The following is a 529,575-nucleotide window of genomic DNA, read 5'->3' as shown; positions in this document are numbered from 1 at the left end:
TTTCCACTACACCCCAACATGCTTACAGCTGTTTGGCTGTACCTCCAATTTGGAAATTAGATGCCTTTCAGTTGGAAGTGGGGAAACTAGAGCAAGTCCAGTGGCTATTGACAAAATGGTCAACAGATCAGCATTTAATAGCCTCTGGGTCAAGACAGGCTACATACTTAGCGGCGCCAAATGCAAAATGAAAATGTAGGGCTTCTTGTTAAAAAGTATGACTAATTTCAAGATAGTAACAGCAGAGCATTAAACCAGGTGTGAAGCGCTTCTGAGTACAGGACCCTGGGCAACTACAGGGGTTGCACACCTGTGAATATAGCCGTGCTCTGGGTATACTCTTTATCACATTCTCTTTTACTTAAGTATGTCTTCCAGTATAAATTCTCATTAAAAATAATTTGGAAAATACAGAAATGAAAAAGATGAAACAAATACCATAGTCTGCCACTCTCAGATACCACCAATGCAATAGTGATATATTTCTAGCTCTGTGTTTTGCTTTTTATTTTATATCAAGCATTTCTTTTAATTGTATTATTATATTGTATAAATTTTTGTGACACCAAAACAATAAGATAATATCAAAGGAAAATTTGATAATTCAAATATTTTGATTCCCTTTAGGGATGATCCTGTTGTTTTTTTCCTGCTGATTCGCACTTACAGAGTCCTAGTTTCTTGTGTGTCTAGTAATTTTTTATTGTATGTCAAACATTGTTTTTAAAAGTTCTTTGCAGAAATTTGAGGTCTAAGATGATGTTATCTTTCTTCAAGGAGGATTATCTACTTCTTCTGCCAGGTGTCTGGGGAAAGAAGCACTCTAGAATTACCTTAATCCAAATTCAGGGTTTGAGATTTTTCTGGGCTAACCAGATGACTATGTTCTGGTTCACCCTTATTTATGTGGAACAATTTTTTTGGATCCCAGGCCAAAGCAGGTAAGTAATCAAGTCCCAAGCCATAGTGGGCCTTGAACTCTGACTTTTGCTCCCAGTTCTACAAAGCACTGAAAACACAGCTCAACTTCTCAGCTACGTCCTCCAGGCTAGCAAATGCCCCTAGGGCAAAATTAGCCCCAAGTGCTAGGCTGACTTCTCTGGATTCCCAACCACTCTCAGAACTTGGTCCCAAAAATCCCTTACTCTCTTGTTAAGTCTTTGATGCTTATAAGATGTTTTTGTATATCATTCTGTTTTTAAAATTGTGTTCAGTGGGAGGATTGATCTGAATTATCTAGCCCAGCATTACCAGAATTAGGAGTCTCTACATCAATAGAATATTTTAAACAAACAAAAAAATGACTCTATATACTACCTCTTTGACTTTCAAGTCTCCGTCCATATCATACATAACCTCTATTGTTCTTGCCCTTTCCCCAGCCCTGCTTAATCTTGTTTTATCAGTTTTCAGCCTCCTTAGGAACCACACAGTCATGTCTCTGAGGACTTGCCTCTTCTATGAGTCACTGACATGAAGCAGTGTATGGGTCACCTCTCCACCACAACTCCGATCTCAGCCTCTTTCCAGTCTGCAGGAAATTGCTTCCTGCTTCCCTCTTGCTGTTGGCAAAGCCTCTCTCTCTCTCTCTCCTCTCCCAGAATCTCTCCAAAATCAGAAAGGACCTTTGACTTCCCAGATCTTCTACTTTCCACCTCACAATTTGTTCAGCCAATATTCATTAGTATAATAACGGCAGTGATTGTGATAATACTGAAGGATTTCTGTTCTGATTGGTAAATAGTATAATGAGAAGTGTAGCAAACAGTAAAATTAATAAATAATTAAAAATTCTAAATTAAGCTCATTCATTCAGGGTAATTGTCATAGGCTGTCACAAGGACCATTGATAAACAGGCCCTCATACGCTCATGTATCACAAAGTACACCATGCTATTTACATCCTGGTTTATCACTCTACCGAAATCATGAGGGTGCCACTAATTCTAAATAGTTGTTACTTTGATTGTATTTGTACACTGTAATTCTTGTATGAGTGGTAAGTGTAGGGTTTCAATATTTATGAACTTAAGAATTCATAAATAAAATATTAAAAATGAACTCACAGAACAAAGAGAAAACCAAGGGTGGATATGCGTATTAATATTCCCTTTAAATATCACACTCCCCAATATTCTGAGTCTGCAGAGAATAATTAATAATGAAGTGCTGCTCAGAGAACCTTCTGATACTCTGCCAAACCCAAACAACCTGAACACCTTTTACACTGTGCAAGAATCAGCCCAAAAATCACACAATGTTTGTTATTTCTCCAGTACAAAATAATTTGATTATCTTAACAAAAAATATGAGTATTTCCTTGGTGCTAGGGATGCAAATGGTGCTCAGAGTCAATTGTGAAAAGACTTCGATAGTCATCATACTGGCAATCACATTCTGCCAAAGTTCATGGTTTAATAAAAATTATAATTATCAATGAGAAAAACAATCAAAAGATTGGTTTCACGCAACAATGCATTTGAAAAAACAAAATCTTCTGAATTAAGAAATTTATATTTACTTTAACATAACTCATAAAATAGGAGGAAACATTTTGAAAATAAAAAAAGAATTTAGAGAATTAGCCTTAAGAAACAATATTCTGACAGCGATATCTGTACTTTCTGTGGCTTTACAAGAAATAAGTGTTTCTTTGAAATCAATTTAATTCAACAATCAAAAAAAGTAATTACACATATAAGGATAAGTAAAAGAAACTATGTAGAAACAAAGAAATATGATACACCACTTGAAATAAACAAATTATACATTCTAAGAAAGCTATTAGAATATCTAGTAAATTATGTAAAATGACTGATGGCAAAAGTAAAAAGCATAATGAATTTTTAAGTTGTTTCTATTTATTAATTGCTGCAACTTTGCCAAATGATGTTTGCAAAGCTCCATGGATTATAAGTGATTAAAATTGAATAAAAACTAACCCAACTCATTAAAGATAATGTTCCACAAAAACACGAGGCCCAGCCAACCCCCAGCTCTCCCATTCACGCAGCTGGGATGCCATACACATGGGGAGGCCGTCTTGGCTCTTCCAGCCCCAAACCCATAGGCAACTGCAGTCGGCATCATGTGGAGCTGAGACTGCGCCCAGCTGAGCCCAGCTGAGAGCCGGGTCATAAGCAAATAAAGCTGGCTGTTGTTTTAAGCCACTAAGTTTGGGGGTTCTTTGTTAGGCAGTGATAGATAACTGCAAACGTTCTTTATTCACCAAGTAATCTTTTTTAATTTGGTACCCACTGTGGACAGAACTCATGGCTTCTGGAAAGGGGAAGTGTATAAGGAAGCAAACTTCCCCATAGCTTAGATCAGATATGTCTCCAGATCCTATACCTTCTTTGACTCTAATTCCTACAGTCACCCATCACCCCCTCCGGACAAGCAGAGGCACAAAGGCTCTGGGGTCTGGGTCAGGGTGCAGTGTCCAGGCCACTTGGGCCAGGCTTGGGCGCCAGGGGTCACTTGTCCTACAGCTGCAGAGTATTTATTACCCTGTTAGTTTGGGGTTTCTTTTTGTGATAAAATATACATGACATAAAGTTTACCATTGTAACCATTTTTAAGTGTTCAGTTCTGTGACATCAAGTACATTCACACTGTCGTGCAACCAGCACCACTATCCATCTCCAGAAATGTTTCATCTTTCTAAACTGAAACCCTGTACCCATTAAACAATAACTCTCCATCTCCCCTTCCCCAACCCCTGGCAAGCACCATTCTACTTTCTTTCTCTCTATGAATTGGACTACTCTGGACATCTTATATAAGTAGAATACCACCCTGCCTTATCATTCAACTCTACACGTTTATCTCCCTCTATAAACTGGGAAGTCCTTGACATTAGAGACTCTTTTTCATTCGTCTTTGAATTATAATTACCCAGTGCCTGGCATATAATAAGTGTCCAATAAAGGTTCAGTGGGTAGATGGGTGGGTGGATGGACGGATAGATGGATGGATGATGGATGATGGATGCAGTTGTCACAGTCCGGTATCAGAGTTGACTTACACAAGTTTGCCCTAGGTAATAAGCAAATGCAGACAAGGACCATCTCTACCTTTCACTTACTTCCCTTAGAGCACTTACTACCCTCCAGACACAATAAGCAGGGAACAGCCCATACATGGAAGGAGTATGCAACTCGGAACCTAACAGAGTTGCACAGAGCCAACGATGACTTCAAGAAGAACAACAAGAAAGGAGCACAGCACAAGGCTTCCGACGTCATGTATGTTCAACAGACATATTTTACACTGAATTGAATCAGATGACAAGCCAGTCGGAAGCTTTGGGCTTAAATTCCCCCTTTCAAGCTGTGTTGACTTTTTATACAAGTAACTTCCTCTCCATATCCTTCAGACGTGTATCACTTCTGACATGAAAACCAGATATAACCCAGCTTGACCTGTGCAAGCAGGACACAGCAAATGCAGAAGCCACATTTTCACTCAAGTGGCAGGTACGGGGGTGGGGTGGTGGGGCAAGGAAGGGTCTCTAACCAGAGAACTGCCAGTTTCAGGGAGTCCTTGGGTTAGGGAGGCAGAGTAATGGGGTGTAGCTTCCTGCTTGTGTTCCTAGCTCCTCTTCATGTCATCTTCCCTTGAATGCTGCCTTCTGCAGAAATGAAGTGATTTCCCAATGATTAGCCCTGGTAAACACTCACTGCAGACAGATTGCAAACAACAAGCCTTTGTGAGAAACCCCCATTCACTTCTGGGCCCTGGCTCTTTCCACACCTGGAGATGCATCATCTATTTTAACAATATTGCTTAAGAGGCAGCTGTCGTGTCAGGGGAAAGCGTCTTACTCAGAAACTGCTGAGCTTTGGGGGGCAGCTTAATGGTGCGTGCTGGAAATCTGAAATGCCCACAGCCTCCCAACTGGAGGACTAAAACCCAGCTCCCCGGTGTGACCCTTTATCCTCCTAAAACCTTGGTAGTGGATGCCTCAATAGACAGGGCTGGCGTTATTAATAACATGATAAGTCTGTGATGCCATTATTTTTTCTCTATTTGCCAATCAGACAGGAAACTCGAGAGCCTGAGCTTTACCATCAGGTGTGAAATGTTTTCCTGGCTTCCACGTGCTGTGAATATGTGTGCCATTCTTAATAACAATGGCAGGCATCCTGCAGAAAATCTGAGGCACTAAGTTTAGCCCCACTGCGAATGAGTCTGTAACTCACAAGATTAATGTTGGGTCTAATTTTATGGGGTCTGAATATTACTGCTATGATTTCCTTTCCTTTCTGAGGCCCTCTCAGGCCCGAATCCAATGTGCCCTGAGAGTCCCTCGTCATCTTGTTTTCCACCCCTCTGTGCTCGACCAGAATTTCAGTTTTTAAAAGCTTCATCACTTACTTGTTCCATTGTTCTCAGTTCGTTCCAAGGATGTTAGAAACCATTATAAAGGTCAGTGTCTGCACACATTCACACCCGCACACACTTGGAATGAAAGAAGCTCCTTTGCATTTGAACAAAAAGAAGTTCTTGACGCTGCATGTGAATGACCACCAGGTGTCATATGATAACTCTCCTAGATCATGACAACAACTGTGTCTGCGTTCTGTGAAAGTAGTTTATCAGTAGTGGTTATTAATAATCAATGTTGATTGCGTGCTGGGAGCCAGATCTCGGCAAGTGCTTGCCAGGCACTGTCTCCTTTCATGCTCATCTCTGCCAGGTGGGCATTATCATCTCCATTTTACCAATGAGAAAACTGAGACTCAGAGAGGTCAGGTACTTGCCTAATATCACACAGTAAAGAGCAGGATTCATACCCAGATTGATCTGACACTAAAGCCTGAGCTCTAAACCCCCTTCACTGTACCCCAGAGCTGGAGGCCTAGACATGCTGGCTTCCTGGATAGAAATGGAAGGAACCCGGCAGCTAAGCCTCTGAGAATAAAAACGGGCTGTTTTACAGTTCGGTATGTGCGAGCTATAAAAACTGAAGCTCTCCAGTTGGGACTGCGCCAAGCTTTATGTCCTGGTGTGCAGGGCAAGGAGTGGACGCCTAGATAGTTGGCCCCGGTTAGTCTGTGGTCTCTTCTGATCCTTTGAAATGGGCCTCCAAGAAACCCATCTGCCCACTGAGACCAAGCTCCTCACCTCTACCATTGGCAAGGCCCAGAGGGACAGAGAAGCTAGAGAAGTTTGCCAAGGACACAAAACTAGTAAATGGAAGGGTGAGGATTCAAAGCCAGACAACCTGACCACAGAGCTGGCTCCCAAACCCCACACTTCACAAAGGGCCTGGACTAACTGCCCAGAACAGTGCTGATCATAAATGACTTCACAGTTCAGAGAGGATAGTGGCTGGGAGAGAGGGGAAACGTAATGGAAGAGTTGACTCTCAACCACACCCGTAAGAGCAGGTAGGATTTAGGGGAGTGAAGGGGTGCAGAGCGTCAACATGCATGTTATTTCATTGATCACTGAACAGATGTTTGTCTCTGAGTTAACTCAGGAGGAAGATGGGAAGTATAATAGAAAGGTAGGGCTAGGGGCATTGAACGCCTACCTGGATGAAATAAAAACAAGTCCAAAAGAAGTTAGGGTCTACCTTTTCCAATTTGCCTCCCACATCATGTGTCCGTACACGTAACTTTAGGGAAGGAGCCATTTCTGCAGCAAGACCCCTATAAATCTTACAGGAATATGTAATGCACAAATGAAGCCCCAGAAGTCACCAGGCCAGACACAGCATCACAAATTCAGCCAGCACCCATCACCTGGGAGGGGAGGGAAAGGGGAAGGTCCAAAGGCATGAACAGGGTACCTCTGGGGCACACATACACCCCCTGCTCATGGATAAGATGGAGAGCAGTCACAGCGAGAGGGTAGGGCATTATAGGTGTAAAACACCACAAATAAACCAATCGTCCAAAAATCTTTTATAAGGTCATATGGTGGAACTGGGGCTTCAATTATTTATCCAGTTATTCAATAAACATTTATTCATGGTCTAGCATATGCCAAGTACTGTGTTGGCATTTATAAGAAAATATTCTGATATACTGGTAATTCTCAAACATCTGAGCCAAACAGTAAGCCCAGCGGCAAGCCCCTACTTGGGAGGATTTGGAACGCCCTTCCCCTGGGAAGCTGTGTGTGTGTGTTCTGAGTTTAAAATCTTTCCTCCTCCCCAAAACTCGAGTTGGGGACGGAAATATCCCTTTAACCTCCAGATCAGCCATCAGAGATAAAACTGTCCGAATGTCAACAAACATCCATGCAGAAAGCAGCCGGGACCGAACCCTCCAAGAGTTAGCATCGGAAAGAGGCAGCAGACTGCAGCTCACCCAGGACACAATCACTTCCGCCTGCACATAGAAAGGTATGTAACTTACATTTCACTTAACCCCAGATATTCCATCTCGTCTGAGGAAACTAAGCCATCGTGTTCATTCAGAATGTATACGGATACTACGGATGCCCTGTTATACCCACAAGAGCCCTTGCATGGGAAATGGAGATGCTGGAAATTCAATGTCCTTTTGTGCCGGAGCCTGTGACTAACAAAGGACCAAGCATTGCCCCGAGAACTATTCATTGGCCTTAATGTCCAGGCAAAGGTGAAGCTAAAGCAGATCCAAACTTGGAAAAGGAAGTTCTGACTGGGGCATTTGGGGATTTTCTGATCAGCAATAATTGTGCTCACTTAGCCACTTTCATCTCCAGAGCTCAAGCCTTTAATCAATTTCTCAGAGTGATCTAGAAGGTTGATCCCCTGTAAAATGGCTCAAAAATAAAAAAAGTGGGTCAGAGAGAAGCGAGTGGCTTGGCTCAAGGCTTGATGCTAAATCAGACTCGGAATTGAGAACAGAAGTTTCTAAGGCCAGACTGTACTCTCACAATAGGTCCCATAGCCTGAGAAGCCTGCCACCAAAATCCAAAATCTTTTTTTAACTCCTAGAATCAGCACCATCAAGTCAGAGCTAAGAAATAAGTTAAGTGTTGCCTAGTGCTGCCAGCAAAATGAAATAAGTGCAAAAATCTAGTTAATTACTCAGGACATGTTGGCAGACACCTCTGCTTGTCAAATTCCTGGTTGTCTGAATGGTTATTTACATCTGAATTAATTTGCACTGTGGGAGTTTTAAATATGATGTTTTTTTTTTAAGTAGCAGCAAAGATCCTACCAGAAACTATGCTGTTTCCAAAGACTTTCTCTCCTTCCTCTCTGATTTATTCCCAGATATAGGGGACCCTGCCATTTCTTTTGCGCTCAGAGAGATCCTAAGTGGGAATTCTCACTCAGACATCATAAGTGGCGCCACTGTCATGCCCCTGGCTCCTTCTGGACCCGGGCCCTGCTCCCTGGACCTCACACTCTTACAGTGTGTGCAGGTTCAAGGTAAAGGCCCTGGGAAAATCTGAACAGTCTTTAAAACTTGAAAAGAAATGTGTGAAGGTGGTCAACAGTTCTGGTCCCGGAAGTACACAGTTAGTTCCAGCTGTAAGATAAGCAAGTTCTGAGGATGTAATGATTCCAGTTACAAAGCGATATTGTGCACTTGAAAGGTGCTAGGAGAGTAAATCTTGAAAGTCCTCAGCACAAGGAAAAAAAATTTGTAACTTCGTGAGGTGACTGATGTTATGGTGGTAATCATTTTGCAATCTATCAAATCCTTTTGTTGTACACCTTGGATGAATACAATATTATACGCAATTATATCTCAATAAAACTTGAAAAATAATTTTTAAAATATATATTGAGGAAAAATAAAAGGAAATATTACTTACACATTTTGAAATTTTTTTCATTCATTCAACAAATACTTAATAAGAACATACTATGTGTCATTGTCACATGAGGTCTTGGGGACAGAGATATTTGAAGATCTACTACATCATCTCTACCCACAAGGAGTTCATGGTCAGTGGAGGAAACAAACACAGAAAATGGTACATATTTAGGGGTGGAGTGGAACTGAGGTTGTGTTTTATATACTAAAACTCGAACATGCAAAAATTATAAACATATTTTCTGTAATTATTCTTATCTTGTGCTCAATCTCCAATGACGACACACACAAATCTTAAATTTTCCAACAAAAAATAACTTGAGCTCTTCTAAGTTAGAAACATTTCTTTCAGGTAAATATTTACTCACTTTCCAAGTTCAAATCCCCTATCAGGTCTGCTTCCCCTTTCCAAAGGAGCAGAATTGGGATTTTAAGTGGGAAGGAAGTGGAGAGGTGGTACAGGCTGAAAATATTGTGCTTCTGGTGCTGTTCATACAAATGAATGCTTATTGGTCTGTACCAGGGGAAGCCAGCGTACCTGGGGCCTTTCCTGACCTTTGGAGACAGACGTGGCTTCCCATTCCTAAGCATGTTCCTTGGTCCTCTCCTCACAGACTTCATGCCAGGCCAACCCACGTTGACTTTTCTGAGATTCCCACGTTCTTATCTTACACTAAGGCCGAGGAAAACACCACAGTCCATTGGGCCCCAAATTTCAAAGAAACAAATTGCACTACCAAGAAATGCTTCCTTTTGTTCAAAATGGTCACTGCAAATCAAAATGCTGAATCATGTAGCCAAAAAGAAAAATCACATGATTTGATGTGTCTGTTCATCAAATTCAAGTTTTGCAATCCTGATGGCTGCAATGTGAATATTTTTACCAGCCTTTGTTCCATGACAAAAAGGATCAGCTTCCCAAAAAGGAAGGGTCTACATCAGCACTTTCGCTGCCTTTTAATGAAACATTGTCTGTTCTGGCATAAAGGGCTTGTGATTGAACCAGTTATTTATTTTTTCTGTTCCCCAAAGAAGACTTAATTCCAGCTTGTTCAAGATCAGGAAATACCTTGCTATCTTCACCATCACCAGACTTAACACTGTCTCTGAGTCGCCCATTATTCTAAGGACGTTCGAGGGCAAATTAGACGTGCAGTGTTTATGCGGACTGTACACCTCTAAGCAATAGAAACTTGAGGGTTTTTTTCTAGTGCCTTTGCTCTGTATATTATAACTCTTTTAAAAGAGAGATCTGGACACAAATGAAGCTGGAAATTATAATAAAAGAGCTTTTAAAACTTTAATAATGATGGTAATGTCAGCGATGACAGTGTATAAAACTATCCTTTTATAAAATTGTCCACAAAGATCTTAAAGAACTATGTTGTCTGTGAATTATCTCCCAGGAAAGGGCTCTGAGTGAGGTTACGGCAGTCACGAGTGAGATGAGCCCAGCACGTGCCCATCCAGAAGATGCAGAGAGAGCAGGATACGGTTCAGAACATTACACACATTGGAGCAGGCGGTGCTCTAATACCAACTCGTGTCCTCGTTTTTGTTTTTTTTACAAAGGCTTTCAAATTGAACCCTTCTTTTCAATTTCTATTGCCACCATCATAAAGCCAAGTTCCGTTACATCAAAAGTAGGCTATTGCGATCACTTTCAGGGTTTTTTAACCAGAGAACACCACAAAGTTTCTTCAAGAGCTTTTTCCAAATACGGATTTCTTGGGCTCCACACCAGACGTCCTGAGTCACATGGTGCGGGTCCCAGCCCAGGAATTTTAAAATGTCCACAGGTGATTCTGAAGTGCATCTCTGATTAGGAATCACTAACCCAAACAACCTGGTCTCTAAACCCACCTCCACCATTGCATCCCCTCCCCCAGTGAACCGCCCTAAAGCATCTCTTTGATGACATGCAAAGTCATCAGAAATTCCCAACAATGAACGGGATAGTTGATAGTTGGCTCTCGCCCACTGATCCCCACATGCAGTTCAGACCTGATCCCTCACTCTTCTGCAGCTTGGCCACACTGGTCCCCTGCCTGGCTGGCATTTGCATCCTTGAGCTGGGACTCACGCCATCCCCTCCCCTGGCATGTCCCCACCACCTCAACACACATCATCCATCACTCCCTGACAGACATTCTTAGTTCTTCGAGACTCAACCTCAAGTCCAGCCTCCAGGAAACCACCTGTCATCACTCCTGACTCCGTCCACTGCCAGGAAGCGTCTCTCTGTCCTCGGAATTCTTACAGCGCTTTGTGTGCACCTGGGGAAGGGAAGTGCATAATACGATGGAGCGGGAATGTCTAGGAGCACAGATTCAAGGGACCCAGAGCAATCGCTTTAAAATACAATGTCTTTTAAATGTGTATATGTGAGTTTTGAATTCTCCACGATCTATTTATGGAACCCACCAATCCCCCAAGAAGACATGCTATATTTATGGTTACCCCCAACACATGCTGTGTACACCAGTGATACATCAGTTGAAGTCACGTGGCAACATGGAGAGAAGACTCAATAAAGATGTCTGAAATAATGACTAGATAAATGAAAAAATAAAGTCAAAGTTTTCTCTACTCCACTGTTAAGTAGGCACATGTCAGCTCCTGACCTTGAAGCTTGCAGACCTGACCACTTCAGAATTCAGAAAAACGAGGTTTCTGGAACACCTTTAGATTCCTATGCATGTCACTTAGGGTCCCTTCGCCTCAGCTCAACAGGCTTTGCAAAATATGTCTTCCCAACACACACTCTCCCTCTCCAAGAGGAATTGGGTGAATCAAGTTTTCTTACATTTCATGACTTACATATATAAGAAGGAAATTCTGCAGTGGTTCATCCAAGTATGTCGCACCCCAGATATTTCACTATCCATCACCACTATTTTAGATTAAAAACTAGTTGGTAGCTACATCGGGGTGGAAAAAGTATATGTTTTGCTCTTTTCTATTTTTAGGTAGCATGCTTGTCACAACCAAACCCTATGAAAGAAAAGCCTGACCACATCTATCTCTACCTGTATATCTGTTTCTAAAACTTTATATTAATACACTAACACACTTTAAGGCCTGGCCACCTATGGCTATCTATCAACTATAAAGAGCAGTTAAAAGAAATAAACCCACAAACAGCTAGAGGAGGTACAAAGAGATAAGATAAAAGAAACCCCAGGCTCTCAGCGTATCAAAGCCAAAAAGGCACACAGTATGCTAATTCTATCGATGAAAATTCATAGATCACCAAGAGAAGAACGAGCTTCCCCAGTCCTGCCACACCCCCTGTGTTCGTTCCCATTATGTGCACACCTGCCCCTGTCATCTTTATCTGTCATCTGTACAGATAAAGGTTTAGTGTTACAAGCTGGCATATCCAGTCTCATGCCAATGATGTCAAAAGGTATCCAGGGCGTGCAGCGCCAGCTACCTCCGCTCCAGGCTCCAAGTCCTCTGTACAATACCTCCTATACTGTAATTTGGATATGAACAGCCTGTCTCTTATGAGTGACAAATGGCTTATGAGTGACTCAAATGTTATCCCTAAAGATCCTTAGCAAAGCACATGAGCTGAATATGACCTGAACAAATCACCTTCCAAGAAACGAAAAATGATGCCTGTCAATTTTAAAAAGCCAACCAGTCGATAACAAAATCATGGGCTCCTAAGAATGATAATTCATTTTTACCCCCATGATGCAAACTGTAGCACTGTTTTCAAGAGTATCGTGTTTCCCTGAAAATAAGACCTAACCGGAAAATAAGCCCTAGCATGATTTTTCAGGATGCTCGTAATACAAAATAAGCCCTACAGTATTTCCCCCAAAATAGGACCCGGGTCTTATACTAATTTTTGCTCCAAAAGATGCATTAGGGCTTATTTTATATTACGAGCATCCTGAAAAAATATGCTAGGGCTTATTTTTTGGTTAGGTCTTATTTTCGAGGAAACACAGTAGCACAATTTCCTTCTCTTGTATCTACATTAGGAGGTAACCAACATGCTTTGGGCTTCTCAGAGTCTCAAGAGCAATGAGTATTTTGTTATGTGTCTGATTATTATTTGCACCAGTCTACTAGCCAAAATATAAGGTTAGATTAACTAACAGATAGTAGTCTGTGAAAGACAGACACAAAAGCAAAAGGTTTTTAAACACGGAGTAGGGGGAGTAAAAGAACTAAAGCAATGATTTCTAATCTTTTCCCTATGATGGCGCCTCTTTTATTTCAAGAAATCTTATGGCTCTGGTTAAAGATGGCAGACTAAACACACTCGTTAGCCTCTGCTCTCACAAAAAAAAAAAAAAAAAACCCACAAAAATGGAAAAGAGACTTGTGGTATCAGAGAGAACAGGATAAAGGCAACCACACAATAATGGAAACTGGAAAGCAGATGGGTGAACAGTGGCTCAGTTACAAGACCTACGGAAGCTGAATCCTAAAGCAAGCGTAGGCACCTTTGGGAATGGAGGTGAAGTGGGGGCTGAAAACGGGGACCTGACTGACAGTCTGTGTGAGGTCCAGTTAGACCCCACACCCTCGTTCCCTCAGCATTGCCTCTGCTGAAGACCAGAGGCTTACTCTCCAGAAGGGGCAAAAAGACAGGACACCAGGAACAGCTGAGCATAGGGACAGCACATTAAAAATAAGAGAGGGATGAGTTGAAGGCTTACAGGCTACATTTTGAGCTCCCCCCGCCCCACCTCAGGCCTACTTCCAACTCAGTTCCTAGACACGGTTGTTCTTTTACTCCTTAGGAGACTTTTACTCCTTAGGGGACTGGAGGAGCCTGCCCCATCTATAGCCCAGGTAGAATCTAAAACTTACGAAGAATTCCTACAAACCTCTAAGCAAAAGACATAGATCCCTATAGAAACAGGTTTGCTCCCCACAGAAGAAATATAAACAGCCACAGCCAAATGGGAATATGCTCAACCTCATTTGTAATGAGGGAAAAGCAAAATTAAACCCACAATGAGACACCACTTTTCACACCTAGCAGGTTGGTAAAAGTTAGGAGGGTTTACAAAATGAAGTGTTGGCTCTGATGTAGAACAACCAGAGCACATACACACTACCAGTGTGGGTGGGAACTGGTCCAAGCACTTGGAAACCACTTATTACCAGTAAGAGTGAAGGTGCACATACCCCACGGCCGAGTGGTTCCACAACACAGTTACACCCCAGAGCTCCTGTGTACGTACACCAGGGACACATGTAAGAGTCATTATGGAAATGGAGGCAATTCAAGGGTCCATCCGCATTAAAGCAAATAAATACACTGTGGTGTACTCCTACATTACGACAGAGAAAAAGAACCAGTTACAGTGACTCACGACATGGATACGTTTCACAAACAAACATTTGCAAAATGCAAGCGGCAGGAGTGAGTCAATTTCTATAAAGGCCAAAACCATGCAGAACTACACAATAGGTCACTTTGGGATATAATGAAAAGTGAAAAGGATATTTTAAAAAGAAAACAAATGATAAACACAACATTGAGGAGAAAAGCTTCATCTGAGGAAAGGAGGAGGATGGCCTCCGGGGGAAGGACATTTCAGAGGAAAAGCTGAACACAGGTGTCAACTTGATTCTAATTCTGCACACGTCACATGTATTTTAGGAATATCCTTTTGAGGCTGTTCAGTATTTAGTCCAAACGATTAAATGACTAAGTAAAACACACAGCGTGGTGGCTGACATATGCTCAGTGCCCATTCTTCTTCTAATTCTTGTTTCACTATAAATATTCCAGAACAAATTTGAGGGAAACTAAATAGCGGCTCTCTCACAACTCCAATACTTTTCGGTAGATTGAAGAATGCCACAGGATTAGATTCTAGGTCTGCTCAAAGTCAAGGACTAACCCGTCTCCCCCACCCCTGGCTCCAACCTTACACTACCACCCTGGTTCTTTGTGCCAACGTTACTAAAAACAAACATCTAACAGGGTTTCATCCTTTCCCCACGTTCATTTCTTTTTTTAACTAGAAAATATTCCCTTTGTGAAACCATTATGAGAGAAGCCACAGCCCGACAGTGGAAGAAAATAAAAATGGAGGCACAGTGGACGCCTGCCAGCCAGCAAACACTGTCCCACCTTCGTGCTCCAGATCATTACATGGTTTATCACCGGCAGAAAAGGAGTCAAGATAATGGTTTGCGCAATGCCTGCCTTGGATTATCCTCTGGCCCAAATGTTATAAATCCCTAAATCAATTTGGAAACATCTGTCACACAAAAGAGCCCCAAAGCAAAGAGTCGCAGGTAATGTTGACATTTCAGCAATAAAGGCTCTGATACTGGTCTTCTCCCTACAGCCTTGCTTTTCTTCTTCCATAACCATAAAGCGGTTTGGGGGTAGGGAACAAACACATACAAGGTTTTATTATTTCATCCAAACAGACTTCAGAGAAGTGGCATCCAGTTATGATATAGAGACAAACAATAGAATTTCTGAGTTAATTAAATTGAAGAGGAGAAAAAACAGGCCAGGCAAGGACTTTTTCACTGGTAGTCTAGAAGGAGGAGGAAGTGAATGAGGGAGAGGGGAAAGGAAGGTGAGCTGGAAGTGGGAGGAAATGACAACCGAGAGGTTCATTCATTCGCTCAGTCATTCAGCACCTACTGTGTGCCGGGCTCTATGCTGGAGAAAATAAACACAGTCCCTGCCTCGGGGAGAATACAGTTTAGCAGGGGAAAGAAAGCAGCCAATGAGTGATACGTGGTGTGACAGAAGCACGGGCTGGTATGGGAGCACACAGCAGGGGGCTTGGGGGCTCAGGGGCTCAGGAAAGCCTTCCCAGGGGAGCACCACTAACCTCAGACTCCAAAGAAGAGTAGGAGTTACCTGACATAGGGGAGTGGGGAGGGAGGGAGGCAGCGAGGGGCAGGAAACCCCGGCTGGAGAACTGCAGGTGCAGAGGCTCAGGGGGCAAACACAGAGTACAGGAGGCGGAAACTGGAGCAAAGGGCCTGGAGCAAAAAAGGCAAGAAGGGCAGGGTGGGGTTCAGGCTCCCCAGGACCAGAAAATGTTCAGCCTTATGCTTAAGAGCAGAGCCTTGTGGTACATGCACCAGGTCTATATTTCCCACTGTGCCTTGCACTCTTGCAACAAGAACACACTTGGTTGCAGACATGATGCAGGCTAGCAGATATGGCTGTGGCATGCCAGTGACTTGGGATATGCAGCTGGACAATAAAAGCTGAAACTACAATTACAAGACTTGTTTAAAATTTGCAGGAAAAAGCATTTGCAGTGACCTCCCCCGCCACCGTCTGCCATCCCACACACACACACACTCAGGTCTACTGCTCCCAGAAACTCCCCCGTTGTATATTAAGAGGAGCCTCCAAACACTGCAAAATCATTTTGCGGAAATGGTTACCAGTTTTATACCTGCCTGCCGTTATTGAGAAAACCTCTGATGAATTGGATCAACTGGACTTTTCATGCCCAAGTCTGCTCACACATAGCCACAGGGGCTAGGATGTGGTGGGCTATGTCTGCCGACCACTTGTTTAGTCCTAAACCATCCCACCCCACACCCCCTGTCCAGCGCCACAGCTGCTGCAGACTCTCCTAGCCAGGGACCTGTCAGGAACCAACGGAGCCATATCCATCACATTGGCATGCATTTGCTTCAACTATAATTATTTCCCCTGGTGGACAGAGGCGTTCTCGTGTAAATCAGAGCAGGCAATCCCACTCAGGTGCGTGGGCCAGGCAGCAGGTGGAGTGCGTGAGATGGCTCTGCCACCTGCTGTTTAGAAGGAAGGGCTCACACATCCACCCACCCTGCCCATTCACTCCAGACTTTCCAGACCAAACCAAGCAGTGAAATCTCCATTCAATTCCATTCAGCCCCTCTGGTCACATGGGTCCGTTTTGTGATTTCTTGCCCTCTTCCAATTCCCTCTTGACAATCATTTTGGCCTGATCTGACCAGAATAAAAACGCTGGGTTCAAGGACAGGGGTTGAGCGTGGGAAGCAGAGAAAATTTATGCTGTAATTTGTCTTGAGGTTATGGCCTTCTGTCAAGAGATGGTCCTGATAGAAATAATAATGGATTATGTTTCTAAAAATATTTAATGTCATGGTTAAAGCTAAATTGGTCTCTATTTTTGTCATCTTAGAAAACCGAGACACATTCCAAATTGGTAGGGATTGTTTCTTGTGCCACCAGTGCTTTGCCATAGCAGGCATTTAGACACAGGTTTTGATGCTAGATGACGGATAATCAGTACCAGAGTCTGCACGTTTAGAAAAGGAAGTTTCAATAAACCAAAGGCCTAAAAGTCCAAGCATGGACTACGTCACACAGGGCACCCCAGTTGTCAAATCAAACATAAATATGACTCACGTCCCCTAGACCCATTCAATGTAGGGGACTATTCCCTGTTGGAAAAACATATATGCATCCTATAGATTTTGTTTGCGATTCCGTCCTCTCTGTGGGAAGATAGTTGAAGACATCACTCAGTAGCAGACACTTAGAGACCAGAAGGATGGTGAGCAAGAGGCTATTCTCAACCCAGGGCCAACAAGAAAGCCTGAAGTCAGAGCCCAAATTTAGTTTGAAACCTGGTCCCCAACAGTATAAAGTTAGAAACTCTCTTGAGCCATCTGGTTCTTTTAAATAAATACCTGTCTGTTCATCCCCAGCATGGAAAGAAAGCTCAAAGGCTAGCTCCCTTTCCAGACACGTCTGTGCCATCAGCAGTACCTAGCAGGGGGATACTTCGCGTGCACTAGCTGACTGCGTCTGTATTAATGCTGTCAGTCCTAAGGATCTTAAAGTTCTTTGGAATCTTTCTGATCCCACAACTCTTTCACTCTTCTCTTCCCTCCACCAAGTTCTTTTCTCATTATCCTACCTGAGGTTAGCTAATGTATCCCTATCTAAAATATGTCAATGTATCATTGTCCTTCTGCCAATCCACCCACACGCCCTTTTCTTCTCACTGACCTACACCTCTTCACTGTTTATGGTCTTTCTCTCTCCTTCTTTGACAGTGATATAGTTCATCTGTAACCCCTAAGTACCAACATGTCCCCTATCTCTGTGAAGGCACCATCCCTGAGCATCATGAAAGATACTGTCACCACAAACCAATGCTGCCTCTCAACAAACCCCCCATTTCCAACCATCACATGGCCTTAAGCCACCACACAGGAGCTTTCCATGTGCTAACCCTACCTTGATCTATTACCTTGACTAAAGGTGGCCCAACCTGACCAATTTCTTCCATTGAATCTTCAGCCCTTGGAAACAGAAGTGAAGGAACACAGTCTGGCGTGGGAGGGTTGGCAGTGAAACTACAGGAAAGGAGAGAAAAACAGGACCTCCTTTAATTGTTCCTCTTGTCTCTCCTAGCCAAAAGCCACGTTAAAGAATAAGTGAGATCATGTGCAAATACACTCAGTAAACTGTTAAAGCCCTATACAAATGTAACTCAACGTTGTTCTTAATTCTTTTCACACACAAGGAAACCCCCACCTAACGCACAGAGAACTGATGTCAGCCTTGGTTCCTTTGGATGAGCTCCACCTCCAGAGGAATTCAGTCTCAACCCTAGAACCATCTTCAACTCTACCCTTTCCCATGCCTTTCACATTGTCAGGCACAAGTTTCCCTTCTCTCTTCTTTCAGAAAGTCCTTCAATCTCTTCTCCTTATCTAGTCTCTTTTTCCCTGAACTTAGCCCAGGCCTGTGTCACCTCGACACTGAAGTATGACTCTCTCTCTTACTCTAGGATCTGCCCAAGAAGCAGATACCAAGACAGGATTAGACAAGCAAGATGTTGACTGGGGGAGATGCCTGTGAAAGATAGAGGGAGGTGGCAGGGAGAGCCCCCAGACCACAATGCAGGTCTGACAACTGTGAGAGGAGGAAGGAAGATCGGGTAGGAAGAGCCTCAGACCACAGCGCAGTCCTGAGAAGGTCTCAGTTGACCATGGGTAGTCTCCAGTCAAAGGTCCTCGCTGGATGAGTCCCACATGGAGCAGAAATGGCCCAGTTTTGGTGCCCTCGCCACTCTCGATCACTGTCAGGGGACAGACAAAGGAAGCACAGCCTCGGAAAAAAATTAATATTAGAGTAACAGGGGAAAGATAGTCTTCTCGATAAAGGTACCGGTCAACTGGATACATATAAGGAAAAAACTGAAACTTGGCTTCCTTTACACCGTTCACCAAAATCAGTTCCACATGAATTGTAGAACTAAACATGAAAGACAAAAATATAAAAAAATATGAATGACCCAAAAAAATTACATGTTTAGAAAATAATACAGGCGATGTATTTATGACCAAGAAAGGAAACCTACAAACCTTAAAAGAAAAGAGATTAATTGGAATATGTTAAGAACTTTTATCAAAATGAAGAACTTCTGTTTTGATAAATAGAAAAGAATGAAAAAAACAAACCAGAATGGGAGAATGTAGTTTTAACACATATAACCCGTAAGTAGGTCATAACCACACAATCAGGGCTCATAACCAGACTATACAGAAACCACTAAAAGTCAATTAAAAATAAAACAACAACAGAGAACCCAGTAGAAAAAAGGGGAAGATATTGGAACCCACAAAAGAGGATATCCAAATGGACAATAAACGTATGAAAAGGTGTTCAATGTCATTAAATAATGAGGGACATACACATTAAAACCACAATGAGAGATCACTAGACACTCTCTTGAATGGTTAAAACTAAAAAGTCTGGTAACAGCAGTGCTGGAAAGAATCTGGAGCAACAGAAGTTCCCGTGTGTTACTGAAGGGTGTTCTTAATGGTTCCATCACTTTGGAAAACTGTTTGCAATACTGACTTGGACTCCTTGGTCTGCAAGTACCTAGCAGTGGCATTACATAATATATAATATGTACACCAAAGACATGTAAAAGAATGTTCACAGCAGCATTGTTAGTATGAAGAAAATGTCCACCAAGAGTAACAGGCGTAAACATTGTGGTACATTCGTTCCCTAGCATACCATAGTAAAAATTAATGCATCAAAGCTACACCCAACAATATGGATGAACTTCACAAATACAATGTGGAATGAAACATGCTCTATGATGACATAAAGTTCAAAAACAGGTGAAACTAACCAAAAGCCATTTGGTGTTGAGGGATTCATCCTTAAGTGGTAAAACTACTGTAAAAAAAAAAAAAAAGGAAAGACGTGATAAGTGCAAAAATCAGGACAGTGGCTACCTTTAAGGAGAGGAAAAGGGTGTAGGAAGGGGCTTCTGCGATGGTGGCAACAGTCTGTATGGACCTGCGTATTTACTTTATAATAATTTGAAAAAAACTGTTACTTTCATGAGTTTTTAAAAATTATGTTATATTTCACAACTTTCTGAAAAATTAAAAAAAAAGAGAGAAACCATATTGATAGACCTAGCTCCTGCCCCTAAGAGCTTCCACCTAGTTGTCTGGCGGGGAACGTGGGGAAAACCCTAGCGGAATGTAGGAAAGAGAAGACCAATTACAGATAAGTTACTTGCATAACATGATAAAACATGTTCATCTTTTTTAAACAAAATAAGTAGAAAACAGAAGATATTATCAATAGAAACATCCTGTTCAGCAAAACGGTCTGCCTAGCAGGCCAACTGCATTGAGTCAAGATGACTCCGCCTGTGCTCCTCCCAGGGGAGGGGTCCCTTCTCTTCACCTGGCTGGCAGCTTGGATTACAAGGAAAGATGGCACCGGGACTCAACTGGCAAGAATGATGGATGGCTGATTTTACCAAGGTACTTACAGTGCCACCCTGCAAACGGTGCTTTCAGTATTCTGATCATTAATGGGTAAGCTGGCAGGCACTTTTTCATTCAAAGACATTTATTTCTTAATTAGAACGACCGGCTAATGTTAACATTTATTAATCATTTGACCATCTCACAGCAGTATAATTAACTGACTTGAAAGCTGAAAATCATACTGCCATCTTTCAGAAGTTGCGACAGCGGGTCTAAATGAAAATGTGAAGTAGGAAAAGTTGCTTTTTCAAAGCCTCCTTTCACAGTATCCTCGCCACATTTCATCCCGGGACTGCTTACACAGCGCACCCTAGGAATTCTTTCAGATCCTGTGTACACTGGGGGCTTCGATGGGGGAGGGGTGGCGGGAGTCCTTGGCTGGTGGCGGAGCATTTCATCACATGTTGTGAATTGCCAGCACACGGTGATAACAAAAAGCAGACCAACGTTTAGTTAGTGTTGATGTCCCTCTTACTACCTACACCCAGGAGCTGTGCTCCCACTTCCACCCCCCGGGGTGCCACTGTTCCTGGCTCCTGAATCTGGGCAGGCCTTGTGACTTGCTTGGACCAACAGAACATGGAGAAATGATATTTTGGGATTTCCAAGCCTAAACCTCAAGAGGCTTTGCAGATTTTGCTCAAGCTGTCTTGGAAAGCTGAGACCACCACGTTGGGAAGCCTCACCCAGCCTCCCTGAAGAAACGAGAGAACGTGCAGGGAGCGATACAGCAAACACCAGTTATCAAATGTGTGAGTGAGGGCGTCTATGTCATTATCCCTGGTCCAGCTATCAAATGACTGCAGCCGCAGGAGTGACCCCAGGCAAGACCACCAGACTGTCCAGCTGAGCCCAGCCCAAATGGCAGACCCACAAATCGGTGAGTAATTCAATCAGTGTTTGAACTGGGTTCTCCTCCCAGCTCTGGCTCTTACCAGCATGACCATGGATATCGAGTCACTTAACCTTTCTGTCTTTTCCCTTCTGTATAAAATGGGGGTAATGATAGCACCTTCCACAGGTGGTTATGACAAGGACCGAATGGGATTATGGGATGACGTCTAAGTGCCAGGGTGGAGGCACTAAGATTTGGTAAGGACCAGCTACTAACCACAAATGACCTGATATGTGAGTGTGAACGTATCTTGCTGGAGGAATCCCCAGAGTACACAGTGAAGAACGGGCAGAGGACCCTCGAACTCCTTAATTCTACCTCAAGGGAATAAAGAAAGAGAGCTGATGTTTCTCGAGGGAAAGACAAGTTATATACTGTAAACCGAAAGCAAACACTAAAGTAAAAAACAAAGAGTTATAGCTAACAAGCCAACAACGTAAATAGAATGGAATCATAAAAAAATACCTAGCTGATGCCCCAAAATGCAGAAAAGGAAGAAAGGGGAAAAACACAAAGCAAATGGGACAACTAGAAAACAAGATGATAGATTTAAACCAAACCATATCAATAGTCACATTAACTGCAAATCACTTAAAAAGTATTATACATCTTGGAAAGTGACGGTAAGTGGAGCCACTTCTGCTTCCACCGCTTGGTTTCTAGGCCTATATACTCTACCTGCGGGAGACATGGCATCATATCCTCAGGTTCATTCATTTAGGGCATCTTCGAGCTTCTGGAGGAGGGTACTGCTTCCTCACAGGGTGTCATGTCCAAGTTGATACCTCAGGTGTGCCTTCAAAACATCATCCATTGCTCTCTCCGTCTGGTAGCTTCTGAGTAATGCAGTAGGTGATGAGGCCAGTGGATCCCTTATCACCTTCCCACTGATGTATCTTTTGCTGTCCTGTGGGTTACTCGGTCCATTGCAATGTTACGTGGGATTCCATGTTGGTGGATGAAACACTAAGCCCCGCAGATAGTGGTGCTGGCAGGAAAGACAAACCCATACCTGGAATATGTGTCACTGCAGGCACGATGAGCCACTCTGCCTTCTAGGGAGGAAAGGGTTTAGTGTAATCAACTTGCCACCAAGTGGGTGGTTGGTCTGGATGTCAGGTAATGTCATACCCAGAGCTTAGCGAGGAGCTCTGTTGCTGGAAGATGAGGTGCTCAGCAGGAGCAGCAGTGTCTTGGTGAGATGGAGTCCGTGCTGCTGTATCCATGTAGCCAGCCTCCATCCTGACAGCAAGGCTACTCCCTCCTGTACCCACGGTGCTAGCCCTGAAGTGACCAAGGAAAGAGGCTAGCTGACGTCAACTGGCTGAGCCATTCCACCTAATTGGTCGTTTAGTTCCTCTTCTGTAGTTGATGCTGTGAGCCAGACCTGAGCCAGGACCACATTTATTACCTGGCTTCTGTTCGCTCCCCCAATCTTACAGAGAGCCTTAAGAAAACTTTGGGTTCCAAAGAATCAATTTCAATTCCAACCCTCTATTGAGCTTTCATTGAAACGTGAGAACATTTCCCTTTCCCCAGTAAAGTTACTCAAATAAATGACAACGGGTCACTTTGGGGAAGGATGGAAGAATCATTACCATACACTTTTGCCATGGTGTTGCCGGGTCCTTCTGGGGCACAGACCATGGAAACATGGCCTCTTCTTCAGTCAGTTTTGGGTCTGAAAACTGCCATGTCTGGAAATGCGGCAAATGATTATGACTTTAAATTGTGATGGGGGCCCCAGCCTCCTGGTCATCCATCCTTGATGGTTTTGACGGTATCCTGAGCAGCATCCTGGGCGCCCATCTAGCTTGCCTCTAGGGATACCTTATTCTGTTAACCATCACCATACTCCAAAGTATCAGGCTCCGCGGCTGTCACTCTAAACTTGCCTCTTGTTACAATAATAATTATGCTCCTTCTTGCCTCTGACAAATAAGTGCCAACACCTGGCCTCTATTATCTTGGGAGTCTACCATCTCCATGTCTATAGGGGAACCCAGTCAGGCAACAGCATCTCCTAATGTCAGTCCCGGCCTACAGAGGAGAATTACCACTGAGCTTCTCAATAACGCTGGTGCTCCTCTCTCCCTATCTTATACTTTGGTACACTGTGCTCAGAGCCACCCCCCAAATACAGTCAGTGGTGAGTTTTCCAGCTTTAGATAGTATTTCCATTCGAGCATGTCCACTTCTCTGAGCCTTTTGATTCCTTCTTTCACTCTCTGCCACACAGCATTTCGGACATTTCTACTTCAGTTAACATGAACCATCATCGCTTTTTCCAAGCTTCCAAGAACCATCCGAGCAGCACACTTTTATTAGCACCATCCCCCAGGATCTTTGCCAAGATATTAAATCCTGTACCACGAGAGTGTAGTCCCCTATTGAGAAACTCCCACTGTCCGACTTCATGTCCTCTCTTGATCCAGAGCCCTTAGAACCCTTTCCCATATATACTCTCCCAGCTCCTGGCAGCAAATGCTGTTGAGGTCTTGTAGCTCCTTTAGAATATAGTCCCTTTTCTCCCTAGTAGCCCCCAAACTTCTCCAGCCAATTTATGTTATGACTCAACCCTATTTATTGGCTTAGTGACATCATCTTGAAGTAAGAGGGAGTGCCAGCCTTTAACAGGGAGGAATGGGTCACTTCTGTGGCCCCAGAGATTCAGAGGGATCTACAGATTCAAAACTTTATCCACCCAGACGTCTCCACTGCATAGGAATTCATTCTGCCCCACTCAAGGCCCTGACCTTGGAGTAGCAGACTTGACAAAACTGAGAATTCAACCTCTTCAGGGACACTGCTAGTCTTACAATGAAGATCTGAGCCTGATCCTCAGATTGGTTCCGCCATCTGGCTGCAGCTTTCACACTTAGCCTTTAATTGGTGATTAATACATTTAAGCCTTCATTGTCTTTCTTCAATGCATTGATTGCTTCTGTCTACAGCCCTCTAATTCTGTCTTCCTCTTTTTAAATTACTACTTCCCCCTTAATTGACAAATGCCTGACATATTGCCCTGGCCAATGCATTCATTTCCTTTGGTATGTCATTTGAGAACTGTACCACTGTCATTTGAGAACTGAGGCACACCAAGGGCAATCCACGCTCCCTTCCATCAGTGATGGGCATCTCATTGCCAGTCTGATAGAGGGTGATCAATACAGGAGTTCAGTAAAGGTTTGGTGGATGAATGATTCATAGGGTATGTGGCTGTCTGGCTATGCGGATCGATGGATGGACGGACCAGATGGGCTCATGGACTTCTACTAAAGCCCACTTGGTTACCCCGAGAAATAGCTGAAAACCAGTCATTTCCTAACCAAGGATTTTCCTTTAATAAGAAGATGACACAATCAAGAGGGATAGAAAAAGCAATTCTTTGGGGACTTCTGAATTCTCAGTAACTAATAACAAATCAATAAAATCACAATTGAAATGGACAATCACTAACCAAATATAACATGACCACGAAACACTAATCTAAATTCTAATAAACTTCGGTCAGAATCACTGCTCAGTCAGAGGAACCAGAGGAGACCCTCTTTCCTCAGACCTGAGATCTGGCCCTTCAGGCCCGGAACCCAGTGCACTATAGGCATCGATGGCACTCTTAGGGCATTTGTGGTACAATTGCCAAAGCCCAGGAGCAAGAAGGAATAGGGAGCATTTAACACTGGACACCTCTGACATTGTCTCCACATCAATTCAGGGTTACAGGGCCCTCTCTCTTCTTCCCTAGTCCTTTGTCAAATTGTCAAAGGAACTAGAATATCTGCAATTGTTAGGAGATCTTACAATTCTGGAGATCGATATCTTTTTGTTCATTCAGCCTCCAGCATGGAGACAATCTTGCAGGGATGAGGACAGTTTGGCCCATTAGGGCTCACCCACCTTAGGGCTATCAATTACTACTTCAACAGTCCAATTAAGCGGGTGAATGTCTGATTTCTGGCTTAGGTTTGTCATAGGCTTGCTTGCTAAAAAGATATGCTCCATGCAGAGCTCTGCTGTGTCTGGGTCAAATGTGCCCCATCACCACTGGGAGGAGCCTGGAAAGGAGGAGAAAGGGAGAAACCATCCTTTCCCCTGATTCTGTGGCAGCAGCAGCAACAGCAATAGGGCAGTGACAAGCAGCGACAAAGGCAATAAATAAAAGCGGTGCCAGCGGCAATGGCAGGGCAAGTGCGGGCTCCTGGGTTCCTGCTCTGGCAGCCAGTTCCAGCAGCAGCTTCAGCAGCACAGCAGCTGTGGGCTCTGGGTGACACCATGCTGTCCCCTTTGCATCCAGCCCTAGCTATGGAGTGGCTTCCTAAAATGACCATGCTTTGAGTAATTCGGCCTTCTCCTTTTTGCTGTTCCACTGTTCTAAGACCTTTATTACCATTTTCCTGTGTTAAATTCCCTCTGTTTAAAAACCAGAGTAGTAGAGTAGTTTCTGCTTCCTGACTAAACTAAAGCTCAGCTCCTAAAACAGCCCCACGAAACTGACTCAAGGATAGGAATCTGGGCTGGTTATCTGAGCTGACTAGCCTTGAATGCAGTGACAACCTCCGTGTCAGTGGTAGTCCAGGCTATGCAGTGGCAAATGGCTACTTAAATTATCACTGAGGGCTGCTTTCGAATGAAGTGCTTATGAAAGACATCCATCCGTCCGTCCATCCATCCACCCATCCATCCATCCATCCATCCATCCATCCATCCATCCATCCATCCATCCATACATACATACATACATACATACATCCACACATCCATCCATCCATCCAAATAGTCAGATACTGTATCAACTGCTTATGGAAGATATCCATCCATCCATCCATCCGCCTATCCATCCAAACAGCCAGATACACTATCAACCATCTATTCACCAAACCTACATTGAGGAGATGACGTGGTGCCTGTAATTGACCTTTTTGGTGGGAATGATGAATATAAAGGTTCTGGATGGGCTCGCTGCTTCTGAACACATTGGTGAGTTCATAGACGGAGGGGGGGTGGAGAAAACAAGCTCTGGGCTTTAATATCTCAGCAAATGTCTAGGTTAGAGAATCATAAAGCTTCTATAACAGCAAAAGAGAACCTCTTGTGCCGTACAGCCACAGAGCCAATCCAGCTAAAACGTCAGACCTCACACTGGATTGTGTGGGTTGCAGAATTATAATAAGCATGTCTGTCATGTGACCTATGAGTCTATAATCATTCAGCCCATCAAGTTACTGTTCCAGGTCTTTCACCCCAGAGCAGTCCCTGCAAAGATGTGTGGGAAAGGCATTCCAAACAAGGGAGCAGCAATGCAAGGCATGGGCTTGGCTGGAAGGGTGAGGCCACAGCTGTGCAGGCCGGGCAGAACAGTTCCAGCTTGCACAGAAAATGGGAAGCCACTGACTGTTTCTGGGCTGGAGAAAGGTCTGATGAATCTAAACAGTGGTAGCAAGTTGGATTGGAGGTGACGGTGAACAAGAGTAAGAGATAGTACAATCTTTTAAAACAGGAAACAGCACTTTACGCCATATGGAAAATGAAAAAGAAATAAATAGTAACCATGCTTATAAAATTTAAAGTTGCTAATGAGAGAAAACAGTACATCTCAAAGCTCCAAACAACCAACTGATGAATATCCCATGAAAAAGAACAGCCAGTTGAGCACCGAGCTCATCCTTTCTGGGTTTGGTCCTGTGGAAGTGTCTGCCGTTCAGGAGGCAACTGCATGGCCTGTTACCAGGGAAACTCTCAGATCTAATGAATAGCTTTCCTCTTCTTTAAGGGGATCAGATATTTTTACTGACTCAGCTCAATTTTACTGATATGGGAAATTTATTCTTCATGTGCACACACGCCTTTTATTAGAGTCTATTCCCCCTCTTTCCTCACTTGCAACTTTTGCTCAATTACCTCGAGAAAATGTCTCTCCCTTGATCCCCCTTTTCTTCTATTTGTGAGCCAGTGAAAACTGACCCTAATTATGAATGATAACTTTAAAGTAGTGCCAGTGATACATTCCTATGAGGAAGAAGGAAGGCCTACATTTGGAAATGAGATGAGATGTCATAAAGAACCGAAAGGATCAAACTAGAAAGCCTGGGAAAGGGCCCAAATTCCCTTCAGACTCTCCGCAATAGTACCAATCTATATTTTCATCCTCCTTTAATTAAATATGAGTATATTTTCCACAGACATTATCATTTAGTAAAAGTGAATATCTTTCTTCATCAATTTAAGGGAATGAGAGATTAATTACTTACATAAATGTTAGTATTGCAACGGAAATATTTTTTACTAATGCTTCTCGCAAATATACAATATGGCATCAATATTATAAATTTAAATGGCTTCAGTGGGCCAGTCTGGGTACCTCGCTGCATTTATGATGGCATTTTTATGAGAAAATGCATTATATCTTTAAACAAACAGACTTTCAAGCTGATATCTGAAAATCCAGTTTTTGAAAGTTAAAAATTGCTTAACTCAATAAAAGATTTTAATGAGAAATATGAAGTTATATAATTTTTTTAAATATAGTAATGGAGAATTCCAACAGGCATGTTTAATACATGTGACATCCTTTTCTCACCATCTAATTGGTTTTGGTAACCAGCCAGTTCTTCATTTGTTGTTCTTCAGCTGTCATTATGAATTCTGCTAGCTCACCAAGTGGAAAAAAAGATGAGCTGGAGGTATGAGTTATGCTGCATGAGTTTTCTAAATATATTTATTAATGCTCCTTAAATTATCCTCAAAGCTGGGTGTCTCTCTCAATTTAGAGCATCTTCTCACTTGGTTTCACACCACGATCTCACTTTTATTGTTCATATAGCCAGATGCAGCTGCATTTATTTACATTTTTTAAATGAATGAAACTCTTAAGTTGTTGACATATTGGAGAGTCTAAAAATGTGCCATTTAAAGTTATCCTCACGACCACATCCGTAAGGGTGGCAGTTGAATTAGCCCCACTTTGTAGCAGAGTTGATTTTTAAGGGAAATGTTTGAGTGAAAATGAAGGGTTTTAGAAAGCCTTATTATTGAGTGACACAGAAGAAACTATTTTGGTTGCACTTCAAGCTTCCAACTGAAATTTCAAGTCAAGGCCATGAAACAAACACCATGGGAGCAAAATGGAATGAGGGTGCAGCTGCATTTTCATTACAGACTTCCCATCGTCTATTTCTCTAGTAACTAAATTATCTTCTTTTGAACTTTTGACTACAGTAAAGAAAGAAGAAATTCTGAAGCTATGATACATACTTCAAGGCCAGCCATTGAATTACCCCCATTGTATGATTTGAATACTATTCATTCATTCATGAACATTTATTGAAAACCCAGCCCTGTGTGATGGAGCCACAGGGATACAGAAATGAATAAAATTCAGTGGCTGCCCTTGAGAAGCTTACAATCTGGAGGGAAAGCAATCAGCTGTAATATAAAACAAAGTGACAAGAAGTACTATAGTGGAAGAGTAAGCAAAATACTGTGGAAAGGTGAAGCAGGGGGTGATTATTTCCAACTAGCTGGCTCAGGGAAAGCTACGTGGAGAGGTGGATTTGAAAGGAAATGAGGAAAATTCCACAGACAGTATAAGTAAAAACAGAAATGTCTGAATGGCGAGTTCAGGGAAGGGTAAGGAGTGCAGTGTGGCAAGTGTGGATGCAGAGACAGTCACAGTGGCTGAGAAAGCTGGAAAGATAGGTTAGGGCTAAATCCTGGAGGGTCTTAAAGCCCCAACCAGGAAATGAACGAAATAGTTTGGGCAAGAAGGAGTCACCAAAGATTTTGAAGGGGTAAAAGTATCTGATCTGTGTTACAGGAAGGTAACTCATGTGACCATGAAGAAAATAGGCTAGACATCTAATATGTCGAAGCTATTGAAATAATCCAGAAGAGAGTTAAGAAGTACTTAAATCAGAGAAGAATGAAGGTATTGGATTGGGAAGGAAGCTCAAAGGAAGAAAAGGAGGACTTGGCGATTGATTATTTGGATGCCAAGAAAGGTTGGAGTCTAGAGAGGATGGAAAACAGGCAATGGAAGGTGGAAGATGACTGGGGTTTCCGGCGCAAGTCACCACAAGGATAGAAGTCCCAGTAGCCATGACAAGTAAATATGGCAAGAGAAGCAGTATGGGGGAAAGTAGGATGTTGAATTAAATGTGGTCAGTTTTAGTTACTGATGAGAAGTGCATGTGAAGAGATAATTGCAAATTTGCATTTTGCCGCAAGACATTCAGCAGTAGCTATAGGTGAGACCCCTCAAAAGGAACCCGAGCAAAAAGAGAAAAGACGGGAAGATAAAACTTTGAGGAAAGCTACATTTACAGAATAAGTAGAGAAGGGGCCAGAAAGAATGAATCATAGGGAAGTCCCAGAGGAATGTTCTTCCTGGGACTAAGGAACGCAGGGATGGGGAGACATGGGATTTGAAAACTCTCCCAATTGAAAACTCTTTGAGATTGCTCCTTGCGCTATGGCCACACCAAACAAATTAAACAGGGTCTCTCCTTAGGAATGGGGTGATAGCCCCTAGGTCTCCTCCACACACTTGTTCAAGTGTCTCGAAAGCATCTGCTCTCAGCCAGTTATTGCAAACTAGCACATCCATGAGACTCTCATAGGATGAATTATGCAGGGAACAAATCCAGGAGTTTGCCAAACCTGAAGTTTCTAACTTTTCCTTCTCAATTAATGTGTCTGATTTCTATTCTTCAATCTGCCCCACTTCATAACTTCGGGCATCTACCTTTAGTTGAGGAAATGAAGTCCCTTTTGTTTTTTCATGGGTGAAACGACAATGAGGAGCCATACACTATACATCAGGTTAGATGAAATGGTTCAGGCATCTCCGTGGACCCCAACCTAGACGGCTGTTATTGTCATTGTTGTTATACATTTTATACACATACTGGATAGTGTTTTATAGCTAAAGAGCACAGGCTTCTCACCACAACCCTGTAAGGAAGGTAATATATTGCTCTCCCTGATTCTCACACTCAGAAATTCCCTGCATTAATCTCTCTTGATGAAAGAAACAGTGTGTTAGTTTCATAGGGCTGCTATAACAAAGTACTACAACTGGGTGGCTTAAACCAACAGACATTTATTCTCTTTCACAGTTCCGGTAGCTGTAAGTGTGAAATCAAGGTACTAGCTCCATCTACAACCGGGAGGGGAGACTCCTTCCTTGCCATTTCTAGCTCCTGGCATGTTCTGGCTTGAACTATGGCCCTTCATTCTCTGCCTCTGTCATTATGTGGCCTCTGTGTGTCTCTGCCTTCACATGGTATTCTCCTCTTTGTGTCTATGTTGAAATTTCCCTCTTCTTATAAAGACACCAGTCATTTTGGATTATGGCCCACCCTAATGGTTTCCTCTTAACTTGATTACATCTGCAAAGACCCTATTTCAAACAGAGGTGCTGTTCTGAGATCCCGGGGTTGAGGATTGCAATGTATCTTTTGGGGGGACACAATTCAACTCATAACAGATGGGTTCAGAAGCATAGGCTGCTAGGTACCGTGTTTCCCTGAAAATAAGACCTACCCTGAAAATAAGGTCCAGTTAAGACTGTCAGCCAGATGGATGCATTTATTACATTATGACAATGTTCCAGAAGAAGATGACGTGATTGTATTTGAATAAATGTAGATTGTTGTACATGAAAAAATAAGACATCCCCTGAAAATAAGCCCTAATGGAGCAAAAATTAATATAAGACCCGGTCTTATTTTGGGGAAAACACGATATTTATGAACGCCTGTGTTTCTAAAGAGCCTAAATCTACAAAGCATGCTGCCTACAGCCGATACTACCTATCGGCATGCCTGTGCCTGCCACTGACGACTGACATGGGGGACTTAAGAAGAAACCCATCTTCTGACTTGTTCACTGCATTGTCCTGGTCATAAGACCCTCTAGGGAAGCTGTGACCAGGTGAGAAATGTCTGGGCCCTAGTTGGGAAAGACTTAGGAAGTGCAGGTGGAAGACGCTGTCCGTGGTGCTGAAATGTAATCAAGGAGGCTATACTTACACACCTTCCTTGTAGAAAACGTTTATGATGGTCTTACTCACTGGCTTTTTCCATGTTTTCTTTCCTGAGTCCATTGCTGCTACTTTCAAAGAGTTTAACTCAAGAAAAATAATCTCTGTTCTGAGACCACAGAATTGCTATTTGGGTGTTCCCAAGCTGGCAACTGCTATTTTTAACTTTTTCTTTCCCCATAGAATCAAAGGACAAAAATCTGGTGACATCTTTAGAGAGACTGAAGATCTAAAATTCTTAAATCTCAGACTATAAACTATAACTCTCTACTTCCTGGCCCTATCAGCTCAACTCAGCATTCAACTCATAACTGCTTTGACCATTATGTGAATTACCAATTAACGAGCTTAACCACCCTAGGTGAAGCATTATCCAAACTCCTCCACCCACCATGTAAGACCCTCAGTAATCTCACTTAACCATGTATACATCTTATATCCGATACATGTCATTCATTTTATCTATTCATTTCACAAATAATAACTAATCACCTACTATTTGCTTAGCAGGTGTGATGGGTTGAACTCTGTCCCCTTGCCCCCCAAAAATGTTGAAGTTCTAACTGCACCTGTAAGGTACCTGGTACCTGTGAATGTGATCTTATTAGGAAATAGGATCCTGGCAGATGTAATTGAGTTAGGATGAGGTCATACAGGTGGGCCCTAGTCCAACAGGACTGGTGTCATTACCAGAAGAGGGGAAGAGACACCAAGACATACACAACAGGACAACACATGCGGTGACAACGAGGCAGAGATTGGAGTGATGCCATGACACACTGAGGAATGCCAGGGATGGCTGGAAACATTGAAAGCTAAGAGAAAGGCAAGGAGCAGATTCTCCTCTGGAGCCTTCAGAAAGAGCATGGCCCCGTCGACACCTTGACTTTGGACTTCTGGCCTCCAGACAGTGAGAGAATAAATTTCCATTGTTTTAAGCCACTCAGTTTGTAGCAATCTGTTATGGCAACAACAGGAAACTATTACAGTAGGTAAGCCCCTAAGTTTAGCCTGACTGGTCCCCCATTCCCTCTCTAATACTTTAATCTTTATCCCAACTCTGTGACTTTGCAAGAACATTTCTCTCCATTTGGAACATCCTCTTTTCTACTCTGCACTTCTACAAGTCAATGAAGTCTACCCTGTCCCCAAAGCCTAATTCAGGCACTCTGCGACGCCAGCACACAGCAGGCTCTCAGTAGTGCCAAGCTGGCTCCCCTCTGTGGACCTTCAGGAAAACTTGGGCCAAAACAGTCTTGGTTCCCAGGCCTACATCAGCATGTAGAAATTTAGGATTATATCTCTAACCCTTCACTGTGCCCAGAACACCTAGTAGGGCATGAAGTTACAGTCCATTATCAGACGAAGTCTTACTTTTAGCAGGTTGGCATAACTATAGAGTTAAAAGGATTCTTTACTTTCACCACAGAGTCCTACAGAGAACTTGTCAGATAAGCTCTGGGAAAGCATCTCCTTCTCTGCCTCCCAACCTCCTCTACCCCAGAGTTCCCTCTGTTCTGTTCCACCCTCTCTCCCGCAATAGGGTCCAAGCTTCACCTTGGAGGGGCAGCATAAGTTCCTTGAGGTTCTGTGTGAATCTGGAGGAGGCGCTAGGTACCATCATGCAGAAGGGCACCCTCTTTCTTGCTGGTATTGACCGCTTCGATAACACTCTAGCCTCACGTCAAAATCCCTGGCCTGATAAGATGGAAAATATACTTATGCACCCATCCACCGCCCAGACCTGACTTTGTTCTTTCTGCCACACCTTGTTCTACATACTTCTTACACATATGCTAACAAATGAATACAATGGCAGGTTGATACAGATTTATGTTTCAAAGTGGAAACACTCAATTTCTCCATGCCAGTGAATGACTGGATCCCAGTGTAACACAAATAAAGTAAGAACTAAGTTGAACAGTTGCTGTGAACTAAAACAAGTTGGCAACCAATATTCATGAGGCCGTGCGATGAATCAGACTCACCCAGCTCTCCCATTTCAGGGGGGAGCAGTGAGAGCTGCCTGGAGCTGTGTCCCGGGAAGACTCTTCCCGACAGTTTCCAGCTCTCTTCTTCCCAATGACACACACTGTGACATAAGTGATGTCAGCAGTTTGTCCTCCTCAGGCACGAGGGCAAGGGCCCTCGGGATGACAGCAAAGAACCTCAAAATTCTCCACAAGAATTCTCAGTTCCGCGGGTAGCTTCCTGGATAACTATGCACAAGTTGGGCAGTCTCTAAAACATGGGGCATCTGTGGCATGACCCACCTGCATATGGTGGGTCATTATTACCGTGTATAGGTTTCAATTGACTCTTTTTTAAAAGCAATGTTTTGTCTTCATAGTCCAACCATAAAATATAGACTCGGGGCCAGCCCAGTGGCTCAGGCGGTTGGAGCCCCATGCTCCTAACACCGAAGGCTGCCGGTTCGATTCCCACATGGGCCAGTGGGCTCTCAACCACAAGGTTGCCGGTTCAACTCCTCGACTCCCGCAAGGGATGGTGGGCTGTGCCCCCTGCAACTAGCAACGGCAACTGGAACTGGAGCTGAGCTGTGCCCTCCACAACTAAGACTGAAAGGACAACAACTTGACTTGGGAAAAAATCCTGGAAGTACACACTGTTCCCCAATAAAGTCCTGTTCCCTTTTCCCAATAAAAATCTTTGAAAAAATAAAAAATAAAATAAAATATAAAATCATGTAGAAAAATAATTCATGATCATTATGGAACATTTGGAAATATGAAAGAAGAGAATTCAAACCACTTATAACCCCATGACCTAAAGGTAACCACTATTAACACTGGGCATTTTCCTTTAGTAGTGTGTGTGTGTGTGTGTGTGTGTGTGTGTGTGTGTCTGTGTGTGTGTCTGTGTGTAAGTATGTAGATGTAGACATAGATAAATGTATATATGTATGTATTTGTGCTTGTGTATATATATGTATATAATTTTTCATAAACTCTATGTACTATAACCTACTTTTATTGTCTAACATTATATCAAGGTCAATTTTCTATGACTTTAAAAGTCTTTTTAGAAATCACTTTGCATGAAATTCCCTATAACATTCTATCATAGGCTTTTAGTAAATCACGTTGTGCTATAAATACAGAGTGGAGTTACTGGTAACAAAATGTTCATCAAACAGAACCTGCTCCTGGCACCTGTTTTATCAGTCTCAGCCCCTATTTTACACAGCATTATCAGTACCAGTCCTTATTTTAGGGCTGGTTGCCTTAGTGACAAACATCAGGCCAAGTTCAGAATTTTATCCAACAGTCATCTCACTGGTAAAATGACCTTCATTTGTAAAATGAAGGTCAACTCTCCTGCAGTAAGAAACAGTACTTTCTTTCTGTTGGGATTAAAACATTATCTTAGGGGCTCCCTGGATTGATTCCTTGAACACACACATGGTAAATAAGAGTCGTTGCTTATGATGTCAGCCAGCCACAGGGTGGACAGCAGGCTCAAGGCCCCTCGCCAGCACGAGCCCCCAGTGGGCAGATCTGGGCCAGGTCCATTCTCATTTCCCTCCAGGCACCTACACGCCGTGTGCCCACACACAGCAACACTCAAACCCATCAAGCTTCTCTGAGCGCCTACTTTTGGTCTACACTGTGCCAGTTGCTGAGAAGAAGTCTGATTTCAAATCTGGTGGGAAGATAAGGTACAGATATTCATAATGAAAAAAAATCAGGAGAGGTAACTGGCGAGGTGAATCTGCTGGGTCCCCGCCCTGGTCTCTAACCTAGAGCACCTGGGATGTCACACATGGCCTTGTCAGCTGAAGAGGAAGCCGAGAGGGACACATGCAGTGCTCTCTAGGCACCTGGTGATACCTTCATGGAGGACAGAGCCCAAGTAGACCCTTCAGAATAGCCGTGAACAGCACAAACTCCACCCACCCCAGCTCTCCTCCAAGCATGCCTGTCTCCTCTGTCTTGCCAGTTCCGACTTCTCCTCCGGACTTTCTGGTTCCTGTTCTGATACCTCATCTACTCGGCCTTTGGCTCCTTCCACTCTACACCCAGCAGTCATCCTTCCTGATGTCATTGTTTTACCCCTTGTTCCACAGCCTGGACCTGAGGCTCACAGACCGCTGACGCTGAACGCCACTAGACCTGCTGTAGCTCATGCTTTCCTAGGTCTAATGCCGACAAAGCTATTGCCTCACCCCTCGCCCACGGGTGGGTCGTGCTGCTGTCACGTGTGTATGTGTAGGGGACGTAGCACCAGCATCGTGACATGCATGTCGGACGGCCTTCCCTTCGGAGGGGAGACACAGACACAGTGTGTGGGGTGTGCCGCAGAACAAGTCCTCCACGGCCTTAGATGCCCAACTAAGCAAACAAAAGAAAGTATTCAACTAGGTCTTCCCTTTGCTGCGTTAATTCCGGAGAGCTAGGCATTTCGGTAAAAGCCACTGTACTCTCACTTAATGAAGAAAAGCTGCAGGGCACCACACATACCCAAGGCATACGGAAGTTTTTGTTTCCCATAGCTGATCGCGACCATAGATTCTTAGTCACAGGTTTCAGAAACCCAACTGATGTGGTCTCAAGCGAAATACGAGAGTTTGGGGCTCGTGCAACCAAAAGGCACACAGGACGGTCCCTGTCATCGGAGCAAGAATGAATATATCAGGCTTGGTCTCCCTCCCGCTCCTGTTCTCTTTTCATCTTTATTGGCTACAATTAGGTAGGTAGTTCCTATGCAATAGCAAGACAGCCCCCAACGGCTCCAGGCTTATATCCTACCATCTAAACAACACCTGTGGAAAGGGAGCTTCTCTCTTCCAGGAGGTTCTCAAAAGTTGAGAAATTGCATCTCGTGGAATGGATGCTCAGTCCCTTGCCTATCCCTGAATCAACCACTGTGGCCAAGGGAAAGGGATAAACCACACAGTCTGAGGGCTGGGAAGAGGCCAGTTCTCCAAAAGAAAATCAGGGTACTATTATCATAAGAGGAAACTGATACTTGAAGGTAAAAATAACAAACGTGTACTACCTTCCACCCTTTACCCTCTTGTTATCTATATACCCTTCTTTCCACTCGTACAATTTCAATATCTCTACCTAACATAATGTAACTATGCCACATGCATTCCAAAATTAAATCACTCCCTCTCTGGTCATAGACAATCCAAAATTATGTCCTGTTTTTGTATCCAGCTCCAAGACCAGGCTCTCTGGGTCATGTAGATTCCCACCCAATGAGGTCTAGCCAGGGCACCTCATAGTTGGGCACCCATAAGACTAACTGGCAGATGTAAGTACTTCCAACATATATGGCAGTGTTCTTGTATTCAAGAGTGAAGAGAAAACAGGATAATACGATGGAATTTCCTGTTTGGAAATGAACAGGGGAAACGGCATACGATGTCAGCAGTTCTGTATCTACTTCCTGTTCCACTGGACGACAACAGCAAGGGCTCACTCATGGGCTAGCAGCGAGGGGGGTGTTTAAGCAACCTACCTAACAACGCTGCTTCTGAATCCCTTCTGCCCACTGCCCCCACATCTGAGCAGGAACACGGCAGGATGCTTTCGTGACCCACTTCCAGATGGTGCAGGTTTGGGAATCGGGGCTTTGCCTGAGGGCGGAGCAGTCCCAGGCCCTTGTTAGCCATGCTGAGATTTCCCTGGGAAAATAACTCCCTCCGAAACGCGGTACTTATTACTCTTTCAGTCAATTTGCATTTAGTCATTTCATGGGATATTAACCAAAGCAAGAGATATCGTCCTTAATTTAGACTCTGGCCTGGGAGTTCTGTTTCTTAGCAGCAGCCTGAGGGCTCTACCCTCCTTCTCAACTTAATGGCCTCTGTGGTGTCCTCAGCATCCGGGAAATTCAAAACTGTAGCCTGGAATGGGAAGGCTCAGCTAAACTGCCCCTCGCCTTGCAGCCCAGGGGATAATTGATATTTTAAGGAATCAGTGATTCGTACTCTTCCACCATCTCTTTTCCCATAGTATAGGATTAGAAGACTTTTAAAAAATGTTATTGTCACATAGAGAAGCACAGAAATCATACATCTACAGTCCAGTGGCTTATCACAAGGTGAGCACACAGTGGAGCCATCGCCAGGTCAGGAAGTAGACCACCAGCAGGACCCACGGAAGCCCCTCCCCATCACTACCTCCTCCCTTCCCTCAAGGTCTCCAGTCACCTGACTTCTAACACCATATGTGAGCATGGCCTGTTTGTGAAGCTTCAGAAATGGAACCCCACAGCATATATTCTTTTATGTCAAACTTCTTTCACGCAAAATTATATCTGTGAGACGCATTTGTGTTGTTAGATATCGCGATTGTCTGTTCATGCTCATTGGTCTAATAATGCACGTTGTCACTACACAATCGTGTACTCATTCTGCTGTTGATAGGCATTTAGGTTTTTCCAGTGTGGGACTATTACAAAGAATGTTGCTAGGAATATCTTGTAAATGTCTTCTGGTGCACACACGCACACACATCCGTACCGAGGCGTGGGATTGCGTGGTAGTTGGGAGGTGCGTACATTCAGCTTTAATAGAAAATACCACACTGGCTTCCAAGGCACCTATTTACACCCCCACCAGAAGAGTGTGGGAGTTGTAACGGTTCCACATCTTCATTAACACCGGTATGGTCAGTCCTTTTTAATTTTAACTATGTTGGTAGACTGTAGAGTGGGATCTCCTAGTTGTTTTCATTGCATTTTTTCTATGATAAGAGAGACTGAGCATTTTTCCCTGTTTATTTGGATATCTTCTTTTGTGAAATGTCTGTTGATCAATCCTGCCCACTTTTCTATTGGAATGGCTGTCTTTTTCTTATTTATTTATAGGAGTTCCAGATATGAGCACTTTGTCTGTTATATGTGCTGTAATATTCTCCCCCATCCTTGCGTTTTCACTCTGCAGTGATGGCTTTTGCTGATCATGAGGATGAGTGGCAATCAGGCTCTGGGTCCTTCCTGGTTTTTGTCTTACCTTCGGCTCTGTTTCTGGTCTTCCTGATTTTGTTGGAATGAACTTCATCATACTGAGAACTAACCTCTTCCAATCCTGCAAAGCATAGTGATACCTGGGTGTCAGCTACCAAAGGCAGAAAGGACCTTTTTATCAGACATATTTTCTTCTTTTTCTACTTCCAGATGGACCAACTTTGAGAGGAGTTTGTCTCTTTCTCATAAAAACTGAGAACTTCAAGAAGTAGCCAACACATCCCACAGCCTGAAAAGTTCTACCAAGTACTTTAATGGTCTGGCCTTTAATGCCCTGAGTACCAAGAAAGAACGGGCAACAATTTAACTAGTTTCTTTGTGGGAGCAGAACAAAGACTGTTAACTTCTCAGCCAGGGATAGAAAGATCCTCACTGCTTTGCATCCTACTTTGGATGGTACATTTTAGAGTCCATCACTTTTGTAGAGTAACACTCCACTGCTAGGTACTGATACCTAGCGGGAATCTCTTACAATTCAAACTAACTTCTGTAAAAAAAAAAAAAATTTAAGTGGGGAGGGCAGAATTATTAGGTCAGGTCCTGGTATAAACTATCAGAGCTGCATACAGGGGCTCAAGCAATTTCATTTGGACCATTTGGCCAAACTGTGTGTAGTCTGATTCATCCACTCACTCAACAAGCACTTACTTGGTACACAGGTGCCCAGAAATGTACCAAGTGCAGGGGATACAATGACAAAAAAATATATGGTCTGTGACCTTGGGAAGCTTTTACATAAGACAGACTAATAAATAAATTGTAATATAAGGGGATAAGCATTAGGAAAAAGACACAGAGACTGGGCACCTCAGTGAGCGACAGGCTCTCAGCCGAAGGCTTGTGGGGAAAGCGTGTCAGAGAAAGCTTCTCAGGGGAAACCAACCTGAGCTGAGTCTTGTAAGATGGTCTAAAAATGGTGAGGTTTGCAGTGGTTCTTAACTCCCCCTGGGCATCAGAACCACTTGGGAAGGGGCCAAAGCAGAGTCCATTCCAGGCCAATTACCTAAGAATCGTTGAAGGTAAGGCCCAGGCACAGGTATTTTCTAAAAATATCCCAGGCGATTCTAATGTGCAGCCAGGCTTGATATCCACTATTCTTCAAGCTAGCGTGACAAGCAAGTGGTGCCTTCCAAACTATTGACATTCTCAGGTTAGCATAGCACCAACACAGAATTAAAATTAAACAAACAAACAAACAAACAGTTGTAGTTCAGAGGCCGGCCCAGTGGCTCAAGCGGTTGGAGCTCCATGCTCCTAACTCCGAAGGCTGCCGGTTCGATTCCCACATGGGCCAGTGGGCCCTCAACTACAAGGTTGCCAGTTCAATTCCTCAACTCCCGCAAGGGATGGTGGGCTATGCCCCCTACAACTAGCAACAGCAACTGGACCTGGAGCTGAGCTGCGCCCTCCACAACTAAGACTGAAAGGACAACAAATTGAAGCTGAACGGCACCCTCCACAACTAAGATTGAAAGGACAACAACTTGACTTGGAAAAAAACAAAGTCCTGGAAGTACACACTGTTCCCCAATAAAGTCCTGTACCCCTTCCCCAATAAAAAAAAAACCTTTAAAAAAATTGTAGTTCATGTTCATTGCAATGAACTAGCACAGCAGAAACAAAGGCACTTGCATTAGCAAGACCAAGATACAGGACAATTCAGCAATGGATGAATTAAGCGGGGGCAGGAAACTATGGCAGAAATTTAATGGTTCCAGAAAAACTTGAACCCCTTGGTTTGGAGGAGATGAATAACAGATTCAATGTACTTCTAATTGACTTGTCTTAAATCAAGTCAATACAAAACCAATGAAAGAAACAGAAGCCCTGACCTATCCATACGCACCCCAAACCCCCATGCTCTATTCTAATGAGTGAAATTACAGTCAAGTGCAAACACTTTTCCTTTGAAAGAAGGAAAAATGAGGGCAGAATGAAGAGAAGGCCATTAAGCAGAGTATGAAGTTAAAAAAGAAAAGAAGGAAAGAAGGGAAGGAGGAAGGAGGGAAGAAGGAAGGGAGGGAGGCAGGGGGGGAGACAGAGAGGAGAGAGAGAGAGAGAGAGAGAGAGAGAGAGAGAGAGAGAGAGAGAGAGAGAGAATTTGCATGTAGCCTAGAATATTCCTTTCTATTTTATATCATGTACCTTTACAAAAATAGAATTTGCCAGACGGGATCAGAGCATGGATTATGCTGTTTGAAATCACAGTTCCTGCAGTGAGGGCCATAGCTCGAGTGGCCAAAAGAAGAGCCAGGCAATTGTACTGGGGTGAGTTGTGTGACTGCAGGAAGAGCCAGGTCCTGCCGGCCCCCTTGGCGGGGAGCTCCCTCCCAGACAGGGTGTCAGTTACCCACTGGGCCAGCCCAATGGGAAGATGCTAATGGGCCTCCTAACCTTCCTTGTCTCTCTTTAAAGTGCAGCTCTAGTATTTTTCACCTTGATCTTCCTTCTGTACCTGCCTCAAAATGAGTGCTATATACAGTGAAGAATACTTGGCACTGGGGTGTTAATTTGATAACTTTTCTCTTAGTGAGAATCCTTGGTGTAATAGTGCCTGTTTTCCCATCTCAAATCTCCACATGAGGCCTCCTCGATGTGGGGTTGTTATAAACCTTGCTTTCTGGGGGTTGTCGTCTGCCTCACAGTGTCCCTTCTGCAGGACAGGGGTAAAGGGAGGCTCATTTCCTATCAGACATTAAAGATGCCCCTGTAGTGACATAAACTCAAAATCAAAGACCCTGTACAAAAACATCAGCTGAACCTCACCTGGTCCTTCCTATTTGCATAAATACCGCAGCATGTTCTCCCATGCTGAGTGGCACAGGTAAAACCTAGGGAAAGCTGAATAATAACAATGATTAGCAGGAGTGTAGCTGGCGTCACCATGGCCATAATCAGTAACGACAATAATAACACGAATAATAATAACAAAGCTGTGTGCCTTTCCTCCATAAACTACAGTCAACAAAGTGAGTCATTATGTTAGTAAATGGGTACACCCCACAAATTTTGAAGGGTTTTACTGACGTGGGAGTTGAATATGTTTAATGATAAATTACACACATTATAAAGTCTCCTGGACTCATCCCTTGTATCTCCAAATCCAGACTCAGCCAGGTCGTGTAATAATCAGAGTAATAACTGCCATTTTTTAAGTGCTTACTATATTCAAATGCTGAGCTAAGACGTGTTACAAACTTTATCTCCTTTCATCTTCAAAACAAGCCAAGGGGTGGGTATTATTACTAGCTCCTTTTACAAATGGGACATAAAGTAACTAACAAGGGTCCCACATGTCGTAACTGGTGGCATTGAGAGATTCAGCTCAAATCCACGACACCTGCATCTTAAGACACGCTGTTCCTCCACAGAAAGCATAAAAGGAAGGAACTGGACTCTAAAGGCTGCTTCTAGCCTTCTTCCTCCACTTGTTTGGCCCTGCACAGGTGCTTTATGTCTCCGAACCTCAGTTTCCTTGTAGTAGAATGAGGCTAATCCTCCCACCTGGCCTGTGTCACAAAGTTGCCACAGTGACTGAATGAAAATGACTGGCTTGAGGGCAGGGATCAAGTCTGTGTTGCATGCCCAGCGTTTTGTACTCAGAAACTGTCTATTGAAGTAATAATGCCTCCAGAAGTGCTTCGAAAGCAGTGCTCCGTCATCAAAGCACAAACGTCTGAGATGCAGGAAGTGCTTTAGCCTGTGGCACCTCTGGTGAGGGCCGGCTCTGCTGCTCCGCCCTCCCCGATGGCTTGAGTTCGTTTCTAAGCTGCGTACACCTCTGGCCTCCAAACATTACAAATGAAGACCCCTGCAGTCTACAAACTCATAGGGGACCGTCATCACGCTGACTGGAGGAGTCATCCCCAAAGATGGCACCAGAGCGTCAAGGTTTAGGACAGGAGGCTGAGGCTGCGTTCCTGAGGCCCTTTCTAACCCCCCCCCATCCCCACGGCCCAGCAGCTGTAACATCTTCAGTGGCTTGTCAGTGATGACATGCCAGCGTTTCTCTGCAGCAAAGATTGGCTCCAAAACAGAAAAGTGAGAATACATTTTCCCTCAGAGGGAAATGCTCTGGAAGCTGAGGTACCAAAGGCCAGTTCATGGGAATCAGTAAACCCTGGTGGGGCTGAGATAAGCCGCCCCACGCCAGCCTGACGGCACGCTGGGCATAGTCTGAGTCTGCGTATGCTGCTTCCTGGGACAGCCCAGCCGAAGAAGCTCCCAGCCTGTCCTTTCTGCACAGACCATGGCTACTGGCCAGAGAAGAAGACCCCCTCTGAGGTCTGCTCAGTACCATGCCTTCTCTCCACAGCAACTCTGGTCTGTGGGGTCCTCCATCAGAGTCCAAGGAGCTGAGGATTGGGGGAAAACACAAGAGACTGAGAGAAACACAATGGACATACCCCACAGCCAGAACACTCGTATCTACTCATCATGACACCCATCTCAGGGTCCAGGTGAAATTCAGCCCACCCTCATTCTAAACATAGCTCCTCACTTCCCTGTCCCAGAAAAAAGCCGAGCTGGGGCAGAGGGTGGAGCCACCTGGCTTTATACTTATATGTCTTAAAAACCCAGAGGGGGGCCAGGAAGACCTCACAAGCAGAGAGCGTGTCATCACTGAGCTGTCTGGGGACAGATCACCTCTTCAGGACGAGGCACTGATGGCAGAGGGTAGGAAATGTACTGCGTGCAGAGTCTGTGATCTGCCCCATCTGTTCAGGGCTGTTCTGTCCGTGGCAGGTGCCAAACGGCCCATCAGCTCGTGCTGTGCAGGTGCATGTGGGGCCCAGGTGCCAGGAGAAGTCTGTAGAGACACAGAGGAGCAGGCCCCACTGTCTGGGGTACGAGGAAGGTTTGCACTGGCTCGACCAACAGGCAGGACGCCCATGACTCTTCACAGCAGCACTTTTGCTTTGAGATCTAAGAATGTGCCCTCTGTGGTACTGAGCCTCTGAAAATACAAGGATGAAAAGGATGTCACAGCTGCTCGCAAAGTTTACAGTCTCATGGAAAAGCCACAGTTGTGGCCAAATGGTACGGTTTCTAGTGGAATATGAAGTTAGAAAGGTAAACTGAGGCTGGGCTGTGAAGGGCTTTATGTGCCAAGCCAGAGTGCTTGGATTATATCTCAACATTTGTGATCTTTGGATTTGGTGGGCTGCAAAAGAGGGTGATGGAAGAAAATATTAAAACATCTATATTTTTATTTGTATCTAATTAAATACAAATTAAGCTTTATGAATATTCACTATAAGCAGTGACTCTCATGCTTCCACTTGGTCCACTCATCAGTGATCACAAGTCATGGAGGGTCTTGAGAGATCATGGGGGGAGAAGGGACATTGGTGGACAGTGGTGACTTCCTTTCTGAGTTCTCTCTCAGCGCCACGTGACCAACTACGCACAAGCCTAGGAAAGTGGAATTACAGAGTGGACCTAGTTTATAATTAAACTAACCATCCCCAAAATAGGCAAGAGGCTTAAATTTTTTCTTCTAAAAAAAGAAGACATGGATTGAAGTAATAATGCAAGACAAAGGAAACAACAAGAAAAGGGCAGACCTGACAAGTTCTGAGTCAGCTGCATTGCAAGAAAAAACAATGACAATATAATCAGATCTCCCAAGTCAGCCAGAAAGTTTTTAAATTACCAAGAAGACTATTTAAAATGCAGCTTTACGTTTACTGTTGGTAATGAGGAACCTAATCCTAAATGTAAATGGTGCCTGAGATATTAGCTAATGATAGTAATGCAACCATCGCAATTAACAAGACATTTAAAAATACTGTTTACATTCATTATCTTTATCATGTCTTTTCTGAACTGTTATGCATACTTTATAATGAGCAGAATCGGATGGTACTGTAATGCGTGTATAAAATTACAAGTGAATGAGTACATCTGCTGGGTATGCAGACTCAACACTTTTCATTGCTAACAGTGGGCCATCGAAGGTCCTGGAAGTCACTGCTCAAAACGACGCAACTCAGATCAGGCCTACATCCCCATGTGGACCCCCTGTACTTCCCAAGGATCTCTCTGCTCAGCAACACGAGGACAAAGGTTAAAAAGGGAGGCTGGGCACTGCATCCTCACAACTTTCTCAAAGGCCACATAAGGTGTAAGACCTACCGGTTTAACCAGACTATTTCTTCCTGGCAGTGGCCACGTGCCAGAGAGGAAACATACCCAGCTAAACTCAGCTCTGCAACTCACGGAGATTTGGGGCAATTCACGGCAATGCCACCCGTGCAAAATAAAGGAGATGTCGTAGGTGCTTTTATTTTAATGTTAATTACCTGATACGTATTTGAAGAGTACTGATTTTCCATTTATGGTAGTCGTTTGCTTTTAAAATCAATTTATGTGACTTCTATAAGAGTGGGTGTTAAAATATAAGGCAAATAACTTAGCTGGAGTACAGATTTATGTGTCAAAAATTGGACAGATGGGATGTAAATGATTAGGAAGAACTGGATTAGAGGGTCTTTAGCTAGTGCCCAGGTATGATTCTTCTTATCACATACAGATACAAAAAAATATTGTAAAGTCCTTCTAGCAAATAACAGGATTTACACATGCAGGTTTCAGTCCAGGTTTTGCCCCATGTCTTACTTAGTCCGTTCAGGCTGCTGTAACAAAAATACAATAGACTGGGGGCTTAAACAACAAAACTTGTTTCTCACAGTTCTGGAAGCTGGAGGGTCCAAGGTCAGGGTGCCAGCAGATTCAGTGCCTGGTGAGGGTTCCCCGGTTCTTCTTGCTGTGTCCTCACATGGTGGAAGGGGCAAGGGAGTTCTGCGGGGCCTCTTTTATACCGGCACTAATTTCATTGATGAGGGCGCCACCCTCATGACCTTATCACCTACCAAAGGCCCCACCTCCAAATACCATCACACTGGGGGTCACAGCTCAACACATACATTTGGGGGACACAAACACTCAGTCCACAGCACTTAGTCTCTGGCTTCTCATTTAAGAGGAACAAATGCAAATCAAAGGCTGATAAATGAGGTGGCTCTTTGTGGTGACAGCTTCTGCTTCTCAGAGGTGGCCCTTGACCTCTGAGCCGGAGACCCGGAGACCCTCACAGGCCCCTCCTGGGGATTCCTACAATCTCTGGGCAGCTTTTTGTTTCTTTTAGCAGAAGAGGTGGGGGACGAGGGGTGCAGGGAGGGGGCAGTGGTTCACCTGTTGTTTTCACAAAGAACAGTCTCTGTTGTGCTGCTGTGGAATCGAACTGTTGTGGAAAGAAATGACCAGATCCCAGGACAGAGAGTGATGACCAAACAGACTAATAAAAACGTGGGCTTGAGGCCCTGAGGCTCATTCAGCCTCCATCTCCAGGATAACTGTGCGGGTTTGGCGCCCCCTGCTGCCCCTTTCCTGCCTGTGTCTGTGTCCTGAGTTCCCTGTGTCCTAAGCATGTTCTCTTTATCCGGTGTTCCTTGTTCCCTGTGTCCTGTATCCCATGTCCCGTATCCCCTTTGTCCTATGTTCCCGCGTCCCCTGCTTTCCCTGTGTCCTGTGTTTTGTATTCCCTCTGTCTCGCCCTCTGTGTCCCTGTGTCCTGTTTCCAGTGTCCTGTGTTTCAGACACACTGACCATGGTGGCCGGGGAGGACCACAGGAAAATGAGCATTAACCGTGGAGTGAGGGCACAGTCTTTCAAAAATGCACCTGAAACATCAACACTGTAAAACCCACGATTGTTAAGAAAATCAAGCGCAGTGAGGTGGCTTTGCACCTGCCCGTCCCTTACCACTCCACTGAGTTACTCTGAGACTTGAAGACATGACAGCAGAACCTGGTCAGTGTCCTCAGCCAGACTGTCCCCGTGTCACCTGGCTGTACCTTTGTACCAGCCCTTGCGTGTATCTGTACTGAGGCTGGTAGGGGGGTGGTAACACAGGGGACATAGGAACACAAGACAATCATTTCTTCAAGAAACAATAGCTTCTACACTGAGCTAGGAGGCACGGTAATAATACCCAAGGTGTTTAATACAGGCTAAGGGCATGGCCCCCTGCTCTCAAAAGCCTTTCCATCAAAATAAAAGAGAGAGATAAAAGCTTAACGGGTAAATAACATCAGCTACCATGATTTGAGGCAGCCACTATACCACTGTGTCCAGTGTTAACAACCATATAAGTTAATCGTTGCCAGGTTACAGATGGGGAAATCGAGGCTCAAAGAGGCCAAAGGACAGAGGTCGAAGTGGGACAGACAGTTCTCAAACCCTGGCCCACTGGGCTCCAAACCCCATGCTCTGTACGCTCACATCCTTCTCTGGCTTTCTTGTATCCTACACGGGGTGGGGAGCTACAGCCAGTCCTGTGGCCACACGCAGGCACAGACCGATGGGGGTAGGGGGGCACGTATCTACGACAGTGTTGCCTCCAGGGTTAGAGGAAGGCAAATGGGTGGGATGGGGGAATATACAAATGCTTTATTTCTTTTATGTTAAACCCAAACAAGGCGGGGCTGACCCGGTGGCTCAGGTGGTAGGAGCTCCGTGCTCCTAACTCCGAAGGCTGCCGGTTTGATTCCCACATGGGCCAGTGGGCTCTCAACCACAAGGCTGCCGGTTTAACTCCTCAAGTCCCACAACGGATGGTGGGCTCCGCCCCCTGCAACTAAGATTGAACACGGCACCTTGAGCTGAGCTGCCACTGAGCTGCCACTGAGCTCCCGGATGGCTCAGTTGGTTGGAGCATGTCCTCTCAACCACAAGGTTGCGGGTTCGATTCCCACAAGGGATGGTGGGCAGGGTCCCCTGCAGCTAGCAACGGCAACTGGACCTGGAGCTGAGCTGCGCCCTCCACAACTAAGACTGAAAGGACAACAACTTGACTTGGAAAAAAGGCCTGGAAGTACACACTGTTCCCCAATAAAGTCCTGTTCCCCTTCCCCAATAAAATCTTAAACACACACACACACACACACACACACCCAAAAAAAAAACGAAAAAAAAAAAACAAGGTTTAAAACCCACATAGAACTCATGGTGTGTTGTTAGATAAAAATATTCTTAAATGCTCATTAAAATTGTTCATTGCAAAAAATGTCAGTATTTGTTCATTCTGGTTGGTAGATACATACCTATATGGCTGTTTTACCTGTACAGCTCCATATTTAAAAAAACTTTCCTAAAGAATATTTTGAAAGAAGAAGGAAAGAAACCGGCAGGAAATAAATATCCTCCAAGAATCGGAATATAAAATCAAGAAAACCATTCTACCCACTTAGCCACACACACAAGCTTAACTGTGCAACCACACATTCAGTCCGCGTGGAGAAAATTCAGCTATTTCCACCGCGGCTTTCATCGGGGGACCTCTGAGCACTTCACAAACACAAAATTGCACCTCCTGTCACTTTCTAAAAGACAGAGGAGTGTTTTATAGATTGTTAGGTAGAGTCTGGGGAAAATGAGGTGTCTTGTCTGACATCATACCATGAGTTACGGACTGAATTGGGACTAGAGATTTAGAAACTCGACAAGCAGCCCTGCTGCCTATCCACAGCTGTGATGGCATCACTGATAAAGGTGAAACCTAGAGCGTCAGCCGCCCCCACTTTGTTCCCGATATGCTTTCATGTACCATGCCTTTAAGAAGCAGCCCTTACAGAGAGGTCAGCCTCCCTTTCTGCACATTAAGCTTCATCTGAAAATATCTTTCCACACATAAATAGAGATCTTTTTTCAGGGACAACCCAAACCACATCCTCTGGCTTTGATTGTACACATCCAGCCAGGCTTTTTTAAGCACTGGGCCTACGGAAGAATGAAACAGCTCTCCCTTGCCTGTCCCCTTTCCCCTTCTCTCAGCAGACAGGGAAATCTGTCAGCATCAGGGCTCTACTTCCCGGGGAGGCCTAGTCCCTACAGAACCAGTAATGCTCATTAAAACAGAGACAGACCACTGGCTCCAGAATCCCCTGCGGGGCAGCGGTAAACTTCTCTGGTTGCCAATCCTGGACCCTATTTCCTCTTACAGTTCCTCTTACCTTCCCACCTGAGCCCCACAGCAACCAAGGGGAGGGGTTCTGAACCTCATCACCTCACACCTCAGGTCTCAGCCTCTAACTGTCCTCTGTGGCTGCTGGCCTCTGATCGTGATTGTTCCGAAAGACAAATCTGACCATGTCGGGCCCCCACCGAAACTCTCTGCCACCCCACTGGCTGAGGATGAAGTTCACTCTCCTTTGCAAAGGCCATGTGACCACCTCCAGCGTCTCTTCTGCTCCCCCGTCCCAGAAGCAGAGCCCCCCCCCCATGGGGCAATTCCTCATGGAACATCCAGAGAATTGTGAGTCTGTCCAGAGTTCAATCATCAAGTGTAAGTAGGGCTGAGGAGAACGGCAGGCAAGCAGCAAAGCCTGGAAAGTTCCAACTACAGGGAGCCATGAGAAGCAGACTTAGAAAAGCAAGGCCTGCAGCCCAGAAGCTAGCGGCTGACTTTGCTTTCTCTGTGCTCCCTGCGGCCACAGGCGGGAAAGCAACTGCCACCTCCTCAGGTCCCCTTTCCCACACATAGCGGCCGGGCCTTCCCTGGGTTTGCCACCAGAAGACACTGGCACAGTCCACTGAAGCTCTGAGGCCTCCCCGCAGGCTGAGGCACCACAATGACTCCAGCACTCAGGGTGGCACAATAGTGCCCAGAGTCTGAGTTTTGGGTGCGTCTTGTGGCCAATGGGAACTATGGAGGATTTCTCCTGGGAAGTAACACGATCAGACGGGGTTTGTGGGAAGACCACTCTGGCAGCTGTTTGGAGACAGGGAGTCAACTTGGGAGACGATGACAAGAGGCCGGGTGAAGATGACAAGAGCCTGAACTGTGGCTGGGAGCACGGGTCGGGGAGCAGGGGCTGGATACAGTCGTGCGCTGGGTCTCCTGTGAGGGTGGTGATTCATGAGGTGGAGAGAAGCGTGGAGCCAGAAAAGACAGGGGACAAAGAGAGGGATATTCAGCCCAACAGCCAGCAGTGACTGGCTGTTAGTTACATGATGTCTGCCCAGGAGAAGACAGGATGGGCTACTCCTCTCTTTCAGTATCTGACACATTCTATCTCCCGGTTTTGCTCAAATGCCTAGTTCTACTACTAAACTGCAAGTTACTTTACAATGAAAATCTTTCTTTACTTATCTTTGCACTCCCAGGGCCTAACACTGTACTTCACATGTAATAAATGTGTTAATAGATAAGGTCAGTAAGGTCTCACTGGCTAGAAAACAGGATTATATGTAAAATTAGTGGGAGAAGCTGGAAGGTAGAGTGAAGCCATGTTTTAAAGGATGTTGAATTAAGGGTAGACAGTTATTTGTATATTTGATACTGTAAGTAATAGGGAGTCACTGAAGTTGTATGAGAACGAGAGTAATTTGATCAGAGGTACGCTTAGGAGAACTAGACTAGCAACGATGTGAATAATGGGTGAGAGCAGGGAGGAGCAGTCAGAGAGCAATAGCAATATTACATCAGACAGTTCCTGCAGTGTCACTAATGGTCCACGGCCCCATTCTACAGAGTGCAAGTTAAGTCACTCACCATTAAATTGAAAAATCACATCTCAGGAAATCCAATTAAGACAGACACAAATACAGTATAAGATCCAACTGGTTTGTTCAAATATTTCTGTGTTTGCTGGGAGAAACTGCTCCTTCAAATGCCAAAAGCATTTACAACTCTCCCAAGTCTGAGCCTGTGCCATGTTGTAAATTAGAAGAGGCCCACATCTGGGTTTAATGACCATTGTCTAAAAAGAAACCTATCTGGAGAATTGGAAAGGAAGGAAAAGCTTGTGTTTAGAGGGAATATGTTTTATCTCACACCACCTAGCTTCCATTTTATAAAACTCTCCATTGCCAATCGAATGTCAGGCCTGGCTTCTCACAATGCTTACATGTAATAGAAAATAGGGACCTAAACTGGAAGTGCCTCTTATTTGTTACTCTGGTGTGGCAGATGGCCCTCTCCTGCTATGCAGGGAAATGGACTTTGCTTTCAGAGGGAGAAGCCTATAAAATACTGATGCGTTGTCCAGGATCTGCAGAAATGATTAACCCCTTGTGTACACTCACCAAACATGTACAACAGGTCCTTGGAAAACGTTGTTTCGTCCAACGTTGTGTGGCTGTAACATTGATAAGATGCCCGAGGAACTTAACTCTTGTTTATAGCAACAGGCTAACATTGGTTTCAGTATACATCATTTTGCCTGAAGTTGTAGAACTTGTCAACCATTTTAAGAGGGGACTTACTGCATATGGAATAGAAAAAGCATTGCTGAGCAGAGACTGGGCCTCCATCTTCATATAGTAGCCACAGTGCACTGCACGTGGCGAAGATCTCTAAATGTGAATGTATGTACAACCAGTTTAATGAGAAGTCTCAACTCTTAAGGCATAAATATAGATTGGTGTCTTGCACTGGTAAGCCTGTGAGGTTTCTGCAGTTCAGTAAGAATCCAACCGGGAAACCAGATGCCAGGTACCCATTTCTTGCAGACACCCTTGATAATAGAGCAGGGTTGGAGGTGAGTTTGGGCGTTAAAATGTGTTCTATTCAAAGTCTTTTGGTTTAACTAAAGGTCCTCATTGACAAATCAGGCTGCAGTATCTAACATCAAGGGGATACACGTGTGAGACAAAGATCAAATATATATGTATATGGAACACACACTTACATATAATTTATTATGTGCCAGATGCTATTGGCATCACTTTTAAATTATTAATTTATTTTATTTAATGCTAATAACAAACCCACGTACTATTATTATCCTCGCTTACAAATGAGAAACTGAAGCACAGAGAATATATTCAACCTGCCCAGGGTCACCCAATCTGTCTGGGCCCAAATTCTGGTGTCTTAATAGCAACACCTGGCCTCGTACACACCTGTTTTCTGGGTTGCTACAATTCTCTACTTGATTTATTCTGTCTGGAGTGATAAACCATTGATTTGTGTTGTGAATTGGTGCATTCCTTGCTTTAGGGATGAGCACTTCTCACATAGATACTGAACTGTTGAGAATTAAAATGTGACCATTTTCTCCCTAGTCCATTGCTAGGCACAGTCTGATTGCTTAATACGTGTAATATTCCAGTACAGAAAAGGGTCTAATGTAAAAACAACGAATTCCATTTCCCAGGAGTGACTGCTAAAAATGGCAGCTTGTTGGCTCCCCTTCTGATCTCACATTGTTACCCAATAAGGGCTAAATCGAGTTTAACTTCAGGGAAGGCCTTGGAAGTAGGGGACAGGCAATCTCCACTGTCATTCATCCTTCGTCAATGCAAACACCCCACTGAGTAGCACTCACTGCAGCTTGGTCTGCCCTGCGGCAGAGGTCATGACTGCCAGCAGATCCTTTGTGACTATCCCGGAGCAGGGTGTTACAGAGCAGAGCCCTCGTGCCTGGCAGAGCAGAGCCCAAGCCTGAAGGGGACGGAGCAAACACAGTAAAGACCGAACGTGTTAGCTTCAGATCTCTGCCTGAAGTGTCTTCCATTCCACTGTTCTTGCACAAAGAGCAGTGGCTGTGTGTGGAAAGAGTGCATGTGTGTGCAATGAATGGAAACGTGACCCCCTCCTGGTGACGCACACCAGCCGTGCTGAGTGTTTGGTAGTGTTTAACACCCAGCTGCCTTTGTCACAAACGAATTTCATGCCCATTGCCTAGCCCCTAAAAATGCATTCCCAAAAGATCATTAAAAGTTCAAAATTCTATGGACCCATACTCCTTAAAATAAGGAAAATGCTTCCATGTGTTGGCCACCGTGGTGTATTATAGAAATGTATACTTGAACCTTAGGTCATTTTACTAATGTCACCCCCAATAAATAAAAAAGGAGGAGGAGGAAGAAGAGGAGGAGGGAGAAGAGGAGAAGGAGTAGGAGGATAAAAATGCCCATGGCTCTTGGGCACCAAAATCATCCCAACTGGGGGCAGGAGAGAGAGTGTCGTTTCAATAGTGGCAAACAAGATTAAGCTTTTCAGTCAATCATTTCAAAAGAAATAACCAAGGTTTTAGCGCAATAGGTCACAGGGACCAAAGTACTACTTTCAGTGAGAGCTTTGGTCTGTTCAAAGTACCTTGCACCTCTAGATTTTTTGTAATCAAATGACAGTTTACCAATTTTGTTGATCACCAAGAGTTTTACTGGTGTCAGTATAACCAATAAATAAAATTGGTTTTATTTTATGTCAAAAACAATGACTGAAAGGCACAAACAATATAAATAAAATGAAACAAGACCATAGAGTCAAACAGACCTGAGAGTTTGATTCCCAACCCTGGAAAGCTGTGTAATCTTGGTCAAGTTACTACTCAATGCCTTTGAACCCTTGTTTTCTCATTGGTAAAATGGAGATAATTATACTTGTTCTAAGGATTTGATGCTCTTGTGAAAGTTAAGTGGGATAACATGCAAAAGTGCCCAGTATCATGCCACATACATTTTAGATGTTTCTCGTCCCTGAAATAATACAGAAAAACAGTAAGACATTATTGTGAAGTAGCATCATTTTGCAAACTTACAGATGAGTCAACCAAAATGGGGGGGGAAATGGATTCAAGATATTTGTTGGGTACCCAACGCATGTACACCACAATGCATGATATGGTGAGAAAAGAGAAGACATAGCCTGATTTTAAAGAGCTTACACTAAAATAGGGAGGCAAAATGTTCATATTAGACACTGAACAGCATGAAAGTCATAATGAGCCCTTACTGAGAACTTACAACGTGCTAAAGCATCGTGCTGACCACTTCAGGAATAGGCTCTCATCTGATCCTCTTAACAACCCAATGAAGTAATTACTCTTCTTCCCCATTTTTCCAGATGAGGAAACTGAGGCCTAGTGAGGTTCCGTTACTTATCCAAGACCACAGAGCTCATGTATGGGCTTTGAACTCAAGCAATCTGAATCTATAAATACTGGCATTTACAGGACTAGTTACAACTATGTCTTGGGAGAACTCAGAGGAAGATGAAAGTGGAATTAGATTAATGACACAAGACTTCTTGGAGAACTGAGTTGGGCCCTAAAGGAATAACAGGTTTTGGACTGGCAGAGGAGAGAAGAGAGGAAGCAGAGTGAGAAAAAGGAAGGAGCCTCCTCGAAGGTGAGAAAACCATGGAAAGAAAGGGGGAATTTTCAAGGGAGATCCAAGATGACAGAGTAGATAAACACTGGGCCTGCTTCCTTCCATGAACACATTAAAATTACAACTAAATTATAGAACAGTCAACCTGGAGAACCGTCCGAAGTCTGGCTGAACAGAAGTTTTATGACTAAGAATATAAAGAAGAAGCCACATTGAGACTGATAGGAAGGGCGGAGACAGGGAAGTGGCTAAGCTCAAACCTCAGTACGGCGGTTGAGAACAGGGAGGGATATCTTGGCTGTGGAGGTTCCCCACAGAGAGGCAAGGGACCCCAGCACCACACCAGTCTCCCCAGCCCAGAATACTGGTGCCTGGAAGAGGAGTCCCAACAACATCTGACTGTGAAAACAATGGGGATTCGACTGTCTGGGTCGGACAGAAGGCTGCAGGAAACACAGTCGTCTTCTTAAAGGGCCCACGCACAGACTCTCTGGCTCACATGCACTCACCTTGGGCTCCGGTGAGGGACAGTAACTCAGGGGGTGTTGGAGACATACTGGGGTGCAGACTGAGGTGTATGGCTTGGAGCAAAGGCTGGAGGACATTTTCCATATGGGAATCCTCCTTTTGTGCAGCTAGTAGGAAGGTACCATCTTTACTGTGTTGAACCGACCTCCACAGGCCAAATCTGAATCTGATTGGCCTGATGAGCTCTGCTGCTCCACCTGCTGACTCCCTGAGACTCCACCCCACCCAACTCATCGAACACCAGATGCACTTTCTCCCAGAGCAGCCAGCCCCACCTGCATTGCACTCTTTCCTAGAGAACTATCCGAGTCCATCGACCCTGGCAGGCAGCAACTGGCCTTGGTGTGCTCTGAGACTTTTGTTGAGTAGCTCCGGGCTCAGCAATGACACCAACCCAGAGTCTACATTAACTTGGTGAACACAACTCGTCCCACTCTAATGATTTGCCGAGACCCCTCCTCACCCAACGCATGTACCACACAAGGCTTTATCAGTGGCTGAACCTTAAGGGAGCTGGCAGGTGGCAGCAGGTGTGGCAGTTTGTGGAGCTACTCCAGGACCACTATTGGTGGCAGATGTCCTCAGTTCACAGTGTGGGTTAGCACATGCAGCAAAAAACTGCAGATCGCTTTGTAGCTCCTACCAGGTAGTCCCTGGCCAGTCACAGGCAGTGGCTGACCTGGGCCTGCACCAGAGCTCCTTGCAAGAGGTGCCAGAACCAACATACTTGAAGGTTGGCTTCAGACCACAGCAGAACACTGTCCAATTAGCCCACAAGCAGCACACCCCAAAGGTAGTCTTAACAGGCACCAGAGCTCACTGGGGTGAACCCCATTCAGTGCAGTAAGCCCTCTGCACAGCAGCCTGTAACCTGTGGACATGGCCAAACCCCACAGCCAATCAGCCTGAGGATCAATCCCACCCACTGATGTGCCAATAGCAATCCTCAACTATAACAGGAGGGCACACACAACCCACACAAGGGACGCTCCTGGAACACCTGGTGCAGGTGACCAGGGAGACTGTGCCAGGGCCCCACTGGGCACCTACTACATAAAGCCACCCAGCCAATACTGTGAAACATGGCAGATCTACCTAATACATAAAAACAGACACAGAGAGGCAGCCAAAATGAAGAAACAAAGAAAAGAAATACATCCCAAATGAAAGAACAGAAGAAAACTCCAGAAATAATTAAATAAAATAGAGGCAGGCAACCTACCAGATACGGAGTCCAAAACAATGGTTATAAGGATGTTCAAGGAACTTAGTGAGAACTTCAACAAAGAGATAGCAAGCATCAAAAAGGATACAGAAAGCCCCCAAAATACAACAACAAACCAGCCAGAAGTGAAGAATATGATAACTAAAATGAAGAATTCAATAACTGGAAGGAATCATCAGCAGACTAGATGAAGCAGAAGATCAAATCAGTGATTTGGAAGACAAGGTAGCAGAAAACACCCAATCAGAACAAACAAAAAGAAAAAAGAATCCAAAGAAATGAGGTTAGTTTAAGGGGCCTCTGAGACAACATCAAGCTTAATAACATTCACATCATAGAGGTACCAGAAGGAGAAGAGAGAAAGCAAGGGATTGAGAACCTATTTGAAGAAATAATGACTGAAAACTTTCCTAACCTGACCAAGGAAATAGTCACACAAGTCCAGGAAGTGCAGAGAATCCCAAGAAGATGAACCCAAACAGGCCCACACCAAGACACATTATAACTAGAATGGCAAAGGTTAAGACAAAGAGAGAATCCTAAAAGCAGCAAGAGAAAGGCAACTAGTAACTTATAAGGGAGCTCCCATAAGATTGTCAGCTGATTTCTCAACAGAAGCTTTGCAGGCTAGAGGGATTGGCACAAGATATTCAACGTGATTAAAAGCAGGGATCTATAACCAAGATTACTCTACCCAGCGAAGCTATCACTTAGAATCAAAGGACAGATAAAGAGCTACCCAGACAAGAAAAAGCTAAAGGAGTTCACCGTCACTAAAGCAGCATTACAAGGAATCTTACAGGGACTTCTTTAAAATGGAAAAAAAGGGCCAGCCCGGTGGCTCAGGCGGTTAGAGCTCCGTGCTCCTAACTCCAAAGGCTGCCGGTTCGATTCCCACATGGGCCAGTGGGCTCCCAACCACAAGGCTGCCGGTTCAATTCCTCGAGTCCCGCAAGGGATGGTGGTCTCCGCCCCTGCAACTAAGATTGAACATGGCACCTTGAGCTGAGCTGCCCCTGAGCTCCCGGATGGCTCAGTTGGTTGGAGCGCATCCTCTCAACCACAAGGTTGCCAGTTTGACTCCCGCAAGGAATGGTGGGCTGTGCACTCTGCAACAAACAACGGCAACTGGACCTGGAGCTGAGCTGCACCCTCCACAACTAAGATTGAAAGGACAACAACTTGACTTCGAAAAAGACCTGGAAGCACACACTGTTCCCCAATAAGGTCCTGTTCCCCTTCCCCAATAAAAATCTTTTAAAAATAATAAATAAATAAATAAATAAATAAATAAATAAATAAATAAATAAAATGGGGAAAAATATCAAAATTAAAAATGAAATAATAAAATGGCAATAGCTACATATCTATCAGCAATTACTTTCAATGTAAATGGATTAAATGCTCCACTCAAAAGACATGGGAGAGCTGAGTGGATAAAAAAACAAAACCATTACATATGTTGCTTACAAGAAGAGATTCACTTCAGATTGAAAGACACATACAAATGGAAAGTAATGGGATGAAAAAAGATGCTTCATAAAAACGGAAGAAAAAAAAATCTGGGGTAGCAATACTTATACCAGGCAAAATAGACTTTAAAACAAAGACTAAACAAGAGACAAAGAAGGACCGAGTAAGTATTTATCTGAAGAAACCCAAACGCCACTTTGAGGGGACACCTGCATCCATACGTTCATTGCAGCACTGTTTACAATGGCCCAGATGTGGAGGCAGGGTGTCCGTCAGTGGATGAATGGATAAAGATGAGGTGGTACATATACAATGGAATATTGCTCGGCCATGGATGAGAATGGGTTCTTGCCATGTGCAGCCACACGGATGGACCTGGAAGGTATTGTGTTGCGTGGAGTGTAAGACAGAGAAAGACAGATGCAATGTGATTTTGCTTACATGTGGAATCTAAAGAACAAAATAAACAAATGAAACAAAAAAGGGGGGGAACTTTCTTAGGGGGAAAGGAAACTAGAGGGGGAATCCTTTACAAACTGCTGCTTATAACCTAGAATTTCAACTGGGCTGCATAAGAGTAACGTCCCACATTTTTAAAGAACTCACCATAGCTTACAAAATGCTTACACAAAATTTTCCCACCCAATGATGACGAGAGGCCACATTTATTGAGCAACTTGTCATGACCAAGTACTAAACTTGGCTCATTCCAGCCTCAACATGACCCTATGAGGCAGGCTCTAGTATTGCCCCTCCTAGAGGAGAAAACAGAGGCCAAGGTCAGCAAACATGTGTCAACAGTATGGTCTGAACCCACATCTAACTTTGAAAGGTATCACCCAACCATAGAGTCCTCAAAACAACCTACTGAAATTGTAGCAACTGTGTAAGATGTCAGAGGGGTAGTAGATTGGGGGAGGGGGGTTATTCACAATGTAATGTCTAACTATTATATTGTTTTGTGCACCTGAAACAAAACAAAACAAAAAACAAACAAAAAACTATTGAGTAAGCAGGCCAAGTCTTAGTAGCATTTTTCAGATGAAGAAACTGAGTCTCAAAGAGAGCAAGGAACTTGAGTAAATTCACTCCACTGATAACCAAAGCAGGTTTTGTGACATGTACTCCTCCACTTGCTCCCACCCCCACCCCCACCCAACTAGGACAGACTGCCCAGCACCCTTCTTCCTTCCTGTGAGGGGGTGTAAAATGGGACTCCTCTTAAAGAAGGGAACGCCTGTTTGCCTTCCCAGGACTGAGGGGATCTCTCGGGGCTCCCCGAGCCCCACCCTCCTGGCGCTGGTTGCTGTGACTGCAGCGCGGCCGCGTGTTTGTGCCTGCTGGGCTGGGCCTGTTATTTCACAGTAGTTGGCACTCTCGCCCAGGCCTCTGCCAGAGGGCTGGGTTGGTTTTCCTGTCTATCTCCTCTGCAACAGCTGTGTTTTCAATGGGGAGAGTCTCCTGCTTGCCTCTCCTCCTGGGAGGACCCACTCCAACTCCCCTTATTAAATACTGGGCTCCCGTGTGGCTGATCAGGGTTGTGTGAAGGTAAGATTAAAAGGGTGGGCCCAGCCCTGTGCGGTAGATGGGGACTGAGTGCTGAGCTGGGGCTCTCAACTGGACACCCTCCCCACACAGGCCTCCCTGAGATGGCAGCCTGTGCCCCCAGGCTAAGAAGCTCAGCACCAGGAGACCCCATGGGGTTCTGGAGAGGGACAAGCTTCCCACTGCAGAGGGAGGAGGACCAAGGGCTTTGTCAGTGTGAAGCCTGAGACGCTTGGACAAAGCAAATGAAAAGGAGGAGAGAGACAGAGACAAAGGGAAGAAAGGAAGAAACAAGACAGAAAGGAATTAAGGGCCGAAGACCAACACAGGAGAAAGAGCTGCCAGTCCTGGCTTTCAAACAAGTCGTGAGGCCCGTGTCTCAGACCCTGCTTAATATTCATTTCACTTATACAAAATGAAATTTTATACAAAATTGAGTACATCATGACTAAACTGCGTACTGACTTTTAATATAAAAGAAAGACCATCTTCTTTCATATCCTTCTCCCAAGAGGGTGGTGACTTCATCCTCGCAGGAGTTTCCCAGGTTTCCTACACCTGGAATCTCTCGGGGAAGAGCTGTGTGCCTTACAATAGACACCTGCTCCTCCCCCCTTCTAAGGTGGGCACCCAGATCGTCCCACCTTCCTCCCGTCACCCCCACCGTTCCCATCCCTTCACCTCAGCCCCAGCCCATGGTACCCTGTCATTTACACACTTCCCACTCATCTCACCCTTCCCTCCACCTTTTCTGCCTCTCTGGCTCTGTTCCTCACCATTCACATGGTTTTTCAATCCAGCCCTTCCTCTCAGTGGTTAGAGAGGGGATAAACGTTTTCCTTTACTGTTTGCCAGTGTTTCAATGGCTTCTGAAAACACCCAGTGCTAAAGACTCTGAAAAAGGGAGCCAGTCCTTTTCAGCTGATTGTTTATGAAGAACTTAGCAGGGAATATAGGCAGGGGGCTCAGAAATGACCAAGCCAATTCACCTGGCTCACGTCCCCCCTCCTCTAACTCTTCCTAGTGGAATAGCAACCCACCTTTCCACCAGGTTATCTGGACTCAGAAAAAGGCTTCCCTTCCACCCTCCCATGCCAGGAGTCTCCGGCAACAGGAAAGTGGGGTTAAGCTATGGACGAGCGAGCCTCCAGAAAAAGGCTTTCGACTCCCGTGGCACTGCCAGGCCTCTCAAGAGGCCTGGGCTTTCTGGGGCTCTCTGGGGCTTCTGGCCCGAAGGATGAGTCCTCCCTCCCCGACGTCCATACGCAGTTTCTACAGGGAGAGACCCTCTGCTGACCAGCTGCGTCCTCACAGGTCATTTCTGGCCACAAGCTCAGACCACACGTTATCTTAGCAGATGTTTGCTTGGGCCTCTCATTTCCATTTCATCCAGTAAAATGGCTTGATTTCCCCAGCTTTTGAGGACCCCAGGGAGACAAGGGCCTCAGTCTCTGGGTGTCATACTCAGCAGCACTCCTGGGTTCTGCCACAAAAGTGGTTTCCAGAAAGAAACCATCCTGAATAAGGCCCAGAGGCTCTTCCACTCGTCTGCCCTCCCCAACATTCCTCAACACTGTCCCTCCAATGTCTCGGGGGGCCTCCAGCTCGTTTGCCCCTCTTCCAATCAGAGTTACCTCTCACAGGCACTCATCTTCCAGAAAAGTATCTCTTTGCAGACAAATTTCAGCAGAAAACATGTTAATGCTTAAAAACATGAACTTGAGCAGAAAAACATCTACGTTCAAGTCTCTATACCACTGTCTACTGACACGTGACCTTGGGCAACTCGTCTACACCGCTCACTCTCCACCCAGGGTCCTCATCTGTAACCTGTGTCTACCTCAGAGTGCTGTTGCCAAGACCAAGTGAGATGAAATCAAATGATGTGAGAAGAGTTCTTAACAAAGTGCCTTTCCCACAGTAAGCTCTCAATAATATTATTACTCATGACCAGTTATTCAACACCCTTAAGCCCCTACAATGAACAAAGTATGAATCTCCCTATCTTAAGAGACTTTCTATTCAATGGAGGAATTATGTAAATAAACAAAACTGGATATAATGCTGTAAAATATTATATATATGTGTGTGTGTATATATATGCATATGTATATATATATATATATGTATATATATATATATATATATATACACATATCATACACACACAGAGGGTGCCAAAGAAATGTATACACATTTTAAGAAAGGAAAAAACTGTATTAAAATTTTAATACTCAATATACACCGATAACAGAAGATGAATACAAGTCACGTTTGACTTCTGCAATGACAAGAGGCGCTCAAAGTGGTTACCATTGGCATAATTTTAATACTGTTTTTTTCCTTTCTTAAAATATGTATACATTTTTTGGCACCCTCTGTACACATTGACCTTTGCCCCCAGTTCCTACTAATGTTTGGTCTTTGACCCCGGTTTCCTGGTTCCTGACACAGAGCTCTTAAAAACCTTGTGAGTTCCTGAGTGAGAAGAGCATCTGACACAGAACTCCTAAATCCCTTGTAATTTCCTGGGTGATAGGTGTGCCTTTTGTTCTAATGCGTGACTGACTCTTAGTGTGTTCCTGGATGGGGGCTGGTCACCAGAAAGACTGAGCCACAATTAGAAGCTTAGAACTTTCAGCCCCAGCCCCAGTCCCTGGAGAGAGGAGAGGGGCTGGAAATTGAATTAACAACTGATCATGCCTATGCGATGAAACCGCCATAAAAATCCCTAAAGAATGAGGTTTGGAGAGCTTCCAGGTCGGTGAACACATCCAGGTACCGGGAGGGTGGTGCACCCCAACTCCACAGGGACAAAAGCTCCTGGGCTCAGAACCATTCTGGACCTCGTCCTATGTACCTCTTCACCTGGCTGTTCATCTGTATCCTTTATTATGTCCTTTATAATAAACCAGTTAAGTATGTGTTTCTGTAGATTCTGTGAGCCATTCTAGCAAATTATTGAACCCAAGGAGGGGGTCGTGGGAACCCCATTTTATAGTCAGTTGATGAGAAGTACAAGTGACAATCTGGGACTTGCAATTGGTATCTCAGTCTGTGGAACTGAGTCCTTAACTCGTGCAATCTGATGCTAACTCCAGGTAATGTCAGAACCACACTGAACTGTAGGACACCCAGCTGATGTTAGAGAATTGGTCCCTGTGTGTTGGGGCGCGAGGGGGGGCGGGATCTGGCGGCAGAAGTATTGTGAGTGTGAGAGTAAGGGAAAACACACCACTTTTTTCTAGACAGATGCAACGTAGAATTAATAAATGCAGTTACGCATGAGATGGGAGCATGGTGGACTCTGGGGAACAGAAAAGAAGGAGTCATCTTACCAGGAGAATGGAAGAGACATGGCAGTAGAGGTAGCGCTTGGAGCCTGTGATCAGTGGCAGCAGGTGGTACATTCTGGGAAGCAGCAGGAGGAAAGGCATGGAAATGTGAAGGTACAGGGTGTGTGGAATGAACAAGGGCTGGATGCTTCCTTAGGTTCCAGCCCTCCTTCCTCCTTCTTCCTTCCTCCTTCCTCCTTCCTCCTGCCCAACAGCCTCAATGTCCATTTAGGTATCAACCCAGTTCTGGGGAAACTGTTGATGGAAGAGGGAACCTCGCAGCAGGCAATGAGTCAGCACTTCCCACTGACCACAGGGATTGGCGCAGGGGCAGACATATGACAGAAACAAGTCTAATCAGATTGAAGATGGATTAGGAGAGCTGGGGCAAAGACATTCTCTCTTTCTTTAGAGACTTGAACAAAGAAGACATAAGTCTAAGAGTTGCTGGCAACCATCTTGGGACTATGAGAATCAGAGAGAAAGAACCTTGGGGAAATTGTTGAGCTGCTGGATCAAGCCTTGCCTGAAGCTCATACTGACAATAAACCGTTTTTGAGCCAAAGTAAAAAAAAAAGTTATTTCTATAATAAGTAAATAAACCACTGTATTATATAAGCCATTTTGAGATAAGTTTTTCAGTTTCTTGATGTTCAAGAAATGACCTGAAATCATGCATAGCAGGAATTGTGGATACCTGGACGGTTATAACAGACATTGAAACTAGAAAAAATTAGAGAGTTAAATCATGAGAGGCTTTCCTTGCACCATGCTAAGGTGTTGGACTTTATGTAGGCACTGGGGAGACCCACTGAAAATTGTTGAGGAAGGGAGTGGTGTGATCGAATCTGTTTTAGGAAATTAACTCTGATGGCAGGATGAATGACAGAATGGAGGGAAGAGAGATTAGAAGGAAAAAAAATGTGAGTAGTACTGAGCCTGGGAAAAAGGCGTTTTATCAACTACCCCCAAGGTCACAATGCTGGAAGTGGGGAGGGACAGGCAGCAAAGATGCTGGCATGACAGCTCCTCTCTTATCACTGCCAAAGGCCTTGCCTTGGAGCTGAAGAATCTGGCGAATCCAAATCTTAATATTGCAATACCTCAGAGGGCTACCCAGTTGTCCCAAAAGTCTCACAAAAAACAGGAAAATTATTTATTTTAAAATCTAAAAGTTCATTTTAATTTACTTATATTTTTTAAAACCATACTTTTAAAGGCTGCGGAAAGCATGCACCCCCAAAGTGTCTCCACCTCCAAAAGTTTGTAAATCACCCATGTAAATCAGAATGCTCCCGCTCCCTTCCCTGGTGGGAGCAGCGGTCACAGCGCGGGTTGCCAGGTCCCCGGGCAGCTGCCAGTGTGCCTTCTGGAGCCTGTGGACAGTGAGGGGCCTCCAGAGCTGAGCTTGCTCTGTCCCTTTCATCCACGAGAAAATATAAATCTCTCCTGGCGCCATGCAAGCATCTTCATTTTGTCTTACTGCACCGAGAGGAAGTGCTCCGTCCCTTCTGCCCTTACAGCCGCCCCCACCTCCTCTAGCGCTGCCTGAGGCTGATAACGCCAGGGCACAGGGTTCCACCCCCTGCCCCTCCCCCCACCCCACTCCATCCTCTCCGGGCCTCACAGGCGCCTCCCCTGTGCTGTACCAATGGTTGGTAACCTGGCAGTTCCCCTTCTGACTTTTCCCCAGTCTCTCCCACAGGCAGACTGCCACCTGCATTCCAAACCAACTGTTTAATTTACATAATTCCAATGGCTTCCATGGCCAGCTTCCTGTTTTTGTAAACTCCCGTACAATTTTTTCATCTCATGAGAAGCAAGAACCTGGGTTGGCCATCACCCTCTCCCATACCAGCCCCTCCGCCTCAAGGAGACGGAAGCATCTATCTGATGGTTTCCCTTCTTGTTTTAGAAACAAAAGCTTAGAAAACACCCAGTGATTTCCAATCTACAGTTTCATGCAAGCTTTTGACTTCACTGGTCACTGGCTTCCTGTGAGCAGAAAGAAGTTTCAGGCTGAGTCAGAGGAGCGAGCCAGGCCCAGCAGTGATTCATTGGCATTGCTAATGGCACCCCTGCCACCACCACCAACCACTGTCTACACTTCTGCTAGGGCCTCCATGTGAGCCTAACCCTGGGAGAGCAAGAAACTGAGGCCGTTCCCCTGGTTTTGTCTTCCACAGGGTGTAGCAGGAGCAGCAGTGAGCACAGGCCAGGCGAGGCTGGCCTTGAGCTAAGGAGACCAGCCGGCCCTGAATCAGGTGGTTTCAGGGATGCCCAGGAAGGCCTCGCTGCTTCCAAATAACTTCCCACCCTCTCTTTCCACAGGGCCTGCAGACTCCTCCCTTGGAGCTTTCATGGTTTTCCTGAAAGACACAAATAGAGCTTCAACAGGCCACGCATGTGTGGGGACAGAGCCCCAGAGAGCAGTTTCCAGGCTCTCGGCCTCATGTGGATGGCTCGGGTAGTGGATGGCCGTCAGCTGTGACCGGTCGGCCATTAGCCACTGATATAACTGCCTGCGGCTACGGAGGGCAGCCGAGGAGAGTGGGGGAGAGTGGAGGAGAGTCGGTCAGTTGGCAGCAAAGCGGACAGCAGGTCGCACGTCGTGTAAACCCTGCCTCCAGTGAGACCATAGGGGTACGACTCCCCCATCTACGGCTCCGTGGGTGTTCCTTTTTGGCCTAGCCACATCCTGCGTTCTTATGTGGGGAGCGGGAGCAGAGACCCCGCAGGAGACCCCGCACGACAGCATGTCCTAATGTGATTCATGTGATGAACGCTGGAAAACACCAATCACTGCACAGAAGCACGTGGAAGAGATGCAGAAGTGATAACCCAAAGACAACCAGGCCAGAAAAGACAGAGAGCGGAGAGACACCAATGTCAACTACTTCTCAGTTTTCCCCAGGACCAGGCTGGGCTGCAGGGTCAGCAACGGGCAAATCCCTCACCCCTGCACCATGACTCGAGTATGGGCATTTCTCCTGATTCCACGCTTCTCTTGAGGGGCCTCAACAATAGAAGCCCACACAAGAGCTGCCTTATAAATGCATGGGTGAAATAAGGGGGTTCCAAACCGTGCCGTAGCCACAACAACGAGAAAAGTTTATAGTCTTCATGATTCTAGAGATGGAGAGTGAAGACAACTCCACGAGCAAATGTGAGTCCCCTTTTCTGACTCAACGTATCATACTACATCGCGGTATAATTGGTTAATTCCTAGATTCATGAAAAGTCAAGCTATTCACAAAACATCAAATTTACCGGTTTCCAGTATCAATGTGGGTCTCAGTGGGCTCACCGTGCTGTGTGGTCACCACGAGCACCTAATTCCACGTGCCAGTAGCACTGAAATGGGCAGATGGGAAGTCCTCCCCGCAGCGCCCCTGCCCCACAGCTGAATGGGCCAGTCAGATCCCCCTCCCAGGTGGATGGTAGACGTCAGACACCAGAAGACACGCGAGAGGAAGCCGTCAGCAGAAGCCTGAGGAAGCCCAAGTTCTGAGGTTCCGAGAAGGGAAGGCAGTTGCTCCATAGTGGTTGTGTTGGCGCATATCAGTGACCAACAAACGCCCACAGCTGGAAGGACAAGGGGCTGAGTTGCTGGAATCCCACGAGATCTCAAATAATTTTTCACTTCCTGGACCATGTTCCACTCCACACGACGAGAGCATATCCTCCTGCTTAGTTGGTACCTCTCTCCCCATGGATGTCTCATAAATGTCTTATCCTTAACCAAATGCAAACTGAAATTCTCCCCTTTTCTCCTCTAGGTCGGCTCCCTTCTCCCTCCCCCTCTATCCAATCCTCCAAACTACTCACTGGCCTTCTTCCATTTTCTTTAACTCGCTCTGCCCCTCCTGCACCAGAGAATTCGCAAATGCTGGGCCCTCCCCTGGGAATGCTGCTCCCCTTACCACTTCCCTGAGCCCCTCTGCTCCCCTCAAACGCCCTTCGCCTAGGATGCCCACTCCTCCAGGGATCTCAGCTCAATAGCACTGCCTGGGGGAGGACCCCTTGGAGCAGCAATGCCTCTTCTGTGCTCTCCTGGTGGCACCAGGCACAGCTTCCAGGGAACGCCTCCCAGCGCTGTCACCGCACACAGCTGCTGTGATCATTAATGTCTACATCCAGGGGGACTCAAACTCCACAGGGCAGCGACCCCATCTAGTCTGGCTTACCTTTGCATTGCCAGCACCTAGCACAAAGCCTGCCACCCAGCAGGGCAATACGTATTTGATGAACAAATGAATTCAATATTGTTTTGTTTTGTTTAGGGATGGATCAATTGAGGTATAATTGACACATAACACTTTATTAGTTTCAGCTGTACAACATAATGATTCGGTATTTGTATATATTGCAAAGTGATCGCCGTAATAAATCTAGTTAACATTTGTCACCACACATAATTACCAAAAAATATTTCTTTTCTTGCCGTGATTAGGATACAATCCTTAAGAGCTCTCTAGGAGAAAGGGGCTGCAAGCAAAAGAGCCTCTAAAGAACCACTGGAGTTAAATTATAGACACCAGTATTTACTAACACCAAGATGGTTACCACATTGTTTCTGCCTCAGCCACAAGCAAAGGTTTGGCAAGAACGTGAATTCAAAAATAGGGATTGTCAGGCAATGGACTTGATAAACCAGTTGCTACTTTTGGTCTATTCTATCATCCTCCCCCTGCTGCTTTCAAAATGTCGGCTGAAGGAGGATCCAAGTGTGTGACATTGACTATGGTCAGACACAGTCTCTCAGCCTGCAGGTCTGAGAGCATTGGAAGGACACAGGGATAAAGTGGGAGGCTCGGCATGCTAAGGAGATGGAAGTGGAATTAGTTCACTCTCATCACTTGGACCAGACAGCATTTCAAGCGGCCCGGTGATTTTTTAAAATTCTGTATGAAAATGATATGAGATCTAATTTTTCAAGGTCCTTTTAGTCAGTTTTATCAATAAGGGAAGTGAAATACCAACATGGCTAATAAAATATTCAGAAATTCTATTACCACCGCTTTTGATGAAACATCTGTAATGAGACATATTTAGAAATCAATCCTGATGGCTTCTGAAGGACTGAAAGACATTATTACTGATTTTGCCGTTAATTGGAAGAACCACATCTGATTCTACATTATCCTTTCTCATCAGATCAATACATTCAAGATTACTAGCTGTTAAAATGCTGCAGTACTGCAGCTAATTTACCTAGTGTTTTGGTTCTATGCAATAACAAGCACAGAGTAGGGTTCATGAAGGAACTCTGACTTGTGTGGAGTGGAGAGGAGGTTATGGCAGCTCCTCCAGGTGTGCAAGAGAAAGGAATTGAGTCTTCTCCCTCCCCACTCTCCTCACCTTCAACCTCCACACACAGCGTTAGTCCCACCCTCGTTACTGGGCACCCAACAGGGAATGGGATCTACCTGGATTATCTCCAATGCATGACAAAAGCAAATCATCTCCCAATTTACAATATTTCTATTATAATGGAAACAAATCACTTGTGATAACCTTGCAACTCATCTGGGCACCTGGTTGAGAAACTAAATAAGGAGTTGATTGGTTTCCTGGGAAAAAACAGATTCACTGGTTTCCAGCCCATGTTTCCTCATTACCCCTCCCTGCTAACCAAGGGGATATAATCTGACTTCCTTTCATCCTCTTTGTGGTTCTATATCACTTAACACAATAGCTGTGTTCCTGAAAACCTGTGTGCATTCTGTTTTCTGGAAACAGTACCAGATTTGAAAAGCACTAAGGGAGCTTCCTATTTAAAGGAATTCTACACTCAGCAAATATCAAAACTATGGCTACAGTCTTAGTGGCAACAATGAGACATGCTTATGACTCACTGTCAAGAGGAAAAAGTCACATTCTATGTGCACTACAATTAAAATTTTTAAATAACAGATATACATGCGAGAAAATTTTGGAAGAAAATTTATCAAAAATGATCATAGTTACATTAGGGAGTTGGAATATGGGCTAGTTTTCATTCTACTTTCCAAACTTTCTGGAATGATGTTTTTAAGACTAAACATGTAAATTAAAAGAATTCTGAGATAAATCTTATTTTAAAAGTTGAACAATTATTCAGTGGTGCTACCAATCTGGATCTTTCCATGATAAACTTCATTTAAACTGGGCAAATCTGTGTTCGAAAGGTTTTAAAAAACATTAAAATAAAATTTAAATTTAACAGTTAGAACAACCCTAAAGTCAATCAAAATTAAGATGTAAAGAAAAATACTGAGAAGGTAGAAAAGGACTCTACTACTCTGAAGACAATTCCTGAAGCAGTTTTCGTGCACAGGACAGGCTACGACAGGAACCTCTCTCACCTTTGTGCTTTGTTCTGTACTGAGAACCATCCCTCTTCTCTCCGCCCCTGCCTAGATGTTTACTTTTCATTATTTTTGCTAACAACAATCATACCCCTTCCTTGAGCCCTTGGGGCAGACTGAAACTACATTCAGAGAAGCCTCCAGTTCTCTCTACCCAAAATACATACATAAATGCACGCGCGCGGACACACACACACACACACACACACACACACACACACAGGCTAACCTTTCACCTTTGAGAGCCCCAGGTAGGTTTCCCTGACCTTTTGATTTACTGAGGATAACTTTAAAGGCCAAAAAAGGGCTTTTATACTTCCTTATGCTCTGCAAATAGCAAATTCTAGCATATCTGTTACACAAATCTGTCACCTACCCGACAACCTCTTCCATTACCCACCATATCACATTTATATACAAAGACTCACCAAATAACTTTCAACCAATTGATCCCTTTAAAAAAAAAATGAAGAAGAAGAAAGATTTCATTTCCAGGCTTAAAATACCCTTGTCGACTGGTGAAAAATAAAACACACTTTATGGGATGAATTAAAGGCTCTGGCGGTCAAGGCCCTCATTCACCAGGGAAATCACCGACTAAGTCCTTATAAGTTGATTAGCAAGCTCACTCTCCTCCATTCTGGTATTGTTGGACGTTATAATAAAATGGCCAAGGTCGTTCAGTGTTGCCATCAACAAATGGTGTCTGCTTTTCCCGACACTTGCCTAAAGGCTTCTGCTAAAAACTCAAAAATAAAATCAAAACTTTTGGAAGTAACCTCAAAAAGTATGCAATAAACACAGCAGCAGGTATTCTTCGCTACTGGTGTTACAGTGACCACGCTCATGGAAGCAGACTTCCCAGTCGGAATTGACATCATTTCCACCAACACCTGTCCGGTCGGTATCGAAGGACTTGGTTGGGATTTCCAGAACTCCCAGCACAAAAACAGATGACTTCATGAACATACACTGCTTACTTAGCCCACGATCGGCAAAACACAAGTTCATGTCCTGAGAGTCTGTGAACTGATTTATCTGTGGCTAATGTTCTACTTTGCGCAGGTATATGAGGAAATATCCTTTTCTTTCTCCTTTATCTCTAACCATCAGTTTGACAGGACATAGTTATATAAACTGGAATAAAACATTCTTTAAGTGGTATGTTATCCCAACATCCGTCTTAGAATTCAGGGGAAAAAAAGACTTGTGAGAATTCTTAGTATGTATTTTGAACTAGGAAACTGAAAGAAAAATTTAAAAATAGGGATTCTTTAGAATATATTAACAGACTTTATCTACAAAGTACCCAAGACAATGGTAACAATGGTTAAATATTATTCACAATGTTTAACTAAGTTCCTCTAGTTTTCATGATGTAGTTATTAACTTAGGCTCAATAAAAATCGTCCTCTTTCCCATAAGATGAAACTGGATAAAAATTTGCCACAATAGGCAAGACACAAACCATTAGGTATGACAAGCTACTACTAGGATCAAGGAAGGATTATGCTTTATACGTTAAAGGGAAATGCCTGCAAACAATGTGTGGTGAGTGTTAAACAACCAGCTCTCCAAAGGAAAAAGCAGCACTGCCTTGTAGCATTTGCCAATTTCTGTGGTGTAAATACTCCCGGCATAGCCAGTTTCAACACGACATCACTGAACATGGAGTTGGGAAGAGACACGCAAAACGGCACCCCATTGAATAGTATTTCCACCACAAAGATATAATAGATATAAATAACCTCAGGGGCATACCTAAAAATAAAACGTCATACAATAATTAGGAAGTGATGGGTTTTGAGTATTTATTACCACTAATTTAAATATAATTTATTTAATTGTAAGTTATAAAGTTTAATGTCTAGTAATGGCTGTGTTTAACAAGCAGCTTACAAAGTTCCTGCAAATTTAACAATCAGCTCTTATTGACCAGTAGGAGCCAGTTCCAGCATACCATTCCCAGATAAATGTCCTGGAACCATTCTATGGCTTACAGAATATCACCTTTACAGGTAATAAAGAATTTCCTAGCAGGTCAGGAAATTGGCAAACTTGAGAGTCTCCAAGAAAGGTTATACTTACAGGCTACTGCAGGCAGACCTCATAGGAGCAAACTGGATGGTCCTTGTTCTTTACCTCAGCAGCTGAAAAGGCAATAAAATAATTCAGATACATAAAAGTAAATTACAACTGCAGAGGATTTACAAGTTAACTCTTAAACCAAAACGGCTCTGGTTACATTAATAGGTAACAAGGATGTCTTTGTATATTAACATTTCTTATACTCTATGTAAATAAAACCGGTTAAATAAAACAAAATACCAAATGAGTTACACTGAATCAGAAAATCTCCAGGCAATGTATGAGGTCAAATCTGCATGTTAGAGTGGGACTTGACAACCAGGAGACATTGTGAAAACAGGACACCCTGCTAAGCTGTCGTCATGGGCTGTACCTCCCACCTGAACAGTGATGGTGCTAGGGTTGTGATCACTTTGAATACAGATTTAGAAAACAAACAAACACACAAGAAACCCAGGATCATTCTGTTTAATTCTAGTCCCCCAAATATGAAAACCTTGAGCCTTTCCTGTAGGTTACTGACTCCCTAACAAAAACGTCTCTGTCCCTAATATTTGCAGTGTTGATGTCTGAAGATATGACTCTATGTTTATAACTATTAAAATCATGCAAGAAAATTACTGCTTTGCTTCATAAACAAATTGATGGTAAATTCAGAGATTTGGTCATTTTTTTCCTTTAAATACCTATTGCATTTTTTATTCAATAAGCCTATCTTTCTAATGCCTAGACTCCCTTGCAAACCTCTCTATAAATCTTTTCTAAGTGTTTTTTTCTCTGAGTTTTTCTTTGACAGTCATTTGCTTATTTGTCTCTATTTTTTGGTCCGATGTACCTATTTAGTTTCTGTTCCTGTCATGGCCACGTGGACCTTCTCACAGATGACAACAATAAACTCTGGGCAACATCTAAAAATAACTCTGGAGACATGGAAGAGCAACCAAAAAATGGTAGATACTGGTAAAGGGTCAACGTTTGAATGAAAGAAAAAGCACTGGGTGAATTTCCCATTTTTTATGGCATTTATCCTGAGGGAAGGCTTCAAATTGCACTATGCAAGGCAGCTAAAAGTCAGAAAGAAAACCCAAAGTCTTACTGGCTTGAAAAATCAGAGGACAGAGTTTGAGGGAAACACACCTGCTCGGAAGCAAAGGGGGAAATCCTACAAAGTAGACAGCCAGAAAGGAGGAGGTCAAAACGGTGTGTATAAATTCTGCCCAAATCTATGGCTGATGCCAGAACCACGTACTTGTGAAGCAGACTTGAAGCGGTCCAACTAAGACTAAAAGAAATGTGAGGTACCATTCACAGCAGGGAAGACAAGGTTTACAGTTTGAATTCTGCCTACTATTAAAAAATATATACTCTTCAGGGAAACATAACTGAATTAAAAATCTTTACAACACATCATTTGCAATGTCCAGGATAGAGTTCAAAATTATTGAACATTCAAAGAAACAGGAAGACATCATCTACACTCGAGAAAAAAAATCAAATCAATGAAGATCAACCCTGAAATGATTGATATATTGGAATTAGCAGACAAGGTTATCAAACAATTATTTTAACTAAGCTCAAGTCATAAATGAAACTATGCTTGTAATTAATGAAAAAATAGAAACTATCAGCAGGTAACTAGAAATTATGAAAAAGAACTAAATAGAAATTCTAGAACTGAAAAATACATATCTGAAATGTTAAAAATCACAGAATGAAGATGACAGAAGAAACAGTCAGTGAACTTGTAGACTGATTAATAGATGAATTATCTAATCTGAAGAGCAGAGGAAAAAACCATTTAAAAATTTAGGGGGAAGGTTTATTCACAGTGTGAGGGATACAAATGATGAACGTCTAAGTATTACCTTGTACACTTGAAACTAATAAATTAAAAAAGAAAATTTAAAAACCTCAAGAACCTGTGGGACATTATCAAAAGATTTAACATGTGTACAATTGGAGTCCCAAAAGGAGAAGAGAATAAAATGAAGCAGACAAAATATTTATGGCAATAATTTATGGCCAAACATTTCTCAAAATTGCTATGTCCCTCTCTAGACTGCAAGCACAATGAAAGCAAGGAATTCCGAGTCAGTTATAACTTTTCTTTAGTATAGTCTACACAGCAACTAACAATGTTAGGCTGCATAGTAGATCCTCAAATAATACATATTTATACATTCAGCATCCACAATAATTATTTACTGAGTGCCTACTGTGTGTAAAGCGCAATGAAAGGTGCTAGAGACAGAAAGATGTTTTAGTTACAGCCACTGTGATTAAGGAAGAAACGAGAATTTGAAAAAGATAAGAGCTCCACAGTTTCTTTTTGAGGAAGGAATGGGTTTCATGGCCTCTGTTTTTCATCCTTTGCAAGGCAATTCATCGTGATTTGATTTCACTTGCTTATAACCATCCCTGCTAAAAGGAGAATGTAACATTGTGAATGCAGAAGGAGAAGGAATCTCATATCAGTAGGCCATGGTTACAGGTATATCTTTTTTAAAGCCCTTTCAAACAATCCTTTTCTCCCCTAACTGTTCATTTCGAACAAAAGGGGAGCCTTTTCTATACAATTTTCACTCTTTTGGTTTGAAGTTGCCTTTAGCTTTTAGGCAGATTAGATACCTGCTGATGATTAACCATGACATATTTTGATACTTCAGTAAAATATGGGGGGAAACAGCTGAAAAGGACCATTTCTCCACTTTGGGAAGAATACATAGAGGTGTGCATACCTCTCCGAAACCTAGAGAATATAAGGTCAAAAAGATTGTGTGTGTGTGTGTGCGTGTGTGTGTGTGTGTGAGAGAGAGAGAGAGAGAGAGAGAGAGAGAGAGAGAGAGAGAGAGAGAGAGAGGCAGAAAGAGACACAGAGACACAGACACATGTACACACACACAGAGACAGACAGACAGACTCCTAACATTCCTTTCTCTGTGTGAAAACTTGAAGCACTTCCCTCAGTCTGTTTTACAAAGTATTCACTAACAGTTAGTGACTCTGAGAACAAGCCTGTCCACAGATAAACTCAGCAAACCATCCCAACAGAGACGCACTGGTCTGATATACTCGTTTCAAGTGTTACTGTGGATGTGGGGACACGGTTTTAAGGCACAAAGCCCCAACTAGATTCCTATCATCATAAACCATAAACTTAGTAAATCCCCTTGAAATAAGCTGCTGGAAATGTCTTGTTTCTGTTATAAAATAGAATTCCTCCATTAAGATATAGGCAGAAATTAGATTTTAGAATGTTTGTAGGAGCCTCTGAGTCCGGGAAGTGGCATTTATGAGTTTGGTTATGGATGTGTCATTGGCGCTTCAAGTGACTTTAGTCAGTATTTTCGTCTCTCTGGTGCCCATTTAGTCAGTCAGTTGGGGATAATACGCTTTGATATCCATTTCACAGCAGCGCTGCATCTGTCATAACCATAATAGCTGTCATTTATTGAGTTACCACTATGCACCAGGCACTGTAATAAGCACTCTAGCTGCATTATTTCTAATCCTAACAATCATCCTGAAGGTGGGTGTTATTCAATTTACGGATGGTGATACTGAACCTCAGAGAGGTTTAGCAACTTTGAAAAAGTCTCACCAACTAGTAGGATGCCAGGATTCTATCAGATGCCTCTCACTGCATTTATGCCAGCTTGCTTTTATTCATGAAGCATAGCTGATCTATAAAGAACACTCAAGGTGTGTACGTACTCAGGAAAAAAAGAAGAGAGCTTAGGAACTGCACTGAAGGAGTGTCAGTCTAGATGAAAGATGAGATACGGCCTAAATCAACTAGAGACTGTAACCGAAGCACAGAGTAAAAGTTACAGGCTGCACTTAAGGCCTGTGCATAAAACACAAAGCGAGAGTATGTGAGGTACGTGGGGTGTCCCCTGGAAATCACAGGAGACTCAAGTTTTCAGGTTGTATGCACCCTAACCTGGATAATAAACCAAGATTCCAACACACACACACACACACACACACACACACACACACACACACAAGACAAAAAGGGTGTGAATCCCCTAACACACGATTTCTGATGTCACTTCAAAATAAATCCCTAACCTTTGCAAATCAGAAACATTAGAAAAATGCAGTTTCACAAGTCGACGATTGTGGAGGGGTACACGGGAATTCAATATCCCACTCTCTCTCTCTATTTTTCCAGGCTTAACATTTTCCATAATTAAAGTTTTAAAAGAAAGAAAGGGGGAAAGAGAAAGAAAAAGACAAATGGCAGTCTGCCTGGGGTGAGATTCTGATACAATAAATGAATTATGAAGGAGTTTCTGGGATTTCAAGAAGATAAAACTCAGGGAAGAAAGAGAAAGATCCTCTTGTTAAAACCTGAGAGTGTTTTTACAAAAAGTAAGAGATTCTGAATGACCAAGAAAAGCCAGCATCCTAGAAGACACACCAGACTGTCTCTATATGGAGGAGCTAAGTGACTACGGAAGATGCTCATGGGAAAAAGGTAGGTTTGTAACAGAGAGCTGTTTCCAATGAACTTAACTGTATCAAAGTTAAAAAAGAACAAAGTTAAAAAATATTAATAGAATATGCTAAAAAAAAATATATATATATATATCAAAATATATCTATACTGATGCTTCAGGGAGTCAGTCTACTGAAGCACCTATCAGATATCCGCAGTTATTTATTTTGTCCTAGTTGATGTGGCTGTTTGCTGCCCTTGGCACAAAATGGTCAAGTGTAGCTGTTACAGTTGTTCTTTCATTCAATTATGACTTGTAACCAGTGATTCTCAATCCTTTTCAAGTGAAGACACTGTACCATTGCTTATTGGATTGTATGAAACTCTTTCCCTTTTCTCCCATACAGGGAAGCGCTTCTCTGACACCAAGCCAAAAACCTTATAAAAAGAAAAAAGAAAAAAGAAACTACAGACCAATATCCATCATGTGTCTTTATTGTCCCTCATCACCCCTGTCCCCACATTTAAACAAAAGCCAAGAAACACTAATAGGTGCTTATGAATCTCCAGCTCCACCCCACCCTCACCCTGAGATTTAGAAGTCAGCGATTCTAAGAAGATAGCACAAACAGATCTACTTTACTGCGTGCACAGAGTCCTACCAGAAGGAAGGTCCCACCAGAGGTTCAAGCTGTGTTACTTCTGTCCTTACGTGAGAGCTCTCTGCCCCTGTGCCACAGAACACATGAGAACAGGAAAACACCTGGAAACGGCCGAGGGTCGCTGGATGGCTTACAGTTAGGTTTGGCTGTGGGTAATAGAAAACCCAGCCGTTTCCACACATGCGTTGACTTTCTCTGTTTACTGAAGACCGGGGGTAAGTGGTCAGGAACTGCGCTGGCAGCTCTGTGAAGTCATCAGCATCTCAGCCTTCTTCTGTCTCAAGCATGTGGCTTCATCCTCAAGGGCACATGACAGGTCTGCATGGATCTTTGATCTGAGCAGTAGGAGTGAGGAAGAGGGCGAGGCAAAGGGAGGTACCCTTACTGCCATGACAGGTAAAACTGGTGCTACCCAGAGAGACAGTTGGTCAGCAGGTCAGGTGCCCGGCCATTGGGAGTCAGAAAGATGGAGAACACTGGCACCAGTCCTGGGATAGCACTCGTGCTGTCTTGCACCCTCGAGGACCCTCCCTAAGAGAGCTGATCACCGGAGCTGAAACATGTCCTCTGGGTATAAGGACCAATAATTGAGTGTGGTGCTAAGATTTGCTTTTCTTGAAGAGCTGCTGTGAGACAGCTCCCCTCCCATGTCCACATTCCACCCTTCAAGGGCTGCATTAGGAGTGCAGGCAGGGCCTCCCCTCCCCGTGGACCAAATCCGGCACCGGGAGACTCCACTGGGACGCTGCCCTTAAACGCCTTCCATCTTCCTGTGAGGCCGCCCAGCTGCCCAGGGTTTCCGGGCCACCAGTGGTGAGTGGGTGACTGGGCACAGTCAAGCAAGAGGAGTGTTTGCTGTTCCTGAGCACATACTGGAAGAGTGGTTACACTCCACGAATCCATAAAAGTAGGTATGTTATCACTGGGGGTCATGGGAAAGCAGTGGGAGGTCTGTTCAATAGTGGAAAAAAATGTTGCTATCAGACAGTAAGAAGCATAGAGAAGGTAGTCAGCAAGGGGTTGCTTTCACCATACCTGGCTGTCCTACTGGCCCACCGCAGGCCACATCCGCCCCCAGCCCTGCTCTCTGATGTTACACTGAGGGAGCATTTGCCTCGCACCGAGTGGCCTTGCCAGGCCAGGCCGTGTGAAACTTGGCTCTTGGCGGCCTCGCACCAGTGGCTGGCTCTCCAACTGGAGACCCTCCACTGAACATGACTTGGGGAAGTGGGCAGCCCCCCAACAGGCATACTGCTCCTGCCCTCACTACCGGGACCACCAAGGAAGCTGGGAATTTTCCCCGGCTTCAGTCACACTGCTCTCAGGACCCGATTCTACTCAGCTGCTGGCGACTGCGCCACCGTCAGCGAACAAGACTAAAGTGAGTCCAGCGTCCTGCAGTCCCTCCAAACACGGGGAAGCACTAGAGTTCTCTGGACACAAAACCAGGAGGGGCAGGAGCTCTCAAGAGGAAAATCCTAGACTTGTGGGCCTCCTACCTCGGTGGGCGACTTCAGCTGCAGTGATTCAAGTAACACATTCTTCTTGCTTAAAATAGGCTCAGACAGAACGAAAGAGTATAAAGTCAAATACGTCCCCTTCACCCCCACACCTAGCCGCACTCCCTAAGTATCACACCATACAGTTTCTGGTATATCTTTAGAGAAATTTTCTGTCCAAGTGTACTCTTTCGAATGCATTTGCAAGAATTTTACTTATAAATAATTCATTTAATAACGATAACTGATATACAAAGCACATCTTATTTACGTTGAAATTGGAAGTCGAAAAACTAAAGCAACTGAAAATGACAAAGTGGATGTTCAATTCTCCCAGAGTGCAGTTTTGAAAGTGACCACCAGGTGTCAGAGTTATCAATAGTATTCCCCAAATTACCACTGGAAAGTTACAAGAAGGGAAAAGTGCCTGGGTGGAAATGAGATGGCGAGATGCCTCCCTAAACAGGATTATGTGGACCTTTGGCCCAATATTTTGTCCACTTAGAGTTGGGGGGAGGGGGTAAAGGGAGCTGTGAAAAAAACATTAAATTCTCCTATCATAGATTCCTATTCAGTTGGGTACCCTTTGATCTTTAGAGAAGCTCTGCAAGCTCTGGTAAATTTCACATGGAAAATGTAAAAATGGCTGGGCAGTCATTCCTCCCATGGCTGCGAGCTACTTTTGGAAGCCAGGGCCATGTCTCCTCTCCTCAGTCAGACCAGAAGGAGGGATGAACACGAGAGGAGGACATATGCAAGAAGAGGGTTCAGATATGGCCATCCTCGGTTTTGAAAGGACAATCCAGTTCTGTATGAGGAGCCCTTCCTAATTAACCCTTAACTTCCTAGTCTGTCGTTCGCTTCCACTTTGAGTTCCTCCCATGTACTTCCTTTACCAGGCCTGACCTGGCTGTTGATTAGAGCTGCTGACCTAGAAAACATTCCCCCTCCATGAGAGCAGGGGGTGGGGCATCTGACATCACAACTTTCAGGCTGTCCCCCAGGGGTAGTTACACTGCTCTTCCTCCAGGGGCTAAGCACAGGCAGCCTTGCCGGCCCCACACACCCAGCTCTCCTGAAGCCCACACACCGCAGAGGACGCCAGGAGACGCCCCGTGTCTTCTTGGATCATCAACTGTGATCCAAGCCTCAGCCTGTGTCCTCTTGGATCACCAGCATGTGTCCCGGCAGGAAGGGGGATGTGAAGGCAGTTACGACACAGACTTACTTGTGCAAGGAAGGGACAATGACCTTGGCTCCAGAATGAGCAAACCTCTTCCCTGGGAGGGCACAGCTACAGAGAGTCAAAAAGAAAGGAAAATCCTTGCCCCAAGTCCCACTTGGCACTTGTCTGGGCTGTTCCCGGACCACATCCCAGTTCTGGCCGTGGGTCCAGGGAAGGTTTCAGACAGGGTTCAGACCTACTACATACTGGGGCTTTTCCGGGGTGGAACTTTACTATGCAGAACGATGCCAAGCCTGTAAAAGCGGGTAGGAGGTGGTGCGAGGGGAGGGGAGGAGGTAAGAAAAGATTTCAACATTCCATGGACAAAGTTACTGATATTTAAATACTACTCGAGTCTCACAATTTCCATGAATTCTGACAGGCAGATTAAGGCAATCTTTTTATGTGATTCGAATGACCTCATCTGCTAACCTGGTATATCCTACACAGGCCACACGAAGCAACAGTAATTACTTAAGTCACTATACACCTTAAATGCTATATACATAATTTAAAATGATACACCTGTGGAACTATACACATAGGAAAAATGCCAGTTATTAAAACACAGGTAGTATTCATATTCAAATATGACCGTGTATTACGTTTGATGTTTCAAACATAATATACAAGCCAAATGCTTCATTTAAAACTAAAAAGGGATAAAACAATGTTTATATTGGGATCTACACTAATTTACCATGACGGGTATAATAACTGTCGCTTTGATGTGGCCAACACTGGTATGGCAATTGAGATTTTTTTTCCATTATCCTATTACATATGACATAAGAGGTACGAAACATGGAGAATCTCTAATAATGCTAACCATTGTTTCGAAGGGAATGCTCTCCCTGGGGAAGGTCAGATTGAGCCAAGGGTAAGGGCCCTCTTGCTCCGCCCTAATCTGCTCTGGTTTATCCTGGTGTCTCTGTATCTAAATACTAAGTCCTCCCATAGCTGCGAGCTACTTTTGAAGCCCAGGTTAATGATGGCCTCCCTCTGGGCACTGAAGTCACTGTTTGGTGTCTCCTGTAAAATCCTGAGCCCACTAGGTTCCGAATAAGTCAGAGCACCCCCCAAACCCCTGAGAAGTCTTGCTATCCATCACAAGTTCTACTTTATTAGGCTACTCAGATGACAAGGGTTTCCCAAGCCCAAGAGAGACTTCTGGTCAGGGTGTATCTTCAGATCCCTAGGCCTCTAGGTCCTCTGGAAAAGGAGCGACCAATGGGGTTGCAGGCTGGGAAGGAGAAGGACTCAGCACCCCACCTCTCCTGTATCTAATACCTGGTTGCCACCCGCCCCCTCTAGTTTAATCATGTTTTGGGTAGGTGAGTCAGAGAGGAGGTGGGTGGTTATGTTTGGTTTTGCCATGTGTCTGGTATCCTAATGACCATGACTCCTCCCTCTACTGAATCCTACTTCTAGAGACTCCACCTTCAAGCCCTGCACTCAGCCTGATTCAGAATCATGTCTCCTCACCAGTACCCAAGGCTGTTTTCCCTTCTATAAAACAAGAAAAAAAATCATCGATGTGGACACACAAAAACAGATGACTTCCTGAATCAGACATGAGTTTGGTCCCAGAGTAAGGCCACGCTAAAAGTTCAGAGGTCACTGACCATAATTATCCCTCCCATAAAGCAGCCTTCCTTACCTGTAGCCAAGCAGCTTCTGAGGCAGTGACAAATAGCTGTGCCTGTTGAAACTCCAGAGGAAACATTCCTCACCAGGTCTCCCGGCCCAAGCTTCAGTGGACAGGCACCAAGAAAGTAAACAGACTAAAGCAATAGAAATGAGAGAACTGGTTCTCCTGCTCTGTAGATGGTTCATGACACTTCAATTATGTTCAACACAACATAGCCGAATCGTTTTTAACCTTTGCAGAGCCTCCTGGCTTTGCCAAAGAAATATTAGTGGAGCTGAAATATTCGAAATATTAATTGGACAAGTTGAAGCAGAGATGAGCAAAAAGATTCAAAGGTACAAATGAGTCTGTAAATGGTTATTCAAGGAACCGTGAGTGTGGTACATTTTGGGTACTGTTTATTTGCAATGTGTGTCTCAGAATAATATAATGCATTTCCTGTAAGCAATTCCACGGTTAGTTCAGCAACTGGCAGAGGAACCCTCTGTTCTGATTGCCCCAATCGCTCTGCTGCCATGATTACCAGATTGAAGCCTAAAGTCAACACAAAGAGCTCTTAACGCACAGTCTTCTTGACAATCTGACTTAGTGTCTAAACAAATGGGTCTCACTTATAATATCTCTGCTGTGGCGCGAATGGAGAGAAGGGTTTACTTTCTGGTCATTGTTCCACTTATCTTCTCAGCTCCATGCTGTGAAAATCTCCTTTCAAAATTTATCAACGACATAATGCAAGCTCACAGTAAAGAGACATATCCAAAGTTGTTCTGATTATGGTATTAGAGTTTTGCAAAAGAGTTACAATTTTCAATGCCTTGCAGGTGCCAAATAGATTTGTTTCCTAATATCATTTTGAGCTGTATTCTTTTGGCCCTGAAGCACTTTGTTTTTTAAAATAGCCATTCCTCTTGAAATATGGCCCACTTTTAATAGAGACATGGGTATAAGAAAGAGCTCACTTTCCTCGTAATTCTATCAGAAATACAACAGCACAAGTTGGACCATAAATGGCAGGCTGACAGTCAACCTCACATTTGGGAGGCAATAGGGAGTAGTGGAGACTGTGGTGAATTGGAAAACGCATAACCAGAATAAAGGTACAAGCCACTGTTAATGCCAGCAATTAATCTTGCACAAGTGTGAACTCAAATCTTTCTGGAGAAACCAGAAATCCAGATTCTTATAATTTCCCAATTTTTATATATGGACTCTTAAAAAAAAAAAAAAACAACAGTCCTCAGGTTGCCACTTTGCTACCTCCCTACAGCAACTGAAGGCAGTACGACTGGGAACAGAAGATCTACACTGGAAGTCGGGAACTTAAGACTGCCGGACCTAGCTCTGACACCAAGCCACTGTGTCCCCGGGCACGACACTTAACCGTCCTAGACCTCAGTTACCTTGCCTGAAAAGTTTGGACGTCTAAAATTCCTTTCAGTCCTAAATTATGCTACAGCATAGTCAAATAGGTTTTCTCGATGGTCAATTCCCATAAGAATAACCAGAAACATTGAAAAGAACGCAAAAGATAGATCACTGCGCCTCCTGCGGGGTCTATTATGCCGTCTAGACATGGCCTTGGTGTGGCCAAGCCACTTGGTTGATAAAACTACAAGAATGTGGACACTTTTATCAGGCCAGATTTCCTCTGTAATAGCTACACACCCATTGGGGAAAATAAAAATTGTGTATCTCCAGTATATCCTGACTGGGGCAGGGAGCCCCTCTCTACGAAACAGAACTCTCTTGGGTCTTTTGAATCAAACCCAGGGTTTTAAGGGAACAGTCTGAGTCCCAAAACAAAGCTGAGCAACAGGCCACCCTGAGCCACGACTCCTGCTTTGCGAGTTCACGGCCAGTCTCCCTGCAGTGAGATCTGTGGTTGCCACACCGTGGCCTTCTGCGTGAGCCAACTGTACTCAGACCAGCTCATTACATAAACCCGGCCATGGCCCACGTGTGAACAGGAGCACAAGGCTCCCCCTGCAAGGAAGCACCCAGGATTTCAGATACGGCACCTTTTTTTCGTCCTTTTTTCCAGGGGGCACAGGAAGGGACGAAAAAAATACTAAGCTGGAAAATAATGAAGGATGGGTAAATTAAGGGCTTTTTCCCCACTGCAAAGGTTAAAAATAGGCACCCTTTGGAGCAAACAGAAGTGTTCACATTCTTGTGCTTATATTAACTGTGTGGCTTGGGCAAGCTGAAGGCCCGAAGAACTGAAAGCCAAGTGAATTAAAAGCTGGCAGCTTCTTCACACAGGCCATCCTGACAGATAGCTTGGCTTCAAGTGAAGTGGGGAGGGGTATTCAGCACCTACATTCCTAAGCACTTTTGTGCATCACTTGTGAACAACAGGGCCTTTTTATTTGGTCATTAGCAGCTGCCGGAAGTATCCAGTATGTTTTGAAGAATGAATTACCTTTGAATCCAAAACCAGCTGTGATCTATCTCTTTGGTTCTGTATCTCTTAAGAGACATTCTCTTCACTGTGCCCTGGCTTTAGGTAACTAGTGTTTATTCTAAATCAGTTTATTCTTGCCATAAGGTCTTTGTCATCTCTTCCTTTTGCCTGGAATGCTCTTTACCCTGATCATCTAAAGGGCCATTCATTCAGATCTCAGCCTCCAGGGCGCCCCTCAGAGAGGCCCTCTCTGGCCATGCAGTAAAAGTATTTACCCATGACCCTACTTTAATTCTCTGCCTAGCACTTCAACCTGATATATTTCCTGTTTATTTCTTTCTTTATTGCCTGTCGTCCCTCACTGTGGAAATAAGGATTTTGTGTCTTGTTCACTGTGTATTTCTGCCTTGAATATACCAAACGCTCAATAAATATGAGTCGAAAGAATGGATGGATGGTTGGATGAATGGAAGAACCCATCCAGCAAACATCTGTGAGGGGCCTAGGGTGCACTGGGAAAATAATAAGGAATGAGACCCTCCTTCAAGGACTCCGCAGTCTACCAAGGAAGACCCACATTTCTATGGTACAATATGGTAGGAGAAATGCTTACAGAAGTGTACCAAGCCTTCTAGCCAAAAGGAATATGCGGACACTTTCTAAGGACAGTTAAGAGTTGGCCCAAAAAGCAAAGGTGCGAAGAGGGGTAGCCAGGAAAACACCTTGTTGAGAAGCATCACAACAAAGGTACCAAGTCTGAGAGCAGACCCTGGGTCCAGGAGCCTGAGGAGGTTCCTGGGATTGGTGCCACAGGCGAAGGAATAAGGGAGATTGGGACTTGAAAGTGACACACACCAGTTCTTAAAAAGGAACCTCGCAGACCAGGCTCTGGATGTTAGATTTGAATCCTCTAAGCAAAGGGAGCCATTGAGATGATTTTAAGTAAGAAAGTTACATGATGGCTTTAGGCTTGATAAAGATGATGTTCATGGCAGTGAAGGAAACTAATTAGAGAAAAGAACAAAGTTTTCAGGAGGCTGTTGCCCAGTACAGGTGAAAAATGTCAAGGATCCCAACTATTAGTGGTGATGAATAAAGAAAAGACAGATTAGAAAGCTATTAAAAGGATAGTCAATAGAGCTTAGTGACACTCAAAATGTAAGGTTAAAGAAAATTCCAGGTTCTGGTTGGTTATCAAAATTAATCGTTCTCAAGGTTGCCGGTTCGATCCCCACATGGGCCACTGTGAGCTGCACCCTCCACAGCTGGATTGAAACGACTGCTTGACTTGGAGCTGATGGGTCCTGGAAAAACACACTTAAATAAGTAAAAGTTTAAAAAATAAATAATTTAAAAAAGTGAATGGTTCTCATGCTTTAGGCCTGTGACGCCCTAAATTCACTTTGCTTGCGATGTGTCTGGATCTGAGTCTGCTGGCTTACATGAACTCATGGACACTTGCCCAAGTGGTTATCGACGGTCCTGGTGCAAATGTTAATTTATCTGCTCACTAAGTCAATTTGTATCGGCATCCCTCTGATGTACATGCATCAGGTCTGCAATGTGGATGATGCCTCTGTTCATAAGCATACACATGTTCTTATTTCAATGCAAAGCCATTTTTGGAGGCACACACTGATCCATCACCACAGAAGCATGACTATTGGTCTAAATATAGATGTGCCTGTCACCTCAGAGAAAGAACAGACCAGAAGTCATGATTCCACTTACTCCAAGGAAATTTTAAGGTGAGAAAAACTGAAAAACAGATCACTTTCAAGTTTCTTCAGCCTGTAAAACTGAAAGAAAGATCAAATTATGATTACCTTACCTATGTTTCACTTCTCGTGACCTTAACTGCTAATTGTACCCCAGCCCCCTCTAATGCAGCCTCCACCCTGAACCCAAGGTATTTCGCACAATCCTCAGGGGGTATCCCACAGGTGCAGAAAAGCAAGTACACAGTTGGTTATGGGCCAGCCGCCCTGCAGAGATTCCCCAGTTTATATATTCTCCTACTCTAGCCCCCATCTGCTGTTGCCACCTAAGAGACTATATAATGTTAAAAGCATGGGCTCTGGTGCCTACCAGCTTGGGTTTGAATCCTGGCTGTACCATTTGTAGGCTGTGCGACCTGGGGCAAGTTATATAGCCTCTCTGTGCCTTAGTTTCCACTCTTGCAAAATAAGAATATGATCTAACCCACCTCATGGGGTAGTTGTGATGATTAAGTAAGTTAATATTTATAAAGCACTTAAAATAGTACGTAGCACACAGCAAGCACTCAATAAATGTAAGCTATGATTCCTACTACCACTGCCCCTGCTGGCGCTGGGAAAACCTCTGGTGGTCCAAAGGGAGAGTTTAAATCTGATCCTTTAAAAGAATGAAAGATCAGCTGTAATGTTCAATGACTTGTAAGTGAAAAGCAAGTATAAACTGTAAAAACATGCTAAAGACCAAAGAAAAGTTCTGATAAGAACTTTTAATTTATCTTTGATGATGAAGTACCTATCAATTGTCTTAACATTAGGACAGGGAGAAGAAAATAAAATTTTAAACATGACACCATTTACATTAGCATCAAAACCACCCAATACCTAGGAATAAATCTAATAAAAGATATGCAAGATTTACCTAGAAAATCAAGAAACATTACTAAGAAAAATCAAAGACCTATATAGAAAAATATGCCATATTCCTAGACACAAAGATTCAATATTATAAAGCTATTTGTTCTCCCCAAATTGAGCTACAGATTTTATTCAATCTCAGTCAAAATCTCAGCATGTTGTTGTGGAAATTGAAAAGATGATTCTGTTTTCTTCTATGACATGCAAAAGGCCAGGAATAGCCAAGACAATCTTGAAGAAGAAAAACAGAGTTGAAAGATTTACACTAGTAGATGGCAAAATAAAAAATTACAGCAACTAAGTCAGTATGGTATTCATACAAAGTTTTATCAACTGAAAAATAAGATACACAAACAGACCAATAGAACAAGAGAGTTTAGAAAGAGATCCACACATGTACAGACCTCTAATTTATGCAAATGATACCACTGCAAGGCAGAGAAAAAAGGATTGTCTTTTCAAAATGGTGCTGACCACCTGGATACCCATGTGGAAAAACCAATGACCCTTAGCCGCTATCTCATACCAGTCACAAAACTAAGTGCTAGAAGGGGTGTAGACATAAATTGGAAAGACAAAACATTGAAACTTCCAGAGGATAACTAAGGAGAATATCTTCGTGCCCGTGAGGACAGGGAATGACTTCTAAAGTAGGACACGAACAGCACAAACCATAAAGGGAACAATTGATGAATTGGATTTCATTAAGAACTTCTGCTCATCAAGACACCACACCGTGGGAGAAGAAATTTGCCATACATATATCCAATACAGGCCTGGTATCCAGAATATATACAGAATTCCACAAACCAATAAGAAAAAGGAAACACAACTTTCAAAGCAAAAGACTTGAAAAGGCACTTCATAAAAAAAATCCAAATGGCCCCCAAAAATACATTTTAAAAGGGCTCGACATCATTAGTCATCAGAGAAACACAAATTAAAACTACAATAAGGTACTACTGGTAATGTTCGATTTCATAACATAGGTGGTAGTTTCACAGGGAAAAATTCACTGAGTTGTACACTTAAGGATTTCTCCACTCCTCTCTATATACTATACTTCACAAAAGTATGTTCTAAAAAAAAGAAAGAGAGAGACTTTAGAAATACATCAACCAAAGGCAATGTGTGGATCTTGTTTGGATTTGCTTCACAGAAGCCAACTGTTAAAAAGAATTTATGAGGGCTGGCCTGGTGGCTCAGGAGGTTAGAGCTCCATGCTTCTACTTCGAAGGCTGCCGGTTCAATTCCCACATGGGCCAGTGGGCTCTCAACCACAAGGTTGCCAGTTCAACTCTTCAGAGTCCCGCAAGGGATGGTAGGCTCCGCCCCCTGCAACTAAGATTGAACAGGGCACCTTGAGCTGAGCTGCCACTGAGCTCCCATCAGATGGCTCAGTTAGTTGGAGTACGGGCTCTCAACCACAAGGTTCCCTGTTTAACTCCCGCAAGGGATGGTGGGCTGTGCCCCCTGCAACTAGAAATGGCAACTGGACATGGAGGTGAGCTGCACCCTCCACAACTAGCACTGAAAGGACAACTTAACTTGGAAAAAAGGCCTGGAAGTACACATTGTTCCCCAATAAAGTCCTGTTCCCCTTCCCCAATAAAATCTTTAAAAAAAAAAGAATTTATGAAACAGTTGGGGGAATTGGAACATAAACTGTGTATTTGATGATAATTAAGGGATTATTAGTTTAGGTACCATGATGATATTGTAACAATGTTTTCAAAACGAGTTATTATCCCTTAGAGCTACATACTGAGGCATAAAAACATGTATTATAAATAAAATAATACCTTGGATTTGCTTAAAAATAATCAGAAGTGGGAGGGTAGATAAAACAAGAATAGATGAGTTGATGGCTATGGTAGCTGGATGGTGGGCACACGGGAAGCGCTGTACTGTTCTATCTTTGTGTATGTTTAAGATCTTCCATAATAAAACCTTTTTTAAAGCTATAGCAAATCCCAGGTTTATATATTTTGGCTACTTTTGACTCCTGTCTTCTACCCCTCCCCAACCTAATCAAGTGATAATATGTAGTGATGATGGAAACCATAACATTGAACCCTCAGGCTACAGGGACCTCAAGAAGTCATCTTGGCCATTCCTCCATCCATTATCAAGCCGAGTATCTGAAACAGAGAACCTACCCCACATCTGCACACTGACCAGCACAGGAGACAAAGTGTGCCTCCTCTCAGGGTAGTTAAAAAAAATAAAAATAAAAAAATAAAAAACTGGCCTAGGGACCTGGATATGGCAGAGCAATCATTTCCCTGTATTCTTTGGGGTATATGCCAGCGTGAGGTCTCAAGCAATTTGTTTGCCCTCCCTGAAAGAGTAGATTCCCCAGAAGCTCCTGGGGCCTCCCTGCACTGAACCTTCTGGTCTTGTCCCTAGACATGAAGCTTATGCTATCTAGCAGCATCTCAGTTAGCTATCTTTGGCTTCTTTTGCCACTGACCTGGCTGGAACTGCTACTGGTGAAATCAAGTATAAATTCCTCCATAAATCAAGTCTGCCTCTTTCTTATTCCAGAATCTTAGATTAATGTAGACTTACACAATTTAGAAACCCTCGTTAGACAGATACAAGAGGTTGCAAAAATAATCTGGCTCAGGCCTCCTGACTTCATATGTCTCCCAGGAAACCTTCCAAGTCTGAGCTTTCCTAGTTCACAGCGAAACAAAATTCCTTCATTCCTCTGGCCCTCATTCACCATTTCAAGATGTGACCTGTAATCTCCAGGTTACATCTAGCTTAGTGTGCTATCCCTTTTAGGCAAAATGCTGCATTTCAGCGAGGAGAAATGAACTGTATCTTTGATAAAGAGCTTTCAGGCACTCCCTGTGGAAGCTTCTAGAGGAAGAAAAACCTTTTACTGTCCCTCATGGGCTCACTTATCTAACAGTAATTAGGCTGATGAAATGATGAGGGCTTCAAAGGTGAGGGACCAAGGTTTCATAAACACAAAAAAGGCAAAGTTCAAACATAAATTTACGGGACTAGCTCTATTTCGTCTTTTGACCCCTAGGAATTTAAACAATAGGTACTTTTCAGACTAATACCAGGCATCTCCCAAAAGTAGTGTTGTGTAGCTTACATATAATGTCAATTAAGCGTGCACATCACACAGCTCTCCCACCACAGACCAGTTATGTGACTTCAAGTTTTCTGTGCTTTCGTTTTGCACCTGCAAAATGGGGGTCACAATAGCACATACCTCATTAGGTTGATGAGAAGATTAAAGTACTACACTACATGGAAACTACTTAAAACAATACCTGGTAAGTGACAGTTTGTAGTACTATTTTATTATTACAGAACCCCTGCCATGGATATGTGCCATCACTGGAAAAAAAAGAGTAAGAATGGAAACGGTGGAACTTGGAAACAAAATGAAAAGAGGAACGTTGTTGAAACTCTGTTGGCTAAACCTTACCATCTATTTCTAGCCAGTATTTCCGTAATATTTGTCAATAATTTGGGGATAGAGACAAAGATATTCTGAGATAAGGGGTCAGTGGGATAGCAGGAAAGCAGACATCCTTATTTCAGAAATGTATATAGAAAGGCTGCTCCTATGTGTGAAGACACAAACCCCATTATTCAAGAAAACAGCAGGTCTGGAACTCCTTCAGTCCTGATTTAGCCGAGCATGGCTCCGCAAGCCACAAAAAGAAGCTAACAGCCACTGTTCTGCTCTTTTATGGTTAATGACTGGCACTCACAGGCTCGCTCATTCAACCAAGTTTTGGTTTTTTTTTTTCCCAATTAGGCTATTATGTTTTACATTTGCCTGTGCATTTACTATTATTTAGTAAAGAGCCCAATTTTAAAATAAAAATAATGATCTAAAAAAGTCCAGAAATCCTTTCAACAGTTTTTTAAGCTTTATGAATAATTACCTACTATAGTCTTTCCAAGTTTTAAAAGTCTAGCCATTAGACCATTACTTCTACGTATAGGGGCTGTGTATATATATTTTCTCATAATAATTAAAACTGGTTTGTTGTTAACAATCATAGTTGTATTTTACCATTATTATTTTATGATTATCGCAAAGCAGGATGAATAGCATATATGAAACGGAGAAAAAGGAAGACTGCCCAAAGGGCCTGTTGTCTGCTATGCAGGGACTCCAGGGGCTATTAATTATTGATCTACTTTTCAAAGTTAATAAATAGGAGTGTCTTTTGCCCTTTATTCCCCAGATGAATTTAACCAAATGAGAGATGGGGGTGTGTATGTGCAGAGTTCACTGTCTGAGAACACAGGAGGTGCATGTAATGGAAAGCAGCAGAGTTTTAAAAAACAAATATATTTAATGTCAATTAAATATGCACATCACTGCTTTATCTGGCATGTTTTCTATTATGATTAAGTTTTCATGAATATAGTTATAGTTTCTGCATGTATTTTTAAAGACAAGTGTGCTTTAAAAACATAACATTTATTCATACAAAAAAGCAAAATTCAAATAACCCATCGACACTTTAAAAAGTCCTTTATGTAGTTTGTTAGAAAATGCAAACACTGACGGAAAGGCTCAAATGGAAAAAATAAGAAACTCCGTCCTCACCTCCCCAGGCCTTCCACCCAAAGGTAAACCACTGTGTGTGGGTTTCTATCTTACCAGGAAAAAAAAAGGATGAACATATACTAATTTGTTTACCAAAATGAATATTATGCACACTGTTTTGTGACACGCATTTTTTATTTAATAACATATCTTGATCCTATTACCAAATCAGTACATGGTGATTACCACATTGTTTGCTCTTGCACAGTGCTTTAGTGAATATCTTTGCACACGTAGCTTAGGGTTACATGCGTTTTGTTTTTTGTTTTGTTTTGTTTTTTTTAGTGTGACCTACCACCAAATTCAGTGCAACAAGTACAGGCTATCCCAAGCAGTCTATCTCAGCTGTGTGGCGAGAAAAGAAGAATCTAATTTCCTTGGTTTATTTCAGTTCCTTCAGAAAATTTCCTGAGACACTGTGACTGACCCCACACGGGTCCAAGGAACAGCTTGAGATGCTGAGAAAAGGACCATTTCCAGCTGAGAGGAGCTGAATACCACTACCTGTTCAGTTCTGACTGCGAAGGCTCCTGTAGCAAGGCAGGAGTCCCGTTTGCACTTCCATCTACCTGTGGCCTCTCCTACCCCACTTTCAGGAGTGAACTGAATGCTCATGGAATGGAATGTTTGTAGAAGGGGGAAATAAGCAAGCACTGGAGAGACATGCGTGGAACAGCAGGTAAAAGTGCCTGATGACTATGCCCTTCATTCCATTACACAGGTGTTGGAAACTCCCCGTTCACGGGAGACCAATACAAAGCATGACATTCAGAGTTGTCTGCCCAGAGGTGCACAGGAACACACAGTTCAGTGGCAGAGTTGGGGTAAAAAAAAAAAAAAAGACGAGAATCTACAACTCAGAAATATTAATAATAACAAAACCATCTTATATCTTTGCACTTAGTTGCCTCAAATCCTTTGTGAAATGGTGAAGAATTTAAATTCTATTTTGAAACCTTTCAACTTAGTATTCTTCCAAGTACTTGTTATCTCATTTGACCCACACATCAATTCTAATCTACGAGGCAGGTAGGCTGGTGTCATTATCCCACTTGAAAGATGAAATGACTGTGGGGCATCCAAGTTAAATGACTTGCCCAAGGTCAACAGCTAACTGAGTATCCTCACTTCAAGAACCGTGCTCTTTCCTGAATTCTCAAACCCAACAGGTCCAGCTTGCTAATGTTAGAACCCCAAAGGAAAGCTAAGAATGAAGCTAGAGACGTAAATATAAATATATCCCTCTCCAGGAATACCTGGGATCCCGAAAACTACCTCTTCCTAATAGAAATTTAATGCATTGAATAATATTGATGTTGTTAAGTATCAGGTTGAGATACCACACTTAAATCTTGACAGAAGAATAGCAGTCTCTCTTAGTTTTACAAAGACGTCTGTGAAAATGTGGTTATATGTTTTATTATGAACACACATACTCTCTCAACTTTTTTAAATCTAGTGGCTCCTAATTTTCACAATTAAGACACTGCCTTGGATAGTACTGATGATTGATCATCTGTCATTTAGGGTCCTCTCTGATGACTTGAAGAAGGGGTCTTAGCCAGTTAAAGGACATTACAAGCAGCCTTCAAAATTGGAGGCCTACAGCAATGATACTCACAGCGAGGCTAGGAGGCTGGAGTCGTGAAAGGCTCCCCTGAGGAGGTCCGTCCGGAATGAGCTGCGTCTTGAGACACTGACTGGAATCAGAAAGGTAAGAGAAGGTGGGCGGGTGTGATCAGAGTGCACTTGGACTTCACACATTCAGAATTCTAGTAAGAGCAGTCTCGGTCACATCAAAACTAGGAAAGCTGGGCTCTCCATGTTCAGTTTAGACAGCAATAGGGCCCAGTGTCTTTCTCCTTTCATCCTCTTAGTTTTGTTAACGAAGCATGAGCCTTCTCTGTAGCTACCACTAAAGGACTGTTTCCTTGAGGTAAGCCACAGATTTTTATTCAGGAGCTTGTCTCAGTGCTGCTGTAGGCCAAATAGATTATTATGAGCAATGCTGCCAAAATTACATTGTGTATAAACAATAATTTTAACAATGGTAAACAATTTGAAGAACCCTAATTTTTAACAATAAGGTTGTGTCAAGTTCACATACAAACAGGGATACCTGAAGGTGTTGACTCTCTAGTAATCCAGGCTCTGTGGGATACAGTGACAGAGGCCCTAGGGACGTTAGCTGGGACTCAGGTCTGTCTCAGGTGAATAAAAACATCGAATGGGAGTCACCTTCCGATTACACTGCCGTCCAGAAGCCTCTTCAGAGATGAGAACCGCAAAGCTAACTCTCTGGAAGACCCTGCATTGGTCCTCCTCTCCCTTCTTCCGGTTTGAGGGTCCACGGAGCTCAGATGTACACTAAGGTCTCACAAGCATCATTTTTTATTACTATTTTTAAATGTAAATGGGACTGTCTCGGGGCGGCCGGTTAGCTTAGTTGGTTAGAGGGTGGTTCCATCCCCACAGGGGCCATTGCGAGCTGCGCCCTCCACAACTAGATTGGAACAGCTACCTGACTCGGAGCAGGTGAGTCCTGGAAAAACCCACATAAATAAATAAATAAATAAATAAATAAATAAATAAATAAATAAATAAATAAAATAAAAATAAACGTCTCCCAGGGCCTCAAAGTTACTGAGTTATTAATAAATGCTGTACATTTCAGGGATATAAGAAGGATTACTTCAGTCTATGTTTTTTTTTTTCCACAGGGAAACTACTTCAGAGAAAGATTTTTTTAAATGTCTGAGAAAACGTCTGTGCGTCTCCGGTGTCTCGACTACCAACCGCATCCATGGAAGTAACTGTTAGGGGGAATGTTGACCATGCACCAGGGGTCAAGCTTCGGCCCAGTTCGACATGCAGGTAAGTCAAGGTGACTCAGAAGCCTCACGTTTCACCTTAAAAGAAGTGCAGCCGGGATCCCAGGTGGAGTCTGCCTTCTCCTGAGGATGCATGTTTGGGAGGCAACTGCCTGAGGTCGTCCGTGCTGCCCAACCTGGGCCGGGACTCCGGAGGCAGCTGGAAGCGAGAAGGAGGTGCCGGGCCCGCGCTAAACCAGAGTGGAAGCCTCTCAGCGAGGTCCCTCCCCTCCTCTCCGCACCCACTGTCTTCCTGTGACTTCTCGTCCCCTCAGATGTGGCTCTTGTAGGTTATGTCACCTTCCCCGGGTGGAGCACAGATTCTCCTCTCTGCTCGTCATCTCAGACCCGCCGGGGTGGCCCCGGGCCCAACACCGCGGGTGGCACCTGGCTGTGGAAATTCGAGTTTTTCCACACGAAACCGAGGAGGTGGAGTCCTGGTTGCCATGAAGTGAGCCCCAGGGCCTACCGCACCCAGTGCCTCGAACTTCGCGTGGCGCACCCCCGCCCCCTGCCCGACCCCCACCTCGAGCCCGCAGTGGAGACCCCGCAGGAGCTCCGCACGCCTGACATTTCTAGGTCACACAAGTGTACACACGCACACACGCGCGCGCACGCGGCCGCGGCCGTCCTGTGCACGCCCGGACTCTGAGGGCGGTGACAAACTTACTCCTGACGGAGGCAGCCCCGCCAGGGCGCCGGGGAGAGGCCGGGCCCGGGCGCCGGGTCGCGTCGGCTCGGGTCGGGTCGGGGTCCCGGTCGGCCCCCGCCGGCCCGCGGGCCTCTCGCCCCTCACAGCCCGGCCTGCCCCCCGCGCACGTGCCGGGTGACAGGCCCCCTATAGGTTCCATACCTGCCACCGGAAGTGAGTGAGGAGGGCAGTATAGGCATTTCCTGTGACGCGAGCGCCTGGACTCCATTAGGCAGCAGCTGGGGGAAGAATCAACACACCAGGGAGCGGAGCGGAGCGGACCCGAGGACAGAGGCGGCAGCTGCCTCCGCTGCCGCCCGCCGCCGCCGTCGCCACAGCCGGGGCTCAGCCCAGCGGCGGGCCCCGCGCCCCGCAGCCGCCCCGCCGCGACCCCCGGGCCGCGCACCCCGAGCTGCCTCCGGGAGGGGGGGGGGAAAGGGCCCGGATCCTCCTTCTCCCCCTCCTCCTCTCCCTCCTCCGCCCCCGACCCTGACCCCCACCGGCCCCGCACCCCGACCCCCGCCTCCCCTCCCCGCCTCGCCCCCCCGGCTTCCCACCACGGCCTCTCTCGGCGAGGAAACTCTGGCCTCCGCTTCCTCCTCCTCCGACTCGGACACCGGCGGAGCCTCCCCGCCCCCGCGGAAGAAACCCCGAGCCTCGGCGGCGGAGGGAGCAGGAGAGCCCGGGGCTTCGGCAGGCAGAGCAGGCCTCTCCCCTCCGTCCTCGTCGTCCTCGTCCTCGTCGTCGTCGTCCTCCTCCTCCTCCTCCGTGGTGGTAGTGGTGGGACTCCCCCCGGCTGCTGCCCCTTCCGCCGCCGCCCCCCACCGAAGTAGCGGCCACAGCCTGCTCGGCGGCAGCATCATGCAGGCCAACGGGGCAGGAGGAGGAGGAGGCGGCGGCGGCGGCGGCGGAGGAGGAGGGGGCGGCGGGGGCCAGGGACAGACCCAGGAACTCGCCTGCCTGTCGGCCCAGAACGGGGAGTCGTCCCCGTCGTCGTCGTCGTCCGCGGGGGACCTGGCCCACGCCAACGGGCTCCTGCCTGCCGCCCCCTCCGCCGCCAGCAACAATAGCAACAGCCTGAATGTCAATAACGGGGTCCCCGGCGGGGCCGCCGCCTCGGCCCCCGCCGCCGCCGCCGCGGCCCCCGCCGCCGCCGCCTCTTCCTCGGCCACCCCAGAACTGGGCAGCAGCCTCAAGAAGAAGAAGCGGCTCTCCCAGTCGGATGAGGACGTCATTAGGCTCATAGGACAGCACTTGAATGGCTTAGGGCTCAAGTAAGTATCCTTTCCGGGCAGCTGGTGTGGACAGACCGAAGGACGGAGGCCACCGGGGGTGGGGGGCGGGGGGGCCCAGAGCTGGATCGGAGAATCAGTGCTGGGCACGCAGGGCCCGGGACGCAGGAGGACGCAGCTCACACCGGCCGACCCAGCAGGAGGGGCTGGCCCGCGGGGAAATGAGGGGAAAGCAACCGGTCTGCGAATTAGGAGAGGACCCGGGGTGGCAGAAACCAAAAGGTCTCCCCCTCCCCACGCACCTTCGGAGCTTAATTGTCTGTCAATACAGACAGATGCGGGCGCGTGTCTGTGTGTGTGTGTCGGGGGAGGGGTGGATGAGAGCCGGTGGAAATAATGAACCTTGGAGGATTTGTTTTTCAAGTATCTCTCAGAGGCATCTTTGTGGGACACCTCCCCACCCCCAGCCATGACAGACAACCCAGGCAAACTACCAATCAGAAAGGACAGTCACCTACAAGTGTTTATGGGAACTGAGGGGCTGGGATCATCTGGACGGAGGTTGTTGAATAAATCTGATGGGAATAATGAAGTAAGATACCGCGTTGCTGTCATGTAAAGGCCCTTATGTGTGTGTACACGAGGCCTACCACTAACTGGGCTGCAGTCCCAATTTAATGCCAAGAGGATGATTGCCTCTGAAAAAGGGACGTCTGATCTGGTGAATCATTTATTTTCCAATGCAATGTAGGTGGCCTTGTGTACCTAAAATAGGGTGAAGGTAGACAACGACCTTGGCCCAAAACCACCGTTTTGTGTACACACAAAGAAAAACTAAGGAGGTGGAAGGTAGGATTGGTGGCAGTGCCTTGGAGCCTGGTGGAGAAGCAGAATCACACTAAGGGGCAAAACATGGAACAGTGTCCTAGCTTCACAGCATAGAAAAAAATAAGCTTCTAGGCTAGCTGATATGTAGTTTTGGATTTACAGATTTCTTCTGGGGAGGGGGTGGGGAGAACACTTTTTAAAAGTGACATAAGTGTTTTGATTCTCGGGCAGATGATTGCACTGTTTAACCAAAATAAATGGGGCTGAATAAGAAAGCAGTGAAATATAAACAAATATGTAAGACTGATAAAGGAAGATTCTTAGATATCAAAATATCTGATGGAAGAAACTACATTTGATGAGGTTCTATCTAAGCTCTCGAAGAGAAATATATATCATAGGAAGCTTTATTTCACCTTTTTTTTTGCCAAGGATTCGTATGAAAACAGGTTTTGTAAATGCTAACAGAACATATTACTGAGACAAGAAGCAAGCTGACAGCAGCAGGACGAAATAACTCGTGACTGTTTGGAACCTACACCATAGTAAATTTGCTATTTTTAGTAGAGAGAGAAAGAGAATGATTTTTGATGCTGGATTTATTTTAATTTTAAAGACTGACCTAGTAGAATTTCTATGCAAACATAATACCTGGATATAAGGCTCTTCCCTAACAGGTCACATTCTATCACCTTGTATGGAGCTAACAGTTTTTGTCTTTTGAAATGTAGTAACATGGTTAGTATGTAGATCCTGGTTTTTCATTTATTTAACCCGTTGATTACAACACTTTTTCAGAAATTTTATACTTCATTAAACTTCTGAGGCATCAAATGGCAAAAGTGGGAAGAAGTTAGTTTGAGTCTAGTGTCAAAAAGGCTTTTAACTTGATATAAATGAAGGTGGCAGTTTAAAAATCAAGTTTGTTTAGCCAAGCACATTAGAGCTATTTATTTCTTTCTTCATCATGAGGTTAGCTTAAAAACTTTGGCAACTGTTTTCATAGGCGTTAGTTTATTTGGAAGAGTAAACCCTAAAGTTGGTCAGGTCTTTTTTACACTGTATCTCTCCTGCAGCCAGACTGTTGATCTCCTCATGCAAGAGTCAGGATGTCGTTTAGAACATCCTTCTGCTACCAAATTCCGAAATCATGTCATGGAAGGAGACTGGGATAAGGTAAAGTAGGGCATATAGAGCTGTGTGACTGCTGCTAAAATTATATGTTTGATGTGCATTTTGTGACATTTCTGTTTTTTTCTTATACCAATTTTTGCAGGCAGAAAATGACCTGAATGAACTAAAGCCTTTAGTGCATTCTCCTCATGCTATTGTGGTAAGAGGCGCACTTGAAATCTCTCAAACGTTGTTGGGAATAATTGTGGTAAATACACTTTTGTTCTTAGTTTCACATTTATGCTTATTTTAGTAGGTTATTGATAACTCTAGGCTTCTGCCTCTTATAAAAGATAAGACCTAAGAATAATTAAATTTCATGTAATTAGATTTGTAAATTAGGATGAGTGTTTATGATTTAAAGTTTGAGTTTTGCATTTTTAAAAACCATGTTTAGGAAGTATGTCATTTGAACCTAGTTTATAAATTAAGCTTCTATAAAACTATATTGAAAGATCATGCTTTCAGTGCTATTAATAGGGGTTGTATATTTATGGAGTAAAGGATAAATTGTACCTTTATATTATTTAAAATACTCAATATGCTGGTAAACAATGTGTTTGGGTGTGTGGATATCAGTATTGCCTTAAGTAGCTGATACTTTATTATTTTTTCAGTCTTTGGGAATTTTAATTATAGTTAATTCAAACCAATTCCATTGGTGTGCTCACCATTTTCCATTCTTGGATTCTAGTTGTGTGAATTGACAGTGTCAAAATTTGTGTAATATGTATCACTCGTCTGTATGTACATACCCTGGTCTGTATGTAAATTTCACCATTGGGCTCTGCTTACTGGCCTTATTTCCCCAACAAGATCTATTTAGTAGTTTACCTGTTAGTCTCTTTCATAAATCTTGATGAATCTTTTATACTGGTAGGCTTTAGTTCTTCAGTAGATGTTGATGAGGGAGAGGAGGGGATAAGTTTTTTCCTAAGTGCTTGTGATTGGAAATCATGAAGAATCAGCTGCTGGCTGCTGGCTGCTGGCTTTTTAACTTCTAGCTGATTCATTTGTTGTCAAAAGCAGTTTCCTGTCTGGTGGGGGAGGGAAAGAGGGTGAATAGGAAGTGAAGTAGGGAAACCAGCTGTTTGTTAAATATTTGTAAATGAGTGTTACTTTCTGATTTTTTTAATTGGGTCAAACATTCATCTTTCTTTCTTTGTAAACCTAATAGAACTTCCTGGTTTTGCTTTTTGGGTTTGGTTTTGTTTTTTAATCTTAATTACAAAAGTTTTCAAATTCTTAATGTAATCTTATACAATAATATAATCCTAGAGAATGGACTTCAGGTGAATTAAAGGTGCAAACAAGTATGAACAGTATCGGTTCCTTTAAATTGATGATCTAGTGTATTATCTTTTTTCATTTAGCAAATACTTAAAATACTAAAATTTTTAAGTTACTGTTGAATCAGACGATTGATAATAAATTAACTCACGGAATAATCAATTCCATAGTAAATTTTAAAAATGAAAATACAGATGTTAAAATAAACATCTGTTCAAATGGATCACAAATTTTCCAGTGACTAAATTTTTCCCAGTCAGTGTATTTAGAGTTTTAAAAATCCCAAACACCTCAGTATATTTTAATTGGGCAGCTTTTCATAAATTGTTAGCTCTGACAGAATGGAAGGTGACCCTAAAATAAAGACAATTAATGGCCCAAATAAGAATTGGGGTTTTTTTCCCCATCGGACAAGTTAGCACTGCTTGTATGGTAATAATGAAGAACTTGATGGGCTATTTTAAAATAAGGGTGTGATCTCTTGGAGGATTGTTTTCCTTTTTTAAACTTCACCCAAATTATATCTGTACTTTAGTAGTAAAAATATGAATAAGCTCACTTCCTCTTTTTTTCTTAATTTGTTTATAGTAATTTGAGACTTCTGTGTTGGATTTAGATTATATCTCATTAGAAACCTTCATTAGAAGCAACATGTAAACTGAAGAAAGGTAGTTGTAGATAATAAGGAGCAATCCTTTCTTTTTGCAGCCTGTTCAGTCTATAGAACATTCTAGGATCTAATAAAAGATGAAGATTAAATCTCTGGCTGAGCCTCACGCCATCAAACTGTTTAGGTATTTATACAAAGAAAGGGGTTCCAATTTTATCTCACTTTAAGCATTGATGAATCAATTGCTTTTAAAGATTCAGTTCAGCATTTTTCACCTTTTTAATTGTGTTTAGATTTACTCCTCTCCCCCACTCCATCTCCAGAAGATAATCTAATGTAAGCATAAATTTGTAATAATACCTTAGAAGACAACTATTTGGGGTTTTTTTTATAACATAATTATTTTAATTGTATGCCAAACACGTTTTGATGACTTAGTCTAGACTAAAATTGTATTTTACTTTTTAAATCAATGTTTTTAGTGACCCAATCCACTTTCCCTCAGTGACCCCACTCTCACCCCCCACCATTTTTTTAGAATGGTTTCCAGTCAAGTTACTCGAAATAGCAGAATTTGCTCTGGATTTTCTGGAAGCTGAGCTCATGAATCAACATTCTTTAGTTTGGGTTCAGATATGCTTAGCCATGTCTAGGGAATTTGGGTGCGTATTTTGAGATCAATAATGTAGAAAACTTTCACATGTCTAAAAAATGTTTGATTCTTTTTGTTTTTTTCAATAGAAATATGCTTAGTGGAAGTGTTCAAATATTAACTTGGTGTATAAGAAATAACTAGTATATTTTAAAGTCAAATAGGAGTTTTGAGAACCATGGTTTAAATATAATTGATTTCCCCCCTCCTCTGAGTCATTTAATTGATATAACTTGGTTATAACCTTATTCAGAACCACTACTAAGTTAGCTAGGAGGCTGTCCTTGATAACCAGACTTCCTGTGTATCATAACTTCTGAGTTTTTCTTAAACACTGAGCTCAATGTAATGTGGGAGGAAAGGATGAAGCAGTCCAGATATTGGGTAGGATGGGAGACAACAGCTGGATTTACCATGTGCATGTAAGCTTATTCAAGCTTTCCTAGTCACTTACCAATTTCAACTTTCTGTTAGATAGTAAAAGAGAGTAAAAACACTGCTGTGCCCAAAGATGCTGCAAAATTGTGAATCCAGAAATAATCTAAAAAATGAGGAGTTGAGGAAAGACAGAAAGGAGAGTTTCTTTTCAGAAGAAAAAAAAAATCTTCATTTAAGAAGCTCATGGTCTTTTTAAAAACCGTCCCAGTCCTCACCTCAGCAAACTTCAATTTTGCCGGATTTTTAAAACTTTTTTAGTAAGTAATTAACATCATTTGTGAAAAATGTTTATTTTCTTGAAACTGTATTGGCATTTTTGTGCCTTAAATTTTGGGAAGTAAAATACAGTTTTACTCTCTACTCTTATGAGAATCAAATACTTGAACTGTTTTTAAGGAGAATGAAATTTTCTTTCTCAACCAAATCTCTTAGCTGTACTTGGCCAGCAGCCTGATGGCTGCCATATACCCCATCAAGATTTGATATCTGTTTGAGGATATTCTTTGTCTTAATCTGGATAAAATGACTCATAGAGAAATGTTCTTGCACTGCTTTTATAGCATTCCCTGAATACAGAAAAACGTGTTTATATTGGCTTCTCTCAAAGTTTTACTTTGCCTTCCTCTTCTCTCCTGCCCTGCCTCTGCCCATAGAAAGAGAATAACATGTTCTAGCAGGATCTTGGTGGGAAAATAAGGGGGGAATAGCCCTTGGGACACTGTCCCTACACACATTGGAATGGGGAAGGGGGTGTGCATAGGACATAATGATTGATAGCCAATAAACAAACAAACACACACAAATAAATAAATGAATAAAGATTTGCCCTGAATTAAAAAAAAAAATTTCTCCCAAATTCCCAATTGCTAAGGAAATTTAGTGAAGAAATGAAACATGCATTCTGGCCAGGTCCATGTGGCATTTAAATGAAAAAAATCTGCAACTAAGTATGATTCTCAAGTTTGAATCAAAAAATGCTATGTGAAATGAAACTTTTAACAGTATATTAATAAATGGAAAATATGAGTTCTTCATTCATAAAAAATTGAAGTTTTTTTTTCAGAAGATAAAATGGTGAGAATATCCAGAATTAACTTCACATATAAAATCCTTTTGATTTTTAGATTGTTTTGTTTTAGTCTTTTGTCTTTAGTTATTTTCACCTGATGGACTTCAAAGTGTTTTTTATTTGACATAAAAGTAAGCTTAAGGTTCGATGTACAGCAACATACTTCTTAGGGCGTCTTGGTAACTAATCTATTTCTAACTTTATGTGTAAAATTTGGTAAGCGTAATTTTTCTGGAGTTATAGGAGCTTAGCTCATAGTTTGAAATTTTTTTCTATTGTTCTTTAGCTATAGGTTTAAGATTAGGTTATTACCAAACATAAGCAGTGAATCTTATAAAAGATGTATTTAAATGTATGCCTAATTTACATGAGAGGGTTTGTTTTTGTTTTTCTCAAGAAACCATTTTTATAAGCTTGTAGGTTATGCCTTCTAAATACTCCCTAATAGAAAATTTTTTAAAGCAAGATTTATTAATTCCATAAATAGAATTATTTATTAATTCCATAAATAATAATTTCTCCACACCGTTTTTTGAGACTAGTATATTTTCACTGTTTTTAAAGTAAGTAAGCATTAACATTTTTAAAGTAAGTGGTTTTGAGATATTTACCACTATATTTCTTGGAGTCTCTAAATATAACTAACATTTCCTATCTACTAACTTTTCTACCTACATCAGTTGGCTTGTTCAAACACCACAAGTAGCAGAATACCTCCAAGCAGTGGTCCTTAATTAGGTTTAAGGTTTAAAAGAAATTGTAAGCTTGATAGTCATAAATATCTCTTTTCTCTAGCAAAAAGCTGCTAAGGTTATGATCACTTTCAAGTTAAAAGTAAAATAATAGAGTAAAGGAACATTAAAAAATATTAAAACCAAGCACATTTCAGGAAAAAAAAATGTGAAAGTGCTTCACAATAAGCTGGAAATGGTTTATCCTTTGGGGGGGAAAGAGCTGATAATAATTGTCTGTGCTTCATAATTAAATGCATCCATGATCAGATTGTTACCAATCCACAAACACAACTACTGAGTCCTTTTAAAGACTTTGGAACTCAGCTTTCTATTGTAGCGATCTCTTTATTGCCTCCTAGTGAGAGTGAGTCCGTCAAGCTTAGGCTTGTCTACTTTAATCATGGGACACTCAGTACTTTGCACCCCAACCTCTGTGCATTTGCTGGACAGCTCTTCTTATTTTCAGTAAGCCCAAATCTGACACTCTGCAATGTCTACCCATGGCTCTTGTTGTTTTCTGGTCCACTTAGTCTTCCACATTGTGGCTTTTAAATAATTCCTCCATTAACTGGATTTTCTGCAATCTTTCCAAACCCTGTTGTATAAACCTCCCTCCCCCCGCACCCCAGTGCCCTATTATTAAAAAGTCAGACTTAAAAAAACAAATTTAGAATACTTGGAATAGCTCTAAATTTTCAAACAAATAAAATTCTAGGTGAATGTGTGGAGGGCAGAATTTATTTTTTCCTGTTTTGATGTCTTGGTCATTAATGATCTTATCTAATTTGAGATTATTTGTTCAAAGCAGTTTTATTAAGATGTGGAATTCATGAGCAAAGTCACATTTAATCTACTGCGACTCTATTAAACCAAAATATTTTGAGTCATATTAAAGCTTTATAAAAAGTTATTGTCAAAGGGCATAGTAGAATGGTTTCTACTGTTCTGTTTAGGCACAAACATTTTCTGAACCTTCCATCAACTTTTTTCCCCTGACTGCTGCTTTCTGTCATGTCAGAGGATGAAGTTTTTGCTGCTGCAGCAGAAGTACCTGGAATACCTGGAGGATGGCAAGGTCCTGGAGGCACTTCAGGTTCTACGCTGTGAATTGACGCCACTGAAATACAATACAGAGCGCATTCATGTTCTTAGTGGGTAAGGAAGCTTAGTTCTCAGACTCCAGGCTGATGGAAGGGTTCTTATTTTTATCAAGGTTTCCATTCCAAAGTTACATTTCTTTGACATTTTTCTAAGATCTGAATATTGCTTAATTCCTGGGTAATATTTGTCTGGATCGATACACTTATATGTATACAAACTATTTTTTATCATCCTAGGAAGCGTTTTATATTAGAGAGATATTTAAGTGGGTGAAAGGAAGAAGAAATATGTATTGCTACTGAAAGGTCATTTAATAATCTATAAAAATCCTGTGGCAGAATATTCTGTAAAAACAATAAGCAATGAAGTTTCCAGTATTGATGCATAGAGACTTCTTTTTTAATGTGTACTTATCTTGTAACCAGGCCCTTGCTAAGCATTTAATATACACACTGTCATTTTATTTTCATACCAATCCTTAGTGCCCAAAGGCTTGGTTCTGGACCTCCCCTCTGTTCTGCCTACATACCATGTTTCCCTGACAATGACACTTAGTCGGTCAGTCAGCTCTAATGCGTCTTTTGGAGCAAAAATTAATATAAGACCTGGTCTTATTTTACTATGATACAAGACCTGGTATTTATATTATATATTATAATTATATTATATTATACCGGGTCTTATATTAATTTTTGCTCCAAAGGATGCATCATAGCTGACTGTCAGCCTAGGTCTTATTTTCCGGCAAACACGGTACTCTTCCTGGGTAATCTCACTCTACCATGCCTTCCCATACCTGCGGTATGCCAGTGGCTCTTAAATTCACCCTCTCATCTGAACTCCTAATGTATATATCTAATAGCCTACTTGACAGCCTCCATTTGGATGTCTAATTGGTGCCTCATAGTTACATGTTCAAAACAAAATTCTTGATTCCAGTTGTCCCTCCACCCACCCCACCCCTATCTGTTCCTCCTCTAGGTTTCTTCATCTCAGTAAATGGTAAGACCTTTTACCCACTCATTCAGACAAAAAACTTGACTCATCTTTGCATTTAAAAAAATCATTTAATTTTGACATGTATTTGCCTAACTCCAAAACATCCCACATTTGTTCATTTCTCTCCATCACCACAATTTCTACCCTAGTTAAGCCATAAATACTTCTCCCTCCTTTAACAATGCATATTTCACACAGCAACCACAGAAATACATAAGTAAAATTATGTATTATTTCTCTCCCTTTCTTTAAACTTTCCACTGGCTTTCCTAGCTCACTTAAAATCCAAAATCTCTGTTCAAGCCCAAAGGATCAAGTCCCTGATCCTTTCTCTTATTCATTACTGTCTAGTGACTCTAATGTCAAGGCATTTGTACTGCCTGTCCCCTTTGTCTTAAATGTCCTCTCCTGAGACCACCCACCAGGTATTCTGCCACATCACTCTGTTTTTAACTCTTTTTCTTTATAGCATTTGTCACTATATGATAGGGCCCCAGCATCTAGAACAATATCTGACGCATAGTGAGTTTTCAAATACAAAAGAATAGGCCCAAAGAGGTGTAGAGTTCATTTTAGGGTTTTTGCAGATAAGGAAACTGCACTTCAGAGAAGTAAAGTAGGCAGTTGAAGATATATCTAATAAATCAGAGAGCCAAGATTCAAACAAAGCCTGGTTTGACTGATTCCAGAGGCATTGGTCTTTACCCACCACATCTTGCAATAGTAAATTCTGCTGGATATTTTAATATTGTACCCGACTAATTACCTTGTTCTGATGACCTCTTTCATAAGGTATCTGATTTCTGTATTACCTAAATATCATTCACACGATGAATTTTTCTCTGCTCTAGTAACAGCAGCACATACAATTTAATCATCTTTTTTATTTCATACTCAACTTCATCAAGTTTATCCCTTGAATATTTCACATAAAGGAAATGGCCAAGAGATGACAAGATGTGGAATTGGCGTTAGAACCCAGGGTTTCTTCCTCAATCCAGTGTTTTCGGTTATACCATGTGACTTGCCATAAACAAACATTCATTTAAAACTTTAAGGTATAATGTATATTTTCAAAAGGGCACAGAAGCAATTGTAGGTTACTTTTGCAAAATTGAAAAAGTAAACAATTTTCCATAAAATTATTGATAATAAGTTTTACTCCCCAAAACTTATTTTACAAGGCAAATTTTTATAATATCCAGCTTATTATAGGGTGTTTCAAGTCTTCTCATGCTGTTAAAAAAAAAGAGTAAGTTATTCTCATCAGCTAAGACACTTTGTATACTAAATAGCAAGAGGGCAAGTAGTTCTGCTGGTGAATAAGAGGCTATTAAATTATTTAGATGCTCAATACAATGAGCTTTATGCATGCAATTAAGATCGTCTGGTTAACAGAGTTTTCTGATACTTATGTTATCATTTTTTTAAGCTCTACGTGTGTACCAGCTAGTGACCAGGTACTTCATATACTCCATCTTATATGACCCTCACTACCCTGTTCAGTACCCTTTTACAAGTGAGAAGAACAGATTGGTCTCAGAACAGAATACGAGACAAGAGCAGGAGAGTTAACTTGCCAGGTCTAATCTCCATGTTTCAATAATGCCTTCACTTCTTTTACTTTTAAAGCCCGTTCTTCTATGAAGAGCCAGAACCAGGTCAGGGCCACACTTCCAGCAGGGGGCCCTCATGTATTCTCCAGAATCCATGAACTTTAGTGTTTATGCTTCCTTCCGGCATATATAGTGAGTAATAAAACAGTTCCCAAATTTTCTGCTTTGGGATCGCTATACCTATCACAGGATGACACAGGATGGTTATCCAATTACACCATATTCATACTTTGCCTCTTAACCCTAAGCCAGTTACTCAAGCTTTCTGTGCCTTGGTTTCCTCATTTATAAAAGTAGAGTAATAGTGCATACTTCATACAGGATTGTTATGAATATTAAATGAAGTAGTAGATGTTGACTGCTTAGAACAGTGCCTGGCACACAGTGTGGGCTGCATATTGATAATGATACGGACAGTAAATAAAAGAATGTATTCTATTGAGACAACATATATAATGATATATATTTAACTCTTCCTGTTGTATTATATTTTGGTAATTATATCCAGGTGCCAGGTTGTATTAATGAATTGGGTCTACTCTAGAAATTTCTTCTTGATTCATATTTCTTATTAGGTTGGTGCAAAAGTAATTGCTATTTAAAAGGTTGAAAATAATTGCAAAAACCGCAATTACTTTTGCACCAACTTACTAATAACTAAATATGCCAAGTATAATCAGTATTTTTCAGTTGTTTTATCAGAGAAAGGGGTTTGATACTTGGTTCTTTCTCTCATATTTTTAGGTATCTGATGTGTAGCCATGCAGAAGACCTACGTGCAAAAGCAGAATGGGAAGGCAAAGGAACAGCTTCCCGATCCAAACTATTAGACAAACTTCAGAGTGAGTCTTAATTTTTGGGTTTCTGTGTTTTCTCTTGGATTAGATATTATGAATCAATTAGGAAGACTTGTGTCTAGACATAATCTTATCGAGTGGTTATTTGGAGGAAAGGAGCTTGGAAATTCATTAAGAGACAGGTTAAACCAGCAGTTTTCAAACTCTGCCATGGAGTCTAAGATGCTAACCTCAGAAGTCGGGAGAGGCTGCTGGTCCCGAAGCAGTTCTGTTTTCTTTGGTTTTGTATAGTGATACTCTCCTTAAGATTTTGTTTGGTGGGAAAGTGCTTTGGGTACAGAAAAAAATATGTAAACCGTAGCTTTAGACCACGAGTGTTTCAAATATTTTGTTGATTTCAATACTAAGGCGCACATTTCTTAGGTAAATTATTTTACTCTTTCCCCAAATATGTTCTGTAATTTCCAAATTAGAGTAGGGGTTTCATTTCTGCCACATTTTTGTATATAAGATCGTCTTTCCCTCTCTGGTTAAATCATATTACTCTATGTTTCATGTTTTCATGTTGAAGTGGGTATGGATGGAGAGCCTAAGAATCAGAAAAGCCTGTGGTTGGGGAAGTATATGACATTAAAGGATCGGAATAGATCAGTATCAATATCAAAACACCAGTTATTCCCTGAATTTTACAGTATCCTTGGTATCAGAAGCAATTTGGTGGAGCCTGGAATTTGACTTGTCCCAGCACTTTGGCTTGGCTCTTTGTTAAGTGGAGATTTGTCATATTTTTAGTGATGCATAGTCTCCATCTCTTACACAATCGTTTTTAGATTTTCTTCTCATTGTCACCACCTTTTTATTTTTTGCTTTTTTGGTTTTGTTTGTTTTTTTTTTAGGAAATCCACATACAAATTAAAGCCCTCCTCTTCAAGTATATTCTGTTATAGTGGCAACATATCTGTTAGCTGCTGACAAACATCCATAAAGCTCATGTGTTACATTGCCCAGGGCTGCTCTACCTAAGGGACTCAGTATTACTAGGGCAGGGGTAGGTGCAGCAGGACTTTTAAAAAAGTAAAAGTTTATGCTGTTTTATTTTTTTAATTTTTTTTCTCTTTTTAAAAATATCTTTTATTAAAGCCTATTTACCACCATCAGTGATGCTTCCCCCACGGCGTTTACAGACTCTCCTGCGGCAGGCGGTGGAACTGCAAAGGGATCGGTGCCTATATCACAATACCAAACTTGATAATAATCTGGACTCCGTGTCTCTGCTTATAGATCATGTTTGTAGTAGGTAAGAGGAAACTTCTTAAATTCTGAACTAGGCTAACATTTTATAGGCTCAACTCGAATTTTATTACAATGTTTTCTTTTCAGAGTTTTGTCCTGTAGCTATAAAACAATTCATGTCTGATTTAGCATTTGTTCACAACTGAAAGTAGAACTGTTGAAGTTGAAAATTGAGAGAAATTTGTGTGGTGTGTAAATTTATGTGGTAAAACCATACGGAGTACACTGAAGCTGGAAAACCTATGTTTCCTTTTCTGTCTGTGGGTTGATTGGTCATTTTCTGTATCTGGCCATATTTTAAGGACTTGTGATATTGTGTGGGAATGTGAGTGAGCCAAGTGTTTGCTGTCCTTGGATGCCAGAGATCACTTGTGACTCTTTCTGGATGTTATGGCCATTTTAACTATGGCCCAAATTATTTTCTGCCCATAAAGATCATGGAAATACTTTTTTCCTAGTGAAAGTTATGCTTTTTAGTAGGAGATGGCCCCTAAACTAAAAATGGTTAGAATAACAGGTATTAACTTTCTGGTTTGGATTTTGTTTTTATACCTACCCATGTACATAATTTAACCTGTAAGAATTTAGGCTTCACTTTTGATGTTAGGAGTATTTTGAGTAAAAATGTCCTTACTATTTTAATGATCCCCCAAATTATAGCAGAGCTTTAATTTTTAAGATACTGAAAAACAAATTGTGAAATCTTTTCGAACTCAAGGAAGGAAATGATTTGGGTCTGGTGAACCAAATATGAGCAGCTGCAGTACATGTGGTCAGTTTCTTTTGCCAAACATCGTCAAAGAACTACTGAAAGGAGCGTGAATAGGAAAGACAAAAGTATATAAGTGTGAGAGCTTTGGAAAAGCGAGAAACTTCTGCATAACCATAAAAATTATATATATGCACTATATTTAAGGTAATTTTTTAGGTGCATAAACTACTTTCATATGTAGTGGAGTTGTCAACCTCACCCTCTCCAACTGCAATAAAAAATAATAATTATTATTATATTGGCCTTAAATTACAAGTGTTATTTATCTTCAAGTATTGAGTAAGTAGTTGGAGCATGTCTTAAAGGTTCTACAAGAAGTGATTAGAGATCTTTTTCTTGATCCCTTTTTACTCTTTTAACACTGTTCTTTGACTTGCTTATGAGAATTTTTAAGTCTTTTCATTTTAATTGAATAGAGGTAGGAGGAGATAATAGATTAAAAGACTATATGGTTTCATATTTCATAGCCTCCTTAGGAAATTTGAGATCAGTGTGAAAATTAAGGCAGTTGTGAACCCAAATCTTCTTTTGGTTCTTGAATTTATTGCTGGTGGAATACACTGAAAGGTATTTGTGGTGGACTATGGTTCAAGGGGTGTCCTTATGTTAAGAGCTTGCCTTCCCATTGGGAAACTGAAATCTGTGACAGTGTGACCTACATTTTTCCTAAGTGCTTTAACTTCTCTACCAATACCTTGGAAAGTAAATGAGAGAAACTATGTAGTCTGACTTTTTCCAACCCTCAGATCAAGAATCAGCCTCCTATAAACCTATGTAGAAAGCGCTCTGAAGTTTTACATAGAAAGGAAAGCATTCTTGCTCTTCAGATAATCACGGATTGAAAGGGCTTTATAATGTTTTACAAACAAAACAAAACTTTGACTTGATGCTCCTCCTGGTTACCATCCCCTCCCCACCTCTGCTTTAGAGCCGACTTAAGAGTCACCCACTATGCATTCGCAATATCCACGTCTTTCCCTGTCCTTCACACTCCTATAGCATTAGGACTCGTGCAGCCCACACGACACCAGAATTGTGACGGGTGTTGGTGAGGAACATCTTTGTTAAATCCATTCGCTGCTTTCCAGCCTATGTCTTGACCTTTCTATAGCATTTGACTACTTTGCCTTGAAACTTTTCCTTTGAGTTCTAAGAACATTCCAGACTCGGCTTTAGTCCTGACTACTCTTTAGGCTCCTCCTGTAGGTTATATACTTGCATGCTTCTAGTGACTCCCAGGTCTGGGCTACAGCTACAGAATTGATCTCCAAAGCCTTGGACCTCGATACGACAATGTGGGTGTTGCTCAAGTACCTTCAGTGCAGCATGGCAAGTACAGAACTTCCCTCTCCTCTCACCTGTCCCTGAAAGTCTGCTTTTGCTCTTAAACTCCCTATCTCAGTGAAAGGCTACCATCTACTTGGTTTCTCCAAGCCAGAAAACTGGGAGTCAGTCAGCTTTGACTTTTTACTTTCAAGGTAGATTTTAAAGACACTAAGGAGGGAGATGTCAGGCTTAACTAAGTCAGTGTATAGCGTCTTTAGAGTGAGTTGTGCCTTAGAGTGAGTTTATTGCTAAACAGGGAAAAAAGAACCTGAATCTGATTTAATACCTAGTATTCCGTACTCATCTAGAGCTCATCAAAAGAAAAGTTGATATTTTTTATGATTTGCTTTACTCAGTTTTAGAAACTAGATTTTAGCATTGAAACTAGAAAACTCTATCTTCAGAAGTTCCATCTTAGCATTGAAATTAAATACCAGCTTTTCTCTCTTCTCTCTGGAGAATAAAGAATTGATTATGCTTAAGTGAACCTATAATTTTTCTTTAAATCCTGGGTTTTTTAAAATCATTTTGTGGGGGTTTTTTCATCAGCAACCAATGGAAAGATGTTTCTACAGGTAACTTCATAAATGTTTATTTTTTAGTAAAGGATTATTACAAAATATTTTAGAAACTTAAAATGTTAAGATTCAGTTTGATTCAAATGTTTAAAATGCTACATTTTATTTAGTTTTATTTAGGAAGGTGCTGATATTTTTTATACCATCTAAAATTTTAAATGTATTTGAAATCAGAGACAGATAAACTATCACTTGTATACCTCTAAAATTAGGCTTTTAATAAACGGGGGCTGTTAACTAGTCTTTTTAAAAGATTAAGTTTTGATAAAATAATGACAATTTACATAATACCACTTCGGTGACATTCAGATACAACTGATTGTCAATAGACTGGATGATTTGTGTCCTGTAGTTTTGATTATGAATCAGTTTTTTTAATGACATTTTGCTACTCTGATTTTAGATGTATCTTTTCATTTATGCTCAACTTTGGCCATTTGAATTTGTGTATTTTATGCCTAGATAGAAAGTGTTTCTCACTGAATAAATGACATCAGTAGTGATTATTACTGATAGGAGGGGGGGTATTATTTTTGATATGGAAAGTACTTATTTGATTGCAATTTTTATCCAACAGTTGTCTTAAATACAATTTAAAAATGATATTTGGAAAGAAAAGTGGCCTTGGTGTCAGTTATAGGTTTAAATCCTAGTTTAGTTATTTATCAGTTTATATCTTGTTAGTTATTTGCCTTCTCTGAGCCTCATGAAAATGGGGATGTTATTTCCCTTGCAAAGTAGTTTTGAGAATTAGCAATGCTGCATATTAAGCGTGTAACACAGTGCTTGGCATCTAGTAAGTGCTTCACGAATGTCAACTAGTGTTATGTTTCAGTTCAAATACAGAATAATAGTTTAATATTAAAGTGATTAATAGTTAGACAGTCTGAAAGTTTAAAGCTGCTTCCAAATACCCAACTGGCAAGTTAAGGGAGCTTGCCATGTGTGCCAGATAAAGAATGTTAATTTATTTTATTTTTAAATACATACTACCTCTCAGGCTAGTGAATTGACAGCACATATTTTTAAAAACAGTTTCAATATCGCAGAAAGGTCTGTGAGACAGTGCTGGTGTCAAGGGCTAGAATGGTTTTTAAAAGTGAGTGTTTAATGAGAATGGTCATTCTTACCGTAACTTTTTCCTCTTTAACTTGGTAAAGTTAATCATAGAATTCCTTGCCCTCAAAATATAATAACAACTTTCACTTATGAAGTACTAGCTAAGTATCAGACTCAGTCTAAATGCTTTACATTCACCATCTCATGCTTTTATTTCATCCTCGTGTGAGGAATTCTATAAATACTCTGAGGCTCAGAGGAGTTAAATGACTTGCCAAAGATATTAAAGCTTATGACCCAGACTTGTCTGAATGAAGTGCCTATTCTCTTTTTGGTATGCCAAGCTGTTTTTTTATAAATGAAAATATACATTATTCCTTCTAAAACAGCCTGATGCCAGCCAATTTATACAGACACACATGAAGCCCTGGTTATTAATTTTTATTTATATGAATTGACTTAATTAGACCAAAAAAATTTATGATGGATAATTTACCTCTCTTTTAATCTTGAGAAGGGGGGAAAAAGAATAAATTTTAAACTGAAGCAGATTTTAGATTACTGATTTACCCTAAGACTGCCTTGACTAATGTTATAATATTTTCTTTTTTTCACATATCAATATAAACTTAAGATTTACAAATGCATTCATAAAGTTTTTGATCCTCAAAGAAGTTTTATCAGTTGTTTAACCTTTTTCATTATGATGAATTTATTTTGAAAGAATAATTATTTGTGGACTTCTTTGTTTTAGGAGGCAGTTCCCATGTTATACTCAGCAGATACTTACAGAGCACTGTAATGAAGTGTGGTTCTGTAAATTCTCTAACGATGGCACTAAACTAGCAACAGGATCAAAAGATACAACAGTTATCATATGGCAAGTTGATCCGGTATGTATTCCAATATGAGTGTTTACACTGCAAAAAGAGGTAATTTTTAATATAATTGATTGAGTGTATGTTTGTAAAATGTGCATATATAAACAGTTTTTCCAAGAGCATTTTTTGTCATCTGTCATGTCTTGCCTCTTTCTATGTTGTCTAGATAATATATATAGATTAACATTATCAAAATTGTTGACTGTTACGTGTTAGTGATTGTACTAACTCTGTGTGTGCATTGTCTAATTTACTCCTGAATAAATCTTTTTTCAAATGAGGAAGTTGACATAGAAGTTAACTGTCCAGGCTTTCACGACTAGTAAGTAGCAAAGATAAACTCAAAGCCTAGAACATTTTTACCCCAGACCTACCGCTCTTAGTGTCTCTGCAAATTTGTATCTTTGTTAATACATGCTTTACAGATTAATGCAATGTCCATTCTGTCACGTTAGAAAAAAACTCATTACCATTTTGCCTTCTGAAACCCTTCATTGTCTTGTGTAATTTGTTGAACTTCTGTTAAAACACTCCCTTCCTTTTTTCCGTCCAGTGATACATATGAAAAGTTTGTATTCTGGATTTGAAATTTTAAGTTCTCTCTAAAATAAGGTTTGTCTTTGTTTATAACCAGGTGATGTGCAGATTTGTAGAAATAAGTATTTCCATTTCTTTCAGCCAGTTGAACATTTATCAAGCGATCAACAAAATACATGACTCCAAACAGGTTAAGGAGATAATATTTGGTTTACAGAGACTTTCACCTAAAATTATGAAGTGAATAATCTGATTTTAAAATTTATATTAGAATATGATGTTAGCCCAGGATAAAGTTTGGGGCTCTTAGGTTGAAAAAAAAAGACAAGGATCTGTAGAAGGAAATATTTTAAAAATCAGAGAATCAAGTTTGAGAGCGTGTGTCAATTCTTGTGTACCTGCAATATACTATGAAGGACGAAAGGTAAATAGCTGTTCTTTGCCTTAAAGCCGGTATTCTTTACCCTTTTTTGTGTGTCATGCACTTCTCTGGCAGTCTGATGATCCAGTGGATGCCTTCTCAGTAAATATATAAACCAAAACCCATAGGAAGCCCAAGTATGCATTGTATGTTCATTACTAAGGAAACCCGATTATATTGAAATACAGTTTTCAAAATAGTACAAGAAAAGATACAGTATAATAATGTTGCTTTTTTGTTAATGTGTTAAATAACAAATTCTAACAGGAGATCTAATAACTACAAAAATTTTGAAGTAGTGATGAGCATATTTTGAGATATATGCAACAACTGTAATATGTGAAAATATTTGAGATTTTTATTGAAAATCACCTAATACTACCTAATATAATATCTAATATAGTAACACTAATATGCCTAATATATCACCTAATACTACCTTGTTAAGTGCCTGCATTCAAGGTTGAAGGAAACACTGGATTTCAGCCCATGGCTCATGAAAAGAAAGATGTGTGTTTTTTCCTCCCATTTAAGTTCAAAGATCCCTGTTTCTATCCCTCATTGATGCCTTGTGTCAGGTTAAGAACCCCTGTGAAAGGAATGTAGAGTTTAGAAAGGAAAATCCAACACTGAAATAAGTATCATACAATATGTGTATGTAAAGTATTTGGGAAAGAACAAAGAAGCTTTGCAGAGCACCTCACTTGAGACTTGCTGTGCATAAACTCCAGCCAGATCACGGAGGCTCTTGTATACTTTGCTAAGGCGTTTAGACTTTTATGCAAGCATTTCCCAGAGTTTTTGTCAGAGTATTGGTTATACAGAATTTAATAGATGTTACATGTAAAAGGCTTTTATATTAGCTTGGGAAATGCAGAGTTAGTGCTTATATTCCAATCTGAGATAAAGTGGGTTTTAGTTTGGTATGATGGTATTTTGTTATGTCAAATACTATTTGAAAAACTTGTAAGAAAATTAGTGATCTTCTTACATATGTGTTTTGTGTGTTTATTTTTTAATGGGTAGATAGAAAGAAGGAATACATAGAGAAACTTAAGATTTGAGTTGATAGGATTCTACTGCGTAGTTTCCTCTAACAGGTGTTGTTACCTTTGCCCCCAAACCAAGAATTTTGCACGGTCCCCCTGTCAAAATCCAAGCAAAGTTATGTGGATTCCATGAACATGGTATTTCACCTTTGCAAGGTTAGTATAGAGACATGACTTGTGAGCATATAACATTCATATCCTCATTTTTTTTCAACTTTATCTTTTACAAGATTATTTTTTATTGCAGTCCACGAAACAACTAGTTTTTGAGTTAAATGCTTCTAGTTTGTCATCAGTTCAGAAGCAAATGTTTGTGTAGCTCTGAAGCACCACTGTGAATGAAAGTTTGTCCCTGGGATACCTTGAGCCTTGACTCGTTTATTGAATGATGCCAATTTGGCCTCACGATGCTGTGATCTAACACAGATTGATTGCTCGTGCCTCTGACCCCCTCCCAAAAAAGAATCAGAAGTAGTTGCATTAGCTATTTAATTTTGTCAAAACAGTGGCAATTTGGACTAAATAATTGGATGACTGATAAACTTAGGACCCAGTAAAGAGGCAAAATTCAGTAAGCTCATCTATTTCTCAGTGACATTTCTGGAAAAAAATTCCCAACCTAGTTTAATAAGACCCTTTTCTACTTATAAGTCACTGCACTAGAATTTCCGTCCAGGCTCAAAACTGGTGTCAATAACTCTAGACCAAAGTCTAAAATTTAATTCATTGTTCTTCCCCACTTCTGGCTAAATTCCCGCTTTCTCTATTCCCACATTCATCCATATCCCCTAAAACAAATCTGGAGGTTGTCTTTGAACGTATTTTGTCTCATTCTGTCGTATCAATTTTTTGTCCTAAGTATATTTTTATCTGACTTGTTGCAGTCCTATCTGAGTTTAGGACCTCATTTTGTCTTAACTCTGGCTGTTATGTTAGCTTCTGAAGGGTGTCCGTATGCTGTCTTTTCATTCTGATTGTCGTATGAGTTTTCTTCCTAAAGCTGAGTAACATGTATTCCCCAGCTTAAAAATCTTAAGTGGCTTTTCACTTAGCCTTGTCACTTGTCACTTCATGTTTGCACTCTCCAGTTCATCCTGCACAGCTCAGGAGTATCTGCTTTCGAGTCAGGTAGCCCAGGTTCAAATCCCCACCTTTAAACAGAGACAAGTGTCTAACCTTTCTAAGCGTTTATCTTTCCATGTGATACGGCGGAGGAGAATAATACTTAGCACTTTTAGATTTGTGAGAATTAAATGAGATACTGTTTGTGAACAGTGCTAATGTTGATTACCACTGAACAAGTGGTAGCCCTGCTGGTGGGAATGTCCAGTAGTGCAGACACTTGGGAAACAGCTGGGCAGTTCCTCAAAATATAAACAGTTAGCCTGTGGTCCGGGAGTACCACGCCTCAGTATCTGCCCAAGAGAAATAAAAACGTAGGTCTGCACAGAGATTCATACATAGTCGTAGTGGTATTATTCATAATAGCCAAAAAGTGGAAACAACCTAAATGTTCATCAACTGATGAACAGATAAACAAAATGTGGTCTATCCACACAATGGAATATTATTCAGTGATTACAAGGAATAAAATATTGATACATACTCCAACATGGATGAACCCTGGAAACATGCTAAGCAAAAGAAGCCAGTTTCAAAAGACCATATGTTGTAAGATTCCATTGATATAAAATGTTCAGAGTTGGCGAATCCATAGGGAGAGTAGTGTTTGCTGGGGCTGTAGGGAGAGGGGATGGGTAATTACTAGTAATGAGTAGGGGGTTTCCTTTTGGGGTGATAGGAAATGTAAAATTAGATTGTGGTGGAAATTGCACAAGTCTGTGAATATACTAAAAGCCACTGAGTTGTATACTTTAAAAAGGTGAATTTTATAGTACACAAATTACATCTTACAGCTGTTTAAAAAATAAATGAGACGCAGCTCTTACTATACCTACCCGTTTTTAGTTTCCTTGTCATGTTTATATATCTATCTTCTACACAATGCCTTGTATACAGTAGATGTTTAATAGATGTTGCAACATGAACGAGTCTTTATGAAGCAAGCTGTTAGAGCTTCGGTTGGGGGGAAAATTGGTGAAATTGTGAACACTTCCTCAGAATTTCAGAGTATATCTTTGCAGCTATTTGAAGTTCTTGTGGCATAAAAAACAGTGACTTTAAGATGGGCGTTAACTGAGTTGTGTTTTCCCTCCTAGGATACACACCTGCTAAAACTGCTTAAAACATTAGAAGGACATGCTTACGGCGTTTCTTATATTGCATGGAGTCCTGATGACAACTATCTTGTTGCGTGTGGCCCAGATGACTGCTCTGAGCTTTGGCTTTGGAATGTACAAGTGAGCAAGTTCCATCCTTCGTGTAGCCTTTAAGTACAGCATAGTCCGCTGCACGCATTCACTATACCTTTATCCTTGAGCTATAGAACAGAGCCATGTGCCCAAAATTACCGTAATGTATCTCTTATAAAAGGTAATTCTTCAAATGGAACCCAAGTGTCCAGATGTTTTATAAATTTAAGTATTATGCTGCATATAATAGAGCTTTTGGAAGAATGATCAATAAATATTTTTAGGAATGTTGTACTTTGTACTGTGGAGTTTATACTATTTAGTGTGATACTTTCTACCTCAGAAAAGATTGTATATTTCTTAGTTTTCATAACTGTACATGAAAGTTACTTTTCAAGTGTGAAAATATCAGCATTAAACGAAAGTTTCTATTTTGATGGCAATCGTACCATCTCCTTGTCTATATTTAGTATTTTGATCTAGTGTGGTAAATTTAAATGGTAACTTGCTGTTAAGGACTTTATTACTGTTGCTAAATGAAAACTTGAATTTTATCCAGGGTTCCATTTTAGAAAAACGCAGCATTAAGTTCACCATTGTCTACAGACTGTTTTGGAAACCTTATAGTTGTGATTTAAGAAAAAATTTTCAATTTCCTTCTCTAAGTTAACAGGTTAGGTGATGGTTTTTGTTTTTTTATTCCCTTAGGCCAGGGAATGGTCCAGACTATGGTTTGGGTATGAAAGTATAAGTTGATAGGATAGGGTTTTGAGTCTGGGAACCTGTAAATAAGCTGATTTTTACCAGGAGGATGAAGATGAAGTGCAATAGAAATGACAAGCTATAAAAATGGGATAGAGGATAGAATGACTAGTAAGGAGTACCTGAAGATACGCCATAATTCTAGTTCTGCTGTTATATCTGTAAGGTTTTCTTACTGCTCATTTATATTTCAACCCCAGCTTTTTTGGAAAATTTTTAAATATTAAGAAAAATTCAAAGAAGAGTACAGTGATGATCTACCTGTATGCCCACCTAAATTCAACAGTTGTTAATATTTTGTGTGTGTATACAAACATGTATATGTACTTACACATATATCCCTATCCAAAGCATTTGAAAGTAAATTATAGGTAGGATATTTTACCCCTAAATACTTAGTCACATATCTCCAAAAAAATAACATTCTCTTATAGAACCATCATCTTATCTAAGAACATTAACTATAATTCTCTACTATCTAGTATTCATTTCATAATCAAAAATCCCCAGTAATTCCCAAAATGTCTTTATGCCATTTTTAGCAAACCAGTGTTGTATTAGGGATTGGGTTCAGAGGGGTGCAAGGCACAGAGTAAATGGCTTTCACTCAGTGAAACAGGCTTGAGGGAAATCTGACCTAAAAGACAAAAAAATTTTTCTTCATTAAAGCTTTTTTCTCCCCTCTCAAAGGGAGGAGGTATGTAGTCATAGTCCTATAATAGAGACTCTGAATTTATAGTGCCTGGCAGTTTTTATTTGAGTTAGTTTTGAATTGCTGGACAGTTAAACTACATGCCAGCTTACCTGGTTGTTTTACTATGCATTATTTGATAGACTTGTTCTGAAAGGGTGGCCTTTTTTAGTCAGTTTCCAAATTGTTCCTTTATGCTTTTAGGTAGGTTCCTAATTAATATCCTCATGTACTCATTATCCTGAGCATAACAGGAGAAAACACCATTTCTGCCTTCAGAACTTAATGTATTAACAAATTTTTCTGAGTAGAAGATACTGAGGATTTAGCTGTTGCATGTGTATTTGTGCTTCTAAAGTTTTATTTTAACTGTTTGTATTAAGCAACCCAAAAAAGTAAGTAGGTGAGGGCAGTTAACAATATGTGGGAAGGATTTAAGATTGCTGACTTTTTTTTTTTTTTTTCAGTGTAAGGGAGACATCTGGTTTTCTATTTTTGTACCCTCTCTGCTTTTATTACTTGGCCCCGTTTCCTGATCATACACTTTGTTTTCACTCTTTTTTTTTTTTTTTTTTTTTTTTTACTTTTGATTACCCATTTCTCACAGGAAAATTATGCCCATGTACTTTTTATTATACCAAGGGCAGCTATAATCTCTCAGATCCTGTTTCTAATCCATGAACAAAATGGAATCAAGACTAGATTAAATGGTATGTGTCTACCTTCTAAGTTGAATAACTTAGAAAAAAATAACAGGAGGATATCTGAAGGTTGTAACCACTAAATAGTCTTGCTTAGTTGGGAATGCTTTAGAAAATGGCTATGCTAAACAGTACAAAAATTCCTCTTTCTTTGCTGTTACTTTTAATTGAAATAAAGTTATATATCAGAAAAATAATTTTCATTTTTCTTCCTATCTTCCCTACTACATTTTGAGAATCTTGAATATGAAATTTAACATAATTTAGACTGCCCAGACCCTTGGCCTAGACTAAGGGCATAGTTTTTCTACCCATTAATCTTGTTCTTGAGGAATATTCAGAATAAAATTTATAAAGAACTGTGGACTGAGGAGCAGTGGAAACTCAGAAGGAATAGATATGTGGTGTTTATTAGGCATTTTACCATTTTACTTGGGAAAAGTTACATGTTTTAATTCATGAATGTAATTGATTTTAAGATGAGAGTTTTATTGGAGTTTTTTTCATCATGTCTATTCTGTGGGTCACCTATGCCAGGCATTGTTCAATCCCTTGATTTTTATTCAAATCTTTAATTTCTGAAAGTTACAAGCTTTTTTTGAAAGGCCAATTTAAAACAATTTATTTCTCTAATTAGGAAAACTAACCAGATATCCCAGTTAGTATTCTTTTTTTTCTTTACACATTCCCTTTAGAGGGGTATTTTGAAGGTCTTATTCACAGTTTTGTTTCTTCATAGACGGGAGAGCTAAGGACAAAAATGAGCCAGTCTCATGAAGATAGTTTAACAAGTGTGGCTTGGAATCCAGATGGGAAACGCTTTGTAACTGGAGGTCAACGTGGGCAGTTCTATCAGTGTGTGAGTATTTAGTGCCCTCTTTGGACGTCTGCTTCTTTAAAAGCAAATTTAGTTTGTTTAAATAAAGAATTCATTTGACTTTTAGAAAATATACTGTATTAAGACCTTTGCCATCTATCTAGATAAGCACTGTCCAGTAGAACTTTGTGTTTTTTCTCCTTTTTTTAAACCATTTCAAGTTTTTGTACAAAGTATAGATTTTGCATTTATTAAAACGTTTAAACTTTGTATTACTAAGTTCTTATAGACAAGTTTCTAATATAGGAATGAAAAGGTTTAGTATTTAATTTCTTTTGAGATTTTGGCCCTTTCAATTTTTTGTATATGGAAAAGAAAGATGTTGAATTTCATGATTAGACTGTCTTAAATATTTGCGGAATTAAAGTGGTGATGAGTGCTACCGGGTAAATTTTCAGTCTTTATTTCCGGTCTCTGCTGATCAATACCTGCCCTGTTAATCTTGAATTGTTGGGATGATAAAAATAAGTAATAGGTAAAAAGACTGACAAGGTAGACTGTGATACAAATACAGTGTCATTACTGCCTATCTCGATTCCATGTCTCATATCACTGCCTGGCATGGTGCCAGTAGGCACTTTCAGATTTATTTTCAGGACTAAAACAAGATAATAAATTCCATCAAATCATTCACTATAGCTAGAGATCACTTACCATAAGGGCTTTTATGTAAGCCATTGCAAATTACCAATTTCTTTCATTAAGATGGCCAGGAAATCCATGGAATCTAGTGTCATATTATCTCAGCATGGTTATAAGCCATTAGTTCTTAATTCCTTGGTGCAAGATGACCACATATGTTTCTGCTGACAGTGTTTGAACCTTCAGGATATAGGATTTGGTAGTTTCCTAATCTGTAAAATGGGAATAGGATGCCTCTCAGAGCTTTGAATATTTGATAAGCTAATGATCCTAAAAGCTTTGATCTGTAGCACATGTTACAAATTTGGTGAAGCTTTTTAAAATGACATAACAGATTTCTAAGTTCTGTAAAAAGTTAATGTTTTAATAATCTTTTTCCATATCACAACTTCTGAATATTATAAGACAAATCCCAGTATAATGAATTTTAAAGGAATGTTTGAATTATTTTTTAACAGTAGTGAGACCTTTACTTGGAACATAGGGATTTTTTCTTTGTATTTACCTGTGTATGGTGGGTTTTTGAAGGAAAGACAGATTTACAGAGATTCTCACCCCCTCCCCTTTTGGTATTGTGGTGGTGAAATTCGACCTGCATTCAAATTTTCATGTTTGAAAACACTTATGGAACAATTAGATTGAGATCAGTGTCAGGAAAAGACAAACTTATTACAAAAAGATAGTTCTAAGGAATTCTTTTGTTTTTTTGTTCGCTTTCTGAGTGCTGTTCAGTAATGAAGTTAAAAGTAATTTTCTCCTGCTCAGGATTTAGATGGGAATCTCCTTGACTCCTGGGAAGGGGTGCGAGTGCAATGTCTTTGGTGCTTGAGTGATGGGAAGACTGTTCTGGCATCAGATACACACCAGCGAATTCGGGGATATAACTTCGAGGACCTTACAGATAGGAACATGTAACTATTTTTTGTATCTATTACACAGTAATTGTCTGATTTATATTAAAATGGTGTAGTGGGACTCGCTCTTTCAGAAGAGGAGTTTCCATTGGTTTTAGTTTTGGTTTGATTCTTTGGTAATTTGGATTGATGGTCAGGTGACGCTTAGTCACGCAAATCATTAACTCACATTCTTTTTCTTGATTGAAATACAGTGTATTATAATGATTACAAACAAAATTGTGACATTTAAGCTAGAAAATTTTATATTTTGGTAATTTAAATGTCTTGATTCCTGGTGTGTTGGCTTTTTACAAATTATTTTCTGATTACAGAGTACAAGAAGATCATCCCATTATGTCTTTTACTATTTCAAAGACTGGCCGATTAGCTTTGTTAAATGTAGCAACTCAGGTAAGTTTCTTAGTATAATTTCAGAAAAATTTAGCTTAGTTCAAATTTTAATTGTGATTTTTAGTATATACATAAACAGAAATATTTCCACTAATTAAATTTTACTGCATGTGTTTGACCTTATGTGTGTAGAATCAATTATAAATTTGTCAGAAATTTAGTATTTTACATAAATAAAAATGTTCCATCAAGCAAAGGGATGTTCACAGATTACTTTTTTAAATTCTTTGTGTTGAGTAGAATAAATAACCTAATGTTTTCTTTTGCCTATAGGGAGTTCATTTATGGGACTTGCAAGACAGAGTTTTAGTAAGAAAGTATCAAGGTGTCACGCAAGGGTTTTATACAATTCATTCATGTTTTGGAGGCCATAATGAAGACTTCATCTCTAGTGGCAGTGAAGGTAAATTATTTGTGTTAACTATCAGTTCACATATATCGATGGGTATAAACTTCTGTAATTCTCTCAATTTGTGAAGGTGGTCTTGCCTCCAAGCAAATTCAAGATGTTAAAAATTGTATGAGTTATTTATCCAGCACACTGTTAATTTCCCCTTTTTTGGAATGACTTGAGTCCTTGCTGTCACAAATCAGTGGTGCCTGTTCTGGCCAAGTAGAGGCGTGTTCAGTGCACGCGTCAAATGAGGACTCAGTTAAATCATTACTTTTTCATATGGTGACTTGTTTTTTCATGAGACTGGTGGTTTTTAGAGGTTAGTAGTATCTAAAATGTCAAGGTTCATTATGATGTTTTATCTGAACTTACACAGAATTGAGTATAGTTAGATCTTCAGCATTTCTTTAATGGCCAAAGAGAAAAATTTAGTTTGATTATTCATAGGGACTCAGAAAAGCTGAAATTACAGAATTGTCTCGACTACCTTTTTTGAATAAATTTATTCTCCAGTTTAACAACATCAGTATTTCAGCCAGGCACATACCAAAAGTAGTCAGTCTCATTTGAAATATAACTTGTTTAAAATATGCAAGCACAGGTTAAGTGAGGCAGTATTGAAAGTTACTGTACTTTTTAAGGTGATAGAAATATAAATAATGGCAAATTATTGCAATTTTTTTGTTTAACATGTTTTTCTTAAGTACCCAGTATACTGTTCTAAGTACTATAGCATCAAACTATTTAAGTCACCTTTTAAAATACTAAATCTAGTTTTATACTCCAAGGAGATCCCATCTTGCCAAAAAAACTGATCTCAGTAGGTAAGAGAATCATGTGGCACATAAGTTTTTCCTTTGTGTGTAAAGAGTGTGAAAGGATTAGGACAAGTAGAGACATTTAGGGATGATTTTAACATGAAGCATGTGAATTTATCCAGTCTTTCTTTCCTAAAATAATCTATGTCAGTTAAAATTTAGAGGAGAGAAGAGTGGTTTGTTAGGTAACAATTGTGAGTTCACTTCTTTCCAGTCAAAAAATCTTTTTGCCTGTTAGTTTAACCATGTTATGTTTTTCCAGATTCTCCATTGGTTTCTAATTTCATGTGGTCTATGTATATTAAGCCTTCTGTTTGCTCTTTAACTCCTCCTAATCTAAGATCTTTTTCTCCATGCTCTATTTAGTCCTGCTTCTGATGTGTGTTTTTCTCTCTGAATTATGCCTCACAATCCCCTGTAACTTTCTGGAAATAATATGTACCTTAGAAGTGCTTAAACATATGTATGGCTACCATTATCCCTCATGATGCCATTTTTTTTTTTTTTTAAATACTAACTAACTGAGAACTAAGCCTGGTGAATAATGTAATTAAACCACATTATATTCTGTTTAGGGCTAAAAATGAAACCTACTATGAAAAGAGATTAGTATTCTCATGACTCAGGTGGTTTAGAATGGTTCTAAAAATGTTTTGAATAGTTTGTGGACATAGTGCATGTATTATCTCCCACGGTGACCACAGTATTCCATTTGTCGTGTATTTGTAAGGAATACATTCCAAGGGCCTTCCAAATCCCCACTCTAGAGTTGCCTCAGTTTGCAGCACACCCACTGAAAGCTCCCATATTGACCGCCTAGTTGACTGACAGACCTTCAGACTGAACACTTTTCTGATTTACTCTGGTTCCACCTTCTGTTTAAGAAACACCACTTATATTTAGCTAACTTTGTATAGTAATACGTGATGTTTACTATGTGCTAGACTCTGTTCAAAACACTTTTTCACATACAAACTTTATCCTCATCACATGACCCAGTAAGTACAAATCCCCATTTACTGAGGAAGAGTTGCATAGTCACGTGCCCACAGTTACACAGCTGGTCAGGCGCTGAGAGAAGGGAGGGTGTGGACTGGTCGTCTGACTCCAGAGCCCACACACTGAACCACTGCTCTACTATTTGGTTGGTCTTTTCGAAGATTAGTTTTATTCCAAAGTTGTTGGGGGTTTTGGTTTTCTTGGTTGCTTCATGAGATTATAAATAGTTTACTGCAAAGCCATTTTACGATGCAGATACAAGACAGTTGTCTAGACTCACCAGTGAACTCTGGAGCAGAGCCTTGAGATTTCAGTCCCAACCCCACTATTTATTAGGTTGGTGCAAAAGTAGTTACAGTTTTTGCCGTTATTAACCTTTTAAACCATAATTACTACTGCACCAACCTATACAAGCTGCTAAACATGAGTGGGTTGCTTAACCTCTCAGTGCTTCAGTCACCACCCATAAAAAGGGGATAAGCATAGTACCCACCTCATGATGGTGGTGAAGATTGAATAATATACATGAAGTATTTAGTACCTAGTACATTGTAAGCACCCAGGAAAGATTTCGCTGTGATCTTCATTACTGCTGTTTTTGAATTTGGATATATTGCTTTTGTCACCTCACATTTCCATAGAATTTTTATCTCCTACATTTGTTTGCATTCAAAGACCTTGACTGTAGTTATGTATTACTCATGTATTACAGAATATTTCAAATAGATTTTGTGGTGACTTGAGAGCTAATCACCTTAATAGGAGAAAAAATGTATATTTTATTTAAATGGATTTTCATAAGGTAATTTGTTAAACTGTGTTATATTTGTTCTCCTTTTAAGTGCTAATAATCAAGTCATTTCTATGTGTAATGAATATTAGATTTAAAATTAGTTGGTTTGTTAATGTATAACAACTCCATAACTTTTCTCTGAATTACTGTTTATTCAGATCACAAGGTTTACATCTGGCACAAACGTAGTGAACTGCCAATTGCGGAGCTGACAGGGCACACACGTACAGTAAACTGTGTGAGCTGGAACCCACAGATTCCATCCATGATGGCCAGCGCCTCAGATGATGGCACTGTTAGAATATGGGGACCAGCACCTTTTATAGACCACCAGAATATTGAAGGTAACACCATTGTACAACATGCCTGTATTTTCTCCAGAGGAAATATTGCCCTGCTTATTACAAAGTTGCAGCAGTTTTAAGCAGTACTTTGTTTGAAGTGTGGGATCTAATTTATTTATTCCCTCTTTTAGAGATTGTACACTATCTTATTCTACAGTAGGAGTTTAAGTAATCTGAGATAGAGTGGTATTTTTTGTTTCATTGGTGACAGTAGGGAGAATAAGCTAGAAGGTGCCACTTCATTTACATCCAGTTAGCTATTTAGTATTTAATATCACTTTTAAAAACTTGCTTCATCATACAAGAAGTATTTTGTACTTTTACACCCATGAAAACTGCTAGTATACAGAATTTGAACAACTTGAGAATAATCTTGATTATGGATTTTATTCTTAAAAATAAACCTCTGTTAACACCATGTATCATACTAGCATGAGCTATACATGATGGATGGAGAAAGAGAAGGGAACTAAAATGTATCATGTACCTGTGTGCCAAGCAGTATGCTAGGCCCTTTATATATGCTATCATGCATAGACTCTTCATAGCCCTGTAAGAGAAGTGGTTTTATCCTCATGTCTGTGGGTGAGAAAACTGAAGCATGGCGAGACTAATTACCTAATCTGTTGGGTGCTGCCGAGTCTTCAAATAGAAAGGTGTTTTCTATTCCTTTTAGATACTTGGAGATGAAGAAAGTGCAAAGCCAGAAGGCTAACAGTTAAGGACATAGCTTCATTGACCAAGATACCAGTACTAGAGAGAAGAAATAATGAGAAATTTTATGTAAATAACTTATCCTCCTTTTTTCAAACAGAGCAAGTAAAATATTTAGTGTGCTTAGAAGGAAGTAATTTACCTAGAAACAGATTTTTTGTTCACAGTGTGTCCCACCTAAGTGTTTTTGAAAGCAAGGAAGAAAGGTGAGCAACTGCTCTCAGTTAAGTTAGTCGCAGCACAGAAGAGTTGTCAGGGTAGCGTACGTGGTTATGAAAAGCATACTCTGTACTTTTTTGTGTGTCCTTGTGGTACAAACTATGAAATGTAAAAGACTTGACCAGATTTTACTGGCAGGTGAGGATATATGGCTAAAGATGAGAGTAAAAAGCATGAAGAGCATGTGAGTTGAAAAGTTTGAGAACTGCTGCTCAGTTCAGAACTTTGAAGGGCCTTTGTGTATTTGTAGATTACTACATGCCATTCTGACATTCCTCTGGGAAATCAACTGAAACCAAAAATCTTCACCTTCTTTTGTTGTCCTCGTTAGAGTTCAAGGCCCACTTCCTAAGATAGGTGTTCTGTAAATCTGTAACTGATTATATGTGCTTTTCTAATTTTATTAGTCATTTGAAAGTTATTTCTGCAAACAAGCATATGTGGTTTAAAGAAGTAGGAAAATAGTAGGTATATAGTAACAGATTTATTGTAAGTGGATTTATTTCAGACATACTCTTGAGGCTATGTGTATGCCTCCACTGCAGTGGAGTATGAGTTGCACTGCTATTTGGTGAATTTAATTGGTCATGAATACTCACTATAATGGATAAGCCAAATTTTAGCTTAGCTGTAAGATGTGGGTCCAGTTCAGCTTTGGCAACATAAGTATAGCCCTGAAAAAGATTCTTATTTACACCTAAAATAGGAAAACAACTTCTATATAGTTAGATACTTGGTTATACGCCTTTTATGCAGGGATCTTCTGGGTTCTTTGTTCCTTGCTTGAAAATGTTTTTATTACTATTATTATTATTATAACAATAGAGTTCCATACTGTATGTAAAATAGGATAGTCTCAGGTACTAACACATGGTACATCTTGGACGAACCTTGAAAACAATATGCTAAGTGAAAGAAGCCAGACACAAAAGAGCACACATTGTGTGATTCCATTTATATGAAATGGTCCCCAGTAGGCAAATCCATAGAAATAGAAAATAGACCGGTGATTGCTGAGGGTTGGGATTGAGGGTTTGTATATGCTAATGGGTGATTGGGGTGATTGTGATGATTGATGGTTGTACAGTTCTGTGAATATACTAATGACTCTTGAATTGTACATTTTAAATGGGTACATTGTATAGTATGTGAATTATAGAAATAAAGCTGTGACCCAAATGCCTGCCCCTCCCCCCCCACCAACAGAAGAGTAGGGTGATATTGCAGAATTTCAAACTGAGCCGCTGAAAGGAGAATTAAATACACAGTTCTACTTTGGACTTCCAGATCTTCCTTTCCTCTTTTCTGTTGTAAACTATCATGAAGATTTTTCTATTCTGTGCAACTATTTCAAGGTTCATTTTAAAAGCATGAGATTCCAATATGATTAGTCATTTGGGTTTGCCAATATTTAAAATAATCATGAGTTTAGACTGTAATATTAATAGCTTAAGACATGATGTAGACAAATTGTTTTAATGATTATGATGAAAGTATCAAGAACTTCCCTTGATGTGATTTTTTAATGTTATTATATCTTGTAATATTATGATGCTGATATTAAAACTTTCTAATATCTAATGGTAACTTTTTTCTCCCCTTCTCTTCTCTCTCCCCCGACCCCTCCGCCACCTTTCATCTTGTCTCCATTCAGAGGAATGCAGTAGCATGGATAGTTGATGGCGAATTTGGAGCAGACGACTTCTGTTTAACTTAAATTAGTCGTATTTTAATGGCTTGGGATTTGGTGCAAACAAACATGATTGATAGCTGGACAGACATGCTCGTCATGAAAAAAGAACCATTTCTGAAGCCCGATTGGGGCCAAACATTTACACCTTGCTTCATAGTAACCAGTTGAGATGAAGCACGTCGTTAGAACGTTGTTGGACACCATGTTGAATTATCCCCCCATCGGTTGTGAAGAACTGTGCTACATTCAGGCTTACCCATTGAACTCAGTATATATATTTTTTTCCCTCCGGCCTTTTGACTGGTGGGATACCATTCTTGTTGCTCTTCTGTGTAATGAAGTTTAAATGCTTGTTTGGAAAACTTTATTTAACAGTTTAGAAGGCTTGATAGAAAGAGTGCATTAGTCTGAAGAGTATACATTGGATAGGAAAGAATTTCCTTCTTTTGTTTCTCCAAATCTTTCCGCCTTATTTAGCTTGAGATCTTTGCAGCTTGGTTCATGGATTCTAGCCTTGCCCGTGTTGCAGTATATTCTGATGCAGATGAGAACCAGTGAACTATGTCAAAAGCACTCTCAATATTACATTTGACAAAAAGTTTTGTACTTTTCACATAGCTTGTTGCCCCGTAAAAGGGTTAACAGCACAATTTTTTAAAAATAAATTAAGAAGTATTTATAGGATCAAAGTGACTTCATTTGTATACATTTGGAATCTAAACCAGCTTAAAAACAGTTTCCTCTATGACTTAGCTACACAGTGTAACTGATGTCTTCTGGAATACCACATGAGACCTGGTCAGAAGCAGTGCTTGGAAGGACATTACACAGGAAATTCAGAGTAACACTTGGAAGGTTTCCCCTTTTTGTTTTATTCCTGAAGTAACATCAGTACCTGATCTTGAAGAAATTCAAGATTCAAAAAGAGAATTTTAAATATATACCAACATGAGAGATCAGTAGGCAGTTTAGGTTTTCAGCACAGCTCATTCCAAGTTGTTTTCAACTTGGGAAATCATTTTGCTGTGATCTAGCGAGAGAGTAGAAATCAGCAGATATAACCACTTTGGAAATTCATAGTATAATTGAGCTTGTTAGGAAAATTCAGCAAGTTACAAACATACTTAAACTGGGTTTAAAACCTCATAGTCATTTCTCTTAATTGCCCTTAATATTTTGACATATAGGAATACATAAATTTAAAGAATATTCCTTCTCAGTTTTTCAGATATTGCCATACTGAACCTCATTCTAAACTGGTGCTGTGGATAGTCTTTCCCTCTCCCGTCCCTTTTTAGTTTAAGGAAAGGTTTTGTTTTTTTTGTTTTTTTTTAATGGAAAAGCACTTTTAATTTTGAGAATTTCACATTTAAAATAAGCCAAAAGCCTGGTGTTCACATTGTGCTTTTAAACCCCATAACAGCTGAATACAACAACCTTAGTCTCCTTTGAAATTTCCTCCCTTTTTTGGTAGAGGATAAGTTTGGTGACCGCAGCTGTTATGTTGGAAAGAGGAGTGGGAATACCCCCAAAATAAGACTGGTGACGAATAAGTCTTGTACCAAGTTCCCTGTTAGGCCCAGCCAAGTCTATAATGTATTATTACCATGAGCAGACTCTTTCGGGATCCACAAAGGAGGAATTCTTCCATTGGGGGGTGGGAAGTAGGGGATGGCAGCAGGGAGAAATGGGAAAGTCAGGGAAGGGGAGAAGAAAGAAAAACACAATTGGCCTTAAAACAGCACAGATTCTCCCAAAAGCTCTCACAGAGAAAAAGACAGATCATGGTCAGCAGATTATTTTATCAAATTGGTATGTGTAAAAGATTTCTTCAAGCTCAATTTTGCAGAGACCACCACTTAAGAGAATCAATAATTCCTGTTTTGATACTTCTAAGTTAAGATAACTATGTTCTAGTTTATCTGGTACTTCATTTTTCTTAACTAAAATTACTTTTTACTTTAAGCTTGAATAAAAATCTTCATTGGTAACTGTATATAATTAAGTGGCAACTTCTCTTTACCTCAGTACAGTTAAATCGATGCATATTTTAAGTGATTCATGTATTATACCCTGAAGCCATTAATACACCCCAGTAATAACTCTACAGGAACATCCCTGATAAAGTGTGGGCATAGAAACTCCACAGCTGTTTACAAATTTGGTTGCAGTGTGCTTGCGTACATTAGTAACGTTCACTGAGATTTGTGCCCATTCAGGGGCAATTTGGCACTCAGATTCTGTACTTCACCCACCCAAGCCCTAGATCTGAGTTCTCAGAGTGCTTCTGAACTACAGTTAAAAACACTTTAAAAACGTGGAGTTAAAGGGAGGCACATCTTACAAGAATATAACTCCATTAAAACGGAGTAACAACTATGCAAAGGTTTCTGCAGCAGCTAGGTGAGTTGGGGTTCCAGATCTGTCTTAACTGGCAGCTTCCTATATGTACTGGTACTTTGCTGTGCCAATTTGCTGTAAACATCTATTCCATGCATTTGCCACGCAGTGACGGGCTAGAAAGGTGAAATAAAGGGTGAAGAAACCTAGGGTTTTGTGGTACAACCTGATAGCAGGATGGTCTAACACATAGATGTAACTGAAAACTTGGGAGAGTGCTATAGTCTGCATAGGGTTAAGAGTGAGAATATGTAAGTAAACTACCAAGCCAGCCGCAAGATACTAACAAATGTATAAATTGAAAAGTACCAATACTTTTTGCACATAGATCAAAATAGAGTGGAGAATTTTGGCTCCAAAAATCAGGTTAGTAGGCTCATTTCCATGTGCTTAAAAATGTTTTTGTTGTTGCTACTCATTAAGGGCTAGAGCAAGTATGGAATTAAATGTCTTTTTCCTTCAAATAATTGGTTATTAATAGTACAGTGTTGGATTTGGGGATTAAAGATTGGCGTGTGGGTGGTGATAAACAACTACAGTGGGGGATTAGTTGGGAGGGATGACAAAGCTTCAGTTTGGGGTTTTGTACTTTATTAGTGTTCATGCCAGCTACATTTCTGTTAATTTTATTGGCCAGGTAAATGTATATTAAACCAGGTAAGTAGTTTAAACAGGAAATTTCATTTGCAAATGTCCCTACAAATTGGCCCATTTTAGTGGGTGGGAGAACAAAAAAGGGATTACCTAACTTTAAATATAAACTAAGTAATTAAAATAACCTGCTAGTTGAAAAAAATCCAATTTTTGTCAGTATTTTCTTAATCTGAAATCACACTAGTAGTAATATGGTGATTTTTATTACTAGGAGTGTTCTCCCTCTAGAGTGGCATTCCATGATATTAATAGAAAACCCTTCTTTCCCACCCCTCCCCATTTTGAAATTTTCTTTTGTAGGATGTTGGTTCCTGCACACAAGAACTGACCCTATCACCTCTGCTCAGAGTGGTAAATATATCGTACATCTCTTGAAAGGGACATATCCATGTCAGTTTCTTTCACAGCAGAAGAATGGCTGCTTTTGAATGGGGAGGAAAGAAGACATTTTTCTTAATATCCTTTTTGTCCCATCTCAAAAATGTATAAATATCTTGATTTAGTTATATTTTAATTTCTCATTTAGACATTTAGACTTTAGCAGCTCTCTTTTGGGGTTGCTCTCCAAAATACTACTTCCATTTCAAAAACCATGTCTAATTTAATATAAACTGCTAATTTAAAAGAAGAGGTGAATTTGCATTTACACTTAGACACTTTCTAAAAACAGGGTGAACTTAATTGAGATTTGTCAGTGTTAAGCTATTGTTATAGTAGCTGCCCTATAGTTGCAAAAATAAAAATTAAAACATCCCCTATGTACTTAATCCAGATAGCCTGGATTTAATGAAACTCAGTATAAAAATGTGTGTGTGTGTATGTGTGTGTGGTGTGATGTGTGAGTGTGTGTGTGGAAGAGAGTACTTAATTCATTAAAAGGCCTGGAAACAGCCGTTCTAGGTTCTTGTCAGTTTTACTAAAAGTCTCGTGCACATGTGAAGTGCCCTCTCTGAATTTAAGGTTTGGTTAATACTGGTATATTTTTATAAGATTGAAATTGTGTCCCCATCTTTAACTTAAACATTTTCATTACCAGGGTCAATGTGCTAAAACCGAAACGTAACATTTTTAGGCACAAATGGAAAAAATGTTATTGGCTCCTTGAAAATGTATGTGTGTGGCGAGGGGAATAGAGCCACAAAAGCATGTATGTACTTACAAACCAAGCTGTAGAGATCAAGAAAAGAACTTAAGTGGTGATCTCAAGGTTTCTAAATTGTCAAGATTTACATGGCATTGTGGTGGAACTAGTTAACACTTAGAGCTTTTGGTATGTGATAACTATTTGCTATGGACTGATTAAATGTTTCAAAGGATTGTGTTCTTAAATTTTGGGGGGTTTTGTTTTTGTTGTTTTTTTTTTAACTGCCTCTCAGATTATATTTAGTAGTTTAAATTTCTTTGCTTTATTATTTCATTAAAGCATAAAAAACTTCAGGTCTTTGATATTTATTTTCACTTGTTCTACTAATTATTTACAAAACACCCTTTAACTTTTATTTTATGAATGTGTAGTATATTAAACGTCTTTAAAATTTTGTTCAATTGAAGCTACATTAACTTTAATTTGCTTTACTGGGATTTTTTTTTTTTTAAATACACCTTTCCATGTCAGTGCGTAGCACTTAAGCAATCGTTTGTATTCCCTTTCGATCCAATAAACAGAATGAAGAAGTAATTGTTGCTGTGTTAGATCTAATATCCATTCATCTGCATGTTTAAATAGTACCATTTGTACCTTAGGCAATTGATTTGCTGAATTTGACTTTACTTACTTACCTGGAATTTTTAAGTGGGACTTAAGAAAGACTGCTTCATCTGTTGGGATAGCTTTTTAAAGAGCTATTGTGTGAACTCATGGATTTAGAAAAATTTAAGGAACATTTACATTTTAAAGGAATGACAGGCCCCATTTTGTTCAAAAATATTACTGCATCTGAAATTATGCACTTAGGTATTAAAAACGTTGATTATTAGAAAAAATACATTTCCAGTTTTAAATCTAAATTTATATCATAATAATTGCATAGTTCTTTAAAGATCTTGGAGAAAGCATTTGTTGTGTACAAATCTACAGTAATATGTGTTTATGAAAAAAGGAAAAGAAAACCAATTGCCCCATTGGGGTGAATGATTACAGAAGTGGACTTTTAAGATTTTTACTGAGAATGGCGTTCTGTACAGTAAAAGGAAGTTCAAATGTGAAAAATTAGTGGCAGGGAATTAGTGGAGAGTCAGCCTAGGACAGCAGATCTAAGGAGGCGGAGAGGTGGTGCTTCCACACCGCTGCTCACCAATTTGAAAGTCTGGTTGCAACTTCCTCTGATCAACAGGCAAGAGAAGGAAGAAGTTTTTCTACTTCCTTTCTTTAAATACAGCTGTACATTGCAGATTTAGCTAATTTGAGATCGTCAAGTTTCATGCCAGCTCCCAGCACCAAGTATAAAAGTTTCCCAACGTTAACAAACCTTAGAGAGTTATATTTTAAAACCCAATCAATTCCCTTCCACTTAAGCAAAATAAAAGTGGATGGTCTTTAATTACATTGTTTAACGACTTCTACTTGAATTTTTTTTCCAGAAAAACTTAACACTGTTAAGGAAGTTGCAACAACAGCGTGAGCCCGCCATCCTAGCACTACCGCCAGTAACCTTCAGTGTCTGCCGTTGACTTTGGGGCAGTGCGATCTCCCTCGAACTCGGGGTCCTTCAACGTGAGCTTGCTATATATGGAACTGTTCTGGTCATGTAGTTAACAGAATATTAAATCAGCATGTAATTCAACTAATGCAGGAAACAGGGAAGGACAAATACATTTTCAATCAAGTGTTCATTTCCTTTCCGATGTGAAGATTAGTTGCTGCTTTGGTCATTATATTGATGCAACTTGGGTCCCTCATATACAATTTAAGACTTTATGTCTTTTATCACCTCAGGAGAAAGATCTTATTTAAGACATAAGTAATTAACTATGGTGATAATCCGTTATTTGGAATTCAAATTAGTATGCTAAATGTTTTGCATTTAATTTTGATTTCTAAACCACCTTCTAGATCTCCAGCCAAATTTATGAACACCCCAAGTAATTTTATGTTACCAGTTGGCACTAATCCATTTACTGGTGGTTTGTGAGAACCTCAGGACTGCGCTGTATTACTTCAGCAATGAGACCAAGAATTAAGAGCAGGAGCAAGAAGGGTATCGAGAGACTGACTACAGTACTGCACACCTACTTGATCAGTGAGTAACGTGCATGCACACAGGTGTTCATCTGGGCTAATAGACTGGATGCTTCCTGTAGGCCAGTCCCTGGATGAGCCACTTGACATGCATTTTTGTTTCGCGTGGTGGCTTGCTGTGGCAGTGCTCTCTTAATTCCCATTTCACAAATGAGGAAAATAGACTTAAATAACCTAAATGGTATGGAGAAGCTGGTGCCTCTGAGCATGTTTGTAAGCACTACACCATATAAACCTCCCTTGGTCTATAGATGGCCATTTAACCTTGGAATAAAACTGACGTAAAACTTGTCAGGTGAAAAGTTGCCCACTTGACTGATTCTAGTTAACTGCATAATTCATAAAAATAAAACTGACACTTTTGAAGTTATATCAGTATTTTTCTCCACACAATTAAAACAAAACATTTTATAGAGGAAAATCTTCACAATAAATTAGAATCATCTCTAAATTGTTTTATAAATCTGTAGTGGTTAAAATCAAGGGTTTTAGAGTCAGTATACCTGACGAAATCCTATCACTTGGTGTGTCACTTCAGTTTACCTCGCTTGTCAAAGCCTGTCTCCCTCATCTATAAAAGCAGCTAACAGTGTCTTATAAAACAGCATTGTAATGTGTGAGAACGCACATAGTAAAACCATAAGCGATTTTTTAAAGAGTTTGAAATTAATACAGAGGCGGCTCAGCAAAATCCAGAATATTGGAGATTCTACACAAAAAAGATCACTATATCAAAGGACCCAGTTTTTTCAACAAATTGGAAGGAACAAAAGGAAAAACCTAGATTTCAGAGATGAGACATTAACAAAATGAGATGGACAGATCTTGTTTGGATCCCAATGTGAACAAACCAGCTATAAAACTTAAGCCAACGGGGTAAATTTGGGTACCAACTGGATATTTAGTACCAGGGAATTACTAGTTGTCATTGGTACTATGGTTATGTGTATGTGTTTTAATAACCCTCATCTGACAGAAATAGACACAAAAGTATTACATAGTCATGTCTGGTGATTCAAGACAGGGTGGGGGATGTTATGAAGAAAACAAGAATGCCCATGGGTTTGATTACTGTAGCTAGTAAAACAAAATACCAAGTAACAGGGCTCGTCTCGTCCTGCATGTCTCTCTGTGATAGTGTAGTGTCGACCAAACTGGTTGCTTTTAATTGAATCATCACTGTCAGCTCTCAACCCAATTTGCATCCAATCTATGAAATAGGCTTCTGATCTGATCAAGGGATAAGATGAGGCTCTAGAGCAGGGGTGTCCAAACTGCGGCCCGCGATCCATTTTTTATTGGCCCGCAGCAAATTCCAAAAATATATTTAGTTTACTTAAATAAACCAGGTGAGGCAATACGTACTTCACCTCGAGTGAGTGGCCCCGGCTGTTTGTGTATTTTACCGCATATGGCCCTTGGTAGAAAACATTGACAAAAGTTTGGACACCCCTGCTCTAGAGCCTGGTTCTGTGTTATAACCTCTCTCTTTCAGAGGTTACCAATTGAGTGACTTGAGCTGTGAGAATAGGTAAGATTCAAGCTCCTTCCTTGTTCAAGTGCCAGCCTCTTGCCCCAAGAGTGTATGGTACTCAGAACAGCAGATGAGATTTGAGGCCCTGGATCAACAAAGTGGGTGTCCTGCTGAAGCACAGGGAGGGCACTTAGAAGCAAAGCAGGAGCAAGAGAGCTGGCTGCAGAGTGACCACATGTGTGTAACTCAGAAGTTTACTGTGCCCTCAGTATCTGACAGGTGTTCCATCAGAGTACAGGAATTTAGGTATTTGTTAAACCAATTCACCTCCTGACTGGGTTCTAATGCTTAATGGGAACGGATACAGATGAAACCAACATTGCTCCATAACGGAAGGAGCAAACCAGATACACAGCAGAGGAAGCCACAAACCTCTGAGCCCTCGGCTGGCTGATTCTGACCACCCAGACACTCACTCTTCTTCACCCAGCTTCAGAGGGAAGCAACTGAGAACAAAAGCTTTTATCAAGGAATGTCTCGAGAAGAGCAACTTGAACTTGGTACCAAACTAACTCAGTGGACAATTCCTTTAAAACTATGGTTCTGCCAGGTGGTTATTTCTGTGATTACAGTGCTAACCCTAATGCTTTGAAGGACCTTCAGTCATTAGATTGTATTTATTTAACTAAAGCAAAACAATCTGGTTACTAAGTTTTAGAATTTTCAGGAAAAGGATGGCTTAAAGCCAAAAGGCTTCACTGACAAGCCCTCAGAAAGCCAAAACAGCCCTTTTTTTTTTTTAACAGTCTTGTTAATTGAAGTTTCACTACACCAAGAATATGCCAACCTTTGTTAACACTACAGAGCAAGATAGTGTATTTGATTTAAAGTACATAAACTCAGGTGGCCGGAATCTAGACAAGCACAGACTTTCACTCACCTTCTCTATCTTGTCTTTCTATATGTTAGAACAAGTTTGTTAAATTTTGGGGATAATTAATTGCACCTAGTACATAAACTTTTCACCACAACTACTTCTGACAAAATATTACTTGCAAGTTACGCTGACTTCACAAGTCTCCAGTGCACCAAATATAACAGTTTCCTTTGCTAGTCTAGCAAGTCTTAGAACATTTCACAATGTGGCCTTGAAAACAAAAATGGTAGGCTCTGAGGGGCGGCCAGATGGCTCAGTTGGTTAGAGCACGAGCTCTGAACAACAAGGTCGCCAGTTCAATTCCCCCATGGAATGGTGGGCTGCGCCACCTTCAACTAAAGATTGAAAACGGCGACTGGACTTGGAGCTGAGCTGCTCCCTCCACAACTAGACTGAAGGACAACTTGGAGCTGATGGGCCCTGGAGAAACACAGTGTTCCCCAATATTCCCCAATAAAATTTTTTTAAAAAATGGTGGGCTCTGATTATGTTGCTTCATTGCTTCTTCTCTGGTAAAGGACATCAGCTGGACTTCTTGCTGAAAGAGCAATAGAACAACACAATCAGATGTACTTGTTCATTCAGCAGTCATTGATTGTGTGCGAGGCAAGGCACTGTCAGCTCCCAAGAGCAGGAGGAGGAAGATACAAATATGAGTAAGAGTGTACTCTGCCCTCCAGGAGTGTACAGCCTAGTAGGAGAGATTCACTGCATACAAATAACTCAGTACCAAATAGAAAGTGGTACGTGCCCTGGGGGATAAAGTTCCATGGGAAGCTTTCTTGGCTCTCTATCAACTTGGAGGTAAGACCAGGTGAGAGGAAGCACATTTGGACTTACTCCATTGTCATCAGTGTGAGAAAAGGTAGCCGAGGGACCTGCGAGGCTTCGATGAATGAGCTGCATCTTCGACCTTGCTTTCTCAGCTCTCTCAGCGGAGGTGGGAGTGATTAGCCAGGGCACCTGCTACCACTGAGGATGCAAGGACAAGGGACAGGGATACGACAGATAAAAATCCTGTGCACACAGGAGTCGTCTGCACTGGCTCGTTCTGGGTACTGTGCCTTCACAGGGACAGGGAAGAGGAGGGATGGGGGAGAGAATGCTGAAACCACCAGGATTCCAGACGCAACTGCCAGGCCTCAGCTCTCCACCTTTACGATGACGTCAGACCAAATGATCTCTAAGATCCTTACAACTTGCCAATCAATGAAAAGCATAGAAAATTAATCTTTAGCATCATAACCACAGCTTTTAAAGTCAGTGCCTTTTCCCCCTTTAGATTATTTGTAGAGAACCCCTAAAAAGAAACGAGGTAACCCCTTTTCCTGCCTTTGATAGAGACAAGCAATACAGGACAGCTGCTTTTGTTTTCAACCCCAGTTCCTGTTTCAGAAGGAAAGAGCCTCCTGTCCTTTGTTGTCAAAAAGGCTTCTTTCTGACGTGCTCAGCCTCCGCCACTTAGGCCTCATAACATGGAAACTGACAGCCAGAGGCTCTCTCATCTACGTGGGGTCTATTCTGGTTGTTTAGAATAGAAGACATTTGGTCAACAACCCACCACCTTTGAGCTTCCAGAACCTTTGAGCTTTTTGAAGTAGCTTGTCTCTCACTTCTAAGGATTTAAGTTCTCCAGGGGCTTCCATTGCTTCAGGAGAAAGGCAGAGGGAAGGGACTGGTTTTTTTTAGACAAAGGTGCTTTGAAGGAAAAGGTAACTGAGGGGCCGGGCGGGTGGCTCAGGCGGTTAGAGTGCTCCTAACTCCGAAGGCTGCCAGTTCGATTCCCACGTGGGCCAGTGGGCTCTCAACCACAAGGTTGCGCCCCCTGCAACTAAGATTGAACACGGCACCTTGAGCTGAGCTGCCACTGAGCTCCCGGATGGCTCAGTTGGTTGGAGTGCGTCCTCTCAACCACAAGGTTGCCGGTTCGACTCCCACAAGGGATGGTGGGCTGCGCCCCCTGCAACTAACAACGGCAACTGGACCTGGAGCTGAACTGCACCCTCCACAACTAAGACTGAAAGGACAACAACTTGAAGCTGGATGGCACCCTCCACAACTAAGACTGAAAGGACAACAACCTGACTTGGAAAAAAAGTCCTGGAAGTACACACTGTTCCCCAGTAAAGTCCTGTTCCCCTTCCCCAATAAAGAAAAAAAAAACCTTTAAAAAAAAAAAGGTAACAGAGAGATGCAAGTAAAGTAACTTCTGTTACAGCTTCTGGGTTGTCTGCCTGGCACCATTTCTGAGACCCTAATGTGGCCAATTAAGTTTACTCATGTCACTGTCTTTCATGTGTGATCAGGGCCTCTGTCCGGCCTCGAAGCGTGGGCCTATCTGGATAGGGAGTTTAGCTGGCTGACTTCGGCCAAGGCTAGACCTCGTCCAGGGTCAAGAGGACATGCAACACTGGATCTTTTGGTGATCGCACGCCTTGCTTAGCCACCCAACTCTGCCTCAACAGTGAATAATCCCTTTGAACGCTCCCATAAAACGCAATCATGTTTTGTCCAAAATGCCAACATTTAAGGTAGCAACATTAAGGCACACACTGGGACTGAGAATAAACTGCCGCGCTAACTTCATCTGGCGAGCAGACAGAGGTTAACTGCTCTCATCAACTGCAAGCGTTTACACATGCTGCTCGCAGGAACCAGGTGTGGATGGATATTGCTACGTCTCTGAAATGCCTTGTATTGGGTCTCCCGACGCACAAAGTGGTCAGTGCGGCTGCACAGGTTGCGTTCATGTGGCACCACGCAGAGCCCTGACAGCTCAACTTCAGGACACTGAGTGACGGGCTAGTCTCACTTCTAGTCCGACGAGCATCTTCTGCCAAACCACCTCTCCAAACCCACTAAAAATGTATCGGCGATCAAATACAACTGGATCGATCAGAATCCAGAAACAAGACCTGGCAGGGGCCCGTCCTACAGGTTTGAAGGTGACTGTAGAGGCAGCAGCTTTTAAATGAAAGCTCTTAATTAAATTTGGGGCTTTTTAAAAAATTTATTTTCCTTTCTATAAGCAGGAATTACATTGTACCTGGGCAAATGGCTTATGTTTCACAAATTCTGCAAGGAAATATATAATTTTTGAAATGTCATTTTCTGTTAACATTCTCATGAAGACTTGTAGCCGACAGTCCCATAAATCTCTATGTGAAATACATGAAGTTGCCACAATACGGGCAAAAGGTTACTTTTTTTCTCCTTTTGCCCAGGTGCCCAGTGTTGTTTTGGACTCAGCTTGAGAAACGATCTGCTCATCAACTAGTTTTCCCTTATTTATAGAGTGACGTTTGCTGCTTTGGCTTGCAGGGCTAGAGTGGCAGCCCTGCTCCTACACACAAATGACTATCTTCATACAGATGAGGAGAGACACCTTCTGCTGTATGCTTCATGCTGTATGCTTCATACAGCATACAGACGAGGAGAGACACCTTCACATGTTGGGGTTCAGGCTAAAGTGGAGAACCAGAAATCTACAAAAACTCAATTCATGTTTTTTAAATACTTTATATGGTAAAAATACAGCAAAAATACTTTTTTTGTGTTCAAAGAGGAAAAAATATACTGCTATGGTTATGGTTCTAAGGATGATGGAAGTCTCTGGGTCCTCAGCTGCGCGCTGTAGTGTGACTTCAAACCCCGCTTCTCCAGCTTCAGTCATTTATCAAAGCTAAAATCATACTGCGAAGAGAAGAAAGTAGGGTTACTAACATTTCCTTAGGAATGTCCTACAGTCTGGTGTGGCCAGGCTTGTATCCCTAAGGCTCCGCGAGGAACACTCATTTAAGTAAGAGACAATCATTTATACCTAGGAAAGAAAATCTGTATTAGGGCCTCACCGTGCCCCGCGTTTTTCACTGAAAAAAAAACCAAAACAACCAGGAACCAGGATGGGGCTGGGGCGTATAACGTAAAACCAAGGCTGGGCTATAGCTTAGAAAACACAGCCCTGTTGTCCTGGAGCCAGACCTCTACACATGCTGTGCCTGTGCCTGGGACCCGGCCTCCTGTCACACTCCATCAGCCTTGTAAATTCCTGCTCATGCTCACCGTTGGCTTGAAGGCACCCCCTGTGGACAGCAGGCCTCAGCCCAGGGGAGGCGCAGGGGCTCCTTCTGCAGCTCAGCTTCCCCCCACATGTCCTGGCTTACATTTCCACCCCTGAGCTGTGAGCTCTAACGACACAGCGATCCGGGTGCCCTCAGTCACCTTCCAGGGTAACACCCAAATACAGCAATACCAGGCTCCCAGCTTTTACAGAAGGATTGTGTGTTGCTGCGTTGTCATCTGCAGCGCCTTACACAGTGTCTGGCACGTAGCAGTCACTCAGTAAATACTCTATCAAAACCACCACAGTTAACATTTCCTTTTACTAGAATCAGCCTTGCTCTGCGGATCAAAGGATGAAAACACATAGAAATTCTTTTACATTACTAACGGTATAAATTGTTTAAAGATTATCCAAATTTAACCATATGGAGTGTATTCAGTGTACAGCACAGATTAATGGTAGTACTAATATGTTTGAAAGATTTTTTTTTAGAGTTTACTATAGGTCAGCACACACCTAAGTGTTTTACAGGCATTATCTCATTTAGTCCACATCACAATCTGATGAAGTAGGCACTATTATAATCCCATTTTCAGATGAAGAAACTGAGGCACAGAGAGGTTAAGAAACTTGCCCCATGTCACACAGTGAGTAAGTGGTAGAGCCCAGATTCCCTTAGGCTAGGACTTAACCAAAAAACAGAAGGCACAGATCTAATTTTTAAGGAAAATGGGCACTTCTTTCCCTTTCATTCTATTTAACAAACCCTGAGTGTATGCCACGTGCAAAGCACCATGCAAGCTGTGGCAGCAATAGAAAAGCAGCATAAACTCCCTGCATTAGAAATCTGATAATTTGGAAATACAACCACTTTTAAACAACAGCAACCAAAAGAGCAAAGTGTTACAAGGACATCTTCTGAGACCACTCTTTCATCCTGATCCCTTGAGCCATGGGTGATGCCACGGGGTAAGGAAACAGCAATGTGGCTAAAAATGACGAGCTGAGGACGGGAGAGGGGAGGAGAGGAAAGACAGAAAAGAAAGGATGCAGCCAGTGAGGAATGCAGCTACTCAGGTTGCCTGTCTTTCACTGAGTTGTAAAAAACCTTAAACTGCCCCCACCCGCTTCTTGATTCCTCTCATCCCCAGTCTTCAGTCTGTCTGCCATTGCTTTACATTCAGTAACAGAGTAAGACTCTTGTGCATTTTTAAATCCTCAGACTTAGTAGACTTGGGGTCTACTAAGCAAGATACTGCTCCCTAATCCTACACTTAGACTCCCAGAAGTGTGGCTGCAGTGGCTGTACCCAGAGCTGTCTCGAGAAGTTCCTGTTATCGACACCCAGGGAATGTCCATTCTAGTTTGTGCTCCAACTATGTAAAACCTGGGGGTGGAGGGGAGGGCAGAAGGATGAAGAAAGAACAACCTTGAGCTAAGCTGATTCCACTTGCTTTCTGTCTCTTCAGAAACAAATATAAGGGAATGTATATCATGGCAAAATTACCTTTATATTGTTAAAAGAGTAATAAAAAGGAGAATAGGTGTTTTCATCGTGTTAATATTAAATTCTTTGCTCTTTAGTCTTCATCTTTAATACTAGGATTAAAAATTAAGCACATTAGCAGTGACATAGGATATGAGAACCAGAAACTGATACCAGTGTGCTTTTTCTGTCCTACTTTTTAAAATACAAAAAAGCAAATAAATAGTGAAAAGGAAACCATCTAAACTCCAACTTCCATCGAATCTATGCTAGTGGGTGGAATTAGCCCAGCAAAAGGATTTTAGGAAGCCTGCTTATTAAGGCAGAGGCTGAAATGGTTCTGACTTCTAAACTATTTCAGATGAAACAGTTTTTTAACCTGCTATCTCTATACAGTTTCTAATTATCAGGGATTTTCTGATTTTCTGAGGGATCAAGGTTTAGTTCAGTACAAGTTTTTCCTAAAGTCCTTATACCTATGTGAAAAATTAAAATTTACCTGGGAAAAAATAGGAATAATCTAATTAAGCTTGGATACAAAGGGTCAGCTTGACTTCTAGCAGCTTAAAGATTTAATCATATCATACATACATGACAATTCTCTTCTTTGCTCTATCTATGGGTCTATGATAGGTTAAATAAAAGTGGCATGTTTATCTCTAAAACATAAGGTAATAAATTTAAGCTTAAAACAAGACTGCATAAGGCTTCCAGTGTCTGACAGCCAATCCTTCATATTAATTCTTATTTCCAATTTGTTGTAACAGACTGATGCGATTTTATCAGACCACTTAGCATGCTGGAGAATTAGCATCATGCCTCCATTCCTTACTGCCAAAAAAGAAAGCCCAACCTGGATGTCAGCTGTTGAAAGCTGTTGCCAGTAGCCTGGCTTCCCATGAGTGGGACCGTCTCTGGCGTACATATGTTGATACCTATACATATGTTGATACTTATAATAGGCACTGAGACCTCACAACTGGATACTAGAGCAGGAAAAGGGTAGCATGTTGACAGCCTCCACAGCTAAGAACAACTGATACCATCGAGTAACTTGTAGGTTAGGCAGAATGCTGATTCAATGACACACACAAAAATCTATGCAGCCTTAAGAAGTTCACATAATCCCCAAAAGCTCTGCAATGTCAATGCTAAATCCTACAGTAGAGTACTATCTCATCCATCAAAAGCAGGCATGTCATCCAGGAAAATACCCAGAGGACTGTAAACTCACCTATAGAGATACATGAAAAAACAGAGCAAGTGGAAACCAAGCTTGATCATGGCTTCTTTCATGTGTGCCTTCAGCTGCCCTCGATTGTGTATTTCCGTTGGATCAAACACTCCCATGTTACCACTCGGCACCATAACGAACCTGATAAAAGGATGCACACATTAGAAGGAAAACCATCAGCATAAATAGTCAAACATAAGTAACCCGCAGTAATTAACCTTTCAAAGGGAACCAATCGTGGCAGTTTTAAATTCAGACCAAGTATAGACAGGGTATCATGCTGATGTCTCAGGCCACCGCCTAGTTTTCCTCTGAAAGACACGACACTGTTAATTTTGGGTATAATTTCCTGCCCTCTGAAACAGAGAGAGTAACACTCTAGAGAAGGCTATTCGATGCCCTGAGACCCTCTGACCCATCTTCTGTAGGAAACTACTGAACTGGTCAGACCTCCAGCCTTTCCATTAGACAGATTGGGGGCTCCAAAACCAAACCAACTACCAAAATTTTACCAAACCAAATTCTTAGAAGCTTCTTTATCTAAAAAGTTCTACATTGTTTAATGCAATTTCCTTCACCTTCACAACATCTTTATAAGGAAGAGTAGTGTCAGACACAATTATTCCCATTTCACAGACAATAAAAAGATTCTAAGTCCAGAACGAAAACCTCATCTTTGGTCTCCTGCTGATCACTAGATAATATGTCTCAATCTGCATGGTTAATAAGAGCAATTTAAAGAGGACAACAGAAATGAGTTAGAATAAATGCTACTGTGGTATAATAATAAAACTACTCAAGACAATAAATGGACAGTTCAGACTCAAAATGCAATGCATGTCTAACTTTACGTAACTCTTACAGATTAAATGCAAAATACGCAAATAAGAATGTACTTTTTGTAGGGGTGGAGATTTGACCACAATGGGGGGATAGGAACAGGGCTACAGCCAATACAGGAGATAAAGGTACCGTAAGCCAGCACCTCATTCCAAAGCCAGACCAATCCCACTCAGGGTCCACAGCCTCAAAACAGACTCAAACTTCTTTTTAAAAATCTTGATTATACTATGTTTAATATACTATGGAGTCTTCTGGGTTCTTCAGGTGACATATAACACCATATTTATTTAATATCACTGTGCATATAATAGCTACCCACGACAGCCGTCTTCTTCCTCCTCGATTCCTACGACTAAGGAAATCGGGTTCCTTTGAGAAAAACAGTGAGTTGAAGCATGTGGGCTTCAGCATGCAGACTGTGAGTCTGTCCCACCCTCGCACTCACTGTCCATGACCTCTTGCTGCTTTCACGTCCAAGAGTCTACGGTTCTTCCTCATTCTTGCCACACACTCCGTTCTCAACTATGACTTGTGTGAAACGCGAATACCTGAGTTCCACAAATCTGAAATTCTCCCCCAAATCCTAACAGCCCATCTCTAACAGAACAGAGGGTACTAACCTTTGAATGTCCAGATAACAGCTCAACTCAAAGAGTCTCAAAGAGTCGCATCCTTCTCTGACTTCTAGGTTATCAAATGGGAGTGTCACTATTTTCTTGGTGGATCTTGAAAACTCTCTTTTTCGGTTCTGACTTCCTCTCTTCGTCATCTTTCATAGGCAGTAGGTCAAGCTCTCGTCCACTCTCCTTTCCTAGCACCACTTAAACAACTGTACCTTTTTCACTGTCACTATCACAACCTTGTCCCAGTACTATATTTTTTTTTTTTTTTTTTTGTTGAGAGCCCACTGGCCCATGTGGGAATCAAACCGGCAGCCTTCGGAGTTAGGAGCATGGAGCTGTAACCGCCTGAGCCACCGGGCCGGCCCCAAGTCCCAGCACTATATTATCTCACCCCAGTCACTGAACTGGTTTCCACACCTCTGGCTCTTTTCCAACAATTTTCCAACAAATCAATACTATACACTTCCAGAAAAATCTTCCTGAAGCGTATTTATTTCATGTCAACTTAGCTACTCGAAACACATATGACAAAGAATATATATATATATTATACACACACACACACACACACACACACACACACACTATATATATATGGCTAATAAGTACATTAAAAGATACTCAGTATCATCAGTCACTACGGAAAGAAATGTAAACCAAAACCACAATGAGATGCGACTTCACACCTAAAAGCAGGGACACATAAGTGCTGACAAGGATGTAGAGAAACTGGAACCCTCATATGGTTGATTGGAATGTAAAATACTACACCTGCTTCTGAACACTCAGGCAGTAGGAGAAATGAAAACATGTCTGCACAAAAACATGTACGTGGATGTGCAGAGAAGAACTCTTCGTAACAGCCGAAAGGTAGAAACAACTCAAATGCCCGTCAATTGCAAATGGATCAATAAAATGTTGTATATCCATGCAACGGAGTATTATTCAGCAATAAATAGGAATGAAGTGCTGAGACATGCCGCAGCACAGATGGACCTTGAAAATACTATGCTAAGTGAAACAAGCCAGTCATGAAAGACCACATATTGATCTCCACCTTTATATGATACGTCTGTCTAGAACCGTTAATGTTAGAGAGACAGGAAGTAGGCTGGGGGTGGCCTCGGGCTGGAGTGGGGGAGGGAATAGGAACGACGACTAACAGGGCTTCTTTTTGGGGTGATGAAAATGTTCTAAAATCGACTGTGGTGATGGTTTCTCAAGTCTATGAATGTACTAAAAATACATTCAGTAGTATATTTTAAATGGGTGAACTTCATGCTACTAGTACTGTTTATATAGACTCCTAAGACCAACATTCAAGGTTCTCCGTGGCCCATCCCAACTGACATTTCCAGCTTTGTCTGTTACTCCTCTCTCATCTGCATGATTTCAACCTCATTGCTCCTTAAACATGCCATGTGTATTTGCTCAAGCTTTCCTTTCTACCCCTCCCCTTATCCTTCGCACCCCAGGGTATTCTTGACTCGGTCAAACCTTACCCCTCCTATGGGGCTCTGCTCAGACACCATTGCCTCCCTGAAACTGTCCCAGCGCCAAGCAATCCGACTCTCCTCCCAACCTAAGCAAGCTCGTCACTCATCTGCACCACTTTACACTGTCTTAGCCCACCTCTTCTTTCACTGGTTTGTTATTCAGCGTTTGCCTCTGTGTCCTGTGAGTAGAACCCATTTCATATATGTCTATATTCCCGGTCGCATAAACTACAGACATCTGAAAAGGGGAAATGATCCATCTGTTGAATTTTTTTAACATTTTTAAATAGAAGGTAAATTTGGGACCAGCAGATAGTCAATCTGTCACTGCCATTATCAGAGCAATAAACACAAATGATCTTTGTATTTATAATTACAGGGAATGGAATCTATGAACTTTATTGGCCCCCAAATAAAACTTCATAAATGGACTTCCACCACAGTCTGTACTTTTACAAAGAAGCCATGGCAAAGCCTGCTCTTCCTCTAGCACATTTTCATTTCTAGTAGAGATGACTGATAGTCTGTCATTTGTTTTATGACTGGCACATATTTTATTGGAGAAGAGAAAGCTGTTAAATTTAAAATTCTTTCTTTTTCTTTAAACTGTCCTGTGTTTACAAAACAGTAAACACACTATACTCACCGATATATATTCCAAGTAGCAACAGGCAAGTTGAGAAGGAATATAAACCAGTGCAATGATATGAGCATTAACACGGTAACAATGGTGTGGCCAATCAGTTCCGGAATTACCCACTGCAAGAGAAGAACAGTATTACATCTCACTATTGCATTCTTCCTGACTGTACATGTTATTTGAAGCTAAATCAATGAAGGTACAGGGAACTTCCAAGCTAGTGTTTCAAGGTATTTTTAGACTCAGATGTCCCAGATTTGCATACTGATGTAACTGCTTACCCCATGCAAATACGTCAGGGTTCAGATTAAAAATAATGCACTTATATTTCAGTTATGTTTTATCCTAAACAAAGGTTCAGATTCATTTACTAAGTAGGTATGGACAATTAGGGGAAAAATAGAGTATTCTTTACTTTTATTCTAATATTTATGCTAAAGCCTTAACTCTCATTTGGGATGGTATAGCCATATACATGCTGCCTTTCATGTCAGATTATCAGTCTTAAACATTTTTCAATCTCCAGAATCCTAAGGAAAATCATTTCACATTCACTCATTCGAGCGTGAGTGCTCTCTCTCTCTCACACACACACACACATACACACACACACACTCACAGAGAACTTTAACAGCTCAAAGTTGAACACATACCAGGCTCCCAGCCTACTGGCTTCATAGCACCCAGTGCCCTTATCTATACTTTTATTGTTTATTGTGCAATATTCTAGTTCTCATGCATCAATAGCTATTGTCGCAAGTTCTCAATTATCAATGGTCGTCTTCTCCTATGAACAAAAATTTTTCTTTTAATAGAAGTTAACAGCTAATATTTATGAAGCCAGAAACTAGTACTTTCCACTTGCAGAAATGAGGAAAGTAAAATTCAGACAGGTTAAGTAACTTGTCCAAGGTCACACAACTTCTTAATGGCACAACAATACAGTATAATAAGCCCAGGCACACTGGCCCCAGGTTTATTGCATTTAGATTGTAGACACCTTTTTTGCAAATAAAGAAGAAATTTTCTGGGCCTTGAACCTAATTTGCAACTAAATGGAATTTTTTAATACATTATATGTGTGTTTATTAGCTGTGCAATCTAGGAAAAGTTACCTATAAAAATTAACATAAAAAAACTGCTTAATTTCATTTTTTTCTTTGTACATATATCTTTTTTAACTTTTATTTAGTTTAAGTGTGTTTTTCTAGGACCCATCAGCTCCGAGTAGTTGTTTCAATCTAGTTGTGGAGGACCCAGGTGGGGATCGAACCAGCAACCTTGTTGTTAAGAGCACAGGCTCTAACCAACTGAGCTAACTGGCCATCCCCTAAAAAAACTACTTAATTCCAAATTGAAAAAGTAATTTTCTCAGCAGAAGAATCCAGACAATCTTTTCTTTGTATTTAGACTTTTATTTTTATAAAATAAAACCAACAAATACCCATCCAAAATATTGAGAAAACAAGAAATATAAAAAGAAATACAATCTACCCGATTATATACATTCTTTTAAAGATGAGAAAGCCTGAAACTAATATAATGTTATATATAATTATATCTTAATAAAAAAATTTTTTAAAGAACTCCCAAAGCATAGCCGATAAACACAAAATCTTTTATTTAACTTTATTCCTATATTAAACCATGTTCTGGAAAATTCATGAGAGAAAGAGAGAGGAAAGAAAGAAGAAGGGAGGGAGGGAGAGAGAGGGAGAGAGAAAAAAAAGGAAAAGAAAAGGAGGAATATAGTTTATTAGAAATTTTAACTTTCCAAGTGTATCTTTATTTCCCTCATGGGCCAGAGAAACTTAAGTAGACTGAAGATGTGAAAAGACACATGGGAATGCTTTTTAGGTCCAGCCAAAAGCACCTCTGAGTATTGTATTTTTATATGAACTTTTATCCAGAAAGCTATTCTGTCTGCTCATCTCAAAATGGATCAGGACCAACTGGTTTCTCTGCATCCAGACAAGCTCTGCAATTCACAATAGTCTTGCCAAAGTTCTGACTAGATACTAAAGGTAAAACGGCTTTAAAACAATTCAGCTAATTAATTCCATTTCTCAGCAAGCCACAGAAAGAAGGTCGTTTTTCAAGTCAACAAAAAACAACTGGGCTTTTTTTCTGTGAACAGGGAGGAGGGGGTTTGGACACAGAAGACGAAAACAATTACCCTCACAAGGAACCTTTCCCTAGTCTGAGTAGTGATATCCACTGCAGACAGAGACAAGGAAAAAGCAGAGCAAAGAGAAAAAAATTTCAAGTTGGGTTTTCTAGTACAGTTGCGTGATCTAAAACATGGCAAAACACACAGTTCTAACAAGATTCCAGTAAGAGACAACATGCACTCGAAAATCAAATCTACATATGTTGTTTATCTATAATTATCTAACAAAATGGAGAACTCCCTTCCATGCGAGAAAATGAGCAAAGGAATATCTTACCTTGTTTAATTTGGAGCAACATGATCTAGCATTAATGTAATCGCATTCTAAATCAGACAATGTAATTATCTGATGATCAAGATAAGGAATTAGACTTCTTTTATAACAAAGTATTCGTTTTTAAGTTTCAGAAAGCAACCCCAGTTACAAGGCAGAATTAGATTTGACTTGAAAAAATGTAGTTATTTCCTTAAAGCCCACTCACTAGACAACACAATTTTCTCATTTAGGTTCCTTCAACAATTGATTTTCAGTAATCCCCAAGGTGACCTATACCAGAACATTCATTCTGAATTCCTCAAATGTCATGCAGTGGCTTTAAGAAATGGAAAATAAGACGTATAAAAACAATTTAAATGTTAAAGCCTGGATTCCCAATAGTAGAAAAACTAAACAGAGCATGGTCATGTCAGCAGTGGTTATGTCTCGAAAGTTGGGTTACAAATTATTTCTTTTCTAATACTTTTCACTATTTCCTAAACTTTCCCTAGTAAACATATATTATATTGGAATTAAGTTAAAAAGTGCTTTTTAGTACAAAATATAAACTCACAAAAATTTGAAGGACAGACAGACATAAATGGAAAAGTCTTCAATTGAATGATTTACTTTAAAATGCTCCATCACCCTCCCCACAATACTTGGGAGAGAAATGAAAAATAATGGCAAAACAAAGGTGAATGATAGAAACATGGGATTTATTATACTACTATATCCTTTTTTTATTTGAAAATGTCCAACAATACAAGTAAAAAAATCTCAACTCAATTCTTAACATTTCCATACAGATATTCCCGTCATCTCTACATAGCAAAAGTTAAACTCCTAACTTTCTCCATAAATTGTTTCACCTCCAATTTGTTTTACTTCTGTCAATGACACAGCATTGTCGGCCCAGACTCGAAATATGGAAAGTTATTTTTGCTTTCTGTTTTGTATCTCATCATCATTCCTAGGTGCTAGCAATCATGTCTTCCGAATATCACTCACATTAATCCCTCCTTTCATCTGCCCACAATTAGCACCCTATATCAAATCCAGATAAATCTACTTCTTTGTTTCTTACCTCCCCATCTTTCCTGTTTCCAACCCACTCTGGTGATTCACCTTCCTAGTACACCACTCAATCAACATTTTTCAATGGCTCCCTATTGCCTAGAGGTTGAAAGTGAAAGTTCTCCCCTCCTTAACACTGAAACCCTCCAAATTCTTATCTAATTCAGCCTTTCCCACCTGACCTTCTACTACTACCAAAATCGACCATATGTCTAGATGGTCTATTCCTTAATCCCATCACCCAGAAATGCTATGAACATACCTGTCTCTGCACCTTTGCTCTTGCCTGTGTGATTATGAATAGCCACCCCTTTCCTTCTCTGCAGGTTTTCTTCACTGTTCAAAGTCCAGAAAAACTCCTATCCCTACAGAATCTTTACCCTGCACATTTTCCACCTCTTGGCTCTAATATCAAGCTAGTGTGACTGCAAAAATATCGTAATACAATATGCTGAATTTCATCAAAACACACCCTAAATGTACCTTCATGTCTAAGTCAAATATTTCACCTAACAGTTTTGTATGTATATGAATTGGCATAAGCCAAGGCTATTGTTAAATTATCAACCCTAGTTTTCCAAACCGCAAAAAGAGAAACCCAGGTTTCATTTCTGAGTGTCAGCTCCAGTTCCTTATGTCACAAGAGGGATTCAAAACTTAGTCAAGTGATGCTGCCCTTTCCGTCAGTTCCCCAGACCTCATAAAACTCGGGGTTCTCAATATAAATCATCAGTTAAAGTAAAAACTGCTGCTCAACTGGGGAAGAGGGAGAGGCAGAACAATAGTTACTGAATACTGGCACTGGTAGGTGCCTAACTCATGTTCTTATCGTAGCTGGGAACTAAACATTTCCCCCATTTTAGAGATAAGAAAATGAAGGCATGGAGGGGTGCAGTACTGTGCATAGCAAATATCTAGGTAAGCAAGGAGTCCTGATTTCAAATTTTGTCTCCCACTACAACAGGCCGCCTCTTCATACCAGAGTCTGAAACCACACTAAAAACACGCTCTGTCCAAACTATCCTAAAGCCAGGATGCTCTGGTGAACAAAAAAGATTAATTCCATCAGCAAGGGGCACCTGTGATTTTCAAGAAAAGAAGGAAAAAAATCAGTTTCCCGTGCCTTTTTTCCTAGCTTACATTTAATTACTTAAATGGTTTGTGGAACATTGGGCGACAACTGAGACTAGATGCTCACTCAAGCATAGGGAACAGGTGCAACCCACACCGATTCTAGATTGCTAGGTTTCACAACCGCTTATTGGTCCAAAAAATACAAGTGGAATACTGTCACATGAAAAGCTATCCAAACCCCGAAGTTTAAAAAATGGGCAGACCTAGAAGTGTCCACGTTAAGAAACGACTGGGAAGTAAATCACGTGGATAGTTAGTAAATTCACAAATCTGCCACCGCCGGGGGCAACCAAAGTAATCAGTTGCAGGTCGTTTTTTTAAAATAAATCTTTCCCAACGCTCCCCCCCCCAAACGGCACCGTGAAGGAGGCACTTGGCCGGTTTATGAAATAAGTCAACTCCTGCAAGTGAAAGGTCCCTCCAAGTTCCGACACCTGCAAGAACAAAGGGGGGCGGGGGCGTCGCCCAGAAATGTCAAGAGGCTGCAAATCACTCACTACGGCTCGTCCCACCACCGGGCTCCGCACAGGCGACCAGCCCGGGACGAAGACAGTCGCTCTCGGGACGCTGCATCCGACAAAGGGTCGGCCCAGGGCGTCTCCAAGAAACACCGCGACCCTCGTTCTCTCTCGAGCCCAAAGGGAGACACACCGACCCCTCTCCCCTGAGCACAAGGGAGGCCAAGAGCCTGCGCCGGGCATCGCGGGCCGAGCCCGGGCATGGCGGGCGAGCGCGGTGGGCAGGCCGGCAGCGCCGGGCAGGCCCGCTCGGACCCGGGTGAGGGGCGGCCAGCAGCCTGGGCGGGGCTCGCGCGGCACAGCAGGGCGCTGGGGCGCTCCTCCCGCCCGGGCTCGCCGCGGTCCCGGCGCCGGCCGCCGCCAGGGTCCCGGCGCCGGCCGCCGCCCTCGCTCCCACGCACCTGCCCCGGTCCCCACCCGGGCCCAGCCCCCGCCCCCGCCCCAGCCCCGTCCCTCCGGCGACCGGCCCCAGGGCGGCCTCCGCCCGCTTCAGACAAGGATACGAAGTACACAGAGAGGAAGATGAGCGCGCAACAGTCGAGGAGAGAGAAGACGAACACCACCGCCTCCATCCTCCAGCGCCGCCGCTCCTCCGTCAAACCGGCTCGAGTGCCCCAACCCGCCCCGACCCTGATAGGCCCTCACCCCAGCTTACTCGGCCGTGTGGTCCGCTCCGCGGAGGCACGGCATGCTGGGGGTTGTAGTCCACTCTTTAAAAAATTCGGCCGCCGTGATGCTGATGCATGCTGGGAAATGTAGTTCATCAGTACGAATACCTATCCAAGAGGTGCTCAAGGCCTCTACTCTACATCTGATTACTTTCAGAAATTGTGACAAACAAGTATTTACTGAACGCTTGCAATCTGCTGGATACCCAGTTTCTTTGCCATGTGCGAACTTTTCTCTAGATTCAGCACTGGACCCACTGGATCCCGATTTAGGAACCGTAAGAGGTTTTCACCCCAAAGCACAAATCTAACCTCAACACCCCTGTCTTAACAGTTGAGACTCGCCCTTCCAGATCAGTTTCTCCAGAAATTTCATAATCTCTTGCTTGTTCTCTGTTACAGCAACGTTACTCTCCACTGTAGATTTTAAGATCTTTTTAAATTCAACACGCTGTCTTACTCATCCATTCATTTAATATATATTACTGACTCTACCTCTGCTATACGCCAAGAAGTGCTCTAGACTCCAGAGATACAGAAATAAACAAGGCAGACAAGAGGCTGCTCTCACTGGGTGGGTGAGAGGAATAGGCAACAAAATAGCAACTAAATACAGAAAGAAAGATTATTTCAAAGGGTTATAAGCTCAATAAGAAAATTATATCAGAATCATACATTCATTCATTCAACCAATATTTTCTGAGCAGCTAGTATATGGTAGATGCTGGACCTTAGAGACGCACGATGTAGAGAAAAAGGTCCCTGTATTCCTGTAGTTTACATTACAGTGAAGGAGACAAGACACTAAATAATAATAATAATAATAAATCTATTAATGACAGGTAGTTTAAGTACTTTGCAGAAGGAAACATTTGGAGACTGAGGGATCAGAAAAGGCCAGGCTGGAACAGACATTTAAGCTGAAATCTAAATAGCTACATGAAGATTTGCAGGCAGAGTGTTTCGGACAGTGGGAACAGTGATTGCAAAGACCCAACTGCTCATAGAAACTTGGTGTGTTTAAGGAACAGAGAAAAAGAACCATGTGGCTGAAGTACAATGAATAAGAGTGAGAGAGTTTGAGGAGGAGGTCTGAGGTGGGCAGGGCAAGGCCACAAGGGCCTGTGGACCCCTAGTAAGGAGTCTGACTTTTATTGTAATATGATGATAAACCACTGGAAAGTTTAAGTATAAATGTACCTTGATCTGATTTACATTTTTAAAATATCCTTCTGTTTGGTGCACTGAATGTATGAAAGGGAGACAAGTTTGTCTGCAAGGAGACCTCATAGGAGAGAAGAGGATGAATAGGGGAATTAGTAAGAAGGAAAAACCAACTGGATTTGTCTGACACACACAGCATAGGTTCATGGGATCATAAAGGGTTCATAGGTTAAAGCTAGATGGACTGTTAAAAGATTATTTATAAACCAGCTATCGTTACACTCCCACTGCACCTTGTACATACCTCTAGCACTCATCACACTGTCTTCATTACATGCCTAGCCAGCTATGCCTTAGATTATGTTTGACAAAAAAATGACCCATACTGACTATAAGGAGAAATTTTATTAAAATTAGTTCAGATTTTATTAAGAACAAAACTGTAAAACTCCTTAAAAAAAATATAGGAAAGTTTCATGATATTGGATTTGGCAGTGATTTCTTATATATGACACACAAAAAAAGTACTGGCCACAAAAACAAAAATAGACTACATCAAACTTAAAAACTTCTGTGCATCAAGGGAAACAATTAACAGTAAAAAGGTAACCAATGGAATGGGAGAAAATATTTGAAATCATATGTCTGATAAGAGATTAACATCCAGAATATATACAAAATCTCTTACAATTCAACAACCCCCCCAAAAAAAATCCCCAAATAACCTAATTACGAAATGGGCAAATACTCGAATAGACATTTCGCCAAAGAAGATATGCAAAAAGCCAACCAGCACAGGAAAGGGTGCTCAACATCATTAATCGTTAGAGAAAGGCAACTCAAAACCACAATGATTGTGGATATTAATTAGACTTACTGTGGTGATCATTTCACAATATATACAAACATCAAATCATTATGCTGTAATCCTGAAACTAATATAATGCTATATGTCAATTACATTTCAAAAAAATAAAATGAAATACAACTATTAACACATAAAACTATAAATATAAATCTGTTGATAGACACAACATATAAATATGTAAAATGAGATAATAACAATGTAATGAGAGAGACAAACCTATATATAACATATAGTAACAAAGTTTTTGTATAAACTAAGTTGATATTAATTCAAACTAGATTGTTATAAATTGTTAATTATAATTCCCAAGGAAATCTTTAAGACATTAATTGTAAGGAAATGTAAATCAAAATCACAATGAGATTCTATTTCACACCCACTAGGATGGCTGTAATTAAAAAAAACAAAAAGACAAAACATAAGTCTTGGGGAGAACAGAGGAAAACTGGAACCTTCACACATTGCTGGTGGGAATGTAAAACGGCACAGCTGCTGTGGAAAACAGCTTGGTTGTTCTTCAGAAAGTTAAACGTGGTAACATGACCCAGCAATCCCACTCTTAGGTATATACCAAAGAACTGAAATCGTATTCACAGAAAAACTTGCACACAAATATTCACAGTAGCCTTATTCTTAAGAGCCAAAAAGAGGAAATCATCCTAATGTCAATCAACTGATGAACTGATAAGTAAAATGTAATATATCCATACAATGGAATATTATTCAACCATAAACAGGAGTGAAATACCAATAAGTGCTACAACTGGATAAATCTTGGAAACAAACTACGCTAAGGGAAAGAAGCCAAACACAGAAGGCCACATCTTGTATAATTCCATTCATATGAAATGTCTATAATAGGCAAAACCATAGAGACAAAAAGTAGCTCAGTGTTACCCAGGGCCTGGAAAAAGGGGGGAATTGTGAGTGACAGCTTAATGGGCATGGGGTTTCCTTTGCGGCTGATTAATATGTTTTCAAACTGTATAGTGGTGATATTTTCATAACACTTGTAAATGTACTAAAAGCCACTGAATTTTATACTGTAAAATGGATAAAATGGTGAATTTTGTTATGTAAATTTTACCTCAATATAAAAAGTAATCGAATTATACACCTAAAAAGAATACATTTTATTATAGATAAATGATACCTTGATCGAGTTTTTTTAAAAAAAGAATGATGATACTGACTTCTTATTCAAGAATCTTTGTCTCTTCTTGGCCATTTGTTTTTTAACATTAATCTTAGACTTGACTTCTAAAATTCCTTCAAATAACTTATGCTCACTCAAATTAATGTTGGTTGTAAATAATAGAAACCTCAAATAATGGTGATTTCAACAAGAAAGTGTATTTTTCTCTTTCTGTTCCCAGAAAAGTTCAACTTCTTTTCTGCGTACACTTTCTCTCTTCCTAAAACTCTCTTCCAGTACGACCAGTTCCTGTTATCCTTAAAATCCTTACATATCACGTTCTCAGAAAGTCTTTCCCTGACTACTCAGATGGAGATAGGCTCTCTTTGTTATTCTCTATCACAGTCCCCGGATTATTCACTTTATTCATTTACTTAGCTATTATTCACTGAACACCTTCCGTATGAAAGATGCTCTTTTGAGGGCTATGACATCCTCATTCTTTCTCATTATTGCAATTATGTATTTATTGTTTTGCCAGTCCATTGCCTGTCCCTCTCACTAGAAGGTAAGTTCCAAGACCATATCTGTTTAAACACCACTGTATCCTCTGACTTTAGCATAGTAACTGGCATGTAGTATACAATAAACATTTGTAGACTGAATGCATAAAACATCAGATCAATATATTTTTTTCATTCTATTCAAGATTAGGGACATGAATGAGGCAATCACCTCTAAGGAAGACAAACTTGATTAGAAAGCTGAATTATTAGCCTTTACCCGATAAAATAAACCAAAGATTCTTTTTTCTTAACTTCAGAAAACATGGACATAGACTCAGTCGCCAGCTCCTAGGTAGCAGGAAAACTCCCTTTTGAACCTCAGTAAGGAAACTCTGCCATACAGACACTCACCTTTCTCTCCATGTTCCTATTTTACACAGTGTGACTATGTAACTTATTACCCAAACTGGAACCTTTTTAAGAGACAAAGGTGAGAAGCTGAATATGCAAATGAGCAATGCCCAGATTACATACACCAAAGCAGAACTCTTCCCTACAGTCTGCAGCAACCAGCCCAGGAAGCCAGTCTGCTATCTACCAGTCAGACCAATGCTACAGGAAGTCAGACCACTCACCGATCTCCAGCAAACAATCCGGGAAGCCACACAAGAAACACTGTAACAACTGGCCCTACATGGCCAGGACTCCATTAACAACTGACAGAGGTCCCTAACTTTTGTCCTTGTTCTTCCAACTTAGAACCAACCAGAGAAAGCCAAATATGCTCCCCTAACTAGTCTCATGGATACCCTGCTTCCGGTTAGCCCACCTACAGCCCCCTCATGCCAACAGCCTGCAATTCAGGGCATACCCGAAGCCTTCCCTTGTTTAGGTATGAAGCTTTCCCATTTCTCTGCTTGTCTTTGAGTCTGTGCTAAAATGCAAGCGATGGTGGCTGACTCCCTTGCCATTGCGAGCTCCGAATAGTCCCTGCCTATGCTCGTTTAGATCATTTTCATTGATTTCCACAAAGAGGATACTATTAATAACGACGCTGGATCAAGAAGCAAAAATTGGGATTGTCCTGAGTAAATCAGGACAGAGGTCACCCTACCTATGAAGCACAATTGGACAAAAGGGTAGTGAGATACAAAGTTTGGAAGGGCAAAGCGTGAGGAACAGAAGGTGAAATGTGCCACTGCCACTAGGTGGGGTTGCACCATTAAAGAATGGAGGACATTTTTATTGCTGCAGGAAGTTCTTGAGATGTATATGCACTCAGGTTACTATTCAGTAATATTTTTGGTTTAGATGTGTGGTACTGTAAAATGTGAACACTAAAAACTTTACACTAATGTAAAATTGTTGTCAGAGCAATAATTCCTGGAAATAACCAATGGAAAAATGGTCAAGCAGATCAATATTGGTATCTAGTATTAACAATTATGGCCTACGGCACCTGATACAGTCAAGAGGTACAAAACACACCCCTTGCCCTTAAAAATGGTGCCATTCTAAAGTACTTCACGTCTGTATGGGTTACATAATTTGCAGGGCCCAATGCAAAATTAAAATAAGGGGCAACTTGTTCAAAAAGTACTATTAAGAATTTCAAGATGGCAACAGCAGCACATCAACCCATGTGTGGGGCCCTCTGAGCGCAAAGCCCTTTGCAACTGCACAGACTGCACCCCCATGAAGCCAACCCTAAATGTAGAATAGTATTCTATGACAAATTATAGACTAATAAACGATGCTGCTTGGTGTATATTGTGATGCTGCTGGCCCTTCGACCCATTTTCATTCTTTGGAGGACATTTGGCATGCATGGCATTACATTTCATTTAAAAAGTTACTGGGCATCAACTATATTTGTGCTATTTGCTATAGGGAATCTTTGCTAAAGTTAAATATAATTAAGTGCATAAATACGTAATCTAATAAAAAAAGATGTTATAAAAAGTTACAATTATAATTCTTTCGCCTTTCCCCACAAGACCCAAGGGCAGGGCAGGGAATGAAACTGGTAGGCATTCAATAAATACTACTTGTTGAATGAATGAAAGGAGGGTTCGATGGGTGGAGATTTTGACAAAGGGAATTATTAGGAAAGGCTGCAAGGCAGATGATTAGTGAAGATTCTGGCTGGGAAGGGCATTGTACACAAGAGGAAATGTCAGTGGAAGCAAAGCGCCGCCTATAATTTATTTGATTATCATTACCTTTCAGTAGAACTGTAAGCCCCACGGAAGCAGGAATCTTCCCTGTTTCTTCATAGCTGTACCCAGTGCCTGTGAAATAGTAAGCCTTCCGTAAATACTCATTAACTGAGTAAATGCCAGCAATGCCATGTAACTAAAGGCAGGGTGCATATATAGTGAACAAGTAGATGAAGTTGGAGCCAAGCTGACCAATGTTTTGAATATCAGAGTGAGAATTTATACTCTATTCAATGTTCAGATAAGACCCATTGAAAAGAGCAGTGATACAATCTGAACTCTAAATTGAAAATAAGTCAGCAGTATGCTGAGCAAGAAGATAGTCACCTGTTCACATCTCACCACCTTCTCTTAATTCCATCTCTCCTCTCCTCCCCTCTTCACACCTCCATACAGTACTTAGGCTGCACCTAATATTGTCACAAATCAAGTAAGACCTCAAATAAGAATATTGAAAACACAAAACAAGCAAGCAAACAGAAACTAAAGCCGGTAACTTTTTCCTTTTTTCCTTTTTTTTTTTTTTTTTTTTTGATTAATGACAATTGTCTCTTAATGACAAGTGTTTCCTTAACTGCACAATACACTTCTTGGGGTCAAACACATGTTTAATAAAATTATGGGCAGTTTCTAGGCCAAGATGTAGGCTGGACTGAATGTACTCCACAAATCACCTGTCGAAAATGGCACAAGATCAAATGATTTCCAAATGCAACAGACGGTTTAGTTATCTGGATAAACCAGTCTTTCCTTGTCTTTTGACACCCAGCTCCTAGGACGACCTCAAGATCCTGGGTAATTAGAAGGGAAAGCAAGCAGCGGGGTGGCGATGTGTTTTCACCCAGCTTTAACCGTCCCGGGAATCTACAGCTTTGGGTTTTGTTAAGATTCTAGGCCAAGACTGACTTTGCATCCGAATGGGGGTGTGGCTGGAAAGGCTGGAATAAGAAAAACCGACAGCACGTTTACCAACAGACCACCGGTGACAGAGCCCCCGCAGCAACCTCCCCGCAGCTTCGCACGCACGTGTCCGCACAGTCGGGAACAATAAAGTTGGGCTTGTTCAAAGGGGGCCTTGTCATGCAGGGCCTGTTGGCCGAGCCTGCAAAGGAAGACTCCTAGAAACTCCCTGGTGCTTTCAAGTCTGCTCCTCGTGCTCGGTGGTTTTTTTTTTTTTTGGTACCTCACTCGCGGTACCAACGCGCCGCGGGAACGGTGTGGGCCGTCGCGGGTGGGACGCATCTCGGCCGCGTGCGGCCCGGCGATCGCCGCGGGCAGCCTCGGGGAGGCCCCCGGTCCCCGGGCCGTGGCAGCGCAGGCCGGCGGGATGAAGCCCAGACCTTCGGGGTTCGTGGATAAGACGCTGAAGCAGCGAGTCACGCAGGTGTGTCCGGGCCTCGTTCGCCGCCCAAGGGCACTGTCTTAGCGCGGCTCCCACGTCGCACCCCACGTGTGGGTTCGGGCGTGGACCTGTTGACAACGGTGCTCGTCGGCAGGTGGTTCGCGGCCTTCCCTCCCCACTGGGGGGCGGAGTGTCGGGGAGCGCGGGACCGTGGGGGGGGGGGGTGCAGCGTGGGGGCCGCAGCGCTGACCCGTGAGGAGAGTGGACGTACCCACGGCCACGTCCTGTCTCGTGAGGGTAGGACGCAAGGGGCGCAAACGCCCGCGTGGACGGGGCGCCTCGGGGCTCACGAGGGGTACGTTGAGTCCCGGTCCCCAGGGGTCCGCTGGGGACACAGTGAAAACAGGTAGCGGGGCTCCGACTTGTCCCCGAGCACTTGACCTGCGCTTTCTTCCTTTTCATCAAGCAGTGCGGTAAATGGCTCGGGATGGGACCGTCCGCCGGCAGTCTTATGTAGGAGGAGAGTTTTTGTCTTTGCGTTAGACGTTGGCAGCTGCATAGACGTTTCTTTATTTTCCTTTTACGTCACCTGCCGCTGAACAGTCTCCTTTTGGGGACCGTCGCTTCCTGCCGGTAGTTAGCTGTTGGAAGGGCCCTGAGCCCCATCTGCTCTGAGCCGCTCTTTAGCCTCGTACCCTTCTCTCCCTGGTGGATAGTCACACGAAGGGGTCTCGTCCAGGCTAATGCCTCGAAATACTATATAGTCGTGATTTCTAGATTTGTCTCTCCAGTGCTTATTTCGTCTTGAATTCCAGATTGATGTAGCCACCTGCCCACTCAGCGTCTCTGGAGTGCCTGGTCGGTGCTTCCGCTGAACGTCTGCAAACTGAACGCAGCGTAGTCTCCTCCACATCTGTCTTCCTGAGTGCTCTCTGTGTCAATAAATAACCTCGCCGTCCATCCATTTGTTAAAGCCAAAAGCCGTTAAGAGTCATTCTGACTCCTTTCGTCTGCTTCCTGCAACCCATGAATTGCAACCCATCTGGCTTTACTCTCAAAATAGACTCCATACCCAACCACTTTTTACCCTCTACTTCTCCAGCTGTCCTAGTCCCAACTGCCATCTCTTTATTTATTAGACTATTGCCATAGCCTCCGAACTTATGTCTCTGACTCTAATTTTACCTAAAGTCTGTTCCCCAGGGAGATCCTTTTAAAGGGGAAATTGGAGTTTGCCAGGGCCCTGCCCAACACCGGTCAGTGGCTTCTCAAGACATCTGGAGTAAAACCCAACCCTAAAAAGCCCTACCTGTTTTGGCCCCGTCTACTTTTGTGTCTTTCTGGTTTTTTTTTTTTTTTCTTTTTTTCTCTGCCTTGTGTGCACTGTCCCAACCACACAGACCTTTTCAAAACATGCCAAGCTCAGGACTTTTGCTCTTGCAGTTCACTCTCGCTGAATTATTCTTCCTCTGATGTTCCCACAGCTTCTTCCCTTTATTCAGGTCTCTAAGCAGTGACTACGAATGGCTGAATCCAGTGGCTTCTTGTCAGTTCTCGCCACACTTGACTGCTCTCAGCCTTTGACGTTAGTGGATTTCCTCTATTGCTTTTACTCTGGTTCAGTGTAAAAGTAATGGGTTCTTGTGGTTTAACATAAAAGGAACAGAGGGCATAAAATGAAAAGAAAGAATTCCTTTCGTCTCTACTCCACTTCTTCAGAGGTATCTACATATTACATCTTTCTTAAAACTTTGTATGCGTATATGTACTCACATGTGTATTCACTTTTAAAAAAATCACATAGATGGGTACATCTGCATCTATTCTGCTTGCTTTTTTTTTTCACTTCGTGGTATATTTCAGGCATCTTCCACAAGTGGAACGTTTGCCTCCTTTTAACTAGCATATTAGTTATCTCTTGCTGCTTACAAATTACCCCCAAAACTTAGCAGATTAAAGTGGTTTCATGTCCCTTTTTCCTTCTTTTTTTTAAATTAAAGTTTATTGGGGTGACAATTATTAGTAAAGTTACATAGATTTCAGGTGTACAATTCTGTATTACATCATCTATAAATCCCATTGTGTGTTCACCACCCAGAGTCAGTTCTCTTTCCATCACCATATATCGGAGAGGTTTCATTTCTGTCACCACAAAGGAGCTTTTTGACTTGCAGTGGGTATGAGATATATACAAATATATATAAGTCAAAATTAACTGTGGTAAATGATGTCATGCTGTACGACTCCAGAGAAGGGGAAGGTTGAGTGTAACAGTCCGGCTTTGGATACCTAGCCTCCACTGGAGGCATTTATGCAGAGGCATTTATACAGGGATTCTTGAGAAGAAATTGCTCTGTCAAGGGGGCGGGGAACTGGATAACTAACACATACTGAAACATGGAAGTTGATAGTTAGACATGCCAGGTTTGAAACTTGGCCCAATAACTTACTCGTATGTGCTTCTGGGCAAGTAATTAACTTTTTAAAGCCTACCTACATCTACGTCGTAGGATGATGAGTACTAACAGAGACAAAGCTTCACTTCAGCAACTTGGGGACAAATTAAAAGTCCTAAACTGGAAGGAAAAATAATAAAAGAGACAATGTGGAAAGGGCCCTTAGAACAGGTTCACAGGGCTCTTAGTTTGTCAGTAATTTTTCCATAGTGTGCCTAGGCCAAAAAGTAATACTCAAGAGGTCTATTTATTAAGTAGTTAGATTCAACCAACTTAGTAACTATTTAGTTCAAGTAACTGAGTAGTTTTTCAAAAGTAATATATAAAAATCAGAGAAAAATAAATGTACTTGTATTCCATTCTTAAAAAACCACAATTCCTTACTAGTAGGATTTGTGTACCTCTTACACACTACAACTTCTCAGACCTTACAGATTGACAGTGCCATTCACATCCTATTCCACATTGATTTTTACAAAGGATTTTCTTTTTATTACAACAACTGGTGAAAACCCAGTTTTGCAAAAAATGTGACCTCATCAAAAGGTGGTTTAGTATTGAAACCATGAATTATCTCAGGTTGTACTTCCTGCAGTGTTGGGCAGATGTCAAATATTACTGTGTTCCCTCAAATTTAAAATATCTCTTGGTCCCCTTGGGAGTTTAGTGCTTTGTTTTGGGGTGTTTGGGAACCTAGAATATAGTAAGCTCTCACTATCTTATAGCTGCTATTCTAGTTGTTGTTTTTGTATTGTCATAGTGATTAATAATTATTAAATTCTCCGATTCCAGAATTGATAATTATTTGGTGATTTTTATTTATGTTTCTGGTGTGCTCTATGAATGAAGAGTTTACATTAAAGGCAGACCGTCCCTGACTTAAGATTTTCCGATGTCAATGATAGCGTGAAAGTGATACGCATTCAGTAGAAACTATACTTTGAATTTTCAATTGTAATCTTTTCTCGGGCTAGGGATATGCTGTAAGATACTCTCTTGTGATGCTGGGCAGTGGCAGTGAGCCAGAGCTGCCAGTCAGCCACGTGATCACGAGGGTAAACAGCAGATACTCTGCAGTGTATTCATTGTGTTAGGTGATTTTGCCCAACTGTAGGCTAATATGAGTCTTCCGAGCACATTTAAGGTATGCTATGCTCAGCTATGATGTTGAGTAGGCTTGGTGTATTAAATGAATTTTTGACTTAACATTTTCAACTTAACAGTGGGTTTATCAGAACATAACACTGTTGTAAATCTAGGAGCATCTGTATAACATGTTTGAATAACTCAATCTCTTATTTGTCAATTAAAATCACGGAGTTTGAAATATCGGAAATATCGGAAGTATTGAAATATCAAAATATTTATCACGTTTTCTGTTTTAGTATCTCACCAGTAACAGATGTGGCAAATATGTGGACACCGGAGTCTTAGCATCTGATTTACAAAGAATGTACAGGTAAAGAAATGTAGTCTCTAGATTCTTGGGTTTTTTTCGTACCGTTTTTAAAGTTTCCATCCTCCCTAAATTTCCCTTTGGATAAATAGCTGCTGGCATTAGTTCACCAGTCCCTAAATTCAGAATGCAATTCAATTATACAAACATTTATCCAGCACCTGTTATATGCAAAGAGCTGTCCTTGTTATAAGGGGAAAGAATAGCTATGTCTTATCTTTCAGTACCTTATAGTCCGGTCAGGAATATTACTTCTTTTCCTGCTTCTTTAAAAATTAAAACCATCAGGTATGATCTCCCTCAGCTTCATGACTCTCTATCTAAAAATGCGTCACTTCATTTAGTCTTCCCACTAAAAATGAAATTCTTTTCTTGAGCTTCTCATCCCACCTCTTCTGATACCTTGTTTCATTCATTAGCCCTTCATGGTCTATTTCAGTGTCTCTGTTTTCTTCCCCTTAGACTGCATATTAGTTTGCGAGCACTATTATAACAAAGTACCACAGACTGGTGGCTTCAACAACATAAATTTAGTTCCTCATAGTTGTGGAGCCTAGAAGTCCAAGATCAAGGCAGGATTGGTTTCTTTCGAGGTCTCTCCTTGGCTTATAGATGGCTGTCTTCTCCCTGTGTCTTCTTCACATGGTCTTTCCTCTCTGGGTGTCTGTACCCTAACTAGTCATACTGGATTAGAGCCCACCCATATGACCTCATTTTACCTCAGTTACATCCTTATCTAAATACAGTCCTGTCTCTAAATACAGTCACATTCTGAGGTACTAAGGGTTAGGACTTCAACATATGCATTTTGGAGGACGCAATTCAGCTCATAACATTCTGCCTTCTTGTTCCCCCAAACTCATGTTCTTCTCACTTACAAATACACTCACTTTATCCTAGCAGCTCCAGAAGTGTTAACCCATTTCAGTGTCAACGCTAAATCCAAAATTTCATCTAAATCTCATCTAACTCAGATATGGGTGTAACTGGAGGTATGATTCATCCTGAGGCAGAATTCCTCTCCAGCTGCAAACCTGTGAAACCAGACAAGTTACCTGCTTCCAAATTACAATGGTGAGACAGGCATAGGATAGGCATTCTCATTCTAAAAGGGAAAATCGGAAATAAGAGAGGGGTCATGGTCTAAAGCAAGTCTGAAACCTAGCAGGGCAAATTCCACTAGACTTCAAGAATAATCTTTGGCTCAGTGACCTGCCCTGTGGGCTCACTAGGATGGCTGCCCTGCCCTTTGGAACTGAGGAGGAGACAGTGCCACTCCCCAGGCCTGTGCCCCCTGGGCCTGTGGTAGCAGTGGCAGCCCTGCCAACCTCAGCCTCCTTCACAGTCATTCTTCCCTTTTCTTTTCGCAGTAATTCATGTTCATAGCTGAATAGCTCTTTGGGCCTGTCCCGTAGAATCCCAAAAGTCCGGCAGCCTTCTTTCATTTCATCCATCTCTTTCCCCTTCGGTACAAGCAGACATTGTTTCTGATGCTATAATCTCATTTCTAATCAAGAAAAATTGCACTAGTAAAAATACAAATGCCAAAGTTGCTTGAGCATAGGCTTATGGTCAGTATGATTGCAGTGACCTAATTATATATTCATGCATATTTAAGTGATCAATTTAAATTGAGCTGAATGGGAAAATATTGGAGGTGACTACAGTACTAAACTTCTGTTGTTTTTCAGTGTAGACTATGGTCGAAGAAAAAGAAATGCTTTTAGGATTCAGGTAGAAAAAGGTGAGTCTTTTAGTGTTAGAGCTCAATAATGAAAGTTATAGAAAGAATTGTTTTAGCTCATGGCCTTTTTCTTTTTGCTTCAGTACTTAGCATAATTACTAGTGAGAAAGAACTCAAGGATCTAACAGAATATGAAGATGAGCATCTGGCGAAAAGAACAAGACAAGGTGAAGAGGATAACGAGTAAGAATTACAAAATGAAGGGTTTTTCCCTAACACGACACCTACTTGTAAAACTTGCAGTGTCTCTTCATTGCCATTGCGGTCCTGCATAAGGCTTACCAAACTTCTCCAGTCCTTAACTTCAGACATACTGAATGCTCACTTTTATCCACAGAGGTCCGATTGTTTCTTTGTGCCTTTGTATAGGTAGTTTCTGTAGCTGGAGTGTTCACTTCTCATTCATGAACTCCCACTCAGCCTTCAATCATCAGCCTTCAAAAGGCTGTGTTATTGCATTTGTCAGACTGTCTTAACTCCTTTCTTAGTGTTTCCTTAACTCCTCATTATAGCTATATATGATAATGCTTATCATATATGGCGTTGAGATTATTTGTTTACTTGTTTGCATTACCAACAGAACTGTCTCATTATCTTTGTTTTCTTCTGCCAGACACATAAAAAGATGCCAATTAATTTTGTTGTTAAGAAATATTATCTAGTTTTTTATAACTTTATTGCAGGATAATTGACATACAATAAACTGTCCATTTTGAAAATGTGTAATCTGCTGAGTTTTGACACGTATATGCTCATTAATCTGTCACCATAAACAAGATACTGAACATTTCCATCAACCCCACAAGTTTTCTTGTACTCCTTTGCATTTTATTTCTTCCTCCTCCCCTATTCCCAGACAGCCATTGATTTGCTTTCTGTCACTATATGTTCACATTTCAAGAATTTTACATAAATGGAATCATACAGTGTATGCTTTTAAAATCTGGATTCTTTCACTTAGCATAATGATGATTTTGAGATTTATCAGTGTTGTGTGTATCAGTAATTGATTGCTTTTTATGGCTGAGTATGTATGGATATACCATGGTGTTTTTAATTATTTATCTATTGATGGACAGTTGAGTTGTTTGCACTGTTGGGCTATCACAAAGAAAGCTGCTGTGAAAACTTATATCTAAGACTTTAAGTAGAGCATGTTTTCATTTCTTTAGTAAATATCTAGGAGTAGAATAGCTGAGTCATGGTAACTGCATATTTAACTGTAAAAGAAACTACCAAACAGTTGTCCAGATTGTTTGTACCATTTAACCTTTACATCAGCAGTATGTAAGATTTCCACTCATTCCACAGACTACCAACACTTGGTATGGTTAGTCTTTAATTTTAGATAGACTTTCACCATAAGTAGGATGTTAGCTGTGAGTTGTTTTTTATAGATGCCGTTTATCAGATTAAGGAAGTTTCCTAATAATACTAGTTTGCTGAGAGTTTTTATCATGAATAGGCATTACATTTGTCAAATGCTTTTTGTGCACTTATTGAAAACAGATTTTATTATGGCTTTTTCCCTTTATTAATTTGATGAATTAAATTAATTATTGAGTGTTAAGCCAGTCTTTCTATCCTGGGATAAACCCTGCTTGGTCCTGAGATATTATCCTTTCTATATATTGTTGAATTCTATTTGCTAATCTTTTTGTGTGTGTGTTTATGTCTATATTCATATTGGTCAGAATTTTTTCTTTTTTTTGCAATGTCTTTGTCAGGTTTTGGTATTAAGGTTATACTAGCCTCATAATATTATTTGAAAGTATTCGTTAGTCTGCAATTTACAAAAAAGTTTGTGAAACGTTAGTGTTATTTCTTTCTTGAATGTTTGTTAGAATTCACCCAGATTTCATCTAGGCGTGGAGTCTTCTTTTTGGAAAGGATTTTGATAACATTTAATTTTGCTAGATATAGGGATCTTCCTATTTTCTTCTTCTTAAGTCAATTTGGTAAATTGTACTTTTAAAGAAATGTTTTCATTTCATCTAAGGTATAAAATTTGTTGGCATAAAGTTTTGAAAATACTTTCTTATTTTCCTTTTAATGTCTGTAGGATTTGTGATGATAGCTCCTTTACATTCTTTAGAGCTGCTTCTTTTTTATTTAGATTTACTATAATTTTCTTAACTAGCTCCATACTCATGAACATTTGGTTGTTTCCAGTTTTGCACTATTGTATGTGTAACTAATAATCTTTCAGTGCATATATCTTTGTACACATTTCTTTCTTTTTTTATGTTAAAATCCTTTAGTGGTGTTTCTTCTGGGGTCAGAGAGATTTATATTTTTGAGTCCAAAAAACATCACCTCGATTTATACTCCAACAGCTTTGTATAAAGAGTGTACTTCTCTGTACCCTGGCAAACCTAATTATACTATTATTTCATCTTTGCCAGTTTCATAGGCAAAAATTGATCTATTTTGTTTTTACTCGTGATTTTTTAATAACTAGGAAGGTTACATTTTTTTTGATGTTTTATGTTTCCTTTGTGAATTGCTTGCTTATGGGTTTTGTCTTTAATTTGAGAGGTATTTGAATTTTCTCTATTAGTTGTCAAAACTTTTTGTATAAAATAGCATTTTTTTAATATATTGCAAATACATGTCCCATTTTTCCATTGGTCTTTATTTTTGTTTATAATGTCTTTTTTTTTTTTTTTTTTTAAGGAGGGCACAGCTCACAGTGGCCCCTGTGGGGAATCGAACCAGCAACCTTGGTGTTATCAGCACTATGCTCTAACCAACTGAGCTAACTGGCCACGCCCTATAATGTGTTTTGATTAGAGAAGTTCTGCGTCTTTACCTAGTCAGGTCTATCAATCTTTGCCTTTATGGTTTATGTGCTATGCTTTGAAAGACCTCTATCACAAAAGTATATAGAATAATTACCTATACTTTTTTCTTGTTCTATAGTATTACATTTAACTCTTGAATCCATTTACAATTAATTTTGTTTGTAGGGAAAAACAATTTTTTTTCAAATAGTTGAATAATCTACCTTGACATTGAAAAGAAATGCCCCAAGTTATATTAATTGAATTTAATGAACAGAAGAACTCATGGCTTACTAATAAAGGTGGGTGATAGCATTCATGTAAACCTTGTTACATAGGGAAAGCCCTTTTCTTATTTAATTATTTTCTTAAAAAAACTATATTAAATTGGAGCAGAGTCCTATAGTTACTTGAAGCTATTCTGTATCAACTCTTGGTTAGAATGAACTGAGACTATATTCTCAATTTATAGTTATTAGGATTTATACTCGTTTTTTGCTGTATTATATGAAAAACTCTTTGTAACTTTATTCCTCATGAACAGACTTGGAAGAGTCACATTTGGTCACTCGGCTTGGTCATATTGATTTGTGGATTTGCAACTTAAAGTGCTTAATTATGGCTTGCTGGAATATTTCCTCTCCTGGTGTCTGATATTCCTAAATGAGACCCTTAGGTCTGATGGGAATTTGCGTTTTACTTTTATTTATTGCTAGGCTAATGATAACAATTTATATAAGCATTTACTATGTACTAACAACTTTGCAAGCTCCCATTTTGTTCTCTAATAATCCACTGAGATACACATTATTTATTATCTCCATTTTAGATACGGGAGCTGAGGCTCATGGGTTAAATAAAAGCTAGTAAGCTGGATTTTGAATCCAGATTTCTCCGATTCCAAAACCTGAACTCTAAGCAACCATAATATTCTGCCTCAGTATATTTTCTTGTTTTGGGTAGTAATTTTTTTAGGATGTGGGAGAAAAGCCTTTAAAATGTTTCTTTTCCTCTTTTTACTGAGGTATACTGAAAGCTATTCAGATGATGATTCAGAAATGGAAGAATACCCAGATCCACAGGTAAGCTAGTCATTTAAATGAACCCACTCTGATTTTTTTTTAAGTGATTATGAACCCTTAGAAAAACATAATGTGGAATAGAATAAGAGACTTTGAATGTCTTCATCAATAAATAATTGCAAACTTCCTGTGTACAGTGCTGACGAAGTCTTGGGTTAGCCATCCTTCCAGTAACTTTGTTTGTAGCCTATTCAGGGAAAAAGGGGAAAGCATTGCCTGAAATAAAGACAGACATGAATTGAAAGGGGAATTAATAGTAAAAGGAGAAAAGGATATATTTTCTGTCAAAGAGCTGGCATTGCCAATAAACAGGCTTGGGTTAAAGGGAAGTATGGGAATAGTATATCAAATTATTTGTAACTTACTCTTGTTTTCCTCATTGGTAATTCAGTTTTTGAATTGATTAACAAAGTCATGTTGATACTCAGTTATATGTGATCCAGTTTTAAATTGATGGGTAAGTCGTGACTCATTGACTACCTACTCATTTTCATACTTGCTTCTGTTGTATCCTTAAAAAGCGGCCATTCTTAATTGGTTTTATTTAATTGCCAATTATGAATTGGTGCATTAATGTGGTACAACTTTTTGGATAGTAAATGTGAATCATCTTATTGGAACACCTGTATTTTCTGACTGTAAGTGTTATGAGAGAAGTTGTTGAAAATGAAATGTAGAAAACTTATTAATATAGGTAATCAAACTTTCATGAGTACCTATTGAATAATTTATGCTAAAATCATGTTTCTGCCAGGCAGCAAATCAAATGAACACTTCCCTGCTCTCCTTATATCGGAAAGGAAATCCTGATTCTGTTTCAAGTACCCCAGAGATGGAGCAAAGAGAAACCACCATTTCAGTACCACCGATAACTTCCCAAACAGGCTCCATTGCTTTGAAGACCCCTGCCAGAGGTTCTGAAGGAGGATGGTTTATTGACAAAACTCCAGGTGGAAAGAAAGACAATTTTCTCTTGGACCTATCGGATGAGAAAAGTAATCATAAGAAGCCAATATCTGAGATAGAGGTATTTTTGTAGTGAAATTTTAGCACCATGTAATTAGAGTACATTATAGCCTTTTCATTGAGTGTAATATCAAGCAGATTCTTGTGTTATGTAGATGACATAAGAACTTGGAAATACATGTAAAATTTGATCACTTCCCACTGCCACCATCATTTCCATCCTAGTCTCTGCCTCTACTCTTCCTCACTTAACTATTGAAATAACCTTTCAGCTGGAGTGTGCTTCCATCCTTATTCCTCTAGTTTATTCTTCACACATAGATACCTTTGTACAAGTTAAGTCAGACCATTGTCATTCTCATGTTACAATAAAAACCCTGCAGTGGCTTCATTCCACCTAAAACCAAAGATCTTGCAGGTGCCAGTAAAGTCCTGTGTGATCTGGCTGCCCTGCTGCTTCTTTAGTCTCATATACTACCCTCCACCTCACCCTCTGAGCTTTGCTTCAGCCACAGTGGCCTCTTGCTGTTTCCAGAACACACTAAACACCCTCTCGCTTGGGCCATTTACACTAGTGATTCTGTCTGGAGCACTCCCCAGATTCCTGTGGTTCCCTCCATCATTCTTCACATCTCTTTTCACTGTAATCTTGGCAGAGAGGACTTTCCTGACATGTAAAACAACACATCATTGGATGCTGTTTCCTAACACTGCTTTTTCTGTTTTTAAAGCACATAAAACCACCTGACTTACTGTGTAATTGTTCAGTTGGGTTTTTTTTCTTTGTCTCCACTAGAATGTCCATTCCAGGAGAGTGGGGACTTTGTTTTGTTTAATAATGTGTCCCTGGCTAAAATACATCTAGCATGTAGTAGTCAATTTGTTGAATGAGTGCCAAATGAACTTTCTGAGGTGCATTTACTAGTGAGAGTTAAAGAATTACTACTTGGGGGGATGGATGTATTAAGGACGTTGATAGTTGTAGGAAGAAGGGAAGAGAGCTGCTAAAACAGCGATGTTTCTTATCATCTAGGATAATACCTTAAGGGGTCCTACATAAACGGATGCATTATGAGAATGTGTAAAATAAGTAGACACTCTATATTTTTAACCTTTTTAAATTGAAATATACTATACATAGAGAAAAATGAAGCTTGAATCACAAAGTGAACACATTGGGCATCATTCTTAACTGATTCTTTGTAATGCCTGGCAGAATGAGAGGAGATTTAAAGTAATCTGTCCCACAAGAAAGTAGCTGTTTTTGCTCCAGGGCTCACTGTCCAGTGTGGTAAGTGCTAGTGAGCCACATGTGGCTGTTGAGCACTGGAAATGTGGCTAGTGCAAATGAGGACCTGAATTTTAAATTTAGAAACGAATAGTTCAGTTGTTAGAAAATTTCTAAGTATGTTTGGAACAACTTGATTAAGTGAATCTACTTTTTCAGCTGTGCATATTATGAAAGCAAAGTACAAATCACGTATTTCCCATGAAAATTGAGTGTCCGAATTGAAATGTGCTATGAGCATAAAGTATACATCAGTCTTTGAAGACTTACTACAAAAAACAATATAAAACATCTCAATAATTTTTTATATACTGACTAGGGAAATGATAATGCTTTGATTATATTTGGTTAAATAGATTAAATTAATTTCACTTTTTTCGTTTTGTAGATGAGGCTATTAGAATATATAAAGTTACATATGTGGCTCACATTATATTTCTCTTGGACAATGCTGCTTTAAGTGGTTTCCAAGAACTAAGCCTTTTGATTGGCAAAACCTTTCCCCTCTTGAATTATTAATGGTCCTTTTCCATATCTTTTTTTCTTTAATCATCTTCCATCCTTTAAAGAATATTAGTTAAAGAATAAAGAATATTATTATGGTTGGCAAGGTCAAGAAAAGAGCTTGAATCTTAGGTTGAGTTGTGCATTTTTATGGCTGTCAAAGCAGCTCTGTGGTCATATTTAATTTAGTGATTCACCAGACATCAGATGAGCACCAACTATGTGAAAGGCTCAGTGAGAAATAAAAGATGGATGTTAATGTCCTGACTCCAGAAGCTCACGATTCAGAAAGAGTGACATAGACAGATGAATCCCTCAAATCAAGGCAGACTATGGTAAGCTGTAATACAGTTGCAAATTCAGTGTTCTACGGATGTGAGGAAGAGGTTAATTCTAACCAGAAGAATCTGGAAAGGAAGTTTTCAAATGTTGGGACATATAAACTGAGCTCTAAGACTATGGGAAAGAAGGACATCCTTGAGCAAAGAGGTTGGGAATAACTACCAGGTGAAAGTGCTAGGGCAAGAAGGGATTTTCTAATGCCCATCTTTAAGAAAATTGGCATTATAATTTCAAGCATGGCACATTTAAATTTCTAGGATTCAAAGGAGTCTTCTCTTCTGGAGAGTAATAGAAAAAGGAAAGGCAGTTTAAAGAGCAAAAGAAACAAAAGGAAGAAAGAAGATCTGCAGGAAGTGGATGGAGAAATAGAAGCTGTGCTGCAAGAAAAAGGTGAGATGCAGGTTTGAGGGTGGTGGAGGCTGTGTTTACTTCGAGAGAGGGGTTGCTTTTCCAAGCTGTCTGCTTGGGGGACCTTCTGTGTGCAGAGACATTTATTGGGAAATATTTCGGTATCTTCTGGATCTTTGTTTACATTTTACAAGGATTATTAAATATAATTCTGAGTTATACTGAATCACTAATCTTTTCACCTACTTTTTTGTTTACCAGCTAAAGCCAGGGGGCTAGAATTCCAGATCTCCAGTGTGAAGTTTGAAGATGTCGGAGGCAATGATACAACATTAAAGGTTATTCAAATTCAGAATTTCACCTCCAGTGGGTATATTGCTAATCAGTTATGCAAACCAAGCCTATCTCTGTTTCTAATAGGAACTGGGTATAGAAAAGGGGACTGGGATGGTGAGAAAGGCAAACCCGACTTGTACCCTTTCAGGGTACTGAGGGATAAAAGAAGCATAATATCTTTGTCGTTGTCACCACTTTAATTATAGTGTACATAAAACTCATGCTTTATAAGTAATATTATTTAAAAGTGGTAATTCTTAGTGTCTATTCCAGTTACCATGCTAGTTGCTTTTCATTATATCTGCAAGGTAGATATTATTACCACTTAGGAAAGGGAAGCTCAGATCAGTTATTGCTGAAGTCACACAGTAGGATTCAAAGTCAGGTGTAAGTTGAAAGCCTGTATTTTGCTGCTCCAAAGAATAGGACATTTCATTCCACATTGTTCTTTCTCTCTTGGGCCTGGAAAGACATCTTTGCTCTTTATTCCCTGCTAGGAAGTCTGCAAGATGCTTGTACACATGCGTCACCCCGAGGTGTACCAGCACCTGGGCGTCATACCCCCTCGTGGGGTTCTTCTTCATGGACCACCAGGCTGTGGGAAGACATTACTTGCACATGCAATTGCTGGGGTGAGGTTTGCTGACACTTAGTTGTTTTTGTTATTTTTGTTGTTATTTGTTTGTTTTTACTGTGTTTCCCTCAAAATAAGACCTAGCCAGACCATCAGCTCTAATGCGTCTTTGGGAGCAAAAATTAATATAAGACGCAATCTTATTTTAATATAAGACCTGATATAATATATAATATGATATAACGTAATACCAGGTCTTATATTAATTTTTGCTTCAAAAGACGCATTAGAGCTGATGGTCCAGCTATTTGGGGGGAAACACGGTATTTTTTCTCTGGTCAGCTTGAATTAGACTTGGATATTTTCAAGAGAACTGAGCCTTCATTTTTTTACCTTTTACATGCCGCTGTTTGTCAGATGCTATTTTTTTTAATGTATCCAGTTATTTATATGGCATGGGTTGAGTGGGAAGCAAAATCATATAGCTGTAAACAACCATTTTTTTAACATGTAGTTTATATTTTAGTTACTTCTCTTTCCCTTTAAGCCAGTGGTTCTCCAGTGTAGTGAAGTAAGACAATTAAGGATTGTACTGTTTTTCATAGAGCTAAATTTATTAAAAATTTTCATTCATAGTCATGTTTTTATACATTTTAGTGTTAAAATATCCTTTCTAAAATGGTGATAATAGGTACTTAATTGGCAAAATAAAAAAATCAGCAATCTTATTTACTTATTTACTCCCATCAGATTTTTCAGAAACTGTATTGGGTAGTAAAATGCAAAATGTCCAAGTAACTTTAATTTGAGAACAGCATTCTATACTGATCACTAACAGATTAGTGCTCTGTGAAAGAAAATCATTCTTATAGGAGAACTTGATGGATTTGCTTCATTTATTCATTTGTTGAATAAATCTATTATGTGACTGCTATGTGCCAGACATCAAAATACAGTGATAAGTACAACAAACCCAGTTTTTATCTTTAAGGAGTTTTCCATTCTAATATGAGAGACAGACATTAAACAGTCATTTATGCAAATAAATGTCTCCATAGTTACAATTGTAACAAGTGGGAGACAGAAGAAGTGCAAAAATGCTGTGTGGTTGTTGGGATACCCAAGTTAAAAGTTGGGGGTAGGGGGTCAAAAAAAAAATATGGTTGCGGAAATGAAATTTCAAGATGGCCAGAAGAATGAGTAAGATTTAGGCAGGCTTGTTACCATCTAGATGGGTGGGACAGCAGTAGTTTCTCCTCCTTTGCTTAAAGATCCTGCCTCTGATTAGTAACTGGCTACTTAATCTGGGTTCAGAGGTGGAGAAATTCTAATAGAATGTGAGGGAGACAACTGTGTCACAACCCCTGCTATTTCCTCTCCAGCAGATAAATAACAGGTAAAATTGTTTTGGCTCAGCTCTAAGTAGGGGGAAACATATTTCTTGAGATTCAAGATCCTTTATTCAGAAGAGATAATGAGAGTTTTAGTATCTTTTACAGTGACATCTGTAAAGTAAAAACAGAAGGTATCTAGGCAACGTGTTTGAGTAAAACCATAGATTTTTAAATAATGTTTTTCATTGGACCAATACAAAAAGATGACATTCTTCAGGAAATTTAAAGGGATTGAATAAGGGAAAAAGTAGGGAAGTTATAATTTGAATATTTGGTCATTCTTTTATATATTTGTGTATAGGAACTTGACCTTCCAATTCTGAAAGTAGCTGCTACAGAAATTGTATCTGGAGTATCTGGAGAATCTGAACAGAAGCTGAGAGAACTGTTTGAACAAGCCATGGTGAGTCTGCTAATGACTGATGATGTCAGGTTGTCACACTGTGTGGATAGGGTTATAGTGAAGAGCCTGTTTGCTCTAATGCTCGTATTTGTTAACCCATTCACTGGCCATTCTTTTGTAAATGTGGTATAGTTTTCTCCCCGTGACAGCTAAATATTTAAAGTAGATTCACTGATATAGAGTGTTGGGTAAAATCATCTGTTTAATCTGAAACCAAACATAAATATAATCGTTGAGAAGTTCTAGGTTGTCATACCCAGTAGTCATATGTTGAAAATAGATTATCCTTGTGATAATTTCTTTCACTTTTACTTTCCACAACTTAGATTTGACCAAACAACTTGTAAGCAGTGTGAAAATTTTAACATTAGGATTATCACATTGTAAAATCAACCGTACAAATGCCAGGATAAAGTTCTCTATTTGCACAATTAAAGCTGTGAAAAGAAAATTCCGTCACCAGAGAAATCACAGGTTGAATGTTATCCTAATTATAATTCATGTTATTAGAATTTGCATGTTTAAGAACTTCTGAGGAAGATGACATTTGTGTCCAATTAAAGTTTTATCTTCAATATAGTGTAAAGGTTAAATGTCTGTACTTTCAAGTTAGAAGCATAGGTTCAAATCCTTCTGCCACCTCGCACTAATTGTGGAATATGGACAAGAGATTAAACTACTCTAACCCCTAGTTTCCTTACTAGTAAACCAGGTTAATAATACTACTGAAATCTCGGGATTGTTGAAAGTATTAAATGAAAGGGTTCTTCTAAAATTTACAACGTAGTGTCTAGCACACAGCAAAAGCCCGGTAAGTGTTAGCTGTGCACACATTGTACGTACTTGAGCAGTCACTAGGTCATAATGGTTAAAACTGAAAATGGTGGAAAGTTTCATTTCATGTCATTATTTGTACCCAGAATATAGAGGGGCTGGTGAAAATAGCCAGTGCAACTGCTAGAAGCTGATAAGATATTAGAAGAGAAATTATTTTAGCAGTAATTGAGGAAATAATCTTTAAAATAGCAAGAATATAGAAGCCGTCTACTGGGTTTGATGTGTAGACTGACATTGAAAAAGGTGTGGACAATACAAGGAAGATACAGAGAAAGGGTGGGGAGGGTACTGGGCAAAGCGAAGCTACTCTTTCAGGTGTTAACCCCTTTTCCAAAATGAGCTGGTAAGTGAGTAGTAAAGTTTATGTTTATGGTAAGCATAATGATAAAAGAAGATGAAAGAGACAAATAGCATCTTTAGGTTACAGTTCTGTGTTGACATCTCTCTCTCATCCACACTGAGCTGGTGAGATGTCTGACAGTAGATGCTCAATATATGTATGGTCTCATGCCCCTCTTTCCCAGACCCCCTGTTCCCTAATGAAAGTGGGTGCACTAAAGTATGTGCATCAGAGGACAGAAAAGTCCAATCAAAGCAAATGGGTTTTCTGTTGAAAACTGTGTGCTTTCTTTAGTCTAAGTTCTGATGATTATCACTTACTCTTTTCTTTCTCTTTTTCTCATTCAGTTTTCCAGGTCATTGTTAAACACTATTGTGCTTGCTTTTAGAGACCTTTGGTCTCTGTAGATTTTCTCTGTTGTAACTGGGTAATGTATCTGCCAGTCATAGATGCTCCTCTGGGAACATTGTCATGGGGCAGGGCGATTGGGGAGCGAGCCAGTTAGTGATGGGCCACATCGCTTTCCCATTAAATTGCAGGTGGTCCCCGTGGGTTTTGAGTCAACCAGGCTGACAGTCTGGCTTTATCAAATCAATGTTACCGTTAACCAAAGAATAACTAAGAATGAGCTGTGCTTTATATTGTACATCTAGATATTTTTATTTAACATTTTCATTTTACTGATCCTTATCTATTTTTATTATAGTAAAATATGTTTAACTTTAATTGGCCATTTCAAACATTTTAAAGTGTACAGTTATGTGGCATTAAATACACTCATTGTGTAACCATCAACCTCCTCCATCTCCAGATCTCTTTGCATCTTCCCAAACTGAAACTCCCCATTTCCCCCTCCCTCCAGCCCCTGGCAACCATCGTTCCTTCGGCCTCTATGAGTTTGACTACGCTAGGTAGTTGATGCTTATATCTTAACTTATTCTATTTTAACTCAATCCAGTTTATGTTGTAAAAAAGCCGACAGGTGATCATAAGCCACACTGATACATAGGCCCTTTGCCATCCTTCCTTGTTCAGTGTAGTCTTCAAAATAAGCCTCTGTAGTTTCAGCATGGAATGATGAAAAAGTTCTGGAGATGGATAGTGGTGATGGTTGCACGACAGCGTGGACGTATTTAATGCCTCTAAGCTGTACACTTGAAATGGTTAAAATAATAAATTTTATGTGTATTTTACCACAATAAAAGAATAAAAACAAAGTCCCTGGTGCTTCTCAAATTCCTCTTATAGTAGATTCTAGAGAAAGCTTGGATATTTTTATGTTGGTAGGAATGCTCATATAACATTTGTGGTAAGCTTAGGTTTTCTAATTTAGAATTTATAAACTTGTTTATATTTCATAGCATAGTAAATATGCCTAATTTACAAAAGAATTTCAGTAGATTTATCATCACAAAACATGGATTTGATGAGACTATAAGTGTGTTATCCTATATGTAGTCTCTTTAAAGCATCTTGCTTCTCTTAAGTAAAATAATTCTCTAAGATTTTAAAAAATGTATATACTTAACTATGCTGCAATATAGAGAATATATTTATAATTGTCTCTGTGATATTCTTATTTCTAGTCAAATTCACCCTGTATCCTTTTTATTGATGAAATTGATGCTATAACTCCCAAAAGAGAAGTTGCTTCAAAAGATATGGAACGAAGAATTGTAGCCCAGCTCCTAACCTGCATGGATGGTCAGTTTAAAATAATGAATTAGCTTTAAGATAATACATTGTGTCTTTGCATTTAATAGTGTAAGTAATATGTGAAGATATAAAGCATTCAAATAGAATAAACTTCAGAGTAAAAAACAAACCTTTTTCTTTTCATAAAAGATGACACCATTAATTTAAGTTTCTGAAGTATGTCCTGTAGTGATTTTTAATGCGTTTACACACATATATAAATACACTAACATATTGTTTTGCTTTTTACAATATTAGGATTGCACCATACACAGTATGTCTTATATATTTAATAAGCTACCCACAAATGCTTTCTGTATTTAAGCTGTCATCCCAGAAACACGTTAACTAATTTCTTTTACTGTGTAGAAAGAAATAAAACTTCGTTTCTTTGATAATATTCTGAAATTCAAACTTTTAGTTAATGTAACTTCAATTTAATATGATCAAATCATACTCGAGAAGAGGGAGAAATAGATTGGGGTTTATCTTGAAGTTACTGGCCTTAGTGGTTGGCCAATCCTAGCTTACGTCTGATTTTTAATCATTCATATGACTTCATTTAGAACAAAGAAGGGAAAAAAAATAGCATTTGAAATGGCACTTCAGTTGCTGTTGATTTCCTGTGGAAGGTTTTTTTTTATTATTGTTAGAGATTTAACAGATTTTCATGATTGCTTTTGTTGAATTCTGTTACTAAGCCTTGATATGCTCATAGCTTATCTATTGCTAAGACTGGAGTGTCTGAGCAGCATGAACTAACAAAGGAAGCAGATCCTTACCCTTGGTCATTCTTTTAGCTATGGAAGTTAAAACGTACATGAATCAACAATAGAACAGCTTCAGGTGTGCGCCAGCATTAGTGCAAGGAGAATTCAGCATAAGATCTCCATGTGAATGCAAGTTTGTAGCTCATGACGCTACCTAAATTATGAGGTGTCAACTCGGTTCCTGCAAAGCTACTTTTGCTTTGTTCAGTGATCTCCTATCACAATGGGAGTCTCTTCCTTAGCTGATTCCTTTTACTCACTTTTCAAAAAGTATTAAAAAGCTTTCCAATCTCAAACCTACCACCTTATGGCTGTCTTCTTTTCAATCCAAAATTTATCAAAAGAATACCATGTTAACCATTAACTAAGAACATGTTTCTGTTTCCATTTTGTTCTTATTCCCACCCCCGTAATTGTATATCTGCCTCTACCATTTTACTGGAGCTACAGGCGTACCTTGTTTGACTGCACCTCGCTTTATTGCGCTTTGAGATACTGCATTCTCATCAGCATTGAGGCAAGACCCTCTACCAGCAAAACTCCTACGACTTGCTGGAGCCTCAGCTGATGGTTAGCACTTTTTAGCAATACAGTATTTTTGAGTTAAGGTATGTACCTTGGTGTTATTAGATGTAATGCCATTGCCCACTTAATAAACCACGGTATAGTGTAAACATAATTTGTATGCACTGGGAAACCAGAAAGTTCGTGATTTGTTCTATTGCGGTGGTCCGGAAGTGACCAGGTGTGCCTGTAATCATAGAAAAGTCATTGCGGATCACTCGTGTGCTGCATCTTTTGGCTTGCTTTGAGCCCTCACCCCTCTCAACCTCTGTCCTTTAGTTTCCTCCTGTAAAAACTTAACCTCTTCGAGATGTCATGAGGGTTCATGAGGTAATGACTGGCACCTACAGCAGCCCTGGCACACAGTCAGCGCCCACTAAGTGTTCATCAGCAGTGGTGGTGGTTGAGAGCATTTGGTACTTTTGATCCCCGTGCCGTTGTCATTGTTCGCACACTTGGCTTGAGTGACACTGTTCTCTTTCTGTCCTCCTGGTTCTCTGACAGCTCCTTACCAATTTCCTTTCCTACCTGCCTCCTTTACCCATCTCTAAACAAAGGTACTCCGTAGGGTTTCACACTTGATTTTCTTCGTGCCTTTTACCCGTTTCCCAGCCATCCCCAATTCAGTTCTTCATTGAAAAACTCTCAAATTACGTCTCTCACCTTGGTTTCTGATAAGCTTCAAATCCATGTTCCAAACTGCCTGTCATGTGACCATCCCACAGATGCCTCACACTCTGTCCAAAGCTAAGCTCACCTTCCCTTTGAGTCCTTCCTGCCTCTGTTGAACCTGCCTTCCTGTGGTCACCTCCCTCCTCGTCATCCACACTAAGTCATTGTGGTCTCGCCTTCTCCCAGACCCTTCACGTGGAAGCATTTGCTCAGTGCTTTTGATTCCATCTACAGCAGTGTACTTAAGTTGGGCTTTTCCTTTGAATTTACTATGTTCCTGCCTTATTGCATTCATCTCTCTTGACAAATCATGACAAACGCTTTTCCCTTTTATTTCCCTTTACCCTGTTCAAACTTATGATTAGAATTATCTTTCTAAACCACAAATCTTATCAGAAAAAACCTTTCATGGCTTCCTGTTGGTTAAAGAACATTCTCTGAACTCCTCATGCCTCAGCTGTTAAAGTACCTAATTAGCATCGTACTATCTTCTTACTACCTGTGAGGGAGTGTGGCCTCTGACTCCCTGCTGGGCAGCCTGGTTCAGTTAAGAGAAATAATACTTAGGAAATACACACTTTAGGCCCTGCATTCTGTCTCTAGATGAAGCCAGAGCAACTGAAGACTATATTGTATGCCCCCGCCCCGTCTCAAATTAATGCCATGAGTCATTTTGAGACACGTACTCCTCTGTCTTGCCCAGATTCCTGTTGGACTGTTCACCATGTCTAAACATGCCACATGTGTTTGTACCTTTGTGCTTTCATTCATGTTGTTCCTCCCATGTAGAATTTCATTACCCAGTGATTGTAATGTTGTATCCTCTCCTTCAAGGCCGGCATGTTACCTCCTCCACGAACTCTTTCTTATATTGCTGTGGGGCCATGTTTATACCTATTATTAGGCTTCACAAAATTTGTCTTACGTGTGTCTCAATAGATTGCGAGCTCTTTGAGAATAGTTTGTATTATCTTCCTCATGTCTCCTCGCATACTAGACATTTAGTAAATGTCAGTTTTCTCTACATATTGCTGTGACAACGTGTCATACTTCCTCTCTAACCACCTAAATCACTCGTGTAAGAATTACTGTCCCCAGTGCAAACTGTTCTGTTGACCACTCACCCTGTGTCTGGTTCTTACTAGATTTGAATAATGTGGCTGCTACGGCTCGGGTCCTAGTCATTGGAGCTACTAACCGACCAGACTCGTTAGACCCTGCTTTGAGACGTGCAGGAAGGTTCGACCGGGAAATATGCCTCGGTATCCCAGATGAAGCATCCAGGGAAAGGTATGCTCTTACAGAAGAGAGTTGGTGTACCACTGTGTTCTCTGAACTGAAGGCTTTGAAAAGGAGGGCTAAGAACCACCATGTAGCCTTTTCTTCTTCTCTTTCTTTGTTTTGAGGGGAGAATGGGGGGGCTGTATGTTTGCCAGTGAAATTGATTTGGAAAGGAAAAAAGCCCACATTAAATTAATGCTTAAGAAGATAATTTATTCATCAATAGTTTCAGGCTGTGTTTTTCAATGGTGATAATGGACTTCCGTATCTATGCTCATTTTCAGGCCCTGTTAATAATAGCTTGTGTTTTTTAATTGGCTGATCAGCTTAGGGACAGTGTCTAGAATATGGAATAGAGCTCACTGATCCACAGGTACATCAAATCTGAGTACTGTACTTTAACCTGTGGCACTAATCTGCCTAAGACCAAAAGTAATGAAACGATAGCCTGAGAGTTGAAATCTGTATTTGCTATAGGACCAGTCTTTCCTAGTAATTGGGGTGAATGTCAACAAAGGAAAGAAACATCCATTAATATGTCAATAACCAAAAATACTCAGGTGGCACTTTTCAGGCAGTGGAGTAGATTCTAGTAACGAAATGTTCTGATGTACTATATTTATAATGGTTTTTGGCCTGAGTTAATGACACTATAATTGGCATACATAGTCACCACCAGCAGCTTTTAGGAAAAGTAGTATGTAGTGAAAGGAAATAGTCAGGGGACAGTGAAGAAGGGAAGAGATCGAGAACAGGAGACTTCATAAATGTAGGAAATAAAAGTTATCAGAAGGCACTGTGGGTAGGAGAAAGCGTTAGAAGGAACATGTCATCCTTCCTTCGTCCCAGCACTTAATGTGGCTTCAGCTTTTGATTTGTCAATTACTTCTTTAACTGTTGGGATCATAGTCATCTATATGTGTGTTAATTGCAGTTCTTTCCACATATATATTCTTTAAACAGTTATGCAACATTCAAGTTTGTTTAATAATATGTTTATACCTGCAGCAAAATAATATTAACATTGAAGATTAACATTGAAAATGTTTGCATTTGTTTAGCAAACATTTATTAAGCATATAGTATGTGTATATATCACTGACAGCTAATATGATGACTATAAAGAATTATAAGTCCTTGCTTTCAAAATGCTTACAACACAGTAAAACAGAAATAAGGCTTGTGTCCTTTATCTAGACCGGTTTTTGAAGAAGTGCCAAACATAATGGTAGAGAAAGGCATAGGGGAGCCCGTCAGCCCTACTAGATAAAAATCCTTTCTCCATCTATCCAGTATTCCATCACCAACAAAGTCCTTAAAGGGCTTCTGTAGATGATTATATTTTTAAAAAATTCAAGCCTACAAAAAAGTTGACAGAATAGTATAATAATTATCTTTATGCCCTTCAGCTAAATTTACCACTTGTTCACATTTTGCGATGTCTATTTTCACTCACTGTGTAAAAACGTACATATGTTTGTGTGTATACTTTTTTTGCCAAGCCATTTGAAAAATAATTGACGACATGATGACACTGTAGCCCTAAATACTTCTGTGTGACTGTCATACCATTTATTGAAGAAGTAACTGTTCTAAAATAAAATTGGATATTAGTGTATGTCAACCTAACGATTTGTAATGAGTTTATTTGAGTTTGGAGCCTTTTTCTTGAGTTTGGAGGCTTTTATTTCTGGTAGATGTCCATTTAATCTACTCTAAACTCTACTCTAGAACCTACCTTATATCCTCATAAATCATTTATCTTATATACTCTGTAATACTGTAAAATTCTTAAAGGCAGAATATTTTCTTTTAAATCTACTTTTTTATTCCTCACAGCGTTTAATATAGTTCTTAACAAAGCAGATATTTGCCATACTCCTTAATGGAATAAAATGAGATATGTAATAGTGATTCAGCATATATTGAATGAAGGAACTCTTTGATCTTATACTGTCCGCATTTTAATACCAATGGCAAAGAGCAAGTACTTACATATATTTGATGACTTGTTTTTACTAGTAGGTTAGGAATCTGAATTTTTTTCCCTGTCTTTTCAACAGAATACTTCAAACTTTGTGCAGAAAACTGAAACTTCCTGGAAGTTTTCCTTTCCGTCACTTAGCGCACCTAACGCCAGGCTTTGTTGGTGCTGATCTGATGGCGCTCTGCCGAGAGGCAGCCATGTGTGCCGTCCATAGGGTCTTAATGAAGCTCCAGGAGCAGCAGGGAAAGGATGCTGAGGCTGAAGGCTTGCCATCTGGAGGAGGCCAGGAAGAAAGGAGTGGAGCGGAGCCCACTTCTAAAACACAGGGGCTTTCTATGAGGGTACCTTACACTGTCCTTTAAATGTTCTTAGTTTGTTTTACATGCAAGCGTCGAGATAGCTGAGGTTTATGATTTTCGGTTTTATTGGCATTTTATCTTTACAGATACACTCAGAATATCTGTAATCTCAAAAGTAAATGTTTTATTTTTTTCCCCAGTGTATCCTGAATAAATTCGTGGTAAAATAATGATTGTGAAATTCTAGAGCTGAGGTTGGCATACAATGACCCATCCACCTACCACCTGTTTTTGTAAATGAAAGTTATATTGGAGCACCGCTGTGCTCATTTATTTACATACTGTCTTTTTTCTGCTTTCACCTTTCACAGCGAAATTCACACAGGAGTCCTTACAGCAGAGACGTATGGCCCTCAAAGCCTATAGTGTTTGTTCTGTATTCCTTTATGGAAAAAGTTTGCCAACTCCTGTTAGAGCTTGGGGCATTTACTTGTATTTCCTCGTTACCTTTTGGGTTTGTAGACTAGGGGAGTCTGCTAACAACCAGATCATTGTCCCAGCTGCAGATGGCTGTGGAGGGCAGTCCCGGGAGGGAAAGGGAAGTTTATTAATCCAAGATTGGTGTTCAAATTCTGGGTTTTGTGAGTCTTGAAAACTCAAAATGACATTTTTATAGCATTTGAAAACTTGCACAAGGGGCTTCTATGTGTTATATAATTGGATCCATATAACTTTGTCAAGTAAATGTCATGACCGTCCTCATTTTATAATCAAAGAAACTAAGCTGAAGAGATGGTGACTTGCGCGAGGCCACAAGGCCTCTACTTTCCAGATCAGGGACTTGAATCCAGGTCTTCTGTTCTCACATCATTTGTTTCTTCCTTACTCGTTTGGAACCACAATCATAGCTGTTAAAAATAATAATAAACTTGTTCCTTTTATAATACTGCATGGAAGTTCAGATTTTATAAATTCAGTTATTCAGTTACTTTTTACACCTGTCCTTATTCTTCACTAAGCAAGAAATCCGCCTTTGAAGTTCATATTTCAATAGTGCTAGGAAACTTGCCTGCTTTCTGTTTAGTTGATATGCTAGCAGGGAACTTTATGAAGTTATGCTGCCACCAAAGTAACTGTGTTTTAATTTCATCAAAATCCTGCTGCTTCTTGAGTATTTATAATGAAAGAAGGGCATACATGATTGTTGAAATGAACATTTGCCAACTGCTTATGTTTGCAGTGCCGAGCCGTAGTATAGGTTACAAAAAGCATTCTTCAGTGTTTGAGCATGGTCAGTGTACCTTGACCAAATCAAATGATCCATTTAGGATAAAAGAAACCTGTTATTGTCAATAGAGAAAATTATTAAAGTACGCAGAAGTTCCTGAGAAGAAATAAATAGAAGTTCGCTATAGCTTACAGAAATATTGCAGTAATAATTTTTAAAAGTCCAAAATGTAACTTTTCAGCAAACTCTGTGGTATATCGTTTTTCCCTTGCTTTCTTGAAGGATGAATTGCAAAGTCTGCTGAAGTTGCTAAGAAACCAAGATCCTCTCTCAGAGGAGCAGCTGCGAGGGCTGTACATTGAACTGAATGATTTCATTGTTGCTCTATCCTCAGTCCAACCCTCCGCCAAAAGGGAAGGCTTTGTCACCGTCCCTAATGTGACCTGGGCAGATGTTGGTGCCCTGGAGGATATTAGAGAGGAGCTCACTATGGCAATATTGGTAGGTGCTAAATGCCTTTGGCACGTGTGATGGGTAAATGCGTGTGTACTAGGTTGTGTGTCTAAATTGACATGACTGTATGTTTTCTTCCATATGTTCTGTTGTATTATTATTAAGCCCCCAACAATGCTGTTGCATTCTTCTGAGACCTGTTTTAGACTTATTCTTTTGTTTGGTCTTGGATTCTATGGCAGTAAGTTTAAAAAAAAAAAGAAAGTTTATGTTTCAACCAAGACCAAATTGTATGAGAAATACTGTCTGAACTCGATCATGCCTGTAGGGGTCAAAGCAGTTTTAATGTCCATGAAACTTTGAATTAATTCTTATGTACTCCTACTAATGATTGTTTTATGGTTCATTAATGAAGTATGATGTACTTAGAGGCATGTAACTAATGAAAAAGAACTTAACACTGATGTTACAGTGAACAGCTAGCTCTGGCTTTTGACTATGCAGAGTGCTGCTGCTTCTGGTTTCTTCAAGGAAGACATTGACTAAAACTTTTCTTCTTTTCTTTTTTTTTTAAAGATTTTATTGGGGAAGGAGGACAGGACTTTATTGGGGAACAGTGTGTACTTCCAGGACTGTTTTTTTTTTTCCTCAAGTCAAGTTGTTGTCCTTTCCTAGTTGTGGAGGGCGCCATCCAAGTCAAGTTGTTGTCCTTTCAGTCTTAGTTGTGGAGGGCGCAGCTCAGCTCCAGGTCCAGTTGCCCTTGCTAGTTGCAGGGGGCACAGCCCACCATCCCTTGAGGGACTCGAGGAATTGAGCTGGCAACCTTGTGGTTGAGAGGACACGCTCCAACCAACTGAGCCATCCGGGAGGTAGCTTAGCTCAAGGTGCCGTGTTCAATCTTAGTTGCAGGGGGCGCTGCCCACCATCCATTGCAGGACTCCAGGAGTTGAACAGGCAGCCTTGTGGTTGAGAGCCTACTGGCCCATGTGGGAATCGAACCAGCAGCCTTCGGAGTTAGGAGCATGGAGCTCTAACTGCCTGAGCCACGGGGCCAGCCCTGCTAAAACTTTTATAACCTAGAAATTTAGATAATTTTCTTTAAAAAATCGTGTTTTTGAAAGGTTGAAATATTGTATCTTTATGTTCAAAATGTTTTCAGAACTTAGATTTAAGTATGAATTCTTCAGGAGCAGGGACTTTTTTGTTTATCACCACATATCTCATGCCTGGAGCAGAGATAAGCACTTGGCACCAGGCACTGTTCCTATCTTTGGTCCCCATGATCAGTGCTGAAAATACGCATCTGGAGATAATCTGAACATGCAGTGTAAGAGGACATTTGTAACGGGTCACTATTGGAATTGTATTTTCCAGGCACCAGTACGTAATCCAGATCAGTTCCAAGCTCTTGGATTGGTGACTCCAGCTGGAGTCCTCCTGGCTGGTCCTCCTGGCTGTGGGAAAACTCTGCTGGCAAAGGTATGGTGTAAATTCAACTGCATGTATTTTATGTCTATCAGGTAGGATCATATGAATTTGACTTTGAATAGTACACTGAGATAATTTTGTATCATTTCTACTCGAAGTTCATTTTAGCAAGACTGACAATTTTCTTCAGGAAAAATTTCCCACTTTTATTTTATTTATTGATTTTTTTTTTTTTATTCCTCCATGCCCCGCCACCCCCACCCCACCCCTGGTAACCACCATTTTATTCTTTTCTTTTTTACAGGTTTAACTTTTTTAGGTTCCACATATAAGTGATGGCTTATAATACTTGTCTGTCTTTGACTTACCTCACTGAGCATAATGTTTCAAGGGTCATCCCTATTGTCACAAATGGAGGGATATCATCCTGTTGTGGGTCTGAATAGCATTTCATTGTCTATATGTAGCACATCTCTTTTTGTCCGCTCATCCATTGATGGGCGTTTGGGTTGTTTCCATATGTTGGTTATTGGGAATAATTCTGCGATAAACATAGGAGTGCACATATCCTCGAAATGCTCTTTTCTTTCCCTTTGGGTATATACTTAGAAGTGGGATTGCTGGATCATACGGTAAATATATTTCATTTTAATTTTTTGAGGAACCTCTATATTGTTTGCCACAGTGGTTGGACTAATTTACTTTCTCACCAACAATGTAAGGTTCCCTTTTTATCACGTCCTCACTAGCATGTGTTGTCTCTTGTCTTGATGCTAGCCTTTCTAACAGGTATGAGGTGATAACCTCACTGTGGTTTGGATTTTCACTTTGGTGATAATTAGGGATGTTGAGCATCTTTTCATATGTCTGTTGGCCATTTTGATGTCCTCTTTGAAAAGATATCTATTTCGTTCTTCTGTCCCCCACTTTTATATTAATTACAAAAGGAACATCATTGAAAATCTGGAAAAGAAAATAATCTTTAACTCCATTGATTTTTTTTTTTTTAACATTGCAATTATCATAATTTCTATTATATTCTATCTTTTAATGAGTGTTATTTAAGTTATAGCTTGTAGCTGGCCTTGTTTCTTGTTTTGGTGTAGTTATTATTTATAACTTATTTTTCTTTATGTTCCTTACAATTGTTATTTAAATTGTGTTTTCACAATAGAAAATATAAACAGAAGGCAAAGGCATTATTTATAATCCTCTCACTACTACCTACTACTAACCACTGTTTCGTTTTGTTATAATCCTTCCAAATGTTTTTCTGTACATATCAAGATACATGTAACTTTTACACGTATTTTTATAAATATAAGGGTTTTTAAACATGCTTTTCTCACATAGCAATATTTCTTGAGCATCTTCCCATGTCAGTGATATAGAAATACATCAATATTTTTAATGCCTGCATAGTATTCCACCATAAAGATTTTCTGTGATTTGTGGAAATGATCCCCTGTTAAAATAACACTGCATTAATCAATTCTGTACTTACATTTTTGTACCTTGACTGATAATTTTATTAGAAAGCATTCCTAAATTATTTTTCAGTCAAGGGAATGTATGTTTTTTAAGTTTTTGATCTATTACCAAAGTTCTTTTCAAAAACTTTGTACCAGTTTCCACTTTTATCAATAGGATAATGAGTATCCATTTCCCCACACCCTAAATTAAAAATAGCCATCATTGGTTTTAGTATTTGGTAATCTGATAAGTAAAACTGGCATCTTAACAGTTTTTTGGTTTTTGTTTCTTAGCAGGAGAAAACATCCAAATTTAATGTATACATGTGTATGGGAACCTGCATACATGAGAGAATCAGAGACCCCCACATAATAGGAGATTCAGAGATAGAAAAGAAATGTGGGTGTGTAAAACATCCTAGCCTAGGGATGAGGTAACAGTACCTTGGGGGCTTCAGAGTCATTGCAGGATGATAAAAGGAGTGGCGTCTTACAGTTTTTAAGTTGCATTTTAAAAATTAATGGTGGGCTTTTAAAAATATACCTTTATTGGCTATTTATTTTTGAATTATCTGTTTGTACATTTATGTGGGCAAATTTCTGAGTCTGATTTTTTTTTTTTCTCTTTGGAGTCATGTTTATTAGAACTGTCCTCCCTATCAGTAAGTTATATTAGCTGTCATTTTTAATGTCTTATAATATTCCATCTATAATTTATGTAATTTTTATCAGCTTTTAAAATTTGAAATACTTGTAAATAAAATTAATAACATTTTTAATAGTATCACAGCAGCCAATTTTTTGTGACTTCTCAGTAAATATCAAATATCCACATTGACATTTGTTCATGTACATATACGTGTGTGTATATATCTATATAATATGTAAATTAAAAAAAAATTTATTATATTACTACATGCCCTTGCTTAATGCTTCCAGTACTCTTACAAGGCATTGCAGTAAAAACAAAGGAGGAAGAGGAGAGCACCACAGTCATTGGTCTATACTGTTTCATAACAATTTTAGAAAAACGTGGCCAGAAAAGAGGGCCCTGCGTGCTTATATATGAACTCACCAGGTGGATGTCGTCCCCTCTCTGGGTGTCTTACAGTGTTTGTTTAATTAGTTACATCTGCCATTGCTTAGTCTGTTCACAGTAGAAAGGCCATAGTTTGGATAATTTCAAATACATAGATAATGTTAAAACATAGATCACATTTTTCCTCTTCTCTCCCTCTCCCCCCCCAAATTGCCAATAATGTGGCATCTCTCTGTTCAGTCATGTTTCTGGGATGTGACCATTGGAGCAGGGAATCTTACCTAGGACTCCATGATGGACTTCACAGCTTACTGAATCCTTTAGCCTAGGTGATATGTGTATATATATATTTTTCATCACATTCTCCAAAAGGTGCATGACTACATTACCCAAGAATCTAGAAATAATAGAAAATGACCTTGAATGGCAGAAGCAAATTTACTGTCGTAAAGTCATGGAACCACTTACCGGTCAGAATCTGGCAACCTAGAATTGGATATAAAATTAAGATTTTGGCTGATCTTGGTTGTTCTGTTTACTCATAATACTAAAATAATAAAAATTTTCCAAACACCAGCACAAAGTATATAAATAGCATAAAGTAAAGGCATGTGATGACTGGAGCCAACACACTCCAACACACTGAAAATAGTGGCTAATAAGGAATCGGAGAAGAACAGTGAAAACCATTTAGTTGTCTGGAACTACTATATAGTATGGAAGCAGACAGTGCCTGACAGTGAGTACAAGATTCATGATGGTATCCAGGACACATTAAATTATGTTCATTGTATTTCACTTAGAAGCCAAAGATTTCCAACAATTTCGGGCTGTTGGAGGTTTTAATGGGTTCAGTCTTAGTTACCTGGCAAAGGGATGAAAACCTAATGGGGTTGAGTCAGACTTCACTAGATGTATATCCTGACTCTCCTGTACTTAATGGTGATGAGTGAGAGGTAGGAAAGTTGTGAGATTGGCAGCCGGAAAGACAGAGATCGAGAGATGGGGTGATCCACGCATTGAGCCACGTTAGCATGGCAGAGCGTGCATGTATTCACGCTTTCAGCAGGTGTGTATAGAGCTGCTTACTTACTCTTTGCCAGAAATTGTTTCAGGTACTAGGGATAAACGAAGGAACAAGATACCTACGCTAATGGAGTTTGTTTTCTGTTTGGAAGAGGCAGACAGTGAACAAAGAAAAACAAAATTGCAGCTTCAGTTAAGTTATGAAGGAAATAAACATATTGTTTCATTGATTGGGAGGTGGCTATCGCAGACACGGTGTTCAAGAGGTGGTGATATTTAACAGTCCTGAAGGACTAGCTAGCCACACGAAAAGGCAGGAAATGAAGGGAAGAGTTTTCCAGACAGAGGGAATAGCAGTTGCAAAATCTCTGAAGTGGGTAGGAAAGGGCTTGGTGAGTTCGAGAACCAGAGAAAGAGCCAATGGCTGGACCAAAGAGAAACTGTCATGTCCCAAAATACAGACTTGTGAACCATGGTAAATATTCCTAATTGTACTTGAAGATAAATGAGAAACCTAGTAAAATGATACGATCTGATTTATACTTTTAGAAGAGTCCTCCGACTGCTGTGTGAAGGTGGATGGGTAGGAAGCAAGTGTGAAAGGAAACTGGTTAAGGTTTTGGAGGTTTTATTTGTTTTTTGTTTTTGCATGTCTAGGCAAGAGGTGACAGTGGTCTGGATGAGGGGGTGGAATGAGAAATAGAAAGTGTGAGACCCACATACTCGTATATTTTAGCATTAGAGCTAACAGGATTTGCCAGTGGATTGGATGATGTGACAAGACAAGGGATCAAGGGACACACCAAGACTTTGGCTTGGAAACTTACTGTGATGGGGAGGAAAGGAGTTTGGGGTGTGGGTTTGGAGGGGGTTGGGAGAGATTCAGGAGTCCTGCTTTGAAATCGATGGATTTGAAATATACCTGTAAGAGCCAAGTGGAGATGCTGAGACGTCTGTTGACTGTAGATCTGGAGCTCAGATACGAGGTTCTGAGAAAAGGAGAGAACTCTTCCCTGGTCAGTTTGCAGTTCTGGGACATTATGTTCAGGTTTCATCTCTGCATTCCGATGATAAATCTTGGATTCTGCTACACAGATAACTATGCGTTTCTCCTTTGTTATTCTCTTTGGCTTTGAACCGTGCCGTTTAATCTTGATTAAAAATAATCGGTTAATACCTGACCCTTGGTAAAGACTAAAGCTAATATTTTTAAATTATGGTTTATGAATGAGGGAATGGTTGCCTTCATTGGGCATTTCTTGATACAGAGATTATGATGCTTCACTAGAATTCCAAGCTAGGACTACACATGTATACAACATTTACATAAAGATTTCATGTCATTTCCATCAGATTTTTAGTCTTAGTAATTCTTTTTTTAAAATACTAGTTTCAGGTGTACAAAACAATGTAATAGTTAGACATTTATACCCCTCACAAAGTAATAACTCCCCTCCCCCAATCTGCTACCCCTCTGACATCGTATGTAGGTGTTAGAATTCAATTAACTCTGTTGCCTGTGCTGTACTCCATATCCTGTGTGTGTGTGTGAATATATATGTATTCATATGTATGTAGATAGCTTCAGCTTCAGGTGTGCAGCACAGTGGTCAGATACCTACACAGTCTATGAAGTGGTCTCCCTAATAAGTGCCCATCTGACTCCCTATAAAATGTTTACATTATTGATTATATTCCCCAAGCTGTCTTTCATATCCCCATGGCTATGTTGTGACTACTAATTTGTACTTTCTAATCCCTTTACCTTCTCTCCCATCCCCACCCCCTCCCATCTAGCAACCCTCAGTTGTTTTTTTCCCCTGTATCTCTGAGTCTATTTCTATTTTGTTTGTTCGTTTATTCTGTTCTTTAGATTCTCCATATAAGTGAGATCATATGGTATTTGTCTTTCTCCATCTGACTTATTTCACTTAGCATAATACTCTCTAGGTCCATCCATGTCATTACAAATGTAGTCTTAGTAATTCTTAAGAGTGTTTTAGATTAACATTTACTTCCTTTGATTTTCTTCTTATTTCTCTTTTTCCCATTTGTCTCCTCTCCTAATAATAAAGCAGCAGCTATAAAAGTAGGGGAAATAGAGTATAAACTACAAAAAGTCCCTGCATTATCACAAATTATTGTTATTATTTTATTGTATATTTGTCTTATTTGTGTCTTTTTGTTTCCTCTTACTAGGCTGTTGCAAATGAATCTGGCCTAAATTTTATATCTGTCAAGGGCCCCGAATTACTAAATATGGTAAGTTGATGCATTAACAATTAGTTTAGATTAGGAAAGGTAATTAATGCTCATTCAAATTACAGAGTAAAGTTTCCTCACATCTTTGAAACAATTGTAGAATTTTGGTGAGATCACCACTGTAGGCGTGAAAAGATGGAGCTTTACTCTGCTGTACTTAGTGTGTGTAAGTGCTTTTCTAATTAAGTCTGGTAACTTCTGGGCCTCAGTTTTCTCACCTGCGAACTGGAAAATAATTAACATTTTAAAGTATTTATTCTGTGCCATGTGCTTGTCAAGCGCTTTACATATTAAATCTATGTTCATTAAATCCGTGCACTTCTTCCTACGTTTACTATATATGTAGTTATCCTAAACAACATAAAGTATTATGCATGTTTCAAAAGTATGTTTTTGACACAATTGGAAATTTGAACTTAGTGGATATTTGAAATTAAGAAAATGTTTAAGTGTGACAATGATATAGTTATGTTCAAATCATTATCTTTCAGAGATAGTGAAGTATTCACATATATTCACAAAATTTTTGGGATTTCCTTCAAAATAAGAAGGAAAAAGAAAAGTAGATAGGGTATAGATGAAGCTAGGTGGTCATGAATTGAATTGAGTTGATAATAATTGAAGCTGGGTGATGGCTATATTTGGGGTTCAGTATGCTATTATGTCTTCTGTTACATGTTTGGAATTCTTTTTATAAACAGTAAAGCAAAAACAAAGAAACACTTTGTATAAATGGCATGCGTTCTTATTTTTGTTGATATGTTTACCTCTAGGTCATTAATTTTCTGTGTGGTATTCCATTGAACAAATATAATCACACTTGAAAATCAGTTTTTTTCTGATGTACATTTGTATATGCACATATTTGTGAGATATTTTCCCCCTACAGTATATACTCAGATGTAGAATTGCTATATTTTATAGTATGTGCGCTTTCAAAACCATTGAGTATTGCCAACTATTGCTCCAAAGTGGTTGTGCCACTTTCATGAGCAGTGAGTGCGAGTTCTCATTGTTCCACATCCTCACCAGCACTCGTGCTGTCTGGTTGTTAATGTTTGCCAATCTGATGACTATGAAATTTTATCTCATGGTGCTCTGATTTGTTTTTTAGGGGTAGATGTAGGGAGAGGTCCCAGTCCAGAATGACTCAGAGAGATTAGGTGATCTAACGAGGAAGCGATGTTGGGATTAGAAAATGAGTTTGCCCTGGACGTTTTCGATTCAGAGTTATTAGGAGATATCCAGCAGGCAGTAGGAAATGGGGGTCTGAAGCTCTGAAGAGATTCGGGAGTCAGTAATATCTAAACATACCTAAATCCTTGGGAATGGGTGGGGTCTGCCAAGGTGAATATGTTACATAAGAGCTTCGGACAGAACCTTAGAAGACACCAACAATTCCTGGGCAAGGAGGGACAAGCTGGCAAAGGAGTGATTGGTCAGAAGGCAGTGACGCCCAAGACTTTCTAAGCCTGAATGCCCAGGGAAGATCATTTCTCCAACCTGTCAATGTAACCAAACAGTGCAAAAGAAATTGATGGTAGGATTTGGGATTTGGCAATTAGAAGGTCATTAGTGACTTTAGGGAGAATTCTTTCAGTAATTGTGTTTGCAAAGGCCAGGTTATGATTGAAAACTGAATGGCGAATAAGGAATTAAAGATATAAGTATAGGATCCTTATTGAAATATTTCTTAAAGGCCAAGATAGTGGGTTTTTCTTTTCTTTGCCTATTTTTAATTGCTGCTGCCTTTGTTAAGATTAACTGATTTTAATCTGTCCTTTTGCACTAGGTTTCCCTTCCCCTAAACTAAATTTCCTTTGACGTCGTCGTTTTGGTTTGCTATATCCCGAGTCCCTTTGCCAGCTATATTGATTGTTCTCTGCCATCTGTGTTTTGAAACTTTCTCTCCCAACCCACTGGTATCTTTTCTTTCTAAAATGTCTACTGAATATTTTGGTTCAGCCTTCCAAATGTAATTTTTGTTGAGCTAGATTTTTCAGGAAACTAAACTGGTCTACTGTATTTATACACTGCGCAGGATGCGATGAACGAGGAAAATTTGTAACAGTCATGACTCCTGCTTTCCAGAGACTTTATGATATAACATAGTGAAGGTAGAATCGCTCAGAAATCATAATGGTAGAAAGTGCTCTAACAGCAAAGAAGAGAAAATAATGGGAAGGAAGATTAATGGGGATCTTTTAGAATGCAAGGAGAACTGTTGGAAGGTAGCAAGCAGTTCAAGTAAGGGAAACAGAATGAGTAAAAGCACCAAGAAAAGTCCAGGACAGACATGAGGGAAAGACAGTTCTACTCAATCTGAGAAAATAAAAATACTTTAATCACTGTCATCTGTGATATATTCTATGCGTTAATGACTTTATTATGGCCATATGGTCATAAAAATAAAATAACATAAAAGATGCTTTATGATACCATTGGCACTGTAAAGATGTTTTGAGATTCAGTCTTATTTAGCAATTTTATCACTAATAAACTGCTTTTCTTAGATAGTTTGAAATTTTATAAGAACAATTTCTTAAGCCTTGCTAATAGTGAAACCATATTCATACATACAATTTTTTATATTAATTAGTCCGAATGTTATATCTGCTTGTGAATTGCTGTATTTCTTGACTGCTCTTAACGTTTTAATAGTTTGATTTATATTTTAACATACATTATGCCATATGAAAGCTGCTAGACTCAGCTGGCTCAGGTTGTCTCTTCTGATGCTATCGGACAAAATAATTTTCCCTTTAGCAAGATGACTTGTGTAGAAATGACAGTAAAACAATAAATTGTCTTGTTTGCATTTAAAATACCATTGAATTAATGAAAATTATTGCTGGGTATTTTATATGCATAGAGCTTAGGAGATCGCTTCTAAAATAGAACCGAATGGTGGGATTTTTTTGACGTAGAGAAGACCTTACGTTCCATTTAGTCTTCATTTTTTAAATGAGAACATTTATTAGCTGAAATAGTAGCTAATTTTGTTAAGTTGAACCACACACAACGGGCTGTTTTTATAGGTCAAAATGGTTAAATACCAGCAATTGCAAATGGTTTAACCTAATAAATTTTTGACTCTGACATACACATGCCACTTAAAACTAGTTTTTCTATAATTTGGCCCAAACCTCAAAGTTGGAGTGTCTCTACAATTTATTTCCTGTCTGTGTATGTTTAGTACGTTGGCGAGAGTGAGCGTGCTGTGCGACAGGTTTTTCAGCGAGCCAAGAACTCGGCACCCTGTGTGATCTTCTTCGATGAAGTGGATGCTTTATGCCCTCGAAGATCAGACCGAGAGGTAGGTATCAGAGATTCGTGATGGACAAAGTCTGTAAGCACCACAAACCTTTTGCAACTTCTTATAAAGTAAGTTTTCATAGTTTCTATAAAAGTCAGGTAGTTCTGATAAAGTAGTTCCTTGAGAACACTGAGACTCTTTACACGAAGAAACCTGGTAATTTGAAATCAGGGCTGAGGGATGACAGTTGGTGGTTTAATTAGCCTCTATGTCCATTTCTCCCCTCCCCCCCCGTATTATTTTGGTTGCACCTATCTGATTTGTGTGAGTAGCTGGGAATGGAAGTGATACTGGTTTTAAATAACCTGCCTTGTAATCTTATGGTTCTCTTCAGTTAAATGGGTTCCTTGTGATAGGAGCAAATGCAATGTAAGACTTCATGCGCTCACAGTGGTGGAGTCCACGTAATATGCATTGACTTGGCACCATTACACAATGGGGAAGATACAAAAACGGTCTGCCTCGAATACCACTTGTGTTACTGCATCGAGTCATAGTTCTTAGAAATTTCAATGAGTGCCCAGAAACCAGCCAGTACCAGGACTACTGCTGTGTAATGAAGAGTTGGAAGTGTAGGGAAGCATAATACTGTGTTTCCCCGAAAATAAGACCTAGCCAGACAATCAGCTCTAATGCGTCTTTTGGAGCAAAAATTAATATAAGTATGGTGTGGTGTGGGGTGTGGTGTGGGGTGGGGTGGGATGGTGTAGAGTGGGGTAAGATGGGGTGGGGTGGGGTGTGGTACATAAGACCCGGTCCTATATTATAGTAAAATAAGACCAGGTCTTATATTAATTTTTGCTCCAAAAGACGCATTAGAGCTGATTGTCTGGCTAGGTCTTATTTTCAGGGAAACACAGTATAAAGAATATGTGACCTTTTTGAAGCAGATAGCAGAGACTATCGAATAAGTACATTTATTACAAGATAACTAAGGAAATGATTATATTTCCTTTGTGATTTATTTTCAAATTATTCTATGTGTGTGCTCTTAGGTAGTGAAACATTTATTCAATGCCTCATTTCGCTTAAAAATCTCCCAAAATATTCAAACGTTGCAAAAACAAAACTTGACTAACGTAAGTGATTCACAGATTCACATCGTAGCAGTTTTGTTTCCTCACCCAGTTGTCCGCAGATCATCACAGAAGATCCTTAGTACAGTCTTGTCTCTGTTAGTGACGTTGGTGGCCAGGCAGAGAGCCTGCCTGTTCCCCTGCCAGCTGTCACATCCCAAAATCTAGTGTGGAATCCAGAGCAAACCACAGTACTTGCTGTCCAGCTGATTGGGGCATGGTATGCTCCGGATTTACTCTTTTGCTACAAATAAACCCTTCATTTATTGACAGTCCTTTTCATGGACTCTGCATGCAGCTCTGTTATCAACTGTTAATTTAAGTTTGGAGGGGTTCACTGAGGTATATCCAGTCCCCATGAGAAGTCTGTAGTCCTGTGAACTTCATGCCTAACTTCTGGGTTATCTCTCTGGGATACCTACTCCCACACAGTTCTGTATTCTGATATATGTGTTTTGCTTTTTAACATTTTCACCAGAATGGGATTCTGAAAATATTTTAAAGTTGAATGTATTCTATTTTATACAAGTTACACATGAATGCATACTTGCGAAAAATTCAAAGAAATACAAGGAGAGTCTTTTTTCCTATTCTCCTCCCTATTTTTTTGGAGCTGTTACTTCTGCTAACAGTTTAGTGTTTAGTTCTTGTCATTTTATAACTTTTTTTGATAAATTTAACATGTATGTTTTTAGACTTCTTGTTTATATAAATGTGGTTATTCTATCTTGATCATTTTGCCATGTACTTAATAACTTTATTTTTTTAGGTGTTGTGTAAATATTCCAGTCTGGATGTAAAAGAATTTATTTAATAATTCCCCTGTTTTGGACATTTACATTGTTTCCAGTTGTTTCTCTTACAGAACTGCAGTAAACATTCTTATCACATATTTTTGTTCACATGTGGCAGTATGTGAGTTTTAGAAGTAGAATTTCAGGGTAGAAGATGTAGTGATATTTTGAAAGCTAATACTAAATCATCCCTCACTAAATTAGTTACATACCCCCACCAATAGTATGTGAAAATCACTTTCCTACACCTTTGTCAACAGTGGATAATACCCACCTTTTAATTTTTGTCAACTTTGTTGGCAAAATGTGGTATTAAATTTTAATATTTATGTCCCTGATCATCAGTGAAGTTGATCATCTTCAGTGAGTTTGTAGTTTATCTTCTATAATTTGCCAGATTATATATACTTTGACTTTTTTGCTACTGAAATTTTTTTTATTGTTTTATAGGGGCTTTTTATGTGTGATGGAACTTAATCCATTGTTCGATTATGTGTGTTGGTACTAGTTTTCCCTGTCTTGTCACTTATCTTTAAATTTTAAATTACATACAATGTTATAATTTTAATACATAAAATCTGTCAACCTTTTCCTGTATTGATTCTGAGCTTTTTGTCTTGCTTAGTTATGACAATGTTTTCTTTTTCTTTTTACCCAGTAATTCTTTATTGTTTTTTTTTGAGTCTAGTTCATAATTCTGTTCATCTCCTATTAGTGTTACCTCTCTAAGGAGTGAAAATAAGGTGTACCAAATTTTTTTCTGGAGACATTAGTGGGTTAAACTCATTACCACTTCTGTACATAAAATTTATATTGAAGAAAGTCAGTTAATGACAAAAAGAAACACAACACCACTTTTCTCATTTCCTCCATTGTGCATTTTTAAAATGTCTGTTGTCTAAGTGATTTATGCCTCTATTTACCAATTCTATGACCTTTGTCTTGTTGCCCTGAGGTAGCTGTACTTTGTACTGTGTGCTTCAAGGAAAAGGGAAAAATCCTCAGTTCCACAGGAAAGATCTGGAACATATGATATCCTGAGGAATCAGATGTGACATTTAAAAGTTGAGTCTTGATTGGCCCAAAGGGAAATCAGTGTGGCTGTTAGATCTTTGAATAACTCAGAATCATAAGATTTTGGGATCAGCTAGATCTAAGTTTGAGTTTCATCTCTACCCTTGTCTAGCCATGAGACCATGGACAAATAACCTCTCTCAGCCTCAGATTCCTTATCTAAATTGTGGGTAATGACAGGATTGTGGGGAAACATTGGGATGAGAACATGTTTTGCACAGAGCTTGGATATACAGTAGTAACTACTCAGGTATGATCATTGTTATCTCTTAACAAAACCTTTAGTTCAAATTAGCAAAATGTATTATTTTGTATGGCAAAAAAATTGGCGATGTATTTGTCTTTTTACTGGGGGCTGACGGAGCTGTGTTTATTTCTTTTTAGACAGGAGCAAGTGTCCGAGTGGTGAATCAGCTACTTACAGAGATGGATGGTCTAGAAACACGTCAGCAGGTTTTTATTATGGCAGCCACTAACAGGCCAGGTAAGGAAGAAGAATATTAAACAGATTCGTCTGAAAATTTTCAGCAGTCAAAAACCATCTAATTGACCTATCACATCATGGTAAAGGGAAGATTAAGTTTGGGAAATCCCTTTTTGGCTTACAAGTTGAAATAAAACCTTAGAAAGCTTTTATGTAAACTGTAGTGAAAAACATAGTATTATGCCTGGATTCCATGAGATTTTTTTTTTCCTGTGTTGATGTCCTGTTGGTAGAGAACACTCTTAACATACACTTTTGGCTACAAAAGTATTAAATCATAATTTACGTCCTAAGGTTTCTCTCAAGTACATAGGAAATAAGAATGAGGGAGACTCACTGTATCTATAAGTTCAAGTTAGGTTTTTAAGGTTTTATGTTGGAACCATGTCCCCATACCTGTACTTAACTATTATTTAAAAGTGTTTACAAGCTTAAGCACTCCAGGGGATTTAGAAAAAGTTTCAAAACTTCAAGTTTCTGAAGGTGGCTTTTACTTTGGGCCCTAAATTCTCTTTATATTGTTTAATACTTTGCCTCCTAGCCACTCGTTCACTCGTGCCACTCGTGGTATTTGTGTTAACTATGTCTGTTAGCAATGATATGGTAATTTAATTCCTTAAGTGGACTTAACCGTTTTCAAGCTGATGTAATTTTTTTCATTTCTTATAAGTTACTACAGAAACTAAAATCTTTAGAAATTATATACCATTTTATTTTCAAATGAAAAATTGAAAGTTGTTAGGGTTTATCCTTTGACTCTGGTAATAATGAAATACTATCTTTGGAATCAGACAGATTTGGGTTTGAGTCCTGGCTATAGAGCACTTCATATCTTCTGTGTCAACCCCAGCTGGTCTAACACCAGCTGAGTAGATTATAATTCAGTTCTGATACTAACCACCTGGAGTTACTGTCAGATCCTGCAAGTTAGGGGGTCAGTCCTCTTAAAACTGCCCCCACCTCAGATACCAGCCTCAAGTGGTTTCTCCTGCAGTTCTGACCAGCCTGCTACTAATTTGGGGATTCCCATGACCTCCTCAAGTTCAGTAATTCACTCGAACAACTAATAGAATGCAGAAAAACACTGTACTTAGAATTATAATTTATTATGAAGGGAACACATACAGGTATGTCTTGGAAGGAGTGCAGAGTTTCCGTGCCCTTTCCCCATGGAGTCAGGGCATATCACCCTCCGGGCATATCAGTGTGTTTATCAACCAGGAAGTTCCCTTGAGCTTTGATGTCCAGAGTTTTTATTGGGGTTTCATTATGTAGCCGCGATTGATTGAATCACTGGCCAAGTGATTAAATTCAATCTTCAGCCTCCCCTTCCCTTCCCAGTGTTCTGGGTCTAAGTTCCAATCTCCTAATCACAGAGTTCCCTTTTCTGGTAACCAACCCCTTCCTGAAGTTATCTTAGGGCCAACCCTGAGTCACCTCATTAGCATAACAGACTCATTACTCAGGAAATTCCATGAATGTTTTTAAGCTGTATGCCAGGAATCAGGGGCAAAGACCAAATGTATTCTTTATTATACCACATTAATCTTGTGTATCTATTACTTCATCTTGCTCACTGTCATTTGTTCATCTACAAAATGAAGATAATACTTAATTATCAGAATTGTCATAAGGTTAAGTGATGTTGGCTATCGCGGTGTTTGCCAGGCAGCTCTTTAGTAATTATTATGATTGTGACAAGCACTTGGAAAAGCAGTAGGAGCAGTCATTAGGTCATAAAATCAGTCTTCCTAGAAGAAACCTTGAAAGTCGCAAGTTTGGACAGAATCACATTCTGCCTTTCCTAAGTAGATACAGATCTTTTCTGATAGGTTTCAAGAAGACAGTCTTTGATCTGCTGTCTAGAATAACCTATTCTGTCTTTCTCTGCACTCAGCATTGGTCATGTTTGTTTATTATAAACAGTCTTTTAGTTTAATCTCTGTAGATTGGAAAATAGTAGGTCCTTCTTTACGATGCTCCAGATTCTCCTTAGTTGTAAAACCCAGAAATGAGTGTAGTCCTCTGTGTTGAGTTTAACCAGTGACTAGAATGACAGATGAGTCATCACGTGGTGTTGTGTTTTGTCCTTTCCGGTGTCCTTTAGTGCTGTCTTCCTGCCCACTGCGCCTCAACCCATTCCCTTTCCCCCATAGCAAGTCTCACTGCGTTGATAGCCTACCTACATTTAAAAATGGATGTTCTGGATCCTTTTCACTTGTGTTCATGCTTATTTGACCATTCTGTTCTGTTGTACACTATCCTGTGACATTCTGGTTGGATTGTTTATAACTTGTTTTCTGCTCGGCTTTAAGAAATCCCTTCTTGCCTGATGCTCTGGTCACTTGTTGCTGCCTGAAATACTTAGTGGCTAAAAATCACCATTTTTGCTCTGCTTGCGGTTTGATAGGTCAGGGATCCAGGAAGCACTTGTCCAGGTGTTTCATCTCTGATCCACATGCCATCAGCTGGGGTGTCTGGGCCAGAGGACTCCTTTCCTAGGTGGCTTCTTTCCTCACGTGTCTGGTGGCTTGGTGCTCCTTGGCATCTCACTCTCCTGCATGCTGATTGTCATCTTCCAAGGACTCTCCATGTGGCTTCCATTGGCATGGTTCCCTGAGTGCTCACACTTCTTATATGACAGCTGCGCCCCAGGAGACCCAGGTGGAAGCTGCCATTCCACCTAAAAGCAAGGCCCTGAATAGGTAAACTTGGTTGGTCAGGGCAGTGACAGGAAGGCCAGTTTCAGAAGAGGAAGTAGGAATGTAAAAAAATCGTGGGGATCTTCGCTCCTTCATACGTGTAGCTGTCTCTCATCACACATTTTTCTTTCATCACATTGTTTGCTGTATTGTGCGTGCTGTACATGCTCCGTACGGTTTGGTGCTGTACATCAGTCAATCAATATCATTTTCTTTAGTCTCAGATTTACTCTCTATTCATCAGGTATTTATTGAGTTTTTACTGTATGCCTGGTCTGACTGAGCTTTGGGAATGCAAAGGTTAACAGTTCAGAAGTTAACTCAGAAAAATTCTTTGTGTGCACATAATCTGATTTGGGGCTGGGAAATGGGGTAAGTAATAGACAAGCAAATAAATGAAATAAGAAAGGGTAAGAGGATAGAGAATGACTGGTTGAGGAGAGGAATGCTGATTTAGTTAGATATCATGGTCCGGGAAGCCTTCCTCAGAAGTGACGTGATTATGTCTTAAACACAAATGGTGTGAAGGATCAAGTCATGCAGAAGTCTGGGAGAAGAGCATTCCAGGTAGAGAGCAAACGATAAATAGAAAGGCCCAAAGTGAGACGGGTTTGGCATGCTGGAGAGCTCTGAAAAAGGCCAGTATATCCAGAGTAATGTGATTGGGAGGGATCCCGGTGAAGAAGTTCAAGGGGCCTTTTAGCCACAAGAAGGGGTGTGTGGATTTTAGCCTGCCCAGGACTAAATTATGTAGCGGTGATTGAATCACTGGCCCAAGTGATTGAACTGTCTTCGGCCTCCCATTCCCTCCCCGGCGATCTGGGTCTAAATTCCAATCCTGTAATCACAGAGTTCCTCTTTCTGGTAGCCCTCCCCTTCCGGAGTAATCTGGGGGTCAACCCTGAGTCACCTCATTAGCATAACAAAGTCAGTTATTCAGGGAATTCCTCGGATTTTTGAAGCTGTATGCCAGGAACCTGAGGTAAAGACCAAATGTATTCTTTATTAAACTACATTAATCTGTGTATATATTACTTCACCTTGCTAACCATCATTTCTTCATCTACAAAATGAAGCTAATACTTAATTATCAGGATTGTCATAAAGATTAAAGAGGGTTTTGAGCAGGTTTCAACACTTGGTTTTGTGTGACTTGGTTTCTGTGGATTGACAGACTCCCTAGGAGAATATAAGACAAATCTCTGGTTATAGTTCCAATTAGTGAATGGCTTGAAAAAGAGAAGCCCACACTGAGGCATCAGTTAAAAATCAGATGACACTGTAAAGCTTGTAACAAAAACTGTTCTCTGCCTCAGCTGTTCACATCCCCTGCCTACAGGCAGCCACTGGTAAGCGCCTTGAGCTATTTTTTCTGTATTTCCTCCATATTTTCAAATAGTGTGTTCATACTGCTATTTCTTATCAGTTTCACACAATTCACAGTTCCCATTAACTTCTTTTTAAGGTAGATGAAGATTGTTATCTTACATTCACCATTTCTTCTTATACATACACCACCCCCATCATCACCCCCACACCTTCTCTTGACTCTGTCCTCCCAATATTATTGCATAGTTTTATCACAACTTTGGTTACATCACTGGTCAGTGTTTACATTACTTATGACTATGTAAATATTTCTCTTTGCGCACCCAAGAATAACACTATGTTAGGTTTCCTTTTTCATATGATTTTTTTATTCTTTAGATTTATTAATCCTCATTTTTTTCTTTTGCTTTGTTCTCTGTGTTCCTGTTCTTCATCAGATGTAGTATACAGTGGTCAATTTTGTTTAATAAATGATGTATCAGTTTCATTTGATTTTTTGTTTGTTTCTGGAGACCTCCCTTCTAGAGCTTTCCATCCTCCTACACTAGTCTGGACTGGCTGCCTTCTAGGTGTGAATCAACAGCTGTTAATTTCAGGAGTTTTGCCATCTCTTTCATGTCTGTTTCTTGGTTTACTCTCATTTTGTTAGAGCTCTTCTTTCAGTGCCTTTCCTAAGAAAGGAGGAAACTTTTTTTTTGAGTCCTCATGTATTTGAAATTATCTTTATTCTTCTCTCATTATTGATTGGTAGTTTGGCTGGGCATAGAATTTTGAGTTGAAAATTACATTTTTTCATAATTTGTAGGCATTGCTTCTTTTTCTTTAAAGTTCTGTGTCATTCTGATCCTTTTTATGTGATGTTTTGTTTGTTTCATGTGTATGCTCAGCACTTGGTGGGTCCTACACCTCCTGAGCTGATCTTCTAAATTGCTTCTTCTCTCCTATTTTCCATCTCTGTATTTTTGGCTTTAATTTTTGAGGTACTGATTTTTAGAAAAGAAAGTCCTGCCTCTGGATGTCTGAAGAACTGTGACAGACCTCTTTTGATGTGTGGTACACCAACATCCACACCGTGTGCAAGCATGAATCTCCTCGTGTAAATGGCATCCAGACCACAGATGCTGTAGTTTAATCTCTCCTACACACACCTTTGCATTTCCTTCTTCAAATACCAACTCCTATAAAGGATGTTCTCTGTTGAGGAACTACCTGTTCCCACTTCATTCCTTGTCTGGCTGGTTAAAAACACTCCTGTACAGCACACAGTTTACAAAACCCAAATAGCCACACCAGCTTACTACTTTTTCTTTTACTCGGTAAACATCTATTTTCTACTGATAGCGAGTATCCAGAAAGAGCTTCTGCTCTTTCTCTATGGTTCAGTTGAAAATACAAGTAAGTACATTAGGATGTGTAATTAGATAGTTCAGGGTCTCTATTCATTGTAAGTCCTTAATAATTATTTGTCAGATGAAGAAGTGGGTGATTTACAAAGAAGATACTTATTTCATTGTAGTAAGATATTCAGCCGCTTAAGTTCCAAGTAAAATGTAGTGGTCTCTAGCCTATCGAGTCTGAGTGGCCTTGGATCGTGGTTGAATACTCCTTGAGGGCAATTGAACAGTGACTTGTTCCCATGGTCAAGCCTGTATATCTTGCCCTTTGGCACAGTACTGCCCTTTTAAAATTAACTTAAGCCCTGGCATCTCCTCTGCTGATTTACAGGTACCCTGGTACATAATAGAACTCAGTAAGTATTAGTTTAATGAATCATAGAGAACTACTTCTGTTTCATGAAACCTCTCTCTGATCTTGTAATAATTTTCACTGCACATATGGATAATCTTGTTAGTCTCAGGATCCAGTTTTTAAAAACACAGCTTTATTGAGATATGTAGCATACCATAAATTTGACCCATTTTAAGTATACAATTCAGTGGTTTTGAGTATATTTAGAGTTGTGCAGCTATCCCCACAACCTAATTTAGAACATTTCCATCACCCTAAAAAGAAATCTGTGACTGTTAATATTCACTCCCCATCCTTCCTCTACCCCCAGCCCTGGAAAACCGCTAATCTACACTCTGTCTTCATAGATTTCCCTCTTCTGGATATTTTACGTAAATTAAATGACACAATTTGTAGGGTTTTGTGTCTGGCTTCTTTCTCTTACCGTACTGTTTTCAGTGTTTATCCGTGTTATAGAATGTGTCGATACTTTATTCCTTTTTATTGCCAGATAATATTTCATAGTGTGGATATCCCATATTTTATTTATTCTTCAGTTGATGGAAACAAAAAGTGGCTTGTTTCCACTTTTGGGCATTGATAATGCTGCGATGTACGTTCATGTACAAGGTTTTGTTTGGGCATATGTTATATTTTCTCTTGCATAGAGACCCATGTATAGAAATGCTTCATCATACGGTAACTCTTATGTTTAACATTTTGAGAAACTGCCGAAATCTTTTCCAAAATGACGACACCATTTTATATTGCCACTAGTGATTGTGAGAAAGCAGTATATGAAAGCTCCAATTTCTCCACATCCCTACTAACACTTGTTATTGTCTGTCTTTTTTATTACCGTGTTTCCCCGAAAGTAAGACCGGGTCTTAGATTAAATTTTGCTCCAAAAGACGCATTAGGGCTTATGTTCAGGGGATGTCATCCTGAAAAATCATGCTAGGGCTTATTTTCCAGTTAGGTCTTATTTTCGGGGAAACATGGTAAACCCATCCTAATGGATGTGAGGCAGTATTTCATTGTAGTTTGAATTTCATTTGCATGATAATGTTGAGCATCTTTTCTTTGGCTTGTTGGCCATTCATATATCTCTTGGAGAAATGTCTGTTTGAATACTCCACCCATTTTTTCATTAGGTTAATGCTGTCCTGTCATTGAGTAGTAAGAGTTCTTTATTCTAGGAACAAGTTAATCAGATGTGTGATTTGCATATATTTTCAGCCAGTCTGTGAGTTATCTTTTCACTTTCTGGATGGTGTCATTTGAGGAATGACAAAAGATACTTTTGATACAAGAGTATCAAAAGTTTTAAATTTTGATAAAGTCCAATTTATTGATTTTTTTTAAATCACATACATGTTTGACATCATATCTAAGAAATCATTGCCTAAAGCAAGGTCACAAAGATTAGCTCCTGTGTTTTCTTCTAAGAGTTTTATACTTTTAGTGGTCACATGTAGGTCTTTGATCCATTTTGAGTTAATTTTTGAGTACATCATAAGAAAGGTGTCCAAATTCATCCTTTTTTGTATGTGGATACCCACTTGGCTCAGCACCATTTGTTGCAAAGACTAATCTTTTCCCTGTTGAATTGTGTTGGCACCTTTGTTGAAAATCGGAGGGTCCATTTGTAACAAAATAATTTTTTTCCTAAAGTTGAAAGTTGCTATCATTAGCTCTTAAATTTTAGCCTTTTTTTGTACTTGGTAGAAGAGTAGATGCTTTTTGATCAGCAGATACAGAGTGTTCCTCTTCTGGTATCCATCTCTTTTGTGAGTGACTGGATTTTGTCTTTAAAGCTTTGGGATTTGTGGTTGCTTTTTCATTTCAAATATAAGAATTTATATTTTGCATCTTCCACCCGAAATTCTCTCAGATGCAATTAGATAGGGAGCTGTAACAGTAATTCAGGTGCAAGATATTGGTTGTTTGAACCAGGTAATGCCTGGGGATGTAGAAAGAATCTGGATATATTGTGTCAGAGTTGACAGGATTTGCTAATGGATTAGATGTGGATATGGGGGAGTGGAATCAAGCTAGGCTGTAGGTGTTGGGCCTGAAAAACTGGGAGAAAGAGTTGGCATTAACCAAGATGGCAAAGACAAAGGTGGGGCCTTGTTTGGGGAGGAGATGGGATAAGATGAGGATCTCAGTCACAAAAACATCATGTTTAAGATGCCTATTAGGCAAATGGAGGTGTTGGGTATGAGTCAGTCTCTCTCACTTTCTAGACCAGTCATCCCTTGCATACTTCTAATATTTAAGATCTTCTAAAGTGCAAAAAACAAGATTGGGGCATGTGAATTCTACACAGACAGTACTAGATCTTTGAGAAATAATGTAATAATAGAATTTTGTAAGAGCTTCTGGTGGAGCATAGTTTAAATTATCTAATACTAAAATTCATATAAAGTGCTCAGGATACTTTTTACTATAAGTAAAATAAGTAAACAATTTCATAATACTAAATTTGGTGTTTGTCAGTTAAAAATATTAAGTAATTGTAAAAGTTTTAAGAATGCTTTCCAATTATAATTGGGATTGTTTACACTAAGCTTTATTTGGGGGTATGCAGGTTTGGCTTTAAGGCCTACATTTGTGTATTTAAGATGAAAAGATATTTCCGCAGAATGGCTTTGTCATAGACGTAGATATATAGATTATTGGGACATAATAGAATCTAAAAAATACTCCCACAAATGTCTGGACGTTTGATTTTGATTTTGATTTTTATAAAGCACAAATGCAATGCAGTGAAAAACAGATAACCTTTTTCAACAAAAAGAAGAATCGGATATCCATCCATATGCAAGAAATAGGAACTTTAATCCATACCTCTTACCACATGCAAAAATTAACTCAAATGGATCAAAGACCAGTGAAAACTCAAAGCTATAAAATTCCTGGAAGAAAACAGAAAAATGTTTCTATCTTAGATTAAGCAAAGGTTTCTTAGATATGACATCAAAAGTACAATTCTTTAGAGCAAATGGGTAAATTGAACTGCTCTTCTAAAGATGCCACTAAGAGAATACAAAGACAAACCACAGACTGGGAGAAAATATTCACAAAGTATATATCTGATAAAGGATTTATATCCAGACTGTAAAATGAACTCTCAAAACTCAACAACAACAACAAAAAACCATGCAAAATGGACAAAAGGTTGGTGTATAGACTTCACCATAGAAAGTAAACAGGTGGCAAATAAACACCTGAAAGTGTGCTCAACATCATTAGTCATTAAGGAAATGCAAATTAAAGCCACAAAGAGATATCACTGCAAACCTTAGAATGACTAACCAAAATTACAAAGACTATACCAAGTATTGGCAAGGAGAGGGAGGAACTGGAACTCTCATACACTATTGATAAGAATGTGAAATAGTACGAGTTTGGAAAACAATTTGTCGAGTTTTAAGTTAAGCATACACCTACAGTGTGACACAGCCACACTGCTTTGCGTCCACACTTAGGCATTTCCCGAAGAGAAGTGAAGGCCTGTACAAAGATTTATATGTGCATATTCATAGCGGTTTTATTTGTAGTAATCCAATAGTGGAAACAAGCCAAATGTTTTTCAACAGAAGAATGGAAAAACAAATTGTGACATAGCCATTCACTGGAATCCTGCTCGGCAATAAAAAAGGAATTAAATACTAATACACATAGCAGTATCAGAATAATTATGTTGAGTAAAAGAAAGCAGAGTACATACTTCATGATTTCACTTATATATAATTCTAGAAAATACACACTAATGTAGTGACAGAACAGATCAGTAGCTGCCTAGGTTATGATAAAGGGAATCAGGGAAAGATAAGAGAGAAAGATGAAAAGGAGTCCTCAGTCATTTTTAAAGTGTAAATGTTTACTAGACCAGAGTGTTGGAGTCAGATGACCCTCAGACAGGCTTGTCGGACGATGCGCCAGCCTTGTATTGACAGCATTGGGCTTACTTCTGCAGTGGAGAGCAGGAGTTGAGAGAACTGGATGCGTATTTGAGGAAGTAGCCCTGGCAGCATTAGGCGTCTCAGAGAGGGGAAGGTTAGACTGGTTAGGAAGACATTACATTTGGCTTTGACCAATGGTTGAGGTAATGGGAGGTGGACTTGATATAATTGATAGAATGTGTCTCTGGTTAGAGGGAAGGGTGAAACCTGCCTGGTATTTGGAGGGTGGGTGGAGATTTCTTATCTGGGAAAGAATCTGGGAGGAAAGCAAGTTTGTGGCAGGAAGGTAGGGGTGGACTTCTCACTTTTTAATTACCGGTTTTGATGAGCAGAAGCTTTTCATTTTAATAAAGTCTAATTTATCCATTTTTCCTGTTAAAAAATGTACTCTTCCCATCTCTCATGTGACTTTTTTTTTTAAAGATTCTATTTTATTTATTTAAGACTTTTTCCTCCCTTCTTTAGATATCATTGACCCTGCAATCCTGCGCCCAGGCCGCCTAGACAAAACCCTCTTTGTGGGTTTACCACCCCCAGCAGATCGTCTTGCCATCTTAAAAACAATCACAAAAGTGAGTAAAGGGAATAGTGTGTTTTTACGTCTATTTCTGTTCTTTTAAATACAGGCAAGTAGTAATTTAGGATGCCTGATCACTTTCTATTCTGCAGCTTTAAGTATTTGCCTCTGTTTCCCAAAGGAGAAGGTTTTTGTAATTGAACTTTTTTGTTGTTTGTTTAAAATAAAAGGGATATTTAGAGTTAAATGCTACACAGATATATCTGAGATACCACTCTAAGCACAATTTTTATTCTTGTAGACCTTTGTTACTTTAGAGGAATTGTCTGCAGAGCATATTTGAAATGGAATACAAACTTTTATTTGAGGTAAAAAATAAATAGATTTAGGCCCATTAACAAATATCCAGCGAATACTTGAGTTTTGAAACCGTAATGTTGAATTCTGTCCTCCATGTGGGTTATATGCCAACTTTTAAGATGCCTATCCAATATTGACTTTGCTATTTTTATAGAAATAATAAGCAATATATCCAAAATACAAAGAAGAAAGCAAATCACCCTGAATTTTACTGCTATAAAATAATCTGCGTTAACATAAAGTGCAGACATCATTCCAAACATGTTTATGCAGGTGAATGAGGGGGAATAAACTTAACATATTATTTAAATAAAGTTAAATTTACTTGAAATTTAAAAGAAAATAAAGCTAAGGGAATTATTAAACTTGTAATAAATGTTTCTTTTCCAAGAAAGATATTACTTTCTAGAATCACATTTTCTAAAGTATTATTAAAAAATAAAGATATTCTTTTCTAAGGTTAGACTTCCTGCCCACATGCATTTTTTTAGGGAATCAGCCAAAAGTGAGAAAAATTGGCATTTTTAATGTATAATCTTTCTGTTTCAAAGTTTGCTGGCTTTTTACTATAATTCCCCAGATTGTTTTATGTATAGTTGCCTCTTTTTCCAGTTAACACCTGAAATATTATGGGGAGATTTAAAAAAAGTTCTTTAGTCTTGGTCCTAAAAATCTGAAAAGATTTGTGAGTCAGAGCAACTTCTCAGTATCTTTTGGACTCTTAAGTTTCTTAAAAGAAAACTGAACAGTGATACACTACGTTTTTATATGTTCTATTTAGTGTTTCTGGTGATGATGTGGTAACAAGAGGCTTATCACTGAAAATCTCCAGCGCAAGTAGAATTTTTTTCCCTTAACTTCCATTTCTTCCCTACAAATGTCATTTAAAACTACCTTTATCTCAGAAAGCCAGGAAGGTTATTTGATGTTGAACAAGTGCTCTGAGATAATATCCAGTCTTCAAATTCGTTACAAAATCCCATTAAAAGACCCAGAATTCCCAAATCATTTTTTAAAATGTGTCCCACCTAAACATACTTAACATCGCACCTTGCAATATTACCTGTTAATTTTTCATGAGCTAAGAATATCTGAGATAATAATAGGTAATATTTATTAAGCACTTACTGTCTTCTGAGTACCTTACACGTATGAGTATGCGTAATCCTTACAACTGCCTTTTGTAATATCTGAAATTGATGAGCAAACTGTATCTCACAAAAGCAGGATACAGAGATGTGTATTTCTATGTACATGTCCGAGACTGGTCAGAAATTGCAAAATAAGAATTACCTTATTATGGTGGTATGATTATGGCACTTTATTTTTTCCAATGCACTGTGTGAATAAAATCATTGCTGATTCCAGACTGTTATGTGACTAAGAATAGGTTTCTGTGACTAAATATAGATGTAATTGTTGAAATAAAAAGAAAAATAGTAGTGCATCTTGTATTACTGTTTGAACCTGAGTGTTACGTAACATATAATGTTTAATCAGAAATCTAGGAAAACTTCATGGATGGTGTAGATGCCTTACCACTGCACCTGAAGCTGAAGCTGAATAATATTCTATGTCAGCTAAAATTTAATACATATTTATGTAGTCACAGGATAGTCATGGAGTGTAGCATAGGGAATAGAGTCAATGGAATTGTTAATAGATACATACGATGTCAGAGGGGCAATAGATTGGGGGAGGGGAGCTACCACTTTGTGAGGGGTGAAATGTCTAACTATTGCATTGTTTTGTACACCTGAAACTAAGCAAAAAAACTGAATTATAGGAAATAATAGTGTAATGGGTCATAACTTCCTTTTTTTAAATTGTAGTAAAATATGTTTAACTTAAATTTACCATTTTAACCATTTTTAAGTGTATAGGTTTTTGGCATTAGTATATTCACATTTTTTGCAGCCATCACCACTGTTCATCTCCAGAGCTCTGCATTCTGCAACCTGAAAATCTATACCCATTAAACAGTAACTCTCCATTCCCTTTACGCCCAGTGCCTGGCAACCACCATTCTGCTTTCTGTCTATGAATTTGACCACTCTAGATTCCTCATATAACTAGAAACATATTATATTTGTGGGCCATAACTTCTCTTTTTTTAAGTCCATTCTTTCCTCCATTGTTTTTTTATTTTAAATTTTTAAAAATTTTTTTTGGGGGGAATATTGGGGAACAGTGTGTTTCTCCAGGGCCCATCAGCTCCAAGTCGTTGTCTTTCAATCTAGCTGTGGAGGGCGCAGCTCAGCTCCAAGTCCAGTTGCCATTTTCAGTCTTTAGTTGCAGGGGGCACAGCCCACCATCCATGCGGGAATTGAACCGGCACCTTGTTGTTTAGAGCTCGCGCTCCAACCAACTGAGCCATCTGGGTGCCCCTGAGAATTTAAACTTCTAAGAATAAACTATTTTTCTAAAATATTACTTTCAGATAACCATTTATTTTATTGTGTTCCTTTCTATATTAAGCTTTCATAAAAGATTTAACTTCAAGCGTGCCCTAAATATAGAAAGCTGTCAGTTACTCCCCGGATGCAGATGTGAGAAAAAGTTCCCCTCTGGGTCCTCATACAGAGAACACTAAGACGGGGTGGACTGTTTTTAACATCCCCATCATAAACATAGTACAGGTAAGGCGAGAACGTAAGTCAAAGCCAGTTCATTAAAAACAACTTTATGAAAAAAAAGGTCAGAGAAATGCCCTCTGATGACCTGCAGACCGTTATGACAGTCCAGCTTGGCCTAAAGGAGGAATTTAGATAATGAGACGAGTAAAAGAATTATCCTCGGGCAATCCTCCATGGAGTTACTTCTGATGATTGAGTTTTGGATTAAAACAGGACAGTAGAAAGTTTGAGGTAAAATTCGCTAGCAGCACGTGGAATGTAAGTAGGGGACATCCATATGCTGCCTGACAGTCAAAGTAAGGTTGATAATATCTGATGAAAATAAAGAATCTAGTAAGGGCTCATGCCTAATTGAGGTAGCCTCTCTTCTCTAACCCCCACCTGCTTCTAATGATGGATTGAGACTCGAGCATAGCTTGGAAAGCCCAGATATTTCTGTTCCCCATCATAAAAAGTCCCTGTTACAGGTTCACCATCACTATTTAAAGAAGACCCCCCTCCCCCAAATATAACACAAAATGATACCTGCTCATCTGGAGATCAAGTACCGGGTTTTTTTAGTACCAAAACAGAGATTTAGAAACTTATCAAAGGTCCATTCAGTTGCAGACTTGAATTTTAGAACTCAACATTTTCTATTTCCTGGTCCACTATTACTTCCACTTTTTAGACCTTTATATTGCAGTATAATACACATGCAGAAAAGTTGACATATCATTAAATGTCTAAGTCCATGAGTTTTTATAAACAAGACCTCCAGATAAAAAAGAGAACATTACCAGTCCAATTCCTAGAGACACAAAGTATTATAGAATGGTGGTTGCTAGAGGCTGAGGAGAGGAGGAAATGGATAGGTTAGAGGTTCATGCATACAAAATGTCACTATGGGAAGGTTCAAAAAATTCTAGAGATGGATGATTGCACAATAGTGTGAATATACTTAATGCTACTAAACTGTGACACTTAAAAATGGTTTAAGTGATACATTTTGTTAAGCTGATTTTACCACAATGAGAGAGAACGTTACCAGAGCCAAGACGCTGCTCTCCTGCTTCCTTCCAGCCACTACCCACCCCAACCCCACCTGGGTTAACTGACTACATTGAAACCGTTTATGTTAAAAGGAACCTTAGGGATCATTCGGTCTGAGCATCTAGTTTTACACACAACCAGAGGGAAAAAGGAAAAAAAGCACAAAGATTGTTTGCCTAATGTTACACGGAGAGTGTATTTTCCCATGTTTATTTCCCAGGTCAAAGTGGATTGACTGGGAAACATCTGTTTCTTGAATCTGTGTTAGATGAACATTTGCATTTTATCAAATAATAGCAGGTGTACAGTTTATGAAATTCTTAAACATGCCCAGCTGGGAGGGCATGAGAGGCCACCGTCTGAGTGTGGGCCCAGGGGCCGGTAATCACACCAGCGGCCACGTCTGAACCACCTCCTCGTGGAACCCCTGCCATACTAATATTCATACTTACCTTGAAGCTTAATGGCATATGTTTATTCACTTTTTTCAGTGTGTTTCTTCTTAAACTACTTATTTCCTAATGTAATACTTGCCAAAAAGATTGTATACAGTGTATATGTAAGTTATGAATCAGAATAAATCAAATACTCAACGAACGTAACCTGCCATCACTAAAAATGTTATTGAACACGTATTGTATCAGTGTGCCAGGGTCTGTGTTGTACCCTCAAACTGCTCTGACACTTGTCCTTTCTCTCTTCTCTTGGTATGAGCTGAAGGGCGTTGGCACCAGAGTCAGGGCTGAGTTCAGGTAGCGGGTTAAGCAAGAGCACATGTGGCACCGAGGGCCTGGGGCTTGTGTGGTAGGGCTTCCTGCTTCCTCTCTCCTGTCCTGCTTCAGTATTCTTTCTCCCATCCCAACCCACCTAAACCTAGGCACATGTGCTCATCAGAAGGAAGCAGGGCTTCAGTCTTTGCCATATTCAGTCAGGCAAAGGAACTGTGTTTCTTCATCTTTGGGAAGATTGAGGTGGTGATTTGGTTCTTAGTGGTGTTTTGTTTTTGCTGCAACTGCGCACAGGTTTGTCAGTCTTTGTAAGCAAACACTGTTTGCCTTTCGCTTGCCCAAGCGCAGAGTCTGCTACTTAAGCTCATTTCTCACAATGGAAATTTATGAAAATCTTATTACACTGGTCTGGGAGTCAGTTATATTCATTTAGTCAAGCATCCAGTACTGTGTAGTAAGAACCTATCATGTGGAAAAGCACTGGTCTTTAAAGCCTCCATGAAAAATCGTTTTTCTCTCTTATTTAGAATGGCACCAAACCCCCACTGGATGCAGATGTAAATCTGGAAGCAATTGCTGGTGACCTTCGCTGTGACTGCTATTCGTAAGTATCTCGGTCTCAAGTGAGTTAATTCTCATGAGGATGTTGGGAGGGTTACATTAGACCCCCTGTGGAGCACTACCTCATGTGTCTCACTTTTGCTCGCTCCCTCCTTAGAGAAACTACTGCCCATTTTGACTCTGAGGAATTCTGGGAGAGGGGGATCCTCCCCTATCTTGTTGATTCTTGGTACTCAGCTACCTTGACCACCATTGCTGCCCTTCACAAACTATCTGTCCTTCCAGAATATTTGAGCAGACATTACAGGCTGCCAAATTGTCCAGGTGCTTCAGCATTTAGAAGAGAATAATGTATGAGTGCCACGTTTCCCAAGCCTCAGTATTCCTTTTTCACAGCACAGCTATGAAGATCCACAGAGCCTGCAGGAAATCAAACACCTCTGCCTTCAGCTCTCATACGTTTGTGGTGGTTTAGTTTTTGTTTTCTTCATGTTTGTAAGGAAATTTGTTTGTTAACTTTCCCAATTTTGATATAAAGGAAGAAAATGAAACTCCAGTTTTTATCAGTGGGAAACATCTGCTCTGGTTTATTTGAGAAGCCTTGTTGATTGTCCACAATATGCGTGGTGTTCGTGATATTCCTGTAGGACAGGGCCAGATAACGGGCTTTCCGAAGCTGAGTCAAGAACAGGTGGTGTTTCCATCTTTGAAGTCCTCAGGAATCTGTTCAGCAATGTAAATTTCTGTCCACTGGTAGTAATTTGGTGATTTCCAGTTCCGGTTAAAGAATTTCACATAACCATCTCTGTCCAGATGATTTCGCTTGAAGCCATGCTGATCATTTATAGGGGGTGTGGTTAGGATACAAAGTTTTTTCACATGTGGCCATCCAGGGCTGAGTCTCAGTCTTTCTTCTGTACCTCAGCCAACACACTTGAGACATATGTCACAGTCTGGTCAGGAATCTTGGCTCATTTAGAGCAGAGGTGTCCAAACTTTTTTCAATGTTTTTCACCAACGGCCATTATGCTCTAAAATACACAAACAGCTGGGCCACTCACTCGAGGTGAAGTACGTATTGCCTCACCTGGTTTATTTAAGTAAATTAAATATATTTTTGGAATTTGCTGTGGGCCGCAGTTGGCTCGCAGGCTGCAGTTTGGACACCCCTGATCTAGAGCCAAGAAAGCAGTGATTGTCTCTGTGAAAGGGAAGTGATCAGAGGGGCAGTGGTCGTGAGGGGCAGATGTAAAAGGCCCTTCTTTCCTTAAAGGAGAATGTATCTCTCCCCCTAGTTGGGAGTTAAACCCGTACCCGTCTGTAATGAAATGAACTTACTACTAAGGGGTTAAAAAAAAAAAGAGTCTTAAGTGAGTGGTTTACAGCTGAGTGCAAAAATCTGAAGATTTTCAGTAACAGGCCGTTTTGATGGTAAAACTTACCCTGGACCAGATCTTTAGGATTATACCATGTAAGGTGTCAGTGTATAAAGAGTTAGGGTTAAAGCTGACCGGTGTCCACTTTGGGTTTCAATGCCACCGTCCTCACAGTTTGAGAGACACTGTAATGCTACTGCCCTCAGCCATCTGTTTACATTAATTAATAGTGTCTCGGCACCAGGGTTAGATTTAACATTAAGGAAAGAAATGACCACAGCATGTACGTGCGTATTAAAGAATGTTATAACCCTTTATAACAGGAACATTGGATTCAGTAATTTAAGCTCTGTGCGTCTTCAGTTCTCTATATTTTGTGGATCGTCAACATTGTACATTAAGTAAGATTAATATTTAGGAATGAGGTTTTTGTCCCCAAATTCAAACTCTTTCTCAAAGAATCACCAAGAATTCTGTTAGAGCTGTGATACAGTGAAACACCAGTCAGCACCAGGGTCTTTCATTGAACTCAAGAATCATTCTGACTCAGCATATTATTACACTGAATAATTAAAATGAAGGCTTGTTAGTTCTTGTCATATTTTATGTAACTTGTGATGTATCCACTCAGCTCAAGCCTTAACCAACTACATCAAAAATTTGTAGCCTTTGTATTTTCTATCCTTTTGAACATGGAGCCATAAAGGACTTTTTATGTAAGCTTATTTTAGACATTACGTAATATATGAATGGGCCAGTCAGCACTTTAATGAGGTCACACAAAGAAAAAAAAATTATAATAAATAGTAACACGTAAGTTTCTTTTACTGGCTGGATGTTCTGAACTTTTTATATTAACATTAGTATCTCTAGCTGTTAGCATGGAACTGTTTATGATTCATTGCATTGTTTCCTCCATGATTTCCTTTCTTCTGAAAGTTAGAAATATTTTAAATGAAAACTTAAAGCTCTTTCCTACTGACCATAATCAGTTTATCCCACCTTTATTAGTCAGTTTCTTTCCTGATTGTTTAATATGTGACTTAAAAGAAAATTGCTCTCAGACTTCTTTCTGGTCTTTTACAGATTCTAAGCATAAATAAATAAGAACATTTCTTTTATTCCAGGGGAGCAGATCTTTCTGCTTTGGTGCGGGAAGCTTCTCTTTGTGCCCTGAGACAGGAAATGGCAAGACAGAAGAGTGGAAATGAAAAAGGTACAGTTCTCTCCAAGAATCTCTCAGTTCTGATCACTTTTCACTCTGGACACCTAAAACCACTGTTGACCTGGAAAATGAACATTTTCTAGCATGTTATCTGTGATATTAAAACTGACGTTTCCTGATGAGATCTTTAGAAGCTGTTCTGAATATTATTTAACCTCTGTGACTGACAACTATAATAACAACAAAGTTATTTGGTACCTCTCTAACAAAAAGTATCATATCTTTCCCTGTCGTATACAAATGCTTAGATATAGGCAAGTGGGTCCATTTACTGACTCATCATGAGTTTGGTCTATTTTGGAAAACCTCAATCTTTTGCTAAGGTAATAGCTACTTTCCTGTTAAAATGCAGTTTAAATTGGAGAGGTTAGCACACACGCACACATATACACAGACACACATACACACACACACACACACACACAGAAGTGAAAATCGAAAAAACTTTCCATATACTCAAACTTTCCTTTCATATTTGCAAAATCGATGTATGAATATGTTATTATGTGATGATTTGCGGCCATCTCAACAGCTTTGCACCATTCTTCACGTTTAACGGTATCTTCAGTTGTACGATACGGGTGTGTGTGGCCAAATTGATTCATTTGTCACCTGCATTCCAACCATGCCAAGTACAGAGACAGCCTTTACTCTGCTAGGTTCCTGTGGCAATCGTTTCATCAGTTGCTGTTTGTGGCTGTCTTCACAGTTCTGTAGGATACCTTCTTCAAAAGACCATTTGACGTATTCAATGACACATATTATTTTATTTTTAGGTAAATATTCTATCCTAATATCTGTATAGAAAGTTTACTATTTTAAATATAAATTGTCCTAGAAATCTGTACTTTCGTCTGAAGTTCGAATCTGTATTCATCTCTTTTTATTCAGTAGATTTCCGAAAGGTGCCTTTTTTTATTTGTATTGGTTTTCTTTTCCCTTTTTTCTTTGGCTACCAAGAATCTTAGAGCTAAATTTTGTTTACAGTTACAGTAGCATATGCTTAGCTTAGCTTAATTATGAAGTCTGCAAGTTTATTATTGTTTAACTTCAAGATTCGGTTATTTGAACTTCTTTTATTGTGAGCTATTTTAAATTCCTTTTGGAAGTAGGTGGGCTGCAGCTAGCAAAATTAGAATATCTTGTAAGAACATCGTGTGTATAGTATGCTCTCTGAGAGCTGAATCTACTGACTATCTTGAGATTTGTTTTGTCTTTAAAATTAACGTGCTTCTTTGCATGTATTGCTGCTAATAATTCTGTTAGGATGTCATAACATCTAGTACCAGTTCTGATAGCTCTGCTATGCTACAGTTGTCTTTCCAGCTGTCTGTTCTTTGGGACTTGGCATTGGTATCTTACTGAAACTGAAATGCCATTCAGCTTCCATTTAACGTGTTCAATGATACATATTATTTTATTTTTAGGTAAATATTCTATCCTAATATCTGTGTAGAAAGTTTACTATTTTAAGTATAAATTGTCATCATGTAAGTTGCCATCTTAATGTTTTTTTTCTACATTAACATTCTAAAGCAAGCCTTATTTAACATTTAGTTACTTTATTTCTCTTACTTACGTAATAGCCTAACTTTATAAAGAATCGGAAGCCCCTTCTAATCCAGTGTTGTGATGTTATCTATATTTATACTTTGTGATATTATAACTCCATAACATCTAATTATGTGTATGTACTCTTAAATACTATGGAATTCTACTTTCCATTCCCGGTTAAATATATTTGAATTGTCTTAAAAGAGAGCATTCTGGTTCTTCTTCATAAACATCACCATTAAGTTAAGGTAAAGAGTGCACAGAGGACCTACAAAGGGTTATCTGATTATGAGTGATAGGTTTCTTTGGGTGGTACTACTTTAAAACTTGATCAGAGGGCGGGAGAAATGGGGAGACATTGGTCAAGGGTGCAAACTTCCTGCGATAAAGTGAGTAAGTTCTGGGGGTCTAATGTACTGCGTGGTGACTATAATTAACAATATTGTATTATATATTTGAAAGTTGTTAAGAGAATAGATCTTAAATGTTATCACAACACACAAAGAAGGTAATCATGTGAGGGGGCAGAGGTGTTAACTAACCTTATTGTGGTAATCATTTCACAATATATGCATGTATCATACCACATCACGTTGCACACCTTAAACTTCATGTCCTGTGTCGACAATATCTCAGTAAAGCTGGGGGAAAATAAACAAATAAATAGAACATGTGGACTGTTTTTTTTAAAAAAGTGATCAGAATCTCTCTCTAATTAACGACAAACTACCTTTTTTATATAATTTGTCCCAAAATAAACTGTTTTGATTGCTGTGGGGGAGAGGAAGGTTGCACTAAAATGTATGATATTGTAAAAACTTAAGCATTTATGTAAAATTAAATATAGTCAGAAATACATAAATTAAAAGGAAAAGGGTCTAAGACAATCTGATGAGTAGACTATATCTGCTTTAAATATTGTTCTGAAAAAAGAAGAGCCAATGTTATCAATTTCCTCAGCATTCCCTGTGAATGCTTGGAAGTCTCTTAAGAGAAACTAAGTTATAAATCACAGTTCACATACTATACCCAGATGTGTATGTTTTTGCATTTGCTCCACAGGTGAACTCAAGATTAGTCAGAAGCACTTTGAAGACGCTTTTAAGAAAGTAAAATCATCTATATCAAAAAAGGTAAGCAATGCTCTTCACTGTTTAGAGAAAAGAGACTAGAATTGAGACCAGTAGATGTGAACTCCTGAAAACAAAATGTCTGCCTTTGTGAGGAGGTTGCATGTTTCTTACAAACTGAAGCACAGAGAATGACCTCTTGTGTCTGGTTCCACAGTCTCAGGATTTTTAACCAATCTCATTCAAGTAGTATTTGACTTAACTCTCCACCCTTTTAAACAAACAGCTTCTTATCTTCTTGGAGCTAGCCTACCCAAACTAAGTTCTAAGTACTAGGGACTTACCCATATGTTTCAGGAAAGTAAAATTATCTTCACCATAAGGTCGGAGAAAGTTTAAAAAATCACTCTGGCTTTTCCTTACATAAAATGCCAGATTTTGCATGTTTATTTCTTACCGTGTTGAGGTGTTCTGTTGTAACAAGTTAAAATGGTTGCTATTACGTGTAGTCAGGTAGCTATGACACTTACAAAGAGAGTTACTAAGGAAATATGTAGCCCTAAGAATTGTCTGGGTTTGATACTCTTACGCTAAGTTTTGCTCACTTGGCTATCTTTTGTTTCCGGACTCCTAGAAGTGTAATAATGCCCTAGTCATGAGAACCTGTTCTGGACTATTCTAAAACTTTCTTTAAATCTTTAGCCCTTTATTACCCCAGGCCTAGAATTTCCCATTATGATTATTGATTGAAAACTGTTAAGTCAAAGTCCAAACAGTTATATGAAATAGATTGCTGTGTTTCAGTGCTTCCAGTCTTGGTATAAAGTTCTAAGATAGTTGACCATCTTTTAACTAAAATGACCAGTTAAGGGTTTGGGGGCTGGTGGTGGTATCTTAGGCGCACAACTTCTTATTCAGCTAAGAGTAAAGTGAGAGTCTGCTGAACTTGCACTGAGTTTTTCACCACGTTTGGAGAAACAACAGTCCGCCTTGATCTCTTAGGCATTTTTATATACTAGAGGAAATGTTTTTATTTTACTGAACATCTTTGAATAAACACAGTCTTAGTCATTAAAATCACAAACAGTGTGACAGTGAATATTACTGGTACTTTTCATTCTCATAAACAAGAGAGTAGTGACATGTGTTCTCCCAAAGATTGAGTCTTTAAACATTTTTTTTTTATTTGAAATATTTCTTATCAGCAACCCAACTTTTGAGGCTTTTCAAAAATGAGAACAAATTGGCATGGCTCCACATTTGCCGCTCTTATCCTCTAACCTTACTTTTTTTTAATTGACATTTAATTCACACATAGTAATGCACAAGTACGGTTCCGTAAGTTTTGACGAATGTAACCAGCACTGTGGTCAATATGTGAGTAGATCATTTCCATCGCTTCCGAAAGCTCCCTGTGTTTCTGTGTAGGTATCAGTCCCTTTACAAATGCCCCTCTCTCCGGGTCACCACTGAGCTGACTTCTGTCATCATCCTCTCACTTTAGTTTGGAACTTTGTGTCAATGGACTCCTACAGTATGTACTCATTTGTGTCTGGCTGCTTTGCTCAGGATAATGTTTTGACATTTCATCCATGTTGTTGTGTTTTTCAGGAGGTTGGTCCTTTCTCTTGCTGAATAGTTTTCCATTATATGAATTTACCACAGAGTGCTTTTCCTCTCGCCTGTTGGCAGACATCTTGGTTGTTTCCAGTTCCGGGCTTTTCTGAATAAGGGGGGTGAGCCAGGGGGGGTGTGTATGTGTGTTTCTCTTGAGTGTGTGTGTTTTTCTTGAGAGAGAGAGAGAGAGAGACAGAGTGTGTGTGTATGTGTGTGTGTATGTGTTTCTCTTGAGTAAATAAATAACCAGGAGGGGAATTGCTGGGTCTTATGGTAAGTGTATGTTTAACTTTAAAGGAAACTGCCAACCCTTCTCCAAAGTGGCCGTGTCGTGAGTTCCTCTTTGTTCCATTCTCTCACCAACACTCGAGTATTGTCAGTGCTTTACTTTCAGCCATTCTACTGGATGTGAAGTAGTATCCCATTGCCGTTTAAATTTGCATTTCTCTAATGATTACAATTTTGAGCATATTTTCATGTGTTCATTGGTCATTTGATATCTTGTTTTGTGTCCTCATTTTCTTAAAAAATTGAGTTCTCTCATTAAGTTGTACAGATTCTTAGTTTGGCCTGGATTGAAGTCCTTTATATACATTTGGAGGATATTTACTCCCAACCTGTTGTTTACTTTTTTTTTATTTTCTGAAGGCATCTTTTGAAGAACAGGAGTTTTAAATTTAGATGAAGTCCAGTTTATCATTTTTTTCTTTTATAGTTTATGTGCTTCTGTTGTAAGAAATCTTGACCATCTCAAGCTTGCAAAAATTTTCTCCTTTTTTTAAAGAGGTTTTATAGTTTTAGTTTTTATGTAAAGGTCTATGATCCATTTCAAATTAATATTTGAATTTGATGTGAGGTGGGGGTCATGATTACTTTTTTCCACGTGGCTGTCTAGTTACTCTGGCCCTGTTTATTGAAAAGACTTTCCTCTCATTGAATTACCGTGCTCTTTTTGATAACCAATTGACCGTGGATGCATGAATCTGTTTCTGCACTCTTTATTCTGTTCCATTGATCTAAATCTATATCTTTATGTTACTGTCCTTTTTTTGCCATTCTCTTGATTATTATACACAGATGTCTTGAAAACAGGTAGTGTGAGTCCTCCAAATTAGTTCTTTTTTTCCCAAAATTGTTTTGTCCGTTTTAGGCCCTTTGCATTTCCATATAAAAGTTACAATCAGTTTATCAATTTCTGCAAAAGAAGCCTGCTGGCATTTTGAATGGGATTGCATTGAATCTGTAGATCAGTTGGGAGAGCAGACATCTTAAAAATACTGTTTTCTAATCTATGAACTTAGTATATCTGTCCATTTATTTAGATTCATTTAATTTCTCTTTTGTAAAGTCCATTTTTAAAAAATTCATTTATTAGACCCACTTGATTTCTCTCAGTAATGTTTTAAGTTTTCAGTGTACAAATCTTGCACATCTTTTGTCAAATTTATTCTTAATTTCTAATTTTTGATGTTACCTGTAAATTTTTTTAAATGTTGTTTTCTAATTGTGAATAGCATATAGAAGTTCATTTGGTTTTTATATATTGCTTTTGGATAGCTCTCTTACTTACTTTACCTCTAAAAAATTCACTTCAATTTTCCAGAAAAATGTTTGTTTGCATTTGCTTGCTGTAATTTTGAAAAGCTTCCGGGTTTATTGCTTAAGTAATTTTATTACAGATGTGTCATGCAAAGTTTGAAAATTGCTTGACCTGATTGCTAAATTTTGCCATGTTTTCATCCTTGCAGCTATGATAATTAAGGATTAAGTATTTTATCACCTTTGCTTAATTTTTGTAGGTAAATTTGAAACCAATGTATATGATTTTTACTGGGGCTCAGTGCCTTCTTTCTGGTTCTGGGTCTAGTTCGGTTTCTGGTCCTTCATAGTTTAAAGTTGTGCTAAAGCACCACTTCTAATTTAGGAGAATTTCAGTTGAAATTAGAGGAGTTGGTGTGGTCTTTCTACTTTTAATTAACATCAGGGCTCTTTTAGAGCCCTGATACTAAAATGATAGAAACCCAACTCCAGCTAATATAAGGGGAAAAAAGAGGAATTCACTGGTCCACATAAAAAGGATGTTGAGAATTCAGCTGACTTTAGGCAGAAACCTCGTTGCTTCATCTCTTGGGGGAAGATGTCTGCCTACAGGCCCACTAGTTTGTAAACCTCTATAGCAAGAGAATTCCCTGATAGCTCTGGCAGGAGAGTGTCAGGGAAGCCTGTGATTGGTCCAGCTCATGGGTTAGGAGCCCAGGCTGACACTAGTCACTATGGCCAGCTAGGAAATTAGCTACTCGGGCCAGACTGGGTCTAAGGGGCAGCATGACCTCGGCCCTAGAATAAAAAGATGTTACTAAAACACTGGTACCAAGTTAATTGACTTGCTAGTGGCAGGGTTGAGATTTTGAGTCTTCTTTTCACACTAAAGAGAATCACTAGATTTTGTTAAATGTGAAAGGGACACTTATTACATTTTAGCCTTTCAGACATACTTACAGAAATAGCAGTCACTTTGAAGTGAGTTGACGTTAAACAAATGATTAGGAGATGTATAGAAAGGAAAAAGAACGAAGAAAAGTGTGTGAGTTCTGTCCCGCTGTCTGCAGAGCTGGTCTTTATACTTCTGAAATGTTCAGCATGTTCTTACCCGGTGAACCTGTCATACTACCCGGTACCTTCTCTTTTCCTTGGAGCCGTTGCCTGGCTAGTGCCACATGATTCTTAATTTGGGGTTGGACAGTAACAGTGTGTAAAGTGGATTTGGCATCCAGCAATTGGCTGACAGAACAGTATAGTCTAGTTTAGAGACCAAATGCAAAACTTTGTCACCTGACCCAGTAAATCTTCAGTAACTACTTGAGGGTAGGAAGTGGGGACAATGAGCAACATTCTTCTGTGAGTCTCTGACTGTACACCTCATTCACTCCCACGCTATTGGTACCAAGCTGTTTGTCTGTGTCTGAAGATCCCTGCCCCATCCTGATTTCTAGTGAGAGGCTATGTACTATTGTGGTTCCAAGAAGACTTAGTAAGCTAGCAGTTTGTTATGACAGATATCCTAGCAAATAAGATTGGACTCCTTTTACCAACTGCTTCTCAGAATTCAGACATGTTCATCTCAACTCTGTCATCCTTTGTTTTCTCTCTTCAGTGAAACCCAATTCTCTTGTCCAGTATGTGTCACTTCACAGACCAACAGAGCATAATCTATTTTGCTGGTTTGGTTTTTTTCAGTGTTAACTGCTTGCCGGAGACCAGAGGTGAGGTTAACTATGAATAAATGTTGAGACCTTGAAATTATTTTCCCAGATTTTTATCTCAAATTACAGTCTTTTCTCTCTGCCTCCTATGGCATTGTTCTCCTGTCAGGAAAGAAACGTCGCTCAAACATAAATTATAATTTTTTTTCTTCCCTCCTCTACTAAAGCCACACCATAGAAACTTGCCTGTTTTATTAACTTGTTGGCTTTTATTAGCCCACTGGCCAGAGCATTTTGGTATTCTTCTTCACGCTCAGGATTATACGGTTCATCCATTTGCCTGTTTATTTCTGTCACACTGACATTTATGAGAAAATCCTCCCAAGTCAGAGTCCCCTCTCCCCTCGTGTGTTAATAGGTCACCTAAGATCTCATTCTTCCATCCATCCGAACACTTTCATCATGTACCTACTGTACATGTGCCAGACGCGGTGCTAGACCCACAAGATACAAGATCACGGAAGATGTGGTTCTAATCTTTTTGAGCCATTAAGAGTTGTGTGGTAAGCACTTCCATAGAGGTGCATACAGGTACATATTAACCTGCTCACTCGGTTCCATTGATGTTAGACGACGGTTTGTAAGTGACTTTTGGTGATCGGAAGGTATCAACTCCATGACAAAGGTACCGTGATGGATTCTGTTAAAACATATCTGAACCTACAATTCCAGACATTGTAGAATTTATTTTTACCCTTTTAGGAACATCCCTTGGAAGGCTACATGTATGTCTTAGTGATGCCACTGGATTCTAGTATATTCTTTTCACTATCTTTGGTAGTCATAAATCTTTAAACCTTAAATTTGATTTCTGGAAACTGCCCTCGTGAATAAGGAGCTATACTTCTCTTTTGGAAATAGGCATAGTATAAAATTTGAACAAAATTAAATAAAGTAGATGACCCAGCTGATAGTTACTTTGTTTGATCTTTTAAAAAATAAGGCGTAACATCAAGGTAAAGAGACTGTTTTCCTTTTTTGGCATTTTCACTCAGCCCGATAAAGTAATGATGAAACTATAATAATAAGTTGTGGGGAGAGAAACTGGATGGACTGCAGGGCGGAGGAGTGAGAGTTGACCTTTTATCCTGTTTGAATTTTGAACCATGTGAATGTATTACCTATTCAAAAAAATTAAATATTTAAAAAATAATAATTTAAAAGATCTGGAAGACCAAAATCATAAGAATAGTTATCTCTGGAAATTAAGGATTAACTTTTATCTTTTTCTGCTGATCTTTATTTTCCAATATTTCTACAATAAATATTGTTTTATGTTTTAAAAAGTTATTTCACTGTAAAAAAGGAATTACTTTATAAACAAAGCGTGCTTAAAATGTCTATGTAATTAGCAGTAAGGTTGAGCTACAGAAACCCTTTTCCTCTATTTCAGAGTTTCACTAAACATTTCACTAATATCTGTATCATATTCACCTATGAAACTGTTTGAGAGGTTCTTGAAAATCACTGAAGTAAGTATATAGAGTTGTGTTGGTTTTTTTTTAATTCATTTTCCAAACCAAATGTAAATATAAAGTGCAGTCCAGGAAATAGTTTTCCTTCTTGAATGGAGTTATACTATTTGCCCTTGCTCTCTGTTTCAGTGTTCTGATTTGTTAGATAGAGGTAACATCTGTTCTGCCTTTATCTGTCACAGGATTATCATCAGAATAAAATATAATGTTGGTAAATTCACTTTTTGAAAGTCAAAAACATTATACATATGAAAGAATATACAAGCATTCTGTAAATGTTTGTAAACTTCCGCTTCTCCCTGTGTTCCATCATTTCTCTCCTCCATCGTGCTGGAAGTTCGAGAACCCTGTGGTCAGACATTGATTGTTCCTTTTGGCAGCACAAGGCAATCTTGCTTATTGACTTTACCCAGTCTAGTAGGCAAAGAAGAAGCTTTATTGCTGAGGCCACTTGGTATTGTTTAAAATTATTTTGATGGCTCTACTCTTTGGTTTTGTATTTTAATTTTTGCTTATTTTGTTTTAGGGACCAGGGAGGGGTGATCTACAGTTTATTTAGAAAAAATAAGCAAACTGGTACAGCCAGGAAACTGCAAAAAGATCAAACTGGAGGTGGGGCCTAAAAAACTCCGATCTGTTTTTCAAAAGCTGCAATAATTAAAACACCGTGATAGTGGTACATGAACTGACTGACAAATGGAACAGAATAGAAAGTGCAGGAATAGACACTAATATAATACATAATTGATACAAAAAGTAAATATTATGTAATATTTTACATTGTAAATGTAATATTACATTAATATTACATTATATTACATAATATTACATTAATGTTACATAATATTGCATTAATATTACATTAATGTTACATTAAATATGTAATATCACATTAATATTATGTAATATTTTACAGTGACAGAAAGATGGACATTCAGTGATTAATATTGGGACAACTGGGAAGACAGCTCAAAAAATTAAAGTTGGATTCATAGTTCATACTGTATACCAGGATAAATTCCAAATGAATCAAAGATTTAAATGTAAAAACTAAAATCATAAAAGTACTGGGAGAAAATAGGGAGATTTTTCTATAACCTCAAGTAGAAGTACCTCTTTTACTTTAACACAAAAAACCAGTAACCTTAAGTGAAAACTCTAACCCCGATACAGAAGAATTAAAATGTCTGCATTTAAAAAAAAAAATTTGTTAAAGGACAAATGACCAAATACAAATATTTGAAGTTCATATTACAGAGGACAAATCTCCTGCACACTGAAAGAATGACCAGAAATAGATAAGAAAAAGACCAAATCCTAATAGAATAACGGACAAAGAATATAACAGACCCTTTGGGAAGAAGGAAATGAGCTTCTAGGCAGATAGAGAAATTCTTAACTTACTAATAATAAAAGAAAAGCAACTAAGGTACTACTTTTTTACACATTAGTGAGCAGAAATCTCAAAACTTGATCACATCTTGTTGGTGAGGAAATACAGAAAAAGTTGCTTCCATATGGAGCTAGTGAGGTATCATTTCATATAGCCCTTTTGGTGGACCAAATCATTATCACAACAAAAGTTGACCCAGCAGCTCATAAATTCCTTTATAGGAATTTCCTTTATAGGAATTTATCCTCAGAAATACATAATCAGTGTAGTTATTTATTCTTTGGTGCATTGTGTATAAAAATAGCTAAAGATTGAAACTCTGAATTGTCAATAATGAATTCTGATGTAACTACTCTAAAAAGACTGAAGAATATCTCCTAAATATATTGTTAAAAAGGTGGGGGGGGGGGATCATGTGTGTGATTTGCCACCATTTATATTAAGAGGAAAAGATAATATTTGTATTTGCACGTACATGCAGAAGGAAAATCTGAAATGATACATTGATGGGGGGGTAGGGTATGAGAGAGCTTTTTTCACTTTATAACTATTTATGTTATAATCTTAATCTTGTGAACATACTACTATCCAAAATAAAAATTTAACAAAATGGAATTTTAAAAAAAGATTTTAAAGGGCTACAAAAAAAAAAAATACCGCGCGTATTTCTTTGGGACAGATGGATAGGAGTGGAATGACTAAAATGTAAAAGACTGACAGCACCAAAGGGTGGCAGAGATATGAAGCAACTAGAACTGTCATCCGTTGTTGCTGAAAATGTGAAACGGTGCAGCCTCACTGGGAAATAACTCGGGCAGTTAGTACTGCACATGAAGCCTCTTGCTTTTGCCTCTCATTTCCATCTGGATTCAGTATAGTCTAGAATTTTGCTTTCTTCACTAATTAGATGGAGACAGAATCTTTTGACCTGATTTTTGGGGCAGACTTTCACCACCAGTGATGAGAGTCTTGGGCGTTCCCTGGAGAAAGGATGGTGAGATCAGCTCTCTGTGTGTTACTCTGCTCAGGCTGCCATAACTTAGTACCATAGACTGGGTGGCTTAACCAGCAGTTTATCTTCTCACAGTGCTGGAGGCTGGAAGTCCAAGGTCAAGGTGTCATCAGAGTTGGTTTCTTCTGAGGCCTCTCTCTTTTGCAGATGGCCGTCTTCTCCCTGTGTGTTCATGTGGTCCTCCCTCTGTGCCTGTCTGTGTCTTAATCTCTTCTTGTGAAGACACCAGTCCTATCGAATTCATGACTTCATTTTAACTTAATCGCCTCTTTAAAGACCCTCTCTCCAGGTACAGTCAGTCTGAGGGACTGGGGATTAGCACATCAACAAACGACTTTTGGGAGGACATGATTCAACTCATTAACAGTGATCAGCTCTGCAGTGTGTCTTCTTCTCTCTTCTCAGGATCAAGTGATGTATGAAGCTCTGAAGCAGTCCCTCTGCCCGTGACTTCTCCAGCGGCAGGCCTCGGCGGATCCACTGCTTTGAGCTGGCAGAGAAGCCCACCTGCTCTGAGCTGCCTTCGTTCGGCTTGACACAGATGTGGTATCATGTAAGCGTTTTATTGTCAAATTACTGAGGCCACGTAGAAGCTGAAGATTTCTTCCCATCTGGCCAACCTTGTATGGAAACACCCTACCTCCTCTAAGAAAAACAAACAGATTTAAACTGCAAAATAAAATAACTGATACTTTTTAAAAATAAAATGTTTATTTTGAAACAAATCTTGACTGTACTATGGAAAAGTTGCGTTGCAGTAAAAAGAACTTTTTCCCCCAAAACTGTCTGAGAGTAAGTTGCCAACCTGATGCGCATCACCCCCCAAATACCTTCCTGTCTGTTTCTTACACACCAAGACATTCCCCTGCATGACCAACCATCAAAGTCGGGAAATTAACAGGGACCATTGCTACCATCTCATCCTGACGTTCCATTCGTTTTTCCAGTTGTCCTAGGAATGCCCTTAATAGCAAAAGGATCCAGTTTAGAATTAGCTGTTGCAACTAGTTGCTGTTTCTCTTCAGTTTCTGTAAAGTCTGGAACAGCTCCTTTGTCTTGACTTTTGACACTTGTGAAGGGTAAGGCCAGTGACTTCGTAGAATGCTCTCGGGGTGGATTTGTCTGACGCTTCCTCACGACGAGATTCAAGTTCTGCATCTTTGGGAAGAATATGAAGGGTGCTGCATCCTGCCAAGGGGCACTCTAGTCGGTCTGCCCCATCACTGGTATCCTTCACTGTGATCGTTGAGTAAGGTGGGTCTGCCAAGCTTACACGATAAATTTACTCTTTTTCCTTTAATTGGTAGGTATTTTGTGGGAAGGTACTTGGAAATGGTGTAAATGTTCCATTCCTCGTCACATTCAGGTGTTACTGTGTTTTCAGTGTGCTACCCATTACTACCATGCGATGCCCACGTGGCCAAGGTTTGGCCAGCTGGGAACCCCTCCCTGTTGGCCTCCTTTGATGATCTGATACTTTCTGAAGGGTTTAATTTATGTCACACTTAGTCTCATCCTTCGTTTACAGTGCTGCTCACAGTGTATTCTGAGACTGAATGGATGGGTTTGCTCACCTAGTTTTTTTTCCTGCCAAAATTTCTACTCCACTTCACTCTACAAAAATGTTTATGCTACTTTTAAGACTCTATACAATGGAGAAAATATTAATAGATAAAAGCAAATCGGGTAAGTAAGACAGTCCCTTTCTTTCAGGGAGTTCACAGAAGGATACAGACATACAATGTAGACAGTATCGCAGTGCCCAAGGAAGGGGCATGAGGAGGGGGCTGTAGGACCCCCGAGTGGGCAACGCCAGGAAGAAGCAAATATGCATCATGGGCTAGAGACACATGATTCAGAATGACGGGAGCACTCGAACATTCTGGAATGTTTCTTTAGCTAGCATGGTGACGTGCCATCTGCCTGCGCTGACGGGTTAGCCTTGCTCCTGAGAGGAGGAGGGAGAGCCTCCGCAAAGTTTGTTCCAAAGAAGTCTTTTCTCATCCATGTAAAACATCCATGTTATGGCACAGCCAAGCACATTCTGTCTCCCAAGACCACCGTAAGTGGAAAACCAGAATTCCTTAGCTTCCGTTGCTCCTCTCTCCTACCACCAGCTCTTCCTCCCACAGGGCTCGTCACCCAACCCAGAACTCGTGAAGTCCTTGTCAGTTCTACTGATTGGTAGTCAGTCATCTGTTATTTAGAAATGCGTCTGACATCCGTTCCTTCCATAGTTCTCACAGGCACTGTCCTAGCTCAGGCTGTCATCACGGTTCCTGTCATTTTCTTGGCCTCCTAATTAATCTCCTACTCCAATCTCCTACACACAAAAACCAGGCTGCCTTTCCCAAATACTCAGCTTAACATTCTTCCACAGCCTACACTCAGCAGTCTCATTATACATGGACTTTTGTTACCTGACATCAACCCACCTTTGACACCTGTCCCGCCCACTTCCCCTGACTGGATTTATTGCCATCCCAGCAAAAGGCCATGTGCTTTCAGCCTTTGTCCCACTCCCCGGAATTTCTGCTCCCTATGGCCCAAACCCAGGACCCACTTCTGGGCCTGAAACACCGCTTTCTGAGAAGCTGTGCCCACTCCCTCACTCCACTTTCTGTCAGACTGTTTTGCGCTGACCTGGGCTGTGGCTCTTACATTAGTTAGGTCAGCTCTCTGTTTAAGTACTACTAGGTTGAGATTTCCATGGCAGGGTTCCTATTCATTGTGACAATTATAGCGCTTGACACGTAACAAAAACAAAATAAATTTTTAGTTGCGTCTCCTTAAATCACAAAGCACAATTAACATTCGGGAAATTTGATGGAGATCTTATGTTGTTTCCACCCCAGGTGTCTACCAAACTAGGACTTCATGGCTCTCCGAAGAGAAACCAGCAAAGCTTTGCAGGTGGGGCTTCCTCTGCTCTTCAGTTACTGCCAGAGCCCTTTTAACAACGCTTCTCCCTGGCTGAAGAGCCCCTGAGTATGCTTAAGGCATCCAAAGGAAACTTTCTAAGAGCTTGGTCTACACGAGCATTCTCTAGAACAAAAAAGCTTTCAAGAGATCATACGTATTTATTACAACGGAAATTCTAATTACCTTCTTCTTTTACACAGACAGGAAAACCTGCTCTCCCGCTCGGCTGACCAGTACTGAGCCTGGTAAGTGGACAATGGGTCTTCTTTTCAGACTCCAGGAAGTCTTTGCTGGCTTGAACGTTCTCGAAATTTAATATCATGGAAAGCTAAATGAGTTTCCCAACAACCGAGGACTTTAGAAACGGAGATACTGGGTGAGGGAAATTGCTTAGTTCAGGCACCTGTAGAAATGCTGCTTTGTAGCATATAAGGGAATTCATTGTTTAAATAAGAAAAGCCCTACCTGAAAATGAGATCAAAAGCCAACTAATTCAACAAATGCTTTGAGCACCTAGTTCATGTTAGCTTTTTTCATTGTCTTTTTTATTAGGTGGGAGCAAAAGTAATTGCGGTTTTTGCAGTGATTTTTAACCTTTTAAACCGCAATTACTTTTGCAACAACCTAATATTTTCAGCTCCCTAAGAACCTGGATGTTGACGTAGGAATCAAATTCTCCAACCCTTTACTGCCAAACTCAGTTTGTAGACCAGCTTAGATTCATTTATTAAAAATGAAATGATTTGTGCCCACTTTAAGTTTACACCTTACATGACACAGATTTGTCACATCTGTGCTTTTAACACAGAAAATGTCAGGTTTTGTTGTTATTGCCTGGTGGCATGGGATAGTGGAAGAAGAGGAAGGTAAACTTACAAACATTATCTTACTAATACATCAGAACTGAGGCATCTAGTATCTTCATTTTAAGTTTGAGAAAACTGAAGCTCAGAGAGGTTGAGCAACTTGCCCTTGGTCACACAGGCAATAAGTAGCATCTGGGAATTCAGGTTCATGACGGTCAACTCTAAAGCCTTTGTCCTTCTCCCACATCCCACTGGCTTCTTTGGCAGAAAGTGGACTTCGGTGTCATGTCCCCTAGGGAACGACTAAAATGTTCTGCCTTCATTAACTAGTATAACTTGTAATAATAATAATACTCTTTATTAAGTAGTGAGTAACATTTCTTTTCTTTGAATTCAAGCAACTGGTATCCCAAATCTCTGTACAGTAGCCAGTCAGTAAAGTTGGAAGTTGTGAAAAAAACAGAGGCATCTCTGGTCAGCTCCCGGAGGGGGAGAGGGCTGCCAGGTGGAGCAGCAGAGAGGTGGCCCCCCTGCCTCTCATACCCCCAGCCTCCTCGGCACCCACAAACAACTTGCCTACCCCGTGAGGCCAAAATGCTGCTGTGATGGGAGCCCTGTCGTCCAGGCCTTAAAATTCTGGCTGCACCAGCATTAGACACACAACCCCTTATATCTGGGCCTGGCCCAGGGCTTCCGGGTTTTCTGCTTCCTTCTTCCTGAGGGCTTACTAAGGGCTGGCCAGGGCTAACCGAAGTTCTTCCAGACTTAGTTCTTGGCCCTCCTAGTTTTCTGAGATTCTGTCCGTTTTGACAGTTTCTACTGAGTCCAGATCAGAACATCCTAGCTGGTAGGCCATCTTCCAGAAGAGGAGGGGTGGACCTGGGGCAGCTGGAGCCCCTGGGCCAATTGTCTTCAACAGTCTTGTCCATTTCCATCTCTTTCACCTTTTCTGAGGAAACTATCAGAGGATGTGCTCCACCAAAATGAGGGGGTATAAGCTGAGGAGAAAAAGGGAGACATGGGATAGAGGGGACCCTCACGGGGGAGGATAAGAGAGCTTTGACCCAGATGAAGGAGGCAGCCAGTCCAGACTGCAGCAGTGACTCAGAAAACACACATCAAGGGTTAGAGTCACATGGCAACCACCGCCCTCCTATAGTCTTTTGATCATGAAGACAGAATGTCCAAGGTGTACCTGGCCCACTTCTTATCTATACTTGACTGTTTCTGTCCGTTCACTGAAGAAGTGAACACCTCATTTCCCCAGAGTACCTGGGGACTCTGATTTCACCTCAGACATGTCTGCTTCAACCTCCAGCATCCAGGGCCACTCTGGAGGCAGAAAAGCCAGCCAGCATGGCCCACTCTGTTTTGACCGTTTCTGCTGGACAAACAGCACGTCATTCATTCACCCTGCTCCCTGCCACAGCCCTCAGAGGGGCCCCGGAGAACCTTAGGGACGCTGAGGCCAGGCCCCGCTCAGGCTGCCTTGGGGGAGGTCATTGTCACCCCCTCCCTTCAAAGCAAGGTTTGGACTTGCCACTCAGCTTTTCAGAATGAAACAATAGTTCTTTTAGAGATCCACATATAGTTGAAACGATTGACGAGATGCAAGGGAGTAATTAAACCAGAAGTCAGGATAGCAGTTACCTCTGACGAGGAAGGGGACATGATGGGGAAAGCTGCCCTGGGGTCCTCTGTGGTACTTGTTCTGCTTTTTTGTGAAACCACTTTATTGAGGTATGATTGGCATCCAGAAAGCTGTGTATACTTAATGGACACAACTTGATGAGTTTGAGATAAGTTTCCTCCTGCCCTCTTCGCGAATTTTATTTGTGATTAGAACACTTGACTTAAGATCTACCATCTTAGCAAATTTCCAAGTACAGTTGACCCTTGAACAACACAGGTTTGAACTGCGCGGGCCCTCTCCATATGTGGAGTTTTTTCAATAAATACTGTAAATGTATTTGCTCTTCCTTAGAATTTTCTTCATAACATTTTCTCTAGTTTCCTTTATTGGAAGAATACAGTATATAATACATGTAACAGACAAAATATATGTTCATCGACTGTTTATGTTTTTGGTCAACAGGAGGCTATTAGTAGCTATTAGTAGCTAAGGTCTGGGGGAGTCAAAAGTTTTATGTGGATTTTCAACTGCGCAGAGAGTGGGTGCCCGTCACCCCCTTTTGCTCAAGGATCAGCTGTATCCAGCACAGTATTGGTAACTAGGCACCGCCGTATGGGAAAGCTCTGGGACTTACCCACTTCGTATAATGAGACTTTGTCCTCTTGATCAGTACCTCCTGTTTCCCCCTCCCTTGTTCTGTTTTTATTATGATTAAACTATACATATACATGTTATACTCCTTTCCGTATTTATGACATACTTCACAATAAAAACACTTTTAAAGAGTTGAGGATTACTTTTGGGAAAAACAGCTTTCGGCTGAAATAATTGGCTGAGGTAGAAGTGATTAGGCTCTAAATTATGGAGATAGTTTTCTGTGACTGGGTAAAGCCTCAGTCAAGCAGAAAGCAAAAGCAAGAGCTGTGAGCTTTGGCCTTGCGCCAGCCTTAACTCACTGAGAAATGAGCTCACCCTCAAGGACGTGTGCAGCCCAGACATGCTTCGCTGCCTGCCCTGTTCTCAGGACGAAATCTGTGTTGAGGTTGTTTCAGATAAAAAACAAAAAAAGCAGTGCTTTTTGTCTCCACACTTTCCACCCCTCCTCCTTTGTCTTCCCCTGCAGCCAAGTCTAATCAGCTGGCTGTTTGGTGAGTTGATGCATTAAAATTAAAATTTACTCCAGTGGAAGCTCACGGGGTCTTTTATTTTTGACCTTCTCCGGAGCCAGAGAGGCATTTTGAATTCGAGAGGTAGTGTTCATTGGCCTAAGCAAGGACATTTGTGTGATTAGCAGCGCTGGGGACAAGGGACAAATGCCAGGAGTCCTTCTTAACACTGCATAGTGTGTAATAAAGCTGGAAAAAGAAAGGTGGGGAGACTTTTGGAATTGCTTTAGGTCTCAAATCTTGAGGGATTCTATATATTTCTTTTCAGCTGGGGCCTGTAACAGGTTCAGACGGCAGATTAAAATCAAGCCAAGTTCATGTTAGGTGAGTAATGATATTTTAATTGGCATCAGGGCACAATACATACAGTAATTTGCAGTCCATAGTTCACTTGTAACTTGAAATTAGAAACTGAAGGGCAGCAATGTAAGTGGGAGGAGAGACTTCATTAATTTGTTCAGCAAATATTTATTGACTGGCAATGGTAAGCCAGCTTCGGTGCTAGTTACTGGCAATACAGCTCTGGGCAAAACCGAAGTCCCTGCCCCATGGGCTTTTCTTGAGGGCAGGGGACAGGAAACAGAGTCATCATAAGTCCAAGTACATATATGCTCATGTACACACGCACACACACCCACATCAAATATTGCAATTGGTAAGTGCCGTGAAGAAAAGGGAGGGTGGAGAAGGCCAAGTGCTTGGGTCTGTGGGTTGGCAGGTTTTTACATGGACTGGTCAGGAAAGGAAGTGAGAGTGAGCCCTGCAGGGTTTGTGGGGAGAATGTGCCGGGGCAGCGGGAACAGCGGGGCAACTTCTGCACGTTCCACGTGGCCAGGGTGTAGGGTAACATGTGTGGCTGCCATTCCCCAGGCTCCTTACTTACTCTGACCCACGTGGGCCACACATCTTAATTGCCCATCAGTCAAAAGCACTGCTTTTACTCCCTAACGCACTCTCAAGCCTCCAGTCAGGCCAAGTGAGTGGCCTTAAGCTGATGCGTCTGTCCTTCTTACTCTGGGACGCCTCTCCAGAGCAGGGCGTCGCTGCATTGCGTCTGTCACAGGCTCCATCGGTGGCATGGACATCCCATAAGCTCTGCAGGGGTGCGTTGGGTGGGGTGTACAGAGCAGTGTATCTCTAGGCCCACTGGCCTCACAGGTCGTCACCACGAGGCTGAGCTCATCACCACAGGTCATTACCACTGGCTGTTTGTGAGCCACCTGCCTTCACACATTTTACTCATGCAATTGCACAAGAACCCTGGGAGGGAGGCACGATTACTGCCCTCAGTTTACAGCTGCAGGTGATCACAGAGGGTGGAAGGAACTTTCCCGTGGCAAGACCGGAGCAGCGTTAGGCAGGTCTTATCCACTGCAGATTCCCTCTTGAAGGACACAAAGAACAACGATGAGATATTTAAAGGTCTGGGATTTGCTATACTCCAAGTATAGTCACAAGGCACAAAACAGGTGACTCACGAAAGGAGAGAGGACTTAACTACCGGCTGTGAGTGAGCATAATGAAGGGAGACGTGTACAATGACCAAACGAGGGTGGGAAAGCAGTTTGTTAATACACTTGTGGACAGTTTTGTTCAGTTTATCTTTCTGTTGCTAAAGGAGTTCGTTGTAATTCATAGAAAGGTAGCAAAAAGGTATACACGTCATCCACAGTCCCACTTCTCAGAGACCACCACTATCAACATTTTCCGAACGTGTGCCTCTCAGTTTTCTTCTGGTCAGATGGGTCAGGGTGATTTTTGTCCCTGATCAAATGTTCGCATTCCTTCCCGTGACACAGGTCTCACTATGTTCCTGTCCTGTCCTCCCCAGTCAGCCACCTTCATTCCTACAATCGCGGACTCTAAGAGATGAAACGGTCCTAAGGAGACACCTGACCCCCAGGCCCTGGGGCCAGAATCCTTTTGGATTCTGGGAGGCACCACCCTGTACGAAACACCTGCTGGCAGAGACACTCGCAGGGTACGTTCACCTCACAGCTTTGCAGGTAGCCCTGGCCTTTTTCGGGCCATTCTGATTGTCGGAAAGCTTTTCCCTCTTAAAGTTTGACCGAAGACTCCAGACGAGGGCTGATCATCAACAGAGCATGATGTTTCTTCTTTGTCTTTTTTATTTTTTAGAATACTATCTTTGCAGTCAGTAAAAGTATTCATGACTTAGCTTATGTGAACTGCTTGATATTTGTCTCAGTCTGCTCCAGCCGTCATAACAAAATAGCACAGTGTGGGTGAGTTAAATAACAGAAATTTCTTTCTCATAGTTCTGGACACTGGGAAGTCCATGATGAAGGTGCTGGCAGAGTAGGTTTCTTTTGGAGGCCCTTTCTCTTAGCTAATGGCAGCCACCAACTCGCCCTGTGCTCACACGACCTAGTCTGTGTGTGTGGAGAGAGAGGAAGCTCTGGTCTCTTGTTAGAAGGGCACTAATCTCATTATGAGGCCCTCACCCTATGGCCTCATCTAAACTTAATACCTCCCAAAGGCTCCACCTTCTAATGCTGTCACATTGGGGGCTTAGGGCCTCAACATATGACTATTGGGGGGACACAAACATTCAGTCCATGACACCATTCCAGGAACCGCCAATCCTGAATGATTTTGGGAACCAACCCTCTTCATCCAGAAGGGGTGGGTTTTGGACAGTCTGTAAAGTGAAGACTCTGTTTCAGGATTGCCTGCCTCGTGCCATGCTTCAGGTGTCCCCAAGTTGGGAGCCAGTTAAATGTAAGGGAGCATAGGTCTGACCAGGCAGTTTGTTTACTATTGAACTAAAGTTAAGTGGGCCTAACTATGTGCCAAGTCTATCGGAGAGTTGGAGATGCTGCAGCAGACAAAGTTCCTGCTCACGGCCCCACATCATGGGCTCATAAATGAACTGAACAAATATCTGAATAGGATGATTTCACATAGAGATGTGTGCTATGAAGAAGATAAACCAGGGACTAAGCAAGGGCAGATCCAAGTTTGGGGGGCCTGAGGCTTATTTGGGGGGTCCTCTTTTAGAAAAATCACAGATGACCCCAAGAGTACAGAGTATATCAGTTTCCTATGCTGCCATTACAAAGTATCACAAACTGGGTGGCTTACACAACAGTTCTCTCACTTCTGGAGGCTAAACATCCAAGTTCAGGGTTTCCGCAGGATGGTTCCTCCCAAGGACGGGGGTAGAATCTGTTCCGTGCCTCTCTCCTGGTTTCCAGTAGCCCCAGGCATTTCTTGGCTGATAGACACATCACTGCCATCATCTGCCTTCACATGGTGTTCTCTCAACATCTCTTATGTTCACATGTCCCTCTTATAACGGCACTGGTCACCTTGGATGAGGGGCCCACCCTGCTCATGTAAGTGATCATGACCTCGTCTTAACTACTTCCATCCACAATGACCCTACGTCCAGTAAGTTCCCATCCTGAGGTACTGGGGGCTTCAACATGGCTTTTAGGGGGGCACAATTCAATCCACAACACATGGTGGGGCTCATCCCAGGACAGGGCCTGTGCCGGTGAGAGGTTCTGAAGCGTGTCTTTAGCATCACAGCGGCTGCTCCCCTGGAATTAGGATAGACAAAGAATGCTGAGGCAGAGGTGGGTGTACCTCACTGGGGTGGGGGCATGGCAGACCCATCAGTGCCCCTCCTACCCTCTCCACCCACTCTGGAGGTCCCTGTTCCTCTTTGTGCAAAAGTTTTCTGGGTCTCTCTGCGAAGGGCTTTCTCTGCCCCCCAACCCCAGCAGACTAGAGTGTCCCCTGGAGACACCATCAACCAAAGAGGGACAGGAGTTGGTGAGTGTATCTCAGCTTCATCGCCCCTCAGAGGGACTTTTTTTTAAAAAAAACCTTATTGTAAATGCAGATACAGAAAAATACACAGAACAAATGAATTAGTGTAAGGCAAACGCCTCCTCACCACTGGTTCTGAGGAACGTTCCATCCAGTCTGTCAGGACTCAGAGTAGCCCACGGCAGGTACCTCCGACTTCTTTTCCGGACTTGCTTCCTCACGCCCTCATCATGCTCCAGGGATCCCCTTCTATATAAGCTGCTTGTACCCAAAGTCTGGTCTCAGGGTTGCTTTGGGGTGGCACTCAGAACCAGGCCGTTGGTGAGGGAAGGCTTCTTTAAGGAGATGGTGTGTGAGGTGACAGCTGAGTGTTGAGAAGGACTTGTACATGCAGAGGTCTGTTCTAGTGTTCCTGGCAGAGGGGCCGCGGAGGCCATGGGGCAGAGCAGTCCTGGAACAGAGAAGCTCATGGTAGCTGGGCGCAGTGAGTGGCGAGAGGGGGAGCTGTGACAAGTGGCAAGGGAGGGGCAAGCAGCAGTCAGAACACAGAGCCTGAAAATCCTGGTGTGGGTGTGTGTGTGTGTTTGAGAGAGAGAGAGAGAGCGCTGACACGTTTGAGTCGTGTGGGAGGTTAGATTACTGTGGTGAGAAGATGGGCTCCTCCTTCTTCTCTTTTCACCCCTCCTCCCCCAGCGCCCCACCCCTGCCTCACTACCGCCTGACACGTCCACACACACACACATTCACAGGAACTTGAGTTTTGAAAATCCAATTTCATGTGGCCATTCCAGTCCTACAACATATATGTATTCTAATCAGGTAGTTAGAAAACCCAAATCAGAGAGATGTCAATTACCAGCAACAGCTTTAATACCTCTTCATGTTGACTAATGATGGCAGCACACTGGGACTGCCAAACCACAGGCCCGGAAGCACCGGCGATGGAGCAGGCAGATAGTGTGCAGCCCTGGGAGACAAGTGCCAGCCCCAGTCACAGGCTGAGTGGCTGTCGCAGGGCCTCTCTCCAGCTGTGAGTAGGGAGGGAGTTAGGGTGTTGAAAATTGCCCCAACCTCAGGCTGCGGAGGGTGTGGCTCCCCCCTGAGTAAACCTGCTTCAGCTTCTCTAGTGTGAGCAGCCTTCTGTGAAATGTTTGCTGTGTGTGTCGACATGCAAAGTTAAGAGTGTTGCTGATTTAACAAGAGGGACAGTCAAGTCAAGTCGGTCAGAAGCAGAAAGCCCTGGTTGTCAGGGCTGGGAGGCAGATGGAAATGGAGACTTGTTCAGTGGGTGTTTTGCTCAGTTTTTTGCAAGATCGAAACGTGCTGGAGATTGGTCACACAACAGCGTGCATGTACTTAACACTGCTGAACTGTATGCTTAAAAATAGTTAAGACGATAAATTTTATGTGTTTTGTACCACAATTTAAAAAATATTCTTAAAAATAACAGACAGTAGTTTGGGTGGTTTGGAACAATTGTGACATGTCAACTTTGTTTTGTGACATATCCTTTGTCCCAAATGACCAAATCCAACACCTTGCGGTCTCCAGCGCAGTAGTAACCATGGCAACCCAAATCCAGGCAACCACAGTGCCTTTAACAGGTGATCTCCACAAACCACTCCAACAGCCCTAGGAGGGAGACAGACAGGCAGATAAGGAAATCACCTTAGAGAACCTAGTTAATCTGCTCCAGGCACACCAGCAGGAAAGATCCCATGTTGCTGCCCTGAGATGTCTGGCGGTGATGTGGCTTCCTGCAAATGCTGGGCTCACTGCCCAGTGCTCCCCTCACAGGCCAGTGCTCTGTCCTGGGTCCTGGCAAGTGGGTCTATCATCCTGATCAAGAGGAGGAGCCGGCGAGTCTGAGAGCTCGGGAGCTCAGCACAGCCACGTGTCCACCTTCCTTTCCTCTTGGCAAACTGCTTTTCCGAGAATGGCAGTGGGCAGATCTAATCGGGCTTTGGGAAACCATAGGTTTCTGAGCCAACTTTTAAACACATTTGGTTATAAACGTGAGCTCCAGGCCTCGGGCTCCGGTTCTCACTTCCCCTGTAGCGCATTGCAGACCAGTGGAATGTCGACACAGCTTAAGGGGTTTACAGCCTGCACTCTCCCCAACCCTCCCCCACCCCGCTGGGAGCCAGGCTGGGCCCGCTGCTCACGTTTGTGGGGTATTCATTACCTATTCAAAACTTCATGCGTTAGGCGAACTAGGAGGAGGGCTCTGAATTCAAGAAAAATCTTCATGGTAAAATCCTTTTTAAGAAAGTTAAATCTCATAGACTTTGAATGTAGACACTGGATCGGAATTTGGACTGTGATTTTAGACAAGTTACTTATTCTTTCCTATTCGTTTGTTGTCTTGGCTACAGAATGAGAATGATACCGATATGGGGTTACCTGCAGAGGATGGGGCTGGCCCCCGGCTGGTCACGTGGTCGGAGCCCCATCTACACTGTCACTCCCTGGGCCCCCATGAGTCTTCTCTGGGAATAAGCAGGCTCCTCTGTACACATCGTTCTTTTGTCCTAAGGGATCTTTTGGCTTCCTGACATAATTCTGTGGCATCGATGAAAGTTTTTCCTACACCCTTGCTTATTTTATTGACTCAGCAAACTTGTACAGAACCAGGGTAACCCTCAGGGCAGCCAGGCCCCAATGAGTCTGGAACCACAGCACTGTTTGCTCTCGAAGCGCAGCCATGAGGCTGACCAGGTTGCAGAGGCAGCTCTTGGCATCATTAGCTGTTTGTCCCTGGAATGTGGGGAGATGCCTGGGGAGTGGATGGGGCCCAGCCCTCGCCGTAAAAGGATATCCTCCCAATTCCTGCCGTCTGTGGGTCTGCGGTGGAGTGTTCACACACCCCAGGACTCCGAACTAGAAGGTACTGGAGCCCAATAGCCTCACTGCACACATGACCGAACAGGTTCTTCGGGGATGGGGAGCTGGAGGGAGCCGTCATGGTGTGGTGGCGAGGGCTTGGGCCTAGAACGAAGCTCGTTAAAGTCTCAGTTTTGGTTGTGCCACTCTTCGGAGATCAGGCTGGCCAACCTGAGGCAAGTTACCTAACTTGCATTCTCGGTTTCCTCCTTTAAATTACCCACTTTACATTGTGCGATTTCAAAGGAGATGATGATGCTAAATTGAAATAGGGCAGTCACCTTCATGATACATGTTTACATTTGTTTCTGGTCCTTTAAGAAAGGAGTTAACCAAGGGATCAGGAATTCAGGACGCCTGAGCCCACAGGAGGGAGGGGGGGTGTCCACATGGCCATCACGGGGGCTCCCACCTGAGAGCTTGGGGTGGCATCACACACAGGTGGAGAAATCTGACTATAAAGGGAGAGAATTAGGAAGCTAATGACTAACTCACTTCCTAAAGGACTAAGGTTTTTGAAATTTTACTTGAGTCCTTTCCTCTGCTCCAGCCGTTCCCTTTGGTGGAAACAACTAACTTCACTCAAACTGTTTCAGACCCGGGAACGGCTTGTCTGATGGCCCTGGCGTTTGGGGCCTGAGCCCCAAGAGAATCAGGTGCTCTTAGGGAAAGAAACAAACCTTTAGGAATTTGTTGAATTTGTCATTCAGACTTGATTTTGGGTGAATTCTCTTGCTTTTATTTATCTACTTGTTTTTGAGAATGTAGCAGGAGATAAAGAAAATGCTTTTATACAATTGAGGGATGGTGGTCAGGATTTGAACTGAAATCTGCGGTGGTTCTTTTCAACTCTAAAAGTCCTCAAAGTGGGGTGCAGTGGGGTGAGCTACCGGTTATTTATGATGATGTCTCTGAAGAAAGCATGGCGATGGGGAGGGCTTTTCTCAGGCTCCTGACCCGGGAAGCAGCCTGCGGTTCAGCCTGGAGTTGAGTCCCTCTGGAAAGCGAGGCGTCAGGAAGCCTGCACCGGGTGCTGTACTGTGGTCCCCACTCTGGGAAGCAGACGTGGATGCGTGTGCTAAGGAAGAAGCCGACCTGCAGGCGGGCGTTTCCAGTGCAGGTTGTGGCGGAGTTTGAAGCACGGCTCGGTGGAATGGCACCTTTTTTATTGTCAGCACTGAAGCAGACACCTGCTCAAAAAATGCAAAGGTGACAAGCAAGCGCTTTTATTAAAGACACCACCAGGAAAGAACCCACTTCCCAGCATGCTTTGGGCTCAGCCTGGAGGGGAAAGCAGGTGTCTACATGTGTGGTTATGGCTAAGATGGGAGGTTGCTGGTGAGGGTGGGGAGGGAATGAGACACCCACTTGTGCAAACAACAACAACAGAAACCTCAGCTATTAAATAGGAAATTTGAGGCTTAACCCATTAACTGGACCAATGATTGTCCCTTTCCCTTTTTGACAAATGAAAGGTTGCTGTGGGTCTTACTAGACCTTTCTGGAGGGCCTGTTCCAGCAGCCTTTGATAATAGCCTAAGCCAATTGCTAGTCTCCAAGAAGTAGAACCCAACATGGAGGGTAGTTCAGTTCCTTCAGGCCTTTCCCACAAAGCTCCTCTGCTGTTCCTTTCCCGAGGATTACAGAAATGTGTGCCTAGTAACACGCAGTCCACTCCTGATTCTGTAAGAAAGCAACTTGTGTTTCTTTGGGTTCTACCTTTAGGAGAAAGTTCTGGTGTGACCCAGATCCAGGAAGGGGTCCTTTTGGTTCATACTCCCCCATGCAGCCAAGTTGCTGAGAACCCCACAGGACACTGTCCTCTCCCCTTTGCGTCCGTCTTATGTGCCCATTCACACATGCCTGTGACAGCAGCCGCCTTCTGCACAGCTGTGATGTATTTACTTGTCAGCATCTGAAAGATTCCCCTCGGGAGGGTCCAATTATTGGCTTTGTGAGCCACCTGCCAGTTCAGATTCTACTTGGCAGAAAGCAAAGCTGTCCTTGTTCAGATGTTCCCCAGTCTTCATTTTCTTCTACCTCGTCATTAATTTTCCAAGCCAGAAAGGACCTGCAACGAGATCGGACACGCATACGCCTCTACAGCCAAAGCCCGCTCCTTCCCCACTTTGGGAAACTTCCTAGGTGTCACCACACCCGTTAGCCACCTTCCCAGGAGCCACACAGTGTCGTCCTTGTCCTGACTCAGAATCAGATATTCCGAGAGGTTCTTAGGGGTTTAGTGTACTCGGATTTCTGAGGGAATTTTTGTCAGGGCCTTCCCAGCCTTAGGTCATCCTTACATCATTTCAAGTGACTATCCTAACTTCATTCCAAACAATGAAGGCCTCTGGAAGTCTTTCCCAACAAGCAACAATACATTAGCTTGTCGAAAGTCCTTAGTCAGCGGGGCTGGTGGAACAGGACAGGCTGTGACAGGCCTGGGTTTGGGCCCTGGCTCTGGGCTCCCAGTATGCGCCCTCAGGCTGATTTCTGCATATTCTCTCCATTTCTTCATCCCAGTGCTAGAGCATCAGGACCACGTTTTGTCTTTGTGTCCTCACTGCCTAGTGCACTGCCTGGCAAAGTGCCTTACAACGAATGAATAAATGCAATTCGGAGATCGATTTAAACAATGCATGTTTCCTATTAGAATTTCAGAGTGGCCCTTTCCTCTACTTCTGCTCAGGTGCTTGGTCCTTCTGAGGAAGCTGAGGCCACGCTGGGGTGAGGCCCTTTCCTCTGGTGGTCACCACACCGGACAGCTGTCTCTGTCTCCACGCCCGCCTGCACCTACTCAGCCCCCATCCTGCATAACAATAAGGTGACAGTCACGCCATGCTGTAAGACCAGTGCCCTCATTACAGCAGCACAGTGTCACCTGAGCCTCATCTGCAGCAGGGGCTGCTGGCCCTGCCTCAGCAGGAGGTCCCACCCCAGCTGGGGACAAAGTGGAAGCAAAGAAAGAATCTGAGGAATCCGATGACACGGGCTTTGGTCATTTTGACTAAACTTCTTGTCACTTGTTCAATAAAAAGCTGAACTTATTTTTAAAAATGAATTTTAGATTGTCAAAAGTCAAAAAACCCCAGAGATCTAGCCAGAATTGCTGGCACATAGGAAGTGGTCCACAGGGCAACAGAAGGAACACATATTTGGTCATAGGTCATAGGAATGTGTTGCGTTTTACTGTTTTCTTTCCCTTTCCTGTTTCAGCACTAGGCTCATTAGACAAGCCATGTGGAACACTGTTAAGTTTTGGTTCTGGAGTCACAGTCTAAATTTCAGAGCCTGTCTGCCAGTTACTAAGTGTGACCTTGGGCCACTTACTTAATCTAAGCCTCAGTCTTCTCAGCTACACAATGAAGATATTAATAGTAATCCATATCATAGAAGTGTTGAGAATTAAGATAATGTATGTAAAAAACTTGGTACAGGGCTCAGTGAATGGTAGGGATTCACGTCCACTGTGTTCAGGGTACCACAGTTACTTACAGGTTATCCAGATGCCCTCCATCTTTTACTTTGTTTCTATTTTAGACGAAAAGCTTCTCAAGTTTAAGGACTGTCTCTGTCGGTCTCTTTCCATTAAGCACTCACTTCAAGCCAAGCACTGACTTTGCCAGGTTTGGAGAACGGAGAAAGAAAAGATCTTTCTGCCCTTAAGCAGGTAGTCTCAGAGGGAAACAAACTGTGTATACTTCCAAGTAATACGTGGGGCCACGAATGAGGGAATCACTGGCCCGGGAATCCAAAAAAGTGGCACTTGACCTGGGGTGTGGGGATGGACCACAGAAGGCTCAAAGAAGGTCACCAGACCAGGAATGGGAAGGAGATGTAGGCAGAAGGGAGAATGCACATAGAGCCACCAAAAGACTTCTCGGGACCTGTCCTTGGGCTTTAAAGGCTCTGGACCCAGCCTTCCTACTGCCTTGATTCCTAGGTTTCTCTTTGGAAAAGTCACTCCCAGTGGCGGCAAGAATGGACTGAGTTGACAAATAGGAGCTAGACAGGTTAGGAGACCTGCTCGGAGGCTGGAACCTCTGCCCAGGCACGAAGAGGTGAGACATAGCAGGTTTGGGATGGATGATGACATCCTTGTCCTAGGCGTCCAGCAGGCAGTGGCATTCAGAGAGGGCTGAGCTGAGAGAGATTTAGGAGTTAGTTTCAGCATTTGCCTGGCAGTTGTAGCCACCGGCTGGAGTCCTACAGGCAGAGCCGTGGAAGGCTTGGCGAGGGCACACAATCTATTCAATGTTTAGCATCGAATCCACGGGAATGTTTCACAGGTGCTTTTTGACCGACTAACCTGGTGTATCTGAATTATAGAATTGGTTCTGTGGACTCTAAACGTTAAAGCAATGGTGTTTTAAGCAGTACTTCCAAGATACTAGGAGTTTGCCCAGGTAAGAAGATCAGGAGGGGAAAGCGCAGTCCTTTGAGGGGGAAGTCAGGGCTGCAAAGGTCTTCGAGGTCTTCCAAGGATAGGGTTCTGCTCTTCCCCCTCAGCAGGGGAACCCCAGGATAGCTGGGAATTATACAAATAGGGATTTTATAATAGCGGGGATTGAGGACACTTGAGGGCTGGGGCTTGTAGACTCAAATTGTTTTGATTCTTTTGATACCATGTACTATTTTGAAAGTAGTTCACCATATTACACAAAATTTACCGAGGTGACACACTTCGGGTCACCAGGACTGCCAGCCTAACTGATACTAGCTACTTGAGACCAACTATCTACCATCAGACCACAGCCAGTTTCCACTGCAATTAAATGACACGAAACTCTGTCAGCTGAGCTGCTTCTAATACGAGTCAGTGCATCTGAAAAAGGAAGTGGAATGTTGGACACGATTCAAGTCAATAAGTACTTTATTTATGAAGAAGGCTGTGCAGGATTCAGCAGTGTCTAATTTAGGTCCCATGTACAACAGTAAAAATTAAAAATGAGTAATTCAGCTTGCAGTGAAAGATTTCCAGGCATTTTTTTTTTCCTTTCTGTTCTTTTTCTGGTGAAATTTTAAAGTAAGCTCACGCCAACACCCTGGTTAACATATAAAGACAGTAAAGTACAAAAATGTGATAAATACTATTTATTGGGATTAACTGCTCAGGTTATTAGCTGTTTTAATAAAGTAAAACTAGTGAAAATAATATATGAGAAATAGCTTTGTAAAAGCTTTTTCTATGCTATGCTTACAAAATGTCAGACGTCAGTGAAAACGTCCTCAACAATGCGGATACAAGAAACACATTTCCTGTGAGTAAAACTGAACACTGCATGGACAGGCTGACTGAAGCCAGATTAGCTTCTCGAGGCCGTGGGGATATACTTCCCAATTGTATGAGGGTAGTCTTAGTTGAATAATGCAAAACTTCCACCTTATCAGCTACTGTGAGTTTCACAGAGGAATTCCTTTGGCTATGATGACTTTTATTCACTCCAGTTCCACCTTGCCTTTTTGATGCCTCTTCACTCTCGAGTAGGGACTGATTGTATCATCCGTCACAAAATCATACAGTACTTTTATCCAGGAATTGTAGTGGGGGAGGTTGTCATAGTACTCGGCTGCTATTTTCCTCACCTAGAAGAGAAAAAATCCAGCAAGATGAGTAATGAGGGCTGACCAAGTCCTACTGAAGATGACAGACGAATGTCTGACACAAACACTAAGAGAAACCATGAGACCTTTCTCCCTCCTAATTGCTCCAACCAACGAAAAAAACAAATGAAGCAACCTCGGGGAATTCTCAACCAGCAGTTTGTACTTCAACAGTAAAATATACTTGACCCCCTGGGATTACTGACTCTTTCCTATCAAGCTCTCAGGGACAACATATTTGGTTTGTGAAATTTGGCCCTTGGAATCTTTAACGACAAATACATGCAATCCAATCAACTTGCTAGTTTTCAAGCACATACAGCATGGCTGGCATTGTAGGATATAAAGGTAACACCTGACTCCCGCCATTAAGGAACCTGCAGATACATTATTGTAATTAGAAATGCCAATTAGAAATTAAGTACCTATTAAGTGCAATTCTGCCATCGCAAGTGGAAAATGCCTTTTAAAAATGACTATTACCGGTGTGACTGAGAAGCACAACTAATTAGTGCTGAGTAATAATAATGGTTCTATAGCTTCATCAAAATGGACAAAAACGATTCTCATAAATCCCAAAGGAAAACAAAAGACAGAATCCGAGATGGTGAAAAGAGACAGCAACAAAAACAAAGAATGTTGACATTTAAATTCATCCTTCAGTTTGCGAAATGTCATGCTATTTTCTGGTTGTAGAGAAGCAGATGAACATAGCACTCTCAAGGAACAATTAAGCCAGAGATTTCCTCATGCATGTTCTCAGGCAGAAAAACAGAGTGATGTAACACATTTGATCACCATCCTTCAAAACATCCTAAAATTCTTTCATGAGTAAGGATGACCTACAAACCACACACATACAAATCTGCACCCCAACCCACACTGAATTTAAGTCAAAGCCAGTGGCAACCAATTTATGTTAACAACTAGACCAGGAGACACCATCCTTCTGAAAAAGGAAAATGACAGGACCAGTTTAGACCCTGAATAAAAACATTTTGAGTCAAATCTTCATTTCCCGCTCCATTTCATACTGTCTTCTTACTCCTTAGCCAAACCAGCAAACAACCTCAGACCTCTCTAGTCCTTTTTCCTGCTTTTCCTATCAAGGAATACACATCAAGGAGTTGTATCTCAATAAAGCTGTTTAAAAAACCTATTAACTATGTGATAGTCAGATGCAATGTAACTATTGCAATATGACTATTGAGGAAAACAGATTGTGAAAAAGATTCTTTTGTTCATAGGGCAACCAGCTTTCTCTGTAACCTCTTTTAAAAAAAATACATAAAATGTGTATGATTCCTTTATAACTTAAAAAAAATCAAGGAAAACTAACATTTCATACATACATACTTTTTTAGAATTATGGAAACATTTTTGATAATAGAACTGTAAAAATACCCATTTTGAGGAGGGGAAGTCTAATAAGAGAATTTATCAGACAGATAACTAACTGGTTAGGAAAGTGGTCCTTTTGAAGGGGATGAAAGGATGAGGGTCAGAATTTCTTTCATTTACTCCACAAACAATACACTAAAAGTCTACTGTGAGGAAAACAGATGGTCCCTGCCTGCAGAAAGTTGACAGTACGGAAACTGAATTCATTTATTTTGCAGATCAGTTATGTCAGCATCTGACTTCCACAACAAAGCAACACCACAATCTTAGTAAAGCCTATGCAGCTCAACAGTGCAGGAGCTTATGTGAACTTCTGCTTCCTTCACACAGCACTTTCATTTTCCATTTCTGAATTACCTGACAAGTCAGCCGACTTCGCAGACTCCTCAACAGTTCTGAACCCTCAGGGAGATCACTAGGCTTAGGGACCCAGGAGAGTAAACTCTGTAAAATTAGGCTGGTAGACTCAAGACTTACACTCATGTGTTTTTGTGTGTGTGTGTGTGTGTTTTGTTTTTTTTTTTATGAACAGCCTACAAAATATACTAGATTCCTTTTAAAATGAGCAAGTCGAGATTAACTTTGATCATTAGAAGCATCAGAAATTAGAATATGTATCAATCAAATATATGGTGATGGAAGGAGAACTGACTCTGGGTGGTGAACACACAATGGGATTGATTTACAGGTGATGTAATACAGAATTGTACACCTGAAATCTATGTAATTTCACTAACAATTGTCACCCCAATAAATTAAAAAAAAAAAAAGACTCTAAAAAAAAATATATATATATCAAGTCCTTTACTTACCAGAGGAAGGTTTTTTCCGGGAATGTTGGGGAAGTCGTGGTGCTCATTATGGTACCCCACGTTGAAGGTGAGCCAATTCAGAGGTCCATAATACGAGTAAGTTTCATGTCCCTTTAAGAACATGTAATGTTCAGCTATAAAATGTCCAGAAATCGGGTGCAAACCTAGACCAAGTAAGGATGCTGCCAACATGTAGACTAAAGATTTAATTCCCAAAACATAGTAGATTACAACATCAAACATCAACTGGACCACAGTATTGATAATTTCCAGGTAAGTAATTGGTTTGGGGTTAATGAACAGAGGTCGAAAAGCATAAAAGAGAGGCTGAAGAACAACCCATATAAACTTTCTGGAAGTAGTACAGAAGAACCAGCCTTCAAAATCAGTCGGAATATCCACATCGATGCCGTCACCTCCAAGGTAGCGATGATGATCCATATGGTACCTCTTAAAGGAAATTGAATAGGGAACACCAATAGGAAGATTAGCAAACATTCCAAACCAGCGATTCCACATGGCTTTGGAGTGGCCGAAGGCACTATTGTGGGAAACTTCGTGAATAGCCAGAGTCATGGAATGGTTAATACAGCTGCCAAAGGCATACGCCCAAAATATGACCCATTTCCAGTCCAAATCCTTTACTAAGTAAAATGCAAGCAACTGTGTGAGAACCATCATAATGACAATCCATATCAAGTTGGGATCTGGTTTCATCAAGGATTTTATCTCTGGATACTTTGCTGTAAAGAAAAACAAAAAACAAAAAAATCAGGAACCGAGAAAACTACATAGTGGTTCTACAATCATAATTAAATCAACGCCAATTAAATTAACACATTATTTTTTTCGTTTTCCAAACCATTATATGCCCTCTATTAAAGACTTCATCTCCTCAGGAAAGAGTACATTCTAATAAGGTTATTAAAATACGATGTCACAACAAATTGAGAATTTATGGAAGAAAAATTAGTCTCAAAATGTAGACTCTCCAAGGTAAGAGATAGTAAAAGTGCAGTAAATCCATTGTATGTATTTGACAGAATATGTCACACACTTAGGCAAGTGTCCCCTAAGAGCAAAGACAGATTCTTCTGTGGATCCTACCATCCCAGAGATAATGAATGTCTTTGGTTTTACATATGTGTTCTCAAGTATGTTGGTCCAGGAAGGCCAAAATTCTGCAGTAGGACAGGTCATTCAGAATGTTCTTGAAAAGATAAAGAAAGGAAAAGAGCAGCTTCAGTCTCTTCTCTAAATGTGAAACGAAGAATTAAATAAAAGCTTAAACTGTAAAACAGGAAGTGACTTAAATCCAGTTTTATATATAAAGGAAATTAGGGTAGGGTTAGTTCAAGGATTCTTTCCTTTCCCTTTTCCTGTCTCCACTTCCTAACCTCTAATCTTTGTATTAGTTCATTTTGTCCAATATTAATAATTTTATAGGCAATAGACCAAAAAAAGTAATCCTACGCGCCTAAAAGTGAATTAGAGTAAGACTAATTTTCCTGATGTAAATGAAAGGTTGAAATAAGGCATTCATTAAAATATAAGCATTTTAGGAGCAATTTTCCAACGATACAATAACTTCAGTTTATTGGTGGGTAAGTAATAATTCTTTTGATTTAAAACATGTTACTTCTGTTTAGAAAGTGCTCCAGCATTTTTACATTACATAAAACTTGATTAAACTGACATATCTGACAAAGGATAGAAGATATTACACGATTTGCAGGTACTCTAAAATCATGAAACTTATGCATATGCACAGTTCTTTCAGACAGACAAATCAACTTGCTCCAAGTAATTCTGTACCACAATTTTGCAAAGCTGTAATAGATAAAAATCAATACTACAAGAGTGCCAATATAATTAAGTGGGGGGAAAAATAGTCTTTTCAAAAAATAGTGCTGAAACAACTTGTTATCCACATGCAAAAAAAAGAAAATTGGACCTTTCTGACACCGTACACAAAAAATTAACTCAAAATGGATCATAAGCCTAAATATGATACAAGAAAACTATAAAACTCACAACGGAAGTAAATCTTTGTAATATTTATGGGGTTTCTTAGGTACTATACCAAAAGCATAAGGACCAAAAAAATAAATAAAAATTTTTATGTTGTGAATGATACCATGAAGAAAGTGAAAAGACAACCCACAGAATGGGAAGAAGTGTTTGCAAATCATATATCTCAGAAGTGACTTGTTTCTGGAATACATAAAGAACTCAAACTCTTACAATTAATAATCCAGTTGCAAAGAATCTGAATAGACATTTCTCCAAAGCAGCTATACAGATGGCCAATAAGCACATGAAATATTCAACATTATTACCATGTTTCCCGGAAAATAAGACCTAGCCGGACAATCAGCTCTAATGTGTCTTTTGGAGCAAAAATTAATGTAAGACCTGGTATTATACCCGATCTTATAGTAAAATAAGAACACGTCTTATATTAATTTTTGCTCCAAAAGACGCATTAGAGCTGATTGTCTAGCTATAAATTTTCGGGGAAACACGGTAGTCATTAGGAAAATGTAAATTGAAACCACAATGCAATACCACTTCACACCCACTAGTAGAATGGCTGTAATAAAAAAGACAAGTAATAACGAGGACGTGGAGAAACATACACAATGCTGGTGACCATGTGAAATGGTGCAGCTGGTTTAGAAAACAGTTTGGCAGTTCCTCAAAATGTCAAGCATCGAGTTAGTAAGGACCCAGCAGTTCCACTCCTCGGTAGCTAACCCAAGAGAAATGAAAACGTACAGCCATACAATACCTTGTATGTGATTTGTCACAGCAGCATTGTTCATAATAGTCAAAAGCAACCCAAAACAACCCAAAAGCCTACCACATGATGAATGGATAAATGAAATATGGCTTGTCCGTACAGTGGAATATTATTCGGCCACAAAACAGAATGGAGGACTGATAGAAACTACAGTATGGATGAACCTTGAAAACAGGCTAAATGAAAGACGTCAGTCACAAAACACCAAGTATTGTACGATTTCATTTGTAAGAAATATCCAGAATAGGCAAATCTATAGAAGTAGAAAGTAGATTAGTGGTTGCCTGGGACTGGGAGGTGGGAACGGGGAACATGGGACTGCTGAAAGTATAGGGTTTCCTTTTGGGAGTGACAAAATGTTCTAAAAATTAGATTGTAGTGATAGTTACACAACTCTGTGAATACACTAAAAAAACACTGAATGGTACACTTTAAATAGGTGGATTTTGTAGTTTGTGAATTATATCTTAATAAAGCTGTTAAAAATACTATTTCCCTGTGGAAGTATAGCAGTATAAGGAACATTGCTTGTGATTTATTATTTGACTCACAAATAATGGTCTAATCCCAAGCCTTCATTAATTTCAAATGGATGCCTTTTAATATAACGCTAAATTTAATGTACAGGTGTTGGTTGTTAAACAACATATTGATGCTTTCTCATGACTCTCTCCCCTATAAACCTGACAAATTTCAGAAACACCTCTTATCATTTACATATAATTTAAACAAATCTCCAGATTCTTCTCTTTCCTGATACTCTATCTCCACCCCTGCAATGGAACACTGAGCAGTATTTACACCTGGGAAAATAATTATATTTTCATTGAAAAATATGGAGTCCTTGGAACTTTTCAACTGAAATGGTTCCATGATAAGTTTGTGGGGGGAATAAAAGCTCCGTGTTGAAATAAGCACCAATGAGCACCTTTTTCCTCCACGATTCTCTGAATATTAGATAGCTAAGATCCAGCATTCAGGAGTTCGTTTTTATAGGTGGACACCTGATTATTCATATGCAACATGTTATCAGGGATAGGTACAACATGCTATCTCTTCTGTGTGATTTGCAAAATACACCTTTTAATTAAAAATAGAAAGCATCCAAGAACCAAAGTCTCTTAAAGGGCTATGCTTAATAGCAACTGTAAAGGTTCAAGCTCCCAATTCCAATTCACTTTTTAAAAATCCATTTCAACGGGCTCCACTAACCCTTTTTTATAAAAACATGAAATTTCTCACTTTAGATCCCTCCAGCAAAAATCAGGGGCTTGCTTTTTGTTTTCACTGGGCAAGTGGATGCTGAGAAGAAAAGCTAGGAACATACTGTGTATGAGAAAGAATTCCTCTCCAACTTACCACCAATTCGTTTCCTGACTTTTGGAGCAATAGCAGAGGTTCAAAGCATGTGCTTTGGAGGTAATCTAATGCAAACTAGAATCCTCCTCTAACATTTACTTATTAACTCTTAGCTCATTTTTTTAAAACAGCGATAACATCGACCTAGTTGTTGGGAGGATTAAATTGGGTAATGTTTGTAAAGCACACAACGCAATGCCTACCGTATCATTAAGAGTAACCTGGGAGAGAGAAGCCCATTCTCTGTAGGACACAGCAGCTCCAAATAGCTGAGTGCGTTGCACCTCTGGAGAGTTGACCACGGCCTAGTTAGCCTGGTGCAAAGGACCCCACATTAGCAGCCAGGGGACCAGCAGGCTGATCTTGGCAACACTTCCATACTTCAGTCTTTTCATCCACAAAACCGGGGTGGATGAAAACTACGTCTGACTCGCCCGTCCCCGCGTCCCCGGCTTGTGCGGATCAATGAGACAACCCGCGTGTGCACGGCGGGACTAGTCCCACCCGAGAGGTGCCAGGGATCCCAGGGGTGACCCAGGGCCGCGGCGGCGGCCGCGCTGGCCCGAGAGCAGGGCGGCATCTGCCAGCGTGAGCCCCGCTGGCGCGAGCTCCGATGCTGCAGGACCACGCCTCGCCTCGCACGCGCCCGCAGTCCGGCTCGGCCCGGGCCCACGAGGGGAGAGAGGGAGGAGGAGGAGGACACAGCGCCCCCCGGGGGGGCACGGGGATCTCCAAGCGACAGGATCCACCCAACGGTGGCCTAGCGAGGGGATCGGGCTCTCCGCAAACCCTCGCCCCCACCGGACGCCTGCGCCTCCCGGAGGACGGGCCAGAGCCGCGCGGCGGAGCGGGCGCGCGGGGACCCTCCCTTCCCCCCCCCAGACCCACGCCCAGGGTTGCCGAGCTCAGCAGCTCAGGCCCGGGGCCTCGCCGGCCTCTCCGGGGCAGCCGGGAGGCGGGGGGACGCGGAAAGGGCCCGCTCGTAACGGGCCTGGGGCTCCCACGGGCGCGCAGGGCCCGCACGGGGAGAGCGCGCCCCGGCGGCGGGAGGCCGCGCACGCACATAACGGGGCACGGCGCCGGACCTCACCCAGGATCTCCCGGCGCCGATCGGCGTGGGGCTGGTCGGTGTACACCCACTCGAAGTCCTCCCGCGACACGCGGCTCCCCATGGCGGCGGCGGCGGCGGCTGGCAGACCCGCTCCTGGCTCTCGCTCCCGGCCCGCGTCCTCCGAGGCGGCGGCGGCGGCGGCGCGGCTCTGGTCAGCCGGCGGCAGGCGGAGTGGAGGGGCTGACGGCGTGGGGGCGGAGTCTCCAGGCCCCGCCCCGGCCCGGCCCCGCCCCGCCCCGCCCCCAGCCGGCCCGCGAGGTGCGTGACCCTGCGGGCGGCGGCCGGGCGGTGGTGCGCGGCGCTCCCGGGTCCCCGCCCGCCGCTGGGGCGCCGCAGCGGGGCGACGCGGGGGTCTGAGTTCGGCGACGAGGCCACCGGCTGGGCAGCCGCGTCCTGCGCGTCCCGGCTCCCTGTGGCCCGGCCTGCCGGTGCCCGCACCCGAGCCCGGGAAAAGGTGAAAGAGGAAGGAAAGGGCCCACGTTAGACGAGGCTCCGCTTTCGCGCTTCCGGGAAGGCTGGCGCTCGGTCACGAGGATCCCCGGTGATTAGTAAGTGGCCGCCGGCCCACGTGTACTTGTGAAAAGCACAGAGTTCCCTGAGCCATGATGGTGGCTGCCTCCTGGAAATACTGCCGCAGCCGGATATGCGGGGTGTGTGGCCGTGACAACTGTTGGAGAACAAGGGAAACGCTGTCGGGGAGAGGGAAACGCGGCGAGGGGTGCCTCTTGCCTGAACGACTCTGGGGGCTCCACGTGTCTTCCGAGACGCTCACCCCCCTTACGTCTGTCACAGAGGCCTCGGAACCACAGCCTCTTCCTCAAAGACGACATGTTGTTTCCAAATTGGTCACCACTTCCCCGTTAAGGAAGAAACGTCAACTATGTGGTGATGGAAGGAGAACTGACTCTGGGTGGTGAACACCCAATGGGATTTATAGACGATGTAATACAGAATTGTACACCTGAAATCTATGTAAATTTACTAACAATGGTCACCCCAATAAAATTAATTAAAAAAAAAAAAAAGAAAGAAACGTGGACAAAAAGGAAGAAAGCCAGACGTGGTCTGTGTGCCCGATGAAAGCGCACACACACACACATCTCATCCAGCGCCTACATCCCACTGCTACTGGATAGAAAACAGGGCAGCGCAGAATGGTAAACTGATGCAATCGGCAAGATCCTGACGGGGAAACTAAGTTCTTTGAGAGCCAGGGGGAAAAAAGGGGGAACCCTAGAGATGAAAAGGGGCTTCATCGATATGCCACCCCATTGCGATGTGTTGACCTTATTTTGATTCTGAGTCAGATGATCCACGTTTTAAAAAAAAAAATTGATAGATCATTTCAATATCGTTCGGATCTGTGGCAATATTAAATTATTAATCGCTTCAGTGTGATAATAGTATTATGCGGTGCTTGTAGTTTTTTTTTTTTAAGTCCGTATCTTTTAGAGAGTCATGGGGGGAGAGCTCACTAACCTAAACACGAACCAATACTATGGTCCAGTTGTCCCTCAGTATCCGTGGGTGATCGGTGGCAGACCCCCGTGGATGCTGGAGACTCAGGTCCCTTACATACAATGGTACAGCGTGCATGTCACCTGCACACATCCTCCCATATACACGAACTCATCTCTAGATTGCTTATAATATCTAATACAATGCTATGTAAATATTTGTTATGCTGTATTGTTTAGGGAATCATGACAAGAAATGTAAGTCTGTATATGTTTAGTACAGACGTAGGTCTAACGACATAGCCCACGTCATGTACTATGCATGTGCATAAAATTGTGCAACAAGATAATTTTTTTCCAAATATTTTAAATCTTCCGTTGGTTGAAACCACAGAGGCAGACCCCATGGATGTGAAGGGCCCAACTGTATAGGCAATGAACCATACAGTGTTATACTATACCATCAGTCAAAAGAATGAGGAAGTTCTTTTTTTTTTTTAATGTTTTTTTTTTAAATTAAATTTATTGGGGTGACATGTGTTAGTAAAGTTACATAGATTTCAGGTGTACAATTCTGTATTACATCGTCTATAAATCCCATTGTGTGTTCACCACCCAGAGTCAGTTCTCCTTCCATCACCATATATTTGATCCCCCTTACCCTCATCAATCAACCCCCACCCCCCTTACCCTCTGGTAACCACTAAATTATTGTCTGTGTCTATGAGTTTTTGTTTCTCATTTGTTTGTCTTGTTCTTTTTGGTTTATATACCACATATCAGTGAAATCATAGGGTTCTCTGCTTTTTCTGTCTGACTTATTTCACTTAGCATTATACTCTCAAGATCCATCCATGTTGTCACAAATGCTCCTGTATCGTCTTTCCTTAACGCCGAATAGTATTCCATTGTGTATATGTACCACAACTTCTTTATCCATTCATCTATCGAATGAGGAAGTTCTTAATGTGTTAATACGAATTCATCTCCAAGTTGTGCTATTAAATGCAAAACACCAGGTATGGGGGGCGGGGAGAGTGTATGTGTAATACACATATATGTTTCCTTGGATATACATAAAACATATTTAGAAAGACTCCCATGAAATGATTATATTGTAGGAGAGTAAATGGGAGTCTAAGGGAAAAAGTTGGGAGGGAATGTTTTCATTAAACCCCCACCCCCTTTTTTTTTTTTACCTTTTACATTTGAATGGAATGTGGATTTTGACATTCTAAAAAGAGGAAAAGAATTTGGCTCTAGCATTGTTGTGGGGATTGACAAATATTTTAATTACACATAGGCATGTTTCTTTGGTTTGGACTTTTAAAAGTTCTTAATGTGTTATCTGACTTTCATATCGTTTCTTGCTCTTGCCAGGTGATTTGTCTTCAGGCAATCATACCAGTTCTTCTAGAAAGACTCTATCCAGTCTGCTGTGAAAAGCTGTGGTGAGTTCCAGTAGTTCCTGATGACATTAGGAAATTTCAGGCAAGGTAATTTTCACATTACACTTTTGAAATCAAGGTGTCCTTCCATGTAGATTTTTTTCATTTTCCATTTGTTTCAATTTTGAATGGGAAATTCATTTTTAAGGCTATTTTGGTAATGATACAGTTGAGATCTAATAATGGTATTGAAAATGCAGCCCGTGGGTGCGTTTACTAACTTCAATTCGTAGAAGAGTAATTACAGAAGGCATTCTTTATTCACTTCCAATGAACCTTAATCATAATAATAACAACTTTTATGTCATCTAGTCCTTAACACCAAATAAAAAACAGCTCTTCCAGTCAGGAGTTAATTGCCAATAAATATCTTTTCTTCCTTATTTTAGAATGTGTTGTTTAATTAGAAAACCAGCACATATAAATTAACAGAACAGCTTCCGCATTCGTCTATAATTAAGGCCGACAGTGTGGTGAGGGCAGCGCTGTACCTTGCCTGTCCTGTTGTCTGCTCTGCTGGTCTCATTCAATCTATCTGTTGTGGCCCAGTTTGAGGGCATCATGTCCCCTGAACTCCAAGTTTCTTCCAGCCGCAGCCTCCTCCAGGCTTCTGGACTTCACTTCTTTGAAGGGATGGTGGTGTCTCTCAGCTGATTTCCTCATCCCTGAGGGGTTGGTTGTACAGGATTCTGTGGGTTTGTCCTCAGGCCCATCAATTTGGACACTTCCCTTAAATGTCTAATCTAATCTAATCTAATCTTTCTAAGTATCTTGTGGAAACTGGGGCCTTGCTGTGAGATTTTAGTCTCTCTGTTTATACCATGAAAGCTAGGAAATGATGCCCTTTTCCTGGCTGCCACTCAACTTAACTGGAATGCAAGATTGGTAGAAAAGCAGGTTAAAGGAGGAAATTATATGATCATCTCAAATGAAGCAGAAATAAGTTTGATACAATTCAGTATCGAATGGCAATATCTATAGGAAAACCAATCAAATTATTAGAATAAAATAAGAGAATTTAGCAAGGGTGCTAAATGAAAAATCAATGTACAAAAATCTTTTGTGTTTTTTTATTGAAGTATAATTGACATACATATATTAGTTTCAGGTGTACAACCTGATTTGTATACATTGCAAAATAAGTCTAGTTAATATCTGTCACATACATAGTTACAGAATTTTTTTCCTTGTGATAAGAACTTGTATTGTTGGGACAACAGCATGTAGAAATGTAAAATGTTCGACAGTAACAGCATAAAAGACGTGATGGGAGCAAAGCTGCCTTGGAGTAAGGGAATGACACCAGATGGTAACTCAAATCTACAGAAACAAATTAAGAGAACTACAAATGTTAAATAAGACAGTATAACAAACTCTGCATATGCTTTCTTTTCTTTCAGTTTCTTTACCAGGCATAAAATTACATAAAATAGGAGTCATAATAGTGATTTTGGATTTGTAACATATATAGATGTAATATATTTAACAATAATAGCACAAAACAGAGGAAAAGAAAATAAAACTAGAATTAGAATAAACTTGAAATATTCTAAGTTAATATGTATATGGTAAGCCCTAGAGCAACCACTGTGAACGTAACAAAAACATAAAATGAAAAAAAATAAAGGAGTTAAAATGTTACACAAGAAAATATTCACTTAATGAAAAAGAAAGCAATAGGAAAGGATTAGAGGGCATAAAAAGACCAGAGACATACAGAAAACAAAAATAAAATAGCAAATGTAAATGTAACTAGATCAGAAATAACATTAAATGTGAATGAATTAACAATTCAATCAAAAGGCAGATTGACAGACTAGATTTTTAAAAAGTAAGATGCAACTATGTGGTGACTTCAGACACACTTCAGATTCAGAAATACAAATAAGTTGAAAATAAAAGAATGGGAAAAGATATGTCATGTAAACAGTGGCAATAAGAAAGCTGGAGTAGTTTTATTTTATTGATTGATTGATTGATTGATTGATTGGGGAAGGGGAACAGGACTTTACTGGGGAACAGTGTGTACTTCCAGGACTTTTTTCCAAGTCAAGTTGTCCTTTCAATCTTAGTTGTGGAGGGTACCATTCAGCTTTCAACTTGTCCTTTCAATCTTAGTTTGTGGAGGGCGCAGCTCAGCTCCAGGTCTAGTTGCCGTTGCTAGTTGCAGGGGGCACAGCCCACCGTCCCTTGCGGGAGTCGAACCGGCAACCTTGTGGTTGAGAGCCTGCGCTCCAACCAACTGAGCCTTCTGGGAGGCAGCTCAGCTCAAGGTGCCATGTTTAATCTTAGTTGCAGGGGGCGCTGCCCACCATCCCTTGCGGGAGTCGAGCAATTGAACTGGCAACCTTGTGGTTGAGAGCCCACTGGCCCGTGTGGGAATCCAACCGGCAGCCTTCAGAGTTAGGAGCACGGAGTTCCAACAGCCTGAGCCACCGGGCCGGCCCTGGAGTAGTTTTATTAATATCAGACACAATAGACTTTAAAACAAACAAACAGAAAATGTTACTAGGTATGATAAAGGGGTTAATCCATTAGGATATGCACCTAAGAACAGAACCCCAAAACACATGAAGCACAACTGATAGAATTGAAGGGACAAGTAGACAATTCAACAGTAATAGCTGGAGACATCAATACCCCACTTCTACTAATGAATACAACAAGTACAGAGATGATCCACAAGGGAATAGAAGGCTTGAAAACACTATAAACCCATTAGACCTAACAAAATATCAATAGAACACTCTACACAAAAACAGCACAATACACATTTCTTCTCGGGTGCACATGGAACATTGTCTAGAATATACCAGATTTTAGGCCATAAAACAAACTTCAGAAAACTTACAAGGATTGCAGTCATGTGAAATATTTTTTCTATTCTGACCACAATGGAAAGAAATTAAAAGTCAAAAAAAGAAAGAAATTTGGGAAATTCTTATACGTTCTGGATATTAATCCTTTAGAAGATACATGATTTGCAAATATTTACTCCCATTCTGTGGGTGGCCTTTTTAACTCTGTTGATAATGTCTTTTGAGCCACAAAATTTTTTAATTTTTATAAAGTCCAATTTGTATGTTTTTTTCTTTTGGTACTTGTGCATTTGGTGTCGTTTCCAAGAAATCATTTCCAAGTCTAAAGTCATGAAGATTTTGCCTTATGTTTTCTCCTAAGAGTTTTATAGTTTTAGGTCTTATATTTATGTCATGGATCTATTTTGAGTTCATTTTTGTATATAGTCTTAGGTAAGGGTCCAATTTTGTTCTTTTTCATGTGGATATACAATTTCCTAGGACCATTTGTTGAAAAGACTCTGTTTTCCTCATTGAAGGCTCTTTGCACCCTTGTCAAGAATCATTGCCCATTTTGCAAGGGTTTATATCTGGACTTTCTGTTGTATTTCATTAGTCTATGTGTCTGTCTTTATACCAATACCTCACTGTTTTGATTACTGTAGCTTTGTAGTAAGATTTGAAATCAGGAAGTGTGAGTATTCCAGCTTTGTTCTTCTTTTGCAGGATTGATTTTGGCTATTAGGGTTCCCTTGAGAATTCATATGAATGTTAGGAGGACTTAACCAGGGCAATTAGGTAAGCAAATGAAATAAAAGGCATCCAGATCGATGAGGAAAAGGTAAAATTATCTCACTCGCAGATGACACAATCTTGTATATCAAAAATCCTAAAGAATCCACTAAAAAAATAAACTCCTATGAGAACAAATAAATTGAGTTTAGCAAGGCTGCAAGAGTCAGGATCAATGGGGAAAAAAATCGCTTGCGTTTCTATCCTAGCAATGAACAATCTGAAAATTAAGTAACAGTTTCATATACGGTAGCACCAAAAAGAATAAAATGCTTAGAATTAAGTTAATAAAAGAAGTGTGAAAACTTATACTCTGAAAACTATAAAATATTGTTGAAAGAAATTCAAGACCTTAAATAAGTGGGAAGACATTCTACATTCAAGGACTGAAAGATTGAATATTGTAAGATGGAAATACTTTCAAATTGATCTACAGATTCAACGGGATTGCTTGGGGATCCTTTCAGGGGGGAGGGCCTTGAACTCACAACTAAACATGCTTGAACTTACATATGTGTTAAGGCGCAAGGAGTGCTGAAGAGGCCCCTCTCTTCAGACTAGCAGGTGCAGCCCAAGGCCCCCTTCCATCAGACCTCTGAGCCCAAGGTGGAGAAGAGTGAGCAGTTCAAGGCTGTGTCTCCCCTGTGACTCTCAGGGAGGCAGTGTGGCGTAGCGCCAAAAGTCCCGCGACCCTTAGGAGAGAGGTTTAAGTGACTCGGAGTTGTCATTATCAAGGCGTGCGGGCTGTGCAAACCACAAGTATTCCGGTGAGGAAAAAGGTGTTACCTCATCGCCAAGGTCTCCTTTTGTTCTAGGATTCTGAGAGATGCCAAAACTAAGATTGATTGAAAATAAATTTCTCCAGGAAACTAGAAAACCTGTAAGAGTAGACAAATTTGTTTCTGTGCTTAAAAAGAAATTTTATATATATGAAGTACAGAAACATTTAAAGCACGAAAACCAATTTGTGTGTGTGTGTGTGTGTATTTAAAGCAGACACAAGCTTTAAGAAAACACGCAGTCAACGCATCATATACATATAATCTGTATCTGTTTATTGCCTTAGTGCCATATCTATGTCTCCATACATCACTACTATTTATTATTACCTGGGCTTACTATGTGCTGCGTACTGTGTTTACCCCTTGACATTCATTCCTTTATTGTCCTCTTACAAGGATGACACAAACCGCATTTCACAGCTGCTGTGGGAACGGAGGGGAGCTGTGATGGCAGCACCTGGGGTTCTAGAAATTGGCTATGTGAAGAGCTAAAGCACTTTCTTATAAGCTTGCTCCAACCCTCCAAAGGAAGAGTAAGCATTTTCAGCCCTTCCTTCTTTCCTCTCCCCACCAAATATTCTTCTTTTACTTGGCTTTGAGAAGACAGAGGTTTTCCCTTAGTCTTAAGGCAGAAGGGCACACCTTAGGTTTTGCATCGCTGGAGCCAATTTTATTATTTACACTGCTGCTTCAGATTCTGATAGGAAACTGACTTTTGTGTAATCCAAAGAAAAAGGGTAAAAGAGAATTTACAGAAAATGGGAAAATTGAGAAAATTGAAAACTATTTAGTCGATTGGAATTGTATGAAAAGAATTTATTGAATTTTGGGAAGTTTATCTTTGGTTTGTATTTCCTTTCCAGTCATAATTTATACTTTTTTTTTGCCTAAACATCCACCACTCGTTTTATTCTCCTCACAACTTTTATAATTTTGCTTTGAGGAAATGACTCACCAAAACCAAAAAGGAATATATACAAGCAAGTTGAGACATTTTTTCTGGACAGAAGAGTCATCTTTAAGAGTTGTTTCAAGAATTAACACAGGAAAATTCATAAAGGATAAAGACGTCATTTAAAGAAAAGCAGTAACATTGGGAAAGATCCTTGGTTTCCTAACCATGTGAATTTATTAGGTGACAACTAAGCCACCTGAACGATATAGAAATGAAGCTTTCTACCTTCTGAAGACTGGGAGACAACATTAGCAGCCTTTATTTTTCTGTTTCTGTGATTCCTGGATGACTAGAGTGAAGGGATGGTGTTGGGATAACAGGCACCACTGACTGCTGTCACCCTGACCCTTCAGCAGAATGTCACCTGTGACCTCTTCTCTGGACATCTAAATTGTAGACAAAGTGGGTAAAACGTGTACCAAAGAGGTTGCTCTTCGTCTGGGAATTTTTTTCAGCAATTTCCTATCACACAGGTGAAATTGACTTGTATGATTTTATTTCATTAAAATTTGGCATATTTAGTTTAGGAGCAGGAAGGACTTTTGAACAGAGAACAAGTCTTCTTCCCTGGCAAGGCCAAAGAATCAGAGGCCACTCCTTTTGTACTGATTGGCAGTACTATGGACCTGTGTGAAGTGGCCTCAGGCCACATCTACTGCTAGGACTGCCTCCTACTTAAGATGATAGGTTCTAGAAGCCTTCGAAATGTTGTCTACCCGTATGCCCAGGGTAACTTCATTGCCAAAAAACTTTAGGACAAAAGTTGCCTCCTCCAAGCCCAGCTTCTAGAAGCCTTCGAAGTGTTGTCTACCCGTATGCCCAGGGTAACTTCATTGCCAAAAAACTTTAGGACAAAAGTTGCCTCCTCCAAGCCCAGCCTTTTCCTGATTTTAAGTTCTCTGTTACTCGTACCTTTAGGGATTTTGGCATTGACTGCTTCTAGTGGACGTATGGCACGTTCATTTCTGTATTTCTTGCTAAGTTTAGACATCATGTCATCTAGTTTCTTAGCTCTCAGCTGTTGTAGAATGGAGTGTAGTACAACAGGAAGTACAGAAGCTTTGGAGGAAGGAAGGTCTAGGTTCACATTGCACTTAGGCACTTACTTGTGTAGCATCGTGGACATGTTGCTAACCTGAGTATTTCTCTCCAGAGTAAAACTGCTTCATAAGGCAGCTGTTTGCACGCAAATAGCATATGTAATTATAGTTACTGATAGGGCATTTGTTAGACGTAGAGCTCCATAACTTTCATGCATGAAATACAAAAGAAACAAGCAGCACTGGTGACAACACATTTATTTATGTACCCTGTTGTGTGACCGGGAGGTGTTTTTCACTTTCCAATAATTGAATTAGGTTTTAACAATGAAAATTCCAGAAGGTAAACTGGCAATTTATTGTTGCTCATGAGCATAAGTAAACAGACATGGTACATAAAGGAATTTTAAACACGTCTACACTTTTGGTATAGCTTGCAATATGGACCAGTAGACTTTTGCGGTGGACCTAATAGATTACCCATATGCTTCTAAACCCCATGATTCTCTTCAGACATAATAGGAAAATTCTGGATTTACCTTTTGATTGCAGCAATTTAAGAAAGACTCTTAGGAAGCTGTCAAAGGCCAACATGACTTAAACCTGTCATATTTTTCATGAACATAACCATGTATTGCTATTAAAAAATCATAGTAGGCAGCAGCCAACTAATGGCTAGTTTCATTTTGCAGATTGGTATTTTTAAAAAATAATTCAGCTCAGAATGGCAGGCTATATAGAATTTTGTTATTTTTAAGTAGTTTTAACTTATTAACCTTTTGTGGACTAATGAGTATAGATTCTAAGTGAAAGGATTGGATGGCATATCAAATTGGATTTTGTGTTACAGCCATTTCCAAGAGACTGCATCATACAGCGATGTTTCCATTTGGAATGCCTTTTATTTCTAGCTTCAGATCTTACTTACAGCATACATTTGTGGGGGAGGGGGAACGTGATAAATATTAACCAATTAGTACTCATGACTAGAGCAGGATATAAGAATGTGCTGATCACCAAGTATGAGATTTTACATTAAATTAAAATTATATACTGTTGGAAATCGACAAGATAAGGAGTTCCTAGATCCTAGAAAGTATTATGGCTAAGGAAATAGAGAACTCAAAAAAGGAATCCACCTCTAAGAAACTAACTCAGTACAGTAAAATAGGATTAAGTGCCCTGTCTTAGGAAAAAGTTTATTAATAATAAGGAACAACTGGGACATCATACATAATTTCTTTGGAGATTAAAGTGCGGGCTATGAAATGGCATATAAAATAATGCATAAAATAGTGCAATCTTAAGGTGCCATTGTTTTTATTACACATAGCCTATGTTTGTATGTCCATTTTCTCTCAAAAATCCAGCTGTAGTGACACCTTTTAGCTTATTTATTTAGCTATTACTTATACTCTGTTTTACCCACTTTTGGGGCTACATAGACTATTTTAACATTTTAACAAGTAGAGTAATAGCGCATACATCTCGAAACTACTAAATAGAGATTAAGGCAAGCCCCTGTAAAGTTCAGTACTCCAAAAAACACATTTTACAAAAAGAAGTTACTTCCCAAACCAGTGGCTTTTGACCTCATGGCACCCCAGCAGTTTTGAAAATATCATAATTACTCTGAATACATTTGTGATTGCCCCATTATTTCCAGGCTCTGTACATCAACAGGAGCTTGAAAAACAATAGGTTCTATAACCTCATGTTCTGAAATAATTCATATTTCAGAATATGTGAAAACCAAGCCAAGTTCATGTAGGAGATAAGCAGAGGATCCAGTGGGGGTGGGGGTGGGGTGGGCAGTCTTCTTATATATGCCTTTTCACATTGTATCTATCTGTAGTGTTGTATCATAATTCACTTATAAGTGGGAATGACCCATTAAGAGACATCTCTGAAAAACAGCCAAGGAAGATGACAAGAATACTTTATGGAAATGCTGTTCTAGAACAACACAGTATTAACATTATAGCATTTATATTACTGACGTATGATCCAGGGCAGGACAGTTCTCTTAGGAGGCTAATTTATAATTTTCCTGTAACACATGTCAGTTTTAGCTGATCAAAATAATTTGTGATTTATTGAACCTTAAATGCTGTTATGCTATCCCAAAGCAAGTATAATAGTTATCAAATTAGTCAAGGCAATATTTTAGCTAAATAGCCTAAGATTTAAGACTTAAAACAGAACTGTAGTGCTTTACTCTCCTACTGTTATGGAACATTCATGCATTAACAAGTGCAACTCATCAACCTTATGGACAGGTGATTACAAGTGTATACTGGAGAAATTTGGATTTTGAAACAAAATCTACCTTTTAATGGTGTAAATGCTTATTATGAAAGCCAGATACTCATGTTAATATTAATGGAAGACTATAGGTACATTTAGGGTATCTAGATGTAGTTGATAAAGAAATCCAGGCAACTGTATATATTCATTAACAAGTAGTAAAGAAATCATCTGAGGTTATATCCCTTTGATGCATAAGGGTAAACCTGTAAACATGTACTTTGTTACTTTAAAAAGTCTTCCTATTACCAGGAAAGCCGACTAGTAAAGGCCGTGAGTACTGCAATAAGCCTCCTCCAAAGTTAGGACAATATGGCTAAATCCTATGATTACAAAAAATGAGACCTGCTGAGCAAATGAGTTCCAGACAGGGACTTTTATGGATGACCTTGGCTGACAAATATTTTTTTGGAAACTGTTTATTTTAAAATTACCTTCCCAACAAACCATAAAACACTTGGATCTTACTTTAGGGTTTTTCATTGAAAACATACTACATTGTAAATGGAGTTTCAAAGTTAGACATAGAACTGATCAAAATCTAAGGACAATATTATGTAAGGACAATATTAAAAATGGGTAAGGAAAGTTTCATTTGGTGAGGTTGTTCTAAAGGACACAGAAGCATGTTATGTTGGATGGATAAAAAAGGTGGTAACCTTGTGCTTTTATTCAACTAAGATACTTACCAAAACCTTATGTTTTATACAGGTATCAAACTCCCACCTGGAAAGGGACAGTTTTCTATATCACACCTAAATTTATTTTAAATAACTGAAGCCCAAGGCAACAGTTGTTTAAAAGAATTTAACAGTCAAATAATAATAACATAATTTAGTACATTAAAATAAAACTAGAACAGTAATAGCCGAATGTCTCAAAAATATACAACTGGGGAAAATAACCACTGTACATAATTTGGAGGTTGTTAAAGTGACCACTTAGAAGGTTGAACAGTGCAAGACATGCTTTTCCAGTTACAAGCTCAAAACAGGAGTGCAAACAAAATTAAAGCTTTTGTTTAAAATTGTAGGATCTGGAAAGCTTGAAATTAATATTAAAAAGCTTCCCTCAGGTCACCCCCCCAGAAATGAAATGATCGAAATGCTTTTTAATGGTATAATTTTCTTCAGTGAACTTTCTTTCAGTGGAAAAACTGCATCCTACAGCTTGGGTTCCCTTCTCACACCACTGATAAGCACATTTGATCCATGAGCACACACAGTGGTGAGTAAGGAACTGAACTAGTAACCAGAGGTCCGACGTGGATAGAAAGAGCCTTGGGATTTGGGGTTCTGCCTTAGGCTGCGTACCTGAACCCTACAGAGAATAGATAAAGGGCTTTAACATTCTCTTGTTCCTGCAAAACTGGAGGACAAATGGACTCATCAATCCACCCTAGGGGCTAGCTGTTGTGGTGGAAGATGTTAGGTGCTTAAATAAACTATGACGCTGCTCTAAACAGTGGAGAAGTATAGAGGTTCAAGACCAACACCAGTGCAAGAGCTTTTTAAGTGAGTTGCCTAGGCAATGCATGCATCCATCCATGCAAATGTAGGACATGGCCCCAAAGAACTGAAACATGATATAATAACAACTGGAGAAATCCCTTGCCAGTAGTTTATAAAAATATATAGTCAATACTGTAGAGGCCCCTTCTACAGTCAGTACTATGGAAGTCCGTTTTCGTTACCCATTACTTCAATACCAAAAAGCATTTACTACTTCTCAGACGTTCCAGACAAAGGTCACTTAGAACAAAAAGTCAACGTTTTTTTTTGAAACAAGATACTGTCCATTTAAAAAGTAGGTCTTTTCTTTCAAGTGAACAGGACATTTTCTGTATTAAACTTGACTTCTAGTCTGTCGAGACTGGTTTAAGATCCTTATGTAATGTGCATAAATGCAGAACAACAAACTTAACTTTAAACATTATCTGCACAGAAAAAAAGTTAACTCCTCAAAACATGATAGAACAACAGGTCTGGTTAGTACAAATCTATTGCAAAGTAAAAACATTCTGTGCATCAGTTCAACCAGAAGCGGGAAAAGAATGTCCCAACCGTGAGAGTTCAAGTTTCAGTTGTGTTCTGAAAGCCTAGAAGCCTAAGGGACACCGCATTGCTCACAGTATCCTGATATGCGTAACTGCTCAAGCTACTAAGCCAGGTCTTCCCATGGAGCTAGAAGCACTTTCCAGTTTACTTTCTATTCCGGAGACGTTTAGATTTCCTAAGAGAGTCTATGGCTTCTGCTGCCTTTTTTCGTTTCCGAGGAGACTCTTCATTCTGCCCAGACCCTGAGGGGTTTCCTACTGCGCTTTCCATGACTTCTCGTAGTTTGCGTTCCAGCTCTGCTAAGCGTGCATTCTGTTCCCCTATGATCTGGGTCTGCTCTAGCAGTTTCTGGTCCTGGTCTTGAAGCTGTTTCTGCTGTTCTTGCACTTTGGTGCGAAGCTCAGAAATTTCACGCCTGAGAACAGTCACACCAGCACCATTGGTCTTAACTTGCTGCTGGAGTTTGGTAACCTCTTGTCGTGAAGGGTTTTGCTTGGAGAAGAGCTGCATTGTTGTTAGGGCCGCAGAAGGTCCTGGAACTATGGAGATAGATTAAAATGGTCAGTGAACAAATTAAAATGTCTCACTACCAGGAATACTTCATTAATTAAACTTATTTTTAAATGGAATGTCCTTATAACATCACTTCTGATTTCTTCTTTGCAATTTACTTGGTCTAATGGATTAATCAGATACCTGGTTTTAACTATGTTCGTTTAAATTCTGATTCTCATGTTCGTGTGATAATGTGTGGATTGCCAGCAAATGGAAAAGGACATTTAATGGCATAAAGTTGGATTTAAAATATTCTAGAATATTTTTAGGATCTACTAAGAAAATACTAGTAAAAAGAATATAACGATTTTCTAATTTCACACAAGCAAACAAACATTCAAGTTAGAAGTAGAGGTATTGTGTTCTTAAATTCTCTCTGCACTTAGTTATTAATACATTCAGAGGCTTCAACTTTAGCTGAAGGATGCCATCAAAGAGTGAATTACATCATTCATGATGAGCACAAACATTTCTGACACAGTGCAGGAAGGCTTTGGAACTGTTCTGTTTTAGAAACAATAGACTGTAGCATGGGCATAAAAATCACTATTGTAAACTAACAACCTACTTTTTTTTTACACCACATCTCCTGAAGGTTTTTGAAAACGATCAGATGGATCCATTCATACCCTAAACCCATCATGCTAATTTTCTCCTTGTACATCTAAATAACCAGAATATTTCCTTGACTGATGCATTCTTCCTTCTCTCTCTGCTTATCTTTATCCAACTTTCACTACTACAGCAAGGCTCAGCTCAGTTCTTATCTCTTGTATAGTCTTAATCAGACCAGTGAACAATAAGATCTGTTTCTGCTATTCATTTGGCCTTTAAATGGACATTCCTTTAAAGTATTTCTCTTGCCTACGATAACTGAACTTTGAGTCTGAATATGTCTTACCTTTTCAAACAGTAAGATCCTTGTGAGCAGACACCACGTATTACACTTCTTTTTAGTCTCCACAGGACACAGTACAGTGCTGTGCACATAATAGGTACTCAATAAATAATAGATATATTAATGCTGAGATGCCACAGGCTTTATTATTAAGTTATAAAGAGGCACTCAGTTACCCCACTAAGTACTCCAGGGAGCTATCTAATCCGAACCTGTAACGTTTTACTACATTTTTTTCCCCTGATTTAAAATATTTGCAAGAGTTGAGGATATTGAAATGTAGTCTTTCAGTAGATAAAGGCACAAATTTTTAGGATCCAGTATACTTTTGCAAAATAGCTACCACAGAAGAAGTGACAGTGTTCAAAATAGACTTATACACCTTGTCTTTTAAAGTAGCAGCCAGCCACTCTGGGGACTGAATTAATTGGATATTTCCATGAAGAATTTTTTAGGTTTTATCTGGTATATTTAATTCTGTTTTAGGATAATGAATATTAACTAGTGAGAAACATAAAAAAAATACATAGCTCTTTTCATTCAGCAATTCTACTCTAATAAATTTCTTATTAAGTCAATAGTTATGGATACGTATGTACAAAGATTTAACCACAAGATGGTTCTTCAGAGGGTAGCTTAAATACTGAAATCTAGACACACACGTGCTTAACAGTAATGGCTCAGTTACATAAGTTATGGTCTATAATCCAATTTGTCATTAAAAATGATATTGCAGATACATATTTACAGACACAGAAAGTTCAAGATATACAATTAAATGGAAAAAAGTTATAAAACTATGTATGAACATTATTATAAACTGTACATATTATAAACGAGATACCTGGAGGGGAGCCCATGAGTCTTCCAGACACATCTGATCCTGGCAATTTCCTCTTTAGAATTGGAACAATCTTTTCATCAAAGTATTCCATTGCCATGGAGGAAATGTCCCTTAACTCTTGAAGTACTTCATGAGCTCGCTGAGGGGCTCTGGTAGAATTGACATATCTCAACACACGATAAATCTCATCAATGACCTAAAATAATGAGCTCTTATTAGCACCTTCAGTTTTTTTAAAAAATAAAATAGCTAAATAGGGAGAGAAGTGACTGCTTGTTTTGCAATTCACAAAAAGACCTATAGGGTGATTTAATTGATGTACTGGCCATTGATAACATTATTGTCTGTAACATATGGCTTTGGCTTTGTTATAATACTTTGTAGGTTTCATACTTACATTTATTAAGTACCAGGTATTGTGCACAGGCTAAAGAAATCATGATGAATAAAATATACCCCCCTGCCCTAAAGGATATCACAGTGTAATTGGGGAGACATGTGTAAATAAGTGATACAAAGAGGGATATACAAATTGCTAAAGAAACTAAAGGACTAAACTAAGAAATGAAGTCCTGTATGCGAGCAGGGATAGGGAAAATAGAATTACCCAAACCCATATTCTTCTAACTCTCCAAATGACTTCAGTCTAGCCCGAATCTGGCTCCCAAAGCCACAGAAACTCAGCCTGATCTCCTTCTCCCTTATACTGGCACCCTGTGCTCTACCCCTTGAAGTTTTGTTTCTCTAAGACTTGCTATGGATTGGAATGAGGTCTCTTCAAATCCCACTTTCTTGCTATCACCACAGGGTAGCAAGAGATCCTTTTTCATTTCATGATAACTGCAATGAGAAAACACAAGGCATAACATGGAGAAGAAACACAATTCTGACAATCCTGGTTCCTAATTCTCTTGCTGGAATGGTAACTGAACTCCTTAGGCATTTGTGCCCTCAGCATTAATCCCTGGGAGGTTATCCTTAATACTTCCAATGGCTTCAGCATAGACCTGAAGGTAGTAATTCACATCTCTGATGACCTCCAGTCTGGATGACATCTATTCTCATGGGCCTTTACCTCCCCAATTATGGGTTAATCAACGAAACCATTCTGTAACCAAACTATCTTAAACCACCTCACATCCCACCCTTTCCCCTTATTGCATTTATCTAACCATTACCCAATTCTGGAACAATTTTATAATCTACCTTCTCTTCTCCTTTACTGAAGCTGCTGAGTCCTGAGAGAAAACTTACAATCTTGCAGAATAGTATGAGAGGCTATTTCTCCACCTTTCTAATAATATACCTCATGCTGAATCCTACCCAGGCTTGAGATGACAGAATAATAGTTATGAAAAATAAGTATTAAAAACGCATGGTAGAAACCAAATACGATGAACAACTATCACATTTCTAGCTCACGCAGTTCATTCTATGATGCTTATATGTAAATTGGCACAGTAATAAATGATATACTATGAATATCATTTAAGTCTTTGGACTGTTGTAGGTGAAAATTTCTATTTTGTTTAATCTGGCATTTAGCAAACAAACCGCCTACTAGAATATTGAACCTCATATGTTCTCAATGTTTTCTCATTTTCCACCTTTGTCTTTTTGTTCTACCTGAGATTTCCTTAACGTTCCTTTCCAGTCCTTTTATTTATTTTAAAAATATTCTTCCATATTTAAAAAATTTCAGTGCATTTAAAATTCTCTCAATATTTCCTTATATGGCATGTGTTTGACTATATCTTTTCTTATTTCTCTTAGAATATTAGCCACCTTTTCTTTTTAAAGTTTTATATGCTTATATGGTTTTCTCAAAGGTTTTTTCCCCCATTTGTTTTATTCTGTTTCATAGTAGTCTGCTGATTCTCTACTCTCTGCTTGTATTTAAGAATGGAGAACATAAAAAGTTACCAGAACTCCCTAGTTAGCCAACATGGCTGGGGAGCGCAGGGGAGAGAAAAAAAAGAGGAGGAGGGATCTAAAAATTCAATACGAGAATAGAACGACTTGATTTTTAAGAATGTCTTCACATTGAAATCAATTTTAGAGAACACAAAAACACAACATTCTGAAAACATTAAACTCAAAGAATATTCTTCAAAATAACTGACCTATTCTCTTCAAAAATTGAGACCAAGAAACACAAAGTGTCGGGAACTATTCCACATTAAAGGAAATTAAAGGGTCCATGCATGATCTGGATTGGATTCTGGACTGAGAATAAGAATAGCTAGTAAGAGTATTATTGGGATAAGTGATGAAATTTGAATACAGATTGATTGGATAATTAATTGTATCATTGTTAAATTTCCTGATTTTGATGTCTTTACTGTGGTTTAAGTAAGATAATGTCCTAGTTCTTAGGGAATACACTGAAATATTTAAAAATAAAAGGTCACAATATCTCCAACTTAGTTTCAAATTGTTCCAAAAAATAAAATGCACATATATAGAGAGAATAAAAGCAAATGAGACAAAAGGTAAATAATTGCTGGATCTGGATAAAAGATATATGGGTGTTCCTTGTACTATTCTTGTAATTTTTGTATAAATATGAAACTGCGTCAAAACAAAAAGCTACCAAAAAAAGGAATTAAAAAATGCAATACCACTACCAGTTTTTTTCCCCTCAACACATTTAAAACAAACCAACAATACCTAATATGTAGGTTTTAAGTTTGTTCAGGGAAATCTAGCTTCATGACCTTGTTTATACAATCATTTACAGTGTGAAAGCCCTGACTTTTGGGGACCACTGTGTTTCAATAAGCACAAAAGGGTTACCAGGGCGACAAGTAATAAGTGCAGGGACCACCCATGTCTTTTTCCATTATTATATCTTCCAGAATGGTTAGTTGGCTGCTGCTCACCTGTGTGCTTCAGTATGTGTGAAATGCTATACTAACTACGAGCTTACTGTAAAAAGTTTGACTTCTATATGTAAGATAGAAGATTTGAGAAATGTGTATAGAAGTAAGCCAACAATCTGAAACCTCTTAGTTCGGAGAGAAGATGAACAGAATATCAGCATAGTGGTCAGGGTCAGCAACTATGGCCTATCTGATATGTGCCCGTTGGTGTAAATAAGACAGCACTTTTAAGAAACAAAATAATCCAAGCTGAATTAAATGTGATAATAAAAACAAAAATTATTGTTTGTTTGTTTTTTTCCCCCAGTTATTTGTCAAGTTCAGGTTTGCAGGAGAAAAAGAACTTACGATAAGTTCTTGTAAAGAAATGGGTACTATAAAGGAAAAATGGAATAAAACAATAAAGAAGACGGGCAGTTGAGAAATCAGAAGACTTGAGTGTGGCTTTTGTCAAATCACTTAAATTCTCTAGGCCTCAGTTTTCTTATCAATGAAATAGGAACAGCAATACTTATTTTATCTACCTTACATGCTGTGATGGAAAGTAGATGAGATAATGTATATGAAAGTGCTCTAAGAATCAAAGTATTTCATAAATATCAGATGAGGACAATGGCAGGAGAAAGGGATAGGCAGCTATCTATGTTATAACATTAGGTACAAAATTCCTTTCCAGCAGCTCTTCTATTGCGGGGGGGCGAGGTAGAGGCTTCAGTTAAGAACTGTCCAGGGCAAATGCCCAAGGGGACCTACTACATCTTGAAAGCTTAAGACATTCTCCATTGCTGCTACCTTGGTTTCTTCTTTCATTTAAAGTGAGAGGTCAACAAGTGGTTTCCAAAAACAAGGACTCAACTAGATTTGAACTCATTTATTTAGACAGTAAAGAGCATCATCCAGATCATGTGATCCTGATAAACTGGAACAAAGATAGGCAACTTCTGGAAAGGCCAGATACTAAATATCTTAGGCTTTGCAGGTCATATGGACTCTGCCCAAACTACTCAACTCTTGTTATTGTGTCTGAGGTTATGAAAACTGTAAGATGCTTCTAAATATTCATATTCTTAACGAGATATGCAATAAAAACAACAATACATGGAAAACCTCTACTAGTTCAATGAACTTCCCAGGAACACTTAAGAGTTAAGGCCTATAAATCAGATACGGATAAAATCCGGCATTATGAATCAGAATCGAAAGTTTCTAACTGCTAACCCTTCTATACTACCCTACAAAAGCATTTATAGCTAATATGAGGAAAGTGAGATATACCAAATATTATTTCAGATAAAATGAAAAGAAACAGGATTCCCCTCCAAAAATAAATACCACAGAAAACTGAAAATGGAGAAAGTACATACAAAATATTGCCAATGTTAATTATCTATGGAAATAACAAAAAGAGAACATTGAAATTTTACTAGATATTAAAATTAGTTCTAACCACGTCAATAATTTTCCTAGTATCAACTAGCAAAATGACCTTTAATTCCATTCCCACCCCTACTGTATAATAAAAGAATATAGACATATTTCATTAGAACTTCCACTCAATTCAAGAAGCAACATACCACTGATGGTGAGTAGCATGTTGAACGCTGGGGTCTTTGTTAACTTAGTAACAGTAAATATGCCATCTGTACTTCTTTGTGTTAAACAGCACTATTACTTAGCTCTGAGTATATTGCTATACCGTAATTATTCTTTTCAAATCTGGACGTTTATCAAGTTGTCTCATGAAACATTTCTCAAACAAAACCCAGCTAGTCCCTCCTACTCTACCTCCCCCAAATTATAACAATCTTGAAGGCAGGGAAAATTCCTATCTTGTTCACTGTCGCTGCATCTCTGGCATCTTAACAAAGAGTAAAAGCTCAAAAGTATTTTCTCGAGTATTAACTCTTAACAAGCCTTCTCCAAAGAACAGTACAGCTTTTACTGTATATTTCCTAATTAGAATTTTAAATATAAAGATCACATACATGGTGCATATTTCTATCAGTTACTGTACAGAACAAATCCATTCATAGAAACTCATTCCAGAGAGGTAGGAACAATTCTAACATTTTGAAAAATCACCTTGATTTAAAGTGTACACAGTGCGACCTGACTGTTCTAGGTAAGCAACTCTACTTTACCTTTCCTGGGATGAAGCAACAGAGATTGGAATCCACATACTTCATGAAAGTCATATTTAATAGTGAAAGTCTTGTTTCAACAGCAGCAAGGATGTCTGCATGACGAGCTAATGAATGGTTTCTCCTTTCTGACTCTCTCCTACAATTACAAAAGCAACCCTTAAAAACGTGGTGTGGACTAAAATGTTAAGCAACCAAAATGCCTTAATGAAACAGTCTAACATTTACATGTTAATTTAGAAATCTACAACCGGGTCATCATTTAATTGTGATGATAAATGAATTTCTTGTATGTCAAGAAATCTTTGCCAAGGACTAGTACTCATTGACAAAATATTTGAGGAAAAAAGTAATAATAATTATTATTATTTGGCTATATCAAGCCTACTGGCTGTTAGAATCACAGAAATTAGAAAAATGAAAGACTACACATGGACATACAGACAAGAGATTATGGTTTTGCCCATAAAGTTAGCTCATTTAAGCTTTTTAAAATGTCATTGAGAAATAACTCACATGAAATAAAATCCACTTTCAAAGTGTACAATTTAGTGGTTTTGGTACATTCCCAGAACTGTGTACCCTTCACCACGATCTAATTTCAGGACATTTTCAGCACCTCAGAAAGGGAGCCTGTAACCATTATCACTCACTTCCATTCCCCAGCCCCTGGCAACCACTGCCTACTATCTGTTTCCATGGATATGCTCATTCTGGACATTTCAGATAACTGGAATCACGCAGTATGTGGCTGCATTCTCTGACTTAGCATCATTTTCTAGGCTCATGGATGTTGCACTGTGTATCAGTACTTCCCTCCTTTTTATTGCCAAATGATACTCTATTACGTGGACTACCACCATCTTGGTTATCCATTTAGCAGTTGCTGGACTTTTGGGTTGTTTCTACTTTCTAATGAATAATGCTGCTATGAACACTCTCGTACAAGCTTTTGTGTGGACACATTTTAATTTCTCTTGGTTATAGACCTAGGAGTTTAAAATTGCTGGGTCACATGGTAGCACTGTTTCACTTCTTGCGAAACAAACTTTTCTAAAGTAGCTGCACCGTTTTACAATACCACCGGTAATGTATGAAGGTTTCAGTTTGTCCACATCCTTCCCAGCACTCTGTCTTTGTTATTTTAGCCATCCTGCTGGGTGTAAAGTGCCGACTCACAGTGTTGATCTGCCGTGCCCCGAGGACTCAGGACTCGTGAGGTTGGGCATCTTCCGTGCGCTTGTTGGCCTTCAGTATGTCTTCTTTGGAGGAATGGCTATTAAAATCCTTTGTGCCTTTTAAGTTGGCTTGTCTTTTCATTGCTGAGTTCGACGAGTTCCTCATACAGGCTGGGTATAAGTCCCTTATTGGATGTGTGAGTTGCAATGATTTTCTCCCATTCTGTGGGCTGTCTCTTCACTTTCTTGATGATGTCCTTTGAGTCAGAAGCTTTAAGTTTTGATAAAGTCCAGTTTGCCTACTTTTTCCTTTTCTACGTGTGCTTTTGGTGTCTTATCTAAGAAACCAGTGCCTAATCCAAGTTCATGAAGGTTAGTACTGTATTTTCGTCCACGGGTTTTACAGTAAGCATTGACATTTACACTTAGGTCTGTGATCTATTTTGAGCTAACTTTTGTATGTGGAGTGAGGAAGGGGTCCAAATTCATTCTTTTGTGTGTAGATACCCACTTGTCCCAGCATCATTTGTAGAAAACACTATTTCTTCCCCAGTGAATTGTCTTGGCATCCTTGTTGAAAACCAATCGACTAAAAATGTAATTCCAGACTCTCAATTCCATTCCACTGACTACATATCTATTTTTATATCAATACCACACAGTTTTAATTATTGTAGCTTTCTAGTAAGTTTTGAAATTGGGAAGTGGTAGTCCTCCACCAACTCTGTTCTTCTTTGTCAAGACTGTTTTTGATTATTCTGAGTCTTTTGTATTTCCAAAGAAATAGTGGGATCAGCCTGTCAATTTTGGCAAAAAAGACACCTAGGATTTTGATGGGAATTACACTGAATGTACAGATCAATCAGAGAGTATTGCCATCTTAACAACAGGTAGTCTTCCAATTCATGAATATGGAATGTCTTTCCATTTAAGTCTTCTTTAATTTCTTTTAACAATGTTTTGCAGTTTTCAGTGTGCGAGTCTTATACTTCTTTGTTATATTTATTACTAAGTATTTTACTCTTTTCTATGCTATTGTAAATGGTGTTAACTTCATTTTTGGATTGCTTACTGCTAGTGCATACAGTTATACAACTGATTTTTTGTATATCAGTCTTGTATCCCATATCCCTGCTCGATTCGTTTATTAGTGCTAATAATTAGTGTATTCCACATGTAAAAGATGACATGTACACAAGATCATGTCATCTGTGAATAGTTTTACTTCTTCCTTTGCAATCTAGATGCCGTTTCCCCCCTACTTTCTTGCTAACTGCCCTGGCTAGAACCTCTAGTACAACGTTGAAAAGAAATGGTGAGAGAGAGCCAACTATAGGAAAAAAAAAATCACTTACTGTGAGCTGGTATCCTTTGCTATAAAAACTTGGAAAGCATTTAACATGTAAACTACTGAGATTTAAAAGGAAAAAAAACAAGAAATGAACAAAATCCCCAATTATAAATTACTGCCATTGCAGCGATAACATACCTTGGGAGTTGTGCTTTAACTTGTTTCTGACATAGATTATGGTACCTCTCCACTTTTAGAAATCCCTGATTCAACATTCTCTGGCAGACCAAGTCCATTCTTTTACAAACCTATGGGGAGAGAGGAGGAGAAAGAAGAATTTTAAAGAGTAATAACCGAAGTAATGAAAAGACTACTAACTTAGACTCACTCATAACTGATGGCCGCAAGTTCTCTGTGTTAGTATTGTTCCCCAGTTTGCTGACTGAATCTCTGAATCAGTATTGTGTGGGTGAATGCCTCACACTCTATAATCCTTACATTAAGTAATTAATATCATCTGTAGGCAAGGAAAACTTTACTCCATTACTTTAGGTATTTGTTGAATGTTTTGAATGTACCCCCACTATTATGGTCAGACACTGTAGTTCTGAAGATCAGTAAAACAATATATTCAAAAGTTTTTAATGGTTTGAAACAAGCAAGTCTCCTTTAGCCAAAATGTATATTCAAACTCAAGTCCAACCTCTCACAAAATTTATATGATCTATACCCAGAATGAGAATTCTTATTTATTTCTACTAGTGATTTGGGTTAACTATAGGCAGTTACTCTATTTTAAATAATGTCATATCCTCCAAATATCTTAGCATGTGCAGCAGAACCTCAACTATTTTGAATCCTTAAGAAAGATGGTGTTTTTATATAGTAAGAGCACAGGATCAGAAGTCAGAACACCTAAATTTGAGTCCAACCTTTATGCAATTCTTGAGCAAGTCAGCTACCATTTGAAAGCCTGAGTCAGCCACCTATAAAATGTGGATAGTGGGCCGGCCCAGTGGCTCAGGCGGTTGGAGCTCCGTGCTCCTGACTCCGAAGACTGCTGGTTTGATTCCCACGTGGGCCAGTGAGCTCTCAACCACAAGGTTGCCGGTTCGATTTCCCGCAAGGGATGGTGGGCTGCGCCCCCTACAATTAGCAACAGCAACTGGACCTGGAACTGAGCTGCGCCCTCCACAACTAAGATTGAAAGGACAACAACTTGGTAAAAATCCTGGAAAAATACACACTGTTCCCCAATAAAGTCCTGTTCCCCTTCCCCAATAAAATCTTAAAAAAAAAAAAATGTGGATAGTATCTGACTCCGGGATATCATGAGCATTAAGTGAAGCATGTTAAATCACTGGTAAACTCCAAAGTGTTACATAAAAATTATGTTAAATAAATTTTGTTTAATTAGTACTTAATTTGAAAACTTTGTACCATATACTTCTGAGGTATACCAGCATCTTTCTGATCTTAGTAAGACTTGGTAGACAATATGTTTGTTTGTTCTTTGATTCCTGAGAATTTTGCAGTGATTCAGAGTCATCAACCTGAACGTTCTCACTGTATAAGTGATGCAAGTACAAGACTCAGAAAAATCTACATCAAGATCAAGTCAGCAAGGCAGGGGCTGTCTTACGCTTCTGTCTCCCAAACACCCAAGCACAGATGCTTGACAAACATTTGTTGAGATGAAATGTTGATGAAACTCTTGATATCAAAAATGTGCTTTTTCCTGAGAATAGAGGGACAAAAAAATCCAAATGGGGTTGAAGCTAATGAAAGCTTTAATACTTTAATATTAAATAATAGGTACTTCCTAAATCACATGGCAAATGAAAGGTATTAAGGAAAACAGTTCTTTTCAGTATCAAAATAAGTTTTCAGTAGTGATACTAAGAGTAATTCCTAACGAATAATTTAAAATATGGTGGAATCTATTTCTAACTAAATCAATTGTAAACATTTGTTCAGTGTCTACTGAAAAAATAAAACCAATACATATTAACATAAAGAACTATAAGGAAAAATCATGCTTTTCTAAAACAAAATTATTTCATAAGTCACATTTTTTTGCAAATCTCTTTGATGTGTGGTTTACGAACAGAAGTGAACCCTGTTTCTGTATTCAATCCACTGAGGTTGTCTTACCCTAGAAAATATAATACACAAGTATACACTTCATTAGCTGTCAGTATGATGACATTATCACGTCACACAACTATTGGAGAGCTCCACTGTGCACTTGTGAATGAGAGTGAAAAATGCAAATAACCTCTTAGATCTTATAGATGTCCCAAAATCGTCTTGAGAACCCCTCTAGGATCCCTGGACCATACCCAGTGTCCCCATCCTGAACAACCACATTGCCACAACCACCAGTTTTGAACTTTACGTGAGGAAAAAAACTTTTATTGTGTAATTTGAGAAAGAAAAAGGGAGTGTGTCTGTGTGTGTGATAAGGGGAACAACGGAGCAGGCTAAATTCTCATCTTTCAGAGTAGAAAGTCAATAGCTAATATTAAACAAAAACAGCCCAAAGGCTTCAAAGTGGTACTTCTAGGGAGTAAAACTTGGGGGTTGTGAAAACTCTTTTTTGTTGTTGTTAAAACTAATGTGAGGCACCTTCTAACACAGTCTTATAGAAAAACACTTCTTGTCTTTACGGACTCTACATCTTTAATAATTTCTGAGATGAAATAATGGAAGTAATCTTTCCACAGCAATAAATTCACGAAGAAAAAATTTAAGATCAGTTATTACTGTAATAATTTCCAAGGTACTGTCTACATTATTTTATTATACTAGAATTTTGCTGCACTGAATCTAACAACTAGGATTTAGATATCTTTTGATAATCTAGAAACTCAACTGAACATATGAGTACTGACTAGTATGAGTACCTAAGTACTGACTGTGTGATGAGAATATGAATAAATAACCCGATAAAGTTAACCAAGGAAGACTTCACATGATACAAGATGTGAATTAGGCTTTGAAGGGAGGGCAAGGACCGCAACATTAGAGGTGATGACATATGCAGAGGCATGAAGTCTGGAATGAATAAGTCATTAGCAAGCAAACTACTTCTGAATAATAGCAGATGTGTAGGCAAAGCTGAGAGGACTAAAATTCCCCATGTTTTGAGCAGGGAAATCAGCGTAATAAAAAATAACTTTAAAAAGACCACTCATTTTTCGGAAAGATCTCGTATTGGGACACTTGGTAGGTCATTTTCTGTAAGCAACTGTAATATTAAGACTAAAGATATGATTCTGGAAATTTCACTTGGGAATAGCTGAAATCACTGTAGATGAAAACCCAAATGAAAAAGTGTAAGATAAAAAAATAAAGACTTGTAAACAGAGCCTCAAATAGTATTTATGGTTAAACTGGTAAAAAGACCAGAAAATAGGTTACAAAGACAAATTAGAATAGCATCACAAAAGCCAAAGTCAAAAGTATTTTAAGCATTAGTCAATATTTTAAGAAAAGAGCAGTATTTAATGTGGTACCCTGCCTTTCTGGATGTTTAAAAATAAGAATTGAATGACCGATGGCACAAAAACAAAAATACAATAGGTCATGTATCTTCAGTTTAGTATTCATAAAGAAGCAGTGACCTCTGGAAAATGGAAATATTCTCATATCCCCCAAGTAGTTTAATGGTAACTGCTGATAATGTATACAACTTTGCAATGCAAAATTATCTCATTTAAAGTCTAGCTCTATATTTATGGGTATTTTAATAATTTCCCAAGACTAAAGAAAGAAAAATGTTTCCCCTGGTTATTAAAACAAAATTCTAGCATTTTGGCAATTTATCCAAGACAGTAAACTAAAATAAAATTCAGGAGTCTAATATACAAAGATGACAACTATCAGTGTATTTATTTATTTATATACGCCCTAAAAACAAAAGGAACTTAATGGAATAAATCAGTCTACAATGAAGACATTTAGCTTGGGCCCCTGTTAACTTGCTTTTCCAGAACAAGAGAATAGGTGTGGTTTTTCTTTGTTAATTAGTTTAGGATTTAAAATGCCATGTTTATTATCCTTTTCATCATTTTCTAACTTAAGTGGTCAGTAATAAAAAACTTGTTTCACTTGTGTTTAGAAATCTTTTTTAATTTGTGCCATGATGGTCCTTAATAATGCAAGACACCTTTACCACATATTTTTCACATTTGTGAAACCCACAATTTTCTTGTTAAACCTAATCTTTATTATCCAATCTTTGTTGACTCTGAGATGTACATTTTTCCGTCTTTTAATAGTTGATGTTGGAAGAGTCTTACAGTACATCATGTCTGACAATTATAATTGGCAGCATTTCTTACTCAGATGTCTTCGATGCCTTGAAATATAGTATGCTGGACTTCCTTGATTTTGTTTAAGATGCTATAGAGACTTTTAAGATTTGTTATCAATGTAATAAAACCTCTTCTGGAAAAGAAAAGTACTGCCACAATAATGTACATACAAGCTGATCACGATGCATTCTGATTTCAAAAATGTTAAAATATGAAACTATTTATATTTTAGAATCAAGCAGATATCGTAATGGAAGCAAATTTTTATGTCCTCAGTTAGTGCTCTACAGTTCTCAAATGAACTAAACACTTGATGTTTTTCTCCAGCTAATCCAGAAGCTATTATCAAAGATTAGGCTGCTGATTAATGACCCTTAAACTGAAAGGAACTTTTAGACGCCAGAACCTATCCTTTTATGGGGAGAAAACAAGCCTTAGGAAATCATGTGCTTTTTCCAAGGTCATCCAGCTATTCAGTGGCAAAATAAAATTAAGAATCCAGGTCTTCTAATTAGTGCCTTTTTAAATTTAGTGATCTGCAGCTATATGGATTGAAATAATTATCCCCAACTGATTAGAGTCTCAACTAACACACTGCTGCTACAGAAACTGTGGGCACCAGTCTACAAGTAGGACTTCTGAGACAAATGGGATTTTAAGGACATTAATGGGGTTCTCACCAACTGCTAAAGATAGAGCTAGACCAAGGTCTTCCTAAAATTCTTTTCAAACTTCAAAAACCAGAAGTGAATCATGAGGAAACCATCAGACAAATCTGCACTGTAGAACATTTTACAAGCCATCTGGCTTGTATTCTTCAAAAAATCAATTGCATGAAAGAATGAAAAAAGTGGGGGGTATGTTCTAGATTAAAGAGATTAATGCTTTATTAGATTCAAGATCCTTTTCCCCTACCCCTCCTCCATCCTCCCTGCCTAAAGCTTAAAGGACTTTGTGGGGACAATCGAGAAATCTGAATCTAAAATATAATGTTAAATTCTTTGGAAGTGATGATATAGTGATTATATGAGTATTTAGGGGCAAAATGTAATATTTACATCTTACTTTCAAATGGTTTAGTAAAATAAATGTGAGTGGGATACTCACACACAAACATTTATTACAGGGAGAAAGAATGATTATACAAGTGAAAGAGAAAAAGCAAATGTGGTAAAAAGTTAATGATGGGTACTTCGTTATTCCTACCAATGGGATAAAATGTAAAAAATGAACAATGAATGACCCACAACTATTTTGGTTCTTTTCTTGCCCTATTTGTTTTTTTCAGTGAACTCACCTTGATTTCCCTTGTGTATTAAAAATATGAATACGACTTGCCACCTCTTTCATAAGAATACTTAATCTTTTATTAAAAAAATGCTACCTACCTGGTGGATTATCTAAGCTCTAGATAGATATGACAGATAGACAGACAGACAGACAGTTAATTATCCCCAGGTAGAATTCCAACAAATTTTAAATTCTCTATGTATCTCCCACAGGCAGTCACTTGGAAAGAAATCATAAATTTATTTTAATATTAGACTGAGCAAAACAGTTAGGAAGAAATGTCTGTTCCCAGGATTTCTATATGCATCCTAAAAGCCAAATAGAAAAGCATTTCTGATTATTCTCAATTTTTTATTCTCTGCACCATTATTCTCCTCATTAATGGAGGAACTGAGTATTGATTATAATGAAGGAGACTTAAATTTTCTAATATCCTCTGTTAGAGGTAAATATTTAGCAACTGATTTTTCAGCACGATTATAATTTATACAGAAAACACTTTTATGTTTACAATGACGTATATTTTCCATAGTTTACTTAGAGCAGTAAAATGTTTTAAGAACTATTTACTAAACAAATAATGAGTACTTACATTGTATCACAGACTGACTAAGGCCATCAGGATTCATGATGAAAGGATAAGTGGAGCTTAAATTTAGGGGAAACAGGCCCTTCCAAAGATAATCCCCGTTAAGTACAATAATGATGCAATGGCAACTTAGAAATACTACCTGAGTAAAGTTCAGAGAAGAATCAAAGAAAGCTTTATTGAGTACTAACATTCGAAGGTACAGACATTTTCCAGGAGAGGAAAACAAAGGAGAGACTGTAGGCAGAAGAAAAAGCATGTGCTCAGAGAGACTTAAGATGTTTGGGAAACTAAACAGCTTGATGTTTATTTCAATCAATCTTAAGAGCAACATGCTAGAAGTAGATGGTTGGGAGAAACCTCTATGAAAGGCCGGATCTTTTGCCCCTAGTCTCAGAAATCATGAAAACTGGATTAATATGCAGAGGCCAGTACCTTCTGCAATATTTTAAGAACCTATATGTCTCAGTTAACCAGTGTATACAGGTGGTATATCTGGTCCCTTTTACAAAATAATGATGGTAAGAAATGGAATTTTTAAAAATACATCCTTACTTACTCTCTCCACTAAAAGTTATCAACCCTGGAAGTTCTCAAAAAACTTTCTTAAATTTGACTAGTTTGTGAAATAAAAAAGGTAGAAAGTAGGGGTGTGTCTTATGACTAATCTAGGACATCTAAAACTTCACACATCCCAAATCAGTCTTCTCTTAATCTAAGTCACTCTTCTCCAATTACTTCATTACATTATACATCGTTATTGTTTTTGCTAGGTTCCCACCTTTACTGACAGGATAAAAACTCATTATCTTGAGGAAGCGTCTCCTTATTACCCTCAACATTCCTGTATCTTTGCATTTGTCACCCTGATGCTTTGTAAGTGGGCTCAAGGATCATTCTGTCTCGATACTGTGGAAAGGGATACTGAGTGAACCTCTTCACTCTGAGACAAGAATCTGCAGGAAGAATGAATTGCCCCCGAAATACTACGATTTTCTTACCTGTACCTAAGTACCTGTTAATCAAATCAATAACCTGATGAGGAGGAAAAAAACAAAAACAAAAAGCAACAATAGAATGTATTCTTTGTAACAGCAATACTAAGCAGTGGTTCTCAAAGTGTGGTCTAGGAACCCCTGGGGTTCCCAAGATCCTTTTATGGGTTTGCGAAGCCAAACTATTTTTGTAATACTAGGATGTTTGTTTGCCATTTTTAAAAAATTTATTGGGGTGACAACTGTTAGTGAAATTACATAGATTTCAGGTGTACAATTCTGTATTATATCATCTATAAATTGTTTGCCATTTTCATTCTCAATTCTCTCACAACATACAGTGTTTTCCAGAGGCAACATGACATGCGATGACATTGTTCTGACAGCTAATGTACTGTGGATTCTTGGGCCTTCTAGAATTTTCTAAGGCAAGCTCTTGGGGTCCTCAGTCACTTTTATGAGTATAAAGATGTTTTGAGACCAAAAAAATTGAGAACTACTGCAATGGAGCAAGAGATATGAAGAAGACAGATTGCCTAGTTTTTAAAGTACAGTTTTTCATTTTCCTTCATATTTCCTACCAATCGACCCTCTCTATAACTGAAATTTTCTAATGTTTGAGGAAAAGATGTGAAAGAACTAGAAATGGGTAACAGATTTAACGAGCTAGAAAGCTCTGGAGAAATATCTTGGGATGAAAGTATGTATTTGTATATTTTGTTACCAACTGGAGAACTTCATTCCAGATAATAACCAAGACTTCTGAATTTAACCTCTAGTCAAATTTATATCCTGAACCACTAATAGGACTCCATTAAATTTATAGGAGCTCCACCTGAACCACTCAGAAAAACATTTGACAGAATCTCCCTAAAACGTCTTTCAAAAATCCTTCCATACTCATTTTTCAGTGAATGAGAACACTGTGCTCACGAGTCAATGTTATACTTTCAAAGTTAGCTTTAATCAGCTAACTGGGGGTAGGAACTCAGTTTTTAACCTTTTGCCACTTGTTTCAAAAACTCTCATACCTGTCAAGGGGGCTTAGGTGACAGTCTAATGCTGCATCAGCACAAATTTGTCTGATTTACTGGATAAACAACTCAAAGTACAGGTTTTTGTCATTACAAAGGTTGTGTTTAGCCAAATATAAATACATTGGAGGAGTTAAATATTTAAAGAACTATTTCTGTGTAACCAGGATTTCTAGAATCTGGGTACATTTTGTAGCATTAGTCAATGGCAGGGAAAAAGAAGATTTAATAAGGCACTTGAACAGTCCCTTGGAAATAACTGGAAAGTCAAATTTCAATTATTCATGGTAACAGGAAGCAAAGCCTATCATCAAGTGCACAAGTAACTGAAAAAATGTTATTTTAGCAACTGCAATGTAGAGCAAATCTTTTAAAGAAAATGCAGAGCAGTAAATACAGGGAATGCATACCTGTCCTCCAACATAATTATACTAACATAATTATAATTGAGGTCCTAATAAGGCAAGCACACTGGGAAGAAAAAAAACCAAACAACTAAACAATCCATAAACTAGCTCATTAGCCATTAAGTAGTTGACATTTGGCTTATGGAAACTAATTCTATTCTTAATTAACATCCGTCTCTCACAAACATCCAGCCCTAATTCTGCTCAAATACTTAACAATAAAAGGAACTATGTAATTTATACTCCAGATAACAGCAGACATACTGAAGTTCCTTAATTTTTTTGGCAAACAATTCTTTAGGTATAAACGGTCACTTAGAGAGGAAAGGTATATAAAGCACCTGTCAGGTACTGTCTCTAGGCTGCCAAGCTCATAAAAAGATCATAATTAAATTAACGCTGACATCTAGTGGTGAGAAAGAACATCTTTCTTTTCTAACGTTAACCTGAATTACACCTTAATACACCACAGAATCTAAAACCAAAGATACCTCCAACAACCCCACACAAGATTATGCACTTAATCTAAGAAATTATATTAATCTCAAGTATAGAAAGGAATAAAAAATACTCCATTACTAAAGCAGGGTACAAAACCATCTCTGAGACGTTAAACTGGCTGCAGAATCTTTGTGTGTGTGTGGGGGGGGTGATGAGGGTTGGTAAGGGATTCCTTATGAAAATCTTTGGTTGAAAGTATGCATTTGTATCCTTTAAAGGTTACAATAAATAATGGCTTAAAAAATAAGAATGCAATTCAGTATTTCACTTGAAAGACATGTCATTTATTAATAAATTGTGGGATGTGCTTTAACTCTGTCCCCTTAAAAATGTTAATTTTTTAAAAAGTAAAACAACTAACAAACAAAAAACAGTTTTCCTCAACACTTAGAAAACAGAACTGTGATCATTCTAAGCCCTTACAAAGCCATTGTCTGGCTGAAAGGCTCAGTTCAATCAAATGTTATGCCCAATTTCCAGGCACCGTGAACTAGAGCATGAATCTTGATCAAACACCATCCTATAAAAAAATGTGAACGAGTATTTAAGATTCTACTTGAAATTCTAGGATACCATGTTTTGAAAATTCAGGGACAATTTTGAAATATCACTTTTAAACTGAAGAATTTTTCTATCCTGCAGACTGAAATGGTCGAAATGCTGCTGACTAGGAAAAAAAAAATTGATCCGTTTGAATTAATAAACTTTCTTTTAAACAATAAGCATGCTTTCCTTTCCAAAATGCAATTATAATCCATTTCAAACTGGAAATGTAAATCTAAAATATGGCATATTGATTAAGAAAATGCTATCCTCAGCACATTCAGAAATATGTCTTTGTCCTCTTTAAAAACAACCCCGACCACAGATTTAGCATCTACACTGACTCGGTTTTGCAATCACTTCGACACGTCCACCTCCTTTAATTTCCTTGCCACTTAAAGACGAATCCCCTGAAAGGAAGCAAAACATCTGACTGAACGAAGACATTCATCAGGCCTTCGGTCAAGCCTCTGGGGTGACATAAAATCCCAGTGACAGATTCCTTCTCATAAATCCCTGGCTGAACGGACTCCGTCCTGCGCTGGTTGGGTTTCACACCACTCCTCGCGCCGGCGGGTGGGCGCCCATCACTAGTTACAGGAGGAACCGCGAGGGAGAAGGAAAACCCGGTCACGGGGCAAGTGGCTTCACGCGGGGGAGGCGTCCGGGGTGAGGCCGGGCCGGGGCGGCAATTTCTCGGGCCCGACTCTGCGGGCGGATTGCCGGGGCTGGAGTCCCAGTCCCCCCGAACCTCTCCCGGGCTGGGAGGCCCCAGCACCCGACGTTCTCGGTCCAGCAGGGACCCTGGGGCGGTTGCGGGAACAACACGACATCCTCGCAGAGGATCAAACCTGCCTGGGGCCGCGGGATCACTTCGCCTCCTGGGGAGTCTTCTCCCCCAAGCCCGGCCGGGGGCTGGAAGGCGGGACAAAAGGCAGGCGGCGTGGCCCCTCGGGTGGCCACACTCGGGCCGGGGCGGGGGAGCACAACTCCCGCTACGGCCCTGCCCGCCCGCGGCCCCGCTCCCGGGTGGGGGACCCGGAGCCCCCCGAGGCGAACTTCCCCCCGGCAGACGCCCCAGCGCCGAAGCGAGGGCGGAATCGGGACGAGTCCCGCTGACAGGCGCCAAGAGAGACTCTGGGTTCAGAGGGACGCGCTCCGACTCGGTCCCCGGCGGGGCTCGCGGGGGGCTCCCTCCCCGGGGAACGCGCGCCCCTCTCCGCCCCTCCCCAGACCTCGGCCCGGAGGAGAGGGCGGCGGGGCTCCCGCGGGGGCCTCACCAGGCGGAGCTGGCTGATTTCGTCGTAGGACATAAAGCTGAGGATGTTCTCGATGGCTACGATGGGCAGCGCCACCAGCGTGTTGTTTTGAGGCAGCTGGTCCGGAGCCAGCGTTGGGGCTGGGGGCGCCTGGGACCCCGGCTGCGAGGTCTGGGGCGGGGGCGGTGGGGGCAGTCGCTGGGTAGAGCCGATGGCCGAAGAGGAGCCGCTGTCGCCGTGGCCACCGCCTCCTTCCTCAGCCATCCGCTCCTCCGACGCCGCCGCCATCTTGGGGGTTTGATTCCTTCCCCCCACTGCAAGGGGAACAGGGACACTTCCTGTGCGTCACTTCCTCCGCCTGAGCCGCCGGGGCGGGGACACCTGGAGGAGGGGGAGGAGCCTATGGGTGACAGGCAGAGAGGGATGCCGAGAGGCGCACGTTGCGGTTTGTTCAAGTGGCAGGGAGGGAAGATACTGGAAACCCTCGGGAAGGTGATCTTTTATCTAAGATTGAAAAGGACTTGAGGGCGAGGCAACCCCTGTCTATTAAAATTTACTTTCCAGGTGCAGTTGTCCTGACAAAGGATGATAAAAATAATGTTCTCTACTAAGTGTAGACAGAACGATGTAGTTGGAATATCATTTTTCAAAAATCACAGTAATAATTGATGTAGGCAAATAAAAAGCAATGAAGTATTGGTTAAAATACCATATGGATGAAGCTTAAACACATGTGAAATGAAACAAGCCAGACACAAAAGACCACATATTATATGATTCCATTTATATGAAATGTCTGAAATGGCCAAATCCATAGAGACAGAAAGTAGACTAGTGGTTTCCAGAGGCTAAAGGGAGCGGAGGAAAGGGAAATGATTACTAAAGGGTGCAGGCTTTCTTTTTGGCATGATGAAAATGTTTTAGAATTAGATAATGGTGATGGTTGCACAACCTTGTGAATTGTCCACTTTAAAGTAGTGAATTTTATAATACATGAGATATATATATCTCAATAAAATTTTTGATCTAGGCAAGGAGCATCAAAAGAGGCTAAAACTAGAAAGTAGAGATATAATGTGGAACATAATATTTACATAGTCTCAAAATAACTCCCCACAAATTGCATGTTAATAACAAAGATTAAAAAGTTTACAATAGAGAAATTTGGCGGACACCACTATAACCAAATGATCTAAATTAACACCATGAGTTATGGGAAGAATGGACACCATATGCCTCCTGATATGAAGTCCTGAAAAGAACATAACATAATGTACTATTCCTGCAAAATAAAGAATAGCCTGTATTTGCGGTAGACAAATATAGATAACTCTTCCATACTCTTCGAAAGTATGAATGTCATAAAAGATACAGACTAAGGATTTCTGCCAGATTAAGAGAGACTAAAGAGACAAGACAACTAAATCCATGGGTGATCCTGAATTGGATTAAGAAAAATAGCTATAAAAAACATTATTATGACAATTGGCGAATGTTGAATGTGGACTATATGTTAGATAATAACATTGTAATCATATTAAATTTCCTGATTTGGATAATTTTATTGGGGTCTTGTAAGATAATGTTCTTGTTCTTCAGAAACATATTGAAGTTTAAGGGTAAAAGAGGCATAATGTCTCAATTTGCTCTCAAATGGTTCAATAGATAGAGAATGAGATTAATAAAGCAAATATGATCAATGTTCACAATTGGTGAAGAGTATATGAGAGTCCTTTGTACTATCTTACAATTATTTCAAATTAAAGTTTTTAAAGTTTGCTTAATATTTCCATATTGTTTTGTATCTTTATGATATCCTATGCCAAAAATCAAGGTGCACAAATCACTAAGTCTTGAAGCTGTCTGTTCTTTAATTCTGTGTCTTAACCTTAAAATTTCCAACATGTTCTTTCTTTTGCAGCTTCGGTTTGGAATCTAATTGTTAAATGGTAGGTAGGGAAACTGCAGAAAAAGCTAAGCAATGACTACAGTTACAGAAAAGGCGGGGGGAGGGCAATGAAAGCAAGGAGATTAATTGGAAGTGATGGTCGTGGTCAGCTTGTCAGAACTGGTATCGTTTCCCCATTCAGGGGCAAGTAAATGATTGGTCCTTTTACCTATCATTGTTGCAGATTTTAAAATCCTTTGAAATTATTTCTTTAGTTCTTCTACCCCAGGGTTATTTAACATTCAACAAATGCTTTATGCCTAAGTATTTCTGACACGTTTGCCTTTTTATCATACATTATTTTTATCTCCACTAATAGATTGTAATTTCACTCTTCTCCTTAGGATATTATTATCCATAGAATCTGGTACAATTTGGTCTGAAATGAATTCATTTTCTACATTGTTTTATTAAAGTTAGTTACTCTCTTGGTAGGTTGGATTGAAGTAGAATTTCTACATATGGAATCATGCTTTAAGCACATTATGGGGCTCTCATTATAAAGGAAACCCATAAAAAATCCTTTAAAAAGTGAGTTGTCATTCTCTAACTTAATTTGTCTATTCCTTATATCCACTAGTTAGATGCAATTTTGTTTTGCATGAAATGGGCAATGTTTTGTTTTTGTTTTTTCTTTTCCCTTATCTCTCCACTTGGGATCAACTAGTTAACATCTACTGCTGATCTTAACAGCATAATACAACCTTGGAAACAATTTAAACCACATCCTGCCAGTAAGCACATTCACATTGTCCTTTGTTTATGTATATTGGCTCTGTGCCCTTATATTCCCTCCACGTTTTTTTAATAGAGAAAATTTCAAAACAAATTATTGCTTTGTTTTAACTATTAAAATCAATGTTTGTTTTGAAGATGCTTTCCAATGAAAACAAGTACTTGTAACTAAAACAAACATTTTAACATCTAGGAGGCGGTTTGGGTTTGAAATGCGGTTTTATGCCAGCAGAGTACAATAGGACCTCTGCAAGATAGTGGCCTCGAGTCCAGAATGGACATATGCATCTTCAGATCTATGTTTCCATTTTCATATTTGTACAGGGATAATAGTACCTTTCTTCTTTCGCTCACAAAGTTAGTATGAGCCTGAGCTGAGTCAGCAAAAGGGTGGAGTTTTGAATTCCTCAGATTAAAGATGTTCAAGTCAATTTACAACATTGCGGCACTACATTATCCTGACCCCTTTATCCATCCACCATCCTGGTCAAGGTGTGTGTGGCGGGGATAGATTAAGATCAGGTGCAGTGAAGTATGGTAAGGGGTGGTGTGAGCTCTTCAATGGCATCTCACAGGAAGATGAGCTTTATGGATGAAAAAGCAGAAACCAATCTTTCCTATTTGTTAGCAGATTTGTAACATACATAGAAAGAAGAATGAGCGCATAGATGAACGAAGAAGAGGTTTGAGAGTTTCTATAGATTGTAATTTCACTATGTTGTTGTTTTTCTTTTTAATTGTAATAAAAAACACATAACACAAAACTTACCATCTTACCCATTACTAAGTGTAGAGTTTCAGTAGTGTTAAATATATTCACATGGTTGTGCAATCAATCTCCAGAACTCTTTCATCTTGCAACACTGAAACTCTATATCATTAAACAACACCTCCTCAATCCTCCTTCTCTCAGCCCTTGGCAACCACCATTCTACTTTTTGTTTCTGTGAATTTGACTACCCTAGATACTTCATATAAGTGGAATCATACGAATATTTGTCTTTTTGTGACTGGCTTATTTCACTAGCATAATGTCCTCAAGGCTCATTCATGTTGTAGCATGTGTCTGAATTTCCTTCTTTTTAAAGGCTGAGTAATATTCTATAGTGTGTGTGTGTGTGTGTGTGTGTGTGTGAGAGAGAGAGAGAGAGAGAGAGAGAGAGAGAGAGAGTGTGTGTGTGTGTGTGTGTGTGTGTATGTATCTCACATTTTGTTTATCCATTCATTCATCCACGCATATGGGTGGCTTCCATCTCTTGGCTATTGTGAGTAATGCTTCTATAAATATGAATGTACAATTTTTTTTTGAGATTCTGCTTTCAATTCTTTTGGTTATACACCCAGAAGTGGGATTGCTGGATTATATGGTAGTTCCATTTTTACTTTGTTGAGGAATTGCCATACAGTTTTCCATAGTAGCTACACTCTTTTGTATTCCCAACAACATGCACCAGGGTTCCAATTTCTCCGTATCCTTGTTCAACACTTATAATGTTCTGTTTTGTGGATAGTAGTCATCCAAATAAGTATAAGATGATATCACCTTGTGGTTTTGATTTACAGTTCCCTAATTACTAGTGACATTGGGCATCCTTTCATATGCTTGTTGGCCATTTGTATATCATCTCTGGAGAAATGTCTTTTCAAGTCCTTTACCCCATTTTTAATTCGGTTATGTTTGTTGTTGTTGTGTTGTAGGAGTTCTTTATATATGCTGGGTATTAACCACTTATCAGATATATCATTTGCAAATAATTTCTCCCATTCTGTAGGCTGCCTTTCACAATGTTGATTGTGTCCTTAGATGCACAGACGTTTTTAAGTTTGGCATAGTCCCATCTATCTATTTTTTCTTTGTTGCCTGTGCCCTTGGTGTCATATCCAAGAAATCATGGCCAAATCCAATGTCATGAAGCTTCTCCCTGTTTTTTTTTGTAGGAGAGGCATAGTTTTAGATCTTATATTTATGTCTGTGATCTGTTTTATTTTTCACGTATGGTATAAGGTAAGAGTCCAACTTTATTGTTTTGCACGAGGACATTCCATTTTTCACAGCACTTTGTTGAAGAGCGTGTCCTTTCTTCATTGAATGGTCTTGGCACCCCTGTCAAAGATCATTTGACCGTAGGAGACAGTTTATTTCTGGATTCTCTATTCCATCCCTTCGGTCCAAATGGTTGTCTTTATGCTAGTACCCAATGATCTCGTCCTCCATTCCATCTCAGCTACTTATTCTCACAGTCATGTTGTAGACCTTGTTGTGATCAGTAACGGCAACTTTTTATATCTGTTTCAAACATCCCAATCTCTGGCCAGCTCTTTCTATCTTTGCAGCTCACTCTCTCTACTACAACGTTAATAATCCTCTGAACCCACAACATCCAGTGATCCCACTAACTTTTTAGGGTCCCTTCCTGCCTAAGTGCTCAAATTCCATTGATGGTCATTATCATTACTCCCTTCTAAAAGTCCTCTACTCTCTTGCTCTTTCTTGCTTTGTCATGCTTCTGGCTGAAATATAGTTTAAAACATTGTTAAAGTATGATTAGATTCAACTCTCTCCTTACTCCTGCCTGCAATAGAGAAAAGCAACCATGCTGACTGTTCTCACTTTAAATTCATGCTCATGACCCTCCAGTGGAGGGTCTGCTGCTGCTCTGCAATCACTGTATGTTTCCCAAGTGCACTTCCTCTGACATTTTTCTAAATGATTATTTCAAACCTTCTCTCTTCTCAAAACTTCAGTAATCTCCCACCTCCTCACCCACATTCGGGTTCTTATTTCAATGACAAAGTAAAAGAAATCAAAGAACTTTTACAAGTTTCCATCCCACGTCTACCCATTGACCTGTACCCAGCCAAGGCTAACCTTCCGCTTATGTATTAGATCCCATCTTCTCTTCTCTACTCAAGGAATCACCCCATCAATTTTCCTTTCTTTCTATTGAAATTTCTCTCTTTACCGACTACTTCTCTTCAGGATACAAACACACCATTAGTTTTCCCATCTTAAAAAAAAAAAAACTCTCTTGACCTCACATACCCTTCCAGCTACTACCCATCTTTTTCCTTCCATTCACGGCAAACCACTTGAAAGAGTGGGCTGTGCTTTCCGCCTCTAATCTTATTAAGGTCACTGAGACCTACTCATTGCTAAATGCAATGGCTAACTTTTTGTTCTTGTCTTACTTGATTTGTCTGGAGCATTTGGCACAGTTGATTGCCCTACCCTCTTTAAAACACTTTCTGCACTGGGCTTTCAGGTCACATGTCCTCCTCATTTTCCTTCTACCTTACTAGTCTCTCCCTCAGTCTCTTCTTCTTCCCCATAACATTAGATAGAGTGCCTCAGGGCTCAGTCCTTGGACCTCTCTTTATTAGTTACATTCGCTCTAGGTGATCTCATCGAGTGCCTTGAAAACAAACATATCTCTATTCCAGTCCACTCTTGTGAATTTGAGATTCAAATGTCCAACTGCCGAAGGAATATCTCCATTTGGATGTCGAACAGGCATATCACACTTAGTACATCCCCAAATTATGATTTCCCCAACCGAGCTCCATCAGACCTGCTCTTTCCATAGCATTCCTCGTCTCAGTTGATGGTGACGTCACTGTTCCTGTTGCTCAGACCCCAAACCTTAAAGTCATTCTGTTTTCAAAAGCAATGTTATTGAGATACAATCCAAATATCGTACAAGTCACCCACTGAAAGTGTACGATCCAGTGGTTTTTAGTATAATCACCGAGGTGTGCCACCATTACCACAGTTAATTTTAGAACATTTTCATTACTCCAGAAAGAAAACCCTCCACCCCTTAGAAGTCTTGACTCTTGTCTTTCATCGTCCATATCCTACCCATCGGCAAATCCTATAGGCTCTACCTTCAGACGGCGTTCTGAATGTTTCTTCTCACAGCCTCCACCGCTTTGCCCAGCCACCTCCACCTCTTGCCTGGGTGAACGTGACAGTCTCCTAACTAGTGTCCCTTTATCTTCCCTGGTCTCCTTTCAGTCTGTTCTCAACCCAGCAGCCAGGGCCACCCTATTGTAACATAAGTCAGATCTCATCTCTCTGCTTGATGGTTTCCGTCCCACTCAGTAAAAGCCCAAGTCCTTACAAGGTCCCAGAAGACCTGACACACTCCGGCCCCCATGACAGCACTGACTTCATCGTTCACTGCTGTCCTCATCACTCCTGAGTTTCCGTCAGACCGGCTTCTTTTCTTCCTCACAGTCAGCATTCTGCCTCCTCTAGTCATTCTCTGCCTGGAAAGTCGTTTTCCTAGGTGTGTCCCTTCTTTCCGTGAATGGATTTACCATCAGGCAAATGAAGCTCAAGCTTCAGGATCCTTCACTTGCTGTGCTCCCCTTCGCTCACTTTCAGAGAACGCTTTCATGAAGCATGCTGAGCGAGGATGAGTTGGTAGCAGCGAAGATGAGTATCTGAACCTCAATATTCCAATGAAGTCTTCAGGCAGCTGGGTATGATCTGCCCCTGATTCCTGTGGCTGTAGGTCAGTATGTCTCAAAATTGTGATCAGAGACTTGCATCAGAAGCACTTGGAACATTTGTGAATAATGGGCCTTCTTGGGTCCTACCCCAGATTTCCCGAATCAGAACCTCTGAGAGTCTTCACCGTGAATAAGCTCACGCCTGTTTTGTAGGCACAGTATGTATGGGGCTTGATTTTCTGTATTTATGTCCCCACCCCTTGTCCATCCCAGCCTGGGAGAAAAGTGCTCTTTTTAGATTGCATAATTGTGTACTGAAGTTAATAGTACTGTATGAATTCAGATTTTCTCATCAGTTAACTATGTAAGGACTCTTTTCCACCATTTTCCTTTTACTTTCAGGTACCGGCCTCTCCTTGAGTGATTTTCATGAAGCTTTGAGGGGAATAGGTCATTCAATTTTTTAAAAATTTATCTTTAAACTTTTGAAATTCTTGTTTTTATTCAACTTTTTTGATAAGTAAATGTTTTTTCTCCCTCCCTGCTCCCCACCCCCCAATTTGGATTTGTAAATCTTTTCAAGATAAACTTAGCTCATTTATCTTTGGATGCTTCAAGTACCTAGCATGGTGCATTGAGTTCAGTTTGTCTAGGAAAGAAATTACAAATGCAAATTTAGGACTTAGGTCCAGAAAGTTTGGAAAACTCTGTCTTCAGGCATATATTGCTGAATGGTGTCCACAGGGTCTGAGGGCATTTCATCATTTTGTTTAGTATAAAAATGTTCTTATAAACATTTATTGAACCAACATTAAAATTTGAAAACATAAACTACCTCTATTTCTGCCATTTTAATAGAGTAGTTTCACATCTTTGCACTTCCTTATATACTGCACTCACATGTCACATACTGATGAACGTAAAATACAGTTTTATTCTGATTTTTAATTTTTTTTGCAAAACATATCAGAAACATCTTTTCCTTGATGTTATACAAGGTTGATAATTATAATGTTAAATGTCTATAAAATTACCTATCCATTTACTAATTATTGGAGATTTTGGTTGTTTCTAATTTTTTGTTTATATTATAAATGATGTAAGAAACATTTTGTGGGTATAGCTTTTACCTTTTAAAACATTTAAAAATAGACTTCCCAGGAATGATATTAGTGAACTAAAGAGTTTCAATGTTTTAAGGTCAAAGTGATTAATACTGGAATGTAAAATATTTCCTCATTGGTAGAAATCGGTTAACTAGTTAAATGTTTAAAATAATTAAAAACGTGTAATATGTCTCCTCTACTTCTTTGTATTTAAAAGTGCATTTTCCTTTATTTGTTTAGTGGGAATTCTGTTTATCCAAGATGGTCAGGGATAGCCTCAGATGAGGCCTTGGGGATATTTGGCGCGATGTCAGTATCACTGAAGCAAAGGAACACGTCACAGGTCTTGAGGCAGAACTGTGCTTGAGAAGATGTGAATGTGGGGGACAGGGTTCGGGGCAGACCCTGTAGGGTCCTACGGGCCATGTAAACACTTTGGAATGTAGACTGAATAAGAACGGAAAGTATTGGGGAGTTTTGAGCAGAATCCGGTGAGATGGCGTATTGGCTCCCTCCAGCCACAGTGGGGAGAACAGTAAAGGAGCCAGGGGAATGAAAGCAGGGAGACCAGTTAGGAGTTTCTTGCATTAGGCAAGAGATGATGGTATCTTAGACCAGGGAGGAAGAGGGGAAGGTGGTAAGAAGAGATCAAATATTGGATATCCTCCTCATGTAGGTGAAAATAAAGAAAATCTGGATGGAACAAAGAGAGGAGCCAAGATGACTGCAAGATCTGAACAAATGAAAGAATGAAGTAGACACTTCCTGAGATGGGGAAGCCTGGGAGGAACAGGTTTGGCGTGGGGGTGAGAGGGTGGGGGTGGGGGTGAGGGGTGGGAGGTGGGGGGAGTCAGGGTTGTTTTGAACATGTTAAGTTTCCTTTTAAAGTCAGCTTTATAGAGGTATAATTTGCATGCAGTAAAGTGCGCACATTTTAATTGTACAGTTTGAAGAGTTATGTTGAATGTATATTGTCATGCAACCATCTCCACAGTCTAGTTATAGAACAAAAGTTTCTCTTGTGCTCCTTCCCAGTCAATCAGCACTCCCTGCATTCCTTGCTTTAGGTAACCATTGATATGCATTCTATCATCGTTAGGTTTTTCTGCCCCAGAGTTTGTATAAATGGAATCATAAGCACTGGGAGAGAAACAGATCAGACATGGGCCACTGCCTGGTACAATGTTTCTCAACTTTTAAGTCCCTGCCCTTTTTGATAATGATAGAAATCTCAGGTCCTATCCTGAGATATTGGATGTATCCATAGAAAAGCATGGCCCATGTCTTCTGCTTTCTTATGACTTTGAGAATCACTGCTTCTCTGTATTCTCGGTCTCCAAGAAGATCTTGTTGAACATGACTTTCAGGATATGCATTTTCTTTTTCCCCAATGTTAAATAAGATTATAACATTATAATGTGATTTCAGCTTATTTAGTTTACTTCTCTAGGTTCTGAGAAGTCCCGCTCATCGGTGGGGTGGTCCTTGCTCTTGAGAATCACTTGTCTGTTCTAATAATCACATGGAAATTAGAAGGGGAACCGATCGCATTGATTTGCTTAAAGGACGTTCTGAGGAGAGGTTGTACAGTTTTGCCTCATCCTGCCTCACTTCAAGTGCTTGGCCTTTTATGGATACCAAACATTTAACAATCACAGACCAAAGCAATTACTCATGTCTTTGTTTTATATTCCTTGGCTTCCTGTTATTATTTTTAATAGTCCTTCCATAATCATATAATAGCTTCATTTATAAGGTCATTGGGATCCAGGAAATAATGAGTGTTCAAATAATTTAGCCAGAGACTTCAAATAGCTGTAGGAGGCAGGACATTCCCAGCTGGGCTGTTGATGGTAGTGTTGTAGGCTATAGATTTCACTGCAAAGAAATTTAAAAGTATTATATTGCAACTGCAAAAGGAGAAGATATAAACATTGGGATCTACTGTGTCCTAACAGCACAATTAAATTTTAACGAGCAGGATAGCAGCTTCCGGGGTGCTCTTCCATGGCTGAGGGTTCAAAATGAAGGAAGCAGTTGATTTGTTTAGGGAACCGCGTCCTCCTTTTCTCCTCCCTCCTCCTCTGTAGAATAATGCTAATTGTCGTAGTGATTTTTGTACTTGCTCTTCATTTTTAGCCCAAGATTGCACAGCTTTTTCACTGATGCTCAAACCATCAAAGAGAAGGTAGCAGAGAGTAGGAATAAAGAAACATTGAGAAAGAAAAAAAAAGAGAGCGAGAGAGAGAGAGAGAGAGAGAGAGAGAGAGAGAGAGAGAGAGAGAGAGAGAGAGGGAATTGCATTCATTTTTCTAGTTAGTCTAGAATGAGTGCATGTGTTGGGTCATCAGCAGGAAACTGGTGACATTGTTTCAGTCCCCATAGGTGTTTTTTCGGCTGTTGATGGCTCTGTCACACAGTATTTCCTTTGTGAGAGTCTACAGGAAAATTTTTCTCTGGTTTCAACCAGGAATAGTTATTCTTTTCCTGTGCAGCTAATTGCTTTAATCTCTGAAAGTACTGGGCGTCTTGAAATTGATTGTGTGTTTTTCCCTCAGTCATGGAAACTTGAACATTCAGAGTTCAGACTTTGGGGCTCCCATTTCTACCCAGCTAATAAGCCCACCTAGCTTCCTTCTATTTTTCCTACCCTTGTATTCTCTCCATTCTGATTTTCTTACTTGATTTTATTTTAGGTTTATTACAGTGTATTGTAGAATTATTAAGACATTTTACATCCTTTTTGGAAGCAATGACATATGTAAATAAATAGTTAAAAACTTGAGGGAAGAAACTCTTAGATAGTAAGGAATCTTGGACAATTATCCAGTGGTTTTGCACTTTAAATTTTTATCAGAGGCAGTGTAATGTAATGTTTTTGAAATTATTATATTAGATTCAGGTATACAGAACAGCATAATGATTAGACATTAACACACCTCACAAAGTGATAACCCCCCCGACTCTACTACCCCTCTGACATCGTATATAGTTGTTATGATATCATTGACTATATTCCCTGTGCTGTACTTTATATCCTGTGATTATATATAGAGAGGGTGCAAAAAAAAAAAGTATACACATTTTAAGAAAGGAAAAAACTATTAAAATTGTAATACTCAATATATACCGATAACAAAAGATGAATACAAGTCATATGTATACATTTTTGGGTACCCCTGGTGTATATACATAATATATATATATATATATATATATATATATATATATATATATATATACACACACACACACACATATATATATACGTATATATTATAATTGACATTCAACATTATTCTACTTCAGCTTCGGGTGTACAATGCAGTGATCAGGCATCTACACAAGCTATGAAGTGGTCCCCCGATAAGTCCAGTGCCCACCTGACACCCTACATGATCTTTACAACATTACTGATTATATTCCTCATACTGTATCTCACATCCCCGTGACTATTTTGTGAATACCAATTTGCACTTTCTAATCCCTTCAGCTTCTCCCCCATCCCTCAACTGCCCCTCCCATCTAACAACCTTCAGTTTTTTTCTCTGTATCTCTGAGTCTATTTCTGTTTTATTTGCTTGTTTATTCTGTTCTTTAGATTCCACATATAAATGAGATTAGTGATGCAGTGTTTTAAATGCACAGGTTCTGGAGTCTGGCCATTGGGGTTCAAATCTTCACTACTGCTTACTTTCTGTTTGATCTAAGGTATGTCCCTTCATCTCTCTGTGCTGGTAGTTTTCTGCCGAAGCAGCTCCATCCCATGTTTTCATTTACTTAGCATTAATACAGGAAACCTATTGGTTTGATTTAATTTTCTAGGTGCTCTATTTTACATCACTATCGTTCCTTCATAATGTCGTCAGTGTGTTAGTTATGTGTATTTCTGTATAACAAATTATCCCCCATTTAGCAAATTAAAACAACACACATTTCTTATGTCATTGTTACTGTGAGTCAGGAATCTGGGAAGGGCTTAGCTGAGTCCTCTGCTTCAGGATTTCTGACGAGGCTATGGTCAAGGGTGTGATCTGAAGGCTCAACTGGGGAAGAATCAGTTTTCAACCTCATGCACATGGGTATACATGGGATTTAGACCTTCATGGGTTGTTGGGCCAAGGCCTCCCTTGGTGCCTTGCCATTTGCGTCATCAGAGCCAGCAAAAGAAATGTTCAACTAGCAAGATGAAAGTCGCAATCTTTTGTAACCTAATGTTGTAAAGAATTTGTCTGGTCTTTGCTCCTGGCTCCTGGGAGGTAGCCTCTAAGTCCTTAGACTTCCCAGAGTTACAGGAGTGTCTTTGTTATTCATGGTTGGCTACGGGCCCACACCTGAGTTTTTGCTGAGGAGATGACTCAGGATGGGAAGTCAGAAAGACCTACCTTGTGATGACAGAGTTGGAACTAGCTCATCCTCTGGGGACAGGAAGGTCATGATACTTGAGTTCAGTCACGTCACTGGACCAATAATTAAATCAATTATGCATAGGTGATCAAACTCCAGTAAAAATTCTGGACACTGAAGCTCAGGTGAGCTTCCAGGATGGTAAACACATTGATGTACCAGGCAGGTGATGTCTTGTTTCTATAGGGAGAAGACAGGGAAACTCTGCAACTTTGCTCTGTGTGTCTCTTCATTTGGCTGATCCTAATTTGTATCTTTTACAATAAAAGAGTAGTTGTAAGTATAGTACCTTCCTGAGTTCTGGAGTTGTTCTAGTGGATGTTTGAACCTGAGAGGGTAGTGAGAATTCCCTAGATCCTTAGCCAATTGCTCATAAGTGCTTGTGGCTTGGGGACCCCCAAACTTGTGGCTGACATTGAAGCGCAGGCAATCTTGTTGGGGATTGTGCCCTTAAATCTATGGCATCCGTACTCTCTCCACGTGGTTAGTGTCAGATTGTGTTGCAGTGTTGCACCTGAACATGAAGTGACATCCCATTACTTTTATTCTATTCTGTTGGTTAGAAGCAAGTCATGAGGTTCATCCCACACAGTAGGGAATTACATTAGGCCATGAACCAGGAGGCAGGGAATGCTGGGAGCCTTGTCACAAGCGTCCTATCACAGTTAGCATGGCACGCACAGTGTGGTGACGTGTCTTACAACATCTTGATTGGTTATGTGCACATGAGATCATAGATCATGGAACCTGAATGCTATCATGGATTTTAGATATTGTTCAACCTCTTATTTTACATGAGAAAAGTCAGCCTTAATAAGCGCAGGTGTGTTTTCTGAGAGCATGCAATGAGCTGGTGCCAAGAGCAAATCTCTTTGCTCTTTTCCCAATACCATGCTGACTAAAGGGTTCAATTTAGTCACCAAGTAAATCGGAACTGCTATGGATAAATAGTTACATCCCCTAAAGCACATCGACAAAGCTTGTGGACGTTTTGCAGAGACAAGAAAGCACCAAGGATGAGAAGATTTAGGTAGGGTCAACTATTTTGGAAGGCAAAGATTTTAACTGGCAGCAAATTGTAAAAGCTCTTTGTTTCCTGCACATGATGCATTGATTTTTTTTTTTAATTAGAAAATCAAATTAAGAAGGAAGCATAGAATTTCAGAGGTTGGAAAACAAGGTGCAGAAGCAAAAGGGAATCAAGGTTTAGACTAATAGTTTGCAGAGTATTAGTAAATGAATTCAGCTTCTTGATTAGTGTTATGATCATGGGCAGAGGAGTTCTAGAACCAGTACGGAAATGAATATTGAACAGCCCGCCATACTCGGGTAGAAATTGTATGATGAGCTAAAGTGGTTTGACCTCAAAAAAGATGGGCAGGAAAAAAACACTGTTAGGACAAACAAAAACAGCTAATTGTGGCTTCTCTAACTGGCTCACAAAATAGCTTCAATTGTGACCTCTGAGCCGATTGCCAGGAAACAGCGGCCATTTTCATTATGGAGGTTGGAGGGAGCAGGCAGGAAGCAAAGGTGAACTTCAGTTTCAGCAAAAGCAGCAGGCAGCTTGCAAAGTAAAGTTAAACTTCGCACAGTGATTCAGAACTGACAGTGGCTATGGCCTCCAAAAGCATTTTGGGGAGGAGGAACGTCTTATAGCAGAGGCATGACCACAAACATGTCACTAATTCTCTATTACCTTCACCAACAAGACCATGCCCATCAGCTCTACCTGATATTCCAGTAGAGCTATCTCTCTCGTCACACTCAAACTGCATCCTTGTTCTGTTCCAATGAGGTGACTCAGCCGTCTTCAGTCACATCATGACATTCTTAGCCTCAAACTATCTGTGTAAACCAGGGGTGTCCAAAGTTTTTTCAACATTTTTTACCAAGGGCCATATGCGGTAAAACACACAAACAGCCGGGCCACTCACTCGAAGTACGTATTGCCTCACCTGGTTTATTTAAGTAAACTAAATATATTTTTGGAATTTGCTGCAGGCCAATTAACAATGGATCATGGGCCACAGTTGGCCTGCGGGCAGCAGTTTGGACAGCCCGGGTCTAAACCTTACTTGCTTTTATGAACCAGGTAAAGTCTGCTCTCCTGTGGGAAGCCTTCTCGTACTACTCCACTTTATCATTTCACAAAAGCCTAGTTTATACATACTAATTCATTTAATCCTTATGAAAGCTTTAGGAGGTAGGTACTATTGTTAGTGTCAAAGGAAGACTCTGAGATAGAAGCATCTAGAAAGGAAAGAAAAGAAAAGCATCTAGAAAGGAAAGTTTACTTGCAAAGAATACAGGAGAGTCAGCCTTCAGAAGGTCTGGCTCAGCAAATACACAAGGATTTAAAGGAATAAAACCTAGAAAGTTACCAAGGTTACCGAGTATCTGTTTATAGTAGAAAAACAACAACTTTCTCACATGATTATCCTACTCTCAAAAGTTGTGACTATCTTCAGACACCAGCACAGCAAAAATAAGTGATAAGTTGTTGGGGTTTTTTAGGGAGTTTATGGGAAATAGTCAAGGTTTTGTTATTTTGGGGACCACAATCAGTCAGGATAATGGTGATTTGGGTTTATCTCAGATTCAAAGTGGTTTTTTTTCTCTCCAGCTATGGAATGTAAATTGGGTAATCGTATTGGAAACAAGGCAAAGTGTCAGTTTTTGCTTTTACATCATCTCCCACCCCCACCCTGGCTCTTTACAGATCAGGAAGTTGAGGCAAAGAGAGGTAAAGCAGCTTGTTCCAGGTCACGGGCCTGGCAAGTGGCGGAGCCAGGCTTTGAACACAGGCAGCTGGGCTCCATGGTAGAAAGATGCCTCTTCATGGACTAGTGAACCTGCCTTCTCAGAAAGTTAGGAGCTACGCAATGCCTGCTGCATTCATTTATCATTTCATGTCGCATGGCCTTATACTATTATTTCATGTTGCATATCTGATTATCTCATTTGCCCCCTGGACTGAAGGATCCTGAATAGCTGAGACTTAGTCTAGCACGACGCATACAGTTGTTGCTCTATAAACATTTGTGAGTGGATGAATGACCTTCATGAATGGATGAATGACCCGCAGGTCCATTTCCACCTGTACACGTTGGTGGGGGACTGCTCGTTATTCATCAAACCTTGCTTATACTCATGGTTAAGTCGAAATATCTGCAGCATTATCTTTGAACAAATGCAAAATATTTAAAATTGTAATTCAGACTTCTATTAGGATCCAGAAAGACCTGCCATTGGCTTAGGAATGTAAAATTGAAGTTATTTTTCTTCCTTTCTACATTTGAATACTTCCTAGGCTTTCTGAAATGTTATTGGAGGACAAAATTTGGGGTGGCAGCAAGGGCTGCTGCCATCCAAGGACATGGTTCTCAGTCTGTCCCCATAACAATGACCAAGGGAAAAATGGCTTAATCCTCTTATGCTTTCATTTCCTATAAAACAAGTTTAAGAATCTACCAGTACGTTCTCCCCAAAGAGTCAAGGTAACAAATGTCAGCAATAAACTTTTCAAGTGAAAGAGCTTCCCAATAATGAAGTTTTTGCTAAAAGCCATCAATATACTTCACAGGCTAGAAAATGAACCACCTTTTCGTTTTTAGTGGAAAATAGTGTGTTCTTAGCATTATCTAGAACCGATTGCTGGTCAGGCATCCACTATTGGTGGGTTATTTTATGACCACATTTTAAACTCTTGAAAGAAATGATTCCTGTCACAGAGCTCAACACATCATTATACCACAGAGGTGTCACAGTACCACCTTCTTCTCTGTAGCTTAAAAAATAATCTTAACTTCCTCTAAGTGTTTACGTAGTGCATAGTATTCTTGCCTCTGCAAAATGTTGGCTTCAAGATGCATACTTTGGATGTCATTCTTTTGACACAGAGAGTTTCGTAATGTTATTTGAATGTACCAGGATAGTCTACTCAGATAATTTTTTTCCTACTCAGATAATTTTTTTCTCAACTCAGTATAAATCCCTTTTTATGAGAAGTGAAGAAAACCAAACAATTATTCAGTTTCTCTCTGAAGATATTATAGTAGCATGCTACCTTAAATATTTTTTTGGAATAAGTCAGGTTCTATACAACACACAAGGGAACAAATTTTACAAACTAATTTTGGGACAAGGATGAACTCTCCAAGGAATTCACAGAAATACATCATCATTCTATTTTTGGGTAAGCCAAGCACTGTGGCATTATAAGCCAATCAAAGATTTGGTTCTAGGCATAAGCAGTTATTGAAATTGTTATGTTTGCCCACTGACTATTGGTTTTGGCTCTTATTTTTTCCTTTATTTTTTTTCTGTTTCTCCTGAGGAACCATTTCACATTCTCTTAACATGATCAAGGATCCCCCTACATGTTCTCAGAACTAGGGTCTCTTGAGGTTGGGTTTTTTGGCTTCCCTTGATCCTAGCTTGGTGAGTTTCTAGTTCTCTGCTAAATTTGATTACTGGCTGTTTAAGTATGGCTTAAGGGCTCCACGGAAAAGGGCTGAGATGACAAGAATCGACCCAACTCATGGCAATAAGCTGCCCAGAACAAAATTGAGTGGAGTTGTGTCACCCAGCAGAGTACCCTGCTATTTTGATGTCCTATCCTGCACGCATCTCCTTGTCCCCTGTTTCTAAGGGCTATATTCTGGAGAAGTATATAATGAAATAGACAGACTCCCAACAGATTGGGTTTATTTAGGGTAGGGAGGACCTTGGCATCATTGTTTTACCAGGGCCCATTACAGTACCTGCTCATGGTACAAGCTGAAGAAATATCTGTTGAGTAAATGAATAAAATCCCTTTAAGGGGTATCTATTGGTCATAATGAAAAATTGAATGTAATTGTCTCATTCCTACTTACTGTCTGTTTCAATCTCCCTTTCCCTGTTTGTCTGTCTGTTTCTCCCTTTCCTATGATCTTCGAAAGATGGAGAAGGGTTCCGTTTGGGGTACCCTCATTTGCAGCTCCTCTGTAACTCAGAGCAAAATGTTTTTCAAGACACAGAAGAATAAGGGGGGCAATGAGGATATAATTCTCCAGGGAGGCCCTGTCTGTGTAACAGGAACATGGTTCGTATGAGGCAAGCAAGCCCCCAGTATGACACGGCCATGGTCTCAGCAGTTTTGCCTTCTTAGAATTTCTTCAGGAGAGTCAAGTTACTAAACAGACCTGCAGCATATTCTGGACAAGGACAGTCTAGGTCAGGGATGTCCAAACTTTTTTCAACGTTATTCACCAAGGGCCATATGCGGTAAAATACACAAACAGCCAGGCCACTCACTCGAGGTGAAGTACGCATTGCCTCACCTGGTTTATTTAAGTGAACTAAAAATATTTTTGGAATTTGCTGCGGGCCAATTAACAATGGATTAAGGACCACAGTTGGCCTGCGGGCCACAGTTTGGACACCCCTGGTCTAGTTCTTTGGTGGGAACTAGTTTTATTTTTAAATATTGTGTAGACATTGGATGGGTCCTTTCCATCTGAAAACTTAGGCCTCTCAGTTCTGGAAAATTTTCTTCAATGATTTCTTTGATGATTTTTCTCCCCTTCATTTTTCCTATCCTTTCTTTATAGAACTCTTGTAATTCAAATGTTAGACATTCTTGAATGATCCTTTTGTTTTCCTATCTCCACACTCCTATTTGCCTCCTTTTTGTTATTTTGCCCCATTTTCTAGGACATTTCTTCAACTCTGTTTTCCAAATCTTTTACTGAGATTTTCATTTCTGCTCGTGGTCTCTAAATATTCTTATTTCATGAATGCAATGTCTTCCTCTCTGAGGTTATGAATTCTAGTTTCGTGGTGTCTTATTATTTCTGCAGTCTCTGTTGCTTCCAAGATCCTTTTTTTTTTTCCATTTGTTTGTTGTGATCTGTTTTTCATGCTGGAGATTCCCTCAGGTGCCTGGTGAGCCTTAGATGTCTACTTGTATTTAAGAGCGGTCCCCTTGAAGGTTGTTTGGAAGCTCTGAGTGTGTGGGTGGGGCTTGTTTGTGAGCTTCACCCGAGATGAGCTGATTGAGACATGTCACTGAGGAACTCTTAAAGTCTGACTTCTTAGGTCCCTCTCCTTGGACTGGTGGGATTCTGTACAGAAGAGCCTCTAATATTTTTCCTGTGAGAAAGAAGCTGAGCTGAAAATGTCCCCTTTAACCCCCTGAAAACAGTATGATGACCCTCAGCAGTGCCGTATGGTCCAGATAATACACCTCCTAATGGGGAGGGGAAGGGGCTCTGCTAGCTTCTTACAGCAGCCTCATCCAATCCATCTATTTCAGCCCACCTTCTTCTTCACTTCCAGTTGAACCTCAAGCCACCAATTCCTGAGCATTTTAGGACTTTGAAGTGCACATCAAATTGTTTCTTGGCTTTTCCCACTGCTGGCTTAAAAAGTGGCTTTCTCAGGTGAAAGGATTAAGAAGTAAAAAATTGGTATTCACAAAATAGTCATGGGGATGTGAGATACAGTATGGGGAATGTAATCAATAATGTAAAGACTAGGGGAGGCCGAATCGCTCAGTTGGTTAGAGCGTGAGCTCTGAACAGCAGTGTTGCCGGTTCGATTCCCACATGGGCCAGTGAGCTGCGCCCTCCACAACTAGATTGAAGGACAATGCGTGGAGCTGATGGGCCCTGGAGAAACACACTGTCCCCCAATATTCCCCAATAAAATTTATTTTTAAAAAATAATGTAAAGACTATGTAGGGTGTCAGATAGGTACTGGACTTATTGGGGGATAACTTCATTGACTATATACATGCCTAACCACGGTGCTGTACACCTGAAACTAACATAAAATAATATTGAATGTCAACTATAATTAAATATATATGTATACATATATATATATATATATATATATATATATATATATATACACACACATATATATATATATTTGTGGATGTAAAGTACAGCATAGGGAATATGGTATTGTAATAGCTATACACAGTGTCAGAAGGGTAGTAGACTTGGGGGGGTTACACTTTGTGAGGGGTGTAAATGTCTAATCACTATGTTGTTTTGTACAACTGACACTAATAATAGTTTTAAAAAAAACACCAAAAAAAGAAAAGACAAAGACACACACACACACACACACACACACACACACTGGCTTTCTCAGATGTGCTAAGTTAGTTACCACTTGTCCATCAGTTTTTCAGGTTCTGAAATTTTATTGCTGCTATAACCTTTCCTTCTCTTTATCTTTGTGAGTTTGTGTCTTAAAAACATTCCTGGTAGGTTGATTTATTGGCATTTTAGGAGGAAGCCAAAGTAAATTCAGGGTTCAGTCTGCCCCCTTAATTTACAAGTCCCTCAGCGAGGCTTCCTAGTTTATTTGCTTCTCTGGACCCAGTTCTTCTTCCTTGAAGGTCCGTTGCTGAGCCTGTTTTGCCTTGGGCTTTTCTTATAGGATCTGTCAGCATTAGCAAGAGGCAATCCAACAGGGATAAACTTTAAGATTCTATACGTGCAATAAAAAGCCCAGTTAAACAACACAGAATATAAGAGGTGATACTTTATGCCCACACACGTGAAAAAGACTGTAAGATCAATGTGATTCAGTAGGCGATATGACTGGACTTCAAATACTAAAATTCATATGTGGGCTGCGTGACTGGAAGTAGCTCAGAAAGGGGAGAGGAGGTGACATTCCCTCTCTGTTTGGTATTTATCTGTGGGTGCCCCGGTGTCCTCTACCCCATATCTCAAGAAGGATGATGACAGATGGAACAGAACCAGATAAGAGTAAATGAGCAGAGATGGGACTTGAAACCTGAGCACATGAGGAACGTGTGAAAAACAACCAACAATGCTGATGCTTGCGATGGAGACTATATGAAGGGAAATGTAAAGAGCTGTCATGTGGGTAAAGGATTCAATTTGGATTATGTTGTCCAGGAGGCTAGAATTTGGACTAATGGTAGAAAGTAGAGAGATGAGGGGGGCAGTTCGAGATACAGGAGACCTTTCTTGGACAAGAGCTCTTTGCAAAGGGTTGGGCTAGCCCGGGAGAGGCTGTCTTCTTCTGTGTCCCTGAAGGCCTAGTGGTTGAATCAAGTAACTTCTAACAGCCTTTCCAGCCTTGTGATTCCATCTCAAGGTCAAAGACTCAGTCAGAGCGAGAAGGGCTAAAAATGAGATTTAGAATCACCTCCCTCCCTTTTTACGGACAAAGAAATTGAGAGCCAGCCAATCAATGCCAGAACAAGTTCTCCCACCAGACCGTCTAAATCCCTGCCTGGCATTCCTTCTGTAGATTCCTATGTATTCCTTCCATAGACTCATGCACTGTCCAAACTGCTTCTGATATTGAAAATACCCTAACATATGTGAATCTTTAGAGTAATAGTTTCCCCGTGGAATGGAAGTAATTTTACATACCATGCCTTTGTGTTTTTAAATGATAAAAAACTTTCGCAGAATTTACACATCCCTTGTGTAACTTACACACCTCTTGTAGCCTTTCTGTCTCAGGTCGTAAGTGGACACCCAGCTCGCTGTCATCACGACATGAGTGACATGGTGGGCCCAGTCGCACTTCCGGGACTGTCTTTTGTCCTGTGGTCCAGGGGGCCTTGTGAGGGCTATGCTCTGTGGTTTGTGACCTAGGTTTGAAAAGTCGGTGTCTCATCAGTGCCTTGAAACTAGCTATAATATATGAACCTCGTGTATATAATATGAAATCTAAGGCCTTACAGCAAGTCGCATGCCCCCGCATTTGGACATTTGTATGGTCTCTGAGTCCTTGGGTTGTCCGTCCTCATTAATTAGGAGTTCTGGCCTTGGCCATTTCAGTCTGAGCACATCTCCACCCTCCCCAGACTGCGAGGATTGGCCTGGTCCAGGAGCCCAGCCATCAGAATGAAGAATCAGGTAGACGGCAGGGATTGATGCAGGCACAAGGACTGTTAAGGAACATGCTGTTTCCAGAGGTCAAGAATGGGACAGGAATCCAGGGGGACAAGTCACAAGTTACCAGGCAAGCGAAAAGGCCCAAATCGAGGCAGACAAGGAGGTCAGGCCCAGCAGCCAGCGCTCAGAACGCTGTGATGGGCACCTCCTTCCGGGGCAAGTGGGAAATCTAGGACTGCAATGGGGGTAAGGTTGACAGTGACTTGTCACTGTGATTATACCTGGACAGAGAGGGGATCAGAGTCTTGGTAGATTCTGCTGACATGATTAGAGCATAGCTTTCAGAATGTCGTATTTCCTCCTAACTGACCATCTAAGGAAAAAACTGTATGGTGACACTCTTACTACTTTGCAATTGTAGTGCACTCCTGCCCAAAACACCAATTAATTCATCCCCTTAAACTTCAATTGAAGAAAAGTTTCCTTTTAGGGAGCTAGATAAAGGGCAGTGATGATGATCAATTCCCATGCTGGAGTTTTAGGGACTGATGGGGCAAAATTCGAAACAGCTTTTCATGTCTGACCATCAGAAATGAGCCACAACCCCCTAATAGTGAGGCCCTGTTTTATCTTCTCCTTGCTCTTTTGCTGTAAGTGAGAGCAGAATAGCACCAACCTCTTTGGCTGGACAAGGGTCAGGAGTTTACGGTGGAGAATAATATTCAGTGAGTAACACAGCTCTGTAGTGACTAAATATCAGGTTCTTCCTGGGCAGGATGGTGGCCACAGACGAAATGCTCTGTAACTCATGACCGGGTCACTGAGTCATCTCCTTTGAAATGACAGGCTACTATTAAAGTAAATCACACAGTGATGAAAGGAGACCAAAAAAGAAATACTGACCTTCTTCTTTATAAACCTTTCCACTTCCCTAGCTTAGGCTCATTTTATTTTGGGGAGGTATAATTGTTCTTCTTGATCCAATCCAACAGAGTTTCTTTTCTTACATTTTTGGCAAGAGTTGAGCATAATAACTTTATCCTAGGAGCCTTTCTGATTACCTTTGAAATGAGAGGGGGAGGGAGAAACAAGGGAATTAAAAAAAGCAAAACAAAAAACCCACAACCTATGGTTGGAAAAAACTTTCTTTTGGAGGTTATTTAATTTTACTCTCCTGCGTAACAGCCTCCCTTGAAGCTTGTACTATTTCAGGAAACTGAATTTCTTTTCTTAAAGACTCTCAGGAAAGAACTTCTCGTAACCATTTTAGACACTTCGGCAAGCCCTTAAGGATTGGGTTTCTGCTAAATGCATCCTGTTTCTTCCTTCTATAAAGGAGTAAGCCCAGTGGTAATCTGCAGAGCCCTTTGGTTTGAAACTGATTCATTAGGGAAATGAATTCTTACAGGGGCAGCAACAGGATGTACTACCAAAACTACTCAAATTTTCATTGGTGCTCACCTGGATATTTGGAGTACACTTTTAAAACCAGCACTCGGGCTCTTATACAACCGTGTATGGCAGGTACAGATGAGGAAACAGGTACCGAGAGCTCTGGGACACTCTTAGACCATCTTATTTTGCACCAATGATGATGCTTTTTCTCTTGTCCAGACGGTGGCTTTTGCAGATGGAAAGGAGTTCCAGGGGCGCTCTCAGGCTTTCTCCTACTGCACCTGGTCAGAATCTAAGGTGTAAAGCTGGCAGTGATTAGTGAGGCTTGAAAAAAATTAAGTGAAAAAAAAGAAAATTACCCTCAGGAATGATGAAATAGCAGTGCAAATTCCACATCCCAACAGCCTATGTTTGGGATGGTTTAGTGGTCTGCTTAGGTTGTAACTTCCTTCTCATGCCTTTTTATCTTTTACTTCCCTTCAGTACCCTCCCAAAAGGATGGCATGTGGGGGCTTTCTGGGAAGTGAGAACATATTCATTGTTTACATTTGGCAGTTTGTCTCTTACAGAAAACTATTACATTCCCTTTAATACTTCTGAAGTCATTGCCACAAGTTATCTTTTTATGTCTTGACCAACGGGCTTTTGCTTGACCAGTATCATTTTGTACTTTATGATTCAAAAGCTTAAAAAACAGATGTACTGACATGTCTCTCTCCTATGCTTCTTAGTCTATATTCAGCATAGCACATTATCAGAGGTCAAAAAAAAATCCTGATTGTTATTGTTGTCATAAAAGTAATAGTAATAATAGTAAGATCACACAGACTTCTCAGTCAGAACCCTTTGCCAAACTTCACTTTACATCTCATTTTTCCCTAGGTTTCTTGGTATGTGAGCTTACTGAACACCACCGCTTTGAAATCCTTCAGGATTCTCTTCCCTTAATAAAGCTACCAACACTATATCACTCTAATACTTCTTGTGAAAACAAAACTAAAACCGAAATACAAAGCTGCCCTTTTCAAAAAAGAAAAGATTGAAATTCTTACTGCTCACAAGGACTAAACACTCACGAGCAGTAGAAAAAGTTGTGTAACAGCCAACGAATATTAGTGGACATGAGTCCATAAATTAACCACGAATGTCAATGAATTTGTCTCTTGAATCAGATGCCTAAGACTTTAGATTAGATTGTTTGAAAAAGGAAGGCCTCAAAGAACACAAAACAGGAGCCCAGGTAAAACAGCATTTCCCAGCTTCCTATCTAACTCAGGCCTTTCTAGTCAGGTTTACCCAGGGAGGTGGGAACCCTGGATCCGCCCTCTTTTCCTTCTCAGATTTCATCTCCAGCAGTTAAACAATGGGCTGTCCACAGAACTACTCTTTTAAAAAGAGCTGGCTCAGAATTCATTGTCTTCACATGGTTTCCTTATTCTGTTCTGTCCTGGAGTTGTTCGTTTATGTTTATATAAACTTTTTGACTCCAGTGTCCTAATAAGATTTTTCCTATTCTCTTTCCCATACCCCTGGATTTAGAAGAGATATCCTCTTTGATTCTTTAATTTCTGTTTTTAATCTGTCTTATGAACAAGTTTACCACCTTCTTTTTTAAGCTTTGTAAATTGAAATGTATTAGCCATATAAGATTGTGGGAGTTGGAGGCATACAATGTGTTGCTTTGCTACATTTATATATTGCAATATGATTGCCATTGTACCGTTAGCTAACACCTCTATCACGTCACATTAATTCTCTCTTTTCTTTTGTGGTGGGACTAATTAAGATCTAGTCTCTTAGCGAGTTGATGTTTACCCACTTTCCCCCCTTATATTTGGCCTCTTCTGTAGTGCTACCATATGCTAGGTGATTCATAAATCTTTGTTAAAATTTGAACGGAGCTAAGTCAGAAGGCTGTAACGACACGAGTGTCTTACCTGTGAGCCTGTCGACAGCTCTAATACAGCCGATGAAATCAGACACAGGAGCGGAGTGCAGATGAGCCATGATATGGCTCACAGGCTAGTCCATTTGATTTGGCATGGTTTTTACATCTTGTTCCCCTTGGTAATTAGATCTCACACCTCTAAAGCCCACACGTTTCTAAAATTCCGAAAGTTAGAACTCGGCCCCATTTCAAAACATCGCAAAGCTCAACCACTGAAAATATTCAGTAAAAACGTTGTATTAGTAATCATTTCTTGTAAACTGCGGAATAAATTGGCTTTATCAAAAGACCGGGCAGGATGATGTTGGTGATAATACAACCTTATAATGTATTTGATAATTTTCCTCCGGGTAATGTAGGTGTTTACGAAGTGCCACGTTTGTGTGTATGGACTTGGAAGGTCTCTGTAGGTGAGAAAGGTGAAGAGCAGTAGAAAGTAAAAGGATCTTTTCTTAAAGATGGAAGCAAATCTTCACTTGAGACAAGGAAAAAGTTTGCAACTCCTTACAAATAAGAATTGCTCAGAGAGCTTATTGCAGCTGCCTGAGTTTCTTGGCTTCTTGGAAGATCCTTGGGGAGCAGTATTGAACACTTATTATGTTCATCCTCCTCTAAATGGGCGTGGGGGAGGTAATGGTAGAAATAATATTAGGTTGGTGCAAAAGTAATTGCAGTTTTTGCAATTATTTTTAACCTTGAAAACCGCAATTACTTTTGCATCAACTTAATAGCAGTGGGGGGGAGGGCTACTGCCTTTAGAATTGACCCCGTAGTGGGTGTTTCTGCTAAGGACCACATACTATTCTACATAAATGTTTTTCAAATGTTCAGAGGGACAAAGGTACCACTCCATTAAAAGGAAATTTCTAGAAGGGACAAAGGACTAGTAGCTGCCTGCTGCCCAGTGTAAATTCCTTCCCTGGTTCTCTTCATTCAAGCTGTCCCTTTTCTACCAAGATATGAATTCTTTTTCTATGTCTGCTACACCCACTTTCCTCTCAGCCTATAAATACCCTGTATCTTCAAATTTTCTCCCATCTGAAAAAGCAGCTTTTTCCATATTGCACTTCTCTATTTTCTTCTTTACATCGTTACTCAAAAGAATATCTACACAGTATTTGACACAGAGTAGGGCACATTTTATTTTTAAACTAGTAAATGGATACTACTTTTGTAAAGACTTGTTTTGTAAAGAAAAAAATTTTCTTCTTGACAAGTAGGCATTGAAAAAGAAGGGACGGGAGTAATGAGCTATGGCTGTTTTAAAACATGGCCCCTCAAATTCTTTTAAACTCTTCCCATTGAGAGGTGGGGCCACGACCCCTCTCTTGGAATCTGGGCTCTGTGACTGTTTGACCAATAAAATGTAGTGGAAATAAACAGTGCCAGTCTCTGGGCCCAACCAAGCCTTAAGAAGCTGACAGCTTTTACTTCCTGTGTCTTGGACACATGCCTTTTGGAACCTAGCTTCCATGCAGTGAGGAAATCCAGGCCACATGGAGAGACTGTTTAGATATTCTGAGGTCCCAGCTGATAGCCAGCATCAATCCCCAGATGTGAATAAAGATGCCTCTAGATGATACAAGTCCCATCACTTTCAAACTGAGGCCCCAGGCACTAGCGAGGAAAGACATGCCCTCCCGAGGTGCCCTGTCAGAGTGTCTGTTCCAGAGTTTGTGAGCACAAACAGATTTGGAGGTGGCTTGTTACGAAGTCCTAGATAACTGGAATTTAGCCGATCTGTTCCTTTCCTAACCTCACTTCACTTTAATCCTCTTTGGCAGGTATAACTTCTTTCACTGGCCTGCTGTCTCCCACACACTTCACACCTTTGGGCCTATCTTCCCTCTAGGTAGGAGTCACAAACACAGACAACTGCAGGAGGGTGTAAGGCAGAGTGCAGGAGGGATCGCGACCATAGAACTTTCTGTGATGATGAAAAGGTTCTAAATCTATGCTGTCCAGTATACCACCTGGCACGTGAAGTGTGGCTAGTGCCACCGAAGAACTGAATTTTATTTTATGAAAAAAAACCTTTTTCATTATTAGTTTCAAGTGTATGAAACAACATAACGATTAGACATTTACCCCCCTCAAAATGATATCTCCCCCAATCTACCCCTCTGACATTGTATATAGCTGTTACAATACCATTGGCTATAATCCCTCTGCTGTGCTTTATATCCCGTGACTATATATATTTTATATTTATTTATAGTTGACGTTCAATATTATTTTTATATTAGTTGCAGGTGTACAGCACAGTGGTTAGGCACTTATATAATCTATGAAGTGATCCCCCAATAAGTCCAGTCCCCGTCTGACACCCTACATAGCCCTTACAACATTATTAATTATATTCCCCATACTGTGTTTCACATTCCCATGGCTATATTGTAACTACCAATTTGTACTTTCTAATCCCTTCACCTTCTCCCCCACCCCCTGAACGTCCTCCCATTTAGCAACCATCAGTTTTTTCTCTGTATCTCTGAGTCTATTTCTGTTTTGTTTGCTCATTTATTCTGTTCCTTAGATTCCACATATAAGTGAAATCATACAGTATTTGTCTTTCTCAGTCTGACTTATTTCACTTAGCATAATACCCTCTAGGTCCATCCATGTTGTTGCAAATTGCATTTTAAATTAACTTTAATTTAAAATATAAAAGCCACATACAGCTAGGGGCTACAGTATACACCACTACAGATCTAGGTAGTTGGTAGTAAGCTGCTGTGCTGAGGATAACCCCTGCCTAAAAACTGAGTTAGCAGTTTTTAAATCAAAATTTTATTGCACTCAGATTTTTAAAAATATCACTAAAGGTACTAAAAACAGCAGACCCCTGCCCCACCTTTTAGTCTCATTCCCCAGAAGCATCCACTTTTATTTACTTCATTTAAGCATTCCTTCTTGTATTTATGGCTGAATATACAGAATATGCCAAACTCTTGTTTCTTTGATTTATTCATTTTGAACATTATCTATTGATTTCCTATTATGAGAGAGGAAGATTTGTAGGGAACAGAAATGGTAAAATAGTATCCAGTCTTTTTAACCTCATCACATGTGGCATCATTTCCCACTGTTTTAGATTCCTATTGCTACTGTAACAAATTACCACAAACCGAGTGGTTAAAAACAATAAACATTTATTATCTTACAGTTCTGTAGGTCAACAGTTAACAAAAGTCTGACTGGGCTAAAATCAAGGTGTCAGCAGGGCTACATTCCTTCCAGGGAAGAGTCCTTCTCCTTCCCTTTTCCAGCTTCTACAGGCTGCTAGAATTCCTTGGCTTGGGGACCCTCCCTCCATCAGTAAAGTTAACAGTGTTGCATTTCTCCAACTGGTCTTCTGTAGTCATATTTCCCTGTATGAACTCAGTTGAAAAGGGTTCTCTGATTTTAAGGGCCATGTGATTAGATCAGGCTTACCCCGACAATTCAGAATCGTCTCCCCTTTTCGAGGCCCTTAATTTAATCATATCTGCAAAGTTCCTTTTGCCATGTAATGTTTATTTGTTCACAGGTTCTGGAAATTAGGACATGGACGTCTTTGGGGAGCTATTCTGCTTACCAGGCTTACCTTTCTCTTTTCTGTATTCAACAGTCGACATTGTGCCTTGGTTTCTTCATTTGTAAAAATGGCGTAATACTCGTGCATATCTCATAGGATTGTTGAAGCTTAAATGTCCTAATGTTATTAAAAGGTTAGCTCAGTGCTGCACACACCATCAAACGTACTAATCATCAACTATTATTGTTTGTGAACAAAGAGCAGCAAATGATCCCTTGAACTGAGTGAGTAGAATGCTTCAGGGTTAACTACGTAGGAGAACCTATAAAGCAAATCAATGCCTTCTTTCTGATAAAAGACTAACCTTGCCAGGTCCACGCAGACAAAGAATCTAATCCCCAATGACCAGTATTACTAGTCAACTGAAAAATGCAATTGCTAGAAGAGCTTCATGTAAATACTCCCCCTTTCTCACTTGAATGAAAAACCTATCAAAGGATAAAAGTGGAGAACCTGATTTTTTGAATATTTTTCTATTTCTGTACTTTCTCTTTTCTCTTTCCTTTTTTAGAAATAATTTCAAACTTACAGAAGAGTGACAAGAATAGTATAAAGAACTCCCACATTCTCTTTACTGCAATTTTAACATTCTTCACATTTACTTTATTACTGTCTTTTCTACATTCATGTTATTTTTTCCCCTAAACTATTTGTGCCCTTTAACTTCAAAATACTTTAGCAGATATCTCCTAAGAACAATGCCATTCTCTTGTGTAACAATAGTTCAATTATGAAATTCAGGAAGTTTAACCTTGATATAATACTATTATCTAATACACAATCCATATTCAAATTTTGCCGCTTGTCTCAACAGTGTCCTTGAAATGACCTTTAGTCTCCTTTCATCTGGAACAACTCCTCAGCCTTTGTTTATATTTCAGAACCTTGCCCTTTTGTAAGAGTATAGACCTTTGTAAGAATATAGTTTTGTAGAAAGTACTCAGATCGGGTCTGTTTTATATTTTCTTGTGATTAGATTCATGTTGTGCATTTTTGGCAAAAATAGCACAGAGGTGGGAATGCCTCCTTCTTGGTGCATGCTATCGGGGAAGCCATACTATCAGTTTGTCCTACTGCTGGTGACGTTAACCATTTTCTGGTGTTTCAATCATTGACAAGTACAGTGAGAACCAAGGAAATAGAAAATAACCCATGTGTTAGAGTCCAGTTACGTGGAGGATGTCTTAGACGAAGACAATATATTTTCTGAAGTTTTCTATGTTTCTGTTTTCAAGTTTCTTTTTGTGCACGTCTTCTAATTTTCAATGCGTTTGGAAAAAGCAAACGATTGTAGTGCTGTGGCAAGATGGATTTAGGGAAAGAGGATTTAAAATGTTTCCTGACTAGGTGAAGATAGGTCCAGGGTGGACAAGATGGATGGACGGGTGTCCCATCTTTGCGTGGACAGGTTTCCAGGTAGATGGGGTGGCAGAGGGTGTGCTCTGGTCCTTATTAAAGCCATAGATGGCCCTAACGATTGGAAGGCGGAACCTGGACCCCCCCCCCAACACACACACACACACACACACACACACACACACACACACACACACGCTCACACAATTTCCCCAGCTTCACATCCTACATGGCTAGTACTCGCCATTCTGTTTTATCCTTCTGGCCTTTACACAAGTATGCTGATTCAAATGGATGAGAAGAGAAGAGGCTGGTGTTTATTGAGCTCATGCTATAATCCATTTCCATTCATGACACATAGATGAGGAATGGTCAGCTGAGTAATCAGGAAGTAGAGGTCAGCAGAAAGGTTAATCCAACAAAAACTAAGGGAATCAGGTATCAGCAGCCAGGTCTTCCTTTCCAGAGAGACTTTCCTCACCTTTATGCCTTTTCAATGTCACACAGGGGGCTGTCTGTTCAGGCAGATAGGTCTCTCGTGTGAAGGATCCTACTAATAATACTAACAGAAATAGACCTGAAATGAAATGCTGCTGTTTTAATTACCCAGACTATCCCAAAGGATAATCAGGAGTTGATTGAATAATGGGAATAGTGTTCTATAATGAATGACTCATTAAAACAAGGATAGTGAAACATAATGTGACTTATCTTTGTGAAGGTCTTTCTATTGTTTAATAATAAAATATATTGCTATGTTTCTGGAGAAGAATTAGAGAATGTGCTGGGGCGAAGGGGTGGTTTTCCAGTCATTAAGTACTGAATCTTGATCATTCACGGGCAAGAGGAATGTATCTTGCACGTGGCATTTTCAGAGGAAAAATGATAGATATTATATTAATTGAACGTGACAGAAGGCATGACTGAAAACCTTGGGAAAGATGCAAAGATGCGCAGATAGTAATATGATTTGTAGGAAATGGTGATGATAAACCAGAAGCCAGTGAAGATGCTTTTGTATGCATGTAAAGCTGACCAATAAATGGTGGTCTGCTACTTCGTTTTTCTGACTACATTTGACCTCGTGGAATCAACTGAGCTGTAATTTTCAGATACGGCCACCAGGTGGCATTTACTTCCCTTGGGTGAGCTTGGGCCAAGTTTAGCGGGCCAGTTGGACTGCCCTAGGTGCCAAAGGTGGGACATCAGTAATTCTATCCTGGGTATTCTTTCCTCTGCCAGGACTGACCTATGACTGTGCCCAGCTGGTCCCCCTTGTTCTGTTGTAATGCCTGCCAGATGGATAAGCTCTGTTCTGAGAATTTAAGTAACTATTCGCCCAAAGCCTAATGAACTTTATTATAAACTGTTTCCACTACTCTAAATTTATTTTTTACCTTTGATAATGTCTCTACAGAGACTTTATATAATTGCAATAAGTGTTTATCTACTATTTGGTGTCCTACTTTTAATTCAATGTTATTTCACATGTTTGAATTAGTACAGTCTACATATATATAAATATATATTAAATATAATATGTATTAAATATAAATATCTAAAATATAAATATAATATATATTAAATATAAATATCTAAAAATATATATACATTTAGAAAGGAAAATAATATTTCAATGTATTTCTCATGTTTCCCTTGTTAGAAATAACATTGATATGAACATGAGAGTGTGTTAGGCCCCAAAGTAGAAGTAAAGGATCAAAAAATGATTTTACAATTCTTGTTATATATTCCCAGGTTGCCTTACAGAAAGAAAAAAAAGTGTTTTTTTTTTTTCAATTGCTACTTTCCCCTGAAGCTTCTAATTCCCAACAAAAAATATACTGCTGAGAAAGACAAATACTGTGTAATCTCACATGCAGAATTTAAAACAACAATAACAACAAACGAAGCTCACAGATCCAGAAAACAGTGGTGGTTGCCAGAGCCGGGAAGGTAGAGGGGAGAGAAATAGGCAAAGGGGCTCAAAAGGTACAAACTCCCAGTTATAAAATAATCAAGTCCTGAGGATCTAATCTACTGCATGGTGACTATAGTCAATAATACTGTGTTACACATTTGAAAGTCGCTAAGAGAGAAGATCTTAAAAGTCCTTACCACAAGAAAAAAAAGTTTTTGTAACCGTGTATGGTGACAGATTTTAACTAGACTTACTGTGGTGATCATTTTGCAATATATATAAAGACTGAATTACTATGTTATACCCCTGAAAGTAATATAATGTTACATATGAATTATGCCTCCATAATAAAAAAAAAATAAATTGCTGGTGCAGGTCTTGATAAGTTGAAAACTGTCTCCCACTAATGGTGCATTGTGTTAGTAATTTATGTGAATACATACCTTTCACTGTGTGGTATGGAATGATTCTTTAAACGTAATTTAATTGGTCATTCCTTTAAAAAAGACGTCTGGATTTTGTGTCATACTTACTAAGATTAGTCAGCTCCTCCTACTGAGCTCCTCCTACTAAGATGAGATAAAACTGTCCCCATATTTCTTTAAGTCATGGGTTCTTTCCAGCTTTTGGTAACACAGAGTGCTGCTATCAGTATTCTTGTACCTGTCTTTGTAAACGTACGTTTGCATTTCTGTTGGGGATGTACTAAGGATTTGCTCCTTTGGCATGCATGTGTTCAGATTTGGAAGAAATTGCTATGTTTCCAAAGCAGTTATGCTGACAGATGTACATTTTTCTTCTAATTCATACTGATAAATGTACTGAAAACTATGCTACTCAAAACTAAAACGTTCTGCAAGAAACATTTTAAAAAAAACATTTTGCTCAAAGCCATTTTGGCATTGTTGTCTGGTTTAGAACTCGGGGCCTTGACTTTCTCACATGCTGTAAAATGGCCACGAGAGGAGCCTCATGTAACAACGTAGACCTCCTCTGCTCATGACTGGCCAGCGATTAAGAAATTTAGGCCTGGGTTTGGTATTAGACCCCACACCTTCCAGACCACGGGGGTTTGCTTTTTCTCTTTATGGGTTTGATGAAGGCCTAAGTAACAATCCCAATTAACCTGTTACATAAACAAACAAACCAAAAAGATGAATGATTTTCAACTAAAAAGATCCTTGTTATGACAGAAAGTTGTTACATCAAGCAAAGGTGAGGTTCCAGCTAGGGCGGGGGGGGGGGGGCCTAGAGAGATTCATAGGATAACAATCCATCTTCTTGTCACCTTTGCACTGTCATTAGAGGCTCAGCACTGGCCTCCAGACTTCAGCTTAGAAAGCCATCTTTTAAACATCTTGATTGTGTAAAGGGATTTTTTTTTTGCGGGGTGAGGGTTGGGGGGGCATGGTCACTGGTGGTAATCTAACAGGTCACACACAGAGTCCAAGGGACACCTCTTAGGGGCCCCTGAGCTCAGCTTAGCTCGGGCCTTGGATTTTTAGGTCCAGCACCTGTGTTTTCTTTGTCCACACAGTGACAGAGTGACGACTGCTAGGCTGACCACAGACTAACATGTCCATTAGAATTCCAGCGGAAGGAATGGGGGTTCCCATTCCCCTGATGAGAATGCTTGGGTATCTAATCCATGTCCTTAGAAGGAGAGTTGCCTCCATTTCTAGTAGAAGGGCTCTCGGGTGACTGTTATCAACGAGAAGGCTATTTCCTAGCATAGAACACAGACAACAAAAGCATTATGGCTGTGGGAGTACTTGATCTATGTTCCTGTAAAACCTGATGAAAAATCCCTTCTCCTCATGAGAGATACCTCCTCAGTGACAGGGCTGTTTGTCCAGTGACCCCGGATGCAGGATGCTGGACAGAGATGAATGCGATTGGCTTCTTTCGTCTCCCTGAAACCATTTTTAATTCCTAACTAACTTCCTCTCTGACACGTTCTCCTTTCAATGGCTTTGGTGTCACTGATCGAAGGTACAATCAAGGGCTATTTCTATTGGCTTGACAGCTGATGCAAGTCAAACTTTCCAGAATTTGAGAGGTGGATTACTGTCTCAGCTAATTTATTAAATCAGGAGTTTGGGAAGGATTTCAGCTTCTCTGAATTTTTTCCAAGGTGACTAATCTCTGTTGGTGTTAGGAAATCAGCATGACCCCTTTTCCCAGCAGACTTGACTACTCTCCTCTCTGTAGCTACCACAGGGGATAAACCAGACAGATGGAAATTCTAGGGTCTGCACAAAACTCCTCCAAGACCTGGTATTCCCCTCCATTGATTTCCAATTTTTTCATCCACAGAAGGAGTGGGCTGCTTTCCTACGGAAAGTGGGCCAGGACATTTCTTGACCATTTCTTCCCTTGTGAGTCTTTAGTTCACATTACTCTGGCCCTGCTCAGGGGCTCCTGATAAACTCCTAATCTTTGAAATTTAGCTAGCACTCCACCATAATCCCAGCACTCCACCGCGATCCCAGTACTCCACCACGGTCTCAGCACTCCACCACGGTCCCAGCACTCCATAATCCCAACACTCCACCGCGGTCCCAATACTCCACCATAATCTCAGTACACTACCACGGTCCCAGCACTCCACCGTGGTCCCAGCACTCCACCACGGTCCCAGCACTCCACCACGGTCCCAACACTCCACCGCGGTCCCAGCACTCCACCACGGTCCCAGCACTCCACCACGGTCCCAACACTCCACCGCGGTCCCAGCACTCCACTGCGGTCCCAGAACTCCACTATAATCCCAGCACTCCACCGTGATCCCAGCGCTCCACCATAATCTCAGCGCTCCACCATAATCCCAGCGCTCCACCCTGTTGCAGGATTGTGTGTATGTGTGAATGTTTCCCCTAAGAATGTTTTCCCCACATGGTAGGAATCCCCATTCAGTCCCTTCCCAGGCACCAGAGAGTAAGCCTGCAATGGACACTGAGGTAGAAGGTCTTTCAAGTGGAAATCCCAGAGGATGGAAGGAGATACCGCTCAGGGTGAATGGATGCCTTCAGGGTTGTTGGCAGGTTGATACATGAATGAGGACCAGATAGGATGAGTCATCTTAGGAAACGTAATATATGGGCGGAGTTGTGCACTAGTTTTAGAGTTAACCTATTAGTATTGATCCAAAACGATTTAGGCAAACCATTTGCCTCTGTTCTGAAAATTAACATGGAAAACCCCATGTCATCATCACGAGGGTGAGGTAAGAGATTCAGTGCCGTTGACCCAAAGGGAATGGTATTGACCTGTCTTCTCCGTGTGGCATGTCACTCTTCAGCTACCAAGCCCCCAGGTAAGTCAGAATTACACTGTAGAAAGAGTGGGATCTCTTTCTACAAGCAGAGAATCTCAAGCAGACGTGGCTTTTAATTACAGCTCCTCCTCTTACCTGGCTCAGATTACTGTAACCTTTTTTGAGTGGTTGGATTTTTCCCCTGTAAAATGGAGACCTAATAACTACTTCACAGAGTAGTTATGAGAATTTTATAAAATAATATTGTAAAAGTGCTCAATAAATGGTAAGCACTCAATAAATGAGAACCCTCATTATTTGAGGACCTTATGAAGTCTTTATTTTTATTTTATTTTATTTTTGGGGGTGAGGGGAGAAGAGACATTTGACAAACATTGAGATTTCATCTTTGATTCTTTCTGGCTATTAGAATCTTGGGTACTAGATTTTGTTTTTATTTCTGCATAATTGAGGTTAAACTACAATACTACAGTTTTGCTAGAGGCTCAGAAAATACATACCTTTTGTTTGTGGTGTTGTCTTTTGTTCACAGGTAAGTATGAGATGAAATCTCGCATATTTCTACCCAGGGAAGTAAACTTAACACTGGTTCTAGTAGATTGTGAACAGTCAGGTGCTGGGTACATTAGCAAGCAGAATCCCACTGGGCATGTGACAGTGGGTGACTCTGGACAAAGGCCTAGGAGAGGATGTGGCCACCACAGGCAAAGCCACCAATGGCTCCCATGTGCGTGTGTGATATTTTAAGAGCTGTTGGTACCATCTGGAAATTTTTTTTCTGTGCTCCCCACCTCTTTACCCAAATAATAATCGGTGTGTATGATTAGTATCTTATGACAAGGGGCAATAGGATATAGGACACAGAATATGAAATTAATGATTATGGTATATGGTTCTATGATTAGTATATATAAATATTATCGAGGTGAGTGTAAACGTTGATTCAAGGTCTGCACAAATTACACATTTCCATTTCACATTTGCCTTTTCCTGCTAAACACCGTCAGATTTGAAACCTTGGTGTCCCCTTGGTCTCTTTTCTTTTTGTCCCCTTTGTATCCAAAAGGTGCTGTCTACTGGCCACTCTGATCTTGTGGTGTTTCTATCCCTTCAGCATCTACATTATCAGCCTAGGTGTATTACATCATAAGGTCCTCAAATAATGAGGGCTCTCATGTATTGAATGCTTATCATTTATTGAGCACTTTTACAATATTATTTTATAAAATTCTCACAACTACTTCATGCAGTAGTTGTTAGGTCTCCATATTTGAGGGGGGAAAAGCCAACCCCTCAAAACAGTTACAGTCAACTGAGCCAGAGAAGTGGAGGAGCTGTAATTAAGAAGGAGCTGTAAAGGTTCCCTTTGCCTGGATGTATCAGTGTGGATTTTCCCCAAGCAGTGCCTGGTAGAAGGCCCTAAGTGCAGAGAGTGGGAGTGAGGTAGGGAAGGAGGAAAAGCCAATATAGGGGAGCATCACTGAGGGTACACATTGTTTTGGGCACTGAAGATGTGATTCCACGGAGATCTTTTATGAAGGGTAGAGAATGCGTCCCAGAGTAGCCCACTTGAAGGACAGAAGACAAAAATTTATTCAGTGCTTTCGTCCCCCTTTAGTTCAGGGGGACCTTGCACTTCTGAGCTGCATTTGCCTGGGGACTGGTGGGCTCTCAGAGTCTTTGAGAAAGCCTGGGACAGTTAACTGGAAGACCACTGCAGGTCACCTGAAATCACAGGTGGGCTGAGGGCACCGTGGTGTCTGGTACAACTGGGCAATGGTGATAGCTAGCTTCCTAACTAATCTTTCTACCTCTGTATCTCTGCCTCCAGCCCATCCTAGATATGTTGGTTTAATCTTCCCAAAGAATAGCTCTTATCATGTATTCCTCTGCTTGAAAATCTTCCATGTCGCTTCATGATATCCTGGAGAGAAGAAACTCCTTAGGATGGCGTTGCAGAGCCTGGTGAGCTGGCTTCACTCTTCAACCTGACAGGAAGCCTGGTGCCAGCCAGTATTATTTGCTGCTCCCTGAATGCTTGCAGAGGTTCCCACCTCTTACATTTGGTTATGCTCTCCCCTCTGCCTAGAGAGCTTCTTCCTTTCTTCCCTACATTTTGAACTCCTGTCCATACCTAGCTCTCAAGGGACAGTTCAAATGTCACCTGCATTCGTTTTTGATTGCTGCGTAACAAATTACCACAAATTTAGTGGCATAAACCAACAGCCATGTATTAGCTCACAGCTCTGTAGGTCAGAAGTCTGAGCAGGCTCGACTGGGTCGTCTGCTCAGGGTCTCACAAGGAAGAAATCAGATTGTCAGCTGGGGTGGGCTTTTATCTGGTGGTTCTGGGATAGAAACCGCTTTCTGGCTCATCCAGGCTTGTGGCTGAATTCAGTTCCTTGCAGTTCTAGAAATGAGGTCCTCTTCTTGCTGGCTGGTGGCTGGGGTTGCTCTCAGCTCCTGGAGGTAGCCCTCAGCTCCTTCCACGTAGTCGCCCTCATCTCAGCAACAGAGAAACTCCCTTGACTCAAATCCCCTTCACACTTCGAGTTTCCTTCTTCTGGTAGAAGACTCATAGCATTAGATGGGACCCATCTGGATAAGCGCCATTTTGCCAAATAAAGTAACAGAATCATGGGAGTGGAACCTCATTATATTCACAGGTTACCCACACTCAAAGAAGATGTGATTGTATAAGGGTGAGGGCCTATGGGGGTCAGTCTTAGAGTTCTGGTACCACACCACCTCTTCCAGGAAGCCTTTCCTGTCCCTTCTAATGAGAGCTCTCTCCTTCCTCTGTGCCTCATAGCACTTTGTGATAATGTTGATCGTATGTGCACTTGTGATCGTATGAGTTCCTGTGATCTATTCTCCTCTCTCCACAGAGAGGAAGAGGGCATTGGCTTTACTTACCTTCCATTCCGTTTGTCTTGCTTAGTATTGGTCCCTGCATTACTTTTTGCCAGAACATATTTGGTATTGTACTATATTTACATACAGAAAGACACATAAAGGACAAAATCTAAAACCGTTAAAAGAAAGGTACAGAGCCACGAAAAAAATGAAATTATATAGAAATGAAAGTTCTTGAATATAATTTGTACAGGCGTTCTTCATGACATTTTTTGGTGTTAAGCATGAAATATTCCTCTTTGTTTCTTTTTATTGCTATTTCCTTAAATTTAATAACGTTTTTTATTGAGGTATTCATTTTATTTCTATAGGTAGTAAAGCATATGTCCTATAAAAAGCATTTAGTTTTAATTTTAAAGTCAAATCTAAGACTCTGCCTTTTAATTGGTGTGTTTTACCATTTACATTTACCATGATTACTAATATATTTAGACTTGTCATTACTATCTAATTTTGTGTTTTCTTTTTTCCATTTATTTACTACCTTTCTTCTTTCCTGCCTCCTATTGAATTGATAATTTTTTCTTTATTCTTCTAATTATAATTCCAGGTGTAATATCTTGGGGATTACCTTACATTTTCAGAATATGTACCTATTTTTTTCTATCAAAGCTTGAAGTTAATCAGTATTTATATCCTCTTCCTAAATGAGGCAAGAATTTAACGCATTTCAACTTTCTTCCAAACTCTACTCTCATACTTAGCCTGATATTGGTATTTGTTTTATTTTTAAACAAGCAAAAACTATTATTATTATTATTATTAATGATCAATGCATTTTTAGATTTAGATGTATTACCATATATTACCAGTTTCTCTGATCAACCTTATTTTTTCATATTCTACATCTTCCTTTATATTTTTCTACCCTTTGGTAATTTTTCAGTGAGAGTATTTGGGTAGTAACCTTTCTGAGTCATTGTATATTTTAAAAAATTTACTTTTAAAATCTGTTTTGTTTTTTAATTTTTCATGACACAAAATTTCAAATATATACAAAAGCAGAGAGATTCTTATGTGTCATGATCTTTCACGTATCCGTTCCAGCTTCAGCAACAACCAATGAGTGGCCAGCATCACGTCATCTGTATCTTCACTCATTTTCTACGTCTACTGATTATTTGGAAGCAAATTCCACATAAAACAAATAATAATCACACTGAAAACAAATAATAATTCCTAAGTATCATCAAGTATCCAGTCAGTGTTTAAATTTCCCAATTCTCTCTCTCTCTCTCTCTCTCTCTCTCTCTTTCTCTCTCTAGTTTAATATTCAGGATTCATTCATTACAGTTGGAGATAATAAAATTTACAATAATCACAGGGTATTATCAACTATTCAAATGACTTATTCTTAGGTGATAGTTTGGTTGGGCATATGACATTTTTTTTTTGAAACAGTTTATGTAGAGACCTTTCTGATACAGTGGTTTTTTGTGTTTTTTTTTTTTTTTGGTAGTTAGCTTTCCTTTCTTCTTTTTTTTTTTTTTTAATTTATTGGGGTGACAATTGTTAGTAAAATTACATAGATTTCAGGTGTACAATTCTGTATTACGTCATCTATAAATCCCATTGTGTGTTCACCACCCAGAGTCAGTTCTCCTTCCATCACCATATATTTGATCCCCCTTAAATATAGTGGTTTTTTAACATCAGACACTCAAAAGAAGGCTACATGGTTTTACCTCCAAGTTGCATGTATATATAACAAATTTTGTGCATATGATAATTATTGAAAGAGGTCCAACTTGGATTGCTGAGGAACCATGCACGCTTGGGCATAAGGTAAAAACTATTCAAGTTTGTAAAACAGTGATGTTAACATTTAAATTTAATGCCTTTACATAGTTCACAATTACATAAAAATGTAATGTTTAATCCAGTGAAAGTTTGTTTTTGCAATTGTTTATTAAATTATAACTTACTTGTTAACTCACTGTCTTATAACTGAGTGGAAACTATTTGTATGATCTTACGCCATTCGCGAAGTGTTTTCACATCCGTAATAGGTATTCTGGGCTCCTCAGCCTCTGGCGGCACTCAGACTGTCACATGATAACAACTCTGTTATTTCCTGGGGCCACCTTACAAACCACGGAGTCCTACCCATCCTTCCCTACCTCCCAGCTGCCAGCTCTCTGTGGGGTGCCCTGATTGCCCCCAGATTATGTCGTATGCAGTGCTGCCACTGCTGCGTGAAGCATGTGGGTTGCAAGTCATTTGCAGCTGTAACACCTATACCCAGAGGCTCTGCCCGCCCTCTCTGCAGCCCTGCCGTTGTGGAGGGCACTTGTGCTCTGAGGCACAGCAAGAGAGCAGCAGGGTGATCTCATTCCCCATCCTTCTGTTAACTGCTTGGGCCCTGGTACAGAGCCGACCACATTCTACACACCCTGTCTTAGTCTTGGGCCATTTTGATCATCAGGAACCAGGTTCTGTTACCTTTCCCTCTTCCAGTGCTGGGCCAGGTAGACAGCTTCCTCACTGAACTCTGTTCACTGGCTTGCTCTTTCCTGAAAAGCATCCTTTCATTCCTTCCCATTTCTTCCCAGCTGCTGGTTGTAGAGTTGAGTTGGTCATTTGGACCTAAATCTCATGTTTCTCTGTGAGGTCTCCCTTCACGTGTATAAAACTATTTGATCCCCATGGCAATCCTGTGAAGTAAGAAAAGCACATATTATTATCCCTGTGTAAGGCAAAAACAGGGCTTACAAAGAATAAAGTAGGGCTTTAAGAAAGCGTAAACTTGTGAAGGACGGCTTGAATAAAAGGCTGAGGTACAGTAGACAGCTACTTAGTTGGGGAATGAAGGACCTAATGATGACGATCACAGAGACCTGGGCCTCGGGTCAGGGCAGACTTGGCTCCCAGATGGAGGAGACATTCAGACTTTCCCATGGGGTTGGCTCTGTGATCAACGCCAACACCCCGTGGTCCCAGGTGAAGACAGGTCTGCCATTGAGACTGTATAAACATCACTGTAGCTGCCCCTTACTGAATGCTTACCTTGGACCAGATTCTCGGCGAAATTTTTTATATGTACTTTCTCCTTTAATTCTCACAGTGACCTGAGAGCGAAATATTGGCTTTCTCATTTTACAGATGGGGAAACGGAGGCTTTCAGAGATTTAAATAAATTGTCCAATGCCATACAGCTATTAAGGGACAGGAGTGGCTTCCAGTATGTTCTGTGTGACATTGACTCCATGATTTTAGCCACTCTGCTGTATTTCCTTTTAGGGACTGAAGTGCTTTGACACCAAGTAGGCTTTATTTCAGGGTTCGAGTTAGACAGGGAGACTCAGGCTGTCTGTAGCTAACGGGACTAATTTTCCCCACTTATGTCTGAAAAATATTATTAACAGAGACTGAGCAGTTCTTGATCTCTGAGAAATCAAGGTGTCACTGCCCTGTGGTTCCTGGTACCCAAGAATGAACATAGTTGGGGAAGTTTTCTTCTACTCTGTTGAAAAGTCCTTCTATTTATTATTGTCCTGTGCCTTTTTTTATTTTTTTGAACTTATTCTCAGACTGACTTAAGATTATGGCTTAGGCTGCGGGCATTATGTGAAGAAGGCACTTACATGATCACAGGCCACCACGATCTTCCGACATCTCTTGCCATCCTGAGGTTCATCCAGTACCGGCTTCACCGGCCCCACTTACGCGCTGGTTTAGTGCTTAGCGTCTGCGCATCTCTCCAGCATCTCACTGTTACCCGTTGTCTTCTCCGAACCCACACACGTTGGTCCCAGAGATGACCGTGTCCACTTGCCTGCTGCTTCTGAGTGCAGCGGTGAGACTCCACCTCTGTCTCGCCCTTGCCACCTGGGAGCAGCCAAGCTGTCTTCTGGTTCCACACGTTCTGTCACTTAACCCCGAGGCCCGGCAGAGATCCTTGTTGGATTCATGGGTGGCCTTGCCAGGACTGTTCAGACCCACCACACGGACCCAGCAGACGTACTTGGGCCCCACCTCACGATGTTGTAGTTTATAACCCTCTCCACGATCATCAAGAACTTTCGGTAGACTTGAATTTGAGGGGGAAATCTAGTTAATGGACACGTCTGCTTTTGTGTCTGCAGAAAGGACCAGATCAGCTGACCAAAAGAAACGTCTTTCCATTCTCGTGTAATTCCAGGAGATGAGGCAACCCTTCTTGAGGGTTTACATCAACCCTGTCAGAATGACACTTCTGTTTCTGCAGCTGTGAGCATATTAACGAAAGTGACAGACGGCGGGCCTGTTGGGGAACCCACAGAGATGTAGCTGCGCCTGTTACAGCTGCCATGGTTACTGCTGAGACTTTCTCCAAGTTTGCTTTACTACGGCTAGACTCGTAAGTGAAGAGCGCAGACCCAGCTCAGTAAGGAGACACGCCACTGTGTCTCACTCTTACGGGGCCTCACACAAGTTACTTATCTCTCTAAATCCCGACTTCTTTATCAGTGATCTGGGACTATGGGTAGCAGCAATTTCATAGGGTTGTTATGAGGATTTAATAAGATATAACATGTTGTTGTTTCAGGGTCTGGCATGGAACTGAAAATCAAAGATACCGTAGTTCCTATTATTGCTATTCATGGATTTTTCCTAAGCAAATCATGAAAGAATGTGGTTCATGACTCATCCTGTCTCTAGAAGGGTTGCCTCTACAGATCTCAGAGTCATGCGCACCTTTGCCCACCGCCCACAGGTCCCGCAGGCAGGACATACAAATCACATCCTACAAAAGCCCCTTATTTTATGCCAACTATCAGCAAGGAAACTGAAAGCTTCTTCTCCCCACGGAGCTGGAATGGAACACTCTCTGTCCCTGGATACAGAGAAGAGGCCCAGCCCTTTCAGAGGAAGTGAAATTTCTCTGGGACAGGGCCGTTCAGTGCAATTCAGGCTGACTTGAGTTAAAATGGGCTTATTTGTCTCAGTGAAGTGTCAGAACAACACGTCTCTCTTAGATTCACGCGTGGTGTTACATTTCGTGAAGGTTTTCTGCCCTCCTTGTCTGTGACAGCTTGCCTGGCAACTTGAGCCTGCCCTGCCCACAGCTGGGCCCTCTGCCACTTACCTTATGATTGTGATCTCAGTAACAACTCCTGTCTGAACCTACACCCTTGCGCATACACACACCAGTTTAATCACACCTGACCAGCCAACTCTGCTCGCTCTCACGCAGAACCTCTTGCCCAGGTGGCTCCTGCCTGCTGACCGGTCTTCCCTTGGGACCTCCAGAAGTAGGGACCCTCCAGACTCAGTCGTTCTCTGCTGGCACCGGTGAGAAGCTAGAAGCATTTTTGACAGGAAGCTTATCTGAACTCATCTGAAGTATCAGAGCTGCCTTCCACCAGCCCACAAGGGATTTCAGTCTAAGATAAGAACTGAGGATGCATAATGGGTTGGGGTTAAGACCAGAGTTCCGTGAAGCTGGGTTTGACATGGCTTGTGCAAGACAAAGCTTCGTTTGTTGTGATAGTGCTTGTCTCAGGGAAGCCTTTCGGCTTCGCAAGTCTTTCCTCTGGTTTGACTTTTGATTCCCTATGTTCCCTTTTCTTTGGATTGGGCTCAAATGACTTTAAAAACACACTCAGCAATGACAACATGCAGAACATTCTGTTTGTTCCTTTAGACACTTTGCTGAGCGGTACAGTGTGGGCTTTGGCCTTAGGCAGACCTGGATTTGACTATCATCTCTGCTATTTATTAGCTGTATGATTTGGGGTATGGGTCTCTGCTCCAGCCGCTCTAGCTTCTATTCCGCCCATTGAACATGCCGAGCACACTTCTCCCTTCAGCGTCTTTGCATGTGCTGTTCCCTCTGCTGGGACCTTCTTCATCCACAGTTTCCATTTTTAAAATACCTACCCCATGTCAGTCTCTATTACACCATCTTATTTTAATTTCTTCATTGCATTTGTCCTATTTACTTGTTTATTATCTATTATCCTCGATTAACTAAACAGAAACTTCTAGACAGCAGAGCAGGACTTTACCCATCTTTTCCACCACTGTATTTGTAGAGCTTAGAATTGTATGTGGCATATACATAGTAAGTTCTTAGTAAGTATTTATTGAAGGAATTAATGAGTTAGCATCTCTAAGAATTAGTTTTTCTGTCGTAAAATGGAGATAATAGCACCTCCCTATAGGGTTAGTGAAGCTTATATGAGAAAATGTTTGTAAAGGGCTTAGCATGATGCTTGGCATACAGTAAATGGTGGGCCCAGTTATTATTACTTCTACCTGCATTTCCCCTCTCCTGTGTGTATAAGCTCTTCTAGGGCACAGATTGTCTTATTTGCATATTTCATACTGCTATGCTTATAGTAGACATGGAATAAAACTTAGTTTAAGGGAAATGAGATTTCCTTCTCGTAAATCAAGCCTTCAAATAAATGAAATAGAAAACACACCAATTCCACGCACGTAAGCTCATCTTTTAGGCTTAGCTCATGAGCCGTGCACTCTATGAGGGGTTTCCAGACTGTTCTGTCCTGAGAGGGTTGGGGGATTGGTGACTATTCCCTGAGTAGACTCGAACCAGAGCAGCTGTACACTTGATTTTACTCACAGGTATGTTTCCTCCACTAGGCTGCATGTGCTTTGAATCTTACTTATTGTAACTTCCTCAGTGGCTGGTCCCATGCCTCCTGGCACTCAACAGAGAAGCTTGAAGGACAGGAGAGCAGCAAAGGACAATGGCATAGTGATTAAGAGTGCAGATTCTAGACTCAAAACCCGTGGGTTCAAATCCTGGCTTCTGCCACTCACCCACTGTGAGGCAGCAGACAAGTTACTTAGCCTCTCTGTGCCTCAGGCTCCTTATTCGTAAAACAAGGATAACAAAAGTACCAACCTTACATGATTGTAGCAATTAAAAGAGTCCCTACACTTAGGGTTCTTAAAACAGTGTCTTCAATTCTACATGTGCACCTACTTCACATAGATAGGCCTCAGGCCGTTCTTGGCTAGTAGCAGACATTCAGTAGTGTTTATTAAATTAAACTGAAAAGTTGTGTGTAAATGGAAACGTTTTGGTGAATAAAAACATATTTAAATGGACAGGGAGAATTTGCTATCGTAGGTCTTTTGTGATATGTATAAGCATGCCTTAATTGATTTTTTTTCAGCTTTATATTTATTCTATTAGGTGTAGTAAATGTGACGTGTTTGAGAATAGATTTCCCCCAATCTTCAGAGGTTACAGCATAGGGCCTCAGTTTGAAGTGACAATTCTCTCCAACCAGCTAATACTTTCCTTTTTCAGTTTTATAGTTTTCGAAGTTTGTTTTCTCTGTGGACCTTTTCAAAACTTCCTCTGGGCCTTAATGAGAACAGTAAAAACCGAGTTCAGCCAACACTTTTAGAAATGTTACTTCTCCTCAGTCTACACTGAGCAACAATGGGGGGGGGGGTTGTGCGGTGGAATGTTCTCAACTGTCAGTTACAAACTAACTTAAGTGTTACACATAACTGTTTCTAGAAGTGAGTTAGGGACTCCAATTGGGGTTTACATGAAGGCATAGAAAACCTTCTGATGAGTTTTTCCCTTTCTAATTGTTTAGCTATTACAAAAACTGTTTTTATAGTAGTGACATAACTGTGTTCACTTAATACTTAATTGATGGTGAAACATTGTGTGCTAAATTAAAGGGACTATCAAGAACTTTTAAGAATTGGTCCTTTCCCCCAAAGGAACTTTGACCATGTATCTGTAAAACCAGTGTGTATCCTTAAAAATATTTGAATAGAGCCCAAATTTAAAAATGGATTTAAAATGACTGGAACTCAGTTCGTTCTGATCTAACACAGTGTATTCAAATAGAGACCAGAAAGAAATACATGTATGTACATTCCTCATAGTGGAATAAAAGCCTTTTTGCACTGGGGGCAATGGGAGCCACAGCAGGTTCTGTGATGGCCAATGGCATTTGTGACACCTCAGCACTTGAAAGTGTTTATTTTTAGCATTTTAGGCTAGACTCCTCTTGCTGACTAATAGTGAGTCCTCAAATTAAAGTTCTGAAATCTCGTCAAGTAGATTTTCTTTCTTTTCAAGTGCTGCATAGTAATTATAAATCTAGTTTTTTTTTAGTGAATGATGACCTCATGGGCCAATCACCAGAAGGGTCCACTCTCATAGGTTTGTATTCCAGCGATGAGTTTGAGTACCATAGATTCTTTCACCCTCATTCAACCAGAACCTCTTGTAGCCATTTATGAGATAGGTTTTTTGGGGGTGATGAATATTATGTATGGCCATAGGATTCGGAAAATGTACAAAATACTGGCTGTTATGGACTGAATTATGCCCCGCCCCCAATACCCTTCAACCTTTGATCCTGCCCTATCCATATACCCATCCACTTTGAACAGTTTTAAACATGGGCATGAGATGATTATATTTCTGCTAAAAAGAATATTCTTAATCCTAGATAGAGCAGAAGTCAGCAAACTTCCTCTTTAAAGGTCCAGATAATAAATATTTTAGGTTTTGTAGGCCATATAGTTTCTATCACAACTACTCAGATTTGCTGTTGTCGTGTGAAGGCAGCCATAGATAATATGTGAACAAGTAAGCATCGCTGTGTTCCAATAAAACTTTGTTTAAGGACACTGAAATGTACATTTCATATACTTTTCACATGTCCCAAAATATTTTTTCTTTTGATATTTTCCCCTCAAAAATGAAGAAAATGTCAAAATCATTTTTGCTCGTAGGCAATCAGAAACAGGAGAAGGGCCAGATTTGGCCTGTGGTTTGCCAACCTGTAGGTGGAGAGGAATTAGAGGGAGCGAGAGGAGATGCAGGAAGACGTGCCTATTACAGGAGTCAGGAACAAAACCCCACTATTCCTCACAAAGAGAAAAGAGAGCATGGTAAACATTCATTAAGTGCCATGAAGACTACATTTGCTGAGTCCCTGCTCTGGGCTGAAGATACACAAATAAATGAATAATGAATAGTTTTGTCATTGGGTCTAGTTGGGGGGACTAGATTTTTTTGTTTGCTATGTCATATGTTAAATGCCACAATAAATGAATTGTGTGTGTGTGTGTGTGTGTGTGGCTATTGAATATAGATGAGTTATTGATTAACTGTTTGAGACATGTCAAACATGACTTCCAAGAATTACATTTAGGTGGACACTTCAAAGATGAGTAGAAGCTTACCATGTAGGGTCGGGAGGAAGGTATTCAAAGTAAAGAGGAAAGCATGGATATAGGCAAAGAGCCTGGAAACCCAAGCTTTTGCTCCAGCTCTCGTTTGAATATCTGCTAACTTGAGGGGAATGCAGTAGAGAACCAAATACATTTCTAGGCTAAGAAACTAATAAAAATGGATATATAAGGTTTCAAGAGGGAGGATAATTGGTGGCGCAGTAAATGGTCCTACGTGATCCAGACTCTGGCTACATTTTCTAATCCTGTTACAAGCCCCCTCCTTCTTCACTCAGCTTCAGGCACATTGGCTTTTTCGCTGTTTAAGATGCCAGCCACACGCCTGCCTCAGGCCCTTTTCCCTGCTGTTTCACTCCTTAGAGTCTGATTCCCTCCCTCTTCTTTCCTCAGACAGCTTCTCTGACCACCCTAATTCAGACATTACTCTCTTAGGCTTCCTGCCCCCCCGCCCATAGTATTTAGTATTACCTCATTCATTGGTTATCTAGCTTCCCCACTAGAATATAAGCTTTATGAAGGCATAGTCTTTGTTTTGTTGACTGTGGTATCTCTAGAGTCTAGTACAGTGCTTGGCAAAATAGAGAGCGGGAAGAAAGTAGAGGAGGCACGATGGATTGGAGGGGGGAGGGAATGAGTTGCAGGAGGGCAGGACCCATAGCCTCTATTTTATTGGCTAAGGAAGGTGGGAGAGGAGAGAAGGATGCAAGGTTTGGAACATCTGTGGGAAATGGGGAGAAAGTTGGGCACTCAAACACTTGAACTGAAGCCAAACAGATAATTTATTGTATGTGCCTGGAGGTGAGGTGAGGTTCAAAAGGGAAGATACTCCCCACCCAGCTGGTGGTAATTTGACTTCTCTGTTTTGGGGATTGAATATAGAATTATAGAGTAGGGAGAAGCAAGACGAGGCTCTTGACAGACTAGGCAGGTGAGGGGGGCAGTGAAGAAGGAAAGTGAAGCTTGGAAGGGAGATATTAGGTTAGTGCAAAAGTAATTGCAGTTTAAAAGGTTTAAAAAAAATTGCAAAAACCGTAATTATTTTTGCACCAACCTAATAACCTATATGGGAGGGAGCCTTTTGTGAATGGCACAGAATTTGAAGGAATGAAACCAAAGCTTAGACATGGGTTGTTCTTTTTTGTTTTGTTTTTTGTTTTGGCTTCATGCTTCTATGATTTAAAAAAAGAAGAAGAAAAGAAAACAAAGTGCTCAACATAAACATACTTGCTATTTGGCAATTTGTTGGTAGGGAATTCTCAGTTGGCTAGAAGTGAGTTTTGGGACAAAGTGCCAGTTGCTGCCCCTTTTTCCTTGCACAGGATATCTATGAAACAAGGAGGGAAAAAATAGAACTGGATTCTCTTATTCCAATTCCTCTCTCCTTGCTTCTATTTCCATTGTAACTGTTTTATAAATAAGCCAGGGCTGCCAATGCTCATACTAGATATAATTTACTATTGTGTGTGACCGTTTTTCGGATGGTAAAGAGATATGTTTTTTCATTGTTGAGAACCGGAGGTTTTCTGGATGACTGTGGATCATGATATCTTAGGTTGTTTCTGAGATTTCTTTGTATGCAAGAAAATAATGAAAACCAGTGGAACACGAGGTATTTGTTTTGGTGCTAGGTAATGCCTTTATGAGCTGCAGGTTCCCAAAAAGGATTCTAGTTGTCCACAAATGTGCTAACTTTCAGAATTAGAGTTTCTTCTATTTTTCTTAAGATTCTCAAATTTAACATGATCTCTTTCCTGCAACTTGCTCCACTTGTGATCTTCTCCATCTCAGTTGTTGGCAACCTCGACCTTTCAGGACCAAAACCTTGGAATTATCCTTGACTTCTTTCCCTCCTTTTCCATATCGAATCTGTCAGGAAATTCTGTGAGTTTGGCCGTCAGAATACATCCAGAATCTGACCACTTTTCACCACATCCACTGTTATTGCCCAAACCGCTTTCATCTTTTGTCTGGACTATTTGCAAAGGCTTCCGACAGGTTCTGTGCTAACTTTCAGTTTGTTTTCCACAGCGGCTAGAGTGATCCTATTACATTATAAATCAGATCATCTATTCAACTCCTTCCCTTGGCTCCTCACTCCACTCAGAGTAAAAGCCCAAGTCCTTACAATGGCCCACAAGGCCACACATTATCTGGCCTCTGACATCACTGTACCTCATCTCCTACCATTCCCCTCATTCAGTCTCCTCCAGCTATCCTGGCCTCCTTGATACCTTAGTCCTGGAATATGCCAGGCAGGCTCCCATCTCAAGGCCTTAGCATTGGCTGTTCCCTTTACCTGGAAGCCTTCCCTCACATATTCCTGTAGTTCACTGCATCTCCTAAAAGTCTGTCCTCACCACCTATTTAAAATTGCACCTGCATTCTCAACCCCCTTACCCCCTTCAATTTTTGCTTATAATGTTATTTGGCAATTCATGTAATTATTATTAACGTGCTTAGCTGTTGGTTTCACCGTCCACCAAGTTTCGTTTCGTTCATTAATGTATCTCCAGAACACCCCGCACCTGGTAGGTATTTGATGAATATTTACTGACCCAATGAAGGGAGAAATTCCCTTTACTTCTCTTGGGACAATTCTCTTGAAAGAACTAGACTTCAAACCAGAGTGTTGGAGAACTTGCGCATTCTAATTGAATTAGCCATCGCTGCCTATTTCCAGATGTGCAGCGGGGATGGTGCCATAGGGAGTTCGATGGAGATTCTGTTAAGGGATTCGAAGGACGAAGAATCGTCCATCCCAGAAGCGAGATAAACCCAGGTGCTCAATGCCCCTGTTTGGACCCCGAGAAGAGTGACTCCGAGGGAGCTGGCACGGACGCTTTGGCCCAAGGAAAGCTCGCGGCGTGGGGGCTCCCGGGGGGCCTCCGCGGGCGGGGAGGAGGGAGCCCGCGCAGCTGCCCTGCTCCTCCGGGGCGAGGCGCCGCCGTTTCCCGGGCCCTCTTCTCCCCTCCTCGGGGGATGGCAGGAGATCCGAGTCATTCTCGCGCAGCAGCAAAGCTCCGCAGGTGACAGCTTTACACATTTTGAACCTTTCGGGGGGGGGGGGTTATTTACTTCTTTTATTGCGGTAAAAAGAGACCACTCAAAATTTCGATCCTTTTTTAAGCGTACTTTTTGCACGTTATAGTCCCACGAGTTGGAAATTGGAATTCGGGCCCCGGCCAAGGGGAGGCAGGCGGACCGCGGGCGCCGCTCCCAGCGAGGACTCCCGGAAGGGGCTGCGCGGCCCCGCGGGCGCCGAGCTCCATCTTGTGGGCCCCGGCGGCGCTGGCGGCTTCCAGGGAGGCCGCTCGTCCCGGGCGGGCCGCCCTCCCGCGAGGGTCCCGTCCCTGGCCCGGCCGAGCCCAGCGGCAGAGCGGCAGGACCCAGTCCGGGCTCCGAGTCTCGGCCCAGCGATCCCGCGGGTCAAGGGTCCAACCCCCAACGCAGCTGGAAACTGCAGGGCAGGCGACGGCCGCGGCTCCTCGCTCCTCGTGCGTCTTTCATTCCGATCGAGTCTCCCCGAGGCGCCGCCTCCCAAGCCCCCAGTTCCGCCCGCGGGCGCGCGCTCGGGTCGTTCCGCCGCGCGCCCCCGACCGCACGTCCGCGGCAGAGAAAGAAAAGGGCGCCGGGCGCGCGCCCGCCGCCGCGCTTCCCCCCGCCCGCGGGCCCGCGCAGGCGCGCGCGCCCCCGCGGCCGCCCTCCCCCTGCCCGCCGGGAGCGCTGTGGGCGGGGCCCCGCGTGGGGGGCGTGGCCCGCGCGGGCGCGCCGGGGGCCTGGCCCTGGGATTAGTTGGTTTCGGAGCGGAGGAGGGAGCGCGGACGTGTGGAGCGCGGAGGAGACAAAGCCGAAACCGGGGCCCCCGCGAGGGTTGGGACCCGGGCTCCGAGGCGCCCCCGCCGGCGGGGAGGGCTGTGCGGGCAGGCGCGCCGCCCCGCCACCCAGCGCGGCCGCTTCGCAACAGGTCCGCCGCCTCCGGGCGGCCTCTCGCCGAGCGCCCCTCCCCCGCCCCCCGCGCCCCCGGGGCGCCGCCGCTCGGCTCCAGGCCGCGGTTCGGCCACCCGCTTCGATGCGGTTCGGGTCCAAAATGATGCCGGTAAGCGGGTGGGCGGGCTGGGGCCCGCGCGTCGGGCCCGGAAGTGTGCGGGGTCGCGGCGGGGGTCTGATCGGCCCCTGCGAGCGGGTCGCGAGTGGAGCCGGGGGCCCGAGCCCGCCCGAGGGCCGGGGCGTCGCGAGCCTCGGGGGAGCGGCCGCGGCTCCCTCTGCGGGCCCCGGGCCCGGGCTCCGGGCGGCGTGGGAGCCGGGACACCCCGACCCGGAGGGGGCTTCCAGCAGCTGCTCCGGAGCCGGCGGGGCCGCCGCTCGAACTTTTCTTTTCCTCTCCGGCTGGGTCCTGACTTTGTGCAGTTTTTAAAGGTCAAGAACGGAAGAACCGGGCATCTTAACTTGCTTTGTCTTAAAAAAAAAACACACACACAAACACAAAAACAACTTTTCGTTGGAGTGAAATATGCATCCCGGAGCGCGTGCCCTTGCTTTCTTTGTAATTGCATTTCGATCTTGGTGGTTGCTGTAGCAGCCCAGCCGCTCGGTCCTTTTCTGGAAAACTGGTTTTAGGAAAATGCAGCTGCGGAGTTTTTAATCGCAGTGAAACGTCTGTGCCTGGCTCGCTCTGTTTCCCACACATAGCAAGACCCCTGAGAGGATTAGTGAGTCCTTTCTGGGCTCCGCCGGCTTCGGACATGGCCCTCCGGCCACAGGTGTACAGCAGGTTTGAGACTTGAAATGTTGATTTCCTTCCACGGCTTCCAATCTGGAAGGCGGCAGTGGCCGGGGCAGACTGGATAGTAGCGTGTTTCCTCGAGGAAGTTAAGTTGTCCTTTGCACCTCTCCCCCTGAAGCAGGATCATCTTGCTGTTTTCTCAGGGCTTCGTTGGTTGAAACAGACACAATTTTCCTTTTATACCATCTGTGGATTGAAGTGACGACACATTTTATACTTATTTGCAGTCACAGACACGGTGTATAATATTCTGTCCCTTGGTCCCCTGCTTGTGTCATGGGAGAGCGTCCTAAACTTTCATGTATGGGACAAACTGAATTCATTGGAATTCATAATTGAGTTTAGATGGTTTGGCATATTTTGTCCTGTCAGGGGTCCAGGCATTTGAAAGTGTTAAGAGCAGCATGCATCCTATTTTAGGTTAATACCTGGTTATGACGTTAGGTTTGTGATATGAATGCCCAGTAATAAATGCGGGCAGTGGACAAGGGTGAAGGATTTTGCTGTTAAAATTTTTATTCCTGGGATTTACATTTCTTTGTCTTGAAATAACTTTTGCAGTTTGTGAGTTTTTCCTAAAAATAGGAGTAAGACATCAAGTGTTGCTTGTTGCAATATGATTTCTTCTTTAAAGATCAGTTTCATGTCAAGGTATCCTTTGGGCTGTCTTAACACTTGTGAACATTTTTCTCCTCCCAGCTGCATGCCAGATCATCAGAATTTATTTAAAAAAAGTTAGGTAGCTCTTGAGACTATGTTTAATTTAGCAGTATGGTTCTTTGATTGCTTTTCTGATGTCAGAGTAGAATCTTAACAGATTGGCAGTGTGGTGGCATGTGTACCAGCTTTGAAGCCCAACTGATGCCCAGTATTTGCCCACCTACTACCTCTGTGACCATAGGCGTTTTTTCTTTTTTAATGATTTGTCCCTCAGTTTCATTATCAGTAAAATGGGGATGATAATAATATGGAACCCTTAGGGTTGTGAGGATTAGAGTTACTGTTTATGAAGCAATGAGAACAGTGCCTAGCTTGGAATAGTTGCTTAAGAGCTCCTCCTCCTGAATTTGCAGTATTGGTTAAACTGGAGATTCTTATCCTGGCGATACATAAACATATGAAACATGTTCATTTAGTAACCTCATGTTGTATGCGTCTTTATCCTGTAATCATTTGGGTACTTGAAAATAAGACTATTTTCTTAAATGTATTTCTCATCTTTAGCTTTTAATATGGATTTTTAGTCCAGCATTAAGTGAGGTTTTGAATGTATTACTCTGAGAAATTCTAACCAACTTATCAGGAAAAGCATTATAATTAATATGAAAAAATGGACACTCACAGAATGTAGACAGTTGCCTTGATACGCTTTTTTGTTGTGATGAAATGAACATATTTTAAAAATGAGCATTTTAGCCATTTTTTAAGTGTACAGTTCTGTGGCATTAAGCGTGTATTCTTTGGTTTCCTTTTAAAGGCATTCTCAAAATAACAGTTTGCTATTTAGACTGCATTATACTAAAAATGTGCAAATAAGTTGTGTTCGTGTATTTTCTCACCAAATGGTAGAGAATCAAGTGATTTTCTTTCATGTGGGACATGAAGTGATAATTGGCCCCAAAACTAGAAGGGGAAGATGCAGTTTAGTGGGCTAACTAAAAAGAAGTAGACAGAGCTGAGAATCATGGTAGAGGTAATGAGGGGGTACTGCAGAAATGGGTGTGCTGATTACACGCATTTTCAGATACCTGCCAGAGTCAGTATCTCTGTTTCTGTGATACTTCCACAACTTGGCGAGGAGAAACTGGTCAATCTAATACTTGACACCTTCTTTTCTTCATTAAAGAAGAGTTTATTTGCAGTTTGAGAGTATGGCTTTTTAGTGAGTTACTCTCATATTTGATTGTCAAATGAAAGGAAATAATTATTAAAAGCAAAATTTCTCAGCTGTTTAAAATTATATCAGATGTTTTTTTGTTCCTTTTATTTTGCGAAGAGTTATAGTCAAATATTTTTATGAAAGAGCTTAGCTAACTCTAAAAGCCTTCGCTGTTCTTTTTAGATATGGTTTCATAAAATTTCCCGTTTTCGCCTGCTGCTGAAATGGTAAACGAAAAAAGCCTCCACAGAAAACCAGACAGCATTTTGCGGGGCCACATGGGGGGCCGGAGACCTTGAATTTGCCTCTGTCTCTCAGTGGATGTCATATATGTGGCATTTATGTCCAGCTGTGATGGAAATGTTGTCTGTGCTGTCCAGTATGGTAGCCACCTGCCACTACTGCGCTTGAAATGTGACTCATGGGACTGAGGAGCTGAAATTTAGTTATTTAATTTTAATTATGTGCCTGGTGGCCCCGTGTTGACAGAGCACTCAGTTTGACCAAGCAGCACAAACAACTTTACCTGTGCGTCGCGTATTTGCAGCTTCACATTTCCATGAGTACTCTGAAATGAGATTATACCGTGTTTCCCCCAAAATAAGACCTAGTTGGACAGTCAGCTCTCATGTGTCTTTTGGAGCAAAAATCAATATAAGACCTGGTCTTATTTTACTATAAGTATTTACTTATTTACTTATAGTAAGATTGGTTATTATGTTAGATTAGATTAGATTAGATTAGATCCGGTCATATATTATAGTAAAATAAGATCAGGTCTTATATTAATTTTTGCTCCAAAAGACTTATTAGAACTGATTGTCCGGTTAGGTCTTATTTTAAGGGAAACAAGGTAGGTTTCTAAAGGTAACTGTGCAACTTGTTCAGCAACACAGACCAACAGCTTAACTTCTGTTTAAATAGTTGTATTATTTTTATGTAAAAATCTGGTTTTATTTGTACATATTTTCCAAACTGAAATTGTGTTTTAAAATTAAAAAGCTTTCAAAAGCTTTCAAGCATTGGAATATTGTATTTATATGACTATATACCATGTGCTGAAAAAATTCTTTTTTGTGGTTGAGTAGTAATGTAGCAAGTTAGCTTAGGTTTTATTTCAGAATAACGTTTAAGGTAGGTTCTGTATAGAATTGTGATTCTCAAAGGCTGCTAACCAAATCATCTATTTAAAAACATGTGCAAAGTATCTTCCATTTCATGTGCTGTAGTGAAGTTCGCCTTGTGACTTCTGCTATATTAATTAAAAGCCAAAAAGCATTTAAAATTTTCTGTATTTTAATCTGTTTCAGAGAAACCAGGTTTAGACTTTGAAGCAACTTAACAGAAGTGTACACTTGCTTATCATTTAAAAATTAACTTAAGAGTTTTTTTATCTGGAAAGGACATGGAGGGTTGTATTCAGACTCTGCTTCTAGGAAGAACTGTTTTTCCCCCTCTTCATGTCTCCTGCGCCCCAGCAGCAGTCAAAACAATAAAACAGAACTTCTCTTTTCTGGAGCTTTTAAGGAATACTGTAGACCTTTATCTCCTGGTAATCTACCATAGTGCGAGGCACTCCTTAAAAAGTCTTTGCAAAGCTAGTTGAACACTGAGCCTTCTCAAGGCTCATATGTTGTCCAGCCTCTTTTCAGCTCAGATTGGGTAACTACATACCAGTACACGTTGTTATGACTTGCTGTGTGTATCATAACCCTCTCTACTGAGTTTCTTGAAGAAGAAGGGTGGGATATGAGAGTTTAGGAATCCAGAGTGCTCTTTTCAGCTCCTGCCACTTCATTAAATCAAACATTATTAAAATACTTGTTTTTTTGATGGTATGCTGGGTACTGAACAGAACATTGTTCTGTAATTAGAGGTAATTGAGAAAAGAAAGCATGGATGACAGATGGGGTATGAAATGTATCTTATGATGGAATGGTAGGTGAGACATTAAAATTTTACTTCTCACTAGGGGAGAGCCAAAACGTTTTAGTCATTAGGGGACCCTTTAGGAGTACTGAGTACTCAGGAGGCAGTGATTCTTAAAGCACTTTCTATATTGTCTTGTCAAAAGAAAATTATCAAAGAAATGCAAAATCTAAGTGTAATTACATTGTGTGCAGGAAAAGTAGCTTCACTGACTCCGAAGCTGTGGTTACTTAGCTTTTTTCAACATAAAGTTTATCCAAAAACAATTGATTTATTTGGATAAGAGAACCAGATTTTCATTGAAAATGTTCATTTGCCAGTGAATACTGAGCTTTTACTTTTGAAATGCAGTCTTCAATTGTTTTAGAAACACATTTATGATTATTACTACTTTACTTAAATTTGAAACACTTCAAATAAAAGTTCTAAGGTACAAATTTAGATAGATAGTAGAAAATCTTAATGAACAAACTGTTAGGTTGGTGCAAAAGTAACTCGGTTTAAAAGCTTAAAAATAATTGCAAAAACCGCAATTACTTTGCACCAACCTAATATTATAAATACCAGTATAAACTACTAGTGGTAATAATAAAAAGTGGTTGAGACAGTTTACTGACCCTCCACAGTGGAATGAAGCATTTCTGTGTAAACCGGTGCCGTTGTAAGCCCTGCGTTATAATTTCCCACCCAGGGAAGGTAAGGAAGCTTCTCCCAAGAACCCTTTCTATGCCTCCTAATGCTGCCCAGTGATTTAGCTTGGTCCTCCCATCTCATCCTGTATGGCCCTGTGAAGTGAGCCTTCTCATTCTCAATCAACAGATAAGGAATTCGAAGCCCAAGGGGCTTCAGTAATTTGCTCCTGGTCAGCAGCAAACGAGATGTGAATCCAAGCCTTCCTGCTAATAAATGTTCTTTGAGATGGCAGTGCCTAGATTAGAATATTTTTATGTACTTGACAAACAGTGGTCAAGATTGTGGATATGGCTAATGATAACTTCAAATATTGCTTTGCAGAGCATAACTGTAATTATTTTTGAAGTAGGAAAAGGAAAGCAGAGACATCTTTCCATATTTCAATCCACACTGGATGAGAAGATTGGTAGATGGTGCTCTTATCAAGTTGCGAATGATAAGTGGTGATTACCTCACCCTGTGCAGTGGAAACGGCTCAGTGACCATTATTTTTTTCTACCTCTGATACTTCCGTAGACATCTCAGCTCTTCCATCTGTGCAGGGAAAGAGAAGGGGTGTAGTAATTGCCTTTTGTGTGAGGGGTGTTGAATAATCTTTCTTCATAAGGTGTCTTTAAACAGGGCTTGAAGGTGATGATGTAGGAAAGAAGGAATCCGGGAAATAGCTGTGTTGGGAGGTCGAGTTTAGGGAGTTGTGCAGCACCTGCTGGGAGATTGCCGTCATCGTTCTTCAGCCGTGTCCAGTGGCTTGAATGGTGCAGCAGTGACCTGAAGGAATGCCCACTGCTGGTGGCACTTTGAGATGCAGTGGAGTGACAGTGTCCGCACAAGCTCCTTCAGGGTTGTCTGTATAGTAGGCACCGTGATTCGATTTCATTGGAAATAAACTAGGGACTAATTTTGAATGAAATTTCATTAAATTGTCGCTCTTCATTCTTCCTCATTAACCTGTTGATTGTTCTTGGATGGTCTTTTGGGGACAACATCCGTTCAACAAGTACTTAGTAAACATCCACTGTTTTCCAGGCACTGCCCTAAGTGCCACGGATCCAGGAAAGAATAAGACAGTTTTCAGAGAGCTCACCTTTCCTGGAGCTTAGTGGAGGGCTTGGACGGGGGAGAAATAAAAACCCCTGAGAGTGGGATTTCAGTAGGATAACGTGACTGTGGCGCTGGTTTCGATTGCGTGGCCATCGAAGAGACAGTTCAGCTGAGCCCTGAATGCCCAAAAGGAGCTGGTCCTGTGTGGGTTTGTGTGTGGAGCATGGCAAGTAGGCAGACTTCCTACGGGCTGGAGCCAAGGCCTGGCAGATGCAGTGGAGGCCGGTGGGCCTGGGGCGTAGTGGGCAGAGGGGAGAGTGGCAGCGGCCGAGGGAAAGAGAAGGGCAGCACAGGGGGTGGGGGCAGAGAGTGTAGGTGGTATCGGGTGGGGTGTGGTGGCCACCGGGAGAGTTGTAAGCAGTAAAAAGGATATAATGTGACTTAGAAAAGACCCCTCTTGCTGTGTGGAGGATGGATTATGGGGGTGTCAGAGTGAAAGAACTGGGCAACGTGGGGAGCGTAGGCAAGACTTACGTCATCTGCTGTAGGAAAGTCTACAGAGAACCACCTCAGATGAATCAGAGTTTTGCTTTATCCCACCACGTGCCCAGCTGATAGATGAACTGGATGTGAACTCAGTGAACACACTTTGTCACGTGTTCTAAGAAGCATTTATAAGCCCCAGGGGTGAGAGCAGAAACTGTAGCACCCACTCAGGGTTGGGAAGAAGATTACCCCATATCCACAAACTCCTTCCCGTGGGACTAAAGAAAACCAAACTTTTCATGTCATCAGGGAGCGCTGAAGGGCTTGAGAGAAAGCCTTCTCCTGTCACTGGGGTTCTTTGACACCGAGGAGGGGGCACCAGTTTTCTTAAGGAAGTCATAGCCTTCAGACTGCTTTACACCAGCCACACTTTTGACCACATGACCCTACCGGCCTGGAAGCTTCTGACGCTTTCACCTAAAAGTTCCTTGACCATTTAAAAAAAAATCATAATATCTTCATTTTATTGACAGAGATACAGAGTAGCCAGTGATCTAGAAAATTCAAGTCAGAGCTGACTTCACTTCTAGAAAGGGTCTCTTCCAGCTAGTGTTTGTCTGCACCACAAAGTTGAGAGGATAACTGCTAGCTCGTTTGTGACATGTGGGTCATTTTCGGGTAATTTGTTGATTTCCCGAAAAAGGTTATTTTAGGTAACATCTTATATTAAAGGGAGATGGGATCCTTCTCTGGTAGGTTTTACTTGTTGCTCTCAGTGGTGGACTGGGCGCCGTCCCCCTTTCCTTCCATTCCTCCATTTTCCCCCACATCTTGCTTCACTGTGTCACGGGTCCCTGCTCGCTAGTCCCCGGGCTCCTCTTCTGCTTTGCCCGTCTCCTGCCTGGGCTGCTGGGATCCTCTCCTTATTTATATCCTTCCCTTTCCTGTTCTCTGCCGCTCGGCCCGTTCACCACACTACTTCTGCGGCGGGCTTTCTGCCGCAGACTCTGTCTCTTTCTCCACCATAACTCTTCCAGACTGACTTCTATTACAGCGTAGAAGGTAAACTCCCCAGCTAGATATAAAGTGTCTTTATTGTCTAGCCCCGGTGGATGTTAGCCTTTTGGTGTCAGTGATATCCTTCCATTCCAGATATTTAGCCTCACAGTGGGAGGGACGGAAAGTCTCAGGACACCAGCCCAGTCAGTATTTCAAACACGGTGCCCACTGTGGGGGAGAGGGGAGTAAGTAGCAGTGGTTCATGGTGGGGGGGGCATCATCCGCTCGCCCCACTAGCCATTTGGCCTCCTTTGGAGTTGTGTTGAGTTCAGGAAGGCCTCCTTACTGCCTCACACGTGCTCCCAAGGAAATCTGCACTAGGACTGCTGTGGGGATGGAGGGTACGCGTCCCACTTGCTCCAGCAAGTGGTACCCTGTTGTATGTGGCTGTCCATGGCCTGCTGTGTGCCATCTGACTTTACCGTGTGTGTGTGTGTGTGTGTGTGTGTGTGTGAGTGAGACAAGCTTTAGACACTGAAAGCTTTTGCAGCACCTCTGTGGCTTGTGGTTTGAGAACCACCTGTCCCTTCTTACTTGTCCAACCCTGCTCCCACCGTCACGTTTCAGCAGTGCCAGGGTGTAGTCTGACCGTCTGCCAGGTTTTCTCACGCTGCTGTGCCTTTACGTGCCCTGTTTTCCTGCCTGGACGGTCCTCTTCCTGCTTGTCTTACTCATCCTTCGGTTTCTAGCTCAGTAGTACTCCTTGAAAGGGAGCGGTGTTTCTTCCTGGTCTCACTGGATGCGGTGTGGACCTCCACGCGGAAGTACTCACGTGGTGTGTATTTTGTTTGCGGTGTCCCCACATTGTTCTGTGTGCTCACCGAGGGTGTGGGCCGTGTCTTTCATCTTAGCGTTTCTAGCGCTGTGTTTGACACGCTGTGGGGATTTCATAAATACTGTTCGGGTGAATGAATGTTTGTTTTTGTTTTTAATTTTCTTTGATGAGGGTAGTTCTCACCCATTTACACTTATGTCCATTAGTGCCCTTTGAGCTTTCTTAAAGGTTTTCACAGCGCTGAGATCTTTGAAAATGCAAGAACACATCCGCAGTAAAGTGTGAGGTAGAAAGGGAAGGAAGTAAAGTGTGAGGTAGAAAGGTAGAAGCGCTGGATTGCTTGTACTCATTGTAGCATGGATGGTGCTTAGAGAATAAAAGTGACAAATAGAATGAAATATATAACAGATCCTTTATATAAAATAAGGCACAAGCCCACAAAACAACAATACTCGGTTTAGAAGAAAGCACGCCAACATTAAATGTACAGAAATGTTGGGGTATGAGTGGGGATTAACTAGTTAAATATACGGATATATTTTTAGGTCTTTTCTTTGTTGCTTATGATAGATATTGAAAGCAGAGTATCCTAAAGTGAGTTGTCTTGGAGGATGTATTTAGAATTGGAAATCTATCCAAATCGAACTTCAGGCATAGTTGAAAAGGAAAGAAAAGATTTCTTAAATTATCCTCAAATAAGCAGAATGTTTTGTTTTCTTCATTTGGGACACTTTCTGGCTTTGAGAAAGCTCACGCTGAAATGACACCACAGGCTCGCATGTAAACATTTCTTGATGGCTAATGACACACTGTGTCGTGCCCTAGTCTCCTGTTAACGTTCCCGTCCTCCGGGGAACTTTGAATCTCTGAAGCACGGGATTGGTGCAGTGGAGCAAACACATATTGCTGATTTGCTGTGTGTGAGACATGAGATAGCATTTTTGGGGGAGGAGACAAACTGGGAGGAAGCATTTAAGGACCAAGACGTCTGTCCTAAAGGAATTTATAGACCAGTAAGACAGAGGAGAGAGGGATACAAACAAGTACAGTGTGAGTGGAGAAAGTTTGCTTCTGGCTGGAGGGGTGTGTGTGTAGATGTGTGTGTGTGTGTGGGGGGGAGATGGAGGGGATTGGGGGCAGTTTTATGGTTTCCTTGAATGATTGTAAAAAGACGAGGGAAAGGGTGAAGGGGACAGGTGAGTTCCTCCAGGGAGAGGAGTGAGGAAAAGTGTGGGTTTCTTAGATTTCTCATTAGTTTGAGGCTGTGACTGGAGCAGATACTTTAAAATAAGTTTTAAGGCTTAATATGTCTTGTAATTGAATGGAAATTCCTTGAAATTCCAAATATGCAAAGATAAATGCTAGTGTATATGAACCTGTGATGTTTTGATATTGTTATTGGGTTAATTGGGGTATTTCAATTGTTATATGCTGCGCACATTAGTATGACTGCTATCTGCTGGTTAAGTAACTAATGCTGTACATGATTTACAGCACATTACTCAGAAACCTCGCTCTATGGTACCTGCTTATGACTTCTCTAATGCAGTGGTTTTCAAACCCAATTGTTTTGGCTGGACCCCACCTGAAGGGTTACTGATTCCGGAGGTCTGGGCCGGGGTGGGTGGCAGGGGCGCTGAGACTTTCTGTTTCTGACAAGTTCCCAGGTGGTGGCGGGTTGGTCTGGCGGCCACACCCGAGAATGACACTGGTGACTTTCCTCTTACTCACAAGGCCGTGTGCCTCCTTCATGACCTACAGGCCCTGTGTGAGCCAGCCCTGTTTACCTCTCTGCCCTCCATGCGGGCCTGTGTTCCTGATCCCCTGGCTTTCTTTCCGCTCGTGGAACAGACCGAGCCCCTTCCCGTCTCATCGCCTTTACACGCAGTGTCTTCCCCAGACGTTTCAAGCAACTGCTCCTTCAGATGGCTGTCCCCCTAGACGCTTCTCCTAACCACGACGAGCCACCTTCCTTTTTCTCTGTCACATCGCTGTCTATAACTTGCTCATTTATTATCCATCTCTGCCCCCTGCCCCAAATAATACAAGCTTTTCCGTCGCCATAGTCCCTAAACTGTGCTTCGACCCCTAACAGAACATTGGTAGACGCAACTCATGGTAATTGGTGAAGATTTAAAAAGCAGTTAATGGCTTCGGGTGTGAAGTCAAGGCCAGAGAAGTCTGAATGGGCCTCTGTAAGCAGTGACCCTCTGGTAACTGGGGAGGATTGAACCAATCAGGGAGGCTGGAGAGTTCCTTTGAGGGGAAGGACTCAAAAGCTGTCCCAGCCCCAGGGAGGCTCCACAGAGACACTGCAGGCTGCCCACCTGGCAGTTGGGGAGACGTGGACGGGCCGCCCAGGCCGGGGTGACTGAGCAGCCTCCCCACAGCCGGGGGGGAGCGTGTCTGAATCGGGCCGAGCTGAGCAGTGTGCAGTGACCACTGGAGCCCACAGCCAGGTCTGTGCGGAGCAGGAGGCGGAGAATCCCCCACCACCGGCAGGGTCTGCGTCTCATTTCTCACCCCTTCCCATGCTGGAAGCCATGCTTGGGCTGTGCGGCCGTGTGCATGCGAGAGAATGGAAGATGCTTTGGTGGATGTTACCATTTGTTAATGAAATACCCTTTCCGTATCCTAGTGTTAAGAGGTGTTTTCCTTACTGCGGTTATAGGAAGCCTGGTGGCCACGTCCTCTTCCAGAAAGTAACCTGGAAGACCTTCCTTCATGAGGGGTGCAACACGATGTGAAAGTGAAGTAATAATAGTTTATCTTTCTCTCTCCACAGAGGAATTATTAAACAGAAAATCACCCAGACTTTTCTCTCATCTCACTTCTAGCATTATTACCTGCCTGTCCCTATAGCGAGTCTCCTGTCAGTTAGTTGTAAGATTTGGGGAGGATTTATGTCACTCTTTTTGCAGATTGTTCATTTTTCTCTAAAGGACATTTTTCTTCTCCCTCATGTGATTTTTTTTTCTCTTAGGTGAACCTAAGGGATTTGAAGGTATTATTGTAAAGCTTAATTTCTTTCCTTTTGGTGACAAGGCACATCTTCTACTCTTGGTTCCTTTTTTCTTTCTATGGAACATCACATGGTTTTTTAAATCAAAGAACTTTTAGCCTCTGACAAAAAGTAACTTTCTTATAAATGCCCTAGTCAGTTTTTTATTTTAATTTCTTTTTGGAAAAGTGTTCCAAATTTTAATCTGCAATAGTGCCTCTTTGAAAATGAGTTGTTCTTAATTAATAGCATAATATTGTAGTTACAGTGACTACATGTCCTGTAAAAATGCAATTTTTAAAAATAAATCCCATTCTTTTTCAATGAAAATTGTCTGTGACTATGGGATTTTTGAAGGGCGAACCACAACTTGGGCATCAATCACGTGCACAATGTGTGGCGGTTACGTGGCACAACTTAGTGGCACAACTTAGTGGCACAACTTAGTATAACATAGTGTTTTAGCTTTCCCAAAAATTTCTTTCTCTTCAGATTGATAACTTTAAGAAGCAGAAGCAGATAACGACCACATTTACCATTTTAATGAAATATTTTCACATTCTTTTATCAGTTTATATTATGTTCATGTACTTTCAAATTGTAAAAATACATTAATATTGAGATTTAAAATTTGTTTAAAGTGACATCTATACCTGCTCTCCTAATGCCACTGATTTCATTTGTGTCCGTTCATATGCAGGTATTTTTTAAATGGTGATAATCTATAACTTATTAATAACTTATTAATAATCTACAATTATTCTGTTTTGTAGCTTTCTCTTACCATTTTTTTAACACGTAGCTGGGTCATAGTTCTTCCAGCAAATGTTTTAACTTTTTCATGCTTAACTTTTTCATGTTGCTGGATATTTAGTTTTCCATCTTATTGTTTATAGATCTAACGCTGGAGTGAAAATCTTCAGGCAGTTACAGTTTTTCTTTATTTCAGTTATTTCTTTAGGATAAATTCCCACAAGTAAGGTTATGAGGTGTATATAACTTTATATACTTTTGATACATGACTTTTGATACATATACTTTTGATACATGACTCCTTTTACTTTCTAAATGGGATTTTAAACAATGTATCACCATCATGTCAGGATTTTTAGATTTTAAACAATGTATCACCATCGTGTCAGGATTTTTAAGTGTGTCACCATCATGTGGTTGAGTGAATCAGTTTTTACAATCTCACTTCTTTTGGAGCTTATCTTTTCATTGAAAACAATTTAATAGTTGTAAGTGGTACCTCATTGTTTTAATTTACACATATTCCCCCCAGGTTTTATCATTTATATTATCTTATATGATCTTCAGTTATATCTTCTGCTCTTTAGTTTACTCTATCATTTATCGATCCATCTCTTCTCCTGTAGTTCATTAAAAAAAATGAAGTTCTTGCTTCACAAGTAGGAAAGCAGTTTTAATGTCACTGAGAAAGGCTGATTGGTATTCACTTCTTCTGCCAAGAGAAGAAAAGCCATCTACTCTGCTGTTAAATGTTGTGAGCATTTTCCGATGTCCCAGCAATTATTGTCCTCGTACTATGCAGGTACCTCTTTAAAGGCTGAGGTGTTGTTTTGATCTGATTATTGTTGCACTCTTTATGATGAAAATAATTTAGCTAAAAAGTTCCCAGGAACACCTTTGCAGCTTAAGTCAGTGAGAATAATCAAGTTTCTCACAACAGCCTCCCAGGAATGTTAACTTTAGGGAACCATTTTGCTTGTTTCTCTATGGGAAAGACACAAAGGAAGTCATGTTTATTGTCTTGGAATGTGATGTTTTATGGTGTATGAGGAAATACAAAGTGCCAGGGAAAGATGGCATTTTGGAAGTAAGGTTACTATAAATTTTTTTACACTTCCATTAATTTATGCCTCTTTGCTGAAACCTCCATCTGTCTCAGATCACTTTTTTTTATTTCTGAATTTCCATTTTACTACAAGTCTCATTTGTGTAATTTAGTGCTAAATTGTTCTCTGATTTTTTCATGAGTTAATCTTACCTCCCTTAAGAGATTTTTGTGTCTCACATAATGGGCGTGTAGTCGGCTTTTTGCACTGTGATATAATTCACCCTGGAAAGTGTACAATTCAGTGGTTTTTAGTATGTTCACAAAGCTATGGAATCATCACCACTGATTCCAGAACATTTTCATCACCTCAAAATGAAGCCCTGTACCCCCATTAGCAGTCACTCCCCCAGCCCCTGGCAGCCACTAATCTACTTTCTGTTTCTAGTGGTTTGCCACCCATGGCCTCTTAGATTAAAATCCGAACGCCTTGCTGTGGCCTTAGCACACTGGTTCTCAGCTTGTGGTTTCCAGACCGGCAGCTTGTTAGAAATGCCGAATCTCAGTCCCCTGCCCAGATGGACTGAATCAGAGACTCCCAGGGGGGGCCTAGTATCTGTGATGAACCACCCTCCACGCCAGGTTTGAGCACCAAAGGCCTATAAAGGTTTGTGTGATCCAGACTCTTCGCACTAATCTGTAATCCTTTCCCCTGGCTCCGACCTTTCTGTTCCTCAGCTGTGACTACCGTGATACCTCCTCAGGGCATCCCTCTGCTGGGGAGTGCTCCCAGGCAGACCTTAGCTGGGCTCCTGCTCGAAGATTGGGATCCTTGCGGATGAGCCCTCTCTAACCACGCGGATGCAGTCGGGGAGTATGAGGGTGGAGAGGAAGACTAGTCCTGAGCCCCTTCTGCTTGCCCCTCCACATTCACTCTACTCGCCACCTTCCCCACGCCCCCTTCCCCACGCCCCCAGCTTTGTGCCCCAGGCTTCTGCACCAATGGCTCCCCATGCCAGGCCACTGCTAGTCGGGTTTGCCAGTGGGGAGTGGGAGGGGACCGCAGGGAAAGGGCTAAGGGGGGTATGTATTGCCCTGCCTCCCTCCCTGTGGGCTGGCTGGCCCTCTGCACACAGCTCTCTGTCTTGAATTTTGTACTGTGCTGTATTCACTATTTAGTAAAGATTGTCTCGACATTAGAACTTAGACCATAAGCTAGATGGCCTGTAAATGTTGAATGAGTGAAAGAATGTTGAAACAGAAATAGGATGACTGGAGCGTGATAGAAGCTAAGGAAACGAGGAGAGCACTCATTCTGGGATTTCTCCGAGCTCTAGCTGTGCTCTGTACTGGGTGCTATGTCACCTATTCATACCCGAACGGAAACTTCCTGTAAAAATAAATCAGAAGTCAATCTGTAAAATGCAACAATAGCTTCAGGATTTATTCATTCATAAGCACACACTGTGCCCTTTTTACAGACCGGGCACAGTTCGAGGTGCTGAGGACACCACACTGGGCAGATAAAACCCAGGGCTGTATGGAGCTTACGTCCGAGTAGGGAAGACAGATAACAGAACAAGTTAACTAAGCAGCATGTGCCGTCTGTGGGTGACTGTGCCGAGAAGACACATAAAGCAGGGCAGTGTGTGTGCGCACGCACGTGTGAGCATGGTGTGGATTTTAGGAGGGGTGGCCAGGACGGCCCCTCGGAGAAGTCAGCATTGGAGTCCAGACCTGAAGGACACGAGGGAGCCAGGCTTGTGCCAGGAGGCTGGCACAGGCAGGAGGCACCCCAAGGAGGACGCTGGTGCCGAGAGAGTGGAGGGGCTTCGAAGGAGACGGGGCAGGAAAAGGGGTGGGGCTGGAAAGGGGCGGGCAGATCACAATCAGCTAATCCGAACCAAACTCCCTCCCTTCCCCTCCCTACCTTATCACATGATCACAATCGTGAAACAAAGCAATCCCCTTTTCTTCCCCAACTCACTCATTAATCGTTGAATTGTTCAGTTCACACACACACACCTCTATGCCCCCCCACTTTCATTTAGTCACCCCCTCCTGTCTTTTCTATCGAATCTACCCTTTTCTCTCTGTCCTCCTTACCTCTGCCCTGGTTCAGGTCCTCTCCTCATGCCTGAATCGCTAACTTCCAACTTGTAGGCTGTTGTGAAGACCTTGGCTTTTACTCTGACACCTCATAAACACCTAAAATAAATGGTAGCTCCTTGGGAATTTAAAGACTCTTATTTTGAAGATGAGGAGGCTAAGATTCGGGGAGGTGACATTACTTCCCTAAGGTAGTCTAATTATTAACAAACCTGGCGTTGGGACCCAGCTCCCCTGCCAGGGAATCGGCAGCAATGTCGCCTTGCTGGCCCAGCATCGAAGACTTGAGTGCAATTACTGAAATCACCGCGGAGCTCATCTTCATACAGGACAGGTAGAAATGGGGTCACCTCGTGCACCTGCCATTCACACCAGTGTTAATTAATCCTGTGGGTGTTTAGGGGAAAAGGAATCTCATTCTTATTTGTAATTCTCCTTTTTAATAAACGAAGCTGTTGTTTTCCAGAAAGTAAAGGGCCAAATCGCTATTAAAGTTTGGGTTACTGTGGTTAAATAGAGCCTTTCCTGATATCCTCCTGCTATAAGGACCTGAAAGAGGAGAGGATGGATCAGAAGAACAGAATTGTACCCTGAGCCTCTCATTTTAGTACCCAAGTAGATCACTTCTCTGAGCCTTCCCCCGCCCCCCCATTTATAAAGAGAAAATAACACCTGTTTTGCTTATCTGAGATAATGTATGTGAAAGCACTCTGAAAGATGACAGTGCACGGTAAGGTGCGATTGCCTTTTATTTGTTGATACAGTGTGTGTTTAGTATATAGATTGTATATTAAATATTTCTGTATTTAATATTAACACCTCCAAGTTTCATATTTACAAGGGAAAAGTTATTAGTTTTGAAGTGTTTAACTCAAAGACAGTTTTGGGGTGTGTGGGGAGGATGGAAGAGAGAAGTTCTGTTTCATACTAAAGTGTAAATTGTTTATTTCTGTCATTCAGTGTGCTATATATTTTGCCAGAGCATCACCTGGGGGAATTCTGTGAGCTTAGTTAACCTTTGTTATTTTTTTTTTCAAGCCTTGATGATTTTTTTGTAACAGTTTTAAAGTGCTGCCTTGTTGGCCAAGTTGAGACCTAGAACTATGTCTCTTTATGTAATCCTGTTTATCAGAGTGTGCAAAACCCGCTGTCATTAGCTCAAAAGCTTCCGAGCTCATCCTGGGAAACTGCAGTTTGGGTTTTTTTTCATTCGTTGTATTTATTGTTTCAACAGTATTCACTGTTGTCATTTTTCTGGGTTACCTTCTAGTTGTAATGGGTTACCTTCTGTGTTTCGAGTTATTTCTTTTCTACACGTTTTTGCAAGTACAGAGCTTAGGTGGCAAGAAATGGAACTTGGATTCCCTTAAGAAAACATGGGTTTAGTGCAAGAAGGAGCGAGTACCGTACCTCCCCCCCTACCCCCGCCCCGCCCCAGCTGAGCTCACTGACCTCCTCTTGTGCACAGTCTTCTCTCTCATTGAGTTGCATGAACACGGGGTTACTGACCGCTATCGCTATGGACAGTTTGTTTGCTGTTTTGCTCTGTTTCTTCAGCACTGGGAATAAACAGCACTTTTTTTGGTAATTTAACAGGTGTGAAAACGTGAATTCTTTAGTAGCAGTGTTCTTAAGACACAGTGTCTATTTTTACTGGGAGAAAGGTTGTTAATGAGTTTTAGATTTAAACCCTCTGCTGGCCTGAATATTTATATACAAGGTCACATATGTCTTAGCGTAACAGCTAATCATTTCTACTCCCACCTATTGATGAAGTATTACACTTTAAAGTAGGCCTTTAATTTGATGAAAACATTTTACTTTTAAAAGTACAATTTTTTGAATAGGTAATGTCACATGGTATAAATATTAGGTTTCCCTTCAAGTTCTGCCCCCTGTTTCCCATCCCAGTCTTCCTTCAGAAGGAGCACATGCTGTGTTCTCACGTATCCTTCCAAGCAGAGGCTGTGCATAAATGAGAATGTTAGCTCGCTGTCCCCTGACTACCCTCAAGGACTGACAGGGAGCTCTTTGGAGTTTGGAGTTTGGGTCTGGCACAAACTAACAACTAGATATGTATTTAGTAAGCAAATCATGTAAATAAAAGGTTAGAGATTTAATTTGACCTGTAGTGTGAACTGGTTAGACTGGACTCCAGGGCTCCGCAGGCCCTGCTCCTGGAGGTGGCAGAGTCCCCTCAGCAGAGCTCCGGGTCCCTCCCCCCACTTGGGCCAGAGGACAGCCATACTGTTTTGCTGAACGTTTACACTTGACTGAGACTGTTTGGGGAAGGAAATATAGGTGAACAAAGTGACCATCAGCAGTGCGGACAGTACTGGTAACTGTTGTGTTTCTGTTTGTTTCCAGATGTTTCTGACGGTGTACCTCAGCAACAATGAGCAGCACTTCACAGAAGTTCCAGTCACCCCAGAAACAGTGTGCAGAGATGTGGTGGATTTGTGTAAAGAACCCGGCGAGAGCGATTGCCATTTGGCTGAAGTGTGGTGTGGCTCAGGTATGAGACCCAGGCCGCCTTGTGCGTTAGTCCTTGCGGCTTTTCTTACTACTGGTTTGCACACACGGTCGTGTGTGATGCTGGTGTTTATCCACAGAGAAACTGTAGACTAGCGTGTCCTTCAGGAGGTGGTGTTCTTGATCCAGCTTTGCTGTGACATAAAGTCTTTCTGCTGTTTTCTTTCTCTGCAACACAGTGAAGACAGCACAGTAGAAAAGGTCCAAGGACCGGCAGCTGATATACCAGGTAGAAGCTTCTGGGGGGTTACGGTAAAATGTATGGTGCCCGAAAGTATTTTTTGTATGCTTAGGCTTTGCTTAATTAGAAATTTGAGGCACCCTGATGGTTTGTGCCCTCTCGAAGTTTTTGTAGGTTTTTAGGGAAAGCTGTTCAAGGTTATTAGGAAAAGCTATTCAGTGTTGGAGAAGGCAGTGTTGAAATCATAGGCATTCTTTTAACCTTGAAATCAGTCCTCCCCCGTGTAGTTCTTTGGTCTCTGAAATGGGACAGCCTGGTTTCTTTTTGGCCCCTTAGGCGTTTGTAGATGTGGGAGTAATTTTTCATAAGCTCTGCCTTGTTCCTCTACAGCCAGGCTGAACTCCCACTGTTCCTTTTTCTCCTCTGGGGGCGCCTGGTCACACACTGCGGTAATTGGGTTCACACCATTGGTGAGCTCTGACTTGAGCTGAGCGCTCACGCCTTACCAGGCAAGTCCTCGTATTCTTCACCTTTGCTTGACTTTCCCACAGGCGGGTGTGCTAGAATGTCTTCTGCACTCACCTGGAATTGCTTATTCTTAACTTTCAGGTGGTAGGAGCTGGATTAGGCCATTCACATAAAGAAACCCAAATAATCCTTTTTAAATGAAAATTGGATAGTTTGACTTCCCTGTTGAAACTGTGGAGTGGCTTTTTTTCTACTTAGAATAAAATCCAAGCCCTTGATCTTAGATTGTGAAGTCTTATAGGTTTGTTTTCGTCTTGTACCATTTCCTTCCTTGCCCCCTTCTGCATCTTTTTTTATATTTCTGAATAAACCAAACTAAGCTCTTTCCCACCACAGAGCCATTGGCCTGTTGCCATGACCTGCGTTGCTCTCCCTCCGTATTGTCATTGCTGGTCCTTCCGGTCACTTGGATTTCAGTTAAAATGTTACCTCCTTGCAGAGGTGTTTCCTGAGCATCTTGCTAAGGTCTCTGTTGTATCATCCTGATTTAATCCTCTGCATAACACGTGTCACTCTTTTTTGTGCGTATTGATTGGTATATTGCCTGTTTAGTCCTTGCAGCCCCAAACACATGCACTAGAGTGTAAACTCCCCGAATAGAGACTCTGCTTATCTTGTTCATTGCTGCACCCAGTTCAGGGACAGTGCCTGGTCTCCAGTAGGTGCTCAGTAAATCTTTACTGAATGAATAAATGAGCTTCTATCCGTTTCTGGTCGCCTCCTTGCATTCAGCAAACTACCTTGCTTTATGTTTTACTGAGATGGTTGAAACTACTCATTGGAGTTCCTCAGTCTTCTTCCTCTGACGTAGAATCTTTCTGAGTGTGTGCCCACCCTTTCTTCTGATTTCCTTAGAGGAAGGAGTGTTCTTCCTCTTTGTTAAGGCTCACACTCTTGAAACTATTGATCCACCTATTCCCTCTTTTCACTAATATCCTGCTCACTTGAGTTCAGTAACCCTTAGCAATGTGATGATGATGTTTAAAGGATTTTCTTCTAATTTTTTTAAATTAAAAAAAAAAAGACAAATAACACCTGGATGTGTTCTTTTTATAAAAGAGAAAATTATATAGACAGAAGTCTCTTTTCTATCCCCATCCCCTGATTGCGTGATGTAATTGCTTATAATTTAAGCAGATAACTTTTCAGACCTTTTTCTTTGCATTTATACATAACTGTAGAAATAGTTTTGTAGGTTGTCTCTTCCTCTATTTTCTTCTTTATGTAGATAGTGTCATGTATACGAATATCCTGCACTTTACTGTTTTACCTTACAACATAGCTTGGAGATCTTTTCAAATTAGTTAGTGTGTATAAATCTACAGCATTATTTTTAATCATAATTTTCCATAGTCTGCATCAACTATAGTTCATCTAATCATTTATTTATTCACAAACATTTAAATAAATTCTACTCTTCTTTTTACATTTACATAAATGCTGCAATAAAAATCCTTTCGGGAGCCTCTCGATCACTTGAAGCATTTCAGAAGTGGAATTGCTTAGTTAAATCGTCATACATTTTAAAATGTATATTGCCAGATTTCCCTCAACAGAAGCTATGTAAGTGTGTACTCCTACCAGTTATTTCTGATAGTATCCCTTATCAACAGTTGATACAATAACACATTAACTTTTACAAATTGGTAGTTACAAAATAAATTACAGCACAGAGAATATAGTCAATAATGGTGCAAAAACTATGTATAATGAATGCCAGGTGTGTACTACACTAATCGAGGGGATCGCTTCAGAAATTATATAAATATCTAACCACTATGATGTACATCTGAAACTAATGTAAAGTAATATTGAATGCCAAAAAAAATTGCTATTCTTACAAAAATAATCATATATTAATTTTTGCTGACCTGATGTTGCCCATTTTTTCATTAGGTTATTGGCAACTTGAGTTTCTGTTTAAAAACAAAAAAATCTTTTTTTCCCATAGCCTTTGCTCATGTTTCCTTTTGTTTTTGCCTTTTCCCTCTTGATTTGTAGGCATTAAACAAAACAAAACAAAAACTGCTCTATTCTGGACCTCAGGCATTTTTGTGGGAAAATCCTTTCCTTACTCCAAGACTTTAATAAACACCCTCTCCTTTTATTTCATACTACAAGTCTTTTCCTTTCCTCCCTTCCCCTCCCTTCCTGTCCCCTTCCTCATTCATATTTGTGACTAGTGTGTTTTAGGGATTTAATATTTTTCCCCAAGTGGATAGTGAATCTTAAGTGTCATATTGAATAGTTGGGTTTCTGCCTCATTGATGTGACACTTCACGTCCTATGTCATATCTTACATAAAGTTACGTTCTTTCAGCTTTAGTCACTTTGTTTTAGTTTTATCTTCTTATTTAGGACAGAACCACTTTGTTTGTTTGTGTGTTTGTTTTATTTCTATTGGGGAATTTTGGGGAACAGTGTGTTTCTCCAGGGCCCATCAGCTCCAAGTCGTTGTCCTTTAATCTAGTTGTGGAGGGCACAGCTCAGCTCCAAGTCCAGTCGCTGTTTTCAGTCTTAGTTGCGGGGGGCGCAGCCCACCATTCCATGTAGGAATTGAACCGGCAACCTTGTTGTTGAGGGCTCGCGCTCTTACCAACTGAGCCATTCGGCCGCCCCAGAACCAGTTTTAATTACTATAGTTTTATAACATATTAGGTATCTTTAAGGCAAGTGCTTATTTCATTCTTCTGCTTTTTCAAAAAAAAAATTACCTGAGCTATTCTTGTATATTTTCTTTTTCAGATAAATTTTAGACTTTCTTTGCAAAGGTTCTGTGAAAAATTCTGTTGGGATTTTGATTGGTGAATTCATAATTCATTTGAGGGTTGTTTGTATGGCGTGATTAAGAGCAAGGTCTTGGGTATCAAAATGCTGTCTCTGTGGTTTACTAGCTTCATAATTTAAGGCAAGCTTTTTTAATCTCTTTAGTCCTCAAGTATTTTATCTATAGAATTGGGGTAATTATTGAGTATATCTCATAGGATTGTGTGAGGATTCCAGGAGATAATATTCGAAGGGGGCTTAGAGTAGCCCCTGGCACATTTAGTGTTAGCTCTCAGTAATAGCTATTATGTTTTCAGCTACTCCTTTTTTGCTATAAATTGTCCAGTGTGCCCCTTTTCTAAAATAGTAAGTATATTACTTCATTTTGTTAGCTTCTCAGGTTTCTCATTTTCTTTCACGGACAGTCTTTGAAAATGAGTGGCTGTTGTTTGCCATCTCCATTTTTCCTTACTACCCACTCATTGGCGCAGAGACCATCCCCTGGATTCCTCTTACGGGCTTGCAATCACACTCGATTGTGAGGGGTAGAGAGATGAAGTTTCCTGCCTTAAAGCAGAAGCACGTTTGAGCAGACATTCATAATACAGTGTGATGGGTGGACGTGCTCATCTGCAGGAGGACAAAGGGGTGCTGGGAGCGATTATCAGGTCAGGAATGGCGTGTTCAGAGTCACAGAGGCACGGATGCTAGATGTGGTTGGAAGTGGGGTGTTAGCAGGCTTTGAGGACCTTTGAAGTGTATTTCAGCAAGTGCAGGCCTAAGCCTGATCTTCTGTCATCACAGGCCATCAGGACCTTAGCTCCTAGACCTTACAAGAACGTTCCTGCCCTTTTAAGAAGGTCCAACCCAGCATGGACTGGAAGTTGTTTTACTTCCAAAGAGTTTTCTCTCTGCTTCTGGAACCCAGAGATTTCACGTCACTTCTCTTGAAATAAAGAAAGAGAGAGAGAGGCGGTGGAGGGTCTACTCAGAATTTCTTTTGGGGAGATGAGTACTCAGACATGGTTGTTTCCTTTGCGGGGGAGCGGAAAGGGTATTAGTTAAAATTTCTGTTTTGTAGAAGAGGAGTGTCTGTGTCAACACAGTATGTTATGTTACTGTAAATAGAACCAGAACTGCACTGTTTGTTGCAACCAGGCCGATTAAGTTCAGGGTTAGTTCACAAAATTGGCTGCGGAACGCTTGGCTGCTCCATTTTCTGCCCATGTTGTTTATTTAAGTGCTTAGATAGTGTCTTTGATTACTGACAAGTGCATTCAGTTTTCTTAGGCTATTTCAGCATTCTTATGTTAAAAATGATACATTACTTGGCTTCTTGGGTTTAAAGAATTGCATCCTCAGACCTTATCATATGTTTTTTTATATCCAGATCCCTTGAGATTGGAAGTTTTTTGAGGGGAGCTCAAGATACATTGTTTCTCTTGAAATTCCCATCTATTAGGGTATTTAGCCAAGTACTTCTTTTTGTCTCTAGAAAAGTTCTGACAACTGGCAGTCTCACTGAAGTGGCCAAATAGATATATTTTCAGTGCAGTAAATAACCTATTGTTTAGAAATGTTCTCTCTCTTGGAGTGGAGAGAACATATGACTTCTTTTTATTTTCAAACATAGTAAAATTATGATTTATAAATAGCCTAATAGACAGTAAAACTAGGCTATTTAGAAAGTTGTTTTAAAAATTGGTTTGTATATTTAGAGATTCATACAACCATTAGAGTTAGAAGGGACCTCAGAGACCTTCCTATGTAACAGGAACTTTTGAAACCCGCAGAGGTTAAATGGCTCATAAGCAGCTCACTGCATTATGCTCTTGAGCTCCTGAAAAGCCGGCCCAGCTCCATTCCTCTTTCCAGGTCTCCACCCACGTTTGACACTGATCATATGTGTGGAAAATCTGTGATAATTCATTTTGTAAGGGTTCTTTTTATGAAAAACAGTGACTTAAGATGCTCAGTATTTCCTACATTCACAGTGCATAATTTGCACGAAGGATCGATGATACACGATATGTTTGTCTTTTTATCTGCAGATAACTCAATTTCTGTTTGTTTCTTTTAGAACGTCCAGTTGCTGATAATGAGCGGATGTTTGATGTTCTGCAGAGATTTGGAAGTCAGAGGAGTGAAGTGCGTTTCTTCCTTCGTCACGAACGCCCCCCTGGCCGGGATATTGGTAGGTAGCATTCGATGAGTCACCACAAAGATTTGAACTTTGATTTCATGCATTGGAGGGCCTGGGGGAGAGGTGGCGTATGATCAGAACCCAGGTGATGTGAGGGGGGAATGAGGTAAGGATGTGGCACCAGCAAGGAGAGACCACTCTTCTGAGACCTGGCTGTCATGGGGAGACAAGGGCATGGTTTTGTTTTGTTTTGTTTTGTTTGAAGACGAGAGAAGTTGCACGATAGTTTTTAATGCAGGTGGGAAGGAGTCAGGAGAGCAGGAAGCTAAAACACAAGCAAGAGAGGGAACATTTGATGGGCATTTCACTAGGTAGGTGCTCCGTCAGCGCTGGCAGCGAGACTTTCTCATAGGCAGAGGAGGGAGTCTCCATTGTAACAGGACAGAAAGAAAACTGTTGCACATGCAGATACATGTGTGCATTCGTGGGAGCACGTTGAGGGACTTCTCCTCTGAAAACATTTGTTTTCTCTGAAGTCAGAGGTGAAATCATCTAAAAGTGATGATGGAGGTGGGTGGTAGTGTGAGCCACTGTGGAGCACAGGAGAGAGGCCCTCTGGGGAAGGCAGGCTCTGGGGCCTGCAGAGGCCACGAGAGAGCTCGCAGACCATGAGACCGGGTGATTTTTCTCCAGCCCAGAGGGTTGTGAGAGGAGAAGAAGGGGGTTGGATTGACCTAAGGTTGGGGTTTGGCCAGACCAATGCAGTGGAAGGTCCGTGGGACAGGGTGAAGAGGAGACAGGCAGGATGCCATCGAAGCTGTGGGGAAAGAGTGGGCAGGTAGAGAGACTGCAAGTCTCGGGTCAGTGAAGGGGCGTAGTGAGCGGAAATCATGGTCCAAAAGTAGAGTGTTTGAAACTAAGATTTCAGAGGTAGAGCACTTCTAGGTGATGTGGTTCCAGCGTGGCCATGAAATGAGCCTGAATTACAGCGGGGACCAGGAAGCCACAGAGCCAAGAGGCTGGCCATGGAGTAGGAAAGTCACCCAGAATGAAGGCAGGACTCAGAGTGGAGGGAACACAGGAGTGAGCGGGTGGTGACCAGGGTTGTAACCAGGGTTTACAGATGACAGTGAGGAGAGGGTAGAAGGCAATACCTGAAGGTGGAGAAATAATGGGCTGAAAGCAGTGCCAGACATGAAGGACATAGCCATCCCTGGGACCGAGGAGGTCTTGTAGGATGTGGGAGAGTTAGCAGTTTCAGATCTGAGATCTGTGGGAAGGTCTCTTCTCAGTGGGAAGCCATTGGTTGAAGAAGGATTACTAGGTATTTCTGGAAATGGAACTTTTAAAATAGAGGGTTGAGGGTTTGTGCCTTCAGTATATAATTCTTGGGAGTAAAAATTAAGGTAATAGATGTTAATTATTGGATGTTAAAAATCTCAGTTTTATTGCTTTAATGTGAATATCCATATGGTACCCATAAGGTACCCAGAGTGTGGGGACCACAGAATTGACTTAGTCTGGCCTCTTCCACTCTGTAGATGAGAAACGTTGATACTTAGGGGTTAAATGACTTATCAGAGGCCACACAGCTAGACACAGAGCCAGGAGTGGAACTTGAATCACCTCAACCAGCCTGTTTGACATGCCTTTCAGTATCACTGGTGTCTGTCGTTTTAATTTAAATAAACACTTATTTTTTCCTAAGCCTTTTTTTGTAGTTTTAAATTGACATCTGTACCTTATTTTTATTTTGTTCTCTATTTACATTCCTGCAAACATCCTTTTCTAATAAATGAGTTGAATTTTACCCGTTCATCTACCAGTTCAAATAGCCTCCAGCATAGCACTGGGTTAATTATTAAACAGCCTCTCAATAGTGCAATATGCAGTTTCGGTGTGTCTGTAATGTGAGAAATATAATCCGCAGATAAAGGAGCTGTTTTCACATGTCACAAAACAGCAGTGCCACATAGTGTTTAAATTGGGATAAAACAGGATTGCTTTTTAATGTCTCCTTTAGTAAGGTGCTAGCCTTTTTGGTGTAGACTTCTAGATTTTGGAACAAGAGACTATTGCCATATATATTTTTTTTTTTTTGGTTTAACTAGAACCGGGGATCCAGGATGTGTATGAAATTGTTTTTAAATCCCTTGCCTTGTACTCTAATTATGTAACTGAACATGCTAAGGAGATGGTTCAGTGCTCTCTTTGAGGCAACAAAGAAAGCAGTTATTCTTAAATGATAGATTTAATTTTCTTGCAGAAATATTGTGACAGATTATCCGGAGCTATTGTGTCAGAAAATGTAACTATTTCAAAAATAAACCTAACATGCTAGAGTTAGGTGTAAATGTGATACCTGGCTCTGAAGGTAACTTAATTTATTGGTTTGGGGATTGGTGCTGAGCTTCAAGGCAGGTACAGTAGACGTTTGATTCAAGAGATTTCTTGAGAAATAATTTAATAATTTTTCTGATTACTGGAAGTACAAATATAAGCTTAATTTCATGTGTTTTAAAAATTCTTTGTTGATATTATTTGTTTCTTATGATATATCAGTTTAAATTAAGACTGTTTTCCCCTTATGCATTAAGTGGTACTGAGAGACCCGTATCTTTTGGCTTAGAAAATTATTCTTAGCCAAAAAGCAGAATACAGGGGTGGCTGCATGGCTCAGTTGGTTAGAGCGCCAGCTCTGAACAACAGGGTTGCTGGTTCGAGTCCCACTTGGGCCAGTGAGCTGCGCCCTCCACAACTAGATTGAAGACAAGGAGCTGCCGGAGGGGCGGCTGGATGGCTCAGTTGGTTACAGAGCGAACTCTCCACAACAAGGTTGCCAGTTCAATTCCCACATGGGATGGTGGGCTGTGCCCCCTGCAACTAAGATGGAAAACAGCAACTGGACTTGGAGCTAGATTGAAGGACAATGACTTGGAGCTGATGGGCCCTGGAGAAACACACTGTTCCCCAATAAAATTCATAAAAAAAAAAAAAAAAGCAGAATACAGTGTTTTCCAGTTAGTACTTTTCCAAACTAAGAATATGGAAATTTTTTTACTTAACTAAATGGGGACATATTTCATAGTACTTACGGATTACCACCAAATGCCCTCAATAAGCCAAATATTCAAAATACCATTTGCTGTATTTTTCAGTTGCTTTCTTCCCATAGAAGTTACAAACACTGTTAATGAGCACAAGGATGGATTGATTTAATTTTCACTGAATTCTTTCAGTGAAACTGTTTCTGATTTCACTACGGACTAGCTAAACGGAGAAGTAGGAGGAGCTACTCTAGCAAATGGTTTGAATTACCCATAATCAGAAGTACACTTATCTTGTTCGTTTTTCTTCCTCTGAATCATGCAGCTTCCCAGGGAACAGTTACCATCTGGCATTTTGTAGTGCTCACCGTGCACTGTTCCAAGTAAGGTTTTCTAAAACAGGCAGAATTATGATACCTTAATACCATTGATATTAGAAAATATTTCAAGTATGCTTTCAATTGAAAATATCGAAGGGCAATCATTACAGAACTCAGAAATGAACTGGTACTTACAGTATCTGTCAACTTGGGTATTAAATTTTTTTTTAATTTATTGGGGTGACAATTGTTAGTAAAATTACATAGATTTCAGGTGTACAATTCTGTATTGCATCATCTATAAATCCCATTGTGTGCTCACCACCCAGAGTCAGTTCTCCTTCCATCACCATTTATTTGTGGTATTAATTTATAGTTTTGAATTTTGTGCCTAGTGAGTGGACCAAGGTCTCAGGATCCAGGCTTAAAAAGAAATGGTGTAAAAGTTCCCGGTGAACATCGAAGGAAGGAGAATGGGGTAAGTAACCATTTTCACCCATGCTATACATTCATATACTACACTGCTACTGCCTTTTAATCTTTCAGTCTCTTTCCTTTTTACCTTGTTGTTCAGTAGATTATTAAGGATGGCCCTTTTTTAAAAGGTGATTTTAGATTTCTTTCGTAGAAACAATGAATTTCAGTGATCTCTACAGTGTTATTGTACCACAAATTCAGAGCAAAACAAATGTGGAGCAAATTTAAGATCATTTTTGTTGATGTTTTTTGGTGATTTTATTTGTTGCTGTAGTGCTTCTAAAAACGGAAAATTATATATTAGTGCTCTTGCTATTGCATATGAATGTCCCCAGATATCTCTGGGGTGCCTTGTATACGATTTCTTTTCAGAGCTCATAATTTTTAATACTGTTGAAGATTAGCTAGGTTAACTTTCTCCAATCTACAGTGAATTTATGTTAGAATCCAGATTATCTAAAGTAGATCTTGCTCCCTCCTGTGCCTTTCCTCAAATTCTTCTTATTTCTATTTTCATCTTAGAGTTCTCTTGTAGTGATGAAAGGCTGATACAGGATGACAAGAATGGTCTTAGCCATTAAGAGGATTTGAGTGCATCTTGACACACTGTATCTTCCCCCTCAATGGGTATTTTTGGTTGTTTGTTTATTGAAGTATAATCAACATACAATAAACTATACACATTTCAAGTACACAGGTTGACATAATGTATACACTGGTAAAACCATCACCATAATACCAAGAGAATGAAAATGCCCATCACCCACAAAAGTTTTCCGTGGCCTTTTGTTCTCCTTCCCTTCTTGCTTCCCTCCCCATCCACAAGGAACCACCAGCCAGTTCACTTTCTGTCACTGTAAATTGTTGTATTTTCTGGAATTTTCCGTAAGTGGAATCATCCAGTATGTACTCTTTTTGTCTGAATTCACTCAGCATAATTATTTTGACATTCATCCATTTTGTTGTGTATATTAATAGTTAATTCCTGTTAATTGTTGAGAGGTATTTCATTGCCTTGGATATCCTACAGTTTGTTTATGCTCTCAGCTGTTGATGGACATTTGGGTTGTTTACAGTTTTGGGCTACTCCATATCAAGCTGCTGTGAATGTTGGGGTACAAGTCTGTGTGGACAAGTGCTTTTATTTCTCTTGAGTAAATACTGATGGGTGGAATGGCTGCGTCATCTGGTATGTTCACTTTTTAAGAAGTTGCCAAAATGTTCCAAAGTGATTGTTTTATTTTGCATTGCCACCAAAATTCCAGTTTTTCCATCTTTGCCAATATTTGGTATGGTCGATCCTTTTAATTTTGGCTGTCTAGTAGGTGTGTAGTGGTATTACATAGTGGTTATAATTTGTATTTCTCTAATCGCTAACAATATTGGGTATCTTCTCGTGTGTTTGTTTGCCTTTGTGTATCTTCTTTTGTGAAGTATTCAACTCTTTTGCCCATTTTGTCTCTTTTTTGCCCCCTTCTTTTGCTCATTTTATTCTTTGTTTTTTTTTTGCTTTCTTATTCCTGAATTTGAGAGTTCTTTACATATTCTGGATCCAAGTGTTTGATTAGATATATGATTTGAAAATATTTTTTCCAGCCTGCAGCTTATTTTTAACTTTGATAAAGTGTAATTGTTCAGTTTAGAAGTTTTGCAGTTTTAAGTTTTACACTGAAGTTTATGATCCATTTTGAGTTAACATTTGCATGCGGTGTGAGAATTAAACTTCTTTTTTTTGTATGTGGATGTCCAGTTGTACAAGCTGTATTTGTTGAAAAGACTATTCTTTCTCCACTCAGTTGCCTCTGCACCTTTGTCTAAAATCAATTGCCCCACGTATGTGTGGGTCTATTTTTGTACTCTGCTGTTCCATTCATCTGTTTCTGTCTCTGGATGTCAATACCACACTGTATTGGTTACTGAAACATTGTAAGTCTTGAAGTCAGGTAGTGTATTCCAACTTTATCCTTTTCAAAGTTGTTTTGGCTATTCTAGATCCTTTGTATTTCCCTATGGAATTTTAGAATTTGCTTGTCAATTTATACAAAAAAGCCTACTGGGATTTTGGTTAGGATTCTGTTGACTCCATAGATCAGTTTGGGAAGAATTGCCATCTTGACAATTTGTGAATATCAGCGTATATCTCTCCATTTATTTTGGTTGTCTTTCTCTCAGCAGTGTTTTGAAATTTTCAATGTATAGGACTTGCACATCTTCTGTTAAATTTATTCCTAAGTACTTAGTTTTTTTTATGCCATTATAAATGATATTTTAAATTATTTTTTCAATTTCTGGTTTTGCTAATATATAGAAATACAGTTGTGCTATTTTGCTAATTAATGTATTCTGGTAGCGTTTTTAGATTCCGTAGTATTTTCTTCATAGATGGTTATGTTGTCTATAAGTTAAAGACAGTTTAACTTCTTCCTTTCCAATCTGGATACAATTTATTTCTTTTTCTTGTTCTGTTTTATTGGTTAGAACCTCTAGGACCATGTTGAATAGATATTTGATAGTGGGAATCTTGCTTTTTGTACCTGATGATCCAATGTGTCTTGAATTTTTTTTTATGCTAGTGTCATATTTTAAAGGTTGTTCTCATGACTGTATTTTGGGTTTACTGCCAGTGCCCCAGTAGCCTGTTTAATATGATCAAACACTACTTTCCTAATATAAATTAACTGTAGAACAAAGTAATTCTAAATTGTTCCATTTATGTCACTATTGAAAGTATTTAATTTTAAATTTACCACTTAAAAGTGTGTATGTTAGTAATATGGTCTGTATATTAGTAGTATGTTTTACATCTTTTTATTTATTTATTAAATTTATTGGGGGTGACAATTGTTAGTAAATTTACATAGATTTCAGGTGTACAATTCTGTATTACATCATCTATAACTCCCATTGTGTGTTCACCACCCCGAGTCAGTTCTCCTTCCATCACCATATATTTGATCCCCCTTACCCTCATCTCCCACCCCCCAATGTTTTACATCTTAATAAGTCAATGTTGGGGGGGTATTAATACACAAATTAATGCTCTCTTTAATATTATGAAAGAAAAATGGCTAAATAATTTTGTAATGTTAGTCCAAGTGAAGCTTACACATCATATAAATAGGCCTCGGAGGGAGAAATCTCTATGACCACTTTACAGTAAGTAGATTGGTTGTGTTTTTTATTTGTAGGTTAATAGTCCTCGGATGGATCTGACTCTGGCAGAACTTCAGGAAATGGCATCTCGCCAGCAGCAACAGATTGAGGCCCAGCAGCAGATGCTGGCTACTAAGGTAATGTCTGGTTTTAAAAGCCCTAACAGGCCACCACTGTTGGTGTACGCTCAGAGCTGTTTCCTTTCTGCCCTCATTATTAAGCCACTCACCTCACAGGTAGGAGCGGATGCTTTCAACCCAGAAGCCACCTGTTGTGGGGTGCTTTCTTCTCTTTGCTACGGCATTTTGTAGAAGCCCTTAAATCATGTCAGTCGTTCAAGGTCTTTCTGCCCCCTGACTCTCATCAAGCTGTGGCCGGTATCAGAGGACTTACTCTGGGCTGAGCTTGTCTTGCATCGTGGTGACAGCAAGAGAAACTTTAAAGTCTGCTAATGCCAACACTGTCCCCTTCTGCTTCTCAGCACTGATAACAAGCTGCTTGCCTTTACTTGGGGACATTTTCCACCCACAAACTAATACTTATCCTGGCCTTGAACAAGGAAAATAGAAGAAGCCTTTCCATGACTATCAAAACCAATCTCATCACTGCTGCTTCTGCCAGCTGTAGGCTTCTAGTCTAAACCAGATGTCATCGAATTTTCGTTGTAAATATTAGAGGAAATATTGTAGGCTTTGCAGGCTGTGCTGCCTCAGCTCTGCAGGTGTAGAAGGAAAGTAGCCATAGACAGTAGGTTAATGAATAGATGTGGCTGTTGCAGTAAAACTGTACTTAACAGACATAGCCAGCTGATTGCACCTGCAGGCCGTCGTCTGCCAGCCCCTGATCTAAGCGCTCAGGATCTGCGACTGACCAGCCCTTCAGTGACCATAAGTTCACTGACACTGGGGTCGACAGTTGATGGTTAGACATGGCCCGTTACCCAGCAGGACTCTGAAGCGTGGCCGGGGTTCTCCGCACGCACTGTGCCTTCTGTGCAACACCTCCTAGGCTTCCTCTGCACCCGGACACCAAGTTTTCCAAAGTCGTGTGTGTCATTGCTTCTCACTCTTTGGTATGCATGCGAATCACCTGGGGATCTTGTTCAAAATGCAGGTTCTGACTCAGTAAGTCTGGGTTGGAGGCTGACTTGTATTTCTCCCAAGCTCCCAGGTGATGTTACTGTCCATTCCTTGAGTAGTGAGGACATGAATTCGAATCAAAAGGTTGATTGTTAGCAGAGGAAATCGCTAGCTTCAGATCCTTATTCTGAAACTATTTCTGTATTATTTATATGTTTTTCATGTGTTTTTATGTGTTTACATATTACTTATGTGTATTTCTGTGTTATTTATATGTTTTAGGCATATTAATCTGAGAAGTGTAGCCTTTATTATAAATTGCGTGGGCTCTATTACTCAGTTTTAAAATGTTTAATATCCTAGAAATAAAATTTTAAGTTGCATACTTGAGTTTTCTAAAGGCGTTAAGTAGTTCTTTGCCTCTTTTCTAAGTGTATTTTATTGAGTATATACTAACTATGTAAGGTACAAAGAGACTTACATTTCACATTTCATTTAATCCTCACTGCAGCCCTATGAGGTCGTTATTAGTAATCATCCATGTTATAGGTAAAGAAACAGACTTGTATACTCGGTGAGGTTGTGTAATTTGCCCAGCCTCGTAGTAGTAAGTGGCAGTGCTTGGGTTTGAATCCAAATTCGACTCCAACGCTTTTCATTTAACAATCCTCTTAGACTGCCTCCCATCTCTCCATGAGCTCGTTTTTAAAATTGTATTCACAGTTCATGTAAACTAGTTGAAGGTTCACGGCTTGCTTGCTACATGAGAACCACTTGGATTTAAAACACTGGTTCCTGGATCTTACCCCCAGGAGATTCTGGGGTTGGGGCCGGGAGTGTGTTTTTAACAAGCTTCCAAGGTGGTTCTGGTGGCTGTGTAACAGGACAGATGGTGAGAACAGGACAGTGTGACACGTGCACCTAGGTGTCGACACCTCACATTGTGGTTAGATTATTTGCGGGTTAGTGGTACCCCTGTTTGAAATTATATGCCTGATGATGGCTTTTATCTTTAGGAGCAGCGCTTAAAGTTTCTGAAACAGCAAGACCAGCGTCAACAGCAACAGGTTGCAGAGCAGGAGAAGCTTAAGAGGCTAAAAGAAATAGCTGAGAATCAGGAAGCTAAGCTGAAAAAAGTGAGAGCGCTTAAAGGCCACGTGGAACAAAAGAGACTAAGCAACGGGAAGCTCGGTGAGTTGTTCCCCGTCGTTTTCTTCAGCCCTGAAGGCTGCACATTAAACTCGGTGCACGAGAACACATCGGCGTGGGAAGTTTAGATCCATTTCTAGAAAGTGAGAAGCATCCGATGAGACCTTGTACGTAGATCACTGTAAAGTGATGTTTTGAAAGAATAATTCACTGTAGTTTTGATGCTGCTGAACTGAATTCAGCTGTTGAATGGTTCAAGGTTCCGAAGTTACCTGTGGAACATGTACTAGTTATTTATTTTCTTCTCTCGAAATATTTTTTGACTGAAATTTAAATGAAAGCAAGGATGATTATTCATATAATAGCTCCATCTATTACAAGACCATTTAAATTAAAATTTCAGTGGCTTAATAGTTCCATCTAACACTGTAAAATTGAGATGAAAAATTCTAAAGAAATTAATGGAGTTTAATGTTTAATTATGTTCTTAATACAAATCATGCTAAAGATACATCCAGAATGAGGCACAGGTATTTAGAGATGTCTCTGTTGATTTCAGTTGCTCGTAAAAGAAATAGGTTGGCTCTAGGACATTTCTGGGAAATTTCTCTGCTTTTTATTAGAAAGTTAATTGTAAAACCTGGTTGCCTGGGAAGTGGTCCATTGTCCCGACCGGCAGGACAATGCAACGTGGGACGAGGGGAAGAAACCTGTTGAGGGTGAGAAAAAAAGGGGAGACAGGAGACGCGAAGAATGGAGGCAAGACAGGGATCTGATCAAGCCTCAAAATTTTATTACGATGGCGGGTTATATATATAGCTATGTCAGATGGGGGTGGGATATGCTATGTCATAGGGTGGCGAGGTACTTGTCGCGGGCTGATAGGCTAGGACAGGGCGATGCCATATGAGGTACAAGGAAATGGGCAGGCTCTGGGTTTGGCGCGCGCGGGCTCTGGGTTTGGCGCACGCGGGCTTTGGGTTTTGTGACCAGGAAGTTCTGCCTAGGCAAGGCCTGGGGATTTCTATGGCTTCCGACATCTCCTCCCTTTTTGTTTGTTTTAAGGAGGTGGGCCTTGACCGAGTGAGGGAACAGAGGCCTGGTTCCTCCAACGAGCAGAGCTCGTTATTGGATGGTTTTGGGTATCTTTTGTGGAGGAGAGGTAGAGATTTTTTGATACCAACCTCTATGCAAACCAGGTATGTTCTCAGGAAAGTTAAAGGGAGCCGACCGTTGTGAGTCGAGCCCTTTCCTTGCAAATGCTTTGCTTTGCACTCACCTCGGTGCCCATACCCCTCCCCAACTCGTGGGGGGAGTAGACATACCCTTAGTATTATGTCGTCCCCGTGGGGAGGAAGCCAAGATAGCCTTCTTCGAGGCCGTCCCCTGTTGCTAGCCGCTGATAATGGATTTGGATTGGTTTGGCCAAAACAGCATCGATTTGGTTTTTAATGAGGTCAGTAATGCGCCTAAAAGCCCATGGCCCGAAGGCTATTAAGAGAAGGATGCATAGGAGGGGGCCAAGGGTGGGGAGCAGGTAGGGGAGAAGTCCGTTGAGACCCGTCCAGAGTGGGTTTTCGAAGAGTTCTTTGCGTCTTTTTACTAGGTCCTCTTGTAGTTTTTTGATCTTGTCTCGGACGATCCCAGACTTGTTAGCATAGAAGCAGCAGCGTTCCTGTAAAGCTGTCCTTGTGGGGCTGGCTCCTCGGTGTGGGCACGGAGGTATCCACTGGGCACTGTGCCTCCCGGGCAGTCACATGGGTTGCCATAGAGCTGTCTGTATAGCTGCTCGCGGCTTACGGGGGGCCCAAACCCTCCGTAAACGGGGATGATGAGGAATGTGAAGAGTGTCAAAGTGAAGGACTCCATGAAGAACTTTATGTCCTGTGAAAAGAGAGAGAGAGATTTTCTCAGGGAAGATATCCCTGGAGTCTTTATGTGTTATTTGGATTTGGGGTGTTGACAGGCTTAACGAGACGCTCTGGCAGCCATCGCGCGCCGCCTTCCTGAGAATCATAAATGCAGGCTGACCCACGTCCCCAAATGAGGACTGGATCGGGGCCGTTCCATTTGGAGGTTAATGGATCTTTCCACATAACTGTAGCATATTGATTTTTTGTTTCTTGGTGCCAGAAGCGATCGGCAGCCGATTTTCCCTGAGCGTCAAGTTGTAGGAAATTAAGGGTAAACAATGCATGGCTGAGAACATTACGAGGAGATCCTTTGGTCGGATAGGCAGTGGTGGTTTTTAACTTGTTGATGGTGTTTTTGAGTGTCTGGTGGGCTCGCTCTACAATGCCCTGGCCTTGGGGATTGTAAGGGATGCCAGTGACGTGTTTGATTTGGAATTGAGCACAAAAGGCTTGAAATGCCTGGGAGGTATACCCTGGTCCATTGTCTGTTTTTATAGTTTGAGGTTTTCCTAGTGTGGTAAGGCATTGGAGGGTATGGGCTATGATGTTTTTTGTAGCCTCGCCCCCATGAAGGGTGGCAACCATGAAGCCGCTGAAGGTATCTATAGTTACGTGTACATACTTTAAATGGCCGAATTCAGGAATATGTGTAATGTCCATCTGCCAGATTTGTCCAGGGAGTAAGCCCCTTGGGTTAACTCCTAGGTGAGGAAGAGGCAGAAAGGTTATGCACCCTGAGCAACTTTTAACAATGTGTCTAGCCTGATCTCGGGTAATTTTGAATAACAAGCGAAGTGTGTGGGCATTGACATGATGTAAGTTGTGGAATTGGGTGGCTCGCGTTATAGGATCTAAGGTTAAGGGACATACTAAGCGGGTATGATTGTCTGCTATAGCATTGCCCTGTGAAAGGGGTCCAGGGAGGTCAGTATGAGCCCGAAGATGACTAAGGAAAAATGGGGTCTGTCTTTGTAGTATGAGATGTTGTAGTTGTTGAAAAAGTTTGGCAGCGCTGGTAGAGGGCTTGATATATGGCACTGTTTCTAGTTGGGGCACAGACAGGGCGATATAGGCACTATCAGTGTACAAGTTAAAGGGTGACTCCTGTAGTTTTTTAAACACTTTTATAACGGCATAAAGTTCAACAAGTTGGGCAGACTGAAATGGAGACTGCACCTGAAATCTTTGTGAGTTAATGACATATGCTGCTACGCCAGAAGAAGACCCATCCGTGAAAACCAAGGCGGCATTTTGTAATGGTTTAGTGGCTGTTATCTTTGGAAAAACAAAGGGATGTAATCTGGAGAACTGTAGGAGTTTATTAGGGGGATAATGATTATCTATCTTGCCCTGAAATGATGTAAGGGAAATGATCCAGTCATCGTTATTTTGGGTTAGCCAATTAAGCTGTTCTTTAGTGTAGGGGAGAATGAGCTGATCAGGGTCCCTGCCAAAGTGTTGTCGGCTTTTTTCTCTTCCTATCTTAATAAGTTTGACTACCAGGGATGGGTATGTGACTAGGACCTTAGACGGGGAGGAGGGTAAATGAACCCAGAAGAGGGGATTATCTTGCCATAAGACCCCAGTAGGTGTATGAGGGGTTGCACAAATAATGAGGGAGAAGGGCTGTTTGTATGATAGAAAGGTGACTTGTTGTTGTTGAATTGCCTTTTCTAGTAATTGAAGAGAGCCCTTTGCCTCAGGCGACAGCTCTCGAGGGGAGAGAGGGTCTGAGTCTCCCTGAAGAATATCAAAGAGGGGCTTGAGGTCTCCTGTAGTGAGCCTTAAGTATGGTCGAAGCCAGTTAATATCTCCCAAAAATTTTTGAAAGTCATGTAAAGTGTATAAATGACTAGTTTTAAGTTGGACTTTTTGGGTGGTTATGGACTGATTATGTAGCTCAAATCCCAGATAGTAGTAGGGGTCTTTGAGCTGGATCTTATTGGGGGCAAGTTGGAGTCCATAAGTGGTAAGATTGTGAGTTAAGTGTTGGCAGCATTGGAGTACCTCTGTGGTGGTCTTTCCTGCTAGAAGGATATCGTCCATATAATGAATAATATAAATAGTGGGCCATTGTGTTCTAACAGGATCCACAGCTTGTGCCACAAATTTTTGGCATAGGGTGGGACTATTGGCCATGCCTTGTGGGAGGACTTTCCACTGAAAGCGCTGCATAGGACCCTTGAAGTTGGTTACAGGCAGGCTAAATGCGAAACGCTCTCTGTCCAGGGGGTGTAAAGGAATGGTAAAGAAACAATCTTTAAGGTCTATAATAATCTTGTGATAGTTAGCTGGGATAGCTGTCGGGGAAGGGAGGCCTGGTTGGAGGGCTCCCATGGAGAACATGGTTTTATTAATTTCTCTGAGATCCTGAAGGAGGCGCCAAGACCCAGACTTCTTTTTAATAACAAAAATGGGTGTATTCCATGGCGAAGTAGTTGGTTCTATATGTCCTGCCGCTAATTGTTCCTGCACTAACCGAGAAGCTGCGGACAACTTTTCCTCAGGTAGTGGCCATTGGTCCACCCAAACGGGGGAATTATCTTTCCATTTTATCTTCTCCGCATGGGGTGCAGGAGGATCAATGGCCGCTAGGAAAAATCCTGACTGCCTAATCCTTGTCGGTTAGGGTTGGGCTTTATAGAGAGGGGATTTTTTATCCCTTGACCAGCTTTTCCCAGTCCCTGTCCAGGGAGATAGCCTTGGTTAAGCATCTGTTGAGTAACTATTTCGTTGGGGCTGCACATGATAAGTTTGAGTTGTGATAGGATATCACGGCCCCACAGATTAATGGGAATTCCAGAAATAATATATGGCTGGACCTTACCAGTATTGCCCTCTTCGTCTTCCCATGAGAGTATTTTAGAGCTTTGTCTGGGATTGGCTGATTGTCCTATGCCCTGTAGATGGGTATATGAGGCTTTAGAGGGCCATGTTGAAGGCCAGTATCTATCTGAGATGACTGTTGCGTCCGCTCCCGTGTCTATTAAACCTTGAAATTTTTTTCCATCTAAGTACAGGGTTAAAAGTGGCCTCTCTAAAGTGACCTGTTGTATCCAATAGGCATCTGAGGAGCCGAAGGCGGACTCCCGTCTCTTTGGTGTCAGATATTGTTTATTAGAGGTGTCTAATGGGAGAAGCACAAGCTGTGCTATCCTTTGGCCTTTTACTATGGATACAGGGCCCAGAGGGGCCGAGGCTAAGAGTTGTATGAGTCCTGTATAATCATTATCTATGACTCCTGGGATTATATTCAGGCCGGCGAGGGAAGAGCTGCCCCGTCCCAATATAAGTCCAAATGTTTCCGGGGGCATAGGTCCCGTCGTGGTGGTGGGAACGAGTTGGACCCCTTGGTCTGGGGTTAGTATTGAGTCGGCGGCGGCACAGAGGTCCAGTCCTGCGCTTCCGGGGGTAGCCCGGTGGAGGGAACCGACACTTGAGCTGGGAGGATCTGAGGACTTGGTTGTTGGGGAACAAACCTGACAGCCCCTAGGTTGTGTCCCGATGGAGGGGCCAGGGGCTGGCCCCGACTGGGGTTTCCCGGTTTCCTGGAAAGGGGGATACCTTCAATATCTGTTTTAGAATAACAATCAGAGGCCCAATGTTTGCCCCGTCGACATCTTGGGCACACGGTGGAAGGCATTGGTCTGGAGGGTGTCGGTGGGGGCTGTGATGAATTTTGGGGTTGTGGACCTCTATTTTTTATTGGGCAATCTCGACTAAAGTGTCCAGGTTGTTTACAGGAGAAACATAATCTAGATTGTTGATTAGGAGGCTTGTTTGAGGCAAAGTCTCGGAGGGCGGCTCCGATAGCGAGTCCCAAGGTATGGGAGGCTCCAACCCCTGAGCATAGTTTAATGTAGTCAGCAAGGTTGCCTCCACGGTGGGGGCGAATGGTTGCCTGGCAAGTGGGGTTAGCATTTTCATAGGCTAAATGTTTAACAAAGGCGCTATCGTTCTCGCCTTCTCCGACCAACCGTTCGGCGGCGTCGGTGAGTCTGCTGATAAACTCACAATATGGCTCCTCGGGGCCCTGACGAATCTTTGCCAGGGAGGTGGTAGCGGAGCCTCTTGGAGGTAGGCGGCGCCACGCCTTGAGACCAGCGTTCTGAATTTGAGCTAACAGCCCCGGGGGAAAAGTTGCCTGGATTTCATTGGTATGATAGGGTTTTTCTCCTAGTAATTTATCCCGAGTCCATGATCTTGTTGTTCTATTTTCACTATTGCGCTGTGCTATCTCTCGGCAGTTTTCTTTAAACTCTGTGTGCCAGAGGACGTGGTCCCCCCCAGAAAGGGTGGCACGAGCTAATTTAAACCAATCATTGGGTGTGAGCCAACGGTCACTGAGACCTTCAAGAATTGCCAAGGTGTAGGGCGCTGTCGGGCCATAAGAGCTTACTGCACCTTTTAAATCTTTAATATGTTTGATGCCTAGCCGGTGATATTTTTGGCCAGTGGGATCATTGGAGTTGGGAGTGTTATCTTCTGGGTCTTCTGTGTCAGAGGCCTCATCGGCCGAGGGGGGATTATGAGAGTCGGGGGGTTCATTGTCAGTCTCTTCCATTGTATCCTCTTGAGAGGGTGGGCCACGGTTTTGGCTGCGGGTAACTGGAAAGGTCATTAGGGTCTTTTTATTAAGTATTGGGCCTTTTTGAGGTTTTTCAGGGTTTTGGTTAGGCATTAAGGTTTTAAGTTCTTTTTCAAGGGCATGCAGCTCCTTTAGGAGTTGCATATGTTCGCGTTTTTGTTGGAGTGTCTCTCTAAGAGAAGAAATTTCTTGGGTTAAAGATATTTTTGCCTGCCTAATGGGATCGGTTAAGGATGGGGTGTTTTGAACTAGGATGTCTTGAGGGAATAGGGGTGGGTTTGGGTTTAAGACTGGGTCATAGAATGTTGGGAGTTCCTGAGGGGGGACATAAGGGGGAGGGGTATGTATTTTTTGTGAAGGGGCGCGCAAGGTTGGCGCGGCGAGGCCCCAGGGATCTTCTTTTTTATTATAGCGGGCAGCTTGTTCCTCTAAATCTATCTGGTCTCTTGGGGAGAGCTGGTCCTGATTATTAAAGGCCAAAAGGGAAGGGTAGATTTTAGGGGGGTCTTTTAATGGGTGATTCTCTAAGGCAGAGGCTTCCTGATTATCAGCTTGTTTTTTAGGTTCCTCTGGCATGTCTATTGAAACAGATTGGCAGACAGAAGGGGGGCGGGAACTCTCTTTTAGGACTGTTTCCCCTGTCTGTAAGATCTCTCTAACATCTGGGTCTGAGGAATGTATTTTTAGGATATCATTAATCAGATTCCAATATGAGAATGCCGATACAGGGACCTTGTTGGGTCCAAAAACCCGATAGTAATCATTAAAACAGTCTCCAACTCTCTTCCAATATTTTTGATCAATCGTTCCTTCTTGGGGGAACCAGGGGCAGATATCAGAGACAAAACTGAAAAACTCACGTAAATCTTTTTTTCTAGCCTTAACTCTCCGCATCTTGAGAGATTCCTTAATACCCTTAAGGAAGAGTTCATGTGAACTCAACTCCTGTCCCATGTCAATCACCTACTCACCAATCTCTCGTCCTTCGCTGGGCGGCTACTCCAACGTCGGGCAAACTTGGAGTCTTTTCTTACGGGTGAATACCTCGTGAACTCCAAACGAGCCTTTTTACTGCCGAGGGGGCTGTCGAGTCTTGTCCCTTACGGGCTCGAAACAAGCCACACTCGCGCCGGGGAGGCCCTCGAGTCTTGTCCCACGAGTGAAAACTGCGTGGGCTCGAAAGAAGCCAGCCCGTGGAGGCTCAGGGAGGGGGGGGGGCCGCGGCGGTTTCCAGAGTAGGTGTCCTCATAGAATCTTCGTACCTCGGGCCCCACGTTGGGCGCCAAAATGTCCCGACCGGCAGGACAATGCAACGTGGGACGAGGGGAAGAAACCTGTTGAGGATGAAAAAAAAGGGGGAGACAGGAGACGCGAAGAATGGAGGCAAGACAGGGATCTGATCAAGCCTCAAAATTTTATTACGATGGCGGGTTATATATATAGCTATGTCAGATGGGGGTGGGATATGCTATGTCATAGGGTGGCGAAGTACTTGTCGCGGGCTGATAGGCTAGGACAGGGCGATGCCATATGAGGTACAAGGAAATGGGCAGGCTCTGGGTTTGGCGCGCGCGGGCTCTGGGTTTGGCGCGCGCGGGCTCTGGGTTTGGCGCGCGCGGGCTTTGGGTTTTGTGACCAGGAAGTTCTGCCTAGGCAAGGCCTGGGGATTTCTATGGCTTCCGACAGTCCATTCTTGTTTTTCTTTTCGACTCCTCTTGCTTTTCTCCTTTTCATTATAGTGGAGGAAATTGAACAGATGAATAACTTGTTCCAGCAAAAACAGAGGGAACTCGTTCTGGCTGTGTCAAAAGTAGAGGAACTTACGAGACAGCTGGAGATGCTCAAGAACGGCAGGATTGACGGTCACCATGACAACCAGTCTGCGGTGGCCGAGCTCGATCGCCTCTACAAGGAACTGCAGGTAAACTGCGGACTGCTTGTGATCACAGGCGACCCTCCTCTCCAGGAAGAGCTGTCCACAGAAGTGGCAGGAAGTGCTGGATTTCTGGCTCTTTTCCTTGAAGAGCCAGAAAGGAAGGGGAGGAAGACCTAAACCCCAGAGAATCCAGAATAAACTTGATAGCACCGCACAGGAAACCTGAGGCCTTTCTCATAACCACAGCCCGTGGTCTGCGTCTGACACTTACATTTAAACCATGAGATGAGCAGTGTGGACGGGCGGAGGGGGCCTCACGCGTTCAGAAATCATATAATAGTTCACCAAGTGATTATCTGTTTGAGAAATTGTTCTTCCTTCTCCTTGGCTACCTTTTTGTTTCCCCCATTTTATTCAGTTAAGAAACAAATTGAATCAAGAGCAGAATGCCAAGCTGCAACAACAGAGGGAGTGTTTGAATAGGCGCAATTCAGAGGTGGCAGTCATGGACAAGCGTGTGAATGAGCTGAGGGACCGGCTGTGGAAGAAGAAGGCGGCGCTACAGCAAAAGGAAAATCTTTCCGTAAGTGGGCTGTCCCATAACCGGCTGAGGAGGAGGGGAAAGATGACCAGCCCAGTGAGGTCAGTTGTCATCGCAGCTTCTTCAGAATCATTATTCAGTGCTCCCTCAGAAGAGAGAACGGGCTACTGCTCCTCAGAAGACAGTCCGCTCTTCTTTCACTTGTTAATGCCGTTCCCTGTGCAGCTCTGCTTGTAATCAAGTGTGGGTGAGAGTTCATGGTGCAGTGCTTTGGTTTGGGGAGGTTTCTTAGAATCTCTAGGGCTGGATCCTGGAAGAGCTAATTTTTAAACATTATGAGAATTTCATGGCCTTTTCTCAGTGTGATCCAATCCGACTTATAGTTGACTTGTAATACTAAAGGACCTGTGCTTTCTCCTAAGGTCTCACCTGATGGACATCTGCCTCAGCAAGGGGTGTCAGCACCAAGCCGCGTGGCTGCCGTCGGGCCCTACATCCAGTCGTCCACTATGCCACGGATGCCCCCCAGGCCTGACCTTCTGGTGAAGCCAGCCCTGCCAGATGGCCCCTTGGCCATGCAGCCTGCAGAGGGACCCATGAAAGTACACACACTACCCAACATGAGATCCGGGGCCGCTTCCCAAACGAAAGGTAAAAACAAGTCATTTTCAGGTCTGCACAGCTTAATTTCTCCCATCCTCACTCTTGATTTTCCCCAGGTTTGAGTTTTGAAAGAATGTCTTCCTATCCCCTGTTCATATTTACGTTGTAAGAATCTCCTTGTAGTCTTCACTAGTGCAATGATAAGTTTCTTAATCCTAAATAATACAGTTCTGTTCAGGAAATGAAATAGAATAGAGTATTTTTTCAAATCTGAAAATTATTTTGAATTCCCTCTTGTGAATAAGGAAATTTTGATCTGAGGTCAGTAACTTGAGAACTTTCCTTTTGGTGTAAAAACACCATATATGTGGTTACTGGTGTCACTTTTGCAGAGCGTGAAGTGGTGAGTCCTCTCTGTTGATAAATGGTGTTTCTGTTCATATGTGCTTATGCATGAGAATTTGCCTGTTGATAATTTTTAGAATAAATCTTGTTGGGAAATAAAGTGAGAATCACAGAGGCCCCGGCGAGTGATCTTGCATTCTGTGTAGTTCTGAGACACGTGGGGAGGTGCGAGCCAGCGTTTTGTAATACGAGGAGGAAAGGAAGGGAGAACTGTAGGAAAATCAGGGTGAAAACATTCTTTAATGACCTTATCATTCTGACCCCAGGAGGAAAACATAATAGCCAGTATTGTCTCTTTTCTCTGACTACTGTCATGTGCCAAAAATAACTAACTTTAAAGTTACTTATTATTTTGCCATAAATTACCACCGTGAAGCAATAGTGCCTCCTATCCTGGGTCTTATTGTAGGAAGAGTTTCTTTTGTTTCTGTCAGGAACAGTTAAAGCTGTGGCTTTGAAACCTAAATATCAGTGTAGAAAAAACCTGAGGATACTGATTTGTGAGACTATGGTCCAAGTCCTGGGTTAAAATCTGCTTTTTTGCCTTTTTGTGGTGCATGCGTCCTTGTCATGTCATTAAGGAAGACGCACCTCTGAGCCCGTGGTCTGCTAAGTTGGAAATCGTTTTCTAGGTGTGAAGAGTAATGTATCCTTGCTGGTTCAAGCAGACTTTCTGTTTACCACAATTAATTTTAAATTGTTTGAGTCGGGGGCGGGAAGGTCTTCAGTTAAAATATAAAATCTAATATTTTCTAAATAAGTTTATTGGGATTGTTGTGAGTCTAAAATTTAAAGCTGTGTTTAGAGATTAAACTTCTTAGCAGCCAAACGAACCATCAAAAATCTCTTTAGAAGGCTGGGCTATTTTTAGGTGTTTTTCTGCATTCTAGGCTCTAAAATCCATCCACTTGGCCCTGATTGGAGTCCAAATGCAGATTTTTTCCCGAGCCACGCCTCCGCTTCTGCACTGAAAAGCTCTGGGAATGCTGCAGACCAAGGTGAGGTTCATTTTTGCTGCTCCGGAACTTTCTATTTTGGCCATCTAAAAGGTGCTGTGTGTTCTTTTTTAAGTAGTTTATTTTCTAGTGTGTTTAAACTCCAGACAGTATTTATTTCCAGAACACTGTCATTTGGCCAGGGAATTAAGGTAGTACCAGCATTGTAGCGTTTGGGTTATTTTTTAATCAACTTAGTTTAGTATTCCATGGGTACAGAGTTTCAAAGACATGGTGAGGAGAGAGAAACTTAACACATGAATAAGAAATTTCATCTGCAACCGTTTGACTATCAGCATGATTTTGTTTTATTTTTTTCTGTCTTCTTCAGCTGACGATGGGGAGGTTCCGCTGAGGGAGAAGGAGAAGAAAGTCCGTCCCTTTTCAATGTTTGACGCGGTCGACCAGTCTGCTGCCCCACCGTCCTTTGGGGCTCTGCGGAAGAACCAGAGTAGTGAAGATATCTCGCGGGATGCTCAGGTACTTCGGACAGTCCCCGGTTGAACTTGAGTGGTAATTCTAATGCAGTTTTTAGGAGAGAGAAAGTATTACACGAGGGAGAGCAGGAAAAGCCAAACTATATCTGGAAGGTTAGAAAATGTAAGAGAAGTCTGTTATTTCCGCTTCCGTTGTCTGTCTGTCTGTGGTGTCATTTTGGAAGATGACAGACATGCTTCCTTCTGGGTCATATTTCCTGTGATTTTGTAAAAAATACGAGTGCCTTGAAGAACATCGTGTTTGTGCCGTTCATTTACTTTGTCTCTTCAAAATTTGGAGCTGAGGTTACGTGAAGTGATTTGAAGGTGAATCTTCTAGCTGTTAGGATCCCGTCCTTTGACAACCAGATGATAGCTACGTGCTCCAGGATAAGGGTTTGTTACCACAGTGGCCTAGGTTGCATGAAGCTCTGATGAACAAGAGTGGTTTCCCAGTATCGACACTGTCTGTGACTATGTGAGGCAGAAGTTTTCAAGTGGGCAGTTAGTGCTGCCCAAGGAGGAAGTCGTACAGGGCAGGCACTAGAGTGCATTACCAAAGTCCCTTATTAAATTCAGGTTTAAAACTTCTTAATGGTTTAAGAATGTAGAGCTAGCATTATCTGGAACATCTGTGTGCCCAGTTATACAGAACTTTTATTGGCTTTGTGTGTGTGTGTGTGCGTGTGTCTTACAGGCTGCAAATAAAAATGTGGCAAAAGTACCACCTCCTGTTCCATCAAAACCCAAGCAGGTTAATTTGCCTTATTTTGGACAAACGAATCAGTCACCATCCGACCTGAAGCCAGATGGAAACCCTCAGCAATTGTCAGCAGCTGTTGCATCCATAGGACATAAACCCAAAACAGCAGGGCAGCCCCAGAGGGCCCTGCTGTCCCCCGGCGTCCTTTCTGTCGGCCAAGACCAAACTCTTCTTCCAGGTTCTAAGCAAGAAAGCCCACCTGCTGCCGCTGTCCGGCCTTTCACTCCTCAGCCTTCCAAGGACGCCCTTCTTCCCCACTTCAGGAAACCCCAGACTGTGGCAGCCAGCTCAATCTACTCCATGTACACACAGCATCAGGCTCCCGGAAAAAACTTCCAGCAGGCAGTGCAGAGTGCGCTGACTAAGACACAATCCAGAGGGCCACACTTTTCGAGTGGTAAGGTCCTCAGTCTTGTTTTCAGCTGCGTAGGTGACGTGTGTAACTCCTACACCAGAGCTGTCGTCTGTCAGGGAGCCAAATGACTTGTCCCTATTTGACCCAGGCTTTTGTTTCGAGAGTTTTGTTTAATTGTGGCTTCTCTTAAGTGGGAGTTTAAACTTAAGTTTCTGCGAAACGTCAGCTACTGCAGTAGGCACTGATGATAACAGATGAATAAAATGTAATACTATGAAAATAAGAGATGAGTCAAATTGACGGATAAAACCTACAGGAAAGACACCGCTTTCTGTGTTGTGATTACCTGTGGGCATCTGTTTCCCTCTCACCCATGAGCTCCTTCAGAGCCGAGAACTCAGGGATAACCCACTCTGCTGAATTTTAAGTTGCTCTAATGAGAGCACAGCCACTAGTTAAATATAAAAACATAAAGAGATTACTTTGTTTTAAACATACGTAATCTGGTCATTAGCTGGGCTCTTTCTAAGAGTCATTCGTTAGTTTATAGGATTGGAATAAAATTCACCGTGTTTTGATTGAAGGCAAATGGCTTTCTAGTCATGAAATAAGCATGCAATTGTGGTCTAAAATGGCATAATTAGACTGCAAAGAATTAATATATATGCTACATTGTACTCTTCATTGGTCTCAGTGAAAACTGCTAATATGATAATTCGGGAATTAGATACTTTTGATACAATCAGAATGTTAAGGGGATTAGTTTTGGTAAATGTAAGTGGTTCTTAGTAATTTTGTAAGCCAAATACCATTTCTCACATGGATTTACTCTTGAAAATTATGAAAGATGGGCTAGTGTGTATTTAGTTTTAATCTGGGCATATGAAAGGATTACCAATTTTCATTGATTCTGAATTCCTTTTACATTTTGATATTTTAAATTTGGATACTATAGTCAGTTCCTTACAGTTATAATTGGCAGCATTTTCTTATTGGTACATAAAATAATGAATGATGCATGTTACAATCTGGGGGTTTTGATTCTTTAATAAGTTTATGATGCAAAGATGGAAGCCTTGCTTTGTCCTTTGTTATAAAAAATTAGTTGTAGTGGAGGGCTTTATATGGTAAATACGAAATTAGAAGGGGCTTTAATTCTGTTAGCTGTGTCTGCTACCTGCCAGTTTTGTGTAGTTCCTCCTAATCAGTGTTCTTCTTCTGTTTCCATTAGTGTATGGCAAGCCGGTGGTGGCTAGTGCCCAAAATCAGCAGCAGCACCCTGAGAACATCTACTCCAGTAGCCAGGGCCCACCCGGCAGTCCGGAACCGGAAACAGAGCCCGTTTCTTCAATTCAGGAGAACCACGAAAATGAACGAATTCCTCGACCGCTCAGCCCAACCAAATTGTTGCCTTTCTTATCGAACCCTTACCGAAACCAGAGCGATGCTGACTTAGAAGCCCTACGAAGGAAACTGTCGAACGCACCACGGCCACTGAAAAAACGGAGCTCGATTACGGAGCCAGAGGGTCCTAACGGGCCGAATATTCAGAAGCTTTTGTATCAGCGGACCACCATCGCTGCCATGGAGACCATCTCTGTGCCATCATACACGCCCAAGTCGACCTCAGGGACTGCCAGCTCAGAAAACCCAGTGGAAATCCAGAATCCATATTTGCATGCGGAGCCAGAGAAGGAGGTGGTGTCTCTGCTTCCTGAGCCAGTATCCGCAGAGGAAGCCGGGAGTGGCAGTACAGAGAACGGTGACATGCCAGCCGCTTCTCCGGGCCTTGATTATGTGTCTGAAGGAGTCCCAGACAGCAGCCCCAATTTCCAGAATAGCGTGGAAGAACCAAATCCAGAGGCTCCCCACCTGCTGGACGTATACCTGGAGGAATACCCCCCATACCCACCACCGCCATACCCATCGGGGGAACCAGAGGGGCCAGGAGAAGACTCCGGGAACATGCGTCCGCCTGAAATCACCGGGCAGGTGTCTCTGCCTCCTGTGAGTAATGTGGTACCTCATGATCGTTCGGGAGCCTTGTCACACTTCTGGGTGGTTGACTGTCAGAACCCAGTGAAACCCCAGCAAACACTTAGGGCCATTTGCAAAAGGTGTGTATTTAAGCTGCCTGTAGTAGCGAAGGTGCTGTACAGTTTGCCTTGTGTTGTACAATTCCCTTGGCACACAGTGGAGCTTCGAAAATGTTTTCAAAATTTACTATGTTTAGTATAAAGAACATTTTTGTGTTTTCGGGAGAATCCTTCTTTGTGTGTTTTATTCTTGTACCTGTAAATACCACATTTGCTCTTTCTTACCTAGCTGATGTCACATACTAGGGAAGCAACACTTGACTGGCGATGAGAAGACCGGGATTTGAAATTTCCGTCCCTAGTTTAGTTCTGTGAACCCAGGCAGATGGTTCAACTTCTCTCATTGCTGATATCACTCTTTCAAACTTTTCTTTTTCTAGCAGTGAAATTTATTTTTAATGAAATATTTACCTGGAACCTCAAACTCCTAACACTGAGAAAATTGGAAGGGTTCTGGATGAAATGGGGGCAGGGTGGGGTGGACATCTCCTTAGCCTCTTTCTTACCTTCAACGTAGTGTGAAGTCTCTGGGTAGCATAATACCCCGAAGGTTTGTAAGTTACCTTGAAGCTTTGTATGTTTTGATTTGGGCATGTCTTCCACACTCCTTCCAAATATTAAGCTTTTATTTGGAAGTTTATATATCGCTTTGAAATAGATGAGAGAAGATAAAAATCCCAGATTGTCTTTAAAGAAAGTCAGCTTTTTCAGAGTTTAATTTGAAGTCATTTCATTCCAGTGGCATGCTACACTATGAACTTTTTGAACCTGGTCAAAAGCAAAACAGCATATCATAAGAATTTTTGGAAAAGTGCTTTATATGTTTGATGCCTTATTACGTCTTTTAGATGTGTTAGTATTCAAAGATAAGGATTATCCACAAAGTTGCTTTAGCTACTGGCTACAGTAAACATTTGCTTAAAAGTTTTATTTAGTAAACACTGGATTCTAGGAAAAAATGTTTTAAGGTAGAGGTTAACACGTTTTAAACAACTCTGTCCCTCCAAGTCCTGAAGCTTGGTTCTCTTCATTTGAGTGTTACCCATGCAAAAAGGAAAGAAGTTTTAACATCTAGTACTTTTGTTATTTCCCCTCTCCTTTTGTTCTTGTGCCAAAATAATTCATAGTTTCAAAGAGAAAAAAGAAAACCAGAGTTTGTTAAAAAAAAAAAAATCATACTTTGTTTTTAAGATTCTGTTATTCTCTTCCTAGGAAAGAGATTTACCTTTTCCTTCTTAGTTTAAATAAAATAGAAGCCGCTATCTCATGCTTTGATTTGAAAGTGGAGATGGCAGGTGTCCTTATCAGTTGTATTATTATAGTCATATCATGTGTACACTTCCGTTTTTCAAGAAACAGCATTTTAGCCATTGCACATTTGTGAAATATATTGATTGGCACTTAATGTTTTTCAGAACTCAGGGGTTTTCCACATTTGAAATAAAATAGACATGTGTAGCATATCACACCTTAGTAATCATTTCCACTTTGTTAGATGTGTTTAAGAAATCCATTTTACAGGATGTTCGATCTCGTCTTAATAATTTTACCTTATTTTTTAAAGCCTGACATTAAAATGTAGAAAGACTTGCTTAATTCCTTCATGTATCTTGAAGTATAGTTAAATTTCAGGCAAACTGATCTTTATTGTTTACCTTAATGATATGCTTTCCCTGAAAGGAGGCATTATGTCACGAAATGGTTAAAAGGAAGGGCTTCAAAGAAGCCAGATTACTTGAGTTTGAATTCCAGCTCTGATGTTGACTGGTTGTGTGCCTTAATTTCCTTATCTATAAAAGGGGGTAATAGAGTTGTCGTGAGGAATAAATGAGTAATCATTCAGTAATTATTAGCTGTCATAATTCTGAGTTGTGCTCTTGCCCAATTGAACCGTGTGGGGTTTGCTATACTAGATTAGGTAGGTAATTTAAAGACCAATCTGGGCTAATTTTGGTACTTGACAGGAAACCAGCCTACTTGTTGTTGGAGATTATACTCTTAGTTTATACTGTAATGGATTACCAAATGTGATTTCAGTAGGTTTCAGAAGGTTAAGTTCTTCTCATTTGTTACAGGGTGTATTCATCAAGCTACATATTATGATATACAGAGGGTGCCCAAAAAATGTATACATATTTTAAGAAAGGAAAAAAATGTACTAAAATTGTAATACTCAGCATATGGTCACGTTTGACGTCTGCAATTACAAGAGGTGCTGAAAGTGGTTACCATCAGTGTCCAGACACTTCTGATTACAGTGAACTATTGCTACATGAATAACATCTCTTAAAATGTGTATACATTTTTTTGACACCCTCTGTATATACTTTTATGAATAATGTACAAAAAGTGCTAAACATATGTATTCGTAAAGTGTCTTTTACTGACTCAACTGATAGGTTATTCCTCCCCTTTCGTTGTTGTTGGTCTCTTTTGCTTAGACCAGAATCCTTAATTTCCCATGCATTTCTTCTGCAGGGCAAAAGGACAAACTTGCGTAAAACTGGTTCAGAGCGAATTGCTCATGGAATGAGGGTGAAATTCAACCCCCTTGCCTTACTTCTAGATTCATCTTTGGAGGGAGAATTTGACCTTGTACAGAGAATTATTTATGAGGTATGATTTAATTCATTAATTTCTTAAACACAACCTTGTATTGTAGTTTGTTTTAAAACTCTAATCAGAAAGCTACAGTGGAGAAATTGTATTTTTAAATTGCTTTCTTTTGGGGGTGGTGGGGTTGTGAAGAGAAACACTTGAGCATGCTCCAAAACAGACTCTGCTATTGTAAAGGTGTTTAAAATTTTCAATAATACTGAAGTTCAGTTTTTACTAACGGTCCGCTAGAGTCCTTTTTTTCCCTCTAGGAGATCATTACCCTCCTTTAAAAATTGCTCATGTATGGTTTGTACTAGACAGTGTTGAATTACAGATGCGGTCTGTATTTTTCAGAAGCCTACTATTTAAAATATTTTTAGTTGACCTTTCTTCCTTTCCATGGAAAATGTCACTTCTACTAGACACTAATTTGTGGTGGGAAGTTGGAGGATAAATAAACAAAAATAACTATAAGGATATAGTTTCTGGTACTTCTTCAATTTTTAAAAAACCTTTTTATAGCGAGTGCCTACTTAATGTGGCTGTTCCGTCTGTCTTATTTCTAGACTTGTTCTTGGTATAGTTTTCTTGGCTCCTGTAGGTTCTAATTATGATTTAAAAACAAAATACCACAAGAGTCTGTTCCTGTCTTCATGATCCTAAAGAGCTAGTTAATAGTGACAGTTCAGGTGACAAAAAATTTGAGTGACGGTCGCCCTTCTTATTGCTGTTATAGGTTGATGACCCAAGCCTGCCTAACGATGAAGGCATCACAGCTCTTCACAATGCTGTGTGTGCCGGGCATACAGAAATTGTGAAATTCCTGGTACAGTTTGGTGTGAATGTAAATGCTGCTGATAGTGATGGATGGTAAGATGGCCTGGAAACAGCACTCAAATGTCAGTTGTGTCTGCTGTGAACAAGCAGCGCTGGCAGAAGTGTATCCATAGGTGACCTCATGCCACTCATAATCTTGAAGGAGAAATGGGTGGGCCTTTTTGAGGCATTACATGCCCTCATGTAACAGTCATCTCACTCCCAGTTTGGAAGCAGATGGACTCTTAAATATTTAGTAGTTAAATAATAAAAATGTCTCAAAGCGGTACACAGTTAATTATGCTTCAGCAAATTTGAGAAATGCTGATTTAGGCAACGTCCCATCTGCAGCACCGATGTCCTGAAACTTCTCAGTCTTTAATATACGAATGTCCATTGTGTATATTGGACAAGAGGGGATAAATTACAATTTATAACCTTTCCCAAATATATCTGACCACGGATCCATTTTTCACGGAGCATTTTGTGTACATAAAACAGCATTTTGTGTTATAAAAAGCATTTTGTGTTATAAATGATGAATATTGTTCATAGGATACTGGATTATTATTAAATAACAAAGAGTCTAATAAGTTACTGTCACCCCCCAATAACTCTTACAGAGTGGATAGTAAATTTTGTATTTTTTTTTTTTTTTAGTTTTAAATTATAATATGTTCTTTTTTGGAGGAATACAAAGAGCCCCCGAGTAGTTCAGTGCTCTGACGTTGACCGTTGTGGCTATGACTCTCTGATGGGCTCAAGTACCTATGTTTAACTGATTGAAAAAACAACAGCTGCGTGAGAGGTTTTCGGAAGGCAGGGCCTAGTAGACGATAGACTCAAGAGCCTCCTCACAGGTGCCTTAGCCCAGCAGGTGTCGTTCAGCCTAGAACGGCACTGCCAACCTCGGCTGCGTCTTCCCCCTGCAGGACCCCCCTGCACTGTGCCGCCTCCTGTAACAACGTCCAGGTGTGCAAGTTTCTGGTGGAGTCAGGAGCTGCTGTGTTTGCCATGACCTACAGCGACATGCAGACCGCTGCCGACAAGTGTGAGGAGATGGAGGAAGGCTACACCCAGTGCTCTCAGTTCCTGTACGGTAGGTAACCGTTCCATTCGGATGTCTGGATCTCTGCGTGAATTTACCCTGTATCTCAGGGGTATATTCAGTGAGCGTTTTACTATTGGGAACACCATTTTTGTGTTGCGTGTAGTCCTGGGCATTGAATAGAGGACAGCCTTAGCTTTGATCACAGGCATTAATGCAGCTTTTGTGGGGATGCCTGGGAACAGAACGTCAGGGGCGTCTTCAAATACAAAAGACACCGATGCTAATGGCCGTAATGTCTGATCTAATGACGTCAGTGGTGTTTGACCATCAAAAGACCCTCTGCTAAGACTTTGTTTAGTACTTAGTGAGTGACGGTGTATCTTTGCAAGATGAGCAAGAGACGCAGTGTGGGTATAAGAACCCAGTTGACCCAGGTGTTCCTGCTAAATCAAACTGGACATAAAGTCAAATAAAGGCAACACGTTTGAGAGCTAATTTTGTGACTTTTTTGTTTTCTTAATTTTGAATTTATAATTTTTATTGGTGACATTGTCTCTGTACCTAGAGAAAAATGGACTGGGTGTTTGAGATGGCTAGAGGTTGGTTGACGTTTTTATTTACAAGGAAAATTTTTTTATTTATAAGTCTCAGATGTTGAGGTCAGTTTTCTTTTTATTATGGTTTGGCTTGAGAGGAATTGACAAGGGAAAAATAGAGTGAGAAATGAGGGAGTCCCTGGACTCCATACCACTCAGTCGCTCAGGAACTCTTTTGCCAGTTGATTAAATGACCCCTGAGGTTAAAAGACATAGGCCTTCTTTTCTGTTAGTAACTGTTTCCAGGCTCTAGGTGAGAAGGGACAGGGTCAGAGGGAGACCCACAAACCCCAAGTTCTCTTCATCTCTCACTGCCAGTTTTTATTTTGCTATTTCTGATTATTTTTTGTTTATGTGCTGAACTCTGCCTCAAAGAATAATTTTGATATATTAAGATATTTTAAAATCAGTATGTTAATATATATTTAATTAAATGTATTGGCCACCTTGAGCTCTATTTAAAATATGGAATATGATTTTTTAAAAAACATTTAGGAACATCTGGTCAGAGACTCTTTACATTTATGAACTATATTACAGACACGAAGTGTTTCTGACATAGGTGTGCGGTTTAAATAATAATAATAATAGATTGGCAACGGTGAGTATCGCGTATCAGCTTCGGAAACACACATTACCATTCTATGTGCTGGGATCCGTGTGCCCTACCCTGATGAAGCCCTGTCACATCTGTGGTGACTTGCCTGGAATTTTATGTTTCTCATCCCTTCCATTTAAAAAATAGTTACATCATGTGCATATGACTCCTTTAACTAATGTTGCTTAGTTTTGTCTGTTTTTGAGCTTTCTATAAAATAAATCATACTGGTGATTCTGTGGCTTTTTTCATTCACCATTGTTTTAGAGATTTCATGTGTGTGGTTGCGTGTAGCTCTTGTTGCTTTTTACTGTGCTGTACTGTCCCATTTTATGACTATAGCACAGTTTATCCTTCTATTCTACTTTTGACAGACATCAGGCTGTTTATTTATGTAGTCAGCTGTAAACACTGCGCCTGTGACATATCTGTGCTTATCTCTGGTATCTGTCTAGAAGTGGAATTGCTAGGTCACAGAGAAGCACACCCAGCAGAGTTCCTTATGCTCCGTGTTCTCGTTGACCCGTGGTTTTAGTTTGCATTTCCCACATTACCAGTGATATTGAGCATGTTTTCTCTAATGAGAAATTCTCTTCCATTCCTAATGATTTCTTAGACATGAGACTTGAGTTGATACTTTGAGTATACTAAAGTATCCAGAATTTCTCCCTACCCCCTACCCCATCCCAAACAGATAATGAGTCTGGCCAGCTTTAAAACTTTGTGGAATTATAGTAATATGAAGTATCATTGTCCCGCTGAATCTAGCTGTCATGCTTTGCATGTTTTATTTAAACAGGAAAGTTGGAAATTTACTTGTCCCCATTAGTAGAAATCGGACCCTTTAGATTGTCAGGGCCATATTTTGGAAAACAACAATTTCATTTCTTGTTTCATTTTTGCCGAGAGATTGAGAGAGAGAGAGAGAGAGAGAGAGAGAGGGAGAGAGAGAGAGAGAGAGGAATACGGCATGCTACATCATATTAATTGATATCAGAATAATAAGTTCATAATGAATAGTGTTCACATAAGTTGAGAAACCTGACTATTCAGAAGCAAGCAGGTATTTTCCTGGCTTTTCTAAAAACCAAGGTGAAAATAATAGTGAGGTTTGAATCATTCAGGACCTTTATTGCCTAATTCCTTTCCTTCTCTTCTGCTTTCCTATTGCCTGCCCTTTGATGAAAGTGATGGATGCCAGTTATTAGCACTGCCCTGTAGGGTAGGAAGGCATCAATGGAGAAAGGTGACACTTAAGGTTTAGTTTGCATATCTGATAGTAACTCTGGTGGAAAATGCACGTTTGAAGAGTTTTTCCCTTTCCAGGTTGTGGATTTCACTATCTTCTAGAATTCAAATTCTCATTATTTTAGAGTTGGTTATATGCAGACTTTTATATCATGTCTAAAATACTTAGTCATATTTCTACGTTCTTGCATATTATATAATTTTTTAAAAATCTTTCCCCATTTGGAAATTGATATAGACTGCTTTAATAGATGAAATATTTCTGCTGTTTTTTCTCTGTCTTCCCTACATTTCAGGGAAAGAATGAAGTCACGTTCCTACACTTAGGAGTAGGCTGAAATTTGACAGGCATATCGTTCCCTTTTTTAATATCCCAGACTCGAACCCTTCTTTTTCATTCCCGGGCTTGCGAAAGTTTTGTGTTCTGAGTCATGCTGGTTTTCGGAGATGCCCGGATGTCTGTCCGTTTGTAGAGCTGTGGTAGAGCTGACACACACGTCAACGGGCCTTTCATATGTGCCCTTCACACTGGCTTTGGTCTCCTCCTGCTCCGGGAAGTCTATTTATTGAATGTTTATAAGTTCTAATATTCCAGCGTGTACTCTTTTATACTCCTTTGGTTTTGTATAGCTAAAAGGTCCCCCCCCCTTTTTTTATTATTAGTTTCAAGTGTACAAAACAACTTAGTGATCAGACATTTACACCCCTCACAAAGTGATAACCCCACCAACTCTCCTACCCATCTGACACTGTACATAGCTGTTACAATACCGTTAACCATAGTCCATAGGCTGTACTTTATATCCCGTGACTGTACGTACATTTTTTAAAATTATAGTTGACATTTGATATTATTTTTATATTAGTTTCAGGTGTACAGCACAGTGGTTAGGCATTTATATAATTTATGAGGTGATTCCCCCAGGTAAATCTAGTACCCCTTGGACACCATATATAGTTTTCACAACATTACTGACTATATTCCCCACACTGTATTTCACATCTCGTGATAGCTAAAAGTTCTTAAGGGTGGCATTCTTCGAGTTACATATTCTGTGCTGTTTCTTCTCATCCTGATTATAGGAGTTCAGGAGAAAATGGGCATAATGAATAAAGGAGTCATTTATGCTCTTTGGGATTATGAACCTCAGAATGACGACGAGCTGCCCATGAAAGAGGGAGACTGCATGACAATCATCCGTAGGGAAGACGAAGATGAAATTGAATGGTGGTGGGCGCGCTTGAATGAGAAGGAGGGATACGTTCCACGCAATCTGCTGGGAGTAAGTTATTCCAACCCTTATGATGTTTTGATGTCAGGAGCTTTGCGAAAACTATTTGGTTACAGTGCAACTCACTGCCCTTTGTTAATGAGACATGGATTAGAAAATTTTGATGGTCTTAGATTGAGACTTACAGCCACATTCACAGTGATTCCTATTATGATCAATAGCACGTTTATATGTTTGCCAGGCCCAGCGGTCTAGAGTAAAGGTAACTGGGTAATGTGATGGGAATTGAATTTGTTAGGACCTTCGCGTAAATTTTAAATTTGTTTAAATCAGGATTTGCAAATTTGGTAGTGACCTCGCATAGGGCATTAAAGACAAAATTCTTTGCTCTTTCTCTACTCTTTAAGTTTCACGAAAACCAAGAAAATAAGATATAAGCACATGTAAATGAGTAACACTTCTATGTTAGTGCGAAGGGAGTGCTGTCATCAGATAAAGATTCTCAGGAGTATTTTCAGGGAAAAGGCTAGTGTGGTCGGACAGAGGCAACAAAGAGGAGACAGGAAGTGCATTAGATTCTTGCACAACTTCCCGTGTTCCCTCGTCTGGTTGTGTGTGCACAGGGGCCATGTTGGACATGTGAAAAGGAGGGAGAGAAACAATAAAGATAAGTGAGAGACCGAGGTATAAGGTGAAAGGTACCAGTGCTCACAAAACCCACTGTTGTGAGGAAGTGAGGGGTGTCTGAGGGAGGGGAGGGCCAACGTCACCTGCAGCTCACGGCGTACAGCTCAGGGGCACTGGCCCCCACATCCCCAGATCCCCGGCAGCACGTAGGATGTGGGTACCAGGGCAGCACAAAGGATGGGGGAGGGCTGGAGAAGGTGGCCTCCTTAAGGTTGTTGCGAGGATAAAGCAGGTGTTTAATATGTAGCCGATGGGAGATACATTGATTGGTGTTGGACAGACGTGGTCTGTGCCCACATTGAGCTTCTGCTCTGGCATTGAGGCCGTGACCGGGGTTCTGTCCGTGAGTGGCATCGCCTTCTGTGGAGGTGGTTAAAATGACTCCAGTGTCGGGACCTGGCTATCTGGATTGTGACCAGTGTCTTCTCGTCCTGACTCCCCCTTCTCCATTGTCGTTTGTCTGATGTGCAGCATGAATGACTTCATCCATCCTGACTGCTGCCTTCCAGATAGCAGAATTTATTATTAAACACACATTTGGGGTTCAGGCAATATGCCTTCGTGTGATCATAATGAAAGTGAAAAAAATTAGGCATCGAGCCCTTTAAAAAAGCTTTCAACTTACCGGATGAAAGTAGAAATATAAAGGTTGTTCTCTTTCAAGCACCCCAGTTTGCTTCTGCAGCGTCTCCAACCCCAGAGACATGCAGTGTCTTGTGGGGAGCCACTTTCCGTCTCTAACAAACATCAATAGCAAATAACCACTTCGACTTTTGCAGTTTCTTTTCTGAGAAAAGCTCTACCTCCGAGAGCTAGTTGCTTATTTGAGTCTTATATTAATTTAACAAAGAGGTCCTGTGGTTAATGACACGTGGGAGAATGGTCCGTCCCCATGTGTGGAAGCAGCTGGCCAAAGACTCAGTTCTGCTTCATGTGTATGACTCTCAAAAGATTCTGAAATCAACAGACTGGACTGAAGATTTCCATCTCAATCTAACATTTAAATACTCGTCCTTTGGAAATCTTTTCTGGATAGAAGTGGCCTCTATGCACCTTTTTTTTTTTTTTGGTTTCTTTGAGGTTGAAAAAAAGGAAATTGCATAAATGTTACATTTTTAGTCAAAGGCTCAGATACGAGTCTAAAATATGGTATTGGCTAAAAATCTTTTCTCGGAGAAAAATAATCCTTTGTATAACACTGGTCTGCCAGTCAGTTTTCCAGTTTTGGCTAGAAGTCTGACTCTGCTTTCTTTCAGTAAAGCTTTTCTCCCCTTTGTCTATGAGAGGAGGAGGAGAAGGAGGAGGAGGCTTTTGTTTAGTTTGCCAGTTGAAGGACTAGTTTGACTTGCTCTTGGCTTTAAGACCAGAGATCTGGTGACCTGCACCCTCCGCTCCAGCCCTTGTTACGGAAAACACAAACCCACAAAGTCCTGAAACAAAGCACCCCACTTATCCTTCCTTAAATCTGTAGACTTTTAGTCTGTGGCATTTCGTTCCTGACAGCCTCGAGTCCCATGACACAGTTGTTATGTCCACTGTGAACCAAGTTAAAAGAGACTTGAATCTCTTATCTCGTCCCTTGGCATGACAGTGCCAGTGCTGGAGCTTATGGAATGTACTGCCAGTCACCGTCAGCACTTTGTTTGCCATAGGAGCCTTGATTTACAGTCAGCAGGTCGTGCAGATTGAGTCCACGCTTCGCCGTCATGGATTTTTACATCACTGCACCGTGGTATGGTCAGCGTTAAGGGACTCTGTGACTTTCGCATGTCCTTACAGAATGGCTGATTCGGAGAGTTGCTCAGTGTGAATCTCTGTGTCCTCAAACAGCTTGAGATGCTTCACATGGCAGAAAGAGCCCTTTCTTTAGCTTAATTTCTATCCTGTGCCATCACCCCCCTCTCCCCAATATTTCTTGTGATTTTTGTTATACTCTCACATGTCTGTACAGTATGTAAATATTTTATAAACTCTCTTACAGCTATACCCAAGAATTAAACCAAGACAAAGGAGCTTGGCCTGAAACTTTATAGAATTGTAGTTAATGAAGAAATTAATCTCTGTTATCACTAAGAAGTAATATGATTGTACTTGGCACAAATTTCAGAAGACTTATTTTAATGACAATGTAACTCGAAAGCCATGAAGAATGCTCTGGAAGAAGATGAAGGATCGAAGAACTCGCTGTTCGTGGAGGACGTTCAGCACCACGAAATGGAGCTTGTATTATAAGTGAGCTGATCTTACTGCCTTGGGGTAAAGGTGTCCCAGATACCCGGTGACAATCCTGTTTCCCCGCAAGAAATAGGACCACTTATTGAGCTACTGGGAAACAGCTTCATGTCTAGCTCAGTTGGAGTGTTTCGGCACCTGCCTGTACCTCCTCCCACCAGAAAGGACCAGTGCCATCATGGCACCATCCCCGATTGTCCGTCAGCACCAGCAGGCCGGCCCTCAGGGGACTCGCGTGAAGGCTCGAAGGTTCCACACACCTGTATATTGTCAGTGAAGAACTGCTGGTTAGTAGTCAGTGAGCAATAACTTTCTTACTATATGAGTTCTTGTAGCATTTTAAGAATTATACATATATTGGAAATATTGAAACCAAGCTACACTACAGGTAATTAGATTTAGAATCTTGTTTTTAGGCTAAATTTGAACGTATATTTATTGCCTTTTGTATCTTGGAAATTAGAGACTTGTTATAGACTTAACCCATAATATTTGTCAAGATTATAGCTGACTTTAAAAACAATTGTGATAAAATTAAACTTTTTGACTCTATGCTCTTTACTTGTTTTAGTTTTTGATGTCATAAACGGCCTTGTTTAAGGTTCCCAAGCATTGAGATATATTACCCAGCTGAAGAATAATACGATTTCTTTCCCAGCAATGTGATTAAATGTAAGAAGTATTTCTTTGCTTATGGACAACTCTCAGATTTGCAATTTATGCGTTTTGTGGTGGTCTTTGATATAGAAATAAGTTTTTTTTAATTTTTATTTTAAAGATCTTAGAGACCAGTAGAATAGACTGTTTCAGGGTTCTCGTTTTATTTCACTTTTCTTTTTTACATCAGTATTTTTTTAAATTAGTTTCAGGTGCACAAAACAATGTAATAGTCAGACGTTTATCATTTATATCCCTCACACAGTGACAATCCCCCTCCCCCCATCCACTACCCCTCTGACATCACACACAGCCATTACATTTCCACTGTCTCTAGTCCTAATGCTGTACTCCGCTTCTTGTAACTGTATATATGTATAAAATTGTAGTTGACATTTATTATTGTTCAGCTTCAGCTTCAGGTGTGCAGTGCAGTGATCAAGTACCACATGATCTCACTTATATATGCAATCTAAAGAAAAGAATAAATGAATGAACTAACCAGAAACAGTCTGAGAGACATAGAGGAAAAACTGAGGGTTGCTAGATGGGAGCGGGGGTGGGGATAAGAGGGAAAGTGAGGGGATTAGAAAGCACAGTCAGTAACCACAAGATTGCCACGGGGATACGAAGGACAGTTTGGGGAATATAATCAGTAATGTTGGAAAGATTTTGTAGGGTATCCGATGGACACTTGTCTCATTAGGGAGACCACCTCAGGGAAGATATTTTATATTTCTTCATTGAGTCATATATATTAATTTATGGGATGGAAACTTAAGTAGACAGGGACTCCACATGGTTTTATTGATGTTACCAAGTTTGTGAATTGTTTGTTTGGGAATCCATTTTGCTTAGTGGAACTGTTTTATTTAGTAGAAGACACAAGTGAAAAAAACCAATGGTGATCTTTTCTTATACATTTTTAGAGCTAAATTCTAGCAAGAAAGGAAGCTAAAAGACCATGACTTTCAGAGTAATGGAGAAACAGTGACAACATGAACTAATAAAAATCCAAAAACATGTATGGGAGACAGACTTCTACACTTGATAGATATTAGCCAAAAAGCTGAGAAGCGATTGGCAGGTAGAATTTTAGACAGCCCCTCCCCATATTCTTATCCCCGGGTGCTATGGACTAAATGTTTGTGTCCCTCTAATATTCATATGTTGAAGCCCCAACCCCCAAAGTACGGTGTTTGGCCTTTGGGAATTGCTTAGGTTTACATGAGATCATGAGGGTGGGGCCCCAAAATGGGATCAGTGTCCTACTAGGAGGAGGACACGAGCTCCCCTGTCTCCATGCGAGGATACAACAAGAAAGCTACATCTGCAAGTGAGGAAGAGTCCTCACCAGACACCAAATCTGCTGGCACCTTCATCTCCGACTTCCCAGCATCCAGAACTTCGAGAAATAAATGTCTGTTGTTTAAGCCACCCCGTCTACAGAATTTTTGTTAGCAGCCCGAGCTGACCAAGACACCTGGTTATTCAATCAAACACTAATCCAGGTACTGCTATGAGGGACTTTTCAGATTTAATTAAATTTACTAATCAACTGACCTTAAAAGATGGAGATTATTTTGGATTATCCAGGCAGGCCCCGCAATCACAAGCCCTGCAGAGCAGGAGAGGTGAGGCAGACGGGAAGTCAGCGAGATCTGAAGCGCGAGACGGACTCAGCCTGCTACTGCTGGCTTTGAAGGCGAAGGGGTCATGAGTCAGGGAACATGGAAGCTGAGAACAACCTGGCTGACAGCCAGCAAGAAGCAGAACCTCGGCCCTGTAACCACACGGAGCCGGAGCGGGCCTCGAGACAGAGTCTCCTCGCGTCTCCAGTGAGAAGTGAGGCAGGGGTTGGACTTCTCCAGAACGGTGAGATAGTGGGTGTTTAAGCCGCTACGTTTGTGCTCATACGTTACCGCAGCAATAGAAAACTAATACCACACAGGTTCTCATCCTGGGCTGGTGCACTACTAACCCATCATGTGACCTGCCCAGGACACTGGACCCCACTGAGCCGTGTTTTCCTAATCCAAAATGGAGCTTAATACCATTGCCTCTACGTACATCAGCTGAGGGAAACCATAGTAAGTGCTGTATGAAGGAAGGTACTTGGTAAACTATAAAGAATTGCACAAATGTAGAAAAAGGGAAGACGTGCAAATTAGGAAAACATGATCGTCTCAGTTTTATTTAGTCCTAAAGATTGAACATCATTTGTTTATATTCTCCCTTTTTGGTATTTTACTTGTTTATTTTATTATCCAAGCATTCATATCCTTGTATCAAAGCTCCTAATAGAAGTATTTAAAAGTACAGAAAAGGGTTATGAAGTTTGGGGGTTGGGGGGAGACCACTATTAATATTTGGGCATGTTTCTGTTATATAGTCTTGTCTATGATTTTCCCCGCCAGGTAGTTGAGAGCATACTGTTTAAGCCGTTCTGTTTCTCCTGTTTTATGCTTGACGTGGCCTCCTAAACATGATTTTTAATGGCTGCACAATATTCCATCCTTTAATTTATCCAGTTTATCTGATATTGAACATATGGCTGTTTTCCATCTCGTGTGTGTCGTAATCGATGCTATAGTGACATCTTTATGGGAGCAGAATGTTTATTTTTGAAAAACAAGGGGAAGTACAGCAGCTGGAGAATGGACCCCGCTGACGAGGGTGTGTGTAAGTGTACCTTAGCACGTGGTGAGACATGCTTAAATACTGTGGAAAGCAAGATTGGAGAGCGGAGAGGGGCTACAACCAGGCTGACTGCAGTTCAGAGCAGACATTCAGGGAGGGGTTTCGTGGTGAGCTGGAGGGTTTAGGTTTAGGTTAGGGTGACTGCTTCGGGGCAGAAGGTGGAGGGGATTTACATCATCTGTATTTTTCTCCTGTTAAATAGGCATTGACAAATGCGACGTGGGAAAACTCAGAATACGCAGTAATTACCTCCCCTTTCCCAGTCTTTTCTAAATTTGCTATGGTAAGCATATACCTTATGGTTTTTTCCCCAAACATTATTTCTTGTACTGTAACTGAAATAGACTTTTAAAAGTGAAGTGGTAACAGAGGTCGGATGAGCGTGCGACAGGAGCAGCAGAGCACCCCTCACAGAAGTAAAGTGTTGGGTGGCCTCTGTGTGTCAGGAGGAGCCCGCCTTTCTCCTCCCGGTTTCAACCCCTCCTGTAGTTCAGCCACTTGGGTCACCATCCTCACTCCCGGGTCCCCTGGCCACACCTCACTTGCCCACCTTCAGTCCCGAGTGACTCCGAATGTCTACCTCTATCCTAACCCCGTGCTGCTGCACAGAGAATGTCAGTACCTCAGGGGGTTACCGCATAGTCAAGGCCATGGCCTCATTCATTCATGTCCGTGTCTCCTCTGTGCCCTCAGACACCACTCGGCAAGCAGGGAGAACTGCAACTTATTTGAGCTGAATTTGGGAAACCCATCTTCCCATGTTTTTATGAAGTGATAGGCCAGCATTTACCAATTTCAAGTCATGTTACATCTTTCCCATTTTTTATGATTCCTCCAGGATCACCAACAGCAGACCCGTGATGTATCTGTGTCTTCTTAAAGCTCTTTCTTGTTCCCACCCCAGCCAGAGCCGGCCAAAGTGAAGTTCAAATGACAGGCAAAGCAGGGAACTTGCCTGCGCCTCCTTCAGACCAAGAAGCATCAGAAATTAGAGCTACACCTACTTTATGGTCAATGGTTAGAGCTTCTGAATTGGATTTTTAAAAATGTTACAGCTCCACATTGAAATGATAGGTCAGAAACCTTTTTCCTCTCCATATGGGAATTTACAGGTGTCACCTTGTCACAGTGGAAACAGGCTGCAGTGGGGGTGCTCAGAAAGGCCAGCTAGGGCCCCTCAAGGAAGGACCTCACGGCACGTGTGATTGCCTGGGCTACTCTTTATTTAACAGTACATTTGGCAGAAGATAAGGCAACAAGGCAATACTTTCATAATGATGTTAATTAGCATTTTCCCAAGGTAAAGCCAGGAAACAAGCTTGTGTTGTGTGTACTGTTACTCCTACGCCATGTCGCCCTCAGAACTCCATGCACAAACACTAGAGGCGGCGAAGTTCGAGAAGCTTGGAGGCAGGCAGCAAACAGCTGGCTTTGTCTTCATTACAACTGGTTTGCCACCTGGACGCCGGGTTTCGGTGTATTGCTTCAGCTGACCAAGAGCAGACCCCCCCAGTAGTGATGACCCTCAGTGTATGAGACAATACACACTCAGACTTGAGCTTCAGGAGATTTACTGTTAACCAATCAGTATTCTATACAACCGGTTTCTTGTTTAACCCAAGGGACAGAGGTACGCGTTCTCACTGGGCCTCTTCAGCGGCCCCACAAGTTTACTTCATGCTGCATCGTTTTTCTGTTTTACTCAAGGGAGCCCGTGAGCCCTGCCTGAGCTGTTTTGTAAATGTCACCGCTGCATTTTTAAACTTGAAGCTGCTTTTAGTATTCCTAGCAAGGACCTTGTGTCCTTGGAGAGTGAATGTTTGCTCAGCTGTTAAAGAACGCCCTACATTTTTTTCCTGATTTAATATTGCTCTTAACAGGGCCGTGTGTAAAAGTACAAAGTGTATACTATTGACAGGTTTAAAGCTTTCTTTGAGCTTGTCGAGGTTTAAGTGACTCACTACTATAATGATTTGCAAATCTTTTACTCTGATATCCGAAAGTTCTGCTATCTCAAAGGGTATCATTATTTTCAGCTATAATCATCAGTTTAAATAAACGTTCCCATAATCAAGGTCCAAATAAAGTTTCTCTGTGGAAGCTTATTCCATGGCTGATGTTCTTTCATGAGAAGTCTTCAGGCAGATTAGTTATAACTTCAAAGTACTGAAAAACAGAGCCACTGTGAGGAAGGAAAAAAAAACAAACCATGTCAGTTCAGTCACCATTTTTAAAATTAAAGGCTATTTGAGTACCTGTAGATTATTTTGAATGACTGTTGTACCAGAAAAGATAGCAGTGCACTAACTCACATTTTTTTCTACCTGATTTTTAGAGTCTCGATTTTTACACGTCAGCAAAAAGCTGTTTTTTTTTTTTTGTCAGATGGTCATGAATCGTATTACAGGGTTGACTGAGATGTATGAAACGTGAAACTCAGACGTGTGGATTAACATTTGCACATCTCTGCCTCAGGGTATCATAACAGAAGTTAGTTTGGGGTGTGCCTACCCCTTAAACAAGTGGTTTTCATTCTCGGGGGTCTACTGGAATTATCTGGGAACTTTAGATCAGATTCGGATTGAATTGGCTTGGGCTGGGCCTGGACATCCGGACTTGGGCAGAGCGGGGCAGGTGATGGCACCGGCAGCTGAGGCTGAAAATCACTGCAAACTGAAAGGGAGGTTTTCTTGACGTTGCTCATCCTTAGCAAAGATAAGGAGAGTGTGGGGCTCTCCTGGGACCTGTGAAAGGTGAGGAGGAGAATAGGAAGGAAAACCGGTGGATGTTTCTCAGAGGAAACGAGGGGGGATGGGCTGAGATGGCTGGTCAGCATGGACCAGTGGGAGCTGGGGAGGGAGGAATAGGATTTCCAGCAAGAAGGATAAAGGGGCTGGAGTTTCCAAAACTTTCCATTTGGCATGTGTATGGCAGTTATATTGCCTCTACTTTAAACTGTAATCTCAGGGTAGGGCTATTTCCTAGGCTACATAGTTTTAGCTGTTATTTGTAACTAGCTAAAATATATTTTCAGTTGGCTAAAGGGACTTAAAATGCATAATAGAGTGAAACAGCTATTTAGTTGCTGGCTTACTCCAGAGTTCACAATAGAAGGCAAAGGGTTTTCTTCTTACCACTTTGCTCCTCTGGTGCAGGAGGACATTTTCATTCCCAGCCATCACTGGCCACCTGACCCACCCTTTGCACCCTGTGCTGCTCCAAGCTCAGTCCCCGCCCCCTACCGTGTTTCCCCAAAAATAAGACCTAACCAGAAAATAAGCCCTAGCATGATTTTTCAGGATGACATCCGCTGAACCTAAGCCCTAATGTGTCTTTTGGAGCAAAACTTAATATAAGACCTGGTCTTATTTTCAGGAAAACACGGTATAGAGGAAATGTAGCCTGGAGCCAGACGATAATGAAAGTCTAGCCCAGCTGGCTTCTTTCTTCGAAGTGAGAGTACTTTCTGTCATTGGGATGACAAGAGAACATTTTGTGCTTTTTTTGTGTGAAATTGTTATTCCACCTTAAGTGGTCATGGCTGGGGTTCCAGACACATAAGCACAATAATTATACAAGGCAAGCTTATTTACGATTGTGAGTTTTATTTTAAAGGGGGAGAAAGTGGAGGAAAGTAATTTGCTCAGAAAGTATTTTAAGTAGATTTGTTCTAAGATTGCTAGATCTTCCCCAAAACCCACTTGAATCTCATCTGAATGGTTTCTTTCTATAAGAATCTTCTCCTATGCTTGCTAATTAGCAGTACATTTTTCTAAGAGGATCCTGCAGTCACACCCTTCTTACTTGAACCTTGTGCTACACTCAGCTTATGGCAGGAAGGACCAGGTGTGTCTTGCTGCACTCACTAGGTAGATGGGAAACAAATGCAAATAAAAATGCATGGCTGGATCGAAGAACCACTTACAGACCAAAAGAGCAAAGCTTTAAAAAGCAGGTCAGTAAACCATAGATCTCTGTCACCCCAGTAACAGCCCTTCTCATCCCTGCCCGTCCCTGCGGGAGACAGGGGGTTGATGTAAGCTGATGACTTACAGAGATAAGGTCAAGCTCTATCATTCCAGTATTCTCGGGATCCAGCTGCTTAAATATCCCTGTGGAAGAAGAAAAGGAGGATGTCATACGTGAGCGAGCTGCCGCAGATACCACATTGTCTCGTTCCCCTCTCTGACAGCCGATTGCATTGAATGTCACAAGCTATTATTTCTTCCCTCCTTCCCCAAATTAAAGAAGGATTTCCATTCTCAACTGGCCAGACACGTCTCTGGTTCTGGTGATTTCACCCGTGTGAAAGGCAGGCTGCTTTAATACCGAGAGAACTGAAATGGGTCTTCCCCCAGATATCTACTTACTGAAGAGTGTTTCCAGTCGAACCAAGCACCGAACAAAATTATCAAAATCAATGATGAGCTCTTCATCCGCGAAGCGAGCAACGATGACCTGGTGCAGTTGACAGGGCAGCTTGAAACCTGAAGTGAAATGAACAAGCACGCCGATTGCTAAGGATGAGATTGTATTCTGGAGCTCTGGTCACGGGTTATGGAACTGCTGTAGCAATATGAACTACAGTTATAATTGCTTTTATCCCTTGGTTGCTTTCCTGGGAGGCTTGGTGTATTTTGCAAAGCCAGTGCCTTCTGCCATTGTTTCCAAACTGTTCCCCTTCACCCTGCCTGGCTCCTTCCTAACACAAGATGTTTCCTGTCTGTTCCTATTTCCATGGTCATGCTGCTTCAGGTTATTTATGAACCATGCTTCCTTTTCTGTTTCTTGAGCTCTGAATCTAGCTGGAGACTAGATTCTTCCTGGATGTATGTGGCAGAGGCTGTAATAGTAATAGAATTTTTCCATAGTAATAGAATTTTATTTTCCCAGCATCCCTTGCAGCCATCTGAGGCCTTGTGACTAAGTTCTGGCAGTGGGATCTGTGAGCAGAGTGACGTGTGCCCTTAAGAGCAGGGAGCCCATCCTTCCCTTGTCTCTCAGTCAATTCGGTACCAGAATATGGTTGCAGTAGCAAGACATCCTAGGTCCCACGGAAAAGGGCAACACTCGTTAGGGCTGGTGACGCGATACGCCACAAGGAGCCTGGGTCCCTGACAGCAGGACACACCATCTCAGCCTTGAACTGGTGGAGCTTGGAATGTTATGTGAGAAAAAGCTGTATCCTGTTTAAACCAGTTATTTGGGGTCTTTGCTGCAGTATTATAGCCCAGCTAATACAGTGAACAGCTTAAAGTCGTCATATTTGTCCCCAGAGCACACCCGTCTCCCACAAGCTGGTGTCCCTTTTACTGACAGCACAGTCTGCCGAGGACTTCCCCTGAGCAGAGCTGAGACGCCCCATTTCTGCCTAACCAGCCCTGCACCTGAAACGGGGAGCTCAGGAGAGTCTGTTGAGAAATGGCTTTGTCTGCTTGACCCACCCGGCTGCTCAGAAGGAAACTTAGATTCAAGAAGGCTTAGCAGCCAAAGCACCCCGGACTGCATTTTATTTTGCCAGTTAGTCTTTAAAGGGAAAATAAAAAGTATGTGTTTATACGGAACCAGCACCGACTACATAGCTCACCATACTCCGTAATGTGTTATAGAAGTGCCAGAATGTATAGAATTATAGGGAAAACAAAAGAAAACACAGGTATGAAGTGTTACCTGCTTCTTCTAACGCTCTCCGCATCTCATAGGAGTTCATTGTACCGGACCTGTCCACGTCGATCTCCCGGTAAATTTTCTGGAACATACAAGGTCGTTACGAGAACATGACACATGGCCACGCAGGTGGCAGGTACCTCTGTGCTATGTGCTGCGTGGGATGAAGTTTTCCCAGCTCCGTTGCCTCTGCTCTGGCTTTGGAAGAATCACCATGTTTCTGCCTTCCAGAGCTAATAGTATTTCGTCTCTCTCTGTGAGCTGGTTTGTAAATGTGCCCATCAAATCAACCAGCCAACTACCATGGGCCCATATTATTGTCTTACGTGTTTTTATACTTGAGCTGTTAAAAATCCTAAGTATAAGAGGCTACACAGCCTTTTCAGGACACTTTCGATGGTGGCTTTTAGATGACCCCCTTTCCCGTCGACGAGGAGAAGGCCGGGAGCAGACCACTTCACTTGAAAAGTCCTTATTTTGTTCCTTGGCATTGGCCCGGCCATGTCTCCCCTCATTCTGAGCGCCGTCACGGGTGAAAGCCCCATCCCCTTGGACATGCCCCTCCGCCCTCCTAAAGAGTTGCTGCGCCCGCAGGTCTGTGTACAGCGTGTCCCCAACGCAGACCCTGCCACCCCTGCAGTGGGCCCTCCTGGGTTCGTACTTGGTATTTTTGAATCTTCGTCCAAAGAATGTAGAACTCCTTCAGGCCCAGCTTACCGCTCCCATCCGACTGCCTTCAGTTAAGGAAAGCTCCCGGATCTGGGTTCATGCAGTGTCCCCTGGTGTGTCCTGTCCACTGGTTCTCTGGTAACCACAGCACACACAAGGGCCCTTGCCCAGCTCTCACACTGGCCCAACTTCCATGTAAGGGCTTGTGGGAAGGCCACATACAGACCTGCTGGCTCCCCGTGACCCTACTTGCTCATTGGTCTGGGGGTGCTGTAGGGGCCCCAGATCCTGCTAAACATTGCTGTGGGATGCTGTACAGAGGGCTTCAGGTGGCTTCTGGTGGCTGCGCCCTTGGGGCAGTACTGTTTGGCATATTGCTAAGAGGCCTTTTGTGAGAGGAGCTGCACAGTGGCGCAGTGAGCCCGCTAGATAGAACTTCCTAGAAGCTCAGACCATCCCTGTCCAGCACTTCTCAGTAAGCACAGGGAGGAGGAAACGAGTGATGAGTCTGCCTGGGGCAGGGAGGAGCTGGGAAGGAGAATGCTTGTGGAGGAAATCGAGAAGAAAACTGACCAGAGAAAACGATTCGCATCAGAAATATCATAGTGCAGGAAATACAGTGGACGCTTGAACATGGGCTACTTATACGCGATTGTTTTCAATAAATACATACAGTACTGTACATGTATTTTATGATTTGCTTAATAACATTTTCTCTTCTCTAGCTTACTTTATTGTTAAGACTACAGTATATAATACCTAGAACACATGAAATATGTTAATCGACTCTTTATGTTACCGGTGAGGCTTTTGGTCAGCAGTGGGCTATTAGTAGTTAAATTTTTTGGGGGGTGTCAAAAGTTATACTCTGATTTTTGACTGCATGGGGGGTCAGCACCCTAACCCCAGCGTCGTTCAAGGTCAACTGTATTTTCCTAAAGGAAGTAGCAGAAACACTCGCTCAGGACACAAACGCGAGCCGCTTTGGGCAGAGAACGGTGGGTGTCCTGTTGGCTGGCCTGCATGCTGAACCTGTGGAGATAACCAGGGCATGTGGCATGTCATTTTCCCTCATCTGAAGCTTCTCATGTTCCCTAGTCACAAAGGCCAGCACTGGCAACTGTCCTACAACCACTGCGCAGATGGGGTCTAGCTGGCTTTTCTGGGGGGCAACGTGTTTGCGTCTCTGCGGGGTGAAACTGCAAACTCCCGAGTCTGTTCTCCAGAGCACATTAAAGGATACATCTAGCATGTCCACCATGATTTTGCAGGTCTCGATGCTGAAGCCATCTGACTTGATATCTTGGCCTGGAAGACCAAAGTAGCGTGACAGGAGAATCTTACAGAGCAGCACAGTTCAAAAGAACATTCTATAGTGATGGAAAAGGTCTCTATCTGCAGGCTTTGGCACAGTAGCCACGTAACTCTTTTAAATAGCCACATCTGGCTGCTGGCTACCATATTGGGACAGCTCAGAAGGGGTGTCACATTGGCCTGACCTCTGTGTGTTCACCATGGGCAAACAGGGCTCCAAACAGTGCTTTCAAAATAAAAGAATGATAAAGGACTGGGTCTCTAAGACAAAAATCCCTTGGTCATCATGCAGGGAAAAGAAAAGTGGCGGGCACGAGAATTCACGAAGGCTAGGGCCTGGGGGTGGCAGACGCTCACTCAACTGTCTGTCTGCAGGCCTTTACGGAGCCTCGGTGTCCCCAGCTAAGTGACAAACTTAGGACCCGGAAGCTATGTGGGCATGCTGCTGGATCAGGTGAGTGCTGACGAATTGGTGTTCAGCAGGTGCTTGCATGAGGCCCTTGTCACAAATGGGAATTCCCATTCCAGACTTCACGAGGAGCCCAGCCTTTCTGTCATGTGCTTGTAAAGGTTCCAACCTAACCAGTCTCAGAGCTGCCATTCGGGCCACCGACCCCTCCTCGGGTGAGGGCAGGAGGCTGTGTGAGGGCGCTTGCACAGAAGGCTGGAGTTTCCAGGCAGGCAGGGAGGGTACCGAGCTCCGAGGCTCGGAGGAAGCCAGAGCTGCATCCAACCGTGGCCTGAAGCTTCCCACTCCCACCCTCCATCTGTGGGGAAACAATGAGGCTTTAGTCTCCTTGGGCTCATGATGGCCACACATTGAAGAGCCCTGTGACCTCACTTGTGCCTGGTGGCCTCAAGGGTAAACACCATCTCCCTGTCCTCCCCGATTGGTGCCCTGGGGGAAATCCCTGTGCAGCGCTGGCCGTGCCTGGCTATTCCAGCCCCTGGTCAGAGTTCTGTGACTCACAGGAGCTCTGATACAGCCATTGTCCCCGCAGGGAAGGGAGCAGTTAGCGAAGGTTCCTACAAGGTGCATATAGTTCAGTCATTGGGGTGGGCGTGGGAGGGAGACCCAGCTGGCCCTGGACTCCTCTTCAGCTGAGAGGAGGATTTACTTTTATCTCATAGGGTTAGGCCAGAGGCCATCTTTGAAGTCCACATGACTTCTAGAATGCTCCACAGGGCTGATGTTCAGGACATGACAACATTGCATGTTTGTTTCTGATCCAGGCTTATAACCTCTGATATTGTACAAACCTCTGCTCAGTGGGATTCCTATCTTATCAAAGGCAGCACTGTTCTTGTGATAATTTCAAGGGGAAAAAAATCTCTCTCTCTCTCTCCACACCCCCCGACCCCCCAGTGGTGACCAACAGTGGGAGCTGGACAGTCCTTTGATATTTTCTGCTTAACAAATAATTCCCAGCTGCAAAGGTTTGTGAGAAGCACGGCTCTCTAGCCTCTTCTCAACGTGTTCTTTCTTTGTAGAAGCCCCACGGCCTGGGCCCAGAGCTGCCATTCGGAGCCTTGCTAGCACGTGCCTGGCCTGTTGGCTCAAACGAAATGACGTATCTCCCAGTGAACAACTGGTCAGACGAGGCTCATTTAAACACACATTTGGGAGATGCGGCTTTTTAATGCTGTTCCCTTAGTTTGAGTATAAGATGGTCCGTTTATTTTTCCATTCTGGCTAATTATTGGCAGTCACTCTGTCAATGATTTCCTACTAAATACAGCCAGGGAACCCAGGGACGTGGGGATACTTCGTGGCTCCCATTATCTGGGCCAACTCAGCCTTTTCTTACCAATTACTCATCCTAATAGCTGCGGTTTGGAGTGCAGGCTTTGTGCTAGGCAATTTCTACACGTTACCTCATTGAAGAGTTTCAACCACTCTTAAGAGGTCTTATTGTGCCTGCAGAGAAGGAAACGAGTCACAGATTCTACACTGTGGTGCTTCACAAAGCCAGGACGTAGTGGAAACCTGGATGTGACCTTTGCCCTCTAGACCCTGGGAACCTGTGTTCTTTTCAGTCACATCACACAGGGCCTCTTTCATCCGTTCTTTGGCAGCCACGGTGGGTGGTGGCGTTTGTGTGAGAGTGGGGAGTGAGTGATGGTTTAGCCACAGCAGCCAAGACACGGAAGTAGAAGGATTCCCACGTGGGAAGGAGCAGGATGAGGGATTTGCAAGGAGGGGACACTTACGCTTGGCGAGAACTCTCCTCAGGATTGTCTGCAGCTCGAAGGCGGAAATCTCCGCATCCTGTGGAGATGCAGTGAGAGCCTAATTATTGGTCCCCTGAGAGCCGTGTGATGACAGAGCCGCAAACGTGTAATGGCTGGCAGCTGCGCCAAGCCCTGCGTGAGGTGCGTTAGGCAGCTCTGGGCTGCGGTCTATGAAAGCACGTTTCTAAAAAGCCCCAGCGGCTGCTGCTGCTGTCCCCAGACCCCACTCTGAGTGGCACTGCACAGCCCACGCTTTAGATACAGTGTTTTAACGTACAACGTGCTTGCTCTCGGTAGAGTTCATTCAACAGTTCTTTGCTGTAGAGACTATAAAGCATAAATTTCCACTCCACCCATGGTTGTGGTCTTGACTTAGTCCCCTCCCACCATTCCTCCCCTCAGCATGCCTTCCTCACCTTTGAAAACTCGGATCTGGCTTCCTATAGAGCTGGTTAGAACCAGCTGTCCCCAGGAATGGGACCCTATTTCAGGTGTCTCTATTCACGCCGACACATTGTGTAATGGAGGGGACAAGCCCCATTGTTTAAGACGAAGGTTGGCTTCTTTTTGGAGTTATGGAAAGAAAGGGCTGGATAACTTAGTAGCTGACTGAGGCCTAAATGGCTGAGGGTTGTTTTTTTTTAAGAACAGGGAAGTCTAATACTCTGTTGTCAGTTGCTTGCATTCTTGAGATTTAAAACCCTTGCACCTCCCCAAATGTTTTTATGGAAATCAAGGATAAGGGGCCGAGTTCCATGTCTCAGCTGGAGTGGAACAGACAAGCAAAAGCAGCCCCAGGTGATGCCAAGAATCCTAAGGCAGGAGGAATACCGTGCCAGAGCTGACTGCAAAAATGGCAGGCCCTGCAATGTGGGGAGGACACAGGCAAGGGAGCTGAGCAGAACCCGAGTGACGTGTAAATCCTCTTTGCTTCCGGTCAGTTTGTTTCCTCTCCCCGTTTAAACTGAAGTCTCCTTGAGAACAAAGACTGTTTTCCTTGGCATCGAGCAGAGGACATAACGTAGAGATTTGGGGCACACCTACCTCGCCTGCCAACTGGGCAAACAGCCTCCTGAATCCATCATCGATATCATCCTCGCTGATGTCAATCTGGAAGGGGAGGTAAAGAAGTGACAGACAATGAATCAAAGAGTGACAGTCAGGTGCCCACACTCCCTTTGGGGGCAGCCTCTCCATCTCCGTCAGTTCCCCTTCTCTACTCACTCTTGGGCCTGAATCCTAAGGTTACCGGGACGGAGATAAAGGACAGTGTGAAGAATGAATAAAAGGATTTTTTTTTCCTAGTCAACACCCACGAGAGAGAATATAAACTGTATTTTCACGTAGGTGTCTTCTTTAACATTCAACCAACATGGGCTTTTATGATCTACTCTAATGGGGATTCAGAAGAGTGACTAGCTGGAATGTTCCAGAAGGATTTTGACAGTGGCTGGTGAGCACAGCCTGTGAGGACCTTTGAAATAGTTCGGTCTCTCAGTGAGAACACAGGACAAGCACAGAACTTCAGCAACTGAGGAGCCAGCGATTATGGAGTCCCTTCAGGTCCCGGGACAGCGGGAAAAGTTCTTTCCTGTTTGTGGTGTTTTCCACACACAACCTTGGACTTCTTATGGTCACGCCCCGTCTGAAATTCCTGAGCTGTGTCCCTCACAGCCTTTCAGGGTATACCCCTGAATCACAACTCCTGGGACTCTAGGGAACCTTAGAAATGTGGTCACCCAGTGCTTCCGTTTTATAGAGAAAACTGAGGTCCAGAAAGGGAAGTGATGAGAGCCTCGCACTGATCAGTGCAGCACTGGCAGCCCGTCCTTCCCCACAACACCCTTCCCGTGCCACACGGGCTCACTCCACCCCAATGGGCAGGGGACAGCCCAGGCCCAGCACAGGGGCCAGAGCTGGTGCCAGAGGCTCTGACGTTAGGGCAGGTCTGCATTCTTAGTTTCCAGCTGTGTTCACGAAGCCCCGGGGGGCCTCCTAAACTCCTGGGGTTACTTTTTACTCTGTTCCCTGGGGTGTCCAGGACAGACAGGGTGGAATTCAGGGAGTTACAAGTACCTCTTCAAGGTTGCCCTCGATTTCATCATCGACAACTCTGGAAACAGAAGGAAATTATGTGTTACTAGAAGGGCCGTGAGGGCGAAAGGAAGTGTCCCAGAAACCACAGCTATCACGGAAGTGCCACGTGGAATCCAGCATGGGGCGCGCGAGACAGATTTCTCTGCACCCCTAGTTTCTGTGATAACACAGCCCTGTGTAAAAATTAGGGCAGAAATGATCCAAGGATGAGTCATGGCGCCCACAGCTTGGAGGGTTGATTTTTGTGTGTTTGCTGGTTGTGGGTCATCACGCAGCCCGGCCTACAGTATAGGGTCGAGACTCAAGACAACTCATTCACTTCCTGGCCTCGAGGAGCCTTTCCTCAGTTCCACTTGAAACACTCTTTGCCATCGTCAACCTTTCACACCGAGAACCGTGCAACGTCTCCCGCTGCCTGCTTGTTCCGCTTGGGGCTCGAGACAGCAGGCAGCCCAGGGGCCTGTGTGTGACTCCAGCCGGTGCTTGGGCGGTGGTTAGTTTATCCCGTGCACTGGCCTCTGCAGGGCTGGGTCCTTCTGCTCCACAGTGAGGGCTTAAGCTTCAGAGGCTCGCCTCGGGCCCGCTGGGTCTTAAACCAGGCCACCCACAGTCTTATCTGCAGTGGCAACGTCTCACAGAAGAAAGGATAAGGGACTTCTGGGTGCTGACAGTTGGAATCAGGATTAGTATCCAGGGACAAGGAAGTGAGACACCTCTGGGGGGAGGGAAGTGCTGTCAGGGTGGGGATAGCAGGAGAGTGGAGGGGGTTGAGGCTTCCTAGCCTTCTCCGAATGAGGGGACTTACTTCATAGCTCGTCTAATATAGCTCATTAAAATGAAAACGATCATTCGGTGAAATAAGATTCTGCAATTTGCTCTACCACCACCCCTTTCTAACCAGAAGTGTCCTGACTGCTACTTCCTGTGCTTATCTGTGTATGACACGAAAGATCTTCAATGCAGCCACCCCCACCCGCACCAACCCTTCGAGGCAGGCAGATATCACAGAAAAAGAAATGTCGTGCGTGGGTCAGGAACGGGCCAGCAATGCGAATAAGCAGGGGTGTGGGTAGAAAAGGGGCAAAGCGACCTACTTACTGGTAGTCAGCTTTCTTCTCAGAAAAGACCCGGACGCAGAAGTCCCCGTCCTTGTGGGGTTCAAAGGTGGAAGGCACGAGGATGTACTCCCCAGGCGGCAGCTTGAAGCGGTTAAGCACCTCCCGCAGGTTGATGAAGGTGTCCGAACGCTCCTTCGCTCTGTTCGTCAGGAAGAAATTTTTGCTGAGGTGGATGTTGGTCTGTCCGGTCAACTGAGGAATAAACAGACACACATGGGAGTCGAGGGCGGAAAGGGCTCCCCATCAGTTGTTCTCACTCATCGAGACACGACGATGGCAGCGGCAATGTCTGCAACATTTTAGACAAAAAGCAAACTTTCTACCAAAACGACGGACGCCCACCAAGGAACTCAGAGGCACGTGCAGCGGGGGACCCCACACTCAGTCAGCTCTGCTGACAGGAAGACCCCAGCTCCCCACGTGGAAGTCCTCAGCCTTCCTCTGAGTGACTCCCAGGGTGCTTAGCGTCCACACAGCAGGACGCTGGTTCAGTTCCAGGTGGTATATGACACACTCATAAAAGCAAAGACGGGGCCTGGAAGGGGTTCGGCTTCTAGACCAGGTCTGTTCAGTCTGCAAAGGCCCGAATGCCACCAACTACACTGCCTGGCTGTGACATAAGTGATCGCTGGGGGTCAGGGTGCCCTGTGTGTCCACTGGAATGTCTGTGGCCTAGAGAGACACACAAGCCACCGTGCGTCTCATCAGAATAGTTCTTGCTAGCTGCAGGCCTGCTATGTGCTCGCACGTAATTCAGCCCATCCCCACAACAGTCCGGCAAGGCGACCAGTTATACGGAAAGAGAAGCTTAAGTCCAGAGGGGATGGGAAATGTATCCAGGGTCTCACAACCTGCAAATGGCAGAGCTGGGAAGTGGGTCCGGGCCTCTTTCTCTGCTGCCACATCGTCTTGTAACACACCCCGCAGGGTTCGCCTTTTCCCTTCAGGCTGGTTTTGAGAGTGCTACAGGAATCCGTGAGGAGCCTCCTGCAGCCCCAGGACCACAGATGGTCCACCCAGAACTAAGCCATCCATGGTCTGTGCTGGGCCTCAGGGGAGGCAACGGGCCCCACGAGAATGGCCCACGATTCCTTGTCCCGAGCTCACACCAGCAGGATGTAGGACCAGAGCAAACCTCAGGGGTCCCCAGAGGGGCCAGAACTCATCCTCCTCAGCCACCAGCCCCTGCCCATGCTTCACAAGACCCTGAGCCGACAGTCTAAACCTTTTACTTGTTGGTGAACCCGAGCCCCAGGGACAGGAGCTGACACATGCCAGACGTACCTCCTCCGGAACCTGCAAAGATAAAGGAGAACACGCTTAACTCCGATTCTGGGAAAGCTGCGTACAGAAATACTATCACTGTGATTTGTCTCCTTTGCTATCTCCTTTCTCTGTAGCCTCAGCAATATTCACTAAATCAACATAATGATTATTTTCCAAGGAACTCAAAACAATTCCTGCATTTAAAAAAAAACAAAAAACACACACCTTATGACCTGGCAGTAATATGGATGAGCTCCCAATTTATAGAGCATAAAAGTGAGTACCAGAGCTGTGAAGTGACTTGTCTAAAGTCACCCAGCCGGCTGCAGCAAAGCCCTCTCCTGCCTCCCACCAAGAAAAGCAGGGCCGTGCCACTGGAGGAAGCCACCTGGCCAGGTGGGCACACTCTGGGCTAGGAGCCAACAGGCGTCAATTTGAAGCTTATCAGCCACATCCAGCCTGTATTTCCATGGGTAAGTCACGTCCCTTTCTGACCTCAGTTTCCCTATCTCTAAAATGGGACCAAACGATCACCCAGGTCCTTCCCAGCTGTGAAAGCCCGTGACTGGCTCTCCAAGCCCAAGAGGTATGGGGTGGGCAGGCGGAGGCTGTTTCACAATTTGCATTTTCCTTGGAGTTATTTTGTCCTCAGCTATCTCAGACTGAGGAGCTTGGTGTTATGTGCATTTTGTGAACTGGTAGTGTTTGCCCAAGTCTGTTTCTTGGTGTGTAAGTGGAAGATCAAGGTTCCACTGGTGGTGGACACAGGGCCAGCGATGAATGAGCCCAGAGGGCCTTTTCCCTGATACCTCGTCTGACATCTACCAGTACTGTGCTGGAAAATGGCTCTCAGGGGAGGGCGGGAGCCCGGATTTATAGTATTTGCTAATCTCCATGGTGTAAATTCGCCCCCTCCCATTGTGGCCGTTTTCAGGCTGTCTCCATGGCTGTACCGAATGTGGGGCTGGGAAGAGATGGGCACATTTGGCTTTTGAGAGCTGGTTCCAGCACCTCACTGGGTTCTACCCATCACCCCCACTTCAGCTGCTCTGAAGTCTTCCTTGCTCCCGCCTTCTCCCTCTACAATCCCAAGGCAGTGAGAAGCTCTTTCTGTGCTGGGGTCCAGGGGCCCAGCATGTTGGGTCAGTTCTCTTCTCCCTCGCTCCGGAGGGGAGAGGGGGCAGTAACGTGGCTGCCATCTGACTGCGGCTGAGCTGGGCTTTGCATTAATGTGGTACAGAAAGAAAGAAGGCCACGCAGGCAGCGGGCATGTCTGTGGGGAGCAGAGTCGTGGGGGGACATACAGACTATTGTTCCCTATCCTGAGCTCTCTGCCTTTCTGGCCAGTGACTTTGCTGAGCTCTGACCAGCTGGACGGCGGGCTCGGTCCTGCCCTCACAGTATTTCCTGATGGGGGCCAGTAAACTTTGTTCTCAGCTTAAGTCACCTCTGTTTTTTGGAGGTTGGTGGGCCAACCAGAGTGCCAGGCCTGGGGGATATGAGGGCTTTGAAAGAGTGGAACTCCCCAGAAGCTGGCTATGAGGGCCCAGCTGGTGTGACACAGAGCAGTGGCAGGGACCTCACGGTGGCTTTGCTTTTCGTTGGCCAAGCTCCCTGTCTGGGGTCCCCTCTCCCGTTCTGCCTCTGGGGCTGGCCTTCCTCGCAGGGGCTGAGATGAGCAAAGCGGGAGGGGAGCGAGGGAGCCGCAGCCTCTCGCACACCTCATAGATGCCAAAGCCGATGGTGTGCATGTCCTCGCCCATCTTCCTCTGGCGTCGCCGGTGCTTCTGGATGAGGCCCACCAGGAAGGTGCAGCCGCGCTCCCCATCTTCCTGGTCCTCATCCTCCTCCTCCAGCTTGATCACGTACTGAGGGTTCATCCAGAAAGTATCTGTGGCCAGAGAGGGGCTGCGGTCAGTCCCCAGGACGCAGGAGCCCAGCCCCGAGCAGGTGGCACGGGGGAGGAGGAGCTCTCTCGGTCTCTGAGGACGAAGGGGTGAAGATGGGGGAGATGGCGGAGACCCTGGGGCCGAGGAACCAGACGCCAGGTGGGGACTGGAGAGCAGCCCGTCAGGGTGGGGACGGGGGATGGTGGCCTGTGGGGAGGACGTCCTGCTTGTGTCTGAATCGCATGGGGACCTACACTAGGAACTTCTGCAGTTCTCTCTCGCTCACCCTCAGGCTGCCTTGTCCTGGAGATGGTCTTGTCAGCCTGGAACGGGGGGTTAGAACTGCAGAGTCCGCTCGTGGGACCCATCCCTGGCTCTGATGCACAGGTCAGAGGTGGGCCTGGTGGCCTGGCTCAGCAGACTTGGGGACTCGCTCCCGTTCCCCCCTCAGTGAACCCAGAGGCCAGGAACAGCCTGCGCACAATTTTAGCCTCTTGTGCTTGGTCCTTGCCCTCCCAGGCCTGTCCCCTTGTCCACCCCCAGGTGTCTCTGCCCTCCCCACTTCCAAAACCCATTTACAGGAGGACTTGAGATTGATTCATGTTTGAGGATAATTATGCCGATTGCCTTCTCTCACCTAATGGAATAAAACTCTGATTGTGGAAACAAAGGCAGTATCTAGTGCCGGGGTTGGCAGACTCCGGCTTTGCCGGCTGCTGGCGGACTGTTTTTGTAAATAAAGTTTTATTGGAACACAGCCATATCCGTTTGTTTAAGTATGGCTGCCTTCAGACAACAGCAGTCCAGTTGAGTAGTTGCCATAGAGACTGAATGGCCCACAACGCCAAAAGTATTTGTTATCTGGTTCTTTTAGAGAGAATTTGCGATCCCTGAGCAAGTGGGTAGGAGAGAGATTTTTGTCTGGGGCACAGGGACTTCCCAGCACCTCTAGAAATGCCACTTGGTAGCTGTCTACTTGAGGTGCAGGATTAAAAACACCAGAGCGAGAGGTACCAGTCAGCTAGCGCCAGTATGACCACTTGCTCTGTGGCCCAGGTATGCCACTCAGAGCTGCAGTTTCCTCATTTGTAACAGAATCAACATATAACTATGAGCTGCCACCAAAGTACCTAAAACGCTGACTTCCGTCAGACAGCCTGGGTTTAAGTCCCATTAAGTTCTGTGGCCTTGGGCAACTCACTTAACCTCACCAAGCCCCGTCCTCTCATCTTAAAGATAGGGATGATACTAAAGTGCCTGCCTCAGAAGTTTGCTGTGAAAATGAAATGGAACAATTTACGTAAACCACTTACACAGTTCCTAGCACCCAGTGTGTACTCCGTAATTGGCAGATGTCATCATGATTAGACAATTGCTGCGGGGGAGGGGGAAAGGGAGGTTGGGGCCATCAGGGCAGAGGAGTCATGGGAGTCAATGGAAGATGGACTAGAAGAGAAGCCTCACCACCACCTGAGCAGGGCCCCGTCAGCATGTGCTGAGTGAACTGGGCGAGAGAGGGTTGCTGGGCAACAGCAGGCCTGATGGGTGAGGTTCCCCGGCAGGGCTAGGCTGCTTGGGCTCAGGGTAGGTAAAGTAGCCCCCAGGCACGAAGGGCGACTGAGCAGTGTCTCAGTGGGCAGGGTGGAAGGTCACAGTACAGAGGACATCACAGGAACAGCAAGTCTTGGGTTCATGGATAGGGAGGCAGGTGAGTGCCGAGTGATGGGGATGAGAAAACAGAAAAGGTGTTGAGATGGAGACTTGGGCAGAAGGGAGGCAGAGGGTCCCAGTGGGTAGGAGCTGCCTCCTCTGGGCTGCCAGGCTGGAGTGTAGCTCATCAGGGTGGGGTGAGAGGTGCCGTGGCTTCTGGTGGCCTTACTTGGGTAGTTTCTGCAGCCGCCCGCGGTGGAGCCCCGCCTCCAGTTCCCATCCAACTTGGTGAGTTTCCACTTCTTGTAGGAATCACTGGTGAGGGTGTCGGGGGTCAGGTTGCAGATCTCCAGGCGGGAATAGTGCCTCAGGAAGTCACTGAAAGACATCCTGGCAAAAGCGGGGACACGGCATCCAGGTTACAAGGCGTACTTTGATAAGCCTGGAGCAAGGCCTGGCGGAGCAGCCAGGAGGCAGCACCAGGTCCCCAATCAGAAGGCACGGATTCCAGTCCTGGCACTGCCGCTTTCTAGCTGGCTGACCTTGAGCAAGTTACTTAAAGCTCTGTGACGCCTAGAACTGTCATCTGTGAAAATGGGAGCCATGAGTAGGAGGCCACATACGGGCACTGATTTGGTAAATGGCAAGTGGTCTACAGATGGAGGTGGTCACCGAGGGGCACAGACACACACATGTGGGTCCATGTCACTCACTAAGGGACCTGCTTCTTAAGATTGCGATGAATCTCCAGCACCTGGTTGGGAAAAAGGCCCATCTTTCCCCTGTTTTCTCTTGGGATCCGAACATGACCGCAGGAATTCCTCCTCTTCACCTTCTCTGGAAAGCTGCTCAGCTCTTACATCCCATTGTGGAGATAAACAAATTGAGGTATAAAAATTTTTTTGGTTCAAGATCTTAGAATGAATTTAAAATGACAAAACCCAGATCCCTTATCCGGGGGCCCTTGACCCGATAATCTCACTAATTTTCTAGTAAAGATCACGGGGGCAGAGACCTCTTTCCCTCAGTAATCTTACCAGAATTCTCCATCTTCATTCCGTCTGGTCAGCCTTTCCTTAACCTCTGGGTCGACAGTGTTCCAGTTTGGGCAGCTGGAAAACCAAGTCATGGGCGAGGCATTAGAAGCTAATGTTGGGTGATGACTTCTCCCGACGGTCCCCCAAAGCTGAGGACCAGGAACATGCCCTCTCGCCTCGGAGGGCCCAGACCCCCATAAGGGAGGGAAGTGGCTAAGAGGTGCAGGGGAGCAAGGCGAGAGGATGTGTCGTCCTGGAAGAAAGGGGGCAAGGGAAGAATCCAGAAAAAACACAGCCCATTGGAGAGATGGAGCACCACTGCCCAAACTGAGACGGGCCTGGCAGCTCCTTTAAGGGCAACTGAAAATCTGGTGGGGAGCTGCTCGTCTTGGCCTCTGCTGCTGCCCTGGAGGCCCTGACTGGCAGAGGTTGCCTGGGAGGGGGCCAGGGTAAAGGCGGCAGAACTGTAGGTGCTGGCGGATGGAGGACAGGGAAGACCCCAAGAGGGGCTCACAGGGGAGTTTACGCCAACCAGCCAGGGGGACAACAGGCTGAGCAGAGAGCCGCTGAAATCAGCAGAGGGACTTCCTTGCGGCTTAGGCATAAAGGTTATGTCCTTGGAACAGAACAAGAGCTTGGGGGAAGGAAGGGTGTACTTTTTTCCCTGCAGGTCCAATAGCAGGGTGAATGTGAGTGACGGAGGATCGACCATGAGGGAATGGAAGGAATGGGTATCAGGAGCCCCGGGCCTTGTAAAAAGGAGCCCAGACGGCTGGAATGTGCTGGTTGAGAGTCTGAGGGGAGCCACCTGCCCCCTGGGTCCCACGTGGGATGGCCTGTGCACTCAGGGTTTCTTCCTCAGCACAGCACACAACGCTTTCCCCTCTCTCCATTTCCCCAGAGCCTCCTAGCAGGACACACCGCCCCCCGCCCGGCTGCGCCCTCCTCACTTGTCGTTCCACCTGCCGGTCCACTCCACCTCTCCCCACGGATTTCGGATTCGGATCAGTTTCTGCAGGCTTCCTCTACTTTCAACCTGCAGGAGGGGAGGTACGTGTTGAGTTTAAGCCAGGCCTGGAGGCTCTGGGGCCCAAAGCCTCCTTCTCCATGAGCCAAGGGGGTTGAGTCCATGTTATAAGAGGAGGGTCACAAAAGGGAGACCCCTGCTGCTGCCCAGCTTTGACAGCTCCTGGGACCTGACCCTTGGGCTCTTCAACTTCGGTCGCGAGCCTGAGGCACAAATGCATTTATTCTAGACTCTGTGGGGTGGCACTCTACCTCTGAACCTCGCTTTCACCGACTGTAATAGGATGTACTTTTGTCACAGGAGCTCAGGGAAGCTTTACCACCTGTCGAAAGAACACTGGTGGGTAACAAGTAAATGCAGTGCACGAATCTGGATGGAATCCTGAATTGGGGAGGGGGTGCTATAAAGAATATTTTGGGGTAATTGGGAAAATGTAAATATGGACTATATATTAGGTGGTGTTATTGAGTTAATGTTTATTTTCATGGGCCTGACGAGAGCACTGGGATTAGGTAAGAGAATAGAAGTGTAGTGACATCTGCAATTTACTTTCAAATGGCTCAGATTAAAAGTATCCACACAACGAGACACAAAGTAGATGTGGCAAAATGTTAGCAATTGATTTTCGGCAAATAGTGTTTGTATGTTTACTATACTATTCTTTCAACTTTTCTATAGATTTGAATTTTTTTTCAAAATAAAAAGATGTATGTGTAGGGGAGAATAAAACAAAAATTCAAGTTTTTTTCTTAAAAAGGAAAAGACTGGGCATATTAGAAGACCTGGGGTCTAATCTGGGTTTCGTAATTAACAGTGACCTTGGGCTACTTATTAATATTTATAGTAATAACAATACCAGCAGCCAGTATAGCTACATACTTCGATACAATGTATCAGGCACAGTCTGAGCACTTTACGTATATTAACTTGATTGAATCTCCACAACCTTACAATGGATATTGTTTCTTAATAATATTATAGCTTAAAGCTGAGGAAACTAAGGGGCAGAAAGTGTATAACCTGCCCAGGCGCAGCTGGCAACAGGCAGAGGCAGATTTAAACACTAATTTGGGCACTAACGCTTTTATGAGACCAAATGTCAAAGGACTTCAAAGAGTATAAAACACCACAGACGGAAAGCATCCTTTCTCCATTTTCAGCTCGTCCAGAAGAGTAAGACAATTCTAAAACCCGGAGCTGGACCCTGCGGCCACCAGAGGGCAGCGCGCACCAGGAGGCCTGAGGCTCCGGAAGGGACAGGGAGGGACAGCCCAGTGCGTCCTGTTTGAACTGCAGGGACGCGAGGTCTGTTTAGAAACAATTGTGGGAAAACGGGGGCCCCACCCTGCGCAGCACAGGCAAAAGCGTGCTTTTGGCCATCGTGTTAGGGAGACCTCTGAAAATGCATGCGGGCGTTACCTCCTCAGCTCCGGTGACCGAGTAAGCGTGACCTTTCACCAGCTTCTGAAGCGTGATGGCCTCCGAGTCCGCAACGCTGGTGATCTGAAAATGCAGGAAGAATCAGCCCGGGCGGTGGCATCCTGCCTGTCACCCGTCCCTTTCTCGCTCACACCGGTCCTACAAGCTGGGCCCAGGGCGCTCAACTGCAGGCAGGGGCGGGGCGTGGGAGAGCGGGGCGGGGCCCGAGGAGGGCGTGGCCGAGGAGGGCGTGGCCCGAGGGCGTGGCCTTGGGCAGAGCAGGTGCTTGCCCGCACCTGGAGGAGCTGTTGTGACCGCTTTCAGATGCTGAACCGCCGTTTACAACCAGAGCAAACGCTAAATGCAACCCTCTGGGAGCCTGAACACTTGCATGAACATGTGCGCGGTGCGTTCACAAATGTGTGCAGGTTGAGGAGGGCAGGATGGGTCACACCATGGAGAGGGCTGGGGAGAGCCTGGGCTCAGGACAGACACCAGACAGCATCGGGATGCCCAGAATCGCTGAGTCCCCCCATGCCCCATGGCCTGGCCCAGCCTCGCTGCATCGTTTACACTATGACAATTCTGTGTTTCCAGCTGGAGTTCAGAATTTGCTGCTGTTCTTTAGAATTTCCTCCAAGTCACTCCTTTCTCCTATCTAGTCTGGTAAAGGCTGTTATTTTTGTCTTGGTAAATGGGTGGATGGACTGTGAGTAGAAAGGGTCTGTTGCCTCAATGTAGTCTGCGGAAAACAGTTTGCGAATCCCTGCCTGGAGGTGGATGGAGATTTGGTCCCCAAGAGACAGGGATTCTTTTCTCTGTCTGAGGTGACCAGGTCTTGGACAGGACAGGGCTCAGGAGTGGGCACGGCCTTTGCCGGGAGGCTCCTTGAGGAGACATTGTGCCCACCTCCCGTCCCTTGGTGAGGTTTGCCAGCAAGGCTAGTATGAGGACATCATTCCTTTCGTGTCTTTGGAAGTCTTCCCACAGGCCATTAACCCAGCAACCGTGAAGGGGAAGGCTGCTGGGCTCCAGGCACAGGCCCTGCAGATGGGGGAAAGGGGTCCCCAGAAGTCCTTCCCTGGGGACCAGCAGAGGGCAGGGGGCTCTCAGGGAACCTGTGGTCCAGGGTCGTGATTCACAGGAGGCCGAGGGGGGAGGCACCATCACTCCCTTAGTTGTACTCTAGACAGCCTGGCTGTTGCCTAGCTACCTCTGGGCTCCAGGTGATGCTCACTATGGTGGGCAGGGATGGGCTAATGCTGTAAGTCAGGGCAGTGGGTTTCCTTGGGCACTGTTGGAGGCCAGCTTCAGCTGGAGTGACCAGAGGTGAGGTCAGGGAGGGAGGCGAGACTTACATCAATGGAGCAGCCAAGGAGAGAGCCTTTCTCCAGAGCTTTCTGGATGATCTTGAACAGGTTTGAAGGGGCTTTCCTCAACTCATACCACTCAGCGATGCCTCCGGTGAAGTCCTCGAAGCCCTCGGTGGTGGCGCCCCCTGAGAGCGCTTCATAACACCCATTGATCCTATAGGAGAGGAAGGGTTGCTGCTGCCACGTCGTGCTGCCACCTCTCAGTGTCCCCTTCTTAATGCCTCCTTTGTTGGATGCACCAGGGAAGCTGTGCTCGCACTCTCCTGCCTTTGTCTCCAACTCAGGGTGCCCATGAGGGCAAGTTACAATTCCCCAGATACCGTTTCCATGGCACTTTGTGAAGGTTTTGAAAACCTCATAGAACCTCAGAGTTGGAAGGCCCTAGGGCATTATCGGGCCCAACCTCCCTTATGGTTTCTTTCTACATCTTTGTAGGAAAAGGGAGGTCTACCAGTTAGCTGTCTGGCATTTAGAGCTTCAGAAAAGATAACAATTCAATAATTAGAGCAGTATCCCTGAGAAGTAGGCACTGTGCGGGGTATTGCTCCTGACTGCCGATGTGGGTGTCCTGTGTCTTCTCTAACTCTACTATTTGAGCATGTGACTTAGAAGACACTCCCAGGCCCCAGATTCTCATAGCTGGCCCCCTGCCCTGGCAGGGGCTGTAAAGAAGAGAAATCCCCTCATGCCTTAGAGCCAGTCACTTGAATGGACGGGACCCAGGCAGCATGGCCAGTACGAGGCCATTCAGGAGGGGGGCTGATGTGGGCCTTCCCGTTGAGAATACGCAGTGTTGAGCGCTGGACAACTGGACTCTGGGCTGTGTAGGAGGGACACAGCTGGGAGGAGCATGGGAAACCATTCCTAACCAGAGACACCAAATATTCTGGGCAGATTTCCATAATTTTCATACCCGTGCCATTGATGGTTTTGCCCATTGGCAAAAACTTGTTGCTGTATTTAGCTGACCAGAATGTAACATGACCTAAAGAGTTTTCAGGTCTGGCCAGCAGAATAGAGGTCCTTCTCAAGGCCAGCACACTCAGTACCAGACTTTGTTCTTGTGCATTTGGTTAAAAATGGCAAATGCGGTCATTTATCAGTGCATGATGGGACAGCTACCCTGCCTTTGTTATCTCCTTGAATTTAGAGCCCAATTTTGGCCAAAGTAGTGCTTCTACAGAACAGGTCTGCTACTCAGTTGTCCTGGCATCATTCCTGTTTATTTTGAGCATCCAGGCCAGTTGGGGGCAGGCTGTAGGCGGTGGGGGTGTGGGGAGGCATGGTTACTTACTTGGCATACGCCTTCTCCAGCAGGGCGCTCCAGAACTCACTCCCCTCTGCCGAATGCACAAACAGCAGCTCCCCATCCTTGGTGGGCAGCCTGTCGTCCACGACCACCTCCACCCACTCTCCGTACTGCCAGAACTGGGGGACAAAGGGAGGGGAGGAGGAGCGTGGGGTGAGCTGGAGGAGGAGCCTCAGCGGCATCTGGCTCCCTCCTGCGTTTTCTTTTCCTACAAAACCATTTGTGGTGGAAGAGGGGGCACCCGGGGTCAGTTGAGCAGGAAGGGAGCGCTTGGTGTAGCTTTTGAGCTCTTCCCGGGAGGAGATGCTTCTCGTGACCCCCATCCTCACTGAGTACAAGGACAGAGGTGCGTGTCCTTCCCTCCAAATCCACACCTGCCTCTTCAGCATTCCGACCTGTACCTATGCTTTTCAAAATACTATTTCTCTTTTACCAGCACAAAAGGAGAATGAGAAGTTCTTTAACAGTTTGTCTCAGACCTCCAAAAATGCTTTTTTTTTAAACTTGGTGACTAAGCACCCTGTTCTACGCCCCTCCTTGTGTGTCCTACGAGGCCCCCCACGGTCATCCTCACAGGGGCAGGCCAGGGAGCTTCCTGCTGTCTCTCAGTGTCCTTTATAGAACAGCATTGGTCACAAGAGTGTGCAAACTCTGCCAAGCCAGGGGAGCTAGGACCTGAGGAAGAAAAGCTCGAGCCAACAATTAAGTTACCTGGAAGTGGAAGATCCCCGCATAGTTTTCCTGGAAGCTCTGGTTTTCGGGGACAACACGAGCCAGGATTTCTTCGTTCAAGGTGAGGGAGGCGATGGCGGCCAGTAGCCAGCAGTCACCTGTGAACACAGGGCCAGGAGCTCTCATCAGAAGGGTCTCAGTGTCAGGAGAGTGTAACACATTTGGTTCTCGCCTCTGGGAGCTTGAAGCCTAAGACAAGCTGTGCATGGACAGAGCCATGTCTCAGATGGTCCTCCTGTGAGGGGCAGGCAGGAGGGCTGGGGTGATGCTTTGAGGGGAATGCTGACGGGGAAATGTGACAGTAGTTGGATGGCGATGGGGGAGTTTGTTCTCTGAAAGACCCAGAACTCTGCGATCGCTGGACTGGGTCCTCACATCCTGGGCCCAGGCCTGGTATAACTCCAGGGGTCAGCCTGCGGCAATCAATGTATAGCTTTCTCTTGGAGTCAGTGGTTGGCTCAGGGAAGGTGCTGTGACCCAGCCAGAACCAATGAGGTGAAATGAGACTGTTATTATGGTTTTGGGAAGAGTGGACAGGTGACCTCCTCTACTGTATTGACTCTGTCATGACGTGTGGTCTGCAGCAGCTGAAGCCATCTTGCTTCTGTGGGAGGAGCGTCCTGTCTGAGAATGGAGCCAACTCAGAGGAAGAGGGGCCAAGAGCTGGAGACAGGGGCTGAGTTCCTGGATCAAGCCATACCTGAAGCCAGCCCTGCCTTGGACTTTTCTGTTCCATGAATTGATCACTCCCCCATTTCCTTACCCATCACGCAGGGCTACAAGTTCCTGCTACTTGACTGCTATGGGCACTTGGCCATTAGTCGTTATTTTTTGAGGACTTCCTATCTGCCAGCCACTGTCCTAAGAGCTGCAGTTTCCATGATCTTATTTATTCCTCACAATAGCTCTCGGAGGAGGGTACTATGTTAAAGCTGAGATCACAAGGCTTAGGAGATTATGTGCTCTACCAACAGTTAAACAGCTACAAGTAAAAATTTTAAAAGCATGGTATTTCTAGCAGTCAGATCTCTGAGACAACCCTTTGGGTCAACTCAGATTCTATATACACCAAACTACATTTTTTGACATATTGAGACTAAACAGTTTGCAGAGAAATTTGGCAGTGAGAGTTTTCAGGTCTGGCCATGGAGAAAAAACCAAAGAGCCCCTGATTGATGGGCATGGAAATCTCCCTACAGGGGCTTTCCCCCACCTGGTTCCATACGCCACTTGGTATGGACCAGGTGATCAATAAAACAGATGACCTCTGGCCTTTCCTAAGCATCCACCTCTCTCCCACTTCAACCTTGTCATACTCTCCATCCTGGAGGGCGAATTCACCATGTGACGGTGATTCCTGAGGCCCTGAGATCCTCCTCTTCAATCCACTCCTCTTCCTCTCACCTCAGTTCTTCTCGTGGCCTCAGGCCTCCTGTGGGGACCCGGAGATGCCTCTGACTCTTATTTCTTCTTGAGCTAATTTGAGGTCTTCTTCGAATCTTGCAAAATGCTTGGCTTTGGGTCTGTCAACACACCAAGGCAGGAAGACTTGTGGATAAAATGGGTCCAAGGGAAGGGATTCCAGTGGCAGAAATCCTGAAGCCAGTGACTCCCACAGTTCCTATAGGTCCCCCATCAAGTCCCTGAGCATGCTCAGAAGGGATGCCTGGCCGTGTCTGACATCCAGGAGGCCATCGTCACGCCCTCCCTGTTCTTTTTCCCATGATACCGAGTCGAAGCTTTTCCATGCGCGTGTGTGCAGGATGGGTCAATTGCTTTTGTAGTCTTGGAGGTCACAGCTGACCATGCTGCTATTCATGGGACAATGACTGCATGTATGAAGGCTTGGCTTCGGGCAGTGGTGCTGGTTTTGTTTCGTTTTGCGAGGCATGGTACAGCTAGGTTAGTGCTGACTGCACACCTATCTCAGATTACCACTCACCACCAGACCTGGGTGCTCTTGCCACATCCCAGAAATCAGTGGCCATGCTTCCAGTTTTCTTCCTTCGTGTCTCAGAAGTGTTTCTCCTGATCACCCAGGTAGGAACAGCACCTCATCTCCTCCTCCCCTTTGAAGAGGTTGCTGTTTTTATCCCTTCCTATTCCGGTCTAACTTGTTTCTTTGGAAAGGATTCATAATCCTAGAACGTTTCCTAGATGGCGTAACTATGGCATTAAGAGATTAAGTTACTTGGTTGATGTCACATGTCCTGGAAGCAGAAGAGCAGGGACCAGAATCGAGACTCTTGGTGTGTAGTCTATGCCTTTTCCACCAGCAGGAATTGAAAAAAAAAAATCCTAACAAGTAGCTAACATTTTGTGTAATACTTTGCAGTTTACAGATTTTATTTGATCTTCACAGAAATCTTATGAGACGATTATCCTTATCATTATCACCTTTTTGGGATGAAGAAATTAAAGCTCAGGAAGTCTGTATACTACAGATGATTGTCAAGTCTCGCGTGCAAATCCCCTGAATCCAAACGCTGGGTTTTGTTTAAAAACCATACCTTGCTAGAGATTTCTTCTGGTTAAAAGTATCTAATTCCTTTAATGTGAGAAAGTCCCCATAGGACCACCCAACTGCAATTCCAATTTAAAACTCAGGGGAAACAAACGGGCAGCTTCCTGAAATCCTATATTGTATTTTAAAACCCTAATATCCATTGGCTCATGAAATATTAAAACATGTCAACGTAATGTAATGCACCAAGGCAACAGAAGGATGGCCTGTAATTTTACAGCCACGACCATAGCTCTAAGATCACAGCAAAGGCAAGAGGAAACAAGAGGTAGGTGCATTTTGCAGTCAAAGATTCAAAAAGTTTTTTCATCAGCGCTCCACATTCTGGAGTTCAGGGAGACATAGAGGCCACTAGAAAAACATCTTGATTTCTCACAAGGTGGAAGCATTTGAAATTCTATTTTAGACTTCTGATTCCTCAACTTTCTCACCCCAAGCAACAATACATTTTTTAACTAAGTCGGGAAATTCCCTGACACAGTCCATTTCTTTCTTTCTTTCTTTCCTTCCCCTTTTCCTTTTCTTTCTTGAGGGCACAGCTCACACTGGTCCATGAGGGATTAAACCAGCAACCTTGGTGCTACCAGCCCCATGGTCTAACCAACTGAGCTAACCGGCCACCCCCACAGCCCATTTCTTGATTTATTTATTATCTACTCATAAAAGCTTTCTCAGTAACAAGATCTGAACAATGATTGTAATAGTTTACATTCGTGGAGACTTACTATGCGCCCAGCCCTGTGCCGAGTGCTTTCCTCATATCGTCCAGTTATTTCATTGTCACAAAACAATTCGAGGTAGGTAAGTGCTAGTATCACTCTGTCACAGTTGAGGAATCTGAGGTTTATGGAGGTTTGGGGGCTCACCCAACGGTCCCAGTGAATGGGTGGCCAGCAGGTCTGTCTGAACAAAGCACATGCTTTTAACGTCTCACCTCAACAGTCTCCTTTGCAAACAGGTGGTAGTTAATTTCTAATTCACTTAATTCACAGGACATTGTCTTGGGGACTTTTGTCCTTGAGCAGTGACTGGCTTATGGGACGGGGTTTCCTCCCTCACTTCCTGCTCATACAGCCTGGATGGCCATAGCCGCATAAGGGTCCTCTCCCCACCTCATCCGGTCACACCCTCCTCTCTGAGGGTTCAGATCCTAGGTTCTCCCTATTGAGGTCCCAATCTACCCTCCCTAAAATGACTGATGAAAAGCCTTTCCTCGGGACAATCCTGCCGTGACTTGCTCCTGTACAGGTGACCTAGCTGGAGAGGTCACTCGTCTCCTCCCAGGCAGCCTGTTTGGGTCAGTCACGTCCGGTGTGGATGAAAGCGGCCCGGCTAATACCGGATGGGCCAGGTGATGAGGGTCACGCCAGTGCTGCAAACCGCTTATGCTCCTACCTGGTTTGAGCTCTAGGAAAGCCACCCGAACGTGCTTTCCAGGGACCAGGGCCTGTCCTGGAATATTGCCACGTGGGTGGGGCTCGAAAAGGAAAGATCCGGGTGTGTGTAGGTTTTAAATTATGTAAGAGACCCTGACTTTAACAAACATTTTTTTCTCGTGCTTTTTTTTGGGGGGGGGAGGTTGGGGGGTAGTTCTGTTCTCCAGTCACACAAGAAGAAATTTTGGCAGAGGTGAGGGTGGGATGGCCACCAGACCATCAAGGGACTGTCACTGAGCAGCATACCCTGACACTCCTGCCTTCCTCTCCCGGTGGGTTTTCCAGTTGTTACGAGTTTTCAGCCCTCCTGCCCAGGAATAAAGTCCTTTTAGAAATGGTTACCTGCTGATAACTTTGTAATCCTTGTTTACTCCCTTTTTCTCAGAGCCATATCCTGGGGACCTGAGTGCCTGGATCGCAGTGAGCTGGAGGTGAGTACCCAGTACCTTCTGGTTGCCTCTCCATGTCTAGTCTACACCCTGCTCTCTGGCCCAGAGCTGACCTCAGTGGATGAGCTCATGGGCTCCCAGGGCCTCTGGCTGCTGGTGGGGAGCCCTGGACATCAGAGGAAGGGAGGAAAGCCAGGTGAGGATGTGTCTTCCCTGGCTCCTTTGCAAGCTCAGCTGGAGCTGTGTCGATTGACTGCAAGGCACTGCTCCTTCAAGGTGCATCTGTGTGTGACCCACTGCCAGTTCTAGAATCCGGACAACTGCTGCCGCCTCACAGATCAGGGCCCCCTTCTGGGAGGGGTCTCGTTATAGTTCCTCGTCTGATTACAGGAGGCTTCTGATACAGCTTTTTCCCCCCAGCAGTGTTCAGGGCTTCTCTGGCTCGTGGGACCTCCTTCCTCAGCTGTTCACCCTTATAAACTGACTCCAAGGGCACCATCCTGCCAGGAGAGGCTAGGCAATCATTTACTCCAGTTAGAAAGTGGCCCGTATTCTTGGCTACAAGGAGTCATCGTCATAAAAATGCCACTTCCTCTTAAGTTAGTCTTTAAATATATGCAATCCCAATAAACATATGTATATGGAACTTAGCTGATTCTAAAGTTTATAAATAAGGGAAAACTAAACGTGAAGCATAGCCAGAAAAAAATTCTAAAAGGAAAGGGAGTTTAGCTCTATCAGATATTGAAAACACATGTAAAGTTATGGTGATTAAAATAATACAGAGCTAGAGTATGAGTATACCGAGAGATAAATGGCACAGAATAGAGAGTCCAGAAACAGTTCCAAACATAGGAATTTAATAAAAATAAATTATTCACGAATGAAATTGGTGAGTAGAATTTGTGAGTGGACCAGCTAAGTAGCCATTTAGAAAAAAATCAGGTTATAGCTCATCTTGTCACAGGGACAAATTCTAAATGGAAGAATATTTATATATAAATATTTAACATTATATATTTTAAATATATAGTTTAATATTTTATTTATATTCACACATAAATATGATAAATAATAGCCATTTGTATTATTTATACATTTATTATTTATGTACTTATATCATATATTTTAATTTATATTTTCATATATTTACATTATGATAACATTATAAATGTAGTTATTTCTATAAATCCATAAACATTCTAGAAGAGACAATGGGAGAATTCTATTCTAATCTCACAGTGGAGTTAGATTATTGAATTGTAACCTGGAAGACATACAATTTAAAAATGATAAATTTAACTACATCAAAGTAAAAAAAAAATTGACACGGTGAAAAAAATTATAATAAGCAAAGTCAAACTAAGAAAATAACAAGGAAGTAGATCTGTGTTTTAGGTCCCAGGCCAAAAGTTATATATAAACCTTTCTAGTATATAAACAGAAGAAAATGAGAGCTCAGTAGAAATAGGGGCAAAGACATAAGCAGAGTGAATGGAAAAGGGAAAAATTAATGTCTGAGATGTATTAAAAGGTGCTCACCCTCACTTATCAGAAAAGAAATATAAAGCAGTACTACACTAGAATATCGTTTTTCACCTTTCAGATTATAAAGATCAAAGCGTGTGATCACCTGGAGAGGCTGGGGGGGGATGAACCCTCTCCTGCCTGTCAGTGAGCAGAGATGGGTGGTGGGCCCGGCAAAGGTAATTTGATGATGTCATCAGTGAGCCCCCGTGAGTCCCTATCCGGTAACCTGTCCTACAGACATATTCACAGGAGCAAATGATGGATGTGTAAGGTTTCTTACTGCAGCACTGGTTGTAGCAGAAGACTGGAAACAAACTAAATATCCATCCACAGAGGACGGGTGAAATGAATCGTGATTCCCCCTTTGGACAGAAATTCTGTGCAGCCACAAAAAGGAACAAAGATGCTTTCTTGATAGGCAATGATCTCCAAGATGTGTTACGTAAACCAAAGCAGGGCACGGAACAGCATGTGTGATATGCAAAAAAAGCAAAAAGGGGGAATGTAAAAGAGGAAAAAAGAAAACAAGAACATGGTAACAGCCCCTTTTGTAGCTCATATCTTCACGATCTGAAGTTATTTTTGGATGATTTGTTAAATAGAGCAATGTGCGTCCTTCTGTGTGCTTAGATTGTGGTTTCGTTACCATAAACCCCAGTTTATTGCCCTTGATAATGGTTATGCCACTACTTCTAGTTAAAAACATAGCTTCGTATCAACTATTCCAAATGAAAATGATTTTTTGGCACAGGTTTCCCACAATAATTCATCTAGATTCTGTAAGAACCATCAATTCACTTAACCCTGTGTCCCCATCAAAGTGTGTTCTGTAGGAAGTAGCTCCTTAAGAAGTTTGCAGATATTCCTTGAGAAATGAGTTCTATGGTCAAGTAATTTTGGGAAATGCAAAGCTAGTCAGGTCAAGTGTGGAGACCTCTCAGCTTTTCAGTAATTACAGGTAGGGTTCTGGGAGTCTGGGTGGAGGGCAGGTGGAAAGCCAGCAAGATGGAAAGGAAATCCCCCCGGGGCAGTGGTCCAGGGCTTCAGGCCAGACTTCCCCCTTTATCTTCACTTAAGTGGACACTGACATGCTTTGCATTCTGCAGCTTGTAAAAGGTGTGTCTCACTGGATGATGCGTTCGTGGCCGTTCATGACCCGATCCCTCAAAAAACTGCCCTCACTGGTTCCACATCCTGCTTCTCGCTTGATTCTGTCACCTTCCCACACACCCTTTAGCCTCTGGACACCAGCGCCTTCCCCACTCTCTCGGGGTTCCTCCCAGATTCGGGGCTCTTGGCTGTTCTGTCCGTCCCCTTTGGCCGGGTTTATTCCTCCAGCCCAGCCCCTGGGAATGGCCCTTCCTGTACAACCTCCTCCCCGTGGCCCTGTGCCCAGCCTTCTGCACTGTCCCAGGAGCCTCTCTGTGGGCACTGAGCTGGGAGGAGGCCAGCCAATCACAGGCAAGGTCCCTTCCCACCAGGAGTGCCAGCCTGGTGGACGGGGGTCCTGAGTAAGCCCAGGACTGGTGTGCTTGCTCACCGAGGCAGGCTGCAGGGTGCAGCAGACTCTGTTGGCTGCTCCCCAGCTGCTGGGCACCTGGCAGCCGTGCTGGTCCTGTGGGACATCCCCAAACCGGAAGGGAGGAGAGGGAAACGACCTCCTGGGTACACCTAGGAGGCCCAGCCAGAGGTGGGTGGGGATGAGTCTGTGGTTAGAAGACCCAGATTGGAATCCTGATCCTTCCACTTACAACTGTGTAAACTTGGGTACACTCCTTAACTTCTCTGACCCATGTTTTCTCAGCTGTGGAAAGGGGACAGCACTCACATATCTTCAGAAGTTTAAGATCAGATGAAAAAGGGACACTGGGGCGGGGGTGGGGGGAGGGAACTGTTCATGAATGGGTTTCAGAGATCTGGAACCCCAAATATTTTGTGTTAATTTTTCATGTATGTGAATATATGCACTTCTCTCAGGATGAGTCAAAAAGTTAAGACACACTGGAGCCAGAGCCCTGAGTTCAATTCCTGGCTCTGACCTGGGGCAACCTACTCTCACTGTGCCTCAGTTTCCTCATATACAAAATGGGTTTAATAATAGTAAAATGCATAAGAGTTGGGAATTAAATGGGAGAAAATACATAAAGCACTTAACACAGTGTCTGTAAGTGCTGCCTGTTTTTATGTTCTCATTTTATAGTGGAAAAAACTGAGAGCCGGCAGAGCTGGTCTCAACTGAGGATGAGTTCTGTGTCACATTGGCCACCTTTGGCTGTCTTGTCCCGGAAAGGAAAAGGAAAAGGTGACAGCTGATGATGGTGGGGGTGCCGGGTGTGTGTCCCATCAAGATGGAACGGAGGAGGGAGGGGAGCCACACTGGGGGGGGTGGGGGGGGACTGGGACCTGCTGAATGTATGTGGGGCCTGTCTTCTCATCCTGAGCCTCAGCAAACACTTGGGAAGTAAGGGAGGGGGTGTCCAAATGATGAGAAAATACGGGTAGAGGATGAGTACTAATGAGGTTGAAGGTACAAATGAATTTACTCAAAACTCAAGAGTGACCACTGCAGTGGTGGCCCCCCCCTACCCCCCAGGCCTGAGGGAACCTCACTGGGGACTGTGGACATTCCTCCTTCACTCCCCTCAGTGCTGGATGAGGGGCCCAGAGCCACCACTCCCTGGGGTGAGGCTGGTTTTGTAGTCTCTTCTCTGCTTTGTCCCCTCACATAACACCAGGCAAGAGGGTCCTTTTAAGAGCAAACCACCTCCTGCTCTGCAGCTTGATAGTCACCTCCTCTCCCAGCATGCCTTGGCTGTGGGTTTTTGCTCTGAATTTTTACTGCTTTTGTGCCTACGGCAGAAGAATATTCATGCATTCATTTATTTATTTGTTCAAGGACTATTTAGTGACCTTCTCTCTGGCCCACCCATGGGTGCGTGCTGAGCTCACTTAAGCCACTTTTGCTCATGGGCCCCCAGAGACTCCCCTCCAAATCCAGACCTCCTCCTCTCCTTCTAATTTGCTTGGGAAAAGGAGGTTCCAGTTGGGTTTGGGGGTCACTAAGCACAGCTGCCTCACCCTCTGGATTCAGGCAACCCGAGCCTACCCTGCTAAAAGGTTTCACTGTCTCCAACTGGTCTCACCCACATCCTGGCTCCTGCATGAGCACACCACACACACACAGCCTTCCCTCCACAGGGACGCACTGAGGGGCCCGCCAGACCCCCTCTGAGGACACGTCTCTCCCAAGCAGACCTCATGAATGGCTCCTTTAAGCTCCAGAGCCCTCTTCTGAAAAGACAAATTCATACACAGCCCTGCCAGTAAATTTCCAGAGCTGTGCTCCCCAGGCCCCTGTCTGTGTCCTGAAGGTCAGCTGTGTGGGTCACCTGGGGCCCATCGTGGGGGGTGAGTGGGATATGGCTCGGTCATGACTATTTGCGGCTGCTGGGCGTTCTTCCAAGACGGGAGCATAATATTTGTTGCATGTCTTCTCCTTTCCCATCCACTATCACTGTCTTTCCTCCACAGACAGGAAAGTGAAGCAGCGAACCCAGGATGTACTGGGCTTCTGCCCCACCTGTCCCGCCATCGCTTCGTCACACTTGAGCACAGTGGCCTGTTGACAGTCCAAGTTCTGTGAGGCAGGACTGTGTCACAGTGGAGCACATGCTCCGTGAAGTAAAACTCACACGTGTGCACAAGCACATACTTCAAAAATGCAGGCTGAGGAAGCCCCTCATCTTGGAGAAACAGCACGCGGAGCCCAAGTCCCCCCTCCCCACTTCCTGAAAGCCCACTCTGGCCTCAGCACCCCTCACTGTGCCTTCTCTCCACTCTGGCCTGACTGGCCTGCGTCGCCCCTGAAAGCCTCTGAGCACCTGTCCTTGTGCTGACTCTGGTATCTAAGTGTCTCTTCCTTCTCCCATCTCATCTCCAGCTCCTTGCTTGTTCACTCATCCCTCTGTGCCAGGCCTGGCCTAGGTCTAGAGAAGAATGGCCCCGACGAGCCAGCATGGGGACCGCCGTGGAAACGAGCCACCACAGAACATGGCAGTGAGCACTAGGCTTCAAGTCCGAATGGGCAGACAGGCTGCAGGAGAGGTGGGGTGGGTGGGTGGGTGGGGAGGCGTAGAGGAGGGGGGCATAGACTAGTCCTGAGGAGCAGGGTGGAGGTGGGGTGGGGAACACATGCAGGGCGAGGGAAGGTCAAGTGCAGAGACTCAAAATGTGTAGGGGTGTGACCCGGTGCAGGAGGGGCCGGGAGCAGGGGAGCGTTGGGCGGGGGGTACTGATGCCCAGAAGGGTTGAGGCTGGAGAGATCAGGTTAGACTTCCACCAGCGTAGGACTGACAGGGAATTTAAGCTAAGGTTTCCTCTCACACTTTCTCCTTCTGCACCAGACCCTCCAGGCACAATAAAATACTTGCACTTTCCAGAACGAACCACTCCCTCCTGGGGAAGTACATACTCTGCTCCCTGCTTCCTCTGCCCAGGACACCTCTCCCCACCTCTCTCCTTCGTCATCCTGGGGACTCCGTCCTGGCCTTTGGGGGGGCCCTCGTAACCCCTTATGTCTCCCTCCAGTGGTGTCCTCACACTGCCTCCCAGCTGACCCCTCCTATAGCATGATCAATGCTTATAGCTGTCACCTCCCTGAAGCAGGGCCTCTGGCGGTAATGTCCAGACTGGATTGGAGACAGGTAGGCACCAGAGCAGGACTCCAGGTGAGAATGAAGGCCTGCCCTGGAGGGGCGGGGGCAGGAGGGGGAGGCTTGACGAGGTCTGAGAGACCCAGAACGGAAAGGACTGGACGGATGTGAGGAGAGGGGGCAGAGGCAAGAGTCTCGTGTAGAGAAAGTCCTGTGTTTGTATTTTGTTTTCTTCTGCCTGCAGTCCCGACCCACTGCTCCTTCTCTCCTAGGCACCCTTTGAACTGGCTGAAAGGAAGCAGAGGCAGCTGGCTGGCCTGTGCGTTCAGGGCTCCTGGCCTGGCAGGGTCTCAGGAATGCTTGGTCGATGAGTCCTGAAGCCGGCACAGAGGGCCCAGCCAGCTGAGTGTCCCTCTGCCTACATATTGGGAGGTCCCAGAGAACATACCCGCACAGCCGTGAGTGGCCAGTGTCTGAGCAGCCTCCAGTCACCACTGGGAAAGAGCAAGCAGGTCGTTATTCCGTGGGAACCAACAGGAGAACCGTGCCACCTTCCAAAATGGCGGCCACCATATTTCTGGTTTCATATGCTCTTCTAGAACCTTGTCACTCCCCCATCAGGAGCTGGAATCTGTGTCCCTCCCCGTGAACTTACTTGGGTGGGCCTCCACCTGTCTCAGTGGCAGCAGTGGAGCTCTGTGACTTCCTAGGCTGGGTTACAAAAGGCAAGACAGCTGCCCAGCCTCTCTCGGGACGTGCCACTATGTAAGAGGTACAGCTACCTCAAAGCCTCCTTGGAAGAGACACAGAAGAGGCAGAGAGCCCCCAGCGCCCCAGCGGATCCAGTCTATAGCCCAGACACCCGACATGCGGGTGAGGGGCCTTCACAGGACCCCAGGACTGGCTCCGTCTGACTGCGTGAGAGGCCCTGAGAGTGGCCCAGCTGAACCCACTCATCCACGAGAACCACGAGAGTGAACGAGAACACCATTGCTCTTTCAAGCCACTGATTTTGGGGGTGTAATGAGACAGGGACCTTCCTGAAATCTGCCTTGCCAGGGACACAGGCTGCACCTGCTAACTACCAGAGTCTGCCCCTCTGGGGGTTGCCAGCAAGAGAGCGGAGCCCACACAGGGAGATGCCGGTGGCGGGATGCCCAGATGCCCCCCATTCTGCAGTTCCCCAGGGCACCCCAGGACCTGAGGTGCGCTCCCCACGCCTGGTCTGGTAAGTGATGAGCCAGCCAGCCCGGGACAAGTCCTCAGAAGCAGCGAGGGCCCCATGGTCTCCTTTGCTGCCGGTCTCCGGGTGGAAGGGTTGAGCGCCCCTCCCAAACGGTCAGATATCCCGGCAATGCGCCCAGGCTACACATTCTGGGTTGTTTCCTCGTTTTCTCTGACGTGTACTCCTCACTGTGGCGGGTTCAGTGAAGCCACTGGACGTGAGTGAAGTTCGTCTCGAGCAGCTCACCTACCAGTCGCCACTGCCCCTGCGCCTGCCCATGGGTGATCCCTTTCACTAGCGGTCCCCATCCCCTTCACCAGGTCCCGACATGGGCTCTGTGTCCCAGGGACCACCGTCCCCTCTCCCCACGGTACTTATAAATGTCTGCATATCTACTTTTCACTCCCCTTGTTCTAGCAGTGGTTTTCCACGGGGCATTTTTGCCACCCCACCCCCACTCTGGGGACTCAGGACAATGTCTGAGACCTTTGTGCTTGTCATGCTTGGGGAGGGGTCATGCATCTACTGGGCAGAGGTCGGGAATGAATGTAGCTGCACGTCCCCCGCACACAGGATGGCCCCACAACAAAGAATTACCCGGCCAGCCCCGAGGATCAACAGTCCTGAGGTCAGAAACCCTGCTTGTCCCACGCCTCATTCCTTTGGGGTTTGTTCCTTTCTTTCCATGGTGACAGCTAGAGCAATGATAAGCGGACCAAGATATTAAGGCTGCTTCAGGCTTCCTGAGACACTGGTATTTGACAGTCTCCAGCAGACGAGACATTCGGACAGGACTACGTATCTTTCATGGCCCACGCAGCCCAGGCAGGGAGGCCACCGAAGGGAGGGGACGGAAGCCCTGAGGAGCCTCGTTAGGGCCACCCCTGGGGGCTGGTAGGGAGGGGTTTCTGTAGAGGAAGCACACACCCTGCCCAGAGCTGGGGCATGTGAGATGGTGGCTGATGAGTCACACAGAGGCTGTCCCTTCTGTGACTGTTTCAGGGCCTGGCAGCCGCCCAGAAAAGGGCACCCCAAACCGGAATTCCCGTCTCATTTGTATCAGCGGTTGTGGAGGGGAGCTGCTCCACTCAACTCACATCCCGCCCTGGGTAACCGTTCAGCCTCCTTCTGTGAACTGCACACAACTTGGAGCAAGAGCCAAGGACCCAAACCACGTGTCCCCTGCTGCTCCTGCCGGAGGAGGGCTCTAACGGAGAAGGAAGGAGGGAAGGGGATGAGGATGCCGGACCTGAGGGTCCTTCTCACAGGGAACGTGGGTGACTACTGGGCTCTCAGAAGGGAGTCCCGCCAGCTGAGCCCCCGTTCTCTCCTCAGCTGCGCCCTGGACCAGGAGGAAGGCACCTGGTGTCAGAGTTTCTAACTGCAGGACTGCAGCAGACAGGGTACCTTCCTGCCAGGCCCAGTCAAGTCCACGCCCTTCTGCCCTTCCCCCCTTCCCTTTTCTCCCCTTCCCCCTCAGCCCTCCCGCCCTTTCTCCCCTTACCCCTGCCTCACAGGATAGCGGGGGGAGCCTTGCCCTGCCCTGCCTCGGAGACCTCTGTGTGACGTTCCTATCACTAGAACTCTCCTCCCTCCCCTCCTGTAGGGACAGCAGGAGTGCATCTGTTTCCCTGACTTCCTGGAAAAAACATCTCCCTGTGGTGGGGGCAGCAAAAATGCGGGAGAAAAACTGAGGATAGGCCCAACATACTGACATTGGGGGATGATCTGAGCAAGGTTCCTGAGGCCTCGGAACCCGAAACAGGAGCTGAGGCCCAGTGTGAGGGTTTGCAGGGGCGAGGGCCAGGCAGAAGGGGCATATTTCCGAGTCACAGACCGTCAGAAGTAGTGGGGCCTTAGGAAAGTCTCATCCAACCCTGCATCTCAGAGACAGGTGCTTGAGGCCACAGCGTGTGGCCCGGCTCTGGGCGTAGGGAGCACCTGGACCAGTAAAAGGTCACACTCTGACCCATACATAGGCAATGGGGGTGGGGCTGTCAGGTGGAACCTGTAAACTCCCCCGGGCACCCTGTGGCTTCAGTGTGGGGGACAGTGGGGAAGTCTTCTGGGAGGATTCCACACTCCTACTCCCTGAGCGGGAGTTCTGAGACAGCCAAGGAGAGACGTGCCCTTTAGGCCTCACATGAGGCCGGAAACCCCACTGTGTGATGGGCAAGGCTGGGGCAGCCAGGGCAGGACAGGGGCCTCTGGGTAAAATACCATGGTTCCGATTCAGCCCCGTCCTGTTTGAGACTGTCTCAGATGCAGCAGGAAAGGGAGCTGGGAGCACCACAGCAGCCACAGGGGAGAAAAGCTGTGAATGAGCATTTAGAACCAGAAAAGAAGCCCAGAGGAAATGAGTCAGGGACCAGCATCTGCTCCAGGGGGTTGGGCGGGCCACTGCCGGGGGCGGGGCTGGGGCTGGGGCTGGTAGTGAGCGATGGCTTCTAAGTGAAAAGAATGTATTTACTTTCTTCATCAAACCAGTCAACACTTACTTTCTAGTCTCCCCTCCCCCTTTCTTTAACTACGTGCACTTTTTGTTTTTAAAGGCAGCTGCAAACTCTAGTAGAGGGGCGTCCTGCAAAATCCCTGACAGTCCTCAGAACTGTCAAAGGCATCGGAAACAGAGACGGGATGAGAAAGTATCCCAGCCAGCAGGAGCCTAAGGAGACATGACCAGTAAATACCATGTGGCATCTTGGATGGGATCTTGGCACAGAAAAAGGACGTTAGGTAAAAATGAAGGGAATCTAAAGCATGCACTTTGATTGAATGTATCAACGTTGTTCATTAATTGTAAAAGTTTAAAAAGACGTCTATTGTAAAATGATTTTTTAAAATTATAATTTAAAAATCTTTTTAAGAATTACTTAAAACATTTAGAAATTCTATTTTTAAAATTGAAGACTGTGAATCTGCCCCTTTATGTTTATCTCATATACTTCTCCGTCCTCCGAGTGTTACAATCTGTGGTTGGACTCAGTAATAATCACGGTCCCTTGAACTTGTTCAAGAGTCTACTGTTTGCCAAACGTGTTCTATTATTCTCACTTTTTACCACAGCCCTGGGAATGGAGTATTATTATCATTCCCATTTTACAGAAGAGGAAACGGAGGCTCAGAGAGCTTGGGTAACCTGTCCAAAGTCACCCAGGCTAGTAAGCAGAGGAGGGAGCAGGCACTAGAAACTTCTGTGATGCTTTTGGCAGGCTTTTGCACGTCCCTCCCCACTCTCTTCTAAACTGGGCTGTGGGGAGGGGCACCCTGGAGCCAAAGTCTAGGGGCCCATGTAATTTTGGGGGGGTAGAATCAGGGTGACCCACCTGAGAGGCCTCGAGAACATTTGCCAGGTTACAATGAAATGGAGCTCTTCTATTTTCACAGCTTAGACAGCGTCATTGGCTAGGAGCCCTCCCCCAGGAAGCCAAGGGCCTTCGGTTGGGGATAGGGGCACCAGGCCAGGGCAGCTGTGAGGGCGGTGGGGGCTGCAGGGCAGAGGAGAAAGTTCAGCAGGGCCCCCGTGAAAACTAAAGGTAGGAGTTGCTCAGCCTTTGAATTTCCTGGGCCCCTGGGGGCCACTCCAAGTGGCAATCACCTGTAAGAACAGGTTGTCACCAGCAATTACAGAGCCATATTTAGTGGCTGGGTCAGCCTGAGTCTGCAGCCCTTCCTCCAGATGGGCAGATTTTTCTTTGCTGACTCCAAGGCCTGCATTGGAAGTGGCTCATTGTCAGAGCAGTTCTGCAAACATGGTTTGAATTATTTGGTGAGGCTTCAGTCCTTGGGGGGGGGCGGGGATAGGGGGAGAGGGTGGGAGTTGGTGGATTAACCATTGCTGGGCAGTGCTGTGAAGGCCTGGTGTGTGTGTGTGGCGGGGTACAGCGGGACGCACAAGTCCAAGGGCAGCACCACCCAGCCTCACTGGTGGAGAACCGAGTGAGCCTCAGGCTTGAAAATGTAGGTAAGGAAATGAATTTTGCTTTGAGAATTTCACCTCCACATTCCCTCACCCCAGCATCATGGCAACTCAGAGAGAGTCTGGGGCTGTGACAATCTTAGAAAGACTTAAAATCAGGTCAAAGTTCTCTCTCCTTTGGCAATTTTTAGCTATGTGGCCTTACATGTACCCCCACCCCCATCCCCCGCCCAGTTTTCTGATCTGCATAGTGGGGGTGAAAATATTTACTTCGAGTTGGGATGATTCCATGAGCTAACGCAAGGAAAAATGCTATACGAGTTGCACTGTTATACAGCTGACAGATGCTCTTCTTCCCTCCCTGAGGTGAAAGGTGACCTCTGATGCTCTCACCCTCCAGCACAAGGTCACACTCAGCGTCACGCATGAGGAATGATTGTAGAATAGCTCAGTGCCACATCTTAGGGGATCTTTGAAGTCACCTCTTTGACCCTCTCTCCCTCCCATTTTTAGAAGAGACTGAGGGTCCAAGTGAGGACTTCCCCATGGTCTTCCAAGGGCAGAGCCTCAGCGCACATCTCGGGTCATGTGCTCAGGGGTCATTGCCACGGCCCCTGTTCCTGCTGCTCCTGAGCCTCCTGGGGCTCGATGACAGTCACCACCCCATCGCTTAACAAGCCCAGAAGCAGGGTGAGAGTTCAACCCACATTTCGCAGACTATAATCTAACCAGATCCTGTAAAATAAAAGGCCAAGAGAACAAATGGCCCCTATGGTGTAACAACTCAGGAATGGCTGACCAGTTACTGAGAGGCTTTAAGAAGATTTAATACTTGTTTCTATTTGATTTGCTGCCTACCTTGAGGAATTGCACCCCAGGAATGAAAGCTCTGCCTCTCTCCTCTCCAAATGGCCTGGTAGTATTTAAACAGGATTTAAATCCTAGGTCTTTTACTTGCAATTTGGCCCTTACTATGTCATTAAACTTTGAAGTAGATGTTTAGTGTGGGCGTGGAATCTAGCCGAGCTGTGACACTTGCCGCACTTGTACTAGCCCAGGTGTGACATTTGCCCTGTCTCCAGGTTCTCCAAAGCCCCCAGTATTGGTCAAAGTCTCCATCAACGTTCAGCCCTGTTAACTTCCGTTTTTTTTTAAGCAGTGGATTTTCCGGGAGCATCTACCTCAGAGGCCCAAGGACCCCAGGCTTCTATCTTCTGTGGGATTGAGAAGGCAGGAAATGGGAGGTGTGTTTTCTCAGGTAAGAATGTGCACCTCCGCCTCAGGCATCTCAGGAATCTGCTCAGAGGCTCAGCTCCGGCAGCTGGGGTTTGGCTACCTCCCCCCCTCCCCTCCGCCCCCGCAGCCCTGGGTCACGTTCTCCCTGAGAGTCACTTCCCATGGGGCTCTCAGGATGCCCTTCCTGATGACTCACACAGCTGCCCTCACATCCCTCGAGGGTTGAAAAATTTCCAGGTCCCCTTCTCAGGAATCCGCTCAGGGTTTCAACACACACAGGCCTGCAGTCTGACTGTCTGCATTTGTATCCCAGGCCCCCATTTCAGCTGTGAGAAGACCTTAAACAGGTTACTCCCAGGACCTCAGCGTCCTTTCCTATAAAATGGGAATGTAATTGACCCTCAAACAACATCGGGGTTAGGGGCACTGACCCCCCGCATAGTCAAAAATCTGTGTACAGCTCTGACTCCCTAAAAACTGAACTACTAATGGCTTACTGCTGACCGGAAGCCTCACCGATTAAACCTAAAGTCGATGAACACATATTTTGTGTTATATGCATTATATACTGTATTCTCATAATACGCTAAAGAAAATGTTACTAAGAAAATCATAAGAAAGAGAAAATACGCTTACTGTATTTATTGAAAAAAAATCCGCGTGTAAGTGGCCCGTGCAGTTGAAAGCCATGCAGCTGTAATCACGGCACCTGAGAGCCTTTGCCATCATAGCTCAGCGTCCAGCACACTGTATACGCTCAGTAACTATTAGCTGTTATTATTCTGAGTATCACAACCTCTGCTAGGTGGGCCATGAAAGGAAGGACAATTCAAGGTGACCGATTTTGTTACTAATGGACTAGTTTGGGGAGCGCGTTGAAGCTGATGGCAGGAAACAAAGTTTTGGTTTACGGAGCAAATAGTCTCCGACAGCAATCATAGGCCATATTATTATCAGTCTAATAATCGAGACTGGATTCTATGAGAATCTTAAATAGTGGTCCCACGCCCCACTGGTGAGACTTCTTCAAAGAAGCTTGGGAGCTTTTATATCAAAGCTGGAGACTCTGCAGACTCCAATCTCAGCAGGCACTCCATCCAGTAAGAAAGCAGAGCTCGGCTTCACAGAGAAAATTTGCAATTCAGCCACTCCTGTGAATCTTACCTAAATGAACCTCATGGCTGCCTTTGCCTCAGTGAACACCGTGTCCCACTGTTGTGATGCCGCGGTGATTTGTCTTGCAAACACTGAGGACACCCAGGTACTCTAACTTCCTCTCAATAGCCAGCATTAATTAGGGTTTCCTTTTTCTTCACACTGAGTCACCACTCTGGTTCCTGAACCCCAGAGAAACTGATGTCGCAGTGCTGTCACTGGCCAGGATTGTCTTCCCATCTGGCCGTCAGCCCAGAGCCTGACTGTGTCATGGGCCACTGGCCGTACCGGCCCCAGAGACCAGTGGGGTGGCCCAGAAGCCCCTCCAGTGGGAACATCTCAAGTAGCCCAATGCAGGGGACACAGGAAGCCTCAGTGAACATTTGTGCATTTGTGTACCTCAGCACGAGGCCCTCAGGGGACAAGAAATTCCAGGAAGCTTCTGGAAATGGAAATCACTAAGCTGCTGGGGAAGGGAGAGAAGCCACAGATCATCCCTCACCCCTTGCAGACAAGAGCCCACAGCCGATGCCATCACTTACCCAGGGCTCCTTGGCAGATGTCAGTGCGGGTGGCTCCTCCAACGATAAATTGGGGATCATCGCAGATTTCCTGGGAATGAGAGCCACAAACTGCTGTCAACCCACCAGGCGTGCGCTATGGCAGTTAGGACACCTCGGTTCCCAATGGGTCCATCAGACCAGTTCTCCCCCGCAACCCCACCCCTTAGGGAAAGCTTTGTGATTACAGTTAGACTGCCATGGGGGTCCTCTCTGACCCCCGCTCTGTGGGTCCTGATGGGTGTGGGGGGCCACTCCTGGCTGAGAGGGGGAGTCATTGCCCAATGCTCCAACCTGCCTAGAGCCGACGTCATCACGCTACTTTCTAGGGCCACAGCAGCATGGAGTCCGGCCTCCTGTGCCGGGCGTCAAGTCGTCCATACCTGGAACCCTTCTACCTACCACGCTAGTCCCTCTCCTCTGTGCCTGCACATCAGCTGTTTGCCTGCATGCAATGCCTTCCTTTCCCACGCTGTTCTCTCCTTTTCTACATCTTATGTTTCAAGACTCCCTGCCACCTTCTCCACAAAGCCCTCCTTCACCGGCCAGCCCTCACTCATCCCTGCGACTCAGTCCCAGAGTATTTGTACTGTGCAACTTAGTGTTCAGTTGTGCAGTCAGGTGGTGCTGATGGTGGTACATTCCCCAGCCCTGTGTCTGAGGGCCGGGGAATGAATCTAGCCTTCTGGGTCTGTCCACGGGCCGTGATACGTGGAGCATGCATATATCGTGAGCCTGCTGTCTGTCAGTGATGTGCGTGATGCCTTATCTCATGGGGCCCTCTCAGAACACGAGATGAGTCTTGTCTCCATGTTACAGGTGAGGACACAGGCGTAGGAGATAAAGCAACGTGTTCAAAATGACACTGCTCCTAAGATAGAGAAAGCACTGGGGTGTGCACTTCCTGGTGCAAAGCATATACTATTTCTGCTCCTGCGCTGCCTCTATTGCTTCTTAACAAGCTTCTAAGGGTGTTAAAACCTTAGGGTTGTCCCACAAGTAGCCTGATGGAAGCCAACCTTAAACAAATCTGGCCCCTTTGTGAAGCAGCCCTCTCAGCAGAGTGTTTCCTGATTCTGCAGAACCCCACCCAAAGCCACAGAGGAAGTCGGGGCATCCATCTGGGTTTCTCTAGGCCTGGGCAACCTTGCAGGAGCTCCACCCCACACCCTTGGCATACCCCTCTCTGCCAAGCAGAAGTGTTTCCTGGGCGAGACCCGGATCTAACCCCTGTCCATCCCGGCTTCGGTCGCAGCTCTTCTGGAACCGCCACCTGCCCCAAAGCACATTCCTCTCATGCGTCTGCATTGTCTCTTCCCTGCTCAGGCCAGTCTGTTTGGGGGACTTTAGGGACAAAGAAACAACAAGCCAGCTTTTGTTTTGAGGCCTGCCAGCCAAGCACTTATGCAGTAGATGGAACTGGGCTCGGTGCTGGGAGTCCAACACTGATATTGACAATCCTCAGTGTGGCGAGCACTTTCCCCAGAAGGATTTTTCCATTATGTTTCAGAAACTGGGCCGAATCTTTGGCAGCCTCTCTGACGAAGGCAAAGTTCATAGTGGCGCTTAGAAATGTTTCAGAAAACCGAACTGTGCTCACAGCATAGAGAGTATGGAATTAAGTGTGGACATAACAGGCCGAGGAAAGGGGCTGAGATCTTGGGCTTAGGACTCAGACCCCTGGGTTTGAGTCTTGGCTCGGCCATTTATTATATGGGTTCGATGACCCTGCAAGTTCTGTTTCAGCCTCACTTTCCTCATCTGTAAAATGGGGATGGTGATGACAACAGCACCTACCACAGAGGGTTGAATGAGATAACTAAGTAAATGTGCTTTGCTAAACACCATAAAAGTTACTTATGATTTTTATTATCATTCCAATTATTACTATTTTATAAGCAGTCGGTGCTGATCGTCACTGAAGTTGGAGGCAGGAGATAGATGCAGGGTTGAGGCTGATTTCAGCCAGCTGAGGATACGCAAGTCAGAAAGCTCTCTGAGGCTTGGACAAAGCCTCACAGCACTTGTCCTTGCTTGGACTTGACTGGTGCCATCCTTGGATCGCGCTCGCTTTCTCCTCACGCCCTGCACCAGTGCCCTGCGCCAGTGACGTTAGCCATTTCCCCTTCAGTCCCCTTCCCACCCCTGGAGCCTTCTGTTACCAGTGTCGGAAAACCCCCTCTCTGAGGAGGGGCTGTCCCTCCCGATCCAAGGCTGGCTGGCTCTCCTGCCCTTCCGCCTCCTCTACTCTCATTTCCTCAGGCACCCTGTTCCATTACCTCCTCCCAGCCTTTGTCGTTAGTCCCTTCCTTTCCAGTGACTCAACATACAACACACTGTCATCCGAAACAACAGCCTCGCAAAGCCCAGGTCCCACTCTACCTCCCATATTTCCTCTCTTTCCACAAGGCTCCCTTCTGAAATGACTTGACCATACCCTTCATTTCTGGTTCCTTACTCTGGAGTCTACAGACATCTCGCTTCTACCCCACTGAAATCCTATCCCCCTGCAATCGCTCTGTTAAAGTCACCATTGATTTGCTTATGTTTGAATCCAGGGGACACATTTTTGTTCCCCTGGCCTGACCGCAACCACAGCGGTGTTGAGAAGGCAGGACGGAGGCAGAGAGGGCCGTCATGGGCTGTGGGCTCTAAACGCCCACAGGCTGGGCACAGTCCTGGCTCCACCCTGGACACCTATTTGAGCAAATATTTAACCACCCCAAGCCTCAATTTCTTCACCTGCCGAATGGGAATATAATAGACACCCCCGCTGGTTGTGCAGTGCACAGCCTTCCCCACAGTGAAATGGCTCCAGAACTCTCTCCCCCTCTATTGTCCTGAGGCATTTCCAACTATTGGGTGACCTGTCTGTCTCCCTTCACCAGCCCCTAGTGAAACTACATGCATCGCGAGAAGGCAGTGCATGGACTTTACATACAGTTTTTAATAGTTTAGAGGCAGAAACTATATGCACTGGGACTGCCATATACTAGGTGTTCGATATACGCTCATTGAATGAATGAAAGAATAAATAAATGAGTATGTAAATTCACTTTGTAAACCGTAAAGTGCTATACAAATGTAGGGTGAGTACATTCTCTTGTTTATCACTTTCACAACTATTTGAGGCCCATTGTAGTACTGCATTCATTCATTCACTCGTTCCACAAATCGTCACTGTCTCTTTATTCACACATGCATGTATCCCCCCGGCATTTAAGGCAGTGCCTGGCATATAGTAGGCACTCAATAAATACTGTTGAATGAATGCATGCATGCATGCCTGAATGCATTCTGTGAAAGGCACTAACGCTGCCCGACTGAGGATGTATGAGTGAATAATGCGCACCTGGTCCCCGCCGTTCAGAAGGACAAACAAATCTAGGTAATGGTGAAAAGTTAGAAATTGTGAAAATGCTGTGAAGGAAATTAGCAGGGTTCGGGGATAACAAGATGGGGAGGGGGCTGCTGAGAATGGTCAGGAGAGGTAGCTTTGGGGAGGGGACATTGGACTAAATCCCAAAGAATGAGAGTTAACCAGATTCCAGAAAACCAGGAAAGACCGTCCCTGGCAGGTGAGAAGGCAGGAAAGAATGGGACCTTGGAGAAACTGAAGGTGGCTGGGCCTCGAGAGCCAGTGACAAGAGGAACACACTTAGGCATCACCTCTTCTAGACATGGAGGCCAAGAGGTTGGATGGCTCAGCGAGGGTCACCCAGTAGGTCTGCATGAAATGGACTCCAGTGCTCAAGTCCTGGCCAGTGGTCCTTGCTATTGCACCTGCTGCTTATGCGCGGGGCTTGGGGTAACAGAGAAGGTGGCTGGGAAGGCTCGCAGGACGCCAAGCAGGTCAGGAATGTTTATTCACAACAGGGATCGAGCGGTGGGATTCCCCAGGAAGCCATGTTTAGGTTTGGGAGGGAAGGTGGGTGAGGTGTCCCATAGGAGGTGGAGCCAGCAGGGGCTCCATGGGAAAGGGATGGCCAACCAGGTTCGGGAACAAGCTGTCCCCAGACCTGCCAGGGCAAGCGGGGCAGAGCGGGGGTGGGACCAGGCAGCTTGGAGGGAGCCGAGGTTCCCAGGGAGGATTCTGGGCCCGCGGAGTGATGAGGGGCTGGTCTTTCGCTGTGTCTCCCCTGTCCTTGATCACCAGTGTGAATGGTACCCGGAGGTCTTCTGAGCCCCCCTTTGTTAAAATCAACGAGAAACTCGCCTTACCTCTAACCAGGACTGCATAAGACCATCCTTGGCCACGAAATGACCAGGCTGTGGACTTCCCCTGTCTGAAGTCCAGAGAAGCCAAGTGGGAGACTGACTTTCCCTGGACCCACGTTGCCTCCCACTCTCCTGTCCTGAAGACCCTCCTCCCCCACCTGCCACCATCTCCACAATGGAGTCCAGCAAAAGCTGTTCCCCAGGCCCCGTATGTCACCCCAGTTTTTGTGACCTTCACAGGGGGTTACCCTGGCGGGACTGCTAGTGGGATTTGGGGGCCGTGTCCGGCGAAGTGCCGTGGATGGAAGAGGGAGCAGGCGCCTCTGTGGGCGCGGTCCCCCCGGGAGCGGGGTAACGGGCCAGGCCCGGGCCGGGCGCGATGGCTCGGCTGAGGGTTGGGCTCGGGCGGCGGGGCGCGGGCTGGCTCTCCGGTCCCCCTGTCCGGTCCGGCCTGGCCGGGAGCCCTGGGCGGCCACGCCTCGCCCCCCCCCCGCCCCGCTTCGCGTCCGGCCGCGCTTCCTACCGTGGGCCGCTTCCACTGGATGCCCTGGGTCTTGCCGGAGTGGGGTCCCAATTCCTTGAAGCCCAGGGAGGACGGCGAGGCGGGGAAGGAGGGGTCCTGGAAGAGCGTCCCGGCCTCCAGGCACTGGTCCCGCAGCGCCTCGTAGTCCTGGTTCAGGTACTTGACGGCCCTGTCGTGCGAGCCCAACCCCTCGGCCGCCTCCCGGTCCCGGGCCAGCTTGGCCGCGATGCCCGCCATGGTGCCCGGCGCGCCGGCGGTCGCGGTCCGGGCCTCGGGCGCCGCGCACTGCAGGGCGAGGCTGGGCCGGCGGTGATTCACCAGCCGGGCCGCGCCTCCGCCCGCGGGGTGTGGCCTCGCCGCTCGGGCCTGCTCGGCGCGGGGCCCGGGACGCCGCCTGCCCGTGCGCGGCCTGCAGAGCGCCGGCGGGGGCCCGCGAGGCCGGTGCTGCCACCTGCGGACGCCTCTGGGATGGCCCCGCCGGCGGGCCCCGGACAGAGTGGCTCCCGGGTGCAAAAGTTACCCAAACTGAGCCAACTCCCCACCTCCCGGGGATCCAGGATGGGCGAAACCCAGGCTGGGGCAGTGGTGACTCGCCAGGAAACACCCTGTGAGTCAGTAGCTCAGGGAGTGAGGTCCAGGAGAGGAAATTAGCTGCCATCGTTTGGGCCTGGACTTCGTGTCCCGACAGCTCTGTATACGTGATCTCAGTTAATCCTCCCAGCGACTCTCTAAGAAGATGCTCCATCTGCTGTTGTCCCCATTTTACAGATGGGAAACCCGAGCATCGGAGAGGGTCAATGGTATTACCCGATGTCACACAACTAGTCACATGCAGAACAAGGGCTCAAAGTCACCAAGGCCTGTTCTAATCAGGATGCTATACTGTTGCTGGTCAGCTGTTGGATCACAAAGAGGGGAGACAGAGGTGGCAAATAAAAACACATCCTCCCGGGTAAATTGGAATTTCAACAAACACCAATAATTTTTTTAGTGTCAGTGTGGCGAGAAGAAACTTTCCTCTTTGTTCCTCCGATCTAATAATTACATCGACATGAGACAGATTAACAAGAGAAAATAGTCAAACTTAATTACATACCTACTCGTACATATGGAAACCCCACATACATGAGGGAGTCAGACACCCCACATACACAAGAGGCTCCGAGTCAGAAAGGTAAAATGGGTTTACATGGCATTCAGAGCTAAGGATGAAGTCAGGTGCCTGGGGTGTCAGAGGGGAGGGAGTCATTCTCAGAGTGATGGAAAAGCAGAGGATCAGTAATTAGACGTTTGCCCTGCCCTACAGATAAGTCAAACAAGTTGACTGATAATCTCTTACTACGAGCAAAGTCCCTAACTTAAATTCTTTATGGGGGAGGTCAAAGTTTCTCGTGAGCCCCAGGGTCTCCGCTGTCTTCAGCTCAAAATAATCTACATGCCAAAGTGGTCCATCTTGGGGAGGCTTGTTCTGACCCCCTTCAGTAAGTATGTCTCAAATACTGCAGGGGGGCCATACTTATACTGGAAAATTAGTTGTTTATCTAAAACTCACTTTTAACTGGGAGGATTGAGTCAATATCGGTAGAGTATGTAGACCAGTTATCTGCATTCAGGCCACCGTGAGCACTCTGCTGAGAGGTAGCAAGAGAGTCTCAGCTCACGCAGAGAAGTGGGTGTGTGCCTAGGAGTGCATGGTTTCCTCCTCTCCTTTCCTACACTCATAGAAGAATGTGTGTTTCAATGGAAAACTATTGTTTTTAACTGGAAGCAAATTTGTCCTCTCTACCCCACGTCAGGGGACATTTGGCAAGGTCTGCAGACTTTATTTTATTGTCATGACTGGGGGATGCTGTGCGGCTGGCCTTTCTTGGATAGAAGCCAGGGATTCTGCTAAACATCTTAATAATGATGCCCAGAACAGCTCCCCACAAGAATTATCTGGTCCAAAACATCCATAATGCTGAGGCTGAGAACCCCTAGCTTGGAGCACCTCTTTCCAGGCCATCTGATTCTAGCCTGTCATTGTTTTTGAGTTATTTTACAACCTTAAGTTGTAGATAACGGTAGCAATGCAAAAGAATTTTTCTGTAAGTATGCAAATTAATTCTGTCCAGCAGACAGACGTCTCACCCCATTGGAGAAGACAGATGAGTCCATTTCAGTGTTCTTTACCTCATGTAAATGTGTGCTTCTTTGATTTCTTCTTTGAACCAATTATAATATCTGCTTAGTTGCCTGCTTCAATTAATGAGTTACATGAACTCTTGAAAACGCGTTCATTTTATATCTATATGAGAGTCATGATTTTACCTTTTCTCAAAATTACCTTTTAGCCTAAGGGAGAAAGACCAGATAATGCTCTGTGAAGAAAGTGGCATGTAACTTGGTCTTGAAGGACAGTTTGAGATTTGAATATTCAGGATTTTTCTGTGAAACAACAACCTGTCAGGAAAAAAGTCTTTGGAATTGAAAAAAAAAAATATCCTGGGTGGCCTATGGAATGCTGGGTGACTCCTTTCAGGAGTCCGTCGTGGTCTGTACCTTTTACAGTCCTCAAACTATTTCACAGCTCTGTAAGTTGTAGAAAATTGAGAGTAATGCAAATAATTCTTATCCATGTGTATGCAGGTCAATATCCTCAGGTGGAAGTGAAATCAGTTTTTCATCTATTAACAAATTTATATTCTTTGAACTGTTTTCTTAAACACCTACTGGTTCCCTAATCCACTCATAAATTAGATAAAATCTTTGACATACGTTCATTTTATATTTGTGGGAGAGTCCTTATTTTACCCTTTTAAGACGGTATTTTTAAATGTACTAGGGTGACATTGGTTACTTACGCTACGTAAATTTCAGGTGTACGAGTTTATACTATGACATCTGTACACCCTACTGTGTGCAGACACTATGTGGACAGGCCCTGAATTTATGCCATATGCACATCACAGGCTCGTAACGGATGGTGGAGAAATAAATAAAAAGGGTGAGAAGTACTTGAAGAAAATAGAGGCACTTGGCTTGCATAACTGGAGAATATTGGGCACTTGATGCTAACCCCATTAAAAAAAATTTTCTGTGTGATTTTGAGACACTTGCCTGTTTCCGAGACTTGGAGAGGGAAGAGGGGTGCTGTAATAAATCATAAATTCCTACCTGGGCAGGTCTCAGTGGGTAGTCAGGCCCCAGACCTATCTATACCTTCTTAGTGAAAAGTTTTAAGGAAGCCCTGTACATTGTTCTTGTGTAGCTAGGTTAGCACCTAACTTTGAAATGCCGGAAATAACACCCCTTGAAGTCATAACTGCCCTTAAGAAAGCACATGACCTTGTGATCCAATCCCTGTCTTGCCCTCGCTTTCTCCCACCTGCACCTCATCTTCCTTATATTCCCTTCTTAATTTCAAATACATAAAAGAAGCTGCAAACTGTTATTCTCCAGAGCATTTGAGATCTTGCTCCCCGGCATATGTTGTCAGTGTTGGCTCAGATAAACTCATAAAAATTCTCTACAGGTTTCCATGTTTCTTGCATCAACAGACTGGAGAAGTCTCTCTATTGAGAACTAGAGTTCTCCCTATTGCAGTAGTCTTTCTTTCTCCTTAAAGTCTTCCCTACCTAAGTCTGGCTGTGTTTTTATCTGACATCCTCCATTTCCAGTTTGTACGCTGCCTGATGGACAGGTGTCACTGCCGGCCACCAGGCTCTGCTTTCTGTACCCTCAGATGACATGGGGTACATAGGCATTCATTTCTAGCTCGAAGGTTTCTGGTGCAAGGGTTTTATGAAACCATCACAATTTAAAACAGAGGAAAGAGACAACCCTTCCTGGAAGCTGTTGATTTGTTTCACTCTTCGATTTCCTTTGGGCCCATCGGGATTTCTTCCAGGGTCTGGGCTCTGGGAAGGAAGCTTGTCTCCCTGCTCCGTATGGCAGAGCAGCTGGGAATGCTCAGACTTCTCCTGCCAATGTCCTGGAAGACATTCATCCCTGGGGGGAAGTGCCTCCTCCCAGGTGGCTGGGCTTTCCCTCCAGAGTCCTCTAAGCAACAGAGGACCGGGCATACCAGCCCTAACGTCACAGTCCAATCAGGAACTCCATGCAGCCCTGGGACACAAGAGCCTCCTGGCTCACCCAGGACTGTCTCTCCCCGGCCAGCGAACACCCTCTTCCAGGCGGTGTGCTAGCCACTGATCCACCAGCCTTCTATGCACACAGGATTCTGCTTACAAAGGCCCACAGCTGTCCTGAGCGACTCAGATTTACTTGCAGCTGCACACAATGACTACTGCCCTCACCAGTGGACAGGGTCCAGTTTTTAAACCTGCTTAAACATGCTCTTTATACTTTTCAAAGCTTCTCACACAATGCTATCTCACTGGGTCCCACATCTCATCTTTCTATGACCACACGATGCCTTTCATATTAGCACACAGGCGGGCGCAGACAGACACACACACCGTGGGCCTCACCCTTCACTGTGGGGAACCTTCCTGGAGTGAGTCCCCAGCCCTGAGGGCAGTGGGTGAGTCAGAAGCAGCTGAGATTACTCAAAGCTGCCTCAGTGTGCCAGAGCCCAGGGTGCCAGCAGGTGTGTGCGTGTGTGTGTGTGTGTGTGTGTGTGTGTGTGTGTGTGAGAGAGAGAGAGAGAGAGAGAGAGAGAGAGAGAGATAGAAAATGTGTGTCTCAGAGGACCACTACAAGGCAATCTCTTTTTGTAGCATTTTCCTTGATTGTGTTTTCCAAGTGAAAAGAAAAGAAAGTAAAACATCTAGGCCACACCACCTCCACGGCCCTGATGTTTGTGAGGTGTCAGAGGCACGATCTTCAGCGTCTAGAGGTACTATTTGAAGCCACCCTTAGAACGGAGTACCCCCATGTCCAGGCACTGAGCTCCTGGCTTTATGCACATTTGCACATTTCATCATCATCATTGGTCACAGGAGATCTTATTTCCCCATTTGTAGATGAGAAAACAGACGCCCAGCCAAGTGGCTGTGAAGGGTCGCAGCTTGCCTGGCCCTCACGCCCTAGACCACAAGCCTGCAGGTCTCTTTTCCAAGCTTAGGAGGGTGAAGGGGATGGCTGGGGGCCTGCTTTGTCACTGGGGCTGAGGCTGAGGGAAAGCCAGGTTTTTCTTCTCCTCTCTCGTTCGGGTCTGTGATCTGAATGCAGAGGCACCAGAGAGAATATCAATTCCACAGTGTTCCAACGTGTGGCTTTGTTTTAGAGATTTCTTCCTTTTGGACCGGTTTCAGGGCTCTGTTTTCCTTGTGATTGTAGCATGGGGGTGGGAGAGGCCTATTGGATGAGGGAAAGGGTGGGTGGGAGGGGCTTCCTGGGGGATCCCAGTGCTGAAGGGGAGATGGGATGGGCTTGTCCGTGGTGTTGCAAACGATGGGAGGCCCTGAAGGTAGGAGGAGGGAGGAAACTCCAGAAAGGAAGCTCCCAAAAGCCCAGACAGCCTTCGGGGCCCTCTGCTGATCTCCTGAGTGGGGCAGAGCTCAGGATATTATGTCCCGTTCTCTCCAAAAGGCCAGAAGGGGCAGAGCTACTGTCCTTTGCCCACCAAACACCATTTCCGGGAGGGCTTTTCATAGCAGGTTTCCCCTGATCATAACTCTGCTAGTAATCACTTATATCTTGTATTGGTGGGGTGCTTTGCAGTTTTTAAATTACCGTCAGTTGTCCTATCTCTTAAAACAGGGAAATAATATCTATTTTGCAGAGCTCATAGAGTCGTTCACAGCATGAATCACAGTGGATGGGAGAGTGCCTGGGGCTGTCCTTGGCATGGCAGCAGTTGTCATCTGTCTGCTAAAGGCACTTCAGGAGCCCCCCCCCCCCCATTCTCACAGTGCCTGTGGTCGGGAACACGTACAGGTAAGCACGCTTTCCTCTTCTCTATGGGAGGTGAGACGCCACAGGCTGCTGGGAGGGACATTGGCCCCATCCATAATTTCCATCCACACCACCCCCCAAACCCCTTAAATAAGTGTTTCTAAGCCAGACGCGGGTGCTTGGAGCAGAAATAGCCTCAAGACCAGCCCTGACACATGCCCCTCCATCTAGAGCAGCCCCACGTGTGCTCACTCTGCCCACTCTGCTCACTCTGCCCACTCTGCTCTCCTGCATCTGCTGTCGTAGTGGTCACGGCCATTTCCCGTGACATGTCTACTGCGGTTCTAACATGGTAGGAATCCCACTGCTGGCTTACATGACCGTTTACGTCACCACATTTTGAGAAGCAAGGTTGTATCTGGTCTCTTTGTTTCATTACTTCCCCCAACTCCATTCCTTTACTCAGCCCATCTGTTAACAGGCTTGTTGTCAGGCAATGAAATTGAAAATATTTAATAGCCACTGTGACCCCAGACGCCCACACATTGGAAAGGACGCTGGTGCTGGCACCGGGGCAGAAACCCTTGCAGTATGAGGGGTTTCTGCATGGTCGGGGGTTCAGCTGGGGATTGCAGAGAAGGGGTCCGAGGACCAGGGTGCTAGAACAGTGAAGGGGCACTGAGGGAGCTGGGAACAGCCAACTGCCAATCCTGCTGTTACATACGACAGCCACCCAACGCGGTCACCTAACCCCTTTGGGTCTCTGTCTTCCCCTGATTTACATTTGTTTTATGGCAGGTTAGACAGGTTTCAGTACCTTTTCTCCTGTACGCACTGTTACATTCTACCTGGGGTTAGGCACTGTTTTCTGTTGTTACTTTTCACCTCCTTCCTCCTTCCAGGGACAGGGCTCAGCCCAGTGACATCTCATTGTTGCTGTGATCCAACTTATCCCAGGGACCTAGATCCCAGGTCCCCTTCCTGTTTCCTTTCTCTCAGCAGCTGTTCCCCCTTCTGGTCTTCCATCAACACAACAGGTGAAACTGACTGTGACTCAGTGGATCAAGAACTTGGGTATTGATCTGGGGCAAGTATCATAACTTTCCTGCACCTCAGTTTTTCCATCTATAAAATAGGGATGATGACATCAATGGGGTTAACGAGTGTTCTGGAATTCTCAGACGGAAGTTCACTTATAAATATAGCTCGGGTTGTTAATAAAAATCAAGGGAGACTTTGGGACTTTCCTTCTGTTCAACGAGGCCCTGAATACAATGTAATTACTGGCTCACATTTTGTGTTCCATATGACAGAATCCAGGGTGGGATGGAACTTCAGAGGTCTTCTCATGCAGTGTTCACCAAACTTTATTCAACAGATTGTAAGTTCCAGGAGATATGAATGGATATTTTGTGGTGTGTGTGGGTGTGAGTGTGTGGATGTGAGCATTCAGTGGTCACACAAATGGAGGAAATGCTTCACAGTAGGTTCCCTTCTTAATGAGCCATCATGTATGTTATTACATTAAAGCCTCTGACAAGTTCTGTGCCAAAGTATTCTATTTAACCTACTCTGCCAGAGGTCTTCCAGGGAACAAATGCAAACACAAAGTTAGAAGTGCAAGAGATTTATTGGGGTATAATGCCTATGAAAGATAAAGGGGAGAGGGAACCGCAGATAGGGTAGGGGGTTCCACTGTACAGGTCTGACACCAGTGAAAAGAGAGAGAGAAGGAAAGGAGATGGGGCAGGAGGGTCCTTAGCCTTCAGGGTTGTCATGAGAAAGTCTCAGTCAACCCAATGGCGACTCCAGAACAAAGCTGGCCCGTTAGAGTTAGCAGTGGTGTCTGCCCAGGACCTCTGCCATGTTGTCACTGACTGGAGCAGCCTGGGGGAGGTGGTTGTCTTCATCTCAAATACTCTGCACATATTTATTCATTTATTTCTCACGCTAATCCTATAGGATAGGTCTTGCTATTTCCCCCCACATTTACAGATGAGGAAACTGAGGCACCAAGAGTTTCAACGACTTGCCCAGGGTCACGCAGCCAGTGATGAATGTGAGCAGCAGGCTGCATTTGGGAATGTCTGTCTTTGACATGGGGCAACGTGGTTCGCAGAGCAAATGGGGCAAAAATGCACATTCTGACCTTCATTCATCATCACACTGCAAACATCAGGAGCACACATCCCGGCTGGCTTCCCCATCCTAAATGCAGAGAAGGCTGCCCACTTCTCACCTTTCTCTCCCATGGCTGCCCCGGCCTGTTCCCCTCATTTCCCCAAACCCCTTCTTCCCTCTGCTTCAGTTTTCCTTCCAGCTCCTGGCTGTTCTTTCTCAGAATCCGTCACCAGCTCCCCTTTCTCTGCTGTACCTTCGTGGAGGTGGTTTGGGCCTTTTCTGCCTCAAACCTGCCTGGTTCAACTTCTCTGCTTCCAACTTCCAGCCACAGGTGCCACCTGCAAATGCAGCTAGAGCTTGGGGTAGAGCGCCAGGAAATTTCCACGCGCTGATGTTTCTTCCTCATTGGGGAGGTGTTGTTTTGTTCTTTGATTTGTTTTCTTTTTCTCTTCTCAACATATATATATATACAGAGGAGATGTTTTTATGGACTTTTAAAATTTTGTTTAAAGTTTTATTTATTCAAGTGTTTGTTTTCCAGGACCCATCAGCTCCAAGTCAAGTAGTTGTTTCAGTCTAGTGATGGAGGGTGCAGCAGGCTCTGGACTTTTCAATATATATATTTTTTAGAATATTAATTTGGGCTTCCAGAGGCAGCTAGTGGAAGCTTCATGGTGCTCAAGTCATTCTCCGGATGATTTATAATTTCAATATCCGTGGGATTTACAGACTGGACATTCCTTGCACCAGTCTCTTCTTCCGAGGATGAGCCTGTCAGCTGCAGAGCCCACTCCAGCCTGTGACCGTCTGAGTGTCAAGCACTAAGGCTCCTTCCTGCCAGAGACAGGCTCTGCCCAGCAGCTCCTGAGAAAAACCACGGAGCCCTTGTCTGGGGCCAAATAAGGGAATATTACAAAAAGGGCCTCCGAGAGGAATCCCGTGTGAGTCACGTCTGAGCTATGCCACCCCACAGCTTCTGACTCAGCACGTGGAGATGCTTCATCACTTCATGGCAAGAATGAGAATCACAAAAGCAACAGGCTTCGAGGTGGAGAAGGGGAACAGGACCGTCTCCTCTCGTCTACATCTCCTCTCGGCCACAGAAGGGCCAGCGGCCATAGGGGAGGCTAGAGCCAGCACTCGGGCCTCGGACTGACTCACAGAGCGGGGGAACCAACAATCCTGCTGCCTGCTGAGCCGCGGGCCTGCGGGGCTGCCCCAGCGACTGCTCGGATTCTGACCCTGTGGGGCCCTGTCACGCCGCCTCTGACCGGGTTTGGCTGGGAGGCCTGGGCTTCCTGACTCTTACTCAAAAGGGGGTGTCTGGGACATATTTCTTGCCACACCAGCAGTCTAGGGACTGATCAGAAATACAAATCACATCAAGACACAAGTGCTCTCTAATGTATATTCTATGAGGTGTGTTTGAATAGAAATCTAAAAGCACAATAATGAATAATTAGCGCTAGGACCTTAGTACTTTTTATAGAAATTCTGGTAAAACGCTCGTCGCCAGGTACCACCTATGTTTCTGCCTCCGAGTCCCTGCTGGCCTGTGAGTTCCTGAAATGGCCTGTGTCCTCATCACCTTGTGATCCTGGCACAGTGCCTGACTGACCTGGTGGCCCTTGGTAATGGTTTATTGAGTGAAGGATCGAGGGCGCAAAGCTTACCCAAGGCACAGCTTATTGGTGTCTCCCCTGTTTGTGCCACTGATATGGGGTGGTGGAAATGCTGCTTGGGATCAATGTTTTGCAAGAGGGTCCCTGAATAGAGAATTTTGAGGAGCCCAGATTTGACATCTCCCAGGATTGTTTCAGATGTCTGTGTTTAGAGTGAGGTGGGGTGTGCCATCCCTTTTTACAAGAGAATCAGGGTGACCTGGACTCTAGGAAAAAGGTGAGAATGTTCTTGGGCAAAGGCCCTGCAAGTGTTTCCTGCTGTCGCTCCTCCCCTCACTCTATGTGGCTGGACTGGCCCATCCCTCAGGTGTGGGTGCTGGTGCTGGTCTGGGGGTGGGGACTCCTCAGGCATCTTCTTGGGACCAGACTGGCCACCAACACACAGCCCAGCCTCTCCACCCCATTTTTACTCCTGGGGGCATTTCCAGGCCAGCAACAAAGTACTGGAAACCAAAGGAACTCAGGGAACTTCCTTGTTCTCTTGAGAATTCGTGCATGGGGATGGGGGTGGGTGGGTAAGGTGGGGGTGATGGTGGTAAAGTGGTGGTGGGACACCAGAGGAGGCCAGAGGGAGTGAGGGAGTCACTAAAGGGTTGAGTAGGTGAGTGTCATGGTCAGGCTGGACAGGGAAGGGTGGAGAGGGCCCCTGAGCCCCCTGCCAGGTATGCCAGGGGCACTAAAATCTTCCTGGAAGTAGAGCCGACCAGGATTGCAGAGTGCATCCCCTACACCCATTTTCCTCAGAGGAGGTCCTGATGGAAAAGGACTTGGCTTTTTAGCAGACTATGGTTCTCCGTGTTTTCTCCCCATCTGTCCTGGCTCACAGGGACACAGCAGGTTCACTTATTCCTGCACCAACAGGCTGGGATGATTTCTCCGAGTCTCAGATAGTTTCAAACGTCACCAAGATGTCCAGAACGACTATAAGCCTGTGTAAGTCTTTTCACCAAAATAACAGTGTGGGAACAATGGGGGGTGATGTCAGAGAGAGAAAGGTGAGATGGCGCTTCCAAAGGACTCTTTGGTGTTGCGTGGGCTCCACCACATGGCAAAATGCAGTATTGTTATTCCAAAGCAAGAAAAGCCCCTTTTAGCTGTGGAGAAGGAAATCTTGACTTCAAAAGGCCTTTGATACTTCTCAGCATCACCAACTTACAAAAGTGTATTGCTGTGGATACCAGGCAGCCATGACTCTAGATTCCAGAGCACTCTGGAGATTGATACAAAGTTGTTCATTTATCTATCTTCTCTATTGTTCTGTCTATCTATCTATCTATCAATCATCTATCTATCATCTATCAATCAGAAGAGTTATGACAATGGCAATTGAGGGGAGAGGCGTTTTCAAGGAGAAAAAGTCAATAGCAGCTGAAAGGTCAAGAAATATAACGGGGCAGTGGTCACTGGACTTGGTCATTGCAGTGGTGGGACAGGAGGCCAGAAGGTTCAGGCTCTTCCTGTCCTCTCAGCAAAGCAACCAACCAACCACATTGCCCTGTGTCCTGAGTAATACTTTCTAAACCTCATCATCTTGCAAACACCGTACTCCTTTATTTCCATTATATGCATATGATACACACACACACATCATTTCATATGCTGTGTGTGTGTATAATATTTTTTTCTGAACTGCTTGAGCATCAATTGCAACCACTGTGCCTGCTTGTTCCTAAAAACCATAAGGTGTATCAAAGTCACAATATTTAAATCGATACATTGCTATTACTAATCCTTAGTTTGTATTCAAATTCCATCGATTGTCCCAATGCCGCTTACAACCTTTGTAACTTTTTCCCAGGCAAATGATCCAATCCAGCATCAGGAAGTGCATTTAGTTGTTATGTCTTTTTAGTTTTCTTTAGTCTAGAACAATTCCTTAGTCTTATTCTGTTTTTCAAAACCTTGACATTTTTGAAGAATATAGGCTAGTTTGTACATGTCCTTTAATTTGGGTTTGTCTGGTGTTTCTTCTTGATTAGTTCCAGTTATGTGTTTTGGGCAATAATATTATAGAAGGGACATAGTGTCTTTCTCAGGACATTACATCGGGATGTACATGATGCTGATTTGCCCCATTACTGGTGATGTTAATTTTGGTCGCTTCGCGAAGGTGGTGTCGGCCAGTTTCTCCCTTGTGAAGCTTCTATTTTCCCCGTTGCAATGGATAAGTCCTTTGTTGGGAAATGCTTTGATACTGTACAACTATCCTGTTCCTCATCAAACTTTCATTCCCTAGTTGTAGCATTCATTGATAATTTTTGCCTGCATCAATCATTCCTGTAAGTATTACAAAATAGCATTTTTTTTCTCATTTTATTGTTTCTTCTGCCTTTATTGCCTGGTATTCTACTGTTAGGAAGAGCTTTCCCTTTTCCTCCAGTTATTTATACAAATAAGGAAATACGGATTCTTATTTTACTCGGTGGATTATAATCCATTACTATCATGATTTATTTTGTTAGTTTTATTAAAGATTTCTGTTAAAATATAGCTAACATGCAATATTATATTAGTTTCAGGGGTACACCATAATTATTCAACATTTATATACCTAATGAAGTGATTGCCATCCAGCAACCATCTAATGCCAAACTAATAATATCACAATATTATTGACTATATTCTCTGTTCTGTAGATTATATCAGATATACAGCATACTGGTTAGGCATTTATATAATTTAAGAAATGATCCCCCTGACTAGTCTGGTACCCACCAGGCACTATACATAGTTATTACCATATTATTGACTATATTCCCTAAGCTGTACTTTACATCCCCATGTAACTTCCAATTTGTGTTTCTTAATCCCTTCCCTTTTTTCATCCACCATCAACCCCCTCCTATCTGGCAACTATCAAAATGTTCTCTGTATCTATGTGTCTGTTTCTGTTTCATTTGTTTATTTTGTTCTTTGGGTTCCACTTATAAGTGAAATCATATGACATCTGTCTTTCTCTGTCTGACTTACTACCCTCAGCATAAAGGACCCTCTAGGTCCATGGTCCATCCATGTTGTTACAGATGGCAAGATTTCATTCTTTTGTTATGATTGTGTAATATTCCATTGTATATGTATACCACCTCTTCTTTGTCCATTCATCCGTTGATGAACACCCAGGTTGCTTCATATCTTGACTATTGTAAATTATGCTGCAATGAACATATGGATGTACACATTCCCTCGAAGTAGTGTTTTGGGTTTCTTTGGATAAATACCCAGGAGTGGGATGACTGAGTCCTTCTTTGTTTCTTGTCATGGCCTTTGTTTTAAAGTCTATTTTGTCTGATATAAGTATTGCTACCCCAGATTGTTTGTTTGTTTGTTTCCATTTTCATGAAATAACTTTTTTCCATCCCTTTACTTTCAGTCTGTGTGTGTCTTTGGATCTGAACTGAGTCTCTTGTAGGCCGAATATGTGAAGGTCTTGTTTTCTTATCCATTCAGCCACCCTATGTTTTTTGATTGGAGCATTTAATTTGTTTACATTTAAAGTAATTGTTTATAGATATGTAGGTATTATCATTTTGTTATTCATGTTTTTTTATCTTCTCCCACCCCCATCTTAAAGAAGTCCCTCTAACATTCCTTATAATACTGGTTTTGTGGTGATGAACTCCTTTAGCTTTTTCTTGTCTGGGAAGCTCTTTATCTGTCCTTTGATCTAAATGATAGTTTTGCTTGTTGTAGGTCCTTGCTATTTATCATTTTGAATATTTCCTGACAATCCTTTCTGGCCTGCAAAGTTTCTGTTGAAAAATCAGCTGACAGTCTAATGGGGGCTCCCTTATAGGTAACTAACTGCTTTTCTCTTGCTGCTTTTAAGATTCTCTCTTTGTCTTTAACCCTTGGCATTTTAATTATGATGTGTCTTGTTGTGGGGTGCTTTGGGTTCATCTTGTTTGGGATGCCCTGTTCTTCCTGGGCTTGTATATCTATTTCCTTTACCAGCTTAGAGACATTTTCAGTCCTTATTTCTTCAAATAGGTTTCCAATTCCTTGATCTCTCTCTTCTCCTTCTGGTACCCCTGTGATGCAAATGTTGGTACACTTGATATTATCCCAGAAACCCCTTACACGGTCCTCAATTTTTTTGCATTCTCTTTTCTTTTTTGCTGTTCTGTTTGGGTGTTTTCTGCTACTTTATCTTCTAAATTACTGACTCGATACTCTGCTTCATTTAATATATTGTTGTTTCCCTATAATGTATTCTTGTGGGGACAGAGTCCCAGAGAGCAGTTTCCAGGCTCTCGGCCTCACGTGGAAAGGTGCTGGCTTGGTTATTAGATGGCCGTTAGCTGTAATCAGATGGCCATGCACTGTGGCTGGTTGGCCATCAGCTGTTACCAGTTAACCATTAGCTGCTAATATAACTGCCGTGGCTAAGTTAGGGGGTGGGTTGTTGATTGGTTGGCAGAGAAGCGGACGGCAGATTGCAGCTCCTGCTTTCCATATCTCCAACCCAGCTGCCAGCGAGAGTATAGTGGTATGAACAACACCCCTATCCGTGGCTCCATTGGTGTTCCTTTTTGGCCTTACCATATCCTGCATTCTTGTGTGGGGTGTGGGACCAGACACCCTACATGATAATCCTTCATTTCAATTATTGTATTCTTTATTTCTACCTGATTTTTTTTTTATGTTTTCTATTTCCATTTTTATGTTTCCTATCTTTTTGTTGAAGTTCTCCAAGATCACTGAGCATTCATATAACCAGTGTTTTGAACTCTGCACCTGGTAGGTTGCTTATCTCTATTTTGTTTAGTTCTTTTCCTGGATCTTTGTTCTGTTCTTTTATTTGGGACATGTTTGTTTGTCTCCCCATTTTGGCTGCCCCCCTGAGCTTGTTTCTATGTATTAGGTAGGGCTGCTACATCTCGGGTCTTAGTAGAGTGGCCTTATGTAGTAGGTGTGGGGCCCAGTGGCGCAGTCTCCCTGGTCACTAGAGCCAGCTGCTCCAGGTGTGTCCCTTGTGTGGGTTGTGTGTGTCCTCCTGTTATAGTTGAGCCTTGGTTGCCATTTACACATCAGTGGGAGGGATTGACCTTTGGGCTCATTGGTTGTGAGGACTGTCTGAGACAGAGAAGGAGCTGCTGTGCAGGGGCTGACCCTATGGAGCAGGATTTGCTTTAGCAGGGCTCTGGTGCCTGTTCAGTCTTCCCCTTTGGGAGTGTTGTCCTTGGAGGTGCTGGGTGATACTCTACCTCAATTTGAAGCTGGCTACTGGGCATGCCAGCCCCAGCGCCACCTGAGAGGGGAACTGCTGCAGGCCAAATTCAGGTGCAGCATGTGCCTGTGCCCTGCCTGGGGCCACTTTGCGTGAGCCACAAAGCAAACTGCATATGGCCACCACCTGCTGTGCTTGGCAGTGCCTTGAGAGGCCAAGCCATGAACCAAGACTGGCTGTTGCTAATGCCAGGCTTGGAGCTACTCAGCCAGAGGCACCGAATATGCTGAAGCCAGATGCTGTTTGTTTGGGTTTTGTGAAACTTTGAAAGACTTTAGGAAAATCTGTAGCATGAGCCAAGGCAGGTGGTTTGTAGGGAAAAACCCCTGGAAGAGACTTGGGTGTGCCCAAAAGTTGGGTGGGGTTTGGGCTCAGAATCACCAGCATAGGGCGAATGAATGGCATTAGCCATGTTGAGGGAGACTCACATACGACCACCACCTGTGTCTGCGAGCACACAGTGGGAGGGCTCGACAAAGAAACAATGGCTCCCACCAGCTCCTCTGTCTGGGAGAAAGCTGCCTCTCCAGCCCTCACACAGAAACCAGACAATTCAGTTCCTCTTTGTGTGTCCCTGGTGCCTTTTAAACTGCTGCTCCAGCACTGGAGCTCAGAGTGAGTGAGACCATCAGCTAGTAAGTCCACGTATGGGCACTTAAAAAGGCGTGCCTGGGAGTGCAGTTGTTCTCCATCTCATGCAGCCACAATCTTTGCTGGTTTTCACAGACAGAAATTATGGGGACTTTGCTCCCGGGCACTGGAACTCTGGACTGGGGAGCCCGGTGCAGCTCTGGGACCCCTTGCTTCTCTGGGGTGGACCTCCACAGCCTAGATATCCCTCCCAATTTTTAATGGCCACACGCAGGTGTGGGAGCAGCCCATTCCACATCTCTGCTCCTCCTACCAGTCTTGAGGTGGCTTTTGCTGTGTGCCGTAGTTGTAGGGCTTTGGTTCAGCAAGAAGTCAGGTGATTCTCAGTGATGGTTGTTTTGTAGTTTAGTTTTAATTTTGATGTGGTCATGAGAGGAGGCAAACACAGCGTTTACCTACTCCACCATCTTGACTGGAACAAAACCTATCATTATTTATTTTGATACTCAAATTGCCCCAGACTTGGCCAGTGGGAGGCCCGTCAAGCCAGCTCCTGTGTCCTTTTGACATGTCCTTATAATTCTTTGAGTAATTCCTTATTTTCTGGCACAGAAATGTATTCCAGATTCCTCTTATACTTTTCCTGCTGCAGCTCTGAATTAACCTTTCTTCAAGGAGCCTTGATTTCTTTTACTGAAGAATGGTATTAAGAAACGAAGATCTAGGTGCTTATTGTTACTGAAGTCGCAGTGCTTCCAGACCTTCATGGTGATAAATCTCTGTCCTCTCTATACAGAGAACACTGTCTATTCTCCAGCTTTCAGGCCCATCCAAGGATTTTCTTATTCTTTAGCAGAGTGTACCTTTGTTCGATTTATTATTTACTATTGCATAAGGCTCAGATTCTATAAAGCTGCATGTTAAGATGTAGATTTTTGTATAGCACAGATATAAGTGATTTCTTTCAGGTAAACCATAAAACAACCCAAACTAAAACCTAAACATATAAAAAAAAAAAACAACCCTAAGTCCTAAAGGTTACAGATTTCTTGCCCTGTATGACATTAAGCAATTTTGTATAGAACCCAGAAATTTCATTTTTTTTCTTTTTAAGTTTTTTTAATTGAGGAATATCGGGAAACAGTGTGTTTCTCCAGGGCCCATCAGCTCTAAGTCATTGTCCTTCAATCTAGTTGTGGAGGGCGCAACTCAGCTCCAAGTTCAGTAGCGATTTTCAATCTTAGTTGCAGGGGGCGCAGCCCACCATCCCATGCGTGAATTGAACCGGCAACCTTGTTGTTGAGAGCGCGCGCTCTAACCAACTGAGCCATCCGGCCGCTCCCCACCCCCCCACAAGAAATCTTATTTTAATGTTCTTTATTTAATCCCTATAGTACTTAATCTCTCAAATTCTCTTTGAATCAGCTTTATTATCTTCCTGGTTCTCTCTTAATTTGGTAAATAAATCATAAAAAATCAGGTAAATAAGCTCACACTCACTTTATGAAAGTAAATAAATAAAATAAAATTCTAATTTATAAAAAATTATACTTTGCCACATGAGTTCATATTGACCTTCAATTACAAAGGAGCACTGTAGGGTTTGTTTTAAAGTTCCCTTTTTCCATATCTGTAATTCCCTTCTCCAACAATGAGAAACACGGCTTCTGTCATTCTTAACATATTTCTCCATTTGCTTAATCCAGAAATGTACAAAAAGTAGTTTTAAATTACTAACCCATGCTACTGTGAAAATCAGAACTACTCACCAGTGTTCAGTATTTGTTTACAGTTTTTCTTTTTCTGTCTTTACTGGGGATATACAGTCAAAACACTATTGGCAGTCTTTTGAGTTAGTTCTTTTTTCTCATTTCCAATAGATTCTGAGTGTGAAATATGTTTAAAATAGAACTGGTCTGGTTTATTCCACTAATTTTGCTAGAGTGTTGTTAAGTGTGGAAGTTCCTTTTCCTTTTACAGGAAAATGAATCCTCGCTTTGTGCACAAAGTAGCCATGTAAAGAGAAATATCACATATACCAGAACGTAAAAAAAAGTTGAGTTTTGGTCATCTCCCAGGTGGTGTGCATTCAATTTACCAGCCATGTATTGTTTACTAGCCTTTTGCTGATATCCTGAGTACGCATTAGTTCTTTCCACCCCACACGGAAAATGACAGTATCGGCACATTTTAATTAACTCCAGTTATTTTTCTCTACTCAGAACTCTGAGAAATTGAGATCCCTATAGAAGACACCAGATAATAAAAAAGTCTCCATGGGCCATTGAAAGCCAGTCTTAAACAAGAGGTTGAACGCCATTCCTGATTATACAGTTTTATGTGTGGTGGTAAGGGAATCTTTTTTACGACTCATATAAATGACATCTAATTTTTAGTTTTGAATAGCTTGGCTGTGTGTAGTATCAGGAACAAAATTCTAACAAAACCTAACTCTGGGCAAAATTTGGAGTTAGGCCTGCAGTACCCATTATCTTTAGGCCTGCATTCCCCATTTCATCACCCTTGACCATCTTAATGGTATTCTCTCTATTTTCCATGTATGCAGTGCGCCTAGGATCTCTTCTTACACGTTTTGAATCTTCTTTCATAGAAGAATCAGAAATTCATTCACATTAAGGTATAAATAATTGATGTTAGCTTAGAATGTGATTCCTCTCTTCTAAATTCTCATGGGACAACTAAGTTAGTGGCCCATGAGCCTACCCTCAGGATTGGCTTAGTGCAAAATGAAAATGTGGCTACATTCATCAAGACCCATGAAAAATGTGCCACTAAAATATAAACCTTTTTCCTTTAAATATATTTTTTTCTTGTAAAATGTAACAGGGGTAATAGTGATGCATGAGAAACAACATAAAGTTGTAAATTGTAAAAGTATACTGTTTTTGGTGTCATAATTCCATATGATACCATGAATGATAATACTTTATTAATTCGATATTGTGATTGATCTTAAGAGTTTTCTGGCTCACTTTTCTGCAAATTCATTTATGAGGGCATCAAAATTGATACTTTCACGATGGTGACAGCAAAGCATTTAACTCAGCGTTGGGCCCTTCTGAGAGCAGGTTCCTGTGTGATGGCACAGTTTGCCTGCTCATGTAGCTGGCTGGGCCTACTCTGCTGGCAGTTTGGTTCTCTGGAAGTAGAAGCTGAGATGGAGTTTGACGTGCAGCATGTTTATTAGGGACAATGTCTGTGAAGCGGGAAGAGGTGATCTTAGTCAGAGGGAGAAGTCAAAACGCTATGCAGTTGTGATGGAATTTTGGCCAGTCCCATGTGGGGGACTCTGGACCATCCATGCCCATAGTAGATGCTATCGTGTTTCCCCCAAAATAAGACCTAGCTGGACCATCAGCTCTAATGCATCTTTTGGAGCAAAAATTAATATAAGACCCGGTATTATTATATTATATCATATATCATATCATATCATATATCATATTATTATATTAAAGATCTGGTCTTGTATTAAAATAAGACCGGGTCTTTTATTAAGTTTTGCTCCAATAGATGCATTAGAGCTAATGGTCCAGCTAGGTCTTATTTTGGTGGAAACACGGTAGATTGGGCTACAGTGTCTTTATCCCCGTGCCACGTCAGTCCCTGGATGTGGGCGGCCCCAACAGCAGGCAGTGTGATTAGCAGAAAGTTTCTCAGTCTAGCAGCTTTAGGATTTATCTCGGTCACAGAACGCCCCCTCACCCAAGGACCCGCCCTTTTCATGCTGACCCACATCCTTCTTTGTCTTCTGAAGAGAATGTTGGCAAACGGAATCCAGCTACCTGCCTATGACGATAATGACAACCAACAGCTTGCGTCTGTTCCAAGAACGGAGTGTTGGTTTAACAGCAGGGGATCAATCCCTGAGACTGATCTACAGAATGATACACAAGGATACGGAGACAGAAATGATGGGAAAAGATAAGTCACGGAAACATTCACAAGATGGAAAGTGGCGTAACTATAATCATATCAGACAAAATGAACTTTAAGGCAAAAAGCATAATTCGAGAGAAAAGAAAGAGTTCTTTTGTAATAATAAAGGCTCAGATCATGAGGCCATTAAGAGGACAGGAAGAAGGATGGCTGAAAGGAAGTATGGCAAAGAATATGGAGGGACTTGAGCTTCTCCAGAAAGCTCGGAGCCTCCTCATCTCTCTCCCACCAGCTAGTAGATACATATTTCACAGTTTAATTTCTTTCACTTAGAGCTATGGTATACAGTACAATTTTAAAAATCAAAAATAAACGAAGGAAGGAAGGGAGGGAGGAAAAGAGGAAGGATGAATGGAAGGAAGAAGTGATCAACCTACGAAAAGACAGAAGAAAGTTAAACGCATTTTGCGAAGTGAAAGAAGCCAATCTGAAAAGACTACAATACTGTTTGTTCCAACTGGATGACATTCTGGAAGAGGCAAAACTATGGAGACAGTAAAAAGATGGTTACCTGTTTGCGGGGAGGGAGGAACGGATGAATAGACACAGAGGATTTTAGGGGAGTGAAACTACTCTGTGTGATAGTGTAATTGTAGATGTAGGTCGTTACACATTTGTCCAAACTCACAGCATGTGCAACACAAAGTGACCTCGAATGTAATCTGTGGACCACAGTTAAAGTACTGTATCCATATTGGCTCATCAACTACAACAAAGGGCAGCACGAATGCAAGATGTTAATTGCAGAAACGGTTTAAGTGTGTGTGTAGGAGGGTGAGGGGTGTATGGGAACTCTCTGTACTTTCTGCTCAATTTTTCTGTATACCTAATACTTCTCTAAAACATAGTCTCCTACTTACAAACAAATATTACCCGGAGGCTGAGTACAGGGATTGTTTTTGGTGCAAGTAACAGAAACCAACTCAAACTAAGCCAAAAGTACACACGTGATAGGGCTGGATGCTGAGGGTGTGGGGCCCTGCAACGAAGACTTACATCCCAGGTCACGGCAGAGCATGTTAAGTTCTTAGCAGGGCTGTGATGGGCAGGAAAAGGAACACGGAAGGTGCACATGGGATCCAAAACAGAATCCTCACCATGGAGGGGCCCACCGAGGACATGAGGTGATGGCGGCACTCTGAGAAGTCTTGTTGCTGGTGAATGTGGGAAACCATGGAATCTGCTGGCCGACCTACCACATATAAATGACCCACGACATGGAGAGAGGGGGCCCAGGAATAAAACCTCATCTAATTTTGTGTCTCCACACATTTTCGTGCACCAACCCCATTTTCTCTTCCCTTTCTCTACAATAAGCTGAATCCCACATATGCAAGAAGGCCTCCACCTCCAGAAGCAATCCCACTAGTCAGCAATAGAACCCCTGTTATTACGTAAAAGAGAAACTGAGTCAAAAAGTAGTCTAGGAGTAAACTGGTGGAGGAGGAGAGCTGGGTGGGGGAGGGACTGGATGGGGGAGGAGAGCATGGGGAGTTATTGTTTAATGGATACAGAGTTTCAGTTTAGGGAAGATGAAAAGGTCCGGAAATGGATGTTGGTCATATTTACACAACAATGTGAATATATACGTGATGAACTGGACGCATATTAGGTTGGTGCAGAAGTAATTGCGGTTTTTGCAATTATTTATAACCCTTTATACCGCAACTACTTTTGCACCGACCTAATGCAGTGGTTAAAATGGTAAATTTTGTTATGTACATTGCACCCCAATTAAAACATTGTTTTTTAAAAAGTAAGTGCATGTAAAATTCTGGAATGTCATGGGGAAACCAAAGGTAGACTCTAGCTATGTCTTAGGGACAACTGAAACCGAGACTCACCTAGGATTCTTTCGCCACACCTTGCCTCTCTGGCCCTCATGGCAGGAATGATGGGAGGAATATTATCAGAGCTTTATTTTTCATAGCTTCAGCCTTCACATCCAAGTCCAAAAATCCAGGGAAGGGACCTCTTGGCCCATCTTGGGTCAAATACACACCCTTGTAACTATCAGCTATGGGCAAAAGTTGCTTAAGGCACCAGGACTGTGGGATATGGGGTATCAGTTTTGGTAAATGCTGCATTTGGAAAGGATGTTTATGTACTCTGCCGCTGTGAGGGGCAGGGTCCTGGGCATGCCGGTGAGGCTGCGTTTGTGAATTGTACTGTTCAGCGCTTCTATGTCCTATTGGGACTTTTGTCTGCTTGTTCCATCAGTTACAAAAAGGATGGTATTGAAATCTCACACTAAGAGTGTGTATTTTCCCTTTTTGTCCTGTCAGTTTTTACTTTATATATTTTGAGGCCTATGTTATTATAAGTACACAAATTTAAAATTATTACTAGATCTTCCTGATTTATTATTAAATAACTGATTTATTGTTATTATGAAATGTCTATCTTTATCTCTAGTAATGCTTTTTGCCCCAAAGTGTTCTTTTTCTGATATTAGTATAGTTATACCAGCTTTCTCTTGGTGCATATATACACATACACACACACACATCTCTCTCTCTCTCTCTCTCTCTCTCTCTCTCTCTCTCTCTCTATATATATATATATATATATATATATATATATATATATATATATATATATATATATACACACACATATAAATACCGGGGGTGCCAAAAAAGTGTATACTAGTGGACACTTGACACTTTGGTCAACGCTGCTCAAGCAGTAGTTCACCATAATCAGAAGTGTCTGAAAGCTGATGGTCACCACTTAGAGCAGCTCTTGTAATAGCAGAAGTCAAACATGACTTGTATTCCTCTTTTGTTATCAGTATGTATTGAGTAGTTTTCCTTTCTTAAGGAATACTTTTTTGGGCACTAAATATATATATATATATATATATATATATATATATATATATATATATATATGATATCATACCCAACAACATTAGCAATAATTTCTTAACATCACATAGTATCCATCTTGTATGTTCAGTTTTCCCCAGTTGTCTCCGAAATATCTTTTTATGGTTTGTTCAAATTGGGATCTACAGAAAGCTCATACTGCATTTGATTGATCATTTTCTTAACTACCTTCATTCAGGTCTATAACATAAGCTACCTTCCCTTCCCATGGCATTTATTTGTTGGAGAAAGTGTATCATTTGCCCTGTAGAATCTCACATTTCCCACAAGCTTGCTGATTGTATCATCATGGTGTCATTTAACATGGGTCTCTAACCCAATGGTGCTTAAATGGGGGTGATTTTGTTACCTAGGGAACACTTGGCAATGTCCGGATAGTTTCGGTTGTCATGACTACACGGGTGCTACTGGCATCTAGTAAGTCGAGGCCAGGGATTCTGCTAAACATCCCATAAGGCACAGAACAGCTCCCCCAACAAAGAATTAGCAGGCCCAAAATGTCACTGTTATAGACATTAAAAAACCCTGTTTAAACTTTTATTCTCTCTAAAATGTCAATTCGATTGAGAGGTTTGATTAGGTTCAAGATTGAAGTTCACTTGTGGAAAGAGGATAGAATTCTTCCCAGGTGGACCTGTGTTGTACATCCTATTATGTCATCTAAGAAGGCAGTAATGTCCCATTGTTAGCCATGCACAGATTGATAAGTGGGCTTAGGTGTTGTCAGCTTAATCAATCCATCATAAAGTTCCTCATTAGCTTTTTATCTCATAGTTGTATCATGAAGAGTTGAAAAATGGTGACCTCTAATTCTACCATTCATTCTTCTATTAGCTGCAATTCTTCTAGAAAGAAAAGCATTGCCTTGTCAACTATTATTTACCCTGAAATACAGCCCACACAGGAAAGGCAGGATACGTGCACCATTCTTTTCCTTTATCAATTTTCAGAATGCCCTGGTTGTGGAAAAAAAAAGTTAAGAATATTCTTTATGGTTGTTTTCAGAAAAACTAGCTGGTAACTGCTAGTTTACCCTGAGGAAAGACAGGATTGTTATACCCAGCGCTTGGTGTTAAATGAGTCCACAAGGCCTGTTGGGATGAAACAGGGTTCTAGGGGGCGGCAGAGACCACTGGCTGCTGGAGCCAGACCACCTTAGCTTGGATACCTTTAGAAACTCCTTCCCACCGACTGGTGCTGTTTGCAGCTCTAACGTCAGCTAGCAGGAATCTCAGCTGATCTGAGAAGCCACATCCGGGTCAGGGCCGCAGGGAGGAGCAGGGGCTCCTTGGGGCTCCAGGCTCTTGCCACCTGATGCTGAAAGATTGACTTACCTGGGACTAGCAGCAGGAACCCGCCAGCCCTGTGGGGGTCTGTCTGTGACAAGAAAGCAGCTTCCACCAACGTCAGCGCCCAGGTACATTCTGTATGTTTTCAAGTGGTCATTTGTCTCTTTAAACAGTGTCAATATGGTATCTTGGATAAGAACATAGACTTTTAGGTAAGACAAACCTGGGTTCAAATCCTGGTTCTGCTGCTTATGAAATGTGAGATGAAGCTCAGCTTTCTTGTCTGTGAGACGTGGTCGATGATAGTTGCTATTACACAGGGTTGCTGCTGTTGAAACAGAAGAAGATGTAAGTAAAGGGCTCCACCCCAGGCTTGGTGGGAGGTGGGTGCACGCACATGCGCAGTAACTGCGAAGGAACGCCCCTCACCTTCTGGGGGGCGCTTGACACAGCTCCGGGACTGATGACTGCATTCGGCTGTCTAGGAATCCGTGGCCTCCAGACAAGTGTAGTTTGGTTGAGCGTATAGCGAAGCTGTGTTGCGGGCCTCCCATATCCTCTGTCAGATGAGCAAAGGAAGACCTGGGAGAAAAGTGCCTTCTTCAGGTGACCATGAGGAAGGGATGGAGAGGAGGCTGGAATCCAGGTGTACTGACTCTTGGTCTAGGGCTGTTGTGGCTGCATCTAGATTACTGTTTTCTCTTCGAAACTCTTAGCCCATCTCTAAGCCCTTCTCAGGTTGCCGTGGGTGAAGTCATACTTGCAAACCTTTTCAGAGAATTGTGCGTGACGTGAGCCCGCAGGATATACGTGTCCTTAAATTCCTATAATTATACCCACCCTCAGCTCCATTATATTCTGTCTTTTGCCAATTCAAGGATGCGAGATACAACACTTGACTCGACCTTGTATGTTTAGCTAGTTATTCATTCACCAAACGTGCACTGAACATCTATTAAGTGTCAGGTATGAACATCTATTAAGTGTCAGGTGTCAGGTAGTGGGTCACAGGAAAGGGGTGTGAGAGAATGGGGTGGGTAGAGATATAGGGATAAAAAATGCAGCCTTTGTATGCAAGACATTTCAACGATAATGGGAGAAGTGGAGGAAATACGGAACCAGGAAGCAAACCGATGATTACAATTTGGTGCGATGCTCAGGGTGGCCTTTACCTGGGGAACCTTTCTGGAGGAGTGATACTTGAAATTAATCAAGGAAGATGCGCCATGCCTAAGCAGAAAGAGAACAGGGTAACTGTCGTTTCCGTTAGGGCGCAGGTGGGGATGTAAAAAGCCTTGGCGGGTGTGGGGAGTTTCTCATAGCTCTGCCTGGACGAAGCATGGGCCTGTATGGCTGTGATGGTGGGGGGCTGGGGCAGGCGAGAGGGTGAGGGTCTTAGTGCCATGACAGGGAGTTGGACTGTCATCTTTAAGGCCCAGTGAGGGAAACTGAGGTACTTTAAGTAAGAGAATCACACTAGAGATGGCAAGGAGATGAGAAATTTGGAAGGGTAGTGTCATGAGCCAAGCTAGGAGGGATGAAGAATTGTACTGAAACTATGGCTGTGGGGGTGGAGAGAAGTAACTCAAGGGACGTTTAGGAGACAGACTGGACAGGACGTGTGTTCCAACAGTAACCATGGGAAGGCTTTCCATCAACAGTTTGTAATCAACCTTGAGAAATTGTTACATCATACTCTAGTAATTACCTGGCTATTACAGGGTCAGCTAGGGGCACTCCTCTAACGTTCGCAGGAAATTGGAAACCTAAGAAGATCCCATGAACATCTTTTTCTTCCGTTGCCTTCCTTTGGAATGACCCAGTGGAAAACTCAGTGTTCTCTTTGTCTTAGTGATGGGGGCAGCTGGGATGAGAAACTTGGCTTTTCCCCAGAGCAGCCGATCGTCTGCAAGGGAGAGATGTTTGAGGGGCTATGGATACCTTCCTCCCATCCAGTTTCACTCCCAGCTCTGCAGTGGCACCAGGCTTGTCAGGTTTGAGGGTCCTTGGGCAGGTTTCCTAACCCATAAATATCTCCCCCTCTGCCTTCTGTGGGAATTGTTTTTAAAAGTTCAAAAATGGATTAATTATAATCCTTGATTTATAACACATTTTCATCATTAATCCATGCTCAGCCTTCTTTAATTTATTATTAGTAGTGTAATGAACTCCTATGTATCCGCCACCCCACTCAGGAATGAAAACATTACCTAAAACTTACATCTTTCTCACTCATCGCCCCCTCTTCAAGGTGTAAAGGACCACTGTTCTGATCTTGGTAATTATCTTTCTTTCTTGGTGCATTTATTTCATATATTTATGTGTGTGTGTGTGTGTGTGTGTGTGTGTGTGTATTTTTTACATTCAAAACTGTGCCCACTAAAATGGGAAGAGCTTCTCTAAACTTGGAGAAGAGCAAATAAACATTCTTTGGGAGTCGAGTCTGGCAGCTTCCTAAATGTGTTTCTTATTAAAAACTAAAAAATACCTCTTACAAAAAAAATCTTTGAGTAAAATTGATAGTAGACGAAAGCACGTCATATTTCTTTTCCAGCATGTCACCAGGCACCCTGGAGGCCATACGTCCCCAGCTAGAGAGGCCCTTCTGGCTTCCATGACTGCTGGCAAAAATGGGGGCTCCGACAGCCTGAGAGCAGGGCAGCCCTCCAAGAGAGACACAGGGAAGGGCTCTGTCTCCCCCCTGTCCAGTCCCACCATTGCTACCCTATTTAGACTGTCATCAATTCTCGCCTGGTTTACAGCGACTGCAGCTTAACTATAGAGAAAACTTCTACGCTCGAAGCCCCTACATGTCCATTGCCTCATCCTTCACTCCAGCCACTCTGGATCATAAATATTCCTTCGGCCATTACTCCTGCTGCTCCTCGAGTCGCAAATGCCCTTTTCTCACTGCCCTCATCATCCTGCAGGTCCCTTATTCTTCAGGTCTGTTATCCAACTGGAATGCCACCTCCTCCATGAAGCCTTCCTTGTCATCCATCCCCTCAGAATTGACCATGTCTTTCTTTGAATGGTGCTCTGTCTTTCCCGTGGTATTGAAGTTCCTTGTAGGCAGGGATGGTGTTTATTTGTCCTTTTCTCCTTCAACCCAGTGTCTCCCCCTGTCCAGCATAGTGTTGACCTGGAAAGGGCTTGTGGGTGGGAGAGCAGAACGAGTCAATGAACTTTCTCCTTTTAGGCATCATGCCTCATGCTCTATTGACCCGATCAGAGCTTCCCTCTGGTTGGCAGTGCAGGTCCTGTGTCATGGAAAGAACGTGACATTTAAAATTAGAGGATGTGGGCTCAAGTTTGCTATTTGAGTCGCGTTGGGCTCGTCTGACAATGCAACCTACTCATAGACTTGCTGTGAGTCTGTAATCAGCCACGGGCTTGAGAGTGCTGCAAAGACTGACATTCTCTTCCAACGGAAGTTTTTACCGCCTTGGTTATACTGGGTCAGCAGGATCTGGGCTGGCCACTGGGGGGCGCGATCTCACCTGGCCTTCCAACTGGGCATGACTGGGCCCCTTCCTGCGAGGAATGAGGGCCTGGCTGGTGTGTGGTCCCAAAACATGAAGGGTGTTCCCACCTGGAGAAGGATGAACCCACACACCTGGCCCACCGCCCTTCTGTTTTCTTGGAGCTGGTGAGAGAGGGTTCCGTCTTACAGCTCCGGCTCCTTTTGGCACGATGGGACACTTCCTCTCCTGGACAGATGGGGAACCGATCCACTCCTTAGAGACCACTAATGAATGCTTGGATCATAGCAGGCCTTCTCTGTAATACTATTTTCTTTTAATTTTACATTTTTGATTGAGAAATAATTCACGTTATAAAACTCACCATTTTAAAGTATACACATCTGTGATTTGTAGTACATTCACTCAGTTGTGCAACCATCACCACTATCCAATTCCAAAAAATTTCCCCCCAAAGGAAACCTCATACCTATTTGTACTCAGTCCCAATTCCCCTCTCTGCCCAATCTCTGGCAACCAATACTTGACTTTTTGTTTCTGTGGATTTGTCTCTTCTGGACATTTCATATAACTGGAACCATAAAGTATACGGTCTTTTGTGGCTGGCTCTTTCCCTTGGCATCATGTTTTCAGGCTTTATCCATGTGGTAGCGTGTGTCAGTGCTTCATTCCTTTTTATGACCAAATAACATTCCACTGTATGTATGGCCACACCACATTTTATTTATCTCTTCATTCATTGATAGATATTTGGGTTGTTTCCACTTGGGGGCTATTATGAATAATGCTGTTATAAGCTTTGGAGTATGAGGTTTGGTGGGGCCTAGTGTTTCCAGTTCTCTTTTAGAGAGTGGAGTGTTACTTGGAGTGACTACGTAACTCTGTTTAGCATTTTGAGGAGCTGCCAGACTGTTTTCCAAAGCGGCAGCTGCATTTTACCTTCTCACCAGCAGCAATGCGTGAGAAACTGCAACACTCCTGGTATTGGACGTGTCCCCTGCTTGCCTTACAATTCCAGAATGGGAAGGCTGGTGTGTGAGAAACCGCTGCCCACTTTCACTTATCCCGTTCCCAAAGTTATGCACGGCCCTAAGCCTTGCGAACTGTAATTGTCTGAGGAGAGCCCTTGGGCCTTTGGAAGGTTTATCTTCTGTGCTGAGGGGACAATGCAGCCTTCCTTCTAGCCAAGGAGAAGACACCTGTGCACAGAGCTCAGCTGGGAGTACAGAAGGGAGCTGCATTCACCTGCCCTGTTTGCCAGAGAGTTCTTTCTGGTAGCTGTCACTAGGCGTGTTTCTGCTCGGCCTCGGCAGCCTTGTCATGGATCCTGGGCTTCCTGGAAGGGAGCCTGCATTGGCTCTTGTGAGGCTGGGGTGACATCTGCCCAGGTTGGCAGAGCCAGCAGGCGTAGGCTGCTTCCTCCTGGGTGCCCGGCTGGATGACAGGGAGACGTTGGCCTCTGCTCAGAGGGTTGGGGGTGGGGGGACTTGGGGAGCAGAGCCGGCTCCTGACTCCATTCACTTTGCTTCTGGTGACTCGGTTAGTGAGGGCTCTATTTGCAGCAGCTCAGACCTGTCTGCCTAGATGAGGGAGGGTTTATTTGTGTAGCATCTGGATGTGACAAGGGAGGTAATTGAGGCAGGTGGGGTGGGAAGGAGATCTAATCTCAGAGGAGTCCCTCATGGAGAAGGAAGATTGCCAGCTGCGCTTACTCTGAGATTGGATGGAGGAAGGGCTGGCTCATTTTAGTCTCAGGGGAATGTATCTGGGGAGGTGTATGGGAGAAATGGAGGCAGGGAAAACATCCCATGAGATCCTTGTCAATTAACCAATGACCCTACCTGGCAGTGTCAGGCCCTTTTATCTGGTGTTCACATATCCAACCAGTGGGCATCTCATACCTGTGGGTGTTTGTTTATTCAACAAACATTTATTCAGTCCCTACTATGCACCTAGAGCTTTCTAGGCTCTAGGAATACAGAGATGAGCAAAACAAACACTGACCACTGTCCCTGTGGAGCTCGGAGCCTGGTGGCGTGGAGGGGCGTTCATTAAATGGTTTCTGGGCAGGGTGTTGCTCTGAGAGCAGGTAAGAAGGGGATGGCTTTGTAGAGGGGGGTCCAGAAAGCCTTCCTTGGGGCACTCGGCCTGATTGGCTGAGCAAGGGGTGGGAGTGGAAAGGAGGGCATTTCTGGCAGAGGGCACAGCAAGTGCAAAACCCTGAAATGGGAGAGAGCTCCACATTCCAGGACCCCAAAGAAAGCCAGGTAGTGGAGAGCAGAGAGAGAGGAGAGCATGGGAAAGGAGGTGAAGAGGGCGGAAAGGGCCAGTGTCTTAGGGTCTTAAAGCCTGTGTAAACCCTCTCCCTCTTCTTCTCCTAAGAGCCCTGGGCAACCATTGGGGGTTTTAAGCTTAGGAGTGACTTGGTCAGATTTGTGTTTGAAGTGACCACTCTGGGTAGAGTGAGATTGCTTATGGGTGTCAATCACAAGCCTTAGGTAATCAGGCAGTAGATTCAAAGGTAAAAATAGAAATTTCCTTTCTTTTCCCACAGAGTTGTTGATTTCTCCTGGAATCTAATCTGCTTAAGAGGAGTCTGTGTTGATTGAATGGAGTTGTGGTTCTGGTTTTAAAGGAGGATGGGGCCACCCAAGTGAGTTCAGGGTCAAGTTTGGGGGCTGGTGAGAATGAAACTGTGAACATTGGAGGAACTTATTAGTGGTGGGGGTTGGGGGGGCAGATGTTGAATGAAGGGAAAGTGATGCCGAGGAAAAGAAAGTGGGGCCCCCAGAGGGGCCAGGGCGATAGCCAAGTCCCTCTGATACGTGTTTGAGCCTCTGAAAGTCACTTTGGCCTTGACTTTCTGGTGAAACCTGAGAAACCATGTTTTCTCCTGGATGCCTGGGGATCAGACCCTTCTTTCTGCTTGCCCAGACCTACCCACTTAGCTAAGTGCTTTCCACAGAGACGGGCACGGCCTTAGAATGTCAGAGATGGGGCTTCAGAGGCCAGCTGGTCCAGGGCTTCTCAGAGCGTGGTGTGTGGACCCCTGCACTGGCGTCACCTCTGCGACACTAGTTGAAACGCTGCAGACTCCTGGGTCTTACCTTAGACCCACTGAGTCAGAGCTCTTAGGAGTGGGGAGCAGTGCTCGGGCCGTAGGAAATCAGCATTTTGACACCCTGTATTAGTTTCCTGTAGCTGTGGCAACAAATTGCCACGCACCTGGTGGCTTAAAGCAATAGAAATATATTCTCACACTTTTCGAGGCCAGAAACGCAAAATCAGTGTGCCTGGGCTGAAGCTAAGGTGTCGGCAAGGCCACACCCCCCCAGAGGCCCAAGTGGGGCCTCTTCCAGCTTCTGCTGGCTTCTGGCCTTCCTTGGCCTGTGGCGGCATCGCTCTGGCCCTGCTTCTGTGGACACATCGCCATGTCCTTTTTTTTAATCTGTTGTCAAATCTCCCTCAGCCCCCATCTTATGAGGACACCTGGGATTGCATGTAGGGCCATGACCATCTCTCCATTTCAAGACCCCGAACTTAATCGTGTCTACAAAGATCCTTTTTTCCAGAGACTAGGACTTGATATTTTTGGGGGACCGTTTTCCAGCCTGCTCCATGCACAAAAGCTCAAAAATCACCGACAACGTTTACATTCTTAGGGTACAACAGGCCTAGGAGAATGGAGCCCCGAAGAAAGGGATCAGTCCAAGGTCATGGAGCCCATAATCCACTTCTGAGACTGGAGCCCAAGACCCCTGCTTCCCAGGCCTTCTCTTTCTGGTCCTGGTTCCCAGAATCATGACAGCTGACAACTAGTGAGTGCTTCTTATGTACCTTATGTAGGTTAATGATCTAAGCAGATGACACATACTAGTTCATCGCTCTTCCAAGCAACCTTGTGAGGTCGGTCCTACCATTAGCTTCCATTTTACAGATGGGAAAATTAAGGGGAAGACAGGTAAAATAACTTGCCAAATGTTATTGTTTAATAGAGCGAATTACTGATGGAGGTGGGATAGAAACTTAGGCAGTCAGAGGTCAAAATCTCGTTCATAGTTGGAACAATGGCCCGTTGGGCTCACTCTGATCCACTCTGTGAAGCACCCCTTTCTGATATTTTTGTCCTCCTAGCAGATATGGAACCAAAATTTCTGGAAGGAAAGGAGACCTCTCTCACCCCTTGCTCTCCTCCTGCTCAGAACTTCTCTGATTCCTTGGTACATCCTTACCTCAAGCTGCACGACAGGCCTTCCCATCTCAGCCAATGGGCCCAGAGGGAGGCAAGGGGTCTTGCAGTGAGGTAGGACGGCTGGGATCCTAATGCATTTCTTAGGTTAATGACCTGGGAGGGGCTCTGGAAGGTTCCCAGCCTCCAAATTGTCTGCTGAAAGGCAGACAGGGAAGGTGGGGCATATTTGGGTACATATTTGCTTCTGGCTGTGACTCACTTCCCTCCGGAGCAGGGCTGCAGGTGAAATATTTACCTGCTCCACCTCCCCTCCATGCCGCCTTATAGCTCCTCTCCCCGTGGGCCAGGTCTCAGAGAGCACAGAGCAGCCCTGCCTTCGTGTCTACCCCACGGAGCCCACCTCCGGCATGGCAGCCCTAGCAGCCGGAATCTCCAAGCAGCGGGCAGCAGCCGAAGGGCTTGGCTCCAACCAGAAAGCCGTGAAGTACTTGGGTCAGGACTTCGAGATCCTGAGACAGCAGTGCTTGGACTCAGGGGTCTTATTTAAGGACCCAGAGTTCCCAGCGTGCCCGTCAGCCTTGGGTTACAAGGATCTTGGACCAGGCTCGCCCCAGACTCAAGGCATTGTCTGGAAGCGACCCCCGGTAAGGAGATGGGTTGGCTGTTGAGTGTCATACAGGATGGAGGGCCCTCACTTCTGGTCAGAAGTAGCTGAAGGAGGAGTCATGGCTTTGTATCTTAAATTCCTGTACCCCATATTTCAGAACACATCTCTCCTTTTAAAAAAAATTTTCAGAGGTGGTAAGGTATTAAAGGGAAGAGCATGCCTGGGATTTGGGACTGGACAAGTTAGATTTGAATCCTGGCTCTGCCTATGTGGCCTTGGACAGATAACCTCTGTGAGCCTCAGTTATCTCATCTGTAAAATGGTGCTACTGGCACCTCATTTTTCACGGTTGGTATGAGGACTAGAGACAAAGCTCAGGTATAGGGTCCAGCATGTAACAGACACAGAATACAAGGAACAAATCAGTGCTAGATGTAATAATTGATAAGGGGTCAGTTGTGATGTTATTGCTGAAAGCTACAAGGTCATGAATGGTCCCATCAGGGCTGGTGAGTGGAGAGGTGGGGGCTCTGGGTGTGTGAATGCAGATGGAACTCAGGGGCTCCGAGATACTGTCACTGGTCCCACCCAAATTTAGGGGCAGAGAATACAGAACCATCCTCCTGAAACCTAGGCCTGTGACCTACATATGACCCTTGTCAGTGATTTAACTTCGGGGATGGGAGCCCCCTCCACACAGAGTAGTTGTGAGAATTGAGATAATCATATGAAGTACTCTGTTCAGTGTCTGGCACATCAAGAGACTTACAAGAGAACACACTCTGGCCCTTGGCTTCTAGATACGATGGGAGAATTAAGTCACTGTCTCTATGTTCTCGGCAGTGGTTGAAAAGGGAGGATGAGAAGAGAATTCTTTAGAAATGGTCAAATCATCATTTAATGCTAGCTCCCTTACCCCTTTGTTTTCATCCCATCAGTTTTGCACAACAGTTCCCACTCTGAGAATAACTCCTCTGCCCATCTCCTTCCTGCCTACCCTGGACCATCTTTCTACCCCCCTCTGGATCTATGGGGCTCCTTTGGGATGTTGGCAAAATCAAAGGTTGAGAATTATGGTTTTCTATTCTAATCTCAAGAGTTGATGGCCACATTTCATGACAGCCGCTTTCCAGGCCTCTGTCTTGTGCCAGGCATTGCCAGGCACAATTTGGGAAGGCAGTTGGGGAGGAACTGAAAGAATGAGTTGTGGTCTCAGCTCTGAGGGAGGTTGTGGGAAGACAGACACGTGAATGAAGGACTGACATCCTGGGCAGAATGAAGGAAGGACTCAAAGAGGCATGAACCTGGTGTGGGCGCCTGGGATGTTAGTACTGGGTGATGGGAAAACTTCAGGGAGGAGGTCCCATTCCAGTGGGATTGAAGGATCCCAAGGGGCTTGGGGCGGGGAGGGGATGGAAATGGGGGAAGAAGAGTTCACTTTGTGACCAAAGTCAGGTACCACGTTTCTCTGAAAATAAGACCGGGTCTTATATTAATTTTTGCTCCAAAAGACACATTAGGGCTTCTGTTCAGGGGATATCATCCTGAAAAATCACACTAGGGCTTATTTTCCGGTTAGGTCTTATTTTGGGGGAAACATGGTATTAGTTAACCTTTGCCTAGTTCTTCTTCTCTTTCCTTTGAAATTCTTAAAGCCCTTCCCTCTCCAACCACATTGCCTGTTCTCTCCCAAACAGCGTCTTCACCCGGTCTCACTGTCCATGTAAATACGGTCATTTTTAGACGGGATGTGCTGATTTGTGCCTGACAACAAAATACAATAAAATGCAGAGGATGAGGTAGTAGAACCTGATTAATGTGGAGCTGAAGTACTCCCATGGTTCAGGGTTTTCAGATGAATAAATAAATGCTTGTCAAAATTTACCCTCTCCATTCTCCCGCATCAACGAAGAATGATCACACAGCTGCTTTTGGCCAGGCCGTGCTCACACACCACACAGTATATCATAGGACACAGTTTCACCCTCTAAAATCTTACAGATTATTAGACTTGTGAGATGGTAACGACCCTGATTCTGTCTCTTTCTGGGATGTGCCGTGGAACCTGGGAAAATCAGTCTGTTTCTAAATGCTTCATTGCTTTCTCCCAAGAGACCTCTCAGGGGCCTGGAAGAAGGTTGGGGTGTTCAGAAATGAGGTGCATAATGAGTTCACTTGCTGCTTTCTTCCCTGCCCTCCCCTCCCCCTCTCTACATTTTTCCGTCCTTCCCTCCTTTCTTCCTTAAATTGTGGTAAGATACACATAACAAAATTTACTCTAGGTACCTTATATACGTGAAATCATACAGTATTTGTTCTTTTGTGTCTGGCTTACTTCATTTAGCATAACATCCTCCAGGTTCATTCATGCTGTAGCATGTGTCAAGACTTCCTTCCATTTCAAGTCTGAATAATATTCCACTGTGTGCATGTACGATGTATTTTTTTTTCATCCATTCATCCATCAATAGGCACTTAGGTTACTTCCATCTTTGTGCTATTGTGAAGCATGCCTCTGTGAATATGGGTGTACAAATATCTCTTTGAGACCTGGCTTTCAATTCTTTGGGTTATATACCCAGAAGTTTAATTGCCAGATCAGACAACAATTATAGTTTCAATTTTTTGGGGAACCTCCATATTGTTTTCCATAGCCACTGTACCATTTTACGTCCCCAGCGACACGGCACAGTGCTTCCGGTTTCTCCACATTCTTGCCAACATTTGTTATTTTCTGTTTTTTGATAGCGGCCATCCGAATGGGTGTGAGGTGACATCTCATTGTGGTTTTGGTTTGCATATTCCATAGTTAGGAGCTGAAGCCACAGAATTGGGTGATGTCACCAGAGAGAATGCTTAGAGCAGATTATTGCTGCATGAAATGGGATCGCTGCAGAAGGGTGGGGACCCAGCCCAAGGGTTCCCTGATTCTTAGGGGTGAGCAGAGCAGAGGAGCCCTTGACGGAGATTGAGAAGGGGTACTTGAGAGGTGAAGAAAAAGTCCAGGGAGAGTAAGGGAGCGCAGAGCGCAGAGTTTTCAGCAATAACATGAGTTATGAGCGATGCATGATCTCCTAGGTAACTTCCAGGTCTGACTTCGATGATTCTAAGTCTACTTTACCCTGGCTGCCACCATCCCTGGGCATCTTCTGACTTGCGTCGTGTCCCAAATTGCTTTCAGGAACTGTGTCCCAGCCCTCAGTTTATCATTGGTGGAGCCACGCGCACAGACATTTGCCAGGGTGGTCTAGGTGAGTAACTGGGGAGAGTCCTGTTTACTTTGGGAGAGGGCGGGTGTGTGTGTGTAATGAGTAACATCAGATTAGCCGTGAGACTTGACGGACGGTAGCTACCTTTAAATGGATATGATTCGCCCTATAAAACGGCCAGGTCTGGACAATTATGAGCTGTCATAATAGGTGCTTTTATCATTAGTCAGAAAACAAGAATCCCATCTTCCTAGCCAAGCTTTCTTTCACAGGACCAGAATCCTGGGATTAAGAACCTTCCTTTCCTATTCTCTCCACATCAGGTACAGTGCAAACTTTTTTAAAAAGTAAAAGTACTTTTTAAAATTTTGTTTTCTAAGTTCTAGCCTCCAGCATCAGTAATTGAGGTTCTCCTCGAAAGCATATTAGTGTTGTTGAGTTCCTGGGCCCTCCTGATCCCAGGGCCACATGGCTTCTGTGTTGAGTTGGAGACCATGATATTCAAGGGGACAGCATGGCCCTCAGTTGAATTTGCTGGGCTTCCAAATTGCCATCCAGTGACAGCTGCAAACTACAGAACTGGAAATGAAAACAATGAGGAGAAAAATCCTACCTGGTGAAAACCAGCAAAACAAACAAAATCTCAGCATCTTTATGGCCCCGATAACCTTTATCTTTCAGGAGGTTCCTTTCCGTCCTTTTCTCCTTTTTTCAGCCAGGAAAACCCATTTTCCTCAGTCTGCTGGAAATCTATACGATTTTGAAAATCACAGGGTATTTCATTTGAAATGCCTCCAGTGTTCTCTCCTTTCATGAGTGTAGCAAACATCCCCTTAACCAGAGCTCATGTGGCTCTAAAGCAGTGAGAATGATTTGGGGTGCCACACACAAATGTGTGCCCTATTTCCGGAAAACCTCAGCCTCCTGGCCTAAGCCTTTGTGTTAGGGTCACAGAGGGGAGGCGTTCTGACCTTTCCTGTTCTGCGTAAGGGTGGCGTGCCTTTCACTTCCCGCTAAATGTTTCACCTAATGTAGCATGTGTCTCAGGGAAACACAACTTCCAATCTTACGCTTTTAGCGGCTTCTTGTTAGAGAGATGTTTTAACTTTGGAAAAGGTATTTAATGAGTGCCTTTTAATTGATTGACTTAGAGCGATAGATCTCCCTTTGACTAGTTTTAAGCAAGGAGAAAACAGGGTTGGCAGAAAGAGGCCTGAGCGTTACCGTGGTGACTGTGTGCTGCTGATGGATGGAGCCGGTGGCTGGAAGTGCAGGAAATGAACCCACACCAATGCTCAGAATCCAACTCACCGCAGGGTCAATGGGGCCTCACCATGGAGGCCACTTTGGGTCAGGACCACCACTGAGGTGGTGGTTTTTAATGAGCAGAGAGGAAGTCTAACTTCCTGAAGGGGCCAGCTGCTTGGTAGGGGGCTCAGGGCCTGTTGATCTGATAGCCCCTGACATGTAAAAAAGTGGGTGCCTCTTGGTGCAAGGGTGGAGGCCAGGGGCTGCGTCACCATAACCCCTGTGCCTGTGAGATTTGAGCCAGGGCTGGCCCTGGCAATGGTGGATTGAGGAGATTACGAGGTGAGATTCCTCACCCAAGAACAAGGCAGTGCCACGGTGCACCTGTTAAATGATATGGACTAATGTTTGTTCAATGCTTCGTTGGCTTTTCAGAGTCCAACACAGCCGAGTGGGGCCCAATCTAGGTTTAAAAAGTGTTATTATTATTTTTTTTAACAGATGATCTATATAATGAAAATGATGTCTTTTCTCCCATAGTTTTGTGTTACGATTGTATTATTAGTCTGAATACACACCGTCCAAAAATTAAGTGAACTGAAAGTTTACAGTGAAAATCTACTCCATCCCTCACTGCCCAGCAACCACTGTTTAAAAAATCTTTTCAGGGTTTCTTTATGCACATTCGAGCCCGTCTAAATACATAGTCTAATGTTTGTCCCTTTCTTGCATAGAATGGTACTTTGCCATTATTTGCTATTATTTCATAAAATATCTTTTTTTTAAATTTCATTTTATGTCATAAAATATCTTGGTGATATTTCCATATCAGTATAAAGAGCTTTGTTCATTTTTTTAACCATCCAAAGTCCTGTGCTCCATTGCGTGATGTGCCACGGTGGATTTATCTTGTTTCCAAGTGACACTGACAGACACGAGTTGTCTTCCCACAATTATAAGAAATGTTGCTGAGCACGCCCTTCTCCTCACATCCTATTGGACATCGAGGGTATTTGTCTGCTGGGCTGACACGTGGCCGCTTCAGTCATGGCGTGCGTCCCTTCTCCCTTCCTCCTTACCGTTCTTGCTAAACCAGGACTTCACCCTGAACATGTCGGCCTCTCGGCTCCCATCAGAGTTTGTGCTGATGTAGAGTCCAGCTTTCGTAGAGTGCTGGCTTTCTTCGGAGGCATCATTGTAAGAAAATAAAGGCGGGGAAGTCTGTAGTGCTAAGGGTTTGGTGGCCCCAGTACTTCTCTGTGTGGAATATGACTTTTTGTTGGGCGGTTCCGTCTCTGCAGAAGGGCAGTGGTTTGGCCGCCACACAAATAATTAAATGGGTGTCTTTTGATGAAACAGCCCCCAAACCAAAGCATTCCCTGGGTCCCCATGCCTGGGTCTCTTCACCCTTGCTCTCTGAGGAGGGGTGTCCCCCTGGAACCCCAGCCTCTCCATGCTCTGTCTTCTCGGTGGAGCCAGCCTCCCCAGGCCTGACAAGGGCCACCACACACGCAGCGTCCCACTGGAGTGGGAGCAATCTCAGGGCCACGTCGTATTGTGATGGAGTCAGTTGTAAATGTGTGACTCCCTGGAGGACGCTCCCTGTGGGACACACCTGTGGGTGTCCATCTCCCACGTGTGCTCAGGGTTGGCACATCACTCAGGGAACTGCAGAGACCTTGCTGGTCTCTCTGCTGCGGTTGCAGCACAGCCTGTCTCTTCCTTGCACATTGGCTCATGCATGTCCCCAAACTACTCGAGGCCTCTGTGGCCAGTGAAATAGACTCTCTAATCCACGAAGTACACATTTCTGGCTGTGTGCACGCTGCACAGTGAGTCGTGCCTGTGCAGTTGGTCCACCTGCCAGGGAACGTTGAGACAAGGCATCCGTTATGCCTTTGGTTGTGAAAATGCAACAGGACTAGAAATGGCTTCAGGCATAAATGGGCCCCAAAGCCACAGGAAGGGGTGTTACTCTACGAACCAGAAGACCTTGGTCTCTGAAAAGTGAGTTTTGACGCTGTTTTCAAGAGTAGGGAGCAGCAGAGTTTCTTCTTTTAACAAATGAGGAACAGAGACTTCCAGAATTTAGACAGAAATGAGAACGCTTTCTGAATAACAAGTGCTACAATGTTTATCTAAACTTTTGTTCTGGTGGTGGTTTATTTTCCATGCTGAGCAGGATTAGTAGTGAGATAAGCTTTCCTTTGAAGGTGTGCTGGGTGTTGGGGTTTCTCTCTCTGTATCTGGCCTTCCCCGCCTAGTTTTCCCTCTTGGTCTTATATATCTGTGCGTTTTGTGCTCTGTGCTTATCTTGTCTACCCTCCTTTCTCTCTTGACCTGATTTTTCTCTTCACCTCTATAGACTTGATGTCTTTCTCATCTTTGTTGTATTTCCTGAATAGAGTTTTATATTCTGTATTCTTGTTTTGAAAAGAAAATGACTGGCCTGTTTCACGTGTCTCTAAAGACAAAGAATTAACAATGAGGACCGAAATTCAGGTGCCTTCTCTGATGCCTCCGGCACGTTGATTTTCCTCCGTGAGTCAGCGCACCCCCACCGAGAGGGGACTGCCCTCCTGGAACGGGGGCCAGTGCACGTACTGCTCTCAGCACTGCTGTCAGCATCTTTAAAAGCGCTCTTCTAGAACCTTTGATCTATAGCTTCCTTCAAGGCCTGGGACAAAGTAAATCAATTCACTGGGACCAAACGGTTACTTTTAATGAACAATCAGGGGCCGCTTCAGTGAACTTAAAGGGCCAAACCCACTCTTTGATTCTGGCAGGCATAGGGTCAGACCTCCAGGAAGCAGAAAAACTGCAGACGACAGTTCTTTGCCACCCAGGCTTCTGTAACATGGAGCAAGTTTGCTTTTGCTATCAGGATGTGATTCTCCTTGGGGTGGCTCCCCTACTTTGTGGAATATTTCCCCCCTCTATCTGATTCCTAGTGCTAGGTGCCTTCATTTGTGGTCCCACTATCACCACTGTCATTTACTCAGAGGAAAGGGCACAGGACAACCATTTACATTTTAGTGTGAATTTGAGCCAGTGGGTTCCAAGCATTGTTTAAGAGCATGAAAGAATTCTACTGTTGTATCTTCAGTTACACTAACCCTCGCTGATTTATTTCCTTTCAGCATGAATGTAGGCAATGAAGCACAGTAATGAAAATCACAGGTTGTTTTCCTATCCTATTACAATTGTTGCAAATATCTCAAAACACCACTTCTACTCATCACTACCTCCTAATTATGCTGTTTATTAGGCTCCACTCCAAATCTTTTATATGGAACATTAATAAACAAGCACAGACTTTATTACATTTTTTTTTAAAAACATATTTTGGTAACTATTCCAATATAATTTTTTATAGCCCTATTTTTAAATTTTATGCATTTCAAAACATTATTCTGAGATCAGATCTTGACTTCCCTACACTGCCAAAGGGAAGTTATTAACTTGCCTTGGACGTTATTAACCTTATAAGGAGGCGGTGAGTGTTGCCAGGCCATGCCAGGAGGTTGCTCCTTGAGTGCCATCTTGGCTGAGCAGCCTAAGGTTTAGGTCTGAAAACCAAGTCTCAGAGAATGGCTGATTCCTACACAGACGGGTGCTTGCTGAAGTACTTCTGTTCTTCGTTTTCATTGGCTAGTCATTTTAACAGATTCCACAGACCCAACAGGACCCCCACCGTTAGGGCCTGACTCCCCGTGCCTACCAGCTCAGGGCACCGCCCACTGCTTAGGTTGCCACTTCACAGACCTCACCCCAGGGCCTACGGGTGATTTCTCCATCAAAGACAGGCTATGAATCTTGGGCTCCTCTTGCGCTCTCTGACTTATTAGGGACACAGTGCTACCTGCACCTCAGCGACCGGGTCCAGCATATGTGGCTGGTTAAAGAGCATAACTAAAGGAGGCCGGGGGCCATCTGCAGACAGTGCACTGGATGGAGCACTGGTGATGCAATATCTGGGTCCCCAAGGCTACGGGGAGCCTGACGGTGCTGGGTGCTGAGGCCCCTCACCGAGAGGAAAGAGCTGAGGTGGAGACAGGCTTGTGCAGGAGCAGGAAGCATGAGGCCTCTGTGAAGTTTGGCTCAGCCTCAGACATTTATTAGAAGCCCCTACAGGGGCACGGGGGGCTGTGTTCACAGGCGTGCACCTTCGGTTCCCATCACCCAGGGAACAGAAACATGGGCCCTCCTTTTCCCTCCTCTGCTCTCTCCTCCTCCCATTAGAGCCTAGTCCTGGCACCACCTGCTCACTGGACAAAGGACGGATGTCTTCTTTATTCTAAGAGGCTACACTGACTTGAAGAATCGAAACAAGCATGGTCTCGGTTGCAGCAGTGTGGGCCGTTTTATAAGCCCTTCCTGGACGCCACTTTCTTTCAGACACTTTCTCTTGGCTCTGTCAGTTCCTGTCGCTTCTCTCTGGCCTTCTGGGCTGTTCTTGCTGATGTTGGGCTGTGCGATCCCTCTCCAGCCTACAGAAGTTCATTGGGTCTGCACTGCACAGAGGCACAGTTTGCTCCCCACTGTGTCCCTCTCCCTTCACAGTCACCTTATAAAGTGACAGTTGGGGTTTCTCGTGGGCTTAGGGAATGGCATGAGTCTCCTGTTCCCCTCCTCCTCCCTGTTCCCTGGGGTGGGACCCTCTCCACTTTGCACTCGGTTTACCATCTCACCTCCTGCTCTGTCTCATCTAGAGGTCCCACAGGATGGCTATGTGGCCTGGGGATTTGTTCCTGGCTTTCAGGACCCAGCCCTTGGTCACTGCAACCTGCGATCTTGCCTCAACTTAGTCTCTGATCTTCTGCCCCCTGGGCTCCTCAGCCTTCTGCTCTGTAAGGGGAAGGAGATCTGGGGGTCCCCCAGGGGCATCTTGAGCCCCTTCTGCACACCTATTCAGGTCTCAAGGGCTGTGTTTTACCATCACTTTCCAGGCCAGTGACTGAGGAGCTGCCCTCCATCACTTTGGCTTGGGGTGTTGGTCCCTCTTACAGAGTACCCCCTTGCCTTATCTCTTTAAATTAAATTTGCTCTTACTTGTCCATGCCATTGGTCTCCCCAAATCTCCTTTGTCTCCTGGCTCCTGGGTAGTCAGAGTTGGAAGCTTCTATGGACGGATTAACTACGGGGCCCATGACACAAATGAGTAAAGAGTCACAATAGAGAGTAGTGGGGACTGTGGCCAAGTAGAGACCATGCCGGGTATGAAAAGGAGCCAGGAGACCTGCCCCGACTGCCATACATCTAAGAGCTCTCTCTAGTCACTCTTGCTCCTCTCACTTGGCTTTGCTTTTCTTGATGGCGTTTACCACCACCTGGCACATTTAATTATTTATCGGTGGGTTCCCCACTAGACTGTAAACTCCATGACATCAAGGATTTTGCTCCCCCAAATCCTTGTATCCTGAGGGCCTAGAATAGTGCTTGGCACAGAGTACATGCTCAATAAATATTTATACAATGACCATATAGGGGACTTGGGGCCAGATTTTGCAGTTCTTAAGCGAAGGCAGAAATCTTTCTTTTTTTTTTTTTTTTTTTAATGTGAAACCTCCCAGTTCAAATACATCAATCACTATGCAGGCTAGCTCTGCATACGCTGAACAGAATAGATCTGCAAGGTAGTTTTGACTGGTTTATTTCCTTCAGTCTACACCAAAGCCCTGCTGGGCATGAGTTATGGCACTGACCCTCTGGACTTTTTGTAGTCTAATCAGCTTTCACCCTTCTGATCTGCACTGAACTGCTGCTAGGGGTTCCTACTTTGGTCTTTGGAGAAATGATGTTTTTTTGTAGATGAGCCCCAGGCAGACCTGCGCTGGCTGCTGATTGAAATTGCTTTCTTTGTGATTGCCTGCCCGCCAACCTGGCCAGGGTCCTGTCTGCCACTCCACCTAAGAGCTCTGCTTTCTTCCTGTCTCCTCTTGCATTTTTTTTTTTGCTCTTAGGCACTGGTACTCAGGATATTTTCCCGTACTGAAAATGCCTTGTTTTCTGTCCATCACACCCCACTAGGCTCCCAGGCATTTTTACGTCTGAGTTCACGTCACCTCCTCTTTTAATGTGTTTACGGCGGGAGGCCATCCTCATCTTACCACGGAGACTCTCCCTTATCCTGTGTTTAATACTTGATGCACTTTAAAAACCCACATGTACATTGGGAAGCCTGAGGATCCCCAGCACTGCTTTGGGAGTGCCAGACCATTGTCGGTCACTTTGGAGGGGGGCATTTGACAACCTGTGTAACCCGCCCCAGCACAAATGGAGAAGGGCCACTTCATGCCTCCCCATGTGGATTTCAGCCTGGGCCAGAGCTAATATGAAATCAGAGTGCTCATCGTTTCCTTTCTTTCTCCATTAGACCTGGCTTCTAGTGTTTTGCCTTAGTTTTGCATCCGAAGGGCATTATAATTAAATTCGGTCAGCACACCCCTTCCTTGAAACTGGCTCTGAGATGTTTTAACATAAGCCCCAAATGTATTTACTTACTGGTTTTTTGTTTTTTTCTCTCCAGTGAATCAATTCCATTTTTATAATCTAAGAAAGTGTCCCCTCTACCTAGCATTAAAGGTGTGATTTAGAACAGAGTGAGAAATCCGTGAGTAGTTTCTCTCCATTGAGCCTTATTCCTTCAACAATAGCAGAAATTGGATAAGAATTGGCCCGATGGGCTTCGTGAACTAGAAGAAACACTGAAATAATTTGAATCAGTTCCCTCAGCTGTGAAGAGTTTTCTTTCTTTTTTCCCCCTTTCCTCCTCACTGATAACTTAGAAGGTAAAGCAAGATGGCCTCTGATTGAAAAGATGACCCCCCACGAACTATCCTCAGCCAAAAGCCACCCTCTGCACCCGGTGGCCCACTCTGCTGTCAGGTCTGAGGGATGTCTTCTGGGTAACCATGGGAACCGGAAAGTGGAGATCTGTGCTGGTCTATGGGGGGGCCACCAAAGTGGATTACTTAGTGTACTTTATTAGATGTAGTGTAGCTCGAAAGGAGTCATTTTGAGGATATGAAAATTATAGTTGCTGTAAGGAGTCACACCGCCACTGCTCAGAAAAATACCAGTAAGATTTTGGGGCTAATCTTTGAAACTGTATCGATGACACTCCTCCTAGGGTGACCCATATACCCCACCCCCTGCTGAGAGTTTCTGGACATTCATAACACCAGGGACTGATGTGCTCTAGGGTCTCGCTTCTAGAACAACGGTAGCTTGCTCTAAGGCAACCACAAAATGAGGAAGCTATTATAATAATACGTGCTAGATTCTTAGTTTACCAATATCACAGGAGGTACGGACCATGTGGCAGGCTCAGGGATAGGGGTGGTGGGATGCTTATAAGAGCAAAGGGACATGTGTGACTCATCAGACATACTGATTTGTCAGAATCAGGAAGACCTTTCCCAGCTCACTCATTCATGTGACAAATTCTCATTAAGTGCCTTCTTCGAATAAACAGACACTGTCTCTCCTCTCCTGGTAAAGAGAGATGGGAAGAAGGATCCAGACAGCAGAAAGAATAGGAACAGGTCCTTCGGCTAGAAAGAGCAGGGCCCTGGAGAGGACTGGTAAGGACGAGGCAGGGCTGGAGCGCAGAGGAAGCCGGGAATGCAGGAGCCGAGTGCAAAGGGGGCAGTCAGATTGCCAGGGCCTTGATGCTGGCCGAGGAGTTGTGGCCTTTATTCCTCAGGGCAATGTGGAAGCATGGAAGGTCTGTTAGCAGGGTCATGTTCAGCCAGACTTGCTGCCATGGGGAGAATGGAAAGACACCTGCAACGTAAGAAACACTCGTTATCTGAGGACAACTGGTGTTGGAAGAGGGCCACTAAAAGTAAAACGGAGGCCCGGGGTTCTTAGTAATTAGTTTCTAAAAAGGTTTGGTTAGTGTATGACTTTGAAAAACGATACAAAAGATTTCTCTTGGATTTCACAATACTGATGGTCACAATTGCAGCTTTGTGCTAAATCTTAGAACAAAGAATGGATTTGATTGTTGACTTTTTGAGGGATATGCTTTTCCTGGAAAACGTTACAAGACGGTAGGTAGCAGGCCACACACTCGCTCCACTTTTTGCTTGCCCTTTGAAGCAGAATCATGAAAACATTGGGAAACTTCACTTTTCCCAAGGTCCTCTTTGAATCCTTTGATGCTCAAACCATTCCCTTGGGAAGTGCCAGTCCTGCCTTGAGCCGAGGGAGTTTTCTCTTCCTCAGCTGTAACTGCTTGAACTCTGCCAGGGTCTCCTTTCATCACTTTCACTTTACATCACTTTATGTCACTTTCATCCATTTCACGAAATCCAGCAAATTTAGCCAAATGTTCAGTGTCACATTGTACCCGCTTTGAATTCTGTGTGTGTGAGACTGGCACGATTCATGTAGGGACAGTAACTACTGTGAAGGGGGGAGAATGTTGAAGCACAAATGCATGAATATTTTCACGTCATGACAAGTTTGCCTCTTTTCTGCAACCTCCTAAGTACAGCTCTGCAACCCCCAATGAATATTTGGGGAAAGAGGGTCCCTTACATTCCCAGCAGGAGAGAAGGCAATGGCAGGGGTGTTAAGAGAGGAGGGGCCGGTTTGGGGAGCTATTTAGGAACAATATCAAAACCATTTGGGAAGCAACTGGACACGAGTGGAGTGAAAGCAAAGAGGAATTAAAGTGGCTCTCAGGTTTGAGCAAGTGAGAAACTGGTCATGCAGATGCCTGAGATTGAAAATGCCTGAGAGGCAGGTGGGTGGGAGCAAGATTCTGATTCCTGCTTCATAGACCAAACATACAGGGAAATGTATAGAGAATTGTACCAGCAATGGCCTAGCATAATTTTCATTTTAATTTTTTTATAGAGTAGTACATACTCAATTAATGTTTGCTGATTCACTTGTTTGGGCTCCCTGGTGTTTTTGGTTAATTTCTGTTGGGTGATAATAGTGCATAGTAGTGAGGTTTATTGAAGGCTTTCTATGTGGCAGGCACTAAGCTAAGCACTTTACACATATTACCTCATTTTTATTTTCATAACAACTCCAAGACTTAGCAACTATTTTATGTTATTGCAACATAAGGAGATGAGGTAGGTCAGAGAACACCAAATGTTAATGAGGTGAAGGCCAATGGAAAATGAAAATGATGAGAGGCTAGTGAGAAGCTGTGTGTGGTTTGAGGGAAGGAGAGAAAGTTCCTGAAATTTCTTGTTTGTCTTGCCTGGAGGTCTAGGGCATATATTTCAAACGGTGATAATCCTGTTTGCTTCTGTGTCCGTCCGAGTGGCTCTGGAGCGCGGGGGAAGGACAGCAAGCTCATCATCTTGCTGGACTGACTAGTCCTGGCTCTGACATTGCTTGTCTGACCTTGGGAGGTCACTGAACTGCTGAGAGCCTCAGCTTTGCTCATCAGGAAAGTGGGGATTGAATATGCACTTTACCTGGTGCAAAGCCCGAAAGATTCAAACACAGGAAGTTACTCTCCTTGTGCAGAACACAAACGAGGGTATGGCTTATGCTATTTCAGGGGAACTCTTGGAGGATGAAGGGTTGAGCCTGGAATGTATTTCTTTCTCATCTCCGCTTTGCAGGAACTCACCCTTCCAAGAAACCATTGGATTAACCTACTTTAGGATTGAACACGATTTACTGTAGGTCACTTCCCGAAGTGCAAGGTGCATTAACTGGAAGTATATCTATAGGTTCAAAGAAGCTGCAGAGTCCTGCCTGGGGAAGTAGGGAACTCAATGGAGTTCAATTCAGTTTAAAATTTTGTCCAATCCAATAAATGAAAGTCTGTTTCGGCATAAGGGACTGATCCCTTTTGGGTAACTGGTGAGTCTTCCAGATTCCTCTCCCCTCCTTTCCAAGATGGCGCTGGAGGACTGGCCCCGCTGGGTCCCCATATGCACGCTGGCTGTGTCTGCCCAGGTGCGGTTGGCCTGGCTCCTGGGCCATCTGCTGGTGTCTACTGCTGGCACCATACTGGTGGCCTCTTGAACTTTATTTGTAGAGGCCAAAGGGGACCTGAGAGGTTTTTCCAGAGAGCCAGTTGGGTATCTCTTTCTTCTGTGGCTCACGATTTTCTTAATTCTGTGGAGGCTGCCCAGGTGGGTGCCGGACTTCTCTCCAAGGTATGCATTTTCAAATCACTTCTGGCAATTTCATACCAATGTGATTTCTCAAGGAAGCATTTTATGCTGGGGTCTATGAAAAGTATGGGGCACACTGTTGGCCTCCAGTGAGCTTCCAGTCTAGCCAGAGAGATGGGAATTGTCAGCAAAGCAAAAAGAGCCACAAGTGTGTGCGGAGGGTTTTAATGTATCAAAAAAGGAGGAAGTGAATGCTGAGGGCTGCAAAGGCATGTTCACCAATGGGAAGGAGATGGGGAGGGCAGCTCCTGCCATCACTTAGCACAGTGTGCAGAGCTGAAATAGTGCCTGTGTGTAAAACCCGAGAGCAGCCTTATACCAAAGAGCAGGGGAAGAATGCGTCAGCTTTGATCAAATATTGAAGGTGGGTTTTTACAAAACAAGCACATGTTAGCAGGGTCGAAATCTTTGCATGAAACTCAGATGTGCCAGCAGCACATCTTTGTTTTCCTGGACTGTTCTCAGCTTGGTGGGGAGCCCCGATTTCCACTGACCATGTGTGGGAAGGAAACATAAACTCGTCAATTAAAGGTATTTCCTCCTCTGCCTGTTTCAGGTTCTCCTCTCTTTTGGATAAATGTTCATCATTCAATCACTCTGCTTGGTGGTTTCTTGCTTCTTAAAGGCCCATCTCTGGCCTCCCCAAAATGGCATCTGGATACATCGAAGGCCACATATCCCTCTGGACACTGGGGGAAGGGCTGGTGGGTCCTCTGGGTCCTGGCTGGTCTCTTGGAGATGTGACTGGCGTATTGTGCGGTCTGTTCTCCTGGTATTGTCAGGGTCCAGTGGACCTTCCCTGGCTGAGTCAGGCCCAGCTCAGTGTGCATGGACACGTCACGCACTCCCTCCAGTCCCTGACCCACAGGCTCTGCAATCACTCACCATCTGAAGCACTAGAGGCTGTTCTTTGCCATCTTCTCTCACCTCTCTGCCTTGGTACTCTCTGTTGCCATTTTTATTCCGCTCCCAGAATCCCCAGAGGGAAACAACATACGTCCTCTCTGCTTTGGCTTCCTCTTGGGGTGTGAAACTATTGTTCTCACTCCTGCCATTGTTTGAGGAAGGGGTTCAAATGTCTGACATGTCTCTTTCTTTCCCTCCTCTCTTTTTCTCTCTGTGGCCCAGAAGCATCTCCCTTGGTGTTTGGGAAATTCCCTTAAGTTAGAGCCTGACGTCTTGCTACCGTGACCTATAATAACACTAAGTGTTCAGACTGCCAAGCTTTGATTGTAATAGATAAAGGGAATTTTTGAATTCAGAGATTTCTTTTTAACACAGCTTGACTCAGGATTGTTTCTTGATTGGCTTAAAACTTTCCCTGACAGAGCGAAGCAATGACTTCATTGTTGTAATTGGGGTCTATCTGTTTTCTGGAAGCCCTGAAACCCCCCGATGTGATGGGTGGGGGGATTCTAGGGATCATGATTTGAGTGGAATAGAAAAATCAGTTTATTATTTTGATAATTATGAAACCCATTACATATATAACCTGAATAAGGAACAGGAAGAACAAAGCTCAGTTGGTTCTTCAACTTACCATGGATCCCTGCCCCTCCAGCTCCCTGGTTAGCCGAAACTGTAGCCCATGACTAGCCCTCCCTGGAGGTGTCTGGGGAGCAGGGACTTGCCCATCAAGATTATTTCCCAGCTTTTTTGGGGTCCACCTTATTTACCACTCAACTTGGATCCAAAGCCTCTTGGCTGCTTTTGAAAATTAAAACTATGCACAAAGATCAAAGCTGTGTCCCCACTGAGAAGAACCCAAGTAATGTGTCATAGGCTTGAAGGCAAGTCCTCAAAACAAGCTCTTGAAATATTTTAAACAACAGAATAAATGTTTATTCTCTCCAGAGGGCTTTTTGAAGGGAAACACACTCATTTGGATATGTTTCTTCGAGAAAGCATCTTTGCCATGACAATGCATTTGCACCTTCCACAGTCGCTGACAGTCGTCCAGGAGCTTGCATATCCACTGCATCTCCTCAGAGCTCTGCACTTGCCGTGACAGCCAGGTGGGCCCTGTGAAATGTCAGAAGGGAGGCAGGTGAAGAGAAAATTAAAGTGTCCTCCAGCTGGGCAGCCCTATTTGATGTCAGCAGCTGAGGGGCATTTTATTCCTGTGCCTGGAATTGTAATGTCTAAGGAGCGTTCTAGGTGGGCCGCTGGAAGCAGCTTAGGCTGAGAGCATGACTGTCCCTATCAGAAGAGAGGCAGGTTATGCCCAGTCCTGAGGGCCGTGCAGCTGCTCTGATCTCTGTGAGGGGCCACCTGCCTTAGGAGAGGGCTGCAGAATACTCATCCCATCCACTCCCCAGAGGCCAGTGCCTCTGATTGTCTTCCCTTGTTGTCTCCCTCTGCCCAGAGCTTTAGCGGCAAAGGCCCCTGATCTTGGTGGAGATAGGACCTGTTAGGTTTGTGCATATCCTGGTTGGCCTCCATTTTCCCACACCCCAGGGGGATTCAGGTGCAAACACATCAGGTGCTGCTGGGGATTTGCACAAGAACAAAATATGGCTCATTCATTCCTTTGGACACGTGCTTATTTTCATTCATCAAACATGGAGCCCTACTATGTGCCAGCCACCTGCTGTGAATGCCAAGATGAAAAGATCCACATCTTTGCTCTGCAGGAGGAGAACAGAGAAGAATGGCAGTGAGAGACAGTTATGCTCAAGTGGCTCAGGAAGGTGCTGGGGGCATCTCTTTCTCTCAGGGACGCCCTGGACTTACGGTATTATCATGACTTATTACCTTGACCTTCCTCCACCCCCACTCGATTTTACCTCCTCGATTCCAGTGACAGAGTATGCGTGACTCTTAACCAGCTTCTGTCTGGTGATGGCTTCTGTTTCGGCTGCACTGGAGACCTGGGTTGAAAATAAAGTTCACGTAGGGTGGCTGCCCCTGACCTTGTTGGGGCTGGTCCTACATCTCGAAAGGGACCGTCACCAAACTCTAGAATTTTTAACCTCTTTTGACTTTTATTTCTTCTGCCTCAAATTATGATGATTTAATGCTAATCAATATCTCAAGAGTGTTACAAGCAATGAGGCATCAAGGCGGTCATGGTGAGCTCTGGAACGCAAAAGGGCAGTCTACACAGATGTGGAGAGCCAGCTTTCTGTCATCCAAGGTTATGCGGGGCAAGGAACACACACATGCACGCACAAGCATGCAATCACACACACACACAAATATCCTGGGCTGAGCAAAGATTCGATGTTTCCCCCAACCAAATGTTTTTATCAGGACCAAAGAGACTGATTTTTGTGTCTTTTGTTTTTTCCTTTCATTTTTTTACTCCACTGGTTGAGTGCTTAGCAGTGTGAAATGGTCAGCATTCAGGAGGCCATCGAGAGGAGCAGAGAACTTTGGATCTAAGTACATGACGTCCAGTGAGACAGCAGGAGCAGATGGCTGCTGAAGGTCCACTTCAGACATGGCAGGAAGAGAGTCTGACAATTTGACTTAGAAGGGACAGGGGTGACATGGGCTCTGGATTGAGTGGGACATTGAGGGTTAGCAAAGCAGGGACCCTGCAGGCCCAGCCTGACCAGTGTGCGTCTTCCATGGTCCGCTGCAGGTGACTGCTGGCTCCTAGCGGCCATTGCCTCCCTCACCTTGAATGAAGAGCTGCTTTACCGGGTGGTCCCCAGGGACCAGAACTTCCAGAAGAGCTACGCGGGAATCTTTCACTTTCAGGTATCATGCCCGGCTCATGGCCCGTGACACTACTTTCCATGTTCTTTGGTCCCACCCTAGATCTGCTGATGGGAGCTCTGGAGTCGGGGCCCAGTGGCCCCTGTTTTAACAGTCCCTGCAGGAGCTTCTGGGGCACACTGGGGTTTGAGAACCGCTGCTTTCACCCCTCCTTCTAGTCACCCACATGTCCATCCCCCTCCCCCAGGCCTTGAACAAAGGCTTGGGAGTGAGTGTCATGAGATATGGGTCCGGGCCACCCACTACCACCTCTGTGTGATGCTGGGTAGGTTTCCTTAGGCACAAACTCGGACACTGGACTCGACGTTTCCTGCTTTTTCCAGCCCCTCCTGTGTGCTCGGATCAGTAAGACACGGCTGTTAAGGAGCTTTGAATTCACAAAAGGTCCAATACTGAACACTGATCTTCATAGGGGCACCTTCTGAGGTCCCCAAAGAGACTCACTCCCCCCATCAGCTTATTCCCTTGAGCAGCCGCTGTGTTTTCCTGCCCCCAGTTCTGGCAGTATGGAGAGTGGGTGGAAGTGGTCGTGGACGACAGGCTGCCCACCAAGGATGGGCAGCTACTTTTCCTGCATTCCGAAGAGGGCAGTGAATTCTGGAGCGCACTGCTGGAGAAAGCCTATGCCAAGTAAGTGGGGCCGTTAGGAGCTAGGGGACCCCACAGTCTTCCTGGAACATCTCACCTGACCCCTTCCCAAACTCAAGGTATCATGCCCAAGTCTTTCCCATCACCTGGACCCCCATGCCCTGTATCCCATAGTAACCAAGAGAAACAGAAATTTGGGCTAGGGGTTTAAGAACTCAGTTCTGTTCCACATGAATGTGTGAACTGGAGACAAGCCACTTAGTCCCTTGGTGCCTTAGCTTTCTCCTCTTTCAATCCCCCAGGGCAGTTCTTAGGTCCAAATGAATTTTCCAAAGAATTATGAAGAAGAAGAAAACCACTATACTTAGATACCAAACTCAACAAAGGCTATTGATCCTTTGTTCAAGAGTCATTCTCCTCATTGGCATTTGATGTTTAAAGACTTCTTTTGGGTTCTTTTAATTAGTTTCACTTACTGGTACCCTTTCCAGCAACCCCAATTCCTTTCCAGCCCTATTCCTACAGCAGGCCCCAGGAGATGCCTCTCAGCCTTGAGGGAGGGTCCCCATCATCCCTATTCATGCCTGCAACCCCCAGAATCCCAAGAAGCCAGGGTCAGCTCTGGAAAGGTTGTACATTGCTTTTTCTAGGACTGGGTGGCCTGATGAGAGGTGGTCTGAGATTCATTCCTGGCAAAGTGCTGAACTGGCTACCTGAAACTGTGGCCTAATCACCTTCCTGGCCCATGGCAAAGTTGGCAAAACCCTCCCTTACTTTCCAGACCACCCCATGTCCTAGCATCGTCTCTGCCCACACCCACAGGGTTCCCTCACTGGGGTTGCTAATGGCTGTGGTTGATGCTTATTTTCTTTCTTTTCCAATAGGCTCAACGGTTCTTATGAGGCTCTCACTGGAGGGTCCACAGTGGAGGGGTTTGAGGATTTCACGGGTGGCATCTCTGAGTTTTATGACCTGAGGAAGCCACCCGCCAATCTGTACCAGATCATCCGGAAGGCCGTCCATGCAGGGTCACTGCTGGCTTGCTCTATTGATGTGAGTCAGGACGTGTTTTCTTTGCTCCCCTCCCCACATGTCGGGGGAAGGGACTGGACAGGGGGCGAGAGGCCTCGGAAGGCTTTGGGACAGAGAGAAATGTTATGGTGCATTGGGGGTTGGGGTGGTGGATGTGAAAGGACAATTAGGAAATCTGCTCAGTGAAAACAATGGAGAAGCAGGACTTGTCCAGAGCAGTCGTGATGGGTAATTAGTCTTCTTCATGCAGCAACTCTTGGAGAATCAATGACTTGCCAGTTTCCTGTGACATTTTAAAGGCTGGTAATCACATTCCAGGCTTGGCAGCCGCACGGCATCCTGCCTGGAACTGCAGGCCTAATTAAAGAGGGGTCGGATGGAAGCTCTATCACGGCTGCACCTGCACCCCCGGCCCCACACTGGGGCCCCCGTGGCTGTGTATAATGTCTTTGGAAATAACTGTAGCACCAGCCCCAACAAGGTCAGGGGCAGCCACCCTACGCAAACTTTATTTTCAACCCAGGTCTCCAGTGCAGCCGAAACAGAAGCCATCACTAGACAGAAGCTGGTTAAGAGTCACGCATACTCTGTCACTGGAATCGAGGAGGTAAAATCGAGTGGGGGTGGAGGAAGGCCAAGGTAATAAGTCATGATAATACCGTAAGTCCAGGGCGTCCCTGAGAGAAATAGAGAAGGGATCACCACCAAGAGTTTCCTTGCCCGGCTGAGGTGCAATCTCTCTTCGGCTGCGCGAAGAAAGCCCCGCCACCACACATGTGTGGTCAGCTTTAGCTCATTACAAGTGCCCTTCTGACGCTTACCCACTCAGAGGTGGGGGATGTCACCTTTCAGAGCTATAGCTCGATGGAGTCTAACTAAAAGCAGGCTCTCCTCTGAGAGGTGGCCGGGAAGAGGAAGAAATTTCTGGAGGAAAGTTGTAGAAATTGTTAGTTAGATTCTATACTCATTCCAAGAAGTGTCATTGTGCAGCCCAAGCAGGGGAAATGCCTAGCATCCTCAAAGAGAAAAAAGACAGTGATACTTGCCCTGACTTTGCTGGGTGGGTATAATCATGGGAAGGAACACAGGGGTCCTTCACTCTTCAACCCAAGGAGAAAGTGTGAGTTATCATTTTCATTGTTTTTATTTCCGATATTCTGCCTGTGCCCCAAAAGGATTTGAGGTGGTTTACAATGAAAAGCATAGACACAATAAGACCATACAACTAAGGTAAAACACACCAGACCATCTACGCTAGACAAAGTGCAACAGCTGAGAAATTAATTTGCTTTGGCTTTCCTGATGGCCAAGGCAAAGAGGGAAATGCAGTGGGAGTCTCAGCTCTCGTTCTTTATTAAAATGGCATGGATGTTCATTGCATGTGTTTATGTTTCGTGAATATGCTCTTTAATTAAGTCCATCCCCAAATACGAATACGTATAAACATTGGGCTAGGGCATGATGGAAGATATAAAGGGAAGTAAGACGCTGAAGACTCCACGATTCATTGCATTTATGTGGGTGTTTGCAAATGCAAGCATGTGGGCTCATAGTGACTTATCAATAAACAGCAGGGGAAGGCAGTACGTATGGATTTATGAGTATGAGGTTTGGAGAGAAAGAGTGTGGGTGCCCCTCCTCCATCTACCTCTTACTGACTAGGTACTCTTGTATAAGTTCACACATCCCAGTCTCAGATTTTTTGAGCTGTAAAATGAAGAGTGTAACAGTACCTAGCTCCCAGAGTTGTGTTGAGGTATAAATGAGGCAGTGACTCATTGGAAATGCTTAGCCCCATCCCCAGTCCATACAGTACATGTGCAGTAAATGTAACTGCTGTGCTATGAGTATTTGTTGAGAGGGCATTTATCATCATTAGTTCTCGTATATTAAGAACAGAGTCAACTATAAAAATCGAAATCAAGGTTAAGGCAGACATAAGCTTGTTTCTGTGCTAGACTCACTATTTATGCAACCAAGTTGTGAAAAATAGAGCAGTTGGCCAGGGCCTGAAAACATGTCAAAAGCAAACAAAGTGGTTGTTTAGAGACATTTGAAAAACGCAATGCAAATCCTCTGAGGTACAGACATCAATGAGGGGCAGCAGGAGGGCACAACTGCAGTTGCTGTTTTGTATGTGGACCTTGCAGGTGGATTTCCGTGGCCGTCCAGAGAAGCTGATCAGACTCAGGAATCCGTGGGGCCAAGTGGAGTGGACGGGAGCCTGGAGTGATGGGTAGGTGCTGTCCTCTCTCCCCGAGTCCTCTCCTCCCTCGGCGGAAAGATGTCCTGCAAAACACACAATAATGATGCCACTGATGAGTTCAGCAACACTTTCTGTCCTCAGACGACACAGTCTTTGCAGAAACGAGTAGTAAACGGTCCCAGGCTGGAAAAAGCCAAACAAAACCCACTTAGCTAGTCTTTGATTCTGGACTGGCCTCTTGGCATTTGCAAATTTGGCAGCTCCGTTGAATTTTGCTCAGCGCTGAAGGGTTTGTCTGTTTTCCACCGGCCGCAGGGTGGTGATCCAAAGGTGAGATCGATCACTTACAATCGGATTCTTTCCACTCCACAAACCCCGGTCACTCTGACAAAGGCCAAACCCCTCAGCCCCGAGAGGAAATGACACTTAGACAGTGGAACTCTATCCTGGGAGCCAGCTGGCCGCAGCAGGCAGTGATGAATGGAGTGGCGTGCACACTCTCGGAGAGCTCATGATGGGCAGGTATTGATGTTTGCCCGCAAAGCCTTTAATGACCAGACAGGCTCTTCTTGGGCAGGCTTCTGAACCTCTGGGGACAGAAAGTCAGTCCGAGATGGTAACTGGCACCGAGGCTTCCCAGGGTGTCCCACAACCGCTGTGCCTGGAATCAATGTCGCCGTGGTGCAGGAGGGTGTTGAAAGCATGGGGCAGTTTCCTCTTGGTCACCACTGCTGGCACAGGGGCAGCGGGTTGACACTGGGAAGGAAATCGAATTCATTAGTGTCGTTGATGCAGAGCCACCAGAAATGGGAATAGTCCTAAAATAACCCCCCTCCCAATATGTCCTTAAACCTCATGTGTACCCCATGTGCTGTCCTTACTCCATGATGCCAGGGAGGGCTTTCGAAGGGAACTTGATGACATTTCAACCGCTCAGAACGGCGATACTTCCTTTCAGGTTTGTGTCATGAGGGGACTCGTGACCGTAGAGCCCAGGAGGGGCCTCTTCTATGAAAGATTTTGCATTTGACTGCCCAAGATTAAGCAAGATTAAGCAAAACCCCAAACCCCAGTTCTGCCAACCACCCCAAAGGAATGCCATGGCCGAATGAAACTGAAATCCCAAGATTTGGCCATTTTAACCAACACCTGTTTACCAAGTTGCTAAAGGGCTTATTTGCCTTTCTCTCCTTTCCCTGATGCCACTCAGTCTCTAACAAGCTGGGACAGGTCCAAGGGTGGCGGTGGTGACCGGCCTGGAGTGTGTGTGAGTGTGTGTGTGTGAGTGTGTGTGAGTGTGTGTGTGTGTCAGTGTGTGTGTGGAAGTGTGTGTGAGGGTGTGAGTGTGAGTGTGTCAGTGTGTGAGTGTTTGTCAGTGTTTGTGTGAGTGTCAGTGTGTGTGAGTGTGAGAGTGAGTGTGTGAATGTGAGTGTGTGAGTGTATGTGTGAGTGTGTGTGCGCACGCGCGTTATTGGGGGCAGAGGGTGTTGCATCACTGAGGTAGCATGTCTAGGCTCAGCCCAATGTCTACTTAAATTAAATAATTTTTTTTCTTTCAAAAAATCAACTGGAAGGTTAAGGTCAGATCTAGAATTCTCCAATTTGTCCCCTAATCTTTGTTTATAACAAGCACCGTCTGAGATGTGGTTCTGATCCAGTCAATGTTTCGATGATTTTAAGAGGCCTGGGGAGCTCTCTTGCCTGGTCCCTTGGGGGCTCTTAGAGGCTGGGTGTGTGTGTGCCCCAGCTTTTATGCAGAGAAGGGGAGGCATTCACATTTTGCAGAAAGCATTCAGGAAAGAGAGTTTTTAAAAAGATGGATCTTGATATTGCTCAGTTATGTAGACCTTGCATGCATATTTCAGGAAAACCCAACTCTGTAAAGGGCAGGGAGATGGAGATGGCATTTGAACCACGTTTGTGGGTATTGCCACAGAAAGTCCACCAGCAGGAGGCCTCACAAGGTGACAGTGCCTTAGGGAAACTGCCATCACACCTGGCCTGATTGTCATTTTTGCCATCTCAGGCGGTGGACCATGGCTTAGTGGCCAGAGATGGTCAGACCCTCTCATAACATCTTCCACCCAGACTGATAGATAAGCCAGAATGACAGCTGACTAATTGATAATTGATAACATGCCTTTCTGTGACAGGCCTCTTGCATGGCCTCTCAGACTCCCCCATTCCTGTGATCGGGGGCCTGGGAGCCCTAATTAGAAATGTAAAAATTGCCTGGAGAGTAAGTTTGGGGCACGGCCATGGTGTAATATTCCTGCTGCATGTGTGGGGTTGCCCTGCTAGTGGCCGTGGTGGAGTCTATGCTCCCAGCCTGCAGGCTCTCCCCTCACTCTGTACTTCCCCCATGCTCTCTGTTGTGCCTTTCCTCCCAGCTTTTTAAAAAAATTTCTTTTCGTATCCCATTTCAGGTCTTTGGGGGGAAGTTTAGTTGCAGTGAACAGTTTGCATCACAACTAATCCTTCAGGAATGAAAACCTCTGCTTCATTTCAAAAAATGTTTAAATTTTATTATTTTTTTTCCCAGTGCACCAGAGTGGAATTACATAGATCCCGGGCAGAAAGAAGAGCTGGACAAGAAAGCTGAGGATGGGGAGTTTTGGTGAGAGAGTTGTCTGCTTGGGAGAGCAGGCCCTTAGTTGTGGGTTCACTACCAGTTCAGATGTGGGGCGGCATAGCTCTAGACGTTCCAGAAATCCGACATGGTTCCCAGCCTGGGGGGAGCTTTCATTCTTCTCCCCCTTTTGACCCAAGCATATAATTCGACCTGTATGCCAGCATGTCTAACGCATTGAAACCACCATACCTGGGCCCTCATCATGGATGAGCTCTCAACCTGTGTTCTTCACTTTCTGTTTCTTTTCAATGAAATAAGAGCACTCCTCCTTCTTTAATCTGAGATTTAGCTTACCATCAAAATAGGATAACTTCCTTCGTGGGTGGGCTAAGGAAGATAATGATACCCCTTGAAGATGACATGGCTTAGCGATCCTCTCTCTGCTGGACATCGTCAGAATTAAATAGGAGGAAATGTCTTGTAGACTTAGACGTAACCCAGCCTGGAGGCAGGGGCTTTGCTGGGGTTACCCTCCTGGAGTCTCTTCCAGGTTATGGTTCATTCTCGTTGCTTGGCTGGTTAGATATGTGTGAGGCGGACTCTCTAGTAAGAAGGGACCGGCTCACAATAGTGAGCAAATTGGACAATGGCCCCTGAGTATGGCATTAGTAGTCTGTAGAAAAGATCAGCCCATGTTCTTTGCTCTTCCCTGGACCCAGTAGGCATGACCTTCCATCACCTTCCCAGCCCAGCTCCCTTGGCAGAGAGCTCTCTGGTCCCTCTGTCCCCTAGGATGTCTTTTTCGGATTTCTTGAGGCAATTCTCTCGGCTGGAGATCTGCAACCTGTCCCCAGACTCCCTGAGCAGTGAGGAGGTGCATAAATGGAACCTGGTCCTGTTCAATGGCCGCTGGACGCGGGGCTCCACGGCTGGCGGCTGCCAGAACTACCCAGGTGAGGGGAAGGGCTGTCTGGGCCTCCCCCTCCTGGGAGTCCTCCCCCGAGCTGGGTGTCTATAGGTTAATCTCTGGGCAACGTCTTTGCACTCTGTTCTCTGCTCTTGGGTATCCCCTGGAGGTCCTGGTCCCCCCTGGGGCATGGAAGCCAGGGCAGCAAAGGTGGGCAGGCTCTGCAGCCCCTCAGCTGAGGCCAGATCTCAGGTAACACCATTCTTCAGCTTTTATGTGTTCACACTGTCCCTGCTTCACCCACTTGCCCCCTGTCCCCCAAAGACATGCTCCTTTTTAGTAACTGTGCTCTTGACACCCTGCACGAAGGCCTCTTGTTCATTTCCACCTGACCTCGCTGACTGGCACCCATCCTGCTGAGCTCTGGGGCAGAGAGGCTGATGGGGTGCTAGAGGGAGATGGGCGCCACACCTGCTGCTTTCAGCTGACTGCGTCCATCAGAGCAGCCATTTTGCTTTGTGTTTGCATCTGAGTCGGAGGTGGAGGGGCCTGGCCATGGGGGTCAGGGATGGCCGCACACAGGGCCTGTGATGGCCAGTCCTCACTCTCGTGAGAGTCACAGGGGCGTCTTTCCTGGTGGTGTGGCTCGCCTGGTGCAAACCATTGCTTCTGCACTAACCTCATCTTATTAAAGGTGGGAAGCCCCTCGTTCACAGCAGATCTCTAACACGTACATATATAGGCTCCTCCTAGGTCGAATCAGCTGAGGCAGCACCTAAAGAAGAAATTCTGAAAAAATCGACCCCACATCTCTAAGGAAAAGGAAGGAGAGCAAAACCCACTCTCTCCACTCTCCACCTTCCCGGGCCCAGGCTCCCTCCCAGTCTATGGTGACATGTTGATTGACAGAAACTGTAAGCACGGGACAGGGCCTCCTGCTTTCTCCTCACACAGAGCCAACTGCAGGGCTGTGCTCAGGTCTGAGGAAGCGTGTTATAATAAAATCCCACATGAGCACAGGCCTGGGTCTGCACCAGCTCTCTCCTTCCTTCATCCCCCATCCAACCCATGGCGCCCATCTCTGGCGGCAGAGATCACTGCTGAGCAGAGAGAAAGAAGGCGAGGTCCTTTCCGGCCACTGTCTTTCAGCCTACCAGCTGTGGGACCCTGGGAGGGTCCCTTTTCTCAGCTTCAGTTTCCTAATCCTCAAAAATGGAGCGATAATACCCATGCTTTGGAAACGGCGAGTGTTATACAAATGGGATGTATTATTTTTATGGCCCATTCTCATCCTCCAGTTCTGGTTGAGGAGTAAACAAAAACTGTCGAGATTGCTGTCATGTTGCATGTGGGAGAGATTAAAACAGGCTCGCCATTAGCAAGCGCTTAGAAAATGCGTAGTGAATTTGCATGGATCATTTTGGGAGCTCAGAACTGCAGGGGGTGCCTGAGGTATGTGTAAGCGCTAAGTCACATCTGTACTGCTCGCCAACTAGCTGTCGGGGAGAGATGGATGGTTCCTGCCCTTTGGTAATCATGGAAGTATAGAAGATTACAGAACTGTCTCTGGCTCCTCTGGAATCTGCACATATTTGGCTATAAGAGCCCACATGCTTGTGCCCTGAAATAAAAGAATCAGAAAGTAGAGATTTTGGGAAGGTGGAATTGAATAAATAATCTGATTGTTAAGAGAAAAATAATGATCAGCGACTCGTGGTCACCTGTGAATGCATTGTTATTTCATCAAGTTGGACTCTTATTTAGAGACGATAAGAACTCCCCTTTTCCCCATTCCTTTTCTTCCCCCAGGGCACGTCATTATTGAAATTGTCGAGGCTCTGGCGCGGAAATGCTTGTCAGGCTTGTCTTCTTCAATTATGCTCTGCTGTGTGCCCTGAGATGACCCATTTGACCTCTCTGTGCCTTGGCTAGTATAATCACTGTGTTGAAAGATTATTTAAAAAATCACATTTGAAATGAAGCGGTCGTTTAAAATATCCATAGGTGGTGTGTCAGGCATCCTTCTTAATTGCCAATTATTATTCCTCATGCATTATTAAGCGACTTACTCTTGAAGGGAGCGCATCTCATCTGTGGGCTACAAATGCTAAAACCATCCAGGGGGGCCCGTGGGCTGATGGATAGAGGATCAGCAATTAGGGCAGCTTCGGGCTGTGATCTGAAGCTGGGTTCTGTCTGAGGGAGAACACATGGCTATCAGGCGGCAGTTTCCAGGGGGCAAGAGTGGTTGTCTTCATATCTTCATGGCCTGTCAACAGACACCCAGGCAGCAAGTTTTCCCTGGACTACATTCTCATCAGTCCTAGGAACATGCATCCTTTTTACCCAGAGATTTCCATTTCTCTAGGAGGTGGGTCTGTCTTCATAGGCCAGGAGCTGAGACCGTGTAGATGTCCGCCATTTCTCCAGGAAGACCTGGACGTTACTTCCTAGGTGGACCCAGTGTAGCCTGAGGCCATGGGACCTTGAATATCCTCCAGTCAAGCATGTCTGGCCTCCTCATTGACCAAAGGGACATGTGTAAAGCTTCTGAATGCTATGGGATATGTCTGCGGGTGTGTGGGTGGGGTCGGGAGCTAGAGGAAAATGCCTGACCTCCTTGTAAAGAAAACTTGCCCAGGCAGCTTACCAGGCAGAATTTGCCCAGATTGTTACTGTCCTTGGGATGATCAAGTTTCTTCCCTTTCATTTTATTCTTCCCCATCTCCTCACCCCCCCACCATGGGAGGGAACCACCATCTTCTGGTGACTTCCAGCCACTTACTGGACCAATCCCCAGTTCAAAATCCATTTGGCCGAGGTAGACGACCAGCAGGAAGAGGGCGTCAGTGACGCCTGCTGCACAGTGCTGCTGGGTCTGATGCAGAAGAATCGCAGACGACAGAAGAGGCTCGGACAGGGCTTGCTGAGCATTGGCTATGCCGTCTACAAGGTACTCCTGAGCTGGGGCCAGCCTTCCTTGCACGCTTGGTGTCTTTGCTGGAGTATCTGGGCCAGTAATTGGAGTGCATCTTTCCTATTGCTTGAGTATTCCTAATCAAGCATTCTCCTTCTCTCCTAATGCCTTTTCCAGAGCCTTACTGAGGTCCGAATTCCACAGTTAGAGAGTCATTCCTATGGATTAATCTCTGCTGTTAACATGAGCTGTGCAGTGCATTAATCTTTGCCTGTCACTGAGGGCTTAGTGTAAACGTGCTTGTTAGACTCTTTCCAGGTATAGGCTTCTCAGGGGACAGGAGCCAAGAACATGGTGGCCCAGGCACACGAGGGAACACAGAGAGTGTGAGGGGCAATCTCAGAATGGGGGAAGGGAGGCTGGACATGGATCCAAAGACCAATACCCTTTTCTACCTGGGCAACCGTGAGACACATGTTGGAACACACAGGGATGAGCGAGGTGAGGGAAGCCACCTACATGGCCATTTTCAGCTCTGGTGTTTCTGAACTGGGTCAGAACTCTGGTCTCAGGCTGAAGTGCCAGGCTCCATATGCCAATTTGCACTGGTAACCACCCCTCTGTGGATTTCACATCCTCGCAGATATGTTAAAGCAAGACCCCTGGGTCTTGATAAGCCTAGTCAGGAACAAATTGGAATCCACTTTTTCAGACAGGCCAAGACTCTTTATAACAAATTCTGGAGGGATTCGTGATGGCTGTCTTTAAACAATTTTGGTAAAAATGAATTTCTTGGGAAAAATACAATTCTAATCAGGGAGACCAAGAGTTGGCTGGAGGCCCAACATCTCAGTATAAATTACTGCCTGAAAATGAAGTGTTGTAATAAGAAACCAGTAAGGAAAAGGGCAATTGTCAAGTTCTTACCACCTCCAGCCCCTTTCTTTCTCTCAGTTTGGAACTTAGGGCTTTAGAGTTTAGGTTGCATGGATGTGTGTGTAATTTTTGTTGGAACAAGCTTGCTGCTTGATGGTAGGAGAAAGGAATTTCAAATAAATAAGCTCCAATTCTACTCCTGATTAGCTTGTCCTTCCCCACCTAGAATGTAAATAGCACTAAATTAGAGCCTTTGCTTCTGGGGATAAAAACATGGGAAAGCACTTACTGTATGTGTATCAATGCAACATGTTTTAATGAGCATTTACTACGTGCTAGGTGCAGTGCAGAAAGCTGAGACACAGAGAAATGGCACATGGTTGCGGCTTTCAAGGTGCTCACAGTCTAGGGAGAAAATCAGACATAGTCAACTAACTGCAGGGCAGGGCAGATCTGCTCTGATGGGTCCATCCTGGTGAGCCCAAATCTCCTCAGACAGCGACAGCTTCATGGAGGAGGAGACTTTTGATCAGGGTTTCAATGATGGGCTGGATTTTAAAGGTGGAGAAGGGAGAACATTCCAGCCAGAGGGGGTACCACGTGTTTCTCGACAGCAGGAAAGTCAGTAATGGTTTTGGAGAGCAGGTAGTAGGTGGGCTCCTCAAGTACTGTGGTCACCAGTTCTTCATCCACTGGCCCTACCTAATGTAATCCGATTAGCAAAGCCTTCTTCCAAAGGGACATGAGCTACCACACTGAGATAGGTTTGTTGGCATGGCGTTTGCTCTCATAAATTATATATATGTACATAGCATGTCAATTTTTCGAACATCAAATTATAGCTGCTTATAAAATAACCCCACACATGTGATCTGTGGACCTTCTTGTGATTGGAGGCATAAAATTTAGAGTATGACATCTGTGAACACAAGCAGTTTTAATTAGATTGATGGGGGTGTATAGGGTTATAATGAGCACCTGGGATTATAGGGAGTTCCTGAGGTTATAGGGGGTAACAAGGGTTATAGAGAGGGATCGTAAGGGGTACTGTTCTCTGACTCCTGTAACCCCCTCCTCTGGCTTTAACTATCTGCAAACTGGAGACTGGTTTGAGGTTGACAATCTGACTCTGATTGAGAAGCAGCCAGAAACCCCGAAGGCTAGAAGGCTAAAGAACGCTGCCTGTCTGGCCTTCTCTCTCTCCCGTTATCTTCCTACAGTGACAACAGGCTTCCACCAGGCAGGCCTGCCGTTTGCATTTAGGATCCTGCATTTCAAAGGTGACTGTAAGGTGCCATCTGTCAATAGGCCAGGGCTAAGGCCAGCTGGCTCAGCTCTCGGCCAGTGACTCCGGGCAGGGTGGAACCAGTGCCAGCGGCAGTGGGCGCGTGTTGATTGGCGAGGCAGCCAAGGTGGTTGGGAGAGTCCCTGCCAGGGGGTGAGGGGAGAGGCAGATACCAGGAGGACCTCTGCTCTCCTAGACAGCTGGGGCCTCTGCATGGGTGATTTGGGTTTCAACTCAACGTTAGAGGAGCCACAGTGACCCTGGACTTTCCCACCTCGGCTGACAAGTACAAATGGGGGCTCCAGAGTGAGGAGGCCCGCTGATCCAAACTTTCCCTAATTTCTTTTTTTCCCAGAGATGTAGGCAGTTACCCATGGACCTAAGCCACAAACAGTTCCCTTCACGCTTTTCTGGTCAAAAGAGCCTGCAAAGCGGGGGCAAAGGGAGAAAGTAACAGAGGGGGCTTGAACCCTCTTCTCCACCCTGGCATGGAGGGTTCCCTCTGCCTCTGCAAGCTGGGTTCCTGTGGGAGTCAGCATGTCCAGTGGCAGATAATAGAGCCTAAGTCTACGTCGGTTAGCGGAAAAGGAATTCACCAGCTCATGTCACCAAATCCAGGGGAACACAGGTCTTCTGGAACAAGGGCCTTGGATGCTATCAGGCCCCCTTTTCTCTGCGTGCATGTCCTCTCTGCTGTTACTGCTGTGCTCCTCTTGGTCTAGTTTTCTTCACAGCACCTGTAATATCACAGCGTAAAAGAAGGGGTTCTTTTCCCTAAGTTCCAATTCAAAATTCCTGGAGAAGTCTCTGATGGACGCAGCTCGGTCACATGACTTTTCTTGCACCAGTGCTGTAGCCAAGGGCAAGATAAAGTATGGCTCAAGTAGAGTGAGGTCCTGTGTCTGAGCCCCCCTTGATCGGGAGGCCAGGTCTATCGGTCTGTAAAATGTCAGTGCTCATTGAAACCCCAAGGTTATGACCCCTGAAGAATTTCGGATCCTGAGAGATCGTACAACTACAAAATAAAGTTAAAAACTAGAACCTTTTTTTTTTTTTCCTTTCAGATTTCTAGGGCTCAGTAGTCTACAGATGGCCTTGACATTCCTCAGTGACTTTCCAGTTTCAGCAATACTGAGTAGTCTCACTCTTTAGCATGAACTTCCAACACAGTGGCCCAGGATGGTACAGTCTGGAGAGGGGTGGGTACAGAGGCACAAAGGGGGGACTCTCAGGTGACCTGCTCTTTTCTTCTGTCCTGTAGGTCCCCAAAGAGGTATGTGAGTGCTGACAGAGATGGCCTTCCTTTGGTAAGACTTAGTTTGGCTGCCTTCTCCGATGGGCATGCAGCAGAATCTGCTTCCTTTGATGGCAGCCGGTTCTCCCACAGACTCCCACCTGATTTGGTGAGCTGATAACCCTGACAGCTAGTAAAGACAGTCTTGAGTCCCACCTGCCAGGCCCCCGTGGAAGGGGACAGTGGTGACCTTTGCCCCCCGTGTGCCTGGTGGTCCAATCCGAACAAGATAATTATAGCACAATTTAGGCTTCTGTTTACCTAGCCAACAGAAATAAATGGCTTGATCTCTGATAAGAAAAGGAAGGACCAACTTTAATCTTTTTGTCTCCTGGCTCTTCCTGTGCCCCCTGAGTGATTTACAACAAGGCTAAAGCGATATATATCATCATTGTCATTCTTATATCTGGGGTTTCCTGCGCCATTCCAGGCTCAACCCGGCTATGCCACTTGTCTCGGGCCAGTGGAAGGGAGGAGCCCCAGGCAGCACTCCTGGGGAGGGGACTGGCATGGCTCCAAGGCAACCAGCACAGAGCCAAGCTCCAGTTTGTTCTGTTCTAGTGAGCCTCTGGTTACATGTTGGAGACACCTGGGGAGCTTTTAAAATTTGTCCCAGTCTGAGGGAGTGAGTGTGGGTGTCAGTGGCTCAGCAGTGGAAGGGCGCCCTGTCCAGGGTGGGTCCCGCCTGGCACCCTCAGCTGCCTGGACAGGCTGTGGCCACCAGAGACCTTGAACTGGAGTCAGTGGTTGGGAAAGAATGATCTTACTTGGTTTTATTCATCTTCTGAAATGTATATAAAACTCACATTTATTTCAGTATTTAGTATCAGAAGGGATTTGGGTCTTTGTTTCGAATTTTGGTGATGTTTTTGTAGAGAACAGAAATAGGCCGTAGAAACTTAACTCTTGTTTCTATCAATGAGCCCAGCGTAACATTGATTTTGTTATACTTCGTTTCACTGAAAGTCAGTGTCTAAGAACCAATCGACAACATCGAGGACTTACTGTATATCAGAAACTCTGGGGTGACTCCAATGTGTGGCCGAGGTTAAGAACCTCTGTTCTGTGTGGGGCTCCCCCAGTTGAGGCAGGCGCACTAAATACGTAGAGGTGTGTTTGCCCTGCTATAGTTTTAACCCTGTCCTCAGGTTTTCATGCTTGGCCAGGTATGTAGCATGTGGCAATGAGGTCCAAACTCGTAGGCTCCATCCCATGCCTTGTGCCAAGGCTGCAGACTACTGGTCTACCTGCTGACTCACGAATGCATGTTATTGGTTATGGAGGTAAGAATAAGGGAGCATGGATGGTCTGGAACACACACCTCTTCACTGGTGGAAAATAGTTAAATCCAAACCTGAGCTAAGTCTGGGGGACGGTGGGTCCCATTAGAAATGTCCTATTTATAGGTGAGAGGTCATATATATACATAGTGGAACTTCCCCCAACAGCACCTACCAGTGCCTTCAATCAATGTTTCATCGTTGATCTTGTAGGCTTGGCAAGTGCCAGTGGGTCAGTAGTTCTCAAATCACTGCCTTAGAATCGCGGGGGGGAGAGGGGTTCTTAAAGCACAGATTGCTCGGCTCTACCCCCTAGAGTTTCTGAGTTTGTAGGTCCTGAGAATTTACATTTCTAACAAGTTTCCCAGGGAAGCTTATGCTGGTCCTGGGCTCACACTTTGAGAACACCCCTCAGTGAAACCTGCTCGACCCCCTTCCTGTGCCTGCCCCCTCAGCTGGGCTATGCCACGGAAGATGTGAGGCCCAGGGGCCTGGGGGCATATGCCTTTTGGAGTCCCTGGTAGAATAGAGGGGACCCCGTTCTAGTCTGAATGTCCTCCAGTTCCTACTCTGGCCTTCCAAGCAGGAATTCTCTAGTTTGTCTCACCCCTGGGTTCTAGCAAGAATTCAGTTTTCCCCTTCCTCAGCCTGACCCAGATTAGTTTGCTTCCCCACTTCAGTCCACTGAGTACTTTCTCCTGCTGGTTTCCCTGTTGCCTCCCCTTGCTATCCTCAGGGATGGCAAGAATGGCATTCAAGTCCATGACAATTAGACCTTGCCCATGGCCTTGCTGGCCATCCTTGGCATTCTCCTGCCCAGACTGTAAACACTTTCAGGGGACTCCCCAGTGCTGTGGCTGCCCTTGGTCAGCAGGGGCTGACTGGGCGATCCCCATGGAGTCCTGACCAGGGCAGTGGGGGCCTGCTTTCTCCCCTGCTTAGCAGACCTATGATCCAAAGAGGCTCTGGTGACCGTGAATGGACACTGTCCACTCTGGGGTGGGCAGCTGGCTCCGGGTCACACAGAAGTCAAAGTCTTTGCCTCTTATTAGCACCTGCCCTCTGTCCCAGGCATCTTGATGAAGATTGGTCATAAAGACACATTCTGTGGGAGGCTTAATTACAGCAATAATAACAGTGACACCTGTGTTTTCGAAGCCCTGTCGTCGCTAATTAGCCTGCGTCATATGCTGACAGCTTCCCTCTCCCTCCAGCAAACAGATGGGTCATGGGGAGCAACTTCCCCTTTCTGAGGAGACACAAGGCCCAGAGGGTGGCCCGGCGGCCGCCTCCCCTCTGTCGGTCTCCTCGGGCGCTGCCTCTGGCTGCTTCTGCTTGAGGACCAGGACTTAAACTCACTCCCCCAGCCACAGGCCTGTGCTGAGGCACTCACTGCCCCCGGTACAGCCACAGGATAAGAGCTGGATTCAGCCAGTGGGTGATTCTTGAAGGCAAACACCCAGAGGGAAGCTGGGCACACACTAGAAGCCTTGATGTCCGACCCTTTGTTTTAACTGGGAAGAGGGCGAGGTCACAAGGTCAAGGTCAATGCCTGAGACAGGGCCTGGCACCCAGAAGGTGCTCTGAAGACACTTGCTGATCAATACCCCCTGAATTCAGGACAGAATCCACGGCACCCTGATTCTTAGCCCAGCGTGGAACGTCACGTCACCCCTCCCTAAATCAGAATGACATAACCAAGCTCGCTAGCCCTCATGTTTCAGGGGGTTGACTCTGCCTGTTGCTCTCTGTGCAGATGGAGAGTCACACGGACATGCACCTGGGACAGCACTTCTTCCTGGGCCACCAGCCAGCAGCCCGCTCCAGCACCTACGTCAACCTGAGGGAGGTCTCAGCCCGGGTCCGGCTCCCCCCAGGGGAGTACCTGGTGGTGCCGTCCACCTTCGAGCCCTTCCAGGATGGAGACTTCTGCCTGAGGGTGTTCTCAGAGAAGAAGGTCCAGGCCCAGTGCGTGTCCTTTCCCTCCGTGAGCGTGGGAGTGTCTGGGTGCCTGGGGTGGCAGAGGACTGGGGCTCTGTCGCTGTGGGTGACCCACCTCAGCTCCCAGCTGGTGCTTTCCAGAAGAAATGTATAAAAGGTCCCAAGGGCCTTTTACCGGGTATCCCCCTGCTGCCCCTCTACTTTGGTCTATAGGATACTGGGGAATTTTCTTTAAAAAAAGGTCAAGGCTGGAGAGAAGGGACACCAGTAACTGCCTGATCAGAGGGTTTCCCTCCCAGCAGGGTGAGCATGTGAGGCCCACGGAGCAGGACCTCTGTTCTGAGGTCACCACTTCTCACATACACACACCCACACATGCATACACATATGTACACACATGCATGTACACACATGCATACATACACACCACCTGTACACACATACTACACAAACACACCACACACACACATATACACACGTATACACATGCATACCTACATGCATACCCCCATACACACACCACACACATGCATATACACCACCTGCCTCTACCACCTATACTCACATACCACACACACACACACACACACATGCACACACACACACTATACCACATACCACATACACGCATGCACGCATACATGGGCTATGAGTTTGCTGGCTCATTCCCCGGAGGCCATTTCAACAGGGATTCCCAGCTGGGTTCCCAGGGAAGAGAACAGTAGTAACTAGGGCAGGGTGGAAGGGATTCTTCAGAAGAGTGGGCCACCAGGGTGAACATTCTCAATTCCACAGGGCCAGCTGAACTTGGCATCTCTTGTCTCTGGTAAAACAAAAATAAAACTTAAGGTGGGGGTGGTGGGGATTGGAGCAGTGAAGGGGAGGGATTTTTGTTAAAATATTTGGTTTATGCATTTTGGTGTAAGTAGGAACTGAAGGTCTTGGGTGGGAAGCCAATTCTTCAGAAGGGTCAAAAACTGCCTAAAAGGACCTAGCCATTAGCGATACTTTCTACTTTTATTGCATTGGTTTCTTTCTTTGTGTTTCAGGGAAATTGGGGCAGTGGTAGCTGGTAATCCACATGAGGTATGTACTCTTTTCACCCGCCAAACTCTGACCCTGTTGTGTAGCAGTCATTGGGGCTCCTCATCGATTCACGAGAGTTCTTTATATATTAAGGATGGTCCTTTATACAGAAAGGACTTTTTACTCATCAGGGCCACAACATTATCTAGGCCTTGGCTCTTCCTGAGAAATATGAGATAGAAACAGCACTGCGACACATTTCTATCCCCTGAAGGGGCAGAATCTTCGTGTCCCTCCCGCCCCCATCCAGTCAGCTGGACCCTCAGAACTCTCCCTGTGTGCTTGAGCAGTTCCAAGCAGGATAGAGAAGGCGATGAGAGAAAGAGACCCAGTTCCCTGCTCTTAGTCTTTCAGAGGACCAATGATGGGAACCTATGAAAAACACAATGGGAAGCTCATGTCAGAAGTAGATCTAAGCCTGCGTGTGCACAGTCTGGGGCTGCAGGAGTGAACGCCTAGTCAGGGAACACTTCCTGGAGGAGGTGATTCAGAGCAGACTTTGGAGGAAGAAATGTGCAGGGTTTGAAGTGTAGGTTCACCTGTCGTCTCCCCTGTACTCCTCCCTCGTATCCTCAATTCACTGTCCTTTTCCTCATGGTGAGTGTGGCTGCTCAATGAGGGGTTGTGTCGTGGGGCCACACTGGGCCTCTGTTCATGGGGCACAGGCCCAGCTGTCCCCGCTCCATTCTGTCTAACCAAACGGACTGAGGTGTCTCTGCAGAGGCCACGGGGGGCACCCCACAGCTGCTGTGTGTGCTGAAGGGATGCTGGGCAGACATATTCGAGTAGTTGGCATATATGCAATGTGTCAGGCCACGTTGCTGTGGATGTGTGGGATGGTGCCAAGTCTGATGCCCGTGTTGACTTTTCAATGGTCCTGCCTCCCAGCCGCATCCCATCGACGGGCATGAAGAAGACCGCCTGTTGCAGAAGCTTGCAGGGGAGGTGAGTGCACTGCAGATACAATCCCCGGATGGGCAGGAAAATGACCGAGACACTCAGGCCACTAGGCTGTGTTCCCTTGAGTCTCTGTGCGTAGAAAGGGTGAGGCTGCGGGTCTCGCACCTGCCAGCTTGTGTCTGTTGTCCCCTCCTGTGTTGTCCCCTCTCCTGCACTGCTCGGGGAGGGTAATGGTGGTCCTGAGGCCACTTTTCTTACTGTGTTGGCTGCCTCTTAAGAAAATGGAAAACCTGAGTCACCAGGTCCTGCCCAAAGCCTTTCTGTTTATTCACTGGCTCTGCCAGACCAGGGTCCGGACTAAAATGCCAGGGTGGCAAAACGTCCCTAAATCAATACGCTTCAGAGGTGGGAGGGCTCACCCAGTGAGGGTGGAAGGCAGCTCAGCTAACCTGGCCAGGGCCTGCTGCTCTCTGTCCTGCCACTTTGCCGGACCTCAGGGAGACCAGTGGCACTCGGCCTGTGGAACTCAAGCTTGGCCCGAGTGCCAGCACCGCTCAGGGGCGCATGGAGCCAGGGACAGAAGTCATGTGTGTTCCCGCTCCTTCTCTCCCCATCCTGCTGATGCTGGTTTATTGTGGGTCCAGTCCTGTGGGGCCACAAATCAGAGCAAAGTCAGGATTCCAAATGTCACCACAGGCTCAATAATCTCAGGGAACGCTTTGCTTTTGAAGGCTAATGAGATGTGCCAAACGGCCTTGGAAGGTGTCAGTCAGCTCGGGCTGCTATAGCAAAGTACCACAGACGGGGCGGCTTATAAGCCACAGACATTTCTTTCTCACAGTTCTGGAGGCTGGAAATCCGAGATGAGGGTGCTTTCATGGATGGGTTCTGGGGAGGGTTCTCTTCGTGGCTTCACCTGGTGGAAAGAGGGTGAGGGATCTCTCCGGTCCTTTCATAAGGGCACTAATCCCATTCATGAGGGCTCCACCCTCAGGACTGAATTACCTTGCAAAGAAGCCACCTCCTAATATCACCACGTTGGGGGTTAGGTCGCAACCTATGAATTTTGGGGGACACAAATATTAAGTTCATAACAGAAGGGGAAAGAAATGCTCTCTACCCCTCCGGGAAGCTCAGGGCCACTTTCTAGACTCCAGAAAGGAAGAGAAGAAAGTACATCAGAATCCTTTGCTGATGATAACACTTGGGAACACAGTTCCTTTGCATAGTGATGAAAGAAACCCTTGTAAAATGAGTCAATTTATGTGTTAGGTGGATGTTCAGACCAGTATTCTTACTAATAACACTTTATTGCCTTAGTTGCCAAGGGGTCGTATTTTATTAAGAACATCAAGAACAATGAAGATAGAAAAGCTCCTATTTGTGTACTAGTTCTTCATGTGACTTAGCATTTTCCCCCTGCAGCGTTGGGCAGTATCGGTCACTCTCCCCTCTCTGCTGGTGAAGAGACAGGAATAGAGAGGTTAAGGAGCTGGCTAGGGTACAAGGCTTCCGAGGGACAGGCGAAGGTCCGAACATAGACTTTCAACATCCCATTTCTTTCCTGGCAGGCCAATGGGGCAATATCTCATTCTGGAGGCTTCTCACTCAGAGGGTCCTTAGCTTTCTTTACTGGGAGTATTCTTTGCCTGAATGACCAGCTGTCCTCATAGGAGATGCTGCTCTGTGCAGCTCTTATCTCAGTCTTTCCAGAATTGCTGGGACCTGCTGGTGGAGGATGGGAGAAGTGGGATTGCCCTGGGGACAAACGATAAAACCACACTTCACGAGGGAAAGTGACTTGGCTAAGGTCACATGGCAAGTAAGGGGCAGAGTCATGATTGGAACCCAGATCTCGGTCCAGCACCCTTTCTCTGCACCTCATTTGTCATCTTTCCTGAAGTCTATCTTCCAGCTGGGAGGTAAGGAACAAGTCTTCCCTCGCGCTCAGTGTTTATCTCAAACGCACGAGGGAAATCCTAGTCCCCTAAATCTCTACTCCCAGTGTGAGATGGGCTATTGTGTGGAATGGCAGCTCCCCTAGGTGCAGTGAGAAAAGCAGGTGCTTTGGGGTGAGACAGTTTCGAGTCTCAACGCGGCCACTTGGTAGCTGTAAACCCCAAGCAACAATATCCCATGGAAATGACAAATTGCATCATGTATGTATATGGTGTTTAGCAGTTTACAAAAATCATGGCTACCTGAACTCTAAAGTGGGCCCAGATTTGTTTTGAAAATTTGAGATTATTCCATATTGGGGGATGGCCCATCGGTGTGGCTCCTGTAATCTGCAGCTCACCGGGCTTAGCTGTCAGGTAAAGCAGGCCCCAGAAAGGCAGTAAGCCCCCAGGTGGCAGCCTCACGGTGCTGATGTCATCAATGCACATGTTCCCCAGGCTGTGGGGGACCCCAGAGAAACTGAGAATTTGGGTTTTGAAAGATGTCGCAGCTTTTTGAAATGGACCTGGTGTCTGACTCCACATTAATTTAACATCTTGGAGAGTGTGAGGGCCTGACGTGACTTGCATTGGGTTCCTCTTTCTAGGATTCTGAGATCAGTGCCGATGGACTCAAGACAGTTCTGAATGAGGAGTTTTCCAAACGTAAGTTCTATGCTGGGCTTTTCAGAAAGTCCATGGGAGCCTATGAGATCCTGGGGTGTGGGTGGGGGCAGGCTTTGGGCCAGAAGCACCTGCAGATATGGGGAGGAGGCTTTTGGCCTCTGACCCCAGGGGACCTGGATCCCTCTGGGCTGAGAGAGTGGCCAGCAGCAGGTAAGAGAGGCCAAGGGGGGGGGGCTGAGGGCAGGGCTGATGCTGGCCTGTGAGGAGGGAGTGCTGCTTCCTGGGAGAAAGGAAGCTTGGCTGAGACTGATCTAAGTGAAAATTTCCCACAAAACGAATGACTTTGATAATGTGGAAAACTGCAGGTTGAAGACCTTGCTCTGTGGTGCACCTTTGGGGAGGGATGGTTGGGACTGTCCCAGACCACGGCAGTTCCCATCTCAGGCCTTAGCAAGTTTTGGGGCTGTCGGGGCATCAAGCTGCACCCAGGAGGGAAGCCTTGCTCTTCCTGTCTGAACCCAGCCCATGTGAGCTGGCACAGAGCTGGCTTCCTGTCTGGCCCAGCGATGGGCCAGGTTGTCTTCCAGCTGCTTGAGCAGCAGGCATTTCACCCACTGTAGCCAGATGGGGCATGAGAATGCAGGACACAGGGACACGGCTGAGCAGCCCTCCCAGACAGGCTGAGCAGCTCCCCAGGGCTCAGAGCCCAGGCCCTGGCTGGATGGCCCTCCCACCCTCTGCTCCCGCTCTCACTCCTCTTGCTGAGAAAGAGCTGGGAGGAGAGGAGAAGTTCGCTAGGTCTTTGGCACTTTCCTACCTTGGCTCCCAGCTGTGGGCAAAGTGAGCGTGGAAGTGAGGGATGGCTGGAGTTCCAGGGAGAAGCCTGCACATCAGCCAGTGAGGATAACAGCTGCCTTTTGAGAGTCTGTGTGTCCTGGTTAAACGCACAACTTCACTTCTGGCTGTGCAGCCAAATGGCCTGTTTGAAGCCCAGCTCTGCCCCCTTCTGGTCATGAGATCTTGAGCAAATTATTTAACCTCTGGGCCTCAGTTTCTTGTCTATAAAATGGGGACAGGGCTTAGACCAACACCTAGCCAATAAAAAGTGAGCTGTTTTATTTTATTAAGAACTTACCGTATACCAAGTACTGTGCTAAGAACTTCACTTCCATTATTTCACTTCATCCCCAGCCAGTCTTTGGGGCAGGTATTACTATTATTGCCACTTGATGGAGGAGGAAACCCAAACTCACAGATATTAGCTTGGTGAAGTCTGTGTCTTGTTAGTAGCAAAGCCCAGGTTCAGATGCTGAACCCTGTGGGTTCACTGAACAGGAGGGAACACTGGTGCCCACCTGTACCACCTCCCAAGGTGTGAGAAGAGAAGCCTGCCGCCATGCTCCCCTTTTTGTAAAGACCATATTCGGCTCCGCTGGTGGCTTCCTGCCATGGAGATTATTTTCCGTCTTCAGATGATTCTTATTCTCACCCTTTTCTATTTAAATATTTAGGAACAGACATAAAATTCGATGGATTTCACATCAACACTTGCAGGGAGATGATCAGCCTGATGGATGTATCCTTTAAATGGCACATTATTTCTACTTTTTTCCTGTTTTGGATGACTCCTCAACCTTTCCCAGTGAGAATGGGACAGTTCAAAACCAAAATCCCCCTTGTCCAGCCCATAAAGGGCTCCGTAAAGATTCATAGAGGAAATGTAAGTTGGACACAGAGAATGCCACAGGACTTTCTGCCTGTTTTGGTTGAGTAGTGGCCTAGGAGCCAGCTGTGCTCCTGTGTCCCAGCGTCCTTGGAATTAGTGTTGAATAGCTTGGAACTCCCTTTGAGGCACATTGATAAGCACATGCCAGCCGCAATGACCGAGAATCCCCCCCAGGGCTTCTGATGACATTTCTGATAATATTTTGACATTCTAACCAACTAATTATTTCAATGATCAATCACCGAAATTTAAATTTGGAAGCGAATTTACAGATCATGTTGCTCAAGCCTCTCAATTACCCAGGATGCCTCTGGTATTAGATGCTAATGAATGACATCACTACGGGGGCTTTGGGCTCTTGACTTGTCCTTTGCTCTCAGAGATCTCAAAGGAGAGCCTTAGTGAATGTTTCACTCTTGCATCTGTATTTGAATGTGTTTCCCACCAACCGTGACCCCCAGGGCTCTGCTTACGACAGACATGAGTAAGCATGACACATGAGTAAGCACGACAGACATGAGTAAGTTCACTGACGCCTTAAGACACTCATTGTGCAAAATCTCAAGAGAAAAATCCACAAGGCATGGAGAATCAGGACTTGATCATGTTGGCCTTTAACATGCCTAGAGCGACGGGACAGGCACCTTGGGATTCGTGGAATTCAAGGCGCTGTACTTGAAGATTCAGAAGTATCTGGTAACTCTTCTGACTGTTGGGCGTTTCTGGACTCTGGTCCTTCTCCTCTGTTCTGTGTCTAGCCTCTCTCCCTCCCGACACTCATTCCTGGTCCATTGCATGCCCTAGGCTGACTAGCTCCTTAATCATGGTCAAAGCCAACACAATCCCTGGATACATTATTCAGGAAGCAGTGAGAAGGCAACGAGAGACACTTGTGCCAATGCCCTCACTGGAAGTCAGAGGACAGAGCAGCCAGCACTGGCCACTAGCACAAGCTCTCATCGTTGTTCTGAAGCTTCTTGGGAGGAGTCACTGAAGTCTTCTCTTGAGGGCGTCCCCAGCCTTCTGAGGAAGCAGTGCAATGAAGGGAGCTAGTTCTAGAAGGGTCCACAAACAGCTCTATTCTCCCTGAATTTTCTCTCCTGTTTTAGGAGATCTATCTGGAAACAGATTATAACCACTTGGGGACCATTGATGCCCATGAGATGAGGACAGCCCTCAAGAAGGCAGGTGAGAACATGTCCTGGAGTCAAAGGTTTTGGGACCCAGTAATGCTCATTTTAGTTATTCTTATTATGACGACTGCTAATGAGAATCAGTGGTCGCTATCTTATGTTGGACATCAGTGTGACAACAAAAATTTGTTGAGCACCTTTCCTACCAAGGGAGGAAAGAATGTTGCTGGCTTCTGTCTGGTGAGATACTTTAGACTTTGTGCCCCTTTTTTACAATTTTGGGAAGGTGACAGCAATTACAACGGGTGGAGCTGTGAAGGAGTGGGGGCTGGAGAGGCATCCCCTCACCCCTGCTTTTTCTTGCTGTGATAAATGGGTTGCCTCGCTGTGTTTGTGTTGGAGCTACAGGCCCAACTAAGACCAGTCAAGAGGCTGATCTTGAGGAGGACTTAATTACCTCAAAGGGGACCGATTGGAGGACCAGACCCTTCTGGTGTCCCTTGGAGGAGGCAGGGTCAGGCCTGGCCCCTGCACATTCAGCCCGTTGCGTTTTATTGGAGGCAGTGCCGAGCCGTCCACTCCACCTGTGACACAGGCCCCTCTGCCCGCAGGTTTCATGCTCAGCAACCAGGTCCAGCAGACCATCGCCATGCGGTATGCTTGCAGCAAGCTCAGCATCGACTTTGATGGCTTTGTTGCTTGTATGATCCGCCTGGAGACACTCTTCAGTGAGTCACTCTGTTCTTTGAGCCCGTCCCATTTCTTCCAGGGTGCAGGGAGGGGCAGGGGCAGAACAGACAGGCTTCTGTAACTGTGGGATCCTTGGGTGAGGGGAAGCAGAAACGGAAGGGGCTGAGCAAGTCCAAGCTGGCCACGCCCAAGGTCACAGCCTGCCTTTTCTTGGAGACCTAAAAAGCTGCCATGCAGATTATTGTGTACCTACTATGTGCAGTCACCGGGCCACAGTGAATGAGTCCCAGTAATGGTTCTCAAATGGCTTTTCATGTCTATTCACATCTATGGATCACCCACAAATGGGCAACTGCTGTCTGTCCCATGCCCTCAGCCTTCCTCCACCCCCTGTTCAAAGCATTGCAAGTTTCTAGAGCTTCTGAAGGTGGAAGTGACAAAGGAACCATCTCTGCTTACAGCTGGAAATCGGTGTATTTGGGCAGAGGGACATCTGCTGACCGAAGCCCTCACCTTGGGCACTGGATCTAGAGCCAGCTTTTCGGGGTCCCTGCAGCTAGGTGGGAGCTGGGGAAGGGAGAGCATACCAGGTGGGGATTGGGTGGACAGAGGCAGCTCTCTGATATTTTCAAAGTCTAAGAACATCCCTATCGAATTTCATTTCTTCTCTGGTGTTCTAGAACTGTTCAAGCTTCTGGACAAGGACCAGCATGGCATCGTCCACCTCTCTCTGGCTGAGGTAAGTGACTTGAGTTTTGATGAACTGCTTGCTGATAGTACTTTGAAAGTCTTGGACAGTACAGGTGCTGAGTGGTGTTTATTCCTGTTGACCTGTCCTATTTCCATGCGGATACAACACATGTTCTTTGACGGACAGCAGAGGAATGTCATTGTCAGACAGTCTTTCAACATTTTTGTTAATTTATTATTATATTATAGTTACTATTATCAAGGATAAAGCTATAGCTACATTTCAGATCGTTTCAAGGATGCCAGCCCTTGTTAATCTGAATGGAATGGTAGGTGCTGGGGACAATTGAAAGTGTGTGACTTCTAGGACCAGATACCTTAGCTTGACACGGAGGGCATCAGAAGCCAAATAATCAAATTGCAACAAGATAGAAGGAAGATGAAAAATCAATGAGTGTTTTTTCTGTGTACAGTCACATGACATTTTATGCAGACAACACCACAGCACTTCCGCAGTGTGGGGCTGCAGTTTCTACAGCAGAGGCAGGTGAGGGAATGTCCGGAGGGTCTTGGCCAGGAGGGAGGCGTTGCCCTGGACCTGTTCTTGAGGCCAAGGAACTAGAGGACCAGTTATTCTTGGCCATGCCAAGTGGTCTGAGAACAACCACTTTCTTTCCTTCTCTAAAGTGGGGACGTCATTGACTCTTTCCAGTGGTCTAGGGAAAGCCTTCCTAAAAGAGTATCTGAGGGTGCCCACAGACACCTGGACAGTAGTGTTGAACCTGACATTGTGTGTGTGTGTGTGTGTGTGAGTGTGTGTGTATTTTACATATACTATATATATGTGAATATGCATATACACCTATGTTTGGAAGTCCCTTTGGGCCTAAGCGTTTCCTAAGTCACATTTCTAGGGTGCTCTGGCTTAGGGGTTGGTAACTTAGTTAAGGGCTTCTCTTACTGAACAAAGCACGTACTGGAGGACGGAAATAGGATAATCTCAGTCACGTGGGGCAGGACGACGACTGGCAGTCACATCAGGCCCCGGAAGAGCAGTCCGCTCAGCTGGTGTCCTTCTTTTGCAGTGGCTGTGCTGTGTGTTGGTCTGACCCAGGAGTTCGGACGTCAGTGATGCTCCCCGACAGCCGGCCTGCCTCTCGTCTCCCCTTCTTTATAATTTTGTGAACATTTATCCTCAAATGGCATTTATTGGTCATTCATTTCCCCTTGCCTATCATCGTTCCTGGTGACCCTGGCCTGTCCCGCTGGAGCAGTCGGAAAGCCCAGGGTCTCCTTCCGCAGCATTGAAGCTGACCCCAGGGCCCAGTAGAGGGATAGAAATCAATTAAACTTGTGAGCCAAAATGGTTTCTGCTTTTCTCTTGTGATGTGCAATCTGGGAAATGCCCTGGGCTTTTCCTACTTTTGGAAAGAAGGTGTTCTCGGGAAATGGCTTGGCTCAAAGCTGCTGAAAGATGGAACATGTGGGTGAATTTCTTGGAGGAAAGGCTTACGACAGATGGAGCTGCTTCCGGGGCCGGTCTTCTGGAAAGAAGCCGGCTCCAGCCCTCCCAAGGAAGGGGGCAGGGTGGGCTGATGTGAGAACAGGCCTTTCTTCCTTGCTTTCAGATGGGAGAACGTGCTGTATTACACACATCAGGGTCTGCCGAGTCTAAGGAAAATTCTGTCTGAAGAGAATTCTTACCTGACAAATAGCTAGAGGGGAAATGCAATTCAGGTTAGTTTTACTCACAGCTGAACACAGGGATCTTCTTGTTGGTGAGAAAATGGATGTCACAGCTTAGTGTCCTAATGGGTAGATAGGAACAGAGCTGGTTCTCATACACAGACTTTAGAAATGAAGTATAAAGGAAGGTGAATGTCTTAACTCAGGCTGCTACAACAGAGTACCATAGATTGGGCGGCTTATAACAACAGACATTCATCTCCCACAGTTCTGGAGGCTGGAAGTTGGAGCTCAGGGTACCAGCATGACCCGGTTCTGGTGAGGATCCTCTTTGAAGTCCAGACTGCTGACTTCTCAGACATGACAATATGCTGACAGGGACAGCAGAGAGAGGAAGAGAGCGCTCTCGTTATTCTTATAAGGGCACTAATTGCATTCCTGAGTGCAATGATCCCTAATCCCCTCCCAAAGACCCCACACCCCCTACACCATCACTTAGGGAGGGGGGAGGGTTTCAACACGTGAATTTGAGGGATGCAAACGTTCTGTCCACACGGAGAGCTACTGGAGACAGAACACACATACACACCTTGGTCTCTGTGTGAGTGTGATTAAGAATTAACGTTCAACTTCCAGAAATACAGCTAGATGAACATTCCTTATAGGAGCAGGACTCATAACTATGGTATAACATCAGTCAGCTTTAGGGCTGCCTTCAGTGTTCCCAAGGCCCAGTGGGGAAGAAGGGAAGGTCCCTTACCTGAAGGGGGAGCCGAGCTCTGGGGTCTTACCACGGCAGTGAGAATTCGGTTCATCGGGTGGTGGCAAAGGAGATACATTTGTTTCACCAGCCTGTGGGTCCCAGAGGAAAAGGAGTCCTTCCTTGTCCCCTCAGGAGTATGAGGGAGCTTCGTCTCTAGAACTTCCCTTGGCAGGACTCGGCAGGTATGTATCCAGCCACCCTCAGGCTGCCCCTATCGGCCCAACAGGTGTTAGTCTGACGCTCGTTGACCAGATGTAAAAGTCCACATGTCACCCCATTCTTTAAAAATAAAATGCTACAAACCAATTCTCCCTTACGTTTCAAAAATAGCCTGGCTGCCGGAGTTTAAAGTGCTGTATCATACTCAGCGTGGAACAGGTAGTTTGATTTTTAAGACCTACAGGCTTCAACTCCTTTAGGGGATTGTCTGGTGACCAGAAAAACAGTCTCATTACAAAATTGCATTTGCCTTGGTGGTAGGGGGTGGGGCGGTGTCTCAGGCCAGGGTGCTCCTGGGAACTCTTCACCAGGGCAGCCTGTCAGGGAGGGAAAGATCCATGTGTAGTTTTCCTCAGAAACACCTTAGGATTTGCTTTTACGCTCCTTTCTTCCCCCCAGATTCGGGGCACAAACTTCCAGTTATAAAATAAGTAAGTCATGGGATGTAATGTACAGCATAGGGAATATAGTCGGTGTTACGGAGCGAGTCCCCAAGAAATGACCACGGAGCCGAATTGGACAAATTAACAAGGCCTTTATTACAGATTCGAATCTGGGCTCAAGCCTCCACTGACATAGCAGTGAGCGAGAGCCCTGAGCACTGTTTCCCATCCCTATTTATTCTTTTCTGTTACTTGTCCTTTTTCTGATTTATGTGCCTTGGAGAAAAAAGGGGTGCTGGTTATTATTTTTTAAGGGGATGTTCTCAGGGGTAGGTTTTCCTTAAGGGAATGTTCCCAGGGGTAAGGGGATGTTCTGCTTATCTTTGCTGCAGCAACAGGATCTGCTTATCTTTGCTGCAGCAACAGGATATCTAGTTTTGGGGTAAGCTTAACTGGGTACATGGTTTTAACGGAAGATATGTTCGGGTGGCCGAAAATTTCCCAGGGCACTTTTGCTCTGACCTGCTTATCTTCCATTGTTAAGTAGATTGCCTGAACTGAATTGAGGCACGGTTTCTTGTTTTTTTTTTTCTTTTCTTGACCTCCTTGTCACAGTCGGTAGTATTGGAACAACTCTGCATGGTGATAGATGGGTCCTAGACTAACTGAGGTGATCCCTTCACCAGGTACGTAAGTGCTGAGTTACTATTAGGTTGGTGCAAA

The 529,575-nt window shown here is 42.8% G+C and overlaps 9 protein-coding genes and 1 long non-coding RNA gene across 29 annotated transcripts; 5 read left to right on the top strand and 5 right to left on the bottom strand.

Annotated features, from left to right (window-relative positions):
- Positions 1-77,957: 77,957 nt before the first annotated feature.
- Positions 77,958-93,679, bottom strand: LOC308493199 (uncharacterized protein). The gene is made up of 7 exons (XM_081039092.1): positions 92,985-93,679; positions 92,171-92,291; positions 91,783-91,803; positions 91,500-91,628; positions 90,883-90,961; positions 79,643-79,766; positions 77,958-78,236 (listed from the first exon to the last, which is right to left on the bottom strand). The coding sequence occupies exons 1-7, from the start codon at positions 93,049-93,051 to the stop codon at positions 78,052-78,054; spliced, it is 726 nt and encodes a 241-aa protein (XP_080895218.1). The 5' UTR covers positions 93,052-93,679; the 3' UTR covers positions 77,958-78,051.
- WDR26 (WD repeat domain 26) lies at positions 93,052-131,034 on the top strand. 3 transcript variants are annotated; one of them, XR_013992654.1, is made up of 15 exons: positions 93,052-94,096; positions 95,959-96,058; positions 96,159-96,263; positions 101,867-102,003; positions 105,309-105,406; positions 106,502-106,658; positions 111,144-111,282; positions 115,497-115,637; positions 118,483-118,602; positions 120,028-120,173; positions 120,491-120,569; positions 120,843-120,972; positions 123,732-123,917; positions 126,505-126,846; positions 129,898-131,034. XR_013992654.1 is itself a non-coding variant. In XM_081039090.1 (14 exons), the coding sequence occupies exons 1-14, from the start codon at positions 93,684-93,686 to the stop codon at positions 126,528-126,530; spliced, it is 1,977 nt and encodes a 658-aa protein (XP_080895216.1). In that variant the 5' UTR covers positions 93,052-93,683; the 3' UTR covers positions 126,531-131,034. The 3 variants fall into 3 exon arrangements, 2 of the variants coding, with proteins under 2 accessions (XP_080895216.1, XP_080895217.1); XM_081039090.1 differs by having other exon boundaries at positions 126,505-131,034; XM_081039091.1 differs by having other exon boundaries at positions 93,053-94,096; positions 96,159-96,215; positions 126,505-131,034.
- Positions 131,035-138,233: 7,199 nt separating this feature from the next.
- CNIH4 (cornichon family member 4) lies at positions 138,234-158,360 on the bottom strand (the record flags this gene model as incomplete). Of its 6 annotated transcripts, none has more annotated exons than XM_081039096.1 (5): positions 158,316-158,360; positions 157,350-157,418; positions 145,638-145,750; positions 142,030-142,170; positions 138,234-138,939 (listed from the first exon to the last, which is right to left on the bottom strand). In XM_081039096.1, exons 3-5 carry the CDS (start codon positions 145,703-145,705, stop codon positions 138,912-138,914), a joined length of 237 nt encoding a protein of 78 aa, XP_080895222.1. In that variant the 5' UTR covers positions 145,706-145,750; positions 157,350-157,418; positions 158,316-158,360. The 6 variants fall into 6 exon arrangements, with proteins under 6 accessions (XP_080895222.1, XP_080895223.1, XP_080895220.1 ...); XM_081039097.1 differs by lacking the exon at positions 158,316-158,360 and adding an exon at positions 157,674-157,706; XM_081039094.1 differs by lacking the exons at positions 157,350-157,418; positions 158,316-158,360 and adding exons at positions 148,079-148,147; positions 151,290-151,455.
- A 53-nt stretch (positions 158,361-158,413) lies between these two features.
- Positions 158,414-228,789, top strand: NVL (nuclear VCP like). Of its 9 annotated transcripts, XM_081039081.1 has the most exons (24): positions 158,648-158,730; positions 160,173-160,409; positions 162,530-162,603; positions 164,292-164,344; positions 164,428-164,527; positions 168,152-168,209; positions 168,964-169,236; positions 171,567-171,699; positions 171,919-171,995; positions 172,491-172,625; positions 174,263-174,364; positions 177,128-177,245; positions 180,388-180,532; positions 182,587-182,851; positions 184,320-184,538; positions 185,865-185,969; positions 191,655-191,717; positions 194,914-195,033; positions 198,362-198,461; positions 208,657-208,763; positions 213,992-214,068; positions 216,529-216,617; positions 219,243-219,313; positions 228,416-228,789. In XM_081039081.1, exons 2-24 carry the CDS (start codon positions 160,365-160,367, stop codon positions 228,458-228,460), a joined length of 2,574 nt encoding a protein of 857 aa, XP_080895207.1. In that variant the 5' UTR covers positions 158,648-158,730; positions 160,173-160,364; the 3' UTR covers positions 228,461-228,789. The 9 variants fall into 9 exon arrangements, with proteins under 9 accessions (XP_080895206.1, XP_080895211.1, XP_080895207.1 ...); XM_081039080.1 differs by lacking the exon at positions 160,173-160,409 and having other exon boundaries at positions 158,414-158,730; XM_081039082.1 differs by lacking the exon at positions 160,173-160,409 and having other exon boundaries at positions 158,653-158,842.
- Positions 228,790-230,786: 1,997 nt separating this feature from the next.
- LOC308493195 lies at positions 230,787-234,891 on the top strand. Its single transcript, XR_013992653.1, has 3 exons — positions 230,787-230,923; positions 231,133-231,177; positions 234,806-234,891. It is a non-coding gene; the product is annotated as an uncharacterized lncRNA (long non-coding RNA).
- Positions 234,892-246,068: 11,177 nt separating this feature from the next.
- On the bottom strand, positions 246,069-254,586 carry DEGS1 (delta 4-desaturase, sphingolipid 1). Its single transcript, XM_081039079.1, has 3 exons — positions 254,288-254,586; positions 249,036-249,778; positions 246,069-246,804 (listed from the first exon to the last, which is right to left on the bottom strand). The coding sequence occupies exons 1-3, from the start codon at positions 254,367-254,369 to the stop codon at positions 246,658-246,660; spliced, it is 972 nt and encodes a 323-aa protein (XP_080895205.1). The 5' UTR covers positions 254,370-254,586; the 3' UTR covers positions 246,069-246,657.
- On the top strand, positions 254,556-399,533 carry TP53BP2 (tumor protein p53 binding protein 2). 5 transcript variants are annotated; one of them, XM_081039072.1, is made up of 20 exons: positions 254,556-254,856; positions 257,146-257,261; positions 297,591-297,707; positions 357,695-357,842; positions 363,415-363,528; positions 367,240-367,322; positions 370,510-370,611; positions 372,570-372,744; positions 380,943-381,124; positions 381,498-381,662; positions 382,043-382,271; positions 383,519-383,626; positions 383,955-384,103; positions 384,797-385,259; positions 386,449-387,224; positions 389,792-389,929; positions 390,648-390,781; positions 391,660-391,826; positions 395,304-395,503; positions 398,121-399,533. In XM_081039072.1, the coding sequence occupies exons 4-20, from the start codon at positions 357,695-357,697 to the stop codon at positions 398,160-398,162; spliced, it is 3,375 nt and encodes a 1,124-aa protein (XP_080895198.1). In that variant the 5' UTR covers positions 254,556-254,856; positions 257,146-257,261; positions 297,591-297,707; the 3' UTR covers positions 398,163-399,533. The 5 variants fall into 5 exon arrangements, with proteins under 5 accessions (XP_080895198.1, XP_080895199.1, XP_080895201.1 ...); XM_081039073.1 differs by having other exon boundaries at positions 254,557-254,856; positions 257,146-257,216; XM_081039075.1 differs by lacking the exons at positions 254,556-254,856; positions 257,146-257,261; positions 297,591-297,707 and adding an exon at positions 339,055-339,268.
- FBXO28 (F-box protein 28) lies at positions 263,824-288,982 on the bottom strand. Its single transcript, XM_081039078.1, has 5 exons — positions 288,692-288,982; positions 277,932-278,041; positions 275,265-275,403; positions 270,242-270,437; positions 263,824-268,483 (listed from the first exon to the last, which is right to left on the bottom strand). Exons 1-5 carry the CDS (start codon positions 288,956-288,958, stop codon positions 268,089-268,091), a joined length of 1,107 nt encoding a protein of 368 aa, XP_080895204.1. The 5' UTR covers positions 288,959-288,982; the 3' UTR covers positions 263,824-268,088.
- Positions 399,534-401,199: 1,666 nt separating the features above from the next.
- On the bottom strand, positions 401,200-450,306 carry CAPN2 (calpain 2). The gene is made up of 21 exons (XM_081039077.1): positions 449,895-450,306; positions 445,136-445,205; positions 426,507-426,625; positions 425,781-425,914; positions 424,472-424,640; positions 423,114-423,197; positions 421,618-421,703; positions 420,668-420,742; positions 419,860-420,020; positions 417,813-417,982; positions 416,110-416,121; positions 414,806-415,017; positions 413,687-413,723; positions 412,655-412,720; positions 411,590-411,647; positions 409,308-409,372; positions 408,057-408,125; positions 407,399-407,477; positions 406,099-406,215; positions 405,782-405,840; positions 401,200-403,910 (listed from the first exon to the last, which is right to left on the bottom strand). Exons 1-21 carry the CDS (start codon positions 450,129-450,131, stop codon positions 403,887-403,889), a joined length of 2,103 nt encoding a protein of 700 aa, XP_080895203.1. The 5' UTR covers positions 450,132-450,306; the 3' UTR covers positions 401,200-403,886.
- Positions 450,307-481,577: 31,271 nt separating this feature from the next.
- CAPN8 (calpain 8) lies at positions 481,578-526,910 on the top strand (the record flags this gene model as incomplete). The annotated part of the gene is made up of 21 exons (XM_081039180.1): positions 481,578-481,814; positions 484,959-485,028; positions 499,978-500,096; positions 500,611-500,744; positions 501,587-501,755; positions 502,258-502,341; positions 503,885-503,970; positions 506,483-506,557; positions 507,305-507,465; positions 510,197-510,372; positions 513,759-513,770; positions 516,828-517,039; positions 518,062-518,098; positions 518,987-519,043; positions 521,544-521,601; positions 523,074-523,138; positions 523,916-523,984; positions 524,398-524,476; positions 525,033-525,149; positions 525,792-525,850; positions 526,887-526,910. The coding sequence occupies 21 exons, from the start codon at positions 481,578-481,580 to the stop codon at positions 526,908-526,910; spliced, it is 2,100 nt and encodes a 699-aa protein (XP_080895306.1).
- Between the last annotated feature and the right edge of the window lie 2,665 nt (positions 526,911-529,575).

This window comes from Rhinolophus hipposideros (genome assembly GCF_964194185.1).
Source record: "Rhinolophus hipposideros genome assembly, chromosome: 26".
Classification (NCBI taxonomy): Eukaryota; Metazoa; Chordata; class Mammalia; order Chiroptera; family Rhinolophidae; genus Rhinolophus; species Rhinolophus hipposideros.
Note: the sequence above shows the minus strand (reverse complement) of the source record. Positions and strands in the feature narration are given on the sequence as shown.

Bases quoted from the DNA above. Each gene is read 5' to 3' on its own strand.
- LOC308493199 (XM_081039092.1), bottom strand. From the start codon at position 93,051: ATGGAGTCCAGGCGCTCGCGTCACAGGAAATGCCTATACTGCCCTCCT. The intron at 91,629-91,782 runs GTAGCTGTTCCA...GTGAGACCTTAG, and splicing joins ACTCACCTGCTCCGAGTCAG to TGTACATCTGAGCTCCGTGG. The intron at 78,237-79,642 runs GTAAGGAAGGCT...CCGCTTTTACAG, and splicing joins CAGAAGCTGCTTGGCTACAG to GCTTGGCATCGTTCTGCATA.
- NVL (XM_081039080.1), top strand. From the start codon at position 158,674: ATGAAGCCCAGACCTTCGGGGTTCGTGGATAAGACGCTGAAGCAGCGA. The intron at 171,700-171,918 runs GTGAGATGCAGG...TTTGTTTACCAG, and splicing joins AGCTGTGCTGCAAGAAAAAG to CTAAAGCCAGGGGGCTAGAA. The intron at 171,996-172,490 runs GTTATTCAAATT...ATTCCCTGCTAG, and splicing joins GCAATGATACAACATTAAAG to GAAGTCTGCAAGATGCTTGT.
- DEGS1 (XM_081039079.1), bottom strand. From the start codon at position 254,369: ATGGGGAGCCGCGTGTCGCGGGAGGACTTCGAGTGGGTGTACACCGAC. The intron at 249,779-254,287 runs GTGAGGTCCGGC...TTTTCTTTACAG, and splicing joins TCGGCGCCGGGAGATCCTGG to CAAAGTATCCAGAGATAAAA. The intron at 246,805-249,035 runs GTAAGTAAAGGA...TTTCTCTTCTAG, and splicing joins CCGGAAAAAACCTTCCTCTG to GTGAGGAAAATAGCAGCCGA.
- CAPN2 (XM_081039077.1), bottom strand. From the start codon at position 450,131: ATGGCGGGCATCGCGGCCAAGCTGGCCCGGGACCGGGAGGCGGCCGAG. The intron at 445,206-449,894 runs GTAGGAAGCGCG...TCTCATTCCCAG, and splicing joins TCCAGTGGAAGCGGCCCACG to GAAATCTGCGATGATCCCCA. The intron at 417,983-419,859 runs GTAAGGCCACCA...CTCTGGCCACAG, and splicing joins CGGCTGCAGAAACTACCCAA to ATACTTTCTGGATGAACCCT.
- WDR26 (XM_081039090.1), top strand. From the start codon at position 93,684: ATGCAGGCCAACGGGGCAGGAGGAGGAGGAGGCGGCGGCGGCGGCGGC. The intron at 96,059-96,158 runs GTAAAGTAGGGC...CAATTTTTGCAG, and splicing joins TGGAAGGAGACTGGGATAAG to GCAGAAAATGACCTGAATGA. The intron at 118,603-120,027 runs GTGAGTATTTAG...TCTCCTGCTCAG, and splicing joins GTGGGCAGTTCTATCAGTGT to GATTTAGATGGGAATCTCCT.
- FBXO28 (XM_081039078.1), bottom strand. From the start codon at position 288,958: ATGGCGGCGGCGTCGGAGGAGCGGATGGCTGAGGAAGGAGGCGGTGGC. The intron at 275,404-277,931 runs GTATGTTATCGC...TTGTAATTGTAG, and splicing joins GTTAAAGCACAACTCCCAAG to GAGAGAGTCAGAAAGGAGAA. The intron at 268,484-270,241 runs GTATCTCGTTTA...CTATCTCCATAG, and splicing joins ACTCATGGGCTCCCCTCCAG to TTCCAGGACCTTCTGCGGCC.
- TP53BP2 (XM_081039071.1), top strand. From the start codon at position 339,844: ATGCGGTTCGGGTCCAAAATGATGCCG. The intron at 370,612-372,569 runs GTAATGTCTGGT...TTTTATCTTTAG, and splicing joins AGCAGATGCTGGCTACTAAG to GAGCAGCGCTTAAAGTTTCT. The intron at 381,125-381,497 runs GTAAACTGCGGA...CATTTTATTCAG, and splicing joins GCCTCTACAAGGAACTGCAG to TTAAGAAACAAATTGAATCA.